This window comes from Colias philodice, chromosome 27 (genome assembly GCF_061535455.1).
Source record: "Colias philodice isolate Cphi_HAF_F1 chromosome 27, ilColPhil1 Martin Lab GWU primary, whole genome shotgun sequence".
Taxonomy (NCBI): Eukaryota; Metazoa; Arthropoda; class Insecta; order Lepidoptera; family Pieridae; genus Colias; species Colias philodice.
Genome location: NC_143112.1, coordinates 4,205,686 through 4,761,158, shown reverse-complemented (window position 1 = coordinate 4,761,158; position 555,473 = coordinate 4,205,686). Strand labels below are relative to the sequence as shown.

Here is a 555,473-nt window from a genome sequence, read left to right as displayed (position 1 = left end):
AACATCGTAATACCACTACCTAGTACCTACAACATCAGCTCTTGTGCATTGTTCGTAATATAAAATCAATTACATAGATGTCGCTTTTCTAAATTCTTCACTTCGTTAATTGATGGAAGCAGTGCCATTACTTTCGCTAAAATTAAATAAAAATATGTATGAAATTAGGTGGATTGTTAATTCAATTTCATTAAACTAAAATATGTATGTAATATATACATTATACAAGTAGGTAACACTATTATGAAATATCAAATAATAGTGATAAAGCGCACTAAAAAACCTCGAGTGGAGCTAATAATTTAAAGAGATATTATATTTTACGAAGATTCAGCGGTCAGCTCCGGTTTTGCTCGTGGTACGTGGACCCGGTTTTACGTTTTCTCTCCATAAGAACTATCCTCTTACTTCAAGGATTATAATAAAAAAAAGACGGGTTGCACTGGGGGAGTGCCGGCAGAAGTGAAAACTTGATTATTAACGTTGAGCATGTTTGATATTTTGGAATGGTATCCGTCTTACGCTTTTTCGATCAGGTCACGTGTCCTGACGCGAGTTTAAGATTTTATACCCATTACGTCTAGTCTAGTGTATTCCTTCAAAAAACCGCATCAAAATCCGTTGCGTAGTTTTAAAGATTTTAGCATACATAGGGAGATATAGGGACAGAGAGAGCGACTTTGTTTTATACTATGTAGTGATAATATATAAATTTTACCTTAAAATAAAATTTGTATTATGTTTCCTAAGACGTCCGTAGTCCATTATGAGAGAGTACATCGCCTTTTTCCCCGTGAAGTCGCTAGATGGTGCTAGTTTTAAGCCCGTCACGTGGTACCGCCGCCAGCGCCGCGAGTGGTGGGAGACAAAACTCACCACAGTTCCGGCAAGCCACCAGAAATATTCTCATTGTTCGTCTCATAAATGATACGGAATGAATGGTGCAAAAATAACACCAGGAAGACCTTATCTGGACTACGGACGTCTTAGGAAACATAATACAAATTTTATTTTAAGGTAAAATTTATATATTATGTGTTCCGTTTGACGTCCGTAGTCCATTATGAGAGAGTTGTTTGATATCTCCTGGTGGCTTGATAAATAAGATGCAACAATGTGATAGAGTAATGCCCCAAAAAGCTTACATACATCCTATAAACAAAGTATATAATGTATAAAATCATGACTGATAATTATTGAAAATTTGTCTCAATACCGTGCATAAAATACATCCATAAATATACTACAAGTATATCTTGACAACATTTTAATCAGTATAATATGCACTTAAACCTGAGTAGGCTGAAATATCTCGATTGTGATTACTAATGACGAATTAGTATTAGATACACTACGACAATAATATAATAATAATTCCACCCTGTGGCGGAAAGACGGGGGTTCGAATCCCACCTTGTGATCGAATTTATTATATTCTTTAAAAATTTGTAAGTAAATAATAATGTTTATAAACATATCTAGATATAACTAGATATTTCTCCAAATAGATTGATGATGCTACTATAACTGTGTAACATTACCCAGATTTCAAACTCCACTCTAAAAGAGCTCACTTTACCCTGCCACCTATGATAGCCGCTGTAGCTGGTCTCACCGGATGCTGTGTAGTAATAAACAGATTAGTCAGAGAACCTCTTATGGATTGGAAAATGCGCTTGAAACTGGATTCATATTTACATAATATGTGACAATAATTTAGCTAACTTGCGGAATGCGAGGTAAACGCGTCTTCACTCTCGACCCATTGTTTTGAATTGCAATGTAAACAGGAATAAATAGAGAACACGTCCAAAAGCTAATAACAGTATAGTAGCTGCGTGTTAATAAATGCAAACAATTTTTTATTAATTTTATAAATCACATAGTTAAATAATTATTTTTATTATGCTGATTTATTTTAAAAATATCTCGATAAGAGTTTTTGAATAACCTTCCTTACTTTCCGGATTTGTAATTTTGAAAGATTTGTTCTAGCTAAGGAAATACCCTAAGGTAATGTTTGCTTAAATGATCAGATGAAATTTTAATAAAATATTATTTTAATACAAACCGACTGATTTTATGTATAAGAATAGTGTACTAAACCGTCAGTTATACATAATTTAGCTAAGTATTTAGCATCCTTTTATAGCCTGGTCAGTGGCCACCAGCAGTCTATGTATGTTTATTTCTTTAAGCTGTCCATCAAGGTGTACAACAGGTTGACCTGTTCAAAATGAGCCATACTTTCAGCTGTAGGTTCTGTATTTGCTTTGGAGTTGAACCTGTGCGTGTTTGTCAGTGAACGATTGAGAGGACTTATCCTGATAGTAGCACGCCTCTTGAGGTCTGGGTGCAAAGAGGGTTTCTTCCACTTGGGTACTATTATAATGAACTCGAGGCAATAGAGCCGGTTGTTTATGACTGTCTTACTTGAAATAACGTAAGCTGTTTGAGCTGTGATTAAAATTTATTTGTAGAATTCGGCTTCCTAGCTGTACAGCCCTAGAAGGTTGTGAAGTGTTCAAACGTTCAAACTAATAACTCTTGTCAAAGAGATTTCGTTCTGCCTTTGAATAAAATTTTTTCTTACTACCTCGACAGTCAAGATTAGGAAAGCTATTACTGCAAACATTTCAATGGCACTGGGTCCAAGGTCCTTTCATTCACTGCCAAGACTATCCTGTGAATTGGGTACGGCTGGTAGATATTATACTTGTTTTTTCACTTACTTGCTTTTAAAAGATGTTTTTGAACTAGATCTTTAACAAGAGCGGCAGTTCATTCTTCCCCGGAGGGAGACAACGGTTTCAAAGTTGATTAGCCCAAAGAGGCGTTCCTGTAGCGCTGTGGCGTGTGTCAGTTCATCCTTCCCCGGAGGGTAATAAAATTTGCAACGATGACAAACCTTGATAGGCGTTCCTGTGGCGCTGCAGCGTGCGTAAGTGCTTCCATCCCCGGAGGGTGATGAAGGTTTCAAAATAAAAGGCCTGAAAGGCGTTCCTGTACCCCTGCACCCGTGCTGCGCCACTGCATCCATCCCATGGAGGGTGATGGAGGTTGCAAAAATAATAATAAGCCCGTGGGGCGTTCGTGTAGCGCTGCAGCGTGCTCCAGTGCATCCTTACCCGGAGGGTGATAGAGGTTGCAAAAGTGATAAGCCTGTGAGGCGTTTCTGTAGCGCTGCAGCGTGCGCCAGTGCATCCTTCCCCGGAGGGTGATGAAGGTTGCAAAGGTAATAAGCCCCGAGAGGCGTTCCCTTGGCGCTATAGCATGCGGCAGTGCATCCTTCCCCGGAGGGTGATGAAGGTTGCAAAGTTGAGAAACCCTAAGAGGTGGTATGCCTGCTTGAGGGACCAACTGCCTGCTATTAAGCCTGTTTTTAGGCACTGACACTTTCAATTTAATTTCCATCGCCAATTTCAAATTTGCTTCCGTGCTCCAAACCATTCGTAGAAAATCTTAGCAACGCTCGGGTGTCAGAATAGATTCTATCGGATTGATACTCCAAAGTAGGTTAGAGACGAACTTTATTTCGAATTGAATTGAGTTGAATTGCAATTCCAAAGTCTCTGCAAGCCAATCAATTGACGATTTGTGCGGAATAATGAAACAATATAACATATGTAAATTTTTCACATTTCTTGCAAAATAAATCATTTCATTTCGTTTCAATGTGGTGTACATGCTGTTCTGGTGAGCGCAAATCATTGCCCATGTAAATCACCAAGTAAAGGCCACAGTCCCTTGGTTCTTCAAACATTCTTTGAGCTGACGCTAGCCCGAAGGGCTGATACGTTATCTTAAGTAATTGACCTTCGTTTATGATGTATTTATAATTATAATATCGATATGGTATACAATAGTGATACAAGGATATAGGAGGCGTCGATACGTACGGGTAGTCGATAGCCTCGCAAATACAAAAATTTACGATTTTATGTTGAGTATGTCATGTCACAGTTAACAGTGGGTGTGAAATTGAAAATTACTCTGTATTTGCAGAACTTGCTTTTCTTAATTATGAAAAGGGGTGATTAACAATAGTCATGGTGTTCGTTTGACGAACCCCTGATTTTCAATAGAGACTTGAATCTTCAAAGACATAAAGTATGATGTCAGAGTTAAAGAATAAATAAGTATTATTACCTCTTATGTGAAAACTATGGCTGGTTTTCGAATTACATGGTATTCGAGGGTGACGAGATTAATTTGAGCATTTATTTGTTGAAAATCTCCCCCCCCCCTTTTTTATTCTTTTGGTGTTTCCTTTTGTATTCATGAAATGATTTGAAACGACTTAAAAAGTCGATCTTAACGGTTATTGAATGTACTGGTAAAAACTGATTGTGACGAGTTTTGAACCAACTCATCAAATCCGCCTATCTGCATATGCTACTAATCATGTTAGTAAGTTAAAAATTCTTTCCACAGCGGGAGGAATTTTATATGACTTTAAACTTATCAATAATCCCCTTGAAAGCATCTCTATTAATTCTTAAGTTTATTTGTATAGAGAATAGAAGTCGCTTTTAAATTTAGCAGTAATTAGGCACAGAGTCGCGGACCAATTTAATGCGTCAGGCAAAAATTATTGATAAATTTGTAAGAATTCGTAATAATTTACCTATTTCTATTGTGCTTACAAGATATAGGCAACTACATTCTACTTGATTCGACTCGTATCGGATGGATTTTCTAATCTAACGAGATTGAGAATTCGTTTTTGATATCTACCCTCAATTCGGAAAAGGAAGGCACAATTCACATACATTTAGAATGTCCGCGTAGCGAATACGATTCAAGGAGGAATAAAGTCAAAAGATCGAAACACGTTTCGAATCTGCTTTCGGCCATTAATATACTATCTTAAAACCGATATTTGTGAAAATAGGTTATCTAACGCGTAACATCCAGTAATAACCATTAACGTTGAACGATTTGTATTGAAATCATCGTAAATCACGTATAATGTATTAATAACATGACTCACCGTGTTGAGACCAAATCTCAAACCTGCACACGAGCGGCTGAACGCGCGCTGGCGGCGCTATACGCGCTGCGGCGGCTCCTCGTCGTCGCTGGACCCCGAACAAGAAGAACTCAGCTCGGAACACGTAGAAAACGCGCTGTTAAGACGCTCGACACGATTCGGTAGGCCCCTGGCCTGCGCTATAGACTTATGGTCGCGATGCCACGCTCGTGGTTGCAGATTTATACTTCAAATAAATCCGATTTTCGTTATTCGTTTGAAATAACGATAACGCAGGTAACACTTGAATATTCATTTCACTATGAAACGTAACGGACTTAAATAAAAACTATTTAAAAAGAAAAAACTGAACTTTCTACTTCAATCTCGAAAGTTCGTATAAAATTATTATTTAAATTTAAATTATGTATATATGTAATTTAAAATACAGTATTTTAAAATTACATATAATCTAACGACTTGCGTACGGTTTGAAAAACGACGCAACAATGAGAATATTTCTGGTGGCTTGCCGGAACTGTGGTGAGTTTTGTCTCCCACCACTCGCGGCGCTGGCGGCGGTACCACGTGACGGGCTTAAAACTAGCACCATCTAGCGACTTCACGGGGAAAAAGGCGATGTACTCTCTCATAATGGACTACGGACGTCAAACGGAACACATAATAATCGTGTCAGACGACCTTATTCGTTAAAAAGTTGTTAAAAAATTCTTGATAAATTTTTTTGGATAAAAATTATCTTCAAGAAAAAATACAAGACAACATAAACCTACCTACCTAATAATGTAATAAAAAGCTTTCTTTACATTTTCCTTGAGTAACCAACATGTGCCTAATCCGAACAATGAATTCAATTTAGTGCCGGAAGCGGAGACATTTTGACGTTAATTTTGGCGGTTCACAGGCGAATATTTAATTTAGACGAAACAAAATTCTGCGTTCCGATTTTCATTATTTCTATCAGTCTTTCTTATTTCTATCTATATTTCTATCAGTCTTTTCCCTTGTCTTTTTAAGAGAAACATCAGCCTTTCGTGCTGCTGCCTGCTACTTTAGATAATATTGTTGGGATAATATATGGGTAGATGACAGGGCCGGACCGTGAACTCTTGGGGCCCTGGGCTGAAACTACCCAGGGGCCTTTTTTTTTGGAAATGTTCATATTCGTTTCATACTTACTTTCGCAATTTTATTTTAAATCGTTTCATTAGTTCAGGAGTCTATCGCGGACAAACAAGGTGACACGTATTTTTTGACGTGACAACGTCTTACACGAACACGAACACGAACACGAACACAATCAAATTCAAATTCAAATTCAAATTCAGTCAAATTCAAAATTTAATTAAAATTAAAATTCAAATTAAAATTAAAATTAAAATTAAAATTCAAATTCAAATTCAAATTCAAATTCAAATTCAAATTCAAATTCAAATTCAAATTCAAATTCAAATTCAAATTCAAATTCAAATTCAAATTCAAATTCAAATTCAAATTCAAATTCAAATTCAAATTCAAATTCAAATTCAAATTCAAATTCAAATTCAAATTCAAATTCAAATTCAAATTCAAATTCGATCACGAAAGCGAACACGAACACGAACACGAACACGAACACGAACACGAACACGAACACGAACACGAACACGAACACGAACACGAACACGAACAACGAACAACGAACAACGAACAACGAACAACGAACAACGAACAACGAACAACGAACAACGAACAACGAACAACGAACACCGAACAACGAACAACGAACAACGAACAACGAACAACGAACAACGAACAACGAACAACGAACAACGAGCAACGAGCAACGAGCAACGAGCAACGAGCAACGAGCAACGAGCAACGAGCAACGAGCAACGAGCAACGAGCAACGAGCAACGAGCAACGAGCAACGAGCAACGAGCAACGAGCAACGAGCAACGAGCAACGAGCAACGAGCAACGAACAACGAACAACGAACAACGAACAACGAACACGAACACGAACACGAACACGAACACGAACACGAACACGAACACGAACACGAACACGAACACGAACACGAACACGAACTCGAACAACGAACAACGAACAACGAACAACGAACAACGAACAACGAACATCAAATTCAAATTCAAATTCAAATTCAAATTCGAACACGAACACGAACACGAACACGAACACGAACACGAACACGAACACGAACACGAACACGAACACGAACACGAACACGAACAACGAACAACGAACAACGAACAACGAACACGAACAACGAACAACGAACAACGAACAACGAACAACGAACAACGAACAACGAACAACGAACAACGAACAACGAACAACGAACAACGAACAACGAACAACGAACAACGAACAACGAACAACGAACAACGAACAACGAACAACGAACAACGAACAACGAACAACGAACAACGAACAACGAACAACGAACAACGAACAACGAACAACGAACAACGAACAACGAACAACGAACAACGAACAACGAACAACGAACAACGAACAACGAACAACGAACAACGAACAACGAACAACGAACAACGAACAACGAACAACGAACAACGAACAACGAACAACGAACAACGAACAACGAACAACGAACAACGAACAACGAACAACGAACAACGAACAACGAACAACGAACAACGAACAACGAACAACGAACAACGAACAACGAACAACGAACAACGAACAACGAACAACGAACAACGAACAACGAACAACGAACAACGAACAACGAACAACGAACAACGAACAACGAACAACGAACAACGAACAACGAACAACGAACAACGAACAACGAACAACGAACAACGAACAACGAACAACGAACAACGAACAACGAACAACGAACAACGAACAACGAACAACGAACAACGAACAACGAACAACGAACAACGAACAACGAACAACGAACAACGAACAACGAACAACGAACAACGAACAACGAACAACGAACAACGAACAACGAACAACGAACAACGAACAACGAACAACGAACAACGAACAACGAACAACGAACAACGAACAACGAACAACGAACAACGAACAACGAACAACGAACAACGAACAACGAACAACGAACAACGAACAACGAACAACGAACAACGAACAACGAACAACGAACAACGAACAACGAACAACGAACAACGAACAACGAACAACGAACAACGAACAACGAACAACGAACAACGAACAACGAACAACGAACAACGAACAACGAACAACGAACAACGAACAACGAACAACGAACAACGAACAACGAACAACGAACAACGAACAACGAACAACGAACAACGAACAACGAACAACGAACATTGAACAACGAACAAAGAACAACGAACAACGAACAACGAACAACGAACAACGGACAACGGACAACTTTAAAATATTCCATTACTTTCATAAATCATATAATTTTTTTTTTATTGCAAATTTTTAAGCATTAATCTATCATTTAATGTGTAGTTTTTATTTATTTTTTACTCTGTTGTATGTTTTAGAAATTCGACGCCAAATACACGTAAAATTTCATCAAAGTAAGGCAATTTTAACTTAGATTTTCTTTGAATTTTTGAATAAAAGTACTTAAATTGCCTCGAACATATTTTAGGATGTCTCAGTGTCTTTACTGTTGTATATTTTATATGAAAACTTCTTCTTTTAAATTCCGTGTAAACTACAAAGACACGAACGTCCCGCATGGAAAAAATTGAAACACGCCTCAGGTTATTGGCTATTTAACAAACTGGACAATGAATATCAATAAATTATCTCGAACATATTTTAGATATTGAATGAATCTTTAATTTAAGATAATAAAACACATTGTTACTAATTTAGTTTTGTTAAACGAGCGCCTAAAGAATTACAGAAACAAGTCAAAATCACTCTAAAATCGATATGGACTCTTAAGAGAGAACACATAAACTGTAAAGTGGCTGAATTAATTTACAACGAATTAAACATAATCAGTTACTTAAAAAAACTGTTCATAGGATTGAGAATATTTTACATTATAAAATTTAACAATAAATTCCGAATTAGTCGTAGACCGTAGTAGACGAAAGTATATTTCAGTAAATAATTTGTTTTTTTTTTTCGAATAAAGGCATTTATTTATGTAATGGTTATTTTAATATCTATACATATAATAATATCGAAGGAAAGTCAAAACTGTAGATTGAATATTTTTTTAAAAGAATTGTATTGATAGTTTGATGATGTAAAACAAGTTATTGCTTTTGATCACTTTATTGTTGATACTTTAAACTAATGATGATAATATGATATGATTGTTATATTGATATATTTGATAGTTGACTTGGGAGAATAGATACCGAAGCCAAGAATATAGGTAGGCTACAAACTGAAACAATCGATATTTGTTTAACGTGAAGTCATTGACATCACTTTTCTATACTATGTATCTTTGTCATTTAAAATCTGTGGATGTGTCATCCGCTACTATCGATCCCCCTGAATACCCTCGTAAACACGCTTGATGGGGGGGAGCCATTTCGAACATTGTGTATGAAGTTTCCTTACTGTATGTATCTGTGTATTGTGATATTACAAAGCACCTAGGCAACATTATATTTTAGTTTCACAGCTTTACATTAGTGAAGAGAAACCTCCTTGGTAAAGCAATTTGCTATAATCTGTGACTTCTACACATGACAGCGAAATGACGTTGATTCGGGTTTTGGCGGGAAAGGAAATAGTGTCATTCCGATGAGCGATATCCATGACGTATTTCAATTTCCCATTTCGTCGTGGGTATGATAAAAGAGAACTTGAGTTCCCAAGTGAAATGCTATATTTTTTTCATATTATACTAATATTATAAAGCTGAAGAAATGTTTGTTTGTTTGAACGCGCTAAACTCGGAAACTACTGGTCCGATTTGAAAAATTATTTCGGTGTTAGATAGCCCATTTATCGAGGAAGGCTATAGGCTATATATCATCTCGTTAAGACCAACGGGAGCTGAGCACTGCGGGTAAAACCGTGGAGCATAGCTAGTTATCGATAAAATTCGAGACCTTTATTTTAATGTTAGGAATAAGGTCGTTATCGTAAGATTGCCATGTTTACAGAATGGTTGGAGATTTCCCTAATGAATATAACCTATTAGGGGACAAAGTTTGTTTTGTCTGTATGTACCTACATTAATATGGGTTTTCTCGTATGTATATTAGAGTGTTCCCTCACGTATTAAGATCTATATATTCTGTAACTATAGTAGATACCTATATCATAGGTTATTGTCATATTTTTCCGTTGAGCTTAATTTAGTATCTCAATGCTTTTTCATACAATGTTTTTCTGAAAAGGTGGATTTACTTTGAAAAATCTAGAATAAAATCACAAAAAAATTCACAGTGGGTTGCCTGGAAGAGATCACTCTTTAGTGATAAGGCCGCCCTTTGTGCTAGTTTAGCTATAAGTTTTAGTTTTAAGTAATTTGTATTATTAACTAGCATAGCAAAGTGTTATAAATAAAAAATAAATAAAATAAAAAATAATAGTTAATAATTATGGTACGATTAATAGTTGTTAAGGCTGCAGTCTAGCAAAATTGCGTTTTCAACAAGTTATTTGACAATTTTTTCCCGGCTAATGAAATGATAAACTGAATTTTTTTTTCTTGTTTATCAATTAGTGTTATATACGCAATGCGCGTGAATTTTTTCACATTTATAAAGTTACTTTATGTTACCTTAATCAGGCCTTCAAGATAAGTCTCTTTCCCCCAAAATCATTTCGAGCTAAGTTTGTGCACTCACTACGTTGTAACCGATTACAATTTACACAATCTGATCAGCGCATTATTATCCTTATATAGTCGTTATTAAAAACTGCTGAATACAATTGCCGAAAAACTTATGATTTTCTTAATTAGAACGTTATAAATTCATTAAATTTCCCATTTTTTGCCTTACAAAATCGATTGATAAATACTGCTAAAAGTTATTTTTTCCATTAATTTATTCGAGTTGGTTGAAGACCAATGAGTATTAATCCTTTAAAAATTTTTTTTTTAATTTTGATAATTCTTTAAATATTAAAAAAATATTTAAAATAATAAGGAAAAATCCTAGCGAATTTCTTTAGTCGCGCTCCTTGGGCCGGAGCGTTCTGACGTGTGCTCTACGCTCGATTTTCCTTCATACCGAAGTGAAAGTTGCTCTACTTCATTAAATTTAATATTTTTGTTAATTGATTATTTTTATCTTAGTTTTGTGCAAATATTCGTATTTTTAAATGTTTAAATATATGTTGTTATAAATGTTCGATATGGAAAATAAACGAAAAAAATACGCGTGTAACTACTAGAAAAAAAATTATCTTCGAACATAAAGTTAATGAAACCAAATAGATTGCAAAGGTGATTGGCAACAATTTCTTTATTTTACGGGGTGTCAGTAAAGGGATGTATATTTCTTTAAAACTAAAGTAAGCTCATAAATTTTCTTATAATATAATTTTTTTGAAGTTCCAAAAATGTTTATTTTTCGTTTGAGAAATACGAAATATAATATAAACTTGTATTGAGAACTGGAACTTCCCAAGTTCATCCGGGGAAATCCCCATACGGGGAAAATGATTTGTTTACTCCAAAATTGATCCGAGGTGTTTTAATTTTTTCTTCTAGTCATTTTCAACGTAGCGGCATGTTGTTTGATTATTAATTTTGTAACTTAAATACAGGATGTTGGTTTTATATCTTACAGACGCGCTGACAAATTTAGTCCACCACTTCTAGTTTAGTCTACCAACTCTAAGTACCAATATTAAAACGAATGGATTATCATCACATCATCAAAATTCAGTGGGGTTGAGAACTAAACAAACAGAAGTAACAGAGACGCGAAGAATAAAAAAAGAGGACGAAAACGATAATTCGTTGATGCTTTCCCTTTTCGACGTATTGTTAGGGTACATCACCAATCTGCAAAAAACAAAACTGATGATTCCCAATTGCTGATTAAAAATGAAAAACAAATAATCGACAACAGTGGTGAAAATTTGCTGATCACAATGAAACATCCTTCAGTGGTAGCAGATTTACTCATTTAAAATGTATCGGTGAACAGCGTAAAGGAGAGGAGGACAGGAAAACATTATGAATGTGGATGGTGGATTGTATACAGGGTGTAATCGATAAGTATGTGCAGGCGATTATGACGTTATTATTGCAGGTATCAAAAAACTTAAAACTGATATCGAAATTACTTTACCTAATGAGGAAAATGACGATAATAACTTTTTAAAAGTATAACGAGAAATATCTAAAAAATTTACTTTATACACTCCCATATCAAAAAGGGAAAATGGGACTAGTAGAAGTTAAATGTCTAATTCCGGCAAAAGACATGAATGCGGAAGATGCGGTTAAAAAAAATTTAATATTTGAAATACAATGCAAAAAATAACACTTTTGTCATAGATAAGAATCATGACTATTTTTTCCAAATTCAGGGACAACTAAACGTTGCAGAAGCAGAAGTCTGCTTATTTGCTGTTTGGACTGGAGTGAATCATTCGTTAAAAATAGAATATATAAAAAAGTATGTAACGTTTAGGCAAAATAAAATGATGGACCATTATCAAGATTTTACATAAATTGCCTACTGTCAGAATTGATTGATTCGAGACTTCAGCATTCGATGCCCATCAAGGACCCATCCTATATCATTCAAGCGATTGAAAAAAAAAGAGATAAATCCAGTGCAACCGATAAAGCATCAGAATGCTAGCAAAAGATTTATTAGGTTTGTCAATATAAATCTATATATTATACATAATATAATAAATCTGTAGAAGACGCGAAGACTGACATCCGCGCGGACGGAGTCGCGGGCGGAAGCTAGTCAGAAATAAATATCTTTTGTTTTCATTTGCGTATTTTTCTATTTTATAATTTTTTAACACAAACATTACATTTTTTTTATTAAATACAAAATTTGTTTATTCGTTTTATTAGTTAAACTGAACAACTTTCACTAAGAAACTTAGGTCGAAAAAAATGTATAGAGTTATGCATTTTGTATGGAAAGCTTATTTTTTTTATATTTCGTCCAAATTTCTTTGTAAAAGTTGATCAGTTATATAAACATGAAGTTGAAGATATCAATAGAAAGTATTCGCAAATTTTGTGTACTGATAAAAAAAATCACCCGGTGTAATTTTCACGAAAATTGTTTCAAATTGTAATTTTTGGTACTTATTACGAATATTAAATTATACGAATGATTTAATTTTTAAAAATTAAGTGGAGCAACTTTCCCTTAGTACATTTGTATTATTTACATATAGGATGACAGGATGCATTTGTTTGCACTACTAGACCAAGCCCTTAATACTGTTTTTATGAGTTTAGTAGGACATAAATATTCCGTCGTTTTACAGATTTCTCGTCATAAAGATCTAGTCATATGTACCTAGTAGATTTCCGCCCGCGGCTTCGACCGCGTTTTCAAAGAAAAACCCGCATAGTTCCCGTTCCCGTGGGATTTCCGGGATAAAACTTATCCTATGTGTTAATCCAAGTTACCCTATATATGTTTGCTAAATTTCATTGTAACCGGTTCAGTAGTATTTGCGTGAAAGAGTAACAAACACACACATACACAGCCTCACAAACTTTCGCATTTATAATATTTGTAGGAGCAGGGTATTCTGTGATAATTAATGTACTTACTTAGGGATAAAAAATTTTAGTCTAATTGCATTTTAGTCTATAGACTAGTGCATTTAAATTACGCAATTGTTTGAAAAATCTCGAAGAATAAATAGAAAGAATATAGAGAACTAGTGGTCCACCCCGGCTTCGCCCGTGGTACATATTTCGCAATAAAAGGTAGCCTATGTCCTTTCTCGGGTATCAAAATATCTCCATACCAAATTTCATGCAAATTGGTTCAGTAGTTTAGGCGTGATTGAGTAACAGACAGACAGACAGAGTTACTTTCGCATTTATAATATTAAGTATGGATGAGAGATCTTTTCAAAGAAACTGGAGTGTACTTAAATCGTCCAAACTTAAAAGATGAAGCTGAGACGATTGTCTTGGCTTTTTCAAGTTGTAATACGTTTTTAAATATGCCTTTAATATAAATATCTAAGGACTAGCTGTGCCCCGTGGTTTTACCCGCATTGCTCCGCTCAGCGTGATGAAATCTACACTAATATTATAAAGCTCAAGAGTTTGTTTGTTTGTTTGAACGTGCTAATCTCAGGAACTACTGATCCGATTTGAAAAATTCTTTCGGTTTTAGATAGCCCGTTTATCGAGGAAGGCTATAGGCTAAATATCATCACCCTAAGACCAACAGGAGCGGAGCAATGCGGGTAAAACTGCAGGACACAGCTAGTATTATAATATACCTAGCTTTATCGGAATTTATACATTCTTCACAAATTTTTATTCGATCAATACAAAAAATATCTCTAGACTATGTTGATGTGTGTATTTCCAGACACAAAAATCATACCACAAAGAGCTCAACTAAAATGTGAAAGTAGGACAAATAAACGAACCCATTTCCATTCATAATACCTATAAGGAAGGAGGGATTGTATATAACCTTTTCAACCTTACAAAATTATACTAGGTACATATTAAGCTGAATACATTAAAACCAAACTAGTCAATTTGTCACGAACCATAAAAAATTAGTCCACAATTTCCGAGCTAATACAAACAGATTTTCCCTAGTTTGAAATTCGTGTCATGCTTCCTAGCGAGCCTTCCTAGCGAGGTATTAGCCGAGCGACAAACCACCTTTGTTGAGGTGTTAATACTATTTTTCAATTCAGTTTACAAGATATTGGGATTTCAATGAATAGAATGTTACACTTTTATCTTCCTACTAATATTATAAATGCGAAAGTTTGTGAGGATGGGTGAGTGTGTTTGTTACTCTTTCACGCAAATACTACTGAACCGATTACAATAAAATTTAGCACACATATAAAGGGTAACTTGGATTAATACATAGGATAGGTTTTTCCCAGAAATCCCACGGGAACGGGAACTATGCGAGTTTTTCTTAGAAAACGCGGGCGTTACGATAGTAATTAATAAAATTAACAATATTATTAAATGTATTTTCGTCGTATTTGTTAGTGTCATAAGGACCGGGCCATAAGGTTTTTAATATAAATGATAATGTGTGAATAATAATAAAATTTAACTTTTACTTAAATAAGTTTCTCAAAGTTGCGCTCATATGCTCATAATAAGTTTATCAAGTCATTGGAGATGCTAGACGGATCACAGTGGGGTTTTGGTCGGTAGGAATCCGACATAACACGCAAGATTTCTCCAGTTAAAAAACTAGGATAACATTTACTACTACTACTAACTAGTAGGTACCATTTACGACTACATTATCTAGAGTGCGTTTCACGAAAGAGTTCCCCTGCCGTTATGTTGGCTTACCTGACTGTCAAAAACGAAAATATTTTTTTTTAATCAAAAATGACAGAGAAAATATTCTCCTTTCTAGGCAGCCGACCCCGTAAGATACGGGATAAGGCTAGGAACGCACTCTAGTACATTTTTATGTCATCGCAAAGAAGTTGGTGGGGTGGGTGCCTGATTGTAAGCGCTACCGCCGCCCATGTAGAGGTGTAAGGTTGTTTGCAGACCTCTTGACACGAAAATATAATATCATTAGAAAAAATAAAACTTTTGTTTATTGATTGCCGCCGTTATACCAAAGTTTTATCGTCATTTGTACATCGGAAAAGTTTGTGTCAGTGTTTATGCCTCCTATATTTATTAATACAGAATAATAAATATTCAGAGAAGAAGATTTTTGCTGAAACAAGATTTCAGTTGACTCTTAAAAATAGCAATTGTAATAAATAATTCAGAATAATCCATTTAAAAATAAAATTCACTTTTTTCATAACATGTACAGAGTAGCACTCTGTATATGATATGTCTTACATCATATTAAATATGAATGCCTCAAAATGAACGAAATCAGAGGACGTATAAACGCGAAAACTGTACTCATTTAATATTTATTTCGTGTCTTCGTATTTGCAGTGCCGTACTTTGTAAGATTAAGAAGACACAACCGAGAGGGCGATTCGAGGGTAGAGTAAAGGAAAACCATTAAGAAAGTAATAATATAAGCTTTATTATTCGCACAACATAATGCAAGGTTACGTTGACTTAAAAATTAGATTGTCAGGATACAGAATATGAAGTACATATTTTTTCGTAAATGAACTCAAAAATTAAAAACTAGTCTTTTAACAGTTCTTTTGATTTACCAATAATAAAAGGTATCAGTGAAATAATTATGAATTTACTTCAAAATTGATTCTCATACTAGTTACTACTTTTTTCATAGTAAACGTGTTTCATAGTAACATGTATACAGAGTGTTCTCTCTTATGTTTTTCTTGTGCATTTAGTAGAATGGATAGATGTTTTATGAATGAACATGAACCAAATAAAACTGCACTAGTAAGTGACCACTGATCATCACCGTGATATAATTCAGTACGCGCAAAAGCCTTAATTACGACTCTATCAATTACTAGCAAAGCCTCAGCTACGCCTGTGTCATAACTCACATTACCTATACCTCAAGCACTCAGAGATCATACATAACCAACAGATAAAAATTTTGAAGTGAAACTTTAGGCGCGTTGAGAGTAAAATTTCAAGGTCGCGTCATGACAATACCTTCAAATCATGGAAGGCGATGATTTTGCTATCTTTGAATCTTGTACAAGAAGTTTCACTTCTGACACGTGTGCTCGGCACACACTTTTTTTTTCTTAATCATCTCATGTTACGAAATCGGTTCAGTAGCTCCTGATATTAGCGCGTTCAAACAAACTCTTCAACTATTATTAGTATAGAGATTCGATGTCATATTTGAGTATTTTAAAAAAGCGTCACCAAATGATATTTGAATTCCCTCCCTGTCGTCACATGATTTATTTTGACGCCATTTTTCAACATTACAGTCGGCGCACACTCGACATTGAGTGACGTAGTCGGTTATCATTTTTCATACTTTTACAATAATATTTTGACCTTTTTCATATAAAATGTCGCATTGTGTAGGACTTGTGTAGGATTAGCATGAACTCTTTTGATGTAGTGTTTAACTGAATGAATTTACTAGTGTATCCTTTATTTTTTGGTACAGTTGCTTACTTTTGTGTTTATTTTTCTACCAGAACTTGAGAATTGTATTAGAATAAGAAACTAAGTGTATTTCACTGTTCAAGTAAACATTAGTAGTCAATATATTGCCTTATTTCTGTTAATAGCAATAAAAAATTGCAAAAGCATTGAAAAATCGGCCCTAAAAGTATCAATCTCTATATTATTATGTAGAGTTTTCTACTATGTTATAAAACAATCTGTCTGTCCGTCCCTTTGCGTCTATTAAACTACTTGATTCGTTTTCTTTAAATAATAGAGTAGTTCTCTAGCAAGGTTTTATATATTTCGTCATTTGATAATACGTATAAAGTCTAAATTTATGCAATATGAAAAGTGAGCAAAGTTGTAAGGGTAAATAAATAAAAACCATATTGAAATATAAAGTTTATTCATTTTTCACATACTACATGTTATATTGACTCGGCCCTTTTATATTTTGAGTGTCATATTGGGGATAGTGTTGGTCCCAAGATCCTCCTCCTTGCTGATAAACTCCATTTTGAAGGAATCTACATGAAAAACTGCGGCACTGGAAGAAATGTTAGAGTTTGTTTGTTTGTTTGAACGTGCGAATCTCAGGAACTACTGGTCCGATTTAAAAAAATATTTCGGTGTTAGATAGCCCATTTATCGTGGAAGGCTATAAGGCTATATATGTCATATCATCTCGCTAAGACCAACACGAGCGGAGCACTGTGTTTAGTTTTTTTAAACTATTTTATTACTTCTACTCTAATGAATAAAATAAAACTTACACCAGCTTCACAATTTTCCCCTCTGCACTGTAAAAGTAAATATAAATATTGATTGATTTATTTAAATTACAAAGTTTCCTAAGGAAAAGCTAATAAATAATAATTATTAACAGAAACACGCCTAATGAGTCTGAAAACTTAAATCCTATTTGTTATAGTTTATACACCTAATTTAACTGAAACTTTCTGTGTTAACAGAGAAAGCTATTTGTTAAATAGATTGACTTCGTTAAACTAGACTTATTTAACGAGGTAGGTAATAAATGAATAATGTTTGAAATTTAGTTAACTAGCATCGTACCCTGGCTTCGATCCAGGAGATTTTATCTAGATAAATCTATACTAAATTATAAAGCTGAAGAGTTTGTTTGAACGCCCTAATCTCGGGAACTACTAGTCCGATTTGAAAATTCTTTCGGTGTTAGATAGCCCATTTATCAAGGAAGGCTATAGGCTATATACCATTACGCTAAGACGAACAGGAGCGGAGCAATGCGGGTAAAACCGCAAGACAAGAATTTTCTTGTGCTTATTATTAATTATTATCGTGATCCAGTTTCGATAAAAATTTAAAATGAAATCAATTTGAATGATTTCACTTTGAATTTTTGAATTATGAGACATTTTAGGTTTGGTAAATTATTATTTAAAAATTGTATTTAAAATGCAGCAAATAAAGAAAATGGGATTACTTACCCTAGCTTCACACGACATTCCCTCACACTGTAATTATTAATAATTTAATTAAAATTAATATTATTAATTTAATTTTCTTGGTAGACATCACTATTCCACATGACGACAATCTTGTTAAGGCCGAGTCAGCTGGCGCACGAGGTTGTCGAGATGTGGGACGGTGTGTCTGCCGAGATAATCCCTATAGTTGTGTCCACCAATGGGCTGGTTCCTGCCTCCTTAAAACAATATTTAAGGAGGTTGGATTTACCGGTAAAGCCCATGACAGTGGGGATACAGCGGGCAGTCCTTCTGGATAACGCTCGGATAGTCCGAAGGTTCCTCACTCAGTCGCCCTAGACTCCGGCCGTCTGGCCACTCAGCCGGAGTTTTTTTTCAGCACCGCCGCGAGGCGAGATACTTGCCCCCCCATATAATTAATATTCTCTTATATTTTTTGATTAATTATTATAAAAGTACTAGTAAATATACATAAATATACATACCCTTGCGCTACAACCTTGACCGATACACTGTAATTCATCAAAATATTTTATAATATAAATTACTTTATATAATTATTATATATAAATTATATATATTATATATATATATATATATATATATATATAATTTAATATAAATATTTTATAATATAAATTACTTTATATATATTATTTTATATAATAATTTAACTCGAAAACTGCTTGACTGATTTTAAAATTCTTCTAATATTTGATAGCTTCATATTTACCGGGAAAAACATAGCTATAATTTTATGGTGTTTATCTGCTCTACAAATTTCAAAGTGCTAGTTAATTTTAGCACTAAAATAATAGTGTAGGTAATATAAAATAGTAGGGAAAAACATCTTTAATACCTTTTTTGTTCCTTCATGAATCACGCTATGTTTTGATAATAAAAGTTACATTTCTTTTTACAAATGTATACTATACTAGTGGTCCGCCCCGGCTTCGCCCGTGGTACATGTTTCTGAATAAAAGTTAGCCTATGTCCTTTCTCAGGTATCAAAATATCTCCATACCAAATTTCATGCAAATTAGTGCAGTAGTTTAGGCGTGATTGAGTAACAGACAGACAGACAGAGTTACTTTCGCATTTATAATATTAGTATGGATTATAAGTATTCAATTGTATTTTTCTCAATGTTATAAACCAGTACTTGCCATTGCTAAGCAACCAGGTCCTTTACACTAAGTAAATAAGAAAAAGATTTTTATTTTATTGTTAAAGTTCTTGATATACTTACTTGGAAATAAGAATTAATATATTTCTAAGAGATTCCCAAAATAAAGAAAGAATGGAAAAACATTTATCGTGATAATAAGATTCTTAGATAATACTAGCTTACCGCCCGCAGCTTCGCCCGCTTAGTCTACAACCTAATAAATTATATACTAAAACCTTCCTCTTGAATCACTCTATCTATTAAAAAAAACCGCACCAAAATCCGTTGCTTAGTTTTAAATATTTAAGCATACATAGGGACATAGGGACAGAGAAAGCGACTTTGTTTTATACTATGTAGAGAAGATCTGTCTACAATATTGTGTATATGTTACAGTTAAGTGTATAAGTAGATTTATGATATTAAAAAATTCTCGTGTCGCAGTGTTTGTGCAAAAAATTATCCAAAACAGTTTTTTTTTACGATTTTTTTGTATGTATGCGGTAGCTCCAGAATTGGTCGATAACTAGGTATACTTATATTCCTTAATGTTTGTCGCAAATCCTTAAAATTTAAATTAAATTTAATACTTACAAACGTGCTGCATGATCCACCAACGCACTGGATAAATTTGATAAGACGCTTTTACTAAAAATTCACATTAAAATACTTAATAATATATATTTTAAGGTATTTATGTAACGACTGAAGACATTCTTTATTTTAAACTATTGACTTATGTTTAAACTTTAAACTTACTCCCGCTGCACACGTATCTCCTTTGCACTAAAAGCAACAATGTATTTTACTAATTATCAAGTCAAAGTTCACATATTATGTTATACTAGCTGTGCCCTGCGGTTTTACCCGCATTGCTCCGCTTCTGTTGGTATTAGCGTGATGATATAGGTATAGCCTATAGCCTTTCTCGATAAATGGGCTATCTAACACTGAAATAACTTTTCAAATCGGACCATTAGTTCCTGAGATTAGCGCGTTCAAACAAACAAACAAACAAATTGTTCAGCTTTATAATATTAGTATAGATTATTTTATATTAAAAATAATCACTAAGATAATAATATGTTGAGTTAACTAGGCCATTGATAATCATATTTTAATTTTTTCTGTATAAATAATGTAATACTTAATTTCATGACTTACCATAGATTCACAGCCAAGTCGGTTACACTGAAAATTAAAAAAATGAATGTTTAAGCGTTATGTTTTTGCTGTTAAAACATATAAAATGACACATAAAAGAAATAAAATATAATTACCCTTGCCTGGCATCCATCGTCGCTACACTGAAAACATAAGTATTCCAAATTTTATAAATGAAAAACTGACTGAATGATGATCAAACTAAATCTTAGTTAAGAACCTCCGCAACGGCTTGACCGATTCTCATGAAATTTTGAGTGCATATCGGGTAGGTCTTAGAATAGGTCCTAATTGATAAGAGTAAGCTTATGTATTATATATACATACTAGCGGTTCGCCCCGGCTTCGCCGGTGGTACCTACATGTTTACGTTTTTTTTTCATAAAAACTATCTCTCAAGTTGGATCGAACTGCACATGGTGTGCGAATTTTATTATAATCGGTTAAGTGGTTTAGGAGTCCATTGAGGACAAACATTGTGACATGAGATTTATATATATTAAGATTATATAAATAACATGCGTGTGTGTGTGTTTCACGTAAAAATGGGTACAAAGTTTGCTTCACATAATAATTATTGATTAATTATTATTAATATAGATTTAAAATAGTGATGAGGGTGTCAATGTATAGAAGGGTCAATTCTGTACATTGAAAATATTGAAAAAATAAATAGCAGGGGGTGTTACTGGATCGATACCAAACCCAAATATGTGATTAAAAAAATTTTTGTCTGTCTGTCTGTCTGTATGTGAAGGCATCACGTGAAAACTAACGGTTCGATTTCGATGAAACTTGGTATAATTATACCTTATTATCCTGGGCATAAAATAGGATACTTTTTATCCCGGAAAAATACGTAGAAAAAAAATAAATCTTAATTTTTCCGCGCGGACGGAGTCGCGGGCGGAAGCTAGTTCTTAAATAAATTTACCGTGTCCTCAACTTGTCTGCCGCCAGCAGCCGTTTCGAAGGCAAGCCAGTCTCCTTTATCTATATTGTTTAAATCTATATTTTTCGCAACAGTTCGTAATGCAGACGCATCCGTTGTTAATATGGGTAACGGTGTTGTTGTTGTCTGAAAGAAAGAATAAAATATCCATGAAAAATACATGCAGTCTTAATTAAATTACCCGTATTTTTAAATAAAATATAATTATAAATTTATTAATAACTAGCTTTCCGTGACTTTACCTGCTTCATCTAAAACCACATCACTGCATAGTATTAAACAAAGTTGCTTTCTCTTGCTCTATGTATGTATGCTAAAATCTTTAAAAATACCCAACGGATTTTGATGCGGTTTTTTAATAGATTTAGTGGTTTTCGAGGAAGGTAATATTTAATTTATTAGGTTTTAGACAAAGCGAGTGAAGCTGGCGGAAAGCTAGTATAATATAATAAAGCCCACCCCTTAAATCACTAAAAAAAAAAACGCATCAAAATCCATTGCGTAATTTTAAAGATATAAGCGTACATAGAGACAGACAGCGGGAAGCGACTATGTTGAATACTATGCAGTAAAGAAAGTAAAATATATAAGTAGTATTAGTTTTAAAATAACTAACTCGAATTCCCAAACGCTCCATGCTGTAGTCGATAACAGGCACGTAAATTGTTCCCTGAAATAATTAAATTATTAATATTTCAATAACATTAAATCAAATCTATTGAAAAGTGTAAAATTGGTTTTATTTTGCAAAAGCTCATAAAGTTATGCGTTGATTTAGCACGATATATATTCGTCTAAGTTTAACATACGTTAGCTGCAAACATGGTTTTACCCATGTTTTACCTAACGGTGTATTTAGACCAAACGAACATAGAGCTAGAGCTATAGCAAAAGAACATTCTTTCGTGATCTTTTAGTGTAAACGAAAACTCGTATTCAGTGTTGTTCAGTATTAGAACATTGCATAGAATGTTTTCGAACAACTAAGAACAACGAAAGAATGCTCTACGCCTGTTTACATTAAAATAATTTACATAGTGGGGTTTAGAATGAGCATTCGCTCGTTTGATCTAAATGCACCGTAATATAATTTTCATACATGTAAAAATAATGTGCCACAGTGAAACAACGAAGAACTACACAAAAAATAATAATTTATAGTATAGAACTAGATTTCCGCCCGCGGCTTCGCCCGCGTTTTCAAAGGAAAACCCGCATAGTTCCCGTTCCCGTGGGATTTCCGGGATAAAACCTATCCTATGTGTTAATCCTAGTTACCCTCTATATGTGTGCTAAATTTCATTGTAATCGGTTCAGTAGTTTTTACGTGAAAGAGTAACAAACATCCATACATCCATACATCCTTACAAACTTTCGCCTTTATAATAGTACTAGATATCCGCCCGCGGCTTCGCCCGCGTTTTCAAAGGAAAACCCGCATAGTTCCCGTTCCCGCGGGATTTCCGGGATAAAACCTATCCTATGTGTTAATCCAAGTTACCCTCTATATGTGTGCTAAATTTCATTGTAATCGGTTTAGTAGTTTTTACGTGAAAGAGTAACAAACATCCATACATCCATACATCCATACAAACTTTCGCCTTTATAATAGTATTAAGATAGAATATGCTACTGAAACTAATCATTTATAAAAAATAAATTCGATAAACGAGAGCTTTTTGAAACAACGACTTCTATTTTAAACAAGCTGCGTGGCTCTACTCCTGTTAGTCTTAGCCTGATGATATAATATAGCCTTCCTCGATAAATGGGCTATCTAACACTGAAATTCAAATCGGACCGGTAGTTCCTGAGATTAGCGCGTACAAGCAAACAAACTCTTCAGCTTTATAGTATTAGTAGAGATTTAAATGAAAAAATGCAAAAACCTTAATAGTTTTCTGTGATAATCAATATTATTAAGTCTAATTTAACTTACATTAATTATATATTGACGATTTTTCCCCGTTCTTGGATCCTGTCAATGAAAATTGGTGTAGAGTAGAGTTTAGATTAGATTTTATCGTTTTTCGTTTTTCGTTCGTTACAATTCTTCATAATACTCTATTATTTTTCATAAGTATATTTAGTTTATAGTTATACTAGCTTTCCGCCCGCGGCTTCGCCCGCGTTTTCAAAGAAAAACCCGCATAGTTCCCGTTCCCGTGGGATTTCCTATGTGTTAATCCAAGTTAACCTCTTTATGTGTGCTAAATTTCATTGTAATCGGTTCAGTAGTATTTGCGTGAAAGAGTAACAAACACACACATCCTCACAAACTTTCGCATTTATTAATATTAGTAGGATTTAATATTAATTTTTCATAAGTATATTTAGTTTATAGGTATTATTTATATTTGGTAGAGTACATAAATAATAGCGATATTATTAACAAGAGAAACTGTTTGTATTAATTTTATAATGTTTGATATTTTGTTTTAATAGAAAAACTTGAAAATGTTATCATTGACTTTTTACATTGGAGTCGATTTTTCAATGTTAACTTTTTTATATTAATTTAACCAATGAATTAATGGTTAAAAAGCAATATTTATTAGAATGAAATATTATAATCACATACCGTTACTTTGGCTAGACCATCACTCGTTTCTTTCTAAAATATAGAAAATTAATGTTTTTATGCTCTATGCGATTCTCTCTGAAAATATAATATAGTTTTAGTAAATTTAATTTAGTTTGTATTGAAATATTTACCGCGTTAATCGGCACCCAAATGATTGGAGCTCCAAAATCATCCTGAAAATTTATATAAGGAAAAGAACAAAACTTAAAACCTTGCTAAATTAGTACTGTGAAAAGAAAAAAATATTGAGTAGATACACTACATTGCTACTATAATAATCTTATATATAAAAATGAATCGTAAAATGTGTTGGTAAGCGCATAACTCGAGAACGGCTGAACCGATTTCGATAATTCTTTTTTTATTATATTCCTTGAAGTACGAAGATGGTTCTTATGTAGAGAAAACGTCAATATTATGTACCACGGGCGAAGCCGGGGCGGACCGCTAGTTGAAAATAAATAAACAAGGTTGCCATTTTCTATCCACGATCTATTTTTGAAAAATTTGGTTAATAAACAAACGTAGGTTACTAATATAAATAAGAAATAGGTATCATCTTCTTATATATAAAATTCCCGTGTCACAATGCTAGTTACCATACTCCTCCAAAACGACTGGACCGATTCTCTTGAAATTTTCTGTGCATTTTCGGGTAAGTCTGAGAATCGGCCAACATCTATTTTTCATAACCCTAAAGTGATTAGAGTAAGGCAGAACAACGTTTGTCGGGACAGCTAGTAATATTATATTTACCTCAAGCGGCCTACCGGAAGGTTTTTTCGTAGTTCTAACCTGTAAAATAAACCAAGATTTATTAATATTTCGTAAAAATCCTAGTGATTTCTAGTCTATTGACCACGTTCTTTCTTATAATCTTCTTATATATAAAAATGAATCGCAAAATGTGTTGGTAAGCGCATAACTCGAGAACGGCTGAACCGATTTCGATAATTCTTTTTTTATTATATTCCTTGAAGTACGAGGATGGTTTTATGTAGAGAAAACGTAAATATGTACCACGGGCGAAGCCGGGGCGGACCGCTAGTAATAAATATAATTAGGCTGTACAAAGCTTTATGCTCACCGTTAATTATATTTGTGATTTATTACGAACATATTATAAGGGACGAAATAAATTAGGAAATATATTGATGATCCTGTGATAATTAGACACGCACTTATAATAAAGAGTCTATATATAAAAAACTTTTGAAGATGTGATTTGGAAATGAAATTAATCTACTCCTTCAAAATCACACTCTAAAGCTGGCTACTCACGTACCTGCCGCGGGGGCAATATTGGAACAATCTCGGTAGCACGGCACGACGCGGCGCGGCGGTCGGAGCAATTTCAGATGTTCTCTAAATTGCCCCTGCTTGCCTACACACATCACAATTATTGCAAGGGTGCAATTCCAATATTGCCCCTGCTGCAGGTAGGTGAGTAGCCGGTTTTAGAAGAGCGTGCTATTGAATATACCAACATAATATTATATACATGTACATTCATTTAAAAACTTTACCCTCCTTTTAAAGAGTTGGTTATAATACTTACTATTGGTTGCTGTTTTGGTACTGGAAGCTATAACAAAAGTAATGGATTAAAAATTACGAGCATAAATAAATCGTATTACCCGTTTTTAATTTCAATTTAATTTTCTTACTGGATGAATGTATTTTATAGTATATTTTTGAAGTAATTAAGAATATAATCTATACATATAATAAATCTGTAGAAGGGTCAATTCTGTACATTGAAAATATTGAAAAAATAAATAGCAGGGGGTGTTACTGGATCGATACCAAACCCAAATATGTGATTAAAAAAATTTTTGTCTGTCTGTCTGTCTGTCTGTCTGTATGTGAAGACATCACGTGAAAACTAACGGTTCGATTTCGATGAAACTTGGTATAATTATACCTTATTATCCTGGGCGTAAAATAGGATACTTTTTATCCTGAAAAAATACGAAGAAAAAAAATAATCTTAATTTTTCAGTTTTATCCATAGACGTTGTTCTGTAGAACAGCGAACACACGTTGGGTATTATTATAGGCCTAGTTGTATTTGGGTCCAGTAGATATTTATAAGATGTTATTGTCAGAGTTACTCAAAATGGAGAAATAAACCATCCACGCGAAGACCGATATCCGCGCGGACGGAGTCGCGGGCGGAAGCTAGTTAAGAATACGCATACTCATTCATACTTTACATATATACATACATACTCATATCTACTTTTTTGATTGTAAAATTCGATATGTTACACATTTATTTATATTATACTACCTCTAGAGGCAGTTTTGATATCTTGTCAGGTACTTGTTGCCAAGGTGGTGTATTCTTGTCTAAATCATCCAGATTCTGTAAAGTAATAATTATTACTTTAATGGTAGTAAAAATCATGAATATTACGCTTTATTGCAAATTTTAGCACTTACTCTTAAATTATGTATAGCCAATTGAATCATGGCTTCATGCGGCATCTAATAAATTTTCAAAATTACAAACATAAATATATAATAATAATATTATTATGCTCTAAATTCTTTAAAACCATAGAATATGACTTTGTGCTTTATCAAATGATTTTCAACTTTCTCTGGTTCAAATTACAGTTAAAATCTTTAAGGAAAACTATTCAACCAATTTCAAAAACTATTTTACAATAATTAGAAAGCTGAGTAGATTTTTGATTTTTTTCTGATTTTTGACTGACTGATTTTTTGACTAATATATTTTATGAGTAATTAGTTATAATCGTCTTGAAATATTGAGGTTTATTTTCACAGTATTTTTTAATAATTTGCATAATATTAAAACTCTAATAGGTTTCATTTTACAATAAATATTTTGAAGGCGAAAGTTTGTAAAGATGTATGGATGTATGGATGTTTGTTACTCTTTCACGTAAAAACTACTGAACCGATTACAATGAAATTTAGCACACATATAGAGGGTAACTTGGATTAACACATAGGATAGGTTTTATCCCGGAAATCCCACGGGAACGGGAACTATGCGGCTTTTCCTTTGAAAACGCGGGCGAAGCCGCGGGCGGAAATCTAGTTTTACAATAATTTACTTACAACTTGCGTTGGTCCAGATCGTTCAATTGTTTTCGATGGCTAGAGAAAGAAAGATACACTTATAAATAGACAGAGAGAGAATATTATATTAAAACGATACTAATTAGTTTTATTTTCTACTTACCTTTTCATCTTCAGGCCAATACATACCCATCTATAAAATTATCTTGGTTATCAATTGTAATATATGAACGTGGCAATTATAATAAAAATATTTTTATTAGCTTTTTACTTTTAAAATCAATTTAAGGGTTGATTTTTCAAACCTTGGTTAAAACTTATTCGTCGAATAATGTATATAAAACTACCATTTTAAAAACTTATTCTAATTGCCCGTATTTGACAGTTTACGTGACATTTTAATATTATCGTGTAATACTTTATTGGACGGATAAGTTTTATCCAGGCATTGAAAAATCGGCCCTAAATAAAATTACTTACACCGGGGCTTGGAGCTTTTGAATGCACATTTTCGTTCAGTTTCTGCGTGAATAAACTATTTTTATTAATAATAATGTTAGTTAATAATTAAATCAATTATTTAAGCATTTTACTAAATACCATGTTTGGTTTTTATTATTGATTCATATAAATAACTACAACTAAAAACTTTTTCATGATTCAGGAAAACTATCTATCTATTACTTACGTTTATTTTTTTGTCAAATTGTGATAGTTTCTGAAAAATAAACAGGAATCTTTGAATATCTGATATAATATTAAATCGACCTTATTTTATAATTTATATTGAATCTTACCGCGTTCTTTAAAATATCTCTTGCATACGACTGTAATATAATACTTTGTTAAAATAATTATATAAGAATCACATAATTATTTACTTTGTACTTGTTTATATGACTACTACACACACTACTACATAAGTACCTATTTATTTATAAAGTATCACACGGATAATAATAAATTATATACATTTTTAGTTTATATTCGACTACGATTAAAATATTACCCCAAAACCGCGTTCATTGTCTTCCATCTAAAATATAAAAATAACATAGGTAATATAGGTAAGTTATTTTTTGAGCATAAGCTGTTTTTGTTTACATTCAATAATAAACTTACATTTTTGATTCGGAGCATTTGCTCGTAAGCAGTCGGAGGGTGCTGCAAAAATTATAAGACTATAATATGACTATATGACTTTTTCATACGAAGTGTGTATTATAATATTTCTTTCTTAAATAATTCTAATATAAGCAGCATAATATGAGGAATCTATTTTTCAGTAACATGCTGCTACATTATGTCACATTTTTACTTTTAAAATTATTAGTTCATAGAGTGGTATCGAAATACGGAAATAAACTTTTTTTCAATCATTATCTTATATATAAAATTCTCGTGTCACAATGTTAGTCTGCATACTCCTCCGAAACGGGTGGACCGATTCTCATTAAATTTTCTGTGCATATCGGGTAAGTCTGAGAATCGGCCAACATCTATTTTTCATATGTACCACGGGCGAAGCCGGGGCGGGCCGCTAGTTTCCTTATAAGATTCTTTATTTGATTCGAAGCCATTACCTACTTTATTGCTAAGTTGCTAGCATTGTATTCCACGGCTCTACTATTCCAGAGTCATAGAAGAATTAGACATTATATTTTTTTATTATTGGCATATATTCATTTGATAATCTATTTGTATAATTAGTTATATACATATATTTAAAGCTCACAAATATACAGATGTAAAATCATATTACAGTGTTTATAAAAATAATATAATAATCGTTTTTATGAGACTTACATCTTCAGGCGGGCCAAGATCGTAGGCCTAGTTATGTAAAATAATGAAATTAATTAAAAATTTCATTCAATAAATTGGGAATTTAGCAGAGTTGTAATAAATATTGTGATATTGTTGCGTTTAATATTATCAAAATTGTATACAATTAAGATGCAATAACGGAAAATATACTTATTATTATATTATTTATTTATTATTTATTTATTTAACACTTTATTGTGCAAAAAACAAAATATACATAAAGGCTACAAAAATAAGATTAGAAAGCACAAAGGGCGGCCTTATCACTATGCAGTGATCTCTGCCAGGCAACCACGGGGAGAAAGGCAAAGAAGCGCAAAAAGTTGTCGGACAAAATAAAAACATATTTTTAGAATAGGGTAGAAATAATAAGATAACACAATAAAATATATACACATTTTATACAGTACATGATATAAATACGTAAAAATGAACAAAAATAAAAAAAAATATATAAATAATAATATTACTAATATTACCTAAATAAATATATGAAATACAAATATATCATAAGATACACATACATACATACACATATGCATACTACATAGTAGTAACTATATAAATATAAAATATATATATATATATATAAAAATATATATATATATATATATATATATATATATATATATATAAATATAAATGTCTAAATAGAAGTATACTACATAAACTAATCCGAATTATAGGCAGTTAAGCGGAAATGATTACGGACATGATGTTTAACACGTTCGCTGCGGCACAGATATATCTGTACTTTCCATTACTGCGTTACGGGTCGTTTTAAACCTTGTCCTATACCAGAGATTGTGGCGGCACGAGGCATATTAAACCCCACCGCCCGTAGGAGACCAAAATCCTTTTTTTGGCGCCAAATAAGACAAAGTGTGCGGCTTTTGTCGTGATTATTATTAACAATGAGTTCATTAACCTAAATCTACCGCCGCCCGTGGTTAGATTAGTTAGTTTCGATTCTATGGGTAAAATAAAATGTGGGGTCTGATGTACCCCATACCGCACTGAACAATAGCAGTTTTTCATATAATTTAGGGATGGGAAAAGAAATATCGATTTTATTTAATTGTATTTATTTATCAAACTTATGGATGTTTTTTATTAAAACAGGCCAAACCAGAATATTGTTTGCAACCAGTGCATTCTGTGAGAATTTCCTTTACTTTTTTTGTCGGCCTCACGACTTGTTAAGAAGATGCGGAGTTTTTCGTAACATCCTACACATCTCCTCTTCTTTGATCCCTTTAAGAGATGATGTGCCTTGTTTGTTGGCTTGTTGACTTGGGCAAGAGTTAAATTTTGATGAGCCATACACCGATTGCCGGGTGTTTTGGATTTGCCGCTAGTTGATTCAATGAACAAACACACTAATAGTAATCATGATTATCAACCTATTTGAAGAAAGTTACTCAACATGTCACATTCACGTTTCTATTAACGATATTTATTATAACGAGTAGTTTGAAAATTAGGTACCTGTAGGCTGTATCCACATTCAAGTCCTTCTTTGTAAAAGCTTCAATAAGTTGTTCCACAAATAGTCTCGAATGCGTTGCACAACACTAACCGCGTGAAGCTAGCTTAGGGTGCGGTACGAGGTGCGCGGTGGTACGAGGTGTTCGCAACCTCGTTCCGCACTGTGTTAGAATTTTTATTTGTTCAGTGCGGCACGAGGTCTAAGAAACCCGGTATTAAGGTCGGTATACCATTGAACTAGGAATCAATAGCACATCTCAGATATACAGGGTGTCCCACTATTAGTATACTAAGCGCGAAGGGACTTGTAGTTTTGCATACACTGATCACGTAAAAAATACTTAAACAACAAAATTACGTCGAAATTTTTTTGCTAAATTTTTCCTGAAAATCCATGTTTTCTTCTCTAGCTTCGTGCAGCCGGCATATACCGCTTCTCTAATGTGAGCATTTTGTCTATGAAAACATAATCTTAAAAGATAGCTCACGTGCTGGTGGCAAAGTTGGGCGGGTTGCTTGTTATAGGTGTTCAAATAGAGTTTTAAGAATTCATCTAATTGAAAAAAAAAATGCGTCTGGAATTTTATAAGTATTTTTTACGTACTCAGCGTATGCAAAACTATAACCTCCTTTGAGCTTAGTATACCAACAGTGGGACACCCTGTATAGATATCACTTTCCTACACTGAACCAGATGGAAGTTATGCCTCCCGCACGACAGAGAAGTTTAAGTTTTTTCCTACCGCTATAACGACGAGACACGGACAGGGTGTTTCAAGCCCTGTTTCGCAGCGAACGTGTTAAAAGAGGATAAGGAAGGAGCAAGTCTGATTTTTAAAGGTAGGGAGTTCCATAACTATTATTACTATTATTACATAGTATTACTTACATCATAGTCATCATGTGGCTGAAAGTAATGTATATTTTATAGCAGAGTGTAGACTATAACCATAGATAATATAATACTGCTAGCTTTTCGCATAAATGCTTTAATTTGATTTTATTATGTTCAGAATACTATAAGTTTTTGCAATATACAGAAAAAAAAGAAATTGCTTTTGATTTGTCTCTACAGTGTTACTACTCTACACAATGTTGTTTTTTTTATATATAAAACCGTTTATGTTAAGTTTATTAAGTACTTACTGAATTATTTGGTCTAGGTTTCGGTTTGATTGGGTTAACTCGTTGTCTAGGAACAGGAGAATACTGAAAGACAAACATAAATTGCAACACTGTATCTATAAAGACAGAGTAATATTATGACTGAATCACAATGTAATTTTTATTCTATAAGAGCATTAAAAATACAGATAAAAAGTAAAAGTCTGTAAAATGATATAATTAGCTGGGTTCTGCTAATTGTTATGTTTAAAATTCCCATTATAGTAAACAATAAAAAAACGAGGAGGTTATCAATTCGGCCGGTATAATTTTTTTTTTTTGATGTATGTACACCGATTACTCCTAGGTTTCTTAACCGATTTACGTGATTCTTTTTTTGTTCGATGCGGGATGGTGTCGAATTGGTCCCATAAAAATTTTATTTGGATAAACCCAGTAGTTTTTATTTTAGGAGCATTTTTGTCTGTACTCGATGACTTCATTGTTTTAAGTACTTACGTCATAATCGTTATCAGGCTGGAAGAATGACAATATTATAAGGACTAGAATTAGGGCCGACTTTTCAATCTATATATATAAAAGTCAAAGGTGACTGATATAGTGATCTATCAACGCACAGCCCAAACCACTGACGTATCGGGCTGAAATTTGGCATGCAGGTAGATGTTAGGACGTAGGCATCCGCTAGAAAGGATTTCCCGAAATTCTTGCGGGAACGGGGAAAAACGGGGATGCACGTACAAAGTCGTGGGCGGAAGCTAGTGCTTGGATAAAACATAACCGTCCAATAAAGTATTACACGATAATATTAAAATGTCACGTAAACTGTCAAATACGGGCAATTAGAATACGTTTTTAAAATGTTAGTTTTATACATTATTCGACGAATAAGTTTTAACCAAGGATTGAAAAATCAGCCCTTTGTGGTACAGGGGCGGTATTATGATGTCATAAACTGACAATTCCCAGTCAGTTTACGCCGTGAATTGAACTGACTGGAAAATTCATATCATACAATAACTAACCATGGCTGGTTATTGCGATCAAAATATGAATTTGCCAGTCAATTCACGACGTTAAATCTATCTGGAAATAAGAGTTCATAATACGGCCCCAGTAAGCACAATTAATCGTTGCGATATACAGAATAACCTTTTTTACTTAAATAATAAAAACAGAACATTAAAGGAAGCTGTAAAAGCCGACCCTTAGCATTGTAGTTGGCTAACAAATTTAAATCTAGGTATACTAATATTATAAAGCTGAAGAGTTTGTTTGTTTGATTGAACGCGCTAATCTCAGGAACTGCTGGTCCGATTTGAAAAATTCTTTCGGTGTTAGATAGCCCATTTATCGAGGAAGGCTATAGGCTATATATCATCACGCTAAGACCAACAGGAGCGGAGCCACGCGGGTGAAACCGCGGAGCACAGCTACTAAATTATATAATAGTATGTACGTATTACAATATAGTACCCTTTCACCCTTTGATCTTATGCTTTGATTAAATCTATGCTCAAACACACAAACAATGCCTAAAGCTGTGTATTTGAAGTTTCTATTATTTATCTGTCTACCATTAAACCACAGATTCCTAATATTAAGTTACAACATAATTAATTAATATTAACATATTGTTGATTATCCAAAAATATTTGCGTCGATATTAAAATTTAAAATATTACATCGTGTTTTGGTAGATCCATTGTACAAAATCTCTAAAAACTAAATAATCAAGAATTAGATATTTTTTTGTCAGAAAATCCGTCTTAACTCGACAGTTAAATATATATTATAATTGGTATCCATATATATTTTTACTTAAAAAGAGGTAAAGTTTATAGGCCAGTGGAAATTAACATTAAATTCGCAAAGCACGATGTAGATTTGAATTTTTGGTATGTTGTTTGGATCAGTTAGGGTGATGTAAATCCCAATTTGCAACTTCGAAAAAGTTGTGCTCGCTGCGCACCACGTGATAAACTGCGAAAATTTTGGACTTTTTTCACTTTTTGCTCTAAAAGTCATAAACTATGCGTTTCCGACAAGTATGATTCAGTACATAAATTAAGGTTATTAAATTTGCAACAATTTAAGCCTAACCGCAGCTCTCTAAACCTTATAACGACTAAACTGTGGCCATTCGAAGATGGTTCATTTTTCCCGAAATATTGAAATTTTTAGTTTTGCTCCCGTTTGAAGCAAAATATTGGCAAAAACCGCTCGTTCTATGAGAAGTTCGTATAATAAAGTTGTAGTGCATTTAATTTTCTTTCATAAGAGCATAGAACAAAGTCTGTGAGACAAATATTTCACACACAATATCTGAAAAACAAAAAGAAGGTAGAAATAGATTTTTAAAGAATTGAAACTGAGAGCATATAAAATCATAAAAAGAATAATACTTTTTCATTTGCAGGATAGGTAATTAACAAAATTACAAAATTTGGGAAAGTAGGAAAAAAGATTATACGCAAATAATAAACTGCGAAAATTTTGGACTTTTTTCACTTTTTGCTCTAAAAGTCATAAACTATGCGTTTCCGACAAGTATCATTCAGTACATAAATTAAGGTTATTAAATTTGCAACAATTTAAGCCTAATTAAAGATCTCTAAATCTTATAGCGACTAAACTGTGGCCATTCGAAGATGGTTCATTTTTCCCGAAATATTGAAATTTTTAGTTTTGCTCCCGTTTGAAGCAAAATATTGGCAAAAACCGCTCGTTCTATGAGAAGGTCGTATAATAAAGTTGTAGTGCATTTAATTTTCTTTCATTAGAGCACAGAACAAAGTCTGTGAGACAAATAATTCACTCACAATATCTGAAAAACAAAAAGAAGGTAGAAATAGATTTTTAAAGAATTGAAACTGAGGGCATATAAAATCATAAAAAGGATAATACTTTTTCATTTGCAGTATAAGTAATTAACAAAATTACAAAGCTAATTAAATTTGCAACAATTTAAGCCAAACCGCAGCTCTCTAAACCTTATAACAACTAAGCTGTGGCCTTTCAAAGATAGTCAGTTTTTCCCGAAAATTTCAAATTTTTAGTTTTGCTCCCGTTTGAACCAAAATATTGGCAAAAACCGCTCGTTCTAATCTTTAATTAGGCTTAAATTGTTGCAAATTTAATAACCTTAATTTATGTACTGAATGATACTTGTCGGAAACGCATAGTTTATGACTTTTAGAGCAAAAAGTGAAAAAAGTCCAAAATTTTCGCAGTTTATTATTTGCGTATAATCTTTTTTCCTACTTTCCCAAATTTTGTAATTTTGTTAATTACCTATCCTGCAAATGAAAAAGTATTATCCTTTTTATGATTTTATATGCCCTCAGTTTCAATTATTTAAAAATCTATTTCTACCTTCTTTTTGTTTTTCAGATATTGTGAGTGAACTATTTGTCTCACAGACTTTGTTCTATGCTCTTATGAAAGAAAATTAAATGCACTACAACTTTATTATACGACCTTCTCATAGAACGAGCGGTTTTTGCCAATATTTTGCTTCAAACGGGAGCAAAACTAAAAATTTCAATATTTCGGGAAAAATGAACCATCTTCGAATGGCCACAGTTTAGTCGTTATAAGGTTTAGAGAGCTGCGGTTAGGCTTAAATTGTTGCAAATTTAATAACCTTAATTTATGTACTGAATCATACTTGTCGGAAACGCATAGTTTATGACTTTTAGAGCAAAAAGTGAAAAAAGTCCAAAATTTTCGCAGTTTATCACGTGGTGCGCAGCGAGCACAACTTTTTCGAAGTTGCAAATTGGGATTTACATCACCCTAACTGATCCAAACAACATACCAAAAATTCAAATCTACATCGTGCTTTGCGAATTTAGGGTTTTTTAGTGTCGATTTCTACTGGCCTATTAAGCAATAGGCGAAAAACACTGGATCTACTAAAAGAGTTAAGAAATAATATCATAGGCACTATATATTTTGTTTTTATCAATTAAAATTAACATTTTAACATTTACGGGTGCTCATACTAAAAATACAAAAGTGAATTATATTGATTATTTTTCCGACCCAAATATCGACCATTCGACGTCACGTGGTACAACCTACATGGTATTATACTGATAATTTTTTGAAAATTATCTCTGGTCGTTGACGTCAAACTGACAGGTTGAATTCAATTGTGAAATTATTGGCGGACATTTGGGACGGAAAAATAATCCCCCAAATACCACACGAGTTTCAAAATTATCTGGCATTTCCCTCAAGGTTCCCTACAAACAAATAAAGTCGTCAAGTTTTTCAGGAAAAATCTAAAAATTTTTTAACCTTGACTAAAAACTTGACTCCTTCATTTGTTTGCAACGAACCTATCGGAAAATACCATGAAAATACCCGATAATTTTGAAGCTCTTGTGGTATTATAAGTGAAAATCAACATTTATACAATATATACTGACTTCATAATTTTGATTAGGGTTCGGTCTCACTGGGCCACCTCGTGGTCTGGGAACAGGAGAATACTGAAAGACAAACATGTATTGTAAAATAATATAATTTAATTAGTAATATAATTATCGTGCTAACAATTAATAAATGTTTAAGATTTGCTTTCATATTAAAAAAGCATTTAATTCACTAGCCCTTCTTGTCGTCTTTTTTATGTAGCTTTGAGTTCTCTAAAGAATTTCTCTACAATTGACAAGTACCTAAAGGGGTTTGGGTAAAGTTGGCGTCGTGATGAACTTTCGCGGCCAGTGATGAAACTTGTATATTTTAAAAGAGTACAATATATTGAAAGCAAAAGTTATTAAGGACACAAATCTCGAAACGTATTAGGAACAGAGATATTTGGTTTTGTATTATTCATTTACCTAAAATCTAGATGATTTATTACAAGATTTTCTGACTATTTTCATCACTGGCCGCGATATCACGACGCCACTAGCCCATACAAAAGTACCCAAACCCCTTTAATAGGACTCAATAGAATTTTGCAGTCATGAAAATAATCTAATATCTAATATCTAATATATATTATAAAAGGCGAAAGTTTGTAAGGATGTATGGATGTATGGATGTTTGGATGTATGGATGTATGGATGTTTGTTACTCTTTCACGTAAAAACTACTGAACCGATTACAATGAAATTTAGCACACATATAGAAGGTAACTTGGATTAACACATAGGGTAGGTTTTATCCCGGAAATCCCACGGGAACGGGAACTATGCGGGTTTTCCGTTGAAAACGCGGGCGAAGCCGCGGGCGGAAATCTAGTTTGTAATATATTGTTATTCAGTACTTTATACTACGACACTCACGTCTAAATCCCTTTCATTGAAAAAACTGTTTCTCTGTCCCTCAATACCTATAATATAGAGGAACACGATTAGTAGCATGTCTGTTCTGTGGCGTGATTGTGGACAATTCGTTATCTATCCATTGATTGGTAATTAATAAGCATTGATAAGGGTATGGTACGGTCAGCATAAAATGTATTTTATTTGTGATTATTTATGATATAAGTAGGAAATTATTAACACAAGAATTAAGTGATCAAGCTGTATGAAATTCGTGGAGGAAGCATAACTAATGACTATAGTTAAAATTAGTTACTATTGCTGTTGTATTTAAAATTACTTATTATTGAATAGAAAAGTTTCATCCTATGAGTACCTAGGTAAGTGATATTTTATGTCACTTGTGACATAGTAAACCTAGATGAAATATTTTTCACATACCCTGTAATTTACACATTAATACATTTCAAATATAATGTGTTTAGAAATAACTTACTTAATAATTATTTGTTTTAAATTATAAAATTTCCTAGTAATAATATCGTTTTGTAAACCGATACAAATATTTTCATTTCAAAATGTTTTTATATTTGAGTAAATAAAACGTAAAATGTAAAAAAAATATCGATAATTACAGCCCATGTTATTTAAGAAAGTTAAGCTTTTAGAAATTAAAGACTTTTTAACGGATTTTAAACGCGATTTATTAATTCTATTATTTTAAGTTAAGCTTTAAAATATACCTTTATTTGCCATCAGTACTTACCGCAAAGACTAGGCGAGCCTTGTTAATGATATACATTGTCTAGATTTATCTATAGCCTAATAACATATTGTTGAAGCGTGTAATGAATTTGGGATTAGACTTGGAGAACTTAATTTGTTTTAAGGCGTAGAATATGCGAATCAAAATTTACTTATGAGATTGTAATAAGCCATATACCTACTCTATGTTCTACCGTAAAGGTATACCTGGGCAGGTAAAACAAACTTATGTACCACACACGCTAGGTGTACCTGCACAGGTCAAACAAACTTATGTACCATACAGTCTACCGTCCAGGTATACCTGCGTAGATCAACCAATATTAGGCTGGCCATACACGCTAGGGTGTACCTGACAGGTTTGCCTGTACCGGTCACCTGTTCAGGTTAACCGGAGCGTGTATGTTACAGAACTGTGCAAGTTTTCACACCTGTTCAGGCGATAGAAAAAATATGAAAATTGATATTTTTTACGTGTGGGTATATTTTATGTACATGAAATTTGGTATGTAAGTAGCTGAAGACCCAAAATAAGACAAAGGCTACTTTTTATCCCGGAAATCCCACAGAAACGGGAACTATGCGGGTTTTTATTTGAAAACGAGGGCGGATATCTAGTCTTAATATATTATATAAATCTCGTGTCACAATGTTTGTCTTCAATGGACTCCTAAACCACTTAACCGATTGTAATAAAATTCGCACACCATGTGCAGTTCGATCCAACTTGAGAGATAGGATAGTTTAAACATGTAGGTACCACGGGCGAAGCCGGGGCGGACCGCTAGTATATAATAAATATGAATCGCAAAAGGTGTTAAGCGCAAAACTCGAGAACTGCTGAACCGATTTCGTTAATTATTTTTTTATAATATTCCTTAAAGTACGAGGATTGTTCTTATGGAGTGAAAACGAAACGAAACCACGGGCGAAGCCGAGGTGGACCGCTAGTAATTCAATAATTCTCAACCAGAAATCACAACTACAACATAGCAAAAAATATATAAATAAACAAAGGTAAGAGGAAACAGTACTTAGGTTTTGCCCCTTTGGATCTCGGTAAGTGCTGGCTCTATAAATCTTAGCGCTGTTTTATTGTTCAACTATTCACTACAAGCATTTTTATATATTCTTTGCTTCTTTTCTTTGATAAAATATGTAGATAATAATATAAGTTATAAAACTTGCTTCTTGTTTTCTTTAATTAATTAAGTAGATATGAATTGGGTAGAAATATTTGCTATAGCTTGTTAATTTAGATTATATTAGGTAACTAGCTTTCCGCCCGCGGCTTCGCCCGCGTTTTCAATTTCCGGGATAAAACCTATCCTATGTGTTAATCCAAGTTACCCGCTATATGTGTGCTAAATTTCATTGTAATCGGTTCAGTAGTATTTGCGTGAAAGAGTAACAAACACACAAACACATCCTCACAAACTCTCGCATTTATAATATTAGTAGGATAGGATAGGATTTATTTTCAGAAATTCTTCACTATTATTTCATTGCATGTGTTTGTAGGCACATTTCTTCTTAGGTTTCTTCTTAGGTTCTTTCACAAACTTAAAACATATCTCTTCATATAAATAAACATAAATGAAGTAAAATAATAATAGTACCTAGACGCCATGAAAGCATTAGAAGTGGTAAGCGCGCGTGACATTGTCGCCGCTCAGGTGGTTACCATGCCACAAGTCTGTTCGTCGCTTGGTGGTCGCTTGTTCAGTTGTTCCTGACACGTGCGTGAGTAAACATGGTGTGTTACAGCATTTCCCAGTGCGGAAGTTCTTCCATAAATTGTAATTATACTAATAAAGGAATAAAATTTCACCGGTAAGTATTTTTGTTTATATAAATATTGCCGTTTTTCCTTAAAATTATAGAATATTTACAAGTATTACGAGTGTCACCATAGTAATCGAAATAACAATGAATGACACAGTCAACCATTCATATTATCACGTTTAACACAAATTTCAACCTTATTTCTATGAGTTTATGTTCAAAGTTAGGTATATCTATTGAAAATTGACAACCTCTGTTGTAGAAAAGCCAAATTTTTGCGTATTGGAGCAAAAATAAACAAAACGTCTCATATACTTAAGAATGTTATTCTAAAATAAACCGTAAATTCGTGCGTTAGGATACATATTAAAAAGCTAAATTTAATATTTAAGTTAGTTTTCACTAAAATCAAGCTGTCCAATAAAAGCCATAATTTACTTGTGTGTACTGTTTAGCTATTATCGGTTTAAATGTGTTGATTTTGGCGACAGCGGTTTTCATACGAATTATGACATTATAGCACTTCTATGTGTCTTGTTATTTAGATTTCTATGCATGAAAGCTTGTTATAATATTATAGTGACTATGTGATTGACGGTGTATTTACATCAAACGAGCGAATGCTCATTCTAACTATACTATGTCAAATTACTTTAGTGTAAACAGGCCTAGAGCATTCTTTCGTTGTTCTTAGTGCGTTAAAAGATTCTATGCAATTTTCTAAACACTGAATACGAGTTTTCGTTTACACTAAAAGATCACGAAAGAATGCTCTTGCTCTTGCTCTCGCTCTATGTTAGTTTGGTCTAAATACACCGTAAGGAAAAACTATGTTTAAAGCTAAACTATGTTAAACTTAGACGAATATATCGTAAGGTGATGTGATATTGTAATAAATTAAACAATCAAATTAGTATTCGGTCTCTCTACTTATCAAAGCTTTAACCACACTACTACATTACTCTTTCCTTATATAATACGCCATACTGCTTCTGTATTCATCAATTTATTTTAAACTCAGTTTAAAAATACCAGTTAAAATATTATACTTTGCAAACTACTAAGTTATTCCAGTTGCTCTTAAGTTATTCATAAGTGTTAGCTACGAGCCAGTTAAGCTATAACTTCGATCTAGGTTTACGTGCAGTCTGTTTTAGTGCATAATAATTTAAACTAGAATTAAACGTTACTTAATCGGGGGTTTAGTATCAAGCTTCAGAGTATAATATATGATTAGTTGGTAACTTATAGAGAACGAAATTATAGTGCAAGTTATATTTTCAAATGTGACTGTAATCGGGTCTGTTTTAGACAGGTATTTCGGTTTATTTATATTTGTATGCCATATATAAGAACTACATTAATACAGAGTAAAATTATAAATTAATATCATTTGCCTAGCTGTTCAATTAAATGGCTGAATTATTCAGGCAGTAAGTTGAACGATACTGTTACATCAAAAGGCTAGGCTATTAAAAGTTCTAAAACTTTGAAAAACTTAATAAAAGCCTATCAGAGCAGTTAATCTATAAAGTTAAAAATGAAACCCGTTTTCCTTGGTCACGGCATCACGCGTGAACGGGTGGACCGATTTCGATAATCCTTTTTTTATTAAATTCCTTGAAGTACGAGGATGGTTCTTATGTAGAGAAAACGTAAATATGTACCTCGGGCGAAGCCGGGGCGGACCGCTAGTAAAATATTGCTTTACAATAATATTAATTGAGGTCAGATAATAAATAACAATAGAAAGATCCTTGAAGAAAATTCAGCATCTGGATATTGTAAGAGACCCAAAATAAAAGTTGTAGTGACATATAGCATGTCTTCTGTTTAATGTTAACATCATCAATACATATAATAAAATTCTAGAAAAGTGGTGTCTGTACAATGAAAATATGTAAAAAAAAATTAGCAGGGGTTATTACTAAATCGATCCCAAACCCAAAACTGTCGTTAAAAAATTTTTTGTCTGTTTGTCTGTTTGTCGGTTTGTCTGTTTGTCTGTATGTTTGAACACGCTAATCTCAGAAACGGCTTATCCGATTTAAATGCGATTTTCACTAATATATTGTGGTAAGCTTCATTTAACATTTAGTGTTTATTTCATGTCAATCGGTTCATAAATAAAAAAGTTATGACCATTTAAGTAATCACAGCGAACATTTGCTAAGGCATTCTATACATGAATTACTTTATTACGTAAATTATACGCTAAAGTTATTCCTTGACATGTCCAGATGATCATATCGAAAGTTCCCAAGCGTGGGGGGGGGGTGCTTATGCTGAGGGGGTAGTAGGGGGGGTCAAAGGAACTTTATTTAGATTTTTGCTCATAAGTCTAAAACCTGCACAAATAGCATTATGGTTACTTCTGGGTAAATTTTCTATATAAAAGGTCTTTGAAATTATGTCGTAGGTATTATATTTTTAACCCCCGACGCAAAAAGAGGGGTGTTATGTCCGCTATGTGTGTATTGCGTGTCTGTCTGTGCCACCGTAGCTCGCTAACGGGTAATACGAATTAGATGCGTTTTTTTGTTACATTAGTGGTTTATTATATTATATAGGGGTAAGTGGGAATGAAAAAAACGAATGTTAGTTGTTAATGTAGGTTGTAGGTTATAACTTATACCCAAGTGATTTATCAAATGAAAATAGACGACATGTCAAAAACAATTAGTCAAATTTTATCAAAATCGGTTCATCCATTTATTTGATAAATGGGTGTAAATAAATAGTAAATGGGAATAAATAAATGAATTTTATCAAATATACTCAAGTGACGTATCTAATGAAAGACATGACGTGTAAAGTACAATAAGACATATTTTATCAAAATTGGTTCATCCATTTATTGGATAAAAGTTGTCAAATATACCTAAGTGGCATATCAAATGAAAAGGCATGACCTGACGTGAGAAGTATAATGAGGCATAGGTATTTAATCAATATCGGTTCATCCATTTATTATACAGGGTGTCCCAAAAAGTAGTGATATACTGAAGCTGGGAGGTAGAGGACTTAGAGGGCTATCCGAATCACCCCCATGTGTGTTATGCGATTTTTCGTACTTTCGGAGTTATGACGTTTTTTTCAATTTTTCATCTATCGCCAAGTACGATCAAATTTTTATTTATGGTGACGTGAATTATTGCGCTAGATACTTGATTTTTTTTGTGTGCTAAGCTGAAAGATAGGCCAATTCAGTATGGTAACATTTACTATCGTTAGATCTTCGAATGGAATAAAAAAAAGAATGAAATGCCAAGAAAGATAAAATTACCCAGTATGTTCATAACTTCAAGGGCACATAAAAAAATAAAATCACATAAAAAAGGTTTTCCATTTGGTTTTTAAAAACTTGCTCTATCGATCAGGTAGCTACCCTAAAAATTTCATTTTATTATTCAGAAGGCTTCAATCGAAAAATTGAAATCTAAATGTGGTAAGTGCAAAATTTTTATTAACATGATGATCATTAAAACCAATAAATAGGTGTTTAATTACCAGAATTTTTTTAAAATAGCCCCGCTGTTGCTCAATGCAAGTGCGACATCACCGTAAAAAGTTGTCTTTTAAATGTCTGAATGCTCTTTTATCATTTTTAATGGTTTGTTCTGCTACTACGAATTTCCGGGTTATTTCGTCCAAATTGTGGCATTCTCTCAAGTAGCCGAGGTCTTTTTAGTATCCCCATTGAAACAAATGAATGGGGTTTAGGTCGAGGGACCGTGGAGGCCAGGCTTTAAAGCAGGTATCACCGGCGCATGCGCAGGCTGCAACGACCAATCCATCTTTTAGGGTATTTTTGCCCTTTAGCCTGGCCTCCACGGTCTCCGGACATAAACCCTATTGATTTTTTTCCGTGGGGATACTACAAAGACGAGAGACTGCCACAATTTGGACGAAATAACCCGGAAATTCACAGTAGGAGAAGAAACCATTAAAAATGATAAAAGAGCATTCAGACATTTAAAAGACAACTTTTTACGGTGATGTCGCACTTGCATTGAGCAACAGCGGGGCTATTTTAAAAAATTCTGGTAATTAAACACCTATTTATTGGTTTTAGTGATCATCATGTTAATAAAAATTTTGCACTTACCACATTTAGATTTCAATTTTTCGATTGAAGCCTTCTGAATAATAAAATGAAATTTTTAGGGTAGCTACCTGATCGATAGAGCAAGTTTTTAAAAACCAAATGGAAAACCTTTTTTATGTGATTTTATTTTTTTATGTGCCCTTGAAGTTATGAACATACTGGGTAATTTTATCTTTCTTGGCATTTCATTCTTTTTTTTATTCCATTCGAAGATCTAACGATAGTAAATGTTACCATACTGAATTGGCCTATCTTTCAGCTTAGCACACAAAAAAAATCAAGTATCTAGCGCAATAATTCACGTCACCATAAATAAAAATTTGATCGTACTTGGCGATAGATGAAAAATTGAAAAAAACGTCATAACTCCGAAAGTACGAAAAATCGCATAACACACATGGGGGTGATTCGGATAGCCCTCTAAGTCCTCTACCTCCCAGCTTCAGTATATCACTACTTTTTGGGACACCCTGTATAGTAGAGGGGTAAAAGTGGGAATGAGAAAAACGAATGCTGTCTGTTATACCCAAGTGATATCAAATGAAAAAAGACAACCTGTCAGACACAATTAAGTAGTCCAATGTTATCAAAATCGGTTCATCCATTTATTTGATATAGGGGTAAAAGTGGGAATAAATAAATAAATTTTATCAAATATACTCAAGTGACTTATCTAATGAAAGACATGACGTGTAAAGTACAATAAGACATATTTTATCAAAATTGGTTTATCCATTTATTGGATATAGGTATAAAAGTGGGAATAAAAGTTGTCAAATAATATACCCAAGTGGCATATCAAATGAAAGGGCATGACCTGACGTGAGAAGTATGATGAGGCATATTTAATCAAAATCGGTTCATCCATTTATTGATTTATAGCGGTAAAAGTGGGAATGAATAATCGAATGTGGTCAAATAATATTATCAAGCGGCATATCAAATGACGTGTGAATTACAATTAGTCATGTTTTATCAAAATTGGTTAATCTGTTCTGTTTATTACATATAGGGCACCTTGGGGTGATAGTGGGGATACATAATCCAAATGGAGTACCAAACGAAAGGATATGACATGTACATAATATATAGGTATATGATTAGACATGGTTTAGAATTTAGATCAAAATCGGTTCTGCCATTTACTAGGAATGAAAGGGAAAAGTTGAAAGTCTGTGAAAGTAGAAGGAATATGGGAGCGGGAGAATAACCACATCCTGGAAATTTTGAACTCTTCTGTACCTAAGTTTTATAGCTCAGTTTAGTAATAAATGTTACTAACAGTTCTTTTGTGTTATTATTTATTTTATTTCTTAACTTTATAATAATGTGTAAGTACTTATAATTTAGTTGTACATATATGATAGTACGTGTTTCAAGACGTGTTTACTCAATAATTGTGTGTTAAGTAGTAACTACTATGCAGTCACTATTCCACGCGGACGAAGTCGCGGGTACAGCTAGTAACTGAATAAATAACTTGATCTTCAATTGTTTTTATCTAAGTAATGTGTTGCATTACAATTGTTAATTTTATTTGTTATAACATAATAAAAAAATTTAACAAATAAAAATTAACAATTAAACATTATGTTTTTATTAAAAGTGTGTCTCTAGGTGGTAAAAATTTACGAGTTGGTAAATAAATATGTGTGTGTGAAGTGTGAAGTCCCGTGTCCCCTAGTGGGGTAGGGGGCAGATGCATTATTGATACATCTGTTTCACTGATCGATTTTCTTTAGGGACAAGTAGGTGATCAGCCTTCTGTGTCCTGACAGACCGAGACATTTTTGTTTTCTTCGTCTCCACCGGGAATCGAACCCAGGACCCCTCGGTTCTACGCTCATGCGTCAACCACTGTACCAAGGAGGCGGTCGAAAATAAATATGTAAGCTACGATAAAAAGAAAGTAATATTAATGTTAATTTTCATGTTCTCTTTTGTTGTAAAATAGGGAAAGTTGGCTTAACTTTAGTCAATATGATTAAGATCTATTATACTTTACTTGATTTTATATAATGATAATGATTTTACACGCATAATTAAAAACTAGTTTTGTTAAAGAGGAAGGAAAATTTATATATATTTAAAGGTTATGTTTCAATAATTAAAAAATAAACAACAATTCTATAAAATCGTTTATTTCTCAACACCAACATTGAATTCTAAACTAATTACATTGTTTTTCACAGCTGGCATGTAAATGGTCATCATCCGGTGATGATCTGAGTCCTTCGAGTGGTGTATGCAATCAAGACCATCGCACTGAAAAAAAAATGTGTGCGTGTACTAGTGTACACACGTAAGAAGTGAAATTTCTTTATGACCTTATTTTTCAAAAAATAGTTTACTATATGCAACTTTACAGAAATACGTCGAATCACGCGTGGTAGGGATAAGAAAAAGATGGCGCGTAACGGAAAAATGTTACACTAAATTTTTTTCCAACCCCGATAAAGAAGTTCGCGTCTGGTCTGCGTCTAGGTGTTAATTATCTATATAAGTATTTATTTAAAATTATATGTGTATGTTTATCAGCCATCTAGTTTCCATAACACAATCGAAAGCTTAGTATGGGATCATCGTGCCGTGTGTGAATATTGTTTTGAAATATTTATTTATTTATTTATCTGTGGTTTGTTTCATGGCGATACGTGCAGTGGAACGCGGGTGAGACACGATAGAAAAAGGTCGTATTTCCAGTTTGTATTTATTTGCTATTATCTACAAAGCATTCATCACTGCCTCAAGGGAGTGTAGCCGAAACAATTACATTAGTATCGCCACAAATAATATAATATACTATAATAGGTACTGCGTTATAGCAATCCTAATACGATAGAGAGAATTTTCTGTTTCTAATTTTTTTCTGCCATTTGTATTGACTTACATACATGCCTTTTCAAATAAGTTTATGATATTAACTTTATGTGTAACTTTATGCCTAATAGACGATATCTTTTTCGTCGTAGGTATATTTTATTAGTAAATATTTCTATAAATTTGATTTAAGTAATTAGTTCGATCAAATTTAATATAACTTTTGCATCAAGTTTGTGTACTTATCTGCAACAAATAATGAAAACTCATGTATCAGCCATATTTAGGAATATTTTTATCATCTTCTCAGCACTTATAGCTTCATATAATTATCGACTATGAAGTCTAATGGCTAGTCTAGTGAAAACCAGATTAAAGTGGTTAAAACCAGTTTGAAGTGGTTAAAACTTCTGAATGCCAAGGCTCCATTCTCACGCGATGTTTTCCTAATTTTGATGGTGGTAAGTGCCGGTTCATGAAAATGGAGTTAATTTTCGTTGACTGTTGAATTAAAAGTTTGTTATGATTGAATAAGATTGTGTTTTAGTGTTTTTTATAACCTTATATTGTTATTAAATCTTAGTTAAACACATTTAGAAAACTAGCATTAGTATCTTGGCCCGCGTTCTCAAATTTAGACCCGCATAGTCTCCGTTCCCGTGGGATTTTTTGGATAAAATCTATTTTACGTGTTAAACCAAGTTACCCTCTATGTGTGATAAATTTCATGAAAATCGGTTGAGCAGTTTTTGCGGGAAGGAGTAACAAACAAACAAAAACAGGTGTTTAAAACAGGTGAGTATTGGAGTTTGTATTGGTTAGTGTTTGGTGCTTTTTAGGGTTCCGTAGCCAAAATGGCAAAAACGGAACCCTTATAGTTTCGTCATGTCCGTCTGTCCGTCTGTCCGTCTGTCCGTCTGTCACAGCCGATTTACTCGGAAACTATAAGTACTACAGTGATGAAATTTGATGGGAATATGTGTTGTATGAACCGCTACAAAAATATGACACTAAATAGTAAAAAAAAGAATTGGGGGTGGGGCCCCCCATACATGTAACTGAGGGATGAAATTTTTTTTTTCGATGTACATACCCGTGTGGGGTATCAATGGAAAGGTCTTTTAAAATGATATAAAGTTTTCTAAAAAACATTTTTCTTAAAGTGAACGGTTTTTGAGATATCAGCTCTCAAAGTCGTAAAAAGTATGTCCCCCCCCCTCTATTTTTATAACTACGGGGTATAAAATTCTAAAAAAAATAGAGGTGATGCATGCTAATTAACTCTTTCAACGATTTTTGGTTTGATCAAAGTATCTCTTATAGTTTTTGAGATAGGTTGATTTAACTGTAATTTATTATATTTGCTGCTACGGAACCCTTTGTGCGCGAGCCCGACTCGCACTTGGCCGGTTTTATTAATGTCTGAATTAGTATACTCACAAGAGCTGTACAATTATTTCCAAAACACTAAAACAATGAGAATACAAACAATATTGTAAAATAAATAAAAAATTCAAATCATAAATATGTGAAATCATAGTAAATTTTTGTAACTTACTCTTGTCATACAGGATCTTCCTGAGCACTTAAAAATAAGGTAATGTATTAATCAATCATCATCATCATCATCAGATAACAATATCAACATGCGATAAATGTGCAAGGATAGATAAATTGACAAATCAATTTATTCATTACGTTCTCGCCTGGTCTCGAACCCACGACCTATCGATTTGAAGACCGGGGTCGACACCGCTGAGCCACAATCGAGAAAGGCTATATTTAATATATCATCACGTTGTCAACCAAGATCAAAAAAGCATAGTAATGCGAGTAAAACCGCGGGGCACAGCTAGTAGAATAATATTTATTCTGCATCAACGTTAGGGGTGATTAAAATTCATTAGATTTTCATTTATATAATACTAGATTTCCGCCCGCGGCTTCGCCCGCGTTTTCAAAGGAAAACCCGCATAGTTCCCGTTCCCGTGGGATTTCCGGGATAAAACCTATCCTATGTGTTAATCCAAGTTACCTTCTATATGTGTGCTAAATTTCATTGTAATCGGTTCAGTAGTTTTTACGTGAAAGAGTAACAAACATCCATACAAACTTTCGCCTTTATAATAGTTTTAAGATTCTTGCTTACAAGTATTTTAGATGAAAGCCGTACTTTGCATATTCATGAAATAAAACCTTATAATCTGCAATCTTAAGTATCATTAATATTAGTAAAATTTAAATTTAAAACTATAACAGATTATCTTCTTATATATAAAATTCTCGTGTCACAATGTTAGTCTGCATACTCCTCCGAAACGGGTGGACCGATTCTCATGAAATTTTCTGTGCATATCGGGTAAGTCTGAGCATCGGCCAACATCTATTTTTCATATGTACCACGGGCGAAGCCGGGGCGGACCGCTAGTATCAATCTAAAATTTGGATGATAATAAATATTATCACTAGATGATAGAGCAACATACGCTGCTCTATCATCTAGAACTACTGAATCTTTTTGGCTGAAATTTCGCATGTAGATAGATTAAGAACTGAAATAATTTAATACTTAATTGAATATTATTATAATGGTTCTGTTATGACATGAAATAACGTAAAGATTAATATAACCTACTAGCATTCCGCTCGCGGCTTCGCCCGCTGTGTCTAAAACCTAATAAATTATACTTATAAACCTTCTCCTTTGATCACTCTACCTTAAAATAAACCGCATCAAAATTCATTGCGTTATTTTGAAGATTTAACCATACACAGGGATGTAGGGACAGAGAAAGCGTCATTGTTATTTAAACAATGTAGTGATAATATAATAAAAATTAGAATTGCCTTTACCTTAGCGAAACAGTTCGCTCCAGTACACTGTAAAAATAATTTTAATTATTACGAATTATTTATTATGTCACTCTTATATAACAAACTTAATATATAATATAAATAAAAAATAAAAGAATAAAATCATTTCATTCTTTTAATATCAATATAATCTAGTTGATATTAGAATACAGAAAAGGTCACATAATAAATGATAATAAAAATAAAAATAATTGAAAACGTCATTTCATAAAAGTTATATTATTACTTACTTTTACTTGACATACGTTGCCTTCACACTAAAAACAGCAAAAATTTTGTTAGATTAAAACCAAAATAATAAAATATCTACTATAATAATGATTGATATATATTTATTTTAATTCTTCAATCAACGAAAGAAATTATTAATGTATGTTTCTAACAAAATCTACTGAAGATGATGATGAGGATTCAATTTATCTTACCGAAGCGACTGATTGTTTTCCTTTGGCCTGTCAAAAACAAAAAAGATAATAGTTCGATTCCAAATTGGCGGCTCTGAAGTTGATGCAGGTGCGAGTGCGGCGCACATGTTATGTACTCTATGGTGTACAACATAATGTCGATATTGAATTGATATGAAATGCATGGGGTTACGGGCCATGCTATGGTTTATATTCCTTGAGTCGGTAGCTCGATGATATAGTCTCGGTACTACCATCGACCGCGCAAGGTGTGCGCACTGAGTCATTATTTAATATTATTTCACATATCTACCTAATTATAATTAATTATGGAGAGTCATTTAAATTCCCATTTAAGTCCCATAACGTGCCGCTAATTACCAATACCTACCTAAAATTGTTTTCTGCCCATCGGATCGAACGATGTTCCGAGCCGCCATTAAGTTTGAATCGTACTATATAACATTTATTCACTAGTACAAGATATAGCTTAAATAAAATATGTAGTTAGATTATTGACGACGTTGTTATTTGACGACGCGGTTGGCGCAGTGGTAAAGTAACTGCCTACTGAGCCGACGGTCCCGGGTTCGATCCCCGGTCAGGGCAAATATTTGTGTGATGAACTCAATTATTTGTTCTTGGGTCTGGGTGTTATTATCTATATATATGTATTTGTCGGAGATCCCCCCCCTGATATTACCGAACGCAAGCGCATGACTCACGAAGTGCACTTGGACATGGCCGTGGTAGCGGACGGGCATTCAAGTGTTGGAGCTCGTGCCGAGCGGACTTGTCTGTTCGAGTCTATATCAGTCTCTATATTAGTTTGAGTTTAGATTCGCTATACAAAGTATTCATTTCAGTTCATAAGTGATTGTCAGTGTTAGATTCCGTTTATGTCTTTTGATGCTCGAAGTTACCCAAGACGCCCAATGTAGAGGATATAACCAGCCCACATAGTTTATAAATCCAGCCGCCGCCGATATCAGAAGCGGGATTGCTTTGAGCACAAAAGAATAAACGTGATTTTTACAATCGTCATGTGGTGTAGACGTGTTATAAAATTATTCTGGAGGTGCAAAATAGTATCATGCGACGTTTAATCGTAGCTATAAGAAAACCGGTGAGTGCTTACAACATACAACAAGTGGAACAACAACGTGCGTGATGTAATGCCATTGTCCGTTGATCTGTGTTTTGAAAAAGCCGTTAAAGTTATTATTTGTTACTATTTGCTATTTATGATGCGTTAAAGTGCTTTGCAGTGTCTATCATGTCTCTTAATTTATTTTCTGGTAGCAGGGGACACAGTAAGGAGAATTGATACCGTATTGTGTAGCGTAATGTGACTATGTTGAGCCCGCTGCGGCTGCTTGTGTTAACTTGCAGGGTGGCGAGCCAAGCGACGTGAGTGCCTGTCGGTGTGTGTCGTCGGGTTGTGTGCGTCAGTGGCTTCGTGGCGATATGTGAGCGTGAAGGAAGTTGCCACTTCAACCGTGTTGTCGCGTGTTTCACGGTTTGACAAGAGTTTGCAGCGCGTGGCCCTTGCTACTGAGATTGTTGCCGGGGATTGCTGCAGCGAGAGCTCAAGGCAGCCGTCTTTATGCGGTGAAGGGCTTCGCAAATTAGTGACATTTACAGGACAAGTGCGAGGCGTAACAGGGCTGCTTCGCTGACTGTGTGCGATCAATAAGTCTGTATGAGACCTGCGTGTGAATGCCATTCGCAGACAGCAGAGGAGGCGCGCGACGGATCAGCAGTCCACTTAGTGCAGGGTTTAACCATCGCGAGTCATTTGTTTCATGTGTGGCGTGTCTGGCCACTTTGCATCGGAGTGCACGAGCGGATAAGGTGCTAATGATTGTACTAGGCATAGAATCACCGAAAACCAGCGGGTCAGGTACATCCACGTTGCCTGAGCGCAATCATTGAGTCAACACGTGCCGTTTGGCAAACTTATGGACAACTGTGAGTCATACATGTTTAGTTTTGTTTTTTGGTACTGAGTGTATCCTTATCAGAGATATAATTGCTAGTAGCAAATTGACTAGTAAGCGTTTTTAATAATAACATTAATTTCAAAATTATCTGTTAACATATTGTAGACAGTTCATAACAAGGTTTATGGCAAGTTGCAATAGGCGATTACTTTTTAGTAATTTTAATTTGTGTTGTGCCTAATCATAATTATGATAGCGATGCTAGCTTATTAGGTTGAGAAATTAAACACAAAGTTTACATGTGTGATATTATTCTAATGTGTTATTTTATTGCGTAATAATGTTCTTGTTTGTAGCAAGTCTGATACGAGAAATTGTTTTGATTTTTAACACGCTTACATTTGGCTTCCTTTATTGTTCGTATGTAACGAACTCTATTTTGAACTACCTACTTTAATGAGACAGATTTAGTTCGCACTGTGTACATTTACTAAGGAATAGTGACAATACAATAATTTCATCTTATTGAAGCGTGTTGCTTAGTTAATTGAGTTTCTCTCTATTATACACTGGTACCGATAGAAGAAAGATACCTAGCAGTTTGGTAGGCCTATGTAGGGACATAAGTCCAACATGCAGAGGCGTGAATTTCAATAAGAGAATTTTAATGTGTTGTGTTTTCGTGTATTATTATTATTACATTAGCACTAATTTACCATCTGAGTTGCAGCTGTTGAAATGTGTCTGTTCTAGAGGAAATTTGTGCGTTGAACGAGCAGCAGGTTGCGTAACAAATCATTGAGTTTTTAACAGCTGGATTAGTGAAACCAAGTAGCTATCTGGTTAGCTTCTCTCGTGGAACAAGGTACAGTGCGCTTCCGGGTTGAAGTAAGGAGTGGAGTGAGTGCTTTGAGGAAGGTACTATCTTCTTTCAACCTATCCAAATGTAAGTTTTGAAAGCGTAGTGTTTAATACTTAGGCTTTGTTATTAAGGATGGTAAGGATGGTACAGTTGGTGTTATTAAGGATGGTACAGTCACATAGCTTATACAGCTTCTTATTTCTGTTTGTTTATTAACAGTTTTCTTAAATTATAGCACTATTGTTTGTGCTTACAAGTTAAAAGGGAAGTAAAATTGATAAGTGATTACTCATCATCACATGAGCTAATCAGTCGAACGTTTATTAGACTTTTAACATCACAGCTTATTCTAATGGTGTATGACCTCAGTTCACATAGATGCGAGCGCGGATGGATGTGGTACTGAACTGATATGGAAACATGACGATAGTAGCATCCAGTTGCTTACTACAGACGTAGAACTACTGCCTTAGAGTCCAGGTTTTACTCCCATGCACACGAGACCGCAGTTTAAGTTGCAGCAGCATAGCAGTGGTTAATGCAGTAATGCACTTCAGGTATTATTTACAGGTTTGCAAGTTTGCAGTGGTGACTGATTGCAATTCGGTGGGAGCCGTTTAGTAAAAAGCAGAGGAGTGTCTTCACGTGTTCACAGGTAGAGAGGGTCTGTCTCCAGTCTATCGACTCTAATATCATTCATGACAGAGATAAAGGGAGCTAGTATAAAGGAGTTTGGTTGCCTTTCGAGTTTCGCGCAATGCACATTCGCTATCACAGTATGTATTTCGATTATTCCAAATTGTGTGGGGCAGAATCGAGTCAACATAGCTGAGCTTTCCGTTGACTGGCTGCCAGGACCAAGAGAGGCATTTGGACATGCAGAATGAGTTGTTACATGTTGAGTTATTACGTTTCGTTGGTGCGAAATCGACATGAGTCGTTGGTGCGACGTTATTCAGAGCTATTACGTTTCGTAGGTGCGAAATCGAGGAGAGCTGTTGGTGCAGCACTGATTGATGAATAATGATTATTGTTTGTTTTAGTGACGACCTAAAATGGTTGACAAGAATCAGTATGGCCGAGCAGGATACTGTGAGTATGTAGTCTTTGCAGAGACCTCACACGAGGACGTGTGATCGTCAGAGATGGCCGTGTCGGAGATCCCCCCCCCTGATATTACCGAACGCAAGCGCATGACTCACGAAGTGCACTTGGACATGGCCGTGGTAGCGGACGGGCATTCAAGTGTTGGAGCTCGTGCCGAGCGGACTTGTCTGTTCGAGTCTATATCAGTCTCTATATTAGTTTGAGTTTAGATTCGCTATACAAAGTATTCATTTCAGTTCATAAGTGATTGTCAGTGTTAGATTCCGTTTATGTCTTTTGATGCTCGAAGTTACCCAAGACGCCCAATGTAGAGGATATAACCAGCCCACATAGTTTATAAATCCAGCCGCCGCCGATATATTTATAATATTATATTTATCGTCGCCTAGTACCCACAACACAAGCCTTAATTGAGCTTACTGTGGGACTAGGTCGATTTGTGTAATAATGTCCTATAATATTTATTTATTAATCAAAATAATTAATGCACACACACACTCACACATACACAAATACAGACTTTACAAAACAGACAAAAACAATTTAATTCTTACTTCTGCATCACAAGTGCCTCCTTTACACTGTAATAAATAAGTATTTAACACTTACAAAAACAATGTTTAGAATTAATTAGATATTACACTATTTTCATTCAGTTCTCACTTTTAATCGACTGCACAACATTGATTGTTATGTTTTAAAAGTATTTCAAAATCGCTTTCGTTTTCATAATGGCATTCAATCCATACTAATATAATAAATGCGAAAGTAACTCTGTCTGTCTGTCTGTTACTCAATCACGCCCTAACTACTGAACCAATTTGCATGAAATTTGGTATAAAGATATTTTGATACCCGAGAAAGGACATAGGCTACTTTTTATCCCGGGAAATAGGATAGGTTTTATCCCGGAAATCCCACGGGAACGGGAACTATGCGGGTTTTTCTTTGACTGCGCGGGCGAAGCTGCGGGTGGAAAGCTAGTTTTAATATAAAATGCAAATGTGACATTGATTGATCTATCAAGGCATAGCCGAAACTACTGGACCAATCGGGCTGAAATTTGGCAAGCAGATAACGATAAAAGCATCCGCTTAGATACTAGGATATTATATTCTTTAAAATTCGGGACGGAAAGTCTGTGACATGTAAAAAAATTTGACCACGCTAGTGAAGCTGCGGGCAACAGCAAGTAATAGAATCTGCGCCTAATTTATGTTATAAATTAAACTTAATTAATATGTATAATATAGGTAAGTATAACTCATTTCAATTCTAAGTACGTACTCCAGCTATTGAGTTATCTCCAAGTGACTGCGAAAAAAGAAAATTATCAAAATTAATTAAAAAACAGAGGTAATTAATTTAAAAGTTTATAAGGGGCTCATCAGTAGATACTCAAACTTTTTATACTTTAAATAGTAGTTACTTGTTACTTCCTAGTAATATAGCTTTTAATTAGTGAAAATATCATTTAAATCGGTCCAGTACTTTTGGAGTTTATTCAATTCAAACAAACAAAAAATCGTTCCCTCTTTATTATATTAGTGTAGACAGTAGATATATAAGAAGTTAATGAATATTATTATGAAAGTAAACACAAATAAACGAATAACAATTCAGAAGTTTAGAATAAATAATCCCTTGTAGAGAATAAATAATAATAAATGTGTGCGTGTGTACACTAGTGTGTACAGTGTACACACGTAAGAAGTGAAACTTCTGTATGACCTTATTTTCAAAAAATAATTTACTAACGTGCGTAACGGAAAAATGTCACGCGTAACGATAAAATGTTACACTAAATTTTTTTCCAACCCCGATAAAGAAGTTTCACTTCAAAAACAAATTTTTTGTTTGTTAGTCCTCAAATTATTGCACGAAAATATACGAAATAATTGAGTTATTTGTCTAGAGTTAACAGCATAGATCAAAATATCACTAAAGTTTCATAGAATTGATTTACGACCCTATATTATTAAATAATGATGTTTTGCCTTGTTTGTAAAGGTCAATGACATATCTATATCTATACTAATATTATAAAGCTGAAGAGCTTGTTTGTTTGAACGCGCTAATCTCAGGAACTACTGGTCCGATTTGAAAAATTATTTCGGTTTTAGATAGCCCATTTATCGAGGAAGGCTATAGGCTATATATTACCACGCTAAGACCAACAGGAGCGGAGCACTGCGGGTAAAACTGTGGGGAATAATAAAGGGTAATTTTGTTAATTTGTTTCTTCAATACTCACTCCAGACGTGCAGGACCCGCCTTCGCACTAAAAAAAATGTGTTTTATGTTAAATAATATACTAAAAATATATACAGGGTTACTTGTAAAACACCAGCAACCTCGCAGGACAAGATAGTTAACATCATAAGTAACAACATTTGTTCTACGACTATTGGCATAACGCGATAAATTATTTTAAATGATTTTTTAAGCTTTTATTGTACTCTCCTAACATTTGTAAGTCTATGTTCTATTCATTATCGAAAGGACGACGCGACGCCTCCTTTCCCCTCTCGTTCGCTTCTTGTTTACGTAATTTTTGGGATGCGCGTAGAGTTTATAATATTCAAACGGAAAATGAATATTTATTTTTGTATGAAAATAAAATCTAACAAATTATCAAAAGTCGTAGAACAAATGTTGTTACTTATGATGTTAGCTATCTTGTCCTGCGAGGTTGCTGGTGTTTTACAAGTAACCCTGTATATATAACAAGATTAAATTATTATCGAACTGTTTCTGTGTCCTGTGGTATCAAAATATCTCCATACCAAATTTCATGAATATTGGTTCAGTAGTTTAGGCGTGATTGAGTAACAGACAGACAGACAGAGTTACTTTCGCATTTAGAGGTATAATATTAATAAGTATGGATATGCAATATTTTTTTAACTGTTACTCATTAAAATAATTATTAACACATAGGATAGGTTTTATCCCGGAAATCCCACGGGAAAGAATTCTTTGTTAACGCGATCAAATGAACTTTCTATGGATTTATTAACTTTGCTCTTATTTTAAGTTTCCTTTTTCTTTCAACATAAGTTGAAGGTTCGACTTTACATATTATGACAAATTATACTTACCATAGACTGACAAAGAATTCCATCACACTAAAAAGAAAGAAGGGAATTAAAGAAAATATAATATATTTGAACGGCACATAGCCTTACATATTAATGACGTATATAATCTAAACTAATATTATAAAGCTGAAGAGTTTGTTTGTTTGAATGCACTAATCTGAGGAACTACTGGTCCGATTTGAAAAATTCTTTCGGTGTTAGATAGCTCATTTATCGAGCAAGGCTATTTATATCGTCACGCTAAGACCAACAGGAGCGGAGCAATGCGGGTGAAACCGCGGGGCGTAGCTAGTAAATAATATAATAAACGGCACCTTTGATACACAAACTCCACCTGAACACTGAAAAAATAAATAAAGAGAGATTAGAATTAAGAAATAAACAATAAAACCTTTTCATCAAAACTTCTATTATAACTTGCTTATTTCATATCTAGTATTTAAACATATTTAAATAATGCTTTACAAAAACTATAAATAAATAATTAATGTTACCGTAGATTTGCATTCGTTGCCTTCACACTGAAAATGATAACATTTTATTACAATTAACTCTAAATACATAATTAATTATACTTTATAGGAGAATATAAATACAGAATATATAAAAATGAAACCCGTTTCGCGTTGTCACGGCATCACGTGTGAACGGCTGAACCGATTTCGATAATTCTTTTTTAATTATATTCCTTGAAGTACGAGGATGGTTTTTATGTAGAGAAAACGTAAATATGTACCACGGGCGAAGCCGGGGCGGAGCGCTAGTACAGAATATAACTTTTTGAAAAACATCTTATATATAAAATTCTCGTGTCACAATGTTAGTCTGCATACTCCTCCGAAACGGGTGGACCGATCTATCTCATGAAATTTTCTGTGCATATCGGGTAAGTCTGAGAATCGGCCAACATCTATTTTTCATATGTACCACGGGCGAAGCCGGGCCGGACCGCTAGTTATTATATAATATATTTTAACTGAAAGATAAACTAAACCGAATAAACTTGTGGAAAATTGAAAAAAGAAGAGTTGTGAAAAGAGTTGGTAAGTAGTAAAATATTTTCATGTAAACTTTATAAAAATCTTGTCCTTAAAACACACATTAAGTACGAACACAATTAAAGAAACTTCTATATTGTTCAATCAATTAATAAAAAATTACGTACGACAGTTTTACATATTCCTCCGAAACACTGGAAAAATATAAATATATTTTTTAGTTTCGTAAGGGCGCGGGCACACGATGCGTTGCGGCGCCGCACCGCAAAGATTTCACCGTGTCAGTGGGCACACGAGCGGTGCGGCGCCGTAACGTTTTTATGTCGCAGCGGCGTCGTAGCAGCGTTGCACAGCGTGTCCTTCCTTGTGACGCAAAACAACTGAGCGGTGCCGCTCCGACGTCGCACCGCATTCACCCCTCCCCGCCTCGTCTTGGTGGTTACAAGTCCGGTGCGGCGCCGGAGCGCATCGTGTGACATGCCACAGATATTTCTATGTAAGACGACGCAGCGACACCGCTCCGGCGCCGCACCGCCGCCGCAACGCATCGTTTAGGTAAGTAGATTTCAGCTTTTATTATAATTTTTTTAACTGTACTAAATTTACTAATATATTATCCGTGTTATTACCATTGATACACGTATTTCATATAACATGCTTGTTGTATCACTAAGGGCCGATTTTTCAATGCTTGGATAAAACTTATCCGTCTAATAAAGTATTACACAATAATATTAAAATGTCACGTAAACTGTCAAATACGGGCAATTAGAATACATTTTTAAAATGGTAGTTTTATACATTATTCGACGAATAAGTTTTAACCAAGGATTGAAAAATCAGCCCTTAATAGTATAAAACGAGGTCGCTTTATCTGTCCCTTTGTAGTTTGTATGCTTTAGAAATCTTTAAAACTACGTAACAGATTTTGATGGAGTTTTATAGGTGTATAATTTTATAGTGTGTGTGAGTTCCAGAGGAAGGGTTCGGTATATAATTTACTAGCTTTCCGCCCCCGGCTTCGCCCGCGTTTTTAAAGAAAAACCCTTTTCCGTGGGATTTCCGGGATAAAACCTATCCTATGTGTTAATCCAAGATACCCTCTATATAATGCTATATGCTAAATTTCATTGTAATCGGTTTCGTAGTATTTGCATGATACAGTAATATTAAATAGCATAATTAATTAGGATTAAATTTTAAAATAAACGGGCAACGCCGCGGGCGGAAAGCTAGCTATTAGATAGAAATATAATAAAGTTTATTATGAAATTCAATTAGAAACTTTTGGTGATATTCTTAGAAATTATTTCCCAGAAAATTAGCTAATTACATTTATTTAGGTATGTAAACATATAATTTGACGCACACATCACACAAAAACATCCAAATTTAACTTTTTCAATTAGAACCAGAAAGTTTTCCTTCAGAAAGTTGTTTATGAATACGGCTTCGGAAGTTAAAGACTTTTTCTATACTTTTATTTATTAATTTTAACACTTTTACATCAAAAAAAAAGATGGGAATATAATAACTCTTTTGTTATTTAAATAAATAATAATAGTTAAAAAAAAACACGCTTTTTATAGAAAACCGAACTAAAAAATAGAAAATTTTATCAAATTAGTGTATTGTCATCGGTCCTCAATAAATCTACAAAGTTTGAACGAAATCTGGCCGTTTAAAGTGGGTCAAAATCGCGCCCAAAGAAGTCGGTTACAAACAAACAAACATAGAGGTGAAGCTAATATAAAGCGTGTAAAAACACATCTAGCCTCTATTATTTAAAATAAAAGGTTTTTAAAGGAGATACTATTTTAGTATTTTGTGTACCTATGTGTATTTATTCAACAATTTAATATAGGTACCACACCAAGTTACAGCTATGTTTTAATTCTATAGGAAATTATTTGAACAATGTATAGTGTATCCATACTAATATTATAATTATGTGAATGTAACTCTGTCTGTCTGTCTGTTACTCAATCACGCCTAAACTACTGAACCAATTTTCGTGAAATTTGGTATAGAGATATTTTGATACCCGAGAAAGGACATAGGATAGGTTTTATCCCGGAAATCCTACGGGAACGGGTTTTTCTCTGAAAACGCGGGCGAAGCCGCGGGCGGAAAGCTAGTAGTAGGTATATAAATATGTAAATATGATTTGGTTTCATTTGGAAATAAGTAAGTTATATTGCATATTTTGATTTTTTTATACCTTACCTCTGAATTACATTGATTTTCGAAGCACTGTAAAATAGAAATGATTAAATCTATACTTATATTATAAAGCGGAAGGTATTGTTTGTTTGTTTGCTTGTTTGAACGCGCTAATCTCGAGAACTGGTCCGATTTGAAAAATTATTTCTGTGATAAATAGCCCATTCATCGAGGAAGGCTATTATAGGCTATAATCATCTCGCTAAGACCAACAGGAGCGGAGCCACGCGGGTGAAACCGCGGCACGCAGCTAGTATTAAAATAAAATTATTTATACGTTATTCTAAAAAAAATAATACAACAATTTTTAAACTTACAGTCGCATTACATTCCGCACCATCACACTGAAATTAAAATATAAACATTTTTTTTTAATTATTAAAATTTTCCATATAATTTATACCGTAAATAAGAAAACTTGCAGAAAAGTAAGCTTATTGCCTTCATTTATATCTATGTTTTTAATCTTATATATAAAAATGAATCGCAAAATGTGTTGGTAAGCGCATAACTCGAGAACGGCTGAACCGATTTCGATAATTCTTTTTTTATTATATTTCTTGAAGTACGAGGATGGTTTTTATGTAGAGAAAACGTAAAAATGTACCACGGGCGAAGCCGGGGCAGACCGCTAGTTCAATATAAGTTTTAATACATAATATGGTACAAAGTACCTATAATTTAAATATTAATTACCAAAGCTTTGGATTTATCGCCTCTAGTCTGAAAAAAGAATTGTACTTATAATAAAAAAAATCACGATTCAAAGAAATTACAAAGAAAGCTATAAAATAATAGTATTTAATAATAATATGTTAATAATCTATACTAGTATTATAAAGCTGAGGAGTGTGTTTGTTTGAACGTGCTGTATCTCAGGAACTACTGCTCCGATTTGAAAAATTCTTTCGGTGTTAGATAGCCAATTTATCGAGGAAGGTTATAGGCTATAGGCACCCAGGAGCGGAGTAATGCGGGTGAAACCGCGGGCACAGTTAGTTATTTATAAAAACTTACCGCTGCGGTACAATATGGACCATGACACTGTAAATTTAAGGTTTTTAATATTATTTATTCTAAAAGACTCGACTAGACTAGTATTTTATTTATACTTAAATAAATCAATAATACTGGAATTGAAATTAGAATCAGAATCAGAATCGGAATAACAATCAGAATTAAAATCGGAATCGGAATAACAATCGCAGAATTAGAAACAGAATAAGAATCAGAATCAGAATCGGACACAGCATAAATACATACCATAGCCTGTCCTTCGTGACCTAAACACTGAAAATTAAAAATATTGAAATAATAGACTTGTGCAGAATATTGGTGAGTGATTGATTTATCACTGACTAGCTTTCCGCCCGCGGCTTCGCCTGCTTCGTCTAAAACCTAATAAATTATATACTAAAACCTTCCTCTTGAATCACTCTTATCTATTAAAATAAACCGAATCAAAATCCGTTGCGTAGTTTTAAAGATTTTAGCATACAAAGGGACGGACAAAGAAAGCGACTTTGTTTTATACTATGTAGTGAATTTTAAGTTACCTGCACTTTGCAATAAGGTGCATCGCACTGTAAATATGTAATTATTATATTATAAGGTACTGGTAACGAATAAAATGCATTTTAATTTAAATGTATACTTAATATAATAATAAATAAGTAATTTAGCGATTTTATACCTCATTCATACATTGTTTTGATTTATCCGCCAAAACTGAAATCACAATTTTTAATTTTAACTTAACATCATTTGAGTAAGAAACATTTTTACTGGGCCTTGCAAGTCTATATATTATACATGATATATTGAATTATTATTTTTATTCAAATAACGAAATACGAAAACAACGGGAATGTTTTAGGCATATTTTCATACTCATAAGGTAAGTAGGTTCTACACAATATATTCCTTATTGCTATTTCCTGGTTGACACAGAATAAAAATAAAATATAATATGTAACGGTAAAGATGTATGTAACTTTCTAACAGTAAAAAAAAATCGAGTATTTTTTGAGTTAAATCGTAGAAAACAAACTAATAAAAAATCAAATCTTGTAACTTTTAAAAATTAGTAAACGAACAATTATTTCATTATACATACAAGAATTCTTCAGCTTCCTTGATTTTTTAGAAACCTTAAACAAACACAAAGTGGCGTTTTATGATTCATAACCCAACAACGGCTAGATCGAAAACTTGAAGAATATTCATGAAACAGCACATTATTCATTTTATTATTTAACCTGTGGCATCGGCCACAACGATATTTTTAAAAGAACCTATTGAATAGATAAACAAAAAGATCAGTTGAAAATCCGTTCAAAAATCTCAAATTTGAAGATTTAAACACAAAATAAGAATATATTTTACAATACCAATTCATTACTAGGGTATCACATCTTTTACAATATGACTTAGAAATGAAAATACTTACAATACAATCATTCTTCAATAATAATAAAATTAAAACGAACAGAATATAACGCATTTTGGCTTCTCTTCGAAATAACTGAAAAGTGTTTTTCTTTTGTGTGAAATTGATTTCGCTTTATGATACGAACGCTTGTTTATGTTTTCCATTTTATCCATACGTATAAATATCATTGGAATATCTGTTGTTTCAATATACATAAGAACTCTTACACATGTTAAAATATACGAAACAAAATATCGCCATTTTAAATCTATACTAATATTATAAAACTGAAGAGTTTGTTTGTTTGTTTGAACGCGCTAATCTCAAGAACTACGGGTCCGATTTGAAAAATTCTTTCGGTGTTAGATAGCCCATTTATCAAGGAAGGTTATAGGCTTTATATAATCACACTAAGATCAACAGGAACGGAGCAATGCGGGTAAAACCGCGGGGCACGGTAAAACCGTAATTACACATATAGAGTCACTCCGTCCGGATTCATTCTGTTTTAGTTATCTGACAGTTAGTGTTAAATGCTATCTTAGTGTTAAGGCTATCAGTGAATTAATCAGAAAGCTTTGGAACTAGATGAGTTAAACAAAAAGCTTTGAAACGGCTGTTTCGTTTTGAGTTAAATTGTCCATCTAAGAAGAGCGTCGTAGCATAATATTATATATTACTAGCGGTCCGCCCCGGCTTCACCCGTGGTACATATGAAAAATAGATGTTGGCCGATTCTCAGACTTACCCAATATGCACAGAAAATTTCATGAGAATCGGTCCGTATGCAGACTAACATTGTGACACGAGAATTTTATATATAAGAAGAAGATGCTACGACGCTCTACGTCAAACCACGGGGCACAGCTAGTAATAGTAACATATCTTTATGTGAATAGAATTCAGTAATGATTAATTACAGATAAGAAATCGTTGAGTTTTTAATTGGTTATAAGTTATAACACTACTGCATAATAGATAATTAATAAATATCAATAATAACGTTGTATGAAAATTATAATAATATGTGATTTAATTGTTTCAGCCTTTCTATTGCACGCCTCATAAGCGAAGCGTTGAGGTGGGTACTACTGTCACTTCGCGCAAAACATCTGATTTTTCAAACTTAACCCTCTATAACTCAATAACATGTTTTTTATTTTTTTAAGTTGTTATTGGGTAATTAAACCAAAATAAAAATACACGTGTTTCATAGTTTTTATTTATTGTAATTATTTTCCGAAAAAAATTGAAAAATAGGGAGCGTTGCCTAGGGGCAACACTGAGTTGTAATCTTAAAAACTATACATATAAAAGGAAGTTATGAGAGATGGAAGTTCCTGAAGAGTTTTGGTATAGCATAGAGCAACCCCGCATTTTTCGCATGTATTGTGAGTAAATCCAGTACACTTTGGAAACTTGCACCTAATTTTTTTGTCAGACCATTGGGGCCAGTGCCCAATCTGGTCTTGCCGTACTGCCATAGGAGGTGCATGCTGTGCAGGTCCTTTATGTTTTTTGGCTTGTATCTCGTTTTCCAGCGAACGGCGTCTAGCTGCCTGATATCCATTTCTGTCACACGAAAAGTGCTATTAGGATCATTCTGAACTTGGTAAAGATTGGTCTCTTCTGATATCATCTTGATAAGCTCTTGTTTCCACAAGAGCTTATCAAGAGGTAAAAGAAAAACAGGATAGGGGTTTCTAGTTCTAAAAGTTCAGTGCCTAAGTTCATGTTACCCTTGAATCTAAGCTGCTCAGAATTTACCTGTAGGCTCTTCTTCTTCCAGCGTAAATTCAATTTAGTAGGTTTCGTTGCAGTTTTATTTGATTGATTGCTTTGAGCTGATGAAGGAAGAGGACCGTGTGATGCAGTTTCAGCGCTTGGAGGTGATGGAACTGAGCTTTCGTGGTTACTTTCTAAGGTTTCTATTATAGAATCAACGTCGATATCTAAGGTGGAAGTATTGTCTTCAAAAGTTTCTAATTCGGGGGAAAAATCTGGGTCGGCGAGGCTGTCATCGTCGAAATCCAAACCGTCCTCACTGTCATCATCATCCTGCAGCATCGAGGTAATATCCTCTTCTAAAAGGACTCGATGAGGACGCTTACGAGCTGCCTTGAAACATGATATCGAGTGATCATGATATAATCTATACACACACAAAATAATACCCCTATCCGTCAATGTAGCTTACGGGCAACAAACACAAATTCAAAAAAAAGATCAATATAATGAAAATAAATGTTATTGATAACGTCAAATATTAAATATTCAAACACTTACCTGTTCATGTTATTGAAAATAAAGCCTTAAAACTCGAAATAACTATATTTAAATAATTTTCAATTCGGAGCACGCGCGCACTTGTTCAAACCACTAACGACTTTGTAAAAAAACTTCAATTGGTGACAAGTAACGCCATCTAGTGATTAGTTTTTAAACTTGTTCGTTACTTCTGTTTGTAGACTACAGTATACAGTGCGATGTACTGTCAGAAAACGAATTGTATGGATGTAGTGATAGATCGGACGGTATGTTGCTTACAGTCTACATCATGATATAGAGGGTTAAAATGTCTTTATGTATCATACATTGCACTTGTAAGATAATACATACACACACATATTAAGAAAAAACACTATTTTTAACGTTCATGATATTTTTGATGTCATTTTTGTTATTTAAACTAGTTAAAAAACAGTTTAAAAAAGTTCTGTCTTGGACGTCCGTGTGTCTGTATGTGCGGATCCTTTTTCTTGTTAACACGATAGCGACCGAAATACTTTACTAATCGAGTCTTTTTTTTTCTCTTACGCTTGAGTATGCTCAGGAATAGAAACCCTTTCATTTTTCAGGGTCTGATTCGATGTGGTTTAATTGTTATTAAATAAACAAAAATAATAATTAATAAAATAAATATTTATTAAAAAAAAATTATGAGGCGTGCACTTTTGGATTTTCCAAATTATTTTTGAATGTTCTATAGGCGCGTTGAGAATAAAATTTGAAGGTCTCGTCATAGCAATACCGTTACGTCATGGAGTAAGGCGACGATTTTGGTATCTCTGGATCTTGCTAATGAAGTATTACTTCTGACGTCACGTGTGCTCGGTACTCAAGCTCTTTTTTTTGTACGTATTTTTGTAATATTTTGACACAAAAATTGGGCGGATCATCAATCAAATCACGAAGACTTTCCCAGATCTTTCTGTAGATTAATTAATTATATTTCCGTATAATATAAGCATGAATATTCTTATTAATAAGTTTCTGCGGACGGATTATTCTCGAAGATATAAGCATTTAGAGGAGTGTGGAGTATTGGAAAACCGTTATGTTAATACGTTTCATAAGATCGCGTTATTATGGTAATAATTCTGTTTATTATATATTGTGCTTGTGTTTATATAATACTAGCTTTCCGCCCGCGGCTTCGCCTGCGTTTTCAAAGAAAAACCCGTTCCCGTAGGATTTCCGGGATAAAACCTATCCTATGTCCTTTCTCGGGTATCAAAATATCTCCATACCAAATTTCATGAAAATTGATTCAGTAGTTTAGGCGTGATTGAGTAACAGACAGACAGACAGAGTTACTTTCGCATTTATAATTGTAATTAGTATGGACTAGTATGGATCGTGCTTGTGTTAATATAATATAGTAGTCGGAGGATACGACTTTGTCTATGTTGACAATGTGATTTTATGAATAGAGTTTTTTTTACATAAAAACTCTACAAAACAGTGGGTTGTTTTTAAGATAATATGTTTGTGGCTGATAAAATTTGCGTATTTGAAAATTATTTCTGTACTATTTGTCATTTATAAAAGTCTTGCATTAAAGATTTACTTTTTAAATAGATAAAGGCATCCAACCTCATTGAATTACCATGTACTACGTACTAGAGAGGGCATCGCTACTAAACTATTTGTAACACAAGTTAAGAGTCAATCGTCTCAAACCATTTTTTTTGTTACATTCATTGGTTTTAATTTATAAGTAATAAGAGGCAGAATATCTACAAAGTACTCACTAGCCGCCCCGCGCCGCCGCGCTTGTTGCACAGATTTTGTTCGTGGTGTCCTCTCTATAATAATACCTCAATGTCCAACATTAAATATTTTTACGTTTCAAGTATCATGTAATAATATTTAAATTTTTATTCGTAGATATAGTTTGATCCAATATTGTAAGTAATGAGTGTAAAATGGTCATCACATTTTTTCAAAAATAGTTCTGTTTTCTAGAATAGAATTAATACATTGAAATAAATTTGCAATGATTAGTCACTAGCTGCTCCGCGCGGTTTCACCCCCGTGGCTCCACTCCTGTTGGTCGTAGCGTAATTATATATAGCCTATAACCTTCCTCAATAAATGGGCTATCTAACACCGAAAGAATTTTTCAAATCGGACCAGTAGTTCCCGAGATTAGCGCGTTCAAACAAACAAACAAACTCTTCAGCTTTATAATATTAGTATAGATAATAGATATACATTGTAAATACATAATCTGAAATACAATAAGTAATACGGTATTAAAGAGTATATTTTTATACAGATAGAAATGTATTTGTTTTAGCTCTAGAAAACACTTAGCTAGAAAAGCCATTCTTTTCTCTTTTTTAATTTTTTCATTGTTCTCTTGAACTATACAATATATAGGAGTAGCAATTACTTTAATAGACACTTAGGAGTAATAGAGCATGAGAGCTCTCTATTTATTATGGTATGAGCCATAAATAATAAAGTGGGAATGAGTTTTAAAAATGGAACAAATACGTGAATATATTATGATAAATTAACGTATTAATGTTCAGTATTATTTTTATTATTATCTACAATTTAAAATATCTAAACTTAATAATTAAATCTCAAATATTTAGAGATTCAACAAATATCCTTTTGCCGTTGAAGAGCCAGTAAGAAACTCTTAAGTAGTTAAAAATAAAAAAGATTTTCTATTTTTATCTTTGTACCTCTCTCAATCCCTCCTTATTTAATTTATTTATAAAATATCCATAAACATAAGGTAAAAAACACACAAGGAGCAATATATAAGCTGGTGGTTGAAATAGTTCCCATCTAAAATTAAAAAATAAATCCACGTATTATAATATTCAATTGTATTTACATACTATTGCAAATTTCTCAAAGAGCAAGAACTCTCGTTTCAAGTGGTACTTAATATCAATTTTCGAAATTATATTATTCACTTTAACACAGATCGATTTATGCGATAGATACGTCTTATAACTTTTTAACTATATATAATACTAGCGGTCCGCCCCGGCTTCGCCCGTGGTACATATGAAAAATAGATGTTGGCCGATTCTCAGACTTACCCGATATGCACAGAAAATTTCATGAGAATCGGTCTACCCGTTTCGGAGGAGTATGCAGACTAACATTGTGACACGAGAATTTTATATATAAGAAGATTTTCAATAGCAATATATAAGGCAATATACTACAATATTAATAGTAATGTTGTTCCACAAAAAAGAAGTATTATGATGTTAATAGGTGTGTCTATAACTTGAGTGCGAAACGTTCCTTTCCTGACGCGCTCTTGTAGAGGAAATTAAACGACTACATCGCTTTTATAGCTTACGACGTGTACGACACGATATTTTATCGTTTTAGTACAATATACAGATACAACCAGTAGGGCAACTTCATACGACACGTTCGAAATGGCTCACTCACACAAGCAAGCGTGCTTATGATAATCGGGTATTCTTATATTTTTCAATTATTGTGATAATACCCGATTCTCGTAAACACGCTTGCTTGTGTGCGTGAGCCATTTCGAACGTGTTGTATGAAGTTTCCCTACTGGTTGTATCCGTATATTGTGATTTTAGTAATATATTTTATTTGCTTGATATTGGCTTGAAATTTCACATTGGATTGAATTTTGTATGTAAAGCTAATGATAAGCTTTGTAAAGATTAGTTTAAAATTTTTAAACAGACGTTTAGTTTTTTCTTTATTGCATAAAATTAATCACTTTACAATGGATCAAGTGACAAACCCACGCTTACAACAAACATACAAACGAGACAAAAATATTCAATTAAAAAATGGTCCTCTATTTCAATTTCATTTCTAGTTTAGAAAATTAAAGCGTCTATGACGTCTTTTGTTTTAAAAGTAACAATAACAATGCTTTCAAGGTATTTTTTTTAAATTAAGAATATCTTTTCTAATAGCTTTTTCATATGAATAGAAAAATAAAGTTACTACAAAAAACAAAGTTTGAATTTTCTGTAAGTATTCAAAATTTCATTAATATAATGATAAAATTACTGATGCGTTCTAATCTTTCCCAGAAAACCGGTAAGTTTAAATTTAATATTTGAAGTGTGTCTATGAAGATGAGTTAAGCCCTTGACTGAGAGGTTTATAACACTCTTTGCAATAAGACTTATTGATCGTTTAAGCTTTTTAACTGAGACTTTGGAATTAAATTACAACGTTAAAATGAGTTTGAGTAGGTTAAAAATGCTCTAATTATATTTACTATGTTCACCTTAAATTGAATCTTCCCTGAGTCCCTATATTTTATGATGGCCACATATTGTTGTGCAAAAAATATAAATGAGCCTATTCTTCATTTCTATATCCCTTATTTTATAAATCGAATTTTAAAAGAAAATTAAGAACGTCGAAGAATACTACAATCATATACTACTATGTAACTGAATACAGTTACATGTACCTTTTTAGTTCATTCAGCATATGAATAACCGTACTTGTAAATTAAAAATTACTGATAAAGTTATCAGTATTAGTAAATATGTTTCAACATTCAATCAGTTTACATATTCTTCCGTTAAATAGTAGCTACCATCAGAACACACGATACCTATCCGACAAAATGTCGTCAGGTAGCGATAGTGAAAATATCGTATCGTATAAATGTCCCAGTTTCCCACTTCATCTATTTCGACGGTATATCAGCAATCAACGTGGTGACGTCACCACGAGGGTGTGGAAAAAACAATTACAATTAGTTCTGGTTATACGACGCTGAAGAAAACTTACAATTACGGCTTCTAGTGTATTGGTTTTGCGAATGAAATGTGTTGTTTTAGAGTGCCTTGATATATTGTTTAGTAACGACACTTTACGACTCCGATCAAGGTTACATAATATGACATAACATAAGTAGGTACTATAAAAAAACTACCTTCTTAATATGCAGGTTCATATGCTGAAAATCTAAGAAGGTATGTTGTTTTGAAAATACTTGACTAGAGATTAAACAAATAAAAACGTACCTTTTATTAAGAGTTAGATAATAAACGCCGTATTGATATTTATTAAGCTATTGCATAGCTTCTATCGCGGGCCTTGAGCGCGGGGACCGAATCCAGAAATTTAGTAACGAAAAACCTCACGCTCCCCACTCCGACGGGCACGGAGGTGTGCCTTGAAGGCATAGCATGCAATAGCTTTACCGCGGCAGTCCCCGAGTGACACACGTCTTTTTAATTTAATTTCACGGATGGTAAACGAGATTTGCTCGTTATAATAATATTATTATTACTTATTCGAACATTTCAGCGAACTAGTCAGAAGCAGACTGAGATGTTATATGTCTTGTCGATAATATAAAAAAGATCGTGTGTACCGAGCACAGGTGTCAGAAGTGAAACTTCTTTGGCAAAATTCCAAGATACCAAAATCGTCGACTTACTCCACGTGACGGTATTGCCACGACCTTGAAATTTTACTCTCAACGCGCCTAAAGAAGTTTCACTTCAAAAATATTGTGTCAACTAACTTCTATTTCTCCATAGTTGTTGGTAGATGCAAGTTCCGTGTCCCCTAGGTCATATGTATTATACATCTGTTTCACTGATCGATTTTCTTTACGGACAAGTAGGTTATCAGATGTCTGTATCTGTGTACTGTCAATCCAGAATGTATGGATGTACGTTTGTTACTCTTTCAATCGAAAACTATTGAACGGATTTTGATGATAATCTTCTGTATGTCAAATGCGTTGGCAAGCGCAAAATATAGAAAAAAGATTTGGTTTATTCTTTCTTTATACATAATATTCCTTGAAGTACGAGGATGGTTCTTATGGAAAGAAAACGTAAACACGTACCACGGGCGAAGCCGGGGCGGACCGCTAGTAAGTTATAGAAATACTTGATTTTGCGATTGCGGGTGAAACTGCGTGGCATAGCTAGTTTAATTTTCCAAATATATATTTGTTATTTTATATATTATACAATAAGTACTATCTGTGCTCCGCATTGCTTCGCTCCTGTAGGTCTTAGCGTGATAATATATAGCCTATAGGTAGCCTTCCTCGATAAATTGGCTATCTAACACCGAAAGAATTTTTCAAATCGGACCAGTAGTTTCTGAGATTAGCGTGTTCAAACAAACATACTCTTCAGCTTTATAATATTAGTATAGATGAGAATAGATTTCATTGATTATACAATAATTATATTAATAGTTTATTTTCCAAAGCAGTATCTAAACAAGGACGTGTAAATGAATTACCTTAACGTACATAAGCTTTTACCTCACTTCCTGTAAAGTTTATAATTTACCTTCGTCCAACTAGACATGTGGAATCAAGGGATAGGTTGTTGTAGAATTATAAAGGGTCAAATGTTTTGTTAAATATATCTTATATGAATAATGTGTGTATATGAAATTAAATATTAATAAATAAATAAACATTTCGGGACAATTTTCACACACGGCACGATCTGATCTCATACTAAGCTTTCGCTTGTGTTATGGGAACCAGATGGCTGATAAACATACATATATAATCTTATAATATAAAAATGAATCCCAAAATGTGTTGGTAAGCGCATAACTCGAGAACGGCTGAACCGATTTCGTTAATTCTTTTTTTATTATATTCCTTGAAGTACGAGGATGGTTCTTACGTAGAGAAAACGTAAATATGTACCACGGGCGAAGCCGGGGCGGACTGCTAGTTTTAAATAAATACTTATATAGATAATTAACACCCAGACACAGAGCAAACATCTATGTTCATCTTTAGCGGATTTAAAAAACGATTTATTTAGGACATTATTTAAAGTCTTCTCAATTTCAATTACTAAAATTAAGCATAGGAAAATACTAATGAGTATTTTTAGTTATATTTCCGAATACTAAAAATAATTATAGTGTTAGTATTTTTGGTGAGTAAGTAGCTTTAAGTACTGTTGTAAAAATAGAGGCTTTGAATCATTTTGTTTGTATTTAAAGCACTTTAAAAAAATACGAATACAATTTCATATAATTATAATACTGAATTTGGGAACATTTGGGAAATTAGAAACCCAATTGGAATTTTGTAATTTTCACTTCAAAGGAAAGTTTAATTTTAGAACTCGTGTAACACTTTACACGAGCAGAACATTTTGTACGTAATAACTATCTCTGTACTTACTGAATGAAATTTGATGAAATTTTGTATACAGATAGGTAACATATTAGTAAAATTTATGCATCAGCAAGTAAACCAATGTACAAACTACAAAATATATAGAGGAAAATATTGCATTGCAATGTAATTATAGGTACAAATAAGTTGAAGGGCTACGTTTCTAGATAAATCTATACTAATATTATAAAGCTGAAGAGTTTGTTTGTTTGAACGCGCTAATCTCAGGAACTACTGGTCCGATTTGAAAAATTATTTCGGTGTTAGATAGTCCATTAATCGAGGAAGGCTTTAGGCTATAGGCCAATACATATATCATCATGCTAAGACCAACAGGAGCGGAGCCATGCGGGTGAAACCACGCAGCCCAGCACAAACAAATCAAATTATTACATTACTCTCTAAATAAGTTTTCTCAGCTACAGCCAAGTAAAACATCTTAATTACCAATTAAACTTTAGCAAATAACTTTAAAAACAACCCTGAAAGAAACCCTTTACTTTTAAATTACATCGACTGCATTTCTAAGTCTTAAATGGTTGAATTATTTCAACTGAAAGGTACATAATTTATTAATTTATTTATTTGGTCAAACAACATTTGTTTACAGTGATTCTTAAAATATAAACATTACATGTAACAAAATATGTTCTTGTAGAAAAGTAATAAATAATTTAAGGTCATTGAGATAATATTAATATGGAGAGGACACCGCCTACATAACTTAGGTTATGTAGGCGCCATATGGCGTATGTTGAGCGGTTTTTTTTAATGGTTTTAAAGTGAAACGCATCAAATATGCCTTCGTGTGTGTTACGATATTGCACAAATAATACGGAAAAGTGCAAAGGAATAACTTTCATCGGTAAGTACCTAACTAGATAATAATTTTTAAAACTTAGTTAAGGCAAAAAAATGGCGCACAGATTTTGTTCGTGATGTCTCCTCCATACGTAGTAATATTATCTCAATGTTTAAGGTTAACACAGCATGCACCAATGAAATAGAGCTAGTTCTTAAAAGTATACAATAGAAATGTTCTCATTAAATAAATAGATTTAAAAGCATATAAGTCCTATAAGACTTGATAACTAGCCCTTAAGGATGTAAGGTGTAAATTTGAAAGACCTTGGTTCCGTATATTATGGCTCTTATATTGTAGGGTATGCTTGAATGTGTGACAGTAAAGTTAATCTTGTGTTTGATTTTTTTGGGAGAGTTTCTTTAAATAAGTGACTTATTAATGGGTCTTAAGCGAGATTTATTAATGTTATTATGTTATTTATATTATGTTTGGAACAGTTATTTATTTACAGAATATCATAGGTAATTAAATTGACCGACTCGCGAAGGCGCAAAAAAAAACCGAAATTTACTTAATAATAATTTATTGTAATAAAAAAATTACATTTTAATTATATCTAACGTCTACGTCCCTCCGGTTCAATGTTGGAACCAAGAGTGTCCATCGTCTTCGGCGGGGCAGCGTCGCGGTGGCGGTAGTTGCCGTAATACTTTCTGGAACCGCAGGTGTGCGCGATGTCGCAATAGTTACTGGGTACAAGTCCTTACTGGGTGGCCTTATGCATCTTCTTATAATTAATGCGTGTTATATGTACTTAACAAGGTGATTTAATTCTTCCGAATTGTTATCTAATATATATTATAAAGGCGAAAGTTTGTAAGGATGTATGGATGTATGGATGTTTGTTACTCTTTCACGTAAAAACTACTGAACCGATTACAATGAAATTTAGCACATATAGAGGGTAACTTGGATTCACACATAGGATAGTTTTTATCCCGGAAATCCCACGGGAACGGGAACTATGCGGGTTTTCCTTTGCAAACGCGGGCGAAGCCGCGGGCGGAAATCTAGTTTTTAATAATAAGAAAACTTTATGTTATTAAATATCTATTTGTTGACTAGTTTCACTTGTAGAGTCATTATAATTATTTATACTTAATATACTTAGCATATTCACTCGCTTATTTTGTCAAAGGTAAACCAACAAAAAATCTTATTGAAACGAACCTAAATCGACAGAAAACTGGTCAAACGAATTACGTAATAAAGTCTGAATAATATTATACTACAACTTAATATTAAATACCTTCAAGACCCTTAAAGAAAACGTACATACGAGAAACCCGTTCCAAAAATAGATTACAAAAACTTGTAACAACGTTACAACGGGTTGGAAATTAAATCTCGTATACATATGAGAACTTTAAGGGTTGGAACAAAGCAGCAAGTAAATTAGAATAAACAAAATTTGCTGAGGAAATTCCGCATTTCATTAGCGTAACGTTTTGCATTAATAAGAGTTATAACGCTTGTTGAATACAAATTGTTATGCAGAGATTATTTTTATTGTTACTGTCCTAACTAATGTTTTAATGCGTGTGTATGTGTATGTGTATTGTGTATGTAAGTATAGCATGTATGTTCTGACTTCAGAGCATAATGCTTGAACCGATTTTGATGTTTTTGAGCTTAAAAAAGCAACAATAACGGATTTCGGATATGGCTGATATTTTAAATGGACATATATGTAGATCTTAACTCAATAAAATAAAAATGAAGGTCTGTCACTCAATAACGTATCTATAGTCTCTATATAATCGTAATAACGTATCTATAGTATCGTAATATGTAGTATATCTAAAAAACTGGACCAATTTAGTTGAAATTTAACACTGAAATAGACTGAGTTTAAGCATAATAAAAATAGAGCGACTTTTACTATGCTTGAAGTGATGTGATAATTTGTAAAGGGAGTGTCTGAAGACAAAGAAAGCTAATCTAAAAATAGCCACAACAAATGAAGTAAAGGCAAACATGGTGGCGATGATTAATATCACAGCAAACAAATTCACGTCCACTCGATAACACGATACCATGTTTTATGAGAAGAAATGTGGACAAAGCTTCATAAATTTTTACCTAGGTATATAATATTATAGAAAGTTTAAATCGCTTTACATAGGCTATTTTTTATCAATAAATTCAAATCAAATCAAATCATTTATTCATCATAAATAGAATTAAATACATAATCATTATCTTAATTAATTAATCCTATAAAAAAATTATACAAGGATATTATAATAGAACCTGTTGATTAAGATATGAACTTAAATTCATATCTTTATCAACAGAATTTTCTGAAATTATCTGAAAAGAAAATTTATGAACAAAAATTATCTGAAAAGAATTATCTAAAAAGAAATTTCAGAACATTGAAATTAATTCGGGCAAAGCGGGCGCAAGTAGCTAGTTATTTATCACTACATAGTATAAAACAAAGTCGATTTCTCTGTCCCTATATCCCTATGTAAAACTACGCAACGGATTTTGTGGTGTTTTTAATAGATAAGGTGGTTATTTAGGATGGTTAGGTTTCAGTATATAATTTGTTAAGTGTTGTACAAAGCGGGCGAAGCCGTGGGCGGAAAGCTAGTAATATTAGAAGCAAGGAAATGAAGAAGCTTTATAGAACTTTACCTAGATATAATTACTGCTTACATAATTTATAGTTCGGGAAATTCTGCCATAAAAACTAATAACACCAAAAGCGGTTGCGCTAGTGCGTTCGCTCATGATGTTTTCATTTAGGTATTTGCATTTTTTTAGCTAGAGATTTTTATTGAAGCCTTATAACGGTGCAGCCCCCCTAGTCAAGTGGCTTTCTGTTAGCGTAGCGTTCAATAGAATAGACTACGAATGTATGAGATTGATCTACAGCCTACAGCCTACGTCAATCTCATACATTCGTAGTCTATTCTATTGAACGCTACGCTAACAGAAAGCCACTTGACTAGGGGGGCAGTGCATTTACATCAAACGAGCGAACGCTCATTCTAACCCCACTATGTCAAATTCTTCTAATGTAAACAAACTTAATATTATAAAGTGTAGTTAGTAGTGTTCACCAGAAGCGCTGAAGCGCGACGAAGAGCTATTTGCTTACCACCAAGCAGTGCGTCTGCTCGTTTGCCTCTCTATAACATAGAAAAGCTACATTTTTTTCGAGTAATAAAGATTATATAAATGCGGACAAAGCTGGAGCAAGAATGAAGTAACTAGTACTTATCTTCTCTGATATATAAAATTCTCGTGTCACAATGTTAGTCTGCATACTCCTCCGAAACGGGTGGACCGATTCTCATGAAATTTTCTGTGCATATCGGGTAAGTCTGAGGATCGGCCAACATCTATTTTTCATATGTACCACGAGCGAAGCCGGGGCGGACCGCTAGTCTTATATATAAAATTCTCGTGTCACAATGTTAGTCTGCATACTCCTCCGAAACGGGTGGACCGATTCTCATGAAATTTTCTGTGCATATCGGGTAAGTCTGAGAATCGGCCAACATCTATTTTTCATATGTACCACGGGCGAAGCCGGGGCGGACCGCTAGTCTTATATATAAAATTCTCGTGTCACAATGTTAGTCTGCATACTCCTCCGAAACGGGTGGACCGATTCTCATGAAATTTTCTGTGCATATCGGGTAAGTTTGAGAATCGGCCAACATCTATTTTTCATATGTACCACGGGCGAAGCCGGGGCGGACCGCTAGTAATGCTATATTATTTTGCGAAGGTTGCAACTCATGTGGCCTTCGGGCGACCGCAACAAATAATGAAGAGGTTTGTATTAACAGAATTTCCAATGAAATTAAAGGATAACAAGGGTATATGAGTATCATGCCTTACACATGAAACGTGATGTGAATTTACACCTTATTTAAACGTAGTAATATCGTAATTCAAAATTAATTATGAATGAAAGATCTATATATTTTTTCAGGGTAAATGAGTCTATACACCTATGCATAAATATTTGAAACTAAGTAATCGATTTTGATGCAGTTTTTTTAATACATAGAGTGGTTCAAGAGGAATATTTTAGTAGGTATACTATTTGATTAGTCAACGTGGAAAGCGGTGGGCAGACAGTATAAAAAATGCTCGCTCCTAGGTCTAACCTGTAATTTCGCAACGGATTTTGTGCGGTTTAATAAAAAACGTATTTAATAGGGTAATAGTGATTCCAGAGCCATGGGCGGAAAGCTAATACCTACATATTTTTTAATGATTTCTTATACAGATATTATAAGAGTCTAGTTAAGGGCTAGTAAAGCTATTTCCCGCTTTAACATTGCGGAAGTAGGTACTTGAATTTTCCCTATTTTCTAGAGATTTCCACGGTATTTTTAATATTCTCTCTTATTAGATTCTCAATATTCACTCCTTATTTTAACGCCTTTGAGTTTTAATTAAGAAACCCGCAGTGCTGTACTTTAAATCTTCTTATATATAAAAATGAATCGCAAAATGTGTTGGTAAGCGCATAACTCGAGAACGGCTGAACCGATTTCGATAATTCTTTTTTTATTATATTCCTTGAAGTACGAGGATGGTTCTTACGTAGAGAAAACGTAAATATTATGTACCACGGGCGAAGCCGGGGCGGACCGCTAGTGTTAAATAACAAAACAACCATAACTAATTTAATCAAAAAATAATAGAAATACTAAATAATATATCGTATCCTAGTATCAAAAAATATATATTTCAAATATACCCTTTCGCAAACTTTATAATCGAAGTCTACTTTAGTTTCCCTAGAGATTGGCTATGTTAGTAAAATCGATCAGAGAATCGGATGTGAAATATATCTGCTCTATACCTACCCCATAAAGGACATGGCAGTTCATTTTGTAGCTAAAGATATAGAGTATTTTGTGTATCACTACATAGTATAAAACAAAGTCGCTTTCTCTGTCCCTATGTCCCTATGTATGCTTTTAAATCTTTAAAACTACGCAACGGATTTTGATGCGGTTTTTTTCAATAGATAGAGTGATTCAAGAGGAAGGTTTTAGTATATAATTTATTATGTTTTAGACAAAGCGGGCGAAGCCGCGGGCGGAAAGCTAGTTTAAATATATATGTCATGTCGTTATCAATTTATGTGTTTATCACTACATAGTAGGTATAAAACAAAGTCGCCATCTCTGTCCCTATGTTCATGCTCTTTAAAAAGACGCAACGGATTTTGATGCGGTTTTTTTATTTTTTTAATAGATAGAATGGTTTAATAGGAAGGTTTTAGTAAACTACATCATTTATTAGGTTTTAGACAAAGCGAGCGAAGCCGCGGGCGGAAAGTAAGTAGGTAACTTATACGAGTAGATACAGGTAGGTATTACAATAATTAGTTTAAACGTTTAAGTATTCATTTTACATTATGAATTACGCCATTGCAATTAAACCAAACAAACTAAATAATATCCATAACTAATTCTGTTGCAATAAATCTTCAAGACCAAAACTATAAAGTCAAAATTGTGTTTATAAATTCTACCTTTTTCGTAATTTTTTATAATAAAATGAATCGCAAAATGTGTTGGTAAGCGAGAACGGCTGAACCGATTTCGTTAATTCTTTTTATAATAAAGGAGTACCAAGAAGTACGAAATGGTTCGTATGGAGAGAAAACGTAAACATGTACCTATAACCTACCTGCCACGGGCGAAACCGGGGCGGACCGCTAGTCCCACATGAAAATGGCTGCCTCTATTTACTACCAAATAATGCTTCGAACTGTCACTCGTGATGTATTATTTCCGTCTTCGAAGTATTAGTTTATACTCACTAAAAGGTTTTGCTAAAGGGTTCTGTTGAATAGGCAATATAGGTATATGATATCTGTGGTAATAGACAAATTATAATCTGTATTTTAGAAATAGTCAACTGTTGTATAGTCTGTGTGGTGTCTACTGAAGGAATTGTCTTTGCCCTCAACCAACAAGTTGTGTTTCAATCCATACTTAATATTATAAATGCGAAAGTAAGTCTGTCTGTCTGTCTGTTACTCAATCACGCCTAAACTACTGAACCAATTTGCATGAAATTTGGTATGGAGATATTTTGATACCCGAGAAAGGACATAGGCTACCTTTTATTGCGAAATATGTACCACGGGCGAAGCCGGGGCGGACCTCTAGTATACAATAATTGCAAGCTGTTGCAACAATTCTACTTCCTACTAATATTATATATCCTACTTATATTATAAATGCGAAAGTTTGTAAGGATAGATGTATGTGTATGTATGTTTGTTACTCTTTCACGCAGACAATACTGAACCGATAACAATGAAGTTTGGCACACACATAGAGGGTAACTTGAATTAGCACATATAATAAGTTTTATCCCGGAAATCACACAGGAACGGGAACTATGCGGGATTTTCTTTGAAAACGCGGGCGAAGCCGCGAGCGGGAAGCTAGTATCTACATACTTCTAAAGGTGCGTAATAAAAATGCTTTACGCATTTTGTTAAACGTTACTTGAAATTTATATTTTTCGTCAATAATTAGCCTAGGTACTTCATAAAATTCGTCATAAAATACTGTTTATGATAAGTTCAATGCTTTAGTTACACGGATTTAATTTATTATATTCAAGATTTTTATATGCATACTAGCTGGTCCCCGCGGTTTCACCCCCGTGGCTCCACTCCTTTTAGTCGTAGCGTAATGATATAATTATATTATAGCCTTCCTCGATAAATGGGCTGTCCAACACCGAAAGAATTTTTCAAATCGGATCAGTAGTTCTTGAGATTAGCGCGTTCAAACAAACAAACAAACTCTTCAGCTTTATAATATTACTAGCTTTCCGCCTGCGGCTTCGCCCGCGTTTTCAAAAAAAAAACCCGCATAGTTCCCGTTCCCGTGGGATTTCCGGGATAAAACCTAGCCTATGTCACTCAGAAATGATGTAGCTTTCCAACAGTGAAAGAATTTTTCAAATCTGCCAAGTAGTTTCGGAGCCTATTCAATTCATACAAACAAACAAACAAACAAAAAATCAAACCTTTCCTCTTTATAATATTTGTATAGATGTATAGATAAAGTATTAATAAATGTTAATTTAAAAAGTTGTGGAAATAAGAATCGGCTGTTCTAGTGTCAAGAAAGAAAGAAAGATAGGAAGCATTATTTACCATTACAAAAAACTGGCCAAGAGATTTCCAGTTTAAGTATAAATGTGGTAGGAATACCTATATTTAATTAGTTTTTAAAACTCAAAAATTAAACATTTATATTTATTCAAATATATATTTATATATTTCTTTTAAAGCGCTTTTGACGATACATAAATCGTAACACAGAATATAATAACCACGAAAGCAATTTTTACATTTATAAAGAAATAAATAAGAAGATACGCTTATGTTTTTGCTAAATAAATACCTAAATATAAAACAATACCCACAACGCAGAGATTACCTAAGCTTTTTATATCATAAGAGATAATAATTTAACGATATTAGAACACAATTTTCACAAGAAAATGTTTGATTTTATAGAAAACTACATAAGCTAAGTAATAGTTATTAGTTATTACTCTCTACTGCATGTAGAGTACTCTCTACTCTCTTCTACCTCGGTTAACTCCCCGAGAATCATTATCATTCCATTACATAGTATAAAACAAAGTCGCTTTTTCAGTCCGTTTGTCCCTTTGTATGCTTAAATCTTTAAAACTACGCAACGCGGTTTTTTTAACAGATAGAGTGATTCAAGAGGAAGGTTTTAGAATATAATTTGTGAGGTTTTAGACAAAGCGGGCGAAGCAGCAGGCTTTAAGCTAGTATACTATAAAATAAAACTCTACAAAATATAAACACCGAATAAAGAAATGCTTTTTAATCTAACGTCCGTCAAGTTCATCAAACTCTAAGGTGCTCTAAGTTTAAATCAGCGAAAATATATCTAACTGGCTTATAATAAGATCTGAAAATTTTCCCAAGCTTGTAGTTGTAACCGGGCGTGCCAAAATTCAGTCGCGTCTGAGCCATCGAGGTGGTCGGTCGTTTGTGTCCTGAGAAAATTCGCTTACGTTATTCAAAATATATGCTCATAAGTGGTATGTGATTGGTATTCGGGATAGTGATTGTATAGTGCAGTGTCGTGTTGTTTTTTGTTTGTTTTAGTGTTCTCGAAGGTAAGCGTTATCAGCCATTGACTCTCAAAGTCACCTTGTTTTTGTGGTGAATTTGATAGTTTTCAGAAATATGTGTTCTAGTGTTATGTTTTGAGTTTAGTTTTGGTTTAGTGTAGCTTATTATAGCTATATATCATAAATAAATAAATAAACAAATTAAAGAGTAAGATCCCAGAGCCGTAAGACACAAATTATTTTCTAAAGCATATAAGTTTCGGTTCACAGTAGTCTCTAGTGTACTTTTTAATATCTGAATGTTAGTGGAGCTCTACCAGTGACACATGCGCCACTTGAGCCAAAACTAAAAAAAAGCTCTAATAAATGAACTTAATTTATTTTTAAATGTCTGATTTTTTGATATGTTATTACGATAACTATAACAATGTTATGTTTAATCAGTCAGACAAATTGCAATGACCAAACTTCCCCTAAACACAAAAATTTGAAAATTTGTCACCGGTAGAGCTCCACAAACATTCAGATATAAAAAAGTACACTAGCGACTACTGTGAACCGAAACTTAGGTATATGCTCTAGAAAATAAGTTGTTAAGACCGGCTCTGGGATCTTGGACTATTCTGCTTCTAAAAGAATTCTAATTGAATAAATAAATATTTGAGTTTGAGTTTAGGTATGCTTAGATCTTTTAATAATAAAAAGTAAAAAAACTAAAACCCAACTTCGAAAAAAAACGGCGCTGAAAAAGTATAAAACAAGATTTTCAGAATACTGAACTGAACAAAGTTGCTAATGTAGTTGCAAGTAAATGGACACAGTAGACTCTACTAAGATGCCTTTGTTGTAAATTGACAATAATGTCATACAATCATACAATACTATTCTGAAGTATGCAATATTCCACTATGTAGAGATAAATTTTCATGTTTGGAAAACCGCAGTCACACGTTGTCAAAGTGCTACGGTAGATAGGTACTAGATTTCCGCCCGCGGCTTCGCCCGCGTTTGCAATGGAAAACCCGCATAGTTCCCGTTCCCGTGGGATTTCCGGGATAAAAACTATCCTGTGTGTTAATCCAAGTTACCCTCTAAACCCTCTAAACCCTCTAAATTTAGCACACATATGTGTGCTAAATTTCATTGTAATCGGTTCAGTAGTTTTTACTTGAAAGAGTAACAAACATCCATACATCCATACATCCTTACAAACTTTCGCCTTTATAATATATATTAGATATTAGATATTTAACGTGTGACTACCCCTCCTTTTGCTTTGTCGTAGTCGGGTAAAAACAATGTAAATGTTAGTTGAAAAGAAAAAAGCGGGCGAAGCTGTAAACGGCAAGTTTCGGGCGAAAAGCTAGACTACCTAGGTATATATATGTGATAATTTTTACTGACTGACTCAATCCCAAGCGAATTTTTTCTTTAACTAAGTAGGTAGGTAATAACTTATTAGATTTTAACATTTTATTGATTTTGTATTAAGTGAAATTACCTTTAACTCTATTAATTATATTTTATACCTAACACAAAAGTTTCTGTGTAACTTTAAACGACCACTTTATGTAGAACTTTATGAAATAATGTTTAAATTAGCAATATTAATAAAATGAGCGGTTAATATTTCTTAATTAACGTTTAAATTGGTTGTTTCAAGTTTCTTATTCCTACTATTTATACTTAACTAGCTTTCCTCCCGCGACTTCTCCCGCGTTTGCAAAAAAAACCCGCATAGTTCCTGTTCCTGTGGGATTTCCGGGATAAAACCTATCCTATGTGTTAATCCAAGTTACCTTCTATATGTGTGCTAAATTTCACTGTAATCGGTTCAGTAGTTTTGCGTGGAAGAGTAACAGGCAGACATACACACACATACACATACAACCATCCTCACAAACTTTCGCATTTATAATATTAAACTTAATAGTAGAATAGGATTATTACTCAGAATTATTACATGAAAAAGGAGCTTGTATCAGAATGACAAATGGCTGAACTTTATATTATTGGGATTATGAAACTAGCTTAAGCCCGCGGATCTATCTACGTGGATTAGAAGTACTTTAGTATACCACTTAAGCTCAGACAATCTATTTCCCTATTGCAGCTAGCACAGATAATATAATATTATCTATACATATATATAAAAATGAAACCCGTTTCGCGTTGTCACGCGTGAACGGGTGGACCGATTTCGATAATTCTTTTTTTACTATATTCCTTGGAGTACGAGGATAGTTCTAATGCAGAGAAAACGTAAATATGTGCCACGGGCGAAGCCGGGGCGGACCGCTAGTATAATATATACGAGGTCTGAATACTGAAAATGGTGGATGACCAAGATGCTTAGCTTGTCAGGAAACGTAGAAAATATCATGCAGCCAATCAGGTTAAAGCTCTATTACTACATATTTTTCATTAATATAGTGATTCGTACAAGCTAGGTTTCACTCTCAATAATTCTATGAAGTACTTAAGTATTACATTTCTTTGTACGAAATAAACTCGAGAACTACTTTACTGTACAAAATATTTAACTACTAGAAAGCTAAATTATTACTGTGCTATTTTTTATTTTCTTTCGAGTAAACCCGAGTGAGTGGCTTGTTTTTCACTATCATTATCACTGCATAGTACCTTTAAAGCAAAGCCCGCGTCTGTATGTATGTATGATTAGATCTTTAAAACTACGCAACGGATTTTAATGCCTTTTTTTAAGTAGATAGAGTCATTCTCGAGGAAGTTTTATATCATTTATTAGATTTTAGTCAAAGCGGGCGAAGCCGCAGTCGCGAAGTAAGTTTAATATATATGTACATACTAGTGGTCCACCCCGGCTTCGCCCGTGGTACATATTTCGCAATAAAAGGTAACCTATGTCCTTTCTCGGGTATCAAAATATCTCCATACAAAATTTCATGCAAATTGGTTCAGTAGTTTAGGCGTGATTGAGTAACAGACAGACAGACAGAGTTACTTTCGCATTTATAATATTAGTATGTGTTCAAGAACTCTGAAGTTAGCAGCGTACCTACGTCGTTCAGCGGTGTGGCGGCAACACCGGTGGGACTCTGGCCTAACTTCACGTTAATGAAAAACGAATGTGCTTAATCATGGAACCTCGCGTCATTCTCTTTTCTTGTAACCTTGTAACTAACAGCACAAAATGTAATCGTTATAATTAAAATCGTATTTTTTTATTCTCGTTTTCATTTTAATAACCTTTAAAGTAAAGTAATAAAGGAAGAATCAACCTCAATATCAAACATGGTCCATTCGGAGCCGAATCATTAATTTGAAGCATCATCATCACCACATGCACATGGCGAGGAGTCACAAGAGGATTATGCTGGATTGCCGTCGAGTCGCATCCGGTCAGGTTACGATACCCATCCTTCTTCTCTCCATCTCCTGTGCGTTTTAATTTGCGTTAATATCGTTATTTTCACGTTTCAGTTATCCGTGCACGTGTTGAGCAGCGCGGCGCTGTGCTGATGCTTAACGGGAATTTGTAAGTACTCTTGTTTTCTATAATCTGCCAAAATGAGTGACTGTGAAGATACAATCGGTGGTAATTCTAAATCTCCTCGTTTAGGTATTTGTAAAAGTATACATATGCAGCTCGCTGACTTAAAGAGACAGCGTGGCACGTTAAAAGGCAGGCTAACATTGTTTGAAAGATACATTTCAAAACTAGACAAATCAGAATTAAATTCAAATAGCAAAACTGAATTAGAATTACGAATAGAGTCAGCTTGTACACTTTTTCAAAGTTACAATGAAATTCAGAGCAAAATTGAACAATTAGTTGAAGATTCGGATATAGCAGCTCAATTAGAATACCGTGAATTGTTTGAACAGCAGTATTTTTCTATTATGGCTAACGCGAAGTGCTTGGTAAATCCTAACAGTAGTGAAAAAACACAATCTATTTGTCATCAGGTTTGTAATAATTCTATGTCTATTAAATTGCCAGTTATAAAGCTACCTGTCTTTGAGGGTGCTTATGATCAGTGGTTGGAGTATAGGAATTCATATCTCACCATGATACACAGTCGTGATGATCTTAATGATATACAGAAATTTCATTATTTAAAATCTTCCCTCAGTGGTTCTGCTTCTCATGTTATTAGTGCATTAGAGTTCACGGCTGAAAACTACTCACACGCATGGGATTTATTAGAAAATAGGTTTCATAATAATCGATTATTAGTACAAAATCATGTCAAGGCACTCTTTAATGTTCAGGCACTACAAAGCGAATCGTTTGTTCACATTAGAAGGTTAATAGATTCAACATTACGTAATTTACGTGCATTAAAATCATTAAACGAACCCACCGATTCTTGGGACACTTTGGTTGTCTATTTAATTGTGTCCAAGCTCGATCAGTCCACAGAGCGTGAGTGGGAGACGCATAAAGGTACTTTATTGTCAAAAAATGAATCAAGAAACATTAAATTAGGCGATCTATTAGAGTTTCTTGGAAACCGAGCTGATATGTTAGAAATGATAAAAACGAATAATGTGCGCGGTGTTTCTTCTAATAAACATAACAATAATAATTATATTAACACGAATAACAATCATAAATATTTTAGTAAGCCTAAAAACTTGTCGCAACCTCTCACACATACACACGTAGTTAATTCATCTCGTAACAAATCTAAATTCGATATCAATGTAAAAGAACGTGTTTGTGTTGACTGCGGCGGTGAACATTATTTGTATTCATGTCCGAAATTCTTAAACAGGCCTGTGCAGGAGAGACATGTTCTTGTAAAAAATAAAAACCTTTGTCGTAATTGTATTCGCACTGATAGCCATTTAGCAAACGATTGTTCATATGGTCCATGCAAATTATGCAAAAAGAACCATAATACACTACTTCATACTACTTATCTTAGTTCTAGTGAAGAATTAGGTATTCCCGCGTCTATACCTAGTTCGCATAAATCAGCTGATACGGGAGTGCATTCCGAGCGTATAAATGTACTCACGTGCAATGCCGCTGCCGCTATACAACCCGTGTTGCTTTCGACAGCGCTCATTGACGTTTCTGACTCGAGTGATAATTATCACACAGTTAAGGCGCTCCTTGACAACGGAAGTCAGAATTGTTTTATTACAGAATCGTTGTGTAATCGTTTACAAATACCAATAATACAGTCCACTATACATATTTCAGGTGTTGGGCAGAGCGTATCAAAATGTTCTCACACCTGTAAAGTAAATATTCGTTCTAAAGTTAATCATTTTAATATGAATATTCAATGCTTGGTTCTTCCTCGTATTACATCAAAGTTACCTTCGTTATCAATTAAATCTCAAAGGTTTCAAATACCTAAACACATTTCACTCGCGGACCCTACGTTTAGTGTGCCGTCGGATATCGATATCCTTATAGGAGCGGATGTATTTTGGGATTTATTAAATAGTGATAAGATTAAACTTATTAATGGTCCTTATCTATATGATTCAAAATTAGGATGGATAATTTCTGGGCCTATTTATAATAGTCATTCGTTTAAGACTGAAAGAGTTCAGTGTAACTTAGTTCAGATAAATACTCAACTGAAAAAATTTTGGGAGTTAGAAGAATTGACTGACTTATCTTCTCCCATGTCTAAAGATGATCGTTATTGTGAAACGTTATTTAAAGAGACTACAAAACGTGACAAACACGGTAGATTCTCTGTTCGCATTCCTCTAAAGGAGTCACCTGAGTTATTAGGTGATTCGTACACTATGGCTAAAAATCGTTTTTTATCTCTCGAAAGAAAGTTGGATCGTTTACCTAATTATAAAACACTTTATAGCGATTTTATTAAAGAATATGAAACACTTGGTCATATGACTCTAATTGAAACAAAGAATATTCCAGATTTATTAAGTAAACCACATTATATATTACCTCATCACGGTGTGTATCGTGAGGATAGTTTAACTACAAAATTACGTGTTGTGTTCGACGCGAGCGCGAATACATCAAACAACAAATCGTTAAATAATATACAGTATACAGGACCTCCATTACAAAATGATATATTCTCAATTTTACTTAGATTTCGTCAATATAAATACGTTGCCTGCGCAGATATTCAAAAAATGTACAGACAGATTTTAATTCAATCGGATCAACGTAATTTACAGCTGATATTGTGGAGGAATAATCGAAACCTACCTTTACAGTTATATATGTTAAATACAGTGACGTATGGAACGGCGTCAGCACCGTTTCTCAGTATGCGTTGTTTAAAACAATTGGCTTTAGACTGTAATGATGAATTAGTTGCAAGAACAATTAACGAGGATTTTTTCGTTGACGATTTAATTACGGGGAGTAATGACCTTAAATCTTTAATGGAATTGTGTAATAAAATATCCAAGTTGTTGAAACAGGGTTGTTTTCCGCTGCATAAATGGACATTTAATTGCGACGTATCTCCTGAAATGTATAAGGACCTAAACATTGATGTAAATCATTCATCCAAAACGTTAGGTTTAGGCTGGTGTACACAAAAGGATGAATTTTATTTTACAACTAAATTTACAAATCATGACTCGATAGTTACGAAGCGTGTCATATTATCCACCATTGCACAAATATATGATCCATTAGGTTTATTAACGCCCGTAGTAATTAAAGCTAAGTCATTGTTACAAAAATTGTGGCTACAAAAATTGGATTGGGACGACGAAGTTCCCGAAACCATTGCAATTGCATGGCATAAGTTTCTGTGTGATTTGCAACATTTACATACTATTAGACTACCTCGTTGTGTTATTGATGATAATAGTTACAAGGAGCTTCATATATTTACTGACGCTTCTCAAGATGCCTACGGTGCGTGCGCGTACGTTAGGTTGTGTAATAATAACGGTGATTTACCAGTTTCAGTGCATTTATTATGTGCAAAAAGTAAATTAGCACCGATAAAGATAGTAAGTGTTCCGAGACTCGAACTGTGCGGGGCTTTAGTAGGTGCTAGATTATATATTAAAATAAAACAATCTCTCCGTTTAAATTTCGATAAAATATATTTTTGGACTGACTCAACTATTGTGCAAGGCTGGTTGAGTATGTCGCCGCATTTACTTAAAACCTTCGTTCAAAATCGCGTTGCACAAATAAATGAATTAACATGTGATACAATTTGGCGACATGTTAAGGGAACCGAAAACCCTGCGGATATTATAACTCGCGGCACGACGTTAGACACGCTGAAGTATGATAGTAATCATAATTGGTGGTGTGGCCCTGCCTTCTTACGCGATATAAGTAGTAAGTGGCCAGACAATAGTAACATCTTTATTTCGCCATATAGTGAGTTGCCTGAAATTAAACATAACACTGTTCATTTACATTCTACTCAATTATTTTCAATATTTGATTTTGAACGTTATTCGTCATTTATTCGTTTGCAAAGGATTGGTGCATATTTATTGCGATTCATTGATAATGTCCGAGTACCTATTGTCAATGGCAAGGTCAATGGTATTCGTGTGCGACAAACCGGTTCCTTATCTGTAGATGAGTTACAGCGATCACTTGATACATTAACACGGTTTGCTCAACAAGAATCATTTAATGAACAATATTATAGATTAAAGAATAAGTTATCATTAAATAATAGTAAAAATATTAAAAACAAATTGATATATAACAAAATAGCCGGTTTAAATATTTTTCTAGATGAATCAAATATTATTCGTGTCGGTGGTAGGTTATCTAACGCGAATGAATTTGATTATAATAAAAAACATCCCGTATTGCTTAGTGGGAAGCATCGCTTTTCAAGATTATTATGTGAATATGAACATAAACGATTGCTTCATGCTGGTCCTCAGCTTCTAGTATATTCCATGCGTGAAAGGTGGTGGATTTTGAGGGCTCGCGATTTAGCTAAACAAGTTGTTCATAATTGTATCGTATGCAAACGCATGAAAGGCAGGACATTGACCCCTCTCATGGGCAACTTACCTTCGGAAAGATTAGAACAAAATTTTCCTTTTATGAATTGTGGAGTTGATTATGCCGGGCCCCTGCTCATTTTGGACCGAAAGGGCAGGGGTGCAAAATTAATAAAATCATACATTTGTTTATTCGTTTGTTTTAGTACAAGGGCTATACATTTAGAACTGGTAGGTAGCTTGAGTACACATGATTATATTTTAGCATTAAATCGGTTCATAGCACGGCGTGGAAAGCCTTATCAAATCTTTTCAGACAATGGAAAAAATTTCGTTGGTGCTGAAAAGGAATTATCAGTAATTTTTAATAATGGTAGTGATATTTCTGATTTTCTTAGTCATAATCAAATTCGTTTAACATTTATACCACCGTACAGTCCTCATTTTGGCGGGTTGTGGGAAGCAGGAGTCAAGTCCTGTAAGCATCATTTGCGGCGGGTGCTGGGCAATGCTAGGTTAACACGTGAAGAGTTTGAAACGGTATTAACGCAAATTGAAGCCGTCCTGAACTCTCGCCCTCTGTCTCCTCTGTCCTCAGATCCTCATGACTTTCTCCCACTTTCTCCAGCCCATTTCCTGATCGGTCGACCACTAACTGCACCTATATGCGAAAACCTGACGATGATTAAGCCTACGCGATTGGGACGCTATGACCATGTGGAGCAACTTCGACAACATTTTTGGCAGCGTTGGTCGAAAGAATACATTTCAGAGCTCCAACAGCGAATTAAATGGAAAACCAACAATGAGGACCTCAAAGAGAATAGCTTAGTTCTGATCAAGGAGGATAATGTTCCTCCTTTGAAATGGAAACTGGGTCGAGTGATGCACGTCTTCCCGGGGACTGATGGGATTTCCCGAGTGGCTGAAATACGGACAGCGCACGGCATCATACGCCGATCGTTTGCAAAGATTTGCCCGTTATAACCCTCATGATCCAGCTTCACTGACGAGTGCTTCATGTTGGAAGCCTTTCCTGAGTTCTTCCAAGGCGGGCGGTATGTTCAAGAACTCTGAAGTTAGCAGCGTACCTACGTCGTTCAGCGGTGTGGCGGCAACACCGGTGGGACTCTGGCCTAACTTCACGTTAATGAAAAACGAATGTGCTTAATCATGGAACCTCGCGTCATTCTCTTTTCTTGTAACCTTGTAACTAACAGCACAAAATGTAATCGTTATAATTAAAATCGTATTTTTTTATTCTCGTTTTCATTTTAATAACCTTTAAAGTAAAGTAATAAAGGAAGAATCAACCTCAATATCAAACAGTATGGATTACGTATTACCTAATATTACTTAATATAATATACACAGGCTGTTGGGTTAGGTCTTCATTGATATTAATTACTGGTTTGCATACATGAGTGCGCCTCACTTGACATATCTCGTGCGAATGTAATGCATCATGATTCATGGACTAGGTAAAGCGTGTGGCTTTACCTGTGGTACCTTTGAACTATAACTGTTTGAATAATAAACAACTTTTATGTAGATACCTATTACAATAACAATCGATTCGATTACTGACTTATAATGTCGCGTACTTTTTAATAAATTAATGAAAAATAAGTTTCTTAAAAATAATTTGTTTCATTTTACGCCAATAAACGTGTTACGAGATTGATGCGACACTGACTAATCTATTTTTTTAATTCACCATACTTCAGAATGGCTGCACGGAATTTCCGATTTCTTCATTTTGTTGTAATTTCTATTTGCACAGAAGTAGGTATCCGCGTAAAAAATAACGCGGACAACGTCGCGTATATGAACTAGTGTAAACTAACTATAAAGAAATTCTCTTTTATATAACACAATTTTAAACCCGATCACTAGTCCTTGAAGAAAATTGGATATCCAGGAAGGGGTGTCGATTGCGATTAAATCTCGATTTAAAACCGTTGTCTTTGCAAGCGTTATTGACAGGCTTGAAATTAATCCTTTGAGCCACTTATTTTACTTGAAGATGCACTGTAGCGACAATTAATTTTAAAGACGGTATCGATTTTAGCAAACGGGACATTATATGGAAACTTATTATTTATCTTAGTATCTTAATATTATAAGTAACAAAGATATTGATCGTATTGGGTAAACTTGTACGCACAGATTTTGAAGCTGTTTTTTAATAGGTAGGTCACAGAGGTAGGTAGAGTTATTCAATAGGAAGGTTTTAGTATATACCTAATGTGTTAAGTTTTCTATAATACGGGCGAAGCTGCGTGCGAATAGCTAGTAAGTTTTAATTTAGTCCACACTTAACTTTAGCTTTATTTTTACATCGATTCATACAGACAAACCCATGTTAACAAGCATATTTTTATCGATTCTCAGTTATTTCGTACAATTTTCAATTATTTATCACGGGTCAGCCCTGACAAAGTTGGGGTGAGTTTTGAAGAGGGTAAAATCAAACAACAAAACGTTCCGATAACAAAATATTTCCCAGCAAGGCTTTTGAAATCACTATCTTAACAACTGTTGGACAGTGATTCTCCATTAATAGATTGACTGCGCCTTAGTAACCCGTATGGTTTAGCAATCGGTGTATACTGATAATCTTACTATATAATATATAATATAATATAAATAAAAATAAATAAATATAAATATCATAGGACATTATTACACAAATCTACCTAGTCCCACAGTAAGCTCAATTAAGGCTTGTGTTGTGGGTACTAGCTGCGACGATAAATATAATATTTGATAAATACATATATAGATAATAACACCCAGACCCAAGAACAAATAATTGAGGTCATCACACAAATATTTGCCCTGACCGGGGATCGAACCCGGGACCGTCGGCTCAGTAGGCAGTTACTTTACCACTGCGCCAACCGCGTCGTCAATCAAAGTTCCTTCTATACTACATACTTTTTACTATGCTTCTTCCTTCTTTCCTATCCTACTAATATTATAATCATGAAAGTTCGTGAGTATGGATGTTTGCTTGAAAGCGTTAACCACGGAACCACGGGTCCGATTTGAGCAGAGAAATGCGCATAAAACCGCGGGGCTAGTCAATCTGTACTAATACTGTAAAGCTGAAGAGTTTGTTCGTTCGTTTGGACTACTGGTCCGTATTAGATATCCCATTTACCGAGGAAGGCTATTATATCATTACGCTAAGACCAACCTTAAAAAGACCTTACTTCATAGGATCTGGATATGTTTTATGCACAGCTAGTCAATTCTGAATATGTTTTATGTAAATTATCTTTCCGTTTTTAATTCATAAAGTGTTAAGGGTAGATATCATGTGACATGTCCTATCATCAAATGGCAAAATCGGCTCTTAGGTATTTTGCAACAAAAAAGCTTCATAATTCATTACATTATTCTGACTTCTGTATTTTCAAATACATACTAATATTATGTATCAACCAATTTATCGTGACAAAACAAGGTTGGCCTACTTCTGATTTCAACAAGCGAATGTAAAATGGTTTCTATTTAGGGTTTTAGGTTAGAAATAGAAGGGTTTTTTACATGGAATTGATAATTATCGTCGCGTGTTATTGAATGATTTAGATTTGTGTTTATTTTATAGTTTGTTGCACATTTTGTGTTGTGTTTATTAGGTTCGCCTCTTTTTAAGTTACGATAAAATTCATAAAAGTATTTTGGTGTTGTAGTTATAGAAAAAAAATGTTTTCGAACAAATTATCAAAATAAAATATTACAATGGGGCATTTTGTCATTAAATTTGAATGATTTTATGTGATATATGGTTAACTTAAATATCAGCTAAACGCAATTTAAGAATATACAATATATCGATTTTTATATCTGTACAGAAATAACAATTTTGTTGTATGTCATACTGTGAGACTGAGATAGATTTTTAGATTTTGCAAAAAGTTCACGCGGTCAAATCGCTATAAGACTAGAGTAGATAATTTTTGAAACAAAAAAAAATCGCAGTCGGATGAAACCCATTAGAAAAGGAGGGAAATATGATGAAAATAAAAGGAAAAATAAATTACGGTCAATCCGAGTTCGGGAAGCGGGAGGGGGGAGCTTTTAAGAGAAAAAAATGGTTTCTCTCGATTTCCGACAAAACTACAAATTCTATAGAAAAAAGTTCAATGGCAAAATTGTAGGTAATTAAAAGTTCTACAACTTTTGTATTCACAATTTTTTCACATAACCTAAAAATTTAGATGAAAAATCCAAAAAACCAAGTTTTTGGTCTTTTATTTTTATCTACTTCAAAAATGTTTTTTTCTACGAAATTTGGTGGAAACTTACTTTATTATGTCCCAAATACACTGTAATTTATTTGATTGAAAATATTTATTTTTTCGCCTTATTTTGAATTAATACCAAAAAAACAACCTAATTTTCAATCGAAAAGTCACCCGTCAAAATATCAGCTTTTTTCGAAAACTTGGGGTGCCTTTTATTCATTGAAATCTCTACTTTCATATGGTGTAAAAAAAAATAAGCACCACTATAGTAAATGTTCTCAGGAAATGCATACAAACAGTGTAATAATGAGCTTTTACTAAATCAGGCACACTTCTTGAACTATATCTTCTCTTGTATCTTGTATTTCGGTAATATTTCAAAAGAAAAATAATTATCTGTTCTAAGTTTAATATTTTACAGCATATTCAAAAGCAAAATGATGTCGATAAAAACATTTCAGGTAGTTCGAGAAGTGTGCCTGATTTAGTAAAAGCTAATTTTCACACTGTTTGTATGCATTTCCTGAGAACATTTACTATGGTGGTGTTTATTTTTTTTACACCATATGAAAGTAGAGATTTCAATGAATAAAAGGCTCCCCAAGTTTTTGAAAAAAGCTGATATTTTGACGGGTGACTTTTTTTGTCTTTTCATTATTTTTAAAGGCTTCTACCCCAGTCTATATATGTAAATTAAAAATTTGTCAAATATAGGTGAAATACCAAATCTTCTCCCATACTACATAATATAATATTCCCTGAAACTTATATAAAGCATTCATAATACACTGAATAAATTTGCAGATTTTCAATACTGAATGTGAGTTTCAATAATTCTGATTTCATATTCATTTTTATTGAATAAATTTGAGCAATTGTTTTAACACAAGTGATGCTTTAAATGAAGCTTTTCGTTCCAATACTTTATTTACATTTCTTCATTTATTTATTAATTTAAGAGAATGAATTTAATACGATTCTTTACATAGTAAACATGTTTCAAATTGAATATGGCCTTGGTACATTTTTCATACAAATGTAATTTTTCATACAATCTTGGTATCATGTACAAAAAGGGATTTTCATAAGATTCACTAATATCATTGATAGAAAATATATTTTTTGCATTAATGAACAAACAGACTTTTCTATCAAGGTATTACATTCTATTTTCCTGAGAAAAAAACATACCTAATACGCTGAGACGCTTACTTTTTCCACTGAATAATTCTTACTTAATACTAGCGGTCCGCCCCGGCTTCGCCCGTGGTACATATGAAAAAAAGATGTTGGCCGATTCTCAGACTTACCCGATATGCACAGAAAATTTCATGAGAATCGGTCCACCGGTTTCGGAGGAGTATGCAGACTAACATTGTGACACGAGAATTTTATATATAAGATAATATTATGTATAAATTATTATCTAAATAAGGTATATTTTACGCGACCAGAGGGATAAAAACAAAGGTTAAATCTACGTATATATCACTTAACTTTCATATATTATACTACATAATCTTACTAGAACTCCACGTGTTAAGTTTTTTAAAGTTTCAGCTTCACCCTGTATATCGTGGAGAGGTTTTTGAAACATAATACAGGATGTTCACTTCATACGCTCAAAGGATCACGCTCATAGTTTGTGTAATTTATATTTGCATGTTGTGAATACCTATAACTGTTTGTTACATTTAGAAGAATACAATAAGTCTGTAATTAATAATTAATGAAACAATGTAAACAAACGTTGGTATTTCTAATAAAAAAAAAAAAAAAAAAAAAGGATACATTTTATTGCCATGAAATTGCATTTTACATTGTGTCTTTTGCTTTGTAAGGTAATATTCGTAATGTATATTGCTTATACAGGGTGTCCCACTATTGGTATACTAAGCGCGAAGGGACTTGTAGTTTTGCATACACTGATCACGTTAAAAATACTTAAACAACAAAATTACGTCAAAAATTTTATGCTAAATTTTTCCTGAAAATTCATGTTTTCTTCTCTAGCTTCGCGCAGCCGGCATATACCTCTTCGCTAATGTGAGCATTTTGTCTATGTAAACATAATCTTAAACGATATCTCACGTACTGGTGCCAAAGCTGGGCGGGTTGCTTGTTATGGGTGTACACATAGAGTTTTAAGAATTCATCTATTTGAAAAAAAAATGCGTCTGGAATTTTATAAGTATTTTTTACGTACTCAGCGTATGCAAAACTATAACCTCTTTTGAGTTTAGTATACCAATAGTGGGACACCCTGTATAGACGATACCTTGTAACAGTGTAATACTAATACTTTACCTATATGAGGTACAAACTAGCTTTCTGCCCGCGGCTTCATCCACTTTGTTGAAAACTTAACAAATTACATACTAAAACCTTTCTCAACAATCACTCTATTTATTAATTATTTTAAAAAACCGCATCAAAATCTGTTGCGCAGTTTTAAAGATTTAAGCATACATTAGGGAAGGAGAGACAGCGGCAGCGACTTTGTTTTATACTATGTTATATGTAACTAGCGGTCCGCCCCGGCTTCGCCCGTGGTACATATTTACTTTTTCTCTACATAAAAACCATCCTCGTACTCCAAGAAATATAATAAAAAAAGAATTATCGAAATCGGTTCAGCCGTTCTCGAGTTATGCGCTTACCAACACATTTTGCGATTCATTTTTATATATAAGAAAGAAGACGTCGTACAATACCTACTTATATTATAAATGCGAAAGTGTGTTTGGTGGTTTAAAATACTCTTTTTTTATACAGAAAACTTAACATAATCACAGTATTACAATATTTCCTATATTGTAATAGTGTGGCATAATTGTTTGCGAAACGTGTTTTTAAAATATCCGAGCTCTATGGTTGAAGTAAACATTCGTAATTATGGAAACTGAATGACAATGAAAGGTGACAAAAGCGGTACAAAAGATTGAATACATGTAGTCAAAGAGCTGATGACATATGCTCTTTTAGTCAGGTGTTTGATGACTTTAGTCAGGTGTTTGATAACTTTAGTCAGGTGTATGATGACTATAGCCAGATGTATGATGACTATAGCCAGATGTATGATGACTATTGGTTCTTTATTTATCTTTATTTATTGGTTCTTTATGACGACTAATTGGTTCTTTGAACGTATTAATACAATTTTATAGATGAATGTACTTCTAAAACTCTGAACTTGTTATTAGGCTTGTTATTACTTTAATAATAGTGCGGTATTATTGTTTTCTTGTTATTATTTACTTGAAGTCTATAATTTATGCTCTATAGAATATTATTTTTATAAACACGCGATCCTGTGGCCTTTTGTGTAAATAAACATTTAAATATAAGGTTTAATAATATACCTATATGAATATTGTTAGCTTCGTGAAATATGTGTTTGTAGATTTATCGGACTGTCAATTATATTGAAATGTGTTGAGCTTTCTGTAAAACAAAACATGTGTGACGTAATATTAACATTTCATACATATTTTTTACTACCTGTGTTCCGTGTAGTTCAGGATCCATCGCCCATTTTTGCAAGTGATTACTATCAAGCTAATTTTCCGTGAGTAGCTTTATTTTGATGAGACGACCAATAATTTCCTGTACGGGACTCTCGATTCCGGTAGCTAACGGAGGTAACAAGGATAAAATTTTTTGATTTGATGGTTCTCTAATATTTATTACGCAATTTGTAGGACAATATGTCTGTTGAATTATATAAATATTAATCAAGTGAAAACAAAAAAATCAGCTGGTTAGTAATCATTTATGATGACCTCGTATCGATACACATTGGAAAGATCTCTTTGATCAAAGCATAGATTTTGTAGGACAAATATTTTTTATAGTAATCACTTGCAAAAATGGGCGATGGATCCTGAACTAGTGTTTTCACCAGCATTGTTCCGTTCCTAGCGTGGCTATAGGATATATAGCCTATAGCCTTCTTAGGTAAATGGGCTATCTAACACCAAAATAATTTTTCAAATCAGACCAGTAGTTCCTGAGATTAGCGCGTACAAAGAAACAATCTCTTCGGCTTTATAATATTAGTATAGATACTTTTTGTCATTTTTAACCAATTTTTAACCATACCACCATTACCATAACATTATAATTTATAATACTAGATTTCCGCCCGCGGCTTCGCCCGCATTTTCAATGGAAAACCCGCATAGTTCCCGTTCCCGTGGGATTTCCGGGATAAAACCTATCCTATGTGTTAATCCAAGTTACCCTCTATATGTGTGCTAAATTTCATTGTAATCGGTTCAGTAGTTTTTACGTGAAAGAGTAACAAACATCCATACATCCATACAAACTTTCGCCTTTATAATAGTATTAAGATTCTAGAAACCATAGCGAGCAAGTACCTATTAAAACAACATCCAGAAAAAGTCACAGGATAGCAGATATCACATAAATAAGGAATATTATTTTTATGTCAACAATATTTTCCGACTTGAAGTTATAAAACGGACAGGTATGGAAGCCATAAAGTTTTTATGACACATTTGAAATAGTTTCAGTGACACATTTAGTAGTTTATCGTTTTATGGGAGGTGAGAAACTGATCTGTCAAATTGGATGCGATTTTTATAGTGTTGACATAATTTAAAATTTGTGTGGATAGGATGAGGAATTCGTTTCACTTTAACTATATTTATTATCAATACTATACTAATATTATAAACCTGAAGAGTTTGTTTGTTCGATTGTTTGAACGCGCTAATCTCGAGAACTAATGGTCCGATTTGAAAAATTCTTTCGGTGTTAGATAGCCCATTTATCAAGGAAGGATATTTTAGCGGAAACATAATAAGATTTTCTTATTTTTAATATTTGATTAGATAAGTCGTAAGAATTATTTACTTAATAGTGTGATTGTAATTTTATTAAAGGTGATTCAATATCAAAAAGAATGCCTTACTTAAGTAGTCATTAGTCAACTCAAAATGAAAAAAAGCGTTCAACTTTCTGGCCTTTTCTTTTGCTATTTTCATATCTACTACAAATACCATACAAATTCATAGCATATTATATATATAGATATATACTAGCGGCCCGCCCCGGCTTCGCCCGTGGTACATATGAAAAATAGATGTTGGCCGATTCTCAGACTTACCCCATATGCACAGAAAATTTCATGAGAATCGGTCCACCCGTTTCGGAGGAGTATGCAGACTAACATTGTGACACGAGAATTTTATATATAAAAATAGATATAATATATGACACTTGATCAACGTTAATTGAAATAAACCCTACCAATGTGACAGCAACGGACAAACACATCAATTATTCAATAGTGTTGACATGTTTGCACAACGCTCACTTCGATTCTAGTTCATATTGTTCTATGGAATCATTACATAGTATACTAGCTTTCCGCCCGTGGCTTCGCACACGTTTTCTACGAAAAACCCGCGTAGTTCCCGTTACCCGATTCAATGTGTTACAATTTACATAAGTATATATGTAAATTCTATCTATTCTCTAAATTTAATTGTAATCGTTTCAGTAGTACTTGCGTCAAATACTTAGTAACATACATACATTTTTTTATATAAAATACACATACATATATACACAATATTATACATACATACATATATACACATGTAACTTCAACTTTCGCATTTATAATATTAGTAGGAAATTCGCTCTGTCTGTCCCGGTTTTTTTATAGATAGGGTTATTCTCGGGGAAGATATTAATAAGTATATATGTATAATTTATTAGCTTTCCTAGCTAGCTTTCCGCCCGCGGCTATTGTCTAAATAGATTTGTATATATCTACCCGCTTTTCTCTTGAAGATCATTGACCCGGGTAAAACAGCGGTAAGTAACCTACATGAAGAAAACTTTTTGAAATGGGTTCTGTAGCTCATTGAGATAAGCGAGTTTAAATAAACAAACTCTGACAAACAAATAATAAATCAAATCTGTATTATTTTCCTGTCCCCACGCGAAATTTTCTAATTTTCGATGCAATTTTCTTTCTTTTTTCATAGCAACATTTTGCACAAAAACCAACCAAAAACCAGGCAATTACCTTGACTTAATACTGTTAATATTTCTTCAATTATACATTATAATGAATAACAAGATTCTTCAAATATAAACAGTATTGTCCCTGAATTAATCAAACAACGTATTTAAAAGTTCTAAGTGAAGGTAATTAGGAGCATTCTAGTTTTAAATTGAAGTTACAATTGACAATCGTTTTAGAAACTTGGAAACACTGGAGATATTTAATTATTTAGCTCTCTGAACTCAGGGTCAATAACCGCTCTTTTAAATAATATAGTACTATTAGCGGTCCGCCCCCGCTTCGCCCGTGGTACATATGAAAAATAGATGTTGGCCGATTCTCAGACTTACCCGATATGCACAGAAAATTTCATGAGAATCGGTCCACCCGTTTCGGAGGAGTATGCAGACTAACATTGTGACACGAGAATTTTATATATAAGAAGATTATATAGCAAAGATACCAGTCTCGAACCGTTAACTGATATATACTTATCGTTATACAATTAAAAACCTAAATGTATTTAGCTCTAAGTTTAGGTTAAGTTTGATTGAATAACGAATTTGAATTTTCGAATTTGAATATATTCTGTGCTAATACTAAATAAGAATAGGTACCTAATAGAATCTATGCAGTATGAAACAATTTCATATTTTAATCGTAATCGATTTGTATTATATGTAATCTTAAAAACAAGCATTTTGGTATTTTATATGAAACAAGCTGCGCCCCGCGGTTTCAACCGCGTGGCTCCGCTCCTGTTCGTCTTAGCGTGATGATATATAGCCTATAGCTTACCTCGATAAATGGGCTATCTAACACCGAAATAATTTTTCAAATCGGACGAGTAGTTCCTGAGATTAGCGCGTTCAAACAAACAAACTCTTCAGCTTTATAATATTAGTAAGGTCTATATTAAATATTCCTTCAAAATTATTACTACTCACATAAATTATATGGTTTTTATGATACATTTTGCTACTGAAAAACTAAATGTTATTATTCTAACGGGTTTATAAGCGGGTAATAGCACAGTTTAACAAAATATTGTTGTATTATGTTTTAAATTGTATTCCCTGCGAACCTTAGGATTATTAATAAGTGCTAAGTGATTTAGATTGTAATATATTATTATATAGATTACGATATTTATGTACATCACTACATAGTATAAAACAAAGTCGCTTTCTCTGTCCCTATGTATGCTTAAATCTTTAAAACTACGCAACGGATTTTGATGCGGCTTTTTTTAATAGATAGAGTGATTCAAGAGGAAGGTTTTAGTATATAATTTATTATGTTTTAGACAAAGCGGGCGAAGCCGCGGGCGGAAAGCTAGTAGTATATAATAGATAGTAAACTATATTGTAGGTAATAAACTATCACAAGGATTGCCACCCAAATCTTGCCTAACTACAACTAAGTTAAACATTTTCAACTTAGATTATAACTTATAACCTGGTTACATAACTTAACTTAAACTTGGTATCATTATCATAAAGTGTGTAATGTTACTTTTCATTTTACATAAACTTTTTAATCCGACTTTTTGACTGTAAGGGAACATGACGATAACAAGAGATTAAATTTTAATATTAGTATAAGGTTTTATTTCTGTCCCTTAAAATAAAAGTATTTTTCTTGGAACTTCTATTTGTGAGTTTGTTTAATTTCTGATTTTTAATTGTGTTGACATATATCTATATGTTACTAGTGGTCCGCCCCGGCTTCGCCCGTGGTACCTACATGTTTAAACTATCCTATCTCTCAAGTTGGATCGAACTGCACATGGTGTGCGAATTTTATTATAATCGGTTAAGTGGTTTAGGAGTCCATTGAGGACAAACATTGTGACACGAGATTTATATATATCTTATATATAAAATTCTCGTGTCACAATGTTAGTCTGCATACTCCTCCGAAACGGGTGGACCGACTCTCATGAAATTTTCTGTGCATATCGGGTAAGTCTGAGAATCGGCCAACATCTATTTTTCATATGTACCACGGGCGAAGCCGGGGCGGACCGCTAGTTATATATATTAAGATTAGCTAAGTTTAAAGTTGAGTAAATTATTATTAATTTTTTTCAGGTACATTTTAGGCTTTAAATCTATAATTTAATGAGCCACTTATATTTTAAGTTTATTTGATATTCAGAATTGTTTATGGAATACATTTATATTGTAAGGGCTTTATTACATAATACATTAGCGTATTTTAAACCTTCCAAGTTTGTCAGATCAAGGTTGACTCAAAAAAACTACTAAACGATTTTTATCGATAAGTAGAGTATGCTTCATTCTAAAAAATAATTTAGGTATTGTTTAATTTCTCAAAAATATTACAATGCCTGTTGATGCCGGATAATATCGTCTTTCTTTTTAATAATTGTCTTTTTATTAAATCAATAATAATGTTGGAAGATATAAAATCGTCTTACGGTGCATTAACAAACGAGCGAATGCTCATTCTAACCGCACTATATCAATTTATTTTAGTGTAAACAGGCGTAGAGCGTTCTTTCGTTGTTCTTAGTGCGTTCGAAAAGATTCTATACAATGTTCTAATACTGAACAACACTGAATACGTTTTCGTTTACGCTAAAAGATCACGAATGAATGCTCTTGCTCTAGCTCTATGTTCGTTTTATCCAAATGCACCGTTACATGATTATTCTTGCATGAAATTCGTACGTGTTAATCTATACTATAATAATAATAAATATTATAAAGGTGATGAATTTGTTTGTTTGAACGCGCTAATCCCGGGAACTACTGCTCCGATTTGAAAAATTCTTTCGGTGTTAGATAGCCCATTTATCGAGGAAGGTTTTATCGAGGAAGACTTTTTTAGGCTATAATATCATCTCGCTAAAACCTATAGGACCGGAGCACTGCGGGTAAAACCGCGGAGAACAGCTAGTATTAAGTATTTTTAGGATGATCTTTGATTCAAATTTCAAGACTCGCTGACAGTCTTTAATTTAAAATGGACCTTGTTTGCTAATTACGAGTCGAGAAAGAAAAATGAATTTTTAATTAGCATGAAAATTTCAGTCGACTTTCACTTCTTGAATGATTTATAATGTTTTCAGTGATTTAATTTCGTATCCTTAATGTCGACTTTTCGATTCGTAAATAATTGCTTTAGAGCTGATATTATTTATAATTTTTATGTACGTGAACGGTTAGTTATCATGTACTAAAGTTAGGTATTCATAGTAAACTAGCTTTCCGCCCGCGGCTTCGCCCGCGTTTTCAAATAAAAAACCCGTTCCCGTAGGATTTCCGGGATAAAACCTATCCTATGTCCTTTCTCGGGTATCAAAATATCTCCATACCAAATTTCATGAAAATTGGTTCAGTAGTTTAGGCGTGATTGAGTAACAGACAGACAGACAGAGTTACTTTCGAATTTATAATATTAGTATGGATATAACTGCTACTTTTTGAATTGTATACAATGCGGGCTGAAAGCTGAAGAGTTAATTTGTTTGTTTGTTTGAACGCGCTAATCTCAGGAACTACTGGTCCGATTTGAAAAATTATTTTAATGTTAGATAGCCCATTTATCAAGAAAGGCTCTAGGCTATATACTATATATCATCACGCTAAGACCAACAGAAGCGGAGCCACGTGGGTGAAACGCCGGAGCGCAGCTAGTTTTGATATAAATTTCAAAATTTGAATTACGTTGTAAGTTTTATTTCAAATATGAATGGTAGACATTGATAAGGGTTCTGTTTTTGTATAATATGTTGACTAGCTGACCCGACAAACGTTCTGCTGGGACACCCTTATCACAGGGGTATAAATATAGTTTCAATTGAAATACATGACATTGATAAAAATAGGTTTTGGTCATAATGTGACAGGACAATTATATATTTAGAAGCTGATTTTATTTGCCGTTGAATATTTTTATTTTTGTTTATTATTTAGCGCAATATATATAGTTAGGTTTGTTCTTTCATAAGATATATCGCCATTAACATACAGGACAAAAAATTTTTAATGGAAATCAATTTAGCTGTTCAGGTGCCTTCGACATAAAATAATTTAAGGACTAATTTAAATCTGTAGTTCTTTTCATTATTTAATAAAGACTTCTAAAAAATGAATTAATAAGATAATTTATTATAGATAGCTCGATTTCCGCCCGCGGCTTTGCCCGCTTTGTCTAAAACCTAATAAATTATATACCATCCTCAAGAATGGCTCTGAATGGCTAAAAAACACATCAAAAATTCGTTGCGTAGTTTTTTTATAGATTTAAGCATACATAGAGACAGATAGCAACAGCGACTTTGCTTTATATACTACTAGCGGTCCGCCGCGGCTTCGCCCGTGGTACCTACATGTTTAAACTATCCTATCTCTCAAGTTGGATCGAACTGCACATGGTGTGCGAATTTTATTATAATCGGTTAAGTGGTTTAGGAGTCCATTGAGGACAAACATTGTGACACGAGATTTATATTTATATATTAAGATGTAGTGAGTTTGCTTTACGTCATTCAGGTGAATTAATTTCAAGCAATCGAACTGTATAATATACATATTATATATTAGATAGTATTAGAGCAATCATAGCACGGTCAATTTGCAGTACTAATTACTTGACCGCACACCGCCGCATGGCAAATTGCGTGCATGGATCTCACTCGTGCGTTTTATCACTATCTGTTTTTTATCTATTATGGAGAAAGCTTAAGATATTATCTGTGTGTCTATGTACTTTTTACCTCTATCTATGTTAAGAACTGGATGCAATAGATTTGAATAACACAAGTTTACATGAAAATTAAGCCATATTTTTATTTTACTGTCTGACGCCCGCGGCTTCTCACGTGTTTAAGAAATAGTTCCCGTTCATGTGGGTTTTTGGGGAAAAATCCAAAAAAAGTAGCCTATAACGCGCTAAAACTATCTCCAAACATAAAAATCATACATATCTTGAAAAGTAAAACGCTAGGTTGCTACATGCAAAATAGAGAAACGCACGCATTTACAATATTGTATTATATTGTTGTATTGTGTTATATGGTATGTATTGTACTGTTATATTATTGTAAAAATGTATTCTCTCCTGGTCTTGAATTATATAAAACGGAATTTTATCTCCCAAATAAAACCTTTTACGTGGACATAGAAAATATAATCTTAATGCATTATGCATTATGTCCTTTTTCGCTTATTTCTTCCTTATAATATACCTTTATATTTAAATCAAATCATTTATGAGAAGATCTGTTACATAATTCTATTGTATTTCGTTTTACGATGTACTTTGTAAATGATTTATGGATACAAAAGGAATGCTAAATAATTCTATTGCATACGAAATTTTAGTATTGTTTTCTTATACTTACACATATTGTAGAGGAAGGATTTTTGTTTATTTGTATCGAATAAACCCGAAGATGTTTTTATTCCAAGCAGGAAGATTTTATTTCTTAGTATCTAATAGGAGTGGATCCAACACGCTAAAGATAGAGACAAATGGTACAAATTGGACCAGTTGCCCGACCCAGACAGGGGTTTCTATTCAAGAAAAATTAATAATTCTCTTAGCTTAACATAATTATGTATAATTTATAAGTGTTAAATATGTATTTATATTAACTGTAATATGATGGGAAATAAAAGGCTTAGGCTGATAATCCTACTAATATTATAAATGCGAAAGTTTGTAAGGATGTGTATGTGTGTGTTTGTTACTCTCTCACGCAAATACTACTGAACCGATTACAATGAAATTAAGCACACTTAAAGAGGGTAACTTGGATTAACACATGGGATAGATTTAATCCCGAAAATCCCACGGGAACGGGAAATATGCGGGTTTTTCTTGAAAACGCGGGCGGAGCCGCGGGCGGAAAGCTAGTTATTATTAATTATTAATATGTATACCAATGCAGCGTAACTACTACTACATAAGCTATAAATACACTAGTATTTTAATTGTAAATTTACATACGAATGAACATCCTTATATGTCATGGAATTGTATTGCCTTGTAGATTTGTTTGAATTATTTATAAGCAGTCACTAGAGATTCCTGCATAATTCATTAATTAACAAATACAATGAAAGCTAGACAAATCATTTAGATTGTTTGAGAAGTAAAAGATAAGTTACTAGCTGTGCCTCGCGGTTTTACCCGCAGTGCTCTGCTCCTGTTGATCTTAGCGTGATGATAATATATAGCCTATGGCTATAGTTCTTCTATAAATTCTAACACTGAAAGAATTTTTCAAATCGGACCAGTAGTTCCTGAGAACACGGTTGTTACATTATTTTTTAAGAAAATATGAAACGTTTTGAATTGGACCCATTTGTTGAAATCTAAATTTAAGACTCTATCTAATATAGCGTGTTGTTATTTACTAGCTATAAATTGTATTATATTGTATTCTAAAACCTTCCTCTTGAATCACTCTATCTATTTCATAAACCGTATCAAAATCAATTGCGCAGTTTTAAAATTTAAATGCAATAGCAGTTCCTAAACAGATGAGCCGTTTTGTGTGGAGCTTTTAAAGAGGAAAGTTTTCTTTTATAGTTGTTAATTTCGATTGTATAATTTGTTAATCTACTAGTCTTATATATAAAATTCTCGTGTCACAATGTTAGTCTGCATACTCCTCCGAAACGGGTGGACCGACTCTCATGAAATTTTCTGTGCATATCGGGTAAGTCTGAGAATCGGCCAACATCTATTTTTCATATGTACCACGGGCGAAGCCGGGGCGGACCGCTATTAATATATAAAAATGAAACCCGTTTAGCGTTGTCACGGCATCACGTGTGAACGGCTGAACCGATTTCGATAATTATTTTTTCCTTGAAGTACGTTTCGATAATTCTTTTTTTATTAAATTCCTTGAAGTACGAGGATGGTTCTTATGCAGAGAAAACTAGTATTAAAAGCTAAAAGCTTATTATTTTATATAACACATGTGATGATAGGTACTTCAAATATTAATTTTTTTCATAATCGTAAAGCAAAAGCTAAATCGATATTTTAAAATGTATATTAATGTTTACATCACATGCCACATGCAGTTGAAATGTTGCAAGTAAATAAAATTAATAATTTAAACTGGCAATACTCTATGTTTGGTTCATGTATCAACACGAATTATGTTTATTTTGTAAATAGGAGCAATGTATGTTGAGTTATTATGTGCTTGTACTTCCAACTAATTTTAGCTGGATTATGTTTGGTATGTAATTTTATATGTTACTAGCTGTGCCCTGCGGTTTCACCCGCATTGCTCCGCTCCTGTTGGTCTTAGCGTGATGATATATAGACTATAGCCTTCCTCGGTAAATGGGCTATCTAACACTGAAATAATTTTTCAAATCGGACCAGTAGTTCTTGAGATTAGCGCGTTCAAACAAACAAACAAACTCTTCAGCTTTATAATATTAGTATAGATTAATAGTTCATTATTATTAAAAAATTGATGTTTACGAATAGATTCCAATTAGATACGTTGGGTTTAGAATAAATAAATAATAAATCAATAAAAACACTTTATTTGCACACACAAAACATAACAAAATCAAACAATAATAATATACACTGGAGCGGTACAAATAGGCGGCCTTATCGCTAAAAAGCGATATCTTCCAGGCAACCTTAGGATATAGGAACAGTTAGAAGAAAATGAACAATTGGAATAGTCTTAAGAAAAATTTTGTGATGGACAAAACATAAAATAAAGAGCGTGTGTCACGTGTGACACGTGTCAGAAGTGAAATTTATATGGCGATATTCAAAGATACCAAAATCGTCGCTTTACTCCATGACGTGCCGATATTGCCATGACGCAACCTTAAATTAATCTCAACTCGCCTGAAAAAATTTAACTTATAACAATACCTATATGTTTTAGCAGATACATAATTATATTTTTAGAAATAAAAGTCACACGGAAAGAAATAACAGTTAAAACACTCTACTAGTGACAAATCCAGAGATTGATGAGCTTAGATTAGCAAAATAAAGAAATAAAAGCGTATAAAAATATACAATACCTGAAAAATACCCTAGCTGCAGTTAGTCTCAAAATAAGTTTGAAACTAAATATTTTAGTTTCAGTGCAAATATATTTTCATCTTAAAAGATGCTACGCTAAGTTACTTAAGTCAAATTTACTTACCTCTGAAATTACTTAAGTTGACAATGGAGGTCGTCCTAGATACGAAAACTGGATTATATAATTGAATACCCAAAACTGGCCTTCTGTTGAATTATTTATTAAATAAATTAGTACTTATAGATAAGTGCTGTTAACGAGATTAGGTACGAATCTAACATCGTTGTGGTATAATTTTTTGTTTTATTCTAAAGAGCAAAAGTATAGGTATTTGTTTGTAATAAAATGTGTCATAAGTAACGATTTTGTAGACTACAGGCCCATGTTGAAAAATTTATGGGTCATTTGAACCACCAGGTGACCTATCTAGAACGATATAAGAGCATAAAATAATAAGATTCAGCACTATGCCATCACTAATAATTGTACGCTGTCCACCTGAGTGCAGATGAGAATTAGAAAGTACAGGTAGAAATTTTTTCCCCTTGTCTCCATGATTTTTGTACGGCGTTGCGGAATAATGGATTAAAAGCTGCCCCCCTAGTCAAGTGGCTTTCTGTTAGCGTAGCGTTCAATAGAATAGACTACGAATGTATGAGATTGACGTAACCTGTAGATACGTTTATCTACAGCTTACGTCAATCTCATACATTCGTAGTCTATTCTATTGAACGCTACGCTAACAGAAAGCCACTTGACTAGGGGGGTATAGAAATAGTATTGGCTATTTGGTGGGTGGTAGTGGTTCAAATGACCCATAAATTTTTCAACATGGGCCTGTAGATAGAAACTTTGAATGGAAAGCTACATTTATCGATAACGTGTGTATGTTGTAGGTATAATGTATAATGGCAGAGATGGCTTAGAGCCATAAGGCCGCCTTTTGTACATTTAAATCCATTAAGATATTATAAAATAAGATTAAACCTAATGTACAATAAAAAATAAATAAATAAATAAAAATAAATAAATATAATGCTCATGAAAAGCGCCCCACGCTTTTTTCACAAAAAATAAAAATACTATGTATTGGTTATTGCTTGATTCCTAGATTAAGAATTATTTTCTACTTTTTAATAATTGTAGGTATCTATTTAGAAAGCGTGTTTTTTAGTTTTTCAAACTATATTTATTTTGTGTAACGATGTATTGGAAAGATTTAAGAGCGTTAACGCTCAACACGTACGGCCACAGAGCCCACCAGAGCCCACAGACATGCCACAGAGCAAGTAATATAGGTAGTAACCGGCCGTTACTCAAGCCATATAGGTATATTACCACAGAATATATAATATTACTAAATATTACCGCATAGTATAACACAAATCGGAGTCATATCGCGGCGTTTGGTTACAGCGAAGGCTTTGACATGCGATAAAACGTTTTCTATCTAACAAAGCCATTAGTGAAAATCGGTGCTGTGTTGGTGCTGTGACGTTTTTTTTTTACGTCACAGATGTTCACCGAGTGATTTCCCCTTTTAATGGCATCATGCTTCACAGACTACACACTTCAATGTGTATTTTTAAGTATTGTAGTAAGTAAGTATTGTAGTAGTATTGTAGCATATAAGTATTGTATAAATTGTTTTTCATTATGTACGTGTGAGGCTATGTGTCATTAAATAAACGTTTTTTCTTTCTTTCTTTCTAGTGCGTATTACTCGTATAAAGGCTATACCAGATTGACGGTATATTACCGCGTAGTACAACACCAGTCAGCGTCATAACGCGGCGTCAGTTTAGCGCTTTGACACGCGTTAAAACGCGCTCTATCTAGCAAAGCCTTAAAAACACTCACCGCTTTGATTAAGAGAAGCCTTTGCTATCACATGTCAATGTTACAATGTATCAAGATCGTAATTACAGATGTCTGACATATTTCAATAGGATTGAAAGGGTGGTTATTATTATGCTGAATTTAATCATCGAGAGGTAATAAGATTAGCCGATCGGCTTTCAAAGGGATTAAATTCTTTTAATTTTTTACTGATCCGCATTTTTGTAAAGATATTATGTTTAAGTTAAAATATACGAAAAGCTATATCGTTTTGCAATTATTTTTCCTAGTTTCTTGTGTTTGGCAAATAGCGCTTTTGAATGTAATAAAAACGCAATTACGTACCCATTTTATTTATCTAGGCATTTTAAAGCCTTGAAAACAATGATACAGATGTACACACATATAGATTTACTAACTGTGCGTTGATACAGCTGTCAATTTTAGACATAAAAATAAAATAAACAAACAAACAAACATTAATAGATCGGGAAAAGTACAGTGACCACGATCATAACCTTCGTAAGGCGTGACCTCAAGCGGAATATGTTTAAAAATATAATTTATTTACATTTTCATCTGTGAAATACGCCAGACGTGTGCGTCAAGCTAATAAACATGACTATTTTCGTTTTAAAAGTTTCAATATTTTACTTGTGGAGTTTTCATACATTGCTCTTTATGGGTAAGCGCATATTTTGAAGGCGTTTTTGGTATCTTTGAATCTTGCCAAAGAAGTTTCACTTCTGACACGTGTGCTCGGTACACACGCACTTTTATAAGTATGAAATAACATTTATAATATTTAGATTGGAACTTGATAAAGCTTGGTTGAAATGATAAAAGGCGCGTACACACAGAGCGAGGAGCCTCGCGAAGCAGCTCGGTCAGTGTGGACGGACTTGGCCGGGGAAAACCAAAAGCATACGTCATTTACCCGCTGTTTGACCTCCATTTTGACCTTAAGATTGAGCTATGGACACAAGAAAATTGGAAATAGAATCTAAAATCTTTTTTCTGATATTAACCTAATGTTTGAGTAACCTAAGGATATATGCAGACTAGGTATATTAGGTACATTGCAGTAAACAGTATCCTACTAATAGAAGAAAGTTTGTGATGATGTGTGTGTGTTTGTTACTCTTTCACGCAAATACTACTGAACCGATTTCAATGAAATTTAGCACGCATATAGAGGGTAACTTGAATTAACACATAGGATAGGTTTATCCCGGAAATTCCTCGGGAACGGGAACTATGCGGGTTTTTCTTTGGAAACGCGGGCGAAGCCGCGGGCGGAAAGCTAGTTTTGTATAATTGTTAAATCAAAAGAGAATTTCATGTAACTATTATAACAGTAAATAGGTACGAAATCTTCACAAATATCAGTCTCATTAAAATAAATGTTACTGTACAAGCAGAAAATGGTATAAACTTTAAAGGGTTGTCACTTGCAGGTTTATGAAAATATTAATTTGTTATGCAGATACGAGACGGTAAATGCATATAAATGTAGTAATTACAGCTATACAATGAACTGAATACACGATTTGTATTTACTACTTATAGCTCGTGGTTTTACTCGCTCTAAAAAATCTTACAGAAGAACAAAGAAAGAAAGAGTATATTATGTTGAAAAGTCATTCACAAGCAAATAGCGAAAAATAAGGTTAGTAGGTTTGATAAGAAGAAGGCTGAATAACTGGATGTATCGTAAAATGAACGATCGTCTTCATTTAGCGCGATAGCGGAGTAATAGGAGACTATTATTGCAAGACATTTTATTAAGCTTGTCGTAAAAGCTGCTCCGATTTTTCTTTGAAAATTTTGTTAACAAGCGTCGCTTATTAGGGTTGGTGCTCTTTTGTTTTAGTTTATAATGTTACGATAAGTTGTGTATTTATTAAATTTGGCGGAAAAATATGCAATTTTTCGTGGTTCTTGGACTCGAATGGTAATTTCTTAAAATTAAGCATTGGTTCTGGTCAAAATCAGAATAATAGACGATGCAGATATGAGAATAGAAAGCGACCAATTGCTTTTTATTGATTTATTTTATTCTATATTAATTCTTAGATTCGTAAAGATTTCGAACGTTAATATGCTCATTACAATATTTATTGTACCTAAAGAAAACTTCATAACAGGGCTTAGATTGCTTAGACAATTCTTCAAGGAGTTAATGCAATGTAGCTTACATAATATAGAAGCCCCAAACCTCTTGACCTCATAAAGAGAGTTACAATTAGAAAAACATCTACAAAACAGTTTCATTGACGCAGATAATGAAATCTCCTGATTACGAACATAAAGATGAGCGAGCCTAATTTTTTCAACGTTTTTCTTATTGCTCCGTTGATAAGACAGTTTTATTCCGGTCCCTTTGTAGGAGCGGCTTTTACAGGCCGTCAATTCGGACCCTTATATAATAATTTTTAGAACTTTTTTATGGGATGCGTATTACTTATTCTATAGTAAAGTCGTGGATTAAATTTCAGTGAAGAGAGACAGTGATAGAAGCATTTTATGTAGATTGGAATTATTTATTTATGACTTCATATTTAGAATCTATTTTTTCTTTAACGTTAGAACTAGCTTACGTTTTTAAGTTTTCGTTTGCGCTTATAAGTTTAGTATAAATTTATGTTTTTAAGGATTTTTTTGTTGTTTTCATTTTTAATTCAAAAAACAAGTGAAGAGACTTATAACGATAAATCCAATATATCTAATAGCAATTGATGCCTCATAACATTTTCTTATACATAAACAAAGGAACGTTAGTAAAATAATAAAAATATAAAGTAGTGCCAGCCCTATTATAACTGTTTAACGTCAACCCTATTACGTATCTATAAACGTATACAGGTTAATAGGGTTCATTATGCAAAGCTTTTGTTGTTCAATTAAAAGTAACAATAATTGAGTTCAAACATCATAGGCTGATATTTAATAGGCCATCTTCACAATGGGCAACGATGGGCGAGTAGAGGCAATCACGATAGTGTAGAGGGCCTAAATGTCTATGATCAGCCATCATTATAAGTATTTAAGCTGCGCCCCGTGGTTTCACCCGCGTCACGCGTGGCTCCGCTCCTGTTGGTCTTAGCGTTATGATATGTAAGCCTATAGCCTTCCTCGATAAATGGGCTATCTAACACCGAAAGAATTTTTCAAATCGTACCAGTAGTTCCTGAGCTTAGCGCGTTCAAACAAACAAACTCTTTAGCTTTATAATATTCAGTATAGTTTGTCATAATGGTGGCAAACATCGACGATCATTTGTTGGGCCAACGCTCTCCATTGTTAAGAAAGCCCATTAGATTTGAACTACTTATACCTATTTATAGTATATTGCGTATCATATATTGATTTTGGGCCATAAATCTCTCTTGAATTACAACATCGAGTACTATGTAATTTATTGGTATAAAATGGTCTGATAAAAATGGAGAGGCAAGTCAATAAATTTGCTATACTATTTTTAGTACTTACTTTCTATACTTGCATTTACAAACTGTATAGGTACGTAGTGGATTTAAATCTCGTTTTTTTTATAAATAATTTAAGTTTAATCGTGTTTTAAATCGGCTTTTTAGTTCTGAATTTCTTATTTAAGTTTTCTACGTTACCGATATAATTGTAGATATACTTAGGTTATTTTAACTATATTTAATAAAAAGTAAAAATACAAATATCACAACTGTGGGTATTGTCACATCATGTCAATATTTTAACTTAAATAAATATCATATTCTCGTATAGGAGCTACCGACGTTGACAAGTGAGAATTTTAGTATAGTTGGTTCTTTGATATATTGTTCCTCTTGCTATTTCGGTTAGAGTCCGGGCTGTCTGGCTAGTCGCAGTGGTTGCGTTTAGTAGTGCGCATCTTATCTGTACAGGATAATTTCCTTAATTTTAAGTCATTTTTTAACGCGTAATTTTTAATATTTTGCCTTTAGATAGATCCATCAGACATAGTTTTTTTATTGCAAGACGTTTTTTTCGTTGTTAAATAGGTGCCAGACGCAATTTTTTATTTCGTTTTTATAAAAAATTCAAATTATTTTAGAATGTCTGTAAATTTCATATTATGTTCTTCAAACATAATATAATCTAAAATTAATTAGCCAGACGCTAATTCGATTGTTAAGTATTAAATAATGTGTATAAATAAAAAAAAGTAATGAAGCATGCAGCTCATCAGCTAGTGTATTTTAATTATGCGACAGGAAATAATTGCAAGAATACAATATTATTTACACTTGTTCTTATAAATAAAAGCTAAAATGAAAAAAAAAACATAAAAGTGAAAAATAAAATATTAAAGTTACCATACATTGAAAATAGAATGAAATCTATATCAATGAAGGTTAAACAATTACATTGTTAAATTTAAAAAGCCATCTTCATAATAATCATCATCTTCCCTCACACTGTCAGAATTATTTATGTTATCGTCTAAGGAATTGTTATTGTTTTCCAATATTCCATCATCTGTAAACAACTAGTAACAACGTGTAATTTAACTAAAGTAGTTAGCATGAATTTATATAGCTAGTATACTAGCGGTCCGCCCCGGCTTCGCCCGTGGTACCTACATGTTTAAATTATCCTATCTCTCAAGTTGGATCGAACTGCACATGGTGTGCGAATTTTATTATAATCGGTTAAGTGGTTTAGGAGTCCATTGAGGACAAACATTATGACACGAGATTTATGTATATACAGGGTGTCCCACTGTTGGTATACTAAGCTCAAAGGAGGTTATAGTTTTGCATACGCTGAGTACGTAAAAAATAATTTAAAAAATCCAGACGCATTTTTTTTTCAAATAGATGAATTCTTAAAACTCTATGTGTACACCCAAAACAAGCAACCTGCCCAACTTTGCCACCAGCACGTGAGCTATCGTTTAAGATTATGTTTTCATAGACAAAATGCTCATTAGAGAAGCAGTATATGCCGGCTGCGCGAAGCTAGAGAAGAAAACATGGATTTTCAGGAAAAATTTAGCAAAAAATTTTGGACCCAATTTTTTTTTTAAGTATTTTTTATGTGATCAGTGTATGCAAAACTACAAGTTTCTTCGCGCTTAGTATACCAATAGTGGGACACCCTGTATATTAAGATTAATGAATTAATATTGTTATCATCATCACTACATGGTATAAAACAAAGTCGCTTTCTCTGTCCCTATGTCCCTTTAAATCTTTGAAACTACGCAACGGATTTTGATGCGGTTTTTTTAATAGATAGAGTGATTCAAGAGGAAGGTTTATATGTATAATAACACCCATTAAATAGTGGAAAAGTACTGTTATTTTTGAGGTTTCTAATGTGTTGTCGTAAATAATTACATTTTTTCCACATACAGTGCAAACGCAGGCTGAACCCTACGAGTTTTATCAAAATAATGTACTAACTATAATAGCACACATTGAAAAGGTCTACAGAAAAGTCCGTGATGGTATATGTCTATCTCTTATGGATAACCCACAATAACTTTTTTTTGTCATTTACTTTTTACGACAAATAATAATGGCTAATTTTCGAAGCGATTTTAACCAATAGGTACAGCATTAATCTTTAACCAATTAAAGACCTTGAATACATTGTTCATTTAATATAGATCTATATGGCCCTTTACACCGTATGATATAAGTGAATATTTTCGAAGATGTTACAGATTTAAAAATTGCGGGACGTAGCGTTTGCGGCGGTACCGGCCGGCCGCCCGGCTATATATTTTATACCCGTGCGAAGCCGGAGCGGGCCGCTATGTTTTTATATTCAACGTTCACAGTTTTTCTGTAGTGTATTTAGTATAGTTTAGTATCAGCATTGCACCCGTGCGAAGCCAGGGCCAGGCGGGTCGCTAGTTAGTTATAAAAAAAATTGTTTTGTATAGAAGATTGTTGATGTACCCTAATAGTTTATTTTTTAGCCTAAGGAATAAAATGTACCAATGGAAGGTACTTGTTCCCACAACACAGGGAATCCTAGAGTAGGAACAATTCAATTTCTATATTTTCGAAAAAAAAAGTTATTTTTTATTGTTATTTAATTTTCGCGGCCGACCCTTTCTATCTCTCTTGCACTTTAAACTGTCTCTCCATATACACAATCACCAAATTGTTATGCTTACCTACTTTCACTACGTTTTTATTTGTACATATTTAATACTTAACAATCGAATTAGCGTCTGGCTAATTAATTTTAGATTATATTATGTTTGAAGAACATAATATGAAATTTACAGACATTCTAAAATAATTTGAATTTTTTATAAAAACGAAATAAAAAATTGCGTCTGGCACCTATTTAACAACGAAAAAAACGTCTTGCAATAAAAAAATTATGTCTGATGGATCTATCTAAAGGCAAAATATTAAAAATTACGCGTTAAAAAATGACTTAAAATTAAGGAAATTATCCTGTGCAGATAAGATGCGCACTAAAAAACGCAACCACTGCGACCAGCCAGACAGCCCGGACTCTAACCGAAATAGCAAGAGGAACAGTATATCAAAAAACCAACTATACTAAAATGACTTTTTTTTTTACGTTAATAGCTCCCGTACCATTCGGCAAAACCGAATGTCAGGTATTTGGGTCAAATTCCAATTGAAACATTTGATTGGATAGAGATCATACCAGAGCCAGAAAACATATAAATACTTGTAAAAGCCTATTTTTCCATTGTTGCCATACATTAATTCTTCTGTATCCTAACTAATATTATAAATGCGAAAGTTTGTGAATATGGATGTATGTAGGTATGTTACTCTTTCACGAAGAAAACTGGACGGATTTGGATTGAACTTTACATTAAGGTATATACATCAGAATAACATAATATGATCTATACAATGACTCTATTATACTAGTAGTAGACGCGGCATACGCCAACATCATTGCACTAAAAAACAGCGTTATTAATACATACCTACTTACTAACGCATTATCACCAATACAGTTGTTCTCTCTTTCACTCTCACGCACGAGACATAATACATGTCTCACTCATGTACTTCGTAATAACAACTGCCGATTAAAATATAAAAAGAACGTCCAGCCACGACGCTGAATGGTGCGTGACTAAGTGAAACTCGGGCACTTAGCTGAGTTTTTTCTTGCCAAAATAGAGAGCGGGTAACGTATCTTGCTTTTTTATATATGATAGGATCTATAGAAGAACTTCATTTTTCTTGATTCTCGACCGTGGATGAAGCCACGCGCTTGTATTAAAGCTTATACTAGTATCAAATTGTATAGGTATATGACGTACAAGATATGAGTCAATTATTGGCTGAATAACATAATTTTAATAAATAATTTTAATTTTCAGTTTTCACCTAAGTCCTGCGATCAACCCGACCCTGTAAGAGGTAATGAAATTTAACTATTTTGATGTAAAATATAATTATGTTGTAATTAATTTTGTTTATTAAACGCGAATATTGTTAACACGCAAATTGTTCTCGTAATTTCTATTTTAGTACAGAGTTTGTTGTTTGTTAAACGCTCCGTTTCTGAACGAAAAGAGAATTTAATGAAGGAATTTGTTTGAGATTTTTTAAATATTTGAAACTCCAGTTTTACTTTATCCTAGGACTAGGATTATTATCGCTAAATAAATACTAATAATACGCTAAGGAAATACTATTTTACCGATCAGCAAACAATCTTTGAAATATTCACATTAGGGAAAGGCATGTCACAATTCTACTTTTTGTAAAAACAATCGGGTCATAAATTTTCGGTCTAATTAACTTATTAATTTTGTTTTTTTTTTAAATCAAACTAATAATACAATCAAGATATAGATTTTGTTTATTCATCAGGAAACTCAAAGGAAATGAATATTTTCCTGTATCACACCGAAATTAGTCTAAGAAGTCTTTTACTAATATTTTTTAATTTAAAAGCCAAGCAAGTCTTTTTACTTTTTATTAAAAAGTGTGATGAAAGAGGCTAATGCTTCAAAGGAAGCGCTGTCAAAAGTTGTCAATTCGACTGCTTTTTTAAATATTTTATGTATGTTTGCTGTACACTGATTACACCAAGGTGAACGAGAAAATATTCATGTTTTTTTTTTGGTGGGTACACAGTTCTTTAAGCGGGTATTTCTTTCATTTCTACAAAGTAGTTATTAAATGAACACCTGGATTACGATTTGTCTCAGATTTTAAGTCAAAAGTTTTCAAGATAATAAACAAATTATTATTAAATTATCGATATATGAAGCTTCCTCAATTTTTTCAAAAAACGTCACGTTTATAAAAACCTTTGTTTTTGCATAAAGCTTTCCTTATATTAGTGCAATGACATTATAGTTTGATATTTGGTACCCATCATCATCATCATTATCATCACCAGCCCATATACGTTCCCACTGCAGCGACACGGGCATCCTATGATGGTACAGGCCATAATCCAACACACTGACCAAATGCGGATGTCACATAATATGTCGTCCAAGATGTCGTCGCACTAAGCGACCCTATCTAATACTAATTTGTACACGTTCAATATATTATATAAATAGCATACATATTAAACATATGATGTTTGATAATAACTCGCTCTGTATCTCGTCCAATATATTATAAACAATTATATACAATAACGTCATACACATATTATATATTTCTAGTCTATTATAATATGAACATCAAAAGAATCACCCAATTTAGAAGTGTCTTTGTAAAGCATTTTAATTAAGTATCCTCTTTATCAATAGTACTTTTATGATTTGAGATTTTTAATATAAATATGTATTCTTAAAAGGACCGTGGGTTGTAATTTTGTGAGATTTTTAGATTATAAATTAATATGATTAGCTCCGGCTACAAAAAATATGACTAATTGTGCCCCGCGGTTTTATACGCGATCTAAAATGGACTGTTTTCTTGCAATTCAGTGGTTTAACTACAAAAGTATAACAGACAGACAAGATGACAAAACTTTCACATCTATACTATAATATTATAAAGCTGAAGAGTTTCTTTGTTTGTTTGAACGCACTAATCTCAGGAACTACTGGTCCGAGTTGAAAAATTATTTCGGTGTTCGGTGCCCATTTATCGAGGAAAGCTATAGGCTATTATATATTATCATCACGCTACGACCAACAGAAGTGGAGCAATGCGGGTAAAACTGCGGGGCACAGCTAGTTTATAATGTGAAGGGACAGGATACCCATCACAAAAATCGGTCGTATAATTTTTGAATTTAATAATTAGGATCAAAGCTTATTTCTGATTTGATCAGTGTACATAGAACATATTATTTATTAAAAATGCGAAAAGTAACTCAATATTTTTTCGTAATTAATAATTGCTTTTAGAAAGCTTCATCTTTGTTCAAAAGATTTCCTATATTAGAGAAACATTTAATCATCACCTTGAACTTATTTTCTAAAAGATAATAATGAGCCTTGGATTTTCTCTCCGCTGTTTTTATTAAGTTATTTCTAATTTCGTTATTTTCTTACAAAATAGGTTATTTTTGTTATCAAAATACTAACTCTGAAATTAGAATAGACATTAATGTACCGAGAAACTTAATAATTGTATAAAATACTTCACATTCTGCTGATATTATTTTTAAGAATTTTAATTTAAGTTTATGGATAGTACGGATAGTTAAGACCTTATAAAAAGAGCGTGTGTGCGGAGCACACGTGTCAGAAGTGAAACTTCTATGGCAAGATTCAAATAGCAAAATGATCGCCATACTCCATGACGTGACGGTATTAACATGACGTGACTGTGAAATTTTACTCGTAAGAAGTTTCACTTCAAAAAAAATTGTAAATCGTTTCCAATATCATCCTCTAACATTCAGAATATAAATAACTAGCTGTGCCGCGCGGTTTCACCCGCATTACTCCGCTCCTGTTGGTCTTAGCATGATGATAATATATAGCTTAAAGGCTATATTACTCGTGGATAATGTAGCTTTCGAATGGTAAAAGAAATTTTGAAATCGGTCCAGTAGTTTTTGAGCCTATTCAATACAAACATACACAAAAATTACAAAGGTTTCCTCTTTATAATATTTTTACTAGTATCTATAGACTAGCAACAACGTTAAAATATTTCATCAGTGTGTAGTTCAAAGCTTGTTCTGGCTTGTATCATAGCCTGTGTTGACTGCTTTACGTTCTGTAACAATAAGACAGTTTTATTGTGTTATTTTTAACGCGGTTACGTGAATTCAATGTTGTGTAGGAAAAGTTTGGTAATCGTTTAATGTGAAAGATGTCTTATAATCTATTAGCTGATTGTACTCTTTGCCTGGATTGAATCGGGATAAAAAATTGCATAGGTTACTTGGTAAATGTTATTTTTTTAAGCGGTCGTATTGTTACCGATTTCAATCGTTTACAGTCACAGAAAAAGCGGGAATCTATACTACCTAATTTTATAAAGCTGAAGAGTTTGTTTATTTGAACGGGCTAATCTCAAGACCTACTGGTCCAATTTGAAAATTTCTTTCAGAGTTGGATAGCCCAAATATAGTTAGAATATTTCTATTTTATGTCTAGGTTTGGGATTTTGAAATATTTATACAACAACAGGTAAACTAAATATGTACCACATTGGGAAGGTTCATACGAAAATAAATGTAAAACTCATACGTAGACTATTATATTGTAAAAAAATTATTTTCAGAACTGTAAAGTAAGTTTTTTGATTGGTATTTGTATTTTAATGTAGACTTAGGAGCCTCGGAAATAAAAACTTACGGGCAGACTGAAAATCAGCGCTGTTCACGTGTTAAAGCCCGACAGCATGGCTGAGTCTGACCCGATTGCCATGTAAATTCTCTATTTTTTTGTAATGTAAGTAGTTGTTAAGTGTGTGTAACTTGTGGCAATAAATATTTTTTCTTTCTTTCTTTCTTTCTTTATCATAATGAAGTGAAGTAAATATCTTGTTTTGAAATGTTTCGCCTAACATTATTAATGAAAGTGTTTATAAATACTGCCGATGTTTATAATTTCTCTTGGAACACATAAACATTGTATTTTTAAGCTATTCCATAGCTTCTATCGCGGGCCTTGAGCGCGGGGACCGAATCCAGAAATTGCGTAACGAAAAACCTCACGCTCCCCACTCCGACGGGCACGGAGGTGTGGTTTGAAGGCATAGCATGCAATAGCTTTACCGCGGCAGTCCCCGAGTGACACACGTCTTTTTATTATTCTAGAAACTACCAGAGTGATGAAAAATATCACCAAAATAATTAGATAGGTAAACGTTTTGGAACGAATATTTATTTTTTGTTGAACTTTGCCTTCTTGTGTCAATAATATCCTTAAATATTAATTAATGAAGAATCCTCAATAATATTTTGATGGTATTCTCAAAACTGTATCTAGATTCTAAATATATTTTATTTATAGAGTGAAACCTCATAAATAATTCCTTTGATACAATTTTAATGAAAATTGAGAATTACTTCAATTATTTATCGAGTAAAATTAATTACGTTACTAGGTAAGCTTTGAAATATTGGAGATCGGTAGTCCGCTTACCTGGCGCTTACTGAGCGAAAATATTGTGGAACTAGCTGTGAACCGCGGTTTTACCCGCATGGCTCCGCTCCTGTTGGTCTTAGCGTAATGATATATAGCCTATAGTCTTCCTCGATAAGTGGGCTATCTAACACCAAAATAATTTTTCAAATAGGACCAGTAGTTCCTGAGATTAGCGCGTTCAAACAAACAAACAAACTCTTCAGCTTTATAATATTAGTATAGATGTGTACACCTATGTGCGCTTTCCACATCTTGAAATTAAGTTTTATCTTCCTATTAAACTTTATATTGCTTAAAACTGTGTAGGAGCATCCATTTTGGTGCAGTTGTTGACGGCGTCTTAATGGAATGGCAAACATCAGAAAACTTTCATTGTCGAGTGCACTCTGTAATGGATTTCATTCTTTCAAACACTTTTAAGAGTTAAAAGAGAAGTCCCGTTTGAAAGTCAATTGAAAAGGCATGATTATTCTGTCCTCCTTCTTTGTAGAAGTAAATACCAATTTAGAATGAAATACCTCATTAAGAGATGTTATTAAATTACTATAATGCAAGAAATAAGGGCAATGTCATTGTTTTATAAATTACTTTGCCTAATACGTAATTTATATACTTAAATCTTATAAATTTATAACTACTATTACTTAAATCTTCCTCTTGAATCACTCAATCTATTAAAAAACCGCATCAAAATTCGTTCCGTAGGGACAGAGAAAGCGACTTTGTTTTATACTATGTAGTGATTAAATTCATGTAAGTACTTAGTTATTAATTTATGTGCTCAAAAAGTAGGAGGCTATGTAAAATAGGTATATGTATTCTTAGAAATTTATCAGATAATGTGTTTACTCGTTTTCTCTGTAGAAAAAAAGTTTCATAACAGAATTTCTATGAAAAATTACGCATCTGGTTTAATGGATTTGCTACTGATTATGATTGTTAACTAAAAGGCGCTTATCTCGTATAGATAACGCGTTATTTGGTATGACGTGGGTACAGTCGAGGGAAAATGCACTTTAAAAGTAATAATAAAACTTTTTTTGGTTGTTTGAGTTATACCTACTGTAATTAGTTTAATTATTATATCTAAACGCATGATTTTAGAAAAGCAACAGTTACATTAATGTAAAACATAATAAGAAGTTCTCTAGCTAACCGTATAGAGACATACAATTTTGCCAATCTTTATACCTATGCGATAGAAACTAAAAAAAGACTCGTGGCACTCGGGGACTGCCGCGGTAAAGCTATTGCATGCTATGCCTTCAAGCCACACCTCCGCCCCCGTCGGAGTGGGGAGCGTGAGGTTTTTTCGTTACGGAATTTCTCGATTCGGTCCCTCTGCTCAAGGCCCGCGATAGAAGGTATGCTCTTGCATAAAAAGCTGTAGCTGTGCTTAAAAAGATGTAGATAGGTTAATAGCGGTCCAGAGGAACGTCGAAATATGGCTAATTAGCAACAATTTACATCAGCCATCTAACGATTTACATTTTTATTTATGAATCCATTGATTTCAGCGTGTATCGATTCAAAGATCAATGATTTGACCACAAATTAAAAACGTCAAAAAAGCGCGGGAATTACACCAACAGCTGTCATTGCAAACGCAAAAGTAATTATGTCATACATAAATGATAATTGATCCTTTGGAAACAGAATCAAAGAGAAACATTGATTTACCTCAGACCTTTGAGATCACATCTTAATACAGACGGACAGAGTTTTAATATTAATAAGGTATTATTGAGAACTGATATTAGATTTTCATCACGTTGGGAAAAGAAAATGGCGGTTCGTATGTTTCGATGATAATGGACTTTTATTATGGAAGGAGAATTACGATTTGCGCATTATTTTTGTTATCAACTTTTATTTAACCTATAACAAATTTCTTACTATTTAATCCGTGTAATCCGTGCTAATTTCATCTAGTACTAGCTTTCCGCCCGCGGCTTCGCCCGCGTTTTGAAAGAAAAACCCGCATAGTTCCCGTTCCCGTGGGATTTCCAGGATAAAACCTATCCTATGTGTTAATCCAAGTTACCCTCTATGTGTGTGCTAAATTTCATGAAAATAGATTCCGAAGTTTTTGAGTGAAGGAGTAACAAACAAACAAAAAAAAGCGAATGAGTTAGTGTTAATGAGTAAAAATATTCATACATACGGGTGAAATGTGGCTTTTTATCCAATTATGTGGGTTGTTTTGCATTTTCATCATTCCTTCTAACTTAATATAAACAATAGAGCCACGTGTTAAAACAATGTCGGGTTTTTCAATTTACATGTTACTAAAAAAGCTGATAAACGGTTGAACTTGGGTATGAAATTTTGGAATTAAATCTTTTAACCGGTTTAAAACATAATTTTAATATAATGTTGTTGTTATTTTGTAAATCGATTAAGAATTCGAAACTTATGTTTTTAATAGAAAAGCTAGTTTCAGGGAGTCATTTTGGAATATTATTATGTTTTTGGCATTGAGATAATATTACTACGTATGGAGGAGACACCACGAACAAAATCTGTGCGCCATTTTTTTGCTCTAACTAAGTTTTAAAAATTATTATTTAGTTAGGTACTTAACGATGAAAGTTATTCCTTTGCACTTTTCCGTATTATTTGTATTATTTGTGCAATATCGTAACACACACGAAGGCATGTTTGATGCGTTTCACTTTAAAACCATTAAAAAATACCGCTCAACATACGTCACATGACGTATGTTGAGTGGAACATAAATGATGTAGGCGGTGTCGTCTCCTATTAATATTATCTCAATGGTTTTTGGTCTGTATTTTTTTTGTAGAAAAAAAAATATGCCTTTGACCAAGCTTACGCCAAAAAGTATTTATATAATGTTATTTCAAATAATAACATGATTGTAAATATGTTTCAATTTCCAAAATACCACTTAACATGTACCGATTTTATTTTAAATATTGAAATACACTGTAATTGGATAAAACTACATTTTCTACACGTCTTTGCGAAAATGTGGCGCCCAATTGGCATTTGACGTTTATATTGGCGGGAAATGCATGTAAGAAAATGGCGCGAACTTTTGTAGTTTTTCTTTGACGATTTATTGAGTTGCAAATGTACATACGTATTGCAAGAGGCGAAATGGAATTGGAAATTTCTAGTTCTTTGCAACCAGTTTTCTATCGGATTGTAAAGTGATAAAAAATAACCTATGCTTTTAAGGTTAACACATTTTTTGGTAGTTTAAACCGTATTAAGAATTCAATAAGATTTAAATAATTAATTTTTTACGTTCAATATGTTCTACTAGATTATCTTATTAAGGTTATAAAATTTGTTTTACAAAATACATAATATATTGTATTGTTTATTGTGAAACATTGAGTACCTACATAATTTTTTAATCAAAATGTTTCGTCACCAGAAACCATATTTGAATAAACCAGCAAACTTATCATGCATAGCGAAAACAAAATGCAGAAAACTTTTAAACACTTATGCGACAAAGGTTCATAACCTTGTAACGTCAAATTATGCAGATGCTTTTAGCCCGCCAAATAACTATATGAATTTTTAACTCGAATGTACATAAATGGAAAACATGTTGACTCCACACGTCAGTACCATAGTATAAAGAGACAAGTAGGCCGACTCCCGGCGTTTAGCAGCGCACGGTACCTTAACTCGCGAGGCGCAAGGTTGCCACTTGTCACATTGATATTTCAAATAATTGTTCAAACAAACACCAACCGCTCACAGCAATAGCGCGCCCATCGCGTCACGAGTACGGTCCATGAGAAGGAACAGAGCGGCGTTGTGTGCGTGCGTCAAGCTTGCGTACATACATGAACGGGGGGGTTGCCAAGCGCTCCGCGTACATACAAACGGCGCCATGTACCTGTGTTCGAAGATAACTTACGTTTCTCTTTATACTATGTCGGTACTTAAGCGACGTATAAAAATGCTCAAACGTTTTCAATTAACATGTTAATAATGTGCGCGACTGTACCGGCTTATCTTGATTATGAAATAGCCGACTTTTAGTTAAACGCCGAAATGAACGAAATAACCTTGAAACACCTGATGTATTTTCATTTTAACCGAAATGGCTTCTTTTAATAAGCTGCGAGGTAATTTTACCTTTTTCACTCGGCTGTACTTGGATGATGTGTGTGTGATGTAAATTTTGTATTTTTAACTCCTGTGAAATAACGAAGTTTTATAATTTTACTAGCTGCACCCCGCGGTTTCACCCGCGTGGCTCCGCTCCTGTTGGTCTTATAGCGCGATGATAATATCATCGCGCTTTAGGCTATATAATATGTATATATAGCCTACTGCCTATAGCCAATAGCAGCCTCGATAAATGGGCTATTTTTTTCAAATCGGAACAGTAGTTCAAACACACTCTTCAGCTTTATAATATTATTATAGAAAGTATAGATAGATGAGCATAATATTACATAATTATAAAAAAAACATTGTATCAGAAATTTAGAACGGAACGTGTTATCGTGAACGTGAACGTGAACGTGGATCAATCAATCAATCAATAATCGATCAATCGATCAATCAATAATTGATCGATCGATCAATCAATCAATCAATAATCAATCAATCGATCGATCAATAATCGATCAATCAATAATCGATCAATCGATCAATCAATTATCGATCAATCAATAATCGATCGATCGATCAATCAATCAATCAATAATTGATCAATTGATATATCGATCGATCAATCAAATCACTCAATCAATAATTTATCAATCGATCGATCGATCAATCGATATATCGATCGATCAATCAATCAATCGATCATTCAATCAATCAATCGATCAATCAATCGATCAATAATTCGATCAATCAATCAATCAATCAATAATCGATCAATCAATAATCGTTCAATCAATAATCGATCAATCAATAATCGATCAATCAATAATCGATCAATCAATAATCGATCAATCGATCAATCAATAATCGATCAATCAATAATCGATCAATCAATAATCGATCAATCAATAATCGATCAATCAATAATCGATCAATCAATAATCGATCAATCGATCAATCAATAATCGATCAATCAATAATCGATCAATCAATAATCGATCAATCGATCAATCAATTATCGATCGATCAATCAATAATCGATCAATCAATAATCGATCGATCAATTGATTGATTGATCGATCGATTATTGATTGATCGATTGATCGATTATTGATTGATCGATTGATCGATTATTGATTGATCGATTATTGATTGATCGATAATTGATTGATCGATTATTGATTGATCGATTATTGATTGATCGATTGATCGATTATTGATTGATCGATTTATCGATTATTGATTGATCGATTTATCGATTATTGATTGATCGATTATTGATTGATCGATTATTGATTGATCGATTATTGATTGATCGATTATTGATTGATCGATTATTGATTGATCGATTATTGATTGATCGATTATTGATTGATTGATTATTGATTGATCGATTATTGATTGATCGATTATTGATTGATCGATTGATCGATTATTGATTGATCGATTATTGATTGATCGATTATTGATTGATCGATTATTGATTGAACGATTATTGATTGATCGATTATTGATTGATCGATTGATCGATTATTGATTGATCGATTATTGATCGATTGATCAATCAATCAATCAATAATCGATCAATCGATCAATCAATTATCGATCAATCAATAATCGATCAATCAACAATCGATCAATCAATAATCGATCAATCGATCAATCAATAATCGATCAATCAATAATCGATCAATCGATCAATCAATTATCGATCAATCAATAATCGTTCAATCAATAATTGATCAATCAATAATCGATCAATCAATAATCGATCAATCAACAATCGATCAATCGATCAATCAATAATCGATCAATCAATAATCGATCAATCAATAATCGATCAATCAATAATCGATCAATCAATAATCGATCAATCAATAATCGATCAATCGATCAATCAATTATCGATCAATCAATTATCGATCAATCAATAATCGATCAATCAATAATCGATCAATCGATCAATCAATTATCGATCAATCAATTATCGATCAATCAATAATCGATCAATCAATAATCGATCAATCGATCAATGAATAATCGATCAATCAATAATCGATCAATCGATCAATCAATAATCGATCAATCGATCAATCAATAATCGATCAATCAATAATCGATCAATCAATAATCGATCAATCAATAATCGATCAATCAATAATCGATCAATCAATAATCGATCAATCGATCAATCAATTATCGATCAATCAATTATCGATCAATCAATTATCGATCAATCAATTATCGATCAATCAATTATCGATCAATCAATTATCGATCAATCAATAATCGATCAATCAATAATCGATCAATCGATCAATGAATAATCGATCAATCAATAATCGATCAATCGATCAATCAATAATCGATCAATCAATAATCGATCAATCGATCAATCAATTATCGATCAATCAATAATCGATCGATCAATTGATTGATTGATCGATCGATCGATTATTGATTGATCGATTGATCGATTTTTGATTGATCGATTGTTGATTGATCGATTATTGATTGATCGATTATTGATTGATCGATTGATCGATTATTGATTGATCGATTATTGATTGATCGATTATTGATTGATCGATTATTGATTGAACGATTATTGATTGATCGATTATTGATTGATCGATTGATCGATTATTGATTGATCGATTATTGATTGATCGATTATTGATTGATCGATTGATCGATTATTGATTGATCGATTATTCATTGATCGATTGATCGATTATTGATTGATCGATTATTGATTGATCGATAATTGATTGATCGATAATTGATTGATCGATTGATCGATTATTGATTGATCGATTATTGATTGATCGATTATTGATTGATCGATTATTGATTGATCGATTGATCGATTGTTGATTGATCGATTATTGATTGATCGATTATTGATTGATCGATTATTGATTGAACGATTATTGATTGATCGATAATTGATTGATCGATTGATCGATTATTGATTGATCGATTATTGATTGATCGATTATTGATTGATCGATTATTGATTGATCGATTGATCGATTATTGATTGATCGATTGATCGATAATTGATTGATCGATAATTGATTGATCGATTGATCGATTATTGATTGATTGATTATTGATTGATCGATTTTTGATTGATCGATTATTGATCGATCGATTATTGATCGATCGATTGATAGATCGATCGATCGATTGATAAATTATTGATTGATCGATTATTGATTGATTTGATTGATCGATTGATAGATCGATTGATCGATTGATCGATTGATCGATTGATTGATCGATCGATCGATTGATCGATCGATATTTAGTGTACAGAGGCTGGGGTCTTCAAATTAAATACCGGATATGCTGAACTACTTTATTAAATTTATAAATTTATACTTTATTACACTTAGGTAGGCGAGTGGCAGGCGACTGGCTCTCGCAGGAGTGTCGCCATTCGCCGCGCCACAAACCGCTGAATTTACGATATTCGATTACTGCGAATAATAACACACACTACATACACCCCCTTCTAAAAAAAAAACGGGTTGCACTCCGGGAGTGCCGGCAGAAGTGAAAACTTGGTTATTAACGTTCAGCATGTTTGATATTTTGGAATGGTATCCTTACGCATGGAATATAAGGGCTAAAAAAAAATCCGTCTTACGCTTTTTCGATCAGGCCACGTGTCCTGACGCGAGTTTAAGATTTTATACCCAACGCCGCTAAAGAAGTTTTCACCTCAAAAAGTTATTGTGGGTTATCCATAAGAGATAGACATATACCATCGCGGACTTTTCTGTAGAACTTTTCAATGTGTAAGTATAATACTTAGTACAATATTTTGATAAAACTCGTAACAAATACCCGCGGCCCCATCATTAAAGCGGCTCGACGGAACACAGTGGGGTTTTAGTCGGTAGGAATCCGACATAACCCACGGCTCCTTCCCCGGGGGCCGTGAGTATCTTTGGAAGATTTCCCCACTATAAAAAAAAAGGGTTCAGCATGCGTTTGCAATGTAAGCGGAAAAAATGTAATATTTACGACATCACATTAGAAACCTCAAAAATAACAGTACTTCTCCACTATTTAATGGATGTTATTATACATATAAACCTTCCTCTTGAATCACTCTATCTATTAATAAAAACCGCATCAAAATCCGTTGCGTCGTTTCAAAGATTTAAGCGTACAAAGGGACATAGGGACAGAGAAAGCGACTTTGTTTTATACTATGTAGTGATGTGTCTCGCTGTGTCTTTTTGTTTGTATGTAGCGTCGTACTTTGACCAAATCGATCAATTTTGATGTAGAATGTAAGCTGTCGTATTTGAAATGGTTATTTACATGTATTTAATAAAAATAAGAATGGGGATTACCTTATAAGGTACTAGTCCTATGATCGCAACTAAATTGTTAGTAAAAAATCAAAACATTTGTGTTCGTTTTAATATCATTTTCTTTTACAAAATTATTTAAAACTATTAAATTATTAAATTATTTAACTACTAAATTATTTAAATTACAAGCCTTCGTATTATAATACCTATTGTTTGTGTTAAAAATATAGGTATACAAATAGAAAAACCAATTCATTCTTCTTTTCATAAAATACAATAGAATATTAATATAAAATATATCACCATTTAATTAATAGTCAGGAACACGAAGTTAACTATTCTTTTGTAAGCGAATCCTATCTCAATCGATTGAATGACTTCAGCAATTTCAATGCGATCTTGGTATCCACAAGGATATAGAGAACACTAGATGTGAATAATAAAATGAAATTAATTTGTTGATAATATTATGTCTTTGTATTGAATAAGTATGTTCTATGGTTAATGCGTTTAAACTGCTCCAAATGCTAGCATTGCTTTGCAAATAAATTTAGGTAAGATTCAATAAGTAACATGACAACATGAACTTGAAAGCAAGTGAAAATGTTATATATGCAATATGCATTCATGCAAATTATTTAATATATGTATTATTCATTCATCTATAGTAGTGCAGAGGAGTGCAGCAGTGGTATTTGAGCCATGAACATTGAACACATCCTGCACCCAAATACTGTGAAATTCGTGTCTACAATAAATATGGGAAAAGTGGCGAGATCTGGGAGAGGCCTACGTTCAGCAGTGGACGGGAATAGGCTGATGTGATGATGTGATGAATAAATACGAAACCGAACTTTTGTCAACTGCTGTAATTTAACTGGTCTTAAAGGGATATAATATAAAAGGTAATCAGAAAATTAAGCGCCAAGCGCTAACATTAAGATATTCACAAAGGGCTAGTCACATCTAGTGTTCTCTATATCCATGACTATCTCAGACGTGCCCTAGAGAAGCTTTGATTTTATCATGCCTTTGTATTCCATTGGTATTTTACTTCGTTTGGAAATCTAGTTGGAGTTAAAAATATTGAATACGGGACATTGAAAATCGTAGATTTAATATAATTGGCGTTTAGATGCACATGTAGAGTCAGCAATGAAATTTTATTTTGGTCAAAAATTGTTTTGTTCAAAATTAGCTAGAAGCTAGCTCAAGAAGCTAGGCGTTGCCCGACATGGCAAAAAGACGCGGGTTCGAATCCTTCCTCGTGAATGTTTTTTTCTACTCTTTAAAAATTTACAAGATTGGTATAGATATACTATAACAATTGGAATTGAATAGGTTAATAATTAAATTATATGCTAATTAAATTTGATTTATAAATGTATTTTTTTGAAATAGAAAAGGAATAAGTATCAAGGTATAACATTCGATAAATATAACACACATACAATAATGAACATACCCTTGTATTCCTGTACATTACCTAAGTTTTTTATGAGTTGGATCGTATAAAACATAATGAACCAGTGATCGATATTCCTTCGATAAACTTTCTAACGACTCACCTGCGTTCCACTGCACGTACCTATATATATTCAAGAAAACTACACATAATGTACTGCGAAAATAATATGAACAAATGAAGTTATACATCCATACTATTATTTAATTATAAATGCGAAAGTAACTCTGTCTGTCTGTCTGTTACTCAATCACGCCTAAACTACAGAACCAATTTTCATGAAATTTGGTATTTTGATATTTTGATACCCGAGAAAGGACATAGGCTACTTTTTATCCTGGAAATATGATGTAATCCCGGAAATCCCACGGGAACGGGAACCATGCGGATTTTTCTTTGACTGCGCGGGCGAAGCCGCGAGCGAAAACCTAGTATTTGATATTTGGTTTTATGAGCTTTTTTTCAAGAATAGAAAAAAATCATTCGCATGGCGGGCGGGATCGAATCCGCGTCTTTTTGCCAAACCGGTGCAACGCTCAACCTAAATCCTAATATACATATTCTACATTGAAAATATACATACATACCAATACTGCGTGTTTCTACACTTAATTTAATAAAAATGTCATTTTTTTGCTTGTTTTATACGATATTACGTAAAATCAAATACGATTTATTTAAAAATTATTTACAGGGGGCATTTATTTCATCACGACAAGTGGCTAGTAATATATAAATTACTTGCCCCATAACTTTTAATAAACATAATATATTGGAGTTAAAAGTCTCTTCAATATAACTTTATACAAGTTACATGTAATATGCAAAGCGAAGCTCTGAAGAAATATTTAATATCTACGTTTCATTTTGCAATATAATATTTATATTTATGCTGTAATATATCTCTGGAAAATGCAGTACATATTATATTCATCCGTTCAAGTATAATAACTGGCGTCCTTTTGATGTAGAACTTTATACTCTTTAGAGGACTAATGAGGTCCGAAATGAAACTTATGTAACTGTATAGAGCTTGTCACAAATACAATATATTCAAAATAAACTATAATATATTATTTTAATTTATCGTTGGATTTTAGTAATTTTGTAAACTATCGCTTTTGCACTATCCGGATTCACCCGGGTTGATACAACTCTATAAAACATTTCGATTCAGCAATAATACAATTAGAATTGGAAAATATTTTAAAAGCTAAATAGGTTTCATTTCTTCAAAAATGGTGTTTTATTTATCTGTTAGTTAAAAAGTTATTTGTTAAAATATAATTCAAAAATTTTAAAATAGACCATTTGGCCTTTATTACAGATTATTTTTGAAGTTTTAATTTCTAAGCACCCAAGTGTAAATTTACAATTGAAAATTTGTTTGAATATATTTTTTTTCTGTCCCTACGTCTTCTATAACAGGTCTGGGGCTGTGTGATAATCACATAATTTATTCAAAAGGGTACTGATAATATTCGTTGTAAACGCGAATGTTGAAAACTGCTGAAAAATAATGTTTTAAATTTTAATTACGCATAACCTCAGAAGATTATGATAGAAGATACTAGAATCTATTTATTTATAATGTATATTATTATCAAATACCTATACATAGAGATACAGCGAACAATAAACAGACAGACAATGAAGTCTCAGTAATATGGTATTTTACCCTTTGGGTACGGAACCCTAAAAAGACTGGCTCGCTCCTGAATAAGTCATTACTTGTTCGTCACTCAATAACTCGATAACTTAGTTATGTGAACTTAATTCCAACTTTATGTCATTATTACTTAATGCTTGACAGTAAGTTATTTAATATTGACAGACTTATTGTGCACAAAGATCCATACTAAATAATATATATCTTCTATCTCTATCTATCCTTAGGAATCGACAGAGATGGATATATATTCTTTAGTATCAATGCTTTAGTTCTTGGACAATGGACAATACCCTTACTATGAGTTCGATATTCGATATCGAGTTCAATCGAATCTAGCTCTCATTCTATTCGATAGTAAACTAGAATCGAATTTATTTCTGGAGAGCGTCCATCAAATACTCATGGTACCGATTATCCATACATGACACGCTAGGGGTAAGATTTCGATAGTAAAATTTTTAAGCAATAGAAAAAAAATAAAACCGGCCAAGTGCGAGTCGGGCTCGCGCACAAAGGGTTCCGTAGCAGCAAATATAATAAATTACAGTTAAATCAACCTATCTCAAAAACTATAAGAGATACTTTGATCAAACCAAAAATCGTTGAAAGAGTTAATTAGCATGCATCACCTCTATTTTTTTTAGAATTTTATACCCCGTAGTTATAAAAATAGAGGGGGGGGGACATACTTTTTACGACTTTGAGAGCTGATATCTCAAAAACCGTTCACTTTAAGAAAAATGTTTTTTAGAAAACTTTATATCATTTTAAAAGACCTTTCCATTGATACCCCACACGGGTATGTACATCGAAAAAAAAAATTTCATCCCTCAGTTACATGTATGGGGGGCCCCACCCCCAATTCTTTTTTTTACTATTTAGTGTCATATTTTTGTAGCGGTTCATACAACACATATTCCCATCAAATTTCATCACTGTAGTACTTATAGTTTCCGAGTAAATCGGCTGTGACAGACGGACAGACGGACAGACGGACAGACGGACATGACGAAACTATAAGGGTTCCGTTTTTGCCATTTTGGCTACGGAACCCTAAAAACGATTACGAGTCGGTATTCCCGCGTCTTCCCGTGATACCACCAGAGCAGAATTTATTCTACCCTTCGGTTTTATGTGTCTAAGGGTTACCTATTTTTTCAATACATATAATCATTTGTAAAGCATTTAAATGCTATAGAAATCAATATTAAAGATGTGTTGTGTTGTTTCTTTGACAGAAACTACTACAGAAAGTTTTTAGAAAGGAAAAACCGGTGTCTAATGTGTATTTAATTCGAAAAATAGATTGATCAACTATATATTTGTTGAAGTGAAACTTCTTTATCGGGGTTGGAAAAAAATTTAGTGTAACATTTTTTCGTTACGCGTGACATTTTTCCGTTACGCGCCATCTTTTTCTTATCCCTACCACGCGTGATTCGACGTATTTCTGTTAAGTTGCATATAGTAAATTATTTTTTGAAAAATTAGGTCATAAAGAAGTTTCACTTCTTACGTGTGTACACTAGTACACGCACACATTTTTTGAAGTGAAACTTCTTTATCGGGGTTGGACAAAAATTTAGTGTAACATTTTTGCGTTACGCCGTACGCGTGACAATTTTGCGTTACGCCGTACGCGTGATATTTTTGCGTTACGCCATACTCGTGACATTTTTAAGGTCATAAAGAAGTTTCACTTCTTACGTGTGTACACTAGTACACGCACACATTTTTTTGTTTCTATAATCAATAATACCTAGATGTGTATTATCTATAATTTTGCACATTGAACCTCACGATAAGTAAAGCCTTATATTTATGGTAAACTAATTATGTAGAAAAATATATAGGTTAGAAAAGTTTTACGACTATTAAATAGGGTTTCGAAGGTACATTTTTAACTGGTAGCTATCTAGCTCGGTTTATTGAAGTAGTTCTAAAGAGGTTATTGTTAGGGCTGTCAACAACCGGATAATATAATACTTATAGAAATTTCTTACTAGTTTTTTTTATTTTTTTTTTTAATTTAATGCATCTCCAAGTTTTTATCCTCTCTTGCAGTTTGTAATTTTTTTTATACAAATTGTTGCTCTTACCTGGTTTAATTGTGTTTATCGTGTACAATAGAGCATTTTTAATTTTAAAAATTATAAAAATATAGTCCATGTCACGCAGAAATTATGTAGTACTGATGAAAAGATTTAAACAATTATAATTCATAATTCTTTATTCACGTTAAACATGGTATTTTTAGATGTTACATTTTTACTTACCTATAGTAGATACAACATGTTTAGCCGTCATTAAAAAACAGCATGCAAATTTTATAATTGTACCTATATAAAACAATGGGTCCAATTAAATTATCAAATGTTAATTACAAAATTATTATCATATAAATCTGGGGGCACGGCAGTGCCCCCGCCAAGTCGAGCAAAAAAAAGCGGCACGGCCGTACCATCCTTTTCTCGAAGCAATTCGGGCCTTTTTCGACCCCCTATAATTCGGTTGTGGATAAAGCAAGAAACCTGAATCTTCAGTAACTAATCCGGCATTGTATAAACACGGAATATTTAAAATTTCAGTCAATTTGAACCAGTAGTTTAAGAATGACAACTTGTTAAAGTTTCTAAATTTTGTCACTCACTGACTCACCGATCATCAAAAGTCCAAGGCACTTCTAGCAGACTTAGAAGCTTCATATTTGGAATACATATAGAGTTTAGTGTCTTAATCATGGGAAAACTTAAATATTTTGTAATTTCGGTCCAGTTTTCCAAATACACCAACTGCATCAATAACTTTGTAATCCCATATAAATATATGGGATTACAAAGTTATTTATGCAGTTGGTGGTTGGTGGTGGTTATAAATTTAATAGGTGTAGATAGGTACCTACCATATGAGGCAAGGGAGGGGGTATAGGGTGGGTAAGGGTGTGTTTAGCCCATGAAACTGAACAACATTATTACTTGTAAAATGGTCGATGACTGCAGGTCTAGAAAATAACATAATTATAAAAATAGGCGCAAAAGTCATGTTAAGGCGAAACATTGACGTGAGTCTCGGTTTAGTTAATGGATCTATCGGTATAGTGCGAAAAGTAAAGGTTGATCCTGAAAATTCAAAAATAATTAAGAGAATATATATCACATTTAATAATGAACCTAATGCATACGAGCTTGGTCCGGTCAAAACTAAATTTGAAATTATTAATAGAGCTTATGTTCATCGCGAACAATTTCCCATATGTATAGCTTATGATATAACTATACATAAAAGTCAGGGCCTAAGCCTAAGTAATGCGCTGATGGATATAGGTTCTGCAGTGTTCACATCCGGTCAAGCTTACGTGGCACTTTCGAGAGTTACAAGTCTGGGCGGTTTACATCTCATTAATGTCGACTTTGGAAGTATTAAAGCGCAGGAATCATCAATTTGTGAATACAACAGATTAAGAAGTATTTACCGTCCAGACTTGTCAAAAATTGAGACATCAAAGCCTCCGAGAAAAGCCCATAGAGACAGGGAGTGGGCTTTGAGAAAAACTGTGGCTGAAGCTCAAGAAGTAGTACCGGAAAAGAAAAAGAGGAAGACTACATATAAAAATAAGAAAATATCATAAGACCTTTAACAAAATTCGTTAGAAGTAGATGGTATCAAAAAGAAAGGCTCTACAAAAAGAAGTGAGATCCCATCAAAAACATCCTGTAAAAAACCCAAGTCTCGCAGCTCAGTCTTTCTACCGTCAAAAGTTGTGAGATCCATGTAATACCAAGTCGGTTAATCTATTTAGTGTCTACTTGAAGGACCTTCTGTCTTAAGTTATTACATAAGTTATTATCATGCCAATATTAAAAATATTTAACGTTTTAAACAAATAGATCGACTTGGACATCGCATGAAAACAAAATGAATATTACAATATTATATTAGATTCTTTAGTCTCTCGCGCCTCACGCGATTGAAACTCTCGTTCCTGTTGGTCGCTGGCCCGTCGTGCTGTGTAGTGTGATACATACTAATAATCAAATCAAGCGATGTCCAAGTCGATCTATTTGTTTAAAACGTTAAATATTTTTAATATTGGCATGATAATAACTTATGTAATAACTTAAGACAGAAGGTCCTTCAAGTAGACACTAAATAGATTAACCGACTTGGTATTACATGGATCTCACAACTTTTGACGGTAGAAAGACTGAGCTGCGAGACTTGGGTTTTTTACAGGATGTTTTTGATGGGATTAGCTTGTCAATTATAATTTTATTTCTCGTCATCAAAAAATTCTTTAATACTGTAGAAGGACCGATTAGTTAGCCATTCTCTTAATGCTTTTTTACATAATTTGCCATTATTATTTTTATAATATAAAAAACAACATAAACATTACAATCCAAATATATTTACGCTAGGTACTGGTTTGTTCTTTATAAACATCGGTCAGATGTTATCATTTCGTTAAATGGAACCTTTTAATCTGTCATAGCTTTGATGTGAAGTCTTTTATATTTTAACCTAAATATATTTTTGTCATGTTTTGGGATTTTGTTTATTCAATGTGTATTGTATACATTTATATTCGGGTCAATAAACTCTCGTGAAAGAGAATGAAGAAAGTACTTTCTTCTTCAAGCATCTTCAAGCGTAGAGTGAACAGGTACCTTCTAGGGAAGCGCGTTCCATCTTAGACCACATCTCAGCTTAACATCAGGCGAGATTGTGGTCAAGCGCTTCCCTATTACCAATAAAAAAAAAATAAATAAAAAAAAAACTTTCTATCACAATACAAGTAAATAATTCGTTACGAAATTGTATAAAAAATCTTACCTACTATTATTAATAGTGTTTTCAAATACCTAATTTAATACTATATTCGCTTCTAAGTACACCTAAAATGAACAACAGTGTGAATGTACAAAACATTGTAGTAGATATTACCATATATTACTTTGGACTATAAAAATTTCAAAAGGAAAGTTGCTCTTCAAACATTTTAAAATAGAACATTGCCAGCCCTACCCAGTAATATTCCAACGTTAATATTAGTTTTAAATCGATATCGTCGCAGTTCAAGTGATTATAAAACGTAGTCACCGTAAAACGTTCAATACACGGAGCGAGGAATTTTAATTTTCTCGCGGAAATGCCGTGGAAATTCCGTGGAAATTTCCGCCGGAATATTTGGGGATTGAGCTCAGATGCAATCTGGTTTGGAACTTGCAATTTAGATTCGAGTCTGTGGACGTATAGATCGTTTGTCTCACTATATTTGCAGTTTGTGGAAAGCCTTTTGCAATATATCTTTTTTCCGTGCTTTTATTTTACCTGATTTTTTAAATTGAGCCCAGTGCATGTGCATGCTTGAAACCCTATTACAATTGATCTTTCAAACTACTGTTTAAGCTTCATAGTATTGCTATAAATTCGTTTCTAATGTAGTATTTTAAAATGTATAAATCCATACTAATATTATAAATGCGAAAGTAACTCTGTCTGTCTGTCTGTTACTCAATCACGCCTAAACTACTGAACCAATTTACATGAAATTTGGTATGGAGATATTTTGATACCCGAGAAAGGACATAGGCTACTTTTTATTGCGAAATATGTACCACGGGCGCAGCCGGGGCGGACCGCTAGTTCATTATAAAAAAGAAATAATAATCTGAGTTGTGCTTAGAAGTTAGAACTTTAAAAGCCGTTTACAATTTTATTTATCTTTTACTCTACGATCAGACATTAAGATATTTCTTTAATTTGTTTAAATCTTTATATTAAGTAAGTATTTATGAAATAATACCATGCATTTCATGTTGTCATGAAAACTACATTTCATGAATTGTAACATTTATTCGTTCATATTACATGCATTGTTATAACTAGACATCGGATTATATGCATTTGCATATTTGCATATGCAAATGCATAAAACTCTCCAATTACGGCGTTAGTGCATATTTTAGCCTTTTTCCCCAATCGTGCATACTTCGTTAAGTAGCGGGAGTTTTGATTGGTCGACTAACCTTTATTAGCCAATCAGAACGCTCAGCGAGTAAAAAAACCCTATTTTGGCATGGTAAAATGGCAAAAAATTACAAAATGGGCTCCATTTTAAGTAAATTATGAGCCATTCAAAATAGGGCTAGATTACCCTTTTGGGGCTAAAAACTTAAAACACGGGTTGAATTCCAAAAAAGGGCTAGATTTAGCCCGGAAAAGTCTAAAGTGGCAACACTGGGCTCGCGGGTGATAAACGTCACAAATTTGCGCTCGAAAATTTGGTAAAAATGCTTAATTGTATATTGGCACAAAAACTATACTTAATTTCAAGAAAATTTCACTGTTTTTGTACAATCTTTGATTTAAATATATAAAAATAATAAAGGTTTTTTGATTTTGTATTGTGAATATTTTAGGCATATCAGTCGTTTTTAGTGCATATTTCGGCCTTTTTTAGTGCATATTTGCATGCATATTTTGGCATTTTGTTAGTGCATATAATCCGATGTCTAGTTATAACATAAAATTGAATATAAAGATAAAATGTATGAATCGTGATCCAGTTACTGCCTACGCGAACAGAAGATTAATTAAATGCCATTTGCACACAAATAAACTAACAAAAATTATAAAATTAACTACATTTCCGCCCGTGGCTTCGCCCGCGTTTTCACTGAAAAACCCGCATAATTCCCGTTCCTGTACGATTTCTGGTATAAAGCCTTTGTCTTATTCTGGGTCTTCAGCTACCTACATACCAAATTTCATCGTCATCGGTTCAGTAGTTTTAACGTGAAAGAATAACAAACATCCATCCATCCTCACAAACTTTCGCATTTGTAATATTCGTAAGATTTACGAACCATTACGACCAGTAATGTAACCACCAGAGGTCTACAAATACCGAAAATGGTAGCATAACTCACAATAACCACTAATTATTGAGCCTCTGGGTTCGTGGTTTGTACACGCTTCGAATATATTGTTTCGTTTGGAATATATTACCATGAGTCAGCAAAAGCTCATATTATACTGATCCCTGAGTGGACATAACCGTTTTTTGGGTTCCGTACCGAAAAGGTAAAAACCGGGACCCTATTACTTACTTCGTTGTCTGTCTGTCTGTCTCCAGGCTGTATCTCATAAACCGTGGTAGCTAGAAAGCAGAAATTTTTACAAATGATGTATTTCCGTTGCCACTATAACAACAAATACTAAAAATTAAAAAAGTAAAATATTAAGGGGGGTCCTCATAGTACGAAACCCTTCGTGCGCAAGTCCGACTCGCACTTGGCCGGTTTTATTTTTACACTAGTAAGCAAAAGGCTGACCTCTGAAAGGATACATTATCTTTTTTGCTATATTGATTGTGGTTATAATAATAGTTGACCCCGAGAGCTTTGGAATGCCTCAAGAATCTATTTTATATTGTCCTTCGTTGGATTAGTTATTCCAATTCGGAGGGTAGGCAAATCAAATATAATTGGCCCAGCCGTTCTTGCGTAATAACTAGATAATATAGTGATGTTTTAATAGCCGGTAGTGATGGAAATATAGCTCTCTCACTCTAACGTATCTCACCCACGTTACAATGATTCGTGATGAAATATTCATTTGAGAAAGGATTAAGTGTATGAAAACAACGATATGTGTATCATCGTAATATGTGGAGAACTAAAATATGTATGAATAGACTAGCTGTTACTCGCGGCTTCGCCCGTGAAATCTCATGGGAGTAAAAATGACGTAAAAAGTAGTCATATGTCACTCCGGATATCTCCACATACAAAAATAAAGCCATAAAATAGCTGTACCACCTTGGGTAAAAATATTAGTTATAATTATTTGACCTAACGTTTTGAATATGATACAGGAAGTGTGGTCACAGGGTGACTCAGATTTTACAATTATATGTATAATATACGCGTAAAATCAAAATATACAAGAAATAATAACAAATCTTAGTGACTATTAATTCAAATTCAAATTCAAATTGCTATTTGAATATAATTATAAATGACATAAAAAAGTATAATTAATTAATAAATAACTATCACAGTAATGACATTATTCAGTTAACAATTATCATACATTCAAGTTAGTTTCATTCAAATTGTATTTCTAAAACAATAAAAAAACCCAATTCATAATATTCTTAACACTTTTTTAGATGTGAAACACTTTAGTTTATTAACAGTGAACAAATCGTCTGTAAGATCGGACTCACCAGACGCATAAATCTTGTTCAAATGATTAAGTTGCTTGAATCTTTCAACGGACGGGTCAGTTATAAATTTATTGCTTTTGTGATACTGTTACTGTATTTGCGTTTATTTTATTAAAATACTAGCAAACCGGGCGAACTCCGTTTCGCCACCAGAGACACCTTTTCTTTGCTGTTTCGGGCTCCGTGGAGAAGGAAAACCCGACTTCTTTTTATATAGTAGAAGATGTCTTAATATTCTTGAGTCTTTTTTTTAGTAATCATACTTTTCTTGACTGTTTTCGATAACTCCCATATCTACTATAAACGCAAATATTTTTTTTTAATCTATTTCTCTTAGAAGCGCTTTTGAATAATAAATAGATTTTTGCATGGATTTGGAAGACACTTTACAGTAAAGCTGCAATTATCTTCAATAATGACTTTAATATCCCGTTTAAATTAAGAGAATTGTAGTTTTTCAGTTATTTATCTTTTGCCTGCAGATTATTTTTTGTAACTCCTTCAACTCGTGTGCGTCCAGGAGAAGCGAGTAGTATTGAATATTCAGAAGTTTTTTGGTTATAAAAATGGCGTCATTAAAATTCTACACAGCTGGTTTCACGTTTACCCGTTATGTCATTAGTGTTCTAACGACGATGACACGTGGTTTTGGGAGACTAATTATCACTTTAAGTAGCAATTTTTATATGTTACTGAAAAATTATATGGTGGTTTGTTTATAGAACTTTCTAAACTATTATAGTTACAATAATTTATAAATTGAGGCAAGGGTGTTTTTTTATGTAAAGTGGAAACAGCCCGAAAATACTCGGTGAAGATTAGCGTAGGACTTTTCGGTTGGAACGTTGAAACATTTATATTGTGAAAATAAACTGGTCACGATAATATAACTTCGCAAACCGTAAATAAGCCTATCTATTTATAAAACTATAAATATATTAAAACATCGTACATAACTTACTGTTGCCTTATTTTTGCACACCCACATAATAGGTTATATTTCCTCTGATTGTTGGATTGCCTGGTAGAGATCGCTACCTAACGATAAGGCCGCCTTTTGCTGTTTCTGTATCTTGTCTTTGTTATATCTTATCTTATATATAAAATTCTCGTGTCACAATGTTAGTCTGCATACTCCTCCGAAACGGGTGGACCGATTCTCATGAAATTTTCTGTGCATATCGGGTAAGTCTGAGAATCGGCCAACATCTATTTTTCATATGTACCACGGGCGAAGCCGGGGCGGGCCGCTAGTATATTTATGTATTTTCAATGCAATAAAGTGTTTTCATTCATAACTAATGCTTCCATTTACATATAATATCTAATTAATCCATTTTAGTACTAAAATCACTCGCTCAAAATTTACACCATAATTGACTCCTACCTTTTGCTAATTTGCTTTCCAAAGTCCCATTTTGCTTAACAATAGTTACAATATCATGTCTTTGTGGTCGAACCTTATCTAAACCGTATCCTAATTTATCAGAATCTACACAATTGTACCTAAAACCCTTTCTTGTGTGGACACAAATTGATAACATTATTTGTGACTGGCTGTGCCCCGCGGTTTTGCCTGCATATCTCCAATTTTATGGGTCTTAGCGTGATGTGATATAGCCTATAGTCTTCCTCGATAAATGGACTATCTAACAGTGAAATAACTTTTCAAAACGGACCCGTAGTTCCTGAGATTAACGCATTCAAGTAAACAAATAAACATAATCTTCAGCTTTATAATGTTAGTATAGATTGTAGGACATTAATAACTGCTGTAAGGATCATAATCAAGTTGGATTAGTTCTAATTACACTTATGTATCTATATAATATATTAAAAAGGCGAAAGTTTGTAAGGATGTATGGATGTAGGTATGGATGTTTGTTACTCTTTCACGTAAAAACTACTGAACCGATTACAATGAAATTTAGGACACATATAGAGGGTAACTTGGATTAACACATAGGATAGTTTTTATCCCGGAAATCCCACGGGAACGGGAACTATGCGGGTTTTCCTTTGCAAACGCGGGCTAAGCCGCGGGCGGAAATCTAGTGTATCTATACTTCGAAATGTACTTAACTGTTTAATTAGGAATTAAAGCAATTTGGTCTTTAAGTGGCTGTAAAGATAAATGCCACATGGTTGACTGAGTTTCCGCGTGCCTATATATTTTCATCTTCTGTTTCTATTTGAGTTATCCATACTAATATTATAAATGCGAAAGTAACTCTGTCTGTCTGTCTGTTACTCAATCACGCCTTAACTACAGAACCAATTTGCATGAAATTTGGTATAGAGATATTTTGATACCCGAGAAAGGATATAGGATAGGTTTTATCCCGGAAATCCTACGGGAACGGGTTTTTCTTTGAAAACGCGGTCGAAGCCGCGGGCGGAAAGCTAGTTTTGATATAAATTAGGAGTCCTAAAAATTCGATTGATAGTTTAGGCGTAAAAGCGAAATGCACTATAAACTTATTCCATCTCAACACTCCATTATTCTCGTCCCAGAAAACCTTTATATATCCACGAAGTCAGTCTATAGAAGAATCAAAGGGAACGAAACATTGTTTCTCTCTTTGTTATTTAAATACAGCCTGATCTTTAGCACTGTTGCTAAGGAAATTCCGAGTCAATTAAGAACGCCAATTAGTTATATTGTTTCATTAAGACGTAGGTTTAAGCGACTGTACGGATGGAATGTTTTGTTAGAATCGGGAGAGAGTATAATTCTTTTTGAGAACTGATTTGGAATGTGATATCCATACTAATATTATAAATGCGAAAGTAACTCTGTCTGTCTGTCTGTTACTCAATCACGCCTAAATTACTGAACCAATTTGCATGAAATTTGGAGATATTTTGATACCCGAGAAAGGACAGGCTACCTTTTATTGCGAAATATGTACCACGGGCGAAGCCGGGGCGGACCACTAGTAGTAAATAATACACAAAGACAAACTTAATACATACCTATACATATTGATACAATTCCGAGAAAAATTCAAACGTATTCACAAATTTTAATATTTATCAAGAGGGATTATATCAGATCTCTTTTATTTGCTCTTATTTAAAAATATTTTCACAGGCGATTAATTAAAAATGAAATTTCCGTACAGTTCAGCGTTTAAAAGCTTCATAATAAATACTGAATTTAATTTAAACGTAACACGTAAATTGGTATGGAAGCTTAGGAGTTCAGAATTTGTTAATAAATATTTAATCTGAACAAAATAATACGTTCAGTGGAGCTCAAAGGATTACCTACCGCTTCCTTGCGAGGGAAATACGTGAAATCCTACTAATATTATAAATGCGAAAAACTTTCGCATGTTTGTTATTCTTTCACGTGAAAACTACTGAACCGATTACAATGAAATTTGGTATGTAGATAGCTGAAGACCCAGAATAAGAAATGATATATAGCCTATAGCCTATTTTTATTTTATTTATAGCCTTCTTCGATAAATGAGCTATCTAACAATGTAAGAATTTTTCAAGATTACAAAAGTGATACAAGTTATAATATTATGTAAAGAGGGCGGTCTTATCGGTGTAAGCGATTTCTGCCAGACAACCCGAAAAACCATAAGGATTACATATTAAATGGTGATGGTGCTTATAATATTATATATTAAGTAGGTTTAGATGTTATTTAAGGCTAGTGATATATAGATAAAGTATATCCAACCTCATTAAATCTAAATTGAAAGCATTAAGGATATATGAAACGACACAAAGATAATGATTAAGGTTTTAAAATGTAATTAAATTCTGATATATTTCGATCCCCGCTTAATTTAATTAAGGGGTGTATAACGTAATTTCATGTAAAAGCTTTCGTTACAATATCTGTTCTTTTTAAAGAGATTATATTATGTTACAGGAATATTGAAAATGTTTTAATTAGATTAAATCGTATATGAATTGGCAGAGGAATACAATAATGTAGCAAATTATAGTGTCTATGGTTTATATTTAAATATTTATTTGAAGTTATTTAGTTTTAAAAAAGTAGATCACTGCATAGTATAAAACAAATTCGCTTTCTCTGTCCCTATGTCCCTTTGTATGCTTAAATCTTTACAACGCAACGGATTTTAATACGTTTTTTTTAAATAGATAGAGTGATTAAAGAGGAAGGTTGTAATATAATATTATAATCTATTAGTTTTTAAACAAAGCTGGCGAAGCTGCGGGCGGAAAGCTAGTGTTACAATCTTCTTCTTCTTATATGTAAAAATGAATCGCAAAATGTGTTGGTAAACGCATAACTCGAGAACGGCTGAACCGATTTCGATAATTCTTTTTTTATTATATTCCTTGAAGTACGAGGATGGTTTTTATGTAGAGAAAACGTAAATATGTACCACGGGCGAAGCCGGGGCGAACCGCTAGTTAAACATAAAAATACGTGCCATCTTTCAATATTTTGTCCTTATTACAGACAGTCACTTATTCAATAAATAAAAACATATTATCACATAATGTACATTGAAACTTTACTTGGATAAATCAAAGTACAACAATTATCATAATTCCCAAGTTACGTCATCAATTTTAAAATGAACGAAATATTATTTCAACCAAACAAGTGTACGGCAAATGTTAAAGGTTATGTTGGGTAGATAATGAGTATAATTGTGAGGCCTGAGGACCTAATAACGGCCTTAATAAAAAGTTAAACAATGGATAAATTTCAACCATTTTCTACCATAGCTGTGTCCTGCTCTTGCTCACATGAAACGTCAATCATAAAAACAAGACAGGTTATTGCAATAACTAATCCATTGAATAGCGAATGGGTAACATTTTATTAGTAAGACCGTTAGTCTTTTACTTAATTTTCTATTTATAATTACGCACGGTATGAATTAGATCGGGAATTAATGGCTCTGGCTCCGTTTTGAGGTAAAATTTTACATGGAAATTATCGTGGTATCTGGATACGAAGTACATATTATAATTAAAACCATGTATTTTTGATGATGAATATCAATTTTTTGATACAAACATACTTCACTACGAATGGGATTAGCAGAAATAAGTTCTCCTATTCCAAATTTTCGTATACAAATAAAGATTTATTCCACTTAACACCCGAATATTACGTATCGCCTAGTAAACTGTATCGTATATTACAACCCATGATTACAACATTAACCGTAATATCACAAGTTTGCGTTAATTCCAATACCAAATATTGACCGGCATTACATTGAGTGGATGTCACAGTTGGACCGATAAGGCTGGTTATACACGAGCGGTTTGCATGCGTTTTCTTTGCGTATTTAGAAATCTGTTTTATGTGGGCGAAAAGCTGGCATTACACGAGCGTTTTGCAAGCGTTTTATTTACATAGTAAATATTTAGTAACATATGGTTTTATGTGGAAAAGGCTTGCTAAACGAGCGGTTTGCATGCTTCTTATTTCCGTAATAACAATTTAGAAATCGGTGGTTGTATGTGGACGAGGCTGGCTATTAAAATGTGCGGTTTTCACGCGCTTTATGTGTGTAGTAAGTGTTTAGTTATCTGTGGTTTAGTGTGGAACGAAAGGCTGGTTATACAGGAGCGGTTTTCGACCATTTTATGTGGAAAATGTGTGATGTATGAAAAAATAAATGTCTGTTATGAATAGAATTCAACACTATATAGCATCGTCGTATTTTTTTAACTTATATTATTACGTGTTCCTTCATAAGAAAGCACAATATCAACCGTATCCCAATTTACGCCTGTTATAAAAGAAAAATGACGCATATTGATTGCACCGTCAATCTTTATAGGATCAAATAAATGTCCAACTATTTTCCGATAAACCTTTATTTTTTCAGTATTTCCATGTAGGAGAAACCTCCGTTTTGCTCACTGAAGCGTTGCTATGAAACGGCCATGTTTACATCGTGAAAAACACTGAAATAGCTCACATCTAGAAAATAAACAGAAAAAAACAAACAGTTTATAAAAATATGATCGATGTTTATAATATTAAATGGAGTTTTCTAATTGAACTGGCAGATGCATAATATGTATTATTAACATAATTATTTATTAACAAAAAAAAATAAACCACTCTCAAACGGTTGGACAACATTTTAATGGGACCAACCGGAAGAAACTACCTTTCAAATACAAAAAGAATTATCAATATCGGCTCACCCAGTTCATGTCTGATTATAATATTATTATGTGTGAAGTCCCGTGTCCCCTAGTGGGGTAAGGGGCAGATGCAAATTATACATCTGTTTCACTGATCGATTTTCTTTAGGGACAAGTAGGTGATCAGCCTTCTATGTCCTACCAGACCGAGACATTTTTTTTCTTCGTCTCCACCGGGAATCGAACTCAGGACCCCTCGGTGCTACACTCACGCGTCAACCACTGTACCAAGGAGGCGTCAAATAATATTATAGCTAGCGGGAATTTGTTGAATTATATCTTCAGTCTTTCAAATAGAAATTGTATGTTAATCTATACTAATATTATAAAGCTGAAGAGTTTGTTTGTTTGAACGCGCTAATCTCAGGAACTACTGGTCCGATTTGAAAAATTATTTCGATGTTAAATAGCCATTTACCATTTATCGAGGAAGGCTATAGGTTATATTATACCATCACACTAAGAACAACAGGAGCGGAGCAATGCGGGTAAAACCACACAGCACAGCAGCTGTTTAGAAAACAAATATACCTACATAAATAGTGTACCTGCTTAATCAAAAAAGCTTTGTTTTATCATTATTTCCTATATTTTTAGTTTAGATATTATAAACTTACCACTATTGAACGGGCCTCGATGGAATTTGATAAACTATAACCTTAATAAACGTAGGAATTGTGGTAGTCTGTTCGGATGACAGTTCTCTGCGTTACCATGGCAACGCCTGTCGTTATGCGCAGTGTTTTATTTGTAGTAGACTAGCTTGCGTATTTGGTTTGTCTTGCGGACTTTTATATTAAGGAATTTTCGTATTGCAAGATAGAACCTATAGCCTAAGATAATTATTATGGAGTAAGATTGAATGACAAAATGCTCTATTGTTTATTGAAAGTCCGATACAAATCGGTTTAGCTGCTGCGAAAATTATTACATAAGCAGCAATGTACAGAGATAAATATATAAAATAATAAAAATACAAGTCCTGCATGTAAAAAGAAAAATAACAATAGTCATTTTACATCTGGCAGCCATTTTTTACCATATTTACTTAAAGAATATGACTGTGTTGTGTTACTGAGAAATATTGACAAAAATTCATCACACGTCTTACTAATTGAATCTTCACGTACATTTTAAGCAACTTTAACAGGCGTAAATAAACGCGGTTAACAAAGTGACAGGTGTCATTCGTGAATCGTTATATTATACTAACTGATTTTTCACGCATTTTTTATATGAATTTTGTGTACATTTAAGTGGCGTATACACTTGCAACTCCAAAACGTTTCTTGTCGTATCTTCTCTATAGTAATTCCTTGAGGAGAAATATTTTTTTAAAAATGAATCCATTTAGTTTTTTTGGTATGAATTGGTACAATTATCAGATTGTACTAATACCTACTCAAGTTTGTACAGAAAAATCGCAAAAAATGTACTTGCTTGTGCAACAAAGTTATTAATATTTTTCTCGATTTTTGCCGTGATTTCCAATACGATATAATAGGTTATGACTCAATCTAATAAAAGCTAATATCAACCGGCTAATTTTCACTTTACAAACGTCGTTCGTCGATGGGCATTATGTAAATTGTCCATATTCATCACTTAGTCCGTAACATATTTATGTATGAGGTATGATAGTACAATTAGCATTTACGTACGATTTGTCGAAATGTTTGTCACGCTTTTTAAAACTATGTCAATGGGTGAGATTCAATTTAGCATTTTCTTGATAATTTTCCTAAAAATATACTGAATGATTCACTTAATAGAGAGATAGAATGACTATTTCATATTTGACTGGCCGGTTGGCTTGGTTGGTAGTGACTAGTGGCCCTGCCTTCCAAGCCAGGGGTCGTGGGTTCGATCCCCACCCGGGGCAAATATTTGTGTGATGAACATAGATGTTTGCTCTGTGGTGTTAATTATCTATATAAGTATTTATTTAAAATTATATATGTATGTTTATCAGCCATCTGGTTTCCATAACACAAGCGAAAGCTTAGTATGGGATCAGATCGTGCCGTGTGTGAAAATTGTCCCGAAATATTTATTTATTTATTTATTATTTATTTTTGGTATAATTTTACCTAAGAGTGCCTGAAGGACATCAGGTTTATAAAATGGAATAGATTCCGTTCTATCCATAGATGTATTTTTTTTCTATATAAAAAATAAGGTTAAGAAATTAAGTGCACTTTATATCGTCACTATTTATATTGTAAAAATGTTGTTTCAGGTATCAAGACGTGGTGATTGAGTTAGAGTTTATGAGGTATGCATGTTTACATAACAAAGACTATTTTATGTGACTGCAATAAGAATTTCTATCTACTATTATCAAATTAATATATTTGTTTACATAAACACGCGAAAACCTCTCAAAGGATTCGTTTTATTAGATCATATTATATTAAAAAATATTATGTAACTTATTTTGGGAAGGGCAGGCAAAAGGACAGGCTGAAGTGAAAATATAGCTAGTTTTTTTTACGTTATTATCGATCACGCCTTTACAAGTATTTCATGTAAAAGGCCTTGACACATTCGTGTTAATTAGCAACTAACAAACAACGTTACATAAACATTTTTTTCGTCTCAGTCATATTGTAACACGTTCAAAATTGTACCTTAACATCTGGTTATAAGGTATAGTTTGCAATGTTAAAACAAAAAGGTTTTTCTTTGCTTTCTCTTGGCATACAAGTACAATTTTAACTGTGGTTGTTCTATTGTTCCTAACCAAACTCAATTTGGCGACAATATAATGGCACTATCTCACTCTTATCTCTTGGATGTAAGAAGTACAAAATATATATTTCTATATGTACATTGTACATACATATAGAAATTTTCATAACAAAGTAAAAATCTTTGTAAACATTCCTGAAATCGAATTGTAATTGAAATGAAATATGATAAACATATTATTTCATTTCAATTCATAATAAGTGCGTATAACTTGATTGACGTCACATTTATTGTTTTTTATTATACACCGAAATTTAAAAATAAACAGTAAATTTAATCAATTTTCTCTGTATAATATTAACATAATTATAGAAGAGAATAGATTAGATAGAATTCTATCCCTTATTTAACATTTCCCTGTTTAATATTCTTCGTAGTTTATACCTCTAGTTTTTTTTCACACACATTTCTATTAACTATAATAACAGCACACTAAAACATAAAAAGAACATTAACAATAATCATTCATGCCTTAGATTTATGCTGTCAAAACAACCACCTCTAAACGTATATTGAAATTGGTCGGGTAATATTAAAAACTTTATCTTGTATCACGATTCACGTCTGAGTACTAAGAATTATACCATCAATCACAGCAAACTTTACTCTGTTACAATGTTATTCATCTTGGAAGATAATGTTCGAAGCAATATCATAACACCGCAAATCTCCTTATTAGATTATCTTGCTAACGCTTGTTATTTTTGGCTCATTGACAATATACATTGTATTTGTTATCTGTTATGGATGCAATTGGGGCCCCGAATGTATTTTTAGGTTTTAATTAGAAATAAGAAGTCATTTCATTGCAGGTTAAATTGCCAAATTATGCTATAACAATAAAACCTACTTGAAGATCTTCTTTATAATTAACTAGCTTTTCGCCCGCAGCTTTGCCCGCACGATTCAAAGGGAAACCCAAAAGTTCCCAATCCCGTGGTATTTTCGGTATAACAATCCTAATATGTGTCAATTCAAGTTACCTTAAATTCAGCAATTACATATTTATTCAGCAGTTTTTGCGTGAAGGAGTAACAAAAAAACAAACATACAAAATTTCTCATTTAAAAATGAAATATTAGTAGGATAACGCACCTGCAACTAAGTACATAATGTAAATGATAACGTAGATTTATCACACTACCCAAGTAAACAAATGTTTACCGTCACATAGAACATTAACCAAATGTAATGGTATAGTCCTTATCGCGTATTGCACTCATTAATTTGATGTAATTTTCAGGCTAGTTTAATTCTTGTTTTACCATATTTAATTATTTTAACCACTAATTTAAATATGCATGTGTATGAATGCTGGTCTGATTACGTACGTAGTACTGTATAATTTACTATAGATTTACATTTAGAGGAATTAACAGCCATAATAATGAAAGGCCTAATAAACTAAATAACTGGAGAGAACTCCAGTTACTTAGTTTATAGGTCTAGTATAACTATAATAATTTGCAAGTACATATTGAATGAGAAACTACTATTATATTAGCTTATGCTTTAATTTTGAGTTTAATTTCGGGCTCCACAAGTTTAAATCCGGCCCTGTTTAATAAGAAGATATTGAACAAATATTGGAGGTGGGAGATTAAGGACTACGTCAGATTGATCTATTTGACATCATTCTATTATCAGAGGTTTCGGATATAGATGTTATAATGCACGGTAATGCTTGCTTGTGTGTGTGTAGTAACATGTGTGTGTGTGATCCTATCCTATGATCCTCATAATGTTAGTTGGAATATTTCGATTGCTATGTGGTGTGGAATTCCGATGTGTTGTTTTGGTCTATGTAATCTGGTTTAATTAAATAGAACTGAATATTTTTGTTATTTATTTTATCGTAGAATAATTAATAAATTACTAGCTGTAGCTATACCCCGCAGTTTTACCTGCATTTCTTTGCTCTTACCGGTCTTAGCGTGATGATATATAGCCTATAGTTTCCCTCGGTAAATGGGCTATCTAAAATTGAAATATGTTTTCAAATTGGTCCTATGGTTCTTGAGAATAGCGCGTTCAAGCAAGCATATCATAAAATATAATACCATTAATATAGATATAATGGTAATTTATATAAATTATCGTACACGTTTTATGAAAAACTAGGTCCGCCCCAGCTTCGCCCGTGGTACATACATATTTCGCAGTAAAAGGTACTATGTTTTTTCTCAGGGTCTAAAGATTGTCTATGCCAAATTTCATCAAAATCGGTCCAGTAGTTTATGCGTAAAACGTAACGTAAAACCATACACAAATATATACAAACCTTTCCTCTTTATAATATTAGTTTATAAAGAACGTCAGGATAAATAAAAGTTTCGCTTTCACTCGTAGTAATGATTAACGACTTGGGAATATAAGTAGATTAAAATTAACTTTGTCCAGCACAATAATTAACTAGATTATTGAACTGTCTGGTGGTCTGGCAGTGTTGATAGCATCTGCTTCAAGTTCAATCGACCACGCGAAGCTGCGGAAAACAGCTAGTTAATCTAACTTCTTAACTTTAGAATCTCTGAAGTTTTTTCCTATACATTCCCTACGCATCTTCGGCTGGAAAATGAAAGCAAATTGGGAATCTGCGGTCCTCTTAACTTAAGTGCTCGTTAAGAGTATAAGGGTCGATAAACAGGAAACATGCGACGCAGGGCGGAAAGCTTGTATACGTGACCAGATTATCGATAAGGCATCCCAGTAGTATAATTTTCTGGAATGTTCTTTTATATTTGCAAGGTTATAGGTTAGGGATAAGATGGGCAAATATATAGTACAAATATGTACTAGTAGGCCAGTGGTTTAAGCCTTTTATCAAAGAAAAAGTATCGAGTGTAGGTGAATGTACAAAATTTTAGTAAATTTTTAATATGCAAGGGATCTAATAAATGAAAGAAAAAATGCAATTATAGGTTAGGTTAGCAATGAAATAAAATCTATAGTTCATAATATGTACAAAACGCTACAGCATTATAGTGTAATAGCTTGCAATAATATATTAACAGAAAAAATGTAATACTATAAGATAGATGTGCAGATTAAACTTTATTGCACACAAAATTTACAGAAACTCAAAAGAATATATAAACAATCGAAGTAAACAAAAGAATAATATGTTGAAATAGCGGTCTTATCATAATATTATACAGGTATAGCTTTTTTTTAATATTCAGTTATGAAATAATGTTACTATATTTCGTTTTCAAAATAGCTTAGTCCTAACTGTGAAAGAGAATTGTATCTTTGATCTTGTATTTTGATATGGAGTTAGTAAAGTTGCTAAGGGCTAAGCTTTCTCTATAAATGTTATTGAATTTAATATAAATTGAATATATAAAAACTATTTCGTGTTATACATTTTGATCTATATTCTTAAACTTACTTTAAACAACTGAACCGATGTAAATTAATATTCCTGTTATTATAAAGTTGATATAATAGTTTCAAGATATTATTACATACTATCTCCCGTGGCTTCGCCCGCGTAGTCAAAGAATAACCCGCATTCCCGTTCCCGTCGGATTTCCGGAATAAAACATAGTTTTTCTAAGGTCTTAAGCTTCTTCCAAATCAATTCAATGGTTAAAGCGTGAAAAATTCTTTGGAATTCTAAAAACTTTATGAAGCGAAGAACATTTATAAAAATTCCCAGAGTACAGAACAAATCGGTTTATAGTAGGTATAGATTTAAAAAGCTCAAAGACAATAAACGTGGATTTAACGTAGCGTACAATAATGGTTGAGAGATTTAATGATCATTACTGAGATATCAATTAGGTCGGAATTTATGTTTTTTACGTGATAGAAGTAATTTTACGACTTCTTCCAATTCATTAAAATATCTTGATACCTTTGTATTTTTTGAAAAACAATGAAAACATATAATATACTACTTGCTAGTAAACTTTTTTATTTAAATTTTCATAGTTAATTTGTCATTTTAACTGACTCTTATAAGCCGGGAGATACTGACACCAAATTTTGGGTCATTTGTAACAGGACAGTTCCAAATGGTCGCCATACCGCCGAAGATCAGCATTTTTTTTATCGCCAAACGATTTGTACCCAAAATTTTGTGTCAGTATCTCCCGGCCTATGAGAGTCAGTTAAAATGACAAATTAACTATGAAAATTTAAGCCCGGCCTATTAAGCTAGATAGTAGATATCTAGAAGTTATGAAACTAATATATAATATTATATACTCTCAAATATATGATAACAAGTTTTAAACGAAACATAACAACTTCAATAAGCGATGCAAATATAATAAATTAATTCAGATTGTCGTTTTGATAGCCTGCTCCAGCTTCCAAGCATTTTTCTTCTTTTTTAAGAAAATTAACCGAACTTAATAGTGATATTTAAGTTATTAACTAGGCTATTAAATAATCATGTCATTAATTTTATTAAGATTGCATAGCTTCTATCGCGGGCCTTGAGCGCGGCGACCGAATGTAAAAATTCCGTAACGAAAAAACCTAACACCCCCCACTCCAACCGGCACAGCGATGCGATGCTATGCTATGCAATAGTTTTACCGCGGCAGTCCTCGAGTGCCACACGTATTTTTTTCACTTTAATACACTTAAATACTCCCTTTTTCATATATTTTCAACATTTACCAATTCATGGAAGTATTCATTATAATTGAAGCTCATTGCATAAGCAGTTCATTTGCAGAAATCATTCGAACTTTCTGCATTTATTCCCGTGATATTACGTGTTTAAATCATATGATTTTATGTAATTTTAATATAAAGAAATGCTTAGTACAGATTAAAGGTATACAAAATCCCTGTATTTAGAAGATAAATAATAAAAATAAGATTCTAGAATTTGAAATCATAAATTTTGTTCTTTTTGAGAAGCCATCTTTTCAAAAGTCGACATTTTGTTTAAGATTAACCATACATCAAAATTTAAATCCTTAATAATATGAGCACAAATTAAAAAGACTCAACATTGAAAAGGTTACCATTTTATTAGATACAGTTCAGTTAAATTATTCTCAAAGAAAATCCTTAAAAAATTCTTGTACACTTTTCTTGAAGGCGTAGCACGGATGTAGCATACTAAGACCCGTAGCGGTGTAGCATATTGAGCTAAGTGCTACGAATATGGGTCAAATTACTGAAGCGTGTTTAAAATTAACTACAGACGGACTCTTTGTTAAAATTGAATTGTATTAAACAATTAATGTGGGTTATTTATTGATTTTTTTTGTGTTTTATAAATATTTATTTGTTCGTATTAAGAGAAATTGCTTGAAACGACAAAATAAATAACAATTACAAAATAACAATACCTAACTGATATATAGTAAAAATCTAGATGTGAGTAAATAGTAAAACAATTAGAAACTATTAATCTATTTATTTAAAGTTAAAATTTTGCACGCCTCATAAGCGAAGCGTTGAGGTGGGTACTACTGTCACTTCGCGCAAAACATCTGATTTTTCAAACTTAAAATGTCTTTATGTATCATACATTGCACTTGTAAGATAATACATACACACACATATTAAGAAAAAACACTATTTTTAACGTTCATGATATTTTTGATGTAATTTTTGTTATTTAAACTAGTTAAAAAACAGTTTAAAAAAGTTCTGTCTTGGACGTCCGTGTGTCTGTATGTGCGGATCCTTTTTCTTGTTAACACGATAGCGACCGAAATACTTTACTAATCGAGTCTTTTTTTTTCTCTTACGCTTGAGTATGCTCAGGAATAGAACCCTTTCATTTTTCAGGGTCTGATTCGATGTGGTTTAATTGTTATTAAATAAACAAAAATAATAATTAATAAATATTTATTAAAAAAAATTATGAGGCGTGCACTTTTGGATTTTCCAAATTATTTATAAAATATTTCATTTTGTGTATGTAAATTGAAAAGTATATTTTGTATTATTTAGCAAAAGATAAGTCCTTCAAAACGTTTGAACTTATTCCAATCAAAACAAACAAAAATATTTCTATTTAAATGCAAGAAAGGTTAACAACAAAGCTTCAACTGTTCGGAAACGTCCTTGATTTACGGAAATCGACCTTATTAACTTGAATGGAAGAATTGAAATCCTTTGTACAATTGGACGCAGAGAATACTAGGAAATCTGCAGATGTGTTTTTAAAAGGATTACTTTATGTGATGGGTTTGTGAAGCGTCTTAAATCGTCAGTTGAGAAATAAGAAGTCAATTTTTTAAATGAAGCAATGTTATATTATTAACATTGGATTTCAAGAACGAAATTAATGTCAATGTTTTAGCACTTTTTTTAAAATAAATAAACCTAAATAAAATTTTATGAATAGGCTTTTAATTTGAAAGCTTCTCATGCGACGATTAACTTTTAAGTTATATTATATCTTAACTATTCTTAGTTTTATAGCTCACTAGCGATGCATCCCGGCTTCGTTTATGATACACTGTCGAAGATTTATCGTTGCAACTCAGAAACCTTCGTGGACTCGTGCAAAACACTTTGTTAAAAGATCATCACATGATCAAATGCTTAGTTTACGATTCTTTAAAGAACAAAGAGACAAACATTATTTTTTTTATATAAAAAGCAAAATGTCTGCGCGATATTGGGACATAATTATCGTTACACATAAAACCTTAAATATGTTTGAATTTAATTTCAATATGCCCTTAAATTCCCACCGTACGTCGTAAAAGATAATATTTTAAAGTTAATATAGAGGTAGTAAAATATTGTTCAAGAGTTGTCAATAAACCCATATTTTAAAAGAACTTTTTATTTTATCTTCCAGTAGTTTTTGGATAAATTTCAAACGTTGAACGTTCAATTACTGTTTATGAAATTTAAAAAAAAAATTGGTTTTAGAAAATTGGAATTCTTTCTTGATGTAGATTTTCCTGGAAATGTTTTTGTAGGATTACAACTGAATATACTCCTACAAAAACATTTCCATGAAACTGATTTTGTTAGGTTTGCTCGAATTGTAGTTATATCACATCCTACTCGACCGGTTGGCTTGGTTGGTAGTGGCCCTGCCTTCCAAGCCAGGTCGTGGGTTCGATTCCCACCCGGGGCAAATATTTGTGTGATGAACATAGATGTTTGCTCTGTGTCTGGGTGTTAATCTTATAATATAAAAATGAATCGCAAAATGTGTTGGTAAGCGCATAACTCGAGAACGGGTGGACCGATTTCGATAATTCTTTTTTTATTATATTCCTTGAAGTACGAGGATGGTTCTTATGTAGAGAAAACGTAAATATGTACCACGGGCGAAGCCGGGGCGGACCGCTAGTTATCTATATAAGTATTTATTTAAAAATTATATATGTATGGTTATCAGCTATCTGGTTTCCATAACACAAGCGAAACCTTAGTATGGGATCAGATCGTGCCATGTGTGAAAATTGTCCTGAAATATTTATTTATTTATTTATTACTAATATTATAAACACGAATGAATGTAATATGTGATAAAAACTAAACTGTGTTACATACTAAAATCTAACTAGCATCCGATCAATAGTTCTTAGTAACATCTATCCATAGAATCATCTCGTTGTCTGGGAGAAATCGCTATATAGCGATAAGACCGCCAATTGTTTAAGTATTTAGATAATAATTAGGTTAAGTTTATTTGTAATGTTTTAGAGCAATAAAGTCCTAATAAATAAATAAAACTTTCACATTTATATTGCACTAACTGTGCTCCGCGGTTTCACCCGCAGTGCTCCGCTCCTGTTGGTCTCAGCGAGATAATATATATATATATATATATATATATATATATAGCCTATTCGCCTTCCTCGATAAATGGGCTATCTAACGCTGAAAGAATTTTTCAAATCGGACAAGTAGTTTCTGAGATTAGTGCATGCAAACAAACAAACTCTTCAGCTTTATAATATTATGTAGTATAGATTTATAGTATAAAGTAGGATAACTGATATTTATCGAACCCCTTTTTGATACTAATTCCGAGTTCCCATAGCAAAGCTTTATATATGACCGAAATCATGCAATTTCCTACACAATGGCCGAATTACGAAGCTATACCTTCCACATATGCCTATAGTTTCAATCGTTTCGACGCTGTTTTCCAAGCGCAAACATACACACGAATTTCCGGGTTGAATTTCGTTATAGGCTTCATGCAAATAGTATTCCTAGAAGGTTTGCTATGAAAATGTGCATTTTGATTTGATATGTTGGTTTTGAAGTTCGTGGGAATTATGAATAAGTATGAATGAAGAGCATATGGTAATAATGACGTAGAAAATAACGCACACATGCACAAACGTCCACACACACTAACATCCTTGAATATGTATGTGTTTAACATATCTACATACAATATATTATGAATGTAATGTATAATGAATGAACGAATTGTATATTTTGAATGGAATTCCTTTTTCAAATAAACATAGTTGTCTTCTTCATCTTTTCTTTTAAAATATGTTGACAGTTCGTTTGTTTTTCCATTTTCAAAATAACATGTTCCTTTTTCAATTCATAAAGATTGTTTGTTTTTAGAAGAATGTAAACAAATTCATTTTACTTGCGACAGATTATTATTGTGTTATTATTTTAATATTTTTCTTGATAAATTATATTAGGTAGCTAGCTTTCCACCCGCGGCTTCGCCCGCTTTATCTCAAACTTGAATATAACAAATTATATACTAATAAAACCTTCCCCGAGAAAGCCTAGTTTTATAAAAACCGTGTCCAAACCCGTTCCATAGTTTTAAATATATAATCATACACAGGGACAGACAGGCGAAACTGACTTTGTTTCATACGTACTATCTATGTAGTGATTGTAATAAATAGCAGCATACAAAAAAAATATTAGTTTCAAATGTAATCTTCCGTTAACAATATAACAGCATAAACATAGTGTTTATTACAATAGATATGTTTTCTATTTAAATAATTTATTCCATCAAGTTAAGATATTAAGTTCTCTGAATAATACAGCAGTAAAACTGTAGGTGACAAGGCCTGCATAATAAGGCTGAGTTAAATCTTTGCTTATCGCGTTTTACGAGCCTTTTGCGGTACAATCAAATTTGAAATAAACCAAGTTGACTTGATATTATTGTGAATTGTTCACTGTATTTAAATTTAAATTTATTTAGTACTCTCTATATATTACCAATTCTTAAAAATTCTTTCAAAAAGAAAGATTCCGACTTCTAAGCTGTGCTTAGACTTAATTGACTGAGTGGCTTATCAACAAAAACTTTAAGTTGTTCGTTGATAAGCCCAGTCAGTCAATTAAGTCACTTTTCATTTTTATATATTCAGATTTTGATATTTAATTTAAACTAGCTGCTTATTCCGTCTCCACCCGGATTGACATTTTTCCTTAGTTTTCATTTTCTGGTTATTATGCTAATCCAACCGGCGTCAAATCAAACACATTAAAATCCGTTCAGCCGTTCTTGAGTTAAAAGTTATGTTACTTTCTTTATTATATAAAGTTAGTTTATATGTAAAGATTATATTAGAGATTATATTAGTTTGAATTGTTGCATGTGCGTATTCCTGTTTAACACAAACAAACGCATTGCTTATTTATATTTATTTAAAAGCCCACAAGGTCATGGCCGTAGGTCGTACGTGATAACTGCAGTTTGAAGAGATTAACAGTGTCAGCATTGATCTATTTGTGGTATATTTAAATACATATAATTAACTAGACCAAATCAACAATAATTCTCTTGCATAAAAAAGGGGACAAGGGGAATATCGGAAATTACAGACCGATAAGCCTTATTTCAAACATCTATAAAGTATTTTCAAAAATTATACTCTCTAGAATTACTATGACACTCGACGAGAACCAACCGAAGGAGCAGGCAGGTTTCCGAAGAAATTACTCGACGATAGATCACATTCATGTATTGAGACAAGTTATTCAAAAATATCAGGAATACAATAAAAAATATTATTTGGGATTCGTCGATTTCAACAAGGCTTTCGATTGTTTGCAACATGAATATATTTGGGAAGCTTTGGACAGACAGGGAGTACCTTCGAAATATATAAGACTGTTGGAAAATATTTACAAAAAAAGTACTGCGCAGGTGAGACTGGAAACAACAGGAGAAGAGTTCCCAATAGAAAGAGGTGTTCGTCAAGGCGACCCGATTTCTCCAAAACTATTCTCGGCTGTCCTAGAGATGATTTTTAGGGGTCTGCAGTGGACAGAATTCGGCTTGAATATAAACGGCGAAAAACTAAATCACCTACGTTTTGCAGACGATCTGATCTTGTTCTCCGAGTGCCCAAGAGTTCTAGAACAAATGCTGCAGCAATTAAGTGTCGCCAGTGCTAAAGCCGGACTGTCAATGAACACATCTAAAACCAAAATTATGACAAATTCAACACAAACATATATAATAAAAATAGACAATAATGAAATAGAGTATGTAAACGAATATGTATACAGTAGCACCTCGTTAAGTCGAACCTCGATAAGTCAAAAACCTCCAAATCTCGAAAAAATGTCTTGTTCCCTTCCCTTCAAACCCGAAAACCTCTATTACTTGAAATTTTGTCCCTCTGTTAGTCGAAATAATCACCAAGTCCCTCCAAGCCATTTTGGTACATATTTTCACTCTATACCTCGAAAAATCAAATTTGACCTCTGTATCTCGAACATAGCAACGTTTTATTTTACAACCTTTATAACTTGATGATTTGGAATTTATTACCTCTATTGTTCGAACAAAAATAAGTTACCGACTTTAAGAATTTGCCGACAGTGCAAGTACACTATTGTTTCTTAGAAAACATTTTAGGAGTATACGATAATTATATTAATTTATGACTCACGAAACACGTGTTTGCGTTAAGTATCTGATGACGAAATTATCGATTCAGTAGCTCAGAAAACCGATACTAATGATTAAGATGACATAGAAGATGTGAATAGTACATGCGCTCCATGGGTTTCCATTAAAGAGGCAAGAACCGCATTGAATACCTTACGAAATTTTATAAAGCAAACCAGTATCTTTGAAAAAGAAGAATTTTCTGCTCTTTATAGATTATAAAATGCTAGAGAACTTTTAAAGCCATATTTTTTATTTTAAAATGATTTGAAATAATGTTGATTTATAATAAATAAAAACATGTTTGTGACCTCTGCAAGTTGAATTTTAATTTATTTTACCTCTCTAAGTCAAAATTTATAAGAATAAACCTCAAACTCTATATGTCGAATCAAAATCCGCCTAAGTCGAAATTCTCCATAAGTTGAAAACTCTATAACTCGAATTTTTTGGCGTCTCCCTTGATATTCGACTTATAGAGGTGCTACTGTATTTAGGGCAACTAATATCGCCATCAAATACCATGCAAAAAGAAATAGATAGAAGAGTAGCAAATACCTGGAGAAAGTACTGGTCCCTAAGTGAAGTCATGAAAAACAATCAAATGCCTATGGAATGTAAGAGAAGAGTATACAACACATGCATTTTACCATGTTTAACATATGGTTGCCAAACATGGGCACTGACCGATCGACAACTAAATAAATTAAATGTATGTCAAAACAAAATAGAAAGAAGCGTTATTGGTGTTCGGAGAATAGAAAGAATAAAATTGAATATAATTAAAAGTAAAACTAAATTTAAAAATGTACAAACTATATCTAAAATACTCAAATGGAGATGGACTGGGCATATGTTGAGAGATAAGGAAGAAAAATGGACAAGGACTATAACAGAATGGTACCCCCGTGATGATATACGAAAAAGAGGAAGACAGTTCAAGCGGTGGGAAGACGATATTAAAAAGATAGCTGGCCCGGAATGGATCAGAATAGCTAAAAATAGAGTGAAATGGAAATCCTTAGAGGAGGCCTTTGTCGGAAGACAAGCTGCCATAGAAGAACCAAGTTTGCCGATTATATAGATTAACAACTAACGTAATAATATAATAGAGAAAATAGTTTAGAAACGTTTAAAATAATATACAATATAATATAATATAGGAATAAATAAGGAATATTGTCAACGGCATATAGTAGTATAAGATTTTTTGTAGTAGTTTGTAATGTTTTTGCAGTAATAAAGGCTTATTTTATTTTATTTTTATTTTTTAATTAACTAGCTGCTTGCCCCGACTTCGCTCGGGATACTGAAATAGCTAGAAACAGCGTTAGATGTTAGGGATTAAAGAAGATAATAAAATTTTTAAAACGATCGAGTAATCACAATTTAAAAATGTTTATAAAACTTAAAAACACGCTTTAATAAGATGACATTATTGTAGAATCCATACTAATATTATAAATGCGAAAGTAACTCTGTCTGTCTGTCTGTTACTCAATCACGCCTAAACTACTGAACCAATTTGCATGTGGTATGGAGATATTTTGATACCCGAGAAAGGACATAGGCTACCTTTTATTGCGAAATATGTACCACGGGCGAAGCCGGGGCGGACCTCTAGTCCTTGATAAATACGAAGTTTGAATTCAATATCTCTATTATAAATGGGTCAAAAAAAACTGAAGGACTCTATTACATACATACCATACAGGTGAAGCTAATAATATGAATATAGAAGCTAATAAGCGTGTTAAAAACATTAGATAACACAATATGTAAAGTAAATCTATATCTATACTAATATTATAAAGCTGAAGAGATTGTTTGTTTGAACGCGCTAATCTCGGGAACTACTGGTCCGATTTGAAAAATTCTTTCGGTGTTAGATGGCCCATTTATCGAGGAAGGCTATAGCACAGTATTACCATTATTTCCTACAGTAGTGCGACGAATGTACTTGTGCAGAGAAACGGAGGGGAACTGGCGGGGGTCGGGCGACGCGGGCCGCGTAAAGCAAACACGCTTAGTTTGCTTTACCTAGTGCGAAAGGATGACGCAGTCGTATTTTTTGTGTAATAATTTTATTATACATAGGTACTTACATATTCTATTATGGCGCGCACAAACTGTTCGGTTTACGGATGTAAATCTACATTGAAATCCCAGAAGGAAACAATATTTCAGAAAGATTGTATTAATTGTATCTGTTGAATTAAAATCAAAGCTATATATATATATATGTTGTCCTCATTATTTTCTAATCAGATTGTACATCCCAATGCGAATGCATTACTTAGTTAAATGTTATAAATATACAATTAAGAACATCCAAAAATAAAGAGTCCACGTAAATAATATTTAGCAGTGCAATATCTGTAATTATATATTTATGAACAAATAATTACATCAGATTTAATAATCGCAATTATTTTGAATGTACATATGAATAAAGATTTCATCATAATATTAATATGTAATCACAATTGTTTTATTTCCCATTTGTTGCAACCCTAGCGTATTTTCGTGTGGCAGCGTAAGTACCTACGCTGGCGGCGGCATCGCGTCATGCGTGACATCAAAGGCGATTCCTTACTGTAGGAAATAATGGTAATACTGTGGCTATAGGCTATATATTATCATCTCACTAAGACCAATAGGAGCGAAGCACTGCGGGTAAAACTGTGCACAGTTAGTTTTAGTCTAAAATTGAAACAATGAAATACGCTCATAGCTAAATAGCTCTAAGCAGTCTAAGCAAATGCTAAAGGTCAATGAACGATGTATGAGTAAAGCAACTTACGGCGAAGTCAGTCTGTTGATGGGTGACCGCTTGCGGTTAGTAAAGTGAGTTCAGACTAGACAATTGTAGTTAGGCGAAGTGAAACCTTCACATGATAAGTTTAACAATATTAAATGGATATATGTAACAAGCAATTGAATATTATTGTTTGTATGTATGTATACCACGGTTATATTAATGCATCATACTATTAAGTTTAAATAATGCTAGAAAAATACGTTTTTAAGGTTGATTATTGTTTGAATAATTAATTACCCACTCTTCTCAACAACACGGAAATTACTACGACTGCTTAACTGCTTTATTTTCTATTTACATTTTAATAAAAAGCATTTAAAGTTTTCTAATTTAATTTAATATTATATAAAAGCTTATCTATTAATTTTATTCGTTAGTTTTACGTCACCCGCTTTGCTCTGCTTCTATTGGTTTTACCGTGATGATATATAGCCTATAGCCTTCCTCGATAAATAGCCTATCTAACATTGAAATAATAATTTTCCAAATCGGACGCGTGGTTCCCGAGATTAGCGCGTTAAATCAAACAGCTTTATAATATTAGTATAGATTTCCAACTTGAGTTATAAAAAAATGCATGTTTCTAATTTTATATTATGTTCGCTATTTATATGTTCGTTATAAATTCCTTTTTCCACAAACAAATGCGTAAAAAACAAAATTGGTATCCAATGACCGATTCGATCATATTATTATCACAATAACATTGATGTTTTACAAATGTCTGCCCATTAAATGTGGTCTCATTTTGTGGCCATTTTTTTCGACTGTCATTTATCTACGGAAATGTCGATATTAGAGTTTCGGGGGAGATTTATATGGGTAATTATTTAAAAGGGCAATTGATACAAAACGAACGGGATTCAACATCAATTACCTTTATTTGGCCGATTCCTTGCAGCAGTGGTTAATGCGTGAATATAATACTCAAACTCAAAATCAAACATTTATGTATATTAGACTTCTTCTAGAAGCACTTTTGAATCGTCATAACAGTTTAACATTTGCCACTGATTCGGAAAGCAGTACCTATGGAGAAGAACCGACAAGAAACTCCATAGTGTCTCGTTTAGCTTTAAAATACAATAGACAGTCGTTCAAATTATATTTTAATATCAGTATAATAATACATTTATTTAAAGCATTTGCTACTACGTACACACTTTACTTGTGATTAATATTTAAGTATTTGCATTTAGTTTTAAGTAATAATAAACATTTACTCTAAACAACAATCCTTAGTTCTAAAAAAAAAAATGTTGTGTGGTTTTATGAAACCACGGTAAAAGTGAAACTGTTCGAACGGTTCCGAACACTGCTTTGTGTAGCGCATGACGCGTGACGGTAGTAGGTATACCTACTCGGCAGCCGCGATACACGCGACATGCGCTACACAGACCAAAAAGTTTGAGACGATGTAATAAAAGTTTCACTTTAAAGACGCTTATCCATTCTTCTTTCACGTAAGTACACGAATTTTACAACCAAATACACCAATACATACAAAATAAACGTGTTATTTTACAACCCAATACAAAAATAGATAAATATATTATTGCGTAACAAACAACCCACGTTTTTGTTTTATGTGTACATCGGAACGTGCTAGAATCAACCCTTTGGCAGTGTAACGTCAGCTCTTGTTAAACGAGCTACATCACATTTTGGGCTGAAATAGGCCTGTACAAGGATTTAGAAGTATGGATGTGGTAATTAGTGTATTTTGTTTGTTTATTATTATCTATGGAATTTCAAACTATTGATAACTAATGCAGACTATAATATATTTTTGTACCTAACCTACTGCTTTTAATGTAGTTTCTATACTTAACCAATTTGATCTTCTTGGTCTAAACAGCATTATTCCTTCGGTATAAAAAGAAAAAGAAAGGCTATAACAGGGTATTTGAAATTATATTACCGTGCCACGCGGTTTCATCCGGCGATGAACCCGCGGGCAAAATCAAATATTTCTACATCTCATGCGTTATTCAGATGAATATTAATATACTACTACTAGCGGTCCGCCCCGGCTTCGCCCGTGGTTCATATGAAAAATAGATGTTGGCCGATTCTCAGACTTACCCGATATGCACAGAAAATTTCATGAGAATCGGTCCACCCGTTTCGGAGGAGTATGCAGACTAACATTGTGACACGAGAATTTTATATATAAGATATAACCTATATTACTGTAGAGTTTCATCCAAATCCGTCGAGTAGTTTTTTAATAAAAGAGTAACAGACATACGCACATCCATCCATCCCCATAAATTTTCTAATTTATAATATTAGTAGGATTTGAAATAGAAAAACACCCGTAGACAATTCTAAACGATAGCATAACCTATCCCTGTTTAGTCTGTGGACGGACAACTATGTTCTAACTCAAATAAAATTAGTAGGTCGAGATACAAAACACACCTGTGTAACTTTTAAGCCAACATAATTTGGAACCCTTATCAAATAGATATATTACTGTAAACAACTTTAGTGGTAACTTCCATGACAGATTTTTGGTCTATTTCTGCACATATTAATATTGTATGCTGGAAGTTCGCTTGTAAATAAACATAGATGATTGTTTTTATTTATATATGCAGAATAATTGTTTCGGACTTAACTATCTATATATATTTTATCGTTGATTTTTGGTAATCTAAATATATCTAAATCATATCAATCAGAATTTGTATTTGGCTATGGATTTATAACCTCGTATCGAATCATCTTTAATTTTATTTTCAAAATTTAAAAGTTGAGACCACCTTCCTTTGTCTTATTTCGTTTACCTATATAAAATTCCCGTGTCACAATGTTAGTGTCTGCATACTCCTCCGAAACGGGTGGACCGATTCTCATGAAATTTTCTGTGTACCATGGGCGAAGCCGGGGCGGACCGCTAGTTTCGTTTATATTTTTGTTTGTCATAGTTATTTTAATTTTCTCTCGAGTTAACGGAACATGTTTTCTTGTAGGTACTAAAAATAATACACAGCATATTACATATTATGTGACCGCCTCCTCGGTACAGTGGTTGACGCGTGAGCGTAGAACCGAGGGGTCCTGGGTTCGATTCCCGGTGGAGACAAAAAAAAAATGTCTCGGTCTGGCAGGACACAGAAGGCTGATCACCTACTTGTCCCTAAAAGAAAAATCGATCAGTGAAACAGATGTATGAATAATGCATCTGCCCCCTACCCCACTACGGGGACACGGGACTTCACTTATATTACATATGTACAAAAATAATGACACTAATGGAATCCCTTAACATAAATTATCTGTCTATCTAAGGAGGAAAATTGTTACCTAACTCAATTAATTTATACCTAAAGAATCACTTAACTGTGCTAGTGTGAAAATCGATCCATGTGTGCGTGAGATGTGTATGTATACATAAATAAACCAAAATTCATGTGGAAACATCTTAAACAACATTTAAACCCCAACAAGAACTGCATCCTTCCAACACATCTTAATAACCCTCATAATATAAATAGTCATTTTCTAAATATCCCAGGCACTACTCAAGTTGATACATCAACCATCTCATTTTACAATCTTAATAGATATGGTGATGCTGTATTTGATTTTCAATTTGTCAATGAAGATATAGTCCACAAACATATAAAAGAACTCAAATCTCAAGCTGTAGGGATAGATGACATACAACTAGATATGTTACTACTTACCTTACCAAATACATTACCAGTGATAACACATATAATTAATAGATCCATTCAGACGTGCACCTTCCCGGAGTTATGGCGGCATGCCCTGGTAATTCCTAAACCTAAAATAAATAATCCTGAAAACCTACATGATCTACGTCCCATAAGTCTCCTCCCCTGTATATCCAAAATTATCGAGAAAATAGTTTATAAACAATTATTAGAATTCCTGGAGAGGAACAACATACTCCCTGATCACCAGTCCGGTTTTCGGAAAAAAAGAAGTACCACCACTGCACTCTTGGATGTAGTTGACTCTGTGATAGGAGCGCAAGATGAAGGAAAGGGAACTCTACTACTGCTACTTGATTTTTCACGTGCATTCGATACTATAGATATTACTTTGCTTCTCTCCAAACTAGCCTACTACGGATTAAGTGATAATAGCATCAAGTGGTTTAAAAGCTACTTAAGTAATAGAATGCAAACTGTGATGGTCACAAAAGAGGATGGAAGCAGGTTGTTCTCAGAATGTACCAGCATAGGAAGAGGAGTTCCGCAAGGATCAATATTAGGGCCACTTTTATTTATTTTGTACAGCGCAGATATTATAAACAACATTAAACACTGCAGTTACCAGATATATGCGGATGATGTACAACTCTATCTCTCATTCTATCCTAGTGAAACTATACAAGCACTTGACCACATGAATTCTGACATTAAGCGAATTGACTCTTGGGCACAAAAAAACTCCTTGATTCTGAATCCCCTCAAAACCAAGTACCTTATATTAGGAAATCCCAAAGTAATTGAAAAAATAGCTAACCACGATCCTGTCATAAAAATAAATTCAAGAAAAATTGACCGTGTGCATGAGGCACGTAACTTGGGACTAATTTTTGACGAACACCTTAGGTTTGAAAAACACATTAACAAAACAATCTCCACCTCATTCTACAAATTAAAAATGCTTTATAGAATAAGAAATTATATCGAAACACCTCTACGCATTCAACTATGTGATGCTCTTATCCTCTCCAGATTCAATTACGCCGACACTGTTTATGGCCCCAGACTTCTTTCTCGCACACAAACAGCGATACAGCGCGTACAAAATGCGTGTGCGCGTTTTTGCTGGGACATCCCTCCAAGAAGTCATGTGAGCCCCTACCTTAATACCGCAAACGTCCTAAATATGAAAAAAAGACGCCAGGTACACTTTGCCACTTTACTTTTTGGATTGATGCAGTCGAAAATACCCACATATCTCTACGAAAAACTCGCATGGGTAGGTGAACGAAGTGCCTTAAACTACCTAACTAGGTCTGCAAACTGTAAACTATCCATACCCAAGCACCACTCAGCTGCATTCAAGGGTAGCTTTCGATACAATGCCACTAAGTGTTGGAACAACATCCCACCACCATTAACCAGTTTGACAAATATTAATAATTTTCGTTTTCAATACCGGAAACATATTTTAAAATCCTGTTCTAACACTTAGTGCATTTGTATCGAATTACACATTAAATATCTATTTTATAACATAATATTATATACGCATTTATTCTCTGCCTATCTATCGTTATAATTATTATTAACATTGTATACATAATTTCATTTTATTTATTTACATTATATACATAATTATATACTGATATTATATATATATTATATCTATCATATTAATAGAAATATATCCTTCACATAATATATACTCATGTTAAATTTTCATTACATGTAATTCTAGACTGAAACTCCAATAGTCACTTGGGGTCACTGAAAATCAGTGGTGGTAAGGTATTAATCACCTTGCCATCATAAACTGAGTTGGCTCCATTTGTCAGGTCACTCACTGCCACATTACCTACTGTTTCTTAGGAATAAGCTTCTTCTTATTCTTATTATTTTTCTTTTATTTGTTTTTCCTTTGTAAATCAATTTGTAATCATGATGTGATTCTGACAATAAATGTGTTTATTATTATTATTATTATGTTTCTCATTTCCATAATACTCGGGTACCACCAGAAGGACAGTACCCGGATCTTTGGAAGGCTTACGTGGGGACACGGATCCAACACGCAGAGGCCCTTTCGAGAATTTTAATGTGTTGTGGGACACCAGCCGCAGCCTGCCCATGACTGCACTATAGAGATACAGCCCTGGGCAGTCCGCGGCCGATGTAGGACTATTGCAGGGTATGGAAATTTAATGATTGGGCTATGGATTGGGATGCTAAATGGACTGGTACTGAGGACTATGGGAAACTATGGCACCTGCCTTTCTACTAAAAGAAAGTAAAAATATGTTGGCAGGTGGTGACTCGCCCTCTCACTGTATGGGCCCCCGAAATAAGTCGCTGCAATAGTGCGACAAGGGGGCAACATATTGTGAGCAGCTAAGGGTGGAGAGGCGTCCCTGGACTTTAAACTACGATCACGCGCTCCCTGAGGGTCCAGCATCACGTGCCCACTCGCCACTTACGCTTCGCATCCACCCTTCGAGCTAAAAGCTCTCGCGACTCCACTCTGGCCGGCCGGTTAAGGCAAGCCAGAGGTGGGGGTCCTGTCCTCGTCAGGCTTCACTCCGACCGGCCGGTGAAAGCGAGCCGGAGATGAAGACAGGGGCCTCCCCCGGGAGCACTCGGTTCCCGCGGGGTCGCTACTCCCCGACACCCCGCCACAAGGTGTCCTGCGGGTTGACTGATTGCACGGGTGGAATATCTATTGTCACGTAGACAATAGATATTCCAACCGTGGGCGATGGGGTCGTCACATCCCTACGCCCTTATTATTATTATTATTGTGTTAATCGAATTCCTATTGCTATGTATGTGTGCGTTAACTCCTAAATCAGTAGTGCGTGTAGCGTGCGTTTCTGTTCTGTATTTAGTTTCATGTGTGTGTTAGCAGTATCTTCTCAATTTGTATGCATATGTGCGCAGCGTATGTTTGTGTGCTTTATGAGTCTATTTAGTTGCATATGTGTGTATCGCATCTTCTGAATTGTGTATGTGTGTGTAGCGTTTGTATACTATATCTGTAGTTGCGTGTGTGTGTGTGTGTGGAAACTTTACAAAAACATTATTACATAGAAAGTTCCGTAGAAGGGTATGGAATGAAGAGATTAAGGGAATTTCGAGGATCGTAACTCATTATGAAATAAATTTGGCGGGCTAAATGCTTCGGATAGTATCGTTTTGCTTTAGTTTGCGTTAATTGGCTTGGGTTTCTACATTGTAATAGGGTTTAAAAAGTATACCTGTATATATTCAGGCTAAACCAGTTCTTTAGTTTTGGCGTTGAGGGGTATAAAGACCTTCACTTGCCCCTATATATATCTTTGAGACTAATAAAATATTTACAACTAAAGATGAATTTCGTCTTTAAAAAAATGATACGCGAAGCATAATATAATATTATGAACGTTTTGGCAATTCACTGCCTACTAGAGAAAACGGGAATTCACTTACAAAACGTTTTATAAAAAGTATATATCAAAAGTAAACTGAATTTAGTTTCATTTTACTACTAATCCTCTAAAGACACACTTTAAAAGGGAAATAAAGTTACGTAACGTTATGTCCCATGCCCCAGGGGCATTCTCCGCACTCTATCACGAGTCAAAGAGGTTTTAGTAGAAATACATATATCTTTTATGTGTATAAAAGATAAAGATAGAAAGTCGGGTTAGTTATACAACTTATAACTCAACGGTTGGAAGGATTTTAATAATTTTTGGTTTATTGAATTTGTTTTTATGGATTAGAATGATAACTGTTAAATCTTTATATATAAAAATGAATCGCAAAATGTGTTGGTAAGCGCATAACTCGAGAACGGCTGAACCGATTTCGATAATTCTTTTTTTATTATGTTCCTTGAAGTACGAGGATGGTTTTTATGTAGAGAAAACATAAATATTATGTACCACGGGCGAAGCCGGGGCGGACCGCTAGTACTTGATAATATTGTTTAAAAAGAAAAAGGTTCAGAACCGGGGTAAGCAGCTAGTTAGTTTAAATATAGATTCTTGATATATGTAGAAACACAGTCATATAAACAGTAGTTACAAGGTACAGGTTTAGGGTTCCTTATTTTTTTTAATCAACAAAGGAAAAATAATATATAAGGATTGACTAAAAAAATAAACTATCATATTTGGTATAGAAAAAATATCTTCTAGGACATAGTAAAAAGAAACTTGTATGATAATAAACGTTTCATAAAATAACAATAGCAGAAAGAAATGTTTTCCGATGCTACGAGTATTACGATTAATATTTATTTTTATTGTTACTGCCAGGGTTCTTATACGCTATCGGTAGATAATTCTTTTTATTTGTTAACTTAAGGAAGCGCGCTCCATATAAGTCTTACCTATTGTTTATACAAAAAAAAACTTATTTTGCTGGTAGGTATTTGCTTTATTTTTCAATAGGCAGGTCTACACATAGCGATCAGCCTCGTCAAGCTTTTCGCTGAGGAAAACCGCGTGATACACATCACTAGGATGCTCTCTCTATATGAACCCGCCTAATTAAGAGAAATCAAAACTTTTACGTACTTACTGGCGTTATTGATAATGATAGTAGCTAAATTATTGAAATTCAAGCTCAAAATATCGTCGTTCGACGCTTCATTTTTAAAAGCTCAAAACATTTATTGGTATAGCATGGTCAATACTATTTAATTTCTCATAATAAAACCCACATACGAATTTATCATATATTTATACGTCCAAAAGTATAACAAAGAACTCAAAACTATCCTTAACAGTTGAAACAAAACATTAAAGACCGCGCTTGAGTCGGGGAAAGCTTTTGATCTCCGTTGAAATACGCGTTCCAGCTTGGAACTCGAGTAAGTCGAGTTAACACCCACTTATCTGCAGCTATACCTGCCCCCGTATCTAAGAAGTATTATTTGCAGTGTCGGAAAAGGTCAGTAGAAAAAACAACTACAACAAAAAATACCTCTTTTTCAATCGTAATATCACATAATTCACATTATAATAAGTGATCAAAAAAAATATATAAGTACATAAAAAACCTAGTCTAATTAGTATTTTGCAAACAAAATAAGCCTACAATTTCAAAATGGTCAGAACATATAAGCTTTTTGCACGTACTGTACTGTAGGGTTAAGGAATATTTATGCATCATTTTATAAATGCCCCTCCGCTCCTTTTGCCGTTTTCTGAGATAAGCGCGTCCCAGAAAACAAACAATTCTTCAGCTTCGTAATCTTCTTATATATAAAAATGAATCGCAAAATGTGTTGGTAAGCGCATAACTCGAGAACGGCTGAACCGATTTCGATAATTCTTTTTTTATTATATTCCTTGAAGTACGAGGATGGTTCTTATGTAGAGAAAACGTAAATATGTACCACGGGCGAAGCCGGGGCGGACCGCTAGTCTTATATATAAAAATGAATCGCAAAATGTGTTGGTAAGCGCATAATTCGAGAACGGCTGAACCGATTTCGATAATTCTTTTTTTATTATATTCCTTGAAGTACGAGGATGGTTCTTATGTAGAAAAAACGTAAATATGTACCACGGGCGAAGCCGGGGCGGACCGCTAGTAATATATAAAAATGAATCGCAAAATGTGTTGGTAAGCGCATAACTCGAGAACGGCTGAACCGATTTCGATAATTCTTTTTTTATTATATTCCTTGAAGTACGAGGATGGTTCTTATGTAGAGAAAACGTAAATATGTACCACGGGCGAAGCCGGGGCGGACCGCTAGTAACTAATAATATATGCTGCAGCTTGCAGTTTCACATAATATATTTTAATCCGACAAGACTAGTTCTGTCGATATATTATAGTATTCTATACAGATATGTATCTTAAAGCTCATACACGTAACTTCTTTACATAAACAACATTTTCAAATCAAAAAGAAGTCGTAAAATACATGTAATATGTAAATTTTATAACAATATAAAGTAAATGAGCCACAAACTCGTAAATGTATCAACTTTGCCAATGGACTTTTATGTAAAATGTATTCCGTTTGCCAAAATTCGCTCCGCTTGATGGTAGATTTTTATTTTGCATAAAGCGTAGTGATGGGCGATTATCGATAATCGTACGATAAATATCGACATTATTTTGTTGACGCTGCTCGTTAAATTCAATGTTATGTGTTGGACACGTATTGTAAGTGTAGCGATGGTAAATTTTCAAACATTATTTGGCAACTGTTACTAGCAATTTTGTATTCTTATAGCGTATGGATAAAGATTATTTTTGATGTTGGTATTTTTTTATCTCTTAGTTTTTGTTTTACTATCCAGTGAAAATATTACTTTAGAAGCGTGAAAAGAAAGAAATTGTGATTAAATTTAGTATATCATAATTATTGTATGTCACAGATTTGTATACACGCTATCAACTGGCTTCACGCAGCCGTAAAAATTATATTTTAATTCATTTCACTCTCCAAGATTTAAATTATTCGAATTTCTTAAAAGTCGAGATTGACACACATAAAATTGATTTGAATTTTCCAAATATTATTATTACAGTTATGTCGTAACCCAACGAACCGTTTCACAAAATGCGAAATACAAAGTATCATTACACAAGTTACCCTCAAACCGTTTCGTTAGTGATATAACTATTACCGATATCGGTAATTCCGATTCACATCACTAGTTCGGTTCGCATCACTGGTCAGCTGGGGTCGCGCCGCCGGCTGCTACATCTTCAAATAAATGCTTAATCGTATGTAACATTTATTTGTTACTAGTGGCTTTTAGCTTCTTGGTATTAGAGATGGGACGCACGTGTAGTTATTCAAAATGGCGGTCGATTGGTCATAGAAGGATAATAATATTTAACTGTGCGTTTAACACTAGAGCGCACGCGCGGGGGACATAGGTCACCCAGTGCTATATATTGCTAAATATTTTTTTAAACAATCGTGCTTGAGTGTTGTTGTCTCAGGTATTCCCCGACTACCAATCACCGGACATTTTAGCAGCGTGTCAGCTTCCTTGGTGCAACGAAGTGTACTCTGCGAAAATATAAAAGTACATGGGTGACGCATGTCCCCCGCGCGAGCGTTCTAGGAAGTTTTTGAAATCATACAATTACGAGTGAAAATCAAGTATACCGCTTTTATTTTTTACTGCTCTTATGATCAATTTATACTTTTAAGAAATTATTAATATATGGGTAACTAAAATCGAAATAAAATACTCATATTCGAGTGCTAGGACATTCTTATTTTTTATCCATACTAATATTATAAATGCGAAAGTAACTCTGTCTGTCTGTCTGTTACTCAATCACGCCTAAACTACTGAACCAATTTTTATGAAACTTGGTATGGAGATATTTTGATACCCGAGGGAGGGCATAGGCTACTTTTTATCCCGGGAAAATGACGCAATCCCGGAAATCCCACGGGAGCGGGAACTATGCGGGTTTTCTTTGACTGCGCGAGCGAAGCCGCGGGCGGAAACCTAGTTGAAAATAAAATTTTATTGGATAAGAACAACTTATTCGTAAACTTTATAATTAGATGATTATTTTTACCAAATTTGTAGTTTCCAAAGTAAAAAAAACTGATTGATCACAATAAGTAATAAATTAGTTACTTTTCACAGAGGTTTATGTTTAACTCATAATTTAAGTAAAATGAGAAAATATTGATATTTTTTTTGTTTCATCACTTAAAAATAAAGTTGATTCATAAATAAGTACTTTGTTTACTTTTTTAACTACGATTTTTATGAAAAAAAACGTGCGTCGTATTGGGTGACATATGTGACCCACGCGTGCACTCAAGGAAAATTTTAGGCGCGAGCGCTCTAGTGTTAATTCGATAATTTGGCATGGATTGAAGATTTTTAAGGAAATGTATTGATAAATAAAATAAGTAAATAGTGATAGTCCAAGTAGTTCCGATAGCCTAATCAAAGCTCGTACTAAATATTTTTATTATATTAATAATATATTAATTATGTCAGATACCTACCCATTCTCATTCTATACTTTTTATCGTAACGCGGCTGAAATTTTTGAATACTTTTTTTACGTAAATCTATATTTAACCAATATTATCAAAATATAACAACTAAGAAACATTATAAGATTGGTTAAAATGTTCATTAAATTATTATCGATGTTACATAACATCACTATTGCTCTATATTATTATAATTAAGAACTGTTACATTAAAAATATTGAAGAATTTAATATGAACAACAGTTTTCAGAAATTTACTGAGCAAGATTTCATTTCGTGGGAATGTAATACTTACACAATATTTAATTATTACTTGTAATAAATGTTATAAAGGTATTTTAATTAGTACAAGAACAAGCTTTTATTTAATTTTCATATTATTTGTTGTAAACAGCTGAGAATTCGCTGTTTTCATATTCTGTTAATTAATTGTCTGGAAATGGAAGGTATAGCAAATTTTCATAAAAAATATACCAGTAAAAATTTTTACAATACGTATTTTTTATATATTTTTAATATGCTTAATTTTAAATTTCCTGGCGTAAATCGCTACTACACGTTAAGGTCGCCAGTTGCTTCCAATTAATTTCCTTTTTAAGTTTCATTTTGCGTCGAAATTGTCTTCATGTATGGTATATATCTTCTATTTTGAAGTCTACTAAACACATCATTTACTTGCAAAACATAACGTGATGAGTAAGTTATATATATAAAAAAAAAAACAAAAATTAATGTAAAGTTTTGAAAGCAAATGAATCACTTCTCGCAAACAAAACAACCCGTGTAAAACTACCCTTGAATGTGTGTAACAAATCACCACGTGTGACTACGCCCCTTGTACGTTTTCTGCGTTTTTATAGACTTGACTAGTTGTTTCCTGCAACTTTATCCATGTTGATAGTACAAACAAACAAACAAACAAACAAAAATACTTTATTGTGCACCAATAAATAAAAATTACAAAAGTAAATATGTATATAAAATAAATAGACACAGTTGAGCACAACAGGCGGTCTTATCGCTAAGACAGCGATCTATTCCAGACAACCTGGTGGTCAAGGAAAAACCACAAGGTCTTTTGGTAGTAGTGGTAAGTTATGTATATTATGTACACTAGATTAGCTGTTTCCTGCGATTTCGCCCATGTTGATAGTTTTTTTGCTAATAGTAATAGCCGATTTTTTTTATAAAGGCTAACGCAACTAAATAGGAAAATTTTATTTAGATAAGTGCTCAAAATCTGCAGATAAACAGTCAAACACACAAATAGATGTGGCTTTTAATTTTTCTATAGTAATATTATTACACTGAATTCTGTTTGCGGGTTTAGTTCCCCGAAAACTATATTTTTGTTGTCTGTGGTCTGTGCATTAAGTGTCTATTATTTCTTTTGTGCTTACTTTTTTCATGTATTTCAAGTAGCGGAAGAAAGCCTGCTGATGTCATGAACACGTGTGCTCTAAGTACACTTGACGTTTGTTAGGGCTGTCAACAAACAAAAAAGATAATATTTTTCGTCGTTGAAACTATTTTTGTTGGCATTTCTGTGAACTGGCAGTCTTATACAATTTTTACGTCTTGTCAGTTTTTTATGTTCTGTCAGCAGTCAGGTTTAAGAATACTTACATCATTGTATGTGTATTGGTTTTAGATTTTCATACACTTAAATATTGTAAAACAAAGTCTGTCTGCTGTTTCAGTTAAAATTAAAAAAAAAGACGTGTAGCACTCGGGGACTGCCGCGGTAAAGCTATTGCATGCTATGCCTTCAAGTGGGGAGCGTGAGGTTTTTTCGTTACGCAATTTCTGGATTCGGTCCCCGCGCTCAAGGCCCGCGATAGAAGCTATGCAATAGCTTAAAAATTTCTCTATTTTCATTCTACACATAATAATGTACATCCTAATCATAATACTATTATAGGTAAAGGCGAAAGTTTGTATGGATGTTTGTTACTCTTTCACGAAAATACTACTGAACCGATTACAATGAAATTAAGCACACATATAGAGGGTAACTTGGATTAGCACATAGGATAGGTTTTATCCCGGAAATCCCACGGGAACGGGTTTTTCTTTGAAAACACGGGCGAAGCCGCGGGCGGAAAGCTAGTAATTTATAAAGTTTTAGACAGCGTAGTTGAAGCCGCGGTTAAGCGGCGCAAGCTAGTTGAATGTAATCGATTTATTTACTTATCAGAGAATTAAATGATATTCTAATTTATGTTGTATCCTATTTCATTTGTACATAAATGTAATTTAATAATTAAATAGCAGAAATCAGAGCCACATCACTCATTTCAATTATAATTCTTTAAATCATTGAAGTCCTTTTCATCTTTTTCGCAATTTTGGCAAGAGCTTTAATTAGTGTGGACTGTGGACAAAGGGAAAGTGAACCAGTAGCAGGGAATGTGAAGAATATTAAATTAATTCACACTTTACGTCACGGGTCATAATTGCCAATTGCGAAATAGGGTTGTGAAAAGCGAGTTACAAGTTAAAAGAGGCAATAGTAACGTTCTCTTTCATAGTCTCGCTTTTCTTGTGAAGTATTGGACGGATAGATTTCACGTTTGTTTCAAAGATGTAAAGTTTCTATATGAGGAAGTCTAGTTTTTTATGTTTATGAGCATTTTAACTTTTTGGTTCTGCTAACTATTGCATAAGTATCGGGGTGAGATATGGTAAAACAGCTTATGCAATATGCTATAATTGTAATAATCTATTAAATTTGATTATTTTTACGTCCTTCTTTTAATCAGTTGATTTTTTTTATTTATGCATATTATATAAGTTTTAGCTATAATTAAATATTCAAAATTTCGTTGTACTCTATCTATTTAATTTGATTCATGTATATAAGTTTGTTTCAACAAGTCAGTTAACAATTTGTATAACACTAAATTAGTTACTCAGTTTTAATCACAATATTGTGAAACATCTAAACGCCAACTAACCAATACTATTTCCCAGAAACTCGCGTTTGACAACCCTAAGTTATTTCAAGGCGTAATTAGCTAAAGTGAGCTTCCTGACTTTACGCCTCACTAAATATACTTAATCAATGTTCGCGTACACTTTCAATAGAACGCGGTGGGAATTTGTACGTTTAATATTTGTATGTCAAAACAACCTTGAGTGATGAGAAACAACGCCATAATGTGCCATAATGCAGGGATGGCAAAAAAAAAAACAAATAATTATTTTTAGGGTTCCGTACCGAAAGGGTAAAACGGGACCCTATTACTGAGACTTCGTTGTTTGTCTGTCTGTCTCCATATCTACTAAACCGTGATAGCTAGAAAGCCGAAAATTTCACGAATGATGTACATATTTCCGTTGTCGCTAAAAGTAAAAAAAAAAATCAATCAGTGTGATTAATTTATTGAATTTTACCAATGATATTTTAGGTAAGATAATATTATATAGGTGGGTTATGCCGCTCTGGGAGTGGCATGTCGAAACATGGCTAATTAGCCACATTATACTTCAGGTGTCTCATTTTCGCCTACCATTCGATGCCTTATTGTGTTGCGTTAGTGTGCCGTTTTCGAAGATCAAATTTTATGCTGGCAATTTATCTTTTGTTCGAGCGTTTAGGTCGTTGAGGAGCTAAAATTTCTAAGTAGTAGTAAGTAAAAATACTAATCCATTTGGAATAGGTAAGATGGTATTTAGATATGGAAGGAAATAAAATTGAAGGACTTAGGCAGGATAGCGGTTTGTTTTTCTTAAGATAGTTCATTTTGTATCTATAACAAAATAACGGATTATAAAAAATTGTGTTAATCTGTACTTTCAGGAAAGTATCCAAAGTATCAGATTTATTTTGATGGACTATCACTAAAATATAGCTTTTATTTTACACCTTTACTTGTAAGAAATTCACAATTGAATGATAATTCAAATGTAAATAAAAATAAATTATTTGCACTTAACCACTTGATTATTATTTATATACGATATTTTTTTTAGTAAAGATAATATTATATAATATATTGATATATTCTTATAAATAAAAATGAATCGCAAAATGTGTTGGTAAGCGCATAACTCGAGAACGGCTGAACCGATTTCGATAATTCTTTTTTTATTATATTCCTTGAAGTACGAGGATGGTTTTTATGTAGAGAAAACGTAAATATGTACCACGGGCGAAGCCGGGGCGGACCGCTAGTTGATTATAATTTTTCTATATTGCGTCTCATTCCATATTTCTCAAAATCGCAAATGAAATGTTTTCGTTACATAATATAATGTTTGTAGGTATGTATGTTCAACAGTATACATGTCACATGTTGACTAAAACTTTGTCAATCTCTTCGGTCATCGGAACACTAATTCTAAAGTAGGGATACCACAGACATGTATATTTAAGTAGACAACGCAAGTACCGCGATCTGTATGAAAACCAAGCGTGTCATATTTTTTGTACTGACCTTGACGCGTTATGACGTCACGAGCGCTTTTTAGTGATGTTAATTTCATTTTACGCTATATCGATTAGGCCGCCACTCGCGCGGCGATTCTAGTATCGTCCTATCCCATCGAAGTAAATCGAAAGAAATCAGATCAAACTAGATCTATGTCTAAGAGGTAGTCAAATAAATGAATCGTAATCGATTACTAAATCGATTCAAGACAGAAAAATGATAATTACTATAGACAGAGGGATGATAAAATAAAGTTATAAACCTTTTAATATTCTAACAAGTAAACTAATGTGTTTTAGCTTTTTCTTACATATGCCCATTGAGTTACCATGTACTACGTACTAGAGAGGCCATCGAAAGAAAGTAATGAAACTGTCAATCAATCAATCTTTATGTCCCGTTGCATCGATCCATTTTCCTTTTATGTTCGGGTTACTTGGAAAACTGAAAAAACAAACATAGTCTAAGCAATAAGGAGTTTTCTTAAAAAACTCCCAAGATGACACTTTAACTAATGGCGTCCATGTCATAATATTTATTTTTAGTACCTTTGTATTAAAATACTTAAAAGTTCTAGGTCAAGTCGTATTAAATGACAAAAAAAATCTATGCCTTTTTTTCTTAAAAATTGCTCCTTCAAATTATCATTTTTCTGTTCGATTATAAAATCGATTAGAATCGAGAACTGTTGCATCAAATGAACATCACTAACCACAAAATTGGACAGAAAAATGAGAACAGAAAAATGAGAAGACGCTATTCATTGCTTGTTATCATACGACGCGATCTTTACCGTGCCAAGTAAAAGCCGCAATGTATTCCGAATCATTTCGTATGATTTGGTATCCGTGTTTGTCACGATCGTTTTCCACAGATATTCTTTATTTGATTTTAAAATAAATAGTGCATATTTTGATTAGAAAATTACTTACCGGTGGAAGGAAACATCTCTGCTAACTCGGCCACTCACAGCTGTGGAGTTTCTACAGTTTATAACGGCGCAATTCGGCATTTTACTTTATTCAGCTTCACGTCTTTCCTTGGCGAACTGCAAGCGCGGACTGAGTGTAGGCCAGCGTCAAGTAAGTTTCATAAACTTAGTTTGGACACGGGAAGTACATACACTCGCTTAGTCTATCTTGATACATGTCTGTGAGGGATACAAACAAACAATGTGGTCAGCTAATAGATTGCTATTTGTGCTTGACAAACTTACTTGACAAACTTGCTTGACAAACTTGTTAGATATTTGGAATAGCCTAGTTTTGAGTCAGGCTTTGTTCTGACTCCCCCCCATCGTTCCAAGCCTTGTCGTGGCGGGGGGGCTCAGTACCTGGGTTGCAAACCAGCATCTTGGGGAAGCTAATATGGAATAAACACGTGCCGCTCCCGATTCGTTTTAAATAAAACCATACGGGAAGTGGCCCCGGGGTAGGCATGGTAAACAGGAGCGCGGTGGTGTGTCGCCGTATCCGATCCTCCGTGTGAATATGCCTGTATGCGAGAAGAACACCGTGTACTGCCGAGGGGGTCTTTAGAAGACCAGAGGCTGCAATGCAGCGGTGGATGGCGGTCAGCGTACCGCGGCGCGACGGACTCAGCGGGAGGATGTCTCTTGCTGGGTAGTGGGGTTTTGACCCCCCGTCGGGCAAACTGTTACCTCTAACGTGTGACGTTGTCATGTCTAGCGGCACGTTAGAGACCAGGGGGCTCGCTTTGACCGGCCGGCCCGAGAGGAAGGTGACCTCAATAAAAAACCCCTCTATTTCGGCGTTGGGGCGCCCCACGGGGCCTAAGCGCGACGTCGGATTCCTGCCTTCCCGGTGAGTGGTAGGTGGCTTGGCGAGAGGACCAAGTCGGAGCGGCCAACCCCCGGATACCGCCCGCCCTCCGGGGTGTAACAGGGTTACCCGGGTGCAGGGGGCACCACTCGGGCGGACCATATATTTCCCCCATACTCGTGGGACTTAAGTACAGTCACAATGAAACCCCAACCAGTAGAAGGAGGAGGATTGCCGAGAGAATCGGCACATGGAAGATGTAGTGTGGTATTGGAGCGTATATCGGGCGCTACCACTACACCCACTGAAGCTGGAGGAACTGTCAATCGTTCTTATATGATGACAGACGTAGCCGCGGAGTCAGACTCCGCTAACTCCATGGCGAGTATAAACTCACGGGTAACCATGAGTCCCCTGGCCTGCCGAGAGGCTCTGTGCACCCCAGGCAAAGAGTCACGTTTCTGGCGTACCCGAAAACGCTCACGATTGGAAGACGGAAGTTCGAGCGATACTACCATCCCATCTCCCTCAGGAAGACCTCGCACAGGTCTCCGCAAGGCACACAGAGTGGAGAAAGAAGCCCAATCTGAAACGGAAACCGGAGCATCCACCTCGGCAGACCCAAAACCAAAAACTGCGAGGTCACCATCCGTAGCGTTGCACACAATTGGTGCCAATACTGCGACAGAAGAGGTTAGGAAGAGAATAGAGGCAAATCTAACAATCGTCGAAAAGATTGCCAAAACTTCCAACCACCTTAAGACGACCTATGTAGCCGACTTGAGAAGCGCCGCCAAGGCGATTAGGGAGGATGCTGATGCCCTCGCTGTGAGGACTCTTACCGAAGAAACAAGTGCTCTTCGCGCCGAGAATGAGCGTCTGCGCATAAGACTGGACGTTATCCAAAGTGAAATGCGGGAGCTGCGGCTGCTCATACATCGGGGCTCTGTTGGCTCTGCGCAACCGGTGGAGATCCCTCAAGATTTCGAGGCTAGAATGGTGCACAAGCTAGGAGAGCTCATCGATACGCGGCTGAAGAACTTGCAACCACGAGCGAGTCCGCAGCGGCGACAACACCTCTCCAGTTCTACGGAGGGAGGAAGAAGCCGAGATATCGAACCCCGGCAGGACAGTCGTCCTGAGGTCTTAAAGAATACGGGACCAAGGCCTAAGAAAACCAAGGCGCTCTCTAAGCTGGCACAGAACGTGGCGCAGGAAAAGCAAGAGACCGAAATACAGGAGGGAGGTAATAAGAAGAAAAAGAAGAAAGGGAAAGGATCTGGGAATGAGAGTCGAGCGGTGGAATTGCGAGCCGGGGGTTCTACTCCTGCTCTCTCTCCCGCGACGGTAGTTCCCTCGTGTGACGACGCGGAGACCCTAACGGCGCCCACGGCCGATCCTTCTGACGAGGGCTGGTCAGTGGTGACGAGGAAGGGCAGATCAGACGCGAACAAGGCACTACGTGCTGGGTCCGGAAAAACTACGGTTGATACACGTAAGACCCAAACACCCAAACCATCTCAACGTATGCTGAAGGCTCCACGATCTGCCGCAGTCGTCTTGACAATATCAGCAGAGGCACAGGCTAACGGCGTCACATATGCCTCGGCTATCAAGGAAGCGAGAACTAAAGTTGACCTCAAGGAGGCCGGAATAGACTGCGTGAAGTTTCGCCAGGCGGTCACAGGAGCCACAGTTATCCAGATCCCTGGGCCCGATAGCGGAGAAAAAGCTGATCTATTAGCAAACAAGTTGAAGACCCTTTTTAAAGACAATGCCATCAAGGTCTCAAGACCAGTCAAAATGGCAGACCTTCGCATATCGGGCCTAGACGCGTCTGTGACAGCGGATGAGTTGAAAGACGCCATTGTCTCAAAGGGAGAATGCTTGGTTGACCAAATACGGATTAGCCAAATACGGAAAGACAGAACTGGACTCTATGCAGCCTGGGTAAACTGCCCTGTAACGGTGGCCAAAAAACTTACCGAAACACGCTTTCTCGTTGGATGGGTAGCGGCAAGGGTAAGTGTACCGGCACCACGAGAGATGCGATGTTTTCGATGTTTGGAAGTCGGGCACGTGGCCAACCGCTGCACTTCGGAGTGTGATCGCAGCCATCTGTGCTACCGCTGCGGGCAGCCAGACCACAAAGCTGCCAACTGTACCGCCAAGCCGAACTGCACAGTATGCACAGCAGCAGGCAGAAAAGCGGACCATCGCTTAGGCGGTGATGGCTGCGCTGCCCCTAATAATAGAGCGCCAAAGACACGGCCCAAGAGACACACTGCAGGCTCCCAGGCAGACGGAGCGATCATGGAGATAGTAGAAACCATCGAAGTATAGGATGGCGCTACGGATTTTGCAATCCAACCTGAACCACTGTGCCAGGGCTCAGGATCTACTGATGCAGAGCCTGGCACAGTGGTCCATACACATCGGAATCCTGTCGGAACCCTATGCAGTTCTATCTGAGCGGGACAACTGGGTCGGGGATCTCGACGAAGTTGCTGCCCTAATCATAACACAAGGAGACGGATCACCTCAAATTTGTGCGCACATGAAAGGTCACGGATGTGTTGCCGTGAAACTAGCTGACATGGTTGTCATTGGGGTTTACTTCTCACCGAACAAGACGCTTGCTGAGTTCGAAGCGTTCTTGGGAGAAGTAAACTCCATGATCCAATGGGGTCGTCCTCACCAAGTTGTCATTGCCGGGGACCTAAACGCGAAATCCGCGTTGTGGGGTTCCTCTGCCTCGGATGCTCGCGGAGACATTCTTGTCGAATGGCTCGCAGCCCAGAACCTGGTCCCGCTAAACCAGGGCAATGAGAACACATGTGTGCGCATGCAGGGGGGATCAGTCGTGGATGTCACGTTTGCGAGCCCCAATCTTGCTCATCGGGCTCGTGGTTGGAAGGTCTTGTCAGAGGTTGAGACTTTGTCTGACCACAAATACATCCGGTTTGATATCTTTCCACCCAAATCAAATCCGCATAGGAACACAAGTCCTGCGTCTGCCGAGTCTGGCCCGAGATGGTCCCTCAAGACCCTGGATAGGCACCTGTTGGAACTAGCATCCATAGTCAGTGCCTGGTGTCCGAAACCGGACTCCATAAACGTGGATACTGAGGCGGAATGGTTTGCGGCAACAATGACGCATATATCAGATGCCGCAATGTCGAGAATAAAACCATGTCCGCCTCATAATAAAGTTTATTGGTGGTCACCAGAACTTTCACAGCTTCGATCGGCCTGTGTTACTGCCAGACGCCGATACACTAAACATAGACGAAAGAGGAGGCAGGCAGACTACTCCATTGTTGAAGAATCTGAGCGGTATGCCTTATACCAAGAATCAAAAAAGACCCTTAGAGAGGCTATAGCGACCGCGAAGGAGAAGGCATGGGCCGAACTGCTTGACACACTGAATCTTGACCCCTGGGGGCGCCCCTACAGGCTGGTCATGAACAAGTTACGTCCTTGGGCTCCACCAATGACAGCTAGGTTGGAGCCGGCTCTGCTTAAAAAGGTGGTGTCTACCCTTTTCCCAAGTCGAAATACAACTGATTGCGTGCATCGATGCTTTGATCAGGGGGAGTCGACCTGCACGGGGCCTATTCCGGACGTGTCCTTAACCGAATTGGAGGCGGCGGTGGGTCGCCTGAAAAGGAAAACTACCGCCCCGGGCCCCGATGGCGTGCATGGAAGAGTATGGTCACTTGCCCTCTCACATGGACTGGCCCCACGATTCTGCGAACTACTCACGGAATGTTTTAAGAACGGGAGGTTCCCAGAACGATGGAAAGTGGGTCGCCTCGTTCTGCTTAAAAAGAGTGGCAAACCGGCCGACTCTCCATCAGCCTATAGGCCGATTGTCCTGTTAGACGAAGCTGGCAAGCTCTTCGAGCGTATAATTGCCAGCCGCATCCAAAATCATCTGGCACTAACGGGACCGGACCTCGAGGAAGCGCAATATGGCTTTAGGCGGAGACGGTCTACAGTAGACGCCATAGCCCGCTTGCGCGACATCTGCGAAGGGTGCGTTTCCCAAGGTGGGGTTGCACTGGCAATATCCTTGGATATTTCCAATGCGTTTAATACCTTGCCTTGGGACAAAATTCTAAACGGCCTCGCTCGACATCGCCTACCGCCGTATCTCAGAGGAATCATCTTGTCTTACCTTGGTGGACGTAAAATTACCTTTCCGAAAAAACATGGCTGGGGTAGCCGCAGGGTTGCATGCGGTGTTCCACAGGGCTCTGTTTTGGGGCCTCTGTTGTGGAACATCGGATACAACCACGTGCTGCAAGGAGTGCTGCCGCAAGGTGTAAACGCCATCTGTTACGCCGATGATACCCTAGTCGTGTCTACTGGGCGTGACTTTAGAGAAGCACGACTTCGTGCTACGGCTGGAGTGGCACAGGTTGTCGCCAAAATTAAAAGTCTAGGGCTAAAAGTAGCACTTGAAAAATCAGAAGCCATATGCTTTCATGGACATCGGAGGGCTCCACCGTCTGGGGAGGAGATAGTGGTGAGTGGGGTGCCCATCCGAATTGGGCCCAGACTGAAATATCTCGGTCTGGTGCTCGATCCGCGATGGACATTCCAAGCTCACTTCTCGGCACTGGCTACAAAGCTCAGCACCACGGCAGCGGCTCTCTGCCGTATCATGCCGAATATTGGGGGGCCAAGCGGGGCATGTCGCCGACTCTTTGCTGGCGTTGTGCGCTCTCAGGCGCTGTACGGGTGCCCGATATGGGCCGATAAGCTTTTAACACGTAACACTATCGTGCTGAGGCGGTCGCAGCGAGTGATAGCTATAAGGGTTGCAAGGGCGTACCGCACCGTTTCTTACGATGCGGTGTGCGTTATAGCTGGAACTGCACCCTGGCACCTCGAAGCGGCCGCCCTGGCGGAGGTCTACTGGCGCAGAGCGGAGGCAAGAAGTAGGGATTCAGAGCTGCCCCCAGAAACGCTCGAAGCCTGGAAGCGGGAAGCGCGCGATGAAGTATTCCAAAAATGGCGACAAGAACTTGATGTGTCCTGCGTGGGGGCCTGGACTCTCAACGCGATTAGCCCGGTGCTGAGAGAATGGGTAGAGAGACGGTGGGGGTCACTCACCTACCGTCTTGTGCAGGTGCTGTCGGGGCATGGATGCTTTGGCAGCTACCTGCATAGGATAGGGCGTGAAGCGGCCCCCGCCTGCCACCACTGCAGCAGCCAGTTGGACTCGGCCCTACACACCTTGGTGGAATGCCCAGCATGGACAAGCGAAAGAAGGCCTCTCGAGAGTTTGTTGGGAACCCAAAACGAGTTGACCCTGCAAGGCCTCGTTAAGTTAATGGTCGCTGGCGACACGAATTGGAATATGGTCGTGGCCTTCTGTGATACTATTATGAGGGCAAAGGAGGACGCAGAGAGGGCTAGGGAAAATGACCCAGCGGCTGACCCTCTGCGCCGACGTAAACCAGGCAGACGCAGACGTCTCTACGTCGAACGTCAGCCTTAAATTAAATGAGAACCAACACAGGGGGAGGTTTGCGTAGAGACGAGCATACTACAGTTATGCTCGCTGCAAGTAAACCGGCCCCCCCTGTGACAGATGGCGGATAGCCCGGTAATATAGTGGCGTTATCATTTTTGATACCGTCACCTATTGCCAACTTATGGGCTTGGTCGGGTCGCCAAGTTGCGGCACTCACCACGTAGGCGGCGGGGGTATAAGGCCTAGCTGTTAACCCCTGTCGCCGAAGGTGAACGGTGGCCACCGTTGGGTTTTAGTGGGTATGGCTTCCTGCGAGTCCCACATACCCCCTCATACAGCAAAACTGTAGAGGGGGATGCGTAAAAGCATTTCCCAACGTTAAAAAAAAAAAAAAAAAAAAAAAAAAAGGCTTTGTTCTGACTAGAAATAGGTTAGTTCATAAGTGACGAATGAAATTCTATAAGAAATGTGTACATAATTTTATCTTTAGAAAAAATATTTTAGAAATTAAATATATTTTTTTTATATGTAATTAACGAGCGGTCCGCCTCGACTTTGTTCGTGGTACATGTGTACGTTTTCTCTCCATAAGAACCATCCTCGTACTTCAAGGAATATTATAAAAAAAAGAATTAACGAAATCGGTTCAGCCGTTCTCGAGTTATGCGCTTCCATTTTGCGATTCGATGTTATATTATAAAGATAAGGCTGTTTATAAATTATGTCTACGGTTCAATCCTAATTTAAAAATCGACAATTAACAAACAATTAAAAAAAAATTAAACAATTAAACATTTGTTAATAAAGCATCATTATTAATTAATTAATATATTACAAAAGACTATAGATAATAATAACGAGCAATAATAAAAAAGTTACTTCATATAACATATTATTTTTTTATATACCTGCCGATTCTTAGAAAAATTTTATTCGACGTAGAATACCGGGAAACACCATAAAGTAAGAAATATCTCTTTTATACGAAAGATCTCAGCAAAAATGTAATTATTTCACATTTTATAGTAATATACCAGGTATAATATAAATTATATTTCATTATAATTATGTTGATGTCAACATTTTCTACGGAACCATTGCAGGTTCTAAAAAAGATTGTAAGTTTTTGCGACTGTAAAGCAATGAATTCATAAAAATATCTATAATTTATACGGAACCCTAAAACGGAATACGCTGATAAAGTCACGTCACTAACAGACGAAACCCACGTCTTTAACAAAGAGATTGTACAAAATATATATATAATTATATTTCACATATCCCCGTATTTATATTAAACATCTGTGTTTATTTGACATCCTTTCATAATATAGGGGACGGTTTAGTTCTGGGACAAAGCTTGTAAAATTTAGATATTTTAGTAAAACATACAAGACAAGCATACAGACAATATATATGTTGCGAGGTCCCCTATTATATAAGAAACATCAGTCATCAATACAAATGTATGTATGTCTATCTAATATGTATCTATTACGCAATTTGAATAGACCACAACACCATACGGTGTAGATAACATTTTGAACGATTGAAATATAACACCGGCACAATTAGCGGAACAGAAAAAAAAGTGAGACTATGAGATAATAAAGCATATATTTGACGAAAATGTAATTAGATACAAAATAACAAGTTGATTAACATCTTTTAACAACGACTTTGAAAAGTCTTCGTTATTTTTTATTGAAAAATAAAGAAATTTGAAATAAGTGAAATTTTTAGATGATTATGAACCATCACAAAAAAATAAAAAAAGTAAGCATTAAATGATTTGGCAATAAAATTAAAGCAAAATTAATAACGAGTGTTTCCCCCTCTTGCTCTGATTACGGTTTCCATTCGCCTGGGCTTGCTACAGATTATGTTATCGATGATTTCTTGAGGCAACCGCTCCCACTTCTCAAGTAATGCGTTTCCAAGTTCATTCAGATTGGTGGGGGGTGGCATTCTGGATTTAACCCTTCTTTTTAGCAAGTCCCAGACATGCTTTATCGGATTCATATCGGGGGAATTTGCTGGCCACTGCATCACCGGTATACCTACGTGGCTAAGATATGTCTGTAACGATTGTGCACTATGAGCTCGAGCATTATCTTCCATTAGAATAAAGTCGTCACCAATAAATTGGGCAAATGGTACAAAATGTTCTTCTTAAATGTCTCTGATGTATCTATCTGCTGTCATGGTCCCTCCTGTGACTATCGCTAACTCCGTGCGAGCTCTCAAACATATCCCTCCCCAAACCATAATCGAGCCGCCACCATAAGCCACTGTGTGTTCAAAATTAGACTATATTTGGCGTTCTCCTCTGTGTCTCCATATTCGCTGTCTCCTATTGATCTGTTTTAAAAGAACTCTGCACTCATCAGTAAAGAGAACCTGCTGCCATTCGTTCAAATCCCAGACGATGTTCTCGCGTATCGGTTTCTGTTCCGCTAATTGTGCCGGTGTGTGTAGTTGTCATTTATAAAAATAATCAAGATTAAAAAGAGAAAAATCGTAGGAATTACACCAAAAAGTTTAGTAACAATAAATAACGTATTTTGAAGTGAAACTTCTTCAGGTGCGTTGAGATTTGAATGCATGGAAAAGGTGACGATTTTTTTAACTTTGAATCTTGCCAAAGAACTTTCCCTTCTGACTCGGCGCACACGCTTTTTTTTATAACGCATTATTAAAGAAATACCAAACGTTTCTATATAATTTTCTAAACCGAATAATTACGATAAATGCGCCCTTTAGCAAGCTTCATTCAATTTGTATTTCGCCTGTCTTTCAAGACAAAATACAATTACGCTAATTCGAACAACCAAATTTTTGTTCTTTGAAAAATAACGCTCCCAGCCTTGTGAAAGCCGTTTATGTGCTAATAATGTGATTTTGAAGAATGTTTATTAAATAAACTACCTTTTTTATAATCTTTTTAAAGAATTGAAAGTGTTTTTTGCTTGATCTAGAAAATATGAAATTAAGCATACGAAAACATTTGAATACAGAGGTCTTAAATTCGAATTACAAGGAAACAACTTATTAATAATTATTATGTGTAAAACTTATTTATCAATCACCTAAGACCTATTTTTAATTTTTCCTAAAAACAATCTATTAGAAACAGAATAATACACAGTTCCTTGTTATATCTAAAAAAAATATACAAGTTCCATTTACGTCCAATTTATCAAAGGAAATGAAATAAAAATATTCTATCACCAACTGGCTAAACTAAAGGAATTTCTGTGAAAATTCGGAGAGTTCATTTTCACGTTCATTATGTTATAAATGTTAAAATCTTCTATCTATACCCTAGTAAAATTCCTTGGAAGGTCTAACATCGGACCAATAGACGCCTTAATCCTTGGTGTATGCCTTAATGCAGGAAAGGAGCGATTTTATAGCTATTTTTATGTTTTGATAAATAATTTCTATACATATTAATAGTACACTAGCTTTCCGCCCGCGGCTTTGCCCGCTTTGTCTAGAACATAATAAATTATATACTAAAACCTTAATATTGAATCACTCTATCTATTAAAAAAAACCGCATCAAAATCCGTTGCGTAGTTTTAAAGATTTCTGTGGTATTTGGTACGTACCACTTAAGTGCAAAATGGTGATTTTTGGGTATGAGCGTTTGAAAGTTTTCACGGTTGCTACCCTGTTGCTACAGATCGGAATAAACACTTGAGTAAAACAAATTTATGATATTTAAATGTCTATTATGTTCAAGTTTTGAACACTTACAAAAAAAATAAAAAAAATGTTCTAGTTCAAGAGTAATTGTTACTTAACATGTTTGTACCAAAAGAAAAAATGTGAAAATGATGTGAAAATGTCTAAAACGTGTGTACTTAAGTGGATTAGAGCATATTTATTTGTACACTTAATTAGTATTTATTCCTATTTTTACATTAATGGAAAGGATTTTTCTTTTTTTTTTTTCGACGGAGACATAAACAGACATTAAAAAACCGGCCAAGTGCGAGTCGGGCTCGCGCACAAAGGGTTCCGTAGCAGCAAATATAATAAATTACAGTTAAATCAACCTATCTCAAAAACTATAAGAGATACTTTGATCAAACCAAAAATCGTTGAAAGAGTTAATTAGCATGCATCACCTCTATTTTTTTTAGAATTTTATACCCCGTAGTTATAAAAATAGAGGGGGGGGGACATACTTTTTACGACTTTGAGAGCTGATATCTCAAAAACCGTTCACTTTAAGAAAAATGTTTTTTAGAAAACTTTATATCATTTTAAAAGACCTTTCCATTGATACCCCACACGGGTATGTACATCGAAAAAAAAAATTTCATCCCTCAGTTACATGTATGGGGGGCCCCACCCCCAATTCTTTTTTTTACTATTTAGTGTCATATTTTTGTAGCGGTTCATACAACACATATTCCCATCAAATTTCATCACTGTAGTACTTATAGTTTCCGAGTAAATCGGCTGTGACAGACGGACAGACGGACAGACGGACAGACGGACATGACGAAACTATAAGGGTTCCGTTTTTGCCATTTTGGCTACGGAACCCTAAAAACAAATATTATGGGGAAACGTCTTCCATACAAATAGATTTAACCATATATAAAAACAAAAACGAATAGGAGTGTGATTTGCCACAAATAAGTACTCATAAAAAAGCCAGGAAATATTGTGAATTTCGTGCAGTATGCAATTCTCTGATACTCTCTCTACAAAGTAAAATCCTAAAAGTAGTGTGTGTGTGTGTGTGGTTCAGAAGTCACGGTAGTTCGCTTGCCTGCCGTGCTAGATGCTGCGGGATCGATCCCATCAACCGACATGTACCAATGTGTCTTTTTCGGATGCATAAGTAGATTCTCTAATAACCAGAGATACATCTTCCATAACAGAAAACATCATCATATCTAATAACAGGAAAACATCATTATGGCAACCGGGATTTTGGTCTGAAATCACCAACCAGCAGTGAGCAAGCGTGGTGATTACTGCTCATGTCTTCTCCTTGTGAGAAGATGTCTTTACCCTGCAAATAGTTACGAGCTGGATCCAGTCAAATAAAATTTGTTTGTAAAACGTACCACTACAACATTCATTCATAGTCGTCATCACTGTCACTGAAAGTCATAAGATTGTTTCTAGTCGGACCATGAGACAATGATTTGAAATAACCATCATAAATTGGATCACTTATTGGCAGGAGATCTAAGATATCTTTGAATTTCAGAGCATCGATATTGATAGACTCATTAGAGACCAATGGCTTCTCAATCTTTTCTCAGTTCTCTTAAACCAGAAATACAGAAACTCTTCATTTTCACTCAAAGAGTATTTAAAATCTACGTCATTAGACTTTTCATACATCAACCAGAAAATACAGTTCTAACCAAATGTAGTTTTGTCTGTTGCAGTATTTCTTTTGATAAAATGAGTAGGTAGTCAATAGTTTCGAAAATGGAAAGAAGTCAGATTCATTAATTAATTTTACATCATGGCGATTGCTGGTCATTTTCATTTATCTCGGGGAACGGAGATGGTGCTGTTTCTTTTTTGAATGAATCTTTCAATATCTGCTTAACAGGCAAGATATTATACCGTTTTTGACCTGGAAACACTGAACATAAAATAAGCTACTCTAGGTACTTCTTCTGCCAAACGGTTAATAAAATGCCATAAGCATGATGCGATTTCATCCGCACCTCTTTGAGCTATTCCTTTATACATAACATAATGGAATGTTTGTTTAGTAGTAACTTTGCGGATTTTTAAATTAAAAGTCCAAAGTTTCTTTTATAAAATGCTACAGATGCAGTTAAATTTGGAATCTGTAAACAAACAGCTTTTATCTTTTAGTTTCATAGTGAAATGTTGCCTTATGCTCCGATTTTTCTAAATCTATTCTAATCTGACATGAAAGAATGAATTTGAAGAGACAAAGAATCAAACCTTGTGCATGTAGGTATCGTTATTTGGCTTTTTAAACGTTTACCAATCTTTAAATCGATTTAAGATTGGTAAACGTTTCTGAACACACTAAGTCTAAGAGATCTTGCATCACATGCATGTTTCTTTATAGATAATAGGCTTGAGACCTAATGTCTGAAGATTTAAAGTATGTGCCAAATAACGTTATATTTAAGTAAGGGAGAACTCAGAGAAGACCTGTTAAGTTCACAAATAATTTTATTTGATTTGGTACAAATAAGTTAAGTGATGATAATAATTATTCAAGTTTGGTCTAATTATGTTAAGTGCTCTTACGTTGTAAATGGCCGTTCGTTGATTGAGTATTCGTTTTACAAGTCTATGTTAACTTATATTAATATATTTGTATCAAATAAAAATATTTTTTTTTGTACTTAAGTGGTTTTGATACAACCTATTTAAGGTATTTCTACTATCAATAGGCTTATGTGACATAGACCAAACGAAAGAGGACGTTTTTATCAGTATAGATGGCCAAAAACAAAAAATGGCCATTTTTGCACTTACGAGGTATATACCAAACACCACAGATTTAAGCATACATAGGGACATAGGGACAGAGAAAGCGACTTTGTTTTATACTATGTAGTGATATACAATGACTGACTGCGATACCAATATGAATATAGTTATAACGCAGTCTACCGTGTTTTGAGTAATCAAACAATAACATATTAATAAATGAAATACAGCAGAACCCTATACATCTTTCTAAAATGTAGCGTTGTCTTCACACTGCACTGTAAATGAAGCTCTGACACACGCTTGCTAAAAGAAACGCAACAAAGTACATAGTTTGTAGTACATACCTATTTTCTGCATTAGAATATCTCACCAAGGATTGTTTTATCTATGGTGTTGCATGTAGGTACAATACAGATTTTATAAATATGCAAATGACTGAATACTCAAGATTCCTTTCAATGTTAAGAAAACATAATTTTTATAAATTGTTACTGTAAATAATTTTCAATCAAGTATGTCTTTTGTTTTAGCAACAAACAACTAAGAACTTTTTAAATTTTATTTTTGAACGAATTTGTTTCGTATCACTTGTACCACACAACATTTTATAGTAGCGCCATCTGTGAGATATAGCTCGGAATGTTTTTTTCAGAGCTGAAACCTCTTTGGCGATCTTTGCTATAACGTAAGATTAGGTCCATTATGTACAATGTTTTAGCATCAAGTGGGCAAAAAAAGACTAGTTAAAATCACGATTTAATTGTCTAAATATCCGTCATATTCACATCCTGAAAAGAATACAACATCGTAAAGTCAATCAAAAGAACATCCTTGTTATCTTATGCTTAAAAAGCAATCCGCCCGTGGATTCGCCCGCTATGTCCTAATAAATTATTACTAAACCTTCCTCGAGAATTAATCTATCAATTAAAAAAAACTGAATAGAAATTCAGTTGCGCCGTTTTAAAGATTCAAGCATACATAGGGATAGCGACTTTGTTTTATACTATGTAGTGATAAGATAACGAGGACGTTCTTTCGATTACTTTCAACGAAGCTCCAAAAAATCCAATATGAATATACGTAATTAATCTATAGATGCATGAGCTAATTAGGCCATCGTTTCCTCTGACAAGGGTTCAATTATCCGCTAATTACGATAATCAATCTTCCTAACAGCCAATTGGCTCAAAAAACAAAGGCTCACTTTATCTCGCTTCACAATTTGGGCTTTTCCTAGTATATTTAATTTCCATTCAAATGTATGTAAGGCGGATGGTTTATTGTTTCATTGGAAATATGGATTTTAAGACTTTTCAGTATTAAAATCCATATTTCCAATGAAACAATAAAACATCATATTTTTGTATACAAACTACACATCTAATAAGCTAAATATATAATTATTAAAATATTATGACAAATTTTAGTTTCATTTTAGTTTCAAACACTTTTGAACTACACACAAAAAGAATCTAAATATTTCATCATATCGTTATAATAGACCCATGGCAAAAATAAAAACTTAACTATTCGACTAGAGTTCTTTAAAAAGTGCTTCTTTACAGTCTTTATAATATAGTTAAAGACGGGGAATTCTGTTACAAAGTAACATAGTTTTAAAGTCTATCTTTCCCCTGTAATAATAATCGTCTTGTTCATAAGTCCTGTCTTGACTTTTTCAGCGCAGTCTAGGGATCGTGTAGCATTAAGATAATGTTGATCACTCATCTTTGGTACCAGGAAAGACGTGTAGCATGGTCGCGGAAGAATTCCAACTAATACCCGCGGCCCCATCATTAAAGCGGCTCGACGGAACACAGTGGGGTTTTAGTCGGTAAGAATCCGACATAACCCACGGCTCCTTCCCCGGGGGCCGTGCGGGTATCTTTGGAAGATTTCCCAACTTAAAAAAAAGGGATCGTGTAGCGTTATGATAAGGTTGATCACTCATCTTTGGTAACAGGAAAGGCATCTTGGTTTAAGATAAAGCCAGTTTTTATTACACGCTTTATATTAGCTTCACCTGTATGTTTGTAAGTTTGTAACCGACTTCTTTGGACGCGATTTTGACCCACTTTAAACGGCTAGATTTCGTTCAAACTTTGTAGATTTATTGAGGACCGATGACAATGCACTAATTTGATAAAATAAATAATAGTTTAAAAAAAATAAAAAACACGCTTTTTATAGAAAACCGAACTAAAAGCGTGTTTTTTAGTTTTCTAAACTATTATTATTGCTATAGAGTATCGTTAGATAAATTTTCTCACTATTTAATTTTTCTAGCGGAAGACAAAAATGTATAAATATTTTTTTTTGTGTGGTGTTCTTATATTTATTTAATTTATTTTACACACTCTATTGTGCTGCCGACATAACAATAGCAGGTACAATAATAACTTGAACTAGGACATATAGCACAGAAGGCGGCCTTATTACTAACAAGTTATCTCTTCCAGGCAACCAACAGATTGTGTGAACATTTTACCGACGTCACAATAACAAAGGAGCTTTTCGATTGGACTATATTTTCTTATTGTAATTACTTTTCCTGCTATTTTTTCTAGAAAATAATAATGGTGGTTAGATTTGAATTTGTATTTACATTTCATATTCATATAATTTTGTTGCTAAATGTTCAGTTTATTTAATAGCAACCGGAAAAGTTTTTATCATATATTAATAAATTGGTTTACCTTAAAGGAAGGGCCAAATAGTCCGGGATACATCGTCCATTTTTGCAAGTGATTACTATCAAGCTAATTTTTCGTGAGTAGCTTTATTTTGATGAGATGCCCAATAATTTCATGTACAAAACTCTCGATTGTGGTAGCTACCAGAGGAAACAAGGATAAAATATTTTGATTTGATGGTTCTCAAATATTAATTACTAAGTAACTGAATGTTTTTTTTGTTCAATCTCAAGATAATTATCTAAATTATTCGAAAAAATATTTGTCCTACAAAATCTATGGTTTGATCAAAGAGTCTCCCTTTCCAATGTGTATCGATAACGAAGTCATCATAAATGATTACTAACCAGCTGATTTTTTTATTTTCACTTATTTAATACTTATATAATTCAACAGACATATTGTCCTACAAATTGCGTAATAAATATTTGAGAACCGTCAAATCAAAAATTTTTATCCTTGTTACCTCTGTAAGCTACCACAATCGAGAGTTTCGTACATGAAATTATTGGGCATCTCATCAAAATAAAGCTACTCACGAAAAATTAGCTTGATAGTAATCACTTGCAAAAATGAGCGATGTATCCCGGACTAAAATGTGTTGCTAAGGATAAAACTTAGTAACGAATAAACCAATTCCACCAATTTATTGTATAAATTAAAATAAAAAAAAGACGTGTGGCACTCGGGGACTGCCGCGCGCCGTGGTAAAGCTATTGCATAGCATGCTTTCAAGCCACACTTCCGTGCCCGTCGGAGTGGTCGTTTAGTTTTATTTTGTCGGAATTTCTGGATTCGGCCTTCTATCGCGCTCAAGGCCCGCGATAGAAGCTATACAATAGCTTAAAAAAATATGTTATTGTGTTTGATTTTCGTGTGTCCTCCGTGTCTCCTCGTGTCTTGACCACGCTCGCTGCGAAGTATGCGAAACGTCGGGATACTAATATAATGAATAAATCACGTTTAAAATCCGTTACAATCTTTAATTTCTAAAAAATGTGGTTATAAATACATAATATTTGTTTTAGTAAATCCTCTGTCTGGTCAAATAATTTGAAATATTTTTCTCATTTCGCTATTAATGCAATGAATTAAAATAATTACTGTTTTAACTATTACTATGCATACTCAAAACTAGCATTTACTAATGTAAATCCTAATACGCTAATTAGTGCAGCAATGTTCTAAATTTGTTTTACTTACGGCTAAACGACCACTTATGGTTGAGGATATTTATTTTAAAGTAAATAATATTTGTCTGTTTTTTTATCTGTATGTGATAACTTCTGTAACTTGTCACTTATCAAATGGTAAATTAAGTTGGCGCCTCAATTGCTCTATTGAGATACGGTTTACAACTAATATTTCAATGACACTAATAAAAGAAATACTAATTGGTATATTCGATTGAAATTCAAGTAGCTAAGTAGTAGTAGTAAGCTAGTAGGCTAATTTTTCAATCCTTAGTTAAAACTTATTCGTCGAATAACGTATTACACTACCATTTTAACCATTTTAAAAATGTATTCTAATTGCTCATATTTGACAGTTTACAGTCGTATAGGAGCTACCAACGTTGACAAGAGAGCATTTTAGTATAGTTGGTTCTTTGATATACTGTTCCTCTTGCTATTTCAGTTAGAGTCCGGGCTGTCTGGCTGGTCGCAGTGGTTGCGTTTATTAGTGCGCATCTTATCTGCACAGGAAAATATCCTTAATTTAAAGTCATTTTTTAACGCGTAATTTTTAATCTTTTGCCTTTAGATAGATCCATGAGACATAATTTTTTTATTGCAAGACGTTTTTTTCGTTGTTAAATAGGTGCCAGACGCAATTTTTTATTTCAAAATCATTAAAATGTCATCGAAATAAGTGAAATTCCATCAACATGAGTCCCCGTGAAGGATATACTATGTATAATTTCATTTTACTATTTACAATTTTTTTGCAACAATCTACCATGGTGCCTCCTTTTCCCAACGAACCTCAAATAGGACGTTAATGTAAACTTGATAAAAACCAAATATCATCAAATTCATATTAATACCCAAAAGTGTAATAAATATGAAACCATCTATTAAAAATATTAGTTTACTAATTATTCAATATAAGTATTAAAAAAGAATAATATAATATAAGTAATAAAGTTATTACTTACCTTTTAAGCGGAATCATGTTGATGTAATTTCACTTATTTCGATGACATTTTAATGATTTTGAAATAAAAAATTGCGTCTGGCACCTATTTAACAACGAAAAAAACGTCTTGCAATAACAAATTTATGTCTGATGGATCTATCTAAAGGCAAAAGATTAAAAATTACGCGTTAATAAATGACTTTAAATTACGTATATTTTCCTGTGCGCACTAATAAACGCAACCACTACCGCCAGCCAGACAGCGCGGACTCTAACCGAAATAGCAAGAGAAACAGTATATCAAAAACCCAACTATACTAAAATGACTTTTTTTAAAACGTTAATAGCTCCCGTACCACAGGTGGCATTTTATTTAATATTATCGTGTAATACTTTATTGGACGGGTAAATTTTATCCCAGGATTGAAAAATCGGTCCTAAAAAAACATTATAATTTATCTCAAAACATATAAGAATGAACCAAAAGAGAAAATAAGTAGTAAAAAAAATATGTTGATACTTGATATGCAACAGCTATTATTAAACAGTATTAAATTTACATTTCCTCAAACCAAAGCATATATAAAATATCCAAGTAAAATTGGATAGATAGTCCCTTAAATCCCAATTCCCGAATGTCGCTTAAACACACATAGAATTTATCAAACATAATCGTTCCCTTAATCCATAATACATTAGGTTTTAAGTACCGCGTATTCTACAAGGAGTATAAAGTTTAAGCCGGCTACTCATGTACCTGGCGCAGGGGCAATATTGTAATATTCTCGGTTGCACGGCCGTCGGAGCAATTCCAGCTATTCACTAATTTTCCCCTGCTTGCCTATACACATCACAATTAAGGATCCATTAAGGGTGCAATTTCGAAATTGCCCCTGCTGCAGGTAGGCGATTTAAATTACCCTGAAAAATTAACAATTGTGCAATTCCAATATTGCCCCTGCCCGGTAAGTGAGTAGCCGGCTTTAAGCAGGTTTTACGACAGTAAAATACTTCGAATAGAGTGGTCTTTGGAAGCTTAATTATTTAATACTTTCTCTCCCTTCAGCGGGTAACCTTTTTCGGTATATTAATCTGTTTATTTGCGGATTTCGGATCAAATTGAGTAACCTAAAGTACATTTTACATTGTACTTTTCTAAACATGTTCGATAACAGAACTCGTGTTCTCGGACAAAAAAACTACGAAAATTTCTCAATTCTTAGTGTATATTAATTTATTTCTTGACCATTCTAAACTGAATTCTAAATAATTAAGCCTTCTAAAATGATTCTCTTAATTCCATCGAAATTTAAGCGTAGTCTATAAAATGTATTGAGACCGAATTCCTTACATAGTTTCATAATCGCGTGATTAAAAACATATTTAGATGGTATGCGGCAAATATAAGAAGGCTTACTGTAGCTGCATAAATATTATTGTTATTTATACAAGGTCAGAACTCAGAATATACGATAAAATTTAAACAACACCGTAATATAAGCCTATGCAAAAAACTTAAGTACCTAATTTCAACATAAAATAATTTTAAGCTATTGCATAGCTTCTATCGCGGGCCTTGAGCGCGGGGACCGAATCGAGAAATTCCGTAACGAAAAAACCTCACGCTCCCCACTCCGACGGGCTCGGAGGTGTGGCTTGAAGGCATGCTATGCCATAGCTTTACCGCGGCAGTCCCCGAGTGACACACGTCTTTTTTTTTTCATGTACTTTCAAAATCAACTTAAAACAGTTAAAAATAAAAATGAATTTACTACATATTATTCAAAAGCACTTGTATAAGTTTACAAGGATAATAAAAAGGTTTATGTTAACATTTTGGGCTAGTTTAATACGTAGGTAGTTGTAAAAATATTATATATTTATAGGTACATAATACGATATGAAATCGTATCATAAGTAATAATATAGTTTACGCCAAAAGCTTATGTTCAAGTGTTATATTAGTCTTGTTACTTGAGCTGATCCAAACTTAATTCCTAACTTGGATGATTAAGTTATTATTAGTCTATAATATTACCGGTAATATATATGTAATTTATAATGTTAATATATGGATTTAACTAAATAATTACTAAGTTCAATTTGAGAGGATCTTAAGAATAGGTGTATGTAGTTCCTCGTTTTAATGTTTGTTTACACTGCTGTGGTGTATGTCCTTCCCTATTATCGGCTAAAGACGCGCGTGCCCTCTCACTTCAACCGCCTGCAGCCAACTGGGCTGTATGAGCTGTGTCACCGTTACACGTGCGCAAGAGACGACATAATACTTCCCTCTCTATCACTCACATACACTACAACAGCTGCAATAAGGTTTTTGCATACATAGTTAAATAATTGAACTGAAACCCTATCAAGAAAATAAGCAATTCATTAAAAAATACGGAACCGTAACTACCATTAGAAAGACAGTAGATTACTTATATTGTATCTGTAAATATATTTATGAGTAAAATATTATGAACAGAAATAAAAAAAAATTCTTTACATTTTGCAGTGAATTTCAAACGGATGTCAGTTAAATTTACTGCGCAATATATTCGAGAACACAAAAGATAATCATGCAATTTAATTACCTATAATTAAATTACCTTCATAATACTTCTGATTATTATTAATTAAAATTGTCGAACGTTTGCGTGGTTATGATCAAAATATAGTCATATACTTACCTGTGTACGATCTTTTCTATAAGTACTTTTAAAACTTAGTATGAATATGGTTGGACTTTAGTCTTTAGTATTGTTTTCTTTATTCTTAAACGTTTAAAATATTAATCGTTTAAGAATAAAGATAAAAAAGATTAATTTCCTTAAGGAAATTCCGTTATCCCATGTGGCAATAATCAATAGACACACATAACCGTGTAATAAAATCGATCTGCGAAATTCATTAAAAACACATTTCCTATAATATAATAATTATATTAAGGTAAGACTTTATCAAGAGACAAAACTGACTCACGCATCTTCATCTACAAAAAGGAAAAATTTTATGCCATACTTGAACATTGCTCATTGATGTTCCACTCCTCTTGGCCATGCTTAAAATAATATGTAGCATTCCTTCATATATGGACTATGCCAAATTGTTTTACTGTACGAAAACGCAGTTCCAGAGTTCGCAACCAACAATAAACAAAATCTTCTTCTTTATAATATTAATACTATAGAAAGTACGTACCTAGTAGTAAAAAAGATTCAAAGATATCTTTAATTCACGCTAAGCTAAACGTTAATTCCGCCATCTTGAACATTTAAAATGTCAAATAAAGCGTTTTGTTTTGGTTTTTTCGCAGGGATATTGCAGAAGTTTGAACGACTTTAAAACTCGGGGATTTCGCTAATGAGAGCCGTGTGTAGCCTTTGTTAGGAAACTTTTTGAGTCATTAGTAAGAAGAATAGCCGAGATTCCTACATTATATTTTACATACTAAGTGAAGTCCCATATCCCAAGTGGGGTAATGGGCAGATGCATTATACATACATCTGTTTCATTGATCGATTTTCTTTAGAGACAAGTAGTTGATCAGCCATCTGTGTTCTGCCAGACCGAGACATTTTTTTTTTCTTCACCTCCACCGGGAATCGAACCCAGCACCCCTCGGTTCTACGCTCACGCGTCAACCACTGTACCTACCAAGGAGGCGGTCAATTATATTTTACATACAGATTCTTAAATTATGTTTTACATTCCTACATTATGTTTCTCGGCTATGCTATAACAATAATATGTTTTACATAATGTAGACATTTAAATGAGTAACATCTTAATAGCAGATCATGGTTTTGGTCGCGTAGTATATAAAAAAATCAATAATTTTTGAGACTACTGACTATAGTCTATCTACATATCAATTTTCAGCTAAATATACATAGGAATAGAAAAAAATATGTATACCCGCAAAATTACTTGTATAAACTTATTCCTAAATTATCTTACCTTAATAATTAGTTCACCTAAATAAAGATAATTAATATACTTAATTATAATGTACTTTCAACATAATTCAGAGTATTACTAGGTTAATTGAAAGATAATTGTTACGTTACTTCAATAAAAACACAACAAACACAAACCAATTACAATGAAAGTCCATCAAAAACACAAAGAAACAATCACAAGAAACAAAATTGCTCTTCCCTCCTGGCATCGAAACCGAACGGACGTGTTTTATAAAAGTCAACCGAATTAAATTACTTTTTAAATTATACCGTCAGTGAGTCTTACTTAAACCGCAACAACGTATACTAAGAACTTCAGCAAATTATTTTTTTTTATTTAATTTTTCTTTCGTCTAAGTTATAATGTCAAGACTGACGCGGTCACCCCCTGGAGGTGAGTTACAACATGCACTATCAGACACAGATGTTAACAAAATAGCTACCAATGCTCCTGCTACCATATTTGTGTCCCAACGATTAAAACGGCAGCGTCAACCTAGTGAAGATAATTTCCTGGCTTTTAAAGAAGAAATGATAAAGATGCTTGCAGACTGGAAAGATAAACAGACATCTTTAATGAATACCTTAATTACTGAGATCACTGATATCAAAACGCAAAATGCTGGTATTAAGCAAACAAATGAGGAAATCCAAAAATCGTTAACATTCCTCAGTGATCAATATGATAGTATGAAACAAGCTGTTGATGATCTCACCAAGGAACGAAAACAACATCTTTCATACATAGCCTCATTAGAAACTAAGATTGAAGATATAGAAAGAAATCTTAAGGCTTCAGTGATAGAAATACGAAATATTCCGGTTCCAGCTGAGCGTGAAACTAAAACAGATTTATGTAATATTGTGCAAAAAACCTGCAAAGCACTCGCGATTAATGTACAGAAATCTGATATCAGAGACACGTATAGGGTAAATGGTAAATCAAATAAAGGAACTATTGTAGCGGAGCTGGCCTCAGTCATTATGAAAAATGATATTCTGGATGCAATGAAATCATTCAAAAAACAACATTCTGACCAAAGATTGAATACCACCATCATTGGATTAAATGGCCCAAACACCCCAATTTATGTGTCCGAAGCTCTCACTAATAAAGGAAGAAGACTATTTTTCCTCGCAAGAGCCTTCGCTAGGGCTCATGACTATAAGTTTTGTTGGTCAAACTACGGTAGAATATTCCTTAGAAAAAACGCTGACTCTCCTCATACGGAAATCAAGGACGAAGCTCAACTCACAGCACTTCGTAATCAAATGTGACTATACTCAATTTTGCATGCTTTAATTATTCTTATTATTTGTACTTTTTACTCTTATTTTTACATTAACCTTTATTTTTACAAGCGTTTACCCATATTTTTGTTGTTCAGCTTAGGGAGTGATCCCAAAAATTATTATTCAACATTCTTAAAATTTATTTGTTTTTCAAATACTTATCTAATGTATTATAATATCCTAAAAACTAAAAAAATACAAACTATTTTAATGATCTATGGGACGATTTTTTATAGACTTAAGTCTTGGGTAATTCTACTAAATTTACATTCGATTCTATAAGTAATGCTAATTTAACTCAAAATATTGATAAAATTGCATCAGGGCCCTCTTTTTTGTGCAATCCAGAATCCTGTAAAAAAATCTTATCATCCGAACTATCAGAAAACAAAAATTTAAAAATCCTCACACAAAATATAAGAAGCATTAGCAAAAACTTCGCAGACTTTGAAATATTACTCTCGAGATTAGCTATTGATACTGAAATTCTTGTACTTACCGAAACCTGGAATATTAAAACGGAATACCCCCCAAAATTAAAGTCTTATGACACCCATTACACCAAGAATAACTTGAATCAAAATGACGGAATAGTTGCATATGTTAAGCAAGGCATAAACTGCACAGTTGAAGAAGTAAACATTTCGGATGCAACAAGCATACTTATAACTATAAAAAACGACATTGCTATTCTGGGTATATACAGGTCTCCATCCTTTAAAAACACAAACAACTTCTTAAAATCTTTACATAATTTTCTAATAGGTGCAAAAACATTTAGTAATATAGTTCTTATAGGGGATTTAAATATAAATATAAGCCAAAATAGTATTGACACCAGCGCTAGCGAATACTTAAATTTATTATTTAGTCATGGTCATTTACCCGGACATTTGTACCCGACAAGAGATAGCAACTGTCTGGACCACGTTATGATTAAATCAATATACCAGTCAAAAACAATAGTCTTGGACGCCCCGTTGACTGATCATGCACTAGTTCTTACTTGTATTGTTCTAGAAAATAAAATACAACCAAAAAATAACACCACTAATAAATTAATAAAATATGACTCAATTGTTTCCGAGTTAAAAAATGTTGATTTTAAAGACATACTTGAATCTTCTGACGCAAACTGGTCTGCCGAACAATTAGTGTCAATATTAAATAATTTAATTCTTAGTAACACACTCAAAGTAATGACACCAAGAAGAATACGTTGTTTAAAGCCTTGGATTACGCCCGGTCTCATTCGATGTATACGAAATCGAGACCGCATGCATTTAAAATGTAAAAAAGAACCCTTGAATGAAATTATGAAAATAACATACAATAGATATAAAAATCACTGCAATAACTTGTTAAAACGTCTAAAAAGAAATCACGAAAAGTCCGAACTAGAAAAATATGCAAATAACCCTAAAATGAAATGGAAAATTATAAATTCAATTACTGATAGGCATAAATCAAAACCATCTACTGAGGCCTTGTTTAAATTAGGAGATACGAAAGAAGATGCTCTTGACGTAGTTAACAATTACTTTGTGAACGTTGCAGAAAACCTGGCAAAAAAATTCCCCGTCATAAATGATCCAAATACCATTGATTCTCTACAACTACATTCACCTGCGAACTCAATGGTAATTCTAGAAACAACAGTACTTGAAGTAGACTCCATAATAAATAACCTAAAAACCGATTCCTCCACCGGACTGGATAATATACCTATGAAACTAATTAAATTGTCAAAAAGTATAATTTCGCCCCTAATGTGTCATATTATAAACCTCTGCATTCAATCAAGGGTCTTCCCCCGTATATTCAAGAGATCTGTCGTTCACCCAATTTTTAAAACAGGGGATAGAGACTGTGTAGGCAACTATAGACCTATCTCGGTGCTACCAGCGCTTTCCAAAATAGTTGAAAAAATTTTGAACAGTAGACTACTCTCATACTTGGAAAAATTTGGTATTCTCGCAGACAATCAATACGGTTTCAGAAAAGGCAGATCAACATCTCAAGCTGTTTTAGACCTTACAAATCTCGTTGCGAAGCAGGTTGACAGTAAAAATAAATGTATTGGAGTCTTTTTAGACTTGGCCAAAGCGTTTGACACAGTCTCCGTTCCTATTTTACTACAGTCAATGTCGGATATCGGTATAAGAGGAGAACCCTTGGAGTTATTCCATGATTATTTAACCGATAGATCACAAACCGTCGTAATCAGCGGCACCTATAGTAGAGAAGTCCCAATTACATATGGGCTCCCGCAAGGAAGTGTCTTGGCTCCTTCACTTTTTCTAATTTATTTAAATAATCTCTGTAAAATCAAACTAAAAAATTGTAAGTTGTTTGCATTTGCTGACGATACAGCACTTATTTTCTATGGCAAAGATTGGAAACAAGCAAAATTATATGCCGAAGATGGTCTAAAAATAGTTGCACGCTGGCTGCTTCGTAATTTACTCACTCTTAATGTAACTAAAACGAAAGCTATGCTTTTTGCGAATAATATAAGATCTTTCCCAAAAGAACCGCTTGATATAAAATTACACACGTGCAAAACCACCAGCGACAACTCTTGTGACTGTCCCACTATAGATTTAACCCAAGAAATTAAATATCTAGGTGTTATTATTGACCATAAAATGACATGGATACCACATATTAACCAGCTAACCCAAAGAACAAGAAAGATGATATATATTTTTAAAAAGCTAAGACACGTTGCAGACTACCCTCTCCTAAAACAAGTGTACTATGCTCTCGCGCAATCTATTTTGACATACTGTATTACTTCATGGGGCGGTGCAAAAAAGTCTCACATAATATGTCTAGAAAGAGCACAGCGAGCTCTGCTCAAAGTGATGCGTTTCAAACCTATATTATACCCTACATCCGACATCTATACTGATTGTGACGTATTGACTATTAGACAGCTATTCATTAAAGCCTGTATCATGGAGCAACATACAAAAATTGATCATAAAAAAACCTTAGGACGTCAACGTAATGTTTGTCCCACGAATAAATTCAAGTCATATTCTATTCGAAAATTCCAATGCTTTCTCGGTCCCATGTTATATAATAAAATAAATAAACAAATTGATATATATCGTACCACATATACCCAATGCAAAAATAAAATACATAATTGGCTAAAATCACAAAATTATACACAAATTGAAAATTTATTCAAAACCTTGGAATAAGTACATTATTACAACGATCTACTTATCTTCAAACAAATAAAATAATATGTAATCAACATAAATTTTTACTGAATTTAATTTTAACATAAGTGATTTTAATTTTAACATATATTTTTTTTTTATACAAATTTAAATAACAATACATAAAAAAAATCTAATCACAATCGCTACAAACAAAATGAATATAATACATATATATATTTTTTTTTTTTTAAAAACTTAAATGTGTTAAATTGAGCTTAAGTCCATAACTTTCGTTGTTGTTTTACTCGTCATCAACGATCGGTTAATAAGGTCCATTATGCTTAGAATTATTAAGTACGCAAATGTCAAATCACCGTCTTTGTTATGATAATTTTCGTAACTTTGTGAACGCTTGTATTATTGTGAATAATTAGTTTATATTACATAGTGGGAAGATATTATCGTCTAAGATACAGGCTCGGCCTAGTTTAGACGATAATGTCTATAGTTTTAAGTATTGTGTTTATATAAATTGAGTGGAATACACAGTGTAATTGAAGGTATGGATAAATAAAGATTTTTATTATGTATTTATTATTATTATATAAAAGTTCAAAGACAAATTAGTTCTACAACGGACGAAGTTCCATCGATACAAATTTAAGATTAAAACCTTTTTTGTTAAAGATTCTTTAGCTCTAGTTCAGTACGCGATTTCAAAATTCTCCAAGTATTAACATTTTCGAACTTTCACGGAGTCGAAGTAACGGTTCTTCTTGTATATTCCTAGTGTTAAACTTTAAAACTTAATGTGTTAATGAATTAAATTGACCGACCCGCGAAGGCGCAAAAAAAACGAAATTTACTTAATAATAATTAATTAATTGTTAATTGTAATAAAAAAAATTACATTTAAACTATATCTAACTTAATTAACTACGTCCCTCCGGTTCAATCTTAGAACCAAGAGTGTCCATCGTCTTCGGCGGGGCAGCGTCGCGGTGGTGGTGATTGCCGTAACACTTTCTGGAATCGCAGGTGTGCGCGATGTCGCAATCGTTACTGGGTACAAGTCCTTACTGGGTGGCCTTATGCATCTTCTTATAATTAATGCGTGTTATATGTACTTAACAAATGAATACCACTGAAATTATACTACAGGTAATGTAATTATACTTTAGCTATAGTATATACAAAGACAGAATTAAAAACAAAACATTGCAAGTAGAACATAAATATGTCTCTTATAAAATATCTGTTTCTGATTTTAAAATATACGTAATGACTGCTTTTAAAGTATATAATATGTTACAAAAATATTATATTATTAAACAAAATTGTATAGGTACAAGCACCAAATTAAATTGTGATAAAACATTGCGACTCTACAAAATGTGTATTTCGTATTTTTAATATTAGCCCCATTCCAAAAACATTTGCTAAGAACTAATACAAAATATGAAACAATTAAAATACTTTTCTTATCAAATCCATCATTAATAGTGAAAATAAACAATCCATATTAATGGGAAAACTGCCTAAAAATGTATAAGGCCAAACCGATGCAACCCCTACTCAAATGAAGGCCACATTTTTCGAGAAATTCTTAAAACCACGAACAAAAGAGGTCATTATGTGAAATAACAACCCGTTTATTTTAACTAGATATGTTCCACGGCTTTACCCGACTAATGGTTTAAAGAAAAGGTTACTGTTGAGAAAAGTAGTTTTTTTTCGATTTGTTTGTAAAAGTTTTTGTTTGCTATTTCATCGAAATCGATACTTTAGTTTAACGGTGAATAACAGACAGATTTTCGAATTTATTATACTTATTTTATGTTTTTGTATTGAATTTGCGTCTTCGCGTACACGTAGGTACAACATTTCTTACCAATCAGGGTTGCCTGGAAGTGATTGCTTTTGAGCAATAAGGCCGCCTTTTTGTACGAATGTGCCTCATATTTTGACTGTATCAAATTATTGTCTAGTGTTTCTGTCTTGGTATATATTATGTACAATAAAGAATAAATAAAAATTAGTATCATGTATGAAAGTAACTTTTCTTGTTGAATACATCGGGTATACAAACAAAATAAGTCAACTGGTTAAGCATTTGCATTTATGTAAATTGTTTCTGTGATAAATGCTATTTAATGTAATTTAAATTACAATTTATCTACAAAGTCATGTTTTATTAAGCATTATTTACTAGCTGTGTCCGCGGTTTTACCCGCATTGTTCCGCACCTATAATCGGTCTTAACGTGGTGATAATTATATACCCTAGCCTTTCTCGATAAATGGACTATCTAACAGTGAAATATTTTTTTCATATCGGTCCCGTGGTTCCTGAGATTAGCGCATTCAAGCAAACGAACAAACTCATCAGCATCATATTAATATAGATTTCTCATACTTAATTGTTATGTAAATAATTAAGTATTTAATATTTATTAGTAATTTAATCAAACTCCAATAAAGAACACAAAATAAAGCCCTACACTTAACTGTTTTCAGTTGTTTTAATGTGTGATTATAAAACAATAATTACATACCTAAATTAGTTACAAATTGGGAACCTTCCACCATCTTGTTAAGGTTAGAAACCGCACCCACATAATTGTTTTTACGTCAAATTTGACATAGCAAAGGAACATTCTGGAATATTTCATAAACGTTACTTTTAAGAGCGTTTATATCAATTTCTTTTGATATATGTAATCTGTATTATACTTTATTGGCTGAAAATATCATTTCCTTTTACAAAATCACAAAACAAAATTTCGACACGAGGAAACTTGTATGATATCGAATTTATATTATCTAGATCAAAGCTACTTTCTCTGCTACGTTTTTATTTTTACCTGTTTATTTTTAGAATATCAATCGATATTCTCGAGGCATGTATGTTTTCAAGTACATTTTCTATTAGATACAAGTAAATAATATAAGCCTGAATAGATTTCAATGTATGGCATATACTATAATTACCTTAAACAGTCTTTCAATTAATAGCCTAGTCTTGTTACAATCACGCCGTTCATTTAGAGGACTGAAACGGCTTTCAGAACCGGTGGTAAATGTTAAATACGTAGGTATATCGTCGATTCAAAAGCGCTTTTAAAGCAAGGCAAGTTGAATGAATAAATGTTTGAGTTTTATAATTCAGCGCCTCAAATAATAACGCTGCTTGGGTCTCTATAGGTTTTCAAATTCAGTTGTCATAAAATAAGTTAGTCATATATTTGTTTGTTACTTTTTATTATCATGTTTGATAAAATATATTTTTTCTTGTTTCAGCGTAACCTACAACCTCACATTTTGAAAGAAACCAATAAAAGGAAAACTTTGACTTTTTAAGCTTGAGCTACATTTACATAATTGCCATACTACAAATACTTGAATTCCTAAACTTAAATCTGACTACTGAAATAATAAATCAACTGGAATACTTCAGTGATTCATTTACCAATCGACATCACTCCTTGTTATTTACAAAGAAAACACTTAAAAGATTAACGATTATATAATTTTCACAGTACTATAAAACGCAATGAGAATGAATACTTCAACGGTGGAAAAAACTTCAAATATAAATCAGTTAACATTGTTTAAACTATCATCTCATTCGCCTATATTTAAAAGCGCCAAGAATAAAATTAAATGTCGAATAGACCAAGAGATGGTTGAATATTTATAGTGCTTAAACAATAATATAAGTAAAAAGGTGTAAGTAGATAGGTTACCAACACAACATTCGGTCGTCAAAAACGGCACAATAACGCACACACGATTAGACGTCAGAGTAAGACGGCATGATTCAAACTATCATGATTCGTGAGCATGAAAAAGACAAAGTAAAATGGGGCTAATTGGATACCTTCACCGGAGCGCTAATAACCTATCTACACCTTTTTACATAATATAATATCATTGGTGCTAAACAAACCTTTTGTCACGTGACGAAATTCGGATCTAATATCGTCATCTTGTAAAACATCATTTGATGGTAGATAGTTAAACTTTGCGGGAGCGATTTGACTTTTTTAAAAAAATAAAATAAAATTAAAATTAAACTTATTTAATTATTAACTATAACAAGTGGACGATTTGGAGTCACAAATGTTAATGCCAGAATTACATGCAATGATACAATCGATACCTTATTGCGAAATAAATGTTTTTCAATAACTGCAACGCTTATGCTAAATTGCAAGAACTCTCCGGTGGTCTTGCTGAGGCCAGCGGAAGGCTATTGCTCAACCTAATACAGAGGGTTGGGGTGGATGCGTAACTCCTCCCTCCTTAAGTGCGAAATTATCGGTTTGTTCATTTTTAATAACTATCCGATGATTTCGCAGACATGTTACATTTAATATCTTATAACGAAGTAGGTAAAGTAAAAATAGAATTACAAGTACAAAGATTAAAAATAGAGACGTATAGCCTAAAGTAGCACTGAATCTAAAATTTCTTTCACTGTTAACCATTTCACTATCACTGAACACTGATTGCTTTAATATCGTTGACATATATTTAACTTCGTCCAAGTTGATGCCTCGCATATTGAGTACACGTGTACTGGATAATATTGGAGTTCTATTCACAGGTAATTGCGGCAAAACTATAATTTTTGTCGGTTCTACAGGATCATTCTCAGTGATTACTTGGTGAGGGCGAATCGTTATATTCTGGATCTCGATGCTACATGGTTCGTCGATGGTCATTATGTATGTGCCCACGACAGGATATTTGCTGACATCACCATTGCAAATTTGAGTCAGAGTATTTCTGTATTTTGAGAAAAGTATCCAACTTATAGGTGTGATTCTTTGAATTCTCACATTCTCTATATTGATTAGCTGTTGTTCGCAGTGCATTGGGTTTCCTTCAAATTTAAGCAGTTGTTCTATGCAAGTAGTTTCAGGATATGGCGTTTGATTTTGTTCATCGCATAAAAGTTGTTCTCCAGCAGCGAGCGATCGGCACGGTTTTACGACCGGTAAGTATTTCATCCCCTTTGCCAACAGGTAAGGATATTTAGGAAAAATGGAAACGGTATTACTATCGGATTCACGGTACATAGGTATAGAGTATAATTTGTAATAGTTATAAGTATAATTATCTGTAATTGGAACCTCCATTATGAACGTAATCTGGTTTTGTTTAATATACGATTTAACATTAATAGTTTCTTCTAGTTTTACTAAATTTGCCTCACTCGCTTTAAACACTAAATTTTCAGTTTGAGATATAAGAATTAAATGTTGCAACAGCTCAGTAGAATTAATAATACTTTGATGTAATATGGATACTTTACTAAATGCTAGAGCAGTCTCTATTTCTCCTAATTTTATAAAAATAGAACGAAAATTACTAACAAATAAATTTAAAAGGCTTACAACATAAGTAGTATAAACCCAATGATTATCCTTAGATGCTAATTCCTTAATCATAGATTCTACAATTTTTAAACGCTTATCTAATATATTAGAATTTTGATTTAAGACTTCAGTAGAATTGATAAAACTATCGAGCATTTTAGATATTAAGGTAATTTTATTTCTAATGATAGTCTGATCGTTTTCAAGTTTAGCTGTAAGTTTATCGTATCTAATTGCGTCACTATAGTCTAAATTTCCGGTTATATTTAAGAGGTTGTAGTTGAAGGGCCAGCGCGGACTTCATCAGTATCAGCCAACACCACAACGCGGAAGGCGTTTTACATTTTTAATAGGGACCATAGTCTTCCTTTTACCAATCTCTATCGGTATAACGTTCCTTGAACCTTGACCTATAACCTTAGCTTTATGGAATCGCGGCTTATCCTTGCTTTTTCGCTTATTAACGTCTTTCACAAATATAATTTTTCCTGAAGGGAGACTGATTTGATCTTCACCACCTCTCCTATCCTTTACTTTTTGCTTTTCACGTGAAAGGTCGTGAACTTGCATTTCGTTCTTAAACCACTTATATTCTAAAATTTGATTTGGTTTCGTATCTATTGCTTCATGTAATATAGGTATACCGGACGATTCTACTATATTAGCTGAATGAACTGTATCCGATTTTGACGTTACAGATGGTGACCTGACTGGGTAGTCACATGTTCTAGGAGAACTTAGCGCCGATAGAGTTTCAGAGTCGGGAATAGATATCGTTTCACTAGAATCGCGTTCTGGTATAGGAATTGTACTAGAGTCGTTACGCGCTCTTGGCCTATTGTCTTTATCGCCTATATTAACAACCATAGATTCGTTTTCATTATCGGAATGCGTAGCGTTAACTCTAATTCTAGATGAAGCGTCCGCGTTAAAATTTTGCTTCCCAGTATCAATCATAAATTTGGAATTAGTTTCAGGAATATAAATGTGTGGCAATTTCAGATTTGGATCGCAATTTAATTCTATGATTTTTTCTTTATAGAGGCTTTCGTTTGAAAATTTTCTTCATCAGACGGAAGCACATTATCGTCTTGAGTATCGTCAGTGGGTGTATAAATCTCATTCGCGTCGTATTCGTAATTCGTATCGTAAGGATTACAGCCATAATAATTCGTATAGTCGTAAGGATTATAGTCATAGTAATAATTGTCATATAGTGAATTGTCATTATGTAAGTCGGTTTCATTCACTCTAAAACCTGGCTGAGTTATATTTTGTGGTCGAGGGGGTGCCGTCCTCATGGAAACGTCAGTAGACTCAAAGCGGTTATTTTGAGGAGGTCTTTGACCGAAATTCTGTGGCGTCATACCAAAAGTTTCAGGAGGCCTATAACCAAATTGTGGATTTTGATTTAATGTTGGTCTATAACCAAATTGTGGATTTGGATTGAATGAAGGCCTATACCCGAACTGTGGGTTTTTATTAAACGGTGGCTTATAACCAAATTGTGGATTTTTATTAAACGGTTGTTGGGGTGTGAATTTAAAACCAAATTTTTGAGGTACATTTGGTGTCCCAAAATTAAATCTTTGTTGAGGATTTTGTAAAAATTGGGGTACCGTTGTATTATTATGGGTACGATTGCGCGACTGATATTGTTCGTGAAAATTAACTTCTTCTAACACAATTTCTAGGGCCTGTTCTAATGTATTAGGCGATTTTAGTCTAACAATTCGCACCATGCTTTCGGGCAAATTGTACAAGAAAACGTTCAGGGCTGTATGATTATAAATCGCAATTTTCGCGCGTTTAATTTCCGTATCTACCGATAAATTAACCTTCGATATTAGTAACGATCTAATATTCTGTATCCTATTACAAAATTCAAGATAACTTTCCCCGGATTTTATTTTACAGGACTCGAGAGAGATTTTTATGCAATCCTCAGTTCGCGGATCGCCAAAATGTTGTTCCAGTAATTCTTTTAGCGCGGGCCAAGTGTTAATATCTTCGCGCTCGGATAATAACGCGGCGGCATCGCCTATTAATCTACTAGTTATTGCATGTAAAACGTAAATATTCTGCTCTTCATGCCCTCTAAATTTATTAATTATATATTCGCATTTTCGAAAGAATAAATTCAAAATTCTTTTGTCTCCACCAAAAAGAGGAATAAGCTTTAACATATCACTCGGAATTGTTATTACGTTTACGCTTTCCATGTTAAATAAGTACAGAGTAATTAAAGTTCTGAAGTCTTTAACCAATTACAATAATTTCGAATTATAAAAATCACACACACAAGAATCAATTTAAAACACAATATAATAAAAATTCTTAAAATATAGCACAATAAAAAAATATATGTTATCAATTACTATAAAAATTAAAACTTGAGGTTAGGTATAAAATCACATATAAAATATAAAAATTATTAATTGAATTACGATCGATTTTGAGATCAATTAAATCAATTAATATTAATATTTATTTATGCAAAAATCATTTAATTTTCTTATGTAAAACTTTTATTTAAGTTACACTCTATAGTTAATTAGTCTGTGCAGAGTTTTATGCAAGACAATTTCTTAGAATTAAATACGATATTTCTTACGTATAACTAACTAATTACTGATTTAATAGAATTTCATATTAAAACCAGATCCGTTATAATGCGAGACGTTCAATCCCAAAATAACAGTTAAAAAATAGTTAAAAGTCAAAATTACACTCTCGTGAAAAGGATATGGGAATATATCAGAAAGGATGGCAAAAAGTTTTACTCACCAACCGATCGTCGATCCCATTATTCCTCGTCGTGGTCGTTTAACAAATTTATTATTCGGTTCTTTTAGGATAGCACGGCCTTTATAGCAATGTTCTAGGGCTAATTTTGAAGACCTCTAGACATGCAGACCTTATATGGCTATCCTACCGGCTGCGCCAGTTAAACTTTGCGGGAGCGATTTGACTTTTTTAAAAAAATAAAATAAAATTAAAATTAAACTTATTTAATTATTAACTATAACAAGTGGACGATTTGGAGTCACAAATGTTAATGCCAGAATTACATGCAATGATACAATCGATACCTTATTGCGAAATAAATGTTTTTCAATAACTGCAACGCTTATGCTAAATTGCAAGAACTCTCCGGTGGTCTTGCTGAGGCCAGCGGAAGGCTATTGCTCAACCTAATACAGAGGGTTGGGGTGGATGCGTAACTAGATCGTCCAGTGTGTTTTTATTTAATAATAATAATAATAATAAACTCTTTATTGTACACCAAATAAAAACAATACAAAAGAATAACAGCAAATAGGATTATTGTACAATAGGCGGTCTTATCACTAACAAGTGATTTCTACCAGACAACCTGTGATCAAGGAAATGCTGGAAGATTATAATTTTGGAGGTGTAAAACAAAGCAAGCATTACTTTATTAAATAAGTACCTATGGATAATATAATAAATAACATATAGATAATATAAAATAAACATACATACATAATATAATAAAACATACATACATAAAAAAAATATATATATATATATATATATACATAAATATATTTAGTATGTGCGAGTTAGAAATATAAATACAAATGACGTTACAGCGAAAGATAATAATTTTTAACCAATCTATCAAAGGAAGATATTGTTTGGGCGTGTTTTATTGTATTAGGTAAAGCATTCCAAAGGTTTATAGCACATACTGTGAAAGAGGAATGATAGAAATCTGAATGATGAGATGGAATCAAAAGAGAGAGATTATATGCAGATCTCAACACAAGGCTATTGGAACAAAGAAATTTAAATCTCTCCTTTAGGTAGATTGGTGTTCTAACATCAAATAGAATGCAGTAAAGCAGATGAAGAATGCGTGCATTCCGGCGAAGGCGTATAGGTAACCATTTCAGTTTGGTACGGAAAGAGGATACATGATCATATTTACGCAAACCGAATATGAACCTTATGCAGAGGTTTTGAACACGTTCAAGAGCATCTAATTGATTTTCATTAAGGTCAGGATAGGCGCTGTCACAGTAATCAAGTATAGGGTGAAGCAATGATTGTACTAGCTCAACCTTAGTGGGAATTGGTAGGACATTACGTAAACGTCTAAGTGAAGCGGAAGAGCTAAAAACTTTTTTACGCAATTCCTGTAGCTGTTGTGACCAGGAAAGTGTTTGGTCAAGGTTTTTAACAGTGGAGCTGTATGGAATAACGATCCCATCAACAGTAATCTTAGGAATACCAACCCAGTCAATTTTGTTAATGAAGTGACGACTTCCTATTATAATGGTTTGAGTTTTAACCGGGTTGATATTTAAACCATGTGTTTTGCTCCATTGGATTATTGAAGACAGGTCTTTGTTGGTTTCACGTATAGCATTAGGTAGGTTCTCAAGAGAAGAGTGCGTGTAGATTTGTAGATCATCAGCATATAAGTGATAGAGAGAGGAAAAGTTGTTAGAAATAGAATTAATAAATAAGGAAAATAAAAGGGGAGATAGTACGCCACCTTGAGGAACACCAGCAACGATATCACACCAGGATGAATAGGAATCGTTGTTATAGATACGTTGACGGCGTCCTCGTAGGTAACTATACATCCAATTACTTGCAGATTTTGATATATTAAGAGAGGATAATAAAGCTAACATTATGTCATGATCTATAGAATTAAATGCGTTGCTAAAGTCAATCAAAGTGAGTAGAGTAAGTTGCCTATTCTCCATTGCCATACGGATATCGTCAGTGATTTTAACTAAAGCAGTGGCCGTACTATGACCGGGACGGAAACCGGATTGGAAAGGATCAAACAGCTTGTTGGAATTTAAAAACATAGTTAACTGTTCATTAACAAGGCGTTCGAGGACTTTGGATAAGAAGGGAAGAATGGATATGGGACGGAAATCGCCGAAAGTAGATGGGTTATTTTTTTTGGGAAGGGGGATAATATGAGCGTCTTTCCAAGGAGTTGGAAATTGAGAGGATGTAATGGAGAAATTAAGGATATGAGTTAGAATGGGAATGATGGTATCAAGGATAGGGATGATCATATTACGGCCAATATTGTCACTGCCAACGGCTTTAGAAGAAATGGATAATATAGCTTTCTTAACCCCACACACAGTGAATTGACTGAAACAAAAGGGAGAAAAATTTGGAATTGGAGCTTTAGAAATAGTATCAATAGTACATTTTTTAACATGCGGATCAATTACAGGAGATGAGCAAAAAAAACTATTAAGGGAGTCAATATTGACATTGGATGGAATTGAAGAGACAGCAGCTTTACCAATCCCAAGAGACTTTAAAAACTTCCAAACTTTACTTGGATCGCCACCCTCAATTGACTCATGAATGTGTCGACGTTGCGCGTCTCTGCACATGGTGCTACAGCGATTACGAATTTTCTTATACCTTTCGCGAGTCGCCAGAGTATTATTGGCCTTTAATACGGCCTTTGCGCGATTCTTTTTATTAATTAAAGATTTTAACTCTGACGTCAGCCAAGGTGCGGGTAGATAGTAGTATTATTTATTATAGTTATAGATAGTAGTTTTATTTATTTGGTAATTCAGTTTCTCTAATTACAATGATTTGACATATCTATACCATTCAACTCAAACTACCTATTTAAATAAATAAATTACACGCGCTACACTAAATTAGAAAAATTAGATTATTCCTTAAAATTAAAACCTTCGTATATTCCCTGAAACAAAGATTTTTCAAACATTATTTCACATACATGCCCCTCTAACTGTGTGATCCGAGTGCCAAAAGATCTTTGTACGTATCTTACCCATGTCAAATTTGACATATGATGATGAAGGAAATCATGAACTGTCATCTTTTATAAAGAATAGGCCATTGGGCATCAGATCACAGATGGCCTATTCTTTCTGATATTTTTGAAGGTTTCGAATGAAATGGGAAATGTTCAAAGGAAAGTGACTTTTGCAAGCTTGTGTAGTTTCAAAATTAACAGTTATTCTTTAACATGCATATTGCATTATTTGCTATAATGCATTGGTAAAATTTCTTCCTTTTCTAATTTAATAATAAATAGATAGATTTGGACATCCACGTACAATGATTGTTTCTTTACGGCAATGACAAATATTACGAATACATAATTTGCACATAATATTTAATGGTCTTACAACAAAACAATTTAAACACAGTCTAACTTTAAACCAGGGATCTATCACTTTTATTGTCTATGTGAAATACGATAAAACCAGGTTAGAGAACCCGCGCCTAATGTTAAACCCTGTCTAAAGTTTTTAAGCTATTGCATAGCTTCTATCGCGGGCCTTGAGCGCGGGGACCGAATCCAGAAATTGCGTAACGAAAAACCTCACGCTCCCAACCTCCAACCTCACGCTCAACCGGGCGCGGAGGTGTGGCTTGAAGGCATAGCATGCAATAGCTTTACCGCGGCAGTCCCCGAGTGCCACACGTCTTGTTTTCTGTTAAGACAGTAATTAATATTTACCAACTAATTGCTGGTAGACTATTTGACTTAACTGACAAGTTAACAAACAAAAGATTAAGGCGACCGAAAAAATCGCCCACAATCCTCTTTTCCAAGTATCACAAAAATATCAGCTCTCAGTCTAAAACACATCAAACGATACGTAGCGCAATAAAATACTATTTTTAACAAGCATACATAAATATTTGGATTCTACGCATATTCGTTTTTACGGCTCACTAACTGAGGTGATGATTAACTATGACCATTGACTCGAAAGATTTGTACGGGTTAGTGTTTGGTACTAACGACTGCGTTATTTAGATAAACCTAAGGAATTTCTTTTGATTCTGTTACTGTAGGATTTATTTATGCTGTCTGGTAGCTCAAGGAGAAGATTTGTTTTAAATAAATATTTTTTTTTTGTAAATCGTTAAAATGCAGGTGTAAAATCAATACACATCCAAAAAAAGTTATTTAATCTATACTAATATTATAAAGAGGAAAGGTTTGTATGTATGTATGTATGGTTTTCACGCATAAACTACTGGATCGATTTTGATGAAATTTGGTACAGATAATCTTTAGACCCTGAGAAAGAACATAGGCTACCTTTAATTGCGAAATATGTACCACGGGCGAAGCCGGGGCGGACCGCTAGTTATATGTATTTTGATACAAAAATGTTCATGTTCATATTCATGTTCGTTCAAAACAAACATGGATCACAAAATCTAGCAAAATATCTAGTTAATTACCTAGTAGGATATCTAATTAGAAACAATATTATACCGAACTTCGCAGTAACGCAACCGTATTTGAAACATATTACAGCAAGATTTATACAAAAGATGACCAAATGAAAAAATGTGCATAATATTCATTTTTAAATGAATATTATGCACATTTTTTAATTCCTTCATTATGAAGCGATGACATTCTCTATAAAGCAAAAGTTTTACTTTTTACGATGTTTGCTAACAAGTTGAACATTCTCTTGTTGACAATGATGAGAACAATTTCAAAGTCGTATTATACTGCAATATTTAATTAAAACACATTTAAATCTATACATAAAATATTATAAAGCTGAAGCTTTATATGTTTGTACGCGCTAATCTCAGGAACTTCTGGACCAATTTGAACCAATTTGAGGTAGTTAGAATGTGGATTTTTTTTAGAATGTTGGCAGTAATGGAGATAAAACCACGGATCTAAGTTTATAATACTTCAAGTAAATATAATAATTATAAACTCTACATTTTAGTTGGTTACGTAAAATCTCAGGAACTACTTGTCCGATTTGAAAAATTATTTCGGTGTTAGATAGCCCATTTATCGAGGAAGGCTATAGGCTATAATATATCATCACGCTAAGACCAATAAGAGCGGAGCAATGCGGGTAAAACCGCGGGGCGCAGCTACTTTTTAATATATAAAATTACAGTCTATTAACATCCTATTAACATCAAGATCGTTTTCGAAAATGGTAATTTTTATAAATGAAAATTGTTCAGTGAAATATAGCAGATAGCCGAATAAGGTACTTAAAACTTTATAGTAGCTACAAAATAACACAAAAGTTGTAATACTAATGTACTTTAAACCGTTACAATCCAAACTTGTTATACTAATGCATTTATAACAACTAAACTATGCATTTAGCAATTAGCAAAACAAGGATTATCTAAAACATGCAAAACAGATTAAATATTTCATAATTTCTATCTACTTTGAAAACTTCTGTTTGTCTTGATATAATAAATACCTATTTCATAATTTCTATTCCGTGAAAACTACTTTTAAAGTTTCTGTTTGTCTTTTCTAAAAAGATAACGTAAATCCTGAATCTGAATAAATACATAATAACTTAATATACTAAAAACAAGAAAATAATGCCAATGGTAAAAAGAGCGTGTGTGCTGAGCACACGTGTCAGAAGTGAAACTTCTTTCGCAAGATTTTAATATACCAAAATCGTCGCCTTACTCCATGACGTGACTGTATTGCCTTGACGTGACCTTGAAATTTTACTCTCAACGCGCCTAAAGAGGTTTCACTTCATAAATTAATTACAATTTACACCCACCTACTACGGAAATAAATTAATCAATAATGTTAATAACAAATAATGAATAATGTTTCTTTTGATCAGCATATAATTTCATTTTTCTGGTTCTAATTTTCTTAGTTTGCGTGAAGCAGTAATCTTTTACATTATCCTACAACAGTACTCAATCATGCTACCAACATTGAAAAACTTTCCGTCATAACAAAAACTAGTAAAGTGCTCAGAAAGCACTCAAATACAGTTAGGATTTATTAATCTGTCCCAAGAATCGGTAAAGATAAAGACAGAAGTTTCTAGAACTTTCTCGACAACTGCAAGATGTATCTCACAATCTTAATATTGAAGTAGCAACAACTTGTAGAAAAATGTACTGGGATAAAAGTACTTATTTTCAGATTTATAAGCTTCGTTAGATCGTAAAATACAGTGATATCTTTAAAACAACATTTGTTTGCTTGCAGTGTATGCTAAAATAAAAATAATGGTAAGAACAAAAAAAGCGTGCGTGCCGAGCACACGTGTCAGAATTGAAATTTCTTTGGCAAGACTCAAATAACGAAACCGTCGCCTTACTCCATGACTTGACGGTATTGCCATGACGCGACCTTAAAATTTTACTCTCAACGCGCCTAAAGAAGTTTCACTTCAAAATATAACATGAATTCTTATTTCATCTGCTTTTAACTAATGAGTGAAGGACGACCTCATAAATACTGTAACGTAGTTTAAATGTTACATACACTTAGATATTAGAAAGAAAAAAGCTTTATTGCCTTTTTTTATAGTGGGGAAATCTTCCAAAGATACCCACGGCCCCCGGGGAAGGAGCCGGGGGTTATGTCGGATTCTTACCGACTAAAACCCCACTGTGTTCCGTCGAGCCGCTCCGCGGGTATTTGTTAGAATTCTTCCGCGACCCAAACTTAGACTACCTTAACCTAATAAATTAATAATTTAAAAGAACTAAAAAACACGCTTTTTGCAAATTGAAAAATGGAATAATTTTATCAAATTAGTGTATTGTCATCGGTCCTCAATAAATCTACAAAGTTCGAAATCTGGCCGTTTAAAGTGGGCCAAAATCGCGCCCAAAGAAGTCGGTTACAAACAAACATACAGGTGAAGCTAATAAAAAGCGTGTAAAAAGTAAACAGAGATACTATAATACTACGCAAAATATAGATGCAGCAGCAGTAGTATGTGGAAAATGTATTACAGCAAGCTACATACAAATAAAAACTTAATCTATTTACGTACCAATCGTATGAAATGTTTTCTCAAGAGGTGTGATGTTGTGAAATTCATTTTTCCTCTCGTGTACTCTACTTTATCTCTCTTACACAGGCTTGTAAAGGTTGGGTTACATTAGCATTGGTATGCAATGATATTTTTCTTTAGTGACATCGTTGTGGTAAATATATATAAAGTTTTCAGTTCGAAATATATAGATATGGTTTTTAAAACTATACTTCTTCGTCTTTTGTGTCGCTGCTATAAGAGGTATTATATACGGTCTAAGGTAAATAAATAATGAATGAAAAATATGATGAGTTTTCTGCGAAGTCATGTCATATGTCGTTTCATTCAAATATGTAAATTCCTTTGAACATCCATTGTAGAGGTTTCTTAACATCGTGTATTTACTGTCAGTAAAGTAATTGCATTCTTTCTTTTAACCGACTTAAAAAAAGAGGTATTTGGTATATTGTGAGGTTGTTTGGGTTGTTTTTTAAGCTATTGCATAGCTTCTAGCGCGGGCCTTGAGCGCGGGGACCGAATCTTATTTTTTTTATTTATTTTTATTTATTTATTTATTAAGGCTCATTAGCAGCTGTACATCGATGAAATTACATAAAAAATACACAAAAAATAAAGAACATGATGGACAACCAATAAAAAATGAGCACTGCATGCACTATAAAAAATACGTTACAACACATTCAATACATTCCAAAATTATAAGAATCGAGAAATTCCGTAACAAAAAAACCTCACGCTCCCCACTCCGACGGGCTCGGAGGTGTGGCTTGAAGGCATGCTATGCAATAGCTTTACCGCGGCAGTCCCCGAGTGCCACACGTCTTTTTTTATTTAAGAATAATAGAGTAGGTAATATTATTGTGTTGAAAGCCAAATATGAGGTATGAATTTGAAAAACTTTCTTTATATCTTACTAGTCTTAGTAATACTTTAAACGCGAAAAATTACGCTTGTATGGATGTTTGTTACACTTTCACGCATAAACAGCTGATCAATTACTCAATAGGATGATCCTTAAATCGCTGTGGAAAAAGGAAAAAGTAGGAAACTACAATTTTCAGTCAAAGCTTAAAATATTATTTATTACGTATGTATTTTGTTTCAATTATTTCGTTTGTTAACTATAAACAGTGACAGGAATAATACCCTGTTAACAGAATGTACCAATTAAAATTGAATGTACCAATTAGGTAGCTTAAAACATATTTTAGCTCAAAATATTTTCCGTTCTAAAAATACTGTTAGTTTATTCGAGATGTTTCATAATCCTGAAATATTTTTTTTCTGCTATAGTTTTAATGGAAAGACTGGCATCCGATTTGACAAATTCTTTTGGTGTTAGATAGCCCATTTATCGAGGAAGGTTATCCATACTTATTAATATTATAAATGCGAAAGTAACTCTGTCTGTCTGTCTGTTACTCAATCACGCCTTAACTACTGAACCAATTTGCATGAAATTTGGTATAGAGATATTTTGATACCCGAGAAAGGACATAGGATAGGTTTTATCCCGGAAATCCTACTATCCTACGGGAACGGGTTTTTCCTGAAAACGCGGGCGAAGCCGGGGGCGGAAAGCTAGTAGGCTATATATTAACATCATTCTAAGACCAACAGGAGCGGAGCAATGCTGGTAAAACCGCGGGGCCCAGCTAGTTATTAATATATGTACATATAAGAATTATTTTTTCATTCATTCATATTGAATATAATAAATCGTTATAAATAAGCACATACACAACATTTATATTACTAAAAACGTAAAGAATCTTAACAAAGCAGTTTTATAAGCTAAATGAATAGTCAAATAATGTCTTTACTCGTATAACACCTGAATTATGAGACTTTTTATCTTTAAAATACATCCGGAGAGGTGAAAGCGAAATTCCTTCGCAAAATCCATGATAAATGGATACTCTGTTCCCCCATAATGTAAATGATACCGTGGACAGTTTGAAAAATGGTAACACTGAATGATTTTAATGTGTCTAATAACTTTATTCGTTTGAGAATAATATATTATTAGGAATAATTGCTCTAATTAATTACTTTTGACATCTTCTTGTACTTATAATTAATCCTACACAGAAGGACATTCATACTTTTTTATGGATAATATTTTTTATAAAGAAACAATCAATTGTACGTTTTAGGTATGTTGTTTTTTTATAGCAACATAAGTAAAGGAGCAGATGACACTCGCAACAACGTTGTTAAAAACGTCACTAATAGTGTGATAAAAACTGCAATAATTTTTAATTATATTTCAACAATTAATAACTATCCACAGAAAAAGGTTATATCAAAAAATAAGCTTAATTGTATGTTTACGTAAATATTAGACACCGAATTTTATTATTTTAAGTCCTAATAAAGTAATAAATCTTAACTTGACACTGGCAACAAAACGCTTTTTTTATTAAAAAAAAAAGAAAAAAAGGCGGCAAGGCGGGAAAAATTACAGTCGTGACTTGAAAACAGATTGGGAGATCGCATTGGCAAATAAAAGGAATGTTTTAGACACAATGATTTGTATTGGAAAATGCGGAAGCAACGTTTGTTTCATTTTGAATAAGTCAATACGATATAATGGGGAATTACTTTTTTATGTTCTAACATAGCGGTGGCTGGTGTTTCGCCAGGAATGACACATGAACATTTGCAGAGGTAAGGTATCTCCAAATACGTTGCCGGATCATTTAGATTGATTTATAGTAAAAAAACCTCCATATTACCATGGACCAATATACGAAAGTTAGCCGCTAGTTATATTGATATTACCTTATTAACCTCTTTCATTTAATTGAAAGAAATCAAGGTTCGGAGTTTGTATGAATCTATACTAATATTATAAAGCTGAAGAGTTTGTTTGTTTGAACGCGCTAATCTCGGGAACTACGGGTCCGATTTGAAAAATTCTGTCGGTGTTAGATAGCCCATTTATCGAGGAAGGCTATATATAAGATGGATGGAAGAATAGGCTATTATATCATCACGCTAAGACCAACAGGAGCGGAGCAATGCGGGTGAAACCGCGGGGAACAGCTAGTAATATTATTTTTGCAAAATAAGGTGTAGTTGGTATTCAAAAAACATATCTTATTATTATACATACAATATTTATGAAGAAATAAAGCTACACGAGCGCAAAAACATAACATAAAATCAATTTAGGGCCGATTTTTCAATGCCCAGATAAACAGCTAGATAGACTTTATTCTTCAGTTAACAAAATATTCAATTTTTCAACAGACGAATAGGACGTATCTATCGAATAACTACGTTATTTGAGGAATAAATCTATTTGCCGCTCCAACGGCCAGATAGCGCGCTATTCGACTGTTAGGCGTTTGAGTTGACAACTGACGCGTCAAATTTTAGATATTTTCGTATGTCATAACATAGAGCGTAGAATTATTAACAATTAAACCTCTTTCTATATAATTATAATCAATTAAAATCATATTGAAATTGATGTTTTTGATAGTACTGATGACCATGCCATTGAAAATTTGCCGAACGCTGCCTTTAAGTATGTCGTTTCCATCGTAAAATATATAAATTGAAACACAAATTTAACCAAACTCTTTACTCGAATCAAAACAACAATCAACAATCATAGAAGACAAGTGCACTCCTGACGTGAGTCATAATGACGGTTGTTGACAAATTGCAAGATTTGACTCTATCCCGCTCTAACCTGACTAATTTAATATGTTTGTTTCGCCACTCCGAGAGCAGTGCTGCCAATATGGAAATATTTGGTCAGATAGTTATTCATCAAATAAATCACGATTGAAAAATAGGCGAGCCGTAATGAGTTAGATAAATAATTGAATAAATCTATTCGAGGGGTACTTATTAGACTGTTTATCTCGCGATTGAAAAATCGGCCCTTATTCTATTTATTATTCAGTAATTGTAACTGCCACTCATTGAATTATGATTATTTTACATGTTTTCATGTTCATTTTATTAATATTACTAGCATTCCGCCCGCGACTTCACCCGCATTGTCTAAAACCTGATAAATTATATACTAAAGCTTTCCTCTTGATTCACTCTATCTATTAAAAAAACCGTATAAAAATCGGTTGCGTACCTAGTTTTAAAGATTTAAGCATAGGTACATAGGGACAGAAAAATGACTTTATTTTATACTATGAATTGATTCCTATATCCAATTCCTTTTAACCCATTTATTAGCTCAAACGTCTAGTATTTCTATCAACAATCTCCAATACTGAAATCAAAACTAACAGTTTCCCAGAATAGTTTCTCATTTGTTATTTATTATCCAATATTTCCCTACAAGAGTCATACAAGCGATATGAAAATATTTGATTGCTTCGATCGAAAATATATTACGGGCCGTTTTTCCATGAGTTGTCCATAAAATGTTATATATCTGGATCACACAATACTTGAGACATGTGAATTGGTCTTAATTTATAAGCGAAAAGCTCTTTGTACTTTTTTTTGTATAATGCGGGTATTATTATATTTGTCAAGAGTTAATATCACGTTATAAAATGTATAGTGATGTGTCCAAAGAATACTTATACTCTAAAAAAGAGGGTGTGTCAGTCAGCGTTGTGCTGTTGAACTATAAGCAAGTCCTCTTGTTTAAACGAGTTATTGTATAGGGAAATACATTCGACTATAGGTACCTAAATTTATATCGTATGATTGGTATGATGTTCCTCATACCAATAACAATGAAATAACCTTTACAATCTTAAATATTGAAATAAATATTTTAAAACGTATTCTAAACTTATACGTTACAACCTGTAGGCTGTACGTTGTAAATAGTTACAACGTACTCTGCTACTAAATAAATATGACGATAAAATACATGATCGAAAAAATTACACTAAGCGAGGCTTTGTTATTTAAATTCAGGCATATATTTTAATCGATAAAAAATAGATTCAGTTATTTCCAAAAATAACACAAAATAGAAGTCATTGCTTGTTTAAAATTACCATCAATGTTTCATAAAAATGTAAAAACAAAAGTTTTTTTTTAATAAATGTTTCAAACAAGTTTCCAATTTCCATTTTACGCTGTCTCTCATACATTGTTGAACGAAATCTGGTCGTCGATCATGGCCGACTTCGCAAAGCAAATGTTATTCTTTAATTTACTCTGTTTTCTTAACTGGAGTTACAAAATTGAGGCGAAGTTATTGAATTCAAATAGTAAACATTTATATTGGATTGTAATTCGTGTGTGGGGAATGTTATTTGAGAGATTTTATATTTCCACTTGGAATAAATTGATAAAATGCTTTTTGTCTGATCAACAAAAGTAAAAAAAAAAATGAAAAAAATCGATCCCGAGGCGGGATTTGAACCTGCGTCTTTCTGCCAATCCGGGGCGGACGCCTGACCAATTCGGTCACCCGTGATATTACGTTTTATTTAATCCCTTACAGCAAAGAAAATAATATAAAGTTTAAAACAAGAAATATTCTCTAAAATCAACATAATTTAGTGAGTAATAAGCAAGCATCATAAATAAATACCTTATGAAAAAAACTTCCAAACATTTCACCGTAGCATTTTCTTGTTTACTCGCCGCAAGTATTATTTTCTGTATTTACGTTCAGAAATTAAAGCTAAACAACGTAATGAGTACATTGTGTTTATATTCGTCGTAATTAATTTATATTAACTACTAACTGCGCTTCGCGGTTTCACCCGCGTGGCTCCGCTCCTGTTGGTCTTAGCGGTATAGGTATAAGTTATAACCTATAGCCTTCCTCGATAAATGGACTATCTAACACTCAACAGTAGTTCCTGAGATTTTATGTAACCAACTAAAATTTAGAGTACATAATTATTATATTTACCTACTTGAATTATTATCAACTTAGATGCGTATCGTCACAGAATAATAACTAGTTATGGTATGATTTCATCTCCAATACTACCAACATCCAGAATTAATATACTGCACATACCAACTATAGAGAAATAGGTGGAGGTAGTTCACAAATAACAACTTTTGAATGACCGTCAAGACGTATAACATCTCAGTCTCCCCGTGACCACGCTCGCTGCAAATTGTGCGAAACATCGGGATACTAATATAATGAATAAATCGCGTTTAAAATCCGTTAAAATCTTTATTTTCTAAAGTTCTTTCCGCATTGATAGTTCAATTAGACATACACCTTTTGGTTTTTGTTAATTTAATGAACGAATATTAACAAATTTTTGTTTCAAAGCACGAAATATTTTGTCTTCACTACATAGTATAAAACAAAGTCGCTTTCTCTGACCCTATGTCCCTATGTATGCTTAAATCTTTAAAACTACGCAACGGATTTTGATGCGGTTTTTTTAATAGATAAAGTGATTCAAGAGGAAGGTTTTAGTATATAATTTATTATGTTGTAGACAAAGCGGGCGGAGCCGCGGGCGGAAAGCTAGTATTTAAATATTTAGGAGGAAATTTCAATAATAAGTGGATTTCAGCAAGATACACCAAGTACCATCTCGCTTGCAAATTTATATGAGTTTCCAAAATAACATTTGAAGTTGAAACATTTTTGACTTGCAAATAAATAATTTTCTTACATTTTTCCTTTATGAAGTGAAACTTCTTTAGGCGCGTTGAGAGTAAAATTTAATGGTCGTGTCATGGCAATAAGGCGATGATTTAGGTATCTTTGAATCTTGCCAGAGAAGTTTCACTTCTGACACGTGTGCTCGGCACACGCGTTTTTTTATTTAATATGTAGGTATGAATAATAATGAATTTTTTGTTTCAGGTAGTTTACTTTTTGCCAAATTCGTAAGTATACATTTATCAACGTTTTAATAATATGTCACCTTTTAGAAATGCTATTAAATTTGAGTTAAATTCAATAAATAAATAACATTTTTAAATGTACTGGTTATATTTTTTGTATACTTAATATTTTATACCAAATTAAAAATGTCTTCGGTTGAAAAATAACTTTCACAGCATTTTTTTAAGTTATGTCTTTTTGTTTATCAGAGAATTCCTTGGAAAGGCTAAATTAACTAAAATATGACAACACTACTGACATGAGGTAGACAAAATCGCGGGCAAATGATTGTATTACTATTTTATTATATTATCTGTGGTATTACGTAACATAACACAATATGTCATTACTCATTAATATATCGAAAAATGGATACTTCAGTTGATTAACGGTTTATCTCTACCACAATTCTTTGAATGATATATTTTGGAGATATTCAACATGTAACATTTACTCTGTATTGGCTCGTTATAATGATACTTAAAATTTAAACCTCAAATCTACATTTCAATACTTTAAAAATTTCCACGTAGAGTCATCAAAAGCTCTTAAAATTCAGGATAAAATTGCGGACAATCATGCGATTATTATACTGAAACGTATCTGTCGTTATGAATAATAATAATATAATAAGTTATTCATGATTTCGTTATATTGTGATGATTTCTTGTTGGAAATTTCAGGTAAAATACATCAATTATCCGTATTTTCTTATAACAGTAAAAAGTATGAATATCTGTATCCATTCTATACGAGCATAACTTTACTAGTATAATATAGTATAACTAGCGGTCCGCCCCGGCTTCGCCCGTGGTACATATGAAAAATAGATGTTGGCCTATTCTCAGACTTACCCGATATGCACAGAAAATTTCATGAGAATCGGTCCACCCGTTTCGTAGGAGTATGCAGACTAACATTGTGACACGAGAATTTTATATATAAGAAAGATATACCACAGAATTACAATAATATTGTAATACTGTGGTTACAATATTATTGTAATACTGTGGTATAAACTTTGTAAAGGAAGATATAGATTAAAAGAGTATAATATATCCACATATTCTCCAAAACCATTAAAATACTTAAATCTATTCATTTATTAATATCTCTTTAATAATATGAAAGAAAGAACAACGAAGATCCATTACATACAATTTCATATAGTTTAGATGTATTCAGAACATGGAAAAAAAGGTATTCAAAATGTGCGACAAAAAAAAGATTGTTTTTTCACATCTTTTCAGATTTAAAGTATATCTTTCGCAGAACGTGAATCTAAAATATACAAAAGGAAATTATACACTTCTCTAGTTATTTTTAATAGACTCGTTAGAGAAAATTAAAAACGTACAATTCTGTGTTCTTCTTATGCGAAAGAGCGTGTATTATTTTAATATAACAGTAGTTTGTTCGTATTATGATACATTTTCATAATTTGAAGCATCTATAGATTGTTTGAAGTATCTTAACGAATAACGACTTGAAAAGACAAACTGAAGGATATAATTACTTTTGTATTTTAGTATAGTTGTAGTATACAACACGACTGTTAAAAAATAACGTATTTAGTATATGTTACACATATACTGCTGGTATATTATTTTCAATAAGATTCTGATAACAAAAATATCTATTCCATTATGATTACTTTACGATTTCAAAACTTAAAAGGAATATCATGATATCTTTTTATCAGAGGAAAACTTTAAATGCTGCATATAATATGACTAGCTTTCCGCCCGCGGCTTCGCCCGCGTTTTCAAAGAAAAGCCCGCTTAGTTCCCGTTCCCGTGGGATTTCCGGGATAAAACCTATCCTGTGTGTTAATCCAAGTTACCCTCTATATGTGTGCTAAATTTCATAGTAATCGGTTTAGTAGTAATTACGTGAAATAGTAACAAACATACATACACATACATCCATCCTCAGAAACTTTCGCATTTATAATTTTAGTAGTATAGGATACTAGGATAGGATATTTCAACAATTCAAATAACTAATACCACGGCCATATAAGTTATTAATCTAAAAATAGTTGGTCAAAGCGTTCCATATCACGCAGGGAACCAATTCGTTCGATAGATAGCTATAAAGTTTCTCTGATCGACTCTTATCCTGTAGTGTGGCTGCACTTTTGAAAGATTATGCGATTTATATTTATATATTTACTTAAAATGTCAAATAAATGCATGCATTTTCGATAATGATAGTTTTAAATAAGGTAAGGTTTCAAATTCAGATTAATTAGTATTGATGCTTTTCTTAGTAATAACATCACGAAAATAAGACGTTTCTTTTTAATTTTAATATAGGTACACAATACACATGGGAAAATATCTTTCTCTCACGCACGAACCGTAACTGTGATTTGAATGAATTTTTATATAGGTAGTGGAAAACTTGTACAAGGCTTTAGGTAACTTGCGAAAATATAACTTACAAGAGATCCTGTAGCGTATAAGTAGAAGCTTTTATTCCGAAACACAATGCAATGAACTTAATCAACACCTCACACCTCGCTAGCAATCCGTGAGAGTGCATAAAAATAACATCGTCATATCCCATTATGCATAATTTAAACAAAAATCCCCAAAGTACAAAAACATGTCCACAACATAACGCCCTGTCACCACACGTTACGTCCAATTTTATTCACGGAATCCACTTCTCTTGTGTGTAAATTACAAGCCATTTATATCCTTATGTGTGGTCACCGAGTTCAAAGGCAAGTGTCGCCGGAAAGCCCTGATTAATACGTAGCTACAAACAACCACATTTAGTATAGAGAACATACTTTTATTACTTCGTCACCCCTATTATTGATTGGTCTTGTAAGCTATTTGGCTTCACGAAGAATAATAGGTCGTAATATTTTAAAGATGTAAATGGTTAGTACTTTGTGCGAAATTGACTCCGAATATATACTAAATGTTGGAAAACCTTTCATCTGTTAAAATCTGCATTATTTTTGAGAGACAAGAGAGTTGTATTATGTTTTATTCAAGAGCAGGTTGTGACAAATATATTTATTCGATGAAGTCAAGTTTTGATGATAAACGAATATAGTTAAAAAGACTCTAAAGTGGATCAAAATCGAAAGGAGTCAGTTACATACATCGTACATGCATAACGTACAGATGAACTATGATATATAAAAAAGCTAGATACGTTACCCGCTCTCTATTTTGGCAAGAAAAAACTCAGCTAAGTGCCCGAGTTTCACTTAGTCACGCACCATTCAGCGTCGTGGCTGGACGTTCTTTTTATATTTTAATCGGCAGTTGTTATTACGAAGTACATGAGTGAGACATGTATTATGTCTCGTGCGTGAGAGTGAAAGAGAGAACAACTGTATTGGTGATAATGCGTTAGTAAGTAGGTATGTATTAATTACGCTGTTTTTTAGTGCAATGGTGTTGGCGTATGCCGCGTCTACTAGTATAATAGAGTCATTGCAGATGAAGCATATTATAAGCGTGTTAAAAGATGAGGACTATTGATAGATATGCCAACACTTAAAGCTCATATAACATTGATTGCCAGTTCAGTATCTTTCAAAAGAAAATATGTACAAGCTAACACAGTAAATTAATTAGTCCCTTAAACTGTAATTGGCAATTACTTTTAATCAACAGCTTTAAAGTGTTACAATAAAAATAACTTGGATGAAATAAAAACTAATTTTTACTGCACAATAAATTATTTTTATACCTCATTTTACGAGCAAAAATAAAACTGTTATTTTGATAGCGAACATAAAAAGAAATTATAAAAGTTCTGTTGGTAATAATAAATAACAGACTTTGTGTTTTGCTCTAACTATATGCCACTAAACTATAATAAAAAAATAAATAAAAATAGTTTATTTCTTTTTCAAATTTTACACAATATGGAGATAACTATTTTACTATGATATGATACTATCTTAATATATATATAAATCTCGTGTCACAATGTTTGTCCTCAATGGACTCCTAAACCACTTAACCGATTATAATAAAATTCGCACACCATGTGCAGTTCGATCCAACTTGAGAGATAGGATAGGTTTTATCCCGGAAATCCCACGGGAAAGGGAACTATGCGGGGTTTTCTCTGAAAACGCGGGCGAAGCCGCGGGCGGAATGCTAGTGATATTATAATAACATTTTAAAACTAATTTTCCTCAATATATAGCGGTTATCGAAGGTCTCCGTTTTTAATCAAAATGTACCCCAACAAGATCAGACGAGCGTGTGAAATTAAATCGCTTTTCAATAATTACCTGTATGACCACTAAATCAATCTATGAAGGAAAATATCGATAGGAAATCAACGTGTCAAAGAGCTAAAAGTTATTTAACAACCCATACTTGGCACGTAGGGTATTTTACAGTTTCCTATTACTGCAGTAATGATAAAATCATGAAATGAAAAAATGAAAATGATGTTCCTCCCCATCTAGCTCGAGCCTTATTTAGTACAAAATTAATGTTATCTGTACTACTAGACATTTAAAATATAAAAAAAATACGTGTGGCACTCGAGGACTGCCGCGGTATAGCTATTGCATAGCATCGCATCGCTGTGCCGCTTGGAGGGGGGGGTGTTAGGTTTTTTCGTTACGGAATTTTTACATTCGGTCGCCGCGCTCAAAGTCTGATATAAAAGCTTTGCAATAACTTAAAAATACATGCACTTATTGTCTACTAGCCTTACGACTTATTTTTTTGTAAACTTTCTATTTAAATTAAGTTTGAACTATTGCTTATTTTCGTCGTTTATTTTTAAATTGCTCGTTAATCTTACTCCTTCAATGTGAAGTATCTTCTCTATCGATACTGTTTGACTTATTGCTCCCGTTAACCGATAATGACTCTACATTTTTTAAAACCACATCAAAATACGTTGCGTAGTTTTATAGATATCTCCATATACATACAGGCAGCGGAAAGCGACTTTGTTTTAGCTAATAGCTATGTATATCACTACAGATATATCTTTTTAGATAGTTCCAATCTCCGAGTGTTATGAATGTATTCTCATCTGTTACATCATTTAGAGGCGCATAAATCTCGTTTTAAAATTATCTTCATACACATGCAACAGCGTTTGTTTTTCTTACGTATAGCAGTTAAGATGCTTGTTATATTTCTAGGAATGAGTTGGGAATAATGTCTGATTTTATCTCGTCAAAATGATTAGGCGGGTCCATACAGAGCGAGCAGCCGCGCGAAGAAAATGCGTCGTGAAGCAGCTCGAATGCCAAATCATTCAGAAAGACGCGAAATGCGCGTGATCCAATGACAATTTTATGTTTCAGTGATCCACAGACTATATTATTTACTTACTATTTTATATTTATATTATTGGTTCATCACAGATAATTAATCATAGTTAGGTATGTGGAGCACTCGGCAATCAAGATGTCGGAAGGGTGTCAATGAAAGTCAGTGCTGATCACTTTAGCACGCTTTTATTAGCATCATTTAATTTATAACTAATTAACATATACATAATATTATTATTTATAATAGTATCTTTGAATCTTGCCAAAGAAGTTTCACTTCTGACACCTGTGCTCGGCACACGCTTTTTTTTATTTATAACTTACTAGAGGTCCGCCCCGGCTTCGCCCGTGGTACATATTTCGCAATAAAAGGTAGCCTATGTCCTTTCTCGGGTATCAAAATATCTCCATACCAAATTTCATGCAAATTGGTTCAGTAGTTTAGGCGTGATTGAGTAACAGACAGACAGACAGAGTTACTTTCACATATTTTATAATATTAGTATGGATTAATTTATAATGTGCGTTGAAATAAATGATTTCTTCCTGTCAATTGTTTCGCGAGACTGCTCGCTCTGTGTGGACACGCCTTTTGAACTTTTCTATGATTTTGTATTGAAAGCTTGTTAAGGGAATTCTAGTGATATTTGTATGCTATTTTAATGGATTAACGTCATTTATTGATTTAGTGGAACGCGTGTAGCGTGTAAAACATGTGGTTTGTTCATTATTGAGAGCGTTTATTGTAATCATTTTAGAGTTTGCGGTTTTTGTAGCGTTCCCGTGAATTTGTGTTTAGAATTAATTTTCTTATTTCGTAAATAATTGTGTGTGTGGTTGTGGTGTGGTGAACGTCTTTTGTTGTTTTCAGAATAATAAATAGTTACGCATAAATTGATTCTTTTGTCGTCTGTTAGGTGTAATGGCTTAAAATGATGAATTGAAATCGGTTAGTGAATATATACTAATATCATATAGCTGAAGAGTTTGTCTTTGTTTGTCGGGTCCTATATAAAAATACTAGATTTCCGCCCGCGGCTTCGCCCGCGTTTGCAAAGGAAAACCCGCATAGTTCCCGTTCCCGTGGGATTTCCGGGATAAAAACTATCCTATGTGTTAATCCAAGTTACCCTCTATATGTGTGCTAAATTTCATTGTAATCGGTTCAGTAGTTTTTACGTGAAAGAGTAACAAACATCCATACATCCATACATACATACAAACTTTCGCCTTTATAATATATATTAGATATATGTATTAGATTCTGTTGTGAGATAGTCCATTTATCGAGGCCATATAATTATCATTTATCACGCTAAGAAAAAAAGCGTAGCAAAGCGGATAAAACCGCGGGGCACAGTTAGGATATTACAAAATATAATTTTATTTGGTAGTGTTATTTTTTATATTCGTATGTATATAACAGTTGAACCAAGAAATAACAATACATTGTTACTATTACAGACGAAAACAGCAAACTACAATGAAACACGTGCGCATTCATCTATCCATCTACGATTGCAGTAATCTAGCACTCAATCCAAACAAAGATTTTCCAGAACATTCGAGAAAAATCTGAAATATTCCTCATTAATATTTCTAGGAAAGGTTCGCGTAAACAATTCGCTTTATAGCTGTTTAATAGGTTTTCGCTTGAAGACGAGATGTTGCTAATTGAAAGATGATATCCATACTAATATTATAAATGCGAAAGTAACTCTGTCTGTCTGTCTGTTACTCAATCACGCTTTAACTACTGAACCAATTTGCATGAAATTTGGTATAGAGATATTTTGATACCCGAGAAAGGACATAGGATAGGTTTTATCCCGGAAATCTTACGGGAACAGGTTTTTCTTTGAAAACGCGAGCGAAGCCGCGGGCGGAGAGCTAGTATTTTATAAACAAGTGGTAAGGGTTGTGTTTCGTTTCCTTGTTATAATGGGTATGAAATTGGGATGTTATTTTGTATGTGTTGTGTAGTGTGTTTCATTTAATCTGTCAAAAATAATATTCAAAGAAAACCAAGAAAAAAATGTAGACGAACAAATTAACAAAAAAAGTGAAGTTTTTTCGAATTACCTAATGGGATTTTAGGCAAATAAAAAAACATCTTCAAAACAATTTTTATTTTTCATAGATGTAGATAATAATAAAAACTGAAACTGCGTACCTACTTCAAAACAAAATAAACGTATTCAACTGCATTCAATTTGCATCGATTTCTAGAAGAAAATATTATCTAAAAGATATAACAATGCACAAAAATAACTTATATTAAAGATCATTCTAGAAGATAGAATCGATGTTTTTTATAAAACAATTTCGCTTCTGGATAATATAAGAAATTGCTCTCCAAACGTCTGCCTTGAAGAATAAGTAATTTGTCAAGTTATTTATAGCAATGCAAATAATCAAAGAGATTCTGTATTTTCTCAGTACAAATGATAATGGAATATTTTGTTACTTTTGTAAGGTTTCGTGAAAGGGCAAGGGCTTTACAAATTAGCTTCATACTCTTTTATATTCTACTAGCTTATGACCGCGGCTTCGCCCGCGTGGTGTTTTGATAAAAGCTAGCTTATGTTCTTTCTCAGGGTCTAAAGATTGTCTGTGCCAAATTTCATCAAAATCGGTTAACGAAAACGGTTAAGGAAAGCATAACAGACTCAAAACGAATATTTAATTAGAAAAAAACTAAGCAAAATTTGATATTAATATATGTTCTTATATGATTGTTATTTCAGTATGACACTTCTCTTTCGATCAATATATTAATTTCCACCTTAAAACAAACATTAATTTTCATAATTCAATACATTTCCCAAAATAACAAAGAACAAAATCCACTCGATTTTCACAAACTACATTTCCAAAAGCACAGTTAAATTCCTCAGTTAAAGTGAACCATGTTTTCCTAAACGTTGTACAGTAAACTCACGTTACTAGAGTGAGAAGCCAATAAATTCCATCACTATGTACCATACAAGGGGGGTTAGGGTGCTTTTGCACTAGAGATGTGCTATGCTACGCTGTGGATGCGTTTGATATCCACCAATCATATTCATTGATTCATATAGTTTAGCGGCCTGTTTAAATATACCGGCCGAATTGAGAACCTCCTCCTTTTTTAAGTCGGTTAAAAATATGTTTTTTATATGGAAGGATGCGTGCTACGTTCTATGAATGCGTGCTGTCGCGAGTGGTGTAGCTATGTGCGGTGCCTACTTATAGCTATCGATATATCACATAGTTCGAGTAGCACATCTTATTCACACCGCTACATAGCTATGTGATGTATGTAGAGTGTAGACCGTTTCCGCTCATATGTATCAATAATACCATTACCCATTTAACATGTTTACAAATCATATTTTTGTAATTTTATGATTTCGTAATTTACCGATTCCAAGCATGCATACTAAGCTTAGTATGAGCAGAAACGGTCACATAATTTCATAGCATAGCTATTACATTTTCGTAACATAGCTGCATAGCACATATCTGGTGCAAAAGCACCCTTACAGTATTATTTCCAGTGTGGGAAAGAGATGGCGCTATACGACCTATACAGGGTGTCCCGCTATTGGTATACTAAGCGCGAAGGAACTTGTAGTTTTGCATACACTGATCACGTAAAAAATACTTTAAAAAAAAATTACGTCCAAAATTTTTTGCTAAATTTTTCCTGAAAATCCATGTTTTCTTCTCTAGCTTCGCGCAGCCGGCATATACCGCTTCTCTAATATGAGCATTTTATCTATGAAAACATAATCTTAAACGATAGCTCACGTGCTGGTGGCAAAGTTGGGCGGCTCGCTTGTTATGGGTGTACACATAGAGTTTTAAGAATTCATCTATTTGAAAAAAAAATGCGTCTGGAATTTTTTAATTATTTTTTACGTACTCAGCGTATGCAAAACTATAACCTCCTTTGAGCTTAGTATACCAACAGTGGGACACCCTGTATAGTGCTGTCATTTTTCCACACTGGATGTAACTGCTATTGGCATCATGGTATATTAAATATACAGGGACGTTAGCATGATGTCTAATAGCATTATTATTTCCAGTGTGTGAAAGAGATGGCGCTATACTACTTATATACTTATATAGTGCTGTCATTTTCATTGGATATAACACTGCTATAGACGTCATGGTACAGCGGCAGGTCATTCATTTCGCACTGTAGCAGGAAATTCGATTTATTAGTAGGAAAAAAGAGACAATTTATATACTTCCCTGAGGGCAAAGGCCGTAGTTCATCTTGTGTTGGGTTCGCGCCAATTTTCTCTGACTATTCTTTCGTGGAGGTAAATAATGAAATCAGTGAAAACTAATTTTGTACCTTAACATAACGTATAATATCATGATTATATATCACTATACATAAAGGCGAAAGTTTGTTTGGATGTATGGATGTACGGATGTTTGTTACTCTTTCACGTAAAAACTACTGAACCGATTACAATGAAATTTAGCACACATATAGAGGGTAACTTGGATTAACACATAGGATAGGTTTTATCCCGGAAATCCCACGGGAACGGGAAATATGCGGGTTTTCCTTTGAAAACGCGGGCGAAGCCGCGGGCGGAAATCTAGTACTTACATGAAATTGAAAAATATTACGATACCAAAGTTATTTCGTAAGTAAAACTTCAATACAATAATTTCCTGTTTCTTGCTTTATATAATCCAGTTTTCAATACATAAATTCTAATGCACATACGAATTATAATACTTAAAGGTTCGGGTCAATACTATTTGTTCGTGTTATAATGAAGTCACTACTAACATTACTCAATCACCTTTTTAAATTCATCTAGCTTGAGCTGACCCGACAATCTCCCGTCGTCGCAAACTAAACGAATTTTCCAATCTTCTGTGCAATTTTCATTCCGTATGAACTTTCTAGAAAGTATTAGAAAACTTAAACCATGCTTGGAATCGATAAATAAGTTCTAAGGTTACACGAAATTATAAAAAAATATGATTTGTAAACATCTAAAATAGGTAATGGTATTATTGACACTATGATTTTAAACTTATTTTAAAAATAAGGAGACCTTTTTCGTCTTCTTTTTTAGTTTGTTTTTTTTTTCATTTAATTAATAACTCTACATGAATGTACCTCACAAGTTTAAGAGTAAGGCGACGATTTTGGTATCTTTGAATCTTGCCAAAGAAGTTTCACTTCTGACACGAGAGCCAACGCGGGTAACTCCAGGGCATATTGCTAGTATTGTATATGACGTTATTTTATTGTAGAATACCTTCCTTGAATTGAATACAAAGTTTGCAAATCTGATTTTGAGGATTAACCCAATATATTGATTGATAACATTTTCATACATTTTATTGGCGGATTACATTGAGAGCATATAATTCAATAAGTCCTGTATTTATGTGTAAATGAACAAGTTTTGGCAAACATTCCAATTGGCAGTTTGGATGACATCCAAGTGTTTATAATGAAAGGTTGGCTTTACTCAAATTGGGTGCAAATTCGATTTAAATATATTGTTCTGTGAATTGCATACGTGTTATATGGGTTTAGTTGTTTACGAGTTACGTAATGAATGTTTATCTATCATTTTGTATCTATGGAACTGTAATACAACGCATTTATTTCTATTTATACAAAATCTATGCGTTGTATTACAGTTCCATCTATTTATACAAAAAACAAATAAATTTAACGATTTTCGGCGATCCAAAGTAATTCATTTAAAGTTTGTTTCATCGCAATCGAAATCAAAAAAATATGTTGTATAACAAAAGGCATAATAAACCGTTTAACATCCATACATACAACTTGTCATTTCTCAGAATTACAAAGATTTTTACACGTTGCCAAACGAATATGATTCATGCGGTAACCAAGGATTTTGATATCAAGAGAACAGCCCTTTTAATATTTCTACCCTGTAAAACTAAGTTAGGACAAATTTAAAATTTTATTTTGAAAATTGAAGATAATGTTTAAATAATAAGTATGTACCTATTAATTATTGTAGCAGTACTGAGTTATATTGTATTTTTTACATAAATTGAGCTCGTGTGTCTGTTGTGTGTTTGTACCTTGTTTTTATAATAACGTTGAAATTATTTGATACTGTTAATCAGATGATGTTCAAAAGACTTAATAACTAGCAAGTGATTTCAGACAGACTATAATAATAATATCCCTACTCTATTACACTACACATCACGGTACCTTTTCACAATCATTGGCCAGCGCTGGGTGAGTAGAGACAATCACGATAGTGCAGAGGGCTTAAATGTCTATGATCGGCCGTCATTGTAGATGTTTATTCATAATCGCCGTAATGGCAGCAAGCATCGACCATCATTTGTTGGGCCAACGCTGCCCATTGAGGATAGGGCCCATCATATATTTCGAGTCCCATTAACACATGTGTACTCTCAACATGGTCACCAGCACATTCGCACAGACGTTTATATTTTTCTCCACAGATTAAAATAAACGAATCTATTTATTGTTTAGATTAACTTTAATTTGTTTAAACAGCGGTCGGTTTAAATTATAGTGATGATGTGTGAACTAATGCTGGTTTTATTTCGGACGTAAAATTTTTACGTATTAGTAGATACCTACGTTTTGGTGGGTTTTAGTAGTGACTCATCTTGGAATTTGGGATTAAGTGGTCTGTCCGTCAGAAAAGTGGTGTAAACAAAATTTTTCCTATTAGCATACATGTACTGTACTTTTTTACATCAGTTATGGAGAATTTTATCTTAAATTAGCAACAAATTTGTAATTAAATCGTATGAATCGTAACCGATTTGGTAAGGAAAGGGAACTATAAGAGTTTATTGCCGGCATTCCTCTATTCATTATCAATGGTTTTTCAATGCCCACTGAATCGTTACATCTTATTTATTAATCTTGACACAGAAGGCTACCTACATGTCCCTAAAGAAAAATCGATCAGTGATACAGATGTATGCACAATGCACTCAATGCAATGCATAACTTCACTATTTATTTATTTTGCTTTAGAAAAAACAGCATCATAATTATTTGCAAGACCGTAAATGTCCTATTCACGATTTCCTAAACCATTAAAACTCTTATATAATTTAGAATACATAAATCACTTCAAAAATGTCGTGACTGAGCAAAGAATGTCCTTCTTAGTACAAAGCCTCTGTTTATCTATCTGTTGTCCCTAATCTTAGAAACTAAAGGAATTTTCATTTGAATTTTCCGAGAAAATGTTGACCTTGTTTATACTTTGTAATTATTTAAGTTGTAATTAAAATAAAACCCATATTTGTTTGTATCGTTCCTTAAATTATCGATTATATTATATTTAAAAAAGGGAATTCAAGTATTTTTTTCGTGATAACTCAATATTAAATATGTAGATATAAGAAGATATGAAAGCAGATTCCTATATTAAAAGAATATATGTGATCGATTTTTTTCTACTCTTTAATAATTTATAATATATAAGCATTTTTGGCGTAAAACCAAAATATAAAATTCAAAAAATTTATAAATATTGTAAACTAATTTGGAAAGAAATATTTCGTGTATTGTTTTAACAGGAAAGTAACACAATGGAATCACGTTTCAACATCTAAAAAGTATATTTTATAATTTAACTAGCTTTCCGCCCGCGGCTTCGCCCGCTTTGTCTAAAACCTTATAAATTATATACTAAAACCTTCCTCTTGAATCACTCTATCTATTAAAAAAAACATCAAAATCCGTCGCGTAGTTTTAAAGATTTAAGCATACAAAGGAACATAGGGACAGAAAAAGCGACTTTGTTTTATACTATGTAGTGATTGAACGATCAGCGAAATTCCCTTAGCTCTTCATAAAATATTCAAATAAGTGCAGCCTTAACTTTACTTAATAAAGTTTCAAAGATAGGACTCCAATAGAATTTTAATAACTTCAGCTATCAGGAGTCCATAGAATTATGTAATAATTGAATAATTTCAAAAGTTATTTGTTGTTTGATATCTCAATTAATCTAATTTCTCAAGTCTTAGCATTGCTTTAAAGTTGATCATTTACTTATTCAATTTGACTTCTGCTAGAAACACTTTCGAATCGTCATACTATTTACCACCGAAAAGCTTCTATAGATTGTTGCTAGGTTAATATTAATTAACTAGCAGTCCACCCTAACTTCGCTCTTGGTACATACATAGTGCTTAGGGATCAAGTAAGTACCTACATATACATTGATGAAAGAATTTTTGTAATCGGTCCAATGGTTCTTAAGATTATCGCGTTAAAACAAACTCTTTAGCATTTTATTTTATGTAATAGTTAGCAATGCCACGCTGTTTCACCATACAAAGATTGCATGACGATGCATATTGCATTATTAATATTGTAAGATTTATAAAGATAACTAGCGGCCCGCCCCGGCTTCGCCCGTGGTACATATGAAAAATAGATGTTGGCCGATTCTCAGACTTACCCGATATGCACAGAAAATTTCATGAGAATCGGTCCACCCGTTTCGGAGGAGTATGCAGACTAACATTGTGACACGAGAATTTTATATATAAGAAGATTATATCATATAAGTAGTCTACAATGAGTATCGAAATCATGTATGATTCATGATTTAAAAATAGCATACCTAAAAAAAATTTTGCAGATTTTCGGCGGTATGGCGACCATTTAGAATCGTCCGAAAAGTATGGCATGGCGATTTTCGTAAATGGCTGCACGACGATGATTACCTGTGCAAAAGTTAGCCTGGTACAAATGGTTGAATTGTTTTTTTTTAAATCAACGCATTCGCGTTGGTATGGCGGGCTTTAAGACATATCGGTAAATTCTAAAATTTTTGTGTTACAAATCATTTGACTTTCGCTATTTATCCGACAAGTTTGACTAACGCCCACGCGACTAGGCCGCCGGTACCAGCGTTCTGACCATCATTTTTCTTTTTGTCAATGCGTACTAAGACCCCTGTAGAACCGCCATCCTGTTACAAATGACCCGAAATTTTGTGTCAGTTTCTCCCGGCCTAACTATTCTTATACAGGGTGTAATCGTTAAGTGTGCACAGGCGATTATTCCGTAACTATTACAGATATCAAAAAACTTTAAACTGATATCGAAAGTACTTAACCTAATGAGTAAAATGGCCATAATAAATTTTTAAAAATAATACGAGAAATATCTAAAAAAATAACTTTAAGCCCTCCCATACATTTAGTATGAGATATGAATATCCCATGTACATGGGTTGATCCAAAAGTAATGATAATCAATATTAAACAAGGTCATTACAGTTAAAATAATTATGTATTTCTCTAGATAGTCTTCTAACTAGATAATACTTCGATATTTTTTTTCCTTAACTTAGAAAAAAAAAACTTTGACTTCATCTACAAAAACCCCTCAAAATCGGCCATCACTTCGCTGTCGTCTTAAAATTTCTTGTATCGACGGTGTTTCTTGTGCCGAGGTAAGAGATAGAATTAACTAGGAGCTAGATCTTACAAACAGGGTGGGTGTTCAAGCATTTTCAATGCCGATTTTTGATTGGCAGCCATCGCAACTGACGCTTTGTGATCTGGTGCGTTGTCTTGGTGAACCAACATTCAAGACCGAAGTTTGCCATGTCTCTTTTTCTTACTAACCTACCCGCAATCTTTTAATTTGGTCTGTGTAGTAAGAGCCCTGTGTAGTAGTGGCTACCTTCTTAAAATATTCCACATTTCTTCAGCGTCCCAAAAAACTACGGCTTTAATCTATCCTACGAATTTTCACTTTGAAAATCTTCACCGTCACTTTGGAAGCTCGCATCCAGGCCATTGATTGTTTCTTGGTTTCAGCATAAACATGGTGAACCCAGGTAACGCCCATGGTCACAAATCGTGACAAAAAATTATCCTGATCTCATTAAAAATTTAGAAATTCACCCTCTAAATGTCGAATCGTTGTTTCTTCTTTTCGTCGGGAAACATTCTGGCTCGCACTGTTCACATTAAAATTAGTGTTAATACTTGGAAACGTGGCCTGTAGATATAATTTTTTTGTGATAACTTAGTGATTACATGAGCAAGCATAAAACATTTATTTTATATTTTTATGTGCACAGGAAATACCCAATTATCATTACTTTTGGATCAACCTATACATTTAATATGAAAGATTTTAGCTTTTTTTTTGTTTTTTTGGTTTTCTGCTTTAATTACTTCGCAAATTTGGAGGGAAGTTCATTTAGAAACTGTAAATAGACCTCCTCATTGTATTGCACAATAAGGACGTCACTTCGAAAATCTACTATGAATACAAAATGTATGGGAAATAAATTGTATGGGAGCGTTTAATGTAACATTTTTGGTTATTTCTCGTTTTATTTTTAAAAATTTATTATGGCCATTTTACTCATTAGGTTAAGTACTTTCGATATCAGTTTAAAGTTTTTTGATATCTGCAATAGTTACGGAATAATCGCTTGTGCACACTTAACGATTACACCCTGTATATAAAAATGAATCGCAAAATGTGTTGGTAAGCGCATAACTCGAGAACGGCTGAACCGATTTCGATAATTCTTTTTTTATTATATTCCTTGAAGTACGAGGATGGTTCTTATGTAGAGAAAACGTAAATATTATGTACCACGGGCGAAGCCGGGGCGGACTGCTAGCCACATAAGACCAGTTGTCAGTCAGTTTCTCCCGGCCTAACTATTTAGAATATAAATTTATTTTACTACCTACCTATACCTATATCTATGTTCCTAACGTTCAAACTAACCTCTGTTTTTAAACTATTCCAACTAAAAACCAATTATCTATTAGTTAGTATATTGATAACTCTTTATTTATGTGTAAGCGATTGTAATTTATAGTCTAGTAGTCAACACGTCATGTTATTGCAATAACAATTAGTCATTAAGGTTTAAAGTGAAATAAGTAAATTGTACCTATATTATTGTTATATGTGTTTGTGTTGCAAATAAAATAAAATAAACAAGTCAATAACTGCGTTAAAAACAACCGACTTCAAACTTGCACTTGCAACATTTACAAATACAGATAAAAATGCTCATAAAATAAAAACTACTGGGCCTATCCGAATAAAATTTTTATGGGACCAACTCGACACCATCCCGCATCGAACAAAAAAAGAATCACGTAAATCGGTTCAGAAACCACGGAGTAATCGGTGTACATACATAAAAAAAAACATACCGGCCGAATTGATAACCTCCTCCTTTTTTTTGAAGTCGGTTAAAAAAGAATATTCATAATGCTTAACGGTGCATTTACATCAAACGAACGAATGTATATTCTAACTCCACTATGTCAAATTATTAATGTTAGTGGACTTAGCAGATCATTTTTAGCAGATCAAAAAAAAATGTGAGTTCTTATCGCGTGCAGTTGAGTTCTACAGTTCCTGATACTTTTTAGAAATAGTTCTGGCGTTTTTACCTTAAAAAACGACATTTGAAAAAATGATCTGCCAACTTCCCGTAGCAGATCATTTTTAGCAGATCAAAAAAAAATGTGAGTTCTTATCGCGTGCAGTTGAGTTCTACAGTTCCTGATACTTTTTAGAAATAGTTCTGGCGTTTTTACCTTAACAAACGACATTTGAAAAAACCCGACCTGGACCCGGCTTAACGTGATGCTAAGACGTAATGCTACGACGTGATGCTACGACGTGATGCTACGACGTGATGCTACGGCGTGATGCTACGCTGTGATGCTACGGCGTGATGCTACGGCGTAATGCTACGGCATGTGTTACGGCGTGATGCTACGGCGTGATGCTACGGTGTGATGCTACGGTGTGATGCTACGGCATGATGCTACGGCATGATGCTACGGCGTGATGCTACGGCGTGATGCTACGGCGTGATGCTACGGCGTAATGCTACGGCGCGATGCTCCGGCATGATGCTACGGCATGATGCTACGGCATGATGCTACGGCATGATGCTACGGCATGATGCTACGGCATGATACTACGGCGTGATGCTACGGCGTGATGCTACGGCATGATGCTACGGCATGGTGCTACGGCGTGATGAAATATGACATAAATAAATTTTCTAGTGTTTCATTTTACGCGAGTATTTCTAAAAAGTATCAGGAACTGTAGAACTCAACTGCACCGCGATAAGAACTCACATTTTTTTTTGATCTGCTAAAAATGATCTGCTAAGTTCACTAACATAAATTATTACAGTGTAAACAGGCGTAAAGCATTCTTAGTGCATTCGAAAAGATTCTATGCAATGTTCTAATACTAAATAACATTGAATACGAGTTTTCGTTTACACTAAAAGATCACGAAATAATGCTCTTGCTCTACCTCTAGCTCTATGTTCGTTTGGTGTAAATGCACCATAAAGCAAATAAAGTGTAATGGATTCCTGACGATCGAAACTTCGATGAATAAAGCGCAGATGGTAAGAACTCAGTTATGGAGACGAGTGTCTAAAGTTTTTTTACGGTACTTATTTAAAGGGCTTATGTCATTGATTCCGTCTGATAGAAGTCTGGTTGAAGTTTTGTGTTCAATGTAGTGTTAAGTAGGTCTTTTATTTCGTCTGATGTTTGATTTGTGTGGCAGCTTTTGGAAAGTTTTTTTGATAAGTACCTATAAAATTTATACTATTACTAGCGGTCCGCCCCGGCTACGCCCGTGGTACACATTTCACAATAAAAGGTAGCCTATGTTCTTTCTCAGGGTCTAAAGATTGTCTGTGCCAAATTTCATCAAAATCGGTTGAGAGGTTTAAGCGGGAAAGCGTAACAGACAGACAGACAGACAGAGTTACTTTAGCATTTATAATATTAAAAAATATAAGTAGGGATTATATACATGAAGAGTTTGTTTGTACCTGCTAATCTCGGGACCTACTGGTTCAATTTCTAAATAGTTTCACTGTATGTTTTGTTTGATGTGATCTCTGAGTGCTCTGAGTTACTTAAGTTAAGTTAGTTGCAGCGAAGCCAGGACGGAAAGCTAGTCGAGTATGTGTATACAATTTGTTTGATTCTTCTATCTCTAAAACAGTTGGGCCAGCTTACACAGGACTTTCACTGATAGAAAGCTCACAAAAATGAATTATTTTTATGTTTTAATAATATAATATACTAAAAGATATACTAATGATACATTATTATTACAAATGGTAATTAATTTAAACAAAGCAATAATGATAGAAGCTTTTAAATTAACATAGATATTATGTACCGCAATGTCAGTTGTCCATTTGGCATCGTTCATTATGTGATTACAAAATTAACTACTGAATTATTTGTTTTGTTGTTAACCATGGATAAGGATAATATGGTATGAATTGGTTTTATTTTTAAATATTGGAATTGTTTTGTTTTTGTTTTAATATCTGTACGTACCGCAGGAATGGAAAGAATTGAAAAATCGCTGCCGCAGCTAACGTGTTAAAAGATAAATAATTTATTTTCATTGTTACATCATAGTTAGATATAAACCTAATACACAACATATAACAACAAAATAAAATCAACCGAAATTACCTATTTAATCAAAGGAAAAGACAAAGGAAATTCCGTATTACTTTTCGGAGCATTTCCGCGGATTGTAATAAAGCTTAACTCGTTCACAAAATTCGTCACCAAAAGAGCATCATTATTTACCACAACAGTTGATGAGCCGGAAATATAATTCCACTAATGCGTAAATCGTATTCCAAAAGGAAATTCTTATTCCAAGTGGAAATTCTGTATATATAGACAAAGAGCTTACCATTATAGATACTTTTTCCTTAGTGTAAAATGTAACGAGATTATATTAAGATGAAAGAGTTTTATACTTTAGTTTTATATGAAGAAAAAGTTACTAAAAAAGCAACAGAATGTAAATATTATCTACGGTTTATGGGTATTGAGTTCGTATTGAGTATTGCAAATAAATTAATTTGATGTATGTATTTTTTTTCAGAATAAATAACGCTTTTTTTTCACATACCTATGAACATAGTGAAATAAATATGTTTTACATGAATAAATTTTATGTATAACTAGCGGTCCGCCCCGGCTTCGCCCGTGGTACATGTTTACGTTTTCTCTACATAAGAACCATCCTCGTACTTCAAGGAATATAATAAGAAAAGAATTATCGAAATCAGTTCAGCCGTTCTCGAGTTATGCGCTTACCAACACATTTTGCGATTCATTTTTATATATAAGATCTATACTACTATTATAAAGCTGAAAAGTTTGTTTGTTTGAACGCGCTAATCTCAGGAACTACTGGTCCGATTTAAAAAATTTGGTGTTAGATAGCCCATTCGTCAAAGAAGGATAGGTATATCTTTCTTATATATATAAAAATGAATCGCAAAATGTGTTGGTAAGCGCATAACTCGAGAACGGCTGAACCGATTTCGATAATTCTTTTTTTATTATATTCCTGGAAGTACGAGGATGGTTCTTATGTAGAGAAAACGTAAACATGTATCACGGGCGAAGCCGGGGCGGACCGCTAGTAGGCTATATAATATCAAACAGGAGCGGAGCCACGCGAGTGAAACCGCAGAGCGCAGCTAGTCACATTCACATCTTTGTCGTGAATTTAAAGTTGATTATTAAAATATAATATTTCAAAACCTCGCTCCATTTGTGAAGTATCCTTCGATCGTTCTTTTCAAGTAAGTAGTTCGATATTTCATCGTTGCATTTTCTCTCTGGAATTCGATTTGCAGATATAATTTCCGATTTACACAAAATCTCAATAACAACCAAAAATTTATCTCATTCTAAACATTTAGTAAGATTATTTTGATCTCTTTGCACATTAAGTTTTGCAATATTCTTCCTAAAGTTAACGTTACCAACCTTTCAGCAATTTGTCTTGCTCAAACCTCTGACGCCTGTCACGGGTAGGCTGAATGATTTCAATTGGATTTGAATCTACTAACTATAGACACAATATACAGATATAACCGGTAGGGAAACTTCATACAAAACGTTTGAAATGGCTCATGCACACCAGCAAGCGTGTTTACGACAATCGTAAGGGTATTATCACAATTGACAGAAATAAGAATACCCTTAGGATTCTCGTAAACACGCTGCTTGTGTGCGTGAGCCATTTCGAACGTTTTATCTGAAGTTTCCCTACTGGTTTAATGAAACAATTACCACTTGTATTAACTATGCATACCTATTGTATTTATGTAATGTTGTTTGTATTTGTACAATTTTTATTTCCACAATCACTATTTTACACAATTTTACATACCAAACGAAATGGATGAACTATATTTTATTCCATTAAAAAAGAGAGAATATAAGATTCGACCAAATAGCAATACCCTAGATAGGTAGCTAGAATTGCGAATTTGCGATGTCAATGTACAAAGCGTCAGTATGGAGTCGGTTTCAAAGGATTTCATCGAATTTCACGCGTTCAAAGTAAAATCTATCTGCGATTTTCTATTGAAATTTTAAACTATTTTTTTATTATTTAATGGAACAAAAGTTCAACTTTTAAATGAAATGTAGACTGTATATTATTATGTTAGAATAGTGAATAATTGTATTGTTTAACTTGTAGACTTGATAAATTTTTAAATGTAAGGATTCTAGGTTTTTATAGGTGGTTATACAATTAACTTTCAAGTAAAAGTTGAAAATTTCGAAGTTGAAAATTAATCTTTTTTGTATTTTTTTGACGCGATTACAAAAAGATTTATAAATTACTGACTTCGCCGTAGCATGTTATGGATAAGAAATGAAATGAAAATACATAAAACTGTTATAAAACCACCCAAACTTTGAAATGTCAAAATTTAAGCTCAATATGAGCTCAATCCATGCAGTAGGTACTTTTTCATAATATTTTATCTATATACTTACACTAGCTGTGCCCTGTGGTTTTACCCGCAGTGCTCCACTCCTGTTGGTCTTAGCGTGATGATATTATATAGCCTATAGCCTTCCTCGATAAATGGGCTATCTAAAACCTAAAGAGTTGTTCAAATCGAACCAGTAGTTCCTAAGATTAGCGCGTTCAAACAAACAAACTCTTCAACTTTATAATATTAGTATAGATTCCGTTCTAAAACTTCCGCACACTCAAACCTAAAAATCAACGACTGAACTTCTAACAAAGGGCTCTCAAAATCAGCGTCAGATCTTCGGAATAACCCAAAAGTCGTGTCTTGTCGATTTACGAACTTCTAATGCCATTCGCAGGGCCGGAAAACTTAACCTTGGAAATATGGCTTTGAGTTTTCAAACATTCCTATATCATTATTTTTTCAAGTAAAGGAATTTCCATCTCTTTCGTTTGTTTTGTATTAAATGAGATGGCATTTTTCTTCCAATGATTAAACCGGAAAATGAACTGTTAAATATTAATAGCAAATAGGTTGAAATGTTAAGAACGTACCAAGTTAACAAATATATAGGTACTTGCTTGGTGTGTACTTTTAGCAAACTTCCTATTACTTTTTATTCCAACAAAAAGTTTTAAGTGATTTTCTTTTTCAGTTTATTCTTTTCCATAATAAGTTTTTATTTTGATACTAGCGGTCCGCCCCGGCTTCGCCCGTGGTACATATTTACGTTTTCTCTACGTAAAAACCATCCTCGTACTTCAAGGAATATAATAAAAAAAGAATTATCTAAATCGGTTCAGCCGTTCTCGAGTTATGCGCTTACCAACACATTTTGCGATTCATTTTTATATATAAGATAAATACACACACATGTAACTTTCAACGTATTTATAAGGTTACCAGTTAACATTTGGCCAAACATAACGTAGATTTAGTTTCAAAGGCTTGCCAAAGCTATTTCGAGCATTTTTTGCTCACAATTTTATAGAGGACTTTTAAATATAGACAATACTTTGAAACATGACAGCGTGTTGGGTTTCGAATTTTGTGTAACACTGAATTTTGTAGGAAAGTTGAAAGGACCTTTAATAGGTTTTTAAGGCTTCATATTTTGTTGCATTTAGCTTTTATAGTTTATACAAATTACTAGTCTATAATATAATTAATTCGAAATCCACTTTTGTCTCTAATTTTCTATTCCGTTTTGAGTTAGATATATTATCTTTAAACTAGCTTTCCACTGTCCACCCGCAGCTTCACCCGCGCAGTCAAAGAAAAACCCGCATAGTTCCCGTTCCCGTGGGATTTTTGGGATAAAACCTATCCTATTTCCCGGGGTAAAAAGTAGCCTGTGTCCTTTCTCGCGTATCAAAGTATCTCTATACGCACACGAACACACATCCTCACAAACTTTCGCATTTATAATAATAGTAGGAATATTGTTCATTATACTATAACTGTAATCTCATTCAAAACATACGATTTATTTCCCTTTTTCGATTATCATTTAAACGTCTAGATTCAGTAGAACCTAAAAGTAATAAAAGTTTCCAACGTATCGAAGCCGCTCAAATCTATTCAAGGACTTTGCTTTTCAAATAAGTAGGCTAAATCTTTTAAAGAAAAGATATCCAACATTTATATGGAAAAGGGTTCAATAATATGGATATGTGTGATCAAATTTGTTGTATTGTATTTTAGGTTAGATTTAAGTTTATTCTGTTTTATGTTTCTCGATGTTTCTAGGTCTTTTATTTTAGTATGAAATTTATTAGGGTTTTGAGGATTGTCAGGTTGTTAATAAACGTTAAAAATATAATGACGGTTCAAAAGTGCTTCTAGAATAAATATAATTGAATAAATAAATGTTTGAGTTTGAGTTTTGTCAATGTGGAAGTGCATTGCGTTATAGGTGATACTGCTATTTATGTTTAATGAAAAAAAATGATTCCTCTTATCAAAAATATCATTAGAAAACGGTTTATTGACAAACGCGCGATTTTCATTAGGCAGGTCTCCAGCCTCGCCAAGCAATTGCTAATCTATTCGTGTATTCAGTATTGTTCACTAAAAAACACACACTAAAACACACTACACTTAAACTTTTGTGTTGCTTAATTTAAATATGTTCGTATTAAAATACATAAGTCCATGCAGTCGTAAAGACTTAAAAATGCTATTTATAAATTACTTTTGTATTCAATCCCGGTTTTGTATTAAACTAGCTTTCCGCCCGCGGCTTCGCCCGCTTTGTCTAAAACATAATAAATTATATAGCACTAAAACCTTCCTCTTGAATCACTCTATCTATTAAAAAACCGCATCAAAATCCGTTGCTTAGTTGTAAAGATTTAAGCATACATAGGGACTTAGGGACAGAGAAAGCGACTTTGTCTTATACTATGTAGTGATTAGTCTTACCACTACACTTCTAGATATTGTTCATAAATGTAACTGTATTAAGATAAATTCCAATATAGGTAGGTACTAAAATAGACGATATTTAGGAACAATTAAGTGTTGACATCGAGATAGCGATTGAAACGGAAATTCCTTCCATTGCGAATTTTAAGTGGTCTCTTTGTGACTGATTCTCAGAACTTTGCCTTTGATGTGTGATTGATTTTGAATTCAGAATTGAAATCAAATATGGTTAATTCAAATCTGGAATACCTTCAAGTATTTGTGCCTTGTTAACATTGTTTGCTTCAATTGTCAACGCAATTAAAGTCTTCATTGATTTTATTGTATTTCATTTATCAGTGTTTTTAATAATATCCGAGAAAATTGATTGGATATGGAAAAATATGTTTATGTTACACTAGCTTACCGCCCGCGGCTTCGCCCGCTTTGTCTAAAACCTAATAAATTATACATATACTTAAACCTTTCTCTTGAATCACTCGTTCTATTAAAAAAAAGACGGGTTCTTAACATTTCAACCTATTTGCTATTATTATTTAACAGTTCAATTTCCGGTTTAATTATTGGACGGGTACTCCGGGAGTGCCGGCAGAAGTGAAAACTTGATTATTAACGTTGAGCATGTTTGATAACCATCCGTCTTACGCTTTTTCGATCAGGACACGTGTCCTGACGCGAGTTTAAGATTTTATACCCAACGCCGCTAAAGAAGTTTTCACTTCAAAAACCGTATCAAAATCCGTTGCGTAGTTTTAAAGATTTAAGCATAGGAACATAGGGACAGAGAAAGCGACTTTGTTTTATACTATGTAGTGGTACTACTTACATACTCTCCTCTTTCTGTTAAGAAATGTTCCTTACTTACTAATTTACTTCAACAATTAATATTACAGTATATTTTGAAGAACTGTTATTTTAAGAAGATTATTCCAGTAGCTATAACATCGACCAATACATATAAGTAGATCTATACGCTACAAAAACTTCCTAATAAAAAAATGATGCCATAGTTTCACATATCTGTCCAATAACATCGAATAAAAGATATTAATTCTTTAATGCGCCCTCTACAGAATGGGCAGCGTTGGACGAGTAGAGGCAATCAAGATAGTGTAGAGGGCCTATGTCTATGATCGGCCGTTATTGTACATTTTTAAGCTATTGCATAGCTTCTATCGCGGGCCTTGAGCGCGGGGATCGAATCCAGAAATTGCGTAACGAAAAACCTCACGCTCCCCACACCGACGGGCGCGGAGGTATGGCTTGAAGGCATAGCATGCAATAGCTTTACCGCGGCAGTCCCCGTGTGCTACATGTCTTTTTTTTCATATTCGCCGTAATGGCGGCGAACATCGGCAATAATCTGTTGGGCCAACGCTGCCCAATGTGTAGATGGCCCATCAGAGATAAGTCTTCTTAGAGACCCTTTTTATTCCGCCATGATAATGTCAATACACCCACTATAGAGTATTTGCCGTGGATTCAATTCGGAGTAGTGTACATAGTAATTTTATCTTTTGATGTGGTGTTACATTAAAGGATCTTTTTATGGGTTACGTTTTATGTACTCCGTGACCCGCGGTTTTACGTGCAAAACCACGAAGTATATTTAAAAAAAAGTAGCGTGTGCGTGGGTACAAACTACAAACTAGGTACATTTTTAAAAGAGGTAGCTTGTGTTTGACCATAATTCTTTAACTATTTTCCAACAAAATTAGCTCTTATTGTACACTCGTTTACTTTTCGTTTCGGCGTTTTTTTTTTTATTGTGAAAGTTTGTAATGATAGAAATATATTCCTGTTTCAAGCCAAAACAACCTAATAAAACTATGTTTAATTTGGCATTATAAGCACAATTATTAACTTATTATTTCTAGATTTATAATTTTATTTTATTATTTCAAATTTCCATTTAAAAAAATAAAAAACTACCATTTGTTACCATTATTAAGTCTAAAAATTCTTAAAAATTTAAAATTCTAATATTATAAAATTCTAAACCTTCTTAAAAATTTACGCCGAATAATTTTTTTAAACAGTTAATTTTCCGTGTAAACCGCTTAACAGATTTCAATAAAGTTTAGCACGACTTTATATTCATACAAAGCCCAACGTTTTCCGCAAAAAATAACCGGAGAATAGAAAAAGCGTATACAAAAAGAAGTTATTTTCATCCAACATTCTAAAAAAATGAGTTTCCTTATCCGGTATTTTAGGTTAATGAAATTGAAAGGATGTTGTTTATAAATAAATATAAATCGGTTAAGTTCGTTCTGACTCGCAATACTAAGGGTTCTGTAACAATAAACTAAAGAGAAACTGCAAAAAAAATTGATTTCCCATTCAATTACTTTTAATCAGGTTTTTTCTTATTATATTTTGTTATTATAGCAGCAACAGAAACTCGTTTGTCTAAAATTTTCAACTGTCTAACTATCACGGTATATGAAATTACCCGATGACAGACAACGAAGTCTCAACAAAAGGACCTTTACCGTACGGAACCCTAAAAACGTTAAAACACAGAATACCCACATGTTTGTTCAAAGTTTTAATACGTCATTTATATTCGCTCTATCTAGTCGTAAAGTTGTCTAGACTGAACACTAATCGAATGGAAATGCTACCTAATAATTGTTGTATCGTAAACAATGTAATATACATAAAATAACTTTAAAGTTTTTAAGCGTTTGTCATATTGTTAAAGCTAAAATGGCTTGATATAAAAAGAACATACATAAAAAAAGCCTGGTTAATGTATATAGCGGGACGTACATAACTTTTTAATCTATTTTTCTATACTAATATTATAAAGCTGAAGTGTTTGTTTGAACGCGTTAATCTCAGGAAGTACTGGTCTGATTTGAAAAATTCTTTCGGTGTTAGATAGCCCATTTATCGAGAAAGGCTATATCTCATCACGTTAAGACCAACAGGAGCGGAGCCACGCGGGTGAAACCGCGTGGCACAGCTAGTTTAACATAAAATCTGTTCTTGTATTTTTAAAGGTCTCTTTATGGTGCGCTTGTTAAATATATACTAGTTGATACCCGTGGCCTCGGCTTAACAAATAGTTATTAATATGTTTAAAATACATGATACGTTTTCTGGCTTGTAAAAATACTTTACGAAACTTGAACAAACTACACTGATGATATTATATCCTTTCCATAAAAATGAGATGTTGTACCTATAACGCATCCGATTGTATATAACTTGTACTGCTCCTTAAAATACAATGTTCTTGTTATTTAGATTTAAAGTTAAACTATTCGACGTTTTTGATAAAAATTCTGTTGCCACAATCTGTAATCAAATAGGTAAGTTTAAAAATGATGGAGTTGAAAGATAATAAACACAAATAAAAATAATGACTTCTTTAGTTTCGAAGTTAGTTTACAAGAAAGAACAATTAATATAATTAACAATTAATATAAAAACAATAAATGTGCCTTATAAAATCAGACCCTAAAACTAGCTGTAAGTACCACCTTAAATTACTTCGATATTGGCAATAGAGTAAAGTTATGAGGGTATTTTGATAAAGATTTGAAAGTTAAATGTGATTTATACGGATTTCCCCTTTTCCCTAAACTTTTGGGGTGAATATCATTATAATAGACTAGAGTAGATAATTTTTGAAACAAAAAAAAATCGCAGTCGGATGAAACCCATTAGAAAAGGAGGGCAATATGATAAAAATGTAAGGAAAAATAAATTACGGTCAATCCGAGTTCGGGAAGCGGGAGGGGGGAGCTTTTAAGAGAAAAAAATGGTTTCTCTCGATTTCCGACAAAACTACAAGTCCTATAGAAAAAAGTTCAATGGCAAAGTTGTAGTTAATTAAAAGTTCTACAACTTTTGGATTCATAATTTTTTCACATAACCTCAAAATTTAGGTGAAAAATTCAAAAAACCAAGTTTTTGGTCTTTTATTTTTATCTACTTCAAAATTTATTTTTTTTCTACGAAATTTGGTGGAAACTTACTTTATTATGTCCCAAATACACTGTAATTTATTTGATTGAAAATATTTATTTTTTTCGCCTTATTTTGAATTAATACCAAAAAAACAACCTAATTTTCAATCGAAAAGTCACCCGTCAAAATATCAGTTTTTTTCAAAAACTTGGGGTGCCTTTTATTCATTGAAATCTCTACTTTCATATGGTGTAAAAAAAATAAACACCACCATAGTAAATGTTCTCAGGAAATGCATACAAACAGTCTGAAAATTAGCTTTTACTAAATCAGGCACACTTCTCGAACTACCTGAAATGTTATTATCGACATCATTTTGCTTTTGAATATGCTGTAAAATATTAAACTTAGAACAGATAATTATTTTTCTTTTGAAATATTACCGAAAAGCCGATACAAGAGAAGATATAGAGTTCAAGAAGTGTGCCTGATTTAGTAAAAGCTCATTATCACACTGTTTGTATGCATTTCCTGAGAACATTTACTATGGTGGTGTTTATTTTTTTTTACACCATATAAAAGTAGAGATTTCAATGAATAAAAGGCACCCCAAGTTTTTGAAAAAAGCTGATATTTTGACGGGTGACTTTTCGATTGAAAATTAGGTTGTTTTTTTGGTATTAATTCAAAATAAGGCGAAAAAATAAATATTTTCAATCAAATAAATTACAGTGTATTTGGGACATAATTAAGTAAGTTTCCACCAAATTTCGTAGAAAAAAAATAAATTTTGAAGTAGATAAAAATAAAAGACCAAAAACTTGGTTTTTTGAATTTTTCACCTAAATTTTGAGGTTATGTGAAAAAATTGTGAATACAAAAGTTGTAGAACTTTTAATTACCTACAACTTTGCCATTGAACTTTTTTCTATAGGACTTATAGTTTTGTCGGAAATCGAGAGAAACCATTTTTTTCTCTTAAAAGCTCCCCCCTCCCGCTTCCCGAACTCGGATTGACCGTAATTTATTTTTCCTTACATTTTTATCATATTGCCCTCCTTTTCTAATGGGTTTCATCCGACTGCGATTTTTTTTATCTTTTCATTATTTTTAAAGGCTTCTACCCCAGTCTATAACTCGTACTTTTATTACATTTTTATACCCTCATATGTCTGATTGAGTTCATACAAACTTCTGGTTAACTGACTTAGGAAAATGTGGTTATGTTTTCCAACGTACGTACCTAGTTGTTTATATTTGACAAGAGATTGTAATAGTAGTTATAAAAGTTTGTAGATAGTTACAAGTATAATTTAAGGGACACATAGATCGATTTATTTATTTCTTCTACTATATATTCTACTATAGGTACTATAAAAACTACTATACTATACTTCTACTATATAATACTACAAGATTAAATTCTTAAATACTATTTTAAATACGACATACGAAAGTACACACAACATTTTCAAAGAGCAATCACCATCAAAATTATTCGGTGTCCCACATTGTCTTCTTACCTATCTAATACTTAAAAAGAAATGGAAGAGTTTTGCAATACTATCGTACCGAAGAAAAAATCCAAATATAATCCTGTCCAAAAATACTAGATTTTTTATAAACCTCCTCTTTACAAAATCACTACGTCGTTTGTCAAATTAATTTTACGTCGAAATACTTCAATAAAACATCGCTTCTAAATTAATATCGTCGAGAAAGTTCTCGAAGCTTCTAGAAGCTCAAAAAATACTTCGTGCATTTAACGAATCTATCAAACTAATGAAATACTTTTGGAACTCCATCCCTCATCTGATATAGAGTCGTGAATTTGATACCTACTGTATAAAAGTATCTGTTATAAAACATGCTCAATTGATACCGAATAAAAGTATTTTCGTCGACATCTTACCTGATGAAAACACGTTTATCTTAACCGACGTTCCCAAAAAGATGAATCAATTCGCCGTTATTTTGTATATTTACAAATAATATATGATTACATTTACTATATACAAAATTGTAAATTGAATATCGTATTATAAACACATCAATTGATATGCTAGGAGAAGTCTTATTCGATATGAATAAACTTTGTATAAACAAATGTAACTATTTTTGTAAAATTTCCTTTTCTATAACTAATTATAAGCAACTAAAAATATTCCAGGTTTACCTCGCAGCTTTTTTAGCCTTTTATCTATGTATGTCTTAAACAAATTTCGTCCCGATCGGATCAAAAATTATAAACGCGCACACACTTTGCATTTATATCCAGCACTAGCTGCTCCGCGTGGTTTCACCCGCATTGTTCCGCTCCTGTTGGTCTTAGCGTGATGATATAATATAGCCTATAATAGCCTTTCTCTATAAATGGGCTATCTAACACTGAAAGAATTTTTCAAATCGGACCAGTAGTTCCTGAGATTAGCGCGTTCAAACAAACAAACAAACAAACTCCCCAGCTTTATAATATTAGTGTAGATTTAGCCATTCTAGAATATATCGATACATCGATACAATTTAGAAGATATCGCCTCAAATTCCGTAACAACCTTTGATAGCTCCCAAGAGAGATTTTCATATACTACATTCGGATAGTTACACAAAGTGAACCTATATATGGTAAGGATATTGGATCTACGTTACCTCATATTGCAATAGAATGCTATCTGCATTCTATTACAACTAGGGCATAAAACTTAAGTTCTAGACTTGTATCGATATTTTGATTTTTGAGTATGTATTAAGTAAAGTTTTTATTTTATTATACAAATAAGTCTTTGATGCCTCCCTTTTTACAGCTTACACTTATCCTTTGCCTAAGGGGTCGCCTGGTAGAGATCACTCTGAAGTGATAAGGCCACCCCATTATACATAGCTGTATGAGATTTGTTATCTTCCTTTCAATTTTATAAATATATGTATTCATATATTAACAAAGTATTAAATAAATAAAGTTTATGAAAATACTGGGGGTTTACCATCTTATAGCAGTAGTATTTGCAGTGTGGGAAAGTGATGGCGCTAGACGTCACATGTAGATACAACGGCACTTAAGTTTAGCGCTCACCTTGAAGTGGAGGGGATCTATTTGAACGAAATAAAGGCGAACTTGCCGTAAAACATTGAAGGTCACCGCTAGACTTACGTGCCGCGACTTATAGCGGTGTCGTTTTTCCACACTGGCAATAATATTGCTTTAAGACATCAAGGTACGTTGGCTTGTCTTAATAAGTTATTAATGTAATAATGTATTTAGCAGATAATATGTTAATTATGTAAGTATATTAAATTTAATAAAAATGCAACATAGTATGATGTCCTAACCTAACCACTAAGAACTTGACATGAATAAAATTATTTTGGTTTGAGTTTCAGCTAAATAAAGTCCAGGATAAGAATTTAATACGTGAAATATTACAACATTCTTTAATAATATAAAAGATAATATATGGTGAAAAAGTTGTATTGACAACCGTCAGTCATATCAAAATTTGTGTATTACTATATAGGTAACTAGCTTTCCGCCCGCGGCTTCGCCCGCTTTGTCTAAAACATAAATTATATACCTACTGAAACCTTCCTCTTGAATCACTCTATCTATTAAAAAAAACGCATCAAAATCCGTTGCGTAGTTTTAAAGATTTAAGCATACATACGGACTAAGGACAGAGAAAGCGACTTTGTTTTATACTATGTAGTGATGTTTTAATTATTAGGTACGACTAATTGAAAAAACCTCTACATAAAAAGTATTTATTCGTACCAAGTTATTGTCTCATTATTCCATATTACTGAACAAAGAAAGACTGAAAAATTAATGATCATTCCATTTCATTAAACGGGACGCAAACCGAAATCTTGTGTAACCTCCGGAATAAATATGACGCTAAATTGAATATAAGGTTCCGTACATAATGATATTTATCTTATTTATTTATTTATTTACACTTTATAGCTCTGAAAAAATTACACATTCAGACTTAATCTAGGGTACATTGTAACAAACGGCGGCCTTATCGCTAAATAGCGATTTCGTTTAGACAACCGTTTGTACAGAGAGAAATTAAGTAAAGGATAGGAGTTATTTTTAATTTTTGTGAGCATTTTTTTTTTAGCTTTATTTGTTTTGGCTGATATTTTTACACATGAAATGCACATTGTTGGAAATATTCATTCAAATATCAATATAATTTATATTATATTATAGGTATGTAGAGAGAAAATATAGCAAAATATTTTACGTACGTTTAAATATATCCAATATTCAAATATTATCAATCATCAATGTAATATACTAGCTGTTCCCCGCTGTTTCATTGCATTGCTCCGCTCCTGTTGGTCTTAGCGAGATGACATATAGCCTATAGCTTTCCTCGATAAATGGGCTATTTAACACCGAAAAAATTTTTCAAATCAGACCAGTAGTTCCTGAGATTAGCGCGTTCAAACAAACAAACTCTTCAGCTTTATAATATTAGTATAGATTATCTCAACCTGATTTAAACTTGTATAATATATTACTATGCATACTTATTAAACTGTCTGTGCTAGCTTATAAATATAAGAACTTGAAAACAAAAAAAAATAATCATCTCTTCATCCGAATAACATATCACTGATAAAAGTATTTTAGTCTAAATATATAATTTCTACTAAAAACATTATGGCAATACACAAAAAAAACAAATTATTCAAATATTTTCCACCAGTGTGAACTAGCCTTTACATTAATTACAAAGAAAATTACAGTCCTGATGAAAATGTTAAGCTGATGTAAATCAAACAGCTTACTGTAGTCCCTTTAATATAACGTACGTGGCATCTTTAATTCATCATAAACAACAATTATTATTTTTCACCGCGACTGTACTAAGTAGAGCTTTCTCTATGGTTATTTAGTGAATTTCTGTGTAATTAATTATCCTTAACTAGCTGTGCCTCGCGGTTTTACCCGCATTGCTCCGCTCCTGTTGGTTTTAGCGTGATGGTATATAGCCTATAGCCACAATAGCCTTCTTCGATAAATAGGCTATCTAACACCGAAATAAATTTTCAAACCGGACTTGTTGTTCCGGGGATTAGCGCTTTCAAATAAACAAACTCTTCAGCTTTATAATTTTAGTATAGATTATACTTTGATTATAATCTCGTTCTATAAGTTTCAACTATAAATTAGTTAAAACTTTATTTTATTACCTATAGGTAATATTAATTTTGTCGCCGAGCGCCTAAACTTTACATAATTATGAAGTCAAACGTCAGATTTCATATTGATTATTTTTCCGACCCAAATATCGACCAATAGAATTGCACCATTCGACGTCACGTGGTACAACCTACATGGTATTATACTGATAATTTTTTGAAAATTTTCTCTGGTCGTTGACGTCAAACTGACAGGTTGAATTCAATTGTGAAATTATTGGCCGACATTTGGGACGGAAAAATAATCTCCCGAATACCACACGAGCTTCAAAATTATCTGGCATTTCCCTCAAGGTTCCCTGCAAACAAATAAAGTCGTCAAGTTTTTCAGGAAAAATCACTCGCGCTTCGCGCTCGTGATTTTTTAACCTTGACTAAAAACTTGACTCCTTCATTTGTTTGCAACGAACCTATCGGAAAATACCCGATAATTTTGAACCTCTTGTGGTATTATAAGTGAATATTCAAAACACGATAAAACTTCCAAACTTGAGATGATAATGTTATGGCGTTTTAATTGGTTTTAAAACTAGGTACTAAAAATAGAAAATTCTTTAAATTGTTTAATTTAAGTTGATAATTAATAACACATTTGATGGAAAATGTAATGTTGTGGCATATTTTAGAACTAAGAAATTCGATAGTAAATATTAGGATTTACAGAAATCAAGTAAATAAATCCTGCCCCAGTGTTGTAGGTTTTGATTTAAACAACATCAACCAATTATTATAAATAGATATTTGGGCAAGATTCAAAGATACCAAATCGTCGCTTACTCCATGACGTGACGATATTGCCATGACGCGACCTTGAAATTTTACTCTCAACGCGCCAAAAGAAGTTTCACTTCAAAAATTTTAAACAATTATTACAAGGTAATATGTATATATATTTAGATAAACAATAAAAAACCCGCTACATTATTCACAGTCCCTATTTGCTTTCCATTACCTCATTATCCTAAATAAATTATAATTTTATTGAGGATTTCCTCAACATTCTTAACAATAAATATACATTTCCCAGAAAATTATTCAAATTTGACGTATATTATGTTACAGTAGATTGATTTAATTTTATTTTGGCTTGTTAGCAATTGAATACTTATTTGTTTTACCCTAATAATATAATATCGATTACTATAACCTATACATTTTATAAAGAAACTAGCTGTGCCGCGTGGTTTTATTTGCAGACGAACCCGCGGGCAAAATCAAGTATTACTATAGCTTATGTGTTCAGATGTATAAACCTTCATTCCTGTAAAGTTTCATCCTAATCTGTCCAATAGCTTTTAAGTGATAGAGTAACAAACATCCATCCATCCATACGTACAAACTCTATATTTTATTATTATTAAAACATCTAGAATAATATCTTGTGTAAAAATTAAACTCAAAACACAAATTAAGCGGTTTTCCGACAAATTAGTTACAAATTGGACGACCTCGTTTTGGCGCGAAAAGCCATCATGGGCGCCTAATGGAATACAGATTAAAATAAACCATTTAGATATAGTATGATTTGTTTGCACAGATAATTTATTGTCACAGATAGCATAACGGTCACAGATTGTACATAAATATGAATTATTAAATTTATGGGCGTATTTGTGCTCATGTGATTTTATTTTACAGTTTAAAAATGTTCTCTCGTTTTTGTCGTTTGGGATTACGATCAAATGAAGGTAAATCAGTGAGAGCCATATTTGTAAATAATTTGGAAAATCCAAAAGTGCACGCCTCATAATTTTTTTTTAATAAATATTTATTAATTATTATTTTTGTTTATTTAATAACAATTAAACCACATCGAATCAGACCCTGAAAAATGAAAGGGTTCTATTCCTGAGCATACTCAATAAGAGAAAAAAAAAGACTCGATTAGTAAAGTATTTCGGTCGCTATCGTGTTAACAAGAAAAAGGATCCGCACATACAGACACACGGACGTCCAAGACAGAACTTTTTTAAACTGTTTTTTAACTAGTTTAAATAACAAAAATGACATCAAAAATATCATGAACGTTAAAAATAGTGTTTTTTCTTAATATGTGTGTGTATGTATTATCTTACAAGTGCAATGTATGATACATAAAGACATTTTAAGTTTGAAAAATCAGATGTTTTGCGCGAAGTGACAGTAGTACCCACCTCAACGCTTCGCTTATGAGGCGTGCAATATATTATTATTAGACCATTTTACTGCATTAGTTATTTTGTATTAACATAAGCATGTTTGCTAAAAAACGGTTTTTCATTGAAATTTATGCCAACACTTCTAAATACATATATATACCAAATATATACCAACTTGAAATTGTATCAGTGTGTTTCCTGCAGCTTCTAATTATTTTATAAATTAAAAGTAAATTATTACGCAACAATTGAGCGTAACTAACCACACTATAGCTACGTCATTATAGAAAATTAATTTTTACCGCCACAAAGAAGGAAGCCATCTTTGTTCGAGGAAATAGAATTTTGCAGTTCCGTAAACAATATTGTCTTAGTTTGATCGAAAATGTTTTTAATTAACGTAAATTTTTAACGAAGAATGTAGATTAGTTTTGCTTCGAGACAATTACTTGAATATGTACTCTCTTATATTTTCATATGCATAGTGCATACATATCGGAATTTGCAATTTGTATAACATTCTATTATCATAATTATTTACTTCTAGTTATTGGAAATTACATATTACACACACTACAATTATTCAAAAAATTATTAGAAGGAAATAAAATGCTTGATCTTATAATTATATACTTATAGCGGTCCGCCCCGGCTTCGCCCGTGGTACCTACATGTTTAAACTATCCTATCTCTCAAGTTGGATCGAACTGCACATGGTGTGCGAATTTTATTATAATCGGTTAAGTGGTTTAGGAGTCCATTGAGGACAAACATTGTGACACGAGATTTATATATATTAAGATAGCTCATTCTATTTATTATCTTACCTATTTATACCTACTTTTCATTTACGAATGATTCAGGATTATAACATTTCTCCATACCACTAAAGCCTTCACTAAGCTAGGTTTTTTTACTCATACAATTTTTTTATATGTACACGCATAGAGCTGACACATATACGACGCTTTATGGTCCTCGCGAGAAAATACCAAATTGAACTATATTTTTACGAATAAACTCAAGCATTTCTTACGTTTCACATTCATGAATGTTTACGAGAGAAAATAATTTACAAATTGCAATTGCTTGATGGATTTTAATCTTGCTAACATGTTGTAAATGAAAAACTACGAGCGTACTGTAGAATGAAAAACACTCAAACTTTATTTGATGGAAAATGTGTTTACATTTTTGGTCAGCTCAATATTTACCTATTTTTAAATACCGCATTGGTGAATGCTATTGGATGCTTTGATTATTTATTAGTCAATTTTGACTTTGTTATATAGAGAGTGTTGTTTCACATCATTTTAAACGTAATAAAGTTTAAATTATAATATTCAGATTCATATGGTTTTACTCTATAAAATTGATCATTATTTACACGCATAAATTAGCTTCACCTCAATACCTGTATATTTGTACGTAACCGACCACTTTAGACTCGATTTTGATCCACTCTACACGTACAGATTTAATTCAAACTTTGAACACTAATAATATCAGAGATCAGTGATTATTTTTCCGACCCAAATATCGACCAATAGAATTGCACCATTCAACGTCACGTGGTACAACCTACATGGTATTATACTGATAATTTTTTGAAAATTTTCTCTGGTCGTTGACGTCAAACTGACAGGTTGAATTCAATTGTGAAATTATTGGCCGACATTTGGGACGGAAAAATAATCCCCCGAATACCACACGAGCTTCAAAATTATCTGGCATTTCCCTCAAGGTTCCCTGCAAACAAATAAAGTCGTCAAGTTTTTCAGGAAAAATCAGTCGCGCTTCGCGCTCGTGATTTTTTAACCTTGACTAAAAACTTGACTCCTTCATTTGTTTGCAACGAACCTATCGGAAAAAACCCGATAATTTTGAAGCTCTTGTGGTATTATAAGTGATAATATACAAAAATGTATTGGTGACAAGTGACTTGACACTTTATTGTGATCAATTATTTTCTATTCTTATTTAATCAAAATTGTTACACTATTGAAAATACGTGGTCAATTATTTAGATAGTACAGAACTTAGATAGTAGAATCGTAGATGCAGTTCACAAAAAAACCAATAAATGTACAAATGTACTAAAATTAGTACTGAAAAGTATATTTCAACACTCAATGTCAACATAAAAGTATTTCTCTCCACTAATTCTATTGGGCATAAGGTAAGAGCTTTGTGTACTCGCATGATAATTTATTTTGACCACTTTGACACTTTCGTAGTGCTTCAAATCTATATTTATTGTGGACAGTGGAGGTATTTATTTACTTGTGCTTTAAGAAGTAGTCCATTGAAAAGTTACATTAAAAAATAAAAAATACACAATGAAAAAAATAAAATTGCGTCCTCTAAAAAACGCAAGGTCAGGCCTAAAAAATGTAACATTTCAATGGACTAAAGAGCTTTGCTGTCTTTTTTGCAGAATGCTATAAAGCTTCACGAAAATAAACTCAATAGATGTGTTTTTATAGCGAGACAGAATTAGTAACATGACAATAAAAGAAAATCAATACAATAAATTAATTCCTTTCTAAACACTTTAAATCATTTTTCAGTGTAATTCATCCAGGCTTTAATATTTTGGTTCGAGCCCTGGAACGCGTTAATACTTTTTATACTTAGTGTGCATCTACACAATATTTCTACACTAATATTATAAAGAGGAAAACTTTTTTTGTTTGTTTGATTGTAATGAATATGCTCATAAACTACTGGACCGATTTTAAAAATTCTTTCACCATTCGAAAGCTACCTTATCAACAGGAGCGGAGTAATGCGGGTGAAACCGCGCGGAACAGCTAGTAAACTATATATTTTACGTCAAGATTTAACATTACAGGCGAGAAATACACAATATAATATCTATACGTTATGTACTTGTTAAATAAAAGCATAATTTAAAAATAAATACCATTTTATAAAGGGAGGAAGGAAGCAATAAAATATGACGTGGGTGTACTCACTACCTTCACATAATATCGACGAAATATTTCTTCAACATTTGAGGTAACACCATAAATCATCTTCGATTATTTCGAATAGCAAACCCTATTTTTGTAAAACATGCATACATCCTACTTACATTATAAATGTGAAATTTTGTATGTTTGTACTCCTTCACACAAAAATTGCTGAACCGATTTTCATGACATTTAACACACCCATAGAGGGTAACTTAGAACATACGATAGTTCTTATCCCGAATATCCCACGCTAACGGTAACTATGCGGGTTTGTCTTTGACTACGCGGGTAAAGCTGCGGGCGAAAAGCTAGTCTTATTATGTAAAAACGTCGAACAATAGTCTACCAAAAACAATGCTATTGCATTTTCTAAAAGCCATGGACACTACAGCATAGGAATTTCAATTTAGCGCTGTTTTGTCCAACACCCTTTCAATCTTAGTGATTTCATTAAACATTTTAACCGGTTTGCTCTGATTGCATTTATTGTGTATTCGTTACTAGCTGCGATCCGCGGTTTCGCCCGCGTGGCTCCGCTCCTGTTGGTCTTAGCGTGATGATATATAGCTTATAGCCTTCCTCGAAGAATGGGCTATCTAACACCGAAAGAATTTTTCAAATCGGACGAGTAGTTCCTGAGATTAGCGCGTTCAAACAAACAAACAAACTCTTCAGCTTTATATAATATTGAGTATAGATTTCGTGTCTGGTTTAAGAGGAAATACTGTGGGAATTTCCTCCATACACCCGTTCTCTGTTTCCTCCCTGGATGTCACTACATACTATAAAAGTCGCTGTCGTTGTCTAGATAGACACATATTATGTGATACATAGTTAAGTATGATTTTGATGAGGTTTTTTTAAAAGATAGTGTTGTTCGTGAGGAAAGTTTTACTATATTTTTTGTCTATTTTTCTACAAAGCGAGCAAAGCCGCGCACGAAAAGCTAGTTGATCATGAGGCATTGATTTCTTACAGAAAAATTAATCAACTTTGCTATACGGTATACCTCTTTGTTTTCAGCGATAGTTTTTGAAGTGATACTATTCTAGGCGCGTTGAGAGTAAAATTTTAACGTTACTGGCAATACCGTCACGTCATGGAGTAAGGCGACGATTTTGTCAAATCTTCCCAAAGAAGATTTACTTCTGACACTTGTGCTCAGCACACAATCTCTTTTTTTGAACATTTTAAGTGATTTAACAATAAGTCTGTATGAGCAGATAAATAGCATAGATATATTCGCATTTTGTACATGATTTTTGAATTTGTTTAATCATCTATCTGGGTTATAGGCTTTTGTTCTACATTTGAGATCATTCTACCGATGTCTTACATTGCAGAGTGAATGTGGATAAAGAACCTACGATACTCCGAATTCATATGTGTGATTTTTGAGTTTCAGTTGAGATAGTAATTAGAATATATTGAATTTAACATTTATGTATTTTAATTTGTGATAAATAAACAGTACTTAACAAAACAAAACAGTAATTAACTTATTGTTTATTGTATTAAGTATATACTTTCCTAAACATGTACAAACGAAACATAAAACACCTATATTAGATTAGCATTTGGATGAAATATGTTATTAAAAGAGTTGAAAACCCAGTACCTACATACTTGCACATTTTTGCCCATAGTTTTATCCATGTCTGAAATTCTGCAATACAGTTAATCCATACTAATATTATAAATGCGAAAGTAACTCTGTCTGTCTGTCTGTTACTCAATCACGCCTTAACTACTGAAGCAATTTGCATGAAATTTGGTATAGAGATATTTTGATACCCGAGTAAGGACATAGGATAGGTTTTATCCCGGAAATCCTACGGGAACAGGTTTTTCTTTGAAAACGCGGGTGAAGCCGCGGGCGGAAAGCTAGTATATTATATGGCTCAGTAAACAACAGCTTACGTGTCAAAATGATGACATTTTAAAGTCCATTCGTGCAGTCCGTGCTCAGTAACTGAATTGAAAAAACTTCCTTATTTATTTAAAAGTAAAAGCGTAAAATATGAAATGGTTGTAGCCACAGCATAATTAACAATTTTATAGAATAAGAGACACATAAAGCAACATTATGGCATCAGCTACAAGGAGGATTTAATTAAAAATTTTTAATACTGTACCCAGCTGCGCACTGAAATGGTTTTATATCTTGGAAAATAGGGCTCCTTTTAGACATAGTAAAACGTTAATTGCAAGAGTTATTTTGTATGGCCTTACTTGATTTTTAATCTTGTCATAACGTGAGCATTTGCAATTTTATGGTTCATTTTAAGATAATCTTTTACTTACATTTTGTATTCGTAATTTATAAAGCATTTCTACTCGTATTAAAAAATATATAAACACTACAATATTTTTATATTAATTTAAAATGATATATTTCAATAGTTCTATACTTACATATAATCAAAATAAAATTGTTGAATACCAACAATTTAATCACACACACGCAAACCTGTATTAAGCTAGTAATTATTCAACCTAATAATTTTTATTTATTTCATTTACTTCATTCAACAAAATTTTATGTACTAACATTTCAGAATCATCCATATCCTTTTCTAAATAACGACATCAATAATACGAACAATCTAACATACGTAAAAATGAGCACACACTTTCTCAAGTGTCAAACGAATGAGCACACTCAATCAAGATTGCCAGAGTGTGGAGTGACCCTCAATTTATACCCTTCAAAATACTCTGTGCTCTGAATGAACCTGATTAGATAATATAAGATTTATTTGCTTCCTGCGAGGTTACGTAATTACGCTTTTTATTTGCTTTTGTTAGGGTTCCGTATCTATTCAAAGGTAAAAACGAGTATCAATGGAATCCTGTTAACGAGACTTCTGTCTGTTTGTTCGTCTGTCTGTCACTAAGCTGTAGGTATCTCATGATAAATACACAGTTGAAATTTTCAGAGATGATGTATTTCTGTTGCTACTATAACAACAAATAATAAAAAAGGTTAAGCAACGATTAGCACGGTTACAGATTCGATGGATGATCAATTTGATTGTAAATAAAATATTTAATATTTAAATAAGTAAATAAAATATTTCAGGACAATTTTGCTGTCGCTCTTTAACTTATTTATACAGAACCCTTAGTCGCAGGCCCGACTCGCACTTGACCGATTTTTTATCATGATGTGTTCGCGTGTACGTCAATCAAGTTTTGTTTCAGCATTTGTAACTTCCTACAAAGGTAATTTTGATAGATGGTGCTTTTTCTGAGCTAAAGCTTTAAAGTATATTTTGACTGTTACTAATTTTATGTTGAGTTTTATATTTATTGTTTTATGGCATTCAAATGCTTTATCAATAAAGATTTTAAAGAATCGGAAAAAAACCAATCACGAGGCGAGATTCGAACCCGCGTTTTCCGTCATTCCGGGGCGAAACTTTTTTATATTTTTGTTAAAAAACTGTATGTTAGGACTTAGGTTTTAATTTTATTTCCTTTTCTGGTACTTATATCACTCTTATATAGTTTATTGATGAAATCAAACACTTTATTTATCTTTATTGGTTATTCGATTATATTCTCGATTAGTTATCACAAGTATAAATTAAAGTCATTTCTTTAATAATTCAATTTATTATTAATAAGTGTTAGATACGTTGGTCGCTACACGTGTATGTTCTGAGCAGAATTCTTGAAGATCTTAATTGAGTTTGCACTTTTCTAGACATTTACAGAATTCAATTATATGACAGAATTACAAGGTATACAGTAGTGTAGATTCAAGGTATTTTAAACAGCAAATCCTGACAAGAAATTTCAGTAGCATATTCAAATTATTAAGTTGTCCCACTGCTGTCCCACTGTTGGGACACTGGTCTCCTATGGCAGCGTGTCGGATTATAGCCGGGTACAGGCTGGTCAAGTTCGGGTTGGCAGATGTCACTTCATGTCGTCGAGCTTTTGATTATTCGACACGTCGGTTTCCAAACGATGTTTTCCTTCACCGCTTAGAGCAGTGGTGATGATTGCAGTAGTGGTGGTGATGAGTGGTTGATGTTATAAACATGTGCAGATAAATTGAATAATCAATTTATTTACTGCACGCCCGCCTGGTCTCGAACCCTGACTTATCAATTTGAAGTCCGAGGTATTTATTACCGAGCCACCACTGCGTTTCAATATAATATTTTATGTAAATAGTGTGAAGTCCCATGTCCCCTAGTGGGGTAAGATGCATTATACATCTATTTCACTGATCGATTTTCTTTAGGGACAAGTAGGTAATCAGCCTTCTGTGTCCTGCCAGACCGAGACATTTTTTTTTCTTCGTCTCCACCGGGAATCGAACCCAGGACCCCTCGGCGTTACGCTCACGCGTCAACCACTATAGAGGATACCAACCAAGGGGGCGGTCTTATGTAAATAGTACAAATCTAAAAAGTGAAAATATTCTCTAAAAAGCTCTTTTTTCATCAAAAATAACAAACAATAGTTGAAAGAGTAGTTAAATCGCAAGCCACACGAGGTAAAAGCACAAAAGAACCTTTAAAAGGGGTTTTTTCTTAAACAACTAAGCAAAAGACAGTATTGTACAGTAAAGTTGTTTTACTTTTATGTAACAACTAGCGGTCCGCCCCGGCTTCGCCCGCGGTACATATTTCGCAATAAAAGGTAGCCTATGTTCTTCCTCAGGGTCTAAAGATTATCTGTGCCAAATTTCATCAAAATCGGTCCAGTAGTTTATGCGTGAAAAACATACATACATACATACATACAAACCTTTCCTCTTTATAATATTAGTATAGATAGCATTAAGTAGTACAGAATAAAATAAATATAATGTGTAATGAATAATGTGAATTCTCGTGACATCATCGCATTACGATATAAACTTTAATTAATATGGTTAAAAAATTAATAATGGTATAAAAAAGTCGCTGCAGTCTGTACCCATTTAAGCTTTGACCTTACTTAGTTCTTGAAACTACGCCACGTATTTTGATACGGTTTGAAAATCGAGAAAGAGTTCAGTGTATAATCTATACTAATATTATAAATGCGAAAGTAACTCTGTCTGTCTGTCTGTTACTCAATCACGCCTAAACTGGTGAACCAATTTGCATGAAATTTGGTATGGAGATATTTTGATACCCGAGAAAGGACATAGGCTACTTTTTATTGCGAAATATGTACCACGAGCGAAGCCGGGGCGGACCGCTAGTAAATAATAAAACTTTCCTGGGGAACCACCAATCCATTGGTGATATTCTACTACCACCTTCAGGGTCGTTTTCAAAATAATTGTACATTACTACAAAATGTTTGTCCCCCTAAAAAATCTTCGAAAAAAATATGGTTACGACTGAAATAAATCATTGTTAACGTTTTACAGACTAAACTTAAGCATACTGCATATCATTTCTGATAAAAAGCAATGAATTGCTATTCAAATTCTTACATAAATTTAATGTGAAAATAAAGTAACAAAAAAAGCTCCATACATTTTTTTATTGTCCCCTATGTGGACGACAATGAAAACCAATATTTTTATCAGAATTTTTGTATGAAACTTCCTATTTTTTTGTATCATAATTAAAAAGCAATGTTTGAAGTGTTATATCTGATAGATTAAACTATTTAAATTACCTTAAATAAACGAAGAATTACATATTATAAAAATGTCCCTATCAATCGTTACAATTTCGTGACACTGATTTATTGACATAATTAACCAACTTCTTGTATCACAAAGAAGAGGAATCTAACTCTAATCATTGGCAACACTGGTCATGTCACGAAAAGTAAGGTCACATTAACGCGCCGCCATTTTGTTCGTCGTCCAGACATGGAAGAAGTCCAGTAGTGTGCTGTGCAAAAAATTTAGTTACAATTTCCTGACGACGTATTCTCGACAAAAGTAAGTACATTTTGAAGAATTCACCTACCACAATTGTAATATACTTAAATTATGACTAGAGTAATAGATTACACTTTCAATCTAATGGTAAATGTGATTATGTTTTGTGTAAAAGTATTTCTTAGGTTATTTTTTACATGTTACTGACGAACAATTTCTTGACATTTACTGACGTCAGTAAATTGTAGACGGTAAAGCTGTGGTCTCATGTGTAAAGTATGAAAATAAGATATTAAAATGTGTGTAAAATTAATGTAACGAATAAAAATAAAGGAGAAAAACAATAAATCTCTCAAGATTATTTTTTTGTAACTACAGGCCATACTTTTTTAAACCATGATGTAGGGTTAGTAAAGTCGGGCTTAGGGACTTGACTTTTCCCGGGATCTGATAACTTTTTTATAGTGAAAGCGGATCAGTGAGTCTTGGCCTCCAATTTTACAAGTGGTTTCTGATGGGATAACGCTTGCCTTATTGCATTTAGTGTTGATAGCTTTTCCACCCACACGAGTGATGCTTACTTTTGTTTTTATTTTTATTCAAAATACATATATCCAACAGCTTTTTTTAGTTTCAGAATGCCGCTAACCGGTGCCGAACGGCAAAAAAATACATTGAAAAACTAAAAAAGCAAAACCCTGAAATATATGAAAAGAAAAGGAAAACACACCTCGAGAAAGTGAAACAAAGACAAAGAAAAATATCAGATCTTAATGACAGTGAAAAAGAAGCTCGAAGACAAAAATGGAAAGAAGCTAATGATAGAAGAAAAGAAAAGGAAAAGCAAACAGAGAATTATAAAAATTAATGTTTTGTTGATTATTTTGTAACTAAAAATATATATTTTTTTTAACTAGTGACTTCTTACTTTTTTATATGTAATATTACCTTATTCTGAATACAGCCTTACTTTTACAACTTCCTGACATTTCCTAACGAAACAGTTTACTGACAATTTCGTGACGTACAAATATTTTGAAAATGACCCAAAAAGGTGCAATAGTGTTTGAGTATATCACGAACAAAAACAAAAAGCTTTGTTTTATATGTAGTGACTATAAATATGAAACATCCTATGAATGCCATATTCGCGTGGGCTCAATATACGCTGATTCGAAACACGCAATCAATCTTCAAACTTTGGTGAAATAAATCATACTCCATTTTCATAGTGTCTAGTATGAAGTGGCTTTATGTTTGGATTGACACGCTTTAATACTTGTGCCATAGATAATATAATACTAGATATACTAGTTTGCGTATTCAGGTTATCTTTGAAGAAATATTTCGAAGTTTGTTTAACATTTTAGATTGAATAAAACACGAGTTGCATTCCATTTTAAGTTGTGAATATGTAATATTGATAGTTATTAAGCCAAACAAGCTCAAAATAAACGACTGAAAATAACCACTTAATCTAGAATCCACAAGACAGAATAGACTAGCAAACATGATTACATTAACTGCGCCTGCAAGACTAGCGTTGACTAGTTCATCAGATTTCCTTCGCTTTGAGGCATAACCCAATAATTATGGACATCCTTGTTATAGTATATATTTAGAGCAAACCCTTTTGACGTGTAAATTTAAATATTATTAAATGTAAAACGACTGTAGAGAAATTGTGTAGAGGAATTTTGTAATATGCAACGTGTGAAATTGAATATGAATTTGGTGCAATTTTCATGTATTGTTTTAGCGTATTTATAGTATAAAAAAGTCGCTGTAGCGGTCCGTCCCTATGCATTAAAAATTCCTTTAAAACTACGCATCATGTTCGCATTCATGAGGAACGTTTTAGTATATTACTAGCTTTCCACCCTCGGGTTCGCCCCCTTTATCTAAAACCTAATAAATTATATACTAAAACCTTCCTCTTGAATCACTCTATGTATTAAAAAAACCGCATCAAAATCCGTTGCGTAGTTTAAAAGGTTTAAGAATACATAGGGACAGAGAAAGCGACGTTTTATACTATGTAGTGATTTGTTAAGTTTTCTACAAGGCCGGTGATAATTTTTCTAAAATCTTAGAAGCAACTCAAGTGAAATATTTTTTTTTATGTTTGTTTTTGAAAATAATTATAATTGTCAATTGATATTTTCAAATTTCATATCTAGTTTAACCCTTATTTTAAACATTAATATTAAAAACCTGTATTTTATAATATTCTCAGTAGTAATAATTTCACGAAACGTATTTTTAGAAATCGTGAGGAGACTTTTAAAACTTATTTTTGTCACAGAATGGCCCTCGGAATATTGAAACTAACTAACTCAATTTATATTTTATAACGTTCCATGATAACGAAGTCAAATGTCATTCATAACTTAAAAATAGAAAAATAATATGTTTATCGGCGGCGGCTGGATTTTAAAACTATGTGGGCTGGTTATATCCTCTACAGTGGGCATCTTGGATAACTTCGAGCATCAAAAGACATAAACGGAATCTAACACTCACAATCACTAATGAACTGAAATGAATACTTTGTATAGCGAATCTAAACTCAAACTAATATAGAGACTGATATAGACTCGAACAGACAAGTCCGCTCGGCACGAGCTCCAACACTTGAATGCCCGTCCGCTACCACGGCCATGTCCAAGTGCACTTCGTGAGTCATGCGCTTGCGTTCGGTAATATCAGGGGGGGATCTCCGACACGGCCATCTCTGACGATCACACGTCCTCGTGTGAGGTCTCTGCAAAGACTACATACTCACAGTATCCTGCTCGGCCATACTGATTCTTGTCAACCATTTTAGGTCGTCACTAAAACAAACAATAATCATTATTCATCAATCAGCGCCGCACCAACAGCTCTCCTCGATTTCGCACCTACGAAACATAATAGCTCTGAATAACGTTAATACAATGACTCACCGCAATTTCGCACCAACGAAATAAATAAAGCACGGAACATCGTCGCTACAACAACACACCACAATTTCGCACCAACGAAATGAGGCTAACATTTAATAACGTCGCTACAACGACTCATCTCGCTTCGCAACAACGAAAACAAGGATATCTCAAAAGGTCGTCGCTTCAACGACTCATCTCGTTAACGCACCAACGTAAACAAGGACAATTCTAAATGTCGTCGCTACAACGACTCATCTTGCTTATGTGCCAGCGAAAGCAAGGATAACCCGTCGCTACAACGACATTACTCGTTAACGCACCAACGTAACGAAAAACAAGACAAGAGACAAATGGCAACTGCATCTACTACCACTCAACCACAGCACTCAACAAACGGCACTACAATGCATTACAAAATCCAGATAAAGCATTTTACATCTCCCCTTTTACACAAAGCTCTTACGTCATTTTATCTACTACCACTACTAGCTACTACTAATAACCTCATGGTCGGATATTTTCCTGACTCTGTTGTGAGGATTTTGGAATTGAATGATTTGAAACGGCACTAATAACTACACCTCAACAATTTTAAGCGTACTTTTGAACTTCAAGTCAAGCTTGCTTTGATTTATTTCCTCAATTTCGAAAAGAAGATTATCACCAACATTAAATTTCCATTAGAGAAGCTTTACTTTTATCATAACTTGATCGACTTCATTATCAATTACAGACATTAACCCCAAAGTCTCCTTTAACAAATAATAGCTCCTTCAGCTATCTAGCTTTTGTAACACGGTTTATAGTGAAGTTCATTGCCAGTCATACGTCACCTAACGTATCTTGACAATATTGATGTTTGCTAGACCCTACTGCTATGTCTAGCAGTGAACAAACAAAGGCTCATGATGTTGATGATGATGACGATGATGACTTCCATGTTCAGCAGTGACTACGAAAGGCAGATGATGTTGACGATGACGATGATGATGACTTCCATGTCCAGCAGTGTACTGCAAAAGGCTGATTATGTTGACGATGACGCCATGTCCAGTAGTGGACTATATCGATGACGATGATGAATGGTGACTGCCATGAGCACACCGTTTCAGCGTAGGTACTCGTCACTATCTACCTGATCATTAACACCACTACCCCCGGTGGAGACTACATCTTAATGTAACTTTATTTTTACAAAATAACTGAGAAAACATTTACTTTCTAAGCACCTGCCAGATAATCAATAATACTGGCTAGTTATCAAAACAAATTAACAATGGCCTCCAGTGCCGTTATACTACTTCTACTACTACTATACCACTCTTATTGACAATATTTTTAAAGCAATAGAGCAAAACATATCGGGTAAAAGAATCCATTAGACTAAAACATACTCCTTAACATCATTCTTCCCACTAAGTTTACCCTGTAGCATCAATGTGCACGGAATACTAACTTAAGAGTTCTGCCTGAATTCTTCCTGAGCTAGGCTTAGAGATTTAGCAAGTGATAAAGTTGACAACGAACTTACGCACGAACTTAGACATGTAGCCCAGATGCATGACTAAATCGTGGATATTATGTACCACTGATCTTTTACCATTTTATCTGCACCTTGACAAATAATTTGCAACCTTACCGCATATGTCTTCCAGACAACAGTAATAACTCAACATGTAACAACTCATTCTGCATGTCCAAATGCCTCTCATGGTCCTGGCAGACAGTCAACGGAATGCTCGGTTATGTTGACTCCATTCTGCCCCACACAATTTGCAATAATCGAAATAGGTACTGTGACAGCCGACGTGGATTGCGCGAAAAGCAATCATCATGCTTTATCCTAGCGCCCTTTCTCCAAATAATATCAAAGTCGAAAGACTAGAGGCAGGCCCCCACCTGTGAACACGCAAAGACAGCTTTATACCTACTAAACGGCCCCCACCGAATTGCACTGTTTATCGGTCACCACTGCAAACTTGCAAACCTGTAATTAATACCTGAAGTGCATAACTGCATTAACCACTGCTATTCTGCTACAACTTAAACTGCGGTCTCATGTGCATGGGAGTAAAACCTGGACTCTAAAGCAGTAAGTAGTTCTACGTCTGTAGTAAGCAACTAGATGTTATTAACCGTCATGTTTGTGTATCAGTTCAGTACCACATCCATCCGCGCTTGGATCTGTGTGAACCGGGATCATACACCATAAGAATAGTCTTTGATGTTAAAAGACTAATAAACGTTCAACTGATTTGCTCATGTGATGATGAGTAATCGCTGATTAATTTTACTTCCCTTTTAACTTGTAAGCACAAACAATAGTGCTATAATTTAAGAAAACTGTTAATAAACAAACAGAAATAAGAAGCTGTATAAGCTATGTGACTATACTTTACCATCCTTAATAACAAAGCCTAAGTATTAAACACTACGCTTTCAAAACTTACATTTGGATAGGTTTAAAGAAGATACTACCTTCCATAAAGCACTTACTCCACTCCTTACTACAATCCGGAAGCGCACTGTACCTTGTTCCACAAGAGAAGCTAACCAGATAGCTACTTGGTTTCACTAATCCAGCTGTTAAAAACTCATTGATTTGTTACGCAACCTGCTGCTCGTTCAACGCACAAATTTCCTCTAGAACAGACACATTTCAACAGCTGTAACTCAGATGGTAAATTAGTGCTAATAATACACTAAAACACAACACATTGAAATTCTCTAATTGAAATTCACGCCTCTGTATGTTGGACGTATGTCCCTACATAAGCCTACCAAACCGCTAGGTATCTTTCTTCTATCGGTACCAGTGTATAATAGAGAGAATCTCAATTAACTAAGCAACACGCTTCAATAAGATGAAATTATTGTATTGTCACTATTCCTTAGTAAATGTACACAGTGTGAACTAAATCTGTCTCATTAAAGTAGGTAGTTCAAAATCGAGTCCGTTACATACGAACAATAAAGGAAGCCAATGTAAGCGTGATAAAAATCAAAACAATTTGTCATATCAGACTTGTTACAAATAAGAACATTATTACGCAATAATGTAACACATTAGAATATCACACATGTAAACTTTGTGTTTAATTTCTCAACCTAATAAGCTAGCATCGCTATCATAATTATGATTAGGCACAACACAAATTAAAATTACTAAAAAGTAATCACCCATTGTAACTTGCCATAAACCTTGTTATGAACTGTCTACAATAATGTTAACAGATTATTTTGAAATTAATTTTATTATTAAAAACGCTTACTAGTCAATTTACTACTAGTAATTATATCTCTGATAGGGATACACTCAGTACCTACCAAGAAACAAAACTAAACATGTATGACTCACAGTTGTCCATAAGTTTGACACACGGCACGTGTCGACTCAATGATTGCGCTCAGGCAACGTGGATGTACCTGACCCGCTGGTTTTCGGTGATTCTGTGCCTAGTGCAATCATTAGCACCTTATCCGCTCGTGCACTCCGATGCAAAGTGACCAGACACGCCACACATGAAATAAATGACTCGCTGTGGTGACTCGCCCTGCACTAAGAGGACTGCTGATCCGTCGCGCGCCCTCCATCTGCTGTCTGCGAATGGCATTCACACGCAGGTCTCCTACAAACTTATTGATAGCACACAGTCAGCGAAACAGCCCTGTAGGCGTAACAGGGCGCACTTGTCCTGTAAATGTCACTAATTTGCGGAGCCCTTCATCGCATAAAGACGGCTGCCCTGAGCTCTCGCTGCAGCAATCCCCGGCAACAATCTCAGTAGCAAGAGCCACACGCTGCAAACGCTTGTCAAACCGTGAAACACGCGACAACACGGTTGAAGTGGCAACTTCCTTCACACTCACATATCGCCACGAAGCCACTGACGCACACAACCCGACGACACACACCGACAGGCACTCACGTCGCTTGGCTCGCCACCCTGCAAGTTAACACAAGCAGCCGCAGCGGGCTCAATATAGTCACATTACGGTACACAATACTGTAACAATTCTCCTTACTGTGTCCCAGAAAATGAATTAAGAGACATGATATACACTGCAAAGCACTTTGACGCATCATAAATAGCAAATAGTAACAAATAATAACTTTAACGGCTTTTTTCAATACACAGATCAACGGATAACGGCATTACATTACGCACGTTGTTGTTCCACTTGTTGTATGTTGTAAGCACTCACCGGTTTTCTTATGGCTACGATTAAACGTCGCATGATACTATTTTGCACCTCCAGAATAATTTTATAACGTGTCTACATTACCACATGACGATTGTAAAAATCACGTTTATTCTTTGTGCTCAAAGCAATCCCACTTCTGATATCGGCGGCGGCTGGATTTTAAAACTATGTGGGCTGGTTATATCCTCTACAGTGGGCATCTTGGGTAACTTCGAGCATCAAAAGACATAAACGGAATCTAACACTCACAATCACTAATGAACTGAAATGAATACTTTGTATAGCGAATCTAAACTCAAACTAATATAGAGACTGATATAGACTCGAACAGACAAGTCCGCTCGGCACGAGCTCCAACACTTGAATGCCCGTCCGCTACCACGGCCATGTCCAAGTGCACTTCGTGAGTCATGCGCTTGCGTTCGGTAATATCAGGGGGGGGATCTCCGACATGTTTATTTAATTTTTAAAAGATGGCCAAAGGAAATTTTGTAAATAAATATTTTTTAACGAAAAACAAAACTTCTTTCAAATTGTCCGAATTTCCGAATTTCAAACGGGACTATCTTACATTTAAAAAAGGTATCATCAAAATAAGTTCACCTAGTTGATAGTTTTGTGGTAACAAACCTAAAAAAAACAGTCAAATTGAGAACCTCTTTTAGTTGGTAGAATAAGAATATCTAATATTACCGTGTGTGTGTGTGTGTTTATTAAAGTGAAACTTTTATTACATCGTCTCAAACTTTTTGGTCTGTGTAGCGCATGTCGCGTGTATCGCGGCTGCCGAGTAGGTATACCTACTCGGCAGCCGACCGTCACGCGACATGCGCTACACAAAGCAGTGTTCGGAACCGTTCGAACAGTTTCACTTTTACCATGGTTTCATAAAACCACACAACATTTTAATTTTTTATTGTTTATACCACAGATAATAAAATACTAGGTTTATTCCATAAATATTCGTTCTAAACATTAATAAAACAAGTAATATATCATGATTTATCAAATTCGTGCATTTATTACAATTTCAACTTTGGCAATAACTCGTTAGTTTCACATGTTCTAGCAAAAAACTTCTAGTTAGAATAGTTTTTCTCACTCTCCATAGTTTATTTTGTCGAATTTGGTGCTTTTTAACAGAACTAAAAATAAATTAGATTTGAATTTCAGTTCTGAAATGTATTTTGGAAATCGAATTTGGATTTTTGTCTACGAATACAGATAAACTAGTTGATATAGAATATAGGTCTAATATCTAGTACCTATTAAATATTATATCTATGCTCTTTCTTTCCTTAAATGGTTTTTGTATCGATGGTTTATGATTGATTTCAATGTATAACGACGATTCAAAACACTTCTTTCAAGAAGATTAGTTAAATAAAGAAAGAAAATACATTGATTTATAATATATAAGTTAATATAAAAAAGACGTATGGCAATCGGGGACTGCCGCGGTAAAGCTATTGCATAGCATGCCTTCAAGCCACACCACCGCGTCCGTCGTAGTGAGGAGCGTGAGGTTTTTTCGTTACGGAATTTCTCGATTCGGTCCCCGCGCTCAAGGCTCGCGATAGAAGCTATGTAATAGCTTAAAAATGTTTGATTTTGAGTATGTTCAAGGACTTCAACTTTCACTTGAAGTAAGCTTACTTCAAAAATTAATCTATTTAAAAATTTAATCACGATTAAAATTATCGTACTAACATATCTTCTTGATAAATCTATGTTGCATTAATAAATAATAAAATATAAATTTAATAAAAGTAAAAAATCGAACAAAGTTTGCATTGCGAGGCATTTGATTGTTATGAATTTCTCAGAAATACTTCAAGATTGAATAGCATAAGAGCTAACCATATTTTCATTAAAACCTTCTGATTTCTTATTAATTATGTTACGTTTACTTCAATGCGTTGTAATTTATAGTAATGGTTATGGACGTAGTGCTAAAACAGATTAACAGTATTATTTTATAAGGTCGAAGGATATATTATACTACTGTAATAATAATAATATCGAATCAATAATTTTGAAAGTTAATACTAAATGAAAGTCACTATGACTAATAACGTAGAGAGTATGTGAGTGAAACTACATTTTTTGCTAGTTACGAAGGCACATGATTTATGATGAAAAGTTTAGTTTTGCGTTATTTATAATATTACAAAAAGTTATGTATCAAGTTTTTGAATGCCATTTTCTTTATATAACCGTTATAGGACTGAAATTTTTTTCTACAAATGTTGTTATAGTTTCATTGGCTAATGCTATAAGAGCAATATTAATTTTATTATAATAAAAATTCTTGCTATTCAAACAACCTCTCTGTCTATAAGTAAACCAAATACTTTATTGAATTCTCGCGTTTTCTCTCAAGCAACTTTATAAAGGGAAATAAAATATATGAGATCTAAAGCTGAAGTCAAGAAATTCTTGCATGAATTGGGTCAGAACTGTTCGTATAATGTTTATCTGATGAGAAAAGGACAAAGAAAATTAAATTAAAAAATTTATTAAACATAGAATGGCATATAATGCTTTGCATTACAATATATTATATAACTACAGTCGTTTATTACTTAACAGTTTAATTTACAAACCAACACATATTTAGTTAAATTTTACTTTGCTTGTAGTTACAGTTGCAATGAGAGATAATTCAGACAAATTGTCTTTAATAACACAAGAAACAAAAAAAATTACAAAAATCTTTTTACAGTTACAAATATTTATCAAAATATTTCGAAATTAGTATGTCTATCAATTCATTCGATACAAATACATATTCATAAATACAAATTATTCCCTTAATATTATTTATATGTATAGATGAAGAAAATAAATTATCTCAATATCTAACTATATTAGATCGTCGAACTTTTCGTGTTATATCAATGTCACAGAAACTTGCTGTTGCGAGGACTCGAAACTTCGACAAATTAGTACGAATATTCCTTATTTTATGGACGCTTTCTCGAGTATATTATATTAATAATAGCTCTCATATTTTACGAAATGTTTTAATGTTTCGCTCGTTTATCACTTTCAAGTTTCATTTCTCTTCTTAATTTTGAATATTATTGTTTTCTTTTAACATAAGTAAAATAAAACATTTCATATTATAATTATCAAAAGCTTTAGATATTTATTTTTATTATACTTAACCGTAAAAAAGAGCGTGTGCCGAGCACACTTGTCAGAAGTGAAACTTCTTTGGCAAGATTCAAAGATACCAAAATCATCGCCTGACACCATAACGTGACGGTATTGCCATGACGCGACCTTATAATTTTACTTTCAACATGCCTAAAGCACTTCGAAATTGAAAATCTATTTATCTTAGGTAATATTTTAAACCGAGCAAAACCATGACAAGCGGCTTGTATTTATATAAAACAACAACAAATTTGACCCTATTTCTCTCAAGGCAGTATCCAAAACTAAATCCCACTGTCACAATCGTGGAATCAACTCTAAAACAAACAACGCAGTTCAATCATGATTAAATTCGAGGTGCTTTGCAGTTCACTAATATCTTATTTGCTTTTAACTATAGTTGGGGAACGAATAACTAGAAACTTGGACTCTATGGTTTAAAATTTAAATCCCGACTTCCTTATAAAGTTTATCTTCTAGGTAAATAATGACCAGTCGTTTGGAAATGAGAAATGACTATCGTATGAACTGGTAGTATATTCAATGAATGAAGACTTTTCGTTTATAACATCTATTTTCTACTATATAATATACGTCTATTATAAACGTGGAAGTTTGTGAAATTCGTGAATAAATCCGCGCGGTGCAGCTAGTAATATTACATGTAGATGCGAAGGTTTTTAAGTTTGTTTGTTACTTCATCACGTAAAAAAGTCTGAACCGATTTCCATGAAATCTGACACACACATGTGAATGTACCTTGGATTAACACATAGGATAGTTTTTATTTCGAAAATCCCACGGGAACGGGAACTATGCGGGTTTTCCTTGAACTACGCGGGCGAAGCTGTGAGCGAAAATCTAGTAGCAAATAATTTAGTAAAAATGACTCTCCTGACCTCTTGTTGGATATGGGCCAGAAGATTTCTTTCCCTTTTTACTGTTCAATTATCTTTCACAGGCTATTAGCTATCTGCGTCTTGCAAAATGTGTTTTTATATTAATCTATACTGTGAATTGATACTCTACTATAGGTCTACCAGAATCTGATGGCATATTTATATTTAAGAAATAAAAGATTTTCATGTGGCAACTTATTTGACAACTATCAAATTGGTTGTCAAATTATTTGTCTTTTTTGCAATTGATAAATAATTTTTAGGATTTTGTCTAAAAAATCTTCGAAAATGTCGAAAAAGCCGCTGTGATCACAAGCAAGAGGTGTTGTTTATAATATGTATAGAAAAATATTTGATGAAGAAGGGTCAAACACATCACAATTTTCAATTTAGAAGATTTTATTGGTAAATTGGACTTACCCGCTTTGATACTTTCAATTAAAAAATATTATATGTAGGTAACTATAATATTGTTTGTTGATTGGAATATAATTTTATGAAAACTTATTACAGGAGTTTCCAATACGGCTATTCGTCAAGTCCAAGCTGTCCAAGTCAATTTTATAATGTGTGTATCTGTTAATACTTACGAAAATAAACATAGTTTTAATTTATTTTATAAAAAATAATAAGTAGTCTAGTTTTCTATCGATATAACATCGATATTTTCACATGGCATAATGATAATGAACATACAAATATAGGTATGTGTAAATAATAATATGTATTACCTGTATAAAAGTAATATGTATATTATACATGTAAGTATGTACCTACATAATATTAAGTGGATATCTCATTATTAAGTACAGTATTGTCCACTTATGTAATGTGACTAATGATATTGAGAACAAACTAAAAAATAAGCAGTATCAAGATCGTTCAGTCCATTTTCCCTAGGGTTGCACACTCAAAATTTTGATTTCCCTAATTGCCATCAGATTCTGGTTTACCTATACCTCGGCTTTACTTGCCATGTGACAAAATAAAAATTATCTTTCTGATAAACATTATATTACAAACATATTAAATAAAATATAGGAATATTAAATGATTATCCTGAAAGATAACAAAAAATAACTTTGTCGCAAAAGTAAGTCTAGTATAACGAAAAATAATATTTTCAAGCATAAATTCGAAATATCACAGACTCAATTCATCATACAACATATTATGTACCTATAGTGAAATAATTTCTTCGACAAACTCTTCCAAAGTTCCATCAATTATTATCTTATAGAGTAACTTCGAGTCACAACGTATCGATTTAACAAGTTATTATTTCAACTAAGGCATCGCTAACTAATACCATCAATTGTTTAGTAAGCAATAGCTAACAATATATACATAAATAAATAGCTTTATAGGTATCTAATATTACATTTAAGAGTATTTGTTTTGATCGATCAACCAAAATATTTTATATTATTTTACGAAAATATACTTATGGTTTAGTAGAATGAACAACAAAATCAGTTGTTGAAACTAAAAGGGACTATCACGTAACAAGGGACGTTAATTAGTCGTATCAATTTTCACATTTAGCCACCAAGGTAATGAAAGGTCCGCCATTAATATTCCAAAATTTAACGGGCAAATGGTACACCTGTTCTACCTACGTTACCCTTTACGCCCTACATCCGTAATCCATTATCCCAATACAGAAATCCACAGCTTATAAATAATTTCCTTTGTCCACAGATAACAAATGACGCGCCAATAAACCGCCGTTACAAGCTGTCAACGTCATATAGCTGTCAACGTCATAAAGATGTCATTGTCAAGCGTGAGATAACTACAGATAAGAAATCAAGATGGCGCACGACAAGGGATGGGCGGAATATTTTCAGAACAGCTCTCATTCGGATTTCAAACCCAACGATGACATTTATGCAAATGGCCTAGATGTTGCAGCCAAATCGAATTTCAATTTCTACGACAATCAGACTTTGGATGTTGAATATTATTCGAATATTACGACAGATGATTATTGTTCGTCAAACCATTCGCACGTCTATTTAAATATTACATGCCAATTCCCTGTGAATTATGCCGAACCTATGTATGGGTAAGTAAACATTTTTACTTAGAATTTGCTGTACAATTTCAAATTATTAAAAAATATCACATTGGGTAACATTTTCAAGATGTGATATGATATATATATTATATGTACACGCCGAACTTTTCTGGTTTTTTTTCTTTTCATTTGATATACAAATCAAATAGTGGTATTTTATGAAAAGTTTTCTTATCCATTAAGACAAAAACTAAAGTTTAATTAATCACATTTTGCCAACGACAATATGATGATAAATGAGTTAGAAATTAGTACCTATAACCTAATGAACAGAATACCAACATAAGTAACCTAATCCTACAAGTGCCTTAATGTAATTTTACATCTTACAATAATAACATCGAATTAATATCTGCAATAACATGATAAAATTGTGATTTATTTTTTAATAATTATTGAGATAGAGCTCCTGAATCTACACAATAGAGTTTAAATAATTCCAAGAATTTAAACAAATTATCATATTCGTAGTTCTGTCTACGTGTTTTTTTTTTTTTTCAAGGAAAAATGTTCTGTTCGACGTGTTACGTCAAACCAATTAATGTCCATTTCTTCATTGCCTAAAAGAGCCATAACAAGAATCCCAAGTACGATTTTTTTTAACCAAAATAGTAAATACCTTCTTTCCTTACAGATACATCGCGCCGTTCCTCCTAGCAACCACAACTGTAGCGAACACGCTCATAGTGGTGGTTCTATCCCGACGTCACATGCGAACGCCAACCAACGTGGTCCTGATGGCGATGGCCCTTTGCGATATGTTCACGATGCTATTTCCGGCACCCTGGCTCTTTTATATGTACACATTTGGCAACCACTACAAGCCGCTCAGTCCTGTTCAAGCGTGTCAAGCCTGGCATTATATGAATGACGTAAGTTATGCTTAATACTTAGATTAAAATTGATATGCCCTGGGGGGTTATCATGTCTTTAAAGTAGTATTCTAGTATGGCAAAGTTTTGGTACCAGATGATCAATAGTTCTGTCATTTTTCCACACTGGAATTAATACTGCTTTAAGACATGATGGTAATGCCCTGACTCTCTAATATATCGTTTCTATTGGAATATTTCTATTAAATATCCATGCTAAGAGAATTTAACAACAAAATCAGACGACCTAATAAGAAAAATATTTCCACAAAAGCAAGATGTCATCTTATCACTGAAGTTTGCTTTTTTAGACATCTAGAAACTAATAAAACAGCCAAAAATAATTTAGTGAATCAATAGACTGTTGCTTAAGGAAACCATAAAATTGTGTTCCACTTTGCAAATTAGAATAAACAGTCTGAACCCATAAAATATTCTGCTGATCATAAGTGGAAAGGTCGTCAAAATTTCAATTTAAAAGATATCTCAAACATTTGCCCATCATTATAAAAACAATTTAGATTTATTGAAGCGAAACCTTTACACTAAGCGTTTTCTTAACTTTTTTATTCAAGCATCATTTAACGATATCTCCTTAATGTTTCTTGTTTCCTTGTATTACGCTTACTTTGTATTGTCTTTCTATATTACCGGAATAGTCTTATTTGTTTTTGGGCAATTTTTTATTTCAAAGTTATCTTTCAGTTCGCTAAAAGTATCATCCATTATATTCGACAGTAGGTATATTTCTTAAAAACTAACGTTTTCTATTTTTTTATATTTCAATTTCAAAAATCTAATATTTCATTTCAAGTAAGTTTTATATTACACTAATAAACTAAACGCTTACATCATGCAGATACAATAAAATAAACAATAAAACCTACTCACTTTCTAAAAAATATCCATAAAAATCCTTCCATCTCTCTGGCTATGACATTTCATAAATAGAATTAATAAAAACAGCTTAGCTTGGAGGAGAAGTCATAAATTTTTCCACGATTAACCCGAGCTGCTCTGAGTCGCCTGTTATCCAGTTTTATCCGGTGAAAACCGGTTCAGTCCGGTTAAGCGAGTGCCATTTGTTAATTTGTCAACGGTTCTTAATATTAGAAATATATGTTAGAATAGAAATACATATATGTTTTGGAATATAAATATATATATGTTAGTTTCTTGTTGTATGAATTTAGGCGTAAATGAACAGCGTTATGTTTAATGGTTGTACAAATCTTTACAATACTTGTACAACCATTAATGTTCCTTCAATTAAAAAATGGCAAATTAACTTATTTTTGTTGTAGTATATCTACGTATAGATTGGACTTTTAAATGATTTAATAGATTTTTAAATAAAAAAATCTTGAAGATCTAGTAGACGAAGAGACCTATAATTAGAATGTTCATGATTTTTATAACAAAATTGTCAGCGAAGCCGTATCTTGTTTTATAGAGTTTCTATCATTATTTCAATAGAGATGATATCCTTTGAATATTTCATAAAAACTGGAATAAATATAACACTTAATGTTTTCCCGGTTCTTTGAGAAATATCCGACATTTTTTCATTCAATTACGATGTATATTTATCCCTGAGGAATAGCCATTTTTGGGCAAAAGAGAAGCCTATTACTTAGCTTAACAAGTTTGTACCTTGTGGGTATAAGAAGATATCTATTAAATGTCTTAAAATAGATTCCGTTGCTTTATAGAAAGCTTTATAAAAGTTCTTAAATTTTATTGAATTCTAAAAGATATACCTATATTTATATTCATACTCTTAAAAAGTCTTTGAATAAATTATCGCTAGGTAGCGATTGTAGGAACAAATATTTATTTATTTATTTATATAAAACCATTCCTACCATTACAGTTTACCCAATGCGATAGGGATATTAGTATATAACTAACTAAGTATACCCAAAGCTGAAAGGTTTGTTTATTTGAACGCGCTAATCTCTGAAACTTGTTTGATTTGGCCACTATTAATAGCGGAGAAATGCGGATAAAACCGTGGGGCACTGCTAGTGTTAATATAGGATTTTCCAAACAGCTACGATATTCAGTTCTTGAGCTTGGTCTCTTAGAAGTGAGTAAAATATCTATAACACTATCAGTTTCGAAACTGACCAAGTAATAAAAAAGGGTTCGAAGAACTACTATCTCTAGTACTCGATGATCCAACGAACAAAACGAACATTTATCAAGGATTTACGTTATCTATCTTTTACTCTATAAAAATGTCCTTTCCTATCTAACTACCGATTTCCACAGCTAGCTCCCGGCCTATAAAGATACCAAAACAAGTTTCCACTCGATTCTCGAGAGAACACTTCTGCCCATTGTCTCAGAGCGGAATGGCATGATAAGGGCGACGCTGGCAAAAGTTATTATCAATTCTGTAATAGGAATATGACGATATTTTCCGTACATTGAAATATTGTAGAGCTCTGTAGCTCAGCATTTCGAACCGATTTATATGTTCCACATCGAAGCTTTTTAGATTTCATGGTCCGGGAGTTAGTTGTTATGTTTGAAATAGACTAATTTTTTAATGTATTATTTTTGTTGCTCTTAAGCTCTATTCCCATACGTTTTTATTTTTTTTATATTATTGCCAATATATCATGAATCATACAACTCTTTCGATAATAATTAGTAAGATTGTAACAATATATTTATAACTTTGATATTTGACTGACCGGTTGGCTTGTTGTGTAATGAACATAGATGTTGTGTCTGGGTGTTAATTATCTATACAGTGTGTCCGGACATGACATACCGATATTTGAAGGGGCTATTCTCCAGGTATTTTTATCGACAATTCAACCCCTCTACAGTCCCCTACCTCACCCCCTTCAAAATGGCAAACCTATCAATTCGGATAGTGAATTTATGAAAATTGTAATAACTTCGAAAGTGAGTGTCACAAAATACTAAATTTGGTTTTATTTGAACAATAACAAGTTATTCTAGGGACCACTAAACACATTTAATTGATAAGAGTGATGAAACATACTTTTAAAAATTCGAAAACCATTTTGAAGGGGTGTGAGGTAGGGGGCTGTAGAGGGGTTGAATTGTCGATAAAAATACCTGGAGAATAGCCCCTTCAAATATCGGTATGTCATGTCCGGACACACTGTATAAGTATTTATTTAAAATTATATATATGTATTTATATCAGCCATCTGGTTTGCATAACACAAGCGAAAGCTTAGTATGGGATCAGATCGTGCCGTTTGTGAAAATTGTCCTGAAATATTTATATATTTATTTATTTTTATAACTGGCACTTGTAGTATTAAGGTTTTGGCTATATACGCTGTTATAAATATAAACTTAGGTTATTTTTAAAGCATATTACTTGAACGTCGTCACTTTATATCATTTTAAATCAATTTCAATCTCATATATATTATATTCCTATGCTTTTCTTGATATTTATTCGTCTTCCTTAGTTAATTTGACTGTTGGTTTTACAAAACTTTTGATTACACTTAATCTTTGATACACATATTGTTTGCGACTGTTTATCTTTGTTCCAAGTATATTCAATAATCAGGTTTGTATGGTTCCTGCTCGTTTGATATTAATTAATATTCCTTTAGCGAAACTTTGAATAGTTTGTTTTGTAATATATTACATTGTTGATCATTTTATATAAGCTTTAATCATAACTAGCTAGTGACTGTAACTATATTCTTCAATTAAATAAAATATATATCTTTATTTACAAATTTAGGTTTACAAACCATTTATTATGTAAAAATAAAAATGTATTAATATTGAATGATTTATTTTTCATTTAGTAAACACCAACAAATAAAAAGTTTTGACCGGTTAAGCTTAGCTGAACACATAAAAATATCGAAATTTACATCATAAATGAAACTTACTACAATTACCTTACCTTATAAAAATAGCTACTAGAATAATGTCATAATAGATATTTCATAAATTTTCACAACCAGCCCCCATACTATAATAATCATACCATGAACTCCCTAGACATTTTATCATTGTGTTAGGATAAAATTGGATACGATAATACAAGCTTGTTGGTATCGCTTAGCCTTAATATGGACGTCGCAATACACTGCACCTTAAATTTGAAATTTGACCGATTTTGAAATTTTAAGAGCTATAATATGTTACTTATATTACAATTGTAATAAAAATCTAAATAAAGTGGAACTAGTGAATTGTGTGATTTTAGGTACCTACTATAAAATGCAGTTCCATCAAGAGGTAACAATAGGTACAAAGTATAAAATATTATCTTATACTGCAACTGCCTATTTTTGTGTTAAATTTTTTGCTCAAAGTTGCCTTCCAAACTTCATCCTTTTTTCTGTAATATTTAAAGCACTATATTCTTTATTACAACTTATTAAGAATCATATTACAAACACAATCCCTTTACCTAATCAACCCTTTTTGGGAAAGGAAAAATACTAATATTTGGTATAAACGCGACACGTTTCAAGGAAGTAGGAATAGCCGTCTTATTATTTAGAAACCTTTGATATCTGAAATGAGATGGGGAAAAAAGGCCCTTTTATGTTTGGTCATCTTTATTAAAACGTATTTATTATTAACTAGATTTCCGCCCGCGGCTTCGCCCGCGTTTGCAAAGGAAAACCCGCATAGTTCCCGTTCCCGTGCGATTTCCGGGATAAAAACTATCCTATGTGTTAATCCAAGTTACCCTCTATATGTGTGCTAAATTTCATTGTAATCGGTTCAGTAGTTTTTACGTGAAAGAGTAACAAACATCCATACATCCATACATCCATACAAACTTTCGCCTTTATAATAGTACTAGATTTCCGCCCGCGGCTTCGCCCGCGTTTTCAAAGGAAAACGCGCATATTTCCCGTTCCCGTGGGATTTCCGGGATAAAATCTATCCTATGTGTTAATCCAAGTTACCCTCTATATGTGTGCTAAATTTCATTGTAATCGGTTCAGTAGTTTTTACGTGAAAGAGTAACAAACATCCATACATCCATACATCCATACATCCATACATCCATACAAACTTTCGCTTTTATAATAGTACTAGCGGTCCGCCCCGGCTTCGCCCGTGGTACATATTTACGTTTTCTCTACATAAAAACCATCATCGTACTTCAAGGAATATAATAAAAAAAGAATTATCGAAATCGGTTCAGCCGTTCTCGAGTTATGCGCTTACCAACACATTTTGCGATTCATTTTTATATATAAGACTAGCGGTCCGCCCCGGCTTCGCCCGTGGTACATATTTACGTTTTCTCTACATAAAAACCATCCTCGTACTTCAAGGAATATAATAAAAAAAGAATTATCGAAATCGGTTCAGCCGTTCTCGAGTTATGCGCTTACCAACACATTTTGCGATTCATTTTTATATATAAGAAGACTAGCGGTCCGCCCCGGCTTCGCTCGTGGTACATATTTACGTTTTCTCTACATAAAAACCATCCTCGTACTTCAAGGAATATAATAAAAAAAGAATTATCGAAATCGGTTCAGCCGTTCTCGAGTTATGCGCTTACCAACACATTTTGCGATTCATTTTTATATTATAGATTAAGATTAAGATTAAGATTAAGACTAGCCTCCTGAATTCAGAAGAATGTTTATCCCATTTTTACCACATGTCTATTCAATGTTTTAGGATTCCTTGTTATTTTTATAATATTTTGGTTTATGTAAACCTTATCCCTGATCTGTGCTTATAAATCAAGCAAAATACGAATTATAATCTTACCGAACTAAATAACTAAAATATGTATTTTTATGTATATTAATAATTATCCAGATAACTCTTAAATGTCTACCAAGTATAATTCCGCTATAAAAACTCCATATACAAAACTTTCAATTTCAGTAAACCACAGCTAAATTGGTTTACCCATTTTGCATATGTACTACGTTTGGTTAACGCTAAAAATGTTATGACGGTTCAAAAGTGCTTCTAGAAGACTATTAGAATTAATAAATGTTTGAGTTTGAGTTTTGTAAACACCAGAAAAGCATAAACCTCACTCTTTAAACCTTTGCATGCTGAAAGAATATTTATATTACCTAGCTTCCAAAAGGAGTTAAGCCTTTAAAAATACTGCATTGTATTCCTGGCTATTGTTCAAAATACAATAGTGTATAGCAGCTGGGTTCTGCTGATATGAAGATATTGTACTAGAATTTACTAGCATAATCCTAGCTTACTTGGTGGGTAATTGTATCAGGACAGGACAGTAACTGGCTATGATAGTAGTGGGATAGTGTACGAGAATTGTAAACTCGAACATTTATTAAAGTGAAACTTTTTTAGGTGCGAAAACGTCATGTCATGGAGGCGATTTTGGTATCTTCAATACTTGCCAAAGAAGTTCCACTTCTGACACGTGTGCTCGATACACACGCTCTTTTTTATGTAATTACTTCTAGATGCACTCTTGACAATATAAATTTACCAATTACCACCGGTTCGGAAAGTAGTTTCTACAGAAGAGCCGGTAAGACAGTTATAGCTCTATAGCTATATATTAAGTACCTTTCCCACTTCTTTTTTCTGTTTTTAATCCTTATCCAAAGATAAGGCATTTGCAGAGGCCCTATCTATGCAAATGTGCAAATATGGTGATCGCTTACCATCGGGCAAATCTTGGTTGCCCACTTTAACCAGAGATTATATAATAATATAAAAAGAGCGTGTGAGCTGAACACACGTGTCAGAAGTGAAACTTATTTGGCAAGATTCAAAGATAAAAGAATCGTCGTCTTACTCCATGACGTGACGGTATTGCCATGATGCGAGCTTGAAATTTTACTCTCGCGCCTAAAGAAGTTTCACTTCAAAAACGTGAGTAAATTATATTTTCGACTGTACATAAAATATTTTCATGCAAAACGAATACTTGAAAGTTTAGAGCGCGCACGAAATGAGTGTGAAACCTCTTTGTGAAGCTTTGCTCTTGACAATTTATTTTGTATAGCTCAAAGCTTTGTTCCTAACATTCCTGTATATGTAATGGTTTTTAATATTCATAAAAAAATCATCAAAATGATTATTATTCTTTATTAACAAGATATCAATTTTTTAATTTTGTCATATTCGGTTAAATAATAATTTCATAGTATAGTCCTTTGGTTAAAAATAAACACATGAAGAAACATATTATAGCTGCATATCCAAAATAAGACAGTTTTTTCTGAGCTTATGAAAAAAACAGGTGTGTAAAAACACGATACCTTATCGTTATTTTTGAAGATACTATCCAAAATATTACAAAGATTTTTATATAATACTAGCGGTCCGCCCTGGCTTCGCCCGTGGTACCTACATGTTTAAACTATCCTATCTCTCAAGTTGGATCGAACTGCACATGGTGTGCGAATTTTATTATAATCGGTTAAGTGGTTTAGGAGTCCATTGAGGACGAACATTGTGACACGAGATTTATATATATCTTATATATAAAAATGAATCGCAAAATGTGTTGGTAAGCGCATAACTCGAGAACGGCTGAACCGATTTCGATCATTCTTTTTTTATTATATTCCTTGAAGTACGAGGATGGTTTTTATGTAGAGAAAACGTAAATATTATGTACCACGGGCGAAGCCGGGGCGGACCGCTAGTTAAGAATAAATATTCCAACAATTCAAATATATTATGTACTATAAATAGAAAAATAACATGCACAAAGGCATAAAGCAAACAATATTCACTTGATCGTGTTTGCTTTAAACCAATATATGTTAAAAGGCAATATAATTTATTGCATACAATCTCTTATAAGCCTTTTTAATCTTACGATTGCATAATCCATAACGTTAACTGTATTTTATAGAAATTAAACTGAACTATTGTATAAAAAAAGAGATTAAAAAATCTTTTAAACTCGTCTAGAAAAGGTCTCATCTATTTTCAATTAGAGGTGTTTTGCACGCCTCATAAGCGAAGCGTTGAGGTGGGTACTACTGTCGCTTCGCGCAAAACATCTGATTTTTCAAACTTAAAATGTCTTTATGTATCATACATTGCACTTGTAAGATAATACATACACACACATATTAAGAAAAAACACTATTTTTAACGTTCATGATATTTTTGATGTCATTTTTGTTATTTAAACTAGTTAAAAAACAGTTTAAAAAAGTTCTGTCTTGGACGTCCGTGTGTCTGTATGTGCGGATCCTTTTTCTTGTTAACACGATAGCGACCGAAATACTTTACTAATCGAGTCTTTTTTTTTCTCTTACGCTTGAGTATGCTCAGGAATAGAACCCTTTCATTTTTCAGGGTCTGATTCGATGTGGTTTAATTGTTATTAAATAAACAAAAATAATAATTAATAAATATTTATTAAAAAAAAAATATGAGGCGTGCACTTTTGGATTTTCCAAATTATTTTGTTTGTTACGATTTTACTCAAAAACTATTGGATATAATATATTAATGTACTATACATATTATAGAGAGCAAGATTTGATTTATTAGCTCATCTAAGAAACGTCTGCTCTATCTTTCATTAGAGGATTTTTTGTTTGCATATTACGACTTTGCTTAAAAACTATCCAACCGATTTTACTCTTTTACCATTTGAAAGCTCCATATCTACCTCGTTACATAGGCTATTTTTTATACCGGGTCAACCCGCCGAAGCCGGGGCAAGCAGCTAGTTGTATTATTATATCTATAGGTACCTTTTATATGTATTATCTGACTTTATATCGATGAATTTTAGGAATCCATCCATTAATTGTAATTTTCACTCAAAATCACTGTAATTTTCTACCCCGTTGGTTTAGTCACAGAAAAAGAATAGAAATAATTACAATAATTTGTAACATAAAGTTCACCTTCTATCTTGGATTTAATTTTCAATAGCCAATTAGCATTCCAACCATTTATTACAGATCAAAAGAAATTATCTAACAACGCAGATTATACATAACTAGCTGTGCTCCGCGGTTTCACCCGCATTGCTCCGCTCATGTTGGTCTTAGCGTAATGATATATCTATACTATAGGCTATATATTATATAGCTTATTTATCGAGAAAGGCTATAGGCCCTATAGCCTTTCTCGATAAATAAGCTATCTAACACTGAAAGAATTTTTCAAATCGGACCAGTAGTTCCTGAGATTAGCGCATTCAAATAAACAAACACAGTCTTCAACTTTATAGTATTAAAGTAGGTATAGATGATTCGTAATAGATATTGAAATAAATGTATAGATATTATATTATTATAATTGTGCTCATCTTATAATTTTATACTTTCTTCTTATTCAAATAAAGATGACGCTTTTTTCCCTCAATAAAACTAGGTACCATTTAAGTATTTTCAGTGAGAATACATATTATAATTAATACGAAAATATAACTTATAAAATATACTCTGAATAGCGACAAAGTACTAATTAATTTTTTACTTCGTGTAACAGAACGTAATTATCATTCTTCATAGAATATTCTAGACTTCATAATATTCATTAACAAGAAAAATCTTATACTATTCCTTTATATCTTTTCACTTTACCGAAGACCATTGTTAATGATACAATGCCCGAACTTATTAAGTTGGAAATTAAGTATTACAACAAAGGAAAAACCTCCTAATTACATTTCTTGTGATAATTGCGTGTTTGATATAAAAACAATTTCTTATTGTGGTTTTATTTCATGTCTCTTCTACCTAATTAAATAATAAATGTAATATAGCTTTCCGTCCGCGGCTTCGCCCGTTTTGTCTTAAACATATTAAATTATATACTAAAACCTTCCTCTTGAATCACTCTATCTATTAAAAAAACTGCATCAAAATTCGTTGCGTAGTTTCAAAAATTTAAGCATACATACCTCAGAGACAGAGATAGCGACTTCGTTTTAAACTATGTAGTGATTTTACTAGATGACCTGGCAAACTTTGTTTAAGTACATGCTATTATTTGCCTATGTATAGACTGTATGTTATACACACTAAGAGATTTATGTGAACTATGAAAAACAGAAGATGGAACCTTTAAGGTCATAAACTATTTTTATCGCATAGACAAAATTTGAAGAGGGTAAAATATGAGATGATTTTTGTAAAGAATATCTCGCTATAACGAACGAGCGAGTGAAAACACAAACAAAAAGTTATTTGCAGAAATAATTGCTATCAAAATGTAAAAGACAAAGACAAAATATACGTTTTAATAGCTCCATCCCTTTGTTACAAATGCGTGACGTCACCCACGAAATTCTAATTTTGAAAAATGGCGGTTCAATTGCTTCTATCAATAGTCTTAATTTAAACAAATGACAGCTCTGTGTTGCCATTTTATATCTCCCATTTTGTATTCTGGGATCAAAGATTAACGTGAAGTTAGCTTCGAACAAGTCATAATTACTGTTCCAATATTTAAAGAGTATCGCTGGCGTTTGCCGCCATTCTTTTGATTAATACTTCAGTTGTATGAAACGTTTTATGCTCTTTGAGATTTTATACCTTCAATAAACGCTTTTGCTGGTGTTGTACATAAAAAGTACATATATAAGAGGAAATACTGTGTGAAATCGGATTATTAGTTTGTGCGTAATCTATCTATACTTCTATACTAATAATATTATAAAGAGGAAAGGTTTGTAATTATGTATGTATGTATGGTTTTCACGCATAAACTACTGTACCGATTTCAAAAATTCTTTCACCATTAAAAAGCTGCATCTTCACTGAGCAACATGGGCTATATTGCATTTTCAAAAAAATTAAGAGTACCTTACCAAAAATGCAATAATGTAACCCAAGGTGTAAAAAATTATTTCGGCGTTAGATAGCCCATCTATCGAGGCAGGCTATAGGCCATCATCACGTTAAGACCAACAGGAGCGGAGACACGCGGGTGAAACCGCGAAGCACAGCTAGTAAATAATACATCTAACATTTTGGGTTTACGTTACGAAATTCGTACATTGTACAAATCTGTAACAGACAACAAAAAATTCCATTTATCTTGTGTACTCATTATATCCACGCATTTTATTTATTTTTAATTAAAGTCCTGTGCAAATTTGTTCAAAGAGACGCGAACCGAAAATCGTGAATGTCCATTTTTACCACTGTCATGACCTTTCCTTTGCGATTGGTAATTAATAATTTCGCGGGAAATCCAATTTTGTATGTGCAAAGTTTAATTTAAATATCACGGATGACTTTCAAGCCTTTTGATGTTACATTATTTTGTGAAGAGACGAGTTTTTCTGATGACTTTTATATTCTTCTTTGCAATATTATTAGAGCGTATACGCACTATGCGGGTAGCCGCATTGCGGGTAGCCGTCCGGCTGACCGCAAGCACAATTATGTACGTAATATTCATTTCTATGCGCACTGTGCGGTCTGCGGTAGCCGCATCGCAGTGCGCATAGAAATGAATATCACGTACATAATTGTGCTTGCGGTCAGCCGGACGGCTACCCGCAATGCGGCTACCCGCATAGTGCGTATACGCTCTTATTGTCTATAAGTAGGTAATTGTTTATTGATTCCATATTGTCAGATTAGACTAAGAGTAAACTTCGAAGGCTTAGTTCGAAGGGAACTCTTTACTCGTATTTCAACACGTTTTATGTTCAATTAAATAAGAATGTTCTTTCATATTCTTTATTGCTATAATTGTGAATTATTAAAATTTTGAATATATTACATTATGAAATGATGTAATTCTAAGAGAAAATACATTATTCGTTTTCATCAACATTTTCGAACGTTGGTATTTTTATCCATTGTACGAAAATGTGTTTGGTGCATCACTTAAATTTTTTTATTTCAATCATCATCATCATCATCAGCCCATATACGTTCCCACTGCGACTGCTGGGACACGGGTCTCCCAGGGTATTGTATTTGAATAATAAAATAAATTACACTTTTATATAACGAAATAAATTAATTTCCGCACTGGATGTCAATAAAGACACTCATAAAATAACAAGTTTAAAATATTTTAATTTTGGAAACTGTACTCAATAAAACATAATGTTTTGTTTTAATTATACTCGCTATTTGAATAAAAATATATGATATTTATTAATTTGAGAGCTTATTTGTCCATAAAAGGCCGGCAAAGCACCTGTAACACTAGAAGTGTTACAAGTGTTTATGGGCGGTGGTGACCACTCATGGCCCACCTGCTCCTTTGATTGCTCTGACATAAAAAAAAATTAGGTCCTTGATTACATTACAGGATTTAATATTTGTCTTTAATCTCTGTACCCTGTATCGGTTGTAAATGATAAAAATATGTTATGTATAGGTTCAAAAGTGCTTCTAGAAGAAGTCTAATTGAATAATTAAATGTTTGAGTTTGAGTTCGGTTTGTCTTTGCCGATGGTACATAATTAATAGCCTATATAACACTCAGAGATTATCAGGATTGAATATTTTTTTAAATCGGCTTAGTATTTCCTGAGAATAGCGCGTTCATACAAACTCTTCAGCTTTATATTATTATTTATTATTAGTATACATTCAATAAATTATATGTGTTAATGTCTCTACGTTAACCAATAACGAAATTTTATACTACAAATTTAATTTACCATCGAAGAACTTAAAAAAATATGACAAGAACATTCCAGAAATTATCATAATCAAATATCGTTGAGTCGTACTTGACTAGAAATGTTTTAAGAATCATTTGTCTCCTTTCTGTGATGTAATTTGGTTATTATTTTCTTTTCAAGGGTAATGGCAGTAATTCCTTGATTTGATCTGTGACGTTTTAAATAAGCTTTTTCGTACTTGTTATGACAATTCCGTTTATCGTATAGGAGCTACCGACGTTGACAAGTGAGGATTTTAGTATAGTTGGTTCTTTGATATACTGTTCCTCTTGCTATTTCGGTTAGAGTCCGGGCGGTCTGGCTGGTCGCAGTGGTTGCGTTTAGTAGTGCGCATCTTATCTGTACAGGATAATTTCCTTAATTTTAAGTCATTTTTTAACGCGTAATTTTTAATATTTTGCCTTTAGATAGATCCATCAGACATAGTTTTTTTATTGCAAGACGTTTTTTTCGTTGTTAAATAGGTGCCAGACGCAATTTTTTATTTCGTTTTTATAAAAAATTCAAATTATTTTAGAATGTCTGTAAATTTCATATTATGTTCTTCAAACATAATATAATCTAAAATTAATTAGCCAGACGCTAATTCGATTGTTAAGTAATAAATAATGTGTATAAATAAAAAAAAGTAATGAAGCATGCAGCTCATCAGCTAGTGTATTTTAATTATGCGACAGGAAATAATTGCAAGAATACAATATTATTTACACTTGTTCTTATAAATAAAAGCTAAAATGAAAAAAAAAACATAAAAGTGAAAAATAAAATATTAAAGTTACCATACATTGAAAATAGAATAAAATCTAAGTATATCAATGAAGGTTAAACAATTACATTGTTAAATTTCATCATCATCATCATCATCTTCCCTCACACTGTCAGAATTATTTATGTTATCGTCTAAGGAATTGTTATTGTTTTCCAATATTCCATCATCTGTAAACAACTAGAAAATTAGTTTCAATAATGATGTACACACATACACACACACAACACACACACACCACACCACACAAGACACACACACGTGAACACACACACAGTACACACTCGCATGTTTAAGTTTGTATTGAATTTAACTAAAGTAGTTAGCATGAATTTATATAGCTAGTATACTAGCGGTCCGCCCCGGCTTCGCCCGTGGTACCTACATGTTTAAACTATCCTATCTCTCAAGTTGGATCGAACTGCACATGGTGTGCGAATTTTATTATAATCGGTTAAGTGGTTTAGGAGTCCATTGAGGACAAACATTATGACACGAGATTTATGTATATATATTAAGATTAATGAATTAATATTGTTATCATCATCACTACATGGTATAAAACAAAGTCGCTTTCTCTGTCCCTATGTCCCTTTAAATCTTTGAAACTACGCAACGGATTTTGATGCGGTTTTTTTAATAGATAGAGTGATTCAAGAGGAAGGTTTATATGTATAATAACACCCATTAAATAGTGGAAAAGTAGTGTTATTTTTGAGGTTTCTAATGTGATGTCGTAAATAATTACATTTTTTCCACATACAGTGCAAACGCAGGCTGAACCCTACGAGTTTTATCAAAATAATGTAGGTACTAACTATAATAGTACACATTGAAAAGGTCTACAGAAAAGTCCGTGATGGTATATGTCTATCTCTTATGGATAACCCACAATAACTTTTTTTGTCCTTTACTTTTTACGACAAATAATAATGGCTAATTTTCGAAGCGATTTTAACCAATAGGTACAGCATTAATCCTTAACCAATTAAAGACCTTGAATACATTGTTCATTTAATATAGATCTATATGGCCCTTTACACCGTATGATTTAAGTGAATATTTTCGAAGATATTACAGATTTAAAAATTGCGGGACGTAGCGTTTGCGGCGGTACCGGCCGGCCGCCCGGCTATTTATTTTATACCCGTGCGAAGCCGGAGCGGGCCGCTATATTTTTATATTCAACGTTCACAGTTTTTCTGTAGTGTATTTAGTATCAGCATTGCACCCGTGCGAAGCCAGGGCCAGGCGGGTCGCTAGTTAGTTATAAAAAAAATTGTTTTGTATAGAAGATTGTTGATGTACCCTAATAGTTTATTTTTTAGCCTAAGGAATAAAATGTACCAATGGAAGGTACTTGTTCCCACAACACAGGGAATCCTAGAGTAGGAACAATTCAATTTCTATGCATCGTATATTTTCGAAAAAAAAGTTATTTTTTATTGTTATTTAATTTTCGCGGCCGACCCTTTCTATCTCTCTTGCACTTTAAACTATCTCTCCATATACCAATACCAACCATATCTCCAATCACCAAATTGTTATACTTACCTACTTTCACTACGTTTTTATTTGTACATATTTAATACTTAACAATCGAATTAGCGTCTGGCTAATTAATTTTAGATTATATTATGTTTGAAGAACATAATATGAAATTTACAGACATTCTAAAATAATTTGAATTTTTTATAAAAACGAAATAAAAAATTGCGTCTGGCACCTATTTAACAACGAAAAAAACGTCTTGCAATAAAAAAATTATATCTGATGGATCTATCTAAAGGCAAAATATTAAAAATTACGCGTTAAAAAATGACTTAAAATTAAGGAAATTATCCTGTGCAGATAAGATGCGCACTAAAAAACGCAACCACTGCGACCAGCCAGACAGCCCGGACTCTAACCGAAATAGCAAGAGGAACAGTATATCAAAAAACCAACTATACTAAAATGACTTTTTTTTTAACGTTAATAGCTCCCGTACCATTATGGATCCTTTTTATTTTTTATGGAGCGTAATATTTTATTAATTAAAATAGCGCATAATTTATATAAAATTATACATATACATCTCTTGCTTATAATTTATAATTATTAATTAACCTAGCTTTCCGTCCGCGGCTTCGACCGCTTGGTCCAATTCTTAACTAAATATACATATTATACTGAAACCTTGCTCGAGAACTACTCTAATTATTATTATTAAAAGAAACAACATTAAAATCCGTTGCGTAGTTTTACATTTGGATTGACAGCGGGAAGTGACTTTATTGAATACTATGTAGTGACTTGTTATTTCAATATTACAGCAAACGAAGTCACGGGGTTTTCTTAACTGATAAGTTAAGAAAACCAAAAAGAATAGTTTGTGCATAGGCTAACTAAATACTCAAAAATTGCGAAAACTGTTTAAAAAATTATCTTAATTTAATCTATATTTTATGGATCGTTTAAGATTTTGATATTTATTTGTTTATACATTTAAACATTTATTTTCAGGTGATACCAGCCATGTTTCACACCGCCAGTATTTGGTTGACACTAGCGCTAGCAGTTCAACGGTACATATATGTTTGTCACGCGCCCGTTGCAAGGACTTGGTATGTATCATTATACTTAGTTCTTTATTTATGACTAGCGGTCCGCCCCGGCTTCGCCCGTGGTACATATTTAGCAATAAAAGGTAGCCTATGTTCTTTTTTAGGGTCTAAAGATTATCTGTGCCAAATTTCATCAAAATCGGTCCAGTAGTTTATGCGTGAAACCCATACATACAAACCTTTCCTCTTTATAATATTAGTATAAGTATAGAAATAGATTTGTTGTTATGAATTTGAAAACTCCTCGTTCCAAATAAACTATAAAGTATAAATGTCATTTTTGACATCTAGACGTATCTTCTTTCTTCATCTCCGTTCTCTCTTGCTTGCCTTCTCGACGCTGCACTTTACGCTATTATAAGAAAGTGAATAATAAAACGAAGTATTATAAATACCTGTTTTATTGCAACAAACAAAATTGAATCTTAAAACTATAATTAACAGAGAATTAAATTGGTTACAGAATTGGCCCACAAATATTCTGTCCGGAATAGGAATATTGTTTCATAATGTAATGCAAAATCCATATATAACAAACAAATAACCTTCACTATACAAATTGGCGACCTTATCACTTAAAAGCTATTTCTTTCAGGCAACCTTGACCTTGTTATCCTTGCACTTTTGCTCATTGATGCTCCACTACTATGTGTCGTAGAGCAGCCTTCCTCGATAAATCATATAAAGTTTCTTTTTCCGTACGATTCGAGATTAGCTCGATCAAAGTAGTAGATATTCATATTAATATTAAATATTATAAATGCGAAAAACTGTGACGCCTTCACGCTTGACGCTTTCAGGGCTAAACCACAGCGCCAAATGAAATATTGAATAAATATTGTTAACGATACAAAGCAACATAGGTTACTTTTTATTTTTTTAACACGCTTATATAAGCGTATAAATATAACCGACTGTTTTGATTTGATTTTGAACCACTTTAAAAGGGTAGATTTACAAAGTCTGTTGAAAAATCTGTCAAAGTCTGTTGAACGCGAGTCATTACGCTCCGTAAATTTTAATCCCATTTTCGCAAAATGTCGCAGTCTAAGCTGGAGAAAGTGGTTTCTGAGCTGCACAAATCCATTGTCGAGCTCACGAAAAAGGTGGAATCGTTGGAAACTATAATAAATGAGCAGAATACTTTGATTAAATCTCAGGCGGATTCAATATCGAAGTTAACAAAGCAGCAAGCAACTGATTCAAGTACCTCCAAGTTGCAAGAAAACAATGAGGTGTCATTAAAAAATAGGCCAATCCGAGCCGCTAGACTTCGTGTACCATTGGTCGCCAACGACGTGCGCAAGAAGCGTGATGTCCTGCAGGGCGCTGCGTCAACGAGCGACGCCGCTTCTGCGATGAGTGCGAGCGAGGACGACTGTGCCAACTCCCTCGCACCTATGCAAAACGCGAACACTCTCATCGACGCAAACGCCGTACAATCAACGGACAATAATAACTGGATTCAAGTTAAACATAAACGCCCAAAAAATGTAATGCGCGGGAATGCAGCCCCGGGTAATTCGATGATCGAAGCTTCTGAAAGATGGAAATACTATCATTTGTTTTACGTAAAGGCGGGAACCGCTTCCGAAAAAATTACTGAACATATAATGAAAACTTGTAAAATCGATAACTGCACAGTTGAAGTATTAAAATCGCGAGGTAATTATTCGTCTTTTAAGATTGGCGTACTTGCAAAAGTATCTCAGCTGATTATGGATGTCAACAATTGGCCGGAGGATGTTTGTATAAAGCCGTGGCGCAATAACTTTCGTAAACAAAGTAGTGATCAATAAGTTTTGTTATCTGACTATTACCTATCAAAATTGCAGAGGTTTACGCAGTAAAACTACGGAGTTTAGAAAGTCGGTGTTTAATTCTTCATCACACATCTTTGCATTAACAGAAACATTTTTAAACGATTCTGTGTGTGATTCGGAGTTATTTCCCAATAATTATACAGTTATAAGGAAGGATCGTGCAAATAACACAGGTTATGGAGGTGTTTTATTAGCGGTACGCAGTGAGTATTTAGTGAAACGTATATACGATGTAGATGGGCTTTCAAATGATAAAGAAATAATCCTGGCTTTGTTATCATACAAAAATATTAGGTATTTGTGTGTTGTAGTGTATATTCCTCCGAGTTATAATGATAACCAATTTTCGAATATCTTATTTGTGATAGAAAATGCAATATGTAAATTTTCACCGATAGATGTACTCATTTTAGGAGATTTTAATTTATATTCCATGAGCAGGCACTCAAACGAGACATTTAATTGTTTTACAGCCTTTTGCAAACTAAATCAACATAATAGTGTTTTAAATAAATCGGATAGAATGTTAGATCTTGTTTTGAGCAGCATGTCATTGCAATGCGTATCTGTGAGCGGTGATATACCACCTCTCGTACCCATGGATGCACACCATCCACCACTCGAAATAACAATAAAGTGTAGGCGAGGTACAGCCCTCGTTAGTAAGGATGAGGAACCTCCTCCATCCCAGGAATCTTTAAACAAATCTTATCAATATTTTTGTGACTGGAATTTTCGGAAAGCTGATTTTAGTTTATTATATTCTATTTTTGAGAATACAGATTGGTCTGATATTTATGCTATAACAGATACAAATGAAGCCGTTGACTTTCTTTATTCTAAAATTTGCAAAAGTTTAAGCTATTGCGTACCTTTAAAAAATGTTAACAAGCCAGTTAGTCGTTACATTTATCCTACTTGGTATACGGCGGAGATAATTTATAATATTAAAAATAAATATTATCACCACAAAACATACAAAGCAAGTGGTAATTTAGTTAACTTTGAACTTTTTAAATATTATCGTGCCTTTGTAAAGAAATTGATTAACAAAGCGTACCAAGATTATACAAATAGAATTGGTAGTGAGATTTGCAATAATCCTGCAAATTTTTGGAAATTTGTCAAAGAACTTCGTAAAAGCAGATGCGCTACGGGTTCATATAATTATAACAATAAAACTTTAGTTGGACAAGATGCTGTAAATTCGTTCGCTGAATATTTTAGTTCTGTATTTTTGCAAAATTCTCCCCGCTTAAACGCCGAAGATGCTTTACAAATTTCTGATTCAAATTTTAATAATTCTTTATATGTACAAATTGATAAATTTAAACCTTCTGAATTAAAACTTGTCAGTAAAAAATTAAAGTCGCATTCCGCCGCCGGACCGGACGGTATCCCGCCCTTCGTAGTTAAGGATTGTATATCGGTTTTTCTGAGTCCCTTGTTACACATATATAATTTATCCATCCAGCAGTCATTATACCCCACTGTATGGAAAATTTCCCGTGTGACTCCCATACAAAAAAATAGTGATAACTGTGATATAACTAACTACAGACCCATAGCCGTGTTGTCGACATTTGGTAAATTATTTGAGATGCTACTTAATAATAGAATTAAACGACAAATTGAACCTCATTTAAGTGATTGTCAACATGGGTTTAGATCCAAGCGATCGACCACAACTAATCTCACAAATTTTTTAAGCTATGTAAACGCACGTATGGATGAAAAGAAACAAGTTGACGTCGCCTATTTTGATTATCAAAAAGCTTTTGATAAAATAGACAACGACATACTATTACATAAATTTGCTCTGTTTGGCTTCAATCCGAGGCTTTTACAATTTTTCGCTAATTATCTAAAAGATAGGAAACAGTACGTACAGTTAGGAAATTATAAATCATATATGTATTACACGAGATCGGGTATAAGTCAAGGCTCGAATTTAGGGCCAACCCAGTTTTTAATTTTAGTAAACGATTTGCCAAATGTAGTCAGCACCGCTAGATGTCTGATGTTTGCTGATGACCTCAAGTTATACTTAACAGTTAATAACTTTACCGATCACCAAATGCTTCAAAATGATATAAATTCTGTTGCCCGGTGGGGTGTAGAAAATAGTTTGCTTTTTAACACTGAAAAGTGCAAAATGATGACCTTTTCGCGCTCCCTAGTGCAACAAAACTTCAATTACAAACTAAATAATTTAAATTTACAGCGTGTTTCAAATATTAAAGATCTAGGTGTCACCTTTACAACTCGCTTAGATTTTAAAGAGCATATAATAAACTTGTGTAACAAATCCCTAAAAACGCTTGGATTTATAATCCGTACTAGTCATAATTTTGATAATATAAAATGTGCCATCTCTCTTTATATCGCATATGTACGAAGCAGCCTCGAGTATAACTGTACTATATGGGACCCCTACGAACATAAATATATTTTAATGCTCGAAAAAGTCCAAAAAAAATTTTGTAGATTTATTTATAAAAAGATGTACGGATACTATCCATACATTTATCCCTCCTTATTTGTTTACGGCATGACGGGCTTTATGTCACTGGAGTCACGACGCAAATATTATATGTTAATGTATTAACATATAATATTTGCGTCGTGTACATATGTATGTACCAACTGTTACACGGGGGCGTGGACAACCCAGACGCTCTAGAGCAGATCTGTCTAAACGTCCCGCCTAAGATCATGTACAGCGTGGCGGGTCCTCGGGACGTGGGCCTGCGACGCCTTCGCGACTTGTTCACCGTCCAGTCGGGAGGGCGAACGAAGAGTGGTGGGAATGCTCCCCTTATACGAGGAATAAAGCTGCTCAATGACATGCTAGCTCACAGCAATGAAAGCGATATATTTTGTATAAGTTTGTATAAATTTAGAAATATGATATCTGGGGGCACGGCAGTGCCCCCGCCAAGTCGAGCAAAAAAAAAGCGGCACGGCCGTACCATCCTTTTCTCGAAGCAATTCGGGCCTTTTTCGACCCCCTATAATTCGGTTGTGGATAAAGCAAGAAACCTGAATCTTCAGTAACTAATCTGGCATTGTATAAACACGGAATATTTAAAATTTCAGTCAATTTGAACCAGTAGTTTAAGAATGACAACTTGTTAAAGTTTCTAAATTTTGTCACTCACTGACTCACCGATCATCAAAAGTCCAAGGCACTTTTAGCAGACTTAGAAGCTTCATATTTGGAATACATATAGAGTTTAGTGTCTTAATCATGGGAAAACTTAAATATTTTGTAATTTCGGTCCAGTTTTCCAAATACACCAACTGCATCAATAACTTTGTAATCCCATATAAATATATGGGATTACAAAGTTATTTATGCAGTTGGTGGTTGGTGGTGGTATCAAAAAGAAAGGCTCTACAAAAAGAAGTGAGATCCCATCAAAAACATCCTGTAAAAAACCCAAGTCTCGCAGCTCAGTCTTTCTACCGTCAAAAGTTGTGAGATCCATGTAAGTAATACCAAGTCGGTTAATCTATTTAGTGTCTACTTGAAGGACCTTCTGTCTTAAGTTATTACATAAGTTATTATCATGCCAATATTAAAAATATTTAACGTTTTAAACAAATAGATCGACTTGGACATCGCATGAAAACAAAATGAATATTACAATATTATATTAGATTCTTTAGTCTCTCGCGCCTCACGCGATTGAAACTCTCGTTCCTGTTGGTCGCTGGCCCGTCGTGCTGTGTAGTGTGATACATACTAATAATCTAATCAAGCGATGTCCAAGTCGATCTATTTGTTTAAAACGTTAAATATTTTTAATATTGGCATGATAATAACTTATGTAATAACTTAAGACAGAAGGTCCTTCAAGTAGACACTAAATAGATTAACCGACTTGGTATTACTTACATGGATCTCACAACTTTTGACGGTAGAAAGACTGAGCTGCGAGACTTGGGTTTTTTACAGGATGTTTTTGATGGGATTGTTATTTCTCAGTTATGAAAAGTGATGTAATTTTGGTGACTTGTAATGTTTTGGGTATACATACATACCTGTAAATTACTTGTGATGAAAAATAAATAAATAAATAAAAATAAATAAATCTTATTAAAGCGTGTTTTTAGTTATTAAAATATACATATTCCTTATTATTAAATCTAAATTGTTGACGCATTATTTTGTTCGCGAGTAAAACCGCGGGGCACAGCTAGTAGATAATATTACGCTCAGTTACGCAGGGAATTCGCGAGATTTGTCAGTACGCGTAATTATAATGATGGATCGGTTTTAGTTACATTCTCTGAATGCCTCGTCAAATGTGTGAAATATTAATATACTAGCTGTTGCTTGTGACTCTGTCTGATTGAATGCTAGGTGTATGATAGTTACTAGCTGTGCCCCGCGGTTTTACCCGCATTGCTCAGATCCTGTTGGTCTTAGCGTGATGATATGTAGCCTTCCTCGATAAATGGGCTATCTATCGCCGAAATAATATTTCAAATCGGACCTGAGATTAGCTCGGTCAAACAAACTCTCAGCTTTATAATATGTATTAGTATAGTTATGTATTTAGTTATATATTTATATTGAGACTATTTTTTTTTCATTCGTTTTTCATTTTGAACGCTTATAAACTCTACATTTTATAGAGAAATTATAAGTTGCTTTTCTTAGCACAGGTAATTATATAATTATACTGGCTGTCCCAGCACACGTTTATCTGCCGTAAAATAGATGTTTTGCACAAATTTTCATGAGAATCGATAGAGCCGTTTCGGCCAATTCCGTTCAAAAATTTGAACATAGAATCTCCTATTTTGAAATCGGTTTAAAAGGGCCATTATAACATTGTATTAATACATTATTGGTTTTTATCGAAAACCTCATTATTTAAATTTGTATTGAGGGATGACATGAATTTAATCATGTCCTGTCAATCTTATTTAATCGGCGTCCTTTTTATCGACCTCTATTTTTAAACGACTGTGAAAGAAAGAGGGTAATGTTTTTCGAATGTATGTATGTATATTTCCTTGGCACGCCCTACAGCCCAAACTGGTGGACGGATTTTGACTTACGAGGTGTTGTTTTAATCCTCAGAATAGGTAGTGAACATTATAATAATTCTTGTTAACCGACGTTTTCAAAAAACAATGGAGTTTCCCAATTCGTAGTTTTTGATTTTTTTTCAGTTCGTCAAAATATCGTTAGAGTCAGGTTCACTAAATATTATCTTATAAAAAGCTCATATTTTATAAAGATAAAATAATTTATATAAATTAATGGAAGCTTCAAAAAAATTGTCTAGACCTGATAATTTAATTAGTAAAAATCGTGTTCTTGGTAGTATTTCATAGTTTGTTAGAAACTTTAGATTACCTTAGTCTTTTGACCTTAGTACATATAAACTGAAAGTTTTCATGTGACCCTAATTGACTTGTGACGTCATACTTTCGTAAAATCTGGGTCCAAACACTTCAGTGCCCTGGATAACTTCCAAATTGCCAAAGTAAAGTGATAATATAAAAGTCTGATATAGGACTGTATGCTAATTAAATTAATATTTTGATACCATACGTACAATCTACTTCTACGTCTTCACTACATAATATAAAACGAAGTTATTAGGTTTTAGACAAAGCGGGCGAACCCTTTCTCTTGAATCACTCTATCTTTTAAAAAACCGCATTAAAATCCGTTGCGTAGTTTTAAATATTTAAGCATACATGGGGCATAGGGACAGAAAAGGTGACTGCTTTATACTATGTAGTGATTACAACATACTCCAAAAATGTTGCCAGATACAAATTCAAAAAGCTTTTAAATTCGAATTTCACAGAACTAGCGACTAGTGTGCACCAGACCATCAAAGCGGGAACACGTAATTTATATACGAAATAAACCGGCCAAAAAGATTCGATGGCGGATAGACTCGCCATTTATGACTACAATAAAACGAACCAAGCTTTAACGTTCTGTTTACAACGATACTTTACGATTAGCTGTTTTGGGGCACGCCTCACCTGATTTCTGGGTGATTTTGTACACTTATACTATTATAGACACAGTAAAGAGTCAGTCAGAGCCTATAGTATTTAAGTTAATTTGCTTTTTGTTATGTATTCTTACATATTTCCACTTATCAATTAGATGTAAAGACAACAAAATAATAATATAATCTCATTCCCATTGATCGTCTTTTACGAGTAAGTCGTCGTAGGCTACAAGAGGTGCATAGTTAACACCTAACACTAAAGCGCGTCACACACGATGAAGATACTATAATATTTTATCTTAAGATACTGTTATATTTTATATTACAGTATCTTAACGCATCCGGTATCAGCGTTCGGACCATCATTTTTCTTTTTGTCATTGCGTACTAAGACTCCTGTAGAACCGCCATCCTGTTACAAATGACCCACAAAGTTTCGCGTCATTCGCGAACGGTGATATAATATCTACGAGGTAAAAATTTTGGTAATTGTAAAATAATAATTAACGGTATACAATATGATAGTAGATGTAGAGATAATGTTTGATTCAAGTTGCTCGCTGTACTGATACTAAATTATCGTTGATAACCAAATTAGTAGTCATTCGATAAGAAAATTGATCTATACTAATATTATAAAGCTGAAAAGTTTGTTTGTTTGAACGCGCTAATCTCGGGAACTATTGGTCCGAATTGAAAAATTCTTTCAGTGTTAGATAGCCCATTCATCGAGGAAGGTTATAGGCTATATATCATCTTGCTCAGACCAACAGGAGTGGATCACTGCGGGTAAAACCGCGGAGTACAGCTAGTTATTTATAATTCTTGTTATGTAGCCCTTCAAATGAATACGTAGATTCTCATAGACCACCGACTTTAAGTTTTCGATCTGATAAATATAAAAATAACAAAAAATACCTCCCAAAATAGCTTGACCCAAAAAAATACAATTTGTAATTCACAACACGCGCTTCCTGCACCAAACCAGTCGGCCATTAAAGATCCATCGACGAAAACACTTAACTAAACTTATTAAAAGTACGTCAAAACTTCCCGTTGCCAAAATGCTTGACATTCATTGCAGGTTCGAGGATTTATAAAAGCTTTGTAATGTATTTGGTTAAATCAAAAGAAATGCGTAAGTAAGATTACGAAGATTTTTGTTTCACAGTTATATAGCTTTCCGCCCGTGGCTTCGCCCACGTTTTCGTTCCATCCTCACAACTTTCGCATTTATAATATTAGTAGGATGTAGGATGTCGACGTCATGAAAAGTTCCGACGGTTGCCTGGAAGAAATGACATATAGCCATAAGGCCGCCCATTGTATATCTTTTATTGTGTTTTGTTTTCATTTTTGTATTTCCTTACTGTAGGTATATACAATGAAGGACGAATAAATAAAATAATAAAGTTTTATTTAAGGCTTTGAAAACATGACCTTGTGTACAGAAAGCTGATCAGGTGATATTTGGCTGCGTTTAGATTGGCAAGTGGCAAAGACTAAAAACTGGAAGATGCGTTGAATGTACTACCACTCAGACCTATGCTAAACGATTATAAAAGTCAAAGAAGTACAAATAACTGATAAAGTCATGGGAGTACTTCGAACATTTTAAATATTACCTTGGTAACTCTCAATAAAAGTTCACAATTGATTGAAAAAAAGAAAGAAAGAAGAAAGAAAGAAAGATCATTTATTTGACTCCACAATAATAACAAACACAATTGACACAGAATACAATACTTAATTAAAATTAAAACAACACAACATGAAACAAAACAATACAAGTATAATAAATGAAAGAATAAAATAAAATAAAATGAAAATAATTCAACTTGAATATCTATCGTACCGTAAATATAGACTAGCTTTGCTTCCGCGGTTTCACCCGCCTAGTTTTAAAAGAAATTCCCATAAAGTGAGATTTTCCACCACGGTAGAAAGTAATTTATTAATATCTTAACTTAAAATCGCCCTGTTACGTCTTTATAGAAATACAAACATAACCAATTTCGCATTTTCGCATTAGCAAGGTTTTCTAGTTTTGCATTTTTTTATATATAAAATAACAAGTTGTGCCCACGGTTTTGTCTGCATTGCTCCGCTCTGATTGGTCTTGATATAATATTTAAGCCTTCCCGATAAATGGACTATCTAACAAACAAACTCTTCAGCCTTATAATATTATTATAGATACTAGCGGTCCGCCCCGGCTTCGCCCGTGGTACATATTTACGTTTTCTCTACATAAAAACCATCCTCGTACTTCAAGGAATATAATAAAAAAAGAATTATCGAAATCGGTTCAGCCGTTCTCGAGTTATGCGCTTACCAACACATTTTGCGATTCATTTTTATATATAAGAATAACAAAATTCCATCACTTATCGAATTATGACTTCAATTTTACCGTTCACTGAAGCGTGAAAGGCACAATGTGTTCTAAGAAACTAGAACATTTCTAGAGCCAATTTGTAAAGGCTGTAGGCAATTACTGCCTCGTTTAGAGACAAATATTTCACCTGAGCACGTCGGGAACATTGAAACTATAATTATGCCATTTTCTGACTTCATTATACGTCTATAATAGTGAAACGTTAATGTATTTTGAGCGACTATTCTCATCTATACTTAATTTTATAAATCGAAATGTTTGTTTGTACGTTTGAACGCGCTAATCTCAAGAAAAACTGGTCCGATTCGAAAAATTCTTTCGGTGTTAGATAGCCCATTTACCGAGGAAGGCTATATATCGTCACGCTAAGACCAACAGGAGTAATGTATATAGAGTAAGGGGCAGATGCATCATTCATACATCAGGTTCACTGATCGATTTTCTTTAGGGACAAGTATTCCGCTTTCTATGTTCTACCAGACGGAGACATTTTTTGCTCTTCGTCTCCACCGGGAATCGAACCCAGGTCTCCTCGGTTTTACGCTTACACGTTAACCACTGCACTAAGAGTGTCTTTGTCTAAGTCTTTTAAATTATATTGTAAATATTATTAGAAAGATAAAAATCTTCTTGTCTTTATAAAGGGCTCTAGGGTGGTAAATTTTGAGAAAGGGCACCAAATTAAGAGAAGTTTTCCTTAATCACATCATAAAAAATGTAATTAGATTTAGATTTGTTAAACAACGGAACAAGATTAAACCTTTGCAATTAGACGGCAAAAAACAGAAAACGTTATTATTTAGGCGCTGAAATCCGAATCTGGCCATCTCACATCTTTTAAAAGCTTTCACGCTGAAAATAAGACATAAATAATTGGAAAAAATAAATAAAAATATTAATTAAATAAAAATAAACATCAACAATTATATAATATACCTAATACATAGATATTTATTATCAATACCTATAAATTAAGTCTCAGTATGTTTTTTTCCGGTCACTAGCTTGTATATATTAGATCAATATTGTTAACATTTTTCCCATACTAGCAAGAAATCAACTTATGTATGTAGATTGTATGTATTGTTCAGATGGCCTAGTTTGTCTATTGATACTCACTCTATTATACATACTTCATATTCAGTATTTGTCTACTGTAGTCGGAATAAAAGGTATAGGCAATTAGCTAGTGAACTAGCTAATTGCCTCGGCATCCCTTGATCCGGAATAAATTAATAGACATTTAAAATTTAACTATAAACCTGGTAAATTAAAAATCACCTCTACATGCAAAATTTTGCTTCTTTAATTGTATATCCCCTTTTATAATTGATGCTTACTAATTTAAAATAATGTTGGTATATTTTATCATCCACAGGTGTACCATGCCGCGAGTGAAAAAGTGTCTAATCTACATAGGTATAGCAGCCTTCCTGCATCAGTTTCCCAGATTTTTCGAGAAGGAATACGTACCTCATATTACAGTGTGGAGAGGACATTTGGAAGAAGTTTGTAGAGTAAGTATATTGTATTTTAAAATTAACTGTTTTAAGTATATTAATATAATATAACGCTTTATGTGGTTTACGGAAATATTAAGCCGGCTACTCACGTACCTGCCGCAGGGGCAATATTGGAACTCGGTTGCATGGCGATCGGAGCAATTTCCGCTGTTCTCTAAATTGTCCCTGCTTTCCTATACACATAAACAATTATTATTAATGCCGGCTACTCACATATCTGCCGCACGGGCAATATTGGAGCAATCTCGGTTGGTGGGCGGTCGGAGCATTTTCAGTTGTTCTCTAAATTGCCCCTGCTTGCCTATACACATCATAATTAAGGAGCCAATTAAGGGTGCAATCCTAATATTGCCCCTGCTGCAGGTAAGTGAGTAGCCGGCTTAAACTGAATAATTGAATTAAATGAAATGAATATTTAACATTATTATATGGTTTACGGTTTTTAACGAAATTACTGTATGAATGTTAACAATTTATGTGGGGTTATCAAAAAATGTTGTTTCAACGGAGTTCTTCGTTATTACGCACTAATAATAAAATATTTTTTACTGTGTTTCATCATAATGTTTTTGAATTAATATGATATTGAACGCTAGTATATTACAATGAATTTGCAAGCAAAGCATAGTATGTTACAGTGTATTTGCAATTTAACTCTTGTATGACAAGAAGGACTTTATATATCGCATTCATGTCACAGATTATACTGTAATTAATTCCCAAGGACACTATAATATTATAATATACCGACTTGACTAACATGTTAAGTATCCTATAATTATGTGAATAATTCTAAAAGTTCTCATTGATTTTATTGAATATAAACATATTTAAAGAAGGTAGAAGGTTATAAATATGAACGTAAAAACTCAAATATTTATTCAAATAGACTTATTTTAGACGCGCCTTTGAATCGTCAGTTAGAAATTATTTACGGCCAAATTTTTACCTAAACATATGTCAAACGCACAGGTTAAAAACATTACCTTATATTTTATTCGATATAATAAAAAAGAGCGTGTGTGCCGAGCACACGTGTCAGAAGCGAAACTTTGGCAAGATTCAAAGATACAAAAATCATCGCCTTACTCCATGACGTAATGGTATTACCATGACGCGACCTTGAAATTTTACTTTCAACGCGCCTAAAGAAGATTCACTTCAAAAAATAGTATAATTTCAATATTTATTTTTATACCCCATTTCACTTGTATATTTTAATACATTTTTCTAATATATTATTATAATGAACCTCATTCAATCTTCATTCTATCCAAGAAAGATGGATTGTTCTCATGAATTCCAGGAAACATCTTACAGTTAACATGCCCCACGATTAATATAAGAAGGTTAAATTATTTATGTAAGAAGTATTAATGGCTAATGTATGGAAAATACGAATAATTTAGTTTTCTAAGGGTTCAATGTTAGATGGTTATTGTTCGTCTTGATTAAGATTCGAAATGAAAAGTTTGTATATATTTAGAAAGAAAAAATAAGCACCAAATTCTTTATATTGTAATTACAGAAGATATTATTTTGTTTTTGTTGAACTTATAATGCTTATTATTTAAATTTTGAATTAAATTAAATTCCATTTACATCTAAAATTTGATGAAATAAATAAATAAATAATACCTAATAGGAATATAGGTACCATGTAGAGACATAATTTATGTCTGGACATAATTGTATATACTTATTTTCTTTTTATTGTTTCCTATTTTTAAGTGATTGTATTACAATAAAGTGTAATAAATAAATAAATAAATAAATAATTGTTATAATAAATGTGCTGTGAACCATTATTTCATTTCTGAAACTATTGCGTTCAATTTAAACAAAAACACTACTTCCACGATTAAATGAATTTAAAGCAGTTTTATAAATATTTTACTTTAAATATGTCATATTTTTTCATCAAACAAAACTTAAATATATGATCAAAACTATAAAAAAACTGAAATCTAAAACATCTTTTTTAAACTCTAACCTTCTAAAAACTATAAACTTTATTTTAATGGGCTACGATTTCGAATCACGGCAATTAAGAATCGTTTGAGAGAAAGAAATAGTATCTTGTAACCCCATAAACAAACAAAAACAAACAAAAGCAGGTATCAAAAGCATTGTTCCATGAATACGTACAAAACAAGACAATAAATTACTTCCCGCGGTTTTTCTTTCTAGACCAGATCGCTAACTTTACCTATTAGCTTGGTTGAATACGAAGTTTTTAAACTCGTATTGTTACTTATATGTGGAATCGTTTTGTTGATTTGGTAACATTTGTTTATGGGTTTGTAGATTTTTTTGAATGTGTCTTTTATTATCTGTGATTTTGATACGAATTGTACATAAAAAAGTGTAGACTTTTCATCTAAAAGTTGCAATGAAATTTAAATACGGAAAAACTATTTGCTTGTCGATAAAATTATTTGTCTTGGCACTAACCTTATCTATATTTTCTCTTATTTATGTAATGATTATATTACAGGGCGCGGGCACACGATGCGTTGCGGCGCCGCACCGCAAAGATTTCACCGTGTCAGTGGGCACACGAGTGGTGCGGCGCCGTAACGTTGTTCTGTCGCAGCGGCGTCGTAGCAGCGTTGCACAGCGTGTCCTTCCTTGTGATGCAAAACAACTGAGCGGTGCCGCTCCGACGTCGCACCGCATTCACCCCTCCCCGCCTCGTCTTGGTGGTTACAAGTCCGGTGCGGCGCCGGAGCGCATCGTGTGACATGCCACAGATATTTCTATGTAAGACGACGCAGCGACACCGCTCCGGCGCCGCACCGCCGCCGCAACGCATCGTGTGCCCCCGCTCTTACGGTGTTTGGTTTTTGTAGTGTTATCTGTGTTATGGATTAACAAGGTTTTTATTAACAACACTAACAACTTCATGTTAACTCATATACTCTATTGGTGTTCTTATAAGATGTTTTATTTTTAAACTTACGCAAAATATTTAATCTCAATTTTATTTTCTAGGTAAAATTGGCAAAATGGATAGAAAAACTGTCAGTGGACGCGTACTACACAGCGTACTTCACATTTCGTGTTCTTTTCGTACATTTACTGCCTTGCACATCACTAGTAGTCCTAAACGTTCTACTCTTCAAAGCGATGAGAACTGCGCAGATAAACAGACAAAAATTGTTCAAGGAAACAAGAAAATCCGAGTGCAAAAGGCTAAGCGATTCCAACTGTACAACACTAATGTTAATCGTAGTCGTAACTGTATTTTTATCAGTCGAAATCCCAGTCGCAGTAGTGACGATACTGCACATTATATCTAGCACCGTAGTCGAGATTCTCGACTACGATATCGCCAACAAGCTTATACTGATAACGAATTTTTGTATAATTCTCTCGTATCCGATCAATTTCGCTATTTATTGTGGTATGTCGCGGCAGTTCAGAGAGACGTTCAAAGACTTGTTTATGAAAAGTGGTGGGTCGAGAAGAAACGGTGCGTCTAGTCGATATTCGATAGTGAATGGTCCCCGCACTTGTACGACTGAAACTGTGCTCTAATTTTGGGAAATAAGGTGCATATTTCAATGACTTTGACCTGAATAATTCTTAAACGCAAAAGGCTGACTATTCACACTTTGATCGCTCAAAATTATGTAGTGCTTTTCTTGTCTATTCTTTTGATACTATGATACTTTAAATTATTTAACTAATCAAATAATATTAATTTTTACTTACTTCAAACACTAAAACACAAATGAAGACTTTGAGTAGTGATTACAAATAGTAATATTGCTGCAGTCTTTATCAAAATGCGATAAAATGCAAATTAATAGCATCTTAAAAATAGCGTTTATCATCTAGGTACAATGCCTTATTTTTTATTAATAAATAAATACTTGAACAATAAACTTACTAAATTAGTTAATTTTTAAAAAGAAGAAATTATTTTCTTACAAGACTCGCATTCATTCGAAATATAATTAACGACAATATGTCACATTGTCTCATACATAAGCCGTTGGTATGATCTAGAATCAAAGGCCAATTTTTAAACTTGGTTGTGAATACTTATGATGCTCCAACGAATAAAAATATCTATTAACTGAGATAGATTGAAACGAGATGACAATAAATAACTCTTACACACACACTTTTATTTAAGATTTATGTTTTTTCTGTTTCTCTAAAAGCATTTAATAAAATTTAATACTATTTTCATATTTGTTTCATTTACTTCTGTCCCCTCAACTCTTTTAACTTTTTTACTAATAGTTTGTCGTCCTCTAATGCTTTTTAACATTCTAATACCTAATATATTTGCAGGGTCAAATAGCATCGTGGGTGCGGACGCTCTCAGTAGACGCATACTTCATTACCTACTTCACTTTCCGAGTACTATTTGTCCACTTAATCCCTTGTACCTCGCTCGTTGTACTAAACGTCCTCCTCTTCAGAGCCATGAGAACCGCCCAGATAAACAGACAAAAGCTATTCAAGGAGAACCGTAAATCCGAATGCAAACGACTTAGAGATTCCAACTGCACAACACTAATGCTTATCGTCGTTGTCACAGTATTTCTGCTAGTCGAAATACCGGTCGCCGTCGTCACGATACTCCACATAATCTCCAGCACCCTAGTCGAGATTCTCGACTACGATATAGCGAACGTTCTCATTCTCATCACTAATTTCTGTATAATTGTTTCGTACCCGATAAATTTTGCTATTTATTGCGGCATGTCGCGACAATTTCGGGAAACGTTTAAAGAATTATTTATTCGTGGAGCTGTCACGAGCAGAAATGGCGGTTCAAGTCGATATTCCCTCGTAAACGGCCCGCGCACTTGTACAAACGAAACCGTACTTTAGACAGACTAAAAATAATTTGTAATCTGTGCATTCATGTAGTATAGATGTAAATATGTCACTTTATATTGTCTATTACATTTGTAGACATATCAGTTTTTTATTTGATAGCGTATTGAATGTATTTTTTTAAGTCGCCTTACCTATTGTAAAGATTATTGTATGTTGAACATTACTTTTCCAAGACTGTATGATTACTCGATCATAATGTTGTTTTATTTGTCATTGATCGACTAGTGGTATAGTCTGTGGATGGTGAGCCCCCATTCAGGGAAAGTATTGTAAAATTAGAGTTTATATAGTAATGTTTATGTAAATGTGCTTTGATAAGTGTAAATATTTGTATGTACAATAAAATTATTTATGAATTAATGTAAAAAATAAATTTATTGTATGTTATCGGTGTAAGCTTTTGTGTTGGTGAAGATAACCTCATTTATAGAGCCATTGTAATTTTTTTAATGGACCATGGCATTTTGAATCGATTCAAATGTGATTTTAAATAAATAATGTGAATTGTACTCATGTGTTTTATTATTATCCCTGAAAATACCACTACTGCTAAAAAAGATAAAAAATATTAAAATATAGTATTTTGTTAGATCAAAAAGAAGTTATTTATAAATTTAATAGCAGACTGCAGTGCTCATTTGATTGTACAAGTATACCTATGTCATAAAGGTGAATTGGAAGTAGGTACTTATTTGTTGCAAATATACAAGAAACCAGCCTTATATAATACACTATACCTGTACAAAATTTCATATCCAATCGCCACTATTTTATGAAAGAATACCTATCATCCATTCTCATAGACTGATATTTTTATAATACGTACACAGTACAATTTCTCAAAAAGTATTATCATTGGAAACCACACAATACCATCTTTTACATATGTTTAAAAAGCCTTCTTAATATTAGAATACGAAAGATCGGGATAATTGAAGAAATTCAATACCAATATAATCCGCTTTAAGCAAAATCATTGAATTTGTGAACATTGCCTTACAATATGTACAATGAACCACGAAAGGGAAGGTAAAATAATAATGGCTAGTTCGGTATGTATGTAATAAGCCTGGTTTTCTATGTAATCTTAACCTGCGGCTATACTCGCGTAAAAAAGGTAGCCTGTGTGATCATCCAGACTATCATCTATTTATGTACCAAATTTCATATAAATCTGATCCTGTTTTTGCGTAAAATAGAAACGAAGGTAGGTACATCTATAAAACAAACATCAACAGCTAGGTTTAAAAACTTTATTACTCATAAAAACAATTAAGTTCACTTAAAAACGGTTACATGCTATCTTAAATTAAACATATCTCTAGTTCAAGGTACTTAATTATATATCCATAATAATATTATAAATGCGAAAGTAACTCTGTCTGTCTGTCTGTTACTCAATCACGCCTGAACTACTGAACCAATTTTCATGAAATTTGGTATAGATATATTTTGATACCCGAGAAAGGACATAGGATAGGTTTTATCCCGGAAGTCTTACGGGAACGGGTTTTTCTCTGAAAACGCGGGCGAATCCGCGGGCGGAAAGCTAGTATATAATATTTTTACAAACAAGCATTCTACTTTTCTATTCTATTCTATTCAAATACAATACAGAACTTAAAAGAGATTAGGTATAATATTACTAGAAGAAGGATAATAGTAAACGACATCTCAAAAGATATTCCATTTTTCAAGATAAACACTGTTTTCTTATGATATAGTATTTATCTGACAATGCCTCCACATTATTTTTATATTTTTTTAGCGATATACTGCTTTATGTATACGAAAAAATACGTGAGGCACTCGGGGACTGCCGCGGTAAAGCTATTGCATGCTATGACTTCAAGCCACACCTCCGTGCCCGTCGGAGTGGGGAGCGTGAGGTTTTTTCGTTACGGAATTTCTGGATTCGGTCCCCGCGCTCAAGGCCCGCGATAGAAGCTATGCAATAGCTTAAAACTTTGTCCATGGTAAGTATTTAAAACACTAGGTATATCTATAATTAATATAGCTTAAAATAACAAAAATAAAACACGTTTAAACTCTTGAAATTATTTTATTGTCACCGATCCTTGATAAGTGTACAAAGTTTAAATTAAATCTGTTCGTTTAAATTGGGTCTTAAGTCGAGTCTAAAGGAATTGCCACAGGGAATTGCTTACACACAAACACTTCTATTTCATACAAAAATACAGGTTATACAGAAGCTTTTCGCTTTAATAAAAGCGTGTTAATAATAAAATGGAGTGTAGAGAAGTCTTTATTCAGTCTCAATATTACAATAAAAATACCATAATTTTCACTTCATGTTTTACCTAAATAACTCATACAGTACGTGCGTTCTTAAAAGATTAATAAAACGATCAGCTTAATAGCAAATGGCACAACTTGGCCTTAACACCAAAAGCTATGAAAATTAAAACACTATTCGAGCAATGAAAATTAAGTGAACATAATTTAACTGTTTTAATGATATACCTTACACTTTTAGTGAAATATCGCGACGTTTATATAATGTATGGCTGAAATGAAACATTGCATGAGTTATTGGATAAATTTGAATATTAAATGTAGTGGACATGGGTAAGTTTCAAGGCAAAATGAATCAACCTACCTATAAGAGAAATCCAGTAGTTTGTTACCTATTATTTTAAGTTTAGCCACAAATGTTTAGAAATATAGAGAAAGAATCAGATTATATCTATACTTAATATTATAAAGCTGAAGAGTTTGTTTGTTTGAACGCGCTAATCTCAGGAACTACTGTACAATTAAGTATCATGGAATTTATTATATGTACATTACATGATTGGTTCGAACAAACATGCATATTGCATATGCTTATGCTGTATATTTTCAACTTATAAATAAACTGATCGAACCAGTTCTATGAAAAAAAAAACAGTTTAAAATTCCAAAAATGTATAAACATTTTCTGCATCCTCCTATATCCCTTGATATTTAGATAGAGCAATTTTGATGAGTTTTCAAACAAAATGAATTTGTAAAATTCGTCACATGTGAATTTCCTGGTATTTTCGCAATCATAAAAGATCGAGATAACAAGAATTTTAAAATTGTAATAACAGTATTTTTCCGTGAAAAATCGTTTAAAGTCCCCTTTATTCGAAGTATTCAGATAAAAACAATTTTTATTATTACTAATTTTAACTCAGTACATTGTATTTTCCAAAAAGAAAAGTCCTAACACAGAGATTAAATTATTATTATCTGTAAGTACTAATATTATAAAGCTGAAAATTTTGTTTGTTTGATTGTTTGGTTAATTGTGCTAATGTCAGAAACTACCGACCCGATTTGAAAAGTTATTTCAGTGTTACAGAACCCATTTGTCGACTATAGATAAATCATCACGCTAAGACCAATAGAAACGTGAGTTATGCAGGTAAAACCGCAAGGAGGAATATCTTATTTATGATAATAATTCAACGGAACAGCTGCGTTGTTCCAACAATCAGTATAAAAAAATAAGTAGATAATTCTCATAAAAAAATAACAGCCGACTATAACGGCCTAAATGTCCTTTTTAACCGTCGTTCCAAAAACGACAAAAGTTTCTTAAATCATTCGTTTAATCATGTTTATTATGTTTTTAGGACACGAAAACAGGTTTGGTAATATCGAAAGAAATTTTCTTTTCAGGACAAAGCAATGTGCATTAAAATTGTATATTGAAAGATACCTTCTTGGTGTGCATTCTTGATAAAATGATTTACTTATTAAAGTGAAACTTTTATTACATCGTCTCAAACTTTTTGGTCTGTGTAGCGCATGTCGCGTGTATCGCGGCTGCCAAGTAGGTATACCTACTCGGCACGCGACATGCGCTACACAAAGCAGTGTTCGGAACCGTTCGAACAGTTTCACTTTTACCGTGGTTTCATAAAACCACACAACATTTTTTATCTGTTATGTGTTTACTTAGTTATGTGAGGTTGTGTTTTCAATAAAATAAATATGTTATAAAGTTATATTGTTGTTTTATTTACCCTGTCTTATTCCCTGTAATATTATGTAGTGCTGGTATTATATCTATACAATAGGAAGCTTAACAACAGAAGGCATTATAATACCTACCACAAGTTTACGACTGGACTCAAGTTTTGGCCAGCGTCCTAAATACTGAGAGGTGTGCTAATCCTGTTAAACATTGGAATATACATTTATAAACTTACTAGCTTTCCGCCCGCGGCTTCGCCCGCTTTGACCAAATAAATTATATACTAAAACCTTCCTGTTGAATCCCTCTATCTATTAAAAAAAATCGCATCAAAATCCGTTGCGTAGTTTTTAAGCATACATAGGGACATAGATACAGAGAAAGCGACCTTATACCTGATACCTTAAAAATAAATACAATTCTTATACATATTAAGTACATACAAAATTTATAGTTTGAAATATCTGTGCCTATGTGTTATTTCAAGAAATAACACATAGGCACAGATAATATAATTATGTAAAACTTAATGCCGGCTACTCACGTACCTGCCGTAGGAGCAATATTATAAAAAATATATTATGTAAATAATAATAAAAAGGTATGATAGAGAAGAGGCCACGCAAACCATATAATAAAATATATTTTACGCAGAAACAATTCGTCATATTTTTCATATATTTTTTTAAAACTCTACCATACATAAGTTTTATGAATATAACCTAGAAATAACTGAAATGTTTGAACAGTCTGAATCAATATTATTGCGTACGTGTGACGTCATTCAATAATATTGTTTTATCGCAGCGGCCATTTTCTATTGCATTTTCCATTTTCTATTCATACAGAAATGTAAGGGTTGACAGGAATTCACGTCTGATTTAACGCTCCGCGTTTTTGATGGAATTTTCGCTTTATTTTCATACGGTTTCCGGTTTGTTAATGAACGTTATTTTTAGAATTTGCTTGTCTATACTAATATTATAAAGAGGAAAGGTTTGTATGTATGTATGTATGTATGGTTTTCACGCATAAACTACTGGACCGATTTTGATGAAATTTGGCACAGATAATCTGTAGACCCTGAGAAAGAACATAGGCTACCTTTTATTATACGAAATATGTACCACGGGCGAAGCCGGGGCGGACAGCTAGTCAGTTATAGTATACCTACAGTGTGGAAATTTTCGATAGGCCCTGGAGGGAAAGTACTAGAAATACTGAAGATAGCAAATTTTGCTGAAAGGAAACATTCCTTTATTTTTAAAAAGAAATAGAACTGCATTGAAAGATTTTAGAAAATTCACTTGCTTCGACCGGGAATCGAAGTAACTGCAGTTTGAATGCAGTTATATTTCTTTTAAAAAATAAAGGAATGTTTCCTTTCAGCAAAATTTGCTATCTTCAGTACTTTTAGAACTTTCCCTCCAGGGCCCATCGAAAATTTCCACACTGTAATTCCTATGTCCCCAAGTGGGGTATGGGGCAGATGCATTATGCATACATCTGTTTCACTGATCGATTTTCTTTAGGCATCAGCCTTCTGTGTCCTGCCAGACAGAGATATCTTCGTCTCCACCGGGAATCGAACCCAGAACCCCTCGGTACTACGCTCACGCGTCAACCACTATGCCAAGGAGGCTGTCTTGACAGTTATGTAGTTATATATTATTGTTTTTGATATAGATACACGCAAAACTAATATTCTTTAATGCCCATATAGATTACGGCAGCAGATGGTATAAGGACATATTATATTGAAGTTATTAAAAGATTATCCCTACTAAGGGATTAAGTACCAACTTATTAATAACTAGGTTTTCGCCAGCGGCTTCGCCCGCGCAGTCAAAGAAAAACCCGCATAGTTCCCGTTCCCGTGGGATTTCCGGGATTGCGTCATTTTCCCGAGATAAAAAGTAGCCTATGTCCTTTCTCGGGTTCAAAATATCTCCATACCAAATTTCATGAAAATTGGTTCAGTAGTTTAGGCGTGATTGAGTAACAGACAGACAGACAGAGTTACTTTCGCATTTATAATATTAGTATGGATATTGTGAAATAGAATTCAATTATAGCGATAATATTTTTATTACAATAATATCGACTGCAGTAAAAATGTAAAACTTTAGTTTGACTTCATTTAATTCTTCTTTGTCTATACCAATAATAAATAAATAAAATTAGTGTCTATTTATAATATTGAAATAACCTATTTTTACTAAATGCATATGGATGGATACACTGTACAATGTACATATACCAACATAGTAATTTTTAGAATTTTTTTTGTCTGCTTGTTCCGGCTAATCTCAGTTAAACGGCGGGACCGAATTTGAAGGAACTTTCACTGATAGATAGCTGTTGTTATATGGAGTAACTTAGGCCATTTTATGCATCGATATTCACGGAAATCGTACATGAAAACCTAAAGTTTGCCAATTATGGAGAATCCATCTTTTACAAACTCTCTCTCATAAAAATATTAGTGTAGAGAAATTTTAAATTAAATTTCATATTTACGAAGCATCTTCAGAATTTCTAGAAATACGAATCACTTCAAGTGAGATAAAGAGTAAGGTCCCATGTTCTCTCGAGACATTTAAAGGAAGTCAAAGAAATGAACAATTATATTTTAGTACAACTAAAAGATCACAGTTTAGCTATGAAGAAATTTATTGCATTATATATGTATACAAAGTTGCAAATATTAGTTTTTCTTATTTTCAATAGTAAAGTTATTATTTAGTAAGTCTAAATTATTTTTCTCTCAATGCCAATATATATCTACAAATTTTTATATCAACAAATCCTATACCATCAATTAATTGATCATTTTTCATAAAAAAACACATTAAAACAAAAAAACAACATAAAAAGTGATAAATTACATAACTAATATTAAGAGTAATTAAAAAGTTATGTAAAGCGTGACGCGATGTAATACGAAATTTATTTTCCTACATTTCTGCATACAACCAGTGGATTTTTATTAAAACCGAGCGCAGTCCATTATAGTCTAAGAGATGATAAAATAAAATATAATATAATCTAGTATTTCACTCGTGTACATTTTAATTTTTATTAAACTTCACGAAAAATAAATAGTGATTCAAATGTGTTATGATACATTTGGAAATGTAGCCATCGTCACTACCTAGCCCTAGGCTACAGATATAAAATCTCAGGAACTACTGCTCCGATTTGAAAAATTATTTCGGTTTTAGATAGCCCATTTACCGAGGAAGGCTATAGTTTGGCTATATATCATCACGCTATGACCAACAGGAGCGGTGCAATGCGGGTAAAACCGCGGAGCACAGCTTACATTAGCTGAATACACCAAAATAATTTTTAAAATCCGACCATTACTGAATCAGTAGTTCCTAAGATTAGTATAGATGTTCAATCAGTCATGTGTCAAATGTGTAATCGTCAATTCAAGAACCGAATAAAATATTCCAATATGAATTATTTCTATCGATATTTAGGAAAAGCATATTATGTTCCAAATATGATTACATAGAGTTAACATTATTTTATGTTGGGTTTTCCGATGCATTAGGAACTGTCAAAAAATTAATCTAACAAACATACGTCTATAGGCGGAACTAGGAAATATTACGGTATACATACATAAATAAATATAATAATTTATGTACATCTCTGAGTCTATTAAAGCATTATTACGAAGGCGCTCGTCGGGTAAACGAGCGTAAATTGAGAGGCGTGGTTCCCGCTGGCCGGTACAGACAAACTCGATTTTATGTTTTACGAAATTATTCACCTTTTCGCCGCAAATAGTGGTGAAACAGCCAACGCGAAATATTTAGTATTAAACCGTATTTTCAGTGTTTCTACAAAAATAATTTTACAAAATTACTAGCTTACCCTGCCAATCGTTTTGCCAATTACTTAGGGGGGAAAAAATGTTTAAAAACAACCTATTAGACCTACTGAATGTACATAATAACAGTCTATCTATCTACTATTGTAATTTACTACATGTAATTTATTTCAATTTGTAAGTTTTTATATTGAAAAAGTTTACATCCTTTATACTACCGCTTGCTATATTAGTTTTGTATCATTATTTTGTTATTTAGGTAACAGTTTTGTAGTTTCTATATAGTATAAACTTTGCTTCGTTCGGGACTCGATAGTGTGAAATACCGTTTCTTTTTTAACACGAAGTTTTTCATTTCGTAGCTTTTTTATTCGTAGAACGCTGTGCCACGAGTTTAAGAATATTGTGTGAAAAGCAATATAGAAATAGTTTTTCAATATATTTTAATACAGTTTCACAAAATGGACAGTCTTTTAAATATATCAAGTACTTTGAAGTCCGAAATGATAAGCTGCCTGAATTTTATGACCCATCGGACGAGCGGAAAATATGCGGATAAATCGAAAATTATTTTTGTGCGCAAGCCATAATTTTAACCATTACTTACACTATAGATTGGCAGCCATATTTTCTCAATTTATTTATAAGTCAAAAAGATATATAGATGAGAAACTTATAAATCGAAATTTTCGTCTTATTATTTTCAGTTTATTTGTTAATAACAGATGAGATAAGTTTAGATTGAAATTTTTGTCTTGGATAAAAATCTTATTAATGCATAATAAAGATTGTACAATAACGTCAATTTATATTTATAGATTGAGTGAATAAATAAAGTGTATCTAAAACTTCAACTTAATAAAGTACTCCAATTTTTCGTTCACTATTCAATAAAATTGACTGCGTTCAAAGATATATTTTATCGTGTACTAGCGGTCCGCCCCGGCTTCGCCCGTGGTATATGTTTACGTTTTCTCTACATAAAAACCATCCTCGTACTTCAAGGAATATAATAAAAAAAGAATTATCGAAATTGGTTCAGCCGTTCTCGAGTTATGCGCTTACCAACACATTTTGCGATTCATTTTTATATATAAGATTATTATTGCAATTTTACCTTACAATCTATAGAAAAGTATAAATAAATGTTTAATAAAAGTAACCCGGGAAATTATTGTATTGTCGCCGATCCCTGATAAGTAGATAATCGTAAAAAGTTTGAATTAAATTCTTCCGTTTAAAGTGAGAGAAAATCGACTCTAAAGGTGTCGCTTACAAACACACAAACATACAGGTGGAACTAATATAAGCGTGTTAAAGATATAACTATATTGCGTTAGACAATTTATACCTTCGTAAATACACACATTTGTTATCCTAACTTAGACTTTTGTTTACCATTTCTGACATACGATCCTAAAACGCCACTAGAATTCATTAACACGCGATAAGCCTTTATAACCTACAAAATATATGGGCCAATCAATTTATGGTCCATCTCAATGGCTATATTCAATTACTGGTAATAACGCCGCACCCCGTTTCATCAACACAGGGTTTATTGGCGACTGGTCATCTTTCTTGGTATTAATATAGGATAGTTAGGGTGCTGTCCGACTGGTGTGTAAGGAGTTTATTTTTTTTTTCTCGAAATAATTTTCTAACTCTTTTAACCTTAAGTGATTAAAACCAGTAATATTTTGAGAAGTATGTATGTGTTTAAGAAGCTTTATTTATTTAGTGAACTGAGCAAAAAAAATTGTAATATGCGTAGATAATATAATTCAAAAAGCTTCGTTGGTTTAGTTTTGATACACAAATCAAGAAGAAGGAGTAAATAGGGTTCAGGAATACTTTAAGGCCAATCGAGATAGACTGAAGATATACCTACTGACATTTCCGAAATAAGGCTAATATTATTATGACTTTCATATTTATTGTTGTTTGTTTGGAGAGAGACTAAAAGTATACCTAATGAGGCAAAGTCCTGAAGGGTAATGAGGCAAAAAACTGAGATGACAGATGTTCAGTTTTATTCATTCTTCTTACAATAGCAATTCACGGTCCTTCCAGGACGGATCTAAATTACTGATTACAAAAACAGCTTTTTAGGGAATATTTTGAAAAGTAATAATTTTGCACGTTTACGATTACTTGTTTCAATAGAATAAAAATAAAGAAAAGTTTGAATGTATTGTAGTTTGAATGTTTGAAAAGTTTGAATGCATTGGAAAAATTCTTTCGGTGTTTGTAGCTCTTGATTCCTGAGATTTATCAGACATTGGATTATCACTTTCTATTTTTCATTGATAGAAAGGTTTCATCATCATTTCTCCTCTTTTTTGTTTTTCTAAACAAATATACAAAATACATTACAAATATAAAGAAAAATAGAGAAAAACATCTATAACTTAAAATTACTTCATTATATTTTCACGCCCCTATAAATCCCCAATTATTATTATTCAGAACTTAATCAACACAACACCAAGACATAGCACCAATTTCGTCATACATTGCCATCAAAGTTCCAAACTTACCGCGGTCACACAATCTCAACTCTCCCGAAGTGATTTCCTAGCAATTGGCAACTACTTCAAACTTTACAGGCAACATGGAAGTTTGATGGGTTGACATTCTTTGGGTTTTAATGGTATGATTATTTGGTGAGAAAATGTAGCTCTACAAAACCCTCATGATAAACAAGAAATCTAAAAAGCTTTTATTTAAGTAGTTATGTATAGTTAGTAGTATATTGTAGTTTGAGTAGTAGTAGTAGTAAGCGATATTTAGTTAAGTTTATATTGCTACAATTGTTCTAGAATGATGTTTGCCTTTCATATTTAATTCTAGGCGCTCGCCCGGCTGCTCTCGGATAAAACATAAGAACTGGAATATAATCTAATGAAATATAGCCAGCATGTTGGTTATTACAGATCAATTTATTCAGTACCCTACAGTAGTTATTTAACTTTTTGCAAACCAACTTACAAAACATTATCGCGTTACGGTGCATTTAGACCAAACGAGCGATTGCTCATTCTAACCAGGAGTAGAGCATTATTTCATTGTTTGTCCATTCGAAATGTTTCTATGCAATGTTCTAATACTGAACAACACTGAATACGAGTTTTCGTTTACACTAAAAAAAACGAAAGAATGCTCTTGCTCTAGCTCTAGCTCTATGTTCGTTTGATACACCGTAATATATAATTTTGTTACAAATGAAATGACAGTTATTCCATAACTGAATCATTGAAGCGAGTTCAGATCTCTGAGAATTGCTAATTGTATTCCTAATATTAATTTCTAGAGTGGATTTGAAACCTCAATCAGGAATTCTAGGTAGTTCTCTCGACTGGTAATTCAATAGTTAATATTTATTCCTGTTAAATCTCTTGATGTGAATTACTGTACCTATATTATACTGTATAATGTATTCGTGTATGTATATTATACTGTCTTGTCTTTTATACTAGTCATATTAAAAATTTTCGACCGCAGGTTTTGTAAGTCACCAGTCATTTCTGTGTTTTTCTGTTACATTTTTCTTGTTTTTCTTTCAAATATTTTTTTATTCCTTCATGTAAAAGGGAATTTTAAACTCCTTTTTACGGTGTTAACAGATTTAATAATTATTATTGATTTATGAACAGAATATCTACACTAGGTAGTACATGACTATCGTTATAATAAGTACCTATCTATGGTTATACTAAACTCAAAACGCGCGTGATATAACCTACTTATTCTTATTATTACGTAAGGGACGTAATTTTCAAGGAGCTTAACTCAAATGTGGTAATAAAATTCAACTGACATTAAGTGCACGTAAAATGAATAATGATGAAATTATTCTATTTCATGGTGTTATGTCTTTAGTAGCACAAGAAAGGGATAAATAAATCTATTTCGGAAGCGTTTTAGTTAAGAACATACGGATTACAAAGTTAAATTTCAATTTATTTATATAGAGTGCCTTTTTGGTACAGTGGTTAACGCGTGGGCGTAGAACCGAGTGATCTTGGGTTCGTTTCCCAGTAAAGACGAGGAAAAATAAATGTCTCGGTCTGGCAGGACACAGAAGTCTGATCAACTACTTGTGCCTAAAGAAAATCGATCAGTGAAACAGATGTATCGCATAATGCATCTGCCCCTTACCCCACTAGGGGATATGGGACTTCAGTATAGTGCATAGCACAGATTATAACAAATAATATCCATAAACTGGATTATTCACAGACTATACTTACAATTTTTTCTAACAACTTCGAAGTAAGAGCAGTATCGACGGTCACCCTTATAACGAAATTCTTCTATTAATTAGTCCAATACAACTCATCTTTTCTCCAGATTTAATAAGAGAATTGGTAGAGACATTCCTTACCATTTATATATTTCTCTTCCATACAATCTTAGTTTATTTTCCTACTTATCGCTTGCAGTGGCTTCCACCGCGCTCACGGGTAAAAATTAGCCTATGAAAATGATTAAGCTTTGCAATGGTAAAAGATTTTTATAATCAATCGATTAATTCTTAAATTATATAGTAAAAAAACAAACCAGATTTTCCCTCCATTGTATTGTATTGATTATATTCAGGTTTGCTCTGACAAACTTCAGGCAAGGGAGACCCTGGATAATATCGAAATGCAGTTAAAAGTTCAATATTTCGCGAATGGATCTTTGAATTGTATCAGTTTTAAACTTCGATGAAACCTGAAAAGATTCTCTTGTCTCAGTTTGCTTGTAAAATAATAGTTTAATTTAATTGGACCACACTTAACAATAATCCAAAACACAATCAATACTAATATTATTATAAAGAGTTTGTTTGTACGCGCTAATCTCAGGAACTAGTAGACCGATTTGAAAAATTCTTTCAGTGTTGGATAGCCCATTTATCGAGGAAGGCTATAGGGCGTTTGTCCACTACAAGGAATTTTACGGTCCGGTATGGCACGCCATTAATCTATATACTAGCTTGTGCACTATACGTAATTTTACTGCCCGACATTTTACTTTTCCCTATTCCGGATGGTTTTTTGTGTCTACGAGTCGCTGTAGGTATAATTGTTTTCGAATGCCCACTTGCTTGGATTTTACTGTTTTTACTGCATATGCCAATTGAAAGCAAGCTCTTGTTTTACTTTCTTTTAGTTGGCAATGAGATTTGAGAAGTCGGTATTGTTATTTTATATACATTGACCAAGCATTGACCTATAATTATTATCTAAGTAAGTGTTGGTAAGTTAAAGTTCAAGTGGGAATAGCTTTAGCTCCTCGTCACCGATTAAAATAAATAAGTGAAACACGCATTTTAAATCTCTTACGGAACTTTACTTTTTATTATAACGAAATAATATAATATTTCACCTTCTATATTTTTTACTCGTTTCTTGTAAAATGCAAAAACAATCATTTATGATAGCATTATACCGCCAAACTTCCTTGAACTGTACCGCACTGATCCGAGTAAAGACGGACAGGTGCACAAGCAATTCATCGGTTTTTTCATGCCACACCGGACCGTAAAAAATCGGAATGCCGGACAGTAAAATTCCTTGTAGTGCACAAGCGCCCTTAGGCTATATATCATTACACTAAGACCAACAGGAACGTAACCAAGCGGGTGAAACCTCGAAGCGCAGCTAGTTATGAGATAAAACTTCGATTCGTTCAATTCCTGAATAAAACCTTGAAGCAAACTATAGTTTCGTACCAAAAACTTATGATGGTATTAAGACTATTACATGAACAGCACTTTAGATACAAAGTACATAGTGTATTTCACAACAAACATAAGAAATAAATATTTCAAACAATAAAAGCAGTATACATAACTTTGAAATATTTCCCGACATCCTGCGTGGCGAGATGTTGAATTTATGGCGTCATAAAATAGTAAACGTTACGATGAGATCTATATCGTATGTTATAGACCATTTCTTTGTCTTAGATAGAACGGTATCAATGATAATAATATGGAATGAGTGATTTCTATGCGTTCATCATATTTTAGTGCTTGTCCGTTTTGGTGGTTTTCGTGTTATGAAATAATCTGTTGTTATTATGATAGGTTATGCTGGAATAACGTTTTATACAAGACTAGCGACCCGCCCGGCTTCACCCGTGGTACATAATATGTACTCAGGACCACAAATATTCAATAGGGAATTATTATTAACTAGATTTCCGCCCGCGGCTTCGCCCGCGTTTTCAAAGGAAAACCCGCATAGTTCCCGTTCCCGTGGGATTTCCGGGATAAAACCTATCCTATGTGTTAATCCAAGTTACCCTCTATATGTGTGCTAAATTTCATTGTAATCGGTTCAGTAGTTTTTACGTGAAAGAGTAACAAACATCCATACATCCATACTTATAAACTTTCGCCTTTATAATATCTAGTATTAAGATTTAGCCCAGTAAGTCCTTATAATATTAGACGCTAGAGCATTCAAATAAACAAAAATACATTAGCTTTATGTTAATAGTAAAGTAATAAAGATATTATACATTTAACTTTTCGAAATTAATTACATTTATCCAACTGTAATATTTTTAATTGGTTTTCAAACCTCTCCAAGAGCAGTGCAGCAACGCAGAATCAAGTGGTGATAATATGAAGTATCTAGGAGTGCAAAATAAGATTACATCATTCATTTATAAAGTATATAAAATGCCTTAATTAAAGAAAGAAATACATACAAAATATCATATAATTTAAGTTGAATTTTTTCTAATATATTTAGTATCTATTGAATTGATTCGAACAAATAAACTTACCTAATTCATAATTATTTAATTCACCTTGGATATTCTATATATATTTGACTGCGGTAAATAGCATCATATAATATTGCTCTCTAGACTCACTAGATTTATTAAGAAAAAGATACACTTATTTATAATACTAGCGGTCCGCCCCGGCTTCTCCCGTGGTACATATTTACGTTTTCTGAACCATCCTCGTACTTCAAAAATATAATAAAAAAAGAATTATCGAAATCGGTCTACCCGTTCACGCGTGATGCCGTGACCAAGGAAAACGGGTTTCATTTTTATATACATATATAGATTATCGACAATTACAAAATACTGAAAACACTTAAGTTGCCATGAGTCACAATAAACAACTAGTACCTACAAACCAATCCTTTACCCTTGGTTCTCCGGTCGTCTCTGTAGGCCTTTGGCGGTAAATATACCATAAATTCCCGTCAAGGTCCCGTTAATTAGTTTTCGGATATTTGTTTCGGCTATCAGCTGAAAAATTCTACCATTGTATAAGAGATTTCTGTAGCAAATATTTCTGTGTGATACTAGCTTTCTGCCCGCAACTTTGATTGCGTTAACTACAAGCAGCTTTAAAACTCACATATTTTAGAATGTAATTAGTAAAATCTGTAAAAGTATTTTGAACAATAATTACATAAAAGTAAATTAAATAATTGAATTGATGATATCTATCTATCTATATTCTAATTTGACACAAAAACGAAATTATTTACATCGATTTAACGTTTTTATTTATACACATTTAAAAGTTTATAAACTAACATGAAAATGATGTTTTATTTGAGGATGTATCAAATACCTTAGCCTCAAATATTATACACTAGCTGTGCCCCGCGGTTTCACCCCCATGGCTCCACTCCTGTTGGTCGAAGCGTGATGATATATAGCCTATAGCCTTCCTCGATAAATGGGCTATCTAAACCGAAAGAATTTTTCAAATCGGACCAATAGTTCCTGAGATTAGCGCGTTCAAACAAACAAACAAACTCTTTAGCTTTATATTAGTATAGATTATTGTAATTGTATATTATGTAATAACAAGAAAAATAATCTATGTAGTAAATAAAGATTACATTATACATTTAATTTAATGTTCACTGTAATTTTAAGCTTCTGTTTATCGTTTTTATGAGCTTAAATCAAATTTCATAGCCATAAATTCTTGCAACTATTCCTTATATACAGTATGTTCAAAAAGTTATAGAAATAAAAATAGAGATCCAAAACGCTTCATGAAATTTTGTTGAGCGAATAAATATTTGAGTTTCAGTTTGAAATGATGTGAAATTTTATAACAGTGCACATTTTAACAGAGTTATTATATTTACAAAAGTAACTTTCGTAATTAAAGCTACGTACGCATAAAACAACGATGTATGTAGTTTTTATAACACTACTCTTACATTTATATTTTGTATATAACTAGCTTTCCGCCCGCGGCTTCGCCCGCTTTGTCTAAAACCTAATTTATTATATACTAAAACCTTCCCCTTGAATCACTCTATCTATTTAAAAAAACCGCATCAAAATCCGTCGCGTAGTTTTAAAGATTTAAGCATACAAAGGGACATAGGGACAGAGAAAGCGACTTTGTTTTATACTATGTAGTGATGATTTACTGCAGGACATAAAAATAGATTAAGACTTCTCTAACTTCAATATATAGTACGTTTTGTCCTTATACTTATTGATTTACTACTACAGAAAAATTGCAAATATACAAATATGCTGGATAAGAGAGCCGGTGATGACTCTTCAATCGTGATATAAGATAACCTCTTCAAAAGTATATAATTTTATATCAAACGGTAGTTAAAATCGAGTTCACATACCCATTTACCTTGTTCCAAATCGATAAATCTCAGTTTTCACGTATCGTTTATTATCTGCACGGAAATATGAAACGAATTTTAAACATCCTGTACAACGTAGTGACAAATTGGCAAAGTTTTAATGGTTACCGTTAGCATACTTTGTTTGAAGTAATGTCGAATTATTAAAAATTTTGTTTAACGAGATTTTAAACATGGGGTAATTTGAGATGAAATTTTGATTTGATAAGTTGCTGGTTTAACATAATTTTTAAGGATTATTATATTATACGTTGTGCTCAATTACGTAAACTAGTAAATAATAATACTTATACTGACCAAGTTTACTCCATCTTGTAATAAACATAGATAGCTGCAGCCTGCGTCTTCGCTCGCACTTTTGCACTATCTCTGTGACTGTGTGAACTTAACCTTCACTAGCTTTGCCACGCGGTTTCACTCTCGGACGACAGATGGGAAAAAAGTATTTTTAAGTAAGAAATATAATGTATTTAAATACATACTTGTCGGACCTTTAAACACTTTGTAACTTTGTATTTTTCGATAAAAATACCATGAAAATAAAACAATAGTTATATAATATAGAGGACCGTATGATTGTAGCTTGACTACGGCGTAGCATGAACGTAGCGAATCGTAGCGCTACCACAGCGCTACGCCACTGTTCGTTTGGACTGTAATTGACACTTGTTCGTTTTGGAACACAACGGTAGTTTTAACTGGATTTATCTTTAGAACTTAGCTTTGTTCCAAAAGTAATATTTTTAAATACTGCTTGAATTATGATCTATAATCTATAATAATATTATAAAGAGGAAAGGTTTCTTATGTATGTATGGTTTTCACGCATAAACTACTGGACCGATTTTGATGAAATTTGGCACAGATAATCTTTAGACCCTGAGAAAGAATATAGGCTACCTTTTATTGCGAAATATGTACCACGGGCGAAGCCGGGGCGGACCGATAGTACAGAATAAGTAAGTATATTCTGTGTATAACAAAATGTATGTTCTCAAAAACTTTGAAGTGAAACTACTTTAGGCACTCTGGGAATAAAACTTCAAGGTTGCGTCATGGCAATACCGTCACGTCATGGAGTAAGGCGACAATTTTGGTTTTTTTTTTAATCTTGCCAAAGAAGTTTCACTTCTGACACGTGCGCTCGGCACACTCGCTCTTTTTTTATTTTATTATTTTCTCTTAAAAACAGGGTACGATTTAATTATCAAAAATGATAAAAGTGTACTACATATTTAAAACACATCATACTACTAAAATTTAAGAACATATTAACCCATTGAGCCCCGAACGGCCCGATCGGTCCACGATACAATAGATTTTCTATTGTGTCTGTGATTCCGGGGCCTGAGTTATTAAAAGTGCACAAATATAAAACCAATGCATAATTATTAGTAATTTAATTAATTATGTTAATAAGCGAATCATCAGCCGACGTCATTCACGCTTTTAAATACGTTATCATAACAATACTAATTTTCTGCGTTCATTAACATATTAATTATTTAATTTATCGATATTGTACACACGTTTTAGATTAATCTGTGTTAATAACATGGATTACAATACACGCGTTATTAAATTTGTACGCATTTTGCAAGCTATTAATAAAATCATTCACTCTTTTAGTCATTCGTTCTTTCGTTCATTCTTTATCGACTTAAAAAAGAACGAGGTTCTCAATTTGAAGTTTTTATTTTTTGAGTCTGTTACCTGATAACTCAGAACTTTCGAAAAAGTTAATGGATATTGATGAACCTTTTTTTTATTTTAAAGCTGGTCCCGTTTAAATTATGTCTATTTCTGATAATTTGAATACAGTTTAGTTCTTCTTTTCTTACTTTTTATAGCTGTACCTACTGGTTAATAAAAAAAATATAACTTTACACACAAAACGTTACTACTATTTTTAAATCAAAATCTACCATCACAAAACTATAGCTGTAAATCCAACGAATCAAAGAAAAACACTTTTGTGTTCCTTATGAAAGATAGATGCTTGTTTATCACAAATATAATTCACGGGAAATCCATTCAGGAACACGAAGTTTGACGTGCATTCATTTATCTTTGTTGAAATAACGCACCGTCTGAGGTGAGCGATGATTTTGACACAACTTGTAAACGGGAAGACAGTCTAACAAACAATAATCCTACTAATATTATAAATGCGAAAGTTTGTGAGGATGGGTAAATGTTTGTTACTCTTTCACGCAAATACTACTGAACCGATTACAATAAAATTTGGTATGTAGGTAGCTAAAGACCCAGAAGGAGACAAAGGCTATTTTTTATTCCGGAAATCCCACAGGAACGGGAACTATGCGAGTTTTTCTTTGAAAATGCGGGCGAAGCCGCGGGCGGAAATATAGTAAATTATAATAAATTAGAATTATTACCTTGATATGTGCGGTGGTTGTTCAGTGGTAGACTTCAAATCGATAAGTCGGAGGTTTGAAACCAGATTTTTTAATTTATCTGCACAAGTTAATAACAAAACCACTGCTCGAAGTTGTAAAAGAAAACGCGAGGAAGCCGACATGACGAAAATTCAAATTATATTTATTTGCGTGAATGTAGTTACAAATAATTACAGATGTTTAGATTACAATATTATGTGGCTAATACATTCTACCCATTGATTGAAGATATCAAAAGTTCAACGACATGTGATATCAGCCAAACCGCACTTGGCCAGCGTGGTGGATTATGGCCTGTACCTACCCTCATAGGAGGCCCGTGTCCCAGCATTGGGAACATATATGGGCTGATGATGATGATGGCCTAGTTATGTCATCCGCCATCCAACTTGTCTTTACTGCTAAACTGCAATTATAAAGAGGTAAATCTTAGAAAGCAAATAGAAATAATAATGCAATGTACCTAAATAGCTAAATACCGGATAATTTATGTTGCCAGCAGACAAAAAGAAAAGAAAAAACGATGTGTGCAACGCTCTGTGGGAATCGTAAATTTGGTTTTTAGAGAATATGTAGTATTACTGGACAAAACGCAAAACGAACAATTATATTTATAATTATATTATTAAAAGGTCGCGTCATGGCAATACCGTCACGTCATGGAGTAAGGCTACTATTGGTATCTTTGAATCTTGCCAAAGAAGTATCACTTCTGACACGTGTGTTCGACACACACGCGTTTTTAATATCAACCCGTTTAATTTAAAGTGAAACATAAATCTACTATAGGTAAATAAAAAATCCAATCAAACAAGTGACTTGTAAAAATAAATTAAAATAGCAATGACGATAATAATAGAAGCACTTAAAACATAATTTCTCTGAATCCCGCAATGGAAGCTCTGTTAAATATAGATTTAAGAACCTTCAAGCAATTTGCGATCTCAATGAAAACTTTATCTTAATACTGAGTTAAGGAGCATTCACATTGTTCTAATAATATTATTTACAAGTTTAAGAATACTTATTTATTACGAACTGGACTATTAGTGTAAGGGAGCAGTTTCTACATAGCAGAATCGGCAAGGAAAAAATAAGTTAAATGTAACATCAGTTTTCGTTTTAATCATAATCAAGCGAAAGCTTAGTAGGTATGGGATCAGATCGTGCCGTGTGTGAAAATTGTCAAAAAACAATACAAGGATAGTCCGTAAACTATGGGATGGCGTTTTTGACGTGACAACGTCTTATAATTCGATAGAGCTGGCTGCACGCACGAAAAAACACGACTCATGCGGCGTTACCTCGCTCTGAGGCGTTCCATGTAAGGCTTGAAGTGCAAGCGAGAGCGCGGAACGAGCGACAAAGAAGCAAAATCCGACGTTGTCACGTTCAACTATCGTCAGTAAACCGACTTTACAGACAACCAATTTTTTTTTTTAAAGAAACCGACAGTACCTCGGTATCAACAACGAAAACAAACTCGAAAACGCATTTATACCTATGTAAAAGGCTGACGTAGTTTCCTGTAGTAAGCAATCCACTGACTTCCCGAAATACCTCTTTTACGTTTTAAAAGAGCAACAGTCTTTAAATTTTTGCTGCAAATATTTCAGATAAGTATATTTTATATCATCAAAATAAAGACATTAAACTATGACTATAAAAATACTGAAATTTTATTATAGTGTAAAAGCATCCTAAGGTGCTTTAAACTCTGCAAAAGTACTGTAAATATGAACCAGTATTATGTAATTATTAATCGCAAATTCATTGAAATGCTCTTTTAGATAGCAAAGAAGGTAAATAAAAGATTTAAGCTTTTTTTATAATATATTGGTAAGTGTGCATGCGATAATTTTTTATTTTATATTTGATGTAGGCACCTTCTTAATTCGATTAAGGACTTTTGACTTTTTATAATAGTAGATTTCTGCCCGCACCATCGCCCACGTTTTCAAAGAAAAACCCGCATAGTTCCTGTTGTGGGATTTCCGGGATAAAAAGTAGCCTACATCTTAATCTGGGTCTTCATACCATTTTCATTGTAATCGGTTCAGTAGTTTTTACGTGATACTATAACAAACATCCATCCATCCATCCATCCTCACAAACTTTCGCATTTATAATATTAATAGGATAGATAAACGATGGAAGAAGATGGTAAGAACTAGACATTATGGACTGTCCTAGAATTTAAAATAACTATTAGAAATCAATACGAAATAACCCAAACACCCCTATGCAAAACTAAATGCATGTAACAACCACGCTTTACGGCACTAAAACTAAAACAATGATAAACTGTGTCCGAGTTATGAACTAGCCAACGATATCCAAGTTTCGAGAACTTCAGAGATGTTCATCATCGTTTAAAAGCACCCTGAAGTTAGCCACAGTTTGAATGTTTGGAACATGACATATCTTATCTGTAGTATTATTACTATATTATAGTATCTGTGGTATTATCAACTAGCTGCCCAAGCAGACGTTCTTCCAAAGAAACCTTCCTTGTGCTTTAACAAAAAACATTAAAAAATAAGTCGAGCCGTTCTCAAGTTTTACGCTTTGCTACACTTTTGGGGAATGGGGATGCATTTTTATCTGGGAAGTAACAAGCATATTTTGATAGATTACTTCAGACGCTGTGTAGTTTAAAATAGTATAGAATAAAATAATGGAAGGTAATGTAGGTATAAATTGATAAAATATATTATAGGTAGTAAAACATTTGTTTTAAATGGCAAAGTGGAGCGTTTTTTTCTCAGACAATTAAGATAAAACCGAAAAAGATATATGTTTTAGCCATTACGTTTTATTATCTGTCCGAATATCTAAATTACTCACTTAGGAATACAAAAGTCTTGGTAAAGGTTGGTATTTAAAAAATATATCAATGTAGGGTACATTTATCTGTTTTTAAATACCCGTTTGGTTGAGAAATTATTTTACCAAAATATCTACACTTATAAGTTACAATATTATGATACTTAAAGAGGAAATATGTTTTTGATGTCGTACTTGTAATGTTTTTTTCACTAATTGGAAACATAACAAGGAAATTCCTATATTTTACCCTTGGCCGGTCCGGGCGAAGCCGCGACGAGCGGCTAGTATAATACATATGTCGCAGTCATCTGGTTGAATCTGCAATATGATTTAATGACTAGCGCGTTCATTGAATGACGACATTTAATTGAATGACTAAAGGAAAACTCGTCAATTTGTTAATGTAACGTTCAACGTTTTGACTGAACGTCATTTAGCATACGATTTGGATAAGGAAACTATTCAGAAATAAAAGTCATTCAATCAAATAACAGATTAACCCAGATGAAGGTGACATATAGATAACAAATTCAAAATATGTCTGTATTTTAAAAAGTATTAAACTGCCACAGACTAGATAACTTATAAGTAGCATATCTAAACTCGATATTAAAGCTGCATGCCATAACTATCTTGGTTCAATATGCAATGTTATTTATGATAATGTTATCCATTATATAACGATTAATGTACACGTGCTACGAACAAACCTAATAAATCATTTATCTAGCTGATATTTTCTTTATACTAGACGTTTGTACAGTTGGTATCAAATGATATGTAATGAATGACAGAGTATAGTATATTGTTTGTATAGTTTTTAAGTTCTTGTACGTAGTACTATTATATTATATTCTGTGGTTCTAGTTCAATCTTAACTACAACTAAATTGAGAAAAGTAAGACTTTTAACCAAGAATTTACAACCTTCTCGATGATATCTTCACTCAGAAAAACTTACAACTTATATTTTTAGAGAAACAAAAGACATTACTGTCTCTTTTAAACAATCTTATACTATAATTTGAGAATAGCTCTTCCTCGAATTAAACATTGCAATAATTCGACACTTAGTTTAATTTAAATCATTTATTTGAAACATTTTAAATCAAAAGTCTAAACATTTTAAATATAAATCACTAATTATGAAAACATTAGACCTATCATTTGATTTATCGTTAAAAAAATCATCGTATTAAAAAGAAAAGGACACAAAAGTCGTTACAAAGCATCATACAATACATTTTCTTCCCCCATTAACACAATAACAGTCGATAGCAATATCAATAAAAATAAAAAACTTTTAGTGCAACCGAAACTAACCTCAAAATGGTTTTCTTAACTGCTACAATAATAAAAAGTATAACAATTACATAAAGATTCGAAGGGACAAAAGGGATCGACTAAACAACTCGTATAAATGTTTGCCAAGATGATGTTAGGGAATTTAATGGTACATTTCACACAAATGTGCTTCTCAAAACTTAAGGAAACAATGTTTAACTCATTATATAAGAATTTTCGCAGGCTGAATATGTCTTTCTAAATATAAGCTGGTAACCATTTTAAGTGGACTTTGAGCAAGCAATATAGTCGCATCATACACGGTAGGTAACATAGATAGACATAAGTATACCTAATAAGATAAAGATACGCTATTATTATTAATTATTAATAACGCCAAATATTCCTTATACTTGGAATAAAAACATATTAAACAGCTTTAAAATAAATACAGGCAAAATTGAAATTCGAAAAAACATGCACTTTATAATATCGTGCCGTACATTATTTTTTATTATTTTACATAATAAATTAGGGTCAATGTACCACTAGCTGACCAAGCGCCAATACATGACCGAAATTCAAATATACGCGCCAATTAAGAAAATACGGCAGCCCCAGATGATAGTTTATTGTTTTTTCTATAAAGCAACATCATCTATAAAATAAAAACAAACCTTGCTGCCATTGGTCAGAAATATTGACATTTTTTCAACACGAAGATGTAATTAAGTAGGTATGTAGTAAGTAATCACATTTTTTACTAAGAGTTTTTTATCGGGAGTTGATTGGGAAATCTTAATTTATCTTGAATGCAATCGATTACTCTTTATATGTCTTGTTATAGGCATAATGTTGAACCATTCTGTTATAGACTTTCGGCTTCATTTTTGGCATGAACAGTTTTTCATGATTTTTAGCGGCCTGGTTATCTTTTGGAGCAACGAAAACAATTTTTCGCCTATTGTTGACCAGTATGGTCAGCTCTTGGTTCTTTATATTTTGCTAAGAAAGACTTGCTTTGGTTTGTGCTTATACCTACCTACCTAATTTAACAAACCATATAAGCCGTAGTTAAGTCATAGCTTTATGTTGCATATTTCCAAAAGCTGACCACCGTAAGATTTTTATACCGAACTTAGTTGGTCAGGTTTCGGGGCCGAGAATATTATTAACCTTGAGTTGTCCACTTGATTTCCGTGACCAAGTGGTTTGATTTCATCAAACTATCTTTATTTATTAAATAATATATTTATTTATTAAACAAAACTAATGTTCGAAGTAGGACATTTTGTCCATTTTGAAAATGGTCAACTTTTAGAGTAATGATGGTCAGATATTGGTGATCAGTGGTCAAGTAATGGTGTTTTTAGCAGAAATAACTTTCAGAGTAGTTTTCATAAAACCTTTGAAGGTTATCAAATTGATATTAAGAACAATAGTTACAGTGAGTATTCAATTATCTATGTCCCAAAAATAACATTGAACGTAAAACAAATAACCCGTTTTTTATATATAGCTAAAGATAAAACCGCTTAAATGGTCAACTAGTGGTACATCCACCCCTTGCTTGTATTTTTTTTCTGCTGAATTATACTTCGTTATAATTTCTATAACTCACTCACTCTCTCTCTGTGTATACTCATCTCTCTCTCGCTCTCTGCGTTTATATTCATAACCATTTAATTATTAAGGGCTGATTTTTCAATCCTTGGTTAAAACTTATTCGTCGAATAAAGTATAAAACTACCATTTTAAAAACGTATTCTAATTGTCCGTATTTGACAGTTTACGTGACATTTTAATATTATCGTGTAATACTTACTTTATTGGACGGATAACTTTTATCCAAGCATTGAAAAATCGGCCCTAAATAAAACAAGTAAATTTTATGATACGATATCTAAAAGGTATTTTTGTAACGCACCGATTTGAAATGCAAATATATTCAGGTGAATTCAGGTCAGTTAGACCAAGATTTGACCTATTTCACAATGATATTAGAGGTCTATTCACGATATAACTCGATTAGCGTGTTAAACATTCTAGAGCTTATAAATTGGGTTTTAGAAACATAACTTATCTTCTCTTTTTATACTAAAAAAATGGAGACATGTTTAGTGTTTACAAAAATGGTCGAAGGGTGGAAATTGTTATATCTTTCGTATAAAAGTAATATGTATTTATTTATTTATTTATGTACTGAAAACTGAATCGAGTCTAAAATTGTAACTGTTTAACATAACTTAAAAATTAAACATACTTTTACAGGTAAGTTAGAAATTAATCAATGTCTTCTTCAAATATTTTAAATCATAGCCCAAGCCTTATTTATTTTTCAATACTATTTTTAACACTTGCTCTATATACAACACTAGCTGCTCCGCGCGGTTTGACCCCCGTGGCTCCACTCCTGTTGGTCATAGACTCGTAGCGTGATGATATTATATAGCCTATAACCTTCCTCGATAAATGGGCTATCTAACACCGAAAGAATTTTTCAAATCGGACCAGTAGTTCCCGAGAATAGCGCGTTCAAACAAACAAACAAACTCTTCAGCTTTATAATATTAAGTATAGATTACACAATAATCAATACAAAAACACAAAATATATTTCGTTAAGCGATTTAATTTGTTTTAGGTTAAAGAACAGAGGAGTTGGTGCATGCATGGACGAGGGAACTCAAATATTTGGCCCTACAGGCGTTGAGCCCTTACAGTCGACTGGACGTTCATATAATTGCTATTATGCTAGACCTGGTTTTATAGGAAACAGTTTATTCGATAGTTCAATCAACTTTGGTTTAAAGGGTTTTTTAACACGCTTTCAGCTGAGCCTGTATGTTTGTAACTGACTCTTTACAATTTAGTTATAGGTCGTTCTTGCATAAACATGTTAATTTCGTCATTGTTGTCAATGTTTTGGTAAATTTATTTTTTCGTCGAATTTATTGATATATTTAATACCAGAAACAATGTCTAGTGTACAATTATGTCCATAAACAGAAGTTACAATCCCCTATTGAATGTTTCCATATGGATAGATTATTTACACTTATGGGTAAATATCAAAACAATAAACAATAATTGAACTGCCTGGTATGTACATTGTACATAGCTCAAAGTTACACACAATGCTGTTAAAATATCGCCAAATATGTAGTTTTAAATTTCAAAATTTCATCCGCTCCTAGACTCCTACCAGCATTTTATACTAAGCATGCTCTTGAAGAAATGTTATTCAAATTTGTAGTAACGTGTATACGCATACAATACATAAAAAACTTCACATGATTAAACCAGAAGTTAATTTTAATAACTTTCATCCTGTATTAAATGCTCATTCTATTACCAAAGCTTACCACTTTCATATATTTATAAATAACTGTAATTCCTTTCGCGGTTTATAAGGAATTATTTCGAAAATAAACAAATATTAAAACTCAACAGCGATTAAGATCAAAAAGCGAAGCGTCTGATCTCAAATAACAAGCGACCACGATATTTTAGTTCATAAACCCTTACCGATTTAATATAAACTGTTTATGTTTACTGAACATATAAACAGTTACTTAACCAATGAGTAATATTAGTACTTTAAAAATCTATTTAATACGAATCCATTTCAAACTTAAACTCAAACATTTATTTATTTAACTAGACTTCTTCTAGAAGCACTTTTAAAACGTCATATCCTATTTTAACATTTACCACCGATTCGGAAAGAAATATCTAACGAGAAGAAACGGTAAGAAACTCCATTGTTGCTCTTTTAAAATAATGTCAATATAGTTAAGATCTTAATTTTTTTTTTTCATAAAAAGGCAGAATTATGATTGTATTTCATTTATAGTTTAATAGCATTTAAATATCAAATATGTATGTACATATAAAAATATTTCATCAGTTAGGATTGTACGTTGAAATTTTATGAGAAATTTATATTTCAACAACATCTAGAAAGCCATCTTGATGAAGCTAGCTGACCTGAATTCAGCAACATTTTCATCCCAAATCGATGCTATACCAAAATACCTTGAAGTTAACGAAGTATTGTGCTTTCTTATTGGATTTTATACTGAAATTTTAGTTATGATAAAAACTATTGACATTTTAGCAAAAAGTTAGAATTTTCGTATCTCCTTATAGCGTAGATAGCTAGTTAATGTTAAAAAAGTCAAAATTATAAAGTAGGTACCTATTTTTACTTTAATCTGAATATATGAATTAAGCGTTCTAACATAATAAATCATAATTTTCGTATGTAGGTATTATATGTTCTTCAACATTTGATAATATTGTATCCTTGATTAGGTACCTACTACAAATTACATATTTTTACATACATTTCATATAGGCTTATACAGAGTTGAATAATTTTCCAGATAGATAATAATATAACACATCTAAATTGCCACCAGCCAAATAGAAAATCACTACATAGTATAAAACAAAGTCGCTTTCTCTGTCCCTATGTAGTACCTATGCTTAAATTTGATGTGTTTTTTTAAATAGATAAAGTAATTCAAGACGAAGGTTTCAGTATATAATTTATTAAGATTAAGACAAAGCGGGCGAAGCCCAATTAGGATATTATAAAGCCTAAATTCTACACAGAATATCGCTTCCTCACTATTATATCATACCTACCTATATGTATTTGTCCGCCTCCTCGGTACAGTGGTTGACGCGTGAGCGTAGAACCGAGGGGTCCTGGGTTCGATTCCCGGTGGAGACGAAGAAAAAAAAATGTCTCGGTCTGGCAGGACACAGAAGGCTGATCACCTACTTGTCCCTAAAGAAAATCGATCAGTGAAACAGATGTATGAATAATGCATCTGCCCCTTACCCCACTAGGGGACACGGGACTTCACACTACACACTATATGTATAGGGCATATGCAGCCAAACAGGCAAAAGCCAGCACAGGCAGCTAGTATTAAATAAGTTAATGTATGAGTTTGTGCTCCATCTCACGTTATTCCAGCAATAATCTGCCAACTTTGGTCCAAACTTAACTGTTTCGATAACTTCCTGTGTACACAGAACAATGATGTTTTGAAGGAGGCATATTATTTTCAACTCGTCGTAATAAATATTATCAATTTCCTACAACCGAAAAATATAAACTTCAATCCGAAAATCTTCGCCGTTCTTGGGAACGTGTCGGTAAAATAAAAAGACACACACAACAGTTCTCAATAAAATTATAAGCCATATTATGTAGGTAAATCTACATAGTTTTGTATAATTTTTTACCATCTACATTTTGCTGAGTCCGTAACGTTTTTTTAGAGATGTTTTTTGAAGTGAAACTTCTTTATCGGGGTTGGAAAAAAATTAAGTGTAACATTTTTTCGTTACGCGTGACATTTTTCCGTTACGCGCCATCTTTTTCTTATCCCTACCACGCGTGATTCGACGTATTTCTGTAAAGTTGCATATAGTAAATTATTTTTTGAAAAATAATGTCATAAAGAAGTTTCACTTCTTACGTGTGTACACTAGTACACGCACACATTTTTTTTTATATCAATTCACGCGCATGGTCACGAGTATTGTTATAGCGGCTGTAATATTTATAATTTTTATAAAATATGTTCAATTAAATATAACATAAACATCCTTAGCTATAAAAGATAGAAAGAAAATAATACCATGTAAATATTTGTTTATTATTTCATATTTGCCATATCCATTATTTAAGCTATTCTTTATCACGTAGTGGTTTCCGAACAGATGCTTTTCATTAAAACTTAGTCGAGCATCAAGTGGAAAACATGTTTTTATACCACATTCATTAGGGAAGTGACCTCATGTTATATGCCATGAGTTTTTGTACGAATACGTACATCATTCGTACAAACAAAAGCTCTTCTGTCTACTTTTTATACGACCATCAGAAGAGTTAAACCGGCTACTCACCTACCTGCAGCAGGGGCAATATTGGAATTGCACCCTTAATTGCAATGTGTATAGGGGGCAATTTATAGAACAACTGAAATTGTCTGACCGCCGCGCCGTGCAACCGAGATTGTTCATATATTGCCCCTGCGGCAGGTAGGTAGGTACGTGAGTTGACGACGATATCGAAACCAACGTTCTTAAATATTCGACAGACTTTTTCATCTGTTTATCATAATATGTAAATCGATTATTGTGTCTTATATAAGACTAGCGGTCCGCCCCGGCTTCGCCCGTGGTAGGTACATATTTCGCAATAAAAAGTAGCCTATGTCCTTTCTCGGGTATCAAAATATATCCATACTAAATGTAAATTGGTTCAGTAGTTTAGGCGTGATTGAGTAACAGACAGACAGACAGTTACTTTCGCATTTATAATATTAGTATGGATTATGGCTATATTCGTAGATATTTGTCGCATTTTTTTTTTAATTATAAGTAACTTTTTTCCACAAGACAGATATTAAACTTTTTTAAGATGCAGAAGGTAGGTTTGTTGCATTAAAACAATATTTTGTTACTAATAAACATGAATTTATTGTTTTATTTATAAGCTAACCCGAAAGATAATCTCGATGCAAGATTATAGTCTTTCCAATGATATTTTCAGTCCCTACCGCAGTAAACATTGATGTTATAAGAAGCTTTTCTCAGAAAGTAAATAACAGAACTTTGTGAACAAGTTCAAAGGAAGTTTACAAAGTCCACGGGTAGACCGAAATTTATTTAATTCTCTGTAAACATCGTATCCACAAAAATAAGATTACATTTTATGTAACGTATATAGTTACTGATCTTTTAGAAATTGAGGTAAAAAGTAAAAAGCTTACAGCTTCAGAATTACTTAATCGATACATAACATTAGGCTGGGTTTAGGGTATGTTTTCATTCTTGTGAAAACATCTATATACAAATATACTTTTACATTATTTATTCATTTATCTTTACTAGCAGATTAAGTGATATAACTGCTTGTTTATCTTACCGTCGCAACAAACCGATTTTATAGTATGATTTTAGTGTCTATAGATAGTTAGGAGGCTGGACAGTGAATAAGGTTACTTTATTTCATGGGGAAACGTTTCATTCCCATGGGAATTTCTTTTGATTAACTACGGGAAAAGCCGCGAGCGAAAAGCTAGTTTAAGTATAACAAGTTCAGAAGAAACTTCAATTTTCCTACCTAAGTGCAAAGTTTCATATTTTTATTTATATTTATTTTACGTAGGTAGGTACAAACAAAAGCTGTTCTGTGTAACCAATATCTTATACAACGTTAAAATTTTAAGATCCAAAGTTCTAACAAGTTGTTCTTAAACTTAATTGAAAAGATTCATCCCACCCCTCCTAGGTGACAATACCGTATTTTGGGGAAACCGATACACCGAAATGCTTTGAAATAAGCCAAGGGGACGCCATTTTGTAAATGTAAATATTTTGTAAGAACCTAATTTATTTATGTTGACAATTCGCTTCAATCTTATTTGTTGTTATTGATATTACTTTGTTTATTCGTATACCTTAATCAGATTATACGACAGTTTTTATCATATCTTGAGCGTAAAAGAGGGTTTATGTTATGTTTTGAATTTGTTATGAATGCTCTTGTGATGATTGTAAGAATTGTAGATTCTTCCTAAAAAGAGGAAGCCTACCTTTTGTTCATCTAATCCTATTATCCTAGTGATGTTTTTTTCGGCAAACTATTAGTATAAGTGCTTAGTGCAAAAGGCTTATGAGACAATAGATATTAAATGTTGCTGGGCCTAATAGAATATTAAATCTCGCGAATTTATAAGAAAAAAATTTTTAATGCATTTTTTGTGCGAGTCTAGTTTCTAAGAAAGTGTGCTAATGCGTTGTTATTTTTGGATAATACGAAGTAATTGTTGTTTTTCAGACGAATCAATTAGATACATAGGTAATAAAATCCATTGGTTTACAATTTTCAATAAATATTACAACGTGAATAAACCAACTACGTTGAAAAAGCTTCAGCAAAGTACGTTTGAAAAATAAACGTTTTACTAAAATAGGAAATGCTCAATAAATCATTGATATCTTTTCGCTAACAAGGGACAAATCCGAACCCTTAAATCCTAAAGGATGGCAATAAATTTCAACCAAGCTAGGATTTTTATTACAGTGTTGGCATAGCATTGATTTTTTGTTAAATATAAGTTGAGATCCATATTATCATCTTCTTTAGATAGAAAAATCTATACTAATATTAAAAATATGCGAAAGTAACTCTGTCTGTCTGTCTGTTACTCAATCACGCCTAAACTACTGAACCAATTTGCATGATGCCCATGATGGAGATATTTTGATACCCGAGAAAGGACATAGGCTACCTTTTATTGCGAAATATGTACCACGGGCGAAGCCGGGGCGCACCTCTAGTATTAAATAAAGTAACATCATAGATAATTTCAAAATCTCTAACCCAATATACCAATGAGCTCTGAGGTACGTTTATCTTCTAGGTATCTAGGTACTAGGTGCATCTAGGTACAACTAAAAATTGAATTATTAATTGTTGAATAAAAAGAAAATAAGGACTTAGTATGTACTTACAGCTTTTTTATACTAAAAATAGGTGCCTATTTTCTAATAATTTGGAATTCATCGCGTAATTTTATAAGTACCGACATAATTTTGTTTTCAAAATTGGAACGACTTGCTGGGTTGCCAGATAAATAACTATAGACTATACATAGTTTGACCTGTGGTTTGACTTTTTAGGACTGATAAAAATCGTTTTTCCAAATATAGTTTGCTCGTTTATAGGTTGGTTATTACTTATTTTAGTTCTGAAAAATTGAAATGATTACCAATATGTTTTTACGATTGATTAATATTATTTTTTTATTTATTGTAGCTGTACTAAAACTAGTCTGTGTATCTATGCAACCGTTTTTTTAGCTCAATCATTCCAATGAAGTTTAATTTATGAATTAACGAAAATAATTATTCAAGAAAGCTATTAAACCGTAAGTTATAAAATTAATCAAGATTGAATTTATAAAAGCATTCTATTATGAAAAGCGCCATCTATTATAATTTATATTACACTATGATGCACATGCTTAACCTTATATTTCAACCTCCTATACTATTTTCAACAGATTCCAATAGATGGCGTAAATTAATATATTTCTAACTACTTTAAAGAGATAGCTTGAGAACTAAGAAAGGACATAAATCGTTTTATTCTGGAAAAACCACAGGAACGGAAACTGTGCGGGTTTTTCTTTGACTATGCAGGCGAAGCCGCAGGCAGGAATAATGCATAAAACACCAAAATATTAAAAAATCTATTTATTATATCAAAGTATCTTCCGATCTAATATATTCGCCGATATCAGCTTGGTGGAAAGCTATAGTCGCTAAGGGGTCTGCGTGTCTGCAGTCTGTCGTCGATCTTGATGTAACGCCAAACCCTATTGGAATATCTGACATAGTTAGAATAACTACTCCTTGGTTTTTCGGTGTATTTTCTGTAATTCTACCAAGACCTGAAAAGAAGGGAAATTTAGGTTTTAATTATGGGATTAGTTAAAGTAGGAATAACTTCTAATTTGGTAAAATAACTGTTTTTCTGGCTGTTTCGGTTTTTAATTTTTATGATTAACTAGCGGTCCGCCCCGGCTTCGCCCGTGGTACATATTTACGTTTTCTCTACATAAAAACCATCCTCATACTTCAAGGAATATAATAAAAAAAGAATTATCGAAATCGGTTCAGCCGTTCTCGAGTTATGCGCTCACCAACACATTTTGCGATTCATTTTTATATATAAGATTATTTTTTTACATTCTTTTATTAACTTCACCTGTATGTTTGTATGTTACCAACAACTTTTAGACTAGATTTTGACCCACTTAAGCGGATGGATTTAATTTTTTTTTTTTTTGGAATAAATACATTATATCACTTAATTATGTTTATATTATCAAGTACTAGCTGCGCTTTGCGGTTTCACCCACGTGGTCCGCTCCTGTTGGTCTTAGCGTAATGATATAAAGCCTATAGCATGCCTCGATAAATAGGCTATCGAACACCAAAATATTTATTCAAAATGGACCAATAGTTCCTGAAATTAGCGCATTCATAAACTCTTCAGCTATTTAATCCGTCAGTCCTCGGATCACAGACACAATAGAAAATCTATTGTGTCTCGGCCCGATCGGGCCGCTCGGTGGTCAATGGGTTAATATTAGTATAGATTATTTAGTTCATTCTATATTTATAAAGGATAAGATCACTTACCACTCTTAATAACATGGTGGCCATATAAAAACTGTTGTTCCGCTGATGGTTTTACCCATAACTTGTAAGGGGCGTACGGCGCGATATACGTCAATGCTGTTATATGTAACCTGAATTTATTCGTCTTTGTGAACTTCCCGAAACACGTTCCGGCTGATATCAAATGATCTGGCTTCACGGTTTGTGCTAATTGCAATAAACGTTCTGAAATGTAATATACGCGGTCTTTCTTCTCTCTGAAGCAATATGTGCCATCTGGTCTGTCTATTAGAAGCTTTACGTTGACGCCGATACTGCAAATTAAGAAGTTCATGAGAAACAACACAACTTTGTAAACTTTAGTGCATTACTTGTTACGTATCAATATATAGTTGTTAAAGTTATGTATATACGTACTATTTTGTAAGCTTTTCGAATAATATTCTTGTCCTATCTTCTGATAAAATTTTCATTGTTAGTTTTTCACTTTTTCATTTGATAAATAAAAACACGTGCAAACCGCAGTCCAAAGTGCCGCAGTCGCACGCAGCTATTTGAAAGTATTTTGACAGATGACAACATTATGACATATAACAGTATGATAGATGAGTCATCGTTCTGAAATAGAAATTTTGTTTTCGTTAGTTTGCAGTATATCAAATGCGTCTTACCTAAAAAAATATATTATGTGACTGTATAGTATAAATTATTATAAAATCATCAAATGTTAGAAATTTTTGAATAAATTTTAAAATAATATTTATACACTAGTCAACAATTTCTAAACGTATGTTTATGTGACACATTTGATGAATGAGTAAATCTTGTACGAGAAATTATTGGTTTCGACTCTGCCGACTGCCATTCGTTCTCCGTTCATTCACCTCTTTCGTTCATCGTTTGTTCACACGTAAACGAGGTAAGCAAACTTATCTTTTGTATAATTCGCAAGTTTATAAAATAGACTGATGTGTATTATATTATTTTTATTATACACATACTCATATGAATTATTTTATGATTGTATCATGCTTCTTAACCAGCCGTTAGTATTGAATTTAACTAAATTTTGCTAATTTTCACATCTGTTTAAAATAGTGGCCTTGAGATAAGAGAACGCTACCCACGTGATCAAAACAAAGCTCGTAGAAAGCGGAAAAATTAAAACCTAACTGGACCTGACTTATGTTTTATAATTTTTATTGACATTAAGTACTTATTCATAATGTAATATTTTATAATATGTAAACTAGTAATAGTAATACTAGTAAATACGTGTAGGTACTTAGTTTAAAAGAAAATAAATTTCATAACTATTATCACTGAAGGAAAGTTAAGTCTCTTGGTTACAAAAAACATCAATTTTGATTTACTGGTATCTAAATCAAAATTGATGTTTTTTATCAGTTACTAGGTCTCGTGAACTTTTTCTATTATTGTAAAGCTCTGCCAGGAAAACAATTGTGTTTTCACACGTAGGTAACTATTATAGGATCTTAGATTAGTTTTTTTTTAGACTTTTTTTTATAGGATAGATTTTTTATTTAAAAAATGTAAATTTTTACATCGAGCTCTTGGAGGTCCGAGATTTTGTAAAGACATTGTGTCTATATTTTAAACCTGTACCAAACTAATATTCAAAAAAATTGTTTCCTATCGTAAATCAAGTCCTTTTTTCAAAAACGATCAGAAACTGCTGTAGGTATGGAAATCGAATTCAAGCATGATTATATTATGTAGGTATTTGATTGTTGCACCGTGACGTCGCGTCGTCCTCGTAGATTTCCTTATTGTACTAACAGTAGTCAGCTATATAAACTCAACCACAATAAAAAATATAACTACTACAATACCAAAATTAGGTACCTATAGAAATTAGATTCATTTAATTTATGCAGATTAACCGTGAGAAAATAAAGGAGAGGTTTCCTCTTTGAACTTATATGTAGCATTATTACCGTGAATTAGCACAGCTTAGATATTTAATTACTAATTTGTAATATTTTATACTGAATTATATTTATTTCCTTCCCTGAGATAACATTTATATTTTATACAGATACCCGTTACATAACATTATTAATTTATAATGTAAGTTGTAAAGTTATGTAATAAATGAGAATATCATAATTAAGTGAGAAAAACATCACGTAGCTGTAGAGCATATAAAAAATTGAAATAAACAACTTGCATAAAAAATATTGTAAATTTGTGCCAGTTTAAACTTTAAACTCATTATCGAGCACTCGCCCGTTTGGTGCAACTATTTTAGAAGTTAGTGTTTATTTAGATCGTTTCACTCCTTCCGGTCAGTCATTCAAATGAAAATGCGTATGTAAACTCGAAATATCAATGTGAACTGAATTTACATTATTGTGCATCTAAAAACTTATATAACAGGAATATACTTGAAGCATTTAGGGCATCTTATGAAATATATTTGAAATCTATAGAACAAAATCGATAAAACATTGCACTATCTGTAAATTGTAACACACCTTGAGTGATACCAACCAATACTTCTGAATTAAAAACAAATGTCTAACTTAACAACGGCAATACCTACTGCTTTAATTTAGAAACGTTTTAAATGGGATTCATATAATTATGAAACCTTGGAGAAGACCGTAGTCACCATTGGGCTTTTACACAAGGGGAACAGTCGTGGGACAACGGCGCAGAAAGACTAATAAATAGTAATTTGTGTTTCAGGTTTTTATAGGCATTATTCATAAACACAAGGGTGAAAATATTGCAATAAAATATGTTTGTTCAATTAAATTTTGTACATTGTGTACCTACTGTATGCTTTCGTTGACCTCAGCCTTAACATTTGTGACGTCACGTTCGAGGTGCGTTCGAAATTAAATTAAGCATAAATTGCCTTCGGTCGCACCTCTTTGTCCTTAATAAGAACAAGGTGTGGTGTTCGAAAGCAATTTTTTGGTGATAACATGATAAAACTTGCAAAAATACACATCAAATGCAAAAAAAGAAAACGCTTATATCACGAGAAAAATTACATTTTCAATATAATCGTTTTAAAATAGAATGAGGATAAAAAGTTTATCAAACTAACTCACTAACATTGCGGATAAAACTAACCACTCATATTACAAGAACACTAAATCATAACTCATATTAAAATGATTTTTTTAAAGATTTACGATTTCATCAAAATGAGGACAGTTTTATAAACTAAACTGTTTGAGGTTACATTGTATTGATTTCACATGGGACGATGTTGGCATAGATTCAATAATATAACGTTTCAAAATATTTCGTAAGATATTTTATGGGAAGCCAAATCGTATTTTAAAGTTTACTAGGATTTAACTCTGCCAAAATAATATACACACACTTCTGGGTAATTATCTTTTCCCTGTACGAATGTCTATTTGAATTTCTATTTTTCTTGGCAAAAATAATAAATATGTACTAGTTTTCCCGTGTGTCCATGAGTCATAAATATATGACGAGTTTGGGAAAAGTGATATTAGTAATAATTGGCGCAGGGGATATTGACCTTGATTGCGATGAAGAGTAATTCAGTTAGCTAGTTAACAAGCTGTTTCCCGTACCTTCGCCCGTGTGTTCCGAGGAAATTCGATAGGAATGAAACGTTTAACCGCTATAAAAATTACTATATCACTTTCTAGCCGCCCAGCTACCTCCAGACGAAATCGATCCGTTGCTACGTGAAAAAAAAACAATTAAACATATTTTCACGATTGATAAATATATCAAATATAACTTTAACTATATAGAATAGTACATACTTATTACTGAATAGATGATAGAGATTGAATTGAAAAAAATTCGCACACAGGAACATTTTCCTGTAATATATTTCAGAACTTACGCACCCAACTGAAATCTCTCGTGGTGTAAAAATCGCCGAATATTCTCAAAATAAACGGTTACCTACCTACTACCACAGACTACTACTACCTATTTTAAATATCATCTAAAAGCATTATTTAGTCTCTCTTGCCCATTTTGATTACGTAAGCCTTTGTTTAGCTTCTTCCGTAATCTTTCATATTTAAACAAAAAGTAAAAATAATAATATGTAATATGTATAGTGAGAATAATAAAAAATAAACTTATGATTTCAGTCTGAGATCGTAAAATATCACGTACATATTTCTTAATTATTTTAGGTACACATTATTGCAATGTAAGAACGTGACGTGTACTATAATTTGCAAAAAGCGATATTTTGGAACAAATACAAATACATAATATTATAATTTTGAAAAATTATTTCGTAACACTATTTTTATCTTCCATAGTAAACGAACTCTCGATTGCAATAGGAATGCAAAACGATGCCCTTAAAATTTAGATTCCTTTAATTAAATCTAGTATAATAAAAATGCATCATAACAAAAACATACAACAAAAATCATCTCAGACATTCACCTCGCACGTCACATGAGAAAACACTGACTCACACCCCAATCTCCTTGTTTCAGAAACTGTTTACATTCAGTACCGTGTAGACGTATCTTTAGATCATGTCGTTCAAGTATTACCCGAAGAATTTTCGCGCCAACGGCTGGGGTTGGCACCGCGGGAATAGCGCGGCGAAAGCGGTCCGCGGTTTTTTGAATAGAGAACGGGATGGCGAACATAGCAGTGAGCCGTTAGTTGGGAATGGTTTATACCCAACACTACCTTCTGACGACGATAGTTCGTTCTCTGGTGTGCGTTTGTACCCGGCTTTACCAGCGGAAGAGTATGAAAGTGGTGCTGTTGAAGAAGTGGTTGAAGAGGCGTGTGCAGCTGTCAACGTGAATGTGGCGGTAAGTTTAAATTTAGAATTTAAAATAACGTTCCATATGACCTTTTTGTGTACATTGACTCTTATCTTCGAAGGTTGTTTCGTTGTTATTTTATTTATTAATATTACCGGCGCTATAATTTTATACTGTCTCATATATTTAAAATGTAAAGATATGCATTTCCTACATATTTCCTACAATTATTTTTATACGTTTGAATCTGGAAATATATTTTTTATTGTGCCTTGTTGTCGATATCTGTGATTCTAAAATAGTTAAATTAGTCTTTCTCTAGTGACGTGTTTTAAAATTTAAATTCATAATTCATAGCGTTACAGTACCTACCTACTATTTTAAATTCTGTGGCATCTATGACTAATTATATGTTAAGTAATATAATTGCTGTATTATTACGATCGACGCAAACTATAATCATTCCAACATTCACATTATCAACAAGAAGTTTACTAAATGACTAATTCCGATCTCGATTTAACCCAGTCATTTATATGAATCACTGATGACGATCGTAAAAGGATAAGTTGAAAGTTACATTGCTTCCGCAAAAATGGTATGTTCCTGTTAATTGCGGTAGGTACCTACCGGCTACCTATAGGCTATAACGTAGGTAACTACTTTGACACAAAAAATATGCTAAATAGTTGGAGTTATCTAATACTTAATTTTTGAGACTTGGAAGACGCTATATGAAGAATAAAATAAAAAGTTTTGAGGAATTAAAATAACGAAGGCAATATGTACCTAATTGTTATAAGAACTTATATTGTGCTTGTATGTATTTGAAGACGTGAGAACGATTTTATGCAAATGAATTTTATATTCATTGAAAAGGTAAACGCAATTATTCGTTCCCCGAGCAACGTTTTTTATGAACGTTAACAAAAAAATACAAATAATGTTTTGCGCGGTTAGCTACTATTAGTTTTGCTAAACATTGCCGAAAGAATACGAAAATTTGTGTTAAAAAATGAAAAAAAAAATCATGCGACTATAACAGAGAACGAGAACCGATGTTTGTTAGTTAAAATTGAAACGGTATAAAGGTATTTAATTTTATTTATTAGTTATCTGTGGCAAGATTATGAGAAAAATTTGAAGAAAATTGAGCTGTTGTATTCCTAACTCATAATTATTGCCATAATATCACCTATATTAGAAGAAATCGGTAATAAAATAATTAATTAACGACCAACGGATGTATTGTTAGTAATGATTAAAGGCGCCATAAACCCGCATAAACAAAGTGATATCCTACGCAAATGTTTCGGTGTAGACTCGTCGTTTGAAGTGTTTGTATTTAGGTAATTACAATTTACCATAGAAATCTAAATAACAAGACACTGTTATTTAGATTTCTATGCAATTTACAAACCACATGATAAGCCAAAACTCCGGGCACAAAATAGGCTCAAATATTTCATTTTTTAAAGAACTTCATTGTTAAATAGGTATAAAAATGATTATTTTCCATAATTTATCACTTAAGATACCTACTATCCAGATTTTGGATTATATTTCTTGAACGAATTTTGATGAAATCTCGAGTAAAGTCAGTGCCCTCGACTGTAATGATTTGTAAACAAAAAAGTAAAGTTCTTCCATATTGCCCAGAACAAGACAAAATTTAAATAGGACCGGAAAGCACCAGTTTTCAAATAAAAAAGAATCGAAATAAAAATGTAACCTAATTAATCGCTTGAGCCAGTCAAAACTTGTGACTTCAAACCCAAAAAAACAGACGAATGCAGAACCTGCTTATTTTTTTAAGTCGTTTGAAAATAGCAGTCTTTTATCCGAAATCCACACACATCTTTAATAAAAGCAGTAGGTAAGTAAATAATTTTTATTTACTTACTTCTTGATATATATTCTATCCAAACAATCGCCTATTAATTATTTATACACCCGACATATCAACCCGTTAGATCGAACATAGTTAACCATCTGGCGTCAAATTTATAAATATTTCTATTTCCATCCATGACGTCATCACTTGTATATACATTGAGTGCGGGATCGTAAAAGCCCTGAATAAACTGGAAACACTAACTGCTAATCAAAATGGTGGTGTTTTCTGGAATTACGAAGTGTTTTTACAAGGGATAGTAGGCGTAATTTATAGGGACATCTCACATCTGTTTTTTGCAGCTATTCGGTAGAGGTGACTTGACTGTCTCCAGCATGGAGAAAAAGGAAATTCATTCATAGGAAATTCCAAGCAGAAGTTTCACCAAGGAACAGCTTATGGCACAGTCTAGTATAGCAATTGTTCAGATGGCAGACAAAAATCGTTTTTATAATAGGTATTGGTAAGTATAATATTAGACACTAGTAACTATTTCCGCATATACTGGGACAGATTTACCTTACGTGTTTGATGTAGTTTGTTCAAAGTCATAAATAGGTACACAATGCGTTTGTCATCTGATGTCGATTAATTTTCCATTGTACGAAGAAAAAGGCAACTGAATGCATTTGACAACTGCACCCAGAGTATCATAATATGGTATCATCAAACATGATGACTATCCACTGACTCTGTTAATCTTTGTAAACGAACTACCTAGAATAAAACACATTTCGTATATACTTCAAATATATAGTTGTGAATTCTATCTTTCCGTTAGTTAGATAATAGTCTGTGAGTTGTGACTATTGGCATATAATTTGTCCCTGGAGTCCTAGAGACATGTATTGTTTAATTAAAATGTAAACGATGCATGCAAGTTTTCTGTACGCACTTTGCCTTGCAAATAACTACGATAGTTACTTCGTTTGCGAAGTATTGTACAGTTATCAAGGAAAATAGAAAAGGTCCCTTCTCGTCTCCTTAAATATCTCTTTAGGAAATCTTTGAAATTTCCTACTTCTTAAAGCAAAGTATCGCAAAACAAAGTATGTACTTACCACGTATGTACTATATATGACTACAGCACAATTGGTAATATCATGGTTAAACATTATGTATTGTATTATACTAGCGACCCGCCCCGGCTTCGCACGGGTGCAATGCTCAATGCTGATACTAAATACACTACAGAAAAATTGTGAACGTTGTATATAGTATAAAAATATAGCGGCCCGCTCCGGCATCGCACCGGGTATAAAATACCTACGCCGGGCGGCCGCAAACGCTACGTCCCGCAATTTTTAAATCTGTAATATCTTCGAAAATATTCACTTAAATCATACGGTGTAAAGGGCCATATAGATCTATATTAAATGAACAATGTATCCATGGTATTTAATTGGTTAAGGATTAATGCTGTATTGGTTAAAATCGCTTCGAAAATTAGCCATTATTTGTCGTAAAAAGTAAATGACAAAAAAAAGTTATTGTGGGTTATCCATAAGAGATAGACATATACCATCGCGGACTTTTCTGTAGACCTTTTCAATGTGTATAATACTTAGTACATTATTTTGATAAAACTCGTAGGGTTCAGCCTGCGTTTGCAATGTAAGCGGAATAAATGTAATTTTTTACGACATCACATTATGGTCCGGGAGCCAGCAGCAGATTTTATGACCAAGTTCCTCTCAAGCGGTAATTAGTAAAATGCATCAAAGTATAGTATTATGAAGCCTCGTGAACGTCAGCTGGAGCTCGGTTGGGGGGAAGAGCGGTTGTAGCCTCCCGTATCAGCTGACGGTTTTTCCACCAAGATACAGCCAGCTGACATATATATTTATCCACAGTTACATACAAGCTATCATCAGGTAAATTTTTGTTTGAGAGGAAATAACGGAAAATAAATTTTTCTTTAAATTTAACTTTCATGTTCGAGACACCAGCTGACATATAATACACCATGTTGTAACCAGCTGACTATTTTTTTTCGTTGAGATATTGGGTTAGCTACAATTTGACAAATTTTTAGCTGAGAGGAAATGAATGAATGAATGTATTTTTTTTCCTATGTGCGTGGGAGGCTACAACCGCTCACCCCCCCAACCGAGCGCCAGCTGACGTTCACGAGGCTTTATAATACTATACTCTCATGCGTCTGACGAATTATCTCTTGAGAGGAAATAGTTAACCAAATTTGCACCTGGCTCCCTAACCATTAGAAACCTCAAAAATAACAGTACTTCTCCACTACTTAATGGATCTTATTATACATATAAACCTTCCTCTTGAATCACTCTATCTATTAAAAAAAACCGCATCAAAATCCATTGCGTAGTTTCAAAGATTTAAGCGTACAAAGGGACATAGGGACATAGGGAAAGGGAAAGCGACTTTGTTTTATACTATGTAGTGATTATGTGGCATTACATTATCTGTGGTAAAACGTTAAATATTATGAATAATCTATGGTTATTGAGTTTAAAATTAGCTTAAAATAATAGCTTTTGAACGTGCACCGTATGTTCACTAGACTATTGTGTTAGTTTTGGCTCTATTCTTTGTATGCTTTATACGCCACTATTTACATAACAATGCCGAAGTTTATATTTAGCTGTAAGTAAATGAATCCTCATCTAATCTTTATAAATGTACCAACAATATTACGTACTTAAGCAAAATAATACATACAATGCAATAGGTAACTTCTAAGACCTGTAGTTCCCGTAGGTATTTATTACTTTACTCTTTAACCTGTAGTTATAGAAAGTAGAAACAGACAGTAACTACTGAATTAAGTTCACCCATGCTACCTATCTGATGAAAATGTTAAACAAATTGCGAAGTCTGTAATTGCATGGCCCTAATAATATTATAGTCCTATGTTGTATCTGTGCCTGTACCTATCCAAATTCTCTATTGTCTTACAGTTAGTTACGTCCCTCAATTTACTTCTACCCTCCATAAAACAATATCGTCGGACGTCGGTAACCATAGCAGACTTGACTCACGCTGCACGCACTTTCCTTTCTCAAAACAATCTACATACTTCATGGAAACATGATTATATTTTAAAGAATTAATCCGTGAAGCACTTAAATTATAACAAAGGCCATTCGGAAGTACATTTTGTTGTCCATATTCTCGGCCATGATTCACTCGTTTTATAAAACACTGAGGCGCCAACTGCCATATTTGGTTCACTTAATTTGCATTATTAACACATTTTAAAATTGTTGTGAACAGTTGAAATAAATCCATTCGTTTACTTACAAATCCTTTATACAGCACCTAATATGGTCTATATTATTATGTAAATATTATTATGAAAGAAATTTCACGTTATTTCTGTATCCTTAGTCCTTACCAAGGTCCAAGCGGTATAATCGAAATCGTTAAAAAATAATAAAACGCAAAATTTTCCCGCTAATATCCGTTTAATTTTTTTTCCTGTCACCGACTCACCGGCCACCGGCCACCGCTGCCCGGAACCCATAAATCCAAAAATGGTACGTTATATATTGACGTTATTTCATATCGTATAATCTGTTTGAAAATGAATTAACTTATGAAGTCAGCGATCCAGTGCAGTCATTTAATAATATATGCAAACTTGAATTATGCAAATATCCTTAAAGATATGCGACATACACACATAATAATTATTACATAGGTATACGACATTCCTCTTTATTTACATACTATGTACATATTTTGTAGTTCAAACTTAGGCCTTAGACGTATGCTATTTTAACCCATTGAGCCCCGAACGGCCCGATCGGTCCACGACACAATAGATTTTCTATTGTGTCCGGGGCCTGAGTTATTACATTATAGTTTATTTACTGAATTGCTGTTGAGTTAATTATTCAAATATCAGTAGGTAGTAGGGTGGATGGGTTAACGCCGGGTCAGTCAGTGCAACTATTTTAAAACTTGTCAAGGTCAAGGACAGTGTTGCAACACTGAAATATTAAACTTCTTCCTTTAAATTATCCTCTAAATTTCAATTATTAATATTCGTAGTAAAATGTTCTATTTCGACGTCTATCTTATAAAGAAGCATATAACTAGTACTATGAATTACAATTTATTCAAAAAACAAATTATGATGCCATGAATGACCAGTGCAAACTTAGCACCCCATCAATGGAATTTTGGGTCGAAAATGACCTTGATCGTTAGGTCCCCGTTAGGTCCTTTAAGGTCCCACAATTTTTTCGTTAGGTCCCCTTTAGTTTTTTTTTAAATAATTTTTTAAATTTTAGGTATAAAAAAAAATGCACTTTAGCACCCCATCCATAGAATTTTGGGTCAAAAATGACCTCAATCGATAGGTCTCCGTTAGGTCCTATAAGGTCCCACAATTTTTTCGTTAGGTCCCCTTTAGTTTTTTTTTAAATAATTTTTTTTTAATTTTAGGTATAAAAAAGTTACACTTTAGCACCCCATCCATAGCAAAATTGGCAAATTTTATCAAAATCGTATTCTTTACCGTTAGGTCCGTATGGGCTCATCATTGAAATTGTTGAATTATTTATTTTATTAAAATTATAAAATAATAAAAACCTGCGCATGCGCCTTAGAGCATTAAGGCATGCGCACATCATACATAAACAGCGCGAAATTTAAAATGGTATCGTTTCATTTATTAAATAAATCTATTGTTCTGAGAGTGCTTATTTATTAAAAACCTACTTTTCAACCTAGAATTAAAATAACCTGGTATTAGTGTCAATCTATGGTGTCAATATATTTTTTGTAGCGGCCACAGGGCCACACTACGGTCGAGGTATAGATTCGGAAAGAATAACATGCAACAAATCATTAATTTGATTCGGGATGACCTTCGCGTGGACACTCGAGGGGGCGGTATTCCAGTGGAACTGCAAGTGATGGCAGTTATTCGATATTGGGGCCGGCATGAGGTAGATGTGACTTGTGCTCTAGTTTTGGATATATACAATAGAAAAGCCTGTATAACGATCTATTACATTACAGATCCAAGAAGATTGTGCTGACATTCACAGAATGAGTCAACAGACACTTTCCCGTTTGTCCCGAAATGTTGCTATTGCGTTAGCTTCTAAAAGTTCGCGTTATATTAATATGCCGTCGAACTCAACCGAGGAAGCCAAAGTAATTAGGAAATTTGAGGCCATAATATGCGGGATGAAGCGTATCATTGGTGCAATAGATTGCACTCATATTAAGATACGCAAAGTGAGTGGAGAGGCTGGACAGTACTATGTTAATAGGAAGGGACATTACTCCATTAACACTCAAGTATGAACATTGTACAATAACATTTTAGTTTGATCATAGTGTATTTAAAGTAATAAATTTTCATTGTTATGTGTGCTATTATGTGTTTCTAATCTATACTTATAATAAATCTGTAGAGAGGCCAATTCTGTACATGAAATATATTTAAAAAAAAACTATGAAAGGGTGATAAGGGATCGCTACTGATGCCAAAAATGCAATCAGTAAAATTTTTGTCTGTCTGTCTGTCTGTCTGTCTGTCTGTCTGTATATTCGTTATAGAAACAAAAACTACACGACGGATTTTAACCAAATTTGGCACAATTATTCTTCATACTCCTGGGCAGGTTATAGTAAAAGAATCATGTAAATCGGTGTAGAAACACCAAAGTTATACATGAAATACGCTATAAGTCATCGCGCGTGAATACAGAATCATGCAGCCATAAGGATTATTTTTGTGTATCAGTTGCCACGTTCGACGCGCTTCGCGGCGGGAGCTATAAAAAGGCGGCGGGTCTGCACCCGTTTCGCGTTGTCATGGCATCACGTGTGAACGGCTGAACCGATTTCGATAATTCTTTTCTATTATATTCCTTGAAGTACGAGGATGGTTTTTATGTAGAGAAAACGTAAATATGTACCACGGGCGAAGCCGGGGCGGACCGCTAGTTTATAATAATATTGATGACAATAATTACAGGTAGTATGTGACTCTGACCTTAAAATCTGCGATATTGTGTGTCACTGGAGAGGAAGTACACATGATTCCCGCATATATAGAGAAAGCTCAATAAAGCGGAGGTTTGAGGAGAATGAATTTCATGGGAAGCTGATTGGAGATAGCGGGTATCCTTGTACTTCGCATCTTCTAACACCAATATTAAGACCAAGGACACAGGCAGAAGAAAGGTACAACCTGAGTCACATACGAACGAGGAATACTGTAGAGCGTTGCTTTGGGGTGTGGAAGCAAAGATTCCGCATACTCAACGAAACAATGCGAGGGTCTCTGCAAGTGATCAAGACCACTATTGTTGCTTGTGCAGTTTTGCACAATTTAGCAATACTCTTTAATGAGTCTATTTTAAATCAAGGTATTTGTGCAAACTAATATGTAAACAAAGTATATTTAATAATGCCAATACATAAAAAATAAGCATATTTTAATTCTTTATTTTGTATTTTTCTAGATCCTTCAGGCCTTGAAAATCAATTATTAATCGATCCAACTATCCCTGATAATATAGAAGATGAAGACGAAAATATAAACAGGGCCATTTATATTGAAACTTATTTTAATCAATAAAAACCATATTTTATTATTTTTCAAAATTTATTTTTTTTAAATATTCCTCCTCTAATGCAAGTATTTGGAGCTTCTTCTCGTGAAGCTCCCTCTCTTGTTCTATTCTTAATAGGTGAAGCTCCCTCTCTTGCTCTATTCTTAATAGATGCAACTCTTGTTGTTGCTTCATTAATTCCTCCCTGCTTTTTTTTGCAAGGAGGAATAATTGATGCTCGTAATTGGAATTTGATTTCCCACTGTAAAAATAACATAAACATTAAACATTATTTCACATAAATCACAGCTGAACAATAAGCACAGGAAATTTCATGAAATTCTATTTTCAACATTACATACTTACGTTTTTTTTGGTTTAGCTTTGAAAATATGATGTGTAGGATTTATACGTGGCAATTCAGTGGAGAAATTTGGCAATTCAGGCTAAAAATAAAAAAATAATAATTATTTTAAAATAATATAAATTTTATTTATAATACTGATATTTTTGTATAACATAACTGATAAAAATATTATACAAATTATTATATAATATGATTACCTATGCATGTGCAGTGCTTTCATCATTTTCATTCAATTTCAATGTATCATCAGCAGACTCCTTAGTAACTTCCTATAAATATATAAAATATAATTACTCAATCTCACAATAAAAAACTATATATGCATAGCGCTATTATCCCTTAATGGATATTCCAAATTAAGGAATAATAGCAGTAGAAAATGTAAAAAATATAAACCTGTTGGCCATGTGTTGCATCGCTATCGAAAGGATTGTTATCAACCACAAACTCATTAGGAAGAGCTGCTATAAGCTCTTGATCTTCAGGCGGAGGACTTGGTGGCGGAGGTCCCCCGCCTGTCATGTTTCTTGCCGTTCTAAATTTGTGTTCCGAAGCCTTAGCTTTCTTCAAATTCCTCCACTGATTTTGTATTTGGCTTAAGTCCCTTTTATGGAGTGAAATGATATTATAACTGAAATATAAATACAATAATAATGTTATTACACTGTAACAATTTATTAAATACAAGAAACTGTTAGAATAAGTAAAACTAAAATAACCAAGACAAAACATCTTCCCATGCAAGTTTTTTTGCTGTATTTGTATTAGTCGACGTATCCTTATTCTCTAATATAATATGTGCTCGCTCGAGCACTAATTATTTTCGAAGCACTTTCTAAAGAGCAATATATATTTATTAATAAGCATTAAAACATGTAAGGAAATAAGTACATTCTATTAGATTTCTTGTGTACATTACGTACCTTATCCTCCTCACTCCAATTCGTCGAACGAGAATGTTTATTGATCATTGAACTCATTTTAAATTAAAACTGAATTTGAATTTATCAAAAATCTCAAATCTGTACAAATGTTTGAAATTTGAAAGTTATCAATATCCTGTCAGTTAAACGTCATACAAAATAAAGTCTACCATTCATATTTGTCAAAAAGTACATTTTTAGTCAAGTTTTACGTGAATAGCGGGTTTTATTTCGATAATGTTACTAGAAAAAAATACATATATTGACGTAACTTAGTTGAGAGACTGCTGAGATAGGTTTATAAGTACCTAAGATTATTTTAATCATTGTTTAAGGAGTTGAGAGTTATTTAACTGAGAGGTGTTTATGCAACAGATCAGTCAGTTTTTATAAGTAAGGCTGGTAATTTTTTACGACATCACATTAGAAACCTCAAAAATAGCAGTACTTCTCCACTATTTAATGGATGTTATTATACATATAAACCTTCCTCTTGAATCACTCTATCTATTAAAAGAAACTGCATCAAAATCCGTTGCGTAGTTTCAAAGATTTAAGCGTACAAAGGGACATAGGGACAGAGAAAGCGACTTTGTTTTATACTATGTATATAATATAATAATGATAGTGATAGCACAGTATTACAATATTATTTCCTACAGTAAGGAAACGCCTTTGATGTCGCGCGATGCCGCCGCCAGCGTAGGTACTTACGCTGCCACACGAAAATACGCTAGGGTTGCAACAAATGGGAAATAAAACAATTGTGATTATTAATATTATGATGAAATCATTTATTCATATGTACATTCAAAATAATTGCGATTATTAAATCTGATGTAATCATTTGTTCATAAATATATAATTACAGATATTGCACTGCTAAATATTATTTACGTGGACACTTTATTTTTGGATGTTCTTAATTGTATATTATACCATTTAAGAAGTAATGCATTCGCATTGGGATGTACAATCTGATTAGAAAATAATGAGGACAACATATACATAGCTTTGATTTTAATTCAACAGATACAATTATTAATACAATCTTTCTGAAATATTGTTTCCTTCTGGGATTTCAATGTAGATTTACATCCGTAAACGGAACAGTTTTTGCGCGCCATAATAGAATATGTAAGTACCTATGTATAATAAAATTATTACACAAAAAATACGACTGCGTCGTCCTTTCGCGATAGTTAATGCAAACTCAGCGTGATTGCATTAAGCGGCCCGCGTCGCCCGACCCCCCGCCAGTTCCCCTCCGTTTCTCTGCACAAGTACATTCGTCGCCATACTGTAGGAAATATGGTGATACTGTGGTGATAGTCCGGCTAACGAAAGATAAGACTGGAAAAGGCGGCAAATTCAAAAAATCATCATATTAAGGTAACCTAATGGTAACTTAGGTTATAGTTGGAAATAAAGTTTTGATACTTTAATTTATTATTACGAGCTTTGTTTTTTTGAGAGATTAACAACCTCTACAAACTCTTCATCTATATAATATTATATATATGTAATCTGGTACAGTTATCTGATACAGATAAAAAAAAGAACAGCTAGTGAAAGTAATAAAACACATAATAAAATACAATTAAATTTTGTTTAATCAATATAATCATATTAAATCTAAAAGCCGCGTTCAGCCGCGAATAAAGAATAAGAATCACTATCATTATCTCTGACATCATTAACTCTTCCATTTCTGCAGTTATTCCATCTTGTTTTTTTTGTACTGCTCTTCAACATGAATAACATGGTTCGGTCATAGAAGAAATCTCGTTGAGATACTGATTTTGTGTCTTTAAACATTTTGAACGGACAGATCGTTCAATTTTATATTGTTGCTTTAATAGTTTATAACTGGATTACTGGTATCATCCATGCAAAATAATAATAATAATATTAAACAAATCATATAATGTGCAATGCAATCAAGATGAAAAGTATCAAAATATCAAGTCACACTGTGTGTTTTTCCTTGAAAACTACATCTCTTTCAAATTGTTTCTTTTTAAATTTATTAATCATAGTTTAAAGTTTTCGTCATGTTTTCAACTCAGTTTTCAATTATTAGAAATCACTAAAATCCTAAGCTAAAATCGCAGAAAATAAAATCACTTTGACAAGCTTTGACACATCAACAACTCAGGTTTTAATGACAGTTAACTGTTAAGTGTTGCCAAATAAATTTTCGAAATAAAAAGCCAGTCTCATCTTTCGAACCAGACGTGACTAGTATAGATTTATTTATTGATTTAATAAATGAAACGATACCAATTTAAATTTCGCGCTGTTTATGTATGATGTGCGCATGTCTTAATGCTCTAAGGCGCATGCGCAGGTTTCAATTATTTTATAACTAGTGCCCCGGCTTCGCCCGTGGTACATATTTAGTATCCTATATCCTTCTCCTGGCTCTAAACTACCTCCCTGCCAATTTTCAGCTAAATCGGTTCAGCCGTTCTTGAGTTATAAGTGGAGTAACTAACACGACTTTCTTATAAATATATAGATTTTAATAAAATAAATAATTTAACAATTTCAATGATGGACCTATACGGACCTAACGGTAAAGAATACGATTTTGATAAAATTCGCCAATTTTGATATGGATGAGGTGCTAAAGTGTAATTTTTTTATACCCAAAATTAAAAAAAAAATATTTAAAAAAAAACTAAAGGGGACCTAACGAAAAAATTGTGGGACCTTATAGGACCTAACGAAGACCTATAGATTAAGGTCATTTTTGACCCAAAATTCTATGGATGGGGTGCTAAAGTGTAATTTTTTTATACCTAAAATTTAAAAAATTATTAAAAAAAAAACTAAAGGGGACCTAACGAAAAAATTGGTGGACCTTAAAGGACCTAACGGGGACCTAACGATCAAGGTCATTTTCGACCCAAAATTCCATAGATGGGGTGCTAAGTTTGCACTGGTCCATGAATGACGTCGTCCGCAGCATGAACTTTGTATAAAGTCTTACGTCATTCTGGATGCTGGCAAGAATCTTGCGGTATAATGCTACTAGTTTATGTTGTCCTGCGCTCTATAGACTTTGTTTGTTGGGAAGGTAATTGACAAACAGGTTGGATTATAAGCTGTCAATTTTCGTCCAAGATTTCATGGTACGGTTGTGTGTTGAAATTATTTATTTTTAAATAAATTTCTGTGTTATTGTGGGAAGAATTCGTTCGGAAGAATAATTGCGACTATTGTTGTGTTACGTGTGACGATTTCCTATTGATATGGAGTTGAACAATCACTATAAAGCGACATAGAACGTAAAGATTTACATATTTTTGGTTTCCAGATGACCTCACCGTAGTTAGATTTGTGGCGATAATTAATCAACGGTGTATAAAATAATTCGAGTGTCTCAACAGCTTTTCCACTGTTACTTGTTTCGTTTTATCATTGACCCAAATTTTGGTAAGCAATTCACTTCGCCTATTAGACCACCGCCCATACAAATAAGTACGAGTGAAATTAGATATGTGGCACTTTGAACTAAGAATTCACATGGTTAAAAATGAGCCCTATAAGAGCATAGCATTGTATGTAATTGAAAACATTTAATGTATATACTGAAACACTGAAGCCGGGATGTTATGCCTGAAGCATTTTATTATCAATCTGTTCTGTATATTATCAATTACGATATACTTATCAGTTTATTATTATGAGATACAATAATTAATAATTTGATAAAGTCGTTGACAACATGTCATTAGGCGCTTAAATACCAGTATGCTTTGTTTATAAATTTGAAGACATCAAATACTTTTAAAATTCATAATTAGTGCGTAATGTAAACATCACTTCACATATTATTTGAATATATGATTAAATGAAATTCTTTGGCACAAGGTTTCCTAAAAAATTAGACATACCTACTTCAGATAAGGAATATAAAAGTATGTTTCATATTACCAATTGTTATTTGAAGTCAAGTCATTACAGTTTTTATCTCCTTATCAATTGTAAGATAGAACAGTAAATGGTACATCGAAATTTGACTTGAGCCAAAATAATGTTATTATTAATTATTTGATTAACAGAGCACACTAAAATTATACCCGTGAGCTTTTTTATAGCGTATCTCAATATTTAAGAAATCACTACATATTTTCAAATATCTTACTATTATTGTTCAATAATATCTATAAATATTTTCTATTCAAATGCTTACTTGTTCTCAGTCACACATACCCATATGTAATTACAGAGATAAAAATTTATATGAAAATCATAGGCTAATTAACATGTTTCTACAGTGATGTCATACAATAATAGGACCGTGTAGTCTTGTAATCATAGTTTGAATTGTATTCAGTATTACATCAGTATTATACTGATGCTGGTGTATAGGAAAATATATTATTTATAGTCTAGAAAATTCTATAAACTAACTGTGGAATACAGCCAAGAACTTTAGAGCATTTAATAACAATGCAATTTAGAAGAATGTTGAGTTAGTATATTATGTAAAATTTTCTAAAGAAAAACGAATTCTTCCTACAACACAGCTTCAAAACATAGTAAAAATATAAAACCTTTTTTTCAACAGTCAACCCAAAATGTCATAGTGAAATGAACCATAGTGTAGTGTAAGTGAAAGTTATGGCGCAAAATGGCGGCGCCGATTTTGGCGCGCTTTTGCAAGGCGCGGGAAGACAGATATTGAATCAGGGCGGACAAGCTTTATTCCAATATGGTGCTCAGGCTTTGGGGAATATCATCAATGAAGTGTTCCAAAAAAAGGAGACTGAAGAGAAACGGTTTTTGCCGAGCATTAAGAATTATAAAGTGGTATGTTGGGTTTTGTTTTATTTAGAATATTTATAGCTTAGACATACGAGGTATTTTATATTATACATAAGTACCTACATGCTCTGTAAGATGTTATTTATACTTACCAAAAATAAATAAACAAATGGTACAATAAAAAATTCAAATGACTTTGAGAAAAATTAAAACAATAAGTTAAATCATTTCCAATTGAATTAAAAATGTTATGTAATAATTCTATGCATAATTAGTGTTTTTCCGTTTTCATAATATGAACATTAGCTTGATACCTATCCAATTCAATTGTTATGAAATTTTCTTCCAAAGCGGAAAATCTAAAGTAACAGCTATTTTACCTGTAAAAACTTTACTTTAGTATGAAAAATTTGCATATTACACTCAATAATTTATCATAAGTATAATATTATGTAGGTATACATTTAGATTTAGTAAATTAATTTTTCGTAAAATTGGTGTCTCATTCACGTGAACTCATATTGAGGTGAACCTTTGTCTAAATTGAATTTAATTAACATTAGTGGATTAATCACTAACTTGTATGATGATTCAGACAATTTTTGAAAACCTTTAGTGTACCTATGTAGTTAAAAACTTTTCAATACAGTATACAGATTACAGACAGTATAAGAAGAAGGCAGAATAAGAATTCCATGAACAATTTTCTATTTATTATTTATACTTCTTTATCCTTTTGATTGCATATTTGTTTGTAAACCAAAACAGTTTGTGCCTCCCTACCATAAAGTTTTTTATCAAAGCAAGCAGAGCTAGACAAATATTATAAAAGTGAAAAAAATCTAAATTAATATTCTAAAATATATATGTATTAAGTAATTGTGATATTAAATATCGCAAGATACATAATAAACACCAGTCTCCTAATAAAAATTACTACCAGAATTTCCGCTTAAACTTCGCATTAAAAAAATATGACGATTTGACCTCAACTTCAGTAGAATTCAATGAGTAAATAAGATAATCGATTTTAATACACCCACCTAGTTCGTTCACATGATTTTTTAATGAATTATATAGTTAGTCTAAGAGAATCGAAAAAATTCAAACCTTCCCGTTCGCAGTTTTAAGAAAATGACTAACTGTTATTTATAACTTTCTATAAAAAGGGTTTACGGCTGCTGTTATAAAAAGAAATTCCGATGTTTTTAATGGCGAACTACTGTGCTGAGAAATGATTATGGCTTCGAAGGGCAGACTTTAATAATAAACTTAAATATTTTTTTTTTGTGCAAATAATTTGCTTGCAATAGCACGGTATTTGCAATATTCAGATTAACTACGACATCATAGGTAGCTATACAACTGCAGAAAGCTGAAAGACAAAGTTTTTAATTAGTTCAACTTTTTTAATTTCAAAAACACAGCCATTCTAAAAGAATACATCCTTCATTCAATAGCATTCGAAATCTGATATCACATTCACATCATTTCAATGGAATTGATGGATTTGAGTTAGTTCTTGGTACAATAGAATAATTAATTATGCATTATGACACCAGTGAAATGCGAAATGTTTGCGCAATCAGTCATGTTTGTTTGCATTATGTGACAGTATCTCATATTTGATTGTCGTGTTTATTGTTTAGAAGTATCCGATATTGTTTACGGCATTTTCTTGCCTTGGCTTCATGTTCACTGGCTTATAAAAGCTCCTGGATTTCAATATCGCCTATTCTAACGAGAAGCTTTTCAGTATTTTCATAATTTGCGACCAGTAAAGCAACTAAGCCTTTTCGTTGATTTATCTTTAACTTGTCATTACGGCGTAACCTTACGAGATACTCCACGGCCGTTGGAAGAAGAGTTTTTTACGTTATAGATGGCACTACTGGTAATACCGCGATTATTTACTGCTTAAAAGTCTCTTCGATACGCATGTTTGCATGAGTGAGGCATTTCGAAGTGAACGTTTTTTAGATAGTTTCCGTACTGTTTCTTATCTATTTACTGTGGTTTAGTCGAATTTCTCATGCAATTTTCACGCGAAATTCAAAAATTCGTTCGAACTTTTAGAAATACGTCTACATATAGTATATTAGCATGATGTATATAACTACGTATTCTATCTACATCATCAGACACGACATCATTTCTAAATGCCGCTGAATTAACGTTACCAGATAAACGCATAAGATTTAAACATTATACACGCACAGTCGTTTGATGTCGCGGTTTCCGCCAAGGTTGAATGCGTCATAGTACATATGTAATTACTATAGTCCGTTTTCTTATGGGAAAAGGTATACATTTTTGAGTAAAGCAATGCCATTTGGTACGAATGTTGTACTCGTCCACCTAAGCCCAAATCGCCTGGTAGCCAGTGTCTACTCCCCGGCAGAAGGGAGGGAGGGGGGGTTATAGAACAGAGCGCCCGGCGCTCGGAAAAAAAATTCTGGCGGATTCATTTGGCCCTTTGAGTCGAGTTTGGTGTCGTTATCGGGTAACTAGATGATGCCCGATTCATTCCCCATACCAGTTTTTTAGGGTTCCGTAGCAAAATATGTCACAATCTTTAAAATAATAAACTTTTGGCAGTGGCAAAATCCAAACAAACCAGTATATTTTTATATTTTTGTATGAAACTTGGTTTATAAAAAAATACTGTCTGAAAGGCCATTTTATGCAGATTATAAAAACATTAACATATAACATATATCTTACCATTTTCAATGTGAAATAAATTATAGAAAGTACAGGAACGTTCGTCAGCGCAGCGTAGGGCACGGCTAATAGACCCGAAAAATAAGCAATAACATAAAACATAAACCAGTCAAGTGCGAGTCTGATTCGCCGATCGAGTGTTTCGTACTTATTTGTCCTATACCATGTTATCTTGTCTGGTAGGACCTGGTTAACTGATACACACACACTTTCGTCTTTATAATATTAGTGTGATTTTTAATCATCTTTAAATTATAAATGAAGTCAGATAACATTGTTAAAAATAAAGATATATAATAATAGAACGTTTTTAAATTAATAATAATGACAACCACCTCCACAATTACATAATTCGGTACATTTGAGCGGTGTATTAAACACTTCAATCTGGAATTGCAAGATTTCACGCACCGACATCTTATCAATTCAAAGCTTCTCTTATCTTTTTATTTCAGATGGGCCAGGAATATTTTGATTTTTTTAGGTCCCTAAATATATACAGCCTGTAAAACTGCCTATAAGGTGTGTTGTTTAAGGGTAGCTTCTGTGGGAGGCAAATTTTCGATTTGCCTGTCCGTTTTTGTTAAAAATTTGTTTGCGACCCTCATTTACTGTCACAGCGGGGTACAATGTGAAAAACAAACATGTAGTTACTGAAAATAATTATAAAAAAATATAAGTTCTGGATAAGAGTATCCTTAAAATATCGTGACCGTCCTTACCTATCATGCATTGTAATCACAAACTTTTCAATTTCACTGTCTGCATATTTGCCACTGTAAAGTGCTTCAAATCCTCGTGTGCCATTCGGATATGCCTTCCATACCTCAAATGCATGTGTACCTATAGTTTTTTTAGACCTTCTAGCTTTGGAACACACGATATAGTAGTAGTAGCCAAAATAATGTTAAGAACAGTCGACAGATATGGCTAGTACAGAATATCATGTATTCCAAGCTAGAAGGTCTAAAAGAACTATAGGTACACATGCATTTGAGGTATGGAAGGCATATCCGAATGTCACACGAGGATTTGAAGCACTTTACAGTGTCAAATATGCAGACAGTGAAATTGAAAAGTTTGTGATTACAATGCATGATAGGTAAGGACGTTCACGATATTTTAAGGATAATCTTATCCAGAACTTATATTTATTTATAATTATTATAAGTACATGTTTGTTTTTCACATTGTACCCCGCTGTGACAGTAAATGAGGGTCGCAAACAAATTTTTAACAAAAACGGACAGGCAAATCGAAAATTTGCCTCCCACAGAAGCTGCCCTTTAACAACACACCTTATAGGCAGTTTTACAGGCTGTATATATTTAGGGACCTAAAAAAATCAAAATACAGTAGCACCTCGTTAAGTCGAAATAAGAAATAAGTCAAAAACCTCCAAATCTCGAAAAAATGTTTTGTTCCCTTCCCTTCAAACACGAAAACCTCTATTACTTGAAATTTTGACCCTCTGCTAGTCGAAATAATCACAGAGTCCCTCCAAGCCATTTTGGTACATATTTTCACTCTATAACTCGAAAAAATCAAATTTGACCTCTGTATCTCAAACATAGCAACGTTTTATTTTACAACCTTTATAACTTGATGATTTGGAATTTATTACCTCTATTGTTCGAACAAAAATAAGTTACCGACTTTAAGAACTTGTGCAAGTACACTATTGTTTCTTAGAAAACATTTTCGGAGTATACGATAATTAATTTATGGCTCACGAAACACGTGTTTGCGTTAAGTATCTGATGACGAAATTATCGATTCAGTAGCTCAGAAAACCGATACTAATGATTAAGATGACATAGAAGACGTAAATAGTACATGCGCTCCATGGGTTTCCATCAAAGAGGCAAGAACCGCATTGAATACCTTACGAAATTTTATAAAACAAACCAGTATCTTTGAGAAAAGAAGAATAATTTTCTGCTCTTTATAGATTATAAAATGCTAGAGAACAACCAAATTATCTAAAGCAAAAAAAATACATACTGAATTTTTTAATTGGCATTAAAAAAGTCATCAGTATTTTTTATTTTAAATTAATGATTTGAAATAATGTTGGTTTATAATAAATAAAAACATATTTGTCACCTCTACAAGTTGAATTTCAATTTATTTTACCTCTCTAACTCAAAATTTATAAGAATAAACCTCAAACTCTTTATGTCGAATCAAAATCCGCCTAAGTCGAAATCCTCCATAAGTTGAAAACTCTATAACTCGAATTTTTTGGCGTCTCCCTTGATATTCGACTTATAGAGGTGCTACTGTATTCCTTGCCCATCTGAAATAAAAAGATAAGAGAAGCTTTGAATTGATAAGATGTCGGTGCGTGAAATCTTGCAATTCCAGATTGAAGTGTTTTATACACCAGCTCAAATGTACCGAATTATGTAATTGTGGAGGTGGTTGTCATTATTATTAATTTAAAAACGTTCTATTATTATATATCTTTATTTTTAACAATGTTATCTGACTTCATTTATAATTTAAAGATGATTAAAAATCACACTAATATTATAAAGACGAAAGTGTGTGTGTATCAGTTAACCAGGTCCTACCAGACAAGATAACATGGTATAGGACAAATAAGTACGAAACACTCGATGGGCGAATCAGACTCGCACTTGACTGGTTTTTGTATTATGTTATTGCTTATTTTTCGGGTCTATTAGCCGTGCCCTACGCTGCGCTGACGAACGTTCCTGTACTTTCTATAATTTATTTCATATTGAAAATGGTAAGATATATGTTATATGTTAATGTTTTTATAATCTGCATGAGATGGCCTTTCAGACAGTATTTTTTTATAAACCAAGTTTCATACAAAAATATAAAAATATACTGGTTTGTTTGGATTTTGCCACTGCCAAAAGTTTATTATTTTAAAGATTGTGACATATTTTGCTGTGGAACCCTAAAAAACTGGTATGGGGAATGAATCGGGCATCATCTAGTTACCTGATAACGACACCAAACTCGACTCAAAGGGCCAAATGAATCCGCCAGAATTTTTTTTCCGAGCGCCGGGCGCTCTGTTCTATAACCCCCCCTCCCTCCCTTCTGCCGGGGAGTAGACACTGGCTACCAGGCAATTTGGGCTTAGGTGGACGAGTACAATATTCGAACCAAATTTCATTGCTTTACTCAAAAATGTATACCTTTCCATACAAGCATGCCCATAAGAAAACGGACTACTATAGTTTCCTACTGTTGTATGTAACTGCTTCATCTAACTAGAAAATTGTCAAGTGGGTTTATAACACCGCTTATTATATTATGCATAATGAACAAATGAATTTTTATTTCAATAATGTTAGTAGGATAATGTGTGATGTCGGAAGTCTTGGATAAGAATCCTTGTATCTGAATAGTGTAATAAGTAGAAACTATGGAGTAAATAAAGAAGGAAGATTAAAGCCAAAAGGTTGTGAACTGAGATAAATAAATATAGATGTACTTTATTCATAATTTCGATATGATTTCTTTCCCAAACCAAAGTCCAAACGTGTTAAAATTAAATATCGTATACAAATACTCACCGTGAATGAGTAGATAGTCCACAGTCGATAAAAAGAAAAAGCGCCACTTCATTACTATTTAGTTCACAGTATACACAACAATATCTGCATTAGTACCTATATACTTAAAGTTATTTCAGACTTGATACATGCAAATTTTTATGCTCAAACTTCCAAACAATATCCGTAGTCCGTACAATTCGTACGTAAAGCCTTGTAAAGCATTAGTTATAGATATTGTAATACTGTTTTAGAATTATCTCAGTTCCCACGATCTACGTAACTTGATGCTGAATTAGATAACTGACGTCTGCCCGACTTGGATTACGACGGTTGTTATCAATTAACACCCACACCTTTTTCTTGTCTTATAGTCACAGGATTAGATGATCGAGTTTCATGTATAGTAGCTTAAATATTATTTTTAACAAAACACTAAACCGCCGGAAAATGGTCAGAGTAAGACCAAATTTAAATAGGACCCACTGGAAAGACGCTAGTTATCCAATAAAAAAAGAAACATCAAAATTTCACTCAGTCGAAAGCCCTGAGGAAACAAACACAAAAAAATATAGTCTAATTTAGACCCTCCTTTTTGAAGTCGGTTGAAAAGTAAACTTACAAAATTTTAAATTACTTACCTCCAAGTAAAATTTAAATGACTCCTTAGCGTCGAAATATTCGTTTTGTTGACAATCTGCCAGAATGTGCAAGATCATTATAGAAAACATTAACGATATCTTATGCAAATAAATAAAAGTTAGACAATGATGGCAAATCCTAAAGAGATAACTAAATATAAATCCTGATATCGCAAGTGGAAACAGGTTTGGGTAGGTCGTGTACTTTTCTAATGCGATTCGATTAATTCAGAAAACACAACGTTTAAAAATCTTTAATGCAATGGCTATAATATTTTTTTTGTGAGGTTTATGCCATGATAGTTAAAACGAAGTTTTATTTTAGTGCATTTTACAAAAATAATTGTAACTTCATTTATTATCTTATGTATACAATGCATGTATTTTCCGTTTTTAAATAATTTTCTCATATGATGTCATTCATACCACTTACTATCTCAGAAATCTTTATAATAACTTACATTAATGCAAATTCGAAACTTTGGAATCAAATAATAGATTGCAGCTTTTACAATCCCTCTTCCTATAAAAAACTAGCTAAAACTACGAACTTTTACTACTTCCTAAATATAATAATATAAACATCCCCTTGTCTAGACGTTACCTTTTTAATAAGGGGAGTTCGAGTGTAGTCTAGACTCTAGACCAGTCTAGACGGTCGTTACACGACTTTTTGAGTCCTTAATCGATTTTACAAATAAACAATGAATCATGATAATAAAAAATTAGTGGAATGTGGATTGTAAATCAAATGTATTTTCATTTCAGAAGAATTGTAGTTCCCAGGCCAGAAATATTTCTAAAACTTTCTGAAATTATTCATAGAAACTACCTATAGAGTATAATAAAATTAGCAGTCCTGATATGATGAGCACTCCAATATTTTTATGCTCTGCTCGATATAAGTTCAAAGACACGAGTGAAGTGAGCTTTTAAAGCTCATTAAAGTACATACAAACTAAAAATAATGATTTTATATAGGCACCTATATTTTTTTTTCTTTATATGCCTGTTTACATTAAACGAATTTGAAATAGGGGGATCAGAATGATTATTCGCTCATTTGATGTAAGTGCACTGTTAATAAATTGCACAATTGAATTTCATACTTTTGCATGATACAAAGAATAAACTATTCTTATTTTAATACATTTAATTGTGAATGAATTTCCCTTAGGGCTACCGGCTAAGGTACCTACTGTCACGTTCATAATAACGGATAGCAAATGTTAATTAGTTTATTCGCGATGATTAAACAATTAGCCCAAGTATAATAACACTATTATATATTAATTATGACTACCCTCATTTATTACAAAATTTGGCAGCTATGTGACGCACCATTCGTCATACGTTAGTAAGTCATTTTTAGAGACACGTCCAAAATATACCTACATGTTTCTAAGTTTCAATGGGGACTTGTTAGTTTTGTGTCTTTTATAACTAGCTTCCGCCCACGATTTTGTACGTGCATCCCCGTTTTTCCCCGTTCCCGCAAGAATTTCGGGAAATCCTTTCTTAGCGGATGCCTACGTCCTAACATCTACCTGCATGCCAAATTTCAGCCCGATATACGTCCAGTGGTTTGGGCTGTGCGTTGATAGATCACTATATCAGTCACCTTTGAGTTTTATATAATACTAGATTTCCGCCCGCGGCTTCGCCCGCGTTTTCAAAGGAAAGCCCGCATAGTTCCCGTTCCCGTGGGATTTCCGGGATAAAACCTATCCTATGTGTTAATCCAAGTTACCCTCTATATGTGTGCTAAATTTCATTGTAATCGGTTCAGTAGTTTTTACGTGAAAGAGTAACAAACATCCATACATCCATACATCCATAAATCCTTACAAACTTTCGCCTTTATAATAGTATTAAGATATATTGTATTTATAAACATCAACAAAGAGAAGATTATTCATCAACTGAAGCTTTTTGTACCTACGAAACTTTAAACAAAATATGTAATCTGAATTTGAAAATTTATTTTTATGTAAGCTTCACAATGATTTCATACAGATTGATGACCATATTATGTTTTATGGCATCAAATAAAAAAAATTCGTCATAAACGAGACCTTGACAATTACTCCGAAAACCATATCATTGTGAATTTTATCGATATAGTATCGACAAGGTTTAAAACGATAACGCAGATGATCTAATAATCCATAATATGTGAAATAGGGTTGTCAAAAAATTAGTTATTAATTTTGAAATAAAATGCTTATTAATTAATTATTTTAAAATAAGGTAAGAAGAAAATATTGACATAATTTAGCGAAAACAAGACGTGGTTGTTAGTTGTTATATTAGTTATAGCAAATAATACTAAAAAAAACTATGTCAAACATACAGTTAAAATGTAAATTTAATTTAAATGAAAAATAAATGAGATCAGTTATGAGAAATAATTAATTAATTTACACATATTACGTACCTCCATATGACACAATGCAATCATTCTAACTGTCCCTTCGGCACCTCCACAAGTAGGTTTATGTACCTTTTAGCTAATTGCCTCCAACAGTAATTATTTAATAGCCCCCACGGTACCGCGCACCTATAGATTAGTAGTCACTTTCAAAAGACCGTTTTCAACAAAACGTTACGATATTTTTGTCGTGAACCGTGTACTGAATATCGTATAGTCAGATAATGTTTTTGTCGTGTACTTATGTAGGTAAACCAGATGATGTTATTAATAATAATGCGCGTCACACACGGTGAAGATACTATAATATTTTATGTTAAGATTCTCTAATATAAAACGTTATAGTATCTTAAGGTATCCGGTATCAGCGTTCTGACCATCATTTTTCTTTTTGTCATTGCGTACTAAGACCCCTGTAGAACCGCCATCCTGTTACAAATGACCCACAAAATTTCGGGTCATTAGTAACAGGACAGGTGAGTGACGCGCTTCACTATTTATGAGAGTTCAAAGTAAATTCTAGCGAGTTAATAGAACTTCTTTTGTTCTGTTAAAAGTTCTTCGTTGTTCAAGATCAACTATTACGGTGGTCAGTGGACCAGGCTCGGATTCAATAGCTTATTTATAAATTATAAATTGCTTATTCCCTCTGAATAAAGTACGCTTGCCCTTTAAAATGGTAAATTAGCGAATTTAAAAAAAAATACTTTTCAAATGTCGTGACGATCGAATGTACATGAAATTCTATTATGCGGGCTATTTACGCCCCTTGGTCAGCTGAGGGTATATTTTCAAATAGGTGAGTTTTCCATACAAAAGCGAAGCTATTTTTAGTAAAGTTCAATCATTTCGGAGTGATATAGTTGTTATAGGTGTTTTAGATGTATGACGGCTGATCACGTCTGCCATTAATATTATTTAAAAATAACTATTTGTGTTTGTTTCTATACAGGGTGTCCCAAAAAGTAGTGATGAACGAAAGCTGGAAGGTAGAGGACCAAGAGGGCTATCCGAATCACCCCCATGTGTGTTATGCGATTTTTCGTATTTTCGGAGTTATTACATTTTTTTCAATTTTTCATCTATCGCCGAGTACGATGAGATTTTTATTTATGGTGACGTGAATTATTGCGCTAGATGCTTGATTTTTTTTGTGTGCTAAGCTGAAAGATAGGCTAATTCAGTATGGTAACATTTACTATCGTTAGATCTTCGAATGGAATAAAAAAAAAGAATTAAATGCCAAGAAAGATAAAATTACCCAGTATGTTTATAACTTCAAGGGCCCATAAAAAAATAAAATCACATAAAAAAGGTTTTCCATTTGGCTTTTAAAAACTTGCTCTATCGATCAGGTAGCTACCCTAAAAATTTCATTTTATTATTCTGAAGGCTTCAATCGAAAAATTGAAATCTAAATGTGGTAAGTGGAAAATTTTTATTAACATGATGATCATTAAAACCAATAAATAGGTGTTAAATTACCAGAATTTTTTTAAAATAGCCCCGCTGTTGCTCAATGCAAGTGCGACATCACCGTAAAAAGTTGTCTTTTTAATGTCTGAATGCTCTTTTATCATTTTTAATGGTTTCTTCTGCAACTATGAATTTCGGGTTATTTCGTCCAAATTGTGGCATTCTCTCAAGTGGCCAAGGTCTTTTTAGTATCCCCATTAAAACAAATCAATGGGGTTTAGGTCGAGGGACCGTGGAGGCCAGGCTTTAAAGCAGGCATCACCGGCGCATGCGCAGGCTGCAACGACCAATCCATCTTTCAGAGTATTTTTGCCCTTTAGCCTGGCCTCCACGATCTCCGGACATAAACCCTACTGAATTTTTTCCGTGGGAATACTACAAAGACGAGAGACTGCCACAATTTGGACGAAATAACCCGGAAATTCATAGTTGCAGAAGAAACCATTTAAAATGATAAAAGAGCATTCAGACATTAAAAAAACAACTTTTTACGGTGATGTCGCACTTGCATTGAGCAACAGCGGGGCTATTTTAAAAAAATTCTGGTAATTTAACACCTATTTATTGGTTTTAATGATCATGATGTTAATAAAAATTTTCCACTTACCACATTTAGATTTCAATTTTTCGATTGAAGCCTTCAGAATAATAAAATGAAATTTTTAGGGTAGCTACCTGATCGATAGAGCAAGTTTTTAAAAGCCAAATGGAAAACCTTTTTTATGTGATTTTATTTTTTTATGGGCCCTTGAAGTTATGAACATACTGGGTAATTTTATCTTTCTTGGCATTTAATTCTTTTTTTTATTCTATTCGAAGATTTAACGATAGTAAATGTTACCATACTGAATTGGCCTATCTTTCAGCTTAGCACACAAAAAAAAATCAAGCATCTAGCGCAATAATTCACGTCACCATAAATAAAAATCTCATCGTACTCGGCGATAGATGAAAAATTGAAAAAAATGTAATAACTCCGAAAATACGAAAAATCGCATAACACACATGGGGGTGATTCGGATAGCCCTCTAAGTCCTCTATCTCCCAGCTTCAGTATATCACTACTTTTTGGGACACCCTGTATAGTTGGGAATACTTTAGCTTGTGTTTATGCACTACCTAAAACTATGTTTGTCTATAAATAAGTAATAACAAAACTAGCCCATAATTCTATAAAATGTGTTTATTTAATTACTATGTAGGTAAATGTGTGAAAGGTGAAATTTATTTCTGCCCACAATAATGTATAGCAAACTTTTTATGTGATGTCCCTATGGACTTCCGACTTTTTATCAACGTATATACAAACATTACGCTTAATAACTTGTTATCAACATAGAGTCAGTCAATACTTTATGCCAACAGCGAGTGGACAGTTTTTTTAACAAATAAAAATGTAACAAAAGTTATTTGGATGTGTTACAAGGACTCCAATTTATGGGTCTTGTTTAACTTAGATAATGTGAATAGGATTGTCCAGTCACTAATTAGTATTAGTAGCTCAAGGGAAACGATGTTTTAACGTTTTGCTATAATCAGTTCATTTGACAAATCCCCAAAACATGGAGGTCTCTGAGACGTGTGTGAAGTTAAAACGCGAAGATGTCGGACACATTCCAACGTTCTATGCAACATCTGGTGTAGCTAATGTAGTCGAGAATTGGAAGAGAAAATCAGTGTCTATAATATCCCCTAAATCTGGCAGGATTTCGCGACAAACTAGTAAATCTACGCGAGAAATTACGAACAGCAATTTAAGTGTAAAAGACAATGGATTCTTCTCCAAGTTTCTCAAAGACTTTAAAACTGCTAAAGTGTCAGATTTCGAATATAAGAAGTCCAAAGTTCGAGAGGAAAGCTCTTATAAACCGTTTTGGGCTAAAGAGGATAAAAAAAATGTCGCTATAGATCCAGTGTTTGTTAAAAAGGAAGTTCTGAAAGTAGAACGAGAAGTAGTAACAAATAGAGGAGTATATTTGTACGACAGAGATAGTTTGGGATCTCCTAAAGTCACTCTAACGGATGCGCCGAAATCTCCGGGTATTAAGTTGTATCGGGTGATAGAAAACATTGAAAATAAATTGAAATATCCTCCGTATTACCAAGGAAGTAACATGTTTATGCCGACTGGACAACGTCTGTATTGGGTCTGTGATCTTAATAAAATTTTATGTTAAAATATTAAGCATATGAGGAAAAATGACGTTAAAAAGTACTCTCGATAAACTTGCATCGTAATATTTGATTTGCTATCTCAAAATTCCATTAGTCACTGTTGCTATCTGATAAAAATATATATTATGGGAAATAATTCATAAATTTCAGAGAAGGCATTGACCAAAAATTATAACGATACTACTAATAAACAGTAACCGAAGTATTATTTATTTTCACGATATCAGACGTTACAAAATCAATGCGATCTTAAAATCAATTTTGAACTACATATCCAAATTCCAAACATATCCAAAATAATTGTTTACAAATAACTGTCTTTACTATAAATATAAATAAAATAAATAAATAAACCCGTCACCCGCATTCACCAATCACCCGCATTGCTCCGCTCCTGTTGGTCTTAGCCTGATGATATATAGCCTATAATTGCCTTCCTCGATAAATGGGTTATCTACAAATAATTTTTCAAATCGGACCAGTCGTTCCTGAGATTAGCGCGTTCAAACAAACAAACTCTTCAGCTTTATAATATTAGTATAGATATGCATAATAGCATCCTTACGGAGCCGGAACGGGTCTCTAGTCCTACTTTAATATTATAAATGCGAAAGTTTGTGAGGATGGGTGGATGTTTGTTACTCTTTCACGCAAATACTACTGAACCGATTACAATGAAAATTGGTAGGTAGCTGAAGACCCGAAATAAGATATAGGCTACTTTTTATCCCGGAAATTCCACAGGAACGGGAACTATGCGGGTTTTTCTTTGAAAACGCGGATAAAGCCACTGGCAGAAATCTAGTAGAATATAATTTTAACCCTTTTTGTTTCACAGCTCGGCGAATCCCGTCCCTCCTCATTCGGTCCAGCAACTTACCAGGACTTCAAGGAGATAAGATCCCAGTGTTTGGCTGAAGGAAGACTGTTTGACGACCCGGAGTTCCCTCCTACTGATCGTAGTTTGTACTATAAGGAGAGATTGGATCGGCCAATTACTTGGTTAAGACCTGGGGTGAGTTATTTTGAAACTATCCATTGAAGTTCATGAACTTTATCGTCATATTTTGTCCCCAATGCAGAGACTCTTATGGTTCTCATATAAATACGATGTTTTTGTATATAAATGAAATGAGAGAAGTATATGCTTTCACAATTATAATTGTTAAAATCATAGGTTATAGGCGTATTCCTGAAAAAGATTACCCATAGAATTAGCGTCCTTTTAACTGTGTTTCAGTGTTTGTTAAATTTCGTAGTATGTTTTAATAAATGAATGTAAAATTATTAAAGGCAATTCCATTGTTAACAAGAATAAAAGGTGAATAGATGCAATTTGATTGAACCCAATTGCAAACAATTTGCTACGTTCTAATTGCGAACTGTAAAATAGATTCATTATAGGTACCTCTATAGTAAATATAACATACGAAGTATTACAGTATCTTTAAAATTTACTTAACATAGAATACGTTATTTAATTTCATTACCTACCTATTCATTTACTTTTAAATAATAATCGACTCAAACTTTTTTATTTCATTTCATTAACTCTGTCTGTCATTTGCTATACAGGGTGTCCCACTATTGGTATACTAAGCGCGAAGGAACTTGTAGTTTTGCATACACTGATCACGTTACTTAAAAAAAAATTACGTCCAAAATTTTTTGCTAAATTTTTCCTGAAAATCCATGTTTTCTTCTCTAGCTTCGCGCAGCCGGCATATAGCGCTTCTCTTATATGAGCATTTTATCTATGAAAACATAATCTTAAACGATAGATAGCTCACGTGCTGGTGGCAAAGTTGGGCGGCTCGCTTGTTATGGGTGTACACATAGAGTTTTAAGAATTCATCTATTTGAAAAAAAATGAATCTGGAATTTTTTAATTATTTTTTACGTACTCAGCGTATGCAAAACTATAACCTCCTTTGAGCTTAGTATACCAACAGTGGGACACCCTGTATAAACAATCCACTTTTGAATCGAATCGATTGTTTGTATGTTATGTAAACTAATGTATTTCATTAAAACGCTTTAATAGTAAAGATGAAATGTGATATACAGATAGATTAATTATTATAGATTAAAGTCTGGATTAGCACGTAGGTTCCCCTTTTTCGGATACCACCGGCTTCAACTAGCCTTTACATATTAAAAAAAACCTTTCGCTATAGTAGGTATATAGACTAGAGTAGATAATTTTTGAAACAAAAAAAAATCGCAGTCGGATGAATCCCATTAGAAAAGGAGGGGAATATGATAAAAATGTAAGGAAAAATAAATTACGGTCAATATGAGTTCGGGAAGTGGGAGGGGGGCGCTTTTAAGAGAAAAAAATGGTCTCTCTCTATTTCCGACAAAACTACAAGTCCTACGGAAAAAAGTTCAATGGCAAAGTTGTAGGTAATAAAAGGATCTACAACTTTTGTATTAACAATTTTTTCACATAACCTCAAAATTTAGGTGAAAAATTCAAAAAACCAAGTTTTTGGTCTTTTATTTTTATCTACTTCAAAATTTATTGTTTTTCTACGAAATTTGGTGGAAACTTACTTTATTATGTCCCAAATACACTGTAATTTATTTGATTGAAAATATTTATTTTTTCGCCTTATTTTGAATTAATACCAAAAAAACAACCTAATTTTCAATCGAAAAGTCACCCGTCAAAATATCAGCTTTTTTCAAAAACTTGGGGTGCCTTTTATTCATTGAAATCTCTACTTTCATATGGTGTAAAAAAAAATAAACACCACCATAGTAAATGTTCTCAGGAAATGCATACAAACAGTGTGAAAATTAGCTTTTACTAAATCAGGCACACTTCTCGAACTACCTGAAATGTTTTTATCGACATCATTTTGCTTTTGAATATGCTGTAAAATATTAAACTTAGAACAGATAATTATTTTTCTTTTGAAATATTACCGAAAAGCCGATACAAGAGAAGATATAGAGTTCGAGAAGTGTGCCTGATTTAGTAAAAGCTCATTTTCACACTGTTTGTATGCATTTCCTGAGAACATTTACTATGGTGGTGTTTATTTTTTTTACATCATATGAAAGTAGAGATTTCAATGAATAAAAGGCACCCCCAGTTTTTGATAAAAGCTGATATTTTGACGGGTGACTTTTCGATTGAAAATTAGGTTGTTTTTTTGGTATTAATTCAAAATAAGGCGAAAAAATAAATATTTTCAATCAAATAAATTACAGTGTATTTGGGACATAATAAAGTAAGTTTCCACCAAATTTCGTAGAAAAACAATAAATTTTGAAGTAGATAAAAATAAAAGACCAAAAACTTGGTTTTTTGAATTTTTCACCTAAATTTTGAGGTTATGTGAAAAAATTGTGAATACAAAAGTTGTAGAACTTTTAATTACCTACAACTTTGCCATTGAACTTTTTTCTGTAGGACTTGTAGTTTTGTCGGAAATCGAGAGAAACCATTTTTTTCTCTTAAAAGCCTCCCCCCTCCCACTTCCCGAACTCGGATTGACCGTAATTTATTTTTCCTTTTATTTTCATCATATTCCCCTCCTTTTATAATGGGTTTCATCCGACTGCGATTTTTTTTATCTTTTCATTATTTTTAAAGGCTTCTACCCCAGTCTAATAATGATTACAAAATAATCTGATGTAAGTTTATTGCTGTCAAAGGATAATGCGATAATGTATTTTCTCAATAAATATACTATCTTAATCCTGTTAAAGTTTACAACGGTAAAAGGAATTTCTTAAAAATACTACATTTTACAAATCCACATTCGGTGTCTTTTTATAGATAACAAATTATTGTCAATCTATATAAAAATGAATCACCAAATGTGTTCCTGAGCGTACAACTCGAAAAAGGCTCGACCAATTCGCCTAATTCTTTTTCAACGTTTTTGTTGAAGCACAAGGAAGGTTTTTACTTTTTATTGAGAGGATAAACGTACAAGGGGCAATAAGGCAGAACATTAACTGCCGGCTAAATCAAGTAATTCTAAACCTCACGTGTTATTCTGATTATAAACTTTATCAATGTAAAGTTTCATCCAAAATGCATCAGTACGTTTTCCGTGAAAGAGTAACACAAACAGTATAATATACATTGTACATTATGGGTAGAAGTCCATTTAAAAATATTCGATAATTATATTTGAAACTAGCGGTCCGCCCCGGCTTCGCCCGTGGTACATATTTACGTTTTCTCTACATAAGAACCATCCTCGTACTTCAAGGAATATAATAAAAAAAGAATTATCGAAATCGGTTCAGCCGTTCTCGAGTTATGCGCTTACCAACACATTTTGCAATTCATTTTTATATATTTGAAATGTACGAAAATAAAACTTGGTAATTTTCAGATTTTCTTTAATTATAATTATGGGTCACTGTTTAAAATCATTTACATGTACCATTTCAATTCTTTAACTGATTAATTTTACCTTTTTCTATAATATTTTACATGCAAATTACAGGAAATATGCGACGACCCTCAGCTCTTCGTGGAAGGCTACAGTCGATTCGATGTCCAGCAAGGGGAATTGGGTGACTGCTGGCTGCTCGCTGCCGTCGCGAATCTTACTTTGTATAGGAAGTTAGTATTTTTAAGATATTGCATAGCTTCTATCGCAGGCCTTGAGCGCGGGGACCGAATCCAGAAATTTAGTAACGAAAAACCTCACGCTCCCCACTCTGACGGGCGCAGAGGTGTGGCTTGAAGGCATAGCATGCAATAGCTTTACCGCGGCGGTCCCCGAGTGACACACTTCTTTTTTTTTGTTAAACTTGGAAAATAGTATTTTTTAAGTGAAACTTCTTTAGGCGCGTTGAGAGTAAAATTTCAAGGTCGCGTCATGGCTATACCGTCACGTCATGGAGTAGGTGATGATTTTGGTATCATCGAATCTTGTCAAAGAAGTTTCACTTCTGACACGTGTGCTCAGAACACACACTTTTTTATGTTGACACTTCTATGGATTAATGGTATGAAACTGTATTAAAAAATTTAGATAATTTGTAGTACTAAAAATCTACCAACATTTTATCATGTACATTGGGATTTTTCATATTTTCCACTGCATCGCAAATTTTGCTAGAATTATTTATGTATATTTTTGTTTTAATATAAAAATACCGAAGAGGTATTAAATGAATGCACGTTAATTTATCGGCAATCCTAAGCTAACCATAACATATTAGTTTTGTATTGGACCTTGCAATTTTAAAATAATATTTTCCATTTTATTTTTATATTTCCATGCCTTTTAAAATCATATTACCATATCGAATAGGATGTATTGTTTATTTCCAATGTGATAACAATTCCTGTTAATACAATTAATTGTTTTAGCATAATCTGAATAAACCGACATAGTGATAAACATTATCCTATGTATATTTTATTTAATTAATGTAAAGTAGGAAACTACAAATATACAATTATTATATAACATACAAATACACGCATTTTACACTACACACACACTTACACTAACACTTTAATTAGTGTTGGTGTGTGATAAATGTCTTACAATTGAAAAGAAAAATGTAATAAATCATCCAAAAAATGTATTTTGTTATCTTAATCCTATTATAAAGGCGAAAGTTTGTAAGTATGGATGTATGGATGTTTGTTACTCTTTCACGTAAAAACTACTGAACCGATTACAATGAAATTTAGCACACATATAGATGGTAACTTGGATTAACACATAGGATAGGTTTTATCCCGGAAATCCCACGGGAACGGGAACTATGCGGGTTTTCCTTTGAAAACGCGGGCGAAGCCGCGGGTGGAAATCTAGTACATTATATTTTCTATTTGACTTCTGTATTTTCCATTTCAAATTAAATTTCCAGTGGTGTTTATATTTTATAAGCCTGAATATAAATTTCACACACGCACAAACACTACACTCAAACTGACACTAACACTTTATTTAGTGTTGGTGTGTGACAAGTGACTTTCCATTGAAAAGTAAAATTTATTAAATCATCCAAAAAGTCTATGATGGTCACATCATCGATTTTTTATATGAAGATATTATGTTGAAAATTGCGTTGCAATTCCAAAAACAATATTTAATATTAGAGAAACTATAAAAATAATCGTGTTTATTTTATACCTAAAATTTGGCATATATTTTAATATGTATGTTTTTTTCTAGATTGTTCTTTCAAGTGGTGCCGGATGACCAAAGCTTCGATGAAGATTACGCTGGGGTCTTCCACTTTCGGTATGTATCTTGTATTGTGTTTTTATTAACACTATAATTGTTAAAATAAACAATTTAAAACTGCAATTAATAAAAATAAATATGGTCAAAGTTATTGCTTCATATGATTTACTTGATCTGGGCACAGTCTTGATATTTCAACTCATTTATAACTAATGGCTCGCCCCAGCTTTGCCCAGGTCGATATTTTTTGCAATTAATAACTGATCCAAGTGCAGAAATAATCCAACGAACCAAAAACAATTAAAATTATTTCAGCTATTCTTGCGATTAAGTGGTGTAACTAACCCATTTTTTTTAAAGAAATATGCGATTTGGTACTTAATATTATAAAGCTGAAGAGTTTGTTTGTTTGAACGCGCTAACCTCAAGAACTACTGAACGATTTGAAAAATTCTTTCGGTGTTGGATAGCCCATTCATCGAGGAAGGCTATAGGCTATATATCATCACGCTAAGACCAACAGGAGCGAAGCCACGCGGGTAAAACCGCGGAGCGCAGCTAGTAATAAATATTTTACCTCTATTTCCAGTTTCTGGCAATATGGCCGATGGGTAGACGTCGTAATCGACGATCGTCTTCCTACATACAGGGGCAAGCTTGTGTTCCTGCATTCTTCTGAAAGGAACGAGTTCTGGAGTGCCCTGCTCGAGAAAGCGTATGCCAAGTGAGTGTTCATCATCATCGTCATCGTCATCATCATTGTCATCATGTCAGAATCTTTTTAAAATTTTCGGTTATTTCCGTTCTTATTCCAATACATTTAAGGTCTAATTTCGCCCATTTTGCTAACCCAGAGTCCTTTAACATTTCCTGTTCATTTTGCTTTTATTTCTATACATTTAAGGTCTATTTTTGCATATTTTCATACTGCACGGTTCATACGCTCTTATTATCATACATTTAAGGTCTATTTTTGCATATTTTCAGACTGCACGGTTTATACGCTCTTATTATCATACATTTAAGGTCTATTTTTGCATATTTTCAGACTGCACGGTTCATACGAAGCCCTTAAGGGTGGGTCAACATGCGAAGCGATGGAGGACTTCACGGGCGGTGTGACCGAAATGTATGAAATGACCGAATTGCCGCCTAATTTCTATACTATATTGCTGAAAGCGTATGAGAGGAATTCTTTGATGGGGTGCAGTATTGAGGTAAGGTTTGAAGTTTTTTTCGCAAGATTATTAACAATATGAAGTTAAAAATACAATATTATGTTAAAAGTAGTAGGTGGCAAACGTTTTAAGTGATTATATTTTATAGTTTTTTGTTATCCATATATAGTCGAACTATTAAGTTGAAGAGTTTGTTCGGTTGACCGTGTGCTACTCAGGAAGTAGTTTCTAGTAATTCAAATTATTTTTTGTTTACTTAGTACATTTTATTGTCTCCTAAAGTCTATAAAAATAATGCTTCTTAGTATATCAACGGAGTGGCAAAGAAAAATATATTTTAGGAGTAGACAAAGTTGCTTGGTCCAGCTAGTATTATAAAATTATTAATAACTAGCTTTCCGCCCGCGGCTTCGCCCGCGCAGTCAAAGAACCGCATAGATCCCGTTCCCGTGGAATTTTCGGTATTGCGTCATTATCCCGGGGTAAAAAGTAGCCTATGTCCTTTCTCGGGTATCAAAATATCTCCATACCAAATTTCATGAAAATTGGTTCAGTAGTTTAGGCGTGATTGAGTAACAGACGGACAGACAGAGTTACTTTCGCATTTATAATATTAGTATGGATTTCTATAGTAGATTCGATCGCTATCCATTGCCTGCACAATTATAGATAAAAAACACGCATTATTTACTTATTTAATTTCCAGCCGGACCCGAATATTCTAGAAGCGGAAACACCAGTAGGCCTAATCCGTGGTCACGCATACTCCGTTACTCGAGTCAAATACGTGGACATAGAAACTCCAGGTCGAGCGGGGAAGATACCTTTACTGCGTTTGCGCAACCCGTGGGGCAACGAGGCTGAGTGGAACGGGCCGTGGAGTGACAAGTTGGTTTATTTATTTATTTATTATACAGGGTGTAATCGTTAAGTGTGCAAAGGCGATTATTCCGTAACTATTACAGACATCAAAAAACTTTTAATTAATATCGAAAGCCCTTTAATAAGTAAAATGACAATAATAACGTTTTAAAAATAAAACGGGAAATATCCAAAAATTTTACATCAAACACGCCCATACATTTAATAATGATAAAGCCCTGTATCTGCTTTTGATATCAGTTTATAGTTTTTTTATATCTGCAATACTTACGGAATAATCGCCTGTGCACACTTAACGATTACACCCTGTATACTTCATAGAAATATAAGTGCGAACGGGGAAGATACCTCTAAGTTTTTGCTGCGGATTTGGTTATTCATTCTTGATTCCAATGTCATTGACTATACTATGATCTTTAATGTTACAGATTTTACTGCTCATAACGAAATACACTTTTAATTTCATAATTTTGTAAGCAGAAAATAGTATTATTCACTGACATTTTATTTATTTGTATATCAAATTCAACTTAGTATCAATACAGAGTTATTAAACAATCACTACATAGTATAAAACAAAGTCGCTTTCTCTGTCCCTATGTCCCTTTGTATGCTTAAATCTTTGAAACTACGCAACGGATTTTGATGCGGTTTTTTTTTAATAGATAGAGTGATTCAAGAGGAAGGTTTTAGTATATAATTTATTAGGTTTTAGACAAAGCGGGCGAAGCCGCGGGTGGTATACTAGTATTTAATGTAATATTTATTTTTGTCACAGATCACCAGAATGGCGTTTCATACCGGAATCTGAGAAAGAGGAATTGGGCCTCACGTTCGATGATGATGGTGAATTTTGGATGTCTTTCAAGGACTTTTGTCAGCATTTTGATAGGTTTGTGAAATATTTATTCGTTAGTTTTATTTATTTATTTATTCACATTATTCTTTCTTCTTGAGCATTTTTAATACAACTATACATAAATGAAATTATGTTACAATACAAAAACAGTAGTTTAATAGGCGGCCGTATCACTTAGCAGTGATCTCTTCCAGGCAATTCCCGGAATAATTATCTATACTAATATATAAAGCTGAAGAGTTTGTTTGTTTGTTTGAACGCGCTAATCTCGGGAACTACTGGTCCGATTTGAAAAATTATTTCGGTGTTAGATAGCCGATTTATCGAGGAAGGTTATAGGCTATATATCATCACGCTACGATCAACAGGAGCGGAACCACGGGGGTGAAACCGCGCGGAGCAACTAGTCTTTTATAACTGTCTTGTGATTTGGTGCTGATGATGAATAATAAACACTTAACCTGCCATTGTAAAAAATTCTTGCTTGTATGAGAAATAAGAAAAAGTATGGAGAAAAAACACACCTATGAAACAGATTGTGTTCTGTGTCGAAATTTACAATGTTTTTTGAGTTTTGAAGTGTACACAAACAAAATTAGCATTTTATTTAAACGAATAAAGACTAGTAAATTCCTAAAATTATTTTAAGGTACGAAAAATAAGGTCTATTAAAAAAAATCAACCAATCGTGGCATAAGCTAAAGGAAGGCCAACGAGAAGCGATACGAAAAGTCATTCACCTTAAAAACAACTGTGGCGTTGACTAACTAATATCTATCTCTTTCCATCTTGTGCAGTTGCCGTAATGTCTCGTTCTCCCGGTTGTTCACATGACAAGTCAAGCCGGGTTCGCCAACATTCGACCGGCCATTTTAAAAAGATTTATTCTGTTTCGGAACGCGCTCGTGGTGATACAAATTATTTGTTAAAGTTTTGTCATTGTTTGTTGTTTATTTAATTATTTCTTGTTTAAGTTTAGTTAATTTCTTGTTTTAGTTAAGTTGTTGTTCATTGTTTGTTTTTATTAAGAGTGGTTAATGATGGAGCCACAACCAAGTACGTCGAGAGAATAATCAACAGATTTTACTTTTCTTCGAAAAAAATTGTTTTCTTATTTCCATAAACAACATAATATCATCACGCTTGTATTCCATACGGGGCAGGCAGAGGTATTACACACTCACATTTCGACTGATTTGTTTCAAATCCAGGGGGCAAGTGTGTTGCCATACACAGATTCAGAAAATTATTATTATTCGCGTTATTTAATTTACATCTACATTATACATTAATTCAAATTATGATAAAATTTATAAAATAGACTATCCTTTTTTGTATTATTACAATTTGCCGGATATTTAATAAAAATATATTTAAATCCAACTTTAAAAAGGTTACGCACCCCTGCTATTCCGAATGACCTTGACTGTGGTTTGTTTACATTTGGTATCGCTTCTCCTTGGGCGTGCTTTAGTTCATCATTTCCTTTCGCGTAAAATTATAATTTTGACGTGACAACGTCTTATAATTCGATAGCGCCAGCTGCACGCACGAAAAAACATGACTCATGCGGCGTTACCTCGCTCTGAGGCGTTCCATGTAAGGCTTGAAGTGCAAGCGAGAGCGCGGAACGAGCGACAAAGAAGCACAATCGGACGTTGTCACGTTCAACTATCGTCAGTAAACCGACTTTACAGACAACCAATTTTTTAATTAATTGAGCAACCGAAAACATAATTTATACTATAAAATAATATTTATTTTAAGAGTGGAGATATGTAACTTGAATCCTGATTCTCTGGACCCTGAAGAATGTCCCGAAGGTTGCACCAAGAAATGGGAAATGTCCGTCTTCGAGGGGGAGTGGGTTCGAGGTAAGATTTCGAAATAATTATTATTTATATTAACTATATTATACTCTAATAAAAAATAGTATGAGTGCTTGCTCTGGCTCTGTTGGTTAAATTGGTGGTTGTAGAAATAGTACAGTATATTGTATATCTGCAGAGCAGACATTCAGTCTTGCAGTAATGAGCAAGTAAAACTCACTATTGTTTTACTTGCCCATTACAGAAAGATTTAAGTGTTAAAATCTATTCAGTACGTTGGTTAAAACCTATATTGACTGAATGTCTGCTCTTTAAATCAGTCAATAAGGTTATTGACTAAGGGTGTCGGTCAATAACCTTATTAACTGATTCTGTCAGAAAAATCAGTCAATAAGGATATTAACCGACGCCCTTAGTCAATAACCTTAATAAGGATGTTGACTGGTTCAGGGTTTCGATATGTTGTTAAATTATATTCTTCATAATTTTGAAACTAAACTAATTGTACTGACCAAACCTATCAAATGATTTTCTCTATGAAATTTAACTAATAATGTAATATGGAATAGCGAATTAGCCAGTTTCTATACAGTTATAACAAGTAAAGCCGCGGTTAATAACCAGTATAATTCATTTCTTGTAGGTGTAACTGCGGGTGGTTGCAGAAACTTTCTGGAAAGCTTCTGGAAAAATCCACAATATACCGTCACTTTAAAGGACGTAGATGAAGGCGATGACGAAAATAAGTGTACTGTAAGTTCAAAGTATATTTTTGAAATTAAAAAGCTCATAATATTACGACAATGTTTTGTGGACGGACGGGTCGTTTCTGTTTAGAAAATATTAAAATCTGTCAAAATAAAATAAACCGTAATTGAAATATAAAAACGGTTTCTAATTCTAAGTGAATCAAATTTTTCAATGAACATTTGACACGTAATCAAAACCAGGCGCTGAAAATTAGCGCAGTTTTTAAAGTCTAGCACACAATATGTTTTTATTATTTAATTTTAAGGCATAAATACGATTTTTGGATTTTTTATTTATCACTTTCAAGTTTTATTATTTTTTTAACTGTGCTGAATAAATTGTCTTTCCCTCTTTCTTTCTAATTGACACATTAAGTTAATTGACGTCCCTATTCTTATTTGGATCACATAGAATAATATGTTATATGGTATTCCTTTTTATTGACGTATTGTTTTGTTAAAGTTAATTATAAATATTGTAATACAAATAGCTGTAAGGAATCTATGTATGTAAAAATAAAATAAAATATGTTTAGTAGAGAACGAGAGATACGAATATGTATAATTTTATTAATTTCCACAGATAATAGTTGCGCTAATGCAGAAGAACCGTCGTTCCCAAAGACACCAAGGGCTGGAGTGTCTAACCATAGGTTTTGCGGTATATCGCCTACCCGACTATGGGCACGTGCCTAAACCGCTAGACGTGAACTTCTTCAAGTACAACGCGTCAGTGGGCAGGTCGCAGGCGTTCATTAATCTGCGAGAAGTTAGCGCTAGGTGAGATTTTTGTAAAAAAAATAGAAAAAAATTAAAAAAAATTCTGACAAAAAAATTTTTTGTCAAAAAAAGTCGAAAAACGATGGAAGTAGGGTCAAAAAGAATCGATTTAGTAAGTAAGGTGAGAATAATATCATTTTGTGTCAAAATAAATGTGGGTAGACGTAAAAATCATATATTTGTAGATATTAATTACCAAGTAAGGACTAGGGCGAACTACTTCAAGGGTTTGATTATTGCACACATATTTACTAGTATGTGTGAAAATATACAATATATCAGTTATAATTATACAATTCAGAGTTCAGACGGGTAAAACTTAAAATAAAGATAGATAATATACAACTCTGATACCGAAAATGTAATATTTAACGATTCCATCATGAATATTAAAAAAAATAGGCCCATCCTACATGTTCAAAACTACCCTACCCCTACTTTAACATCTTAATATATACATATATATATAAATCTCGTGTCACAATGTTTGTCCTCAATGGACTCCTAAACCACTTAACCGATTATAATAAAATTCGCACACCATGTGCAGTTCGATCCAACTTGAGAGATAGGATAGTTTAAACATGTAGGTACCACGGGCGAAGCCGGGGCGGACCGCTAGTACTTAATTAAATTTCAATTAACAGATTCAAGTTCGAGCCGGGCCATTATGTCATTGTTCCATCCACGTTCGACCCGAATGAAGAAGGGGAGTTCTTACTGCGTGTCTTCTCTGAAAAGAGTAATAATATGGCGTAAGTATATTTTTATTTATTTTAAATAGTATATTTAAATTTATACTAATATTATAAAGCTGAAGAGTTTGTTTGTTTGAACGCGCTAATCTCGGGAACTACTGGTCCGATTTGAAAAATTCTTTCGGTGTTAGAGCCCATTTATCGAGGAAGGTTATAGGTTATCATCACGCTACGACCAACAGGAATGGGGCTACGGGGGTGAAACCGCGCGGAGCAACTAGTATTTAATAAAAAAAATATTGGAAATTGTCACAAAAATAACTTAGAGATTTTTTAATTTAAATAAGCATACGGTTCCATCAATTCGTTAAAATCTAAATGAAAATATTTATAAATGTGGATAAAGTAAAAAAAAAATAAAATATTAGGTAATAATAATTTTTGTATTACAGTGAAAACGACGAAGATGTCGGAATGGGTGACGTTGATGACAGGGTAAGTTGTTTATTTATAATTACTTATTTTTAAGCTCAAACTCAAACATTTATTTATTCAATTAGACTTCTTATAGAAGCACTTTTGAAACGTCATTACATATTTTAAAATTTACCACCGATTCGGAAAGCAGCATTTTAAACTACTTATTACAATGTTAGGGCCGATTTTTCAATGTTTGGATAAAACCAAGAAGGTTATATCTAATACACTGGAGATTTCAGTATGAGCATTAACTTGTAACAAGAAAATATGACGTTGAATGACGCCTGTATGTTTTTTTATCCCTTTCACACCTAACTTGGCAAGTTGGTGTACAGGGTGTAATCTACAGGCGTATATATACAGCGTATATACAGATTACACCCTGTACACACTTAACGATTACACCCTATATATATGTGAGAGAATCATAACAGAGTAGTTGTTATGTGGCTATACCTTCCTGTTATAATGTACTCTATTGTGTACAACATAATGTCGATATTGAATTGATATGAAATGCATGGGCTTACGGGCCATGCTATGGTTTATATTCCTTGAGTCAGTAGCTCGATGATATAGTCTCGGTACTACCATCGACCGCGCAAGGTGTGCGCACTGAGTCATTATTTAATATTATTTCACATATCTACCTAATTATAATTAATTATGGAGAGTTATTTAAATTCTCCGACAGCAGCGGTGGGATCGGCACTTATTACCCCGATTCCAATACGAATAAGACTTTGTTAAACGGTGCAAATCTGCAAGTGAGTGAAACGAGTGATAGTGTTAGTGAGATTCAAGAAGATATAGCTAGTGTAATGAGGTTCGAGAAGAACCACAGTTTCCACCAATAAATCATGAGAATGTTAGCACGACAACGACAATGTTGTGTGTGGGTTTCGCAATCATCATGTCGTGCGCATCCCTGTTAAAAGAAATGGCAGATACACTTTCCCGAAACGAAACATTTTGTTTCCGGGTCTAACGCATAATTAAGGAAGGTAAACTATAATGATGTTTACATACCGATGTACGACCCGAATGATAGCGAGTTTACGGCAGCATAATGGTGTAACGAAAATACCTTTTTTGAGATATGGTATGGTTAAAAAGTGATCGAGTTTCAACATACATCGAGTGCTCCACTACAAAGTTGGTGTTAACCGACCGGCTGCGAAGGGGCTGGAACTACGCGAATATAGTAAATTCGTGGTAGAAGGTATTGCAGATGACCAGGTATGATCCGATTTATTATGATACACGCCGATTGATTTTGTGGGTCTTGATAGACATTTTGGCACAAATCAATTAAAGCGTCGCATGTTGCAAATTGTTTGCTATAACTGTGTGTTCACATGTCATTACAAACGTGACGGTAAATCTCGCCTATGAAACAAAATCAGTTAGTTTAATAATTAAGAATAACAAAGGTCCGTTGAATATTTAAGAAATAGTACAACAACGCACTTATAGTCATAAATTTGGTCACATAGAAGAGGTTTGTTTTTCTAAGCAACGGGCGGCACGCTCTTTAAGAAACAATACCCTGTTAATGTGTGTTTACAGCACGATACCCTGCTTACAGTCACAGATGTTGCCGGCGTTAAGTTCAAGTGCCTTATTGACAGCGGGTCCGATTGTTTTTTTTTTTTCCTTTGTAAAAGGATAGCCGCGGATAACATGACCAGGCCTCTAGAGTTTGTATACACTCGCGTAACAAGAATTGGCACTGTATCAACCTATTCATTCGCCCGTACAACATTACCTATAACTGTTAATGATGTAAATATTATGAGCTTTGGTTGTTGTAGACTTTCGAGTACTTTCGGGGATGAAGTAACAGGTTGAGATGTTTTTACTAGAGCCGGACGTAGTTTGATTATGAATAACAATGGGAGTCAAATTATTCGTGAATTTAAAATAAAAAATATTTGTTTTTGCGGACAATAATATTGAATTTATAGACGCGGATTCCAATGATTTTAATTATGTTCATCCTGTGTGACCCATCATTGAAAGTAAAGCACGAATTTTGTGAAATGGAAATAAGACTTGTGAATACAACACTAGTCACTAGCACAATCTATAGTTTTTTCAACGGTTATAAGGCTTTGTAATGCCCTTGTTGTTGTTAACCAAGGACTAGATAAATTATTTGATTTCATAGCTACTTTTTATATTCAACGATGTTTTCGAGTTTTCAAAATTATAAGAGGTTACATTCTTTTGTTTAAGAAGAGTATTGAAAGTCTCACTTGATCAGAGTTTTCATTTAATTGGAATAAATGCAAGTTGCTGTTGCAACATTGAATAGGTATTCACAACAAGGTTTCATAACATCGAACGGTAGCTTCGTCAGATAAATAAGAGATATTTATTCGTGAGGTATTGCAGAGAGATTACTCCTAGCTTTTCGTCTTAGCCTCTATTGTATGAAATAAATAAAAAAGACGTAAAGTAGGATTGGTGCACTTCGCATACGGACACCCACCTGCAGAGAAATTAACAAAACAAAAAATAATGACGTCCGCTTCTTTATTAACGATTTTCGGACAAATCTCGTTGTTGAAGTACACACAGATTCCTGTTCAATAGATTATTATGGTTAAATTTTCCTACAAGAAAGTAATGATCAACTTAAAAATCGAATATTAAAATCAAAGAATCACTGACACAGAAAGTTGTTTTCATAGTTATTGAATAGAGTTAAAAGGTTTAAGAAGACCTCAAGCATAATCAATTAAGCGTTATCATTTTAAAATATTAACAGATTAAAATAGTCTCAAAGCATCATGTCATAAGAAAAAGATTTTCTCCTCGTGTTCATAGATGATAGGCTTACATACAAGCTTTTGATTTCGATGTTGGTACCTACGCAAGGGTGCAAGAATACCGCATGTAGATTTTATTAGTAGAAACTAGTTGTCTCCACATAATGTTCAATTCGGGCAAAAATAGTAAAGATTCGCGACATGTGCGATGAAATGACATTATTGATTTAAGTTTAAGGTTGTCACATACGATAAAAAAAAATGCCTGCTATATAAACTTCTTGTTTTGTTAGGTGCAAATGAAGTGTTACCATTCATTTATTGATACAATCATTTCATGATTATTTGAAACATTTAAGTTTGGAAAAACCTGCAAAAATTTAGTGTAGTAAGTTCGTTAGAACATACATTGAACATTTTTACATCGCAAAGTTAATAAAAGGCCCTCCAGAGCTGGACAGTCGACTTAACATCCGATAGAAAATGTATCAGAACCACTTCATACCTTACAATCGATACGAATGGCACTTACGAGTTTATGGAATCGCATTGGTAATTGTTGACACATTTACTGGTAAATATTGTCACCTAGTTCCTGTTAAAAATGTGTCTTCGAAAGAAAAAGAGCATGTTAAGCGCTTTGTTTTTGTTGTGTTATTTAAGGCGCTGAAAGGAATAGTAGCCGATCAAGCTACGTCATTTGCAGGTAGCGAACTCATAGACTTGTGTTGACAGTGTTCTTTTGAGTTTTACAAAATTACAAGCGGGATGAGTTGCGCTAACGGGTTATTATAAAGGTTTATGCTGTTCTTAAGTTCATTGTTTCATTATCGCTGAAAATCATGAACGTAGATATTGGCATTCTACAATTATTGGCAAAATTCAACTTACTTTGAATTGTATTGTATGAAAGAAACGCACAGCACAGGCGACAGCCCATTGCAATTGTCTATAGGCTGCAAGTCCACCGTGTAATAATGTTTTAGTACTAGTGTCAACACTTTAGTAGTTGACCTATTTGAAATTAGAAATAACACAAAAGTCAGGATGGACGAGCAATTGCACGTCTATAAGGCTCGTATTGAAAAAAAAAAACGCATTCTATTTAATGTTGATGATTTTGTGTTAGTAAGAAAGAAAAGCCGATTGTACCATCAATGTTATTTTACTTGTTTTGATAGTCATTTATGATTATAGAATCGTCTGAAGGTAGACTGTGACAATGTGATATCGTCGGTAGTGGCAAATGATATGGAAGTCAGTGCGACTTTAGAACCGGGTTCAGTCTTCGTAAATTAATTATTAGTTGTTACTCTGCCCCAATTGTAAAGTGTTGTTATTATACCTAGTATACATCAAGTTATAGGTGCAAAGTGGTTTTGTGTATTCCTGTAAATAGTGTCACTGGATGACGATTTGATGGCGTGTCATACGATGTAAATTACTAAGTTAGGAGAAAAGTTCTCCAGTCCATACAAAATAATCTCAACTTTGCGATAACGAGAGGTATCGAATCGAGCCTCAAACTGGAGGTCATGCTCAGTACATATTTGTGTCAAGAACTTCCAAATTTATCTAAGCAGTTGGAAAGTGAGCCAATGAATAAAAATGTATTCCATAAAAGTTACTCCTTACTTCCAGTAATTTGCAAGTTGCCTGGCAGAGATTGCTGTAGCAATAAGGCCGCATATTGTGCAAAATATTTTTACTTTATAAGTTTGTACTAGATTTTCTTACATTGTTTTGTACAATAAAGTATTGTAAAAAATAAATACTTCGTATAATTTTATTTTTGTTTTATTTTATTATTTTTACCTATTTACTTCCTCGGTTGTTACATAGTTCCGTATAGTTAATCTAAGTATTATAAGTAGTATAAGTACACAAAAGTTTCATAACACACATGCACACCACAATTTAATAGCTCAATAATAGCTCTGTGTTTGACATAGCAAGGCGTGTATGTCATATTGTACATTGGAAGCTCCGCGCTTCGTGTAGTTGTGGGTAGCGCTTGCGCTCCTTGTGATCACAGTACATGGCAGGCTCCGCGCTGCATGTAGTTCCAGATGTTATGGGTAGCATTGCGCTCCTTGTGATCACAGTACATTGGAAGCTGCGCGCTTCGTGTAGTTCCAGTTGTTGTGGGTAGCTTTAAGCTCCTTGTAGTCACAGTACATATGAGGCTCCGCGCTGTATGTAGTTCCAGATTTTGTGCGAAGCATTGCGCTTCATGTGACTACAGTACATGTCAGGCTCCGCGCTGCATGTAGTTCCAGTATTTGTTCAGAGCTCTACACTTACAATATAATACACACACACACACACACCAGTACATGGCAAGCTCCGCGCTGCATGTAGTTCCAGATGTTATGGGTAGCATTGCGCTCCTTGTGATCACAGTACATTGGAAGCTGCGCGCTTCGTGTAGTTCCAGTTGTTGTGGGTAGCTTTAAGCTCCTTGTAGTCACAGTACATATGAGGCTCCGCGCTGTATGTAGTTCCAGATTTTGTGCGAAGCATTGCGCTTCATGTGACTACAGTACATGTCAGGCTCCGCGCTGCATGTAGTTCCAGTATTTGTTCAGAGCTCTACACTTACAATATAACACACACACACACACACACCAGTACATGGCAAGCTCCGCGCTGCATGTAGTTCCAGATGTTATGGGTAGCATTGCGCTCCTTGTGATCACAGTACATGGCAGGCTCCGCGCTGCATGTAGTTCCAGATGTTATGGGTAGCATTGCGCTCCTTGTGATCACAGTACATTGGAAGCTGCGCGCTTCGTGTAGTTCCAGTTGTTGTGGGTAGCTTTAAGCTCCTTGTAGTCACAGTACATATGAGGCTCCGCGCTGTATGTAGTTCCAGATTTTGTGCGAAGCATTGCGCTTCATGTGACTACAGTACATGTCAGGCTCCGCGCTGCATGTAGTTCCAGTATTTGTTCAGAGCTCTACACTTACAATATAATACACACACACACACACACCAGTACATGGCAAGCTCCGCGCTGCATGTAGTTCCAGATGTTATGGGTAGCATTGCGCTCCTTGTGATCACAGTACATGGCAGGCTCCGCGCTGCATGTAGTTCCAGATGTTATGGGTAGCATTGCGCTCCTTGTGATCACAGTACATGGCAGGCTCCGCGCTGCATGTAGTTCCAGATGTTATGGGTAGCATTGCGCTCCTTGTGATCACAGTACATGACAGGCTCCGCGCTGCATGTAGTTCCAGTTGTTGTGGGTAGCTTTAAGCTCCTTGTAGTCACAGTACATATGAGGCTCCGCGCTGTATGTAGTTCCAGATTTTGTGCGAAGCATTGCGCTTCATGTGACTACAGTACATGTCAGGCTCCGCGCTGCATGTAGTTCCAGTATTTGTTCAGAGCTCTACACTTACAATATAATAAACACACACAATACATTCAAAGCTTCGCCTTTAGGCGATAGTAGCAGTTGTTGATATCGCCGATGATGACGATGATGAGTAATAATTTGTGAGTCGGTGTGAAAAGTTACAAACCGTAAAGGGAAAAGAGTTTGAATACAACAAATGAAATAACAACGCAGTAAGTAATTTGCAAAATTACTTGTCGAATTGTTCGCGCGAGAACGCGCTCGTTGTCAGAATGGCCGTGTGAGAGAATCATAACAGAGTAGTTGTTATGTGGCTATACCTTCCTGTTATAATGTACTCTATTGTGTACAACATAATGTCGATATTGAATTGATATGAAATGCATGGGCTTACGGGCCATGCTATGGTTTATATTCCTTGAGTCAGTAGCTCGATGATATAGTCTCGGTACTACCATCGACCGCGCAAGGTGTGCGCACTGAGTCATTATTTAATATTATTTCACATATCTACCTAATTATAATTAATTATGGAGAGTTATTTAAATTCTCCGACATATATATATAGGGTGTAATCGTTAAGTGTGTACAGGCGATTATTCCGTAACTATTACAGATATAGGTTTTCTTTTATTCATTTTATTTATATAACAGGTGAAAGAAATCCTCCCCGCCGAGCCTGAACCCGCTGACCCTGTACGTCAATTCTTCACGCGTCTCGCCGGAGAAGACGGGGAAGTCGACTGGCAAGAGCTAAAGGAGATATTGGATTATGCTATGAGAGAAGGTAGATTTTTTTTTAAATGGGGGTTAAATTTGGTTTCTTTGTTGGGTAATTTCTTTTGTGGGTTTTTTTTTGTAGGTGGGGTTTTTGTGATGTAGGATCTTTTGTAGGTGGGTAGGACTTTTGGAAAATAATATTTTTTTGTTGTAAAAATATTTTTTTTCTTTGATAGGTTATCAATTGTATCTCGGGTTATTTTAATTATATCTTCTGTTAATGCTATAACGTGTCTCTATTATGTGCTAACTTCTAATAATGTGTCTTACTTCAGTTATTATTTAAATTTATTACGAAAAAGTCAAGTAGAAAATGTTAAAAATAAATATAGCTAGCCGATAACCTATTTTATAATTCACTTATGAAGCATAATTAATGGACCATTCATTGATCAATATAATATTTTTGTATCGTATTGCTACGAGTTAAAACTTTGTATACATTTTTATTTTGAAGTTTTTTTCGGCGATTTATTTTGTTTTTCAGCTTTGCTTTTTTTTCTGATGTATTTAATCACATTTTTTGTGAGGTCCTTTGAGTTTATTTATGTCGAAAAATAATATCCTTTGTTTTAATCTTTTGCTGTGAGCTATATAAAAATAGTTATGATGAGAACACACATTTTTCATAGCACAGTCAGTTTAAATTTGATGATGCATTCAATTTAAAACGGGAAATCTTGACAATATCGAGTGAAAATAATTATTTTTGATACATAATGTTTAAAAGATTGACATAGTTTTTTTTTTTTTTGTTTAGCCCTTTTCCGACTAGACGTCGACTAATAACTTATATGTATTCCTTATTACAAGTGTGTTGTCGTCATCATATTATATAATATTACATTATTCCCAATTTTCACCCAAAATAATTGCCTATCTCTCTACTCTTACTTCATAAATTTCGATTCAATCATTCGTGTGATTCAAGTAACAACCCTAAAAAGTTTATAAAATAAATGGAGGGTACCTCTAAAATTCATGTCCATTCTAAATGGTTCTAAACTCGAATACTTTTAAGTAATATGTACTACGATGCCCATTTTGTGTAACTATGTATGTATGTATGTATGTACCTAGCTTAATGCTTATGTTATGATTTTCGCATTCCGTGTGATATATGTAAGTAACACAATTTAATGTTTTGTTCTGTTTAGTGCACTGTTTTTTATTTGTGTTTGTTTTTTATGTTCCTTTTTTGAATTTAGAATGTTCTAGATGTAGTAATGAATTGGTTATTAGTGATTTATAGGTAGAATTTTAAGATCTTTTTTTTACCACCTGTAGGTATACACATTACACATGTGTTGCGAGAGTCTGGTATGTTGTGTATGACGTGGTACATGATATATTTTATAAAGTTTTGTCTCGAAGAAATTATTTAAAGTGAATATTTTGTATTTTGTTGTGAGTTTTTTCAATATTGCTATTTAGAAACTTGTAAAATGCTAAAAATACACATCACCTCATAACAAATCACAGAAAACAACATATTCATACAAAATCACACCCAAACACTAAAAAAACATGTACAGAATTTTAAATACACATTCGCACTTTAAAAAAAACACATCCACATATACAATAACATACCCACACTTCAAAAAATACATCCACAATCAAATCACACTTTACAAATACATAACCGTATTCACAAGAAACGTACCCACACTTATAAAAAACATTTCCACATATACGAAATCACACCCACACTTATAAAAAACACTTCCACATTCACAAAAAACCTACCTACACTTAAAACCACATTTAAAAAAAGCCACGGCCGTATAAGCATCAACACTCCAACAGAACTGGCAATGCGCCACGGCGCTGCGTACGACGGGGGAGGGACAGTGGGAGGTGTTGCCACACCGGCACAAGAGCAAAACTGCCTAGAGCTGCTCCTGTGTGCGTTGTGTACGCCGATATGCAAGGAGCTCGGTGTGGACCTGCAGCAGGTGGCCGGGCAGGGGCAGGGGCAGGAGCACGTGCAACTGACGCAGCCGCAGCCGCAGACAGGTAGTGGGGGCAAGGGGCACATGCCATAGCGGGCAAGGGGCTGTAAGGTAGTAGGGCTGGGGCAGGGGCAGGGGGCAGTATGTTGGTAGGGCGGGGATAAGGTCATGTTCATAGGCGACATGTGGAGACAGGAATGGTAGTAGCGTGGCGGGGGCAAGGGCCATATGCGACATGAGATAAGAGGCACGCAGCCGTCAAGATAGCGCAGCAGGGGCTACATTTATGTGTGACATGTGGGGAAAAGGGCAGTCAAGCAGTCACAGCATTATAGCGAGTGCAGGGGGACATGCAATATGGGGCAATGGGCACTACGTAGTTGAAGATAGGTAGCGGGGTGAGAGCAGGGTGTAGGGCACACGTTCTTATGCGACATGTGGGGCAAAGTGCACATGCTTAATGGGGTAAGGGGCACGCAGTTGCAATAAGGTAGCAAGTCGGGGGTAGGGGACACGCCAATATGAGATATGTGTAACAGGGGGATAATATTTTTTTTAAAGTATGGTTAAATACGTTTTTAAACTTATGTAAAATGTAATTTTTTTTCAAAACAACATTTTTTTTGTTTATACAAATATTAATGATTGTTTTGTAACTTTCAGGGACTCAGACATCGGTGCATGCTTCTATATATTTTTATATACATTTAACGAAATGGAGGCTGCATTTTAAAGTGTCTGTTTTTGTATGTTATTTTGTATTTTTATATATTTTTTGTTTCTTTTCAGGTAATAAGTGAAATAATGATATATTATTTTACTGTAAATGTTTGGCTTAGCTACTAACACTCAATGTAAATTTCATCAAAAAATAATTTGTTGAAGTTTGCATTACGCCTCACGCATGTTTATTATACACGAAAATGGGCATTTTAGAATTATTATTATATTATTTTTTGTATTAATTTAAATCAAGTCACCTCCATTTCTTTAATAATAGTTTTAAATATTTTATTTTATAAGTGCGTTTTATCGGTGTGATGTTATTGAGATTTATTGAAAAAAAAATACATAACATAGTTAAACTCAAAATGGAAAATAAGGTAGGAATGTGAGGACACATATTACAAAAATATTAGCAACAGAGAATATTAAGTACATTACCAAAAACACAACCAAACACAATATTTTATTTCGAAGGTTTCCTAATTTTAAAATTAACACAACTTTATTACCACGGATAAACTTAAAAACCACAAACAATAAAAAAATCACAAAAATGAAACGTAATTTATTTTATGTTTTTTTTACAAGTCGCCATAACATCACACCAATAAACCATTTCAGAATTTGCAAAAAAAATGTTTGTTTTTTTTTTAATATTTTCATAAAATATCACAGAACTGCACGGTCAGGGCTTCTCGAAGGACGTATGCAGAAGCATGATAGCTATGCTCGATAAGGACAACTCTGGTGGTTTAGGCTTTGAGGAGTTCAAATCGCTGTGGATCGACTTGCGTAAATGGAGGGTAGGTGTATTTTTTTTTAAAGATGTTAAAATGTACATGTTTATGATGATAGAAAAGATTTTAGGTTCTATAAAGTTCTATAAAACTTTTTTTGTCGAAAAAAATTAAGTATGATTTATTTCCATACAACGATGCTATACTACCATAATTAATGACTTTTTGGCCAGTTTGTCTATGTTGGCTGTGTCGCAGTAATGAAGCCTTTTTTCCAAAATCATACTTTGTTTAGTTTTCATTATTCTTTATTATTCTTTAAAATGCAGCATTATAAACATTTTGACTGGAAAATATTGCTTTTTAGCTGTAAATTTATAAATTCTTTCGTAATAACTCAGGCCCCGGAATCACAGACACAATAGAAAATCTATTGTGTCGTGGACCGATCGGGCCGTTCGGGGCTCAATGGGTTAATTTACAATATTTTAACCTTAACAAATATTAAAAAATACTCGTTTATACATAATTCCAGGCGGTATTTCGTCTATACGACACGGACGGTCGCGGCGCGATCCCGGCGCAACACTTGCGTGACGCGCTGCACTCGGCCGGCTACACGGTCAACGCGCACGTGCTCAACGTGCTCGCGCACAGGTGGGTCAAAGTGTAGAGGTGGTCAAAGTGTAGAGGGTGGTCAAAGTGTAGAGGGTGGTCAAAGTGAAGGGGGTGATCAAAGTGCGAGCGTGATTTTTGGCAAACATTACTTTAAACTTATGACGTAGCTTATCATTAATTCGATTCAATTCTCACAAACATAACGACAATAGTTTTTCCTTCAAAAAAACTATTGCTTATAAAATATTTCTTATTTTTACAAGACTTTTGCCCAGGTAATGTTAAAATGATTATATTGTCAAGTTATTTAACAGCAATTCACTTCTAGATACGGCTCCCACGACGGTTACATACAGTTCGATGACTTCATTATGTGTGCTGTGCGACTCAAGACTATGATCGGTGAGATTATATCTTTAATATTAAGGTTTTGCTTGCATTTAGATGAAAAAATATCAGTAAAGTAGATTAAAATTGTGTAGCAGATTATATTATTGAGTTTAGAAATATAGTATTAGTTAGAATAAATAAATGGATTTAGAATGATGGCTTGTACGAATAGACAATTCCTTATGTAGAAAGAATATAATATATGCTTTATAGCATTAAAAAACTAGTCATAATTCATCTTATGATTGATCAAGAAAAATAGCTATGCATGATTTATGATTATTATAAGGAACTAGCTGTTCCCCGCGGTTTCACCCGCATTGCTCCGCTCCTGTTGGTCTTAGAGTAATCATATATAGCCTATAGCCTTCCTCGATAAATGGGCTATCTAACACCGAAAGAATTTTTCAAATCGGACCAGTAGTTCCCGAGATTAGCGCGTTCAAACAAACAAACTCTTCAGCTTTATAATATTATTATAGATATATTTTAATTTATCCCATCTGGTAGTACAGTATTTAGACAACTATTTATCCATATTTTGTCCACATATATTAAGTATATAGATCTAGTAGATTCCTAAATATAGGTATATCGCTAATTAGTATTAAAATAAATATAAACAACAGCAAACAATGAGCCGCTCGAGAACCTAGAACGCGAGTTGGCGGTGCCGTGAGCGACGCAAGGACACACGAACAAGTATAACTATATATATAAACGATATATACAAATGTGTATACATGTCATATGTCTGTGAGGAACATTTGGCTTTGGTCAAGGTCAAAGTGGTTTTGAATTGCGCTTTGACCGTGGGGGTAATGAATTTAACCGTGGGGTTGACTTTTACTTTAACCATGGGGCAAAAATTGGATTTCGATTGAAAGTCGTTTCTATGTTTTTTATTGTGGTCAAATGTTCCTTGTAGAGTAATTGTATTATTTGCGAAGGTTTAATTTGTTAAAATTTTTTATTTATTTTTTATAACAATAATGTGTTTAAAATTAAATGCGTTATGAGTATAATTTGAATACCATTCGCAAATAATGTTCCATTATTAAGTCGCTTACGGGAGTTTTACAAAATAATTTTTTCCTAAAACTTTTATTTACACAAAATTTTAAACCCCGTAAACGACTTGTGCATTTACACGCTTACTAATCGTCAAAAATCGCGCCAATTGTTTCAATTTTTTTATATATATTTTTTTAATTTTTCAGAAACCTTCAATGGAAGATCATCGGGCGGTGAATACGCTACGTTTTCACTCGACGAATGGCTAAATCGCACAGTCTACTCGTAGACAAACGCCTTAATAACGCTACGTGTATACGCGGCCTAAATGTCCATAGTGTTTGAGATTTAATTAGAATATTTTTTTATAAGTAAAGTGTTATCTATGGTCCTTATTCTTACTATCTTGGCTTTAAAATCTTAATTTTCAAAATTTATACATTAATTATAAAGTCTAATTGAATCTCACACAATTAATTATAAAAAAACTAAGTCACAAATTTTATTCGTACATTTATATTGGTGTTGTGACATTTTTATAATACGGGTATTCACATTTTTCAAAATATTTTCATATTTTTCGCTATTAAAAAAAATCATGAACGCAGTATTTTTGTATCCACCGAGTCTTCATTCCATAAAAACTATATTTTTAATCTATAACCTTTGTCTTAAGTTGCTGTGCGATTAGCTAGAACAGATTATATAACAAATAAACAGAAAAAAAGTGTATGTTACAAAATAAATTGTATTTCTATATGTTGCGATGACAATGCATTTTATTTGCTATTTTTTATTTATGAATTTTTATGTATGTCAGATCTGAATAAATATGTTATTAAATTTTTGGTGTTTTATTTCATGTATCTTCCTCTATTAACTATATATAATATATTTAGTTATAGGTAATTATTAACCTCCAATTTAGAATAGTTAAAAAACCTCAGACTTACCGAATATACACTATAAAATTTCATAAAAAATCTGTTCAGCCTTTTCTGAGGAAAAGATATGCCAAAAACACTGAATACAGAATAACTCATGTGAAAATCTTTTCTGTCTGAAGTTTTCTACGGCTAAACAACGTAGGACTGGGCCACAAAATAAAACGACAGCGTAGGTAGTCCATAATAATTATTATTATGTATATACTATATCTCTTCACTAAATGAAATTACGTTGAAAAAAAACTACTAAATTCAAGTTATAAAAATGGCTGAGGTGACATGATCATGTCTAAAAAACTACTAAGTATCAATGAAAAAAAACAAATGAACCATTCCCAAAGAATTTAACGAAACAACTATCCAAGTGCGAAACGGAAAATAGTTTGAAATCATTGAGTTACTACATTGTACTACGTACTAGTGAGGCCATCACTACTACACTATTTGTAACACTAGTTAGAGTCAATTGTCTCAAACTATTTTTTTTTTTTTGTTACATTGATTGGTTTTAATTGATAAGTTTATTCATATTTTTTAATAAGATAAACAATTTTTATTTGTTACATTGATTGGTTTTAATTTTTAAGTAATAAGAGGCAGAATATCTATAAGGTGTATGACTCACTAGCCACCCCACGCCGCCGCGCTTGTCGCACAGATTTTGTTTGTGGTGTCCTCTCTATAATAATGCCGCAATGTTTGAAATAGAATCTTCGCATAACTGCAGTACATAAACTATATCTATGTACAAGCTAATTACGATCATGAAATTCTGTCCTGTCTACAATAAAAGTATTACGTTCTAAATTCTAATTCATCATCCAATTGACAAATACATCAGAAATATTCTAGCATCTACTATGTATGTTGTCTCTCAGCAGTTCAGCACTCACTTTTATTCAGCAGAAAATTTTATAATCTGTAAACTGATATAGTAAGATCCGAAAGATCCGAAGAAAAAGCATAAATTCACATAATATCGATATTGTCAGATATCGATATTATGTGAATTTATGTTAATATATATAAATTATGTTAATTTTTCCTTGTACCTACTAACGACTACAGCAGTTTCAAATTGTTGCGGCCTATCATATTAGACGATATAAACTAAATGCTTAAACCTAAGCTTATGTTTCGGCGCATTTACATAAAACGAACATAGATTTAGAGCTATAGCAAGAGCATACTTTTGTGATCTTTTAGTGTAAACGAAAACTCGTGTTTGGTGTTGTTCAGTATTAGAACAATGCATAGATTTTTTCGAACGCAATAAGAACAACGAAAGAATGCTCTACGCCTGTTTACACTAAATTTGACTTAGTTGGGTGATTTTAGAATGAGCATTCGCTCATTTCATGTAAATGCACTGTTACTGAATGACAAATGTCAATATCCAGAGATTAGATTTTCAAAATAAAACTCGATCGTGCGCAAAACCTGCCGCGTAGGCAAGTGTACTCAAGTATTATTACTTTTTTGAAAGTTCTGAGTTTATCCGGTACTAACTTAACGTAGTTAAAGCTATTCTTTTTAATCTTACTTACTCATTAGTACCTACTTTATAATCAAAATTTCTTGTGTATTTGTGAAATAAAAAGCAATATCACATAAAATCATTTATTAATACTCCTTAAGTATATATGTACAATATTTTCACACTACATTCACCATTCTTCCCAATTTTCCTCAGCTACGATATTTTCATCTTGCGTTGGTTCCGAAAGAGTTATTTGCTTTAAAACCGCTTCAGGAATCTTGTATGTCGGTGAATCTGAACCGCGTATGATCAGTTTACAGCCTCCTAAAATAATAATATTATATGAAATATATATAAATTGACATGTTTAATATGAAATGTAGTTTTAAAAAAAATATGTGTAAGCATATTATATGAAGGAAGAAGCATATATTATAGGCATATTAATAATTAATAATGCTAATTGTAGTAAGTATAATGCAATATGTTTTCTAAAGGTTTTCTTATACTTAATACAGTGCGATCGGGTTTTTAATCACTTTTTTATTACAAAGTTATTTAAGTCTATATACCAATGGAATACAGATAATGAGATTGTGAATTTAAGATATTTGATGTGTATGGACTATGGGATTAGTGGGATTATCGTATCTCTATGGGATAGTTGAACATATATTCCGATATCTATAAATCATAACGAATAGAATACAAATGCGATCGAGGAATGAAATGGGATTCAGTTAACCTTGTATGTAGCGATTTTTATGAAACTTTATATAATGTTCGATGATTTATATGCAATTTAATCGCATATTTGATTAGTGCGATGCGTTTATTTAATGGGATAGTATATAGGATTAGGGGTGGGATATTCCCATGTTATTTGATTAAAAAAGTTTGTATAACACCCTTAAATGACCAAATAAATTTATTAGAATAGCGGTCCGCCCCGGCTTCGACCGTGGTACCTACATGTTTAAACTATCCTATGTCTCAAGTTGGATCGAACTGCACATGGTGTGGGAATTTTATTATAATCGGTTAAGTTGTTTAGGAGTCCATTGAGGACAAACATTGTGACACGAGATTTATTTATTATTTATTTATTCATACTTTATTGCTCTGACAAAACTTAACTAGGAACTTTAATCTAATTATAAATTTAAACAAATGGCGGTCTTATCGCTAAATAGCGATTTCTTCCAGAAAACCAGACGTACGAAAGGAAGTTAGTTTGAGGAGAGGAATAGGGCGGAGCATAATTAATATAATAAGTAAGAATTTATATATATTAAGATTAAGATATGATTTGTCTGAGTGATCCCATCTAATAGGATTCGATATGGGATTACCATACCTATCGTAACACCATCTTCATTCATTATATTCATGTACGAATGCCGTGTTAGCTTGAACATCACCAAATTGAACATAATATCCGATCTATGTATCGTTCTGGCGCCAAACTTCTTTAGGAACACTTTAACTTCCTCGCGTCCCGGGAAATATGGCTCGCCGTATATCTGTAAAAATAAATATAATTAACTAACTAAAATATTAATGAGAATTTTGATCTGAAATATTATGTGATAAAAATAAAAAAGACGTGTGTCACTCGGCGCGGTAAAGCTATTGCATGCTATGCCTTCAAGCCACACCTCCGCGCCCGTCCCCGTGGGGAGCGTGAGGTTTTTTCGTTACGGAATTTCTCGATTCGGTCCCCGCGCTCAAGGACCGCGATAGAAGCTATGCAATAGTTTAATAATAGTCATATTTTGTGATCGAATATACGTGGCTTGGTAATATAAATGTTTCTTTTACTGGTATATGATTTTATAGTATAAAAAAAAACATGCAGTTAAAAAAAATATTAAAAAGTTTGTTGAATGGCAACATTATGTTATTGCACGAGTTTTTAATATAATTAATGAGTAATGTGTACAAACACACATCCATAAATTATATTTTTACACTAATAAATGACATTTTAAGAAAAATAATAAATGCAAGAAGGCATACCCTAACATCATAGAACGATTGCTTCACAGGCTGCAAATGTGTACTTGTCACCTCTTGGACCATCTGTAAAAAGCAATAATAACAAATCTTAAAAAATAAAATCAATTCTCTTCTATTAAAGGCCGATTTTTCAACGCTTGGATAAAACTTATTCATCGAATAATGTATAAAACTACCATTTTAAAAACGTATTCTAATTGCCCGTATTTGACAGTTTACGTGACATTTTAATATTATCGTGTAATACTATATTGGACGGATAAGTTTTATCCAAGCATTGAAAGATCGACCCTATATCTAAATTTCTTAACTATAACACCACCCCGACATTTTTTGATATACTTTTACATCTAAAAATGTCGGAGCGAACGTTGTATAAAGCATTCATTGAAATTTACACCTTATTTCATTACTTTAAAGTTCAAAGTCTCGTATTGCTCAATAGAAAACTCTGCCCAATACACGCATAGGCATAGTTTTATTATTTAATAGAATATTGAGATTTGAGAGCCAAAAATATTAAGTGTGTTGACTAACTTTACAGACTTTACCTATAAACAATACTATGTGTGTTACTTAACTAACTTTACAGACTTTACCTATATCTAAATTATTAAATAACTTACCAATGCCAAGTAAGGTGCTATTTTCTTCAACTGCTTCCTAACATTAACTCTTGCTTTTTCTTCCTCAGTCTGGTCTGGGTGTGAGTCTGTCTTTAAATTATTTATGTGCTCTGTTACCTGTAAAATATGAAACATGGTTTAGTTATATATATTTTAATTTTACTGTGTTTGAATTGTATTGTCATATTCTAATTGTATTGTGTGCTAATCGTGTTATTTCAATTTTGTGTCAAATAAATGATCTTTCTTCTTTCTTCTAAACAAAAATTGCTACAATTAAAATAGTGTGCTATTAATATTTAAAATATAATGAACTAGCGACCCGCCCGCGGCTTCGCCCGCTTTACCTAAACCCAATAAATGATATACTAAAACCTCGAGAATCATTCTATCCATTAAAAAAACCGCATCAGAATCCGTTGCGTAGTTTTAAAGATATAAGCATACAAAGGTATATAGGGACAGAGAAAGCGACTGTTTTATACTATGTACAAATAAACAAAATTTACTACTTTTTTATTTAAAGCATGCTGAATATTACAAATAACTTAAAAATAATCTTACCTTCTTGATAATTCTTTCAGAGTATTTATTGCACGTTTCTCTCGCGTTATCATGGCGTACGTTATTTATAACTGCAAAAAATACATTTCATTCTTTATTCTTACGTTTTACTAGCTGTGCCTGGCGGTTTCACTCGCATTGCTCCGCTCCTGGTCTTAGCGTGATGATATATAGCCTTCCTCGATAAATTAGAAATGATACCGAAATAATTTTTCAAATCGGACCAGTAGTTCCCGAGATTAGCGCGTTCAAACCAACAAACAAACTCTTCAGCTTTATAATATTAGTATGGAAGTGACATGCATCACAATTCTTTATTTTCTTTCACTTGACATACGCAGCTGCGGACAACAATAACAATCTTAATACATAATATATATAAATCTCGTGTCACAATGTTTGTCCTCAATGGATTCCTAAACCACTTAACCGATTATAATAAAATTCGCACACCATGTGCAGTTCGATCAAACTTGAGAGATAGGATAGGTTTTATCCCGGAAATCCCACGAGAACGGGAACTATGCGGGTTTTTCTTTGACTGCGCGGGCGAAGCCGCGGGTGGAAAGCTAGTTAAATATATATAAAAACCTTACCATCGGGATTATAATGCACAACCGTCAAGTCCTTCTCGCTAACCTGCGACCTTTGTTGCGCCTGCGCATCCTCTAACATATGCAAAGTGCACAAAATGAATTGAAAATCACCAAAATGTGGATGCGCTTTACGATATGCCCAACTAAGTTTGGACGGTGGGTTGTTTATTTTAGACGAGTTGGCAACACGTCGCAGTCTTTCTGCTACCGTCTGGAAATTATAATTATTATTGAGAAATTAAATACATTTTAATTTGAGTTTTTTTTACTACTAGCGGTCCGCCCCGGCCTTGCCCGTGGTACGTATTTACGTTTTCGCTACTTATGAACCATCCTCGTACTTCAAGGAATATAATAAAAAAAGAATTATCGAAATCGGTTCAGCCGTTCACACGTGATGCCGTGACAATGCGAAACGGGTTTCATTTTAATATATATTTTATTTATTTATTTATTTTATTCATAAAAGGCACCTTACAGCTGTTATTAAGATAAATTATACAAATTACATATAAAAACGCCAATTACAAGGCACACCAATAATAGTCCAATTGTGTGACAACAAGAGGTAAACTAAAAGGGAACAATAATTGTTTTCTTTTTCTTTAACAAAAGTACAACAATTGTTCTTGATGAAACATAAAACGTACATGAAAAATAAATGTGACTTCTAGTAAACAAGCAACATCAACAAAATAACATTAAAGTTGAGAAAAAACAAAAATAAAAATGAGCCTAATAATGTGACTGTGTGAGTGAATGAGTGGATGTGTGAGTGAGTGAGTGTGTGTGTGTGTGTGTGTGTGTGTGTGTGTGTGTGTGTGTGTGTGTGTGTGTGTGTTACTTATTCAAATTATTGATAATCTGAAGAATTGCACTTTTAAATCTGGGACGTGACAAACTAAATATATCAGCTGAGCAAAATTTATTATTGTATACTTCAGGGAGTCTGAAATATGGAGAATTTTTAAGATAGTTTGTAGATGTTGAGGGCACTAAGAACAGATTTTTTTGACGAGTGCCTTGACTTGGAACCCGAAAATTTAAAGGATTCAAAATAGAGATACAGTCAAATTTATTATTTAAAATATCAAACAAGAACATTACGTCGATTAGATCTCTTCTATCCGATAGTGCGTTAATATTATAATGTTGGCAAGCTTGCTCGTAGCTATCAGGGAAATGTTTAGATTTAAAATTTAATTTCTTAAAAAATATCTTTTGTATCTTTTCTAGCCTATGGATATAACATTTGTAGACTGGTCGCCATATTACACATGCGAACTCAAGGATACTCCGAACATATGCGAAATATAAGACCTTTAAGCATCGTATATCATCAAAAGGTTCGGCTGTGCGCAAAACAAACCCTAAATTAGCAAAAGCCTTTTTTGTGACGTAGACAATGTGTTGTACGTGAGTTTCTCATCCAGTATCACGCCCAAATCCCTTACTGTATTCGTGGAAGGAATTTTTTCGTTGCAGATTGAATATTCAAAATTTATAATATTTTTTTTATTTCTAGAGAAAGTTATTTTTTGGCATTTATTAATATTAACGGATATCTTATTTATGTTATAGTAGTTTAGTTATAGTTATTTATGTTATAGTATTTATGTTATAGTAGTATATATAGATATTATTAAAAATCTACATTTAAAACACTCCACAGGAAGCATTAAATTCTATTAAAAAGTAATTTCTAAATGTATAAACAAGGTAGTCGTTTAAAAGATTAAACTGGATCCAACGGTACAGTAATTCGTTTCGTAAAACCACGCTAATACTTATTTTCAAGGAAATAATGAAATTTAAATAAAAACCTGTACATAAATAAAGTAATAAAAATTAAAACTGCAACAAAATTGTTAGTAAATTCATTAATATGTTTAATGTATTTACTAATGATTTTCTTGCAGTTTTATGAGTTTTTTATATAAATTAGAGGATTCTTGTTGGTTCTTCTCCAACTTTCCGAGCTTTCCGAATCGAAGGTAAATTTAAAAAATGTAATGACGATTCAAAAGTGCTTCTAGACTTCTAATTGAATAAATAAATGTTTAGACTAGATTAGACTTCTAATTGAATAAATAAATGTTTGAGTTTGATTTACATCTTTCTTTTTCATTTGCTAGACTTACCCTCGCTCTAAATTTGTTTTTACAGTAAAAAAACCTGCGCACAAATAATAAAAATAATACTTACAAGACAAATATTATCCATGAGCTGATGATTGGTCTTCTTACTGAGATTCAGTAGGCCTGTAAACTTGTATACCATTTCCTTGATAATTTCATTGTGGACCTTTTTAAAACACTGTAACAAACACCTTATTATTAATACTAGTGATCCGCCCCGGCTTCGCCCGTGGTACCTACATGGTTAAACTATCCTATCTCTCAAGTTGGATCGAACTACTCATGGTGTGCGCATTTTATTATAATCGGTTAAGTTGTTTAGGAGTCCATTGAGGACAAACATTGTGACACGAGATTTATATATATTAAGATTATGATTAACCTACTACAATAAAAGGAAAGTAAGTGCTAATTTCAACATCACCTTAAATTGATTATTTTTCAAATATGTAACAAACTTAATCCAATAAGAAATTTTTTTTTATGACTAATAAATTATTTCTTCAAATAAATCAAACAATATGTAACATTAAACCTAACGCAATACTTTTTTTAGATGTAAAGTAGTTCCTGAGTTTGTCGCGGTCAAACAAACAAACTCTTCAGCTTTTTATTATTACAATATAGACTTACCTCTTCTGGTGTTAATTCCAATGGTATATTCATCACTCTGCGCATCCTGTTTGGCAATGTTGCTGGTTTTGCCGATAACTAAAACAGAAATATGAAGATTACTAGACATTTAGAAATGTTTTAATAATGTTTATATTAAGCCTACAAAAAGTAGACAAGATAATTCAATTTAAATACAGTAAAAGCTCTTTATTCGCGGGCAATAGGTTCCGTAAATGTGCCGCGAATAGAGAAACCGTGAATATGGAATGGTAATTTGTATGGGGTTATAGGGGATACATTCCTAGGTGACGAAATAAGGAAGCTAATACATAAACAAATCAGTTTTATTGAAATTTTTGACCATACATATTTATTAATTACCATACATATTTATTAATTACCAGTTCAGGTTTAGGCAATGGCTTGGCACTTTTTACTCGTTTTTTAGTTGACATTATAAATACGTAGTTGTAGTTCAGGCGTTTACTAAGGATAACGATTGATTTTAATTTAGGTAAATACATATATGTAAGTACCGATGTTGTACCGATTCAATCCGTGAATAAAGAATTTTGGGCCGCGAATAGTGAAACCGCAAATGAAGGAAGAGTGAATAAGGAGCTTTGACTGTAACAAATTGCAATAATGTTATACACTTCGCTTTTGGACATTTGAGGTAGGTAAATAATAATGCAACTACCCAGATTTTCCTCCATTTTGCATATTGACACAAAATTAAATAATTGCAAACAAAAGGAGTTTTACACTTATTATATTATTATATAGGTACTTACATTTGGAACTGATGAAGGGACATATGCTTTAAACTTCAATTTTCCACTTGGTGTCTCGCTATCATTGATTCTTTTTAAAACATCATTTACATTCAAATTGGCTGATAGTTTTATATAACCAATCTTCGGCCTGTTTATCTTAGACTCAAAGCCGAGAGCTTCAAAATTGCCTTTCACAATCCAGGAAAGCTTTCTTATAAATAGCTTCATTGTTAACTGAAACAATAATTAGATATCCTTAGTTATATTGTAATTGCGAAGGTGTATGTTTGTTTTATTTTTAACGACGCAACAGAACCATTTTATGATATGATTTTGGTGTCTGGATATAGTTAGGATTCAAGATAGTGGTTATAGGCTACTTTTTTACCGCGGTCAAACATCACATTCCCATGAGAATTTTCTGTAACTACGCGAGTGAAACCGAGGGCGGAAAGCTATTTACATATTTCTTTATGTTTTTGTGTAATTAAATCAAGCAGCTTCTAAAACTAACAATATTATTTATTACCTTTGGCGGCACACCATCTACGGCAATTACAGTCATTTTTGTGAGACTGTATAAAAACTTTTGTAAGAATAAAATTTCTAAAGCGATTAATTTTTTATTGTATCACCCACGAAGTAATATTTAGTAAGTTTTTATTAGGAAAGTAGTAATATGAATTAATTTAAAAAGGCGAAGCAATCGCTCAAGCCTCAAACTTCAAAGTTGACATATAAATCTGACAATAAATTTTTATGACACTATACTAATTGATAGTTGCCAGTTGCAGTCACAGAATAAGTGACTATCTTTTGGGTATCATTTAGGCTATCACCAATTTAATTTGTTTTGTGTTTCTTGTCCTCAAAATAGTAGATCTGTCACCAAAATGTAGTCACCAAACAATGCAAAATCAGTTCCACAATAAATCACCTAAAATCCTGAAATATAAGGTCTAGTACCAAATAAATGTTTTTGTATGTATTATAATAGGTGTGTCCTAATAAGTATTTAAGCAAACTAATTTAAAGAGATCACCAATAAATCATATTATGTTACTAGAAAATTGCATTAAGTTCAAATAAAAAATTAGGGTTGTCGTCATCGTTTCAACCAAAAGATTCTGCTACTTTAAACTAGACTCCCAAGGTTCTAAATTTCCACTGGTAGTATAAATTATATTTAAATTTAGCAGAGTAGTAAATAAAACAATTAAAGTCAAAATAATCAATATTTATTGTTTAAAATAATTACCACTGAACAATCAGCGCTGGTTTAAAATAGCTGGCTTATGGCTAGCAGAATAGTAGATAAAAAACTTAATTAAAGTTAAAATAATCAATATATTTTATTCTTAATTTTTAAAGCGCGCCAATTTGTCTCCGCCCCTTTGATAATTTTTTCATTAAATTTATAAATTGATGTATTAAATTGGTAACGAATACTATTAATTTAATGTCTGAACGAAATAAAATGTTACTACTGTATTGGTGACAAAATATCAAATAAAAAGGAGTCGCAGTCAGGGATCGATAATCGATTTATTTGGTGACAGATCTACCATTCTGAGCACAGAGCTATTATTTAAGTAACAAAACTGTTATTATAAGAACGAAGTTTATATTCATGTAATGCAATATAATTTTATTGGTTATCGATCTCTTATTTTACACATATATTAACATTAATTTGATAATTCATACCTGCGAACAATTTTTGATTATCTGAGAACGAAAATATTTCGTGGTGATAGATCTATTTATTAGGTGATACAACTTGATGACAAATATAAATTTTGGTGATAGAAAATATAGTTCCCCTATCTTTTAGCATGAGAGCTTGGCTTAGAAGTGTCGTGTCTAATCTATACTAATATTATAAAGAGGAAAAGTTTGTAAGTATGTATGTAAGTATGTATGTATGTATGGTTTTCACGCAAAAACTACTGGACCGATTTCAAAAATTCTTTCACCATTAGAAAGCTGCATCTTTATTGAGCAACATAGGCTATATTGCATTTTCAAAAAAATTAGAGATCCTTACCAAAAATGCAATAATGTAACCCAAGGTGTAAAAAAATCCTCAATAAAACTTCTGTCATCGCGTGCGCTGCGGAATCTATTGAAGATAGAACAAAAAAATGTTCTACAGTATTATAGAATGCATCAATATCTACAAGAAAGTCCGCGATACCATATGTCCATCTTCAGTAGTTATGTTACTACAACAACTTTTTTACGTTTTCAAAGTAAATAGAAGTGCCGACAGTAATCAAACCATGTTATCCATACACATATATTAATCCTTATCCCATTAAATGATGTTTTATTATAGACTGTTTCAATACCAGCAAAATACTTTTTAAATGAAAAGAATTGGATATTCCATTATTCCAAGATATAACGAATTTAAAAGTGTCAATCTACAGAAAATAGTACTTAGGTATACTGTTCGAGCAGGCCGTAGTGCGGGGGTCACGGAGGAATTCTACCAATATGCGTCTTGACGGAACACAGTGGGGTTTTGGTCGGTAGGAATCCGACATAACCCACGGCCCCTCCCCTGGAGGCCGTGGGTATCTAGGAAAGATTTCCCCACTAAAACAAAAAAAAAAAAGGCCGTAGTGCGGGACGGGGTAAAGGTGATTTTCATGTCCGACCTATAGTAGACTTTTCACTGTAAAGATATCGCTATCTATGCGGGTGAAACCGCAGGGCATTGCTAGTATTATATAAAATATCTTTGTAACTTTTGTAAAAATTGAACTCTTTATTATAGTAACTCAGATAAGACGTTTTATCATTAAAGTACCTAGCATTACCCGGAACCACAGACCCGGAGCCGGAACACTCACTTGCGTATAAACATTCGTACAATGCACGAATGTTCGCACGAAAAAAAATACGCGTGAATTTGAACAATTTAATTATTACAATTAATAAGATTTATTACTTGCGGAGAAGAACTTGCTTGTAATGATTGGCAAATAGTACCCAAATGAGTATTTAATTTAAATTTTTCACCTCCCACGTATATTTTATATTATTTAAAAATAATTGTAATAAATATCTGCTAAAATTACTAGTGTACACTATGAAATTGACTTGACTTGTTATTAATATTTTTGGGTTGAATAATTTTTCTAACGGTATAATATGTTATGCCAAGCAATATTTTAAGACATGGGTGTGAATTTTAAATTGGCTTCCCAATTACTTTTAAATAGGAGTAAGCTTAATTAAAATATTAGGAACAAACAGATCAAATCTAATTGAAAAAATTTTTCATCATTAAAATAAGAATAAGAAGCAGAAACCTCCCATTTTCTAATAACTTTATTTATTTTTAAGCTATTGCATAGCTTTTATCGCGGGCCTTGAGCGCGGGGACCGAATCCTGAAATTTAGTAACGAAAAACCTCACGCTCCCCACTCCGACGGGCTCGGAGGTGTGGCTTGAAGACATAGCATGCAATAGCTTTACCGCGGCAGTCACCGAGTGCCACACGTCATTTTTTAGTTTTATAGCATTCAAGGTGCTATAACTGAGATTAAAAAAAAACAATATTGCTCATAATCATATATTTATCCATTCCTTATAAACTAATTTATTCACACGATTTAATTCACCAATTTTTAATCGGAACTGAACCTTGTGATATTTGCTGTATAACCTCTTGAGGAATCTTGTATATTGGAAAATCTGTCCCGCGTATGTAAAGCTTACAGTCCGCTGAAAATATATTCAAAACTGATGATATTATAAGTAAAAAGGTGTAGATAGGTTAAAAGCGCTCCGGGCACATTCTAATATGGCCAGAATTCATATCTATCAAAATAAAAAACAAAAATTATTTATTGAGTACCTACTAATACAGTGACATAATATAATACAAACTCGACGATCGCCTCAACTAGGTATAAAGTATAAACCTGTGCTAGAGACGACCGACGCCTTCCACATTAGACTTAGCCATAGCCAGAATTGTACTATCTCTTATATATAAAAATGAATCGCAAAATGTGTTGGTAAGCGCATAACTCGAGAACGGCTGAACCGATTTCGATAATTCTTTTTTTATTATATTCCTTGAAGTACGAGGATGGTTCTTATGTAGAGAAAACGTAAACATGTACCGCACGGGCGAAGCCGGGGCGGACCGCTAGTAGTCTATACAAATTTAAATTATTAAACTATAAATATTAAAAAAAAATATTATTTATTGTCTCTTTTTCACTCACGATGGCTGAATCATGCCATCTTACTTTGACGTCTAATCGTGTATGCGTTAGTGTGCCGCTTTTTAAGTTGTTGTCGAATGTTGTGTTTGTAAACTATCTACACCTTTTTACTTATAATATCATAATATACAAATAAAATACATCGAACATCATGTCAGATCACAGAAGGTAGAAGGTAGAAGGCGAATCCGCGGGCGGAAAGCTAGTTATCCCATATGGGAGCATATTACCTATTATAGTCCCATCATGAGCCAACATCTTATTATAGGCCTGTCTCGAGACTTTCACATGAAGCAAGTTAAACATGGTGTCCGCTCTGTGTATCGATCTTGCGGAGAATTTCTTTAGAAAACCTTTCACTGCCTCGTTACCAGGGAAATATGGCTCGCTGTATATCTGTTGAATATTATATAAAAAAATAGACATATAGTATGTAGAGATAAACTACGATAACATGGCGCGCCCCTCCAAATTACTGTTTCAATGTGTGTAGTGACATCCTTACGAAGGAGTTTGTATGTAGTTGTACGTACTAGTCTTTAGTACTTTACGTCCAGATTTGTTGGTCAACTAATCATAAGTTGCCGAGCGCCCAAGACAACGCACGTGTCGTTTTCATAGAATACGTCAGTGCAGCGCCATTACTAATAATAATGAGCGATTAGAGCGTGACTAGTCGAGCAACAAATCCGTGGATTTGTTTTTGTTTGACGGCCGTCTCATTACGCACACATGCGTTGTGAATCTTGGTGGTGCATTGTAAATACTTTCACAAATACTTTCAAACGTTTTGAATTTTGGAGGGGCGCGCCATGTTATCGTAGTTTATCTCTACATAAAAGCGATGAGTTATAGATATATAACTAATATAGTTAAAAAAAGACGTGTCAGAAGTGAAACTTCATTGGCAAGATTTAAAGATACCAAATTCGTGGCCTTACTCCATGACGTGACGGTATTGCCATGATGCGACCTTGAAATTATACTCTCAACGCGCCTAAATAAGTTTCATTTCAATAACACTTCGAAAAATATTTAGTGACAAAGTGATTTTAAGAGCAAGAATAAAATTGTATTGCAATTCAGAAGTTTCTAAGCCCAAATTTTTTACCGAGAACTATTTATGAATGCAAAGAAGCACACAATTAACAAATTATTTCTCTTTCTTTCTTGAAAAGAATAAAACTTGTAAGATTGGATTAGACTTAAATAAAAAGTTAGATTTCTTTATATGTATTATAGTAAGTTAATTACATTAAGGGCTGATTTTTCAATCGTTGGTTAAAACTTATTCGTCGAATAATGTATAAAACTACCATTTTAAAAACGTATTCTAATTGCCCGTATTTGACAGTTTACGTGACATTTTAATATTATCGTGTAATACTTTATTGGACGGATAAGTTTTATCCAAGCATTGAAAAATCGGCCCTAAGATAATCGTTTTTGTGTTTTGTTTTGTTTTTGCTTTTGTTTATTACATGATAATTAAAATAAATTCATACCCGCACGTTACACAAAGACTGCTTCATCGGTTTCATATAGTTCGGTGGAAGCTCTGGGACCTGAACAAAAACGAAAAATGAAAGTACATCCTACTAATATTATAAATGTGAAAGTTTGTGAGGATGGATGTTTGTTATTCTTTCACGCAAATACTACTGAACCGATTACAATTAAATTTGGTATTTAGGTAGCTGAAGACCCAGACTTCCAACAAATATTGGAATCCAATACTTAACTACCAATAAATGAATGAACGAACGAATTAATGAAACGCTTTATTGTACACTATTACAAGTACTAAACATATAGTTTTACAAACACATACATACAAAAATCTCTTACAAGCAACACAATTTATATTATAGAAATTATAACTGTGAGAATGGATGTGTGTAATGTGTATGTTTGTTACTCTTTCACGGAAAAACTACAGGATTTGGATGAAACTTTACAGTAATATAGGTTAGACTTGATATACCAGATTCTGATGTACTTCAGAATTACAAATACTTAATTTATCCCGCAGGTTAGTCCGCGGGTGAACCCACGCAGCACAGTTAGTACAAAATAAAATAGAAAAACAATAAATCATACCTGAGTTTTGTGTGCTTTATTCAATGGAACCAATTGCGATGCTGTGACTTCTCTGATGATCTGTAAAGAACATAATCATCGATAAGTAATTTTAATGTCGCAATTTTATTCATTTATTGATTCATACTTATAATTAAAATTAATATAAGACTACATCTATACTAATATTATAAAGAAGAAGAGTTTGTTGGTTTGTTTGAACACGCTAATCTCAGAAAAGGTCCGATTTAAAAAATTATTTCGGTGTAAGATAGCCCATTTATCGAGGAAGGCTATAGGCTATATGTCATCACGCTAAGACCAACAGGAGTGGAGCACTACGGGTTAAACCGCAGGGCACAGCTAGTAATACAAAAAAATATGAAAAAATTGCAATAATTATAAATAATATCATAAAAATGTATATCTGCCATACTTGAGTTAGTCACGGTATGGTGTTAGTTACAAGGATAATTTGCATTAACAATTCATTTTTTTAAACATTTTGCATACACAGATTATTTGCAATTTCACGATAATCATAACTATTTAAAAACATAAAAACTACATTGCATGAAATTTGCTAAGTGTGGACCAAAAAAACAATTAAAGTTTCTTACCGTTGATAAGTACGGTTGTACTTTTTTCAATTGTTTCCTAACATTAACTCTTGCTTCCTCTTCTTTAGTCTGTTCCGGATTACAGTCTGTTTTTAACGAATTAATGTATTCATGTACCTGTTAGAAAATAAATTTATTTAATTTTATGAATATACGAAATTCGAATAATTATAATATATAAAGAGCGTGTGTGCCGAGGATACGCGTCAGAAGTGAAACTTCTTTGACAAGATTCTAAGGTACCAAAATCGTCGCCTTACTTCATGACATGACGATATTACCATGACGCGATCTTGAAATTTTATTTCAACGCGCCTAAAGAAGTTTCACTTCAAAAAAATTTTACGCATATAAAGCTCTTCATTATTGATATAAATAATAAAATATTTGTAGATATAGAATTAAAATCTTACCCTTTTCATTATTCTGTCTGAGTATTTATTAGTATCATCTTTAATTTTCTCAAAACGTGTAACAACAGCTGAAAAAATGCACTTTACATATTAAACAATTTTACTACTGGCCTACTGGCTAATAAAATAACATTTGTTTCATTACATTTCTCAAACGTCTTATTGAACATACAAGTTATTTTATATCAACTCTTTCATTCAATCAATTGTTCATTCACTCATTAAAATATTGTAAATTATTTACTTATTTGTAATTATTGATTTGATTTGATTACATTAGCTTAACTAGATATCTGTCCGCGGCTTCGCCCGCTTTGCATAAAACTTATAAATTATATACTTAAACCTTCCTCTTGAATCACTCTATCTATTAAAAAAATCGCATCCAAATTCATTACGTAGTTTTAAAGATTCAAGCAAGCAAGGGATATAGGGACAGAGAAAGCGACTGTCTTATACTATGTACTTAGGTATGTAGTTAAACGAAATCATATTAACCCATTGAGCCCCTGAACGGCCCGATCGGTCCACGACACAATAGATTTTCTATTGTGTCTGTGATTCCGGGGCCTGAGTTATTAAAATGCAATACTCACGATTAGGATTAACATGCACAACCATCAAGTCCTTTTCGCTAATCTGTGTTCTCGGTTGCGCCTGCGCATCCTCTAACATATGCAAAGTGGACATAATAAGTCCGTAATCACAAACATGCGGATGAGCCTTTCTGTACGCCGAGCTCAATTTGAACGGCGTGTTGTTTATATGAGTCGAGTTAGCGACGCGTCGCAGTTTTTCCGCTACTGCCTGGGATAAATATGGCTTAATGTTAATACAACCGCCTCCTAGGATCCTCCTTTGATTTGATTTGATTTGATTAGGTACAGTGGTTGACGCGTGAGTGTAGAACCGAGGGATCCTGGGTTCGATTCCCCGGTGGAGATGAAGAAAATGTCTCGGTCTGCCAGGACACAGTAGGCTGATCACCTACTTGGCCCTATAGAAAATCAACCAGTGAAACAGATGTATAATGCATCTGCCCCTTACCCCACTAGGGGACATGGGACTTGACACAATATTTATACTACCTGTTACGTCAAATGTTGTTCTGCCTTACTCCTATCACTAAGGGGTATAAAAAAATAGATGCTGTTTGATTCTCAGTCGTACAGATGATACAACTAATATGTAAACAAATTTCATTAGAATGGGTTTCGGAAGAGTAACTAACATTGTGATAAAAGAATTTTATATATGACACTAGCTTTAAGCCTGCGGCTTTGCCCGCATTTATAAAGAAAAACCCGCATAGTTCCCGCTACCATGGGATTTCCGGGATAAAACCTATCCTATTTAGTATATATTATTGATTAACACAATCCAAGTTAACCTCTATATATGTGCTAAATTTCATTGTAATCGGTTCAGTAGTATTTGCGTGAAAGAGTAACAAACATACACATACATCCTTACAAACTTTCGCATTTATAATATTATTTGGATTAAGTAGGATAGGATAGAACTAGTAGGAAATAGGATTGCATGTGCTATAAAAAAGTATACTTACAAAACAAATGTTCTCCAAAAGCTTGTGATTTGTCTTTTGACTGATTCTCAGTAATCCTGTAAACTTGTACACCAGTTCTGTGATAATTTCATTGTGAACTTTTAAAAAACACTGAAACAAATATGACAATTAAAATTACTCTAAGGGCTGATTTTTCAATCCTTGGTTAAAACTTATTCGTCAAATCCATACTAATATTATAAATGCGAAAGTAACTCTGTCTGTCTGTCTGTTACTCAATCACGCCTAAACTACTGAACCAATTTGCATGAAATTTGGTATGGAGATATTTTGATACCGGAGAAAGGACGTAGGCTACCTTTTATTGCGAAAAATGTACCACGGGCGAAGCCGGGGCGGACCTCAAGTAATGTATAAAACTACCATTTTAAAAACATATTCTAATTGCCCGTATTTGACAGTTTACGTGACATTTTAATATTATTGTGTAATACTTAATTGGACGGATAAGTTTTATCCAAGCATTGAAAAATCAGCCCTAAATAAAGAAATGGCAGTTTGTTTATTTTATAGTAGAGCCATTTTAATAGGCAACATTTGACAGTTCAACAAAATTCAACAACTTAACCTAGTAACCACGAAATAGAATAACATGATAGTTCGTTTTGTTAGAACTGCACATTTGTTTAACTTTTTTCAATTACGATTACATATTTATAATAATAATGACCGATACAAGTAATTTTAGGATTTGATTTTACCGATAAACCATTCTAAACATAATAAACAATTTCTGATTTAAAGAACTGACGTCGCTACAATTTTGTGTCAATAAACCTTTTTTCTTTTTAAATACCAGAGACGTTACTCTAAAAATCGAAATCTGACATCTAGAATCGAATGCATTGATTACTTGGGAATAAAAATTATCATAAATTATTGACATGTGTTTCAAGTTCGATTGACAAATGTTTCAAGTCCGTATCGATTAATTCACTTTAATCGATGTTTTTAAGCAGGTTACCACCCTATGAAGATAAAATTGATAGACGTCAAATGTTGCCTATTAAATTGGCTCTACTATAACATGTCTAATTTTTTTTCATAGAAATGTTAAAAACTAGTTACTTTTTTTTCTTTGAACCAAATCAACCAAGTATTAAATAACAAGAATACAACTTTCTATAGCGACCAGATCAGTTAGATGTAGGTGTTTTAGTAACAATTATAATAATTTTAAATATTGGGAAAGCCTGCTCTAGAGAAATATTTGTCAAAAAAATGTAGTTTGATAAACATACCTCCTCTGGCGATAATTCCAATGGTATGTGTATAACTCTCCTCAATTTGTTTGACAAAGTTAAAGGTTTTCCTGTGAACTAGAATAGAAGAAAAGGTTTATAAAATTTTCAGCCCTTTGCAAATCTTCCAATATTTATTTGAAGCAATAGGTAATATAAATATTTACATTTGGAACTGATGTAGGCACAAACGCTCTAAACCTCAATTTTCCACTCGGTGTCTCATTAATTCTTCTTATAACATCGCCCACATTCAAATTCGGCGACAATTTTATATAACAAGTCTTTGAACTATTATTTTTATTAGTTTTGGAGTCAAACCCGAGAGCCTCAAAATGACCTTTCACAATCCAAGAAAGCTTTCTGATAAATAATTTCAAAGGCATCTGAAACAAAAATATAGATATCAATTGATATTTTTATATTTTTATATTATTGATATGATTGATATTTTTATATTTTTTTTTATGTATAAAATATATATTCTTACCTTTGGCGGTACATCATCCACAGCAATCACGGTCATTTTTATGAGCTGTTACTGTGCTGATTAGATTTTATGTGTATACAATAATTCTGAATCCTCACAGAGCAAGTAATATGCAGCAGCCAGCAATCTGCATTCTGCAGCAGTCTTGCTGCTTGCTGCTTTGCGTTTGGCGTTTGCGACTTTGCGAATTGCGTGCTTGCGTGCAACACAGTCACAGAACATATACAACATTGAACATATTATATACTTATTCCTCTGAGATATATACAGATTACAGAACACAGAGCATACAGATCATAGAGTAATATAATATATACGGATACAGATACAGTTAAACGAGTCTCTGTATTATGCACAGAACACTAGTACTCCTAGCGCGTAGAGTGAGAATGAACCATAGAGGAGGCACTAAAATGACAAGTAATGCGTGAGAGAAATACACTTATGACTATAAAGCTAAGAGCAAGCGAGACAGAAACATTGTTTTTTGTTTCTCTCATGTTATGCGATTTCTTTTGTTGGGGACAAAGGCAGTTTGTCCCAAACAAGCGGCTACAGTCCATTGTTTTGCTAGTTTTCTGTTTTTTCTCGCTGTTAAGTGACTTCAAAGTTTAATAAACGTTGACAGTGATCTGTTTTAATCCGACTTTAAGTGAAAATATGGTGCGTTGTAGTGTGATTGGTTGTAAAAATCGGCCGGAACGAAGATTACCAAATATTACCTTTCACACGTAAGTAAACTTATTTGAAGTATATTGTTTTATAGAACTGGATATAGTTGATACATTTTCATTAACTCTAATGTGAAATTATCTACAAATATATAATATTTTCATCGAAATAGACGTAAACATTTTTTTGTGTTATCCGACTAAATTACGAAGTGTTCTTGTTGTTCAGGACGCCATTTGTTTTTACGTAGTTTCAAATTTATGGTATAATCATGTGATTAACATTAGGGATACCAGTACAGGGTAAAATTTTCCCCAAAATCGTGAAATGTTTTTTTAATATTAAATATGTTTTTTAGGTTTCCAAAAGAAACAAGTACATTAAACAGATGGATTCGAGCTACCGGAAGGAAGAACTGGTTACCAGGAAAAAGTCACAGAATATGTTCTATACATTTTGAGTCGCGTTATTTTCGAAAAACGAAAAAAAAAACCTATTTGATGCCCAATGCAATTCCAACACTTTTTACAACAGTGAGTAATTTTTGTGATGCATTTAGTTTGGATTTAAATGTTGTAGTTTAAATATTCATAGACCGATTTTGTTGCTACGTCTACATAATAAACAAAACAAGTTATTAATTTATTTTTATAGGGGTATATTTTCTATTTATACTAAATCAAATTTTATTTTTTTAGGATATTATTGTTGAGCGACTGAGTACTGCCCAACAATCAAAAGTCTATGGACCAGGTCTTAAGGTAAATTAATAATTCCATTGCACTTTCCCACGAGCAACAACACTGCACTATTTTAGAACTGCACGACATACCGTGGAGAGGAAGTTTATGAGGTGTTGTTGTGTATGTACACGGCTCATATGAATGTGTGAAGCCTGGATTAGTCACCGGTTTTTTTACACCTTTTATTTTGTACATGGATGTTCTTAGTATTATCTGATTCAACTAACTTAATCTTTTCAGGATGTTGTTGAGCTACCTAATACAAGAGAACAGGCGAAAACCCCTGAACCAAGTCTTGAGGTAAATTGATTATATTATAAAATTATGGTGAAATATATATCTATACTAATATTATAAAGCTGAAGAGTTTGTTTGTTTGTTTCAACGCACTAATCTCAGGAACTACTGGTCCAATTTGAGAATTTCTTTCGGTGTTAGATAGCCCATTTATCGAGGAAGGCTTTAGGCTATATATTATCTCAACAGACCAACAGGAGCGGAGCAATGCGGGTGAAACCGCGGGACATAGCTAGTTAGTAATAATTTCATTTGGGTACATTTTGTACATTTATGTTATTTGAATTTTCTGGTTTACCGAAGTTAAACTTTATCTTTACAGGATATTATTGAGCTACCTAATACTAGCAAACAGTCGAAAGCCCCTGAACCAAGTTTTGAGGTATATCATTATTTCATATACAACAATAAATTAATGAATGAATACATTTATTTCTGAAACAATGAAGTAGAGTATAGTAATAATTTCATCACGCCGGTGCCAGCGCATGGTGACAGCGCTTGTGGCCGATCACGGGGCCAGGAGCAGGAGCCGCCGTTGTGAAACTATATAGTGCTCGCGCAATAACTAAAACCGTAGCAAATGTTAAAGAACAGCCGAAGTGATATCTTTAATGGCGTATAGGAAATGTTGCCACAGCGTGGTTTTATAGCGTGACCAAAAAATATATTTTGAAGAGTTACCGTGGGAGCACTGTAACTGTTTAGAGTTATTTGTATAAGTAGTATATTTTGTCTTATTTAGGTACATCTGTGTGGTCTTATATTTTTTAAAATTGTAAAATTATTTAAGTTGGAAAAGGAATCAAATCTACTATAATTGTGAGGGGAATCTAAAGCCTGTAACATAGTTTTGAAGTTTGAACTAATACATGCTTTAATTTCCCCAAATATATAAACTGTATTATTTTAATACTTTTTAATTAAAGATTTTTTTTCTATTATATATTTCTGTTTCAAGTTTGCAAAAAATAACTTAATATTTTTTTTTCCAGGTGGAAACACCGAGAAAAATCAAATTAAGAAAAAAATTAATAAATAAAGAACGTGTAGCCGAGCAAAGAAAAAAGAAAATTGCAGTATTGAGGACAAGGGCGTGGCGGTTAAAGAAAAAGAATGCAGAACTGTGCAGCATATTAGAAGATTTAAAAGCCCGATGTTTAATAAATCAAGAATCTGCTGATGTTTTGTCATCTATAGAAACGGCAAATAAGGACTTTTTAAAAAGATATATTTGTAAAGAATCCGCACCTAGGAAGTATTCTGTAGAGTTAAGAAAATTTGCATTAACTCTCCACTTTATAAGTCCAAGAGCCTACGATCATGTTCGAAAATATTTCAATACATGCCTTCCTCACCCACGAACTCTTTCACGGTGGTACCAGTGTATAGACGGTAGTCCAGGGATCAGTAAAGAATCTTTAGAAGCAATAAAACTACTCAAATTAGCTAATAGTATAGTGAATCCATTTCGCAAATTATTTTGCGCCCTATGTTTCGATGAAATGGCTATTAGAAAGCATGTAGATTTTGATGGTCAAAACTGTATAGGGTTTGTAGATTGTGGCAATAATATAAGTAGTGGTCAATTAGCTAAGGAAGCCCTTGTCTTTATGCTAACTGCTATAAATGGTAGTTGGAAAATACCTTTAGGGTACTTTTTAATAGATGGTATTTCGGCATACCAAAAAGCCAATTTAGTTCAGACCTGTATTAAAACCGTTCATGATGAATGTGGAGTAGAAATTTTATCACTTACATTCGATGGCTGTCCAACAAACTTTGCAATGGCTAAATTATTAGGGTGTTGTTTACAAGATACTCAAATAGATCCTACTTTCCAAGTAGGTGACAAAAAAATTATTATATACCCAGATCCATCACATATGCTTAAATTAGTACGGAATACTTTGGCTCAGAAAGGACCCATCATTGATAGGCAGGGACGCACTATTTCCTGGGAATACATCAAACATTTAATTGACTTGCAGGAAAATGAAGGACTTCACCTAGCTAATAAACTGAAAAGATCTCATATGAATTTTAGGCAACAGATCATGAAAGTAAAGTTGGCTGCTCAGACTTTCAGTAATTCTGTTGCTGATGCCATAGAATTTTGTAACGAAGAACTTAAAATAGATAATTTCTCAAATTCGGAGGCTACAGTAGAATTTATTAAAAATATAAATGACTTGTTTGACATATTAAATTCAAGAAATATGAATGCATATACACATAAAAAACCTCTATTCGAGGGAAACTTTTTAAATACTAAATTGATTCTTGAACAAATATATCAATATTTAATGAAGTTACATTTAGGTGGCATGCCCATCCTTAATACAAACCGAAAGACTGGATTTTTGGGCTTTATGATTTGTATACGAGGGATAATTTTTCTATACGAAAATTATGCCAGAAGTGAATCCTTACAATTTCTGTGTACGTATAAGCTTAGCCAAGATCACTTGGAGTATTTCTTTAGCGCGATTAGGGCTAAAGGTGGATTTAACAATAACCCTACAGCCAAACAATTTAAATCCGCTTTCAAACGGATGCTAGTCCATGGTGAACTTAAACACATCACTACAGGTAATTGCATTCCTCTACAGGAAATAAATATACTAACATATACCAAACCGGAAATTGCAATAAATAAAACCACAGAAAGAATTAAACTAATAGATGAAACTGATGATTCTGAGATACGTGACATTGATTTTATCCGCACTATGGATGACCACGACTATTTAAGTGATCCTAGTAAACTGACCGAATTTTCGAAACAAATTATTATTTATATCGCAGGGTTTGTTGTAAGTCAACTGAAAAAAGAACTTAAGTGTCCTGATTGTACGTCAGTTTTGACTGCGGATAAATTTAAAAGTTTCTTGTATAAAAAAGACAAGGGGGGACTGCAATATCCTAGTAAAGATGTAGTTGCCATTTGTACATTTAGTGAGAAAATTTTCCGTCAAAATAGAGATATGAGTAAGAAAAATTATTTTCATACTATTTCTCAAGAATGTCTCAAAAGATGCCTTAATGAAAATCTTTTTTCAAGAATAAGTGATCATTTTAAAAATCAATTATTTTTAGACTGTCACTATTCACTTTTAATTAAATCCATCTGCGGAAAATATATAAAAGTTAGGATGCACTATGCAACAAAAAAAATGTCTGAGGTGGATGACAAGGTACGCAACTTTTATAACAAGTTAATTTTATTTAAAGGTCAATAATTTTGAAGGTCAAGGATTCAACACCATCCTTAACTCTTAATTATAAGATTTTTTTTATGTTTGTATTAGTCATCACTACATAGTATAAAACAAAGTCGCTTTCTCTGTCCCTATGTCCCTTTGTACGCTTAAATCTTTGAAACTACGCAACGGATTTTGATGCGGTTTTTTTTAATAGATAGAGTAATTCAAGAGGAAGGTTTATATGTATAATAACACCCATTAAATAGTGGAGAAGTACTGTTATTTTTGAGGTTTCTAATGTGATGTCGTAAAAATTTACATTTTTTCCGCTTACATTGCAAACGCTGGCTGAACCCTACGAGTTTTATCAAAATAATGTACTAAGTATTATACACATTGAAAAGGTCTACAGAAAAGTCCGCGATGGTATATGTCTATCTCTTATGGACAATAACTTTTTTTGTCATTTACTTTTTACGACAAATAATGGCTAATTTTCGAAGCGATTTTAACCAATACAGCATTAATACTTAACCAATTAAATACCTTGAATACATTGTTCATTTGATATAGATATACAAGGTGAAAGGTAAGACATTTGAAAAATTTAGACAGGAGCTTCTACTCATGAAACTGAACAACTTTTGTTCTACAACTTTGCTGAATTCGTAAAAAAAAATTGGACTTTGTAAGGAAACTTCGCTAATCAGCTGACAGATTTCCATACAAAGTCCAAATTTTTTTCTATATAATATAAATAGATATTATAATTATATATAATAATTATATAATAAGATATAATATAAACTACCTTATGTCCGATTTATTCCAGATATTGATGCATGCCAAAAAGGAGGACTAGGCCTACTGGGGATACCTCTTTAAAAAAAACGCACCTAAGGTTCTTACCTCACAGGTGGTGTGGAAAAAGAACCAATACAATACAACAGTGAATATATATATATATACTAGCGGTCCGCCCCGGCTTCGCCCGTGGTACATATTTCGCAATAAAAGGTTGTGCCAAATTTCATCAAAATCGGCCCAGTAGTTTATGCGTGAAAACCATACATACATACATACATACATACATACAAACCTTTCCTCTTTATAATATTAGTATAGATTTAAAAATTGCGGGACGTAGCGTTTGCCGCGGTACCGGCCAGCCGCCCGGCTATATATTTTATACCCGTGCGAAGCCGGAGCGGGCCGCTATGTTTTTATATACAACGTTCATAATTTTTCTGTAGTGTATTTAGTATCAGCATTGCACCCGTGCGAAGCCGGGGCGGGTCGCTAGTTAAGTTAATAAATAACAAAATCTTTTCAAATCTGTCTTTTTCTTCATAAACCTATCTTACAAAAAAATACCCAAACATTTATAGATATTTTGCCAGTTTTTCGGATAAAAAGTTTTTGTAATAGTTGGCAACATTGACGTAAGGATTCGCCATCTCGTTCGGGTATACGCCGATGTGATCTCTAGTACATTCTCCCTCTACGTCCTAGCGGAGGTATTATGTATTTATATAGTCTATGGTAACGAGTTCGACTGACATTTTCTTCGCTTTTCGCTCGCTGTGTTGATAATTCATTTTAATTGCATTGCATTTGCTTTGTATTGTATCAATATTGTATGTGGAAATTTACAATATAAAGGTACGGTACTGAGAAATTACCAAAGAAGGGACATTAAAAAGGACCGCCCACACATTCAGTAACAGTATTCTTGTAATTCTTGTTGCAATAAAAATCGATTCATAAATATGCCGTATTATGTTATTGTCAGCGGTCTTCCGAAAACAGTAAGTATTGTTTTAACAAAACAGCTACAACTAGCAAAAATTAACGCCTGTTTAAAGTTTAACTTCCAAAATGTAATTAGAAATCTTAAATTATAAATATGTTCATGCTTATCTCGTTATGTTCATTGAAATAAAGGTAAAGAAGCAGAAAATGGTGCATTTCCTGGGGCAGTTCGTTTTCAAACGGCCACCAGTAAAATTCTGGATAGAATCGCTCAGTACAGCTCCGGATTCGTCCAATCAGATGTTGATTCGCTTTGAATCACGCGACGCTGCAGAGAAGGCTGTAGCGACCCTTCAGGATTATCCTTTCCAACATACAGACCAACAGATATACTTACTAAAGTGCTTCATGAAAGATGATCAAGCCATACCTCAGGAAAACAATGATTATGAGGAGAATCAGCAATGGCCGGTGGAACACCAGAGGGCATATTCTCCGGTGAGATCCCGAAGTCCTCATATTAATGAGGAACTCTCCAAAATTGAGGTAAGATTTTTGGTTATGCATTTAAGTATAATCTTTATTTTTTATGGAATATCAAAATTTGTATATTGTGAATATGAAATAATATTGATAAATAATAAACTCTTTTTAATATGAATATGTGAATATTTTATTAAATTTTAAAAATCTCAGACATCATATTATGTTGTTCACTCAATTAATAATTGCAAGATAGATTTACTCATATATTATATATTTACAATATTCACTTTTTTGTAATAAATTAATATAGTAAAAAAAAAAAATTCAAAATAGTTGAGTGTAGTGAAATTATAGATTTAGTAGTTTTTTTGGTTAATTAGTTATAGATTTTAAGCATGTACTTTTATATATATAATATTATTTTTGCACGCCTCATAAGCGAAGCATTGAGGTGGGTACTACTGTCACTTCGCGCAAAACATCTGATTTTTCAAACTTAAAATGTCTTTATGTATCATACATTGCACTTGTAAGATAATACATACACACACATATTAAGAAAAAACTCTATTTTTAACATTCATGATATTTTTGATGTCATTTTTATTATTTAAACTAGTTAAAAAACAGATTAATAAAGTTCTGTCTTGGACGTCCGTGTCTGTATGTGCGGAGGATTTTCTTGTTAACACGATAGCGACCGAAATACTTTACTAATCGAGTCTTTTTTTTTCTCTTACGCTTGAGTATGCTCAGGAATAGAACCCTTTCATTTTTCAGGGTCTGATTCGATGTGGTTTAATTGTTATTAAATAAACAAAAATAATAATTAATAAATAATTATTAAAAAAAAAATTATGAGGCGTGTACTTTTGGATTTTCCAAATTATTTATGCATATGAATGTATGTTCATTCCCATGTACAGAATTTTATCCTTTGCAATAGTTGGGTAAATAGTAGATTCACCATGCTTCTATAAAGTGTAGTTGGCTATTTCTCTGTTAGTTACCAGAAATATTGATTCTTCCAAATAATTGATTAAAAATTGTAGTCATTTACATGCTTTTTAGACAACTTATTTCATGCTAACATTTTGAATGATAACTCAAAATATTAATGATTGATGATGATTATTCAAAATTATATGCGTCTAGATGTAAGTACTATGTTTTATGAATTAAAATATTATATGTAGTAGTTGTTTTTAAATTGTATGTTTAGTTGGAGATAGAACTGACAAACAGAAAACGAATGCTTGTTGAGGCGGAACAGAAACTTATTATGGAACAAAAACGTTTGGAAATGCTGCAAGTAAGTGACAGTCTTGAAAAATAGAGAATTATAGGATACTAGCTGTGCTCCGCGGTTTCACCCGCATTGCTCCGCTCCTGTTGGTCCGAGTGTGATGATATATCGCCTATAGCCTTCCTCGATAAATGGGCTATCTAACACCTAAAAAATTTTTCAAATCGGACCAGTAGTTCCTGAGATTAGCGCGTTCAAACAAACAACATCTTCAGCTTTATAATATTATAGTATAGATTATGATTTTTTTTATATTTGACTAGCAATGCAATTAATTTACTTAAAATTTAAAACTTTGATTTTATGATTTAAATTTTTTGTTTCTAACTATTGTTAATTTATTTGTTGTTATTTTTTAAACACTGGTTGTACATTCTTTTAGACTACTACTTGTTGCAACACAGTTAACATTATTTTAAAATGTTTCATACAACAATTTGTATAGGTAGTTACTAACAAACGTTTTCGCTAGAATACTCCAATCTGAAATGGTCCTATTTGGCTTTGATTTGTCATTTCTATATCTATTTTTGATGAAATCAGACGTTTACCATAATATGCACGGGAATTATTGCATAAATAAATCTATTCCCGTTTACGGTAAGACTAAAGAAAGTCTGATTTTCATCATTGCAAAGTGTGATATCGCTTTTACAGTTTCCTAACTTAATCGTTATGGAATAAATGTATTTCACAGAATGCCGGGCCAAGCACGGACATTTCAGAGGAGAGCGAGGTCCCGGTCAAAAAACCTAAAAAACAAAAGACTCAAAAAAAAGAGCGTAAGCGACCCCAAGATCAAAACAACAAAGCTGGCGAAAATCGAGGCTGTAAATTATACTGGCCTTGCCGAATAATCGGGAAAGAGATGAATAACATCATTAGAATTCATATAGATCAAGAGACACGACCACTATTTAATGCCATGTTGCGCATGAACATAAAACAACGCATATTGCATGTTTTAAACGGCATGGTAATATTTAACACGAAAAGAATTGTAGCTATGTACAGAGAAGTTTATCCTATGTTCTCAGACGAAAGGTTCGTTTTAACTCTTAAAGCTATGATAAGGAATGGCCAGATTCCCATAGAGCTTCAGCAAGAATCTAAACAACTTGGCCAGCAAGAAACAGGTATTTAAGTGAAGCCGTAGAATCAATTGTCTTTAAAAAAGGTTTTGATTCTGCTGTACACTTGTTACTATTTACTTTTACTGTAGTTCCAAACAGTGTTCAAATATTTATATCACCTTGATTTTAATTTGTTCTAACATTCACAGGCGGATTTGTAAGAAACGGGTAGCTAATGCTCATGCCCAGTAATTTTATTTATTTGCAAAGTCAATACGCCGATAAAGTGGTCAAAAATATACATATTTCTCAAACTACAACATGATATAAATATTATCATATCCTAGGATATGTCTTGTGCGTATTGAATATACGGCTTTATACTTTTCTAATAACGACCAAGCACATTTGCCTTGGAAAACGCCATTTTTTTACTTGTAACCATAGACAAGTAAATGCCGTTTGTAAAATGTGTTTTTCGTCGTTGGACGCACAAAAAATGTCGTTAATGTCGTGATGTAGCTTGAGAAACTTATATGTATATAAAAGATGTGTCATAATAAATGATATGGGTTTCCAGAGCAAAAATATCTATCCAGATTGTATATTACATAATGTGATGGAATTATTATCATTTACGAATATTACTTGCCAAGAGTTATACATACAGAACACATTTACAATTTTTTTTTAAGTTTTTTTTTTTTTCATTAAAGATATATAATGTCTATTATAATGAAACATTTATATTATAGACATATAGGAAATAAAAATAATTGTCAATACTTTTATAATATCAGTGCGATACACAACTTAAAACAAGTTCTATATACAATTCTCAGAAGTACCTTCAAATAAAAGTGAAAAATTCTCATTGACATACCATAAACAACTAGATTCAAAATCATACTCAATATGTTAATTTCATTTAATTTTATATAACATTGAAAAGCTTACTCAAAAGGAGTACCTACCACATAAACATACAGATGCTAATATAGGCGTGGTTATAACGATTTCTTCAACGTTATTGATTCATTCACTGCGCATGTGTGAGAAATCATTAGCTTCGACTAGTTCGGATAAGTGTGCGTTCACCTTAAAATTGCGAGTCTAGTTGCTTATATTACGTCAATGCAAATACATAATATCTTTTTAATATTTTTATTCCAGACTCTACTAATTCTGACATGACTAGCTCCCAAGTCAGCAGCAGTAACGTCGACCCTCTAGACCTGCCTATTCACGAGCTGAGCCATGATTTAGACGATTGGACAGAAGACTGCGATGTTAAATGTAATTATATAGGGTCAACCGGGGCAAATGCAACTAAAAAATAACAAGTTTCAAGTTTGATCGGTTGCAGTTATCTCCTTTTATATTTGGTCATTTATTTGACCCATTTATTGTTTTTTGTATTTATTCAAGATTATTTTAAACCAATCAAGCAATAAAGTAGTCTTATAAATAACTGGTAGTGAGAATATTTCCTAAAATTGGTAGAAAAAGTTACATTAACCCCTAGTCGGGGGTAAATGCAACTAACTGCCATAGCTCTTCTTCTATTTCATATAAAACAACGAATTTAGAATATATTTATGAGATTTCATGTTATTCATAGGATTTTGAACTGTATTACCGCGTAGCAAGGACTAGTTTTCAGAAAAAAACTTATTTTTCTGATTGTGGGGCAAATGCAACTATTTGTTAGAGAATTAGTGTGGGGAATGCAAAAAACGTATTCATCGATATTTTTTTATTATTCTGCGTGTGATTTGTATCGTACTATTGTGTATTAGATACGTAGTATATTATTATTAGTCTGTGGTATTAGGAAACTATTGCTACAATAACGTAGCGATCGTAGATGGCGCCGCATTATTTAGAGGAAAAACTCATGTACTTTGATTTACCACTTTAAATCGCAACAAAAAAAAATTACAGTGCCCCTACCTACTAAGTCAATTTTAGTTTTTGGTCAGAACAAATAATATTCTTTGTGTTAAATATTGTTAAAAACGTAAACCAAACAAAATACGTTTATTAGTTAATCAACCGTTTACTAAAAATTACTTGAACAATCACAGAACTATCCTACCTATCGTTTTTAGTTATATTCTTTAACCACGCTTTTTTATCTAATTTGAATTTTACTTATGAACCCGTCTCTGGGTATAATATCGAAGAAATAATCGATGGTTCTTCTTTAATTAATCATAAAGAAAGTATATTTGACTACCAAGAAGGATACATAATAAAAATATCGACACTGTCACATCACTAGTGTTTTTAGTTTCATACAAAAATATAAGGGGCTATTGTAACTAACCTCACAGTTGCAATAACCCCACAGTGAAATTTTCATGAGGCAATTGTAACTGCATCAATAACACAAAATAGAGTCAACTAACGCACTAAAAATATAAATGAAATAAGCTTAACGGCTTGTGATAATCGTGTCCAATCAAAAACACCTGCAAAAAATCACTCCTAAACAATTTTTTTGTCTGTAAAACTCGACACCTGTTTTTACGCACACCAACTTCAAAATAGCGGTTTGACACAATGGCCTATCAATCAAATAGTTTTCATCGTAGTGGCACCATCTATTACTTGTAAGATTTATTAGTCGTTGAGTTATTGAATCATAGGTGGCGATATATTACAACAACTCTAATAAATTAGTTATGATAACTAGTTGCCATAGCCCCATAGTTGCATTTGCCCCGGTTGACCCTACTTTTTTTTATTTTTGAAGTGAATCTTTAGGCGCGTCGAGAGTAAAATTTGAAGGTGAAACATGGCAATACCGTCACATCATGTCGACGATTTTGGTAGCTTTGAATCTTGCAAAAGAAGTTTCACTTCTGACACGTGAGCTCGGTACACATGCTTAATTATCGGTATATTTTGTCATAGAGTAAAAAATTAATAGCAACTATTAGCTTTTAATTCTTAGCTGCTCAAATGATTAATTTATTTCAATTTCTTTTCAGAAATAAGAATATGCAGAGGGAAGCGCACTAAAATAGTTTTTATTATTATATTTAAGACCTTTATTAAGAAGGCAATATTTTAGCATATCTTACAATTAAGTTCAACTTAAATATCTTAATATATAATGTAACGTATTTATAATAAATAGTTACACAACTGAACAATTGTTTTTAAAAATCTTCCAAATCCTCCTCAGTTATATCAGTATTTTGAATTACTTCTTGTAAAGTTTCTTGAGTTATTGTTTCGTTTTTATTTTCATCGTCTACATCATCAAGAATCACATAGCTGTCATCACCTACTATCAGATCATGGAATGTTTCTTTGTCTTGAGTATTCTCTGGGTCTTCATTAGTATCATTTTTAGTAGTTTCTTCAGCCAAATCTTTAGGTTGTGACTGATTATTATCGTTGATCGTATTAGATTGTTCATTGATATCCTTATTTTGAATCTCACTGTTATTTTCATTGATATTATGAACGAATTCTTTGCATATTTCGTTAATATCCTTTTCAATTTCCATAGCTTCGTCATTCTCTCCCTCCGCGCCGTCTGTATCATCTATTTGAATTATATCATGTTTCTCTTCTATAATCATTACGCTCTTATCGTGGTCAGAAACTTCATTATTTTCGTTACTATTGTCACATTGAGCATCATTCTCATCACCATCATCGTCATCATCATCATCATCATCATCATCGTCCCCGTTGTTAACTTGATTCTGATTTTTCCCATATTTCGCTTTCAATTTACCCTTTAGCGGTGGTCCGCAAAGTTGGAACGGTTTGATGATTAAGTGTTTTTCATCTGTAATAAAAATTACGTATTTAATAATTTATACTAGAAGACTAGTAGCGGTCCGCCCCGGCTTCGCCCGTGGTACCTAACTATCCTATCTCTCAAGTTGGATCGAACTGCACATGGTGTGAGAATTTTATTATAATCGGTTAAGTGGTTTAGCAGTCCATTGAGGACAAACATTGTGACACGAGATTTATATATATTAAGATAAGATTAAGATTTTACAAGCAACATGAACAAATTCACCGCTTACGATAACGAAATAAGAAAATTCTATGACTAATCTATTGTTCAATCAAGAGAAAATATTATATGTTTGGTCCGATTCAACAAAAAACAATTCAATCTATTTGAAAATATGCTTTTACCACCAAAAAGTGTATCGAGTATCTGTGTTTGAAGTTGCAGCAGTACTATAGTACTGCTGCAACTCTATTATAATAGAATAGATAGATTGGTGACTAACCAACAGACATACCTTTTTTTTCACGATAGAAATTTTTAAAGTAATATTACTTATAAAACGACTTACCAACAACAGCCTCTTTAAGACTGCACAGTCTATCGTATCCATTGAAACACTTGCAACCAGCTATAAACATATTCGCTCTCTTGGAGTTTTTCAAGCTGACAACGCCATATTCCATGAGGAACTTTTCCAAAATCTCTCGGTTCGGTTTCTTCGGTCTGAACTGTATGCGTACTTTTAGGAAGCTCGGCGAGTTGGACATTCTCTCAGCAACTTGTACTGATACGATCTATAAGAAATAAACATTTCAATCAATCAAAAATTCTTTATTTTCGTCACAGAGATAAATACAAATAGACAATCTGTCAATAAAAGAACACAACAGGCGGTCTTATTCATAGTATATATTTTCACAGTCACACAATATGTCAACAATTGTATACATTAAATGAAATCGTACACAAAATCTCGTTAATTGAGGCGTAAAATAAAATTACAAATTCGTAAAAAAAAGGCTTTGACTTTTGCATATAAAATTTATAACACACTTGACGATAAATTAGCATGTAAGCAACACATAGAAAAAATGCGTTCACTTTATAAAAATACCACGTTTTTACTTAATTCAACGCATTATTAATCATAGAACGTTTAATATATTAATTGGTAAGCAAATCTCACTATAGAAAATACATCTCATGACCATTATTTCTTAAAGCAGTATTATTTCCAGTATCCTATATAGCACTGTCACTTTTCCACACTAGATATAATACTGCTTTAAGACACCCATAGGTTCCACCAGTTTTGCGTGCACTTACCTTTTCAATACTTTTCCTTACATTAGCCCATCTGTGTTTACTCTCTACACAATTTTCTTTGTCAACTTCTTCACAGGCTGCAGTTACCTAAAAAAAAATGTTTTATTTTAAACACTAATATATTTTACAAACTGTTTATTTACTTATAAACGAAATATCTATAGTGGAAAGATATTTTAAAATGCAATCCGTTAACTCATTTTTCGAAATTCATTTTCGACTTTATTTGGTTTATTACGTGACTTTAGACCCGATTATTTACCCTCATCTAGTAAAAATATTATGTAATAAATATAGATACTCACTACTTTACATAACTCGGCTATTTCTGTTTTCAGTGCTTTGCGGTCAACTTCGTTTAAGTTTTGTCCTATTTTATCTTCCTCGAAGAACTGTTCAGCTGCTTTTAACCTTATTTCTGTAAAATAGTATTTATTCTCAATTTAACAATAAGCATGAATCCAATTTAGATTATTATTTTAGCACCATAAACTAAAAATGATTTACGATAAGGAATAATTTTTTATAAGGAACACTTTTTCACAAGTAACAAAGAATATTTGATAAAAATCTTCAATCGAAATCGAAATCTCGCAATCAAGCAGTGGTTTTGTTGATTTTGTTTTAGTTAACAAAAAACTTAACGCACACAGAGCGCGTGTACGAGTCTTACACCTGTATTGTATCCATATTATAAAAATTTGACAGATATTTGTATACAATTTCTTAGTGTGTTATTAGAAAGCTCAACAATAACAATGCAAATGATGGATCCAAAAGTATCAATTTGTACTCACCATTGTACTTTTTCTTATCTGTAAGAAGAAAAATAAATGTTATTTTTTTACACTGTGTAATTATAGTCCTTTTCAGATATGATGATTCCTGTGACACTTCATCGTGTTCCGAATTACGTATTTTATGTTTAAAACGCCAAAATAATTTTAGTGCATAATATTTTTATTTTATGGCGGCATTATTACCAAAAATATAAAAATGAAACATCTTAAGCTTATAAATAAAAAACAGTATTGTTTAGTTTAATATAATGAAAAATAAAATAAAATAACACAAAAATATAATACCTACGCAATTCGTGTACATGAAATGGATCGTTGAAAAATCATAGAGTTGGAAAATCATATAATCGGCACCCATCTTGTGATCGTTTGTCAATCGAGTCAATCGTCTGTACAAGTGCGTCAGCCTTGTATACAAGTTGCATTTTTATGTTGATACTTTACGTGGTATTCTGTTATTGTTAATAATTGTTATTGTTGACTTTTTGTTGCTGTTGTTTGCTAAGTTTCCTTAGTTAATTGTTGGCGAAATGCCGAAAAAAGTAATTTTGGTACTTTATTCAAATCGATTTCATTTCCATATAAAATATTATCGATTATCGGAAACAATTGATATGATTTCAGTAAAGACATCTCTACACGTGTCAAAAATCGATGTGTCACAGAAATCATCTTATGTGGAAAGGACTATAGGTACTTAATTAGTATAATAGATATCTATTTTTAATTATTAAAAAAATGAATCTATTCATTACTACATATTATACTATAAACTTTATACTTTATAGAAAAAAATTGTCGATCTGTAAAAATAATCCACTTTTTGAAAAATTGTTTATAATTTATACAATATAAATAATTAAATAATAACGAACCTAATCCACCGGGATATGAAGGTAGTTTGCCAGGAGCAGATGGTTTTAACTGATTAACGTACGGCGTTGCGCTCTTCGTAGCAGCTTGTTCCCTGGGTCCTATGAAAAAATACAAAACTTGAATATATATTTGTTAAAAAGTAGCATATATAATATTATATACTTAAAAATTTTATGTCTTAGAGTTTGATCGCGATTTCGAACGACTGACAATATTTATTTATTGGTTTACTAACGTTTGTTTAAAATTGAAATACCAAAATGAAAGTACAATTTTTTACACTTACTAATAGGTAAACACAGCGTGTAAATACTTTTACACATCTTCTTATATATAAAAATGAATCGCAAAATGTGTTGGTAAGCGCATAACTCGAGAACGGCTGAACCGATTTCGATAATTCTTTTTTTATTATATTCCTTGAAGTACGAGGATGGTTTTTATGTAGAGAAAACTTAAATATGTACCACGGGCGAAGCCGCTAGTTACATATAAAGAATGATGAAGTAAATTCAGCAAATTACCCCTTTGAATCTTACTCATAATAAAGGAACCGACTCGAAGGACTTTTCTCGGAGAATCTTATACCGTGACGTAGGAGATAAATAGTACTGTTAATTTGTACAATTGTTTGTATTTAGCATGTGAGGTTCTTTTATATTCAAAACCAAATCCAAATACATTAAGCGTATAGAAACTGAAGTCGTCCGTTTCTTGGAAACAGAAACTGTTGCGATAAAAAAGTGAAGGAATTAGCATCGGTTACTTTAACTCAAATATCACCATATTTAAAGACATCCTTTATACTTTTGTTGTTAATTATATTTAACTACTTCTATAAAGCGTCTCAAAATTTATCGGTGTTTGAATATTCGGCATTTTTTCGTTCCATTTATCAAGTTGATTATTCAATGGGACCATAATGTTTGCACTTGTGTTTGCGCGTAAACTAGTGCACTATAATATAACTCTTGAGTTGGCTAGTCTTAGTTGAAATTGGCCGGAAAGATCGATTATGATCTGGAGGGCTATTATTATGCCTGATAGGAAGGCATCTAGCAATCTTATAATATAAAATACAATAATATTGCCATGGTGTGAAGCAAATCAAAGGAAATATGATGTAAAGAATTCCGGAGCTTCAATAAAAATCTTACAAAATTAGAAAAAAGTATGCATTTGGAGTTCTAATTAAATAGAACTGGGCAGTATGATATACAAAATGTCAAAGATTTAGTCTACTACCATCAAAAGAAAACAGTTTTTCATACGTTGATGCGTAAAAAATAATATCTTTGACGCATTTTTTTTCTACATATTTGATAATTTCTTAAAACTCTATTTGTACACCCCTGGCTGCCAAAGCACTGCTTTGTAATCTGCACGATTGCTGTATTTACCAGCTGCGTGAAGCTAGCACAGCGATGTAAACATACAGTTTAAGAAAAAATCAAATCGCCTGTTACGTCCTTTTCTTGTTTTATTATTTTTTGGGAACGTAATATATTTCAGCGTATTCAACAGTAAATTCCATTGAGCACATCGAGATAGTATGTACTACGTACTAGAGAGGCGATCGCTACTACACTCTCTTTAACACGAGCTAGAGGCAAGAATCACAAGTCTCTTTAGTCTGTGCCGGACTGTGCCCCCCGCTTGCCGCGTCAACACGTGATATTGCTCTGTTCAAAATGCCTTCATGTGTGCTAAGATATTGTTTTAACAGTTCCTATAATACAAACAAAGCCCGAGGAGTGACTTTTCACCAGTAAGTTTCCTTATTATGAGTAAGTCATGCATTTTACTAATATTGTTATCATTTTGCGAAAAATCACCACGCGTTCTGCGTTTCGCGCCATTTTTCATAGACTAACAGCACAGACGTGACATTATCGATGAGTCTGTTAAAAAAATGTAACTGGATTTTTTAACTATGAATATACAATATATACTAGGAAAGATTACCGTGGTGTAGTACCTAAATATTTATACTTTTACCCGACTACGCAAAGTAAAACGGTAGGTTATATTAAGTAATATTTATTTATTTACCTATTTTTATTTATTAAAAAAAGGTTCATCAACAGTTGTTCCAATAGGATTTATAAATTATTATGCACAACAATTACAAATAAACACAACATTCACAGAAACTAATACAGTAAAAGTTCCTTAATCGCGCTTCCTTTATTCGCGTTTTCACTATTCGCGGATTAAAAAAATGCGACCCAATTTCTATATTCGCGACTAAAAATTTTTTTTATTCGCGGATTTAATAAGTACATACATAATAATAAAATTATTCCAATAGGTATCTTACCCAATATCCTTGTCAAATGGACTAATAAGAAAGTAAAATAGATCTTATTACAAGTTTGCCTAAAGTACATAATATTATGTTCTTAAATGATATCGCCGAGGCCTTTGACACAAGCCGCCTTTGTCGCAAGCCGCCTCTGCCGCGATTGATGTTTTTGAGAATGTAAATAAACAGAATGGAAGCAACCTTATAACTCAATAAATAAAGTATATTTTTAAATGTAGTTCCGTTTATAGTAAAAGCCGCTTTGCGTATTTATTGTTTCGTCTTTCACATTCGTTACAAAAATTGTGATCGAGTAAGGGGGCGTCCATAAATTACGTGAGGTGTTTTTTTTTAATTTTCTGCAACTCCCTCCCCCCCTGGTGAGATGTCGTGAGATTTTATTCAACCCCCTCCCCCATCCCCGAATCTCACGTGAGATTTTTCAAAATGTGAGTTTCTTATACGTAAACGCCATCAACATTGAATCATCGTATCCATTTAATTAGGGCTATTATAAACCAATACTCCAAAATTCGATTACATCATGAAGCAAAATCTGATAAAACTATTGATTACTACACAAAACGACAAAAGTTTACTAAATTGATATTATTTAAAGGAAATTAAAATACATAGTTTAATATAAAATCCTCTTTTTATTAATTCCCTAGTATCAGTACCACCAGATAGTACCGAGTAAACAGATTGCACAATGTGTCGCATCTGCACGCATTGCTTATTCTTTGAACTTGAAGCCACGCCCCGCTCGTTCCACACGTACCCCACCACATCGGCCGCGCGCAATGTTTTTGTTTGGAATAACCCCTCTAGTAGTACATATATCTCGATGATTGAGCATAAGACAATGTAACACCAGATACGGAACATACAGTGAAGTTATTGACATGATCATTATTTGACATACACATTACACAGCTCAAATAATGTTGAAGCTTGATACTTATAACACAGAAATAAAAAATCACTTATAACACAAGGAAATGCAGTGGTGGAGTACCTCGCACTTCTATAAGTCAGTGGTTCGAGACCTCGCTAGCGTGCAGGAAATAAATTGATTTTTCAATTTATCTGCACACGTGATAACATTACCACTGTTCGAACGGTGAAGGAAAACATCGTGAAACCAAAGAATCAAAAGTTCGACGACTTGTGACATCTGCCAACCTGCACTTGGCCAGCGTGGTGGATTATTAGTCCATTGAAATGTTACATTTTTTAGGCCTAACCTTGCGTTTTTTAGAGGACGCAATTTTATTTTTTTGATATGTAGGGGGGGTCAGTGTGAAGCTAAAACCAAGTTTGTGGGGTCGCCACCCTTGTCCCACGGCCGCCATCTTGAAAATAGCGGTTGAAATGGTTTTTACGATATATCTCTTAAACTATTTATGTGATAAAAAAAATTGTTAACATTATTGGTTGCAAATTAAATTCTCTACAACTTTAGTCCAGTAACTTTTTGTCGTAGAACAATAAATAAAAAAATTAGAAGAGAAAATGTTCAGAAATTAGAGCTATTTATACTTTTCAATAAAACTTTTTTTTATCACTCTACGAAGAAATAACATCGGACCATTTTTGTAGATTGTTTTTCGAGGAACAACTTTCATATATATAACATTTTTTCATTACGTCAATAGGTAAGGTTTTACAGCGCTCGGAAGTGAGTGCTATTTTTCAGTACGAACTATACATAATATATTGGCTATTGGCTCTTTTCCCAGACTCCAGAACAATGGAAGCACACTGCAAAACATTTCAGCCCTGCTTTTCGACGTAAAAAAAAAACACGCTTCCAGACTTCCTCCTGGGTGGTGGGGAAAAGAGTCAATAATTAACTATTAGTGCAATATTAATAATTATTAAAAATAATATAATAAAAAAAACAATTACTGATGACAAATTATTATTAGTACACATAATATTGTATGTAACTGTATAGTTAAGACTACTGAAAAATAGTAATCACTTCCGAGCGCTGTAAAACCTTACCTATTGACGTAATGAAAAAATGTTGTATATAAAAGTTGTTCCTCGAAAAACAATCTACAAAAATGGTCTGATATCATTTCTTCGTAAAATGATAAAAAAAAGTTTTATTGAAAAATATTTCGTTTCAGCCGTGGGACGTCCACTGCTGGACAAAGGCCTCCCTCAAGGATTTCCAGTACGACCGGTCACCGGCGGCCTGCATCCAGCGGCTCCCTGCCACTCGGACCAGGTCGTCTGTCCATCTTGTGGGAGGTCGTCCCACGCTTCGTCGTCCTGTTCGTGGCCTCCATTCCAGAACCTTTTTGCCCCAGCGGCCATCGGTTCTACGGGCTATGTGCCCTGCCCATTGCCACTTCAACGTGCTAATCCGGCGAGCTATGTCGGTGACTCCGGTTCTCCTACGGATTTCCTCATTTCTGATTCGATCTCGTAGGGAAACACCGAGCATAGCCCTTTCCATAGCACGTTGAAAAATATAAATAGCTCTAATTTCTGAACATTTTCGCTTATAACTTTTTTATTTATAGTTCTATGACAAAAAGTTACTGGACCAAAGTTGTAGAGAATTTAATTTGCAACAAATAATGGTAACAATTTTTTTTTATCAGATTAATAGTTTAAGAGATATATCGTAAAAACCATTTCAACCGCTATTTTCAAGATTGCGGCCGTGGGACAAGGGTGGCGACCCCACAAACTTGGTGATAGCTTCACACTGACCCCACCTACACATCAAAAAAATAAAATTGCGTCCTCTAAAAAATGCAACCCCAAATGTAACTTTTCAATGGACTATATGCCCTGTACCCTCAAAGGCCCGTGTCCCAACAGTGGGAACGTATATTGGCTGATGATGGTTATAAGGAAATAAAACTTGCGATCAAAACAATTTAATCGGACAATCACTAACTCTAAATAAGAGTTATATATAGTTATTTTATTTAAATTGTATTACCTGATAATTATTTTATTGAATTAAAATAATAATACAGATACAGAAAGCTTCCGATTTTATCGCATTCAAACTGTTTATAAATTTTTTGATTTTAAAAATTACTCAAGAAAAACATACAGCAACATTCCGTCATGGTTTTCTTTAAGACATAGATTAATTTACTACTATGGAAAAAAACAAAAAAAATGTCAAGTCATATTTGACAAGAGGACAACATATAGAAAAGGATATGTCCTTTTCTATAGATGTTGTACATGATTGTGTTCACATAGACATAATATGTTTTCATAGATGTGATAATCAATCAAAGCTTTTTTATGAATACAATTCTGTTTGTATTCATTAAGTCTTTAATTTGAATGGAACTTTCTTATTATAATAGGTACCCTATAAAGCTATTGCCTAATAACCTTCTTCATTACTTCTTTATTTAATTGAATTTCAATAAAGAAATGTTTATAAACAATGTACAAAAAATGCATGTTCCATGTCATATAAAATAATATATATGACATAAACACAACATACAACCAGAAAACAAAATCTGCCTATTTTAATGTTGTCCATAGGAATGTAGCTCATAAATACCTGATACTTTATTTTGGGTAGTCATCCCGGCTGGCGGCATTTTCTTTTGAAACGTAGGCTGCGATTGTGGTGTCGATTTAATTTGAGACGATTCTACTGGAGTTGTTCCATTTGCACCCGACGTCGCGTCAACTCGACTATCACCCTCCAGTATTTGTTGGTTTTGCGATGTACCTTCACTTGCTATTATTTTCGCATTTTCGGCGACCTTATCCCGCACTTCAATATAAAACTTATAGTCATCCTGCGTGTTATACATTTTTCTATAATCTTTCACAATTTGCGGCATCGCGTATGCGAATCTCTGGTCGTATATAACGAATATCCGTGAAATGATACACTTTTTGAGTTCCGCTACTATAGCTGGATGACGTACTCCGCCTGCGGATTTTATCACCTCCTTAGCCAAGTCAGCTGCGACTTGGTGAACCCATGTATTAAATCTGTTCATTTTCTGGGTATTGTCCAATTCCTCAAACTTCAATTTTTTCTTTGTACTCTTATCGTTGCCGCTCACAGTTGGAGCTGGGGGTGCGACGAACTGCTTCGGTGGTACAGCGAAAGTAGTGGACTTTTTTGGTTTGGATTGTTGTGGCGCTTCCAACTTTCGCTTCATATTACCACCCTGATTTTGATCATTACGAGTAGATGAGTCTCGGTGTGAGTCACGATCGGAGGTATGCGTGTTGGTTTTGGTTATTAATTTATTAACAAATTGGTTAAAATTTGTAGTCAGTTTAGATCTAGTTCTTGCAGATGGTCCAGCATCTTTTTTAGAAAAACGCGATTGCGTTTTCTCGCGATACACAGATTTGCTATCGTATCCTGTATAATCTTTTTGGCGTACTTTGTCATCAATTCGTGATCGTAAGTCGGGTTCCGTATCAGCAAAATTCCTGCGATCAATAGAGTATGGCCCCGATTTTGAATAATCAGAACGTCCTTTGTCTTTTGCTTCGTCATAGTCCGAGCGCTCACGGCTCCTATTCTGATCAAATTTCGTCTCACGTTCGTAGTTAAATTTCTTATCATCACGACGATCGTTACGTCCATAGCTGACATCGCGATCGCGACCACTTTTCCTATCGCGGTCATTTGGGTAACTTTGCTTGTTATTGTCACCAAATGACCGTTGGAAGCTATGTTGTGGTTTTGGTATGTCATCATTTCTTCGTAACGTTTCTGCGGGCCGTTGAGGGTATTGAGTATTTGGAACAGAAATTCGAATATTCTTTGGCTGATAAGCCGCCACATCTTGTTGAAATTGTTGTTGAGCTTGTTGATAATATGGAACATTACTTTGAAACAAAGAAGGTTGCATTGGTTGAGCTGCCTGGGGTGTGGATTGTACCACTGTATTCTGTGAACATTTTATAAAAGAACTTATATTGCTTTCTTATGTTTTCAAGTATAACATGGAAAACTGAAAATATTAAAAGAACAAAAATATTATTTGGCATATATAAGTAGTTTGAATTCAAACTACTGTGTTCGACCAATATTCCTCAACTAGTTTAAGGAATTATTCAGCCAGCTCATCTATAATATCAATGTACAGACAAACCAAACTATTTCACCGGCTTCCCAGTGAAACTTACGTTACTGACCTAAAAAACAATCAAGATAGCTATGAAAAGTTAACTTGACTGTCTTTATTTGGATTGTACTCAGAATAATGCCAGGGAACACATTTAAGCTTATATAACTATGTCGTGGCCATATCGTAGATTTGCTCATTTCATGATATGATCGATCATTTCACGAAATGGTCGCATTTCATGAAATGGCCAACATAGTTTGATCAGATCGTTAAATCGTCAACGTTTCACGATTTGGCCATCCACATTTGGCCAGATCGTATAAAATATAAAGAGTCCATAAAATATTAAAAAAATCAGAATATTCTAAAAACTTGTTTAATGTCATTTAAGTTAGTGCCGCGGCAGCGGCCGGCGAATGCCAGAAGCGAAATCGTTTTTGCAATAAAAAACAGTTTAGGTTAGGTTAGACTTTGATAAACAACGCACGAGCCGAGCGAGCAAAGCGAGTCGTTTTTGCAATAAAAAACAGGTTAGGTTAGGTTAGACTTTGATAAACAACGCACGAGCCGAGCGAGCAAAGCGAGCGTGCCGCGGCAGCGGCCGGCGAGTGCCAGAAGCGGATCGCTTTTTAAAAAACAAACAATTATAATACTATAGTAGGATATATAAATATATGTATATCCTAAAAGAAAAAATGCGTCTTAAATTATTTTATTTAAGACGTATTTTTTCTTCAATACATATAAGATATCCACATTTTCCATATTACTCGAACAGTCGTAAATTCTTTGCTATGACTTTCTTCATATTGTTATTAAACGAATTATGAAGTTTTTAACTGCGAATAATTAAATTTTCGCCAGCGGCCGCCATCTTATCACATAAACACAGAGCTTGCAGCGCCTCTACCAATGATTAATGTCTATTTTACGATATGATCAATAATTTTGATCATTTCATGAAAAAACCGCGCGTTTAGTTGGCCATATCGTGGAACGATTTCTTATCATTGATCTGCTCAAGCCACATCATGATGTGGCCAAACTAAATTGGCCATTTCACGAAATGCGACCATTTCGTGAAATGGCCAATCATATCATGAAATGAGCAAATTTACGATATGGCCACGACACATACACTAAAAATATTGGCCATTTGCAGCCACCAATATAAAAAAGTGAAGGGACACGGGTGTCCCCTAGTGAGGCATGAATGAATGCATCTGGCATTATGCATACATTTCTTCATCTCTACCTGGAATTGAACCCAGGACCTCTCGGTTCTGGGCTCATGCATTAACCACTATAACAAGAGGGCGCCACTGATGCAATAATGCTTTATTGGCACGTCTAGACATAAAAAAATAAATTATTCACGATAAACATTTGTTGAGCAACAGTTGATCAACATATCGCACCCTTATAATTACAATGACGTAAGTGCAAATACCATCAAATCGAGAAAAATGCATTTGAAACTTTTAATTTACATTTTACTCAATAACTCTTTTGTATACACAATATTTATAAAAAGTTAACATAATACTGGTACTTGGTTATTATTACTTTGATATTAGTTAAATATAATGCCTAAGTATTTTGTAGTTTTATTTTTAAATTATTTTCAAAATACAGGGCATCTACAGTTAAGTCATTGTACCACTGAAATATATGTAAAAGAATAAAAAATGTGACGAACAATGACGTAATGGTACAACATTTATCAAATTAAAAATAATTAGTTATCATTATTTCAATAATATGCCCAAAAAAGGAAAAGATATAATTAAAAGTTAGCTTGTAACTTGAAACTGGCAAATAGAAATTATTAACTTTTGAGTTATAAAGGAAAAATGGTAAATAGGTGCTACTTTTTTGAAGAAAGCAAATAAAACACAGGTTAAATTAATCAACGTTTATTAATACTATTAAGCATAATCAGTCTTCTAAAAATAATCAGTATTCATAATCAGTATTAAAAAATGTTATTTTGTCCTTTGAAAAATCACTTAACAATGAACTTATGACATTGTCTCATAAGAATTAAATAAAAATAGTAGAATACTAAACTATAGGTTCCTGTAATATTCTGCATAGTAATGAGGTACTATATTCTTTTCAATTAATTGTAATATATCTTGTTTCTTGCGTTCAGATATTGGTATTTTAGAATTATATGCCGGCTTAAGGTATATCTCATCAATCGATCTAGTTGGTCTGCTAGTGCGTAAATTTCTTTGTACTGTAATATTAGCTTGCAACATGTTTTCAGTTTTATAAGATAATTTATATTCAAAGGTATTCTTATTCTTTGTAAATTGGACCACTTTTAATTCGCTCAATTTAATTTGATCGCCATGAACATTTTTAGATAAATTTATGTTTAACTCCTCTGCTAATACTTTCAGGTCAAAAAAGCTGTCGTAATTCAATTCAAACACTTTAAACGGGTTCCCAGATTTTTTAGCTTTTCTTATGACATTAACATATTGATCTGGAACATAAATTGGACTTGATTTCCTCTCCTTTTTAATGCACTTTTCAATCAAAGAATGGGCGGTATCACCCTCGTTTTGCGTGTGACCGCGAATCAGAAATTTATGGGTTATAGATTTTATGTTTAATTTCGACACAGCAAAAAAATACATCGTAAGAATATACCTGAAAAGAAAGGAGTAATTTAGGAATGAGTACTTTTAAAATAATACTAAATAAGTAAGGCAGTTTCGGAGTCACTTACTTGTTTTTCTGCTGGCCACAGCAATTGTCAGAATAAAAAATAACGTCACAATTAGGATGCTTTGTAGCCAATTCTTCTAAATACTTATAAACGCAGGATCCGATTTCAATGGCACCCCTATGACCCATACCCTCATGCCAAAAATAACAAGTGGTATGTCCATTTTTTCCATCGGTCACCTAAAAAAAAATCGGTAATTAAAAGAGTCGAATCACTTAAAAATAAATTACTAAATATTAATTTATGCATAACAATAGAAATTTACCGTAAAGTTATAACAATTTAGTCGAGTTTTGTAAAAGAATGCGGAAGAATCTCCGACAGGACATGGCAATACCGCTTGCAAATCATAGGTGGCAACAAATAAATTTCCATTATTCATATCTCTTTGTTTTTCAAGACGGCTTAAACTTTTTTCTTCCAGGTGTGATTTATATTCGACCTCAAGTTGCGGTTTCACTTCCGTGGGTGCGTTTTTATAACCAACGCAAACGTCACACTGATCTTTCTTCGGTATAAAGAACCCAATATTAAACTGTGTATTGAATATGTATAGATATGCAGCGTATGGTGCAGTTGGTAAATTATTTTCCCTTCTTAAGACCTCATAGTTTCTGTGCATTTCTGATACCGATAAGCCGCCATCAACATATTCCCTGCTAGTGTTAGCTCTCAAATAATGGCTTTCAATTTTAGGTATCGATTGTATATGATCTATTATAGATTGTCTTACTTCTTCCGGCAGATTGGAATGATTCTTATGGTGTCCTCTTTTATCTTGTGGAGCAGCACCCAGGTCTTCATTTTTGGCGTGAATCACAGTGCGAAGTGTTCTTTCAGCAATGCCTAATGTATTTAACAGAAATTTTTTACATACTCTTTTTTCTATCCCATTTATAAGTAAATAATATGCTGTATTTGGGTTTCTAGGCTTTGCAGGTTGATTATTCTGGACATCAACCTTGATACGTCTGTATGCTACTTTAAGTGGTTTAATGCAGGAACTGAGATACGCTCTTTGCCGCTGTAAGTTACCTAATTCCCAATAACTGTTAAAAATAGCTTGTCTTTCTTCTTCAGAAAATTTATTGGCACAAACAAGTCTGCACTTAAATGAACATGGGGGCCCCATAGCTTTCCCGCTCATGTACTTGCCTGTTCTAGAAAGGTACTCTTTTCCGCTATTTTTAAGATGCTTTGCGCGTATTCTTTTCCAATTATTTGGATTTTTGGTACGCTTTTTTGCCTTTTTTGGTTCTGGTGACTTAGAAATCGTTGAGTCGTGAGTTGCAATAGATGCTTCAGGAGCAGACACATTGGTTTCATGTTCATCTTCCGAACTAGAAGAAGAAGAGGAAGAACTACTCGAACTACTGTCTTCGCTACTGCTATTGTCTCTGTTATTCGATGGCCTAAATTCATCTGAACTGGTTCCAGAAAAGTCACCTATCTCAGAACCAGATGAAATTAATGAATCCGTAACTTCTTGCATGTTAGAACCTGATTTTTTTGATACTGTTTGATTAACAGAGTCATTCTCCTCAGTACGACAATGGTCCTTAGCCAATCTTACTAATTTAGCCCCCCGTGACTCCATTATGTGTCAACCTAAAAAAAATAATTAATAATGTAATCTAGAAGAACAATGACCTAATTGTAATAAGCGTCATTGTTCATATAAAAGGTAGATTTTTTTTTTTTTAATGACATAAGTTACATTTGAGTCAATGTTCCTCTTATAAAAGTAAAAAAAAATGGCTTAATTACCTTAGCGTCGATGTAGCACTGTGAAGCAACAAGCTCGTCCCGCTCCTCGCGAGTAACTAACCAATCAGTCGTTGTTGTTTTTAAGTCTCGCTCAATTTGACGTTGACGCTACTTCCATCTAGCGGCATTTATGGTAATTACAAAAGAGTCAATGTTCCTTACGATAGCAAAACACTTTTTATAGTGTTTGTTATACTTAAGTCATTTTAACGAAATTTTGCACTTGCGTCGTTGTAATTCTAAGGGTGCGATATTTCATGGCGTATAAGTATGTTGCTGGAAACCTTGTCTGAATATTATCGGCCCACAATTGAGACCTTGGCAATGTTGTTAACAACTCCGCAACATATTATGTTTCTAGCAACTCTGTAACATGTTGATTTAACAATGCTGAACAAATAATTACTATGAATACAAGGTTTTATTGATGGATTTATATCCTCGGGTGAACTATACCCAGACCTATATAATTTTCCTAAAAGCACTAGGCCCTTGTTCCACAACACCAAGACACAGTTTAATTTACATTATTGTGTTTATAGACAATAATGTATCAATTTGTACAGCAATCAGGCTAAATATTAACTTGTTGACTGCACAAATTGGTAGAAAATGTTGACCATCAAGCATACCTTTTGTAGACACCATGTAGATAAAGATAGTGTAAAATGAAACACCCTGTTAGGAACATTTATATGTGTATGTGGGTGCATCTTGTTGTTTTAAATCTAACTTATGTGATATCTAAGCAACACTATGTCGTCCGATGTAGACACATAACAAATGATATAAGTATCTTCAAGTGTAGAGTGACCAGGTACCATCTAGGGTACATACCATCTTAAACCACATCTCAGCTTAACATAAGCAAAATTGTGGTCAAGCACTTCCCTATTCACAAAACACTTGATAAAATAATGTGTTGAAAACACTATTGTAATATTCATCTAAAGTTTGGGCACATTGCAATTGAATGTGTGTGTATTATTTGTTTTTATAGTCATTTATATAGAAACATACCGTCCAGCATATTTTCTCCTTGAGAACAATTGTTTATGATTAATATTCAAAAATCAAATAAAAATGCAACTTACCGGTTCTTGTTGCGAATAATATTGCATAATATTTACATCAAACAGTTGTTGATATGGATTCATAAACTGATTTGCCATGTTATACTGCTGATTAGGCATATTATATTGACTGTTGACATCATATGATTGATTATTTACAGGATTACTAGAGATTTTCTGCGCATCAGGTAAATAACTTGCAAGTGATCGGTATGGTTGTTCGGAAGCCTAAAATGATGTTTATTAATATATTAATGTTGGTTAGGTTTGATTAAACTTAAAAATGAATTCACAACAAAGAAAAGTAAGATCCCATTTTAAAAAAAATTGTATTTTTTCAGTGTGATAATCAACAAAATTGCATTATACAATAATTTTAACTCTTGAGAGTTTTTTTATATTACATTGTATTTTATTTGAAAAGTTAGAACATAAAAGTGAGCCTACCTTCTTTTGTCGAACATTTTCGACAAAGAGCTGATGTCCTTTGATGTACATTCCATTTATTTTCCTGACAAAAATAGCGGCATCGCTTTCTTCCGCCAATCCTACAGTAACTCGCTTAGTACCGGGCTTGTCATCCACAAGGTTATCTAGAATTACTTCATCCAATCCACTATTCCTTTTAAATAGATCCTTCACCTCGTTATATGAAATCTGGGATGAATAAAAACCAATACATATTACCAAATACCAAAAGTGTTATACTGAATCAAAAAATGATGTACAAGTTACTTACAGTTCCAGGCAAATTGTAAACTATTAAAAGCATTGTAATATATTGAATGAAAATAACGTTTCAACACGTAAGAAATAGCACTACTGTATTAAATTATTAATTGCTAATTCTTGATAATTAAAAAATCATATTCGATTTAAAAATTAAATGTCAATTGCCAAATGCCAAGCATGAAGCATAGAGTAGCATGAAGCTTGCTAATTGCAATCTCAAATCTTGATTCTTGCATGAACTTATGAAGCCTCGGTTTCCAAGCCCGGTTTCCAATTACAGCACTAGTGACTAGAGCGCATTATGCGGCATAATGCGAGCGTTTTCACATTATCCGATCCGATATCGGATATCGGAAGCCGATAGCCGATATCCGATATCGGAGGAAAGTAAAATGTATGAAATATGTGCCTGTCTTTCACATTGTCCGGTCCGATATCGGATATCGGAGCCGACACCGATATTCCCAGTGGCTATCGGACGATAATGTTCAGTGTTGCCAACTTAATTTTCGAAAAGGCAGTATACCAACAGCAAAAAATCACTAGTTTGTGTATTTTCAGTCTTATAGGGCGCTCAATCTTTAAAAAAATTCCTTGCTTTTAACCTAAAACCCTTTCTATTAAAAGAAACCTTTTTTTATTAAGAAAACACACATTTAAGTATTTATAGACATTTAAAATACGATTTATACGGCAGGTATTTTTATTTGCCGTATTAAAATATACGACAATTGACTGAACTGAAGTAAACAAAAATATATTGCGTTCTTAAATTCAAATATCTATCTTCGAAAAAATTAGTGTCTATCATCTTTATTTTATCTCATTCTGCCTCGCTCCTCCTCCTACTCGGATGTTGGTTGTGCTGTTTATTGTATTGTTGTCATTGAGTGCTTTGTTTTTAACCGACTTCAAAAAAAGGAGGAGATTTCACACCGATTTTATTTTTATTTTGAATTTACAACAAAGAATACAAAGTTTGAAAACTCTTAATTCTAAAATAATTGTTTATGACAATAAAATAATTTATGTATTTTTTATTTTATTTTATTTTCTTTATTGGAAAACATACAGAGACAAAGACAGAGATATATAAAACAAAAAATCTTATTAACTAAAGATACATGAAAATGCCTCCTTATAGTGTTTTCACTGGGAACATATGTTATTATTTTTGCCAACACTCAGCAGTAAGAGCGACAAGAAAAAATAATCGATAAGTAATATTTATCATGCGTACATAAAAACGGAGGTAAACAAGTATTTGCAAAATCTTTACACATTAACATTCTTACATGTTCAATAGCAATTTTTTTACATTCATTTTGTAAGACGAAGAGGAACAAGAAAACATATCAAGATCATTCATATAGGTATTATAAAAACTGGACATTCTGTATCTTTAACTTACAGGAAATTACAACAATCATATTACAAATATATTTGAACGAGTGACAATATTATTTTAGGATATTACAGTGTAATAAGAAAAAGAAAAGAAAATGTGAACAAAGATTGTATCACTTAATAAATTTATCATAGGTACTAAATGAACTTTTATAAATGTATGTAGTGAAAAAATGACTAAATGACCTAGGTACGTCTTGCTAAAATATGTATTACCATAGACAAATATAAATTATATTCGTCCATGGTATTACTAAAACTATTAAGAGCCAGCGCGCACGAGCAACTTTGTCTCCGCAACTATTTTGTCTCTCCCATCAATTTGTATGGGGAGTTGCGTCGCTACGTGCGCGCACTTTCATACTAGCCCATGGGTGGGAGAGACAAAATAGTTGCGGAGACAAAAAAGTTTCGGAGACAAAGTTGCTCGTGCGCGCACTGTCTTACTAATACTAGGTTGTAGTATTGATATAAATTTATTTAATTTATAATGTGTTAACATAAGTATATTATGTTATACAAATGACCGATATCAAAACTATTTAGTAAATAGCACATCTAAATAATATGCAGTAATTTGTGATATCAAATCTTTTTTTACTTTTTACTTTTCTTTTTTGAAGTTGTTTTTCTTTATCGTAGTTATTTTTAATGTACATGTACAACTATGATTTATAACAATTGATTTCTTTTAATTATACCTTTTTTTTATCAACTGGCAAATTAGTTTAGTTTTCTCTAAAAATTTCTGGCAACACTCATGATGATATCGGAACGATTTTATCGGACAATGTGAAAGGGCAAATTGTATCCGATATCGGATATCGGCTATCGGCGTCCGATATCCGATATCGGATCGGATAATGTGAAAACCACAGCGCTCACGTTGAATGTTCCAACGTAATAAGTATATAGTCTATGGAGTATGGTTCCAACTACAGCAACCGTAGAGTGAGAATGAACCATAGAGGAGGCACTAAAATGACAAGTAATGCGTGAGAGAAATACACTTATGACTATAAAGCTAAGAGCAAGCGAGACAGAAACATTGTTTTTTGTTTCTCTCATGTTATGCGATTTCTTTTGTTGGGGACAAAGGCAGTTTGTCCCAAACAAGCGGCTACAGTCCATTGTTTTGCTAGTTTTCTGTTTTTTCTCGCTGTTAAGTGACTTCAAAGTTTAATAAACGTTGACAGTGATCTGTTTTAATCCGACTTTAAGTGAAAATATGGTGCGTTGTAGTGTGATTGGTTGTAAAAATCGGCCGGAACGAAGATTACCAAATATTACCTTTCACACGTAAGTAAACTTATTTGAAGTATATTGTTTTATAGAACTGGATATAGTTGATACATTTTCATTAACTCTAATGTGAAATTATCTACAAATATATAATATTTTCATCGAAATAGACGTAAACATTTTTTTGTGTTATCCGACTAAATTACGAAGTGTTCTTGTTGTTCAGGACGCCATTTGTTTTTACGTAGTTTCAAATTTATGGTATAATCATGTGATTAACATTAGGGATACCAGTACAGGGTAAAATTTTCCCCAAAATCGTGAAATGTTTTTTTAATATTAAATATGTTTTTTAGGTTTCCAAAAGAAACAAGTACATTAAACAGATGGATTCGAGCTACCGGAAGGAAGAACTGGTTACCAGGAAAAAGTCACAGAATATGTTCTATACATTTTGAGTCGCGTTATTTTCGAAAAACGAAAAAAAAAAACCTATTTGATGCCCAATGCAATTCCAACACTTTTTACAACAGTGAGTAATTTTTGTGATGCATTTAGTTTGGATTTAAATGTTGTAGTTTAAATATTCATAGACCGATTTTGTTGCTACGTCTACATAATAAACAAAACAAGTTATTAATTTATTTTTATAGGGGTATATTTTCTATTTATACTAAATCAAATTTTATTTTTTTAGGATATTATTGTTGAGCGACTGAGTACTGCCCAACAATCAAAAGTCCATGGACCAGGTCTTAAGGTAAATTAATAATTCCATTGCACTTTCCCACGAGCAACAACACTGCACTATTTTAGAACTGCACGACATACCGTGGAGAGGAAGTTTATGAGGTGTTGTTGTGTATGTACACGGCTCATATGAATGTGTGAAGCCTGGATTAGTCACCGGTTTTTTTACACCTTTTATTTTGTACATAGATGTTCTTAGTATTATCTGATTCAACTAACTTAATCTTTTCAGGATGTTGTTGAGCTACCTAATACAAGAGAACAGGCGAAAACCCCTGAACCAAGTCTTGAGGTAAATTGATTATATTATAAAATTATGGTGAAATATATATCTATACTAATATTATAAAGCTGAAGAGTTTGTTTGTTTGTTTCAACGCACTAATCTCAGGAACTACTGGTCCAATTTGAGAATTTCTTTCGGTGTTAGATAGCCCATTTATCGAGGAAGGCTTTAGGCTATATATTATCTCAACAGACCAACAGGAGCGGAGCAATGCGGGTGAAACCGCGGGACATAGCTAGTTAGTAATAATTTCATTTGGGTACATTTTGTACATTTATGTTATTTGAATTTTCTGGTTTACCGAAGTTAAACTTTATCTTTACAGGATATTATTGAGCTACCTAGTACTAGCAAACAGTCGAAAGCCCCTGAACCAAGTTTTGAGGTATATCATTATTTCATATACAACAATAAATTAATGAATGAATACATTTATTTCTGAAACAATGAAGTAGAGTATAGTAATAATTTCATCACGCCGGTGCCAGCGCATGGTGACAGCGCTTGTGGCCGATCACGGGGCCAGGAGCAGGAGCCGCCGTTGTGAAACTATATAGTGCTCGCGCAATAACTAAAACCGTAGCAAATGTTAAAGAACAGCCGAAGTGATATCTTTAATGGCGTATAGGAAATGTTGCCACAGCGTGGTTTTATAGCGTGACCAAAAAATATATTTTGAAGAGTTACCGTGGGAGCACTGTAACTGTTTAGAGTTATTTGTATAAGTAGTATATTTTGTCTTATTTAGGTACATCTGTGTGGTCTTATATTTTTTAAAATTGTAAAATTATTTAAGTTGGAAAAGGAATCAAATCTACTATAATTGTGAGGGGAATCTAAAGCCTGTAACATAGTTTTGAAGTTTGAACTAATACATGCTTTAATTTCCCCAAATATATAAACTGTATTATTTTAATACTTTTTAATTAAAGATTTTTTTTCTATTATATATTTCTGTTTCAAGTTTGCAAAAAATAACTTAATATTTTTTTTTCCAGGTGGAAACACCGAGAAAAATCAAATTAAGAAAAAAATTAATAAATAAAGAACGTGTAGCCGAGCAAAGAAAAAAGAAAATTGCAGTATTGAGGACAAGGGCGTGGCGGTTAAAGAAAAAGAATGCAGAACTGTGCAGCATATTAGAAGATTTAAAAGCCCGATGTTTAATAAATCAAGAATCTGCTGATGTTTTGTCATCTATAGAAACGGCAAATAAGGACTTTTTAAAAAGATATATTTGTAAAGAATCCGCACCTAGGAAGTATTCTGTAGAGTTAAGAAAATTTGCATTAACTCTCCACTTTATAAGTCCAAGAGCCTACGATCATGTTCGAAAATATTTCAATACATGCCTTCCTCACCCACGAACTCTTTCACGGTGGTACCAGTGTATAGACGGTAGTCCAGGGATCAGTAAAGAATCTTTAGAAGCAATAAAACTACTCAAATTAGCTAATAGTATAGTGAATCCATTTCGCAAATTATTTTGCGCCCTATGTTTCGATGAAATGGCTATTAGAAAGCATGTAGATTTTGATGGTCAAAACTGTATAGGGTTTGTAGATTGTGGCAATAATATAAGTAGTGGTCAATTAGCTAAGGAAGCCCTTGTCTTTATGCTAACTGCTATAAATGGTAGTTGGAAAATACCTTTAGGGTACTTTTTAATAGATGGTATTTCGGCATACCAAAAAGCCAATTTAGTTCAGACCTGTATTAAAACCGTTCATGATGAATGTGGAGTAGAAATTTTATCACTTACATTCGATGGCTGTCCAACAAACTTTGCAATGGCTAAATTATTAGGGTGTTGTTTACAAGATACTCAAATAGATCCTACTTTCCAAGTAGGTGACAAAAAAATTATTATATACCCAGATCCATCACATATGCTTAAATTAGTACGGAATACTTTGGCTCAGAAAGGACCCATCATTGATAGGCAGGGACGCACTATTTCCTGGGAATACATCAAACATTTAATTGACTTGCAGGAAAATGAAGGACTTCACCTAGCTAATAAACTGAAAAGATCTCATATGAATTTTAGGCAACAGATCATGAAAGTAAAGTTGGCTGCTCAGACTTTCAGTAATTCTGTTGCTGATGCCATAGAATTTTGTAACGAAGAACTTAAAATAGATAATTTCTCAAATTCGGAGGCTACAGTAGAATTTATTAAAAATATAAATGACTTGTTTGACATATTAAATTCAAGAAATATGAATGCATATACACATAAAAAACCTCTATTCGAGGGAAACTTTTTAAATACTAAATTTATTCTTGAACAAATATATCAATATTTAATGAAGTTACATTTAGGTGGCATGCCCATCCTTAATACAAACCGAAAGACTGGATTTTTGGGCTTTATGATTTGTATACGAGGGATAATTTTTCTATACGAAAATTATGCCAGAAGTGAATCCTTACAATTTCTGTGTACGTATAAGCTTAGCCAAGATCACTTGGAGTATTTCTTTAGCGCGATTAGGGCTAAAGGTGGATTTAACAATAACCCTACAGCCAAACAATTTAAATCCGCTTTCAAACGGATGCTAGTCCATGGTGAACTTAAACACATCACTACAGGTAATTGCATTCCTCTACAGGAAATAAATATACTAACATATACCAAACCGGAAATTGCAATAAATAAAACCACAGAAAGAATTAAACTAATAGATGAAACTGATGATTCTGAGATACGTGACATTGATTTTATCCGCACTATGGATGACCACGACTATTTAAGTGATCCTAGTAAACTGACCGAATTTTCGAAACAAATTATTATTTATATCGCAGGGTTTGTTGTAAGTCAACTGAAAAAAGAACTTAAGTGTCCTGATTGTACGTCAGTTTTGACTGCGGATAAATTTAAAAGTTTCTTGTATAAAAAAGACAAGGGGGGACTGCAATATCCTAGTAAAGATGTAGTTGCCATTTGTACATTTAGTGAGAAAATTTTCCGTCAAAATAGAGATATGAGTAAGAAAAATTATTTTCATACTATTTCTCAAGAATGTCTCAAAAGATGCCTTAATGAAAATCTTTTTTCAAGAATAAGTGATCATTTTAAAAATCAATTATTTTTAGACTGTCACTATTCACTTTTAATTAAATCCATCTGCGGAAAATATATAAAAGTTAGGATGCACTATGCAACAAAAAAAATGTCTGAGGTGGATGACAAGGTACGCAACTTTTATAACAAGTTAATTTTATTTAAAGGTCAATAATTTTGAAGGTCAAGGATTCAACACCATCCTTAACTCTTAATTATAAGATTTTTTTTATGTTTGTATTAGTCATCACTACATAGTATAAAACAAAGTCGCTTTCTCTGTCCCTATGTCCCTTTGTACGCTTAAATCTTTGAAACTACGCAACGGATTTTGATGCGGTTTTTTTTAATAGATAGAGTAATTCAAGAGGAAGGTTTATATGTATAATAACACCCATTAAATAGTGGAGAAGTACTGTTATTTTTGAGGTTTCTAATGTGATGTCGTAAAAATTTACATTTTTTCCGCTTACATTGCAAACGCTGGCTGAACCCTACGAGTTTTATCAAAATAATGTACTAAGTATTATACACATTGAAAAGGTCTACAGAAAAGTCCGCGATGGTATATGTCTATCTCTTATGGACAATAACTTTTTTTGTCATTTACTTTTTACGACAAATAATGGCTAATTTTCGAAGCGATTTTAACCAATACAGCATTAATACTTAACCAATTAAATACCTTGAATACATTGTTCATTTGATATAGATATACAAGGTGAAAGGTAAGACATTTGAAAAATTTAGACAGGAGCTTCTACTCATGAAACTGAACAACTTTTGTTCTACAACTTTGCTGAATTTGTAAAAAAAAATTGGACTTTGTAAGGAAACTTCGCTAATCAGCTGACAGATTTCCATACAAAGTCCAAATTTTTTTCTATATAATATAAATAGATATTATAATTATATATAATAATTATATAATAAGATATAATATAAACTACCTTATGTCCGATTTATTCCAGATATTGATGCATGCCAAAAAGGAGGACTAGGCCTACTGGGGATACCTCTTTAAAAAAAACGCACCTAAGGTTCTTACCTCACAGGTGGTGTGGAAAAAGAACCAATACAATACAACAGTGAATATATATATATATACTAGCGGTCCGCCCCGGCTTCGCCCGTGGTACATATTTCGCAATAAAAGGTTGTGCCAAATTTCATCAAAATCGGCCCAGTAGTTTATGCGTGAAAACCATACATACATACATACATACAAACCTTTCCTCTTTATAATATTAGTATAGATTTAAAAATTGCGGGACGTAGCGTTTGCCGCGGTACCGGCCAGCCGCCCGGCTATATATTTTATACCCGTGCGAAGCCGGAGCGGGCCGCTATGTTTTTATATACAACGTTCATAATTTTTCTGTAGTGTATTTAGTATCAGCATTGCACCCGTGCGAAGCCGGGGCGGGTCGCTAGTTAAGTTAATAAATAACAAAATCTTTTCAAATCTGTCTTTTTCTTCATAAACCTATCTTACAAAAAAATACCCAAACATTTATAGATATTTTGCCAGTTTTTCGGATAAAAAGTTTTTGTAATAGTTGGCAACATTGACGTAAGGATTCGCCATCTCGTTCGGGTATACGCCGATGTGATCTCTAGTACATTCTCCCTCTACGACAGCAACGCTTCGCACCGTCTTCGCACAATCGAGCACTAGAAAAACCTTAAACTAATGCGCATGAATTGATGCGTGCAATCGATTTATCGTTAGTAATTATTAATTGTTGGAAAAAAATTTAAAGCTTTCGTTTCATTGTAGTTTTTTCGAAATAATCAAAGTTAATTCAAATTGTGTTAAAAAAATAAATATTAAGTATGGATGAAGGTACTTACAAACATTGAAAAAAATGTTAATGAAATAATCAAAATCCAAATTACTTAAAATAACCGTAAATATTTTTCAACCAATTATTAAATGTATACAACTTTATTTACACATTAATGAGGTTATTGCTAACTCTATGAATATTTTTTTTTCAACACTGAACTTATTATTACATAATAAAAATGGCCGTAATTTTACAGATTCTATCGAATGTTTGCATCTACGGTGCTACTGCTACCTGATAAAGTTATCTGTGATCCATTGAAATGTTACATTTTTTAGGCCTGACCTTGAGTTTTTTAGAGGACGCAATTTTATTTTTTTGATGTGTAGGGGGGGTCAGTGTGAAGCTATCACCAAGTTTGTGGGGTCGCCACCCTTGTCCCATGGCCGCCATCTTGAAAATAGCGGTTGAAATGGTTTTAACGATATATCTCTTAAACTATTTATCTGATAATAAAACAATTTTAACATTATTTGTTGCAAATTAAATTCTCTACAACTTTGATTCAGTAACTTTTTGTCGTAGAACTATAAATAAAAAAGTTATAAGTAAGCGAAAATGTTCAGAAATTAGAGCTATTTATATTTTTCAATAAAACTTTTTTTTATCATTTTACGAAGAAATGGTATAAGACTATTTTTGTAGATTGTTTTTCGAGGAACAACTTTTATATACAACATTTTTTCATTACGTCAATAGCTAAGGTTTTACAGCGCTCAGAAGTGAGTACTATTTTTCAGTAGTAACTATACATAATAAATTGGCTATTGGCTCTTTTCCCAGACTCCACAACAATGGAAGCACACTGCAGAACATTTCAGCCCTGCTTTTCGACGTAAAAAAAAAACGCACTTCCAGACTCTACCTCCTGGGTTGTGGGGAAAAGATTCAATAATTAATTATTAATAATATTGTAAAATTAATTATTAAAAATATTATTATAACAAAAATAAAATAATTACTGGTGACAAATTATTATTAGTACACACATAATATATCGTATTCTGTATAGTAAAGAGTACTTAAAATAGTACTCACTTCGGATGGCTGTAAAACCTTAGCTATTTACTTAATGAAAAAATGTTGTAAATAAAAGTTGTTCTACGAAAAACAATCTACAAAAATGGTCTGATATAATTTCTTCGTAAACTTTATAAAAAAAAGTTTTATTGAAAAATATAAACATCTCTAATTTCTGAACATTTTCGCTTATAACTTTTCTGTTTATAGTTCTACGACAAAAAGTTACTGAACCTAAGTTGTAGAGAATTTAATTTGCAACGAATAATGTTAACATTGTTTTATTATCAGATAAATAGTTTAAGAGATATATCGTAAAAACCATTTCAACCGCTATTTTCAAGATGGCGGCCGTGGGACAAGAGTGGCGACCCCACAAACTTGGTGATAGCTTCACACTGACCCCCCCTACACATCAAAAAAATAAAATTGCGTCCTCTAAAAAATGCGACCCCAAATGTAACTTTTCAATGGACCACTGCGGTTATCTGTGACTTCAGACTGCCATATACTTGCTCTGTGAGTTGTGACATACGTGATACGCGTTATGGTGGCAGTACACATGTGGCCAACGTGTTGGGCCAACGGGTTGGGCCAACGTGTAGAGAGCTACTTGGCGGTATGTTGGCTTCATTAGCCTAGTTGGCGCCAATATTGGCAGGCCAACCGAATGTTGTCGGTTTTTTGTGCACACATCAAAGGATCTTGGCGCGCTCCGCAAACAGCGTTCACACGTTGGCGCCGATGTGGACAAGCAATGAGGTTTTACAATTCGTAGAATTGTATCCACATGAAGGAATAATTTGGAATCCACGGCATGAACTACTTACACAAAAATAAAAACCATATGACTCAATAAATTAGATGTTTTATTTTCTATTTATTATATTATTCTAGATGTTTTTCTTATCTCACTTTCATACAATGAGATAAAAAAATGAATATATTTATAAAATGAGTAAAATAGTATTAATAAGTTCTTAAAAATTAAATAACAATATAACTAGGTACAATGAGCATAATTTTGATCAAATTGTGCTTTATTACATAAATAATATTATCATTTAATATAATAATATTATAATCTTTAAAGTTTCGTTTTATAGGTAGTTAATATTTAATTAAATGTAAAATGTACACATTTTAAACATTTGAAAAAATCTAAACAATAATAATGTTTTATTTATACAGAAATAAAAAAAGGACAATAGAGATTGGAAAATGGTATCATCGTAGACGGCAGAGTACACTCATTATTATTGGTGCACATGTACGTAATAATTAAACGCACTGTATAAATAAATTGCCGCGGCTGCAAGAACTTCTACGGACTACGTCCATCTTTGAAGCGCCAATGCAGAATGATCAGTACGCCAATGTGTGAACAGGAACCTTGATATCCTTCATTTTTTCCCAACACGTTGGCCCAACGCCTTGGCCCCATGTGTACTGCCGCTATTACAACCATTTTACGGTTTACCAAATACATACCGATTTAGTTATTAGTATTTGTTAAATTCTCGGGTTATAATGCTATTTTCTATAGCGAACAATGCTGAACATTAACAAATAATACACTTTCTGTGCACACATTTTTCTTTAAATCCTTCAAGATGATGGTCACAATTCATGGTCTTCCTGTGAATGTAAGAATAACCATAAAATAATTACATACTTGTTTTTCTTGAATCTTGCGTTATGAATTAAGATTTTAATCTATTCTATTTATAAATATTTCATGTTTACAGATCAATTATCAGGATGTAAAGGCCATGATCAAACGGGAATGTAAGATTGCAGACTTTATATTGGATAATTTAGTAAGTGAGACCGATGGATTAAAAAAAGTACGAGTAGGGCTTGCGGACGACATAGAAGGCGCACATGTTATAAAATGTTTAAATGGATATCGTTTCTCTGGATACATATTACGCGTGACTCCTGTTGGAAAATCAGGGGTAAGGAATTAATTCAACATTGTCTATGACCATAGAACACGTTCTAATGTTGTGCATATTTTATTCTTATTACAAAATACGAAATTCTATCTAACTCGTTAAATTAATTATTCAATAATATTTAATTAGAGATACTCTAGTAGAATTTAAGGTTTAAAGACATTTATACCCATTAAGACAATAAGTCACTTACATGAGAAACTTAATTTTAAACATAGGTATGTATAAAAAATAACATTTGTTAGTTCAATTTTGTTAATTTTCTTTTATTTACTATTCAATACTGGTAGTTACCTAGCAACCAACCTTTCTTCATCTTTTTCATAAACTATTTTTTTTATAGGTTTTGAACCAAGCCAGTCCACTCAATCAAAGGGCATACCCAGCGCAAGGTTACCCGGGTCAAAGTCAAAATGATTATGGTCGTGTTGACCCCTGGTCAAATAACCAGTGGAGTGCGAACCAACCAATCGCCCAAGCGCAGCAAAATAATTATGGATATCAGGGACAACAGATGAATACTTATGCTCCTGCTGTGAGTGTTTAAAATATTTATTTATATATATTTTTTCACAGGAAAACAAATTGGCATTACAATGCAAAATCCTTTATTCATAAACATGAAACACATACAAGCAATTATTATTAAAAAAACAAAATACCCGACTGCACACGCATACATATTTTTTTAAAGGGAAATTTAGAAAAAATATTATTATGTCTTTATCCCGTGGGACTTTTAGGATAAAATGTATCCTATGACACTCCCGTAATCAAGACAAATCTAACGATACCTCATACATCAAAACCCATCAAGCCGTTTAGGCTACAGGTGGTCACAAAGAAAAAACATTACCCTCCTTCTTTGGCAGTCGGGTAAAAAAAGAAGAAAAATGAAATGGAGAAACATATTATACATAGTATGTTATTATCAAATAAGTGGCAATCTTTTAATCCACTGTTTATAATATTTCAATTGTAGAAAAAAGTACTAAAGTATTTTATTTATGTTTTTTACCGTGCAGACTTATTTTTATGAAATGACAAATGTTATATTTGATATGTAATGGCAAGATTATTTCCTATTATAATTAAACTGATGTGAAACCTTACTGTTCTTTAGAAAAGTTATTAAAATGTATAAAATAATGTTGTTTGTGATACGCTAAAAATTAGTCAAAGGAACCTTAATAAGCATCTTAATTAACTCTAAGGGTGCTTTTCCACTAAAGATGTGCGAGGATGCGTAGCTGCTGATGTGTTTATAAAGAAGCAATAGTATCGCCACAGAATACATAATAGTAGCTAAACGCTACAGAACGGACACTCTCCGCCTCCCGCCAAAATTAAACACTTACCTCCCCCGCACGATTAGACTAAAAATGGTCCACATTTTTCTACAGGGACGATACGCAACGAAGATTGACAACATTAATCAAATTGACTTAAAGTAATTTTATTATTTTGGATTTGTGATTATCGTTTTTCGTAGAAAATGGTTAGATATTGTGCTGTTTACGGATGTATTTCATCAGTAAAACGCGAATTTTTTTTTACGCTAGTTACAAATGTGCCGACCATAAAGTGTTAATACACACATTTGCAGTCTCTACAGTGTGACTGTCAAAACGATAATTTTGTATGGAGTGTCCGGGGTGTGGTATCGCTTCAAGCACTAAATGCTTCAAAATTCAAACTATATGAACACATTTGTCGCTATACATCCTTGCAGGTTATTGGTGAAACGCACCCTTATCCTTATTTTTAACACCTTGTGAAGTTTTTATATGAAAAAAACATCAATGAAAATCTAAAATGTTTATGAATTAAGTAACTAAACTTCACTTCTAGAATGTGAACCAACAAATCAGGCCGCAGTATGATCAAAGGCAATCTATTCTTAGTAGAATAGGGCCCCCCTCACAGGGGTTCGCTTTTGCCCCAAAGAATGAAGTGACACAACCAGTGGTATGTGTATTTTATATTGCATATTTAACAATTTATTATTTTTTAATTTTAATTTTATTTGTTTGTAAAAAAAAATAAGGCTTAAGATGTGCTTGATAATTTTGTTAATGCTGTATGTTGAATGTTAACAGTTTTATTTTTGTAATAAAAAAATAGTTTATTTAATTTTATCAAAATTGTTAATAAAAATGCTTCAACTATAGGTATATTAAGAAGAGCTGGAACGTCAACACATTTACACAATGCACATGTTAGGCCGGGAGATACTGACACAAAATTTCGGGCCATTTGTAACAGGATGGCGGTCTAGAGGGGTCTTAGTACGCAATCACAAAAAGAAAAATGATGGTCAGAACGCTGGTACCGGCGGACTAGTCGCGTGGGCGTTAGTCACACTCGTCGGATAAATAGCGAAAGTCCAACGATTTGTAACACAAAAATTTTAGAATTTACCGATAGCCCTTAAAAAAGATGTAGGCGGTAGTGTCATGCCATACAGTTACGATGTGACTTACAGTCCGCCATACCGACGTGAATGCGTTGATTAAAAAAAAAAAACAATTCAACCATTTGTACCGAGCTCACTTTTGCACAGGTAACCATCGTCGTGCAGCCATTTACTAAAATTGCCATGCCATACTTTTCGGACGATTCCAAATGGTCGCCATAACGCGGAAAAGTCAAACGATTTGTAAATCGTTTGACTTTCGCTATTTATCCGACGAGTTCGACTAACGCCCACGCGACTAGTCCGCCGGTACCAGCGTTCTGAGTTCTGATCATCATTTTTCTTTTAGTCATTGCGTAATAAGACCTCTGTAGAACCGCCATTCTGTTACAAATGACCCGAAATTTTGTGTCAGTATCTCCCGGCCTATGTATGTGTCATATTTTGCAATTGTTTATAAATACAGGGTGATGTAATTGGTGTAGTACGAATATCTAAAAATCTATGAAGAATTTTGTGATACAGTAAATGGAAGAATTATAGACTATTTTACAGTATTTACTTAATAAAATCATTTAATTTTTTGTTCATTTTCATTAGAAATGTCAATTTTTCTCACCAAGGTGGAAATTTGGATGATAAGAATCTTGTTAGAAAAATATAAATTTTGACTAAAATCGGCATTTTTTTTTTCAAAAATCAAATAACTAATTAATAACAACGGGTCACCATGAAATTTGACTTTGATTGCAAAGCATTAAATTTCGTAGTTTAGGTCGTAATTAGACGGAAAAAAAATATATGGCATGAAAAACTTTGCTTTTGTGCTTAGAAGACTGATTGAAGGAAATTTTTAAAAATCTCGGATTTTAATTTTTTATTGAAAATAAAACTATTGAAATAAAAATGTTTATTATTTTTATTAAGTTTTACTATCAAATTAGCTTACAGAGAAGTAGAAAATAACTTAAAAGTACACACTTTTACTTTTTCTTTTATGTTCATAGCTACTTTCTCTCTATAAACCCCAAATATAGTCGCCCATCATGTTTTCATTGTATTGGCCTTGATAGCGTTGTTCAAAATTCATGATGTCCTGATGGAAACGTTCTCTTTGCTCTTCGGAATAGGCTCCCATATTGTTTTTAAATTTATCCAAATGAGCATGCAGCATATGTACTTTTAATGACATCCTGCAGCCCATGGCCTTAAAATTTGTAATTGGAATTTGCCTTTCCTTCCAAACACCTTTTACAATATCTACAAGCAACATGTGGAGCCCATGGCTTATCTTGATTCCGTACAGGACAGTCAAAATATGCTTCATAGGCTTCACAGAGAACGTGAGATGTCTTTAGTTCATATTTCACGTCTCGAACTTTAATAAATTGACCACATATAAAACAAAATGCATCAGAATCGTATTTGCACTTTCGTGACGACATTTTAAGTTATTCTGGGCTTGTAAATAATACCTGATGGTTGTTTACCACTCGGGTGCCATCTAGCGGCACAGTGTAAACGTTAATATCCCACTCTCACCGCGCGGTCTTTTTAAAAAATTAAAATTTATGAAAAAATTGAAAAATTAGTATTATTATTATAACTATCACAAAAGCAAACTTTATACCGAAAAAAGGTATTTTCTTTTCGTTTTTGTGCATAACTAACTGGAAAATAATAGTATAAACTTTAGGACAAAGAACGAAAATTTTTTTGTCGAGTCGTGTAATCAGAGTTATCACATTATTAAAGAAAATAAGCCAAACTATACACAATTTTTACCTACTTGATGCAATCCTCAAAGATCTCAACCCAATAGAGTTACTATGGGGCATAATTAAAGGGAAAGTAGCATCACAAAATGTGAACTTTAACTTGAAAACTGTGGAAGAATTATTTAGAAAGGAAGCAAATGCTATTAGTCTGGATATGTTTAGTGACGTTTGGAGAAAGACGCGAGAACATGTGGAAAAATATATTCAATTAGAACCAAAAGTAGATAATTACACTGACTCATTTATAATAACATTAAGAAATTCCGACGGCGAGTTCTTCGAGCGATGAAAGTTTCAGTGAAGTAGAAGATTACGATTATGATTAAATAGATTCTTCTTCTTCTCTATAGATACTGCTTTCTGAATTGGTGGTAAATGTTAAAACTGTTCAAAAGTGCTTCTAGAAGAAGTCTAATTGTATAAATGTTTGAGTTTGAGTTTAAAACCAATAGTGTGAAAATTATACAATAAACATGTAACACATAGTTATTTGTTAGCGCGTATTGGTAGGTATTACGTACTTACTACAAATATAATATTTCTTAGATATCTTTACTCGACCAAAGTCAGGAATTTAATTATTATTTGATAATTGAATGATTATTAATACTTTTATCCAATTGATTATTATTAGAATAAATAATTAACTTCATCAATTGATTTACTTTTAAATTATAATTTTACAGGTAAATTATGAGAGCTTTCATAAGTAATTATATTTGCATATACATATCTACAACGCACCCATTTTACAATTCAAGTCTAAAATGAAACTAGAGTCGCATTTATTTTTGAACATACTGTAAGTGAAATTGCATAAGTGTGAGTACTGTGAACATGCCAGCTTTCCCTAATTGACCGATATGTATATTAGGTACCAACTTCTTAAGAGTAAAATATGACCCACATTAACACATTTAATTCTAACTGTACACTTATAAATAACCAGTGACAATACAATTATTTAATGTGTTTAAGTATCTTATTAAAGCATGCTTTTTTTAATTATATTACTTCAAAATAATTATAATTTTTTTATTAACGTCATGATTAAATTCTCAATTAATAGGCCCCAGTAAGGCAAGGCGTGTTAAGGGCTGTCGAAATAGTAGACACATCGCACCTCACAAACCGACACATAGGATCTTACGACACGTCACGTGATAGATCCGACTTGGCACGCGATAGGCCAGAATTGGCACGCGAAAGATCTGACTTGGCACGCGACAGACCGGACTTGGCACGTGACAGACCGGACTTGACACGCGAAAGATCAGACTTGGCACGTGATAGGCCAGAATTGGCACGTGATAGTATTGACATGCCACGTAGGCGACCCGACATGCCCCGTGAGAATGTAAGTGAAAAATCAGTTGATTTAACAATTTATGTGATGTTAGAATATTTAGATTTTCTTTCTTTAAACCCATTACATATTCGTTTTTCTGCCCAATGTAATCACTTTATTTATTCATACTTTTGTAATCTTAATATATATAAATCTCGTGTCACAATGTTTGTCCTCAATGGACTCCTAAACCACTTAACCACTTAACCACGGACCGCTAGTACACTATAATTTTAGTCTCACTATAAATATTTAAGCATACATATATTCACTTTTAAATAATTTTGATTTGTATTTCATTAGGTAATCATGAAAGATCACTTCCAAGGACCAGAATATGGTTCACCGCAACCAAGCTCGAGTTATTATCAAGATCGTGGTCCATGGGCGCAACAGGTAAAATAATAGATGTAACATGATATTCAAAGTATTGTTTTAAAGCTTTTTTGTTGAACATTACTTGTTTTAAGTGTAGGGTGCGTAGAATCTACATGCTACGGTTATTACTGATAATTATAGATATTATATTATTATGAAAATAAAAGAAACAAATGATTTCTGTTAATAATTTTTTTTTGAAATTTGATCAGTATTTTTGATGTACTTAATTGTATATATTATGTAGTTATAATTTGGTGGCCTTTTCCTTTGAATTCTAATTAATATAGGTAAATTGAGATTAAACTATAAAATTGCCACACTTATTTCTTTATAACCAATCACAAAATTCCAGCAGAAACAGGGCGACGATCGCAAATACCCAGCCGACAAACGTGAACTCATAAAGGAGCCATTGATAAAGCATTCTGGCGCTTACAAAGAGTACGATAAGGGTCAATTTTCCCCGCAACCAAGCTCCACTGGCACGAGAAGGAATATATCACCGCCAGGGAAAAGATTGCTTCAAAGCGGTAGAGATTTATCACCACCGGGCAGACAAATACCACCATCGAGGATTTCTCCACCCGGGAGACGAGTTTCCCCATCTGGCAGGCGTATTTCCCCACCTGGAAGACGTATTTCCCCATCTGGAAGACGAATGTCTCCGCCAGGACGTAGAATTTCTCCATCAGGACGTCGTATGTCACCTGGACGTAGAATTTCCCCATCGGGTCGTCGTATTTCCCCACCTGGGAGGAGAATTTCCCCGCCGGGTCGACGTATTTCCCCTGGAAGACATGTATCACCGCATTCTAATATTCATAAAGATCAAGGTATAATATTTTACGGTTTTCACTGTTTTGTAGTTGAGTTTTTAAAGTCACTAACACATTATTTTTAAGCATAATACATTTTTTGTTAAGGAATTTACCAAATTGGTTCAATAGTTTCCAGATACTGGGTTATTGTGTTTGTCATATTATTAGATTATTGTTGATGTTATTATAATATTCCTTCTGATCAATTATTATTTAGATTTATTGAATTTTCATCTTGTTACAGTTAAAAGAAATTTACCTGGACGTCATTCGCCCGACCGCCGCGACGAAGGTCGTAGGATACCTCCTGGACAAGAAAGGTAGGTGAAAAATATATATTAGCAAAAGTTATTATAAAAACATATTTTTATACAGACAAACCAAGTGAGTTGAAATGGCTATATTTAAAAAAATAAGTTTAAGATTTATGTGCTTTTTATAGAAAATTTAAATTATGTATAAAAATTATGTATAATTTGTATTTCAAAAATATTTTGTCCATTTAAATAGTGTAGAATTAATATTGTGTTTAAAAATTTTAAAATAAATATTACATGGGAAAGAAAATTATTAATCGAAATATGATAGTTCTATTTAAAATCTATATTATTGCTTAATATTTCAAACTATCTGAGCCGCGCGGTTTCACCCGCATTGCTCCGCTCCTGTTGGTCTATGCGTGATGATATATATCAATAATATGATATATATAAAAAATATGAAAGCCTTCCTCGATAAATGGGCTATCTAACAACAAAATAATTTTTCAAATCGGACCAGTAGTTCCGGAGATTAGCGCGTTCAAACAAACAAACTCTTCAGTTTTATAATATTAGTATAGGTTTTTTCACTATACGGACATAAAATTAAATAAAAAATATTACCTATACTTTTATTAAGGTACTCTCCAACGCATTTGGACGAAATAAGGCCGACATCAAAACAAGTCAGACCGGCGTATGAGCCTCCATCGGTAAGTGGCTATTTTGAACTTTATATACAAGGAAATAAAGCATATAATTAATTAGCAAATGTTACAGTTAGTAACTTTTTTGTAAACTATATAGTATTGAATTTTAGAATTTTTTAGTATTTTATAATATGTAATATGTTATGAGTTGAGAATCTCTTCGTTTGTTGTGTGTTATTACAAGTTTTGGAATAAAATAACTGTCTGTAGACAGATATAGAAAGATAAGTCGCAAATAACTGTCTGTAGACAGATATAGAAAGATAAGTCGCAAATAATTTATAAATAACAATAACGAAAAAAAGTTCTATTCTGTTCTGTTCTTGAGAAATTGTAAACTATTTCTTAAGAGCTTTGGGTTTAGTTTATCAGGATTCATATACATAATACTACTCACATATATAAGAGATAGTTGTACAGTATAGTTGCAGTATCCAACAATTTGGGATCAAAGTGACAATTGACTGCACTAAAAGAACGTTTACTACACTTTTAGTTCAACAATGAAGATCAGTTGCATCAATTGAGATTTTTAAGCCATATAAGTTATCCGCGTGTTATACTGCCAGAACATAAGACTTCTATGTGTAATTAAATATAACAAGAACATTGTGAAAAGATAGAATAAATAAATTATGCCACCTGGAAACTATTTGTCCTGGACTGATCTATGTGACAAAATAAATAAAATGTGTATGATTATTACGATGATGATGTCTCCGTAGCCGATTTTGACTTCTGACTGCATTGGAGCCTTCATACGTACAAGATATATTTAGTGCGTAAGTTTGCACGCAATATAAAGCCCTTGTGGTAGTGCTACGCTACGCTGTAAAGACGCACTCTATCGTCTTTACAGCTCCGAATCCAAAAAGCTCGGATACAGATCTGGCCGATTTTTGCTGAACCTCAAATCGTCATGAGTTCAAAAATGCTGTACTAGCGCGTCATATCAACCAACGTTGTGTGCTAGAATGATCATCACCGACATGGTAACAGTTAGAACTTACGAAAACTCTGAGGATCAGTAGATTTTACCACCTGTAAGCACCTGTTCCTACAGGTTGACTGGCGAAATCTAAAGGTTTATGTTATACCCCTGAGCATTTCTCTACACCCCTGAATAAAATGGGTATAAGCATAGAAATTTAATTATGTTAAATGACGATGAAATGATAATTTTTCAGTTTAAGCACAAGCACTTCACGGTGAATATATTCAATATGCTACCAACAAATGGAACGCGTGAAACGTGGCCAGCGAAAGTCTATAATACAAACAGATTCGCTCTCGACTCAGAATTTTTACCCTTAAACTTTAACGTTCGAGTGTTTATTGCTCATCAGACCGCAATCACAGAATATATAATAGTACTACGTACAGAAGGTTCACTCCCTATCAAAAGTCAACTTTAGGAATAAATAATAGCTAGCTGTATAGCTATAATAGCTCAGGGTTAGTACTCGCCGCCGATTTATCATAGGTACGCGAACACACGTCACGCGACGAACGCAGTGAGCGCGCAGACGGCGAGTGGCAGACAACCCGCGCTCGACTGCCAACTCAGTCGGCAACGGCGCGAAACATACCTAAACTTCGGAGTGAAAGTGCTGTGAAACCCTCTGCCGAAATAGACAAAGGAAATTACCCAAAGACGGGATAAAGCCTCTCATTCACTACACGTACCACGAGCTGAGCCCCAAGCCGTACACATTTCTGGACAAATCCGTCATCTTCCATACACTCCACTAACGCCGAGCCGCGAACCAACACATGCACACGCAGATTTGTCTGCGGACTTAACGGCCGAGTACGACGAATTTGCATGAATGGCCATTATAAATATATAATGTTGTCAGTATTGATCTAATAGATCAAGACTTTTTGCTGAATGAAGGTGAAATAGTATAATGTCATGTTCAAATAACTCCAAATTGTAGATGTAAATTAAAGACTATCTAGGTTTGTGTCTGTTAAAAATAGTTTTCAAGAATTGATTCAAAGTCGAACGTCAGGATCTAACAGTAAAAATATAACTGGTAGTACCATCATAATTTTGATGCATATCAATTTGAACAAATAGAAGCACTACTACTAAAGATTTTTACTTAATACTGCAAGAAAACTAAGAATGTGAAGAGAATACTATTATGATAATATAAACATGAACATGTTTCTACTAAAATTAACATATCCAGAAGTAATAAGAATTTGAATTACAAACCAACAAGGAAAATCTACTGGTTGAATATGTCTTTAATTGCAACCTTTAGTAAACGAATTATTATGATCTACTGCATCATGTTCCTTTCCAATAGAAAAAAAAATCGTTTGATTTATGCTGCTCCCGCCGACGTACAAATAAAACATAGATTTGCATATATAAACTATGCTTTCGGATCTTTAAAACATTGAGGAATGATTTTCGAGGAAGATAGGAAATATTATCGATAAATGAAGCTGTCCAATAAAAAAAATGTATTGAGGGATATGAATGATGACATATCAGAATAAATATAGAATACAAACCTCTGCAGATTTTTTATTGAAACATCATTCAATTGATCATATACAATAAACAAAACTTTATGAAGCTTTCCCTGCTCCGAATGCCGTTTTTGTGTTTCTCAACAGATATATTATAATTTTTAAGTAATATTTTAAATTGATTTTGTGAAGAGTATGAAATGTTGTTGGTGACTAAAGATAACAAAAGTATTATTAAATATTTTAATAAAATAAGTAATAATAATTATAAACTTATAATATTAAAATTATTTATCAAAGAATAATAGGAATATTGAAGAATTTATTGAATTGCATTAAGGACGACTTGAAGCCAATTCAAACTAATACAGCCATAGCAGTAAAGTTCCATCACAAAATATCTATGCTTTTAAATCTTTTTAGTTTGTCTTTAATCTATTGTCATTTCCTGTTGCAAAATAACTTTCAATTTACAGGCATCGAATCAACCTATGTACTCAGGTGGATATCGTCCGAACAGCAATGAAAATGTTCAATATCCGCAAGGGAGACCGGACCGTTGGTCGGACAGAGAGAAGCCGTTCATCAAACACGAAGACGATAGAAGAGAGCCGAGAATGTCCAAATTCGATTCGCAAAGAGGCGTGGATCATCCCGTGCCAGAAGGAATAAAGCGAGCCAGGTCGCCAAATCGTGAATCGAGATCTCCAAAACGTGATCGCTCGCCTGTACGCGATCGCTACAGAAGACATTCTCCTTCGCCCAGATCTCCGCGACGTTCGTGGGCTTTGGAGAAGAGACGTAGCCCAGAAGATGGACAAGCACCTCCTCCGCCAAGCTGGCCTGGACAAAATGCAAGAGACAAGAGACCTTACCCCGACAGAGCTGATGATGCAAGACCTTCGCCTTGGGAAATACCTAAATTTGAACCTAAAACAGAAGATATACGCCGAGAACCTAGAGCTGTGGTAGAAGAGAAAAGGCATTTTGAACGTGATACAATAGCTGTGCGAAAGGACTTGATGAAATGGAAACCGGTTGGGAACGAGAGTCCAAAACATCCTTCGAGTCGTTTCAATCCAGATGATAGTGAAAAAGATCGCAGGAGAAAAGAATTTGAAGGTCGCCCACAAGAGTTTAGAATGCAAGACGACGCAGATAGAAGAGGACGACCGGACAGGCGCGAGTTTGCTGACCGTCACGAACAAGAAGATCGACGATACAAGTCTAATTATGCGGACGCAAATGACCTCACACAAATAAAAGAAGAATTGTCCCGACGTATTGAGAAAAAGACAGAGATACTGAAGAAGCAAGAAGAACTTCAAAAAGAAATAGAAGACGTGTATAAACGTGCCGTGGACTTTACTAAAAAAGCAGAAATGTATAAAAAGAGTGATCACAGACATGAAGAGGATTATCGAGATGAACGCCGCCAAGATCAACATGACTCCAAACATTATGCAGATCGTTTTGACCAAGAGCGTCGGAGTCGCGATGAATTTGCTAAAAAGCCGTATGTCGAACGAAATAGAGACGATTTTCGTGTAGACGACCGCAGCTTGGAAGAGAAAAATAAACCAAGACGTCCTATGAGTCCAAGTCAAAAAGCGAAAAGAGACAAAGCTGGTGAAGAAATCTCCGAAAAACTGTTAAGCAAATATGGTAGCCATTTGCCGGAAGATATTAAAACTAGGGTACTCGAAGAAATGAAATTTGCTATTTTAAAGATATTTTTCGACATGTTTGGAAGCGATGAAGTTTCGTTCATTGAAATGGTGGTAAAGTTCAACTCCAAGCACAACATTAAAGATCAAGAGAAAATATTCGACGACGTTATGAAGAGTTTCCCGAGTCAGTATCGGAAGCGTCCTGCGCAAGGTGAGATTGCTGTGATTATATTGGTATTTATATAAATGACATTCACATTTACTTATGAATATAAAATAGATGATATAAATGATATGAATCCCGATTTCAATGACTATATTTTTTCTATCTCGATATATCCTGTTTATAAAAGTATAACGGGATGTTAGTAAAATAAAATAAATATTTTGCAGATGACTCTGGAGTACCGTCGAAGACATCCAAACCATCTCCTACAACAATTGCAAGTAAAGGTAATAAACGAGCACACGTATTGTATTGATATTATTAATATATTTTTTATTTTTGTATCATAATTTGCATCTAACAATCTATACTTCAACCATTTTTTCAGATGGGACTCAAGAATCGTCATACCAAAGTAAGTACGCCTTTAGCATTATTCGAATATGTATCGTCGCTTAAAATATCGTTCACTATCTGAGATTTTTTTATTCACAGTACCTAATTGGGATTATAGTTACGTGACACAAACGCAGATGCCACAAATGGCCGCCTCAAACTCGTATATGAATCAGCAGTATTTTATGATGCAAGGATTCGTTCCAACTTATTCAGATGTTGTCAACGTTGTACCAGAATCGGTTTCAGCAGAAACTGTCGTTCCATCAGGAGTCGAAGGCTACAACCTATTTCTGTGCAAAGATGATTTTCAGCCAATTAACGGCCACGAAGCAAACATGCTGAAAGAGCACTTGATACAGCAAATGCTAAAGATTACACAAAATTCGCAAGGTTGGGCTCCGGATTTCACGGTGAAAGGCTTACAAAGCCCTTTTCGCTATGAAGTCGTCACGAAGGACGTATCGTCCATGGATTGGCTTCTGAATCTGGATTTCAGCGAATTCGAGGGTTTCAATGTTCTTGTGTACACTAAAGAAGAGTTGTGGTACGAACGCGCTGCGGTGTGGCTTCCGAGTCACTCTAAATGTCGTAATATCGAGCCTTTGATGAAACTCAAGTTGCAAAATAGGTTCTTAGAAGGCGTCAATATAGGTAAGTGGAAGTTGGTGAAGAAGATCGTTACAGCTAAAGGTACCCGCATATACGTCGATATGCCCCCGTCGTCGGCTCGCTCTTTGGAAAACCACAAAATGATGCTCAGCTACGAGCTCCAGAAAGTCAACGTTTTCTTGAAAGCTGTTGCCGTGGATAAAGACGCGTTTGACGCTGGTTTAAAGGAGCCATCTGTACGATTTATACCTGCGCCCCAAAACGCCCCGATGCCTTCTATCAGCCAAGATCCGAATGTAATAAAGTTCTGCTTCAAAGGAGATAAGGCGATTTCTCTTCCGATCGCACGCAAAATAAAGGACTCGATTATATTCAAACTGTTCCAGTACCATCAATTGGGAAGAAATATCAGAACCGATTTTATAAAATATGGATTCATGACGCCAGGCTATTTCGGAGTTCTACCTGAAAATGACGAATCTAAAAATTGGCTTCTACGTATAAATATTGGGGAAATCAATCGTCAATCCGTCGTCGTGATGTCTGGCGATGACCTCGACACGCGCTACATTAAAATGTTTATCGATTTGCCGGAAGATCAAAACGCGGCGATCGCTATAGAGAGATTGAGAAACGGCAACCAAGGGGTGAAAGGTATTAATTTCAACAAGTGGAAATATGCCAAAGTTAATTACGACAGGAACACGCAAAAGGTAACGCTCACCGTTGAGATGGATATGGAATCGGTGGATACTATTGTCAGTCTTAAATATCAATTGGATTATGTAGGTGAAGGTGCAGATTTTGAAACACTTACCGTTCGTTCGGAATATTCGCACTCAAAATTGAGCGACGTGCTGAAGAAGTATAAAGATGAACAAAACGATACATACATTGTTGCTAATATGGATCTTGCATCGGAGGAAAGTGACGACGATGTAGTATGTCTCGATTAGTTTAGTCTAAGCTTGATCTTTCTTTATATATTTTTGTCTTAGAATATATTTGTGTTTTTCCCTATAACATTACGTTATGAATATAATTATGAATGGCTATTACGTTCGTTTTATTGTGTGAGACCATTTTTTCGGCATAATTTTCAGGGGTTGTTTTAAAGAAAATAAAAAAGAAGAACTTACTATATTTTTCATACAATCTTATTGTGTATTTTTCATACATTAATAGATCAACCTTAATTTTTGTGAATAAATAATATGTAAAAAATTATAAATAATATCATTTATCGCCCTATATTTAAGCAAAAATTAGTTCGTCTTTATGAATTTCGTCCAATAGTTTTACAGCACTTTACGACAAAGAGGTAAGTGTTAACTACACATAATATTATGATACAATTTAATATTTTATTTGTCTTATTTTGATTCAAACTAGTATCCAGTTCGTTTCAGATATATCGCTATGTGAAATATCGAAGCATCTTCGTGATAAGGGCAAAGAAGATTGGAATCATGATTGCAGATCTTCGGAATTGGTGGCTTTGGCTGTCAAAGGCGACGAGATAGGATATGAACAAATTGGGTAAGATTCTATAAAACAATGTTTTACAGGTTTAAATTTCAGCTTAATAGGTGCAGAAGCGGTTTATGTGGTCCATTTTCGTGTACTGGAGTATTTCAAATTGCGCTTGGGGAAAGACACCTTTCTTAATGTTGACGCAGATTCTACGGTTATTTAGATCATCATCGACAACTATTAAGATGATTTTGCAGGGGCTTAGGTCTTCTATCAGCGGATCTAGATGTGATTAAAATCTTCCAGCGTCTTTATTTTATTCTTCAACGTAATGGCATTTTGTATTCTCTGAATACAATTCCTTAGTGTTATTGATGAAATGTTTCTAGAAAATGGAGCAAAAAGAGCGGAAGGTATTGCGTCAAGTAAGTGTGATCGTTCTGCATTTTTTATAGATCCTGTAGAAGTTGACGAGGCATCATTTAAATATTTCTTTGTCCAATAGTGTTACTTGCTTGTCAACCAACACGTATTTCTTTCTTTGAAGCTGCTCGGTGAACACATAGATATATTGAATATTTCTAGAAATTTGTCTTGAGTCATTATTAAATGTTCTTTGACTTTTCTCCATGATGCTGATTTCAACAAATGGATGAAATGGTTATCGTTATTTCCAGAATTTAATTTCTGGTGTAATTCTTAGTTACGTTCATTTCGTTCTAACAAAGACATCTCAGTATTCTTGCTGCACTTGAAATCTATCACTAGTACAAGAAGTTGTGACCAGGTGATTTGTTCTCCTGAAGAACATTTTGCATCCGATAAAACCACGAGGTATGGAAATGAAGAAATTATAGTTTTTTTGTTGTGTGGTTTGTTTTTGTTTTTTGGGTTCAAAAATTTATAGGAACCTTAGGATTCTAAATTGAACACATTATCCAGATGATATTTTTAGCGTTATATGGAAAATACGTCAATATGAGAGAAAGATTTTGAGTTATTGATAAACTAGCCAATCTAAGTAATATTTTTACTGCTAACCCGGTGGGGTTAGCAGTAGATGGTGATACCATATTCTTTTGCTATTTTCAGTTATTCTGTATGAATGTTATATTTTGAACCAGAGTGTAATAAAATTGAAATATATTTTACACTAAAAAGTGAACTACCCTCATTAATTAGTATGTATTTTAGTGGACAGTGTCAACTTTTTTTAAACTGTTAATTTTAAAATAAATTCCCTTTTTATTTAATTCTGAACATGTTAAATTAATAACTTTTTTTTTTAAACTTTTAAATACAATTTATATTTGAATCACATATTTTTTCTTTATCTAAGAATTATGTTTGCGTATTGTTACAGCTACAATTCGTAAAATGCCAGTGAAATATGCATCTAAAGCCCTACCACAAAGGAAGCCTACATCTAAAACGGTTGAATCTAAAAAAACAGGTGAGTTCTTATACTTTAATACTGCTATGAAATAAGTTGTTAATTTCAATAAATATTCATATAATGTTTCTCGGACATTTTTGACGATATTATAATAAGCTATTGTAAGTCTAATTGTTCATTATATGTATGGCAATGGCATTTTGATTTGTTTTCGATTGAAAGATGTACTAGTGATTATTTTACTCACTTAATTTTCTTTATGACAGAAACAAAACCACGTCAAGAAGTGGTGAAACAGAAATCTGATGACACTGTGCGTAAGAGCAAGACGGAAGATTCTAAGAAAAGTCATAAGGTTGCCAATGATGATGCAGGTATGTTATATTTTTATTTTATCCTTTATATGATAGGGATAGGTTTGGTCTGGGAATTTTTTAAAGTAAAAATAAATAAATAAAGAAATATGGCTTTTTTCAGTGTGTAATGATGTTGAATACTTGTGAAATGTGATTTACCAATATTTTTTGGGATATATATCGTTTTTGTTGAAAAAAAAAATTGTAATTTTTCGTTATTTTTTCCAAAAAGTTTCGTCGAGATATTTAAAAAAATACATTTTATACAAAAAAAAACTTTTTTCAACAGAAACAACGGCCGTCAAAAAGGAAACCGACGAATCGATACAAGCTATGTTCCCGGAGGAAGTTTCAGAAACGGTACGGGAATTGGATCCGCTAACTACAAGACTTCTGGAGTATGAGCTGCGACATATTATGATTAAGGTAATAAAATATTTAATTGTATGAAATGTATCATATTATGAGCAATTTCGATTTTAATGTATAAACTGTAACATACCTACATATTATGAAATTTTACATTTCAATTTTTTGTACCTGATTCATTAAAAGCGTATATGGCAGACGATTTTTTTCAATGATGCTCAATATAATGAACATGCTGTTCTGCTCGGCTTCGTTTAGTAGTATATTTAGTAGTATAGTAGTAGTAATAGTAATACGTATCAGTTGTTCCTGAGATGGGCGCGTTCAAACAAACAAGCATACTTAAATATTAGTTAAACCTAATAAGGATTAAGGTTCCCTTAAAAAGCCTGAAGCATGCCACTTTTTCAAATTTAAGAAAAATTCTTATTTTTAGGTCTGGCAAGAATTTCCCGACGACCCTCCGACAGATGACGAGAAATTGATCGCAGAAAAGTTTAGAAATGAAGCCGGTGATGATATTAGAAATGTGAGTTTAACTCTTTGGTTGAGATACATGTACAACTAATATAAAGAAAATCAATACTATTTGATCATTGGGTAAAATAATGCCTGTATCTGGGTTTAAATTATCTATATATAAGTATTTATTTAAAAATATATATGTATGTTTATCAGCCATCTGGTTTCCATAACACAAGCCAAAGCTTAGTATGGGATCAGATCAAATATTTGTGTATTTTAACATTGATTAAAATTACCTTTATATTTTAGCATGTTCGGCTAGTCATAGTAATAATTAAAACAATTCTTAGGTTTAACAGAATTATAATAAATTAATGTCATGAAGAAATTAAAATAGATTTCGTTTTTTTGTTTGGCTAGTTTATAGATAATTTCTATTTTTCATTTATTTTAATTACGATGCTTTACTTCATATTGCAGATAATCGGATTAAATGTCACAAAGAGGTTGCTGAATATACATAACAGGTTGATTGTCAAGGTAAGTTTGTATGCTCAGAAAAAAATAATACAAAGATGATTTCTTAATTCTTATATGTATTTATAATTATAATACAGTGAAGTAGTATATAAATACTTGTTTAAGATTTTTTTTGAAGTGAAACTTCTTTAAGTTGAAAGTATAATTTCAAGGTCGCGTCATGGAGTAAGGTAATGATTTTGGTATCTTTGAATTTTGCCAAAGATTTTGCCACTTCTGAGACCTGTGCTCGCTTTTTCATCATAAACAACGTTTATTTTCATCAGGTTCGATTCTCCAGTCGTCCAGAGAAAAGCTATTTGCTAGCGTTTCTGAAGAAATATAACATTCGTGGCTTCAAGCGAGTCGCCTCAGAGACTAACACATTTGCTGCTCAGTTGAAAACTATTGAAGATTTTGACAGAATATGTGCTGAGAAAGTGATTAGCTGTGGTATATTCATATTTTTATGTACTTATGAATTCAATATGAATTTCTATTAATTTGTTTGGAATTATTGTTAAAGTTTTTAGAAACAAAATTCAGTATTTAGCGTTATAATAGCATGTAATGTATTTTTATCGTTGACCTGAGAGTTTAAAAATTGCATATGTTATTATTAAATACAATTGTAAATTAAATAAAGTGATTAATACAAAGATAATTTAAACTTATTTCATTCTATCACAGGTAATGCAAAGCTCACAATAACTCCATGCTACAAATTTATGAAGTGTCCACCAAAATTGAAAACTAAATTCGTGGAAGAAACTGAAGATAACACCGAGGTAAAGGAAAAACCTAAAGATACAGCAGATACTACAAATGATAAAGAAGAATCTCAAAAGATAGAAGATAAAAATAAAGTTGTAACAGAAGAAAAACCTGAAGAAAAGAAGAATGAAAATAAAGCAGCAATAGAAAACACTACTAAGAATGTTAACACAGTAAGAACAGAAGTGAAAGAAGCTGACAAAAAAACTAATGTTGAAAATCAACCTAAAGAACAAAATAAACCTATAATTGTAAATAAACCTGATACGCCAAAACCAGCAAATACACAAACACCAGTTAAAGAAACTGTACAAAAAACAGACGTTAAAAAAGTTACTAATGCTACAGTAGAACAACCAAAAGATAAAAATGTTGCGAAAAATAACGAAACCAAAATAAGTGAAACCGAAAAAACAGTCAAACCAACTTTAGAGAAAAATAAAGAAATTGCTGCGAATGTCACAACAAATGCAAATACTCAAAAAGCTAAACCGGCTGTTGTACCTAAACCCGCGCAAAAACCAGCAAAAGCACCAATTATTGCGCCTACAAATAATATATCTAAAACTGTGCCTAAACCAAAAACTCCTCAAAAAGTCACTAAACCCGCTATTGTTCCCAAAATTATCAACAAGGCAAAAGAAACGCCGAAAGTTCAAACGAAAAAGACACCGAATAAAGAAAAACCTAAAGATCCTATAAAAACAATTAAAAATGATGTAATTGAAAAATATGATGATTACGATGAAATGGATGATGAAGATATTCTAGCTTTATTGTCTGAAGGTGTTGTTTTGGATGAGTGCGGTTCTGATGACGAATAAATAAAAAAAATCTTAGTTTTAAGCAATTTGTATTGTTCATACGTAATTGTAGAAGTAAATAAATGGTGATTTGTCCAATGACCATCGTCGTTTTTTTGATTAATTCCCTTTCCGCAACATTTTCTATAGTAGATAATGGTAAATAGCAAATAATCTATGGGTCTGACATTGATGTTATGTGGATGTTATTTTGGTTACATAATTAAATCATCATTTCATTTAATATTCCGTAATTCCCTAATATAAAATATACCAAGGAAATAAATGAAATCAGGTAATTCATAAATAATACATTTATTGAAATATCAGCATGAGTATTATTGTTACAACAAAAATTTCACTTTACTTTGGAGGCGACGGAGTATCTGCAATTTCATCTTCAACCTGAAAAATAACAGAATTACCTCATTAATTTTTTTTGTTTTATTCAATATGTACTAAGTACATACTAATATCATTACATAATACATACAGTACATAATAAGATCATTTTCAATCAAATAAACTGCAAAGTATTTTTGTCTAGGATCTATGGAATATAAAACTCAGGAAAATAAAAATTTCTAGTACCTACTATATCTGGCAACACCATTTATAAGATTTAAACATTCAAAATGATAATAAATTACTACTATTAAGGAGGAAAGATTTTATTGTTTGTTTCTACCGTTGTTTCTACTTCTTTTTCTTAAGTTCTGAAACTACTAAACCGATGTTGAAAATTCTTTCAATATCATAAAACTTTTAATTTCATAAAGTATGTTTTACTTTTTTACCGTAGTAATTACAGCTGCTATAATATATTAAAATCAATGTAAAGCTACTTTTATCTTGTAGGTAGGAAAAATAAAATGCTCAACGATAAGTTAGTTTTGAGCAGCGCGCAATAACGAAGACGCTCGTCTCTTCTTCGGTGCTGCGGCCTCTAGTCTTTTTCTCTCTGCTTCTTGAGCATCAGCTATATCATAAACATCTTTGGGTGCAACCTAGGATTATACTTTAATATTTAATTAGGTACCTGATTATAGTAAGAACTTGTATACGTAGTATATTATTATTAGTCTGTGGTAAGACTAAGAACTAAGATTGTCATAATATGTAGCGAGGTCACATATGTGATAAAAATTTGTTAGGGGTAAATTGCCTAATTATTAAAAAAATATGCCTATGAGTTATTTAATAGTGCACTTCATTAAATATGAAAATGTCTTAAAAATAATATTGTTTAATTAATTATGAGCTGGCAAAGCGTTTAATTTTGCCGTCCTTGCCAGTTAAAAAAACCATTGCATACTTGATACTTGAAATGTCAGAAAATTGCAATTTACTTCAATGTCAAATTCTAACTTTTATGTGGCGTTCGTCGATCCTACGATCAACGGCGGTTTTATTGTTGCCAATAATTGTTGCCAAGGGTACTTTGAAACACATAACTTAATAAATCATCGTCAACTTAATTTTATTGATATTTAGTATCCGTCAAGTTTGTAAAGCAAAAACATGAGGGGTCGCGGTTCATACAGGGGATCATCAAACAGAGGCCATGGCCGAGAAAATAACCCACAAGGCGGTCCTTTAATGACCAATCATCTAAGGGTAAGTAAGATATTAGCAGATATTTATCCTTGAAGTAAAATAACTGACTAAACCGCTATTCCTACCATTAGTACGCTCTTACTTGTTAATTTAATTGTGTCATTTTTTTCGTCTATACTACAAAGAAACAATGTAACATAAAGGTGTACTAAATCCAAAACCGGCTAATTTTTCTTTAACAAATAAGAAACAGGATTATGTATATAGTCTTTTTAATTACCTATCACCTCATACAACTATGTATGCTTTTTTATTAAAATATTGTGGCAAATTATGTCCAGAATTCTAAATTGTTTTATTTTTTTAATTTCTGTATAGTCAGGTAAATTCAGTAGAAATTCGTGAGAAGTGTTTGTACTTATTTATATAAGTATGTAAACTAGTACTGCATATTAGTTAGATACATCATCTTTTAATAGGAATTAGATATTGAGTTGGAGATTTTGAAAAGGAAGAGGGATATGATACAACAGGAGCATCAGCTGCTCAATCGGGAGCGCCAATTCAATTTAAAGGTAAATTATATTTTGTTAACTATTAACTGACTTGGGGTTTTTTAATATTTTTTTTAAATTTAAAACAGTTATTTCCCATATCCAAGTGTAGAAATACATAATTTCATTATTCAATGAAACAGTTCATTAAAATCCACTGCGGCCTTCTTGAGTCACAAGTGGTGTGACTAATCCAAAATATTTTTTTATACATAAATATTTAATTCTCAGTTTTTTAGGTTTCTAAAAAGAATCCTTATGGTGAACATTTATTTCAATTATTTTTAATTTGGCATTAGATGTGATCTTCTTTTTCAGTATATTGTGCTTATTTTTTCTCTAAATGCTTAACCCATTGACCACCGAGCGGCCCGATCGGGCCGCGACACAATAGATTTTCTATTGTGTCTGTGATTCCGGGACTGAGGGATTAATGTGAAACTCTACTAAGTAGGTTCTAATGTTTATTAATTACATATAGGACTAGCTTCCGCCCACGACTTTGTACGTGCATCCCCGTTTTTCCCCGTTCCCGCAAGAATTTCGGGAAATCCTTTCTTAGCGGATGCCTACGTCTTTCGTAATTTCAGCCCGATACGTCCAGTGGTTTGGGCTATGTGTTGATAGATCACTATATCAGTCACCTTTGAGTTTTATATATATAGATTTGAAAAGCATTATTGCCATATTCTTTAGCCCATTACCATTTCTCTTCAAATAAATGATATCTTAAAAAAAGGTTTTACTTCAAACATATCCCAAAATTTTGTGCCAAATATGGCATTTTCTTAGTTTTTCTGTGTTATGAAGAAACTTTTGACTTTGAATTTTCCTTGAAATTTACTGATGTAAATATTCCATACCCATGAATTATTTGAATGAATGTTCCATGTTAACCCATTGAGCCCCAAACGGCCCGATCGGTCCACGACACAATAGATTTTCTATTGTGTCTGTGATTCCGGGGCCTGAGTTATTATATATTTAATTTAACATACTTTATACATATTATGATGTAAGAGTTCCAAAAAGGAGGAGGTTCTTTGTTTGTTTATATGTATTTTTTATTTAAAAATCTCCCAAAAGATCAAATTTTGGTCATCCATCTTATATGTCATTCTAATCTAAGATGCATCATCTATGTTCTGGTGAATTTAAAAAAAATTCACATAAATCCACATTTGGTTACTTACTGCTTGTTTTTGTGTTTTATCTATAGCAAGATAATCTACATTAATGATGTCATACATCAGTAATGTAGATGTTTGTTGAATACCCAGCCTTATGATAAAACAAGTTGAAGTAATAAAATTCAATGTTTTGCTGAGCAAAATTTGAATCATATGATAGCCGGAGGCATCGCACTAACAATATCCATATTTTCACTTAATTTTCAGAGGCAGTACCAACAAGAACCTTCTAGCTCCTATAGCCAGAACTCTTACAGGGCGAACTATGACGATAGTTCCAACTACTATAGACCTCAGGGCACTAAACGCCAGGCCGTAGAGCCTCAGCCCCTGCGGCGATACGAGCCGCCGCAAAGAGTCGAGCCATGGGCGCAAAGTAGTGCCCCACCCAAACCTAAAAACTACCACAATCCTAAACCGCCACTACAACCGCAACCGCTCCTCAGTCTTTACATGGACCCGCAAAAACTCAACTTCAAACAATCCAAGCCCAATTTCCCGAATCGGCAGAACTCAAAGCCGCCTCCGAAATCTTTGCCGCCTCGGAAAGATTTCAATCCGACCAAAGTTACCAAACCAAAACTGCGCACTACCTTCATAGAAAAACCACAACCGGTGGCACCGGCTAAAAAGTTGCTCGTCGATGACGATGTCATATTGCAGCCCAATGTGAAAGCGTCCCCTCAAATGAACGGTCGCTTGGAATTGGCTCTGGGTATGATCATGAAAGATATAAAACAGTTTGAGCCAAGCGGAACGAACCCCTCCCTGACGTTCTTTGTCCTAAAAATGATCAAGAAGATAATCCGCGGTCGGATCCGTGGGGTCATGATTGGTAAGGTGGTCGGCAACGTGCAGGATATTGTTGATACATATCGCAAAAAATATCCCAAAGACACCGACACCGAACTGTTTGAACTCGGCAAACAAGCCCACGACTACAACCTTGCCTCCTTGGGCGAAAAGTCCAACTTCGAATCAGGTAGTTATCGCTTCATTTTATAATTTATTTCCAATGAATGGCTCGAGACAACCTGGAGTCAATCATGGAATAAACTTGAGTACACAATATTGAATATAGCAATGAATAGAATGTTCATTGTGTATTCAATATTCAATGATAATCGTTTTATTACAAAAATAATTTGCCTACTTTAGTTTGTGTTTCTAGATCTTAAGCCAATAATGGCTTAAGAATAATCTTCAGATATTTAAATTAAAAGTGAATAATGAAAACTTTCAATTTGCATTGTTACTAAAGACAAACGTCTTTGGCAGTATTCAATTTATTATTATTATTAATAAAAATTGGATATTGAAAAAATTACATCAAAATTTTTAAAGAAAACTTTATAAAGAAAAATTCTGACATTTGTAACATACTTTTAATCTTGTGAATGTAAGCAAGATAAAGGTTCTTTACATTATAAAATGGACTGTATAGTTAAAGTAATTAAACAGTATACTAATTTATAAGTCGACTTTCAGAGGAACCAAAGAAATATTTTAGGATGAATATCACAAAATTGCTCAGCAAGAAGTTGGAAGAAATATTCAATCACGTAAGTCGTAAAATAAATATCTATGAAATAGGTGAATATTTTTATATATACTATTTAGGAAATGATAACTATAATAGTTACATGTTTCTAGGCGAAAGATATGTACGCAAATAAAAACAATCCGGCTGTAATTAAGAAACTAATGGATAATGTTGTTGATATAACGGAGAAGAATGAAGACAATCCCAATGCAACTACTCCAGCAGCAACAGAGAAAGATAATCTTGTGGTGGAAGAAATTGAGAAAAATATAGCGAAAGCAGAGTCGTATGCACAGCTAATGGAAGCTCTTATTGAAGAGAAGTTGCCTAAACTGTTGCCTAGGTTCAAATCAGTAAGTCAATTGTAATTTAACTAAATTCATATGTAAAACACTTTGATTGTAACCTCATAAATAGGCATGACGACAGTATCCATAAATGATCGAATTAGTGTTTTTAAGGGAAAATGTATACTAAATAAATTAAAAATAGTGACTTAGAAATATTAAAAACAATAGGATTATTGAGATTGAGAACATTGAAATTCTGCAGTCGGCCATTTTGACTAAAACACGCGTGACGTCACACTTAAGTAAACAATTTCATGTCAGGTGTGTTTTGTTGTTATGAATATTTTGAGAATACGCATTTTTATTTATTTTTTATAGTTTCGCGTATAATTTATCGACTCAGAACAGAAATATAATTGCGGATTCACGAATACGTGGTTCGGGTTTCTCCGCGCCAACTGTATACAATAATTTCTTATTATTTTTTCGCTTGAAACAATTACTAACACTTTTTTGCACGCCTCATATGCGAAGCGTTGAGGTGGGTACTACTGTCACTTCGCGCAAAACATCTGATTTTTCAAACTTAAAATGTCTTTATGTATCATACATTGCACTTGTAAGATAATACATTAACACACATATTAAGAAAAAACACTATTTTTAACATTCATGATATTTTTGATGTCATTTTTGTTATTTAAACTAGTTAAAAAACAGTTTAAAAAAGTTCTGTCTTGGACGTCCGTGTGTCTGTATGTGCGGAGGATTTTCTTGTTAACACGATAGCGACCGAAATACTTTACTAATCGAGTCTTTTTTTTTCTCTTACGCTTGAGTATGCTCAGGAATAGAACCCTTTCATTTTTCAGGGTCTGATTCGATGTGGTTTAATTGTTTTTAAATAAACAAAAATAATAATTAATAAATAATTATTAAAAAAAAATTATGAGGCGTGCACTTTTGGATTTTCCAAATTATTGGGCATTATTTTTATGTGGATTCACACTGCAATACTGCACACCACTTATAAACTTTGAAATTCGTTTCTATAACACATATTAATTAAAAAATTGTTTAATTTTCTTCGCTATGCGTACAGATAATTACGTATTTACTAAAGAGTGACGTCACACCTACGCCATGACACCTGCGAGCTTTATGAACTTTATGTTTGATTATAATGTGTGTTTGTAAAAAAAAAAACTAAAACAGGTAGAATAGGATAGAGAAAAATCAATCAGTCAGTTGTGCCAAGTGCACTCTGCAATCATTGCAGCAGTATTTTATTTAAAATAATTAATATGCCAAAAAAGAGCGTGTGCGCCGTGTCAGAAGTGAAACTTCTTTGGCAAGATTCAAATTCAATGATTTATTGTGATTCACAAGTTAAAAGGGTAACGAAGATACCAAAATTGTCGCCTTACTATATGACGTGACGGTATTGCCATGACGCGACCTTGAAATTTTACTCTCAACGCGTCTAAAGAAGTTTCACTTAAATAAAATCTCTTACTTTCTGTCTATCAAATTGTATAAAATATATTTTATTAATTTCTCTACTTGTAATTCTTTCAGAACATGTTAACTGTATTAGACGTGGACAAGGAGTACTACGATTCAAAAGCAAAAATCGAAGAAGAAACTATTAAATTGGCGGTGAAATTGATGTCCAATAAAATTGACCTTACCAAGGCAGATAATAAAAAAATCGATACAGTGGTTATCTGTGATTCGCCTAAAGTTATAGATTTATGTCAAGAAGAGGAAACCAAAATTATTGATGCTGAAAATACAGAAAAATCGGAAGATAAACCAACACCAGTTGATCAAAATACAGAAACAGTGGCCGCTACTCCAGATAAATCTGCCCAACAAATAACTAAGAGTAGCGCTTCGCCATTACCCACTACGCCGTCAAAAATTATCGATTATCCGTACTTTGTGAAGGTAAATATAAACACGGTTTGGTTTATTTAAATTTTAAAGTATCTTATTTAACGATTTTTCTAACTTCTCAATATCTAGTGGATGCAATTTTCTTCCTATATGAATCAGGATGGTACATGTTTAAGCATGTGGATATCTCAACAAATTTATTTTTCAGTTCTGCGCATACTATTTTTTGGAATATAATAATTAACTAATAAACCTTTTTAAAATATTTGAGCTAAACATATTCATATATTTTCATATAATAGCAGTTGGATTCCTTACTTATCCTTATAATTTATATTTTAGCTCATTGGTCGTCCCGAACTACCATCGCGCCAAGCCGTATATGATTTCTTGGAACAATTCAAGCCAGCGAGCATTAAGAAACATAAGACTGTCAGTAATTTGTTGGTGCTCGGCTTTAACGAGAAAGAAGGTTTTGATAAAATATTAGAAGCAAGTGGTAAAACTATTGGTAAGTCATAATATCATGTCTTCTACTATTTATGCAAAAAATGTATTTTTGGAATATTTAATTCATTAAGGGCCGATTTTTCAATGCTTGGAAAACTTATTCGTTGAATAATGTATAAAGCTATGATTTTAAAAACGTATTCTAATTGCCCGTATTTGACAGTTTACGTGACATTTTAATACTATCGTGTAATACTTTATTGGACGGATAAGTTTTATCCAAGCATTGAAAAATCGGCCCTTATTTAAATATTTTTTATGCATGAAATGCACAGTAAATAGTTTTAAGCCTATTTGCGTCAATTCGAAGTTGTGATCCAAAAAAGAATTCATTTGTTATAAATAATTTTCAAGCAACATTATCCATTCATAACTCACTTTTACTTTTAAAATTTCTAAGTTCGACATTTTTATAAATACAGGTACCAACACACTGATTGCCAAGGCGAGTGAAAAAGTCGCTACAACACCACTTAACACTCAAGTGAGGAACGAAACCAACAATAGTGTTGAAAAAACAGATAAAACTAATAAAACTGAACCAGATCAAAGCAAAGATACATCAATTAACACAAGTGGTACCAGTTTACTTTCTTCCGATTTGGACGAGCAAATAACCAACTTACTAACAACAATCCGACAAACAGATGAGCTCAACACATCTGATAATTCTAAGAAAGATACAGAATCTAAAGATACGGAGGAAAAAGAAAAAGATAATAGTTGTGATGCTGCAATGTTAGATGCACCTGATGTACCTACAAGTAATGATAAAGTTGTTGCTATGGAACCCATTGCTGAAGAAGATGAAAAACTTGAAGACAAGAAAGAAGGAAATAAAACAATTGAAGATAAAATAACGCCAGAGGAAAGTAAAGAACAAGAGCAGAAAAAAGTTGCGCCAAACGACAATAATGATGCAAATAAAACTGACGACACAAACAAAGACGATGCTTCAGTTGATACTGGCGAAAAAAATGGTGATACGATTAAAGAAGAAATAAGTGAAGATAAAGATCCAAAAAACAGTTTGAAAGATTCTGGCAGAGCTACTCCCACTAGAGCTTCAGCAAGATTGGCCACTGTTACACCAAGTTCTATTAAAACTCGACGAGCTAGTCGATTAGCGCTCAACAATCCGTAGAATACGTAAAAATGTGTAATTACATATTATGCATGTAATTTGTTTTATTATATACCTGATTTTAAACCTGTGTTTAATTAAAATATATAGGACTCCATGAAAAATAATCGTATGTAGGATTAGATTATTTTCGTCACACATTTATTTTAAATTATTCATTAATTCAATTTGATTGCGACTTTTTTGATTATACAATCTTTTTTATTATATAATAAACAATGAAAAATATATTTTGTTTTATTTTAATCCAAGTACCTATCATCTAACATAAAATAACGATAGATTATGAAAAAAATGTCGAAAGAAATTGCATTTTCATTTTAAATTTTCATTGGAAAATCTGATTTATTTACATGAAAACAAATATTAAAGGAAAAGTTTCCATTTATACAAAGCATACATACCATGAGTTGATTAATGTAGTATTCGTATGTGATCGTATCAGAAACAGGATCGAGCGCAGTCTGCATCATTTCTTCAAATTCCTCCTGCAATTATCATTTTCGATAGCCCGAGATATAATAATTTTAGTTTGCATAAAAGTATACAAGTACACATTTCCAAAATGCAAAGTAAACTCGTTGAGCAAAAGCATGTGCCAAAAAAAAGCGATATTAGCGATTCTAATGAAATCAGATTTATTTAGAGCAAGAAAATTTAAGAGACATTGGTCGAGCCGTTCGGAGTGGTGTAGGTAATGTGTATCTAAAAAGTACAAAGGTACAAAGTTTTCTAGGATTGGATTGGTAAAAAAGGTACACCATCAATTTGAATACCTGTGTAAACGGCTCCCCTTCTTCCATCATGAGTTGTGTAAATCTCTCCTTTGTGAGATAGCCTCGACCCTCTTTATCGAAGTATCGGAAAGCAGCTAATAACATTTCTGCACTAGCCGGATAAAACCTATGTCACATAGCCAAAATAAAATTGTTAAAGGAAATACGAACATTATATTAACGTTAATACTAGTTAATAGACACAGTAAAAAGCTAGATTAGTGTAGATTGAGGTGCAACAAGTAACTTGTCTTTCTATAGCTCTGTGTTTTAGACTGTAGGTACACTATAAGTTACACATTTTCGTGATAATTTTCATAAAAATCCATTCAGTTCGTGATTGAGTAGCTTTAATGACGCTCAAACTTTCGCATTTATATTATTCGCTTATACATAAAAACGAACTGCAGTATCTTTCCAAGTACATATTTACATACTTTTATCCGTATAATTTACCTGTGTTCTATCATCACCTTACACATATAAGGCAGAAAGTTAGCCAGAGGTACATTTCCTGTAGCCTCCTTGTTTTCTGTGGCTAAAATAACTTCTTGTATTTCTGCTTCAGTTGGGCAACATCCTGAGTTATTTAAAGTAATATTATTTAAAATGGATACATATACTTAATATTATAAAGTTTTTTATTGAAAGACAGATTAACATACCTAATGAACGCAATATGGTGCCTATTTCTCGAACATCTACTACTTGCTTCCCAGAATGATCAAACACTTCGAACGCCTCTATTATTTTTTTCTCTAGATCATTGTTGGCCTGAACTGTAGAGAATATTTTATATTTAAATGGAATAGGGTAAGTATAGTTAATTGACTTTGTAGTGAGCAAAAGATTCAGATTTCCATTGAAAATCATCTACTTTTCAAATCGAACATGTAGTTTCGGTTTTTGCATACAGAAACTTTTCATGCTTTTACTTACTTTTTGGTTCCTCCTTCCGTGCCATAATTGAGATTCAGAATAATATCATTTAGTAAATTAATTATATGTTATAAAATACTATCTAAATATATTGATATATTGATGTAAAGTTGTAAATAAACAAATAACCATTCCCATAGCAACCATTTATGCCACGATCATTTGAAATAGGGTTCGTTCATATTTGCACTAATAATAAAAAGCTGAAGAGTTTGTTTGTTTGAACGCGTTAATCTCAAGAACTGCTGGACCGATTTCGAAAAATATTTTATCGTTGGTTATGTACGTGGATCACGTACGTACCTAGCGATTTAGTGATCTATTTTTTTGATAGGTTCGATATCGTAGATACTTTTATGCTACATAATACTCGAACTCGATCAAGATTATGTGTCCATATTTTAAAGGTTTTAAATAAGTGTAAAAAACGTATTTTCACTACTACTCGCATGACCTGACAAAAAATTGAAATTTTATGCAAGAACATAACGATAGCGAGACATAGATTTTTATTCGTAGAACACTTTTTTCGATTGATTTAAAAAATACGAAGTTTCTTAATATGTAGTATGTTAATAGCTATTGTAGTTAGATCGACTTCCAGTAAATTATATTGTAACTGGGTGCTTTTGTTATGTTTTAAGGTTTAAGATAAACTAACTGCTTGACCATCTTTTATGATTTTATGGCATGTATTCGGTTGGTTTAGAATAGGTCCTATTTTATATGTCAACTAGTTGTAGGTATGAAATTCCTGTTTTCATCTTATCTCATATTATTATTGTAGCAAAACTACAAACTAAACAGAGGTCAGGGATAAAAAATAAAACAACCACTTCTTATTCATAAGTTTAATAAAATTGCATCAGTAATGACGTCGAGCTTATTGCTACCTTTGTACACACATCTCAAGCATACCTCAATCAGATTGAAACAAAAATTAAAATAAAACCTTAGTTTCGGTAATAATGCGTTTAATAACTAACTTATATTAATGATTATCTACCGTCTTCGCTCAACACATCTTACTTAAATTCTGTTAAAATAACACATGTTTATGAAAAAAAGGTATATTTTGCATATATTTAATGATAAGTCGAATACTTATGCGTCGTAAATCAAATCCAAATAATTATTATCCTAATTATTACTGAGCGAAGATAAACCGCCAACTTCAAGCGAAATATATTTACAAAGTTTAAAAACATGCGAATTTACCTCCATCGAGGTACGTGTATAAGAAATTTATACAAAAATACAAGTGATTTTTTTATTCGTGAATGCAACACGGGTGCTTTCAAACCGTCTAAATTTATTAAGTACAGACAGACAAAGGATGATATATATTATTTTATAGATATTATTGCTGTAACAGTGTATATTAGAATATATAGGTGCGAAAACATTTTTGAATACAATACAATATGAACTACGAACGTAACTATATAAGTATATAAAATCTCATCGTATTTGTTTATTCAGAATCTTACAATATGTCATACAATTCATACCGCAATTGGTAATAACAATATATTAGATATTATACAATGTATGTCTGTCTGTCGTTTGGTATATTTGGGCAGATCTCGGGAACGGGTTTACTTCTTTTCAACGGATCCGGAACCAGCATTTCCCGCCGCGTTACCCGCGCCGTAGTTCTGAAAATTTAATTTTCCAATTAATGATACTGATAATTTTTCATGAAAAAAAAAAATCATACATATTGCACGACTCATAAAGTGTTCTACGATCGAAAATTTGTTTTATTTTTACTTTATTTGTGAACTATATTGGAAAATTTACTGAAAGTACATCGAAAATCTGCTCAGCTGTTCATGTTTCAAAACGAAAGAAATCATTAAAAAAAAAAAAAATTAACCGTTTAAATAGCTATCAGTTCAAGACAGATATTTTGAATTTACACGCATATTCACTATTACTTATTAGAATATTTTTTTATTGTTCTATTTTCTCATATTATTTTAAATATAAAAAGCCAATATACCTGATAATATTGCGCCCACGCTTGCGCCTGATCCGCGGGCGTCGTGCCTTGCTGACCGGCCGCACCAGAACCGTACTGCTAAATATTATATTATTCATAATATAATCAATTACATCTTAATACTATAAGGCGAAAGTTTGTAAGTATGGATGTATGGATGTTTGTTACTCTTTCACGTAAAAACTACTGAACCGATTACAATGAAATTTAGCACACATATAGAGGGTAACTTGGATTAACCCATAGGATAGGTTTTATCCCGGAAATCCCACGGGAACGGGAACTATGCGGGTTTTCCTTTGAAAACGCGGGCGAAGCCGCGGGCGGAAATCTAGTAATATAATAATTATTATTTAGGACTGACGATTGAATAATCTTCTATCCACTTAAAGTTTGTTACACTCTGTGTGAACGATGAGAATACAATTTTTTCGTTTGTAATATTACATACATAAATTTATAAGTAAATCTCACCCGCTCCCCAGCTTCATTGATTTACCAATTTTCTAAGTTTCAACTCATTTGGGTCTGAGAATCGGCCAAAATCTATTTTTCATATCCCTAAGTGATAAGTGTAAGGCAGAACAACGTTTGCCGGGACAGCAAGTAATTAATAAAATATAGGATATAATCCCCCCTATATTCAAATTCAAATTATATTTATTTGCAAGAATGTAGTTACAAATTATAGATGTTTTAATTACAATATTATGTGGCTAATAGTTTCTACCCATTGATTGGGTGTGCAAATATTAAAAAAGAAAGTTGATTAGTCTAATTATTTAAATGTACACACAATTCAGTTTGAATTTAGTTCTGTGTGTGGCAAGACATTCCGTCCGTGTTTCTAAGATTGTGCTTAAAATTAAAAATATTTTTTGCCCGCTTTGGATTTGAACTCTGGTTTCGCGGATCGTAGTGCCCGACGGTTGCGACTTCGAGCTATTCATGCTAAGAGACTTTACGCGAAATAAGTGAACGTATTTAGCTTTGTACGACGTTCTATTGTCGCCTGTGCTTACAACCTTCGGCATGAATTGCAAACGTTGTAGCGAATTAGTGTCTGATGGAGCATTTTGTTCGAGCTGCCGTTCCTCATATCATTTTCATTGTGCTTCTTTAACGGAAATCGGCTGGCGTAGGCTCGGGTGCGAAAGACAGAGTGCGTGGTGTTGTTCGGAGTGTAGAAATTTAGCTGCATCTGGTGAAGTCGCTAAACCCAGCGAAGAACCTTCTTCATATCAACTTTCTTTAAACCGAATTGAGGAAATGCTCTCGACTCTCTCTTCGTTGCCTGATAAGGTCGAAAAATTAAGAAACGATCTTAATGACTTAACTAGCAAAATTAATCCCAATGTTATTGAAGATATGTATAAAAGAATCGAAGATATTGACATTAAGTTATCCTTAGTAGACAGATTGAATGAAGATATCCAGAGGTTGAAATCGCAAGTTAAGGGTTTCGAGGGACGGTTGCAAAAGTATGAAGTGGATTCAGTAAAGAGTCGTGATATTATAAACAACCTTCAAACGACTGTTACATCTCTCGAACGGGAATCCAAGCGTAATGAACAAAAAAGTAGATTTTTGAACGTGGAAATAGTTGGAATACCTGAAGAATCAAACGAAAATCTTCTTCAAGTTTTTTTGCGTTTGGCATCAGCTATTAATTGTGATCTTAATAAGGAGGACATTGAATTTATTACTCGCGTTCAGTCATTCAGAGAGAAGAGGGACTCCCCACGTAAAATTGTCGCTAAATTAAGAGATAAACTTACTAAAGATACATTAATAAGCAATTTCAAGAAGTGTAATAAAACTAAGGGCCAATTTTTCAATGCTTAGATAAAACTTATCCGTCCAATAAAGTATTACACGATAATATTAAAATGTCACGTAAACTGTCAAATACGGGCAATTAGAATACGTTTTTAAAATGGTAGTTTTATACATTATTCGACAAATAACTTTTATTCAAGCATTGAAAAATCGGCCCTAAGAGTATTATGTCGCATGACCTCGGCTTTACCGGTAACGCATTGAAGATCTTCATAAACGAACACCTCACCGTGGCAAATAAAATTTTATTAAATACATGTAAAAAACGTGCCAAAGAGAGGAATATTAAGTTCGTATGGATTAAAAACTGTACCATATACATACGCGCAAACGAGAAGACTCCAGCCAAAGTTATATCTTCCGAAGATGATTTAAAAAATTTTTTAGATTCCAAATTGTAGAAAATTTCTGTTTGTTTATGTTTAAAATTTTAATTTTAGAACTTACCCTATATAACACATATTCACAACTTAACACAAATCCACTCTCATATTTACACATAAAAATTAATCATACATATTATAATAATTTTATTTATTTATCTAATAGATTTAAACATACTTTTACATACCAATTTGTAGAAATTTTCTATTTGTTTTTGTTTACAATTTACAAGTTAAAACTTACCCCTTATTACACATATTCACAGTTTTATACAAATCCAAACTTATATTTACACTTAAAAACTAATCATAAATCTCATACATATTTAACTTATCGACCTAATTTGACTCCAGTTTTTAATATTAAAGTGTTGTTCGATCAATTATCAATTATTCATAACTCCATAATTTTGCATAACCATGTTTACTTCCGATCTTTAAAAGGTTTCTCTCCGCTGATTTACTCTGTTCGTGCGCAATGGACATTGACCTTGACGACATTTTTTAGAACTGCCCGCGAGACTTTTAATATTTTTTGTAACGATCTTGCATTTCTTTGTCGCGAATTTTTAATTAGTTATTATTCGTATATTATAATAAAATCCGTGTTAGTAATCAATATGTTTTACATTACCGAGTTATTTGTTTCTATTGTAATTAAAGTTTTAATTGATCATATAGTTGCATTTATTAAGATCGTTTGTTATTTTGTTTATTTCATTCTATTTCAATGGCTTCCAGAAATAAGGATATAATTATTTATTATCAAAACGCTCGTGGTTTACGTACTAAATTACCGGAGTTGCACAGAAACATTTTGTTGAACAATTATGATCTAATTATAATCACAGAAAGTTGGTTATGCGACGGAATCTTAGACTCGGAAATTTGCGATTCTCGCTACGAGGTTTTTAGATGCGATAGAGAACACAATAGGAAAGGCGGTGGCGTATTAATCTGCATTAAAAGAAATTACAATGCTCTCATCACTCAAAATGTTCAGTGTGGTAATGTAGAAAGTGTATGGCTCTCAATGTCGTGTGAGACGTTTGAGGGTAAGGTGGATCTTCACATTGTTGCCGCTTACCTGCCTCCTTCGTCAGATCTGCCTAATCTCTTAAGATCTCTCAGTTCTACGTTGCTTTCAATTTATGACAATTACCCCAATGATAATTATTTAGTTATTGGTGATTTTAATTTACCATTTATTTCTTGGGTGGATAGATTTAACTACAACATTAACAATTATTGCAATTCAGATCTTTTAGAAGCCACTTTGGGTTTTTTAAATCTAACTAATTTAATGGGTATGGGTCAGTTTAACAATACACCTAACTGTTGTGGAAATATTTTGGATCTAGTTTTTTTCTAATTTAAGTATTATCTGTCAGGGCATTACTTCTAATTTCTTAATCAACATGGATAGATATCATAGTCCACTATTCATTACAATTTACGACATTAATAATAAGCCGTTACGACCGCAGTTTGGTAGAATAAAAAAGTTTTTTAAAGCGGATTACGATGCTATCAACTTAGAATTATGGAAATTTAACTGGGATGAAATTTTAAATTCTGGTTCAGTTGATGATGCTACCAGTAATTTTTATACTATTTTAAGCTCATTAATAGACAGATACGTGCCTTCAGTTCGTATTTCTTCGCGTCGGCGTTATCCTAAATGGTACACTCCGGCTTTAATAAATATCATAAAAGAAAAATTTAAATTTCACTCTAAATGGAAAAAATACAAGAATCCTATCGATTATTCAACCTTTTCACTACTCAGAGCTAGAGTAAAAGAATTAAAAGTAGAAGCACACTCAAATTATCTCTTACGATGTCAAAATTCTATTAAATCTTCTCCTAAGGAATTTTGGACTTATATCAAGAACAAACGTATGAATTCTAGCTATCCATGTTGTATGTCTTATCGTGGACATATGTTAACTTCGGGAAAAGATATGTGTTCGGCATTTAGCGATTTCTTTCAATCTGTTTTTCGACCAGATGTTTCTTCTGATCTTGTGAATCCTATTGTTGAGTCAAATCTTGCCGACTGTATTTGTTCTATATTGATTACTGACAAGGAAATAAAAGCATTATTCAGAGAGCTTGATGGTCGGAAGGGTGCTGGGTCTGATGGAATACCTGCAATTTTTGTCAAAAAATGTCAGTCTAGTTTAGTTATACCCTTACGTTTACTCTTCCAGCGTTCTTTAAACGAAGGAGTCTTTCCTAAATGCTGGAAGGAAGCTTTAATCATACCCATACACAAAAAAGAATCTAAAAATGAAATAACGAATTATAGAGGTATATCTTTACTTAACATATTTGCGAAAATGTTAGAAAAAATTGTACATAAACACTTATATAGCTCAACAATTAATTGCATCCCTTCCAACCAACATGGCTTTGTTAAGTCGCGTAATGTCACAACGAATTTATTAGAATTAACACAATTTGTGAATAGTAGCATGAATGAAGGAGTGCAGGTGGACGTGCTTTATACGGATTTTGAGAAAGCATTCGATAGAGTCAGTTATAATATATTAATTCGCAAGCTATACGCGGTTGGCATCAGAGGGAATCTCCTTAGGTGGTTGGAATCGTACATTCGAAATCGTAGTCAGTCTGTTATCTTGGGAGGCTATAGATCTGACTTTGTTGATGTCACTTCCGGAGTCCCCCAAGGCTCGCACCTCGGTCCCTTATTGTACAACATTTATTTATTTGATATTGATACTTGTTTCAAAAATTCAAAATTTCTGCTTTATGCAGATGACAAGAAAATTTTTAGAAAAATTTCAACTCCTCAGGACTGCCTCTTGCTTCAGGACGATCTTAATAGGCTTACCAATTATTATAAATTAAACAAAATATCAGTAAACACAAATAAATGCCAAAAAATAACTTTTTCTCGAAATAAGGCTACTAAAATTATATGTTTTGACTATAAAATTAGCAACGAAATTATTCCATCCGTTACGTCAGTAAGGGACCTAGGTGTGATCCTCGACGACAAACTTAGTTACCGCATGCACATTGAATTAATATCTCAAAAAGCCTACAAAAATTTAGGATTTGTTTTGAGGCAAGCGGAACCCTTTGATGATTCGGCATGTTTGAAAGTTTTGTACTACGCGTATGTACGTAGTATTCTTGAGTTTGCCAGCGTTATTTGGCGTCCAAGTTATAAATGTCATATAACTAAATTGGAAAAGCTTCAAAAGGTATTTGTAAATAGAATGAAATATAAAAATAAACAACATGATTTAACCTATTCACAAGCTTGCTCTCACTATAAAATCAATACCTTGGAGGATCGTAGAGATGTAATCGACCTTATGTTATTGTATGATATTGTCAATAATAACTTTGATTTTCCTGTTGCTTTAGAATACTTACAATATCGTGCGCCATCACAACGTACTCGTCATACGCCTCTCTTTAATGTCCCAGCAACCTCTACTAATTACCTCAAACATTCACCCTTTCTGAGAATTCCGAATAATTATAATAATAAATTCTCCTTGGCAGATCCCTTTCAATTATCTCGCTCTAAGTTTAAAAAATTAATACTACAGCTTATTGACCAAAATTTGTAAAGAAATTCTCAAACAACACACACACACACACACACACACACACACACACACTCACACACACTTACAATCACACTTGTACTCACTCATGCTTATTGTTACCTTTTTATTTAACTATAATTATATATAATATATAATATAGGGTTTGTAATTGTTAATATCGTTCTTTATCTTTATACTTTGCTCACTCACAGTATTATGTATTGTTATTGGTGTACCTTTTAATTGGCGTATTGAATTGTTAATGTAATACCTAGTGTAAGTTTAGCTGTAAGGTACCTTTACATAAATAAATAAATAAATAAATAAATAAATAAATTCAGTTTTCACAATTACGCGAACGCACTACGATTTACACGATTACATCACACGCAATTCAGTTTACACTACTTCAAAGTCATAAATTCTTCAATGTCATAAAATTGTTTTACAGATTATTAATTTAGAAAAACGAAACTATTTTTATTATCTATGGTATCTCACCCCCTGCCACCCTTGTTGCTGTTGTTGCCACTGTTGCCACTGGTACCACTGTTGCGCCGTGTAGTTGTTGGGCCACTGTTGCCCCCCACTTTGCCCCGGTTGCCCCGCCTGCCCCTTGCCCCCCTGCCCCTGCTGCCCGCCGCTGTTCCCCCCCTGTCCTTGGTTGTTCCAGTTGTTCCAATTGTTCCAGTTGCCCCAGCCTGAAAAATTATTTTAAAAATAACGTTCGTGTTTAAATTTTATATTTGACTAGCGGTCCGCCCCTGCTTCGCTTTACGTTTTCTCTACATAAGAACCATCCTCGTACTTCAAGGAATATAATAAAAATAAGAATTATCGAAATCGGTCCAACCGTTCACACTTCACGCGTGATGCCGTGACCAAGGAAAACGGGTTTCATTTTTATATATATATTTTAGGAATAACACACACAAAATTCGTTATCGGCATATTGCTTACAGATACATAGTAACGTGAGCGTTAATTTAACTATTTCATTACATTAATCAACCACTTATTTAAAAAGATCAAAGTAAATTTTAGCTAGTTATAATTATTTAGTAGTTTGACTTTTGAGGGTAGTCGTATAACGTCGTTGCGCCGACAAATAAAATAAATAAAAATATTACATTAATATAAAATTACCTTGGTTCTGGTTGCCCCAATTGCCCCACCCCCCCCAGCCGCCGGCCCACTGGTTCCAGCCCTGTTGGTTCTGGTTCTGGTTCTGATTCGCTCCCTGGTTCTGGCTCGGATTCGCCACTTGGTTATTACCGTCCTGTTGTAGTACGAAATATGTTTGTGAGAACATTTTTTTCAAAAACAACTATGTCTTTGTCAACTTTATGATTGCGCCTTCGCGCATGTCCTTTATTTTTATGGTTGGTTATTTTTTGGAAGAGATTGCTTTAAGCAATAAGGTCGCCTATTGTGCACTTACCATATTCATGTTCTCCATTATATAATATGTTTTTACTTTTTATTACTGGTATTGTACATTAAAGTGTCATAAATTAATAAAATAAATACGTCGATTCCAAATATTGATTTTAGATATTTATTATTCAGTCTTCCAACAATATTACAATAACGCTCACCTTGGCGTTGGGTCTGGTGGCTGCAGATCCCCGTTGCCACGAGCCGGCAGCACCAGCACCAGCTCCCACTGCACCCATCGCTCCCACCGCACCTGCCACATAAACTTATATGAACAATGCCGAAAAGCTTGGCTAGCGCTAATTAATCAAATAATTATATGTAGTAGAATTCTTTTATAATGACTCCGGTTATATTGACCAACCGCTTATTATGACATATTAAACAGCGGAGTTTGGTTTTCATATAAAATTGTATATAAAAAGTCGGATAAACTGACTTCGTTTTTAGTGATCATTTTTTAATAAATTTTCCGGTTATAGTGACCGAAATGATTTCTAACACTGTCGACAGTGTTGGGAGAATTATGTGATATCCGACGATGTACGACGCTCACGCCTTTTTTCGTTATTTGTCTTAATGTGTAGTTATCTCTATTTTTTCTCTGTATTGAAATTAATACATAAAAAAAGGATATTGTTTATTTTCTACAAAATGCTTTGTATGACGTCCGCTTATTATGACGTGTTTGTTGATTTCCTTCGATGTCATTATAAATGATAGATCATCAAAATTATTTTTTTTAAATACACGTGTATTTATAAAAAAAACGCATAATTAATACTTTTGTATGTTTCCTCTTTATAATACTACTTTATTACATGGATAATCACACTTACCCGGCGGCCGTTTATCCGGCTGGTTGGGCCTGTTCTGCGGCCTGTCTCGGTTGGGTCCGAATCTATTGTCCATGGGCCCCCGCGGGCCCCTATCCTGCCTCGGTCCAGGGCCCATGGGCCCCATGCCTGGTCCCATAGGGCCGGGGCCTCCGGGGCCTCCGGGCCCGCGACCGCGGAAGTCACGGTCGCGGCCGAAGTCGTTCCTGTGGGTAAAATATGATGTAAGATGCAAGAATATACTATTTATTATTGTTAAAAGTCTGTAGTTGTGTATGTTATCTAGCAGTTCCTTGCGGTTAAATAGTTTGTCAGTTTGTGGTAGATTTATTTATTTAAGTGGAAAATAAATAGAAGCAATTACATGTTAAAAAATGTAATTACCTATACTTACTGGAGTTTTTAAAATTTCAATATCAATAATAAAAATAAATAAACATCAGAAAGTATATCTTAACAATTTCGGAGATTTTCAACACCGAAATGTCTTTCCGATCAAAATATGATATCTTAACATTAACAATTGCATTTTGCCGTTTTTTAATTCTATCTTGATGTTTTATTGGGTATGACTTTAAAAACAAACAAGTAATTAAAAAGCACGAACGCGGTCGACCTCGCTATCGCTACAGTGCTTTCTTTTATTATAAATTTGAATACGCAATATTTTCCAATAACTGTATTATTATCTATAGTGCACCGTACCTGTTCCCCTGCGGCCACCGATCGAACCGGCCGGGCTGGGGCGCAGGCCGGTCCCGCGGGGGCGCGGGGCCCCAGCGGCCCCCGCGCGGGGCCCCGCCCCCGGCCGACATGCCCCCGGGGCCCCAGCGACTGCCCCCGCTGCTCCAACGGTCTGTGGTGAACAAATGTTATATTATTGTTGGAATATGTGTACATTTATATTGGCAACACTGTATTGTATTCGAGTAGGCAAGATGGCAGATGCCGGATGCCGGTTAGCAATGTTAATTATGTAAAAGTGTAAACTGTTCTTTTCTCTAATAAAGCTAAGTGAAGCTAAAACATGGTGTTTGAATTAATTATTTAACAATTATATGTATGTTTGTGTTCATATTATGATAGATAATTTGTCTTGGGGAATAGTGTAGACTGTAGACTATAGTGATAAGTGAAAGATGACAAAACATCGTAAATGTTATTCAGAATGGGTTGTATTGTTAACATAAGTGTTGTAATCACTTTATCATGTTAAATAATAATTGGTAACAGATAGATAGTTTCTATTTGTACCTCATTTTATTAACCATTTCTATATAATTGAATTAAAATCAATAATTAATTGATAATATTTATTGATTTTAATTCAAACAAAAAATACTTTAAGAAACCGCACTGGTTAATAATCTTATTATCCGTTGCTAAAACAATATATTCAACAAAACGGCTGGACATCATCCAGGCACTTAACTAAACGGCACTTATAAACTCACCTCTCTCCCTCCCATGCTCCCTCCTCCTATCATCCCTCGGCCTCCGTCTCTCCGCTGATCTCTGTCTCTTCACGGGAGGCGCATCTCTTGCTGCCGATCTCTCTCTCTTCTCCTTCTCCCTCACAACTCCCGCGGCACGTGCTTCCTTGTGGTACTCTTCTATGATCGCTTTCGCTTCTTCTTCGCCGAGTTCAGGGTATATCACTTCGTCGACCCAATTGCCCTTTTCCGGTAGGCTGAAGTTTGCTGTAATAAATAAATAAATATATCAATTATTTTCACAATACAATAATATTACAAATCAAAGTGACAAAGTAATGGTATTGAAAATTAATTAGTTGAACATGGAAATAGCTACAATCAACTTAATATTGTTAATTAAAGTATTTAACTCAATTGTATAAAGAAGAGCTGTTTAAAAAACCTAAAATATAACCAGTTTTATAGTTAGTATACAAGAAATAAGAATACATTATAAAAAGGTCTGCGTGCGGTATTACAAGCCACGGAATAACTGACAAGTAGTTTTTTTTACTATATCTTATTGTTGTTGTTGTTGATAGCCCATTTTTGAGGCTCGATCTATAGGCTATAATTATATCATCACGCTAAGACCAACAGGAGCGTATCAATGCGGGTGAAACCGCAGAGCACAGCTAGTATATTATATAAAATCACCTTTCATATCAACGACAGCAGGATCGGGCACCTCCTTGCCATCAGCAGTTTCCCGGGACGCTTGTCGTTTGGCTAACTCTTCAACTGAAGGCACTATCACTACGGCGATTCGCTTGAAGCCTTCGAATTCGCGTAACTTGCGGCGTTGTGCTGACGGGTAGACATTCGTCTGTGGAAAATTGTTGCATTATTATTGAATATTGGATGAAAAAAGGGCAAATTATAATTGAAATTGAAAATATAGTACTGAATCAGAATTTTCACGAAATTTATTTCATAACAGATAATGTTTATGAAATCCATACTTATATTATAAATGCGAAAGTAACTCTGTCTGTCTGTCTGTTACTCAATCACGCCTCAACTACTGAACCAATTTTCATTAAATTTTGTAAGGAGATATGTATTTTGATACCCGAGAAAGGACATAGGCTACTTTTTATTCCGGGAAAATGACGCAATCCCGGAAATCCCACGGAAACGGGAACTATGCGGGTTTTTCTTTGACTGCGCGGACGAAGCCGCGGGCGGAAACCTAGTTTTATATACTTAAGGAATTTTTCACAAAAGTTGTTATTAAAAGGTGCCTTAAAGTCTCTCACTTTGAAATGCATATACTCAACTCTAGCTTAGACGACAAAAACATTTTAATTTTTTGTTATTGTTAACAACTATAAGGAATATTTTTTCCATTAAGAGCCGATTTTTCAATGCTTGGATAAAACTTATTCGTCGAATAATGTATAAAACTACCATTTTAAAAACGTATTCTAATTGCCCGTATTTGACAGTTTACGTGACATTTTCATATTATCGTGTAATAATTTATTGGACGAATAAGTTTTATCCAAGCATTGGAAAATCGGCCCTAAATGCACGTTTTATTATGCATTTGTAACAAGTTAATTTGAAATCTCACCTGATCCAAAATGAAGTTTCTACGTCTGCCCCTAGCGGTTTCCAATATTTTGAGCACGCACTTAGCGCACTTCGACACCATCGCGTCCCACCGCCCTTCGTACGTCGCACGGAACGGTTTGCAATCCACCTAAATATAAAATAAATAATTAGTTTACAAGTTGGATTTTTACTTTCAGTGTTTGTCTGTGTTTATTTTCAAAAAATTATGTAGACTAAATTTATTTTTATGTTCAATCTAAAGTTGAAAATAATAATTGATTCAAGTCTCAAATAAGGCCATAACAATATCCTTGTATTGCGTAATTGATTATTTGTAACCGCAATCACTTTTTAAGAGCCTGCATATAACAAGTAAATCAAATGAATAAGTTAACAAGAACTTCTTCAAGTAAATTGCATGATCTGGAAAAACCTTTATATTTCTCATTTTTTTATGTATGTACTCATAATTATTGCTCTATATAACATATAGTGTATATGTGAGTGTAAAAATATATAATTGTTTTAACTACACATACCTTCATTTTATCGAAAAGCGCCCCGGTAGACAGTATATTGTACCGCTTATCTGGATTCTCCTCGCAGTGCTTCCGCGCCCAGTGCGTTTTGCCCGCGCCGGGCATACCCACCATGAGGATCACCTGTTTCATTGCTTGCGTTAATTGCTTTATTATACCAAAAACACTCATTATTTCCTATAAAATATATGTAACGTTGAATTGTATTGCTTATGGGCAACTATTTTTCTTCCTATAGACACCAATTCATTGATTTTATTCAAGAATCGTTACGAACCGATCGTAATGTTGTTACAAGTATTTTGGTTCATGTTAGACAATAAATCTAACATGGATTGCAGGAAGTACTGTTTTGTATTTATTTTGCAGATAATGCCTTATAATAAATGCTTAATGTATAATAGATAGTATCTATATTTAATATAATTTTCTTCTCTCTTCTGATGATGTACTAAGTTTAAATATGCCATCTTCTTGCTGGTCCGTTCGATGCAGAAATGAATATATAAAGTTTCTTAACATTTATGTCGCAATAGCATATCTGAAAGTTGTCTACTGACAAAATAAATCTTCTTAAGACTTGCTCAATTCTTCTCCGTTACATAAATATCCTCTAATCTTATTTTTACAAGTAAAAATATAAAGCAAAAGCTTCACCTGCTCAGAATGTTGTACCGTTTCCGTTACAATTTTATTTAAACGGATTCTGTCAACGTCCGCCATTCCACTCGTATTTAGTCAGCTAAGGAGTTAAGTGATCTAAAATATAACCCATATCATGCACCTCAAATCAAGGACAATATTGTATCATAACTATGTTTACAGGTATTTTTAGATGCTACGTTTGTTGCTTACCGTGTGACACGTCTGCTGCGTTTAAATTATCTATCTATCAATTGTATTTCGTTTGCAAAGATCTTACACTCTTTATATACGTCAAATAATATTTACAGTATATACATTCATAAATAGATTCCTGATTTCTTAATAAATAAAAAAAAAAATTAAGGATTTAGAGGCCTATCTATGACTCTAAATTCGTCACAGTTTAGTTGACGGTACATATTTGTAGAAAATACTGGGCTGTGTGTGATTCTTTTCAGGTGACACGCCTGTTCGTTATCCTTCCTAACTCGTATTATTTTACAGAAACTATCCTGTGTGGACTCCAATGTTATTAAAATTACATTATTGCTAAAAAATATATAAATATGTAATACATCTGCGTACAATAAAGGTCGCCTTAACATCTTCTTGGGCATACACAGATGTCCTACGTAGTGCGCCATCGTTTTCCATCCCATTTTTTTATATACTTGGTTCAGTAATTTTTGTTTAACCTAATGTTATTACATATCTTACTTATATCTATATTATAATAATAACAGTGCCATTACAATTCGAAGTATACGAAGACATAAAGCAATTGTCTGTCGCAACAAACTTTTATGTGTATAAAATGTGTATTATGTGAATTAAAGTTATTATCATCGACGTTTTGAGTCCTAAAAAAAAAGCAGTCTTTTAAATCTTTTATATTAGGCACTGATTGATGAGTATAACTGTTATTGTATTGTTTTCTAATATAGCAGCAGAATTTTCGATTCTTCTCATGTTATCGTTGTTGTTTCTAGACAGTTATCGCTTCTTCTTTTGAATTCTCGTGCTAAACAAAAATTATTTTCCGATTTCTTCGAGAAAAATATTAAACTTGATTATATTATTTAACAGGAATACAATACCTTTACTGACAACAGTATATTCATACTAAAATTAGATATATCTTATAAACTAATAAGTAATAACGATAAGTGGCATTTAACAATGAAATTGTCTATGCTTTTAAAGTGTTAATCATAGATGAATCTAAGTCCCCTGTTAATACAAGTCGAAGGTTCGACACCACGCGAGAAATATTAAAATATTTCCATCAGCGACTGAAATATAAAAATGGAATACTAAAAACGACAAAAAAATATATCCATTTGTCCTGCATGTAGTTTTGCCGAGTAGATCACATCCTATACTGTCGATGGCTTAAATATCTGCAGTGAAAACATAATTAAATTGATTCATAAACATGAATAATATTAATAAGTTTTAACATCGAAGATAGAGCATCATTCCTGATATAATAGATTCCTGTAAAGTAAAGTTTCTAAAAGTTGTGCAATACACACGTAGAATATATTCCAAATCCGACGACCATATAAATGTATTATAAGTAATATTATTGTGAAACACAAATTCAGTAGATCATTAGATGAATAATAAGATGTTTAAAATCTCGTTTGTAACAACAACTATATCTTAAAATATATGTAATGTAATATTGAGTAGAATATTTGAAACAATAGTTCTTGAAAAAATCTTCGTAACAAGCGTCATATAGTATGATTTTATTTGTCATATAGTATGATATTATTTTGACTGTATCATTACCCCTTAGATAGAGAAAACTACAATCCTGTAAATATATTATCTGTAGAATCTTCATACTTTCCCCCTCCCCCCCCCCCCATTATTTAAATGATCCCATTTAAAAATATTTTCTAACTACCCACCCAATATAAAATATACTTCTAATTGTTTTCAAACATTGAAAATGGCGTAAATAAAATAAATTTTGTATGTACTGTCACTATAAATCGTACCTTGTGATGTTGACAAGCCGTCGCATCGCCGGTCAATGTATTACCACCGACCGCATACGGATTCCTATTAGGATTTTATCAAGTTTTATATAAACATACAACAATGGACAAACATAATATATAAAACATTTATGTATATATTATTATAGTTTCACATGCCTGCGTTTGTCTCACGGGATTCCATTGATTTATAGGCGGTGTAAATAAATCCCAATATTTCTAAGTCGATTGCCCTACGCTAAGTAGATCCTTGTTATGTCGTTTTACAAAGAAAACTTGTATAAAACTCTTCAACACCCAATCACATAAAGTAGATAATTTCTTCGATACAATACTGCGAGATCCATGTTTGCTTGATCGCCTACAACTCCGTGGAGTAGTTTAAAACTAAGTTATATAAATGTTCAACACGTTGACAACATCTGCTGGTATAAAGAATATCCTCTAGACATTAAATAAAAATTAAAAATGTCCACTTTGCGACAAATCCAGTGAATTTGCCCAATAAACATCTGTATACATTCTTTAGGACATTATTTCCTGTAGTGAACAAAAGGCCTAACTTTTAACAATAAATTAGGGCTTACCTCGCATTCAGAATTAGAGTTAGGTCTCCTAGGGCCTTCAACTAGATCGGCCTGTGATATAAAAACATAGCCGGGCACGAGACAGGCCTCTGGGCCGTCTAGCTCTTCTTCTACTGTGTGTCTGAAACAAATAATATTATATTAAAATTTTATAAATAACTAGCAAACCGGGCGACTCCGTTTCGCCACCAGAGACACCTTTTTCTCACGGAGCCCGAGACCTTTCCAACGAATGCAAAGCGTGGAAATCGGTTCGTGCGTTCTGGAGTTATAGCGTCAGGAAGGAAAACCCGACTTATTTTTATATAACTAGCAGATTAAAACAATAAAATGGTGCGCAGCTTGAGGAGATTACGTGGAATACCAATCAAGTAATTAATAAATATTAAATTGGTTGTGGAACCGAGGTTTGACGAATTTTTCTGTAGTAGAGCAATACTTCTTATTTTGAGTTGTGTTATATTCAAGAATATGAATGTTTTTATGATATGATCAATGATAATCATTACAAGTTTCCAGTAGAGACTTTTCCAGTTACACCTTGGTTGTAATGCTTTAAAAAATATGGCTAAATATGTATGATATATTATTGTTAAGACTTCCTAATTGTATGTGTATTAAAATGTGCACATTTTTTATTGAAGTAAAAAAATTAAAAACATTCTTTACCTGATAACAAACTTGACCCTCTTGTCGAGTTTGGCTCCGAGCATCACTTGGTCTTCAGTCACTTCTGGAACCTCACCTGTTGCAATAATAATTATTAGGTATTATTATTTAAACTTAAAGATACTCTGCTGCTATTGGTCGTAGAGTTACGTTATTTATGTATTGAAACATAAAAAATCAGGTATTTAAACATAAATAAGAATTTATAATAATTTACACCTGGCATGGACACAGGAAAACTTAAAACATCTTGAAATACACACACACAAACATTGTACATACAACATTCACAAAAAAACAAGACTACATCAACATATTTTTTCCGAATTTTTATTTTAATTATGTCAATAAATATGACGGCGCCACGAACGGCGAACCGATATAAAGCAGCGCGCGCGCACGACTCGTGTCATTCGTGCGCCGAGCGTTGCCCAGTGCACATCTATTACGAGCTTACTATAACTTATTTGTGATATTTATTTTTTTTAATGGTCATAAATCATAATTGTAATACCAAGTGATTTTGTGGAGACCTTCGTGTTCTTTTAAATCAATCTCGGAGCCTGACGCCTACAAATATTTAAAAGAATAAATGTACAAACCGGTTTCTTCTTTATTCTCGCTGTCAGCTTTACTGTCATCTGCTTCCGCCGGTTCAGTCTTCACTTCCACCGCTTCCTCAGCATTGTCTTCAGTTTTTACACCATTTTCCTGAACATTTCGCATAAGTTAGTACACTTGTATGTCAGTATATACATCTTTTTTGTACTAACATGATAATAGTAATAATTATAGTTTATACGATGTGTTGGTACAGTGGTTGACGCGTGAGCGTAGCTCCGAGGGGTCGGGGTTCGATTCCTGGTGGAGACGAAGAAAAAAAAAATGTCTCGGTCTGGCAGGACACAGAAGGCTGATCACCTACTTGTCCCTAAAGAAAATCGATCAGTGAAACAGATGTATAATGCATCTGCCCCTTACCCCACTTGGGGACATGGGACTTCACTTTATATTGTATGTTTTTACATTCACTTAAAACAACTGTACGAATTGATACTGCGATTTAACAAAAAATAAGATCAATTCTGTACCATATTGTGTGGCCTAATTTTTAATTCATAGTTTAGGAAATAATGTAATTTCTCTTGCGATCTCGAATATTATAGAATAAACGAGAGTAAATACAAAATATTGATATACCTGCCTCGTTTTATTGTACAAATAAACGCACAACAGTATTATTTAAAGACAGGAAAATGTGTGTATTATAACATGTAGAATTGTTAGATACTTTTGAGATAATAGTCCTTAAAAAAACTGTATAAACATTCAGTATTTTAAATTAAAGTGAATTTCCATAGTATTATTTCTAAAAATAATAATAGAATCCTTTCTAAAAACAATATTATATCATCGGGTAATTGACACATGGAGGTCCTTGACTTACCTATTCTAAGTTGTATTGCACATTGCATTTACTATTACAATAATAAACTTACCAGCCCATCCTCCTCATCCTCATCCTTGCCATCCTCACTTTTGTCCACTGACTCATCCTAATCATCCTTGTCTATTTCTATACTATCATACTAGATCCATACTACTATAAATAACACTAAAAACAATACACACAAACTTACCACGCCATCCTCCTTCTCCTTATCCTCATCCTTGCCATCCTCACTCTTGTCCACCGACTCATCCTTATCGTTGTCTATTTCCATACTAGCATACTACATACATATTAATATAACACTAATTACAATACACACAAACTTACCAAGCCTTCCTCCTTCCCCTTATCTTCATCCTTGCCATCCTCATCCTTGCCATCCTCCTTCCCCTTATCTTCATCCTTGCCATCCTCATCCTTGCCATCCTCGCTCTTGTCCACCGACTCATCCTTATCGTTGTCCGTTTCCATGCTGTCATTCTTTTTGTCTTCTTCTGCTGCTTTCTCTTTTCGCTCTTTCTCCGCTTTCTCTCTATCCTGTGGGGATTAAATTTACTTTAAACACAGGGAAATATTATTTCATTATACCTTTGTAGATAATTGACAAGTAATAAAATAAAATAAATATTCGACCATTTTCTTACAAAAATGTTCCTTACCAAAAAGCACATTTGGTACAATTTTTCATGGTTGTGAATCATTCGATTAACCAACACTTAATAACTACGTATTTACAACACAACACATGTCGTAATAGAAATCTTCCACTTTAACCACAACAAAACAATTATAACTTTCAAACCTAATATTAAAGAATGTCATTTACTTATATTTAAAAGCCATAAAAAACTATTTATTTTATAATATTTGTATCGAAATATACCTCTCGTCTCTTTTTCTGTCTCTCCTGTCTCTTTCTGGCCATCTCTTCTTTTCTCTTCTTGATTTCTTCTTCGCGTTTCCGCTTCTCATCTAAGATTTGCTCGATCGGCACTTCGATGCGTTTGCGCACGATTTTCGTACGCGTTAGCAGATTGTATCTAATAATTAAAATTTTTTTGTATAAATCTGTTTGTGACATTTTATTTAGTTTGTTTTCTTAATATCCTAGTAATGTATTTAGCGACGGCAAAAGATAAGGATACTAAAAGGATTGAGAAGAACGATTTTTTTTAAATTATGTATTTGTATGTATGTATATACAAGTATGTATACAAGAGTATAATTATAGTGTGGAATAAGTCATGAAGGTATTGTAATTTCGCTTGCGATCTCGATCATTAAAGAATGAACGAGAGTAAATACAAAATATTGATTTACCTGCCTCAATATGTAGCATATATTAAACATACAACAGCATTATTTGAAGACAGGAAAATGTTCCGTTTACTTTTCAAGTAAAGTTACACGGTCAAGTTTGTGTTACTCATTATTTTAATGAACGTGATATCAATATGAAAGTTACCATGATTATTGATTTCAATTATATTGCGATCAGACTTTATTTACTATCTTAAGTCCAGTATGTTGTATGTTTTAGGATATAAAAATATGTTTGGATACAAAAATAGTTTTTTACATATCCACTTATGCAACATATCTGTACACTATAACGAACATATTATTATACATCTATATAATATATAAAACTCAAAGGTGACTGATATAGTGATCTATCAACGCACAGCCCAAACCACTGGACGTATCGGGCTGAAATTTGGCATGCAGGTAGATGTTAGGACGTAGGCATCCGCATAGAAAGGATTTCCCGAAATTCTTGCGGGAACGGGGAAAAACGGGGATGCACGTACAAAGTTGTGGGCGGAAGCTAGTTTCAAATAATCGTCTACTTTGCGATAAAATACAGAATTACCTACTATTAAACAATATTTCAACTCACCTCTCATACCCCATATTGACTTTATAGCACATATTCTTCGTCAATACATGCGGGAATAGAGCACGATCGCCCAATTGCGCTTTATCAAATTCAAACGCAGTACCTAATTCTACACCGTTTAGCGTGTAGAATATTTTGCATGGACTCGATTGGAGATCCTGGTAGGAAAACGATTATTTAATTATTATATTGCAATGTTAATTAATACTGTGATTCAACTAAGAATAGGATACAGTTAGCGCCATATTGTGACGTCATAACTATAATACTCAATTGAGTATTTGAATTAAATTTTTTTTTGTGATAAATGGAAAGATTATATATTAGTTTTATAACAAAACTGTTTTTATTTTTATTTTTTTTGCAATAATTCAAAAGTTATTTCAAAATAAAAATTAGTCTTTGAATCCAGTACCGAAGACACGCCGACAACTCCCGAAGCGTCACCCGAGCGCGTGTGACGTCATAATGTTAGTTTTCACTCATTGCAGTTGATAGAACATTAAATATAGTTTGAAAAACTAAACAGGATAAAAAGATAAATTTATGAAATTATTGTATTGTTACCGGGTTTTTATAAGTATACAAAATTTAAATTAAATCCGTCGGTTTATAGTGGGTCTAAATCGAATCGAAAGGAGAATTGGTTACATACAAACATATGTTTTAAGCTGATCCTGGCGATCCTTATCAGGATAAATTTATGATATTATTGTATTGTCATCGGACCTAGATAAGTGTTCAAAATTTGAACAAAATCCGTCGGTTTTAAGAGGGTCAAAATCGAGTCGAAACTTCGAAAGGAGTCGGTTACATACAAACATACAGGTGAAGCTAATAAAAGCGTGTTAATAATAAATACAGTGTTTTGATCTATTTAATTTTGTTGTCATTATTAAATTACATATTAATTTATTTATTTTACTCTTTAATACAACTAAACAGACTTACATACTAGAACATACAAAAATAAAAGCAAGGAGCAGTTTAGTGTATTTGGCGGCCTTATCACTTAGACTAAGTTAGAAGTGATAATAATATAATTAACAATTAATTATATTAATTGTTAATTATATTATTTAAATTTATATTAAAAATGGCGAACCTCAAAAGTTATCGTTTTGTACCATTATGTACGAATACTACAAAGGCAACTCCTGACAAAAATCAGTGATCATAAATATATCAACATCAAGAATATTATTCGTAAGTAACTAACTAATTCGGAACCAACTAACAAATCGTATGTAAACGCTATGTACTGCAGTTCATAATAGCTATAACATTATGACGTCACAACTGTGGTGACCAGTCATGGCGCGTTTTTAGTCACGTGATTCTAACTTAAATTTCATCAATTTTTAATTGCTTATAATTAAAGGAAAAAAATTTTTTTTTAAGTTATTTGCATTAAATATCAATATTATTAATAATAAAGTTTCAAAATACATAAAAAAAATCAATAATTTTTTTTTATTCAAATACTCAATTCAATCGAATTAGTTATATAAGTTAAGCAACATAATTACAATTTAACTAAACAGTAATTAATATAGGCAATAATAACACACATCAGAATAACACACGAGCTATACCTACTTATAGGGAATACATAAAACAAATAGATCTACGGATAAAATGATTACCTCGCCTTCAAAGAATATTAACTACAAAAAACTAAAAAGGCCTTTTAAAATAGATGTAATTCTGCTTGCGATCTCAAGTGTTACAAAATAACAAATGAGAGTAAATACAAATTATTGATATACCTGCTTTTATGCAGTGTTACCCATAAGAATAACACAATAGAATATAAAAGCAGGAAATTTACCTGTATCTAGTTCAATTCTTCTCAATAGTACTTCTTTGGGATATAATATTTAAAAATGTAATGTACACATTTTTTTTTAAACAAGTGTATAAATAAATAATGCATGATGTGTGTTCAAAGATAGCAAAATTAACATTAATTTTAATGTATTTGTAACATAACATTTAGCTTTTTTATATATTGTAATTAAAAATTGTAAGCAGTTTTTCAGTGTGTTTGTGACATACAAAAATACAAATATTTCCACTTTATTAACTCAGGCCCCGGAATCACAGACACAATAGAAAATCTATTGTGTCGTGGACCGATTGGGCCGTTCGGGGCTCAATGGGTTATTACTATAGTGAAGATTTTGTAAGGAACTTACCAAATAAGCTCCAATAACGTCCTTCTCTTGAAACTCCTTGCCATACTCTTTGAACTCTCCGTTGTGCACGGCGCGGCCCGTACTTTCGTAACCGAAACTCAATTCACCCTCGCCTGTTCAAAATCCATACTAATATTATAAATGCGAAAGTAACTCTGTCTGTCTGTCTGTTACTCAATCACGCCTAAACTACTGAACCAATTTGCATGAAATTCGGTATGGAGATATTTTGATAGCCGAGAAAGGACATAGGCTACTTTTTACCCCGGGACTTAGGATAGGTTTTATCCTGGAAATCCCACGGGAACTATGCGGGTTTTTTCTTTAACTGCGCCGGCGAAGCCCGGGGCGGAAAGCTAGTGTTTATATATTTAAAATATTGTTCAAAGTAATCTTAATAAACGTTAAAAATCAGAATTATTTTGAATCAGCTTTAAAAAAATATGGATTTTTCTTTTAAAGATTTATAAAAATCATTTACATTATCAAAATGGGCATTTTCGTAACATACTAGAATATATTTTTTAATCTTTTCACTAAAATACGCCTGTAAAAATTAATATGTAGTGGGTAACGAACAGCGAAGATCGCGATAATATGTACTGATGTTATAAATGTCTATTTAAATTAACTTTAAAGAGATTTAATTCTAATCCTCAAATAATAACCTAAACAGGCCTAACGTATCGTTTTCATTTCACCTAAAAATATATTAAAATTAATTACTCACCAAGATGTAAGCTGGAATCGTCGGTCGACCATCCGATTCTTAGACCGTTCAGTACTGTTTCTTTCTCAGCCGATTCGTTGGTTGTTACGACTGTACCGACTCGTACCTATAAAATATTTTAATATAGTTGTGTCATAACTTTTAATAGTGTGTTATTTTATCATATTCATTGCGCGAAATATTATCCCATTTCTGTGTTTAATTATGATCAGTGTTGCTTTCAAATTCAAACATTTATTTATTCAATTAAGGACACATTTGAATCGTCATAATCAATTACCACCGATTCGGAAAGTAGTTTCTATGGAGAAGATCGATCTTTCGATTTTTTCAATATTTTCTTGCATTTGATTTAATGCGTATAAAGTAGTACGATTTTTGAAGCTCACACAGCTTGAAGGGTGTCAACTATTCCATATGAATTTCAGCATGAATTGATACTATTGGTTCTTTATAAACACATTCATCACTACATATCGTCGCTAATTATTGATGGAAAAACAAGCTAAGAGTTCCGTTTTTTTTTTGTGGTTCAGAACTCTAAAAAAAATAATATAATACGACTATAATAGACATGTTATGTCCCGGCTTTAACAGCAAACTGTTGACTACGCCGTTCGCATGGGAACGGAATGCGAGCGTGGTTTTGCTGTGTTAGCTTTTAAGACTTCTTTAGAATAATTATTAAAAATGTATAATGATTCCATAACTCCGGTCTGCACAGAGCAGATATGTGTGTAAAAGTTTCATTTTAATTATTAAATGTGTTAAAGTAAATCTCGTCTCTTTTAGGGCCTCCGGCTGTGGGAAATGTAATTGACATCAAACAAATAAATAAAAACATAATAATTATATTCACCTCAAAACAAACCCGCTGATCTTGCACCCCGTGCGTGGCTCTGGTGCCCGCCCACGCGTGCGAGAACGCACCTTCGCTTAGCGCTATTACACTGTTTAGTTCGGGTAACTCGAGGTATTGGTTGAGGTCACTGTCGTCTGTGGGGTGAGAATTATAAAGATTATTAATTAATTATATGAATTAATGAATGAACTTTATTTGATGAATTTTGAAAGAGTCCTTCCTCCGGTCTCAAGTTATCTCTATACCAAATTTTAAGTCCATCCTGAGATTAGCCCGTACATCATCCATCCATCTATCCATCCATTCAGCCCGGATAAGTCCACTGTTGGACGCAGGCCTCCCCCATACTGTGCCACAGTTCATTTCATTCACATCTTTGGCTTTGCTTAACCATCTGCGCCCAGCTGTCTTAACCATCATCATCCGACCATCTAGTTATCCGACCATCTAGTGGGAGGGCGTCCAACAGTGCGCCGTCCGGTTCGTGGTCGCCATTCAAGGACCTGTATTCCCCAACGAGCATCGGTCCTGCGGCGTATTTCCAAACTATACATAGCCAGAACGCAACCATAGGAAACTGCTCGTGTATACTTTGTAATGCTGTTTTTAAGTTTGTTATTACAATATATACACGAATTTTGCGTACTGATCGTGTATACTTTGTAACGCGGATGCTTGCTTCTTCGTTCCAAACTATACACGATCAGTACGCAAAATATAACTAAATATACCTACTACACCACTTACACTTGAGCAACATAATAAATATATAGGTAATCAGAGACTTGTATTGTACAGCTTTATCTATCTACTTTTATTCTTCTTGATTATTATTGATTCAGTAAAATATGGAATAAAAATATTATAAGGTAAGCTTAGGAAAATAAATAGGTAATAGATAAGGGTACCTATGGGTTAGGTTAGGTTCGTGTTTTTTTAACTACACAAAAATAGGAGTAAGGAGCCCCGCGAAGCGGGGCTCCGTCGCCTCACAACTCTCTTCTTCTGGACTTATTAGATTCTTACATTTTAGCACTATTCTCAATTATAAGTCGTGCAGTATAGGCGGGATCGAAGACACAAGCATCCTCGATACAAAAAATATACGATCAGTACGCAACATTACATACACAATATGCATCGTAATAATAGATTTAAAACAGTAATACAATAATATAAACGCGAGCAATGGAAACACGGTGCGCTTACTCCGAAACATACACGATTAGTCCGAATGTGTACTGGCGCTGTATATTTTGGAGCGCTATTCTAACTTACTTCACTACAAAGTATACACGAGTATTTGCGTACTGCTGTTGTATAGATTGGAAGAACTTTGTAAAAAAGTTATTTCCAAACTATACGTGATTAGTTTCACAGCGTTGCGTGCTGGCCTTGTATAGTTTGGAAAGACGCGGTCCTGCGGGCTATGTGGCCTGCCCACTGCCATTTTAGTTTAGAGATTCTGAAAGCAATGTCAGTTACCTTTGTTCGTCTGCGAATTTCCGTATTGCGGATCTTGTCACGCAGAGAAATTCCGAGCATTGCTCTCTCCATAGCTCGTTGGGTCACTCTTAACATTAGCCCGTACATACATACAGACAAACAGACAAAAATTCTAAAAACTATATTTTTAGATTCGGTATCCACTGTAGATCACGCCCCAAGTATACTTTAAAAAAAATTTAATGTACAGTTTTGACTCCTACGATTTTATTAAATGTATATAGATAAGCAAGTATTACTTACACCATGATAGCGTCACTCGATTGTCGTTCAAGTCTGGCTCAGTCGACTTTTGATCCACACTTTCGTTCCTTTGTAGCATGGCTTCAGGCTGCAATTGATATATTTCATAAGTTATAAATTCAAAGACAAATATCATCAAAGAAATATTACTACATATTGATTTTCAACTTTTCTATTTAAATATTTTTATATGATTTCTACTGGTTGTGACGGTAAATGTTTATGTTAGTAATTTTGCTTTTTTAACGTTTTTATAGCGCAATATTTATAGGTATTCTGAATATATCAATGATATTTCTTTTTTTCAATCTTTCGTTAAAATTTTACTATGTTTAAAGTTTATAGATTGGAATATGAAATCGAAACAGCATTTCCAGAGATTCAACTAAAAAAAAGCTTTACTCTATGATACTTTATTATTATAATATTTTTAAATAGACAAAACATTGACCTCCAGAGGTGGTGTCAGTATCTCATTCGTCGCCTCAATAGTTCTATAGTAGTTACTCCATCTCGCTTTCTTTTCTTGCTTGCGTTTTAAACGCTGCAGCTTTATCGGATTCTGAGTAACAAAAGATTATTGTCAGTTTAACGTATATTAATGTATATATTAACAATCAAAATAAAAAACTAGATGGGCGTAAATTTACGTAAAACTTATAGTTAAGTATATGTTAGTTTATAGACACATAAGTGTGGATATAGCATACTACCTGTCTTGACCTATGTTCAAGTAATTTGCTCCATAAAAAGAATATTAATATATTTGATAATGGTGAATTTTATCATACTTCTCATCCTGACCATTTAGCCATTTATTAAAATCAAAATACCAACTACATATTGAATTTGATGAATTTATACAATAGATATTGAAACGACAACAATTTCCAATGTACTGTGTTTTCAAACCAGTAAACTATTACCACTGTTTATGGATTCTTATTTTTAACTACCACTACATTATTATTCTAACCTCCGAGCTTGTTCAAGCATCTCTTTTTACTCTGTACCCACATAACAAAATATCTAGAAATATATCTATAACTATTTATAGCCCCGGCTTCGCCCGTGGTACCTACATGTTTAAACTATCCTATCTCTCAAGTTGGATCGAACTGCACATGGTGTGCGAATTGTATTATAATCGGTTAAGTGGTTTAACCATTGAGGACAAACATTGTGACACGAGATCTATATATGTATATTAAGATTATCAGGCATAACTACATTGTTATATACCAAAACCACACATACTACACTACAAACTACAAAGTTAACTTACTTTGCTCAATTCCTCATACAACTTGGCGTCCTCCTCGGCCTGTCGTTTCTCCCGTTCGATCCTCTCTTGCTCCTTTACGAGGAGCTTTTCATTTAGTATATCCCACTCGTCGTCTTCTGTTAGCTCTTGTTGTTTCTGTGTGAAAAAAATTGGTTGCCTGTAAAGTCGGTATACAGGCGAAAGTTTTACGTGACAACGACTTTTTATGTCTGTCTCTCTCGCTCTTAGGCGAGCTAACCATGCTCGCGTGCCTCTCACTCGCTCTCATTGTGAGCGCATAACGTGAGCGGAGCGTAACGCAGTTTCTTGAAGTGTCACCCGGCAAACCAATTTATAAGACGTTGTCACGTCAATATTATGTGCAATTAATAGGCGAATAATTTTCCTTATATAACAAAACAAATAAATAATAACCGTAAGAGAATAAAGGTGATTTTTTACATCACAACATCTATATATATAAAACTCAAAGGTGACTGATATAGTGATCTATCAACGCACAGCCCAAACCACTGGACGTATTGGGCTGAAATTTGGCATGCGGGTAGATGTTAGGACGTAGGCATCCGCATAGAAAGGATTTCCCAAAATTCTTGCGGGAACGGGGAAAAACGGGGATGCACGTACAAAGTCGTGGGTGGAAGCTAGTAAATAATAACCTAAACCTTAAGAGAATTAAGGTGATTTTTCACATCACAACATAACAAATAAGTTCTTTACATATATCTTTTTTGACAAAGTATTTTAATGTTTGATCAGTCAGTGGAATTAATTACAGTTAAGTAACAGTAGTTATAGATATAGATGGTGATAACCATAGTTACTAATAAAATAAAATATGTAAGTGACATCTATCTATTCTATTAACATCTTTTTTTAACATCTCTTACTCCAAGCTTTCAAGTTATAAAAAAAGTAATTACTATGAATATGGATTCTTCAATGTGCTTTAGAATCTCATTTGATTTTTTAAATGTTACTAGACTTGTTTAGATCGCTACTTCTGCTCAACTATCACTTCAGAAAATCTATTTTGTAATTATTATTTCTAAATATAAACACAAACCTCATCACTTTCCTCTTCATCACGATTCTCCTTATCCTTTTCGCTGTCATCGTCTTGTTCCATCTTTTCTGGCTTATCCTCTTTTTTATCCTTTACATCTTGTTTTTCCTTTTCCTGTTCCTTCTCTTGTACCTTTTCCTGTTCCTGTACCTTTTCCTGTTCTTTCTCCTTTTCCACTTCCTTTTCCATTTCCTGCTCTTGTTCCTTTTCCTTTTCATCATTATCCTCTGGCTTCTGGTCAACCTCCATTGGTTGTTCTAAAAAGAAAAATTTATGCATTTAATAAGGAAGAATATTGTTTGCATATATTTTTTAAGTGGAAAATTCTATACAGAAAAGTATAGAACTTCCTTTTTTGGAAAACAAGCTTTTTTAATGTCACAGGGAATTGAACCCTTTTGAACTGGTCATAATATGGTCAACTCATAGCCATAGTAATTATTTTCAATATTAAATATATTATCTCTAATTATTTTAATGAATATCTATTATCTTATTACCTGGTTCTTGAACATTTTCTTCTTCTTTTACCGACGATTGACTCCTGTAAAAATATATTACTAGAAAACTAATCTTGTGGTATTGTGGATTCGAAAAATTTATCTGCAATATATTACATCTAGTCTAATCTAATGTGGAATTTGATTTTATCCAGAATTTTTTCAGTCTTAGGTAAGACCCATTACAGATGATCAACTTGTTTGAAGTGAAACTTCTTTAGTCGCGTTGAGAGTAAAATTTCATTGCGTTGAGGGCAAAACTATCATGTCATGGAGTAAGGCTTTTGATATCTTAAAATCTTGCCAAAGAAGTTTCACTTCTGACACGTGTGCTCGGCACACACACTTTTTTACTATATAATACTCACTTATCATCTTGACTGTCTTCCATTGCCTCATCAGGTTTTGGACTGCCTTCTGGTTCTTTCGCCTTTTCAACGGGTTTTGGAGGCTCCTCTTTAACTATTGGCTTTTTGACAGGTGACGGTACTTTCTCTGGCACTTTTGGTGGTTCTTTCAATTCTTCATCCTTTTCTTGTATTGGTTCAGGTGGTTCTTCTCGCGCTACCTGTGAAGAATGTTAATAATAAGTATTTAAATTGAGAAATTCATTTTTTTTAATCATTATCATGCAATTATTGCATATCAAATGCAATTTTAATACCTATTAATGGGTAAAATAACGGTATGTCGAGACTGACTCTATGTATAATGTGTATACTAGTCACTAGTGTACTCTGTGTATAATGACAGTTATATTTCATACTAGCGGTCCGCCCCGGCTTCGCCCGTGGTACATGTTTACGTTTTCTCTACATAAGAACCATCCTCGTACTTCAAGGCATATAATAAAAAAAGAATTATCGAAATCGGTTCAGCCGTTCTCGAGTTATGCGCTTACCAACACATTTTGCGATTCATTTTTATATATAAGATTATAATTTTCACAATAAAAAATATATAAGTATTTTCATATATTCACCACAGTTATAGTTGTTTTTAATAACCTGATTAAAAGGGGCTACAACAACAATTCAACTTGTAGCCCAGTGAAATTAGGTAAAAAAAGGGGTCACCCTCGGAATGAAAGATAATAAGCTGGAAATTGGTAAAAACCTTTGTTTTGTTACCCTAAATATTGTCTCAAAAGTCACAAATGCTATCGTGTCCGCGTCTTAAGATATTGAAGGTCAAAGGTCACAAAAAACGATTTTTCGCGAATATCTCGGTTCCTATTGCTTAAATGATATTTTCACCTATTATGAAAGTTGGAGAGTATAAAATTCTCTACAACTTTTGTCTAAACTTTTTTTTTATACGATCAACCGTTTTTGCGGTAGAGCGCGAAGAGTGCGCAGCGTACAGTCATATATTATGAGCTAATGCAGGGTCAAGCGTGAGTTACGGTTATAATTAAAAAAATTATAATTATTAAGTAATGCCCATTATTTCTGTACTTATTCTTAATTATTATATTTAACTAGCGGTCCGCCCCGGCTTCGCCCGTGATATATGTTTACGTTTTCTCTACATAAAAACCATCCTCGTACTTCAAGGAATATAATAAAAAAAGAATTATCGAAATCGGTTCAGCCGTTCTCGAGTTATGCGCTTACCAACACATTTTGCGATTCATTTTTATATATAAGAGATTATTCAACTATAGTATATTATTAATTCTGGATTATCTATTTTAGTTATATTTTAAAATAAAAAGACAGTAAGGAAATATATTTTAGATATATCTTTATTTTTCACTAGCGGGCCGCCCCGGCTTCGCCCGTGGTACATATTTCGCAATAAAAAGTAGCCTATGTCCTTTCTCGGGTATCAAAATATCTCCATACCAAATTTCATGTAAATTGGTTCAGTAGTTTAGGCGTGATTGAGTAACAGACAGACAGACAGAGTTACTTTCGCATTTATAATATTATGAGATTGATATGTTGACGGGCTGCTACACTTGTTGGTGGAAGTGTTGACAATTGTACAGGTTTATTTAGTTTTGTTAATTTGATGAATTGCGTGTAGCGGAAATAATCAAGGTTGTTCTCAGATTCTGGAGCATTATATAATGCCAAAAAGATGCGCACTCCATTTTAAAATAAAGTTTGTACGGGGCAGTTTTCTTGTTGAAATACTTCCACCAGTTTATCCAAATTGGTAATTTTCTCCAATGCTCTAGTAACAGTTTTTTTTCTTTTTTTAAATCGGCTATAAATAGAAATGATCATAGGGTAGGGACAAGTATTTCCAGTTATATAAGTATTTAAAAATTTACACGTTTTAAAGGAAACATAGATATATAATGTCGTTTTATTTTAAAATATAACTAAAATAGATAATCCAGAATTAATAATATACTATAATTGAATAATTGCTTAATAATTATAATTTTTTTGTCAATAATTGACTTTATACAACGTACTGATAACCGTAACTCACGCTTGACCCTGCATTAGCTCATATATGACTGTACGCTGCGCACTCTTCGCGCTCTACCTCAAAAACGGTTGATCGTATAAAAAAAAAGTTTAGACAAAATTTGTAGAGAATTTTATACTCTACAACTTTCATAATAGGTGAAAATATCATTTAAGCAATAGGAACCGAGATATTCGCGAAAAATCGTTTTTTGTGACCTTTGACCTTCAATATCTTAAGACGCGGACACGATAGCATTTGTGACTTTTGAGACAATATTTAGGGTACCAAAACAAAGGTTTTTACCAATTTCCAGCTTATTATCTTTCATTCCGAGGTGAAACCCCTAATATGACTGGGCTATTGTGTCATAAGCAAAACAACTGCATTCAAAGTCAAGTTTTAATTATTACTTTAATAGGTGTAGCAGCCAGTCTTGATGATGATGTTCTTCTAGTAGTTCTTGGGGCTGGTTTGCGAGGAGTGGGAGGCTCGTCAGCATCCTCTGTTGAAGTATCTAGAATTGATGTGTCCGGAAGGTCTGGAATAATAACATACATATAAATCCCGTCCAATTAGGGCCCTTCTGGCCTCCTCCACTCAAGCAACAGCTCAAGCCGAGGTTCGAGATCCCCGTCAAGGGGGGACGCCCTTGCGCATGTCGCTACCAGGGTGAACCTTCAGTTCACCCCCGCGTCTGCATTAAAATGTAGAAGCCCTTCTGGCTAACATTGAGAAACACCACACAAAAAAAATACATATAAATATCTCAAATTGTATCAATTCATGTGAATATCCTTGCTATGCTATGTCTATATCGTTAATTATCTGGCTAATTAAACAAAAATCACACATATTTTATCTTTCTCAAGCTTGTAAAAACTGTGAACTACTTTAAGTACTTATAAAATTTGTAATTTTTATAAAGATTGAGGTAATTAACATCAATCTGCTTAAAATACCCGTATTAAAAATGTTTTAGTATACTATCAATTAGTTAATAAATATAATTTTTTATGTTATACTCACAAACATACAAGAAAACCAAACACTACAAGAAAAACTCATTAAGTATGACCAAACTATTTCACGCTACACAGCTAGTGTTATCAAAAACCGTTCAACTTTATTGCAAACTTCTGATAAGGATTTCTATTATTGTGCTCAATTTAAAACAATTGGCTACTGTTTATTTTCGTGCAATTCAGCTATTATGTTTCATTTTTTAACAGTAATCTCATTAGTTATACAAAGCCTAGCATTGATCAAATAGTTCCATATAAATTTATATTTATATCTTGATATGAATACTAATAGCAAGCTATTTTCAGACAGCGAAATGTGTTTTCCATAAAATTGTAAATATAAAAAATCAGTTATCTGATTATACATGAGTAAACAAACAATAGATTTTCTAAACAACAAGTAAAACATATTACAAGTAATCAAATTTAAAATTGATATTATATTATATTAGATCTTAATCATTTCCTCAGTGTCATGTTTTATTATTTAAATTCAACATCAAAATACCCGCTTAATTTTCAAATGGGTTACCTACGTTTATAATTTTGACAGGTTTTGGGAAGCGTAACCACTTTTAAAACATGGAGGCGGCGTCATTTTACACGTGCTCAGATTGATTTATAGTATAATTTAAAATCAAAACATTGCATTATTATTACGATTAATATAAAATTTAATGCTTACTTTTTCCTGATTTAGCTTCAAGCGCCTTTTTTAACCTTTCCACTAAAGCCGGCTTGTTGCCCTTAGTGTCTAATCCGAGGGCACCAAGCTCCGATCGTAGATCGACCACTTTCATTTTAGCGGGATCCATGTTTAAAACAGTTCTTATCTATTTCACTTAACTTAGTCAATTTTACACAATTTAACGCAATAACACACAATTACACAACAAAAATAGCATAACTCGCGAATTAAAGCGACGACGACGTGCGAATAGAATAGCGCCAAGTTAACTTCAATATGGCGGCCGCCGCAGTGTTAGCAACCTGAAGTGAGCTGATTATCGTACCAGGGGCGTAAAATTATCGTACATTAGGGGTTTTTGGTTCGAAATTATCGTACTTTTTAGAATAAAGTCAATTATTAAAAATAAATCATATAAATTGTAATATTGATAAGTATGCAAGTTCTCTATAGTTAATCTTTGTTTAACTACCGCTGTCAAATCAACGGGACACTGAAACCCAAACGTTTTACGTGCCTTAATATTCATTATACTCTTTGGTTTTACGCGTGGTACAGACTACAGACCTGAACCGATTCCATTTCCACTTTATGTTCAATAAACGCGCCAAGTTTAAAATTCAATCTGACAAAATTTCACTGTTCCCATGAAAGTTCGATATGAAACACGTCAAAATTTCATATTTGTATGGGTGAAATAATATAAATTCTCGAATTTTGCCTGATAGAAATTATCGTAAAATCAGCGTACGATAATAACATGCTATCGTACATCGTACGTAGGCACCAAATTATCGTGTTTGTACGATAATTATCGTACGGTTGGGAACGCTGGGCCGCCGGCCAGTCACTTAGTGAGGAGAAGTAGTAGATTTTACCACAGACTATCAATCGTAACTTGTTCCTTATAATAGTGATGTAATGATGTAATATTACGTTAAAAAAAGGTTTTGGTAAATTATAACTTTTAAAACGAAACAAAAAGAAAAATGTACCTACTAAAAACATAAATTTTGTTTTGCATATAATATACAATAGAAGGATATATATGTACATCATATGTACCTACTTCTTTTTTTAAATAAAAAAAAAAATAACCAATGTAAACAATATTATTTTTTCGAAAATAGGCATAGAAAATTTTAGCTTGAATCCTTGAATTTAGGTTTATAAGGCGTTCGCATCGCACTAATACTCTAGCAAGTGACCTAATTCTTAGAAATTATAAATGATAGCAAAAAACTCTTCGTTAAGGGGCTTAGAAGAGCTAAACGAGGCAAAACTCGAGTTTTATAATGCTTTAAAGTATATGATTAGCTGTAGTAAAAAATCTCAGAAAAATATATGATATTCTTCAGGATATATACTAGTAAGATATCGTGCTGAAAACACAATACAACTTATTTCACTCGATAGAAAAAAATCACAAAGATACCTCTAAAAAAATCTTTTGATGCTTAAAAACCATACTAAACTACATGCAATCATTCTGTTTTTACGGCAAATAATTCTACAAGCAACATACTAAAATAATGTCGTTTTATTTTTTTAGTCCAATCAATAGATTTCGAGTAAATCGCAAATTCTTATTCCCAAACCAAAAACGTACGCATGTGTGCGTGAACGCCTGTGTACCGACACTACCGGCCGAGGCCTGTTACTAGACGGACGTGTCGCTTGTTTCCCTGATTTTTTCCCGCCAGAATTGTTTGTTTTTGTTGTTAAATTATTTTTAGAATCCATTTTCCTTACTATAAAACTGATTATTTGTAATTTTTTGTTAATATTAAGTATGGGAAATAAAACAAAACCCGACAAGAGGACTAAAAACGTTCATATAAATCAAACGCAAATCTGAACGATATGGTAGTTAAAGGTAAGAGCCACAGAGCAAGTAATATAGGTAAGAGCATTTTAGTGATATTTATATATTACAGAGGCGGCTCGTGACAAAATTGTATGGGTGTTTACTTGAAATAAAACAACGAAAATACAATAGCGTTAGCAGGATAATTTTATTACAAAAAAAAATGAGCACCACATTATAAATGTCTATTTAAATTAAACACTAAAAATTAAAAAGTATTATAAAACTAATTCATTGTGTGTATATTACTCAGATCTTAGAGCGCGTTTCCACTATATCGTTCAGGCCTTTACAAAAATGTTTCGATATCCTAACATTACTATTTAATTTTATACTTATTCCTAGCAACACTCTGATTGTTGTTTTCAATAAAAACAAGTTTTTATTTGAAAGAAAATGGTTTTGACTTTATAAATTAAAATATATCATTACATTTCACGTCCTTGAGCAAACGACAAGGCGAATACCGTGAAACAATAAAATATCGTGTCCATAATAATTTGTTTCGTTATTAATATTTGACCATAATAATTACGAAACAAAACAAATAAATAAATCGTCACTTGATAGTGGAAAGTGGAAACACGCACAAAACCAAAATAAACCAGTTTACGCTGTCCGCAGCTGCAGGTGCCACGTGCAGTCTTTCGTCAGTCGCTTGGTAGTTTGGTACCGTTAGAACATAAAGCACATATTTTATTCAAAAGTTATAATTATTACGTAGTTTAATTGTTAAATTTTGTATTTGTTGATTGTTGTTATTATTTGTTATTATTGTTATAATATTTGTTGAAGTGTTTAATTTGTGTGTAAGCGTTGTAACTTTATGTTGTTAATTGTTAATGTAAAAGTTATACGTATGTTAAATGTGCAAATATTAAAATAAAGTCTCATCTTTTTCAGAGGAGAAACACATATAGTTTAATTTAAAATCCCATATTTATATATATAACTAGATTTCCGCCCGCGGCTTCGCCCGCGTTTGCAAAGGAAAACCCGCATAGTTCCCGTTCCCGTGGGATTTCCGGGATAAAAACTATCCTATGTGTTAATCCAAGTTACCCTCTATATGTGTGCTAAATTTCATTGTAATCGGTTCAGTAGTTTTTACGTGAAAGAGTAACAAACATCCATACATCCATACAAACTTTCGCATTTATAATATTAGTAGGATAAAAACTAAAAATAAAATGTTGTTTTTTTTATTTGCTGACCATACACTACTACAAACGCAAAAATTTCTCCAAACTAATTTACCTGTACCATACTTACTGATCATGAATGTGAAGTTATTGATTCAAGTCCAAATTCATCTAAGCAAGTACTAGAAGAAGCATATAATAGTACACAGGTAATTTTCAAAGTATATAGGTAATCGATTAAAATATGTTTTTTTTTTCGATCGCATATTTCAAATAATAAAAAAAATATAAGTATCATTGATTTAGTTTTACTTAATCACCCATATCCTTATTATCCAAGTAATACAACAAATCAAAAATAAACAAATTGTCTCCTCTAGTTGTTTCTTAGGTTGTATAGCTTATTTTCACGTCGCGGTCGCTGTGGCGCCATCTAGTACAATACTCCGGCGTGATCTCCATCAGCCGTCGTCGATTGTGTTAATGTGTGCGCGAGTCACTCAATTTCAGCTAGCTCTTGTAATCCTCTTAAGAAGGCGTATAAAGCCAGATAATTCTACGATTAAGCCCCGCACATTACGCGCCATGCCGCGCGCCCTCACAATACCCTCATACACCCGGCTCATCCAACGTACGTAAAGTTCATCGCACGCTAAATTATACACAATATTCTTCGCTCGTTCAACGCGTATTTTCGGTAGTTAGTAGGTATGTTGTCTAAAATAATTGTATAAAACAGTGAAGTTGAAATCATCACAAATTATGTAATATGTCTTTTTATTATTATTTGTTTATAATTATTAATGATAATCTATACATATTATAAAACAATAAAAAAAGTAAAAACTGTCTGTATGTAATATATAAAAAAAAAACAATATTAGGGAAACAGTATAGAGCACGAATCCGTAAAAAAAGTCTGTCGAAATAGCGAGTATAGATACTATTTTTAAATAAACATACGCAGTCGACGACACACATTCCTCCAGAACTTTATTTTGATTAATTTGGTTATAGTCCATTGAATGAGTCCCTCCAAGGGGGGTCTAGAGTGCGTGAGTTAGTAACGTAAGATGTTTCTTCGGAAACATGTCAAGAGTCCCTAGGTAATAAACATACTAAAACCCCGGGCCACTAGGAGGAGCCCCGGAGTGGGGGGAGGGGGGAAATGGGTCCATTTTTTTCATTTTTCGCTTAAATCTCAAAAACGGTACATGTTAGAGAAAAACTTTCAAGGAAAAATTGAAAGGCCATAAAATTATCTACAAGTTGTACCTGAATCATTTTTTCCTATATCCTACCGTTTCTGAGTTATACGCAGTAAAACATGATTTTGGCTCAAACAATTTCAACATCAATCGATCAAAAAATATTTCTTTCTTCCAAAAAACTCAAATGTGCAACTTGTGACCAGTACTGATAGATTGCTCTTAATTAGGTCTATAATTGGTAAAATAAACACATTCCTCCATGGAAGCCTTTAGGAGGAATCGATTGTCAAAATATTATATTAGGGCAGTTTGAGTTACTGAACTTGAACTTTTTATTTTTTTCTTCTAAAAAACTCAAAAGTGCAACTTGTGACCGGTACAGATAGATTGCTCATAATTAGGTCTATCATTGCTAAAAATACCAGATTCCACCACGGAGGCGTTTACGGGGAATTGAATTTTATCAGGGTAGTTACGATACATGAACTTTTTATTTTTTTTCTTCCAAAAAGCTCAAGAGTGCAACTTGTGACCGGTACAGATAGATTGCTCATAATTAGGTCTATCATTGATAAAAATACCAGATTCCACCATGGAGGCGTTTACGGGGAATTGAATTTTATTAGGGTAGTTAGTTAAAAAGTTCATGTATCGTAACTACCCTAATAAAATTCAATACCTCCTAAAGGCCTCCATGGTGGAATCTGGTATTTTTATCAATGATAGACCCAATTATGAGCAATCTATCTGTACCGGTCACAAGTTGCACTTATGAGTTTTTTGGAAGAAAAAAATAAAAAGATCAAGTTCAGTAACTCAAACTACCATAATATAATATTTTGACAATCGATTCCTCCTAAAAGCTTCCATGGAGGAATGTGTTTATTTTACCAATTATAGACCTAATTAAGAGCAATCTATCAGTACCGGTCACAAGTAGCACTTTTGAGTTTTTTGGAAGAAAGAAATATTTTTTGATCGATTGATGTGGAAATTGTTTGAGCCAAAATCATGTTTTACTGCGTATAACTCAGAAACGGTAGGATATAGGAAAAAATGATTCAGGTACAACTTGTAGATAATTTTATGGCCTTTCAACTTTTCCTTGAAAGTTTTTCTCTAACATGTACCGTTTTTGAGATTTAAGCGAAAAATGAAAAAATGGACCCATTTTCCCCCTCCCCCCACTCCGGGGCTCCTCCTAGTGGCCCGGGGTTTTAGTATGTTTATTACCTAGGGACTCTTGACATGTTTCCGAAGAAACATCTTACGTTACTAACTCACGCACTCTAGAACTTTTTATTCAATGGACTATTAGATTGTACGACATTTTTCGACTCAGCAATTATTCTAAAAATAAAAATAAAAATTATCCTTTATAAAATATTACAAAGTTCTTCGAAATTTACGTATTATTTTATCGACAGCTGGTAACTTTAGCAGGTACCTTTCTGGAGTATTTTTTTCTGCGTGGCAATAGTCAGTAGACACAGGTTGAGAGTGAGGGTCCACATTTTCCAAATTTAAAATTGTTCTGTGAAATTAGTAAATTACTTTCAAACAGGGTCAATTTGATTGATTGCATTTGCAAGGCGACCGTAGGAATTAGGTACCTACATAACTAAGTATAAAAAGTGTCTTTGTAAATTGTAGGCAAGGCAGTGTGTTGCACTATGAATGTAGGTATCTATAAATATCGTCGCATGAATACTCAACTCGCGGAAACGAATTTACAGAATTTACACAAATAATAATATCCAAACTCGCCTGGATAAACTTTCTCAAATGAATCTATAGTTTAGGTGGTCTGTTGCGGTTCTGCATCAGGTGTTTCAGTTTTCAAAATAAATTATTATTTTATATTTCCCGGATAATATAATAGTACCTACACAACAAAATAACTTTCATTCAAATCCGTCCAGTAGTTCCGGAGATTAGCGTGTACAAACAAACAGACAAACACAGACAGTTTTTTTTATTTACGGGATAAAACTCATCCTATGACCTTTCTCAGGTCTCAAGCTATATCTGCACCAAAATTAGAGCCCAGACATACCTACATACAGACACACATACAAAAATTCTAAAAACTATATTTATGTATAGATATGTACTACATATTACTATGTAATACAGATTATGAATATATTATATATATACATATACATATGTATATTATAAAAAAAATACCTATTCAATGTAAGTACAATTTTGACTTTCGTACGAATTTGTTATACCTATGTATAGATGTTATGTATGATTATCTAATACAGATTGTAAATATAATATATATGTACTATTCACAACCGGTTTACATATTATTGATATTATTATTTACTGGAGCGAACATAGGATCTGCCTATAGTAATAATAATAATATAAATCTTTCTTGACTTGATTGATTGCACCGCGACTGTAAGAATTAGGTACCACTATGAATTTTATTTACCTAACTAAACTTTCTCAAATAGGTAAATCAAGACTTATCTTTTTATATTATAATTATTATTTATTAATATTATAACAATACTATTATATTATACATTATATACATTATTACCTTCGACATTTAGTTATCTTTTCAATTTGAATCTTCTTTAGTTCTCGTTTCTTAAGTCTTTTCATTTTGTTGTTTACCATTTTCAACAAATCAATATTCGGCGTAATTATAAAACACGGCGCAGCAATTTTAGCGTGGTCTACTCGTCTCAACGGAGCGATAGCGTCTGATGTATGAAATAGAATTATGTTTTTAGCTCCCGGAACGTGCGATGGAAGATGATTTCTTGCGTAATTAAAAATATAGTAAGCGCCAAAAGTGTTTTATCGTGATTAAACCAAAACTAAAAGTAATTACACAAAATGCTCTGACAAATATATTGCAAATGTTTTAATATAATTGTTTATGAAAAAAAAATCATAATAAGTATTACCATGTCCAGTAAAAAACGTAAAAGTGTGAAATTTAGAGGTAACTTCGTGAATTTTTTCTATCGAGTCAATTTCAATATTTTATGTTTTTGATCTGACAATATAATCGAAAATATCATCAAGTTTTACATATATTTTATTTTTTATATTTGGTCTTGAATATTACACGTATCAACTAAAAGTTGATTGGTGATTTGACTTTATACGCGCCCTTAAGAGATTGCAGAGATTAGATTACTAAGCACATTACAATCAAAAATAGATAAAATTTTACTATGCACATATGACAATAAATTAAAAAAATGTTCGTTTGCACTATTTATCTGCAAAATGGCTCGACCGATTTTGCTAATACTTTACGGAGAGCTACAAGCGTAGTTAATGATAAAGGGGATGATATTAGGTATGTCTGGTGACAAATTTCTTTAGCGCTGACCTTATTAAAGCGCTGACCGTGTAGAAGTGGTGTAGAATAAAAATTAAGGTACATATCTGAGTAATAATTTTATTACGGGCACGCGACAGAAGCCATGCACAGTAATTCACTCCGCATGACACTCCACGTTACGTGCCAACTATTGTACGAAGGGATTCTATTTTTATTAATTTAAAAAATGGCCAGGCTTTGTTATCTGTGTATATCTAAAAGATACTTTTCAGATGCATTTATTAAATTAAAATTCTATGATGATATAATAAGTCAAGAGGAAAAATAAAACTGCGTGTTGAAAACTGTTTACATACATTTTTATTCTTTTCAAAACTTCTATTGCCGATATATTTTTTAGTTTACATTAATTATGAAAAATTGTTAGCACTTCAACCAGAAACTCTTACACGTTAAACTCAATGTAGAATATCTACTAAAGTAAACATAATAAAAAAAAGAACTTTCATCTAGAAGCTAAAACAAACGTCCATAAATTATTATACAATTCAACTTCATGCTTTTAGTTAAAAACCGTTTTCACAACATTACAAAGTAGTAAATGCAAACTAAATATCTTTAATCAGATAACAAAACTAATTGTTAAAATACAATGAGCATGTCATACTTTAAAAAAATGCATGTTATATGAAACTGTAACTTAAAATTAAGTGTCATGTTAAAAGGAACGACTATGAAGAAAAAATTGACCAAAATAAAACATTGTGGGCACTAAAAGATCATTTAGCGTTAGCAGTTTAGCGCCTTTTTACCAGCGACCATAGACAATAAAAAAAGTTTACAGTCCAATCTTTGGTTAGTTATTAACCGTTATATTTTGCTTGCATTTCATAAATGTTTTACGACGCAATTGTTTAAATTGCTTAATTATCCGCTTTAGTACCGTGGCCTAGTTCATAGCAAATTAAGCTTAAAAATAATGTAATGATGTACTTAGTGACCAATGTAATCTAAGACATGTAGGTAATGTACTATGATCTGAATTATTTTAATAGAATATAAAACTTTAATTCATATTTCATAATATATGAAACAGTGGCACGTTATTGTTGGGATACGTTTCCTTTGAGAGAAACCAATTAAAGATCCATGATAAAGTATAATATACCAAAGAAATAGACGAATTATTTCTCACGGAAGTCATACACAAATTATACTATGCAAAAATCGATACGTTTTTCACTCGGATAACGTTTCACACATAAATCTATACTAATATTATAAAGAGGAAAAGTTTGTAAGTATGTATGTATGTATGTATGTATGTATGTATGTATGTATGGTTTTCACGCAAAAACTACTGGACCGATTTCAAAAATTCTTTCACCATTAGAAAGCTGCATCTTTACTGAGCAACATAGGCTATATTGCATTTTCAAAAAAATTAGAGATCCTTACCAAAAATGCAATAATGTAACCCAAGGTGTAAAAAAATCCTCAATAAAAAATCTGTCATCGCGTGCGCTGCGGAATCTATTGAAGATAGAACAAAAAAATGTTCTACGGTATTATAGAATGGATCAATATCTACAAGAAAGTCCGCGATACCATATGTCCATTTTCAGTAGTTATGTTACTACAACAACTTTTTTACGTTTTCAAAGTAAATAGAAGTGCCGACAGTAATCAAACCATGTTATCGGTACACATATATTAATCCTTATCCCATTAAATGATGTTTTATTATAGACTGTTTCAATACCAGCAAAATACTTTTTAAATGAAAAGAATTGGATATTCCATTCAAAAGATATAACGAATTTTTAAAAGTGTCAATCTACAGAAAATAGTAGGTATACTGTTCGAGCAAGCCGTAGTGCGGGGGTCATGGAGGAATTCTACCAATATGCGTCTTGACGGAACACAGTGGGGTTTTGGTCGGTAGGAATCCGACATAACCCACGGGGCCACGGCCCCTCCCCCGGAGGCCGTGGGTATCTATGAAAGATTTCCCCACTAAAACAAAAAAAAAGGCCGTAGTGCGGGACGGGGTAATAAAGGTGATTATCATGTGATTAAAAATTAAACCTATAGTCCGACCTATAGTAGACTTTTCACTGTAACGATATCGCTATCTATGCGGATGAAACCGCAGGGCATTGCTAGTATGTATATAAAAAAAATTGGAAACGTAAAAATATTTATTGGAAAACTATATCTCATAATAAACATTTATAAAGACATTCTTTCGCCAGAATAATTAGGTACTAGTTATTCTGGTTAATAAGCACTCAGCAGTTATAATTTTAAATAATCAAAACATCCTTATTCTGAACATTTTTGCACAAATCGCACTTTTAAATTTAATTTCCGTATAATCTTTTTTTATGAGTCCCAAATAGACCTTATTCAATATAACTTGTAACGTGACCAAAACGAGATAACATTTTTAAACATATTTTTAGTCTTAGACCATACTAAACTTCCAATGAGTTAAGTATATAATAATTAGACAATCGTTAAACATCGTTAACTCATAAATGAGGCTCATTCAATATTAAAACTATCCTCGTGAAAAACGTCATTTCACTGGCGCATTGTCAAGTAATCTAAGTTATTCTATATTTACACCTAATCTATAGAACATCAATACTTTCAGAAGAAAGCATATCAAAATAATCTGGGTATATACTACCTGTTGTAATGCAAGGTGTACTTACCTAAATTTGACCGTGATATTATAATTTTTTTTCAGGTATTTTCCATATATTTAGTCCCAAAAGTACTAGCATATATTTATTCCATCTTGGTTATTACTCCGTTTCATTGAACTTGTCAAATTTTTTTTAACAACTGCCTGAATAAGGAGCGTAATAACACAATATACAGATACATACAGTAAGGAAACTTCATACAAAATGTTCGAAATGGCTCCCCCCCCATCAAGCGTGTTTACAAGGGTATTTAGGGGGATCGATAGTAGCGGGTGACACATCCACAGATTTTGAATATAGTATGGAAAAAAGTTTAAAGTGATGTCAATTCACATTAAATAAATATCGATTGTTTCAGTTTGTAGCCCTTTCAATAAATATATTTGTAAATACCATATCTGACTACAAGTTAAAAAGAGACTATTTTTTAATTTCTATAGATATGGCAGTATGAGTTTTATATTATGTTGACATATTTTCTATCAAAATGATAGCTACAAATAGTACATATTCCAGTCCAGTCTGTTTAAAGATCGCATCTATTTTTTACGCAATCTAGAAGAGCACGAAAATATAAAAAAGGAAACCTTAAAAAAATCTTGTTTAAATTTATGTGCATAATTACGTAAATATTAGGGAAGAAAAAGATAGATATTATAATTATTATTGTATTTTTATCGATACGTGGCGTCTCCACTTTGTCAAGCACTAAGCCTGTCAAACTATTTTCTTTTTCTTCCTAAAACAAAAAGGTAGAGGTTCTATGCTCGTATAATAATAATTTTAATTTATTTTTGCATATTTTGTGTTTTTTAATTTAATTTAATTTATCGTTTTAAAAATAATTTAGTAGGTATACCTACATACAAGTATTGTAAATTCTGGTTTAAAATAATTATTGAATATATGTATAATACAAATATCAAGCATTATAAATAATTTAGGTACATTAAATAGCCTTCGGCGTCCATAACAAAACTAGATTTCGAAATATAGCACTGATAAAAACGTATTTACTTTTACAAGCTGTATTGATTCGGATTGTTTCTTCTTGTAAATTCATATTTAGGCTACACCATTTTTGTATTTTAACGGGTTTTAATCTCCAAATTACCACAAAATCAACTGTGAAAAAAAGCAAACAGAAATATACAGGCCGAATTGATAACCTTCTCCTTTATTTTTCAAGTCGGTTAAATATCAAAAAGTAACAGCCCTATAGCTATACGTCATAATTTCATGGGGGGGGGGGCTTAGTTTCCTAACTGTATGTACGTAGTGTATATCTGTCAACTGTGGTAATAATTTTAATTCTACAGCAAGTTTTTATGTTTCCATAGTGTTTTGTAGTCATTATAGAAGCAATAATGACTCAGCGCGATACATTTATTATATGTAATTTGCAACTCTTTCATTCCTTTTGATGTCTTGTTAGAAATAACTTAATTTTTCTGTTTATTTTGTAAAAAGAAATCTACCATTCAAGCTACACAAGTAAAAGATAACCTCAATTCCATTTATTTACTGAAAATAAAAAGTGTTCTAAGTCTGTCCGTTTAAACCTACCGTTAGATATTAGATAACAATTTACTAGATTTAAAATTGTTTACTACATTACAAGATGGGATAATTTTCATTTAAATAGTATTCAACAACATCGCACTTTAATACGAAATCGAGAAACACTTAGAAGGTATAATTAATTTTCATAGATTCTTAATAATTAGATTTAATGAGTGGAATATAATAATTTTGTTCATTATTGTTGATTTCATCTATACTAATATTATAAAGAGGAAAGGTTTGTAATTTGTATGTATGTATGTATGTATGGTTTTCACACATAAAATATTGAACCGATTTTGATGAAATTTGGCACAGATAATCTTTAGACCCTGAGAAAGAACATAGGCGTTATTTATTGCGAAATATGTACCACGGGCGAAGCCGGGGCGGACCGCTAGTGTTAAATATGAGGATTCAAATTTGGATGCCATTTTGGAAGATACATTATTATTATAATAGGTACTATAATTAATTTCAATCAATCGCAGGCGGACATTTAAATTTATTGACAAAATTATTATATTCTTACAATCTTGAATTACACACCTTATAATATTGGTTAAATTATTGTTGTTAAAAGTGAGCTATGCCAACGTTAAATCTATAAATTTCAACGGACGGACAACTACATCTACGTATATTATTCATTTATTACACAAAACTTGATAAAATACAGCAAAATTGTCAGGGTGTTATCATCCATTTGCATTTGACACAATGAAAGAGACTTTTTGACATTGAGACAAAGAGATTCTTCGAAACAATTTTTTTGTGAAATTATGAACTAAACATTTGTAAAATATAGAAGAGACCAATATTTAAAAAGTAATAAAATTATCACATTATTAAAAATTAATCTCGTAAAAATATCAAAGCCAAATTTATATTCTACGGCATCCGGCTCGAAGGACCAATATTTCTTTATACCAAATGTACCGACAACGAGTCATTTTCTTGATTACTCCGTATCGAGATTATTTAGATACGTGCCTTTCTTGTTTGTTTTCACATTTTAGACAATAAATTACAGATAATAAATATGTTAATATTGTAATTAGACGTCCCTTTCATTATGTGAACGAAAATGAACAAACTATTTCAATGTAGGAACTATAACTTGAGCAGCCGCAAACTAAATGAGAAACTTATCGCTATTGCTTCAAAATTTAGCCTTCAAGTCTTATATTTAAGGCACAACTATTTATTTTTGATAATGAATAAAAATATTCGATGTGTACACGTGAAATTTGCGTAGCAAGTCTATAAATAATGCTCAAGCGCCTTAAATTATTTATGAATTAATAATTACATTTAATAAAATTAAAGGCTGATATTTCAATCTTTGGTTAAAACTTATTCGTCGAATAACGTATTAAACTACCATTTCAAATATAATTGTCCGTATTTGACAGTTAGCAAGTGAACTTTTAATATTATCGTGTAATACTTAATTGGACGGGGTTTAACCAAGGATTGAAAAATCGACCCTAATTAGAATTAAACTTATAACAGTGCTGTCACTTCAAGGCACCATTTAGCTTAATATTGGGTTGCATTACACAGTATGAGACAATTAAGAAGAATATTCAATTTAGAGAAATTAAAACATATGAAAAATGGTATTTATAAAAAATAGGTAGTTATTTCGCACAAACAATCATACAATATTTTGAACATTACAATTAACAGACATAATTTTTTTATGGACAAACTCAAATTAAACCAGAAACACAAAGTTGTTTATACAAATACTGATTTATTTTGACATCATTCTCATTTCAACATCATTTTGAACACAAAAGTATCCACTAATATCTAGTCAGTTGACGAACAAAATAGAAAAAATTACAATACAAACTATAAAATATATGTTGATAGATGTTACAGTAACTCAAAATATATACACAATCTAATGAAACAATCATGACGATGCATACAGTCAATATGTATTACATTATTATAATAATATTATGTACATCTAGGATATAATAACAATCATTCCATCATCTCTTACACGCGCACACATACCACGAACTAGATAACGTGTAGTAATATTGTACAATGGGGTTGAAAGAAAGGATAACAAATGCCACAACAGACACAAAGGCTTAGACTTATATACTCAAAGGGCGCCGCTAACTGCTCAGCAACAGAATACTGTATGACAAAGAATTCCGCCTAGTGTCAACCAATGCTATGAGTAAAATCTGGAATTTACATCATTACATAACAAGCAATTGTCCTATTTATGGAAAGATTATTATCTTAGGGAAATTGAATAATGGCAAACACAACCTAGGAACCATTCAAATCAAGTACAAAAAGATGATGCATTATCGATCACGCCTCCCTTTTCGAACGTGGATAGTTTTGCCTGGGAGTTGTTGGACGGTATGCCAAACCTTCCAACAATCCCCAAAGCACATAGCCTCGTCGCAGGTTTCGCATTTCAAATGCACCATCTTTCGTGTACCATTGCGAAGACAAATGTGACAACGCTTTCTCTTATTAGAGGCGAGGTATTCGGGTACGTGGATAATATCCCTTCTTAGCCTCATATGTTCCTCTACAGGCACTACAATCTCTCGTGACGAGGGGCGATGAGCCGTCACGAGGGCTGAGGCGAGCTGTTCGCGGAATTTACGATGCGTAAGCAAAGCCATATTTCGACGACCCAAAGAACTCAACAATAATATGAGCGCGTTGTGCACACTGACGTTCAGCAGCCTTTTAAACATTTTCATGTACCATTTCACACATCTCTTTCGTTCCAACAAATACATAGAGAGTTTTTGATCTTTCAGATCAACACCTCCCATAGTTTTGTTGTAATCTCTCACAACTACGGGCTTTACAAGCTCGCGTCCAGCCGTTCGACCTACATAGGTTTCGTCGGTGTGGTAGGTGGAGATCATAGTTACCACTCTGGAGTCTTTCCATGCAATGCATGAAACGTCACCAGAGTGACGACTCACGATCGTACCCTTGGCCACATTCTTCGGAACCTTTGCAATCTCCTCTGGTATGTGTTTGCGATTAGGACGCAATGTCCCCAGACAATCAAATCCCAATGTTTTAAGGTACCGTGCCAACGATGGGCAATTATAATAATTATCCATCGTAACACAGTGTCCTCTCCGATCGAGACCTTTCAATAAATCGAATACCACTTGGGTACTCTTGCGAGCTAAATCAACACTAGGAGCCACGACATCGCTGCGTTCAGAATTCTTCCCAGTGTAAATATCAAACCTGTACATATATCCAGTTTTAGACTCGCAAAGTTCAAAAGATTTAATACCAATTCGCGCGGCCTTTGATCTTATAGCTTGAACCCAGGACAAGCGGCCCTTGTATAAGGTCAATGACTCGTCAATAGCTATATCTTGATTTAAATTGTACAAAGACTCGAATTTTGAATTTAGATGGGAAATTACTGGTGCGAGTTTCCGCAACTTTGCCGAAAGCTGTATTCCTCCACTTAACGGCAAATCCTGACTCGCATCAGAATTGTCCGTAAAATGCAGAAATTTGCTTAGCAATATGAAGCGGTTGTATGTCATCAACTGTCTGAACTTTGGCATTTCCAGATAGTTGTTGACCTGCCAATATTCCTGCTGAGAAGTACGCGGATCAAGCCCCATGAATATATAAATAGCAAAAAACAAATACAGCTCGTCTACATCGGTGTCAACCCAACGATGTAAACGAGACGTTGCTTTCAAAGTGCCAGCTGCAGTTTCAGCATCGACAACTTGCTTAGCATATCTATTGGTTTCCTTACAGATAAGCTCCATGATGTCTCTACTCCAGATGTCTGTAAAGGCTTCATAGGGCGTATCGTAGTCTTTGATAGCCCCTGGGGTTGGCCCTGAGAAGGTTTCGGGCACACCACAGAAGCTATGAAAGTCTGCTCGCCAACAGAAATCAGTAGACGTGTAAACCAAGTTGTCGACAGCTTCATCCATCGCCCTTTCCACCGATTGTACCACATTACGAACACGATCATCTAATTCGTCGTCGTCCGGGATGTTCCGAGTCATACCGCCGGAAGCAATGAGTTCCTCGACATCGAATTCATCGTCGAAATCCGAGTCGAACTCACTGCCTTCGGTTTCCCGTATTCCAGTGTGCACAGGAACCGTAGAGCCTGATGTTGATGGCACAGGATCCGGCACACCAGACGACGGTGGTATACACTCGGAAGTACCTGGCAACTCACACACCCACTTCCTCACATGCTCCAGATGCTCTTGATCCTCACCCTCTTCCTCGTCCATTCCGCAGGCGGCTGTCATCTCGACTGAGGTGAAACTAATAACAAAAAAAGTATAATTCAGTAATCGATACATATTTTAACTTTAACCGAGGGTAGGTTTACGTCTAGGTAGGTACCACCGCAGTGCCAGTTATTTTACCGTGAAAAAGAAGTGTTTTAAGCACTTTTGTGTTTCGGCGAAAGGCAACGGCAAAGGCTATGTGGCGGGCGCAGGATTTAGTCCGATAGCTTAGTAATTAGACTAATTACTTAGTTACCGTTTGGCACTGCTCCTGTCCATGGTTGGTCGTGGTGCTTACCATCAGGTGCACGATCTGCTGCTCCCGTTACATAGTGGCACAAAAAAAAACCTCCCAACTAAAAAAATGTATGCGTGTACTAGAGTACACACGTAAGAAGTGAAACTTCTTTATGACCTTAAAAATGACACGAATATGGCGTAACGCAAAAATGTCACGCGTACGGCGTAACGCAAAAATGTCACGCGTACGGCGTAACGCAAAAAAGTTACACTAAATTTTTGTCCAACCCCGATAAAGAAGTTTCACTTCAAAAAATGAAGAATGTTACTAGGGTATGCCAAATCCCTTGAAATTGTGTCTCAGTAAAGCCTGTATGTATACAAATACACTAGTTTTTGTCGTATTCAAAAATACCAAGTAGTTTTGATTTTATACGCATTCAAAGTTTCGAAAAATATCGAGTCCCGCTAAAGTCACGTGACCGCTTGTGACGTCACGTCACAACGCACCGCGCGGCCGCGCTCCCGCGCTTAGTATCAAGTCGGCAGCGCTGTAGTAGGTGTTATAGCTTGCGCAGTATTTTGATGGGTTTTCGTCCGCGAATTTCGTTAATAGTCCAATAATAGTAATTATTATTCGTTTAATAAAATAACAGTCATGCCAAAGTTTCATCTTTATTTAATAGTTTCTCAAAATATTCTACTTATACGATTGCGTTTTTGCACTGCTGATCTCTGAGGTTTATCTTCATTTTCCTGCTGACATTTGAATTTGTGTGGAACTATACCAGCTGTTTTTGTTTAATTCTTCCCCCGACCAACTTATATTTTAGTATAGTTCTCCATATCATTCTCAACTTAAAACAAGAAAAAATCTTACTAGCCATCTACCTATACTAGCCCATACGAGCAGAGCAGAAGCACAGTCTAGTATATATTAAAACTTGTATAGAAAACAAAGGATAACGCAAAACAGCTGCAATGTTCTCAAAATATTTTTTATTTTATTTTCTTTATTGGAAAACATACAGAGACAAAGACAGAGATATATAAAACAAAAAAAAAATCTTATTAACTAAAAATACATGAAAATGCCTCCTTATAGTGTTTTCACTGTGAACATAATATAATATTATTTTTGCCAGCACCCAGCAGTAGGAAAGACAAGGAAAAAACCACAAAAGACAATCGTTGATTAATATTTTCATGCGTACATAAAGACGGAGGTAAATTAGGTCTACGTATTTGCAAAATCTTTACATATTAACATTCTTATATTATGTTCAATAGCAATTTTTTTACATTCATTTTGTAAGACGAAGAGGAACAAGAAAACATATCAAGATCATTCATATAGGTATTATAAAAACTAGACATTCTGTGAAGAGGCACACGAAGACCCATATTGGTTCTGGCGGTTGGTATATGAAATAAGTCTTTTGAGCGTGTTGATCTGGATGGGATGCGATAATTTATTAAGCTAAGAAGTTCTGAACAGGCTATTTCTCCTACGCAGATTTGTAATATGTTATTATAATATGTAGTACTATGTAAGAACACGGAAAATTCTGACACCAAAGGTTTTACACCTCTGACCATTTTTTGTTTACGTCCTTTGCAACTATAAAAAACAACTTATCCGGCGAATTGGTAGTTGTATTTTTACATTTAGGAACAGCACATGATTTTCTAGTATTTGGATTGGACATTTTTAAAAGTATTTAATTATAATTTCGACGGCACGGGCGCGCGATCGCTAGCGGACTGAGTGAGCCAGATTGAGCGTGTTGTGGTGTGACGTCACACCATCACCGGGCGTTTACAACTTGTTTTACTTCTAAATCGGAAACTAATTGACGTATCGAAGTAATTTTTTCACTAGTATTTTTTATTTTTGACAGAGAATATGGAGTGCTAATAATCAAAATTAGTGAACATTCTCCATTATTAATTAAACTTACTGAATGGACTCTTCGACGACACGTTTTCTTTTGACAGAGCCCCTGGGAGTGGTTCGAATGGGGCTCCCAGGGGTCCTTGTCATCTCAAAGGCCTGATTAGGCGGTGGTGCGGTGGCAGAGCTAAAAAAAAATTTATACAGATTTAATAAAAAAAAAAAGTGCACGCCTCATAATTTTTTTTAATAAATATTTATTAATTATTATTTTTGTTTATTTAATAACAATTAAACCACATCGAATCAGACCCTGAAAAATGAAAGGGTTCTATTCCTGAGCATACTCAAGCGTAAGAGAAAAAAAAAGACTCGATTAGTAAAGTATTTCGGTCGCTATCGTGATAACAAGAAAAAGGATCCGCACATACAGACACACGGACGTCCAAGACAGAACTTTTTTAAACTGTTTTTTAACTAGTTTAAATAACAAAAATGACATCAAAAATATCATGAACGTTAAAAATAGTGTTTTTTCTTAATATGTGTGTGTATGTATTATCTTACAAGTGCAATGTATGATACATAAAGACATTTTAAGTTTGAAAAATCAGATGTTTTGCGCGAAGTGACAGTAGTACCCACCTCAACGCTTCGCTTATGAGGCGTGCAAAAAACAGTCTAGCCATTGTGGCTATTTCATAATATACCTAATACTATTCGAATAGTTAATATTCAGTATTATCATGGACTCCGGTGTTTTTGAATTATTATTTTAGTTTTTAGTTAAGAACGTTCATGCTCCTCACAGGGCTTAGTGCAGTTACGAATTGGCGTGTTGGTGTTATCAAGTTTGGGTCGCTGGCTAAGACATGCTGGACATTTCCAAGAAGACTTCTTTTCAGGTAACATGGCATAAAATCTCTTATCATTGGTTCCAGCGCACTGTTAATATTCAGTATTATGTACTCACACAAGAGCAGGTTGGCAGCAGAATGCCGAGTCTCCGCAGGGACCGGTGTCACTGAACGTGACCTTGACATTATTTTCCTTAAAAATAAGTCCGAGTACTGCTCATAGCCGGCACCGATCCCGATAGTGTCGAGGTAGTTCACAAATTCACAAAATCTAGCTTTTTTATGACTACCGAGTTTGTAAATTATTGTATTTACCCTATTGTTCTATAATTATATGCCATGTATGATATATTTTTGGAAAGAAGAAGAAATAGCTATAGCATAAAAATGTAATCATGACGATATATTACTTCTATAAAATTATAGAAATTGATTTTATTTTGTTTTAATTTTAATTGCTTACATGATAATGCTAAGTTATCAAATGATCATATTCACATTTTCATATCACTACACGATTGTCAAATACATTCACTTATATTTTCACACATTAACACAACGTATTTCACAATGAATATTTTTTACAATGGAAACATTCACTTGTAAGTCACTACAGGTGACCTTCAATGTCACGGGCCGCGTGAGGCACAGTATTTGTGCTAAATATGTATGATATATTATTGTTAAGACTTCCTAATTGTATGTGTAATATATAGTATTGAATTCTTGGGCACAATAACTATTTATTAAAGTAAAAATATTAAAAACATTCTTTACCTGATAACAAACTTGACCCTCTTGTCGAGTTTGGCTCCGAGCATCACTTGGTCTTCAGTCACTTCTGGCACCTCACCTGTTGTTATTATAATTTGTTAATATTAATTCGTAAGTCTTGAATATAATTTCTTTTTTAAACTCAAGATGCTGCGCTGCTATTAGTAACAGCGTGTTGTTATTTATTTATTAACACTTTATTGTGCTGGCATACAAATAAATCCTTAAAATTAAAACTTATAACTAGACAAGCACAGAAGGCGGCCTTATCACTTAAGACTGATCTCTTCCAGGCAACCTACTGTGTGGAGTAATATTGTGAAAAAGGAGGTAGGTAGGAAGTACAAAAAAAAAATTGTCTATGTTATGAAAAAATTTTGCAATAATATTTCATTTTGAGAGCAGACAAAATTGCGTAGGTCATCTAGG

The 555,473-nt window shown here is 33.3% G+C and overlaps 16 protein-coding genes and 1 long non-coding RNA gene across 32 annotated transcripts; 9 read left to right on the top strand and 8 right to left on the bottom strand.

The window, feature by feature from the left end:
• Positions 1–81,046: 81,046 nt before the first annotated feature.
• SPR (G protein-coupled sex peptide receptor) lies at positions 81,047–319,154 on the top strand. Of its 5 annotated transcripts, XM_089711915.1 has the most exons (9): positions 81,047–81,187; positions 116,599–116,638; positions 149,008–149,043; positions 284,819–285,185; positions 285,832–286,069; positions 301,951–302,051; positions 313,641–313,779; positions 316,780–317,339; positions 318,091–318,158. In XM_089711915.1, exons 4-8 carry the CDS (start codon positions 284,932–284,934, stop codon positions 317,323–317,325), a joined length of 1,278 nt encoding a protein of 425 aa, XP_089568041.1. In that variant the 5' UTR covers positions 81,047–81,187; positions 116,599–116,638; positions 149,008–149,043; positions 284,819–284,931; the 3' UTR covers positions 317,326–317,339; positions 318,091–318,158. The 5 variants fall into 5 exon arrangements, with proteins under 5 accessions (XP_089568041.1, XP_089568042.1, XP_089568040.1 ...); XM_089711916.1 differs by lacking the exon at positions 316,780–317,339 and having other exon boundaries at positions 318,091–319,154; XM_089711914.1 differs by having other exon boundaries at positions 316,780–318,201.
• Positions 84,207–90,308, top strand: LOC149476610 (uncharacterized). The gene is made up of 2 exons (XM_089711960.1): positions 84,207–84,522; positions 84,605–90,308. Exon 2 carries the CDS (start codon positions 84,692–84,694, stop codon positions 90,047–90,049), a length of 5,358 nt encoding a protein of 1,785 aa, XP_089568086.1. The 5' UTR covers positions 84,207–84,522; positions 84,605–84,691; the 3' UTR covers positions 90,050–90,308.
• On the top strand, positions 181,260–183,401 carry LOC149476609 (uncharacterized). Its single transcript, XM_089711662.1, has one exon. The coding sequence runs from the start codon at positions 181,260–181,262 to the stop codon at positions 183,399–183,401; it is 2,142 nt and encodes a 713-aa protein (XP_089567788.1).
• LOC149476608 (uncharacterized) lies at positions 303,041–304,090 on the top strand. Its single transcript, XM_089711726.1, has 2 exons — positions 303,041–303,716; positions 303,887–304,090. Exons 1-2 carry the CDS (start codon positions 303,089–303,091, stop codon positions 303,955–303,957), a joined length of 699 nt encoding a protein of 232 aa, XP_089567852.1. The 5' UTR covers positions 303,041–303,088; the 3' UTR covers positions 303,958–304,090.
• Positions 319,155–350,911: 31,757 nt separating the features above from the next.
• On the bottom strand, positions 350,912–352,406 carry LOC149476606 (60S ribosome subunit biogenesis protein NIP7 homolog). Its single transcript, XM_089711935.1, has 3 exons — positions 352,274–352,406; positions 351,878–352,170; positions 350,912–351,123 (listed from the first exon to the last, which is right to left on the bottom strand). Exons 1-3 carry the CDS (start codon positions 352,327–352,329, stop codon positions 350,930–350,932), a joined length of 543 nt encoding a protein of 180 aa, XP_089568061.1. The 5' UTR covers positions 352,330–352,406; the 3' UTR covers positions 350,912–350,929.
• A 319-nt stretch (positions 352,407–352,725) lies between these two features.
• LOC149476604 (calpain-A-like) lies at positions 352,726–410,943 on the top strand. Of its 6 annotated transcripts, XM_089711691.1 has the most exons (21): positions 352,726–352,775; positions 356,335–356,664; positions 384,949–385,125; positions 388,583–388,701; positions 390,275–390,343; positions 390,876–391,010; positions 391,335–391,503; positions 392,171–392,352; positions 393,125–393,238; positions 394,973–395,079; positions 395,678–395,787; positions 396,367–396,563; positions 397,211–397,318; positions 397,714–397,756; positions 404,535–404,667; positions 406,470–406,679; positions 408,017–408,144; positions 408,614–408,735; positions 409,025–409,098; positions 409,716–409,788; positions 410,307–410,943. In XM_089711691.1, exons 2-20 carry the CDS (start codon positions 356,377–356,379, stop codon positions 409,763–409,765), a joined length of 2,535 nt encoding a protein of 844 aa, XP_089567817.1. In that variant the 5' UTR covers positions 352,726–352,775; positions 356,335–356,376; the 3' UTR covers positions 409,766–409,788; positions 410,307–410,943. The 6 variants fall into 6 exon arrangements, with proteins under 6 accessions (XP_089567817.1, XP_089567816.1, XP_089567821.1 ...); XM_089711690.1 differs by lacking the exon at positions 409,716–409,788; XM_089711692.1 differs by lacking the exons at positions 352,726–352,775; positions 356,335–356,664; positions 409,716–409,788 and adding exons at positions 369,376–369,488; positions 370,931–371,172.
• LOC149476605 (uncharacterized) lies at positions 367,947–369,289 on the bottom strand. Its single transcript, XR_016317796.1, has 2 exons — positions 368,479–369,289; positions 367,947–368,228 (listed from the first exon to the last, which is right to left on the bottom strand). It is a non-coding gene; the product is annotated as an uncharacterized LOC149476605 (long non-coding RNA).
• A 1,710-nt stretch (positions 410,944–412,653) lies between the features above and the next one.
• Positions 412,654–430,739, bottom strand: LOC149476602 (uncharacterized). The gene is made up of 20 exons (XM_089711647.1): positions 430,538–430,739; positions 430,215–430,433; positions 430,048–430,125; positions 428,786–428,896; positions 427,815–428,025; positions 427,219–427,286; positions 426,806–426,922; positions 426,207–426,266; positions 425,612–425,671; positions 424,337–424,502; positions 420,391–420,407; positions 419,880–420,095; positions 419,104–419,181; positions 418,538–418,648; positions 416,333–416,543; positions 415,737–415,807; positions 415,173–415,289; positions 414,547–414,609; positions 413,885–414,050; positions 412,654–412,851 (listed from the first exon to the last, which is right to left on the bottom strand). Exons 1-20 carry the CDS (start codon positions 430,571–430,573, stop codon positions 412,715–412,717), a joined length of 2,313 nt encoding a protein of 770 aa, XP_089567773.1. The 5' UTR covers positions 430,574–430,739; the 3' UTR covers positions 412,654–412,714.
• Positions 417,138–417,912, bottom strand: LOC149476603 (uncharacterized protein B0403.1-like; the record flags this gene model as incomplete). The annotated part of the gene is given in 2 exon segments (XM_089711941.1): positions 417,138–417,744; positions 417,747–417,912. Coding segments are annotated over 2 exon segments (738 nt in total), but the record flags the coding sequence as incomplete, so codon positions are not given.
• A 6,256-nt stretch (positions 430,740–436,995) lies between the features above and the next one.
• On the top strand, positions 436,996–443,233 carry LOC149476601 (uncharacterized). 2 transcript variants are annotated; one of them, XM_089711630.1, is made up of 6 exons: positions 436,996–437,263; positions 437,400–437,753; positions 438,916–439,005; positions 439,697–440,135; positions 441,246–441,368; positions 443,069–443,233. In XM_089711630.1, coding segments are annotated over exons 1-6 (1,047 nt in total). In that variant the 5' UTR covers positions 436,996–437,224; the 3' UTR covers positions 443,071–443,233. The 2 variants fall into 2 exon arrangements, with proteins under 2 accessions (XP_089567756.1, XP_089567757.1); XM_089711631.1 differs by lacking the exon at positions 438,916–439,005.
• LOC149476599 (uncharacterized) lies at positions 443,224–460,763 on the bottom strand. The gene is made up of 10 exons (XM_089711627.1): positions 460,558–460,763; positions 460,266–460,475; positions 459,840–460,046; positions 452,699–454,058; positions 446,840–446,938; positions 445,962–445,979; positions 445,470–445,582; positions 445,165–445,251; positions 444,407–444,632; positions 443,224–443,880 (listed from the first exon to the last, which is right to left on the bottom strand). Exons 1-10 carry the CDS (start codon positions 460,588–460,590, stop codon positions 443,240–443,242), a joined length of 2,994 nt encoding a protein of 997 aa, XP_089567753.1. The 5' UTR covers positions 460,591–460,763; the 3' UTR covers positions 443,224–443,239.
• On the bottom strand, positions 456,147–458,983 carry LOC149476600 (uncharacterized). Of its 2 annotated transcripts, XM_089711629.1 has the most exons (4): positions 458,746–458,983; positions 457,244–458,586; positions 456,979–457,157; positions 456,147–456,899 (listed from the first exon to the last, which is right to left on the bottom strand). In XM_089711629.1, exons 2-4 carry the CDS (start codon positions 458,573–458,575, stop codon positions 456,308–456,310), a joined length of 2,103 nt encoding a protein of 700 aa, XP_089567755.1. In that variant the 5' UTR covers positions 458,576–458,586; positions 458,746–458,983; the 3' UTR covers positions 456,147–456,307. The 2 variants fall into 2 exon arrangements, with proteins under 2 accessions (XP_089567755.1, XP_089567754.1); XM_089711628.1 differs by having other exon boundaries at positions 457,244–458,983.
• Positions 460,764–471,638: 10,875 nt separating the features above from the next.
• On the top strand, positions 471,639–491,433 carry LOC149476598 (uncharacterized). Of its 4 annotated transcripts, none has more exons than XM_089711858.1 (19): positions 471,639–471,821; positions 471,924–472,133; positions 472,477–472,668; positions 473,985–474,101; positions 477,397–477,684; positions 477,979–478,071; positions 478,412–478,889; positions 479,119–479,194; positions 479,775–479,847; positions 482,808–484,212; positions 484,395–484,454; positions 484,556–484,582; positions 488,012–488,101; positions 488,311–488,418; positions 488,690–488,826; positions 489,206–489,298; positions 489,715–489,774; positions 490,041–490,206; positions 490,444–491,433. In XM_089711858.1, exons 1-19 carry the CDS (start codon positions 471,789–471,791, stop codon positions 491,349–491,351), a joined length of 4,614 nt encoding a protein of 1,537 aa, XP_089567984.1. In that variant the 5' UTR covers positions 471,639–471,788; the 3' UTR covers positions 491,352–491,433. The 4 variants fall into 4 exon arrangements, with proteins under 4 accessions (XP_089567984.1, XP_089567983.1, XP_089567985.1 ...); XM_089711857.1 differs by having other exon boundaries at positions 478,409–478,889; XM_089711859.1 differs by lacking the exon at positions 484,556–484,582 and having other exon boundaries at positions 478,409–478,889.
• A 784-nt stretch (positions 491,434–492,217) lies between these two features.
• Positions 492,218–501,666, bottom strand: LOC149476596 (dynein regulatory complex protein 8). Its single transcript, XM_089711661.1, has 5 exons — positions 501,459–501,666; positions 501,250–501,373; positions 500,794–500,920; positions 500,422–500,505; positions 492,218–492,337 (listed from the first exon to the last, which is right to left on the bottom strand). The coding sequence occupies exons 1-5, from the start codon at positions 501,664–501,666 to the stop codon at positions 492,218–492,220; spliced, it is 663 nt and encodes a 220-aa protein (XP_089567787.1).
• On the top strand, positions 492,693–500,245 carry LOC149476597 (uncharacterized). The gene is made up of 8 exons (XM_089711973.1): positions 492,693–492,947; positions 493,367–493,462; positions 494,839–495,613; positions 496,120–496,193; positions 496,285–496,527; positions 498,043–498,414; positions 498,706–498,874; positions 499,296–500,245. Exons 1-8 carry the CDS (start codon positions 492,852–492,854, stop codon positions 500,015–500,017), a joined length of 2,547 nt encoding a protein of 848 aa, XP_089568099.1. The 5' UTR covers positions 492,693–492,851; the 3' UTR covers positions 500,018–500,245.
• A 902-nt stretch (positions 501,667–502,568) lies between the features above and the next one.
• On the bottom strand, positions 502,569–535,463 carry LOC149476594 (uncharacterized). 2 transcript variants are annotated; one of them, XM_089711744.1, is made up of 28 exons: positions 535,178–535,463; positions 533,881–534,008; positions 531,412–531,611; positions 531,044–531,087; positions 530,544–530,800; positions 529,478–529,612; positions 528,644–528,754; positions 528,193–528,280; positions 526,441–526,577; positions 525,582–525,687; positions 524,852–524,964; positions 522,654–522,811; positions 521,637–521,793; positions 521,081–521,290; positions 519,903–520,011; positions 519,301–519,376; positions 518,632–518,752; positions 515,391–515,513; positions 514,871–514,999; positions 513,952–514,120; positions 513,274–513,519; positions 512,525–512,675; positions 511,823–512,025; positions 511,145–511,236; positions 510,693–510,825; positions 510,048–510,247; positions 503,738–503,815; positions 502,569–503,390 (listed from the first exon to the last, which is right to left on the bottom strand). In XM_089711744.1, the coding sequence occupies exons 1-28, from the start codon at positions 535,305–535,307 to the stop codon at positions 503,331–503,333; spliced, it is 3,864 nt and encodes a 1,287-aa protein (XP_089567870.1). In that variant the 5' UTR covers positions 535,308–535,463; the 3' UTR covers positions 502,569–503,330. The 2 variants fall into 2 exon arrangements, with proteins under 2 accessions (XP_089567870.1, XP_089567871.1); XM_089711745.1 differs by having other exon boundaries at positions 503,738–503,812.
• LOC149476595 (uncharacterized) lies at positions 504,542–506,489 on the top strand. Its single transcript, XM_089711646.1, has 2 exons — positions 504,542–505,576; positions 505,738–506,489. The coding sequence occupies exons 1-2, from the start codon at positions 504,770–504,772 to the stop codon at positions 505,975–505,977; spliced, it is 1,047 nt and encodes a 348-aa protein (XP_089567772.1). The 5' UTR covers positions 504,542–504,769; the 3' UTR covers positions 505,978–506,489.
• Positions 535,464–555,473: the final 20,010 nt, after the last annotated feature.

Excerpts from the sequence above, each read along its gene's own strand:
- LOC149476610 (XM_089711960.1), top strand. The coding sequence starts at position 84,692 with ATGAGTGACTGTGAAGATACAATCGGTGGTAATTCTAAATCTCCTCGT.
- LOC149476609 (XM_089711662.1), top strand. The coding sequence starts at position 181,260 with ATGAAACCCCAACCAGTAGAAGGAGGAGGATTGCCGAGAGAATCGGCA.
- SPR (XM_089711916.1), top strand. The coding sequence starts at position 284,932 with ATGGCGCACGACAAGGGATGGGCGGAATATTTTCAGAACAGCTCTCAT. Across the intron at positions 285,186-285,831 it reads TATGCCGAACCTATGTATGG|ATACATCGCGCCGTTCCTCC; the intron begins GTAAGTAAACAT and ends CTTTCCTTACAG. Across the intron at positions 313,780-318,090 it reads ATTTGGAAGAAGTTTGTAGA|GGTCAAATAGCATCGTGGGT; the intron begins GTAAGTATATTG and ends ATATATTTGCAG.
- LOC149476608 (XM_089711726.1), top strand. The coding sequence starts at position 303,089 with ATGTCGCAGTCTAAGCTGGAGAAAGTGGTTTCTGAGCTGCACAAATCC. Across the intron at positions 303,717-303,886 it reads TGAAGTATTAAAATCGCGAG|AGGTTTACGCAGTAAAACTA; the intron begins GTAATTATTCGT and ends TCAAAATTGCAG.
- LOC149476606 (XM_089711935.1), bottom strand. The coding sequence starts at position 352,329 with ATGAAAATTTTATCAGAAGATAGGACAAGAATATTATTCGAAAAGCTT. Across the intron at positions 352,171-352,273 it reads TTCGAAAAGCTTACAAAATA|TATCGGCGTCAACGTAAAGC; the intron begins GTACGTATATAC and ends CTTAATTTGCAG. Across the intron at positions 351,124-351,877 it reads CCACCATGTTATTAAGAGTG|GTCTTGGTAGAATTACAGAA; the intron begins GTAAGTGATCTT and ends CCTTCTTTTCAG.
- LOC149476604 (XM_089711690.1), top strand. The coding sequence starts at position 356,377 with ATGTCGTTCAAGTATTACCCGAAGAATTTTCGCGCCAACGGCTGGGGT. Across the intron at positions 356,665-384,948 it reads CTGTCAACGTGAATGTGGCG|CTCGGCGAATCCCGTCCCTC; the intron begins GTAAGTTTAAAT and ends TTTGTTTCACAG. Across the intron at positions 408,145-408,613 it reads TCGACTTGCGTAAATGGAGG|GCGGTATTTCGTCTATACGA; the intron begins GTAGGTGTATTT and ends ACATAATTCCAG.
- LOC149476602 (XM_089711647.1), bottom strand. The coding sequence starts at position 430,573 with ATGACCGTGATTGCTGTGGATGATGTACCGCCAAAG. Across the intron at positions 428,026-428,785 it reads TTTTGGAGAACATTTGTTTT|GCAGTAGCGGAAAAACTGCG; the intron begins GTAAGTATACTT and ends TATTTATCCCAG. Across the intron at positions 419,182-419,879 it reads TCCCTTCATCAGTTCCAAAT|TTATCGGCAAAACCAGCAAC; the intron begins GTAAGTACCTAT and ends TTTCTGTTTTAG.
- LOC149476601 (XM_089711630.1), top strand. The coding sequence starts at position 437,225 with ATGCCGTATTATGTTATTGTCAGCGGTCTTCCGAAAACA. Across the intron at positions 437,754-438,915 it reads AGGAACTCTCCAAAATTGAG|TTGGAGATAGAACTGACAAA; the intron begins GTAAGATTTTTG and ends TTGTATGTTTAG. Across the intron at positions 440,136-441,245 it reads ACTTGGCCAGCAAGAAACAG|ACTCTACTAATTCTGACATG; the intron begins GTATTTAAGTGA and ends TTTTTATTCCAG.
- LOC149476600 (XM_089711628.1), bottom strand. The coding sequence starts at position 458,575 with ATGGAGTCACGGGGGGCTAAATTAGTAAGATTGGCTAAGGACCATTGT. Across the intron at positions 457,158-457,243 it reads TAAATTGTTATAACTTTACG|GTGACCGATGGAAAAAATGG; the intron begins GTAAATTTCTAT and ends ATTTTTTTTTAG. Across the intron at positions 456,900-456,978 it reads TGTGGCCAGCAGAAAAACAA|GTATATTCTTACGATGTATT; the intron begins GTAAGTGACTCC and ends CTTTCTTTTCAG.
- LOC149476599 (XM_089711627.1), bottom strand. The coding sequence starts at position 460,590 with ATGCTTTTAATAGTTTACAATTTGCCTGGAACT. Across the intron at positions 460,476-460,557 it reads TTTACAATTTGCCTGGAACT|ATTTCATATAACGAGGTGAA; the intron begins GTAAGTAACTTG and ends TATTCATCCCAG. Across the intron at positions 460,047-460,265 it reads AAAATGTTCGACAAAAGAAG|GCTTCCGAACAACCATACCG; the intron begins GTAGGCTCACTT and ends ACATCATTTTAG.
- LOC149476598 (XM_089711857.1), top strand. The coding sequence starts at position 471,789 with ATGATGGTCACAATTCATGGTCTTCCTGTGAAT. Across the intron at positions 477,685-477,978 it reads CCGACATGCCCCGTGAGAAT|GTAATCATGAAAGATCACTT; the intron begins GTAAGTGAAAAA and ends GTATTTCATTAG. Across the intron at positions 490,207-490,443 it reads TGAGAAAGTGATTAGCTGTG|GTAATGCAAAGCTCACAATA; the intron begins GTATATTCATAT and ends ATTCTATCACAG.
- LOC149476597 (XM_089711973.1), top strand. The coding sequence starts at position 492,852 with ATGAGGGGTCGCGGTTCATACAGGGGATCATCAAACAGAGGCCATGGC. Across the intron at positions 493,463-494,838 it reads AGCGCCAATTCAATTTAAAG|AGGCAGTACCAACAAGAACC; the intron begins GTAAATTATATT and ends CTTAATTTTCAG. Across the intron at positions 495,614-496,119 it reads AAAGTCCAACTTCGAATCAG|AGGAACCAAAGAAATATTTT; the intron begins GTAGTTATCGCT and ends GTCGACTTTCAG.
- LOC149476596 (XM_089711661.1), bottom strand. The coding sequence starts at position 501,666 with ATGATTTTCAATGGAAATCTGAATCTTTTGCTCACTACAAAGTCAATT. Across the intron at positions 500,506-500,793 it reads AAGGGGAGCCGTTTACACAG|GAGGAATTTGAAGAAATGAT; the intron begins GTATTCAAATTG and ends TGATAATTGCAG. Across the intron at positions 492,338-500,421 it reads ACTACATTAATCAACTCATG|GTTGCACCCAAAGATGTTTA; the intron begins GTATGTATGCTT and ends GTATAATCCTAG.
- LOC149476595 (XM_089711646.1), top strand. The coding sequence starts at position 504,770 with ATGAATTGCAAACGTTGTAGCGAATTAGTGTCTGATGGAGCATTTTGT. Across the intron at positions 505,577-505,737 it reads CTAAGGGCCAATTTTTCAAT|AGTATTATGTCGCATGACCT; the intron begins GCTTAGATAAAA and ends ATCGGCCCTAAG.
- LOC149476594 (XM_089711744.1), bottom strand. The coding sequence starts at position 535,307 with ATGGATCCCGCTAAAATGAAAGTGGTCGATCTACGATCGGAGCTTGGT. Across the intron at positions 513,520-513,951 it reads TGCTGTCGTTGATATGAAAG|CAAACTTCAGCCTACCGGAA; the intron begins GTGATTTTATAT and ends TATTTATTACAG. Across the intron at positions 510,826-511,144 it reads CCACCAGACCCAACGCCAAG|GACGGTAATAACCAAGTGGC; the intron begins GTGAGCGTTATT and ends GTACTACAACAG.